At 34.7% G+C, this 404,514-nt stretch overlaps 13 protein-coding genes, 3 long non-coding RNA genes, 2 other non-coding genes and 1 pseudogene across 67 annotated transcripts; 6 read left to right on the forward strand and 13 right to left on the reverse strand.

Moving 5' to 3' along the window:
• Positions 1 to 1,878: 1,878 nt before the first annotated feature.
• On the reverse strand, positions 1,879 to 2,931 carry LOC145724627 (uncharacterized). The gene is made up of 3 exons (XM_081972983.1): positions 2,697 to 2,931; positions 2,340 to 2,494; positions 1,879 to 2,271 (listed from the first exon to the last, which is right to left on the reverse strand). The coding sequence occupies exons 1-3, from the start codon at positions 2,929 to 2,931 to the stop codon at positions 1,879 to 1,881; spliced, it is 783 nt and encodes a 260-aa protein (XP_081829109.1).
• A 397-nt stretch (positions 2,932 to 3,328) lies between these two features.
• On the reverse strand, positions 3,329 to 8,535 carry LOC145724610 (dystrophin-like). Its single transcript, XM_081972961.1, has 9 exons — positions 8,222 to 8,535; positions 8,038 to 8,174; positions 7,777 to 7,984; positions 7,479 to 7,722; positions 7,319 to 7,430; positions 6,994 to 7,258; positions 3,947 to 4,184; positions 3,723 to 3,894; positions 3,329 to 3,665 (listed from the first exon to the last, which is right to left on the reverse strand). The coding sequence occupies exons 1-9, from the start codon at positions 8,269 to 8,271 to the stop codon at positions 3,412 to 3,414; spliced, it is 1,680 nt and encodes a 559-aa protein (XP_081829087.1). The 5' UTR covers positions 8,272 to 8,535; the 3' UTR covers positions 3,329 to 3,411.
• Positions 8,536 to 9,663: 1,128 nt separating this feature from the next.
• Positions 9,664 to 15,102, forward strand: LOC145724628 (uncharacterized). The gene has a single exon (XM_081972984.1). The coding sequence runs from the start codon at positions 9,664 to 9,666 to the stop codon at positions 15,100 to 15,102; it is 5,439 nt and encodes a 1,812-aa protein (XP_081829110.1).
• Positions 15,103 to 16,183: 1,081 nt separating this feature from the next.
• Positions 16,184 to 63,869, reverse strand: Hil (peptidase hillarin). 2 transcript variants are annotated; one of them, XM_081996172.1, is made up of 11 exons: positions 63,567 to 63,869; positions 51,903 to 52,334; positions 47,987 to 48,216; positions 27,543 to 27,659; positions 25,129 to 25,322; positions 24,294 to 24,477; positions 23,743 to 24,239; positions 23,478 to 23,686; positions 21,877 to 22,007; positions 19,164 to 19,421; positions 16,184 to 17,150 (listed from the first exon to the last, which is right to left on the reverse strand). In XM_081996172.1, the coding sequence occupies exons 2-11, from the start codon at positions 52,264 to 52,266 to the stop codon at positions 16,854 to 16,856; spliced, it is 2,481 nt and encodes an 826-aa protein (XP_081852298.1). In that variant the 5' UTR covers positions 52,267 to 52,334; positions 63,567 to 63,869; the 3' UTR covers positions 16,184 to 16,853. The 2 variants fall into 2 exon arrangements, with proteins under 2 accessions (XP_081852298.1, XP_081852299.1); XM_081996173.1 differs by having other exon boundaries at positions 51,903 to 52,319; positions 63,561 to 63,869.
• A 4,222-nt stretch (positions 63,870 to 68,091) lies between these two features.
• LOC145724207 (A disintegrin and metalloproteinase with thrombospondin motifs adt-1-like) lies at positions 68,092 to 72,966 on the reverse strand. The gene is made up of 11 exons (XM_081972341.1): positions 72,630 to 72,966; positions 72,404 to 72,578; positions 72,181 to 72,343; positions 70,196 to 70,422; positions 69,930 to 70,141; positions 69,677 to 69,868; positions 69,493 to 69,621; positions 69,178 to 69,430; positions 68,869 to 69,093; positions 68,684 to 68,804; positions 68,092 to 68,631 (listed from the first exon to the last, which is right to left on the reverse strand). The coding sequence occupies exons 1-11, from the start codon at positions 72,962 to 72,964 to the stop codon at positions 68,177 to 68,179; spliced, it is 2,487 nt and encodes an 828-aa protein (XP_081828467.1). The 5' UTR covers positions 72,965 to 72,966; the 3' UTR covers positions 68,092 to 68,176.
• Positions 72,967 to 73,577: 611 nt separating this feature from the next.
• Positions 73,578 to 80,564, reverse strand: Ccs (Copper chaperone for superoxide dismutase). The gene is made up of 4 exons (XM_081972344.1): positions 80,246 to 80,564; positions 80,014 to 80,190; positions 79,778 to 79,947; positions 73,578 to 73,820 (listed from the first exon to the last, which is right to left on the reverse strand). Exons 1-4 carry the CDS (start codon positions 80,451 to 80,453, stop codon positions 73,674 to 73,676), a joined length of 702 nt encoding a protein of 233 aa, XP_081828470.1. The 5' UTR covers positions 80,454 to 80,564; the 3' UTR covers positions 73,578 to 73,673.
• On the reverse strand, positions 76,342 to 78,045 carry LOC145724208 (WASH complex subunit 1-like). Its single transcript, XM_081972342.1, has one exon. It carries the CDS (start codon positions 77,738 to 77,740, stop codon positions 76,427 to 76,429), a length of 1,314 nt encoding a protein of 437 aa, XP_081828468.1. The 5' UTR covers positions 77,741 to 78,045; the 3' UTR covers positions 76,342 to 76,426.
• On the forward strand, positions 78,390 to 79,751 carry LOC145724209 (DALR anticodon-binding domain-containing protein 3). The gene has a single exon (XM_081972343.1). It carries the CDS (start codon positions 78,479 to 78,481, stop codon positions 79,745 to 79,747), a length of 1,269 nt encoding a protein of 422 aa, XP_081828469.1. The 5' UTR covers positions 78,390 to 78,478; the 3' UTR covers positions 79,748 to 79,751.
• Positions 80,565 to 82,695: 2,131 nt separating the features above from the next.
• Positions 82,696 to 94,169, reverse strand: LOC145725061 (venom serine protease-like). Its single transcript, XM_081973645.1, has 9 exons — positions 93,987 to 94,169; positions 89,944 to 90,149; positions 89,760 to 89,886; positions 89,574 to 89,707; positions 85,655 to 85,847; positions 85,399 to 85,599; positions 85,172 to 85,345; positions 84,968 to 85,108; positions 82,696 to 82,803 (listed from the first exon to the last, which is right to left on the reverse strand). The coding sequence occupies exons 1-9, from the start codon at positions 93,988 to 93,990 to the stop codon at positions 82,781 to 82,783; spliced, it is 1,203 nt and encodes a 400-aa protein (XP_081829771.1). The 5' UTR covers positions 93,991 to 94,169; the 3' UTR covers positions 82,696 to 82,780.
• On the forward strand, positions 83,997 to 84,959 carry LOC145725587 (uncharacterized; annotated as a pseudogene). Its single transcript, XR_014177353.1, has 2 exons — positions 83,997 to 84,035; positions 84,098 to 84,959. The product of XR_014177353.1 is annotated as an uncharacterized LOC145725587 (transcript).
• Positions 94,170 to 95,650: 1,481 nt separating the features above from the next.
• On the reverse strand, positions 95,651 to 154,441 carry LOC145725060 (venom serine protease-like). 3 transcript variants are annotated; one of them, XM_081973643.1, is made up of 9 exons: positions 154,359 to 154,441; positions 102,223 to 102,460; positions 100,399 to 100,513; positions 100,200 to 100,342; positions 98,173 to 98,371; positions 97,685 to 97,888; positions 97,472 to 97,630; positions 95,812 to 95,952; positions 95,651 to 95,760 (listed from the first exon to the last, which is right to left on the reverse strand). In XM_081973643.1, exons 2-9 carry the CDS (start codon positions 102,454 to 102,456, stop codon positions 95,738 to 95,740), a joined length of 1,218 nt encoding a protein of 405 aa, XP_081829769.1. In that variant the 5' UTR covers positions 102,457 to 102,460; positions 154,359 to 154,441; the 3' UTR covers positions 95,651 to 95,737. The 3 variants fall into 3 exon arrangements, with proteins under 3 accessions (XP_081829769.1, XP_081829770.1, XP_081829768.1); XM_081973644.1 differs by having other exon boundaries at positions 154,363 to 154,434; XM_081973642.1 differs by lacking the exon at positions 154,359 to 154,441 and adding an exon at positions 108,066 to 108,199.
• Positions 102,616 to 109,594, forward strand: Cep89 (Centrosomal protein 89kDa). The gene is made up of 8 exons (XM_081973625.1): positions 102,616 to 102,770; positions 102,928 to 103,534; positions 103,588 to 103,799; positions 105,326 to 105,607; positions 105,826 to 106,006; positions 106,061 to 106,228; positions 106,291 to 106,522; positions 109,358 to 109,594. Exons 2-8 carry the CDS (start codon positions 102,945 to 102,947, stop codon positions 109,571 to 109,573), a joined length of 1,881 nt encoding a protein of 626 aa, XP_081829751.1. The 5' UTR covers positions 102,616 to 102,770; positions 102,928 to 102,944; the 3' UTR covers positions 109,574 to 109,594.
• TRNAM-CAU (transfer RNA methionine (anticodon CAU)) lies at positions 111,792 to 111,863 on the reverse strand. Its single transcript has one exon. It is a non-coding gene; the product is annotated as a tRNA-Met (tRNA).
• Positions 112,382 to 316,235, forward strand: shot (dystonin-like protein short stop). 46 transcript variants are annotated; one of them, XM_081973574.1, is made up of 42 exons: positions 112,382 to 112,723; positions 112,794 to 112,984; positions 119,792 to 119,924; positions 184,690 to 184,751; positions 212,284 to 212,340; positions 214,075 to 214,164; positions 214,322 to 214,492; positions 240,607 to 240,886; positions 243,323 to 243,510; positions 243,569 to 243,724; positions 243,875 to 244,020; positions 244,076 to 244,499; positions 244,552 to 244,920; positions 245,053 to 245,294; positions 248,614 to 248,842; positions 248,908 to 249,566; positions 251,102 to 251,684; positions 251,876 to 251,959; positions 254,355 to 254,579; positions 269,337 to 269,452; positions 269,506 to 278,371; positions 280,011 to 280,239; positions 280,353 to 280,693; positions 282,274 to 289,185; positions 289,239 to 289,393; positions 289,536 to 289,547; positions 290,984 to 291,342; positions 291,398 to 293,411; positions 293,602 to 293,655; positions 294,271 to 294,309; positions 295,982 to 296,059; positions 296,384 to 296,664; positions 298,286 to 298,515; positions 298,684 to 298,801; positions 300,576 to 300,733; positions 310,359 to 310,608; positions 310,807 to 310,939; positions 311,714 to 311,779; positions 313,843 to 313,932; positions 314,250 to 314,294; positions 314,484 to 314,552; positions 315,379 to 316,235. In XM_081973574.1, exons 3-42 carry the CDS (start codon positions 119,822 to 119,824, stop codon positions 315,536 to 315,538), a joined length of 24,843 nt encoding a protein of 8,280 aa, XP_081829700.1. In that variant the 5' UTR covers positions 112,382 to 112,723; positions 112,794 to 112,984; positions 119,792 to 119,821; the 3' UTR covers positions 315,539 to 316,235. The 46 variants fall into 46 exon arrangements, with proteins under 46 accessions (XP_081829700.1, XP_081829707.1, XP_081829734.1 ...); XM_081973576.1 differs by lacking the exons at positions 112,382 to 112,723; positions 112,794 to 112,984; positions 119,792 to 119,924; positions 300,576 to 300,733 and adding exons at positions 159,521 to 159,910; positions 180,133 to 180,484; positions 307,943 to 308,019; XM_081973567.1 differs by lacking the exons at positions 112,382 to 112,723; positions 112,794 to 112,984; positions 119,792 to 119,924; positions 300,576 to 300,733 and adding exons at positions 159,523 to 159,910; positions 180,133 to 180,484; positions 306,875 to 307,020.
• On the reverse strand, positions 159,471 to 160,341 carry LOC145725069 (uncharacterized). Its single transcript, XR_014177161.1, has 2 exons — positions 160,207 to 160,341; positions 159,471 to 159,952 (listed from the first exon to the last, which is right to left on the reverse strand). It is a non-coding gene; the product is annotated as an uncharacterized LOC145725069 (long non-coding RNA).
• Positions 316,236 to 333,840: 17,605 nt separating the features above from the next.
• TRNAD-GUC (transfer RNA aspartic acid (anticodon GUC)) lies at positions 333,841 to 333,912 on the reverse strand. Its single transcript has one exon. It is a non-coding gene; the product is annotated as a tRNA-Asp (tRNA).
• A 9,505-nt stretch (positions 333,913 to 343,417) lies between these two features.
• LOC145724257 (forkhead box protein D3-B-like) lies at positions 343,418 to 344,989 on the reverse strand. The gene has a single exon (XM_081972423.1). It carries the CDS (start codon positions 344,693 to 344,695, stop codon positions 343,700 to 343,702), a length of 996 nt encoding a protein of 331 aa, XP_081828549.1. The 5' UTR covers positions 344,696 to 344,989; the 3' UTR covers positions 343,418 to 343,699.
• A 33,174-nt stretch (positions 344,990 to 378,163) lies between these two features.
• On the forward strand, positions 378,164 to 385,819 carry LOC145725067 (uncharacterized). The gene is made up of 4 exons (XR_014177159.1): positions 378,164 to 378,432; positions 384,155 to 384,257; positions 384,946 to 385,032; positions 385,094 to 385,819. It is a non-coding gene; the product is annotated as an uncharacterized LOC145725067 (long non-coding RNA).
• Positions 385,820 to 386,020: 201 nt separating this feature from the next.
• On the reverse strand, positions 386,021 to 388,077 carry LOC145725068 (uncharacterized). Its single transcript, XR_014177160.1, has 2 exons — positions 386,261 to 388,077; positions 386,021 to 386,156 (listed from the first exon to the last, which is right to left on the reverse strand). It is a non-coding gene; the product is annotated as an uncharacterized LOC145725068 (long non-coding RNA).
• Between the last annotated feature and the right edge of the window lie 16,437 nt (positions 388,078 to 404,514).

A 404,514-nucleotide genomic window follows, 5' to 3' on the forward strand; every position in this document is an offset into this window, starting at 1 on the left:
TCTTAATCAAGGTGATTTTTTTAACTAATTTGAACCTGGGAAACACTAATATCTGACGTCCATTTTGCTCTAACTGGCACCGTTTCGGAGATGACCTTGAAAATATGTCAATTTTGACACTTTAGGGCGTGGCACCCTTGCAAACTGACATTTTGACAAATGACACATTACGTCATTTTTGTACTATTAACCTGAACGTATTTAAGCAGTTGAGGTTATTTTTGAAAAAAAAAATTTTCTGGAAAAAATCATATCACCCTTGAAAATTCTTGACAATTCCATTTTTTAATGTTTCAATGTCAAACGGTGCATGGTACCAAAAAAGTGTATAGAAGGTAAAAGTTGCATCCCATCGAGGTGCATTTGTGGTAAAAACTTCAGACCTCTAACCTGAAATATTCCTGAGATATTGAACAAAAACTGCAAAAAACGAAAGTCAACTTTGACGCCCTCTAGCGGCTAAACGGGACAACATAGTCGTGCCCGCTCAACGTCACGTGATATCCCCGTTCATTAGCTTTCTTTTCTTATACGATGTGTTTATACGGGGTGTTTTAAATAAGCGAGTTACTGACGATTTTCTGGAAAAGTGTACCAAAATTTCGCTCAAATTGGGAATTTTTGCTTACGAGGAGAGTGGTCAAATTAAGGCTGTAGGAGCAAAAACAATTGAATATGGAAAAACACATTTTACATCAAGTAGGCCTAGAATTTGACGTAGATTTCAAAAATAAGGATGTTAAAAATTCAATGAATCACCCTGTAAACTACTCCATTGTATTGTCAATAACTCGGTTATTTTGACAATTATCGAGTGGTTCAATATACCAATTTGTAGACCTTGAAATTCTCTTTTGACCACCCTGTATAGCGTTTTTATCTGAAACGTCGAATAACTGAGTTATTTACTGTTAAAACTGAGTCGTTTGATTTTGAGAGTTTTTACTGTGACAGCCCAGAAGGGAAAACATACATTGTTCAATTAAATCAGATTACTATACCCTTGCATAAATTTAAAAATACTTTTTTAAAAATTCATTTTGAAAAGTGTTAAGGTTAGTATACAACATTTTTCAGAAAGTTTCTGGTAATTTTCCGAAAAAAATTAGAAAATCTGAAAATTCAAAAATAATTCGTTTTTTAATTAATTGTACCACAATCCAATATCAATTCAAATAAAATGTAAGGTACTTTTAATCATTTAAATGTCTTAAATGATCTCATTAGAATGCATTGATAATAACAATGACAAGTTTGACAATTGTTTTCCCTATCATGTAAAATTTTTATTTAAACATGAAGTACCTAAATTTCCGGTGAATTTCCAAAAATGGAAATTACATCTCTAATCAAAAATCAACAAACCGCACGTTATTAAAAAAAAAACTTGAAAACAGCGCTCAGCGTTAATAATGTTTTTCCTTCTGGATTTGTTCCTTTTCACTGTCATCATCATCATCATCATTCAGCCTAGCTGCGTCCACTGCTGAGCATAGGCCTCCCGTAGTCCAATCCAACGTCTTCAATCCTGTGCTGCATTCATCCAATTTAGCTCTATTCTTTTAATATCGTCGGTCCATCTTGTTGGTGGGCGACCTCTGTTCCGAAAGACCTCTTGTCGCGGTCTCCACTCCAGAATTAGCCTTGTCCATCATCCGTCCGTCATTCTCGCCACATGTCCGGCCAATCCGGTCCAGTTTCACTTTAACGTTGTTATGCGGTCAATTGCATTGGTAACTCCAGACATTCGACGAAGTCTGATGTTAGAGACTCTGTCCCCCAATGATATGCCCAGCATTGCTCTCTCCATGGCCCTCTGTGCTACGCGAATTTTATTTATGGTTTTCTTTGTTAGTGTTAAAGTTTCTGCTCCATACGTTAGCACAGGAAGCACACACTGGTTGAAATGTCCGACTTTAGAGTGTTGCTTAGCTTTCCAAAAGCTGCCCAACTTAAGCCGATTCTTCGCGCTATCTCCCGGGTTTGGTTGTCTCTGCCTATAAGAATTGCATGTCCCAGATGTTTATATGAGACTACTTGTTCAATATGACTTGAACCCAGGTAAATTCGTTCACTCACTTCCAAGTTGGTCATAAACTGGGTGTTACTAAAGTTGATTTTTAAACCTGCCGTTTCCCAAGCATTGTTCAATCGTCTGAGGATCTCCCTCGCCTCGTCAATTCTGTCTGTAACCAAGACAATATCGTCCGCAAATTTCAGGTGGTTGAGTCTCTCACCATTGGTGTTTAGTCCTATATCCTCAAAATCGATCTTTTTAAACATGTAGGTATTCCAATAGGGTCGTAAAAAGTTTAGGAGATATAACATCACCGTCTCACACCTCCTTCAATGGGAAAATCTTCAGTATAGTCTTGTAGTTTTATGCAAGCCTTGGCATTTTTATAGACGTTTTCAATGATATTAACGTATCTGTAGTCTATACGGCATTCTGCTAATGCGTACAGCATTTGTTGTTGATTTACCATATCAAATGCTTTTTCATAATCAACAAAGATGAGAACCAGGAGTTTGTTATATTCAATGCATTTCTCGATAAGAGCTTTATTAACTTGGAGATGGTCGTTAGTGCCAAATCCCGATCAGAAACCTGCTTGTTCGCGTGGCTGATAGAAGTCCAATTTATTTGTGATTTGCTTGGTAATTATTGGCATAATTTTTTAGGTTTGTTATATCACCTTTCTTGTGCATGATTGTTATTACTGCTCGATCCCACTGGGAAGGTGTTCTGCCACTGGTCAGGCTCGCATTATAGAGCTTGCAGAGCATTTGATGCAATAAAGTTCCGCATAGCTTTATAGCTTCTATTTCAATCTGATCGTCGCCAGTTGCTTTGTTGTTTTTCATTTCGCGCAGGGCTGTTCTCAGTTCGTCAAGTGTCACATCTCGGATTTCTTCAGATCCCTGATTCATTACCGTTGGTATATTGATGTTGCCAATGTTCACATTCGTGTTGCTGTAGAGTTCTTTCTTTTCACTGTAATTGAAAGGTATTTTAAACACAGAACTACTCTTTTTAAGACGACTCGCATTATTTATTTACGAAACTGATAAAAACGTCAAAATAACCTGACATTAATTGATCCGTCAAGCTGACAATAGCTGGTAATAGGATGTTATAAAACATACATTTTTTGTCAATCTTTGTCTAATGAAATGAGATAAAGGATGTGACGCAACAGTCGGAAGTCACTGAACAGAGAGTATCTTTAGTCAGTTCATTAATTTATCGTCCTAGTTTTATTTGTATAGGTGATGGAAATGTATTCCATATTTCTGTAAAGCAAATCCTTAATAATACCAAGCAAAACTTTATAAATAATTTATTACAAAAATATAAATTGATACAAAAATATTGCCCTATTCTATTGCACAAATGTACACACGAGAATCTCAACATTTACCCCTAAACGCCAATGCAGAATTGCACCTACTAGATTCTACATTATCTATAATGGAAGTGAGCATGCCTTCAACTTCAGTCACTGCATATTTTAAATTCGTATTGTCAAGGTTAGTCAACGAATCGTCCATTGTGAAGTTATTTGCCAAAATTTGCTGTAACTTAGCCAAAGCGTCGTCCAAGTCGTTATGCAAAATTTTCACTGGAGATTTCGGTACGTTTAATTTGTTGTTAGGGTGTCCCACTAGAATTGATTGATTGAGAGTTTGTTATGAATAATAAAAAACAATGTAGATCTCACTAATAGCTTCATGCTTTTCAATGGCCACGTCACACTCACTATCCTCCAAATCTGTCATGATGGTTAACGGACTTCCATTGCAATCTATACGCAAATTTGATGCAGTTTTTCCATTACTCTTTACAATTTCTGGTTCGGCCTTTTCCTGCCCCGATAACGTATTAATTTGATGCTGAAATAAATTGGCAATTAATTATCTGGTATTCATGACTTGAAAAACTTGCCTTTAAAGTTTTTAGTTTCTGGATGTTACCAGCCATAAATAATCGGTATTCCTCCAAGTATTTGCGCATCTCTTTGTCGCCGTGATTTCCGAAAATCAGTAACTGTTGCAATTCTCTGTTTTGAGATTCTAATTGTCTTATTACGTTCTGAAGTTGCACTTCGGGCGTCGATAGCGGCTCAATATCACTGATGGGTTCGGGTGGATGGAATGGTTTTATATTTTCGTTTGCAAGTTGTCTATAAATCATTGATCAAACTTGGAACAAGTACTTATGAAATTAAACCTACTAATTATGTTATATTAGTGACGAAACACAATTTGACTATTTGGGCAGTTACGGACCTGAAACTTTCACGCAGACTAGTAAATTGAACCTCAAAACCAGGGCCGTAATGGAAAATTTTTAGAAAAAATCCTGACTGAAATAAGCAAACGGAAAACTCACTCAAGTGTCATGAAACACAATTTGACCCAAACTTTCACTGAGGTTAGTAAATTGAACCTCAAATCTAGGATCATCCTGGAACATTTTTTGAAAAAGTCCTAGTATTCATTATACTGGAATAAGCAAACAGAAAATGGCAGAAAACTCACTCAAATGTCATGAAACACAATTTGGGTATTTGGGCAGTTACAAACCTGAAAGTTTTAGCTAGTAAATTGAACTCTGAAACCAAAGCTGTACTGGAATTTTTTTTATAAAAAATTGTGGTTTTTGTTTGCTTGGAATAACCAAACAGAAAATTATTTTTGCGGTATGTGAGTAGTAAGATACCACAGTTGTAGAACATCATAGTCAAGGGCTTTCAAATCAACAAAAAACAAACAAATCACATCAAAGTCAGTTAAAATTAGCTGAAGGTTCGACTGCATTATTAAAAACATATCACCGTACAATTCCTAAAAGATAAATTTAAAAAAATGTTTTTGTTTGCTCAATTATAAACTTTAAAGTTTAACTTAATAAGTCTAACAAAAAGAAGAAAATAAAGAGAAAATCGTGAGTTTTATTTCAGAATTAAGCAGATCTTAGTTTGAATTTTGAATGTAGTATTGATTTAAAAAGACAGTAAAACCACTAAATGATAAGTACAGACAACCGGCGCAATGTAATTAAAGTGGCACCCAAAAAGGAAGCCGTTTACGCTTCAAGGGCTTCCTAATGTATTTCGGCCGCTTCAATTGTAGGTAAACTCTAAGAGATGGCGCTAATACAGCTCGTCATAGTTGCCAACTTCTGCAGTATTTCCTATAATCCGCTTTCTTTTGCTATCCCATCTGAACTGCGTAAGAAAGCTTGATTTTTTCAAATAAATTTGAGTTAAATTATTCGTATTTTGGAAACTAAACAAGATTAGAATTTGTGGTTTGAGGTATCGATAATAAAGATTATATTTATTTTAAAAGTCACAGGACTCTTTTTTAACGTCAAAACAGAATCCTGAAGGTCACGTGACCGTTTTTTTAGTTTTAAACTGATACACTAAGGCTGGATTCGTTTTCAGGCTCCATGGAGCGAGCAGAGATTTTTTGACGTCACAATGACGTAATTTGACAACTGGTTATGGTTTTGCCAAATTACGACATTGTGACGTCAAAAAAGCTCTGCTCGCTCCATGGAGCTTGAAAACGAATGCAGCCTAAATCACGTATTTATTTGTAAGATTAAAATGTCATTTTTAACGTCACGTGACAGTTTTTATGTTTAGACTATTTTTTTCTCAAATCGTGTGACTTTTTTAACGTCAAAACAGATCCTTAAGGTCACGTGACTCTTTTAAGATTAAAAATGGAATTTATAATGTCACATGACAGTTTTAAATGTCATTTGAAGGATCACGTAATAGTTTTTCAGTTTAAACTGATATTTTTAAAGACACGTGACCCTCTTTACAGTGCAAATGGCCACGTGACAATTTTTAATTATTTTAACGTCAAAACGAAAACCTAAAGGTCACGTGACTGTTTTAGATGTCAAAGTATTATTTGAAGAGTCACCTGACTCCTTATAATATGCAAATGGTCACGTAACGATTTTCAAAAATAAAATATATTTTTAAAGGTCACGTGACTCTTTTTACATTTCATAAAGTCGCATAACGATTTTCAATAATCAAACATTTTTTTAAAAAGTCACGTGACCCTTTTTTTATGTCAAACTGAAATCCTGAAGGTCACATGACTGTAACTAGCGAAATAATGTTTAAAGAATCACGTGACCGTTTTTCAGTTTGAACTGAGATTTTTTAAATTACGTGACTCCTTTTAATGTGCAAATGGTCACGTGACGATTTTCAATACTCGCATTTAATTTTTAGTCCACCTGACTCTTTTTTAACTTCAAAACGGATTCTAAAGGTCACGTGACTCTTTTTACTCTCTTTATAATGCATTTTCAATTAAAAACGTGTTCACGTCAAACCGGAATCCTAAAGGTAACGTGACTGTTTTAGATGTTAAAAATATTATTTGAAGAGTCACGTGACTCTTATTTGCTTAATATCTAATGCTTCATAATCTTAATGCCAAAACGGAACCCTGAATATCACGTGACTGTAAATGACAAAATATTATTTGACGGGTCACGTGACTATTTTCAATAATTAAATGTAATTTTAAAGATTATGTGAAGGTTTTTCAGTTTGAAACTCTAAATCTCATGACTCATTTTAAGGTACAACTGGTCACGTGACTGTTTTAAGATTAAACATGGAATGCATAATGTATTAACTATAAAATAACCCTTGATGAATATTAAAAATAAACCAATACAAATAAGTAAACTAAAAATACAAGGAAGTGATACATAATAATTAAAGAAAACACACACAAAATCTGTTATTTTTTGCCTTGAAACAAAACAAAAAATGTGATTTGTCAACTAGACAATGCCACATTTAAACTGATGTTTTCCAACTCTCAAAAGATTAAAATTACGCGAATATGCGTTTAGTGGTGCCATCTCATGCTGCTTACTTAAATTAATTTTCAGTTCCATTACCACTGTTTGTCTATACTTATCATTTAGTCTATGTTAAAACTTACCTGATAGGTCTGACTACAGTATAAGATGCCCTGGTTGTCCGCAAGCATAAAATATCACAAAATTTACTTAAATATGAGGAACTGACATTAATATTAGTGGCACAGCCATACTCTCTTAAAGCATGAGTTAGTTTATGTGAATGACTGATTCGCCCAGTTAAAAAACATCTTTGACACTGATTGTACTTTGGACATTTAGTGCAACAGTATCTTAAGCCCAACAAGGGCCTTGTTTTACATGTAGCACACTTTACAGAGCTTATCACTAAAAAAAACAATAATTAAACACAGCTGCCTCTAGTAGATATAAATTGAATTAGTCAACCAGTTTCAGCAGCTTTTAACTTGGACACCAAAGGCAACCACATCAAAAATAGAACATCAGAGTTGAGCCACATGATAAAATTACTTTCTGTAATCCCCACTAGTCCAGGTGACTGCAATTAGACAATTAACAAAAGCAGTGACTGGAAATATGCACTTACATCACGAAAACACTTTTCAACAGCCCAATTCAGAGATTTTTGATCAAAGCAACTGTCTTCATGCAAATATTTCATCACTGTATGGATTCTATTTAACAAGCCTTGGAGTCTTACACGTGTGATGCAATAATTATGGTCAGCACACAAAGTAAACAAAAATTTGTGCAAATCAGTTGATGCAGAGCTACATAGAAGCCCTAGTGTCATTTTGCATGAAATCACTTGAATTTTGCCTTGGCGGCAACTAAAATTTTAATCATATCAACTAAAAATCCCTAGGCTTTAATAAGACTCAAACCTATCAAAAATATTATACAACAAATTAATTGCAATCTCCGTAGCATACTCAATATCAATATTTGTGTGATTGGTCTTATTAGCTGTAAAAAATATATCTGAAAGAACAGCTTCTAGGTCATATGTTTCTAATATTAAGGAATTTTCAGCATCAGCCAGCCTATGTCTCTCAAATACTTTAGTTATAATGGACAATGGGATTTCTTCCACTAAAATAAACAACTGGAAACTGAAAAGACAGTACAAGGGTCAATGTACTTACTGGACAGACACCTCTGTAAAACTCTAATTTTCAGAGCCAGTCTATAACTGGCATAAGCCACATAGTTACAATCATCTATGGCCTGTTTCACATCACAGAACTTGGGGTGGTCCCACTGTTCAATATTGGTTTCCGAGCTGTAAAATTGTTTGTAAACACTATTCTTGCTTGAACTTGAACTTACTTGATATAGCTGAAAAAACCGTTTTCGTTTTCCGTTTTCTTCCAAACCATTTTAGTTCAATATTTTGAGGAATGTTTGTGATTTGAAGTAGTTTTTCAAAAACACAGGCAGTAAAAGCAACAGGTTGTTGTTTACTCAAATAGTGGTTAACCTAATACTTGCAACATTTTCAAATTAGCACACGAAAATGCTTATTATTAAGATTTCTTCGAATTAGTTATTAAAATTGATAGTAAGAAAATTAGGAAACAAATATTTAACGACATTTCATGTCAATTCAAAAAAACAAAAACAATAGAAAATAACATTACAGAAATACGTCAACCAAAATGACAGTTGACACACAAATACATTAGAGGTTAGGGCCGTATTCGTTTTCACGGCCCCATGGTGTGAGCAGAGCGTTTTTGACGTCACAATGACGTAATTTGACAACTGGTCAAATTATGATTTTAGCTACCAGAGAGCGGACATTACCTATTAAAAACTGTAATTAAAAAAAAAATTTAGTTTTTTGCCACTTTTCTTTATATTACCTCACGTTTAAATTATGACAAATAATATGTTTTTGAGAAGAGAATTAAAGTTTTGAGATATAGTTTAGCTAGGCAGTCACGTGACGTGTCATAATTCTCAGAAACCCTGATTTTTGTGACTTTTGAACAGTTTGACAGTCATAGACAAAATTGCTCGTCAAACCCAAGGACGGTAAACAGTACAGGAGTGCTTAATCCCATAAGCGCAATCTTGCCGGTATCGGCTCGGGCCGGTGACGATTTTTACGTCACCATGGGTCTCTCGCGTTTGCGCGATTGTTTTGCGCGATGCGCGATTGCAGTCGATCATTCACGAATATGATCTCGTACATAGCATCTCGGGCGAATATTTAGCGTATTGTGCACCCGTGACGTCAGAATTCATTCGCCGCCGGGAAACAAAATCGGCCGATCGAGCAATCCTGTACTGTTTAATATCTGTCAGAAATGTTGGGTATAAGAGACGGTTGAATGGGGCGGAAAAGAAGAGAAGTAGAAGACAACCTAAAAAAGTGTGGTTAAGCAAGGTTGTTATTGTATGGATGTAGAAGGGAAAAAGATAGCGGGAAACTTTATTAGATTTTGCTAGTTTTGTCAGGAAATTAAAGTGTTTTGTACAGACCTTCCGTATTTTATTTAACGAACCGGTCGACGGCCCTTGAAACGGGTAGTTTCTTTGGTGCACGACACAACATTTGGCGACCGTGACAGGACTTATTGTGGAAAATAGTGGAACTCTTTTTCGGTCTGTAAATAAGCTGGAAAACCCCCGTGTTACTCTGGAAAGTGCGTGGAAAATCCGTACCATTGCAGTCGAGTTTTGTAAACTTTTACCGGGTTTCGAACTTTGTCGTTTTAACCTCGAAACTTTGAGTGATTTTGAATCGGGTTTGCAAATCGTTTATTATGGCTACGGGACTTGAAATTACAAAGAAAAGCCGTACCGTGTACCGGAGTGCGTTTACACGAGCCGCGAATGAACTAGAAGTGGGGTTACAGTCGGAAAATCCTGACAAAGACTTAATACAAGCTTCCCTCGAAATGTTACAGTCAAAATTCGAGTGTCTGAGCAAAATTGACTGTGAACTATATGATCTTTTGTTGGAAACGTCGACAGCCGCTGAACTGGAAGCTGATATAGAAAGCTGTGATGTTTATGCCAAGAAATTTACTATACTGAGGCTGAAATGTAACAAGGTTATTGAATCTAGTACCCTAACTGGAAGTAGTGATAACAGGGGGGCTGATGGAAGAAGCACTGTGAGTATTGAAGATAACCACACAGGTATGCGTAAATTTAGACTTCCTCGTATTGAGTTCAAACACTATGACGGTAGCATCAAAGACTGGTTGGCTTTTTGGGCTCAATTTAAAAAGGTTCACCAAGACGAGAGTATCGATAACCATGATAAAATTGAATATTTAATCCAGGCAACTTTAGCTGGAAGTCGAGCACGACAACTTGTTGAGAGCTATCCGGCCATGAGTGAGAACTATTATAAAATTATAGAAAGCATGCAAAGTAGATTTGGCAGGGAGGATCTCCAAATAGAGGTATATGTTAGGGAGTTATTAAAGTTGATTTTAACCAACACAACCTCTAAACAAAAGATGGAGATAAGCAGTCTATATGACCAAATTGAAACTCAGTTGCGAGCTTTAGAGACACTTGGGATAACAACTGATAAATGTTCCGCCATGTTGTATCCATTGATAGAGTCTTGTTTACCCCAGGATTTACTTAGGGTTTGGCAACGTTCAGCTATTTTTAATAGCCCTGTTAGTGGTGACGACCCAACCGACTTTTCGTTGGAAATTCGGCTAAAGCGACTTATGCTTTTCCTTAAGCAAGAAGTGGAAAATGAGCAGCGCATTAGTCTAGCAGCTGAAGGCTTTGGTTTAGGAAGTGGTATGAGGTCGTCTGGAGGAGACAATGCCGGTCAAAGACGGGGAAAAGACAGACTTCATAACGAACCAACTGCTTTGGGTCTTGTAAATGCAGAGGTTGGTCGCATTAATCGCTGTTTGTTTTGTTCAGGTACTCACTTGTCCGAAGCCTGTTTTAAAGCCCAAAAAATGAGTCTAGAACAACGGAAAGAAGTGGCCGCTAAGTATAAAGCCTGTTTTCGTTGTTTGAAAATTGGTCACCAGTCGAGACAATGTAGGGGCAGAATGAGATGTTTGTTATGTGGTCGTTCACACGTTTCTTTAATGTGCTCAGAGTTACTCGCCACTACTAAACAGGATGGTGGAAATGACAAGCAGTGCGAACCAACTACGACGGAGGAACCAAGTGGTAGTCATTTTCGTGAACATACGCTAGCTAATCACACGTCTACTCAAGTATTTTTGCAAACGCTGCGTGTGACAATAAAAGGAGATAGAGGGTCAAAAGTAGTTAGGGCTCTGGTGGATACTGGCTCACAACGGTCGTATATACTGAAAGATACTGCCACACAGCTTTACTGTCAACCCAAAAGAGTGGAAAAGGTTGTACATTGCCTTTTTGGGGGATCAGAGATGTGGGTGACACATGAGTGTTTTGATATTACTGTTTGTAGAGGTCTATTTTCCCATACTTTTGAAGCCCTGGATCAACTTACTATTTGTGGAACTGTACCACCGGTGTTTTACGGACCTTGGACCAATGAGTTAGACATTTTGGGCGTCCAAGTATCAGATAGTGGGCAGTCTGGTCCCATAGAATTGTTGTTAGGGGCTGATGTTATAGGCATGTTGTACACCGGACGACGAGAACAGTTACCCTGTGGATTGATCGCCATGGAGACTCAACTAGGCTGGACACTTATGGGAAAAGTTTCAAGCAAAAATGGCGCTCGTTCAACTACCGTCATGACGACGTTAAATTTGTTCGTGCAAAACGCGTCCCTTACTCAACTGTGGGAACTGGAAGCTCTTGGGATTAAGGAACCCTCGGATAAACGCAGCAAAGAAGAAGCTGCCATTGCTGCCAGGGAACTTTTTAATCAGACAATCCACATCGATTCAGAAGGGCGATATGAAGTCAAGTTACCATGGATAGAAGACCATGCTCCACTTTCCAGCAATTATAGCTTAACACAGAAGAGATTAGAGTCTGTTGTTCGAAGGTTGAAATCCACCGGTTTATGTGATCAATACGAACAGATTTTTGCCGAGTGGGAAGCAGAAGGAATTATCGAGAAAGTTAGTCCAGACAAAGTTAATCATCTTCTGGGACATTACCTGCCCCACAGGCCCGTCATCAAAGAGAGCAGTCTAACTACAAAAATAAGGCCGGTTTTTGACGCTTCGGCCCATGAGAAAGAGAAACCTGCTCTAAACCACTGCCTTGAAAAAGGACCCAATCTGATAGAACAAATCCCTTCCATGTTATTGAGATTCAGAGAAAAAAGGATTGGGGTAGTGGCGGACATTCGTAAGGCTTTCCTGCAAATAAGTGTACATACTGCAGATCGCGACTTCTTAAAATTTTTATGGCTAGACTCTCAAGGACGCGAAGTCGTATACAACCACCGAAGAGTAGTTTTTGGTTTGAATAGCAGTCCTTTCCTTCTTGGGGCCACTTTGGATCATCACCTGTCCCAATGTTTAAATTTATGCTGTTCCACTAAGTCGAGTAGTAATCTGCTGTATACCCGTGAGACGGTGGAAAAATTGAAACGAAGTTTTTATGTGGATAATTGTATGGTTAGCTTATCCACAGAAGCAGGAGTTGAAAAGTTCATCAGAGAATCAACAATCGTCATGAAACAAGGACTGTTTGATCTAAGAGGGTGGGAGCGCACTGGAGGAATGGATTTTGGTGATTTTGAAGAAACCTGCGCAGTGCTCGGACTGAATTGGCACCCCAAAGGAGATTATCTTACTTTGAATTATAGTTTCATGAAAGACGTTACTTTGGAGATGAACGCCCTTACTAAACGACAGATACTTGCTTTGACACAGAAAGTTTTTGACCCAATTGGTTTTGTCAGTCCCACTACGCTCATACCGAAGCTGATGCTTCAACAATTATGGAAGGACGACCTGACCTGGGATCAACCAGTGACTGAAGACTTAGCTCACAAGTTGATGAGTTGGATTAATGAGTTGCATTACCTGCAACAGATTAAAATACCTCGTTGGGTAATGGCTGGTACCAACGAAGCGGAGGAATTGAGTTTGCACACGTTTTGTGACGCCAGCCAATCAGCATATGCTTGTGTCGTCTTTCTACGAGCTGTCCGAGGCGGTAAAGTGTCGGTATTTCTGTTGGGTGCAAAAGCAAGGATATCGCCTCTGTGTAAAGCAGCTACAAAAATGACCATACCTCGACTGGAACTGTTGGCGGCCACCATAGGCGCTCGTCTTTACTCATCCTTGGTGGTAAATTTTGAACAAGAAGTTCCATGTTTTTTTTGGAGCGACTCTTCCACTGTGGTACATTGGATTCAACGAAAGGAAGAATGGGGAGTGTTTGTGTGGAACCGCGTAAACGAGATAAGAAAGCTGACATCGGCAGACGACTGGCGACATTTACCTGGAGTGTGTAATCCAGCTGACTTACCATCCCGTGGGTGCTCTCCGAAGCAGTTACTTGACTTAAAATGGTGGGAGGGACCCCGATGGCTTTACGACGACCCGGTTACTTGGCCAACTGCCGTTGAAGTTCCCAATGAGGAAGAGATTAATGGGGAAAAGAAAAAGAAACTTGTCACTACATTGAACCATTTGGAAAAAACCGATATTTGGCACTTTAATTACTTTCAGAAGTACACCAAAACCGTACGTATGTTTGGGTGGATCCAGAGATTTATTAACAATTGCAAGCGCCCAGATACAAAGAAGTATGGTGAACTTGATGCGGACGAGCATAACGCGGCAGAGGTACAAATCCTGAAACTAGTGCAAGCTGACTGTTTCACTGGATTGAATGACTCAAGACTAATTGGTTTTTCCCCCATGTGTGACGAAAAAGGATTAATTCGTCTCATGTCCAGAATATCTACAAGGTCAGATAACGATGACTTTCGTTTTCCCATAGTGTTGCCATCTAAACATCCTATAGTGAAGAGTATGATCATGGAAGTCCATATTAAGTCATGTCATGTCGGAACCCAGGGTCTACTTTCACTCCTTCGAGAGAGATTTTGGTTGCTTAACGGAAGGCGTACCATTAGATCCGTAATAAAGCACTGTGTGGTTTGTAACCGGTTTAACTCCAAGAACTTGTCAGCGAAAACGCCACCGCTACCTATGGATCGTGTACGAGATGCGGCAGTTTTTGAGGTGACCGGAGTAGATTTTGCGGGACCGTTGTATCTCAAAACTGGAGAGAAGGCTTGGATCTGTTTATTCACTTGCGCCGTGTATCGAGCCGTACATTTAGAACTTACGACTTCACTCTCCACTTCTAGTTTCCTCCAGGCACTTCGACGATTTGTAGCGCGTAGAGGAAGACCTAATACTGTTTACAGTGACAACGGTACGAATTTCCTAGGAGCAGCAAATGCTTTTGCGACATTAGATTGGGAGAGAATTACGCGAGAAACCGCTATCCAGCGTATTACCTGGAAGTTTAACCCCCCTACTGCAGCCTGGTGGGGCGGATTTTGGGAAAGGTTAATAGGTGTTCTAAAACAGATATTAAGGCGAGTGTTGGGACGAGCCAGCCTCAATTATGAAGAATTATCGACGCTATTGTGTGAGTGCGAGTCAGTAGTCAACTCCAGACCTCTCACCTACTTGTCAGAAGATCCCCAAGATCTGACTGCACTGACTCCCCTCATGTTTTTAAGAGAACAGATAGAAGACCGATTACCCGATTGTGACGTCATCGACAAAACTTCATTCAGCCGTAAGATACGGAAACTTCAGACTTTACGTGAAATGTTGCGAAAACGTTTTCGTTCAGAATACTTGGGACAGTTGAAGTTATTTTGCGATGGAAAAGTGACCCGCCCAGTTGACATTGGTGAGTTGGTACTCATCGGCAGCGACAATACGAAGCGTTTGGAATGGCCTATCGGACGTGTTGTAGACGTACTTCCAGGAAAAGATGGGCAGATTCGTTTAGTCAAGGTGGAGACTATCAAAGGGTGCTTACTTCGTCCGCTACAACGACTATTTCCATTGGAGTGTGGACGTGATCCTGAAAGACTCTCAGAGTTGGGCGATTTTAAGCTTCGTGTTCGAACTGAGACTGAAGGGGATTCGCCTGTGACTTCGACAGAATGCGAAAACCCACAGATACCGCTTTCTCAGGAGAGTTGTGAACCTGAGATGGAAGATGTTGGCATTGAAGTCGAGAAAACAACTAGGTGTGGACGCATTAGTAAGATTCCAAGTCGTTATTTAGACTAGTGTTTGTTCTATAGGAAATTTGATGTAGTTACCATCTTTGGTTTGTTTAGCTTTACGAGCTTAATTTTAGTTTTAAGAAACATTTTTTTTGTCAGCAATGTTTCTTAGGTGGGAGAATGTCAGAAATGTTGGGTATAAGAGACGGTTGAATGGGGCGGAAAAGAAGAGAAGTAGAAGACAACCTAAAAAAGTGTGGTTAAGCAAGGTTGTTATTGTATGGATGTAGAAGGGAAAAAGATAGCGGGAAACTTTATTAGATTTTGCTAGTTTTGTCAGGAAATTAAAGTGTTTTGTACAGACCTTCCGTATTTTATTTAACGAACCGGTCGACGGCCCTTGAAACGGGTAGTTTCTTTGGTGCACGCAACAATATCCTTGCGTCAAACCTACTTGCAGTAAGAAAATTACGGTTTTCACACGTTTGGAATTTTTATTAAATTTTCCTCCCAATATCATGAAAAAACACTACAAAATTTGGTACAGTCAGGGAGAAAAGCGGTGTCAAAATTTCACCTGCCAGAAACACAGATTTGTAATTTACCAAATTGTCCTGGTAAAGGAAATAAATTACTTAATGGTAATTTACTCATCACTACATAATTCTAAGTAGATTTGGCAGTATAACAAAGTCGATGGAGGCAGTTAATCTAAAATATTTTCAAAATAACGACAGTTTCGGTTATACCGGAAGTAGATACCAACTCGCTTATTTTAAATTAATCACCCTGTAGATTGTATTTTTTTCGATTCTACAACAAATTCTAGACATATTCCATGTATTTTGACTTGACGGATTTGGTGGCTATAGCCAATTTGTCAGATTTATCTTATTTGTACTTCTTCCATGGTGATTCTCTGTTCCCAGAGAACCACCCTGTATTATTTCTTTATAACAGTTGGTTGATGTATCAATAATGTGGTTCCGATACCATAAAACATATATAAAAAATACATCCAGATAATTTAAGTCAACAGTACAAAGTAAATTTGAACTTTATTTATTATTCATTAATTTTCCATAATTATAGGAGATTTAAAATTTCTAATATGTAAGGTAAAACAGTTTATTAAATAAATGTGCTTCAAGGGTAAAAAACATTTATTTAATAAATAAACTTTATTACTATAGTAAATGCAAGTACATTAAGTGGAATGTGATTTTATAATAAGCGCAATTTACAAAATTGTTCAACCTTAAAATGTATAGTAGCAGGTATTTAAATTAATGCAATTAATAGTAGATAACAAGAAGATATAAAATTTATAACACGTGCATTTTATTATTAGCATAATCACTACAAAAATGTATTATAATCTTTTCGAAAATATTTTTAATCGATTCATAACATATTCGTTTTAGTATTGCACGTTTTTGCAATAATTGTAAAGATAAATTAGAGCTTTTGCACTATATTGTGATGAGTAAGGCAAGTGTTAGGCTTGACCATTAATCCATTTTTAACAATTATAACGTAACAAACACTAAACTTTCACAGCGTCATCAGCACCTTTCTGTTTGGTCATTAATTTGTTAGCAAAAGCATTTAAGACCCTTAAGGAAATAAACAATTTAGGACTAGATAAACGTCTGAAAAGCACCGGAGCTAAAAAGCTAAGACGGAGAATTGTGCAGAGGAATAACCGACTCGTTCCTCGGTGACTTAGAGCTAGAAAGCCTCAAAAAACTGTCAAGTTCTAATTCACTCAAATGTACAAATCCTCCACCGGATTCAAGATATAAGGTAGGTAACCTAGTTGCGTTTTGATGAATTGATGAGGTATTTGCAGCAGTGTGTCAACAGGTGTTTTTCCCCGGGTAAGTCCTGTGACGATGCTATTTCTCTAGTGTAAATGTCCAGGCCATATTGGCCTTCTTCAGGGAAACTAATGTTGAATGTGACTATGTCGTCGGTTACGATGTGCGACACAAACTTGGACAAGCGTTTTTCTTCAACTCCGTTTTTGTGTAGAGTGGCCATAAAGTCGGTTAATTGGCGCGACATTCGGAATTGGATTTCTAGTTCTCGACCAGCAAAGATCAGAGCGTCCTGTAAACCAAAAATAATTATTTTATCGTATCATTGAAGATTAAAAGGATTTTATATGAAATCTTTATTAATAATTATCAACATCATAAATGTACTAATTTCTTCATTAAACCTTAGTTACTAATAATACGTTAGTTACGAAGGACAACAGGTTCGATAATAGAATAATATTACAACGACTTTTCATGAATATTCACTTGACAGTTTTCAAACTTAACGGATACTTCCACTGCCTTTGGAGTCCTCGATCATATTTCTGTTTTCTGAAGGCTGATTAATGGCCGAGTATGCATTCCTCCTCATTTGATCCGGTTCCCTAGGGCTTAATCCACTGCCGGAGACATCGCCGATTTGAATTTTGCGAGCAATGGAAACTTTCTTGGACACACTTTCTTCTAGATACCCTCTAGCAACCTTCGTTGATTCCCATCCACCAAGTTCTTGTAAATCCAATATACATCCTCCAGCATTAACAAGAAAATTTGCCGAAGATCTTCTAACGCAGTGACCAGTATACATATTAGGATTTTCAAGTGAAAGATACTCAGTTATTTTTTGAGGTAATTTAGCGAAGAAATGAATGCCGCAGGGCTGTACTGTACATTTTCCTTTTCTATATGATAGAAACAATCTTCGGTGAGTAACATGGGCTGGCCTTAACATTGCATACTTCTTAATTACTTTTAATTAGCACAGGATTGACTTCGCCCTCAGATATTATCGCGAACGTCCGTTTCTTGTGGGTTTTGGAGTCGGGAATAGTAACAGTCAGCTTGTCCTCTAAAACGTCAACATCTTGCGTGGTCATCTTGGTTAGTTCATTGCTTCGGCAGGCTCCTCCAATTCCAATTAGAAAGGCCACTTTTAACATCAAAAACTCCTTATCTGGAGCAGAACGTACAAATTCGTTCGTCGCCTGTATAACCAAATAGCTGAGTTTGTGACAACTTCTGGTGTAATACCCCCTAAGCAATCTGGTTTTCGTAAAGGTTACTTGTGTACTACCGCGTTATCTGATATAACGGACAACATTGTTGATGCTCAGGATACAAATTTTGCTACTGTTCTCATACTGCTCGATTATACTAGAGCATTCGACATGATAGATCATAAAACTATGATTGCAATTTTAAAGTTTGGAGAGGGAGCATTGTCTCTTCTCGCATCTTTCCTTGCTGATAGTCATCAAACAGTTCAAATAGCTGATACACTTCCAGTTTTAACTGGGGTGCCGTAGGGGAGCATCTTGGGACCCCTTTTGTACAGCATTTATACTTGTAATTTTACAAATACCCTCTCTTTCTGTAAATATCATTTGTGTGCTGATGATACTCAAATATACAGGCTGTTTCAGAGTCGTTGTGACAAATGCCTAGGAAAGATTCTCCTGGCAAAATCAAGCAAAAAGTTCAAGAGAACATGTGTCCGCAAGTGCTTTGTTCTCGAGATCACAGAGGTGGAAATTTCATATTTGCATGTACCAATTTTCGAACTGAAAATATAAAACTTGACTTGACAATCAAATTTCATGACAATCAAGTCAATTTTAATGAAGCTTGACATATTCTGCATTTGTTAAGTATCTTCCAAAAGGTCAATTTATCATAATTAGCTCGAAAGTCAAATTGTTCATTTATATGTCAAAATTGACCTAAAAGTCAAATGAAAATGAATGAAATGGAAAGTGACTTTATTATGTCTGCTTGGTTTACTGAGATTGTCTCTATTTTAGAGCTGCTGTCTCTAACTCGGCTGCTTAACTATCGCACAGAAATCGTATGTAAATAACTACTTCCGGGTTTAGTAATTGCACTACAATAAGCGTATAATAAGAATTTCAGAACACTAGTGCACTAAAAGCTTAATTCAACACCAAAATTGGCGCAAAAATGCTCTTTTCTCAAAGACAAATTTTGACCTTAATGTATACTACAATGATGATGTCTATCTAACAGTTACTGCACCTTAAAACTCCTAAAGTTATACAAGTATCAAAGTGTTACGAAAACTAACCTGATGAGTAATCGGTACCAATCCAAACAATCTAGTAGCCTTAGTGGGTCCCCATTCGCCGCTTGCGCAATCGGGTAGCGGTACCATTACGGTTTGCAGGTCTTCGCAGCATATTTTAAACTTACAAACGCTCTTGAATTTCATTGGTTCTCCAGTTAGGTACTCTTTGGGTGTAACCGCGTTAGCAAATATGTCTAGCAGGAAAGCGCCGCTGCAGGGTGCGTGCACCCTGAACGCCACAGTGTTGCCAACCACCGACTTAAAAAATTAACAAATTGATAAGTACCTACGATAGTCAATATGGAAAACCAAACTAAAAATTAGAATCACAAATTTCAAAAGTTCTTGCTGTTGGTGGCGTCTGTTCACATGAAATCTTTGATTGCTATACCTTATCAGTAGAGTCCGGATTAAAAAGCACTACAATCGTGAAAAAAAGCATGCAAAATTATTTTCCTCAAAAAAGCATAAAAATCTGTAAAAAAGCACAAAACTCTTTCAGAGATGCAAATATTTTTACTTTATTTGAGTTCTAGACATTTTTTAAAGCTTTTAAACTGCTTTAGAGGCATACGAAAGATTTTAGACATAGAGACATTTGGAAGGTTTTTGGACAGTTTAAAGAGCATATTGAAGGTTCTGGAATGCTTGAGAAGCATTTAGAAATTTATAGACGGTTCTAGAATTTTTTTTAACCTTTTAGACTGTTTTGATATCTTTTGGGAGCATCTGGACTAGTTGAAGAGCATTTGGAATCTTTTAGACTGTTCTATAAAATGTTTTGGAAGCTTTTAGATTGTCTTGAAAGGCTGTTTTAGAAGCATTTTGGTGTTTCTGGAGTGTTTTGAAATCTTTTTAGACTACTTTAGGAACATTGAAGGTTCTGGACTGCTTGTAAGGCATTTGAAACCTTGTATACGGTTCTAGAAACTTTTAAAAGCATACGGAAGCTTTTAGACTGCCTTCAATTTTTTTTAAAGCTTCTATACTAGTTGAAGGTCATTTGGAAGTCTAAAGTGTTCTTCTTTTGGAAACTTCTAGACTGTTTTGGAAGACTTTCGACTGCTTGAGAAGCATTTTGGAGTTTCTGTAGTATTTTTTTGTAATTCTAACCGTTTTCGAGATATTTTCCAAAAACTACTTTGATGCACTTTTTACCGAAAATTAGTTCAATACTTTAACACCCTGTAGCTTGGTTATTTTTGGGAGTTCAGGGTGGTTCGACCACTCAAACAAATCGTCTTGATCTGTACTTTTCAGTGGTGTAGAGCAAAAAATTGTATCTAAAAAATTGTGTACAGGGTGAGCAAAAATAATGATCCACTAACAATTTTGTGCACACTCCGTATACAGGCAACTGTATTGAAGTTCAAACGTTACGTAGTTTGGTTTAGTGGTCCATTAGGAACAATTTTGCACTCTTGTAGTTTTTATGTAATCTAACCGTTTTCGAAATATTTACTAAAAACCACTTTCGGCCAGGAAAAACCTTCATTTTGACAAAATTTGGGAGCATTTTTCCAAAAAATCGCGAATAACTTGATTATTTGAAACGTACCGTATAGACACGTTCAATGATCGTAAGTGGCTAATGATTAGAGTTATCACGTGACGTTGAGCGGGCACCGCTAACTTGCCCCGTTTGGCCGCTAGAGGGCGTCAGACTTGATTACTTTTCTTCGGACATTTTTCTAAATATTTTGAAAACGGTTTGAGTTCGGTCGACCTTTAACTAGATTTTTGACATTTTTAAAGGGGGTAACCTATAAATTTTTTGAATTTTGAAAATTGTCTTTAACTGCCTTGGTTAGTTTAGGATAATGGTAGAAATGTAACGTAAAGTGTCATTTGTCAAAATATAATTTTTAAGGGTGTCATATCTTGAAAACTGTTATAAATGTCCTAATTTCTAAGTCAGTGACTAAATAGCGGCGGTTACAGCAAAACGGGCACCAGATTCGTGTTCTCCATGCCATAATTAGTTAAAATTGCCTTTTTTCACTACTTTAGGAGCATTTAGAAAGTGTTTACAGTTTAAAGAACACTGTTCTAGATTGTTCTTAAGCCATTTAAAACCTTGTAGATCAGTCTATAAACTTTAGGAAGCTGTCAAACTGCTCTAGAAGCATACGAAATCTGTTAGACTGTATTAGAAATATTTTGAGAGCTTCTATAGATAAGATTTGGAAGCTTTTCGACTGTTCTAAAAGCTTTTGCAAGCTTCTAGACTATTTTGTAAAACTTTGCAGGGCATTTTGAAGCTTCTATAGTGTTTTGGATACACTTTTTAGACTACTTCGGAACATTTGGAAATTATTTGGTCAGTTTAAATTTGTAAATTGAGCCTTACCCATTTTGAAACAGATAATTTGTATGTTTTTGTCTCTCAGAAGCCTTCAATATCTCAATATAGCTATTGCAATTGTAAATTAGCCTATTCAACTTAAAACCATACAAAAAATAGCAGCAAGTAAGCACAAAAAGAAGAAAGAAGCAAAAAAAGCATTAAAAATTCTGTCAAATGACGAGTTTTTGCGTAAATCGTTCACATTAGATGTCAAAGGTTGGTTGCTTTTATTATTTACAAAAAGCAATCCGAACTCTACTTATCAGCATTAACCTTCTTTTTCCTCTAGAATAGCAACAATGCAAACTTTGCCACCGATAACGTCATTCTAGTTTACGTTGATTTTCCGTATAGATAAGGGTTTACCTGCATGACAAATCTTTTCAAAGAAACATTTTCGAACGTGTCACCGTCGCTGTCGTAGAATTTTAAATTGTAGTGGAAAATTAGGGTACCCTGCATATGGGAGGGCATGGCAATTTTTACAGTTGCTGCACCTGAAAATTGTTAATTTTATATTGTTATTTCGATACTAAAGTAGTGAATATTTCAAATTTATCCATAGGAAATCAAAGTCATAAGGCGATTAAGATTCAACGTTTTGTTCACTTGTAATCACCATCAGATTAATTAATGGTTGCGTTTATTTAATTATTAGCATTCTACAATATACAAACTAGCAAATTATGTCCAGTATAATTATTGAAGTATCGGGCCATAATGTAATATATTACTGTGATGGGGTATCTAATAATATTAGATTGATTTTACAGGAAATTGCGTGAGCTGCTGTATAGATGATTGAACCGAAGATATATTATTAGTGCCATAAGTATCTTATTAAGTCATACTTTGAGAATAGAAAATTTTCTGCTTGAGCAATTACAACTTACTTCCTTATTTACAAATTGATTTGATTAATTGAGTGCTTAATATAATAAGTTTCGTAACACTTCTAAGTGTATTCTATTTCCTAATCTAAAATTCTAAAGGAAAATTACTTGTTTTTATTCATAATCTGAAAGCTCATTAATATACAGTGTGTTTATGGAAAATAAAAGTTATTTCCTTTCATTTAGTATACAGGATGTTACCAATTCGATGCATTAGCATTGCTATCTCTACTATAGTTGATACAGATTTAGTTAAATGGAGGCAAAGTTGCGCATTTTATTGTTAAATACTCGTAATTTGGTAAAAAAAAAATTTATTACATCTGGAGATATCTGACAAAAACAGAAAAAGTCAAATTTATATTTAATTTTTTTACCACTTTATTATTGATTATTTTGGAAAATCAATGGCACCTTCTGGAGGCACTCTTTAATGCTCTTCAAGAAGATATAGTTTTAGTTTTCAGCTCCGACGTTTGTGGTTGTTTTTTAGATACCATCATCAACTGAATTTTTCAAATATAGACCTGAATAAACCCTCTTTTTCGAAGGAGCAATGAACCTAATTATTAAATTATATCAAACTAAATTATTTGATCATTATGACAACGAATCAATTTCAATTGTCTAATTTATTTCAAAAACTTAAAGTACCAAGTACGTAATACACTAGGTAGAATTTTTTGACAAGTATAACATACAATAAAGCTACGAAAAGTTGATGATGATATCTAAAAAAAAATGAAAAACTGCTTCCAGAAGCTGCCATTGATTTTACAAAATAATTAATAATATAAAGTGGTAAAAAAATAAAATAGACATCTGAGTTTTTCGGTTTTTGTCGGATATCTCCGGAAGCAATGAAATTTTATTGAATTTTTTTTTGCCAAACTATTTAGCAATAAACTGCGCAACTTTGCCTCCATTTAACTAAAGCTCTATCAACTACAGTTTCTGAGATAGCAATGCTAATGCAACGTATTTGTAACACCCTATATAAACAACTCCATTTGAACGTAAGTATTATTTGGCTTATTCTAAGAAAAAATGCAAACGCTATCGGTTTATAATTACCTGTAGAATCAGTAAACATGACGGCTTTCGTTTTTGGATCAGAAAAGTACAGTCCATAACGGAAAAACAGTGACCGGACAAAAGGCAACTCTTCAAATTCCTGCAACGAAATTGGATTCTTTAGCAATTGCCATTCGGCTTGCAACGGGAAAAATTCGTAGATAAACTCTTTCGGATCGGTCAAGAAGTAATGATCATCATACTCGTATCTGAAACACCATGATAATTAGTTTCCTCCAATTGCACAGTAGATGTAAAAACTAACCTTAAACTGTCTGATTTGGTTTTGTTGCCTGCTTTAGGCGCTTCTTTAGCGTTAACCAGGTGTCTGGCACCCCAATTACACTGCACAAACCTCCAGGCCCCGGCAACGTAAACGGCATTCCACGAGTTCCTGAATCGGTTATCTTCAAATCGTACCCCAGGTTGATACCCTGCTGACTTAGAGTACCCTTTGATAACGACGCAGTGCAACCCTGCGTAGCTGCATAACCGTTTAAACAGTACGTGATAGCTTTCGGTGCCGTTTTTAATGCCGCGCAGAAGCCCCATCGGAGTGTCGCCCCTTAGGTTGTCATCGAAAGACATTGCGTTCAGGTTTTTCACGGTGATCCACCTGAATATTGTCCGAGCTTTTTCAATATCCGAGCCGCATCTACCAACCAATTGGCGCACCAGGTCGGTAAAGGATTTTTGGTCTTCTTGAGCAACTGATATAGCTATTTGGTCTACGTTGGAGAATTCTACCGGGTCGTTGTATACCTAAATTTAATTTAGACTATGACACCTGACCAGGTACCGTTAACTTGAACATACCTGGAATTTGCTTAAAGCGGGAGGTGCAGGTGGGGGTGCGTGAACTGGATAAGGTTGCGCCTCTTCGTTGTATCCATTGTCTCCTAGGAAAAGTGACTCCGCTTGCATGTATTCGCTACGTTTTTCGTTGATCAACTCCAGCATTTCGTGACTTTGTTTTTCCACTAAGGCGGCCGTCGCAGCCCTGAAAAGTTCCAACTTGTTTCATAGTCTTTTTGGTATTAGTACTCTGTTTCTTATTGTAAAAACATTTAAACGAGTAAAAGTGAACAAAAATTGATACATTGTCTTGAGTACCGTAGTTTTAGACAGGTATCCTATCTTTTCTGCTTAAAGTGAGTTATTCTTATGGTCTCTTTTATCAGATGAGAATTGCATCATCAGTTGATTTTACCATTCACTAAAAGAATTGGGTTCCAAATATCTCGATAATTGTTTTTTCGTAAAATCAACACTCAGCTCTTACGATTTGTACAAAATACTTCAGAAATACCTTGTATAAACTTGAAAACATCCATAAACTACTGCACATATGTGGTCTGCCTAAAGCCAGGACATAAATCTAAGATATGGAAATCATTATTATGACACCTACGCTTGGTGCTACTGACATAGGTAAACAGAACAGAATCAATGCTGCAATTCATATTGTTATTTACGTCCCACATTTCTGGTACGAAAATAAATATTTCTTCGCCTATGGAATGTTTATAGTTTAAATCACCGTTTACGACTGTGGCATTGTTACATTTTGTTTTATCGATATTTTCATCTATCCATAGTTGTGCAATCGCATCGCGACTAATAAGGATAAAACTATCCTCATTATACTTACCGCTCGTGTTCCAACATTTTTCTAGTGAGAGACTCTTTCTTCTTATCCCGTCTTAAAGTCATGTTCTTCTCCAGGTCTTCTCTTTCTTGTTGGTGCCGTAAAGTCAATATGTTCTGGTCGTCTCGTTTTCGTTTCATCTGCATTTCTCTCTCGAATCTACTGGTTAACCTTTCTAGTTCTTTTTCCCATTCGTCCTAAAAGGTAAACATAATAGAAAAAAAGTAGTTATGTAATGTAGTTTTATATGTTTTTCAAACACAAAAAAAATACAAACCCTTTAATTAAGTATTGTTTTTTGTTATTAAGTAATATTAAGTTAGTTCTGTGTGCTCACAGAAATAAAAAATAAATAGTTTTTGTTAGAAAATATGTGCTGTTTTAAAAATTCCAAATTTCTAAAAAACTTTTTGGTTTGCTGAAAGGAATAACCTACATGTAGGAATATTGATTTTTTTCATTAGAATAAGGTAAGAATATGTACCGGTAGTCAACCAAGAAAGAAGTGCTTCTGTATGTATTTTGTCGTTTTCGAGATAATAACTAATTAACAATTGGAAAACTGTATCAGACAAACGGTTGGATATAATGCAAAATTTTAGGTTTTTCGAAAATTTTGTAAATACTGTTATAAGATAGATGACAGAAACCTGGAACATGCACACCGTTTTGATCTATGTATATATTGAGGCAGAATCGCAAGAAACAATTATAATAATGTACCAGATCATTTGATATAATAGCTTTTTTAATATAATGTATTAGTAAAGGTCCTATCACCCTTAATGTGGAGTCTGGTAGTAGACGAACTTCTCGGAATTCTTACCGGGAACGGAAACTTGTCTTGGCTATGCTGACGACATAGTCATTATGGCCAAAGGCAAATTCGAAGGAACCCTGTGTGATCTCGTAGAAAGGGAGCTAGAGACCACCAGAAAAAGGAGTTTATCAGTGGGATTGAAAATCAACTCATCAAAAACCACAGTGGTACCTTTCACCAGGAAAACAAGACTTCAGCACTTGAGGAATATTCATCCGCCTCAATGGCGAAAACTTAGAATGGCGGCAAGAGGTTAAGTATCTAGGACTTACCCTAGACTCAAAACTTATCTGGAACCGCCACATCGAAAAGATTGCCAGCAAGGCAAGGTCATCACTGATGGTGTGCAGGAACATTGCGGAAAAGACGTGGGGTTGTAACCCATCAATACTGCGAAGGATGTATACCATGATAGTGAGTCCTATGATCACATACGGCGCAGTAGTGTGGCACAGAAAATCCGAACTTGCCACAACAAGGAAAACATTAGAGAAGGTGCAGAGACTTGCATGTCTTTGCATAACGGGAACAATGAGATCGACCCCCACGGCAGCACTAGAGGTAATTCTCGACCTCACACCGCTTCACATCATGGTGAGAAGAACTGCTTGGGGAGCACATCTCAGGTTGGATAAGGCCGGATTTAAAATGGCAGTGCACACCTCGCCGATCTCCCAACCGACGAAATCATCAGGAAGTTTAGTTTCGAAAAACAATTTCGAACGGAACTGAGCACCAAGAGAGATTGGAGCAGAGAATCCATTCAAACATTAGGGAAAAAATACCATAATATGGTATACGGACGGATCAAAAACTTCCGAGGGGACTGGAGCAGGAGTCTATGGGCCTCGCAATACTCCGAACCCATGAGACAGTTTCCTAGCATTTTCCAAGCGGAAATTCACGCCATAGAAAGGTGTATTCAGTTTAACCTCGACAGGAAATACTGGAACAAGGAAATTGCGATCCTTTCCGATAGCCAAGCAGCCATCAAAGTGTTGAGCTCATCCAACATCAACTCGATGATGGTTCTGGAGTGCATAGGAAAGCTCAATGACCTAGGAAGGAACAACAAGGTTGTCTCCTCAGGGTTCCGGGGCACGTCGGAGTAGAGGGTAACGAACAAGCAGATACTCTGGCACGAAAAGGAGCATCAGCGTCACTGATCGGGCCAGAACCATTCTGCGGCCCTGGAAAAGCATATGTCCAGGAAGTACTTAATAAAGCTGAAGAAGAACTGAGAGGACTGAGCAAGATCGAAGACACTGATTAACCTCAGCAAAATTCTCAAAGCATTAACGGGGTTTTTAACGGGTCATTGTCGACTCAGAGAACACCTAAGGAAGCTAGGCCTAGAAGAGGACAGTACCTGCAGGTTTTGCGGAGAAGAACCAGAAACACCCCACCACATCTTGCTGGAATGTTATGCTGTACGCCACAGAAGATTAAACACACTGGGATTACCCCAGCTGGCTGTGGAAGAAACCTCGAACAGACCCACTCAAGATCCTGAAATTCCTAAGAGAACTAAATCTTAAGGGGCTGCTATGAACAAGGAAATCTTGAGATAAATTCAATGAGAATAAATTCAGCTTACCCGTATTTCGTCCCTTATTCTACGTTCCTCTTCCTCTCTTTGTCTGGCGAATTTATTGTACAAATCATCCTCTTCTTTCCGATGTTTCATTTCCAGTCTTCTTTGCTCATCTCTGTCCTGTAAATCAAATATAATAAGTAAGAAAATAAAGTTTCGAACACCAAATAAATAAAAGTTTCTTAGGGCTAAACAGTGTTTAAATGGTACAATTCTTGTTGGTTTTGTTAAAATATTTTCTAACAACTCCAATATCTATGATTAACAAAGCAAATTGAAGATAATTGACTAAAACACAGATATTTTTTACAAAAATTTAATTAAACAACCGTTTGACTTTATCAATTAATGAGTGTGGCCTGCACTTTTTGTCAATTGATGATTTGAACTTATCAACTAAAGTTAAAATCTTTTCTCTCTCAGATAATGTTTCCCTAAGAATCCATTGTTTTTGCTAATACCCGTATTCATTGTTCTTCCTAGGGGTTGCCTCGGTCCTCAAGGTACTGTTGATATACCGAATTCGTTTCATAGACGGTTCCTCAGCTCTTAAGGGTTCCTTGACCGAGAAGAATTTTCGAAGGAGGGTGAAAGGTACCTTGAGACGACCTCGCCATTAAATTATAGTTTATGCTGCATTGTATTGCTTATTGTCTATTTTCTAATTTGTTTGGATAAAACAAACATATGTTTTTAGATAGGTTCCTTAATTTTGTGGACAAACAACCGAACTTTCACTTCACTTACCGAAAAGTATATGCGCAATGCAGAAAATCTTTTGGAATTTTATGGTAAAGATGAAATTTACTAGAAAAAATGCCGATCGTGGATTACTAATCCGTGGAATTATACAGTACATTTGTTATGTAAATTTGTATAATCTATTTTTTTAATTTTCAATTGATGATTTAAAATTTAAACTTTTTAACTAAAGTTATTTGTATTAATAAACAACTTTTTCTCTCTCAGATAATAGTTTTCTAAAAATCCACTGTTTTCCTAAAATGAACAAAAATTAAGTAAAAAGCTGCAGAAAACTGTGAATTCCATATTTTTGAATTGCCCTAAATTCAATTTTACTTCATAACTATTCAATAAGTCTTTTCTTGTCTAACTTTACCTAAATCTGTAGTACAGAAATGGAAAGCAATATATTTCAGCTTTTTTGACACAGTTTTAGGTTATGATATTTTAACATTTTGCAGCGTTGACAGTTTTCTATCATTTATAAGAACGCCTTTCTCAAGGGCTACTAGAGGAGGCAGCCTTGAATGAGAAAGGCTTTTAAAGATTCCTTCGAGGCGCGACTATGAATACTGGCATAACTCTCTCTTCCTATTCAAGTATGTATGTTCTTAGGCAACTCTTATATAAAATACCTTTTAAAGAGATAATGATATAAAAAACAAATTGTTTTTAAAGCGTTTCCGGGTGTGAGTCCCACGGCATAAAAATCGGCCCATTCTCATCAACGCTATCAAAAGAAAATCACATTAAAACGCAACCGCCGACCTCAATAAGTCACAGCCCAGATCTAGACTGGAAACTAATTAACATGAAAGGAAGACGTTAACTTGAGTACTTGGTAGCTTTGCGCAGGAAGGAAATGGTTGAAAATCATACTTTCCGAGTGCCAATAAATCTGACATACATTCTTAACAATGCGTAGGACTGAATCGGCATTATACTGATCCTAAAAACCATCCTACCTGATTTAATAATTCTTGAGGCAGTTTAAGTGACGTAACTACCCCGACGTCACAGTATACCGGTGATCGGGTTTATATAGATGTCCCATATAAGGAGGTGACCTCTTTTAACTGACGTGACGTTGTCTCTCTCTGACGCGTTGGAGGCGAAATGCGTGACCATGAAGATCATTATTCAAACAAACCAAAGGAAAAATGGAAGAACTTAGTAGCGTATATCATAAATAAACCTGCGTTGCGAATGCGATTACGCAAACGGCACTTATTGGAGCATAAACCACCTTGCGGTGCCGTGTACCCAAGAAATGTACTGTTTGCATAGGAAATTTGGGTTTTGGAGGTTTTTGCCATGATACAAACCGCACCGAGTCGGAATTCTAAATCTAATTTATTAAAGCAAACTGACGTAACGGTTTTTGTGGGCCGTTAATGATGCAAAGGTCTAGTAGTATCTAGTATAGATCGCGTTCTCAAATACTATACATATTTCAACAACCCAAGAAAAAGTGGAGAGTAGCGTGGGAAAGTCCATACAACACCAATTCATTTGGTTAATTTTTGCAGTGTATCTGATAAGAAAAATTAAAAAGTACGTCCTATTCAAGTAGATCAAAGTTTCTTGATACAGCAATGAAAGCTGATATATCAAAAAGTGTTTCTAGCACTGAAGAATTCTCTTATTCGGGAGGGAGAAGAGCAAAAGATAAATCGTGGTCACAATTTTCTTTTATTGTAGTTTTGGTTTTCAGGACATCATCAGATTTCTTATACAGAACAAACACAACACATTTAAAAGTACAAAGGGTGTCCAAATTAGTGTGTTATCACAGATAACCCCCGATATTTTGTCAGATTGCGGCGCTAGAGGGTGTTTTTCGAATTTCACCCATTTTAAAAATTCTTTACAATTTTTTTATTAATTAAAATTTCTATATACAGGGTGGTCCAGTTTTAAATGTCAATAATTCACAAATCGATAGCTCATCAAAAAATAAGTTGACATGCATTCATTTTCCTGAAGAACGCTTCCTAAGGAAGAAACAGACCTCCAAAGTTCAGTTTTAAAAATCGTTTTTTTGCTACAACTGTCAGACTGTTGGACCAAATTTGATCAAATTTGGAACAAGAACACTGAAAATAGTCAAAAAACTGGATTTTTTGAGTTATGTTCACTGGCGTTCAATTTTTTAAATTATAGGTAGTGTAAAACTGGTAATTCAATTCAAACTTTATTTGTTTTTATTCAATTAAACACTGGTGACAGTCCGAATTTTCGGACTAATTTAATAACTCTAAAAATTAGTGTTTAAAACTAATAGCGTAGCATTTAATGCCAAAAATGCTTACTTTCATCAATGGAGAGTCTGAAACATAACTTTTACTATAAAAAGTAGTTTAAAATTCGATTTTTCAGTCTTAAAGCACATGGGAGCGTCTAGAAGTCAATTTAATACTGACAAAGCGTGAAATAGCAAGTTTAAGCCTATAGAAAATGTAAAAATAGTTTTTTAAGTCTGCTATGTCAAAAACTTGGTGAAGATAACCCTAAAACTCGATTTTCCAAACTGAAAGCAGTTTTAAAGCCCTAAAAATAGTCCAGAGTTCTAAAAAAATGAAAAGCAAAGTAAAAAAAACCTGAAAAGTTACTCTTCAAGTCAATTTTCATGAAAATAATGTCAATATCCTGTATTTAAGGCTATTTTCAAGACTAAAATATTGAAATGTGTTTTCAAATTCTGATAACTTACTTTTTCACTCACTCACTGTCACTTTTTATTGGTTCAGAGTCACTTTTTGGTGTCCAAGTAAATTTTCAAAGTTGAAATGTGTGAATTTGTGGTCAAAAATTCTAGATAAAATAGTTATTCATGGCTACAAGTCAATTTTTACTACTAAAGTTTTTCAACTTATCTGAAAACTATAACGACTGACTACAAAGACAGTTTTTAAGCCTCTCAAGTCAATTTTCACCGTTTCAAAGTAAATTTACTGGTTTCTAAGTCAATTTTTAAAACTAAAGTCTTTAAATTTGTCTGGAAACTATGAAAACTGGCTACAACGACATTTTTTAAGCTTCTTAAGTCAATTTTCACCGTTTTCAAGACAATTTTTGGTTTCATGTTGGGTTGGGTTGGTTTTGGGTCTTTGAACGTAATAACTCAATTATTTCGTAAACGAAGTTTCAAATCAGAATTTTATAAGATACTTATTTTGTCAAATTGAACAAGTAAAGTAAAAAAAAACTGAAAATTTTGAAAAATATCCAGTGACGTAGAAAATAAGGCAGAAAAATGAAAACCATCTTTCTGTAATCATACCACTGGACAGTTTCGACAAACGTCATTAATATCACATAATGAGTATTATTTTCATATGTATGCTCCAGTGGTCTGACAGTTATTACAAGAAACCTATTTTTTAAACTGAACAATTGTGGATTGTATTTTACTTGGGAAGCATTTTTCAGGAAAATGACATAATGTATGTTAACTTATTTTTTGATGGGCTTTCGAATGGTGAATTATTGACATTTAAAACTGGACCACCCTGTAGAAAGGAAGTAGGAATAATCCTGACTGAAAAGTTATCCAGATCTGTAATAAATGTTCTCTCTTTCTCAGACAGAATCATATTACTTAAACTATACGCCAAACCAGTCAACAGATTCAACAGAAGATGAGATGTTTTACGAAGAATTAAAGCGAGTACTCAAACAAGTTGAAAATCATGAGATAAACATGATTATGGGTGATTTCAACGCTAAAGTGGTGAAGCATTGGTGGGACCTTATGGACTAGGATTACGTAATGATCATGGCGAATGTCTTTGCCATATGTGCCAGGAGGAAAACATGAAAATAACAAACACATGGTACAAGCTGTCACCTAGACGCTTATATACGTGGAAAGCTCCAGGACATCGGTAAAGAGATTATGCACCAGTCCTGGCGCCGATGTGCCCTCAGACCATGTTCTCTTGATGAAGGTAATCAAAATCAAAATTATAGCAATCAAAACCCATGTACCACAGCGAAAGATGAAGAAACAAAAAACAAGTTACCAAAAATCTCAATGATAAAATACTGACAACCATAGATCCACAAACGGTAGAGGAAGCTAACATGGGTGACGTATGGGAAGAAATGACCAATGTTGCGGAGGTAGAATTGGGACATAAACGAAAAGCACAAAAAACACGATTGGATGACAAATGAGATATTAGCGCTGTTTGAGGAACGAAGAGGGTATGAGAACAAAGGGAATGGTGACAAAAAAATCCAGAAAGTCATTAGAACGAAGATAAAAACCGCTAAGAATGAGTGGCTGAAACAACAGTGTAAAAGACTAGAACAACTACAAAGAATACTTGATGACTTCAACCTACACAGAAGATAAAAGAGACGGCAGGAGTATATAGAAAGAGTCCATCAATTTGACAAGTCAATTTTATTAAAAAAAATTGTATGCAACCCATGCAAAAAGTCCTTTTTTGCACTTACGTGTTGTTAAACTCGACTTTCGGTCTCGTATAACAACTTTCACTTGCGTGCAAAAAATATGTACTTTTTGCACTTGTTGCATAAATAACTATTTTATTTCATTACTAAGGTCTCTTTGAGTTATGGACAACATATTAAAGTTAAGTTCAAGTTTATAAAATGATTTTATGTCACTACTTTTTGCTTCACTATACATATTAATAAAAACAAATAATCTTTTCGTCACATTGCTGAGTTTAAAGAGAATTGTTTATTTACTCCTGTATTTTGCTACACGCATATAATAGATGGAGTTGAAATAGCCAATTTTTTACACACAATATATAAGAATTGGCCTAATATTCTTCTGACGAACTATGTTATTTATCAAATATGCGCAATAAATAATTAAAATAAGGAATTGAAAGTCGGTCAACTTATTTGAAACCAGGTCTGTGGCTATGCATGCTTTGGAATGTCAAGTTTTACTTTACAACTTTGTGGTACGCCACAATTTTGTAATCAGTTTATTTTGTCTGTACTTTTTTAACAGTTCACAATTCATACAATAAAACTGGCAAAATACACGTAAAAAATGTGTTAAATAAATTGTTTTAACATAAAAAAAAGTTCTTTAGTCTGGTCTTTTTAGAAATTCATTGAGTCTGTAAAAAACATGTTTACATACATATACTGGTATTTTCATTATTAAGGGGCTGATTTTTTCGAGTTTTTCCTACTCTATTTACAATTTAAAACCAGTAAGAACGCATAAGCAAGACTGTTAGTTTTATGCTAGATAAGTTCACATATTATCTCAAATGCTCTCTAGAAACTAAATCCATCATTAACATTAGTGTCATTGGACCAATTCCTATCGTGTCAAATAATTCAAATTACCGGTGAGAAAATAAGAAGAATGCCACTATTATTAATGTTCAAGATAATTGTAAGATGTGAAACTGTGGGCATCGACTTTTCAATTATTTGGCCAGGAGGTTGTTCTTAACTGTTAAATTAAACTACGAGGTAAACTTTATTTATATGTTGTGCGTATTCGGTAATAACACACCACATCGGTACTGTTAACAGGAACATATCTGATCTTGGCGAGAATTGAATAATTCTAAATCGTTATGGTATGGGCGAAGTAATGGGTAATTAAGGCATAAATTAGCTGCCTACAATTACTAGTTCACAAGTGCAGTTATTCGTATAGTTAATCATTGTTCAACGCGGAACAGAACAAAAAGATATTTTGCATTAGAATGGGTACATGAAATGCACTAGGCATGTCGCTAGGCAGTACCTCATAACTGTGCAAACCACAACAAAATTTTGATGTTTTTTATTGGTATGCATATTATGTACATCATTATGCTGGGTAATGTCTCAATTTATCAAATCAAAACGTAATACGCTTAATTGCCAGTATCCACTTTCTATTTTGCATAAGCGGCTGTTTTGTTAATTACCAATTATAGACCCTGATTTATATTAAAGGGATGACTGGCAATAATCCTGTTAGTTCAGTAGAGTGGACATATGTGAGTGTGTATTAGACTTTATAAGAAATATGCTTAGAAAAAAACGTATTTATAAATGATGTTACTATCATGAAATTAATCAAGAATCGCAGGAACGTGAAACTTCAAGCTGAAAAGTCATATTTAGCATCAATTAGGTCAACGGCTTTTTTAAAAGATGTCTCTACATCTTGGGTATTTTCTTTAATTTTTATCATTCACTCAAAAAATTTATTGTGTTCATTATATTTATTTTTCTATACAGTATATCGTTATAAACATTTGAACCGTACTATTTTTATGTAGGTATTATTACAGTTTTCGGTAAAAAGCCAGGATATTCTTCACCTTCCTACGATCTTTCCCTTGATTATGAGTTGCAGAATCTCATACCTTTGACCTCTCATAACGTGTCGGAGGTATTGCAGTTTTCTTTTTTTAACTTCATGTAGGATCTCCACGCTCTTCTCCGTTTTACTTAGAACCTCTACGATTGTAACATGTTCCGTGTCCATGGTATTCTCAACATCCTACGGTATGTCCACATCTCAAAGGCTTCCAATTTTTGCTCGCAATATACGTTTAGGGTCCAAGCTTCCACACCATACAGAAGGACCGGAAATACATAGCATTTTAGCATACGAGTTCTTAGGTCCAGGCTCAGATCGCGACTACAGAGCAGCTTCTTGATCCACATGAAGGATGCACGGGCCTTCTCAATGCGAATCGTTATTTCTGAACAATAGTCCACAGAACAGTTGACATTTGGCCCCAAGTAGTCATAGCTCTCGGCTCTTTCCAGCTTTTCGCCTTCCTCATACAGATCCTCATTTGGCACTTCAGTTTTGGTAACAATCATGTATTTGGACTTCGTCTCGACTAGATGTGATGACGTTATTCAACATATTTTGAAGATCGGAAATGTTTTCGGCGAGAAGTACTATATCGTCCGCATGGCGCAAATTGATCAGTGGAGTGCCGTTAACTCGTATTTCACCTTCTTAATTTTCGAGGGATTTGGTGAAAATTTCCTCTAAATACAAGTTGATGCGGAGTGGTGAAAGAACACAACCCTGTCTGACTCCTCGTGTGATTTCCACTGCAGGGTCCACCTGCTGTGGGGCTTATTAGGCTCATTGTACGGTGTTCTTCTCATTTCTTGGCATTTTGATTCTTAGGAATTGCGACAAACGTAGACTGAACCCACTCTTCTGGTATTATTAATGTTTCATAGATCCTATCAAACAGGATTGTCACAATACCGAAATATTGCTCTTCAATCAGCTTAAGCACATCTGCTGGTAGATCAGGAGCTTTCCCATCTTTTGCTGGCTTTATTGCTACTTGCACTTTATTTTGTGTGTTTGAAGTTATTTCTTTTTGGTCATTAAAAAGGGTTTCAATGTATTTCTCCCATAAGGTTATTTGATCTTTAATATCCACACACAACATTTCTTCCTTCGTTCAACAGTTCCATTAAACTCTTTTATCTTTTTATGCACACTATGGATGTCGTGCATTCTTTGTAGATTTTCTATCTCGGTGCATTTCTCCTTGGCGGCATTTGTATTTGATGTCCTTCTGTACTTTTTCCTCTCTCCTCTATAAGCTTCAATATTTCATCCGTCATCCTTTCGATTTTTTCATTTTTCACGTTTTAGGCGCCTTCTGCAGGGTTCCATAGTGGCCGTTTTAAGATTCTGCCACATGTTCTCTGGTTGACTTTGGGTTGTCGTACAGTCATTCCCTAATTTATTCATTAATTGTATGGAACCTAATTTTCTAACATAACGGTTTTATTGCAGACTGTCCTTAGGACAGTTAGGTTATTGGATAGGAATTTTTTTAATGAGAATTCCAAAAATACGTTTAAAAAGGTGATTCGGCCGCTACGGTGGGTTTTATACCAGACTGTCCTTTAGTTATTTTTACAGTTCAAATTTTGACATCTAAAAAGGCGATCTTAAGAAGGGATTTGATTGGCGAGTTTGTTGCACTGTCCTTAAAACTGTGTTTCTGGCAGTTGAAAGTTTGACAGCTTTTTTCTCCATGACTGTACTGAATTATTTTACTGTTTTGCAAGGCTATTAGATAGGAATCTTAATCTTCCAAAAATGAAAGAAGTTGATGAGCATGTTTTTGAAATGAGTACTATATCTTTTCAGTATTTTAACAAATAGTGGATGTCAAATAAAAAAATCTGTTTTAAAATACGATATTTTTTTTGGAAAGAGAAACAGAATACGAACAAACATTATGAAAAATTGGCTTTCTCATTTTTCTCCACGACAACATTTTGAGGTTATGTATAAATATGACCAGAAGGACATCAAGTTTTGCTGGAAATTGTAATAATACGATCCCAAATTCTATTTTCCACCCATCTGCCAACTGTACCTGACCATCTCCAGTTGTCCTTTTACTGTTTATAATTTATTATTAGCTTAAGAATATGGTAATTTTTTTCTCACCGGCATTTGCTACCTCTTCGACAGTCGACTATCTTTGAAACCTTCAACAAATTGAAAAGACAGCAAGTTTTATATTTTCGATCAAAACAAAAACATCACTGCGATATTACCATTCACAGACTTTATATCTGATTTAAGATTAATGAACAAAACTCGGATCTGACAAATTGAAGACATCGATTATGCAGGCGTGATTTTATGGATTTTAAATTGGCAGTACCGGGTTTGATAAATGACAATCGTATTGAAAAATTGCCTCGTAAATTCGGAGATGCCGCCGGTGCCGACCAAACCACAGTGTAGTGTTACCATACAGAGTAAACAAACCACAGCAAAACTGACCACTTAAGTCATCTCCACAAAAGTTAAAACGGTAATTTATGTGCGTAATAATTTTTTCGCCGCATTTTTGGGGTGTGTCTCTTTTGCGGTCATACCGACAGTGACAACGTTCCCATTTTCTCGGCACGTATCAAGATCTACAGGTTGAATTTCACTTTTTCGTATTTTTTACGAATTCCTGCCGGCTTAAATGAAGCAATATAACTCAACAACCTTGAGCTTTATACGTGTAGAGGGCCGCGAGCATTGTCGGTGCTGGTACCGACATGGTGCTGGTACCGATATGGTGCTGATAATATCGAACTCCGGAGGACTCAAAAATGCTCTGGTCGAGAACAATGCCTTATCGATGTAAAATCGACGATCCCGATGGGTTGAATTTGCTAACCGTGAAGCTGACTTTAATCATCCTTTTGAGTAAAAACTGTGCTGATGATTGTTTAGGAGCAAAAAAACCTGTTGTACAGAGTGTCCCAATACAGGCGGTCGTTCTTCATGTATGTACTGTAGACTAATTCTGTCACTTGTATGGCATATGGTTTTTAGGTTTATAGCTTCATGGAAGTTCATTACAGGACAAGCAGCAAGTGAAAACTGCTTTTTTTGCCCAATCACAAACTACCCCCTGTGTTGAAATTTAAGCAAATGCTGCATATGTAACTTAGCATGAGAGTTATTGATGTGTTGTACATCATAAAAAGATATAAGAAGTCCAAACTAGACCGTTATATTATGTATTATTACGAAATGGACTATATAAATATTTCGTGTACTAAAGTTATACACCTATCTGCATCCGTTTCTGAGATATTTATCATTCTAGGTAAAATTTTGTAATTTCAGCCTCCAAAATCGTTTTAATTTACGCATATCAGAAAACGTTTTCTGTGTTTTTGTGTTTTGTCGTGTTAAACAAGGTTTGTTCTAAGAGTGGGTGCAGAAAAACGTCAAAATATATGATACAGGGTGGTCAAAAAATGAGCTTAAAAAATCAGTTCTAAAAAAGAACAGAGAATCTAGATTTTCAAATGGAACATTTCTTATTCTGATAGCTTTATCTAATTTTTTGTTCAAAATTCTCTTAAAAAATTGTATTCATTTTCATTTAAAAAATTCTTTCTTTATCATTGAACCACCCTGACTTATTGAAGGTTAATGTAGTAGCTGTCAAATTCAGTCAAAACTGTCTTTATTGTCAAATAACTCCTTGTAAGTAACTCGTTTATTTGCAACACTTTGTATAGACTTTTATATGTCAAGGGATAGAAAATAAAATAGGCTTTCCAAAAATATGAATGCCTGTGATAAGGTACTTTGCTTGGTCGCCAGAGGGCATCAAAACTAACTTTCCTTGAAAGAAGTGTTTTCCACTCTAATTTCTTTGAGGTAACAAACTTAGCACAGTGATTGTCAAATCTAGAGCAGTAACAAACAGTAGAAATACAATTATTAAGATCGATTTTCACTTGCACTACTTGGCTAACATAACGAAAAACCTATTAGAATAGTGACGGAGTTTCAGGCAAATTTGACCCTTACGAAAATTGTCATTTGCAATAACAGTTTTTCAAGAAATTTTAAAGTATACAGGGTTAGCCACTCAAACCGTTCATTAAAAGTTTATCAGGATCAAATATTTATAGAAATTTGAAATTTTGGATGTAAGATAAATTCGATGCGTCCTACATTTTAAAAACAATTTCATTTTTTTGTCACTTCCGGTTTAACCAACGTCACGGTCAACTTGCTTAGTTTTTAAATGGAACACCCTGTATATTATTGTATTTTTGAATAGTCCTATCGATATCAAATATTTTTGATGTATTATAACATACTGCAGAGGTTTTCGAAATATTGACGTTTGAAAAATGACATTTTTAGATTTTGGAGTGTCATACCTTCTAATCTGAATAAGATAGAGCCAAACGGCTTGCATGTTCTTATCTTAACTTTTTGAGACCTATTGCGTGGTAATATTAGAAATTTTGACAAGTGTCAATTTTTTTACTGAAATAAAATTTGTTACACCTGTCAAAATTAAAAATATTACCAAATAATAGATCTCAAAAAGCTAAGATAAGAACACCGGAAGTCGTTTTGCTCTATCTCATTCTGGTTAGGAGTTATGACACTTGAAAGTGTCATTTTTCAAACGTCAATATCTCGAAAACCGTTGTAGATAGATATAGGTTATGATACATGAAAAATATTTGAAATCGATAGGACTATTCAAAAATACTATAATATACAGGATGTTCCAATTAATATGAGCTAGTTGACATCAACTTCCGGTTAAAGGTACGCGTCCACTAATCGGTATCGGCACGGACGGTACGCATCGCACGAATCGCATTTTCAATCAACTACATAGAATCAAATACGACTGCGTTCACCTATCGTCATCGCACTTCGGCATTTCTGATCGGGATTCCAACGACGAAATCAAAATCCGATCCCGACGATGCGTACCGTCCGTTCCGATACCGATTAGTGGACGCGTACCTTAAAACGGAGGTGACAGAAATATAAAATTATTTTTAACACATAGCACTCATCAAATTTCTTTTAATTCCAAAATTTCATTTCTATTAATATTGAATCCTAATAAACTTTTAATGAACGGTTTGGGTGGCTAACCCTGTATCCAGGGTCAAATTAACCCTTAATCAGTGAAAAAGTGTTTCTGGTGCACCCTCTCACTAAACGGTAAATAACACGCGTATTTGTAACACTTTGTATATATTTTTATACGTCGATGGACAGCCAATGAAATGAGCTTTCTATTGATGTATAAAAGTTGAGTAGTTAGGGGTACCGTTTGGCCACTAAAAGTCTCAAAAACTCGAATTGCACTATTTTTGGTAGAATTTTATACCTCAATGGATAGTCAATGAGATTTCTAAAAACATCCTATCTTCGTTAGAAAGTTTGGCCGTTAGAGGGCGTCAAAGGTGAGGTTTTATGACATTTTTGGTGCATCCCTTAGTTCACTCTTCAATCACATGTAAAGTGAATAGCCAATGAGATGAGCTTTCTAAAAATATCCTATACCCACAACATTTTTTATGACTTTTGTGGTGCATTTTTTCGTTCAATTGTCAATAACTTGCTTATTTGCAAACCTTTGTATACACTTTTATATGTCATTAGATAGCCAATGAAACGAGCTTTCTATTGACGTATAAAAGTTGATTGATTAGTGGTACGATTTCGCCGCTAGAGAGCGCCAACATTTTTAAAAGTTAAATTTCAAATTTCATAACTCTTTGTTGGATTTCAGTAAAACTTTATTTATGTTTAAATTTGAATGGTAGACGTATAGAAAAAATATTTTAAAACTTTAACTTAACTACAAACAATCCTGTGATTTACGCAAATACTGCACATGTGGACTTAGCATGCAACTTTTCATGGTACTTAAACACTTCACACGTCAGATTTTTAAAGATAACTTTTTTTAGGAAGTCAGCTTATTTAGTACACTCTGTACTATAATAAAATCTCTTTACAAACAAACAATGGGCTCCTAAATAAACAGCGAACCGAATCTACTTCGTCGATCACTTACGCTACTTCCATATGAATGAGTGAAATCTGGTTAGTTATTACGCTGGCCCAGCAAATGCGGAAGAAAAAAACTTACGAATTGGATTTCTCTTCGAGCCGGTCCCCATTGAAGACTTAAATTGCTCAGTGAGCAATTAATTTCGCTATTGACAACAATAAGGCAAACTTCCTTGATGGAGATGAAAGCTTAGACGAGTACTTTACGTAACTATGAAGAGTCTGAAGCAGGTGTCGTAATAACTAAGAGGAACTCGGATAAGTTGCAGAAAACGCTTCTGAGAAACCGTTAATAAAGCTTGTTAGTAGAAAATAAGTTTAAATCACAATGTATTGAAAATCTTATCAAATTGGTATGGAAGACGAAAATGTACACAAAATGTTGATTAGCAGTATTACTGGAACATTACAGATAATGGGCTATTGTGTTGTCCTAACGGAAATGGTAATTTTCACAATTTTTTTAAACACCTTAACAGGCGTTATTGCCTATTAATTTCTTTTTAAAACCACTGAAAATCCTTTTCAGGGTTTACTCAATCGTTTATTGTATACATATTTCCTTTCACATGGCATAACGTATCTTGTCATTTCTCTATTTAATATCGTTTTTATTTTTCATACTTGTTATGGTTCGTGAATAATGAAAGGAAATAGCCGACTATTTAGTCTAATTGCATATTTTCTTTTTGGATTAATTCCGCATTTCATAGGTAATTAAGGAGAAATTTAAAAAATTATTAAATGTTGCAATATCCGAGAGTCTAACTTAAAATAATAATGAAAAAATCAAATCATGTGAGGAAGTCACATAGTAAATGGTAGTGATGGAATAGTATATTACATACCCATGTGGAAAGTGTTTGATTTCTGTCGAGAATTTAGGTAGTTTTACCTAACTTTATCTCGAGACAGAAATTAAAATTTCTACCGTAGTTTGTATACTATTTTATTTTCAACCATTTATCAAAATCTCATCGAACTTTTAATAAATTATTCAGTTGAAATATTCATTGCTAATAGTCTCTAACAATAAGGTAGTATAGGTGTACGAGTAGTTATGACTTCAACCATAATAAACGACTGGTGATTTGTTTACAATCTTGACAACGTCATTATTGTGCTATTCTGTCTAATAGCACAATAATGTAATGTAGTAATATTTTGAGCTGAAACGTTTCTTAAAGTGCTTTTAACATGGAGATTTCTGAAGACGCTGATGTTCTTCATCATCACCTGAGCTGCGAGCGGTTTCAGAGGTGGCGGCACAGTCTCTTAACTATAAAAAGCCCAGATATGACAAAACGCATATTTACATTCACCCGGGTGGAAAGTGAGTACTTACCACCTGGTTTACATATAAGAAATAACGTTATTACATACCTGGTTGAAAATAAAAATATTTAAAATCCAGAAGGTTTCTAACTACTTCATAAACATTATTTGTAAATAAATTAGCAGCACGCAAAATAACTAATTTTTACATGTGAATTTAAAACAAACTGAGAGTAGTATTTAAGTTATACAGTTAATCAATTCACTCTATTAACTCTAATTAGATTTTATTTTCCGCGGAGTGCGTTTTTGGCGCTCGTGAAATGGAATACCTTAATTTCTTCTATTTATTGTTATTTCTGCCTAATTGTTGTATCCGCTTCAAATTCGTTGAACTGCACGCACTACCGAAATGAAAATAGGTCGAAAATCGAAAATTCAAACTTGTGTCTTCAATCTTATGATAAACATAAACTGACATCCGTATTTTCAGGTGATGACACATCACCATGTACGGAATGGTTATTTTCTCTGCGTCGTAAACGGCTATAACAATAAATACGTGAGCGGATAGCTTTTGATATCACATTATACGGCCGCTTTCTAGTCTTGAAAAATATTCGCACTTGGTCATGGCGTTTATATTGCTTTTGAACTTGATTTTACTTTGAATTGCTTCAGGTGTATTTGGCCTGTGAAATTTATCTTTTTTTCGCGTTACTAATTGCTAATGTAACCAATTTGTTCAAGGTCCCAGAGTCCATTGTTCAAACTGATGTTGTGCATTTTTAATTGCTACTGTAACCAAATAATCCGTTTGATGCATTTCAACTGAATTACCGTTAGAGGTTGCTACGCTAATTCACTATTGAACTCTTTAAGATATCGACAGTGCGCTAAGACAGCAACCTTTATAAGGTTATATTATTGAAGGTAATTGTTGTTTGTGATTTTTTTGCTGTTTTTCTATGCTAACATCGTTTAATAATGTGAGCTAGAGTAAACTTATACAGGAATATAAATCTAATTTTGGATTCCCTTCGTCCTGCTCAAGAAATTAACGTACAACTAAAATATCACCAAGATTTGCTGTCACAAACTGTGTGTTTTTTGTTGTGAATATATATATTTGCAGACTCCTCTATAAGTTATCTACACTATTTATTTTATAGTTTTGTTACAATTATTTGCAATGTTGCCATTTTGAACCTAACAGAACTGACTCCAAAAATATCATTTTAATAAGTGTCTTTCAAGTCACTTTTACTAATTTTCTTGAATTGCCACCAGAATTTGAAATTTTGCCATGTCCAAAACTGAATTTTGACATATTTAAATTACAATTTAAAAACGATTTTTAGGCTTAAATTCTCTAATCTGCTAGAAAAGAAGGCATTTCAATTAACCTTTAAAAGGCCTGGAAATGTGTTTTAGTAAATAAGACTGGTGCGTCACAATCAGTAGCAAAACACGTATGTCGGTGATTAAATGTGATATTGATTGATTGTAGTTTTAAATTTAAATGATTACAGTTTTAGATTTTAACTTAAGATGCGGCCTACAATAAATTATATAGTATATGACTAACGAATCAAAGTTTAACATTCAAGAATTTAAAAATTCTTAGAAGGTGTAGAACACTTGTAGAAGTCTTTCGCACTTTTTAGAAGATTGTTTCTTGATGAATCTAGAAGCTTTTTAAAATTTAAAAGAATTCTTGGAAGACACACTTTTAGAAGACTTTGGCAATTTGTAGTAGGTTTGTAGTATTATTTAGATGGCTCTGGCTCTTCCAAAATGGTTCTAGAGGCATCTGACCATTTAAAACCATCCTTGGAAAGTTTAAGTCACTTTAGTAGAGGCCTCTGGCACTTTTTAGAAACTTGTCAGTAGCAGTTAAAGGTTTCTGACAGTATTCAAAATTGTTTCAGGAGTCTCTGAGAATTTAAAACAAGTCTGGGAAGGTTTAAGACACTTATAAAAGCATCTGGCATTTTTAAAATGGCTCTAGCGGTTTCTGGTAATTTAAATCAAACTTTAAGTGCCGTTGGAAAACCTGTAGTTCGTTTTTTAAAACTTGTATCTTTATTTACACCCTTTAGACTTGTAAACCTTAGTACATTCGATTTCAATATGCTTAAAGCATCTGAAACCCTCTTCAAAATGTGACATCAGTAGCAGTACTAATCTTTTTAAACCACTTTTTACTTGTGGAAATAGTCTAATGAAAGACTTAATATGAGGATTTGTTCCTTTTCGCCTTTTCACTGTACTTGAACGGCATTTTGGACACAGACATTAATTGAACCGTCAAACTGCCAGGAGCTGGTAGTGTGATGTTATAAAACACACATTTTTATTCCATCTTCGTCTAATGAAATGATTTAAGGAATGTGAGGCAACAGTCTGGAGTCACTGAACTATAGTATATTGTACAACAACGGTGAATAAGATGAATAATAATAATAATATTTGTTATAGCAGTTTTAAGTGTAATTTTGTTTATACCGTATTTCTTCAGAAAAAGGTCTAAGGAAATTGTTGAATTTGAAAAAAGAGATATAAAAATAAACCCATTTTTGAAATTTAACTAACTAGGTAATGGATCATTAAACAAATAGTGTGCTTTTTTATCCAATATCATTATTTAATGTCCGACAGGGCTATTATTTCATCAGTAATGACACCTATTAAGGTCAATTATCTAAGAAATAATGCCCTAGGGCGGTCAGAGGACATTATTTTATAATGCCCTCTGACCATTTTTTAAATAAATATCTACAGAATGAAAGTCGGACATTAAACATTGAAGACACCACAGGCATTATACGAAATAATCCTCATAATGCCCTTGGTATCTTAATTACTATATCAGCTTTTTACCAGGGTTTCTCACAACATAATTACAAGGTTTTCGCTCGAAAGTGTTATACGGGGGACGACGGTTATTTTATACATTAAATTTGCCTTTTTTCAGTTTTAACTGAAGCTTAGTACAATACAACTTGTACAGTAGTATCATTTATGTTTTTGTACTTGTATTACTGTTTGTAAATATTTCTTGAGCATTACTTACTACAGGATTTTTTCAAACTTTACGTCTTAAGTGTTTTGTGAAAAATGAATCAAGCGCTCTTATGAATATTCTAAATTATAGTAAAGGTTGTTATCATATTTACGTTCTTCTAATATTAAAGACTTTCAATTCAAGAATCAAGCTACTTTTGATAATTACCCTGCGTAATTTGGGTTGACGTAATATTACTCCGAAGAAACTGGAAAGTGAACGAAGAACTCCGAAGTGCAGTTTTTAATAAACGTTTTTCCGATGATGTAAAGCAGGTTATTATCAAAATGATTGCTGCATAATCGTATTTTCTTGTGTGTTTCTTCTGTCGTTAAATTTGCATATTTACGATTTCCAACAAAACCTAAAATGTACTTCCATTTTTGGCATCTAAAATAATAGTTAATTAAGTTTAACTTAATTTTCTGTTACACTTTTTTTCTAAATGTTTAGTAAATTAAAGTAAGTAAAAAAAATTGTGTTTTTTTGAAGCTTTTTTACAAATTTTGATGCTTTTTTGGGAAAAATTATTTTCCTTTTTAAGCGCTTTTTTTTCACGATTTTGGTGCTTTTTAATGAGCATTCTACACCATTTACACAGATAGTTTAGAAAATTTGGATTTTAGAAAATATAAGTTGCATCTCAGAACTTAAAAATTGTATTTCAGTATCGTAAATTTGATTTTAGAAAGCGTGAGTTGGATTTCAGATTAGCCTCTTGTATTTCAGAAAAGGTCTGTTGGATATTAGAATAGTTATTTTAATTTCAGAATTTGTCACGTGTATTTTGAAAAAAGTTATTTCAATTTCAGAATTTTATTATGGTTCTGTGTGTTTATTAGTCCATTTTTTAATTTAATATCAGCGAATGGTTCTATATGTAGTAACAATTACGAGTTACAAAACGCCAACAAGAATAACTTTGTCAATGAATACAAAATTTACATCCAAACTGGCATATCTTCATTTGCTAAAACTTTTAATAACATTGTAACAATGACAGCACAATTACCTTTCACAAATGTTAGTATGAAGATTTCTGATATACAACTTTAATTTTCCAAATTACAAATAACCGTGTCAAAAATCCGACTGATTTTTTCTGAAATTCAAGAAACTGTTCTAAAATACAATTTGCAATTTCTAAAATCAAAGTTATTATTCTAATATTGAATGTACCGTTTCCGAAATACAAGTGATATTTCTAAAATCCATCACATGGTGTCTAAAATTCAACTGATGCTTTCTAAATTACATTATGTAAATGGTGTAGTTATTACTAGGATTGTCGAACGAAAAGTTGTTGTTTGCCACTCATTTGAATGTCTTATTATTCACTTTAAGTATTAGAATATTGTACAAAGTACCATCTCCATAACTGATCTGCTACTAATAGTAATGAAATCATAGATTAGTAGTGTGTAGTCGTTTCACGCATAATCCGTACGATTTTGTAAACATTGTGTCATGTGATTTTTTAGATCACAATAACCTCTTTTGAGTCCTAAATTATGGTTCAAAAGAATACGACTTTTGCAAGTTTTTACATATAAATTGTAACAATATTTTTATTTTCAACCAGGTATGTAATAACGTTTATTTCTAACCAGGTATGTAATAACGTTATTTCTTATGTGTAAACCAGGTGGAAAGATGGAAATTACCTGCTTTTACTTTCCACCCGGGTGGAAAGTACTCACTTTCCACCCGGGTAAATGTCACTTTCCACCCGGGTGAATGTCAATATGAGTTTTGTCATACCTGGGCTTACTTTTTATAGTTGACTGTGCCGCCACCTCTGCACCAGCTCGCAGCTCAGGTGATGATGAGTAACAATTGCGTCTTCAGAAATCTCCATGTTAAAAGCACTTTTAGAAACGTTTCAGCTCAAAATATTAAAGACAGAACAGCACAATAATGACGTTGTCAAGATTGTAAACAAATCACCAGTCGTTTATTGTGGTTGAAGTCATAACTACTCGTACCTACAGTGCGTTTTTTTTAACGCGCAACATAGGATTTTACGTGTTAAATTTTTAAGCCCATGTTAGACCATTTTATTTTGGAACTGCAAGTCTATAACTTGACAGGTGTGTCTTTAGTACCCTGAAGCTTAAGCAAGTCTACCAATTTGGTCTAAAAAGTGATGAAAAACTGGAAAAAAATCCTTTTTTTTCGAAAAGATTTTATCGTTTCATACTCCCTGTATGCATTGTTGTTTCTTGTTGTTTTTGATACTGGCAGGGCAGGTAGCAGGTAAAGTGACATATTTTGACTGCATCAGGCCCCGACATCTTTTGAACGTCAAAAGGGCATTTTATGATTGTTTGGAATACTGTTTGGCTTCAAACGGAGGTCACTTTGAACAATTCACTTATAAAAATACTTCTTTTGTTCTTAACTTTCTTGATATAAAGTTAATGATCACCCTGTTTTACTTTCTACGCCAAATTTTACCTGCTACCTGCCGTGCCAGTATCAAAAACAACAAAGAACAACAATGCATACAGGGAGTATGAAACGATAAAACCTTTTCGAAAAAAGATGATTTTTTGCAAGATTTTTAACACTTTTTAGGCCGAATTGGTAAACTTACTTAAGCTTCAGGGTACGAAACAGCCACCCGTCAAGTTTTATACTTGTAGTTCCAAAATAACATGGTCTAACATGGGCTTATAAATTTAACACGTGAAATCCTATGTTGCGCGTTAAAAAAAACGCACTGTATACTTCCTTATTGTTAGAGACTATTAGCAATCAATATTTCAACTGAATGATTTATTAGAAGTTCGATGAGATTTTGATAAATGGTTGAAAATAAAATAGTATACAAACCACGGTAGAAAGTTTAATTTCTGTCTCGAGATAAAGTTTACCTCGACTTCGTCTCGACGAACTACCTAATTTCTCGACAGAAATTAAACACTTTCCACCTGAGTATGTAACAAACTATTAAATAATGGGTTCAAAACTTATGCTAAATATTACTGCTCTTGTCGTGGGTGTACAACTTACCAAATAAGCGTCTATAGGTTTTTCCTTGTGCATTTTATAGCTTTTCTGTAATTCCGTCTGTTTGAGGGCGTGTGCAATGTGTAACGCACTGGCATCAAACCGGCCATATTGGTAAGACGTAGGGGAAGCCCCGTCTGTGTAAGAACCGGGGCTGTAGTGACTCCGGTCACCATAAGGGGGTGAATGGGATTGGTGTGAATTGCCATTCACGTGCGTCTTTACGTGTGGGGCTACAAAGTAAAAAAAAAATTGATTAGTACCAATAACTGTGCGGTGCGTAAAAGCGATTAATTAATGCCGTTGCCAGTTTCACCGGCAGCAAAAAAATTGATACCGTGCAATAATGGTGAATTTCAAACAGCTATTATTCATAGTTGGCTGATTAAATGCATAACGGCCTTCCATTTATGCGATTTTAATGGTACTGGTGCATTTGAAAGAAAAAAGCTCGGATATTGATGGAAATTAGGTAATGCAGCCTTGACTTTACGCGAACGGTAAATAAACATTTTTGATGCCAATTACATGTGTGCGTTTCGAATTACGGGGACACCATTCAAATATTTGTACAACCCGAATATAGGTGTGTCTTAAGACAAGCTTCACTTAGATTTAATAGCTTAAAATTGCTTGTAGACTTTTTCTACGGATTGTCATGACAAACAAACAAAGCGGTTGCTAATTAGAGTGATTTTTTATGTTATTCAACATCACAATATTAGACAAATTTCAAAACATGTTCATGGAATATTAAGATATCAATCTGCCGATACTCGTAACTATACTATAATGGTAAACCTGTTATGTATTACATAAACTTGATCATTCAGTTTGCTTGTAAATAACGTGGTCATCATTTACTGTTAATTGTTTAAAAAATGTTAGCAAGAGCAAAGTATTTTAATTAAACGCTTTTTCATCAGCATCATTCCTAATAAATGATAAATTAAACGCAGTAAATCTGTATTTATTCAAAAGAATTAAGGTTAGCAATTTAATTATCTTAAAATAATTATGTTGAAACTGGAAACTTAAATGCTATCTTATACGTTAAATGCACATTTTGATGTTTTGAGCACATATTTTTAAAGGCTGTATAAGGGTATTTTTGCTGTTTGCCGATTCTTAATGATTTGAAAGGTAAAATGGAAAAACGATGAAAGTTCTTGACAAATGATGCTGACGATGGTTACTAAAAACCGAAACATCAGAATTTAAATCTGACCCTTCCATGTTGTAGAGAGAAAATGTTGCATTGAATAAGAGTTAATCATTCAGTTTTTGGAAAATTTTGTTTTTTTTTTTTGTTATCTGAGGAAGTAGATATTTTTTAAAAGTTAAAACAGAATTGAATTCTAAATTGCGCAACTTTGCCCCGATTTAATATATCCTATATCTCCTGATGTCCTGAAATCCAAATGATGCTAAATATTTTGTAAGCAGTGAGATAATGGAAGCAAATCTTTGATTAGTTTTCAGTTTTTTTACAACTGATTCTATTTTTTTAAAATACCTACCAGAATGTCGATTAAAAAGTGACTCATTATTAACGCTTTCCCCCAAAGCAATGCGAAAATTGCCTGTGTATTTTCCGAAGAGTAGTCCGCCGATAATTTTTTGTACACCAAAATGCCTTTTTGCATACAAAATAGTTACCTTGAAATGCCTTTAAAATACCTCACAATGCTTCATTATTGCACAAAATGCCTCGTAGTAATAATGCCTTAAAATTGCCTAAAATGCCTCATATTATACCTTGAAATACATCGAAATGCCTTTAAATTATTTAAACTGCTTCAGAATGCCTTCAAATGTTTACCTACACATTTGTGGAATTCATACATTTTTATTGATTTTTGGGACAATGAAAAATCTTTATGAAATACACTCTTTAAATTTTTTTTGGTCACGTGACAGTTTTAGGTCAGATTAATTAAGTAGCATGTCTGCTTTTACAATTTGTACATGACAATTGACATGTGACCCTTGTCAAAATGTCATAAGGATTAATGATTCAACAAAATGACTTCCTCAGGGTACCTCTTTGCTTTTCCAAATTTTGAAGACCCAAAAGCTTAAAATTAATTTTTTCACGTGACAGTTTTTAGGTTAGGTTAGGTGACAACGTAAAGGTCTTTCCAAATTTTTGACACTTAATTTGACCTTGTGCCGAAAGCTTAAAATTGATTTTCTAAGGTCAGGTAACTGTTTTTTCATATTTTAATAAACAATTTTGTACGGTTATCTGAAATTACAGGTTATATTTTGACGTTTAAACAAATCTTCTAACTGTCATAGTGACCAAGTTAGAACGTGTCAAATAAAGACACCTATCGTTTAAAAGAAACAGTGGAAAAATTAAATATATAGTATTTTAAATTTAGACAGTGGTAAAATTGTAAGAACTACGTCACGTGACTTTGATAATTCAATTTTTGAGCTTGCAACACTGTAAAGACTAGTTGACATTGTCAAAAACAGTCACGTAATCTTCAAAATGCAGTTTAAAATTTAGAAAATTGATAAATAAAATTTGGACAGTTGTAAAAACTTAAATTGCAAAGTACACGTCACTTGACGTTGATAATGCAATTCTGAGCTTGCACCACTGTAAAGGCCAGTTAATATCTATCAAAATTAATCACGTGACCGTTAAAATGTGGTTGAAACTTTAAAAACTTGGTAAATTAAATTTAGACTATTTTAAACCGTTGTGAAAGCTGAAATTGTAAGAGAAGAGACACATCACGTGATTTTGATTATGCAATTTTAGAGCTTGCAACACTGTAAAATACAGTTGACACCTGTCAAAAACAGTCACGTGACTTTAAAAATGAAGTTTAAATGTTGAAAAATTGGTAAATTTTTATAATAATTTGTAATAAGTATCTGTCTATCTATTGTTTCATCTTAATATCATGTAACAAAGATTTTACCATAATAATTACATGTGCGGTCAATTTTGTTATATTGATACACTCTATTGTCTACTGCTTGCTCTACTACAATGTATTCCTTAAAATATAGCAAAATTTCTTTTATTTTGGCTTTATTTCGCTCAAAATTCCAATGAAAATATCGCAAAACATTTTGAAATATACAGTCAACGCCTCAAAATACTCTGAAATGCCTTATAAATACCTTAAAAATACCACAAAATTCCTAGTAATACTTTGTAATACCTCAAAATGCTTCGTAATACTGGCAAAGTGCCTCATAATCCCTCGAATTACCTCGAGTGTGTACACCAAAATACTTCGGCGATCTACTCCTCGGTATTTTCTTATGCATCTTTAACAACAGTTTTTGTTTTTGGTCATTGTTATACCTAACTGTTTGTTATTTTTCAACATGTTTAGCTTATTTGTATTAATATGCAGTTTCTCTTGATTTTATCATATTCTTGTTAAGCGTCAACGAACATAAGTGTCTTATCCATGACCGGTATTTTGTAATCATTGGTCAAAAATTGTTTTTTTGTAGTTACAATGGCCATCTGTCCAGTCGACAGACAGCCAGATTAGTTATTATTGTTATTTTTTAATTCTTTCGACAAACACAACAACCATGCTCGAGGTGGGACTCGAACCCACGACTACTCAATGACGGGCTGGGCATTTAACCCATTACGTCACCGAGGTCGGCATTGGTCAAAATTGAAAAAAAGGCTTCAGGTATAAGTTAGGTTATAGTCAGACGGTCATTTGACATAATACCTAGATGTGCATTGATAAGTCACGTGATAAGGACCATCAACAATAAACTGATATTTTGACATACGACATTGGATATTACCCGTATTCATTTTTGAACGTTTTAATTTGTATTCCATGTTGTATTTCATTTAAGTTAATTAAAACGAGTTTGTGTGTTAATTGCAATGCTAAAAAACGCTTAAATGTATTTAACCACTCACCTTCGTTCTCAACACTACTTCGTCCAGGACCTCGAATCTGTTCATTTACAAAGTTCGAGGATTTTGGTACGTTGAGCGCACTGCGAATGCCCACCGAAGACCCGTCCAAGTGTCCTGGCCCGATTTTTGGCACGTGCCCACTACAATACACCTCCTTGTCCTCCTGCCGATGCTGATTGTTGTAGTACGTTTTCAAGGTAAGTTTAGTCCCGCACACCGCGCATTTAAAACACCCACTATGAAAAAATGTAAAGTCTTTCAGCGGGCCGACGCGATCCACTTGATACACCGTTTCGTTACACCGTAAACACGTACTTTCGTAAAAGTTTGGTCTGTACATCGCTTTGTATGAGCTCTGGATCATTTTGAATGGCTGAGGTCTCTCAAATTTGGTGTCAAAATTGTTTGGTTTCCAACCTGTAAGTTGGCGTACTGAAAATGAATAAAATAGGTTTATATTAGCTATTTTTGTACCAAGTGTGGTAGAGAGAACATAATGTCCTGAAGAGCCATTAAAGTTTAGATCACCGATTTGCTGACAAATTCACCATTTTTATAAAATACCTAAGAAACGGTGCAAGATAGGTATAGGGAAGTAACGGGTGTTCAATAATTGTTATGGTCAGGTCGCCTATGGATGGCAATTGTCACAAAAAGCGTATTTAGATAACGTTGCAAACAATTATTATATGACAGCTGTCAATCCGCCGGTTTGATTTTGAACACCGCCTACTACACTAGAAAGCCTAGAAGGTGCTTGTCAAAAATTCCAATATGGCGGGAAAAGTGGTTCCAGTTTGCGTTTGTTTGTATTGTGGAAATTGAGTTTTTTGAGGATTAGATGAATTTTTACGGTTTAAAATCAAAACTTGAGGTTATTTGCGTAAGTTATTTTGGTTTGCTGCCGTTCATAAGTTTTTCAAGCCACATTGTAACAGCAATTCAGGAAAAAACCCAACCGTGTCAGTTTTTTACTTTACAAAAAACCTGATCTAACTCAACAGTGGTTGAACACTTTGAAGTGGAATGATTTTACTCCAACACTATACTCAATGGTAAGTACAAGTGCTTTCTAGTACAGTAAACTTATTAGGTACTTGTTACATGCACAGGTATGTGAGTTACATTTTAAAGCATCCTTCATTGTGAGAGCAACAAAAATAGTTTTGAATGAATGTTCTTGATAATAACATAAGAACCGTTTACCAGTTTTGCTTACCTAGTTTCAAGGATTTACAGATTTTCTTACATTGAACAGGGTTTAAACTAGTTTGCTGTGTGTTGTACTTTACAGGACAAATGTTCTAACCAATTTGTTTAGGCTGGACTTGATTGTGTATAAAAAAGCTCTATCTATACATATCTGGATCAGGATTGATCCTTTTTTTGATTTTTCACTCACAACTTGCAATCAACTACACGAAACAATTAAAAAAAACATATTTTTTACTGCATACGTTTGTGTATAAAATAAAAACCGCTAACGCCGCCATTAAAAGTGACATTTTAGGCTTTCTAGTATAGAGGGCGGTGTTTTGAACCATATACGAACTTATCAACGGCCCTACGTTCATGCTAGAATGAGAGAACCACAGCCAACTACGACCATAACAATGATTGAACACCCGTTATTAACATTAATTACTAGCCTTCTTGCGAGGAATTCAAAAATGAGATTAAAAACAGGGTGTTCCATTTGAAAATCAAAAGTTGGTGTTCCTTCCGACTGATCTGGCAACACCGTTAAGTTCAATATATTTTGGGAAGAGAGTTTTCTAAGACAAATTAGAGGCTTTGCTTCGCTCAGCCTCCAAATTTTGTCATCGATCAGTAAAGCTTACTTACTGTTCTTGATACTTAATATACTGTTACATGTTCAAACATACAGGTTTCAGTTTTGAAAATTTGGTACCTATGAGTAGTTTTTCTTCATAGTAGTTTTTTCATGCCCTTAGATACATGGGATCCTATAAACCCCAAGAGCTGATAAAGGATCTTGTTTGTCTTTTGCTGATCTAAGGCTCTGGTGAATCTGAGTCTGAAGACCCTCCTGACTTTATGCTTTTTTAACGTCTTTCCTATCCTATCGTGACCTTATGTAGGATTTTAACTTTTTTTTTATATATTTGTTGTACCTTAAGAGTTTCTAAACGAGTGACACTGTTGAATTATGGACCTTGTTTAGATGTTTAAGCACTTTTTCCAACTGAGATGGTTTGCACATCCTCTTGAACCGCTCTGATAGGGTTTTGATAATTCTTCTTTTTAAAGTAATGGTTAGATTAGAGTAAGGTAAGGGGGGTGTGTCTTCACTTTCGGCATAACATGTGATACGATCTCATCAGACTCAGAGGTTTCCTGGTTACATGTACGTCAAGGAAAAGGTCTTCATAAAGAGTTGAATTTTTGGATTTATTGAGTTAGCCCAAGTCGCCCAAAAATGACCGCAAATAAAACCAAACCAACTTTGGGTTCTCCACAATGGTGGCCAAAAAGCAGTTTACTCGAAATAGTTGACGATTACTCGTTCTTCAATTGGGAGTAAGTAGTCGTGAGGTTAGGTTAAGTTAGATTACTCGTCCTTCCATTGAAAGTAAAGGTTTATGCTCATCTAATACCTATTAAACTAAATTGACTTAGAGCCGAACCAATCAGAATGTGGTTTCTTATAACGTGATTTTGAAAAACACAACAGAACAACGCTTATATTTTATATCAAGAGACAATAAATTAAGCCGTTAATACAGACGAAGAAACTGCGATGCTACTTTTGTTATTAACAGTAAAATACAAAAATACCTAACTAATTTCGATTTTGACAAGTGTTAGCACATACGTAATAACATGAAGCTCTTAGAAACTGCTTAGTTGTTAGGTCTTAGTTAAAAGTTAGTCTGTTAGGTCTTAAGTTAACGTGAAGGACAACGGAATAAGTAATGGAATAACCTCACTTTTAACCTTATAAATCTTAGGTGTTAAGTTTTATTTTTTAGGTCTTAGATGATTATAAATCCATCTTAAGTAGTCGTTAGGTACTGTCTAAACAATTTGTCCTGCGGAAGATTTCGTTCAAATTGCTTCATAGTTTATATATAATAAAGCTTGTTATTTTTGGTTAGTGAAAGATTGTAAGGAGCTTTACGACTTAATGGGTATCAGTGGTACATCTGACTTGTGTATTTTTGACATTTTAGATTTTGCAAAATTCTAATATAATTTGAAAGGGCGTTGATTTCATTCGATCATTTCTAGGCAACCATTTAAGAACACTTCGAACATCAAAAACTACTATTTTATTAACGTGACTGTTTGGGGGTACCAGACATAAATAGCGAGGCAACTATAGCGAGATGTATTTTCATTACATAGTGACACAGTATAAAAGTCACCTAACCATAAATCTGCCAATAAACGTTAAATGAACACCTGAAAAATAATGTCTGTAAAATGCGAATAAAATATAAATCTCGACTCGGAATACCGCCTTTAAACCGGAGAAACTTGTACGCGATACCGAGAATGTTATAAGCCCGGAGCAATTTTGTACGTTTTATAGATTCCAATGGTACTTGAGAGAATTAATATTACGTTTTTACTTCTCTTTTACGCTACTTCCCCTACGATTTTTACTGCATTTATGGTAATTGTTTCCTGAAGCCAAACTCTCTACTCTCCCTATATTAAAAACTGCAGCATTTCTGACGACATCCCAACCATATGCAGTCACCGACGTGAATAAAAATTTCTCTTGTAACTGGTGGCCGTAAAATTTTATATTTGGGATTTAGATTATTAATAATAGTATGGCATTGTTAAGAATTATTGTTTGGGCATTAATTAAACGGAAACAGTTTGACCAGAGAGTGAATCCCACAGACTATAATCCACAAGACACAGCGTGGGAGCCGAAAATAAATAATTGTCATTACGCAGCTTCTCTCGCCATATCACGGGCGTGAAAGTCACAAACAACTCATTAACTTATTGCTTCTCAGAGAAAAATCATGGGAAAGTCTAAGCTCTAACTCGTTTTCAACCGATTTTAATCTGTAAAAATAGTAAATGAACATGTATGGATAATAGATGTTGCGACGTTTTTTAAAAAGGCAATGTGTTGCAAACCACTGATGAAATGAATAGTGATGATGAGAAATTTGAAAATCATTTACAATAACCAACTTAATAATGGCGTCCGGTTATATGATATAGGTATGTGGACTAGCCTTCAAAAAGTTTGCGTCATTTTTTGCCAGTGATGAGTAAAAATGATTCTACCTCATGCACTTAAACGTTATCGCGGCCAAAGTAATTGCACACCTTTTTAAAACAAAAGCGAAGGCGGTTCGTTAATGGTGTCATATCCGATTCGAGTAGTTCTTTCCGCAAAGGTAAACAGGACAATTTTCCGGTGACTTATTGCCAAATCCAAAGTATTGTTTTCTACGGTTCTATATTTAGGTAGAAAAAATAGAAATTGCATACCATCTGCGTTTACATAGCATCGTAGAAACCAATAGTTAAGAATGCCTTAATCGACTATCAACATGGTCAGTGATATGAATAAATATAATTATGACTGCGAGCAACTGCCTTGAAACGGATAGGTCACGGCCGAACGGCTCACGAATTGGTATTGGTCGATATACATTTCAATTATTATTGCATATTAGTGTTCGAAATTTAGTACACTTTATATCTCATTAATTTCAGTTCAAAAAATGACGTTATTGTTTGTCAGTAAATTGACTGTAGAGGGTGGACCAAATTGGAAGTATTTAAATGGGAAGTGTGCTTATTAAAAGAGATAGGCAAAAACTGATGTCGGTATCTGAAGCTGAAATTTGATTCTAAACTAATGAAAGGAAAACTGTTGGTTAATATCTGTCACTGTGTGACAGATATAGGGTGCTTCTCAGAATTCGTACTTTTCTTCAAAACTTCCAGTAAACTTTTTAAAGATATAATCAAGTTTGCTATTGCTTCTTGAGGGATGTTAAACCACTCTTCTTCTACTGCAACAATAAGCTCTGGGATCGAGTTTGGGGTATGAAGTCTAACTCGAATTCTTCGTTTTAGCTCATCTCAGCAGTGTTCGAATGGCCACTCCAGCTGACAGCTTGCCACTCCATAACCCGAAAACCGACTTCCGCAATGTAATCTTGCACGATTCTTGCGGTGTACGGCCTTGCATTGTCATTGCATAAAGGTAAATTCGTCTCCAATGTAGTTGCCGTAAGGTACCACATGAATTGCTAAAATCTCCTAGATATATCTAACAGCTATATCTAGGAATGAACTCAGGGTTGGTTCGTGCTCCTATAGATATTGCACTCCAGATCATATAGGAACTATCTCCATAAGCACTCCGCTCTTCAAAGCAGCAAATCGCTCTCTTGGTTTTCGGTACACTTTCCTTCTTTGGTCGCTACCATGGAGGCATATTCTGGTCTCATCTGAGAACAGAACAGATCCCCATTGTTCTAACGACCAATTCAGATAATCCCGTGCAAAACTCAGGCGTGCTTGCCGATGAGCTGGAGTAAGTTTTGGACAAATCCCAGGTGTTTTAGGAGTCTTCGTTTTACTGTCCACTGACTAATAGCCATTCCTCGCACCTCACGGAGCTGTCGTTGCACTTGAACAGCATTAAGATGACGAGTTTTAATGTAGTTGATACAATAAAGCGGCCATCACGAGCGGTTGTAAATCGCCTTCTGCCTGCTCCAGGTCGCCTATGAAAGGATCCAGTCTCTTCATAACGTTTGCACACTTTTTGGGGGTCATCAACTATAATCCAATTTTCCTGTCAAAACATTAATATTGTAAAGTTAGTCGCTAGTTTTTTTATAAAAACCTGATTAAATACTAAATTGAGCTTGACGGAAGAAACATTTTTTTTTCGGTTTAACGGTCTTCACTTGCCAGGACTATTCGACCGAGTGGTGGTTGCAGAAACGGCAAGGATTCGTCGCTCAGGACGAGTCTGAGTTACTTCATATCCCTGCCCAACTTGGAAAGAAGCAAAAAGAACACATCAGCATTTCATGATATACAAAATCAAAACCATGCACCAAACAGGGCAGGCAATGCTATAAACCAGTGTGCATCAAGCACAAGCAAAACGGGACAGGTGGAACGATGTAGGAGGAACGTATAGAACTGTGTAAGAGGCGGTAAGAAGCGGGTAGAGAAGAACAGATGACACTCCAAGAGGTGCCCCTGTGGGCAACAGGGGCTGCTAAGCTAAGTAAAGTCGATCTCGCTCAAGAATGCTATGAGGGCACTCAAAAAGTAGATGGTGAATTGTTCCCGTCTGATTACAGGTACACAGTGGATCCGGTTTTACTCCAATTTTATGGAGATATACCGGAGAAAGACAGTGCCCACTACGCAGACGGTTTAGAGTAGTAATCTCCCTACCTTTCAGGTGGTTTCCCTCCGCGAACCACGGAGTCCTCAAAAGCCTCTCCACCAGCTCGGCATACGAGACCCCCTTTGTGTCTGAGATGCGTCTCCATTGCTCAGTCCAACGCTCCCATATTTGCTTTTTAATTGTAGGGAGATATTCCCTATATCCGTAAGCCAAGTTTATCAGCACAAGATCTCCTCTTATTTGCCAGGCAATCCGCCATAACGTTCCCCTCAATCCCGGTGTGGCCAGGAATCCAGGCCAGGTCGATGTCGAATCCCTCCATATGTAGTCTCCCCAAACTTTGCTTGACAAAGTGTGTTACATGATGGTCTCCAGGATCAGGAACAGGCACAACACTTGCGAGGGCGCTTCTACTGTCCGAGTATATGACTCAACTCCTCCAAGGCCCTTCAAATGGCCAGGATCTCCCCAGTACGTATGCTTACATCCCCTGGAAGTCCCAGGGAGATGGCTATACAGTTTCTGCTGTAGATCTCCACTCCAGCTGTGGAACTCTGTAGATCCTTAGAAGCATCCGTAAAAATCTGACACCTACCCGGGAACCTCCTAAGTGACTCCATTTCAAATGCATAACAGTTAACATCAGTCCGTATGTAGTAAGTATATTTGTCAAACGGTGACAGATATTATACAACGGTTGTCGTCATTAAGTTTTCTATCAAATTTAAGCTTCAGACACCGACATCAGCTTTCGCCTATCTCTATTAATAAGTCCAATTTGACCCACCCTATACCTAATAATTATACACTCTTAAAGAAAGGCATATACCTACTAAATGAACGTGAAGGCAAAAATTACCGGCTTTTCACTACTTGCTTCGAAGTATACACTCTAATAAAAACTGTATTAACAATAACAATAGTGTATCTAAATCATGATATCAGTTTTTTTTTGTAAATCACTTTAAAAAAATATATAAATCCGAGCATTCAATTCAATTAAGGTGAATAATGGAGACGGTTAAATCGATAATAAAGTTTGAAAGAATTTATTCCGCACGAACTGTATACGTTAATTGGTGCTATACCAGCTCGACTTCAATGTTTTTTCCAGAAGATTCTGAATTGCATATTTATTTTTCATAGTATAACAGTAAAAATGATGATTTTAGTACCAATAGTAAAGTGAGGCTTTAAGATAAAGTATTAAGTACTGACTATCTCACATGAACAGGCGATTAATGAATTAAATCTTAGTTGGAGAAACCAAAACTGTCTAATTAAAGCAATTTATAGTAGTGTAGCAAATCGGAATTTATAACACGCGTGTTACAAATTACACTCTCTAGACAAGACGATTATATATTTCTGCACTGTTGGGAGATAACTTGCTGAGTAAGGAATTTAAAAGCTGTAATGGATGTTACCAAAACTAAATCAAAGAAGTAGCAATTACCGATACATTCCAGTGATATCAACACTCGATCACGAGACTAACGTCTATCGCGTTTGGTGTATAGAACTAAATTTGATAATTTTAAGCTACAGCTCTTCTGTGAAACTGTTTACAAAAATAAATTAATTATAGCTTCACATATTGGCTTAATTAACCAATTTTAAAATAATTCTTAATAAGCATTTTTTCTATTGTCTAATTTAGATCAGACACAGTTGCCAACATATTATCGACATCGCACTAACTCGTAGTATTTTTTAAATACCGACCTAGATTCTTTCCGTTGTTTTAAAATCCTTATTTAACTCTTTATGACATACATATGCTGGAAAAACTCATTATCAGGATTTTTAATCTAAAGAGACCTTGGATTTCAATTTCAAATTGCTTATTTTTTTGTCTATTTTTAATTTTGTTTATAATTTTTTACAAAATTGTTATAAAAGCTCACTCCAAACATCACCATACCCAAGTCTCTAGAGCAATAGGAGCACTTTATCAACGTTTTTAATTATTTAGAGTATTGGTGATCTTATTGCAATTGATTGAGTTATTTCAATGCCATTAATGGAATAATATTGAATTGACTTATCACTATTAAGTATTTCTATCAGTGTTACTTGATATTTTCTGGTTTAAACTGTAGCACAGTAGAATTTAAGGGCCTTCAGAAAACACAGCCTCTGTTATTAACAGAAAGTATGAATATCAGGAGGAAATGAGAATTTTATAGAGAGAGAGAATATGAGAGAGAGATGAGAATATCAAATACATAGGTGCCTGCTAAAGTTGGTCCGTTGGAACTCATAAATAAATATGTATAATTTATTTTTTACGTTGATCTATTAAAGTTCAAAGAGTTAACTTATTGTTCATAAACTATCAATGATTTTTTGATAATTTCTTGACGTGTGCTATTATTGATTAATTATGTAATTAATAGATTTTCTTTTAATTTTTACTTTTTTAAGCATTTGATATTTTTGATCATTTTTGATATTTATAATTTATAGAAGCTCTCAAAAGATTTTTAATACAGTCTAAAAGCTTTTGTATGCTTCTAGAGCAGTTTAACAGCTTCCTAAAGTTTCTAGACTGGTCTACAAGATTTTAAATGCCTTAAGAACAGTCTAGAACCTTCAATGCTCTTTGAACTGTAAACATTTTCTAAATGCTCCTAAAGTAGTGTAAAAAGGCAATTTTAACTAATTATGGCATGGAGAAACGAATCTGGTGCCCGTTTTGCTGTAACTGCCGCCATTTAGTCACTGACTTTGAAATTAGGACATTTTTAACAGCTTTCAAATGACACTTTACGTCACATTTCTACCATTAACCTAAACTAACTAAGGCAGTTAAAGATTTGGTTAAAGACAATTTTCAAAATTTTTTAAAAAATTTATACGGACCCCCTTTAAATATGTCAAAAATGTAGTTAAAAGTCGACCGGTGCGTTGTATGATAAAATGTTATATTTAATGAAAGATATTGTTATATAGGGGGCTTTGAGGAGCATACGTGGTAAAAATTCCACACTGCTAACTCACACCGTTTTCGAGATATTTAGAAAAATGTCCGAAGAAAAGTAATCAAGTCTGACGCCCTCTAGCGGCCAAACGGGGCAAGTTAGCGGTGCCCGCTCAACGTCACGTGATAGCTCTAATCATTAGCCACTTACGATCATTTAATGTGTCTATACGGTACGTTTCAAATAATCAAGTTATTCGCGATTTTTTGGAAAAATGCATCAAAAGTTTGTCAAAATGAAGGTTTTTCCTGGCCTATACTGACTGCCACCTGAATTAAAGTGGTTTTTAGTAAATATTTCGAAAACGGTTAGATTTCCATAAAAACTACAAGAGTGCAAAATTATTCCTAATGGACCACTAAACCAAACTACGTAACGTTTGAACTTCAATAGAGTTACCTGTATACAGGATGTGCACAAAATTGTTAGTGGATCATTATTTTTGCTTACCCTGTACACAATTTTTTTAGATACAATTTTTTGCTCTACACCACTGAAAAGAGCAGTTTAAGACGATTTGTTTAAGTGGTTGAACCACCCTGAACTCCCAAAAATAACCAAGCTACAGGGTGTATTGAACTAATTTTCGGTAAAAAGTGCATCAAAGTAGTTTTTGCAAAATATTTTGAAAACGGTTAGAATTACAAAAAAGACCACTACAGAAATCCAAAATGCTTCTCAAGCAGTCGAAAGTCTTCCCAAACTGTCTAGATGTTTCCAAAAACTTTTAGAACGCTTTAAAGGCTTCCAAATGATCTTCAACTAGTCTAGAAGCTTTTAAAAAGATTGAAGGTAGTCTAAAAGCTTCCGTATGCTTTTAAAACAGTTTAAAAGCTTCTAAAAGTTTCTAGAACCGTCCACAAGGTTTCAAATGCCTTATTAAAAGCAGTCCAGAACCTTCAATGTTCCTAAAGTAGTCTAAAAAGATTTCAAAACCCTGCAGAAACACCAAAATGCTTCTAAAACAGGAAGCCTTTCAAAACAATCTAGAAGCTTCCAAAAGCTTTTAGAACAGTCTAAAAGATTCCAAATGCTCCCAAAAGGCATCGAAACAGTCTAAAAGCTTCAAAAAAATTCTAGAACCGTCTAAGAATTTCCAAATGCCTCTAAAGCATTCCAGAACCTTCAATATGCTCTTTAAACTGTCCACAAACCTTCCAAATGTCTCTATGTCTAAAATCTTTCGCTTGCTTTTAAAGCAGTTTAAAAGCTTTAAAAAATTTCTAGAACTTAAAAAACGTCAAAATATTTGCATCTCTGAAAGAGTTTTGTGCTTTTTTACAGATTTGCATGCTTTTTTTGAGGAAAATAATTTTGCTTATTAAGCGCTTTTTTTCACGATTATAGTGCTTTTTAATCCGGACTCTAATTACAACTTTTCTTAAGATGTAATTACAATACGTGCCCGAAAGTTGCAATAAATTCATTATCACCGTTTTAGCATTTCTCCTTTTACTATTCGATTTAATACTTAATTAAAAGCGAAGGTATTTTCTAGTAAATGGGGTCATTTTTATACACATAAATTATACTACTACATTTTGTGAGCTTATTTAAAAAAAATCCACTGTAATCTTAAAAAATAAAGGATAAAAAAGTTAATTTGCTAAACTTAATGTCTGATTCTTTAATAAAAGATTCGAAAAAACTATAGATTTTATTCTAAACAATGCCAAAAAACTTATACTTTTGAGTTTGTCCTTCCTTTTACCACAAAAGAATTTAGTGGTATTGTTAAAACACCTGAGCTAGCTAAATTTGTTGTTGTTAAATTGTCAATTAGTATCAAGTTTCTGGTTATAATTTTTAACAAAATATGCATCGATTTTCTGTTATATTCAAATAGTGTTGATTTTAATCGTACTCAATCTATATTGAATCGTTAAATAAATAAAATGAAAATAAGCCAAGGCTTTTGTACTTATCATTGGCAGCTACACTGATATCTCGGAGACTTCAACGTGCGATCAGGCGACGAACGTTTAAAATCGACCGGAACTGTCTTAATTGTTTTTAATGATTCTAGAATTACAAATATTACAATACACTAGCAGCTAATTGCATTTTTGAAACTAGACAGATCTATAACGAGATGGTTTTCAGAAGTTATTATAAGCATGAAGTACCTAGGTAATAACACTAAATTTGTCGATTACTTGATAAATAATTTTTCAAAAATCGTTTTTTTTCAATCATGGTCGTCAAATTAGTTATGATTTCACAAACCGAACGAAAACTCCTTACAAAACGAAACAACACTGATGAAGATATACCCAATTAGGTAAGTCTTTCAAATTTGACACTTACAAGGTTCGAATCGTCACCAATGGAGGGCCTCCGATCAAACACCGGGCACCGCACCGAATTTTCGTTAAAACTGCCGAAGTTATCGCGCAAAAATCGTTTTATGGCCCTTTTATAACGGCGTATTTGGTCGTAGAAAAAGCAGTTGCGACCAAAAGCTTTCCGCGTGTTTCTCTGCTGTTATTCCGTGGCCATGTTGGTCTCGACACTACTCGAGCAAGTCCCCATCGGGGCTGCGTTCACCTGTTCGGCTGTTCACGGAACCGTGGAGAAGGCAGTACCCGAGTAGTACCTGCTGCTGCCACGGCCGTTGTGCTGCTAGAAGAAGTGTTAATTTGTATGCAAATACCGCACACGTAAAAACTTTGATTATTGGAGTGTTTTTCGTTAATGCGCCTTTTTAGGCAATCGTCAACGGCAATCATTGACGTCGACATTAGCTATTTATAGAAACGCATTTTTTATATCTAAACCCTGTTTGTCCCAGATGATTAACAGTTATTATTTATTATTTTTAATCTTCTGCCAGTAACTTTAACTTCAAAAGTTGCAATATTTATGAATTAGGTATGCTTGACTCAAAGTCGTTCCAAGAAATTTATGCGCAGTTTCCCAATGACATGAAGCAGGTAAACATAATTTTTGCATCAAGTCATAACATACCATATAACATGAGTTTATAAGAAGCTGTCACTTAATATGGTTATTGTTACTTTCTTGTGTGAGTGGGTCAGAGAATGCTGTCGTATCTTAGTCCAAAACAAAGCAATTCTTGATAGCGTCAGTAGATGGAGGTACTATACACTTAAACGATTGTGACCTTAAATAGTACCTATTGTTTATCTATTTAATTAATATAAACGTAACGGTGTTGTAGTATATAGAACAGTTTGACAAACATTCTTCATTCTTCGTTCGATTAACAGGTTAAACTTGCAACCTTGTATATTGTATATAGGTATATTTTCTTAGAAATCATGTGAGATATGTTGAATAATAATCTTAAACTTTAAATCAGCAGAAAAAAAAATATGGGATCAAGTAAAATTTTTGTCTAGCAATTTATGATAAAACACCCTGTACCGTTAACCATTATCTAATATACAAGGTATCTATGTCACTCAGAAACACATAGATTTAGTTATTTTTTAACATGCATATTTTTAGTCCATTGATATTAATACTACAATACGTAACAAAATTTAGGTCGTGTTTGATTCCATCTATAAAAAGTCCTATCCCAGGTTAGGTTTGTTGCTCAGGAAAATCTGAAAATAACATTTTTTGAGTTTTTTTTTTAAATTTTGGGTTACATTTTAGCCGAGGGAAATTTTCCGTGTTTTTGTCAAGTTGAAGTTTAAGGATGGTCAGGAGACCTCAAACAAAGCCAACACAAGATTTTGATTGGGTTGCAGAAAATATCCAAAATGTGGCAAAAACAAAAATAAGTGTATTATAATCTAGAGAGTGCCCTTTCAGAGCAAAGTATGTTCATACAAAATGTAAAAAACATTGAAGTAGAATTTCAGTCTGAAGTTTTACAAAAAATTGCAACCCTCACCACGCCTCACATCGCATCACGCCATTGATTTTTTTTGGGTAATTTTTTAGAAATTTCCATTTTCGAAACGAATTAGGTATTATCTTGAGTTATTGGCTTTTGACTGACAAAAAAACTTTGATTTTAAGGCACTGTAACTGTAGTATACAGCGTGGAAAACAAGTGCGTACAAAAAAGTAACATTTTCAAGTAGTCTAGGTTTTATTTTAACATAGCGAAGTGTAGCTTCGGTTCTGTTGTGAACCGAACATACCCAATGTAAGGTGATACAGCCTTTTTAGTAACCCTTGAATGTTTATGTGAGTTCAGTTGTTGTTAGTAATTATAAGTGTTGTCAAATATAAAGTTCCTCTTTATTGCCTATTCGCCAGCGAATCTTTGGAATAAACCACTAGGACACAACAGCGGCGGTTTTCCAATTAACGTCCTGTGTTTCATGAAATATCTATTTAAATTTAAAAAAATGAGACAGAGAAGAGCGAAATAGCAGCATAAAAATAGCAGCGCACAATCTCGAATTAAGGCAATAACTCTGAGGTGGTATTCTAAGACAGGTGTAGGTCCCATATTTTGTTACATAATTTTCACAGTCAACTCCCTTGACCGATAGGACCATACAGGGTATCTAGAGACAGTTAAAATGGGAAAACCACTTGTGCTAACAATTTCAAGTTTTACTCACAGTTGGCTACATATCCGTTCCCTAAAACTGTTATCATCACCCTAACTGGTGGAATTAATCAGTATCCCTGTAGGAGTAGAAAAAACATATTTTGCAACAAAAATCGTGTTGCGACGATATACAAATTTGTCGCATATTAGACCATTTAAGTGGACACAAGTTTTTTCCTTGTTGGGCATATGTTTCATTCAGGAAACAAACGTGATGTCTAGCGTCTTCCAGGTGCGTTATATTTTTTATTTCTGAAAATACATTTCTACAGCAACTTTTTGCGTAGAATCCAATAGTGTAAATGGTTTTTTTCTATTGGACACGGTTTTTAAGCTACGCACATAAAAATTGCTTTTTTTAATGGAACACCCTGTATATTATTTCATTTTTGAAAAGACCTTAAAATTAATTAAATTATTCTAATGACATCTAACACTTGATATTTCAAATTTTTTTCTTTTTGACGATTTTTTTGTGCGTATCTCAAAATCAAAAACCGTGTCTAATAGAAAAAAACTATTTACACTACTAGATTCTACGCGAATAGTTTGCTGTTTTGAAGAAATGTCGGAATTCTGAGAAGCACCCTATATCTGTCAAAATTAAAACATTAACCAACGATTTTGGTCATTAAGTTTTATATTAAATTTCAGCTTCAGGCACCGACATCAGTTTTTGCTTATCTCTATTAATAAGAGCACTTCCCATTTAAATACGTCCAATTTGGCCCACCCTGTACCCTGTTACATTGTTTAGGCCTCTAGTCAATAGTAATAGGCCCCTAGTTCAGTTGTTTTCAATATTCTTGAGCAATCATATTCTCCTTTTTGTCTTTTGCTTAGCAAGTAATCTTTATTCTTTAAATTTTCGATAATTCAAAGCACAATTTTAGAAGCAACAAGTTTTATTGATATTGTTACGATTTTCCCGTGGGTTTAGACAAAGTCAATTTAACTCAACAATTAATAAATTTATTTACACTTTAAAACACTCCGTACAATAATTAATTCAGCTATTAAAAAACACTACTACAATTCCACAATTATTCCACTATTTAAACTTTACCGCGTTCCCAAATTCACTACTCCCGCCGTCGACACCGCTTCTTTTATATTCGCAAACCACGTTCTAGAATACCCGCAAAACGCTTCGCGATTTGCCTCGAATATTAAAGATGCTTCCAGGTGTCGCTTCCTAACTGTGGCCTACTTTAACACGCGCCCGGCCAGATATTGCGGCGCATCGGTTTCATCCCGAGTACTCGTTCAGAAGTATCGAGCATAGTAGGCCCAAACCGTAACAATATTTTTAAACCGATAATAGCAGCAACGAGCATGGAAACATCTGACGAGATACAGAATGCTTGGATAGTTGAGCTGTTTAGCTATTCCAGTAAAAACGCGTCTTTCGACAAAAAGTCCAGTGGACTCGTACCTTAACACACGATATTGAACATACAGTGGGATTTAAATGATAGACTATATTTATAAATTAATTTAAAATTGCAAACTGTTATATCCATTTTCCGGATGAATCGATATTTCTTCGGACACATGACGTTAATGAAGAAACTATATCTAAAAATCAATAACCTTCCGAGATATTGGCCTAAATAACAAGTTATACTTAGTCAGAAAAAATTAAAAAAATATTCATTGGTAAAGTGAGTGTAACTTAAAACTTTTCTTTTTTTGTCCAAGTTTTTCTCCTACTTTGACTGTCTCTAGACACCCTGTTATGGTCTTATCGGACATTGGATTGTTTTCAAATTAAGTAAGAGATAATACTGAATCTACACTCGACTCAAATGTCAAATAAAAAGCTGCTGCCATAACTTAATTCGAGATTGAGTACCGCAATATGTCGTCTATTTCAAATAAATCAAAATTTCCTGAGACACTGACTTTAATTGAAAAACGCCCAAAAACGCACCATATGCCATATGCAAATACTTTCTCATGTTAAAAGGAAACTAAAAAGAATTATAGGTCAATTAGGGACTACTTGAAAGATGTACTTTTTTTGCAATCGCTTCTCCACCCTGAATAGCGCAGTTACAGTGCATTACAGTAAAACTTTTTCACGTCAGCAAAAAGCCAATAAATCATGCCCAATGACAAAAAAATTACCCAAAAAATTTCTGTCCCGGTTGACGTCGCGCCCAGTTTAGCAAATACATATTTTGAAGAATTTATCAACTAACAGTCGCACAAATTCGTATTCAATCGTTATAATTATTGCTTCTACTAGCAAAGGATGTTAACTATGTTTCATTCTATTAAAGCATCAAATGCTACACTTCGATTATTTATTATTATTATAAACTATAATATAATGCACTGAGTAAAAAAATAACTTAATTGATTATTATAAATAAAATTAAATCAGGTTCAGGTCATCGACGTCTCGAACTAGAGCACCAAACCTCTTTTGTAAAGAAGGCAATTCAACGTAGTCTTTAGTTTCCCACTCATCCTCACCAGGATGACCAACGTCTGACGTTTTAAAAGATGTCTGAATAGGTAATCCGTTCGGACTGAGCGCAAAGTAATTCTTTAAATGAGCTGGAATCTGAGGCTTATTGTCTGGTCTGGCGTTTTGTGCAAACGGTATGTCATCCAGATTGGTTATTTGGTTTTTAGTGAACTGAAAGTTTTCTGGAAGACAGTGATGGTTCATGCAGTAATAGTTCATTCCAGTCGTGTCTTTATGGCACCAGGTTCCGTCCGGAAAGTAGGGAGAGACGCCTAGGTCGTTAAGTTCTATCCTGGGAGTATAAAACGCGCCAGAGTCCTTGCGTTTACAGAATATAGCGCAGCTAGTCCATATGCGCCCTGAAAGTTTGTTGATGAAATAACATGAATTGTTTTATAAGTATCATCTTACCATCTTCATGTGGAGCTTGTAGTCCTACTCCTTTAGGGTCCAATTCAGGTAGTAAATTGGAGAAGGTTTTGCACATCATAGAAGCATACCCAACTGGGGATTTTTTAACCGCCGGACACACCTATTTTACAAATTATACCAAATGGAAATCTCAAAAAGCCATTAATGGTAAACCATGAACTTACATTTCGATCTGAACAAAAAGCATACATCGTATTAATCCCTTCACATCCCTGATCAGTGTTTTGCGGCACAGGATTATTGCATTCTCTGGTGTTAGTTTGCATGCCTTTGGAATTTGTAATGCACCCAGAAGTGCAGCGTCCTTTTTTCCAACTGCTCCAACCACCTGGAGTAACTTTAACTGGTTTCGGTGGCTGTTTGGAGCTACAGTATCCTCCGTAGCAGTACTGCAATAATGACATAATGTCGTAACAGAAGATAGTGATCGCCTAAACTAGATGATTTTTCAAAATAAAGACAAAATTACACACCTTCCCAGTTCCGCAAGGAGTACCATCCAGCGCAGGTCCAGCAAAATAAAATCCACTTCGATGTGGAGTTTTACACTGCAAATTGTAGCACACTTCCGATTGCGCTTGATTAGAAGCCATAACTGCATCTTTATCCCTTAACAGAATTTCACACTGCTTTTTAGCGGTGTAAATCCTGCCAGGCACATCTAGGAAACGGGAGTGATCTTTACCGCGCACAGGTTTCGATGTATCCGTCAAGCATTTGGCCCATCTGAAACCTTATACTGCTAAATTTGGTTTATATAACTTTAAATTTAAGTGAGGAGTCATTACCCTAATTTAGCTACAATTTCTGCGCTGCAAGAAGACCACTGAGTTTCACCGTTAGTGCCCCTCGAAGGCGACATAATGTAACCTTCTTTGGGGCAGCTGTTACCGCTATTGTCGTGGTGCATACCCAAACTGAAAATACTCTTATATCTCATGCCAGCCGTATTATGTACCACATCGCAGTTACTTGTGACCAATTTCATGTGCCAAAATGTAGACGCTGGTGAAACCAGCACTTGGATAAGGCTTTCCAAACACGTTAGTGGTGCCAAACTCTGCAATTACGCAGGCGTACTTATCCAAGCAGACACCGCCCACTGTGGCCAAGCCCATTGTTGCGCCACTTTTCTTACCATTCTCATAGGCAAAGAAATCCAACCTAAATTTCAAAATTTTGCGACACACCACCTCTAATTTCCAGCAAATCATTCCAAGATTACCCTGAAACGTAGAGTCCCATATCCCAGTGTTCTGGGTTGCTGTCACCTTGAGGATTAATACTGGATTGATATTGGCAGAAACTATCCAACAACTTTGATCTTTCTCCATGGTAATGAGGCATTTCTTTGGGTTGCGTCTTCATTATGTCCATCCGCACCAATACCAACTCGAGACTGTTTCCAAGACTAGGATGATGGTATAAAGCTTGCACCTAAAGCACAATGTCACTCATAAGCTAGTCAATTACAACTTTATTAATACAAACCCCATTAATGTAAGCTAGTAGCATATTTTGTAATTTTTTATCACTGTAATCAAAGTAAGGTGCAAAAATTTTATAAGCAGCTTCATCGAAGAACAGAGCTAATTCTACTGTCATTACGTTCCCGCGAGACTGTAAATAGTACTCTTCTGAATTCTCGAAGATTTCTTCACTAAAGCCATCAACTTTGTTGTTAGAGTGGAAATTATTGTTTTTGGACCATATACTTCCTGAAAGTGTCTTTTTCATTATAATTGATGTTAGTTTATTTGATACTTTAGTAAGTGATTATTATTATTAAAAATGTCTGAAATTTGATGCCAAAAGTATATAATTAAACCGAGACGTAATTGGTTTTGTAAGCTGTATATTGCTTTTACAAAAGTTATTCAATAATAAATGATCTTAGCGTAGCTGAACTACTTGGTTTCTGGAGTTTCAAATGTTTCACTCATATTGTCACATATGGAATTTGCCACCAAGAAACCACGTTTCTTGAAACGGTGTTCAGGGAAATTTGAAGTTGACGACCGAATTCCGCAGCCGGTCGAGTGGAGATGGTGGAATCTCTAAGTGGAAACGTCGATTCCTAAAAGTCTACGGGGAATTGTCTTGTGCGGTGCACTTCCAAGAGGCGGAAAGGGTGAAAACCTAGGAAACCACGTGGATGTGACTGTGACGGTTATAGTTTCCACGAGGAATGACTATATCTTTACTCGGATTGTGCCCTTAAGCGATTTTTTTGAATTTTTTGCTTCAAAGGAGGGTGGTAGGGTAACAACCCGACGCGCTAGGGGCTCCTTGTGTCCTCTCTCTTAGAGCGTAGAAGTACTCATATAAAGATTTGGCTGAATGCTAAGAAGCAAGAGGCCATTGGAACTCACGAAACAAACAATATCCAGATGTGGTGCCGGGAAGATCCGGCGGTCGTTCCTTAAACAGACGTACCGGGCAGCTTGGCACGGATTAGCCAATGGGATTAATTCCTAATTTGGTCTGTCCAATGAGAGCAATTATTCAGTTGTGTTGCACGGAACTAGGGTGACGTTGACCTACTTCCTACCTACTGACGTTGACTAGAGTCAACGTCAAATTGCGCGTATGTAAAAAGACCCGATTTCTTGTGGAGGGGGATTCAAGATACAAAATTCAAGATTAAAGTATGTTCCAATCCGGAATCGGTTTGTAACGTCTTAGTTTGGCTAAATATGAATTAGTACCGCTCCGCTAAGTGTTTTAACTATAAAATTATCTTAGTCCAGTTCATCTAGGTGGTGCCATGAGTTAACTGTAAGAACAATGAAGTACGAGAAGGGTAGTCTTGACCGACTAGTTAGCAAGGAGAGGTGGAGTTCTTAGGGTATCGGTCTTGAGGAGGGCTCGAATAATTAAACTTTGAAGCTACCAAGCTTTCGGAATTTTATTTGATTCCTTCATCAGGGTGCTACGTGTTATATTATGAAACATGTGGTCCCAGCGTAACATTAAATTTGAATTTGAGAATTCCTCATTGAAAACACACAGATAGCGCCCACAGCCAGTTGTCACTCATTATTATTGTTAAAAACTTTTTTTTTTTTTTTAAATTGTTAAAACTAACATCACAATGTTACACAAAAACTTAAGACGTAAAATTAGACGATATTCGTCTACCCCTAATATACCCTAAGAACTCCACCTCTCCTTGTAAGAACAATGTTCTCCATGCCTATTTGTTTTATTATATTTAAGATATTTGTTTATATTTATTCTGAAGGGGTAAATTCATTGTGTCCGCCCTTAACCTTGCTTGGACCTTATTGCTGTGTTTATGTTTAGTAAATAACTTAAATCAACCAAATCAGATCCCGGCCTCGTTAGAAAGCTCAACTTTCATAACGTGACAATATAGGTAGCTCCTTCCGGCCAAACCAACAGATTTACACATTTCAAATAAGTCATCCAAAATTTGGAAAAACTTTTGTAAAGAATAATTTATGTGAACATACCAGCTATAGGAAATATATCATCCAAGAAAAAGTCACTATCAAACTTCGCCCTTTTGATTATATGCGGCACATAATCATTAATTTGGCGTTTAGTCAGCCTCTGCAATTTGGACGTCAATGGTTGGACTTCAAATGTAGAATTTTCCAAAAAAATCAATCCTTGCTACATACAAAAAAAAAACTGTTGAACACTACATAAATTGTAAAGAAAAACGCACGTTACCACAGCTTTGGGGTTGCAAATACTGAAAGCCGCTACCACTTTAGGGCCCTGATGCAAATAATGACAATCTGCAGGAGTTTCATTGAAACTGCTTATTTCGTTACCCTCGTGTATGTACGTTTTGAATGAAGGAGTCAAAATGTCAGTGTTTCTTTTCAATTTTAAATTGATAGGGCTGGAAGGGATTTAATTTTAATACCACTGGTTTGTTATATTACGTACTTACCTTTCGAAAGCGGAAAAAGAGTAGTCAATTTCCTCCTCACTATCAAGAGATTTTATAGGAGTTTTTTCCGGTAAGTAGACAATCTCATATTCGGGCACTTTAGCTTTATCACTAGTCCGGAAATAGTACATTAACTCGGGTTCTGACATTAAGTGATGAATATCCGCATTTTCACTGCAAAAACCCGCACTTGCTTGGAAAAACACTACAGCAAATATCACGAACATTTTTTGGCGCTTTCTCAAAACGAGTGATTGTTTTATACTGATTTTGCGAACAGTTACATGGAGACTTATGAGGGTACAGGCAAGCAGCTGAAGTGATAATAAACGCATATTTTAAGATTAAAAACAACGAGGTGTTATGAAAAAACCGCAACAGTGTGTTGACCTCTGGTTTTTTTAGCAGTGGTGGAGATTTCTATTTACAAAATCTTCCACAATGCTTTAGCGGATGCCGATGCATTTACTTTCATACATCTTGAAAATTTTCTAGATTACTATAGATTATCAGTATCATCAGCCACACTGCTTTTCAAAGTTTTGTTAACATAAGAAAATGGAAATAACGACGGCACTGTCGAGGCTTTGGAGATTAATCATCAATTATTATGTTCATCTCTCAATTTTAAATACAAACATACATTCTTAATGGACATGCTAATGAGCTATCCATTGAATGACAACAAAGAAATTATGTAAATTAGCAGATTTAGTTAAGCTTCAGCTGCGACAAATTCGTAATTCACTAACGTCCGGGTCTCAACTGACAGTTTCTTTATTCGGTTTTTGAAGAGTTTTACCTAATATATTAATCAAATTAACAGTTTGGCTAATAATACCGGTGTTTTATACTTGATCCTCTTTGATAATGTCTAACTAAGTTTGTTAACCATTTTGATGTGATTATCTATCTTACGATTGCTTAAAGTAAAAATAAGTAAAACACTTTTTAATTTATTAAAAGTAGTTTATTATTACCCCTTATAAATGCTGTACCTTCAAATAGGAAAACAAAGTTATTTCTTAAAATTAACCAAAAAACTTATAGACTGGACTTTGAATTTGGTTTTGATACTTCATCCCAAATGGTAGTTCCGTCGCAAGCACAGATGGTTTTGGGATTCTGGAACAGTCCCGCTGACCTAGCAATAATCCCACACGAAATTGGCTTAATGGTTTTACCATTTTCCTGGAAAACAATGAGACAAATAGGTAGTACATGATAATAATATGATTACACATGATTTAATACAACAAATGCTTGACTAAATATTGCACATGATTTTATTACTAGTAGTGCTCAATAACAGCATATTGTAAGTACAAGGATTTTAAAACATGGGTTATACTATCAAATACAGGTTTAAAATTAACTATAAGCATATCAAAATTTTTTGTTAAATACTATCAAAGTCACGCAGTAAAAAGGAACTTTAATTACTTAAATTACGTACTTAAATTTGTATTGAAATTTGAACTCTGATGTTCCTAACCAAGCTCCTAACAATGTTTGAAAAGTGTGATTTTTATGGCGTTTTTTATTAGTAAGTTTATTTAGGAAACTAGTGTTTTACATACTCCAGCTGTTATACATACAGTGCGTTTTTTTAACGCGCAACATGGGATTTCACGTGTTAAATTTTTAAGCCCATGTTAGACCATGTTATTTTAGATCTACTGATCTACAGCTGGAAAACTTGACGGGTGGCTGTTTCGTACCCTGAAGCTTAAGTTTACCAATTTGGTCAAAAAAGTGATTAAAAACTGGCAAAAAACCATCTTTTTTCGAAAATATTTTATCTTTCCATACTCCCTGTATGCATGGTAGATGTTTGTGGTTTTTGATAATCTATAAGACAGGGGATTGGAGACCTTGTGGAGATTACCGAAGACTGAACAGCATGACAGTACTAGATAAGTATCCAATCCCTCATATTCAAGATTTTGCCCACAGATTACATGGATGTAGGGTGTTTTCAACTATTGATCTTGTGAGAGCTTATCACCAAATCCCTATAGCTCCTGAAGATCGACCAAAAACAGCCATTATCACACCTTTTGGGCTCTTAACTTTGCAGCCGCTTATCCAAAACGACCAATACCTAACAGGGCAACGGTATTTCGGATGTACATACAAACAATTTATGACAACAGGCTGTGTCGTCAATTCTCACGTAAAGCGAAAAAGAAAGTTTTGTAGTCAATGAAAACTTTGTAATGGACATTTGTCTAGGAATCACAGAGAACCCATCAGCTACTCTTACGGATCTGGCTGAAAATAATAGAAGATCTCGAAGTAGCTGCTATAAAGCCCTCAAGAAAGAAAAATACAATTCCTTTAAAATACGTAATGTCCAAAAGCTGTTACCACATGATTATTTTGCTAGGATGGAGTTTTGTGAGTACTGGATGTATAAAATTAATATTTACCCAAATATCCGAAGCCAAATACTTTTTACTGATGAAAGCTCTTTTGGTACTAATGGTACAGTCCACAAACGAAACATTAGAATATGGGCTATTGATAACCCCTACGTAATCCAACAAACACTTTCTCGGTTATAGAATTATCGGTCGAATTTTTATAGAAGGCTTGCTTACAGCGGAGAAGTATTCTTCAAACTGAAGTCGGCCCGGTACTTGAACCATTACCCATAAACGGAGAAGTAATTTGTCAACATGATGGAGCTCCAGCCCACAGTGCCGCAGTTGTGACGGAAATCTTAAATGACACATTTCCGGAAAAGTAGATTGAGCGTTTTGGACCTTTTAAATGGCCAGCGCGAAGTCCAGATATCTCGCCATTAGATTACTTTTATTGGGGATATCTTGCAGGGAAAGTGTACGATAATTCAAGAGGAAGGCCTGCGAATGTGCAAGATCTGAAGGATCGCATTATTGAGGCGTCTCGAAGCATCGCTGCCCGACATCTTTTGAACGTCAAAAGGGCATTTTATGATTGTCTATACGTGGATACTGTTTGGCTTCAAACTGAGGTCACTTTGAACAATTCATTTAAAAAAAATACTTCTTTTGTACTTAACTTTCTTGATATAAAGATGATATTCGCATTTGCACCATTCACACACGGAGAATGGAAAGATAAAAAAATTTTGAAAGTAGATGGTTTTTTATCACTTTTTTGACCAAATTGGTAAACCTACTTAAGCTTCAGGGTACCAAACAACCACCCGTCAAGTTTTACACCTGTAGTTCTAAAATAACACGGTCTAACATGGCTTAAAAATTTAACACGTGAATCCCATGTTGCGCGTTAAAAAAAACGCACTGTATATCATTTAAACAATACACAACTTGTAGAATATGCCAAATTTGGATAGTATCAAAGTGGGTTTCACAACAATAAAGCAAAACTAGAAATATCCAAGCTTCGATAAAAAGATTCTAAAATATTAGTTTGATTATTATCTTAGCCAAAGAACAAACCTGTTGTCAGGTTTTCGTTGTCATTATTACATAACTATCAAATAATATTTTTGACATATTTAATTTCTCTTTATCAGAAAAAGTTAAGTGCAAATCATTTTTTTCTTGGAGAAAGAACATGGTCACATAGGTACATGAGCTTTATGATGTTAAATACTTTGATGAAAGATAACATTTTAGCAAAGACTATATAAACAAGTTGAATTTTACTTTGAATTTTATAAAAAACTGAATTACCGTTTAAAAAAAAAACAAAAAATTATTTAAAAAAAATCAGTTTATATTTAATACATAACTTTATAAAATATACATTTAAATTGTAACATAACAAGCAATATTAGTTAATCATCAGTCATCATCATTCCAAGCTTCATCATCAGTAGATTCACCACTACCCACATCACTACTTTTAGTTGGTGGTGGAATTATAGAAGAAAGCATTGCCAATGTACTATCAGGAGTCAAAGCTGTTTGTGATGTCTTTGACCCTGATATACCTTTTCTTCTCATCATTAATTTTGAATGTAAATCTGCCATCAAGTCACCTGAAGATGGTTGCTTTGTACTTCCCGATGATTCTTGTGAAGTTTTTTTGAGATTCTTAGAACCACCAGCTTTTCTAATTGCATCCATTAGACTGGCTCTGGAATCATTAATTGGAGATAAAGTAGGTGGTGGAGGGGCTACAGTTGGTGGCTCTGGATTTAATGGTTGAGCTATCATTTTTGTTTCTATTGGAGGTGATAGAATTGTTGCGGTAGGTTGGGGAATATCCTGAGGTGGTGGTGGTGGCGGTGGCGGTGGTGGTGGTGAAGGTTCCAAACCAGGTGCCTCTTCTACTAGATCTGGTAAATCTGGTAAATCCAAGCTTGCTAAAGTTGCAGTCATACTTGCTGAAGGTGGGGCAATGATGGGGCTATTTTCAGAGTCATATCTAATATCATCAGCTATCCCAGGCAAATCTGGTAAGTCCCATGGAACATCTAAAGCGGGTAGCTCTTCTATTTTTGGTGTATAAAAGTAGGTTTCTTTGTTCCCTTGATGCATTGAAGAGCGCTGACTGATTGACAAAGGAGCAGGCCCTAATTCTGATGTGGCATAATATTCATAACTGTTACTAGCTTGGTCAGGCCCTTTCAGTAAATCACTAGCTGTAAAATCTTTGTAAACATTTTTACCAGTGTTGAACAACAGCAGATCATTAATGTACTTGACATCTTGAGGCACATTTCCAAAGCCTTGAGGAATGTCACTATCTTTTGTATCTGGTAATTTAACATGGAAAAATTGTAGTTTATTCAAAGGCTCATATGTTGGAGCATATTTCCTGTGTTTTACTTCATGCCTCACCCTTACAACGTTAATAGGACCAGTGAATACTGATACATAATCTCTGTTCACATCAACAGCTGGATATTTACTGCTAGAAAATACGGTTTTGGCTTTTTTGTCACCTTTTAAGCTGTCCACTTTCGATCCGGCCGCCTCTATTCTTTTACTTATACTTGAGAGATTGTCCAAATTTGTATCCAGCCTCTTGTTAATTCGAGAAAAAATATCCTGGGTAATAGCCTTTAAATGATCCAACGCCTCTACTATTTGTACTACAGTCTCTTCTTTACCTAAATTGTGAGGTACTGTATGAATGGTATATTGAGACATTATTTGTTATGAAGTTGAATTTATTCTTTAGCAAACTTGTAATAAAATTGAACAAAAAAAACAAAAAAGTTGGGTTATTACCAGTAAGGATAGGCAAAGTCTTCTTACAAATGTCAAAATCACAATTGTAAAGAAGAAGGAATGGCGTTGTTCGCGTCGTAGACAACCCGGCGTTGCCATATCTCGCGTAGTTTCTAGATACATGTGACAGTCAGGACAGGAAAATGATATTTTTCAAGCAAACTTCAATTAGATCCATAAATTTCCGGGTAAAATTGGTAAATTTTCCTGTTACATTGAATTTTACTTTACCTTGCCGGTAAATAACCGATCATGGTAAATTTACGCCCATCACTACAATACGCTAAATATGATCGACTGCAATCTGATGGTGACGTAAAAATCGTCACCGGCCCGAGCCGATACGGGCAACATTGCGTTTATGGGATTAAGCAATCCTTTACTGTTTACCGTCCTTGGCTTAAAACAATGTTTAAATTAAGATGGTGCAAAGCAAATGGAAATGGGGGTTAATGTGTATTTCCATACCAGTTTCCCAGTACCTGAATATACAAATTTGGCAACATCGCTAAACATCTCATTTGTCATGTCATCAACATTTTTGTTTTTGACAGTTTAACATCTTAAAGTTTGAACATGCAATGTTTACATTTACCTAATCAAATTTAATTTAAAACAAAAGGCCAAAATTACAACTGCGACATAAAAAGAATTAACATGAATCCATTAACTGAATATATCAACAATTTATATGAAACTTTGATTGGAAAAGTGCCTAGCGAGGACGAAACTCTCATTAAACTGCATACACGTTTTTTGGAAGATTTGGGTGACTTAAGTTTTCCTGTTTCCTTGAAGAACTGGTACCATTTAACGAGGAAACCGACCAACAACGATTCAGACACTATATTTGGTTATAGATTGGCAGAAGAAGGTGATGTCGAACATGCCCTTGTTCATCTAGTTGAGACTTTAAATAGTGTTAATATTAAAATACAAACTTACAGAATTATCAAAAATTCAGCCCATTTGTATTTGGAAAAAACTACACTTTTTACAAAAGGCATTCACAGTGCCTTGGTTGAAGCAAGCAACTATGGAAAGATAGAATTATTTGATCAACAAATCAGAATTGTGTATGATAAAGAGAAACTTCCTGACAGTTATGATGACCTAGATTTAACCACACTGCGATTATATACTGTTAAAAAAACTATTGAAAACCTTTTAAAATTCACTTGCCAAAGTGATTCAAACCAAACATTTCAAGTAACTATATCTCAAAACTCACAAGCAGCTTCACTGAGTGTTCAATGTGGACCAGTAATTAATGAAAAAGGAGTAAAAGACAATGACCATAAAGCATCTGACTTCTTTAAGAAAAGGATAACAGATATGCAGCTTATGGCTCAGCATAGATACAGAGTTAATCTAAATTCAGGTTCCAAGTGGAATGACCTTTTTGAGAAACTGGGAAAAGCTTCTGTAACTATTGAGTTATTGTCAAACAAGCCCCATAAAGCTGTCAAAGTAACTTTGAATGACTTAAGTAGTGCCAACAAGGGACCATCATTTATTTTTTATAATTGTGCCAGGCTGGCTATTCTATTAAAAGAATTTCAGAGCAAAGTTGACAAGGCGGTGTATCCATATTTACCGGAGTTAGATACTGTTGATTTGTCATTGCTGAAACAGCCAGAAGAGTGGGAACTTTTGTATGCATATGTGTTGCAGTTTCCATTTGTTATTAAAAGTTGTGTGAGAGGTGTTGAAAAAGGATTAGTCAATACACAACATTTAATATCATTTCTGTCAGGGTTATCCTCAGTTTTTAGTGTGTACTACAGGAGAATAAGAATATTAACAGATCCAAGGGACCATATGTTTAGTTTAATACACTCTAGGATATATTTGTTACAAGCAATTCAAGTAGTGTTTCATAATGCTTTGAAAATTTTAAATATAGAACCTATTGAAGAAATGTAGATAAGTAATGTTATTTCTCACTGTACTCACCAATGTTGCAACTACAAATGAGCGTCCTATAACATCAGACAATTTTAATAGACTATCTTCCATGCGAAATTCAGCTCTCCCATTCCTTTCAGCTACTATTTGGCCCAACTGTCCATAAAGCCTTTGGTCAGTGTGAGTTGGATTAAATACATTTCCTACACTTGTACAACCTATAATTTCCATCTATTGTGAGTAAATTCTAATAACTTAGTTTAAATGTGTTGTGTTCAGTTTACCCTCAGATAAATCTCCACATTCATGTATTGAAAGTTGATAATTGCCAGGATGCAATCCATCAACTGTCCCATCTATAACACAGACATCAGGAGTGGCTTGTACAAACCGAACTACTCCTTTAACTGATGGGTTTCCAGCTTCAAGTATAGATACTGCAGCAATACTACCATCATACCCTAAAACCATTGAAAAACTCACTCAAGCAAATGAAGGGCTTTAAAATACACCAACCTTTGATGGCAACTCTTTTTCCAGTGGACTCCAATCTTTTCTGAATTTCTAGAGTTGGCAAGTTGGATTCTACAACCACAGACCCCTTATTTAAATCTACCTCAACACTCTTGACTCCCTTTACATCTTCTAAGCTTTTTTTCACTGTGTTGACACAGGATTCGCAGGTCATTTGGACCAAAAATTCAATTTTAGTCGAAGCCATCATCTAATTTGTAACAGTTTACAGCATGACATGCTCATTTGTAAGATTATAGATACAGTTTTTGTTTGAAAATATTTATAGTAGATTTGAAGGTCGAGTGGTTCAGTTTTAGGTTAGAAACCTAGAATTTAATGTCAAATATCGATTATTTGTGTCTTCTTTAAATATATCTTCTTCTTTTTTATGTTTCTGGTTTTAGTCCAGCTAGGCTCACAGTCACACTCCCGTACGTGATTTGAAAACTAAAATTACGAACAATGACTCCTTTATACATCGTAGGCTTAATCAAGGCGCTTGAACATAAGCGGCTTGAAAAACTGCGACGATATATATACATATAGATATAGATACTCTACAAGCCGCTCTCTCAAGTGGCTTATTCAAGTCAAGTCACGTCTCTTTTTTCAGGCTTGAACTTACCAAGTCTGTTTGAAGCGGCTTAGAACAAGAAGACAATGCGATATATACGGATTGTAAAGTTTTTGAATGGCATTTGGCTTCTTTCTCTGTTGATTGTTCTGTTCTGTTCGAGAGTTTAAATGGCCTCTTGCTTAACAGTATCGAGCCAACTTCTTCCTGTCCAGGATGCTTCAACAACTGCCAAGGTTGAGCGCGTCGGGACCGCACCCTACCCTCCTTCAAACAGATTGGCAATCACAAATCAGGACATTACACACTATGGGGACAACTCTCAAGGATTAGATAAGGACAATGCGGGAAATCAACAAGTCCAAAGCAAAAGCATGCATCTTCAAAGCAAGCAACAGCCATGCAAAACCAGCACAGCCTGTTGTCAGCAAGCACACCAATCAAATGTTCATCCTCCAAAAATCTATACATTTTCCTGAATCTCGGATGTTGTGGTTCACTGTGAATTTCCGCCATACGCAAAGGAGTCGGGAAAACGGCCGCAAGTCTACCATACAAGGATTTTACTGCCTGACTTACAAATCCCAAGAAAACATGATCCAAATCTCCCTCCACTCCACAAGAGCAATCTGAGGAATCCGAGATACCTATTCTAGCCTTATGCTTTGGAATGAAACAATGTCTAGATTTCATTCTACAGACCACGCTCACAAACTTTTTCTTTTTGTAGCTAACTTTGGAAAACCATGGTACCTTTGGAGGCACATTCTGTATGCGCAAACATGCACTCCTTTTATGTATTCCTATGCTTCTGTAAAAACTAATCCATGATATTACCATATACGATATTTAATAGCCCTCAAGAAATTCGAATAATGAAGTCTGTATTTTTATCCCCAATCACCAAATTGTCCTCTCTTCCACTCCTGGCAAGCTCGTCAGCCTTTTCGTTCCCTCTAATGTTAGAATGGGCGGGTATCTACCAAAATTCTACTTTCCTCCCCTGTTCTCTCAGGCTGTACATTTTTTCAGTTATTAGCACTATCAATACCAACTCTTGCGATTTTCTGCAACCATTTTCTGCAACACACCACTCCAAAGCCGCCTCCATTGTCCATATCTCTGAGGTGCATATGTCCATGGCATCTTCTTTGAATACCCCAACGCATTGAAGCATTTTACACCCCAAAACCACTTTTATTAGTGATTCCATCCACAGATGCATCTGTGTACAACAAAGTAAAATCATGAAATGTATTCAAGATAATTTCATTGCACAGCTGATCAGCACCCAAATGTTCTTTTGGAATCCCAGAATCCATGAACTGAACTTTCATAATCTGACAGTCATACGGACTATCATAACATGGCAGATTCCGAGATATTTTAATTTTATCCATGCACTGTAGGCCAGATCAACACCCTCCAAGTACGGTGGCACCAACCTGTTGGCCATCAATACACAGGTTCCCCCGATGGTATATTCCATAAAACTGCAGCATTCTTTCCCTGGCCAAACTCCTCTCTCGAGCGAGATGTTGCAGAGCATATTTTGCACAAATCCAGTCTCAGCACAACCTTTTGACCAATATTTTTTTATCGGCCACCTTTTTTGAACAAAACTAACGGTAAATTACTCTAATGTATTTGAAAATAGGATTGACTTTATATTTTTCCAATCTTCAAGCTGCGATAACTACTAGGCTTAACTGAGCCGACTTGGTGAAGCGGCTTGAGTCTACGATGTATAGACGGTCAATAATGTGTACTGCGTTTTATTATGATAAGAGTTATATTAATAATATTAATATTGAAAAATTTGTGTATTAAAAAAACTATACTCGTTAGGGTAATTCAATAATAATAAAACGTACTCTCAGTATGCATTATATTTTTATATTTCATTATGAAACAATCTATAATATTATGATGCTGTTTATGCATCTAAATCGTAGTCAAACTCATTTCATGCAAAAGTTTGTACCTAAAAAAGAAATAAATATTAGTAATGTTTTAGGGAGTGTTTCCAATAAAAGAAGAAAAAAAACATTTCTAAGAAAATATTGGTCAGTAAAACTAAAATAACCGCTTTTATTTGGTTTTAACGCGAAAAACAAAATAAGAGATCAAATTTATTTATTGTTTGCTAAAAAAAAATATTTGTATAAATTGACCAAATTGGAGAGCATTTTAATTTTAGTTCTAAATTTTCTATTTCTGCTCTGCGAAGATGGTATAAAAGCATTGGTTTTAAATGAAATAGCACTAGTAACTGCCAATATTTGATCGAACTTCCAGACATCCAGATGAAGCAAATGCAATTTTTGAGGGAGTATCCAAAAAACCAGGAAGCGCCGAATGGATTAACACCTGGGGTCTGGTGCGATATAGGTGCCACCATATTTTTGTTTTTTTTTTTTATGAAACTTATGTCATATTGTTTATTTAACTTAGTTCTACCCAAAAAAACGTGGATGAAGCGGTTTTTTGAAAAAGAATCGTAAAAAAACGCTTTGAAAGTGTTCCTGTCAGGTTACACCAATTCTATGAAAAATTCCTCACCATTCCTACTGGAAATGTGCAACGTTGCCAAACCGAAGGTTCAAGAAAACGATATAAGACGTTTAACATGAAGGGTTTAATCGTTAAATTGCATAAGAATTAGTAAATTAAATAAGTATTTTTAGTTTTTATTATTAGTACAAGCAGCAATATTTATTTTTTGTAAATGTATTGAAAAAGATGCATGGCTATAACCTAGTGCTAACCATAATAGCCGACTCATATATGTAGCAATAATTATTAAGATCTCAAAAAGAGAAAAAATATGAAAACTTCCATTAAGAAATAAAAATGAATTTTTAGAATGACTTTACTAATTTTGAACAGAAAAGCAGTTCTGTTTGACAACGTTGCTAGGGTGGTTAGGCACCAATAAACAAAATGTTCAACAATCACGCTGGTGCTGGTGGTCAGGTGGTGCTGGTACCGATCAAAAACAAGTCATTTCTCGTAGTATAGAGAATTTTGGTAGTAAGTAAGTTAAATAAATAATCTGACATCGATTTCATCAAAAAAGAACTAAAAATACGGTGGCACCTAAATCGCACCAGAACCAACACCTATTGGATGAAACTTGGATTTATAGCAAAGGTTCCTTTCGAAGTAGCTGGCAAGATGACACGATGTTTACAAGTTCTACTAAACGTACTGAAGGTAATTTAATGATATAAGATTCCACATGAATATAATGACGATGACTTCTACTACTATTTCAGGTAATCGTTATACCTATAGTACTTCACACAGGAAATGAAAATGGCTTCATTAATGGTGCGAGTTTGGTTTTAAAAAGCGGTTTGAAAAAAGGCGACCATCATGACAACACGAAAAAAACTTTGAAAATTGGTTTAAAAATCAACTTATCCCAAATTGATCGGAAAAATCACTTATAATTATAGACAATGCCAAGTTACCATTCTGGACTTCAAAAATCTTGGACAAAACAAAAATTAATTATGTGGTTAAGGAAACAAAATTACCATTTTGAAGAAAAAGCAATTAAAGGAAATTTGGACTTTAGTTTGTTCAAAATTGATTCACCAAAAAAATATTACCTGGATGAATATGTAAAATCTTTTGGCCACAAAATTTTAAGACTACCACCATATCATTGCCAATACATTCCTATAGAGTCGGAATGCAAGAGAAAATATGATCAACATATGATAAGTTTACAAGGGACAGCAGTAGAAGTATTGCCAACTTGGGAAAGGGTTTTAAAAGAAATGTGCAAAAGCAGAACATGGGAAGAACTACATTCAACATGTCAACCAGCTAATAAACCATTCTTGGAGCATCATTACCGCCTACTGATCTTTATTAGGTTTTCTGTTTTTGTATATATAGTCTCTCAGAAACTATAGTTGCTTTAGTTAAATGAATAAATAATTTGGTTAAAAAAATTCAAAAGTTTTTTATTACATCAAAAAATCAAATTTCTATTTTATTTTTTACCACTTTATTATTGATTGTTTTGGAAAATCATGAATGGCGCCTTTTGGAGGCACTTTTTAATTCTCTTAAGATAATAGTTTCGGAAGTGATAAAAGCCATGATAATCGATTTATTTGGTACATAATAATTACCAGTTCTATCAACAATCCACAGCAGAAATTCTGTAACCCTGGTGTTAATGGCTGGAGCTGGTATCCCACAGGCTACCCCATGTGAAATTATACCCACCAATTTGTATCTTTGAATTCTGGGATCAAACCAAACAACCGGACCTTAAAGTGGCACAAATAGTAATAACACTACTTAAGTGTCATAGTAGTAGGTAAATTGAGTACCTCCAGAGTCAAACTGGCAAGCGTCACGAGCCTCATCAGGATAATAAGTACATAAATCTGTAGATATTATCGCCTCGCTTTGTTCAGTAGCACATTGGGAATTGGATATTGCATAGACATTAGCTTTCTGTAGAGTCTTTGAAGTCGGTCCGTTAAACTCCTTCTGACCCCAACCTATAATCTAATTTGACTGACAGGTCTTTGCCTGTTATGAGTAATATACTTGCCTAATAAAGTGACAAGCTGTCCAGCAAAATTCTCGTAAGTATCTCTAATCGGAAGACATATCGGTCCAATATCGGCATTAAAATAAATTTGGGTGGCGGACCGAAGGATGGCAATATCATTCTTTTGTGATAAACTATTGTATAACGGATGAGTTTCAAAAGCGTCAACGTTATATATCGCGGTGTTTGACGTGTCGCTTCCTGTTAAAATAAAGTTGTAGTGATTCAGTTTAAGTATCAACTTAAAGTAGTGTACCAGTGGACAGGTCGTGGTCGCCAACTACCAACAGAAGGCTACTAACGGCTAGTCTGAACACGCAATGAGCTGCCGAAAGCACAAATCTGTCTGAGATTATACTAGCTCCGCATATCAGGTTTCTGTTGTAGAATAACCCGGTCATAAATGGAAATTCATGTATTCCAGTTTCTACTCCACCGAGAATGCGATTCTGAAATTATTTTCGTTCTTTGTTTTTTGGTTTCTCTTAAGAAATGTTTAAATACTAAACCCTTTTCCTATATGCCTAGTCTAGCTTTCTATTATTTGATTAGATTACTTTAGTTACTTTACCTTAGCCTTTTGCTAATTATTGCGAGTTTGTTAACTTGAGATTATCGAATCAGTCCAAAATCAGTTGGACAAAGACGAAATTACTAGATGAGAATAAGTGACATAGCTGGATGAAGGTTTTTTTTTCTGGTTTTGTACTGGATAACAATATATTTGTCGGGCAAATAAATCGAGCGAATGAAATTTAGAACAACTTGATGATTTCATAAAAATATTTCTAATGTTGTATGAAGACAAGTAAAGCTGCAAAACTATGGATTAGGTCCGATTACACCGCATAATGCATTGTTTTGTTTAAACCTGAGAAACTATCTTGTGTGACTGACAAGGTATGGTCTTTTACATGTTGATGTATAGCCAATGAAATGAGCTTTCCAACTGTACATAAGCATTGGTTGATTGATTAGATAGTTAAGCTGCTAGAGAGCTTCAAACTTAACCAAAGTTTTCTGATCTCTGTTATTCATGGACTGAAACTTGTAAAATCTGGTTTATTTAGCTGACAAGGTATGAACTCTAATTTGTCGATGAACAGTCAATGGAATGGGTTTTCCACTGATAAACATCTCTCTTTGGTTGCCCTGGGCGTCATTATAAACTGTCTGACCATGTACGAGTGAAGGCTGGATACCTCATTAAGACATATCCTGTCGACTCTTCAATCTCTCAGCGTCATCGGCAAATAGGATCCTCGATAATACCTGTCAAGTACTGATGTCTCAGGTCACTAGCCGTCTTCAGATTATATCCGCTTAATTCCAGCAGATATTTCCTATTTTTGGTAGATGCCAGTGATGAGTTCCTTAGCCTGACTCAGAACCTGTGGTGGAGTCTCAGCGTTTTTGAAACAGCTGCTGAGTTAAGGATTGTATTGACAGGATCACCTTGCTATTGGCGCTCCCCACTATTTGCTTTGAACTAACGGGTACTTTTTGAACACCCAGTTTTGCCAGTTGATCTACCTATTTATTTTCTGGGATACCTGAAATATCCCGGAACCCACACGAGGGAGAACCAGTTAATGTATGTCGTATGTATGTACGGCCCAGTTGTACAGCAATGGTTCAACCTTTCAACCTGGTTCAAGTAAGAAACGCCACTTTGACAACAATGCATTTTATAAGGCAAAGTTCAAATACCAGTAGTAAGGTTACTGTTAGTTTGGAAATTTCAAATTGAAACAATCAGAAGCTTTATGAAATTTTTGAATTTTTCCGCAATTCCCTCTAAATTTCGGAAATATCTGAATTTTATGAAATATCTGAAATTTCAATAAAAAATCAATGAAATCTAAGAAATTTAAAAAAATTTATGGTTTATTAAAGTTTCATGGAAATTTCCTTCAATATTTCAATTGTTTCAGTTAAGAAAAAATTATTATTGACAAATGACAAATAAAATCCCTGTCTTTTGATATGTCATGTCACAATGAAACAAATGATGAAACAACTATACCAATCGACTGGAGGAAAAGCATCACTATCCCTATCTTCAAAAAAGTGACAAAAAACAACCAGGAAACTACAGAGCAATAACTCTCCTAAGCGCCGTGATGAAACTATTCACGAAAATCATATGCGGTATCATCTCAGAACAGATACCCATAATGGAAGAACAACAGGGATTCAGGAAACACAGGTCTACCACAGACGCCATATTCATCATTCAACAAATTGTCGAGAAATCAATCGAATACGAGAAACCGGCGTATATGTGCTTCATAGATCTGAACAAAGCGTTTGATCGAGTGAAGCTAAATGACATCACAACCATATTGAGACGGGGCAGCATCCCCGAAGAAATAGTTAGAACTATTGAAAACATGAACACCAATACAACGACCAGAATACTTGTGAAAAACGCCCTGACCCAAGAAGTGCCCATATCAACAGGAATAAGACAGGGAAACTCTCTAAGCCCGGTACTCTTTAACCTAATCATGAAGAAATAATAAAAGACAATTACAGAACTGCCAAAGGAGTAATAACAATACTGTGCTACGCGGATGAAGCAGTAAGAAAATCAGAAAACGAAGATGAGCTGCAGAGACTACTTCATCAATTCTGCCTGACAGCGAAACGCTACAATATGTCGATTGCGATAAACAAGACAAAATCACTAGTTGTAGCAAGAAGAAGATGCAAACTAGCTGTTAACGACGAATTAGTAGAACAGGTGATGTCCTTCAGATACTTAGAGGTAGAAATAACCGCCCATCAAGACAGGAGATCTGAGGTAAAGAATCAACTAGATAAGGCCTCTAGAATAGCCAAATGTTTGAAAGACATTATATGGAACAACCAGTTCCTAAAAATAGAAGCAAATACCAGAATATATCTGCGTAAGGCCAATAATCACATATGCCGCAGAAACCACGGCAGACACCAGCATAACCCGAACGGCAGAGATGAGAACGCTCCGAAGTACACACACTACGTGAGAGAATACCCAACCAAGAAATAAGATGAATCTGCGACATACAGGACATTGTAAGATTGACGAGGCAGAGACGGCAAGAGTGGAATCAACACATCAACAGAATGGAAGACAATAAAATTGCTAAAATTGCGAGAGACGGAAAACCACACTCTAGAAGACCGCCAGGCAGACCACCAAAGAGGTGGAGGGATAGCTGGATGTCGACGTCGCAAGGAACTCCTTAAAGCTGGAAAAACAGGCTGAAAGCCTATTTCAAGAAGAAAAAGAATAAGATGTCATAATGCTCAACTTCAAACTTTTGACTACTATAAAATAAAAAACGTTCTAATCTCAAAACTTATAAGCATTTGAATTTTATTAATTTGATTTTCAATCTCCAATTCTCTTGTCACAGAAAAAATAATTACAAGTCACATAAGTCTATTAATGTCCGACAGGGCTATTATTTCATCAAAATGACACCTATTAAGGTCAATTATCTAAGAAATAAATGCCCTAGGGCGTCATTTTTCATAATGGCCTCAGGTGAGGGCATATTTTTTATAATGCCCTCTGACCACTTTTTAAATACATATCTACAGAATGAAAGTCGGACATTAAACTTTGAAGACACCACAGGCATTATAATGCCGTTGGTATCTTAATTTCTATTAATGTTCATTACTCATTGCAATATTTGTGACTTGTTTTAAAGGCTTAGATAAAATTATTTATTATTTCATGACCACTTTAGTGAAATTATAACTCAGTTGTATATTTCATGAAATTTTACAACCCTAACCAGTAGCAGTTCAATTGAACCGGTCTTTGAACTGTGATTGTACAACCGGGCCTCAAAGTTACAAGCTAGATATTGGTAAGAGACCCATCAGCACTGATGCCAGCAGTGAAACAATCAAATCCAATCAATCTTTATCGGATGGATTTATTATTTTTCTTTGGATCAAGTTGAAGAACCTCTACATATTAATGCAATTTGTTTAGCGAATTATCGAACAACTAATTATTTTTTTGCATTAACTGCTTATAACCTAATCCATGTTTTTAGCCTTGACTAATTGCTCATTATCGTAAATCCATTATTATTAAAATTATCGCTGGTCTAGAGCAATTAACTACATCGTGTATTGCGTCCAAACTAATTATTTACTTAAAGGTTTTTTACCGTTTGCCTCCAACCACAATCACAAACGCCATCCGCAGCTGGCGGAGGTTGAGTTGATCTGCTATCCTCACTTCTAACTGCAGTAGTTGAGCATAGAAATCTTCCTCCTGGGCTTCCAATGGGACTATACAGTTCTTTTAACAATCACCATTAATACAAATTAAAAAAAATAAATAGTTTACTCACCTAAAGTTAGAATATTCGCTTGACTATGCACAGTAAATGAGTTATTGCCACAAAACGAGCTGGCATTTCTGAAAAGGTTATCACCAACTAGAGACACAAGCAATTTATCTCGAACACAGTTTTGGCTCTAAAATTGTATATACTATATTTTAATAACTTGATCAAATAATAAAAGTGTACTAACCAAAGGTAGTTCAAGATAACAAGACAATACAACATTAGATCCTGCTAAAGTATTTAAGGTCCAAATGCAAGTAGTGCTTTGCACATATCTATTAGGGTAATTCGGATTAGCGATGTTATATTCTTGTCCTGGTACTACTTGCAATTGGTGATTGCAAGATTGAGCTTTTACAGTGGTTAGTAATGCGAGTAACACCCATGTTACATCTAAAAAAGTATGTATAAATGATTAAAGAACTCGAAAAATTTCACTGTATCAATAAGCAACATAAAGTTACAGCATCCTAATCAGTAAAAAATCCTCCTGGATGGCGCCTTTAATCTCTTAACAGTTTGTTATTTTGTTAACCTGGAATTTCTCTTCAAATGCATTCCAGCAGTTTTTCTAGTTACGGATAACCGCTTTTATAAGGCTACTTTTGTCAGTAAACTTTGGCTTCGAGTTTTGTCAGTTTACAAGGCTATTTCTTTTCCTTTAAAGCTTTAGTCAAATTATATTGATTTGATTGTTACGGTTATTTTTACTAATAAGTGACCCTCTCTAATCTAAATTTAAACTTAAAAGTTTTTGGTGGTATCACAGTATTAAATTATTCACGTGTTTCTTCTGGATTTTCTTGTTCTCTTCCCTGTTGACAGGGTGATTCACGCTGATGGTATATTAGAAGTATCTAGAGAACGCCTCAATATTTTTCGTTACTAAACTCTTTATCTAAAATATTTTGAACTTTGTAGTGTTGCCAGATCAGTCGAAAAGAACATCACAACTTTCAAATGGAACACCCTGTTTCTAATCTTATTTTTGAATTCCTCAAAATAAGGCTAGTAATTAATGTTAATACTTCCCTATACCTATCTTGCACCGTTTCTTAGATATTTCATAAAAATACTGAATTTGTCAGCAAAACGGTAGTCTAACCATTCATTAAATTGTCAAGTTTTGAAAGGTTTGCTTATATGACCTTTTGTTCTCAGTTAGACTATACCACATGCTTGAAAAGTTCGAAGAATGAAAATGAAAAAACCTACTGGGTGGTCAATATTTTCCTTTAAGTCGGATAGATAGAAAAACTGCCAGAAGTTCGTTTTTTTAAATGCAACCACCAATTTTCGAACAATTCTATGTATACTCTTCCTATATCTAGCTTCAACCGTTTCTGACTTATCAACAGTTTTACAGACACCTGCTTGTGCTAAGTTTGAACCAGTGTTGAATTTGACAAATATCTTTTGTAGTTATGGAATCGACAACTAGTCATTATGACCAAGCAGGTGTCCGTGGAGTTAGAAGTACGGCACTAAGTTTGTTTGATTCTTACTTATCTCATAGGAAACAGCAGGTTAAACTATTTAAGGAAGGCAAGCCATACACATCAAATATAAAAGAAAATCAACACGGAATAGCCCAGGGCAGTATTCTGGGGCCACTACTCTTTTGTAATTTACATGAATGATCTAAATTCTATAGCAAACGAAAATGAAAAAATTGTCAACTTTGCAGATGACACAAATTTACTTGTAGGTCAGGAGGAAATCAGCACTTTAATTCAGTCTGGAAGAGATCTGTTTATTATGACTTCTGAGTGGTTTAAAAAACATAAATTAGCTTTAAATATGGAAAAAACAAATGTAATTATTTTTTTAAACAGTTTTCATAATTTCCGGACAAATTGAAGGACTTTAGTCTTGAAAATTGACATAGAAACCAGTAAATTCACTTTAAAACGGTGAAAATTAACTTGAGAAGCTTAAAAATTGTCTTTGTAACCAGTTTTCATAGTTTTCAGACAACTTGAAAGACTTTAGTCTTGAAAATGGACTTGAGAGGCTTAAAAACTGTCTTTGTAGTCAGTCGTCACAGTTTTCATATAAATCGAAAGGTTTTTCGTATTGAATTGTCCTGTAGACATGAAAAACTCCTTTTTCTAAAATTTTGGCCTACAAATTCACACATTTAACCCTTGAAAATTGACTTGGACACCACAAAAAGTTACTCTGAACCAATAAAAAGTAACATCAGAAGCTTAAAATTTGCATTTGAAGTAAGTTTTCATAATATGAAACCAAATTTCAATATTTTAGTCTTGAAAATAAATTTGCTTTTAATTTTCTTAAAACTCTTGGCTATTTTTAGTGCTTTAAAACTGCTCTCAGCTTGGAAAATCAAGTTTCAAGACAACCTTCATCAAATTTTTGACATAGTAGACTTAAAAAAACAATTTTTAAGTTTTCTATAGTCTTAAAAATGTCATTTCAAGCTTTGTCACTATTAAATTGACTTCTAGAGACGTCAATGCTAAAAATTCGAGCATTTCTGAAAAATCTAAACTGTTTTTAGTGCTTTAAGACTGTGTTCAGCCTGAAAAATCTAGTTTCAAGACTATCTTCACAAAGTTTTTGACTTATCAGACCTGAAAGCCGGTTTGTACACTGTACATAGTCTTTAAAATGTCACTTCAAGCTTTTTCGCTATTAAACTGACTTCTACACTCATCGATTCAAAAAATTGAAGCATTTCTAAGAAGTTCGAACTATTTTTTATTGCTTCAAGACTGAAAAATCGAGTTTAAGCCTATTTATAATAGTAAACGTCAAGTTTCAGACTCTTCAGTAATAAAGCTAAAAATTTTGGAACTTAATGCTACAATATTCGTCTTAAAAACTAATTTTAAGAAATGAATTAGTCCAAAAATGAATGAATTTTGACTGTTTCCAGTGTTTAATTGAATCTCCTATTTCTTTGACTATTTTCAATGCCAAAAATTAACTTGTAAAGCTCCCATGACCAATTGATTTGAATCCTCTCTTTTTTTTTGAGTTTTAAAACGTAATAACTCGATTATCTTGCAAACAGAATCTTAAATCAAAATTTTACAAGACATACTTCTTTCTCCAAATTGAACTGGAAGAGATAAAAAAACTGTAATTTTTTAATAATATCCAGTAAGCGTATAAAATAAAGTGGGAAAATAAAGACCAATATCCTCCTGTATCAACGCTACTAAACAATTTTGACAAACGTTATTCATATCACCTAACGAGTATTCATTTCATAAGTATTTGTTCAAAATTTAAACAAAATTGCCTCAACGGTCTGATAGTTATAGCAAAAAATCCATTTTTTAAAGTGAAATTTTCCTTAGGGAGCATTTTTCAGGAAAATGACATAATGCATGTCCACTTATTTCTTGATGGGCTATCGAATGGTGAATTATTGACATTTAAAACTGGACCACACTGTATAAGTATCTTTAAGTACTACCTAGTTCATAGTTTACCATGACGCTATTTCTTTTATATTAGTTGATAATGTACATTGTACCATATCCTAATCACAATTTGAAATAAAGACTTATTATTATTATTGATTACGATTGAATGCGCCTTTTAAGGAAAAACTGTTAATAAGTCAGAAACGGTTGAAGTTAGGTATATGAAATGTTTATATGGATTTGTTCTAAATTTAATGTTTTAATTACAAACCATAAAACACCGATGGATCCATTTAAAAAAAAAAACAGACTTTTTGCAGTTTTTTTATTTGTCCGACAAAAAGGTAAATATTGACCACTCTGTAGGTTTTTTCCATTATCTGTCTTTGGGCTTTTCAACCATGTAGTATTGTCTAACTGAGGGCAAAAGGTTACATTAGCAAACCTTTCAGGGCTTGAGAATTTAATTCAAGTTTAGACCACCGTTTTGTTGACAAATTGACCATTTTTATAAAATATTTAAGAAACGATGCAAGATAGGTATAGGGATGTATTAACATTAATTACTAGCCTTCTTGCGAGGAATTCAAAAATGAGATTAAAAACAGGGTGCTCCATTTGAAAATCAAAAGTAGGGGTTCTTTCCGACTGATCTGGCGACACCCGTAAGTCCACAATATTTTGGAACGATAGTTTGGACCCAACCTAGGCTACACTCCAAATTGCAGTGAAAAATATTGAGTTGTTCTCTAGATGCTTCTAATATACCATCACCGTGAATAAAGATTATAATCTATTGCTGTTAGTAGAAAGAAAAATTGGCAGTACTTACCCATTTTGATTTAAACAAAAGTGCAACCGCGGAGTGACAAAAATGTATTTATATTCAACATAAGTGGACTGTTAGTATGTTTTGATAAACTAAGTAATTGTTTTGCGAAAAACTTTAAGTGATCACGAAGTGATAAAAACGCCGTTTAGTATCCTGAAACCTTAAGCCCTCAAGGAAGTCACAGCTTTCTAGCTATTAACTATAAGTCACATTACGTTATTATAGTTATGTTGGTTATCAGTCGACCTTTATTTTTTTCGTAGAAGTAAACACGATGAAAATATGTGTATTATCTTTTCTTAATGTGAAGTAGACCGGTATGGTTTTAATTTAAAGTAAAATGATTGTTAGTAGATTAATTGGGGCCTAAAAAAACACCGAGTTATAAGGCCGATGATCTGTTATGGGTCGTTGGTCCTTTGTATCCCGGAAACTGACTGGTTTGCAAAGACTAGCCTGTCTGGCAATAACCGGGGCAATGAGGACGACAACGAGTCTCGCATTAAATGTTCTTCTAGGCCTTCCTGAGTTACCTCTGTGGATACGCAGGGAGGCCGCTGCAGAGTATGAAATGCGGCTCTACAAGGCGCGACAACCACCTGCGGGAACGGGATATTCCAATCCTGGGGGCAAAGGTGGTCGCACCTGATGTAAGACTGAGGTTCGAAAGGAGGTTTAAGGTAGAAATCCCAGCCAGGAAAAGTTGGGTTAGTAGGTCAGTTACTTCTCGATAAGGGATGCAAAGCTGGTACACCGACGGTTCAAAATCTCCCAATACGGGATGGTCCGGGGCCGAAGTGTACCGACAAGACACCAACAAGGGGGCATATTTTACGCTGGGGGATCATCTTTCAGGCGGATTTATTTGCAATTCTCGAGATCGCCACAAGCAAGGAAGTTACAGAAGGACGAGAGGGAGTGATTGAGATCTACTCCGACAGTCAGGCTGTCCTAAATGCTGGAATGCCCTAAACAAAGTGGCAGAGCAGAAGCAGGTAAACCTAGTGTGGTTCGGCACATATAAGGTTTGCGGGAAACGAGCAGGCCGATGCACTGGCCCGGCTCGGGTCTTCTGAGAGTCCAATAACTGCCGAACCTCACATAGAATTAAGCAACAGACAAGTAGCAAGCGCACTAAGTGACTGGGCGCTTGAAGGTACCACAGAGACGTGGAGAAAGGCGGAAGGGTGCAGACAAGCCAAGGAATTGATTGGAAGCCCAAGCGACGCCAAGTCCAAATGGTTGATGTCAAAGAGTCGCTGGGCCTTAAAAACACTGGTTGCGGTTCTGACAGGCCACTGTGGCCTAAACAGATATTTGCATCTACTAGGAATTGGGGATAGCCCCGTTTGTTCACAATGTGGAACGGCGGAGGAGACATCATATCACTTCGCTTCGCTTCGCTGGTCGTCTATCAGGAGGCGCTTTCTTGGGGCCTCCACACTTTCCTGCAGGGAACTTCTTTTGCAGGGTCTTCCTTGGAGTGGAGACGGGACGTCTGGGTGGCGTAGGTCAGGGGTGGTAAGGTGGGTAAGGGGTCATGAAGGTGGGTAACGGCGAAAAGCATTATTACTACTACTACTACTACTAGATTAATTCGATTTAAAATAGCGGACCTAATAGATAAAAAATGTTAATAATAATAAAACAAAAAAATTATTTCAAAAAGAAATTATATTGTTTCATTCTATTCAAAATGACAGTCTTCTGATTACATAACGTATGTTCCAACACCTTCAGTAGAAATAGTGCTAAACCAAGCAGAAATTTTGACCTACAAAATCAAAATTGACTATCTATAACTATTTTCACCTTAAAAAATTACCGGTTGTGTGCACAATCCATTCCAAAACTGATGTTACCCTCGAATTTACAGCAGGCAACGGTACTCCGCATGCTGGACCTATCGATATTACCCCAATAAGGTAAAGTTTTTTGTCCTGGTTCTGCCAGAAAACCGGTCCCCCTAAAATATTGTCACAAGTAGATTTTCGTTAATTACTTAGTCAGCAAAAAATCAACCATTGACCGAAACAAGTCGAACAAGCAATCAATCGAACCTTTTAGAACGGAAGCTAGCTAAGGTGTTGCAATCGCCAGTCAGCAATAAGTCATCAATTGTTCGGACAATGATGAAGTGCATAGACAAGACGCTCAGCCGGGTTTTATTTTAAAACAAATTTTAATATTATTATAAATAACCCAATAACGACGAAACCTTTACTACTTATTTAATGTTATGCTAAAAGTACAATTATTACAGTTGGAAACCTTTACACCGGGAAAGCTTTTCTCAATCGATCCGCTTTCCTAAATGACTGCAACCTCTTTTGTGGCGACAGAAGCATCCGTGGAAGTGGAACTTACAATTCTTCTGGCTATCTTAATTTTATTCTGCACCGACTCTTCAATGTAACATTCAGCTACACTCGACGAGCGCTAACCTCCATGACGCTTTACAGCCAAAAGGTCTGCTTCTGAATTTGCTTGTTGAAGTTGCGGAAGAACGCCGAAAGCAATGTTCGGTATATGGGTATAGCCCTCCGAATTTGGCAACTTCAAATACTTTGCTACTACACTGGGTAGCTTACCCATAGTATTTTTCCCAACGGGTTGCATAGAGCATTTTCCTTTCTTATATGAAAAGAAAAAGCGCAGGTTGTTGGCAGATTTTGGTCTCAGTGCTATATATTTCTTAGTCACTGTCAAGAAATTCAAATTGTCTCCGTTATTGCAGTCTACAATAGGGAATATTCTTGGAATCTTCGTTTTTGTTTGACGCAGTTGTACCAAAATAGATGAGTCCATAATGGTAACATCACCAAACAGTAAATTCGTCAACTCCTCTCTTCTGGAAACTCCTGCAATCCCGAAGCTTATAACAACCTTATGGAGCAAATAGCTTTCATCTGAAGCAGTTGCAAAAAATCTCTGGATTTCCTCTCTCGTAAAGATACTAGACTTCTTCGGGAACTTACTGATGTCGATGTTTCTATAAACAATTATTGTCGACTTCAACATTGAGTAGACTGACCATAACGTTGAAGGCTTCAAAATCTTGTCTTTCATTGAAATGAACCAACACAGCACTTTCATTTATGCACGTCACTTGCCTTAGATCACACCATTTAACAAAATCTTGGTATGACTCTTCATACAATATTCTTGATGACTTTTTTGGCAACAACTGAAGGCATATTTTACTGGCTGTTTTCTCGAGTTCAGAAAATTTGCCATCATTTTCGTCGGAATAGGTTCTTCTTATATGAGATACTTGAAGGCTGGTAATTGATAATTTTTGATAAGCAAATGCTTCTTTTGCGTTTTACGCCCTTGGTATAAAAATAACTGTTGAATTTTGACAAATGAATATTGTAAGCATCACGAACAGTAACAGTTTTACTGATCTCAGACTAAATTTTTGTCAGCGATCACTAAAGCTTACTTACTGTTCTTGATACTTAATATACTATAACGTTAGTTACCAGAATCGAACTGACAACTGTCCATCTCGGGATGAAATGTGCATATTTGGGAAGAAATAACACTATAAGTTTCCTGGCATTCGGAGTTGGTGATGACTCTTACATTAGCTTCTTGTAAAGTGTTAGAATTGGATCCTTGGAATTCCATTTGACCCCAACCTGAAAATCGATAAGTTGTTGTTTTTCAATGTTTATGAATGAGTGATCTCTTACCTAAAATTGAAACTGTTTCTCCATCGAATGTTTGGCGCGGGCCACTGTACTTAAAAGGTAAGCAGATAGGGCCGACATTTTCACTGAAAATTATGTTAGACACTCTGACTAACCCCACGTCACTATAGTAGCCGATCCTACTGTAATTGGGATGTATAATAATTTGCAGAGCTTGGTAGATCGCTGACGATGACGTATCAGTACCTAAAAACGTTTTTATTTAAACTAAATGTTTGCTATAGGGAATAATTCAACCTGCTTCTCGTAGTTACAAATTCAACAATCAGTGTAAACTTTAACATATACCAAAATCCAAATCTTCCAAAATAGTGATTTTGTCTATATTTATTATGAGATATTGTTGGAAAGACTTAATTTTTACAAACATGAAATGGACAGCATTAAAACAATTTCAAATCAAAACATTCTACAATCATACTATGGCAAACGCACAGTGTTTTCTGTGTAGGTAAACGTATACAACATACCTACACTAATGTCATGGTCACCAACCAAAACAGAAATTGAACGAGCAGTCATGTCAGCAACACAATGAGCTGCTGTTAAAACGTATGTTTCTGATATAATGGTGGCCCCACAGTATACAGACGGTTGGTTGTTGACGATCAGGGCTGTCATAGCTGGATACTCGTTTACCTTCGTTTCATGACCGCCGTAAATCCTTTTCTAAAAAAAATAATTACATTATTAAAATGTTTTTCCTACCATCGTGCGGAAAAGTGTACATAAATAGCTAGAGTTTTAGGCCAGAAGCGTATAGGATAGGTAAAATAGGTGTAACTAGTGGCGGCAGTAGGTTTTTGGTTTCTAAAAACAATGTTTAGAAACAAAAAAAATTGTCAAAGGCGAAAGTTTTGGAGAAAGCCATTTTTATCAAGAAAAACATTATCTGAGAAGCTGAACTTAAACGAATAAACGGTGACTGCTCCTGACGTGTTCTTGCCAGGATCCTGGAGTACGTATACAGTGCGTTTTTTTTAACGCGCAACATAGGATTTCACGTGTTAAATTTTTAAGCCCGTGTTAGACCATGTTGTTTTGGAACTACAAGTATAAAACTTGACGGGTAGCTGTTTCGTACCCTGAAGCTTAAGTAAGTTTACCAATTCGGCCTAAAAAGTGATTAAAAACTTACAAAAAATCATCTTTTTTCGAAAAGATTTTATCTTTCCATACTCCCTGTATGTATGATAGGTGGTTGTTGTTTTTGATACTGGCACGGCAGGTAGCAGGTAAAATTTGGCGTAGAAAGTAAAACAAGTTGATCATTAACTTTGTATCAAGAAAGTTAAGAACAAAAGAAGTATTTTTATAAGTGAATTGTTCAAAGTGACCTCCGTTTGAAGCCAAACAGTATTCCAAACAATCATAAAATGCCCTTTTGACGTTCAAAAGATGTCAGGTATTGATGCAGTCAAAATATGTCACTCTACCTGCTACCCGACCTGCCAGTATCAAAAACAACAATGCATACAGGTAGTATGAAACGATAAAGTCTTTTCGAAAAAAATGATTTTTTGCCAGTTTTTAATTACTTTTTAGACCAAATTGGTTAACTTACTTAAGCTTCAGGGTACTAAAGACACACCCGTCAATTTTTAGACCTGTAGTTCCAAAATAACATGGTCTAACAGGGGCTTAAAAATTTAACACGTAAAATCCTATGTTGCGCGTTAAAAAAAACGCACTGTATACTACAGTTGCTTCGTTGTTAGAGGAGGAGGCGATCTATGAAGTGATCGGTACCTTAATTGATGAACCCATAAGCGGATCCATCAACGAACGAGGGGGGTGATTAAACCAGAGACAGACAAAACAGAGCGACGTGACAGGGTAATCTACTGGGTGCGTATTCATGAAACGAGGGAAGGGAATTATCAAGAGAAATACCTGTAGAATTTGACAGGAATCCGCCATTGCCAGCTGCTTCTGTCACATTCTATCAACAACACTTCTCTTGAGAATTCCGTTCCCTGCTATCAAGAATTTGGCCCCTGAAGTGCCTGATGTGTTTGGGAAAGTCATTATTTTTTTTAGTACTAATTTTTGCAGATTGTTTAGTTTATTTAAAGTTTTTGAAACAGTTCAGCTTTTGTGGATTGTATCTAGTTTTCTGTTTATTTGGTTATAGGATTAGAAAATTTCCGTTAAAAATTTTCTTGGCATCCCTTGGTTTCTTGTCTTTTTATTTTTACTTAATTTAATAAAAAAATGTCTAACCAATAAAGTGATTTAACTGAATTGGAAAAAGATGATAATGTTCTAAGGGCAACCTTTGGGACCACTCCTTTGGGTACAGGTACATTTTCTACCCAAGAAAGAATAATGAGACTCACGATAACAATCTTCTCCACAATATATCATGAACTACTACTTCACTCTGAAGGAATATGTTGTTTCAGAGGATACATTTTGTTCACGATTCTATCAATTATTCCTCCAATATTAACAGTAATACAAATTTCAATAAATTACATGGGTATATCAAACTTACATCGTTTTTCCACCCACAAGTACAATGAGATTCATTTAGAGGTTTCTGAAATGCGTTTGAGGTTTCATCCTTTTGGGGATTATCAATTGCTACTACAGTGCACAGAAATCGACCTCCTATAGACCAGGCAGTGGAACGTAAAACTGAAAAATGCCACAATATAATTCCCACCCTCAAAATATTATAGGTAATACAGTACCAAGATTTAGGGTATTCTGCGTCGATATAAAGGAAAATTTGCCATTTCCGCAATACTTGTGATGATCATTTTCACTCGATGATATTTCTATTCGATCTTGGAAACAGTTCAGTGACTGAAAAAAAAACGTATGTATTGAACAAAATACAAAATTGTTTGTGCAAATCTGCCTGATCTTTGATTTGTTATTTAAACATCTGCCAACCTGTTGTTAACGTAAATTATGAAATTGACATTTAGGTAACCAGTGATGTATTTGGTACAATCTTAAAAGAGAAACAAAATGGTTATCCAATGAATATTTTTTTTCTATAGAACATTTTTCTGGAATAAAATTGCTTTGAAGTAAAATTACTGGCCCTAAATCTGATAAAATACCATTTTAGCCCTTAATCCTTTAATTTTGGCTCCATTTATTCCTCTTTTCTTCTCTCCTTTCAATTCTTCTTCTTTTAATCTAACACTTTTTTTTCTTATTTTTTCTCTGTATTCAGTCTAGCAGAAAATTTTAATGTCTTCTTTGGCGCCTTGCCGTGCTTTTTTTCAATTCCTCTTCATTAATGAAATAGAAATACCATTTCCACCGCAAAAATGTATGTTGTTTAATTTTGGTGGCTTTTCTTCTCTCTTTTCAATTCTTTTTAATTTAATCTCTCAGAAATGCCATTTTTGCCTCGAGAATGCTATTGTCTAATTTTGGAAGTCCTGGTTACACTTTTATCTAGTAGTTTTACTAAACTCCACTCTGTGTTTAAAACAGTAAACAATCTTTTTTTATAAAATCGTACAAAAAAGCACACTTTTTTAATTATTTTTAGTGCAAAATGTTCCTCTTCTTTTAGTGCAATAAAGTCTTTTTTGCACTCTGCTATATGTATTTGTTGTTCCTGTATCATCAAACTAGTCGATTTTATAAAAAATGTATATGCAACCCATGCCAAATAGTTATTTATGCAACAAGTGCGAAAAGTACTTTTTTTTCCACGCAAGTGAAAGAATGTGAAGAAAAGTGAATGAAATTCGAGTTTAACAACACGTAAATGCAAAAAAGGGCTTTTTGCATGGGCTTCATAAAATTTTTTTTATAAAATCGACTTTGATAAGAAAAGCAGAGCAAATATAAAATAGTGCAAAAAAGACCTTGTTGCACTTGTGCGAAAAAAGTGTACTTGTTTGCATGATTTTATAAAAAAATGTTTGCACTTACGTGTTGTTAAACTGGATTTTCAGTCTCGTTTAACTTGCGTGCAAAAAATATCTACTTTTTGCACTTGTTGCATAAATAACTATTTGAAAGCAAATTATTTTTGACATTCGAACATAGATTGAAAATTTTTGTACTCGTGTTTATTTCGGAGAATAGCTTGGAAACTGTAGCTGATGCAAAAAAGAAAATTGTAACTGACATAAAAGCTTCTAAATTGAGCATGTAGTTGCAGAAAAATGTCTTGTAATGTCTTTAGTGACACGCTAAAAGAAGTTTAGGATGGGAAAAGAAATGTAAAACGTTCACAATATCTAGTTACTGAAAAACTAGTTTGTGCTAAAATGCTTAATCACAAAGTTTCCAATTTTCCAACAAGTTTCCTGTTTTGGTATGGGTAGACTAAGTTTTCGCAAACATGTTGGTGCGCAAAAGGCACCCCTAATATCATTATGATGAGATTTGTGGCTGGAATTTGGCAGTATGCCAGTTGGTAAAAAAAAACAAAAATACACTGTACTGTAGGTACTACTGTTGTAATGTAATTTTTATAAAACACATAAAACTGTAATATATACAATTATTTTAAAAAATTCTTGGAATTTTGTATTTAAACTTACCTTGGGCATTGAAATTTCTCCACATGACAATAGAATTTTTGAATTTATTGGACTGATTGCTGTCCATTGGCAAGCCGATTTAGCAGTGTAATTTTTTGGGTATTCCTTATTGAAGATGTAGTAAACTTGTCCAAATTCCAGTTCTTGGTAGAAGGTACAGTTGGGATTTATGTTATTCACCACTATAGCAAATGGTAAAACTGTGTTTAAGAAATTGGATACTGGCGAGTCCATATTTCTGAAACAAAAAAAATTGTTAGTTGAAGGTTTGGAGTATTTTTATCCCAGCTGCCTTTTAGTGACACCCTGTAGTGACTGTATTTTAAGTTACTTTATGTTAGCCCCTCGTAACTGTACTACTATTTTTGTACTTTGACCACTTTCCCCTTTAGCTTGATCACCATAGTAACGCCACTTTGTAAATTAACACAGTAAAACGTTTGTTTACAAACAAAACCGTCTTCCAAAAGTCACTACTATGCTATTCTGACATTAATCCATTTTTGGGTTGTTTAGTCAATAAGTGCTCTAAAAGTGCCCGATCAAAGGTAAGCAAATAATTGGGAATTGTCTTTTTCGCATTACGACCCACAATCATCGATTGATTTCGCATCTGTTTTTGTTATGTAGTTTTCACACTTTAAAATCAGCTATTATATTGTGTTTGGTTTTGTTTTAGAGAATCATGATTTTTTTTTGTTTTAGGTGGCACCTAGATAATAATGATAAGCAATGAAATTCCATCGGCAAAACCACGAAAAAAATATGTTGAAGTGCCGGTGCACAGGCCGGAGAAAGGCAGACAAGAACAAAACAAACCGAAGAAAACGTATTCAGCGAATTTCAGTTCCAGAAGGCACCGAAGCAAACATGAAGGCAGTGGCGCAAATATTAGTGAAGTTATTATTGAAATACCTGAACGAGACTCGTCCAGACATCCAGCAAATAGCAAAAGATCACTCAGCAAGGAAATCGAAAGACTCTCCAGAGATAATGAAGAGATTGTCACCAAGTTCAATGAGCTTGAGGATTTATCTGTTAAAAAAATATTGAAACTCAAAGAAAAGATTAGTCATCTACAAAACGTTAACTCTGAAGTCTACACAGAAAATGAAGGAATCCGCTACCGATATTTGGAACTGCAGAAATCTTACGAGGACTTATACAACCAGCTGGAGATCAGTAAAGTATGCAGAAAATGCGAGGAAGTCAAGCACCAAATCGAAAAACTCACTGAAGAAAACCAGACTTTAAGGAAAAACAACACTGAAGTAAATGAGGACTTAGGAATGCTGAAAATAGTAGTTTTCAGGTAAATCTAATTCACCATGTGGTCTGCATTTTTTTTAAATTGAACTTCTTCAGATTAAACGCCCAATTGGAACGATATCAAGAAAAATTGCGTCAACATAACATCACCATTGAAAAGTATTCTCACTTGCACTCTCAACAGTCCACCACCACTCAATACAGGGAGAACGAAGTGATTAATGCTTTGTCAGGAGAACATCAGAACCACAGGCACACTCCTATATCCTGGGGACCGGTAAACAGCCACACTTTAGGACCTGTATTAGGTATGTTGGAATACGATAAATCAAAGTATAGTCAGATGATGTCACAGCCGAAACAACCTGCATTGTTTCTGGTGTATAGAAAAGAAAATTGTCTACAGAGTGAGCCAAATTGGTGATGGATGTATGGGAGTTTATCTTTAGAGACACATGGTCGGTTAAATGGAGAAAGTTTTAGAGAATTTTATGAGAAACTCATGCATGGTTTCCAAATTAGAACATCTTTTCTCGTTTTCTAAAAAAAATTAAAAAATATGCAACACTGCATTTTAAAAATTGCCTTTTAGTTTCTAAACCACGTCAAAGAAATATTTGGTGATGTTTTCAGAAGGGATGTATCATTTGTTTTCGAGTTATGTATAATAACTTCGATAAATCTTATAGACGACATTTTATAGTTTTGCAACATCGGAAAGAGCTTAAAATTTCCTTTTCAACGATGTATTGATTGATGCCATTGACACGTCCCCAACGTGAAAAACGTGTTTTTTTTTTAAAGTAGTAGAGCCACATCATTTGGTAACCCAATAATCTTCTAATGGCTGAATTTTTGCATTCGCTTTAGAAAAACATAAAGTTATAGGGAATGACTACCAGTTTCCTGCACATGGTAATGGTAGGTGTGGATGGTGACAGATGTACTGCGACCTGATTAGATCTATTATACCCCATCTTTTTCTGCTATCTCAAGGTTTCCTTGTTCATACCATCCCTCAAGATTTAGTTCTATTAGGAATTTCAGGATCTTGATTGGGTCTGCTCGAGGTATTACTTCCACAGCCAGCTGATGTAATCCCAGTGTGTTTAATCTTCTGTGGCGTACAGCATAACACTCCACCAAGATGTAGTGGGGTATTTCTGGTTCTTCTCCGCAGAACCTGCAGGTACTGTCCTCTTCTAGGCCTAGCTTCCTTAGGTGTTAGTCGACAATGACCCGTTAGAAACCCCGTTAATGCCTTGAGACTAATTTTGCTGAGGTTAATCAGTGTCTTCGATCTTGCTTGGTTAAAATTGCCGAGGAGATCTTTGGCCTGCCTCAGTTCTGGAAGTCTTTGCCAGTGCGTTGCTCTCAGTTCTTAAGTCCTCAGACAATTAGATCATGAAACGTCGCACCATAGTTAATTGGGTGTTTCTGTACTGGCTAGCAACTTGCCGGCTGTTTTTTTACAAAAGGAGATAGTCATATCCTAGAATAGGTACTTACAGGATTACTAATTCAAAAATCTATCTTTCAGACGCAATATTAACTTTGTGGTGTATTATGTACATTTTGAGGTAAAGATTCCAGGAAATTGGGATTTCTGTTTATGGATAAGTCTCTAGTCATTAAAATCAGACAAACCGGACCAAAAATCACTCACTGATTTGTAAATACCAACGAAACTATAATTCTTTTGTGAGAATACATATTAAATATATCAGCTGTATAAACCTGGCAATAGGGCTGCTCAATGTTACAAATGCAACAACTATCAAATCATCTTGATTTTTGCTATGCACATGTTATAATAGTATTGTTTTTTTAACAGATGCGTATCAGGACACGATTAACGAAAAAGATAATATAATCCAGGGGTATGAGTTGAGTTTTGCAAATTTTACTGGAAAAATGAAAGAAATTGTGGAAGAGAATGAAAATTTGTACAAAAAACTTACTGAAGATGAAACGTGCAGTGCCAAGTTGGCTGGCCAGTTGGAGTCAATTAGGAGGGAATTGAAATCCACCAAGGAACAGAATGACGCTTTAATTAAAAAATGTGCGATAAAGCAAGATAAAATAGAAGAAATTTTAAGGGCTTATGAATCTAAAGGTAAGTGATCACTTAAATGACGTTACATAGTTCAAATGCGTTAAAATATGTGTTTAAATGAGTTAGTGACAACACTGCTAATCTGCTTGAATTTCTTCTAGTGCATATTTAAGTTAATTATAATTTTGAGATTTTTATTTTTAAACGCTTCTGGTTTTTATGTTTTGCTTTTTCTATTCTGCTCTTAGTTTTTGAGTTGGTTTATTCTTGATTTGCAGTGGAACAAATGAAGAGAGACTACCAAGTGGTCCACGACGAATACATTAAATTAAGGGCAGAAAACGTATCTCTTAAAGAAAAAATAAAAGGAATGTTAGATAATCAAGACGATTTTAAAAACGAGCGCCAGAACTACATTCCCATATCCGTGCATACTGCAAGCGTAAATGAGTGCAAAAGGTGACTTTTTCCTACAAAAATGTGAAACAAAATTTGGAAATATTCATATTTCAGGTGGTATGAAGAGTTGAAAACGCAGTATGAAGGTGAAAAGTCCAAATTAGAAGGAATCATAGCTTCCCAAACTAAATCAATCAATGAATTGAACGATAAAGTTCAAAGTGCTAGGAAATGTAAAGAAGTTTTGGAAGAAAAAATTGTAAAACTAGAAAAAGAAGTGAAGTGAGTAGTTTTGGTTGTCCAAATATATTTGAGCATAATATGGCAATATTGTTTTATTACAGAAAATCTGAAGCAAAACAGTTGGACTTAGAACACACGTTAAACGAGGTTCAGCTGTCAAGAAGCGCCTGTCGTAAACAATTGCATAAAGCAATGAACTTTGCCAAAGACATGGTTGCTGAGCAGGAAACTTTGCTGCAAGCTCTAAATCAGCGACAGATAGAAAATAGAGTAGTAAAAAAAATCGGCTCTGAAATGGCCGTTCGAATGGATTCTTTGAAAACTCAACTCAAGGTACTTTAAATAAACTACTATTCTTTGATTTCAGTTAGTGCATACAGAATGTCCCTAAAATCTAACCCAACTTATCTTAGTCCATAAGTGGATGGATGTCGGAGATACAGAGTGTCAAAAGTACAATTTATTTGTAGTTTTTAAATAACTTTGGTAATAATTAGCTAGGACCTTAGAAAAGTACAAAGTATAGCGGCAATGGAGGTCATGCTTGATCTCACACCCTTGAACCTCATGGTGCAGGAGTTAAGCAACAAGAGAGAGTGGACCCATGAATTTGTTACTTACCGTCTGAGAGAACACACCATTAAATGGTATGCGGACGGGTCCAAGACACCCAAGGAAACAGGAGCAGGAATGTTTGGGCCAACAACCCTTAATTAACCCCAAACAAATTAATCAGAGCCAATGCAAAAATACCCCAAATTCACTCAATAGAAAGGTGCGCTCAGTTCAGCATTGACAACGGTTATCGCAAGCAGGATATTGCAATTTTGACCGATAGTCAAGCAGCCATAACAGCGCTGAGCTTAACCATAGCCAGCTCTAAAATAGTCTGGGAATATCTAGGCAAACTCAATGAAGTAGGCGGAAATAATAAAGTCACCTTGCTCTGGGTTCCAGCACACAGATGAATTGTGAAAGAAAACATTCTGGTTAAAAAAGGTGCCCAGACACTTTTTACAGGACCAGAACCCATCTGTGGCTTGGGGAATGTCACCTGTATGCAAGAGCTCAAATTGAAGGAAGAACACGAAAGAGAGAACAATTCACTGAACTGGCTCAGTTTATAAAACTTCTTGGAGGTAACAAAAAGGAATAAAGAATTTGTAAAATTCAACAAAGGAAAAGGTTTCCTCTCAGGACACTGTCGCTTGAGAGGCAACCTGAAGCGGATAGGCCTAGGAGAACACGGAAACTGCATATTCCGTGGGGATGAGAAAGAAACTCCTAAACACCTGCTTTGTGGGGAGATTTCTTCTCTAAAACTGACTCAGCTGCTGGCCTTTATTAAGGCCTTGAAGTTGGAGGAGGAACTGTGATGGGACTATAGCCTCAGCCCAGATCCTCTAGTAACGGAGGGTACAATAGGCCTCAAGATCAGTGAACTGTCACCCCGACAGCTACAAAAATTTACAAAACTCTTATAATTAGCTAGAATTCAGAATTTAGCTAGGAGAGTTTTTGTAGGGTGAATAGCAAAAATCCAATTTTAATTGTAAGATGTAAAAAGCGCCAGCTTTGGTAACTTACAACATATTCAAAACTCCGTAACTTTTTGAGATATTGTATTTAATTCTAAATTAATAGCTATTTATGTATTAAGCGCGCAAAGTATGACTTTTTTGCGCTGATAATGAAGTTTCATTCGAGAGCAAGTGACAATAGGTCTGTTCGCACAAAGAATATCGAACTAATAATCAGAGGAATATGTCCACCTATTGGCCATTAGCCAGAAAATGTCAATGTCCTTTTGTGATCGTAATACATACAATTTTCTTTTCCACAAACAATGTTAAATAATTTAATACAACTAACTTACTGCGTACTCAAAAGTAGTATCACAACTATACACAATTGAATACTTGTAACACTGACATTTTCAATAATTAATAACATTGTGGTCGTTTGCTTAGACAGCAAGCAACAAAAATTTTATCGCTAGCTACCCTTGGCAACGAGCGATAAAGTAAATTCCTCACAAAAGTAACTAAAAGATAACTTTTCGTTGAAATTTAAAAGCAAAAATGCATTATTATTGAATGTTTCTAGAAACTTTTAATTTAATTAAAAGAAAAAAATGTATTTAACACAAATGGGGGTTATTTTGAAAATTTGATACTATTTTTTTTGTTAATATCTCATAATATCTATTGTTTTATATAGAGAATAAAGTTACTATAGTTAAGTTTTTAAAAGTTACTTTAGTCTTTAGTGGTAAAGTAAGGTAAGGTAAAGTAAGGTAAGGTACCACAGATGGCGCTCTCTAAATCTTAAAATAATAGTTTGAATTTGAACCCTTACGCTAATTATAAAAAAACATTTAGGAAAAAGTGGAACAAAATTAGAAGTAGAAGTCCATTGTCTCGCAGTGGAGGTGTAAGAATAAAGAGTGCGGAATGACACGCATTGACTATAGTCTATCCGGCGAACCTACGGAGTAATAAAAGCGAAAATTAGGAGGGGTTGACCCGCCCCGTCCATTAGTATGTCTATATCCGGTCTGTTTTACAATATAATATCTTCTTCCCCCTCTAATATAAGGACTTCTCGGGTCTCATGACTCGATTCACATTTACGTACCTGTTTTAAAGTGTAATGCGGGTCGACCAAAGTTGCCGCCCATCGAATTTTATTACTCCGTAGGTTCGCCGGATAGACTATAGTTTCGGTCATAACCATGCCCATTACCAGGAGCTTAAGTGTTTGACCCTTTAAATAATGTTTTATAAGAATTACTACACAGCAGGTCTTGCTGTCTATCCCTGTATAGAAATGCAGCAACAAATTTTGTAAAGTAAAACAAGCTCCTGATGATGGGCATGTCAATGCCCGAATTTTTGATTAGAAAGCTTAATAAAATTAAACTGTAAAACTAAATTGTACTTTCACGACTATCTCCGACTTCATCCACTTTTGGCCTAAGGTAAGTTGAGTTAGATCGTCATATTTAAGCCACAAAAACTCGTAATAGCATTTTTTCCGCCCATTTTAAGGACACCCTGTATAATTCCTGGGGTGTGAAAACTTTTGTTATAACTTTCTCAAACAGTCAGATTTTATATTACCAACTAATCTCACAAACCATTTTTCTTATTGAACTTTTGCTTTTAGGATGTTCAAAAATCCGCTTGGGAGGAATTTTCAACGGTCGAACATAAAATCCAAGAACAGGCCGAAGAAATTGAAACATTAAAGGAGAAACACCAAAAAGAAGTTGAGGCCCTGAAACAAGTTATTGCTGATCAGGAGGCAAAACTGTCGAGACACGATTGTGATAACACAAAACATGGCAGTCATTATCAGTTATTTAAGGACAAATATAAGTGACAATAAATTTTTTATGATAAATGTTTCTTATTTACGGTAATGTTTTCTGGGGCACGGCCGCAAATATGAATATGGCAAATACCAGGTGACATCTGATTTTATAGTATATTACGTAACTAGTGCATAATAAGAAGCATTTTACGCACGACATGGAATTAGAACGCACGTAGCCGCATAGCGGCGAGTGTGTAATTCCATGAGTGCGTAAAATGCCTTAGAGCACGTGTGACGTACTATATTTTACCTATGACCAAATGGAAAGTCCTGTTTTCGCAATTCATATAATTCAGAGTCATTTTTCATAAAAAAAGTGTATTTTCAACGTATTAACATCATATTTTTGTACTAATCATAGGTATTATGCTACTATGCTACTAAAAAAATCACATGTCATGTTACCTATCTAATTATTAGTATTGTTCTTAAAATAATTATTTATGGTGACATTACAGTTATTAAGAAGAAAAGCGTATCTTGCTTTTCTTCTTCTTTTTCTTTCAGTGCCATCTCCTCTCAGAAGGTTGGCAATCATCATGGCTATCCTCACTTTCGATGCTGCAGCTCTAAACAACTCAGTGGAACTACAATTATACCATCCTCTCAGGTTATTCAACCAAAAGATACGTCTTCTCCCTCTGCTTCTTTTCCCCTGTATCTTTCCCTGCATAATGTTCTGCAGCAATACATATTTATCTCCCCTCATCACATGGCCCAGATATTGCAGCTTCCTTATTTTAATTGTGTTTAATATTTCCTTTTCTTTTCTCATTCTTCCCAGTACCTCCTCGTTTGTTACCATGTCCACCCAACTTATTCTCAAGATCCTTCTATATGACCACATCTCGAATTGCTTTTCTTATATTACTTTAATAAATTATACACCCCAGTTGAATTATGTATTATTAGTATTAAAAATAGTACTTTCAGTAATATTACTTGATGTGTTTGCTATTGCAGATAATATTCTAGACAACGTGGTAGTTACTTAAAACTGTATGAACAATGCATTACTTGATGTTCTCCATCTAATATACTCTGATAAAGCAAGAAACGAAAACAAAATCAAGTTTTCCCAGCATTAGAGCAGTTAGTTTGTGGCCGTTAAAACTGTGCGTTTTTTTTACAACTGTGCGTAAAGAGGTTCATTACGTAACGGAAAACTATGCGTAATTAGCTATTTACACTGAGGTGGTAGGTAAAATGTTTTATTTGCACAACATGAAGGTAAGTTTCTGGTGTTTGATAAATCGTTAATGTTTAACGACAATTTATGTGGTCATTTATTACAAAGTCAACTAGCGTGTAATAGAGTGAAAATAACATAAAATGCGCCTTTATTCGACAGAATCAATTACAATAGTAACGTAACCGTTTAAATATAAAGACAATTTTAATATTTATATAGGCAGACACTTGTACTTTGTTGGATAGTGAAAACAGAAAACAATATGGTAATGATATGTATCGCAAAAATAACATGACTGTAGGTCATGGCTAAAATTAACTTTACTAACTTGACTTACAATAGAAATTTGAAGTGGTTGTCTCCACGTAAAAATAGTATTGAAAGGTTTAGTTGCGTATTCAGAATACCGAATAAGGAAGATTTTGTCTTATCAAATTTAATAATATTTTAAATATAAATCTTGTGTATGTTTTTATTACACTATTGGAAGATGAAGCAGAATTTAGGAGATACAAGAATGGGTTAGGACACACTATAGTGTTATCTACAGTAAAGAGAAAGAGAGCAGAAAAGAGTATGTCCTTAACCCATACTTGTAAATTATTGAGCGTTTCTTTCAGAATAGTTATTTTTTTTTTGTAAATATAAAAATAATAATTAATTAGAATATACTTTTTTGCGTCAATTAAAATTACTGTAATATTGGTTTATTGATATGACAACTATTCTAGTCTAGTATTAGTCGTATTTATTTGATATAGGATTCATTTTAACTTTATCATAAGAATATCATGTATTATTAATAATACAATTTGGAAATTGCAATTATCTTGGTAAATTGGAAAAAGGAAAATCTTGGTAAATGGGTAATTGGAAAAGGAAATTACTAATAAATTTATTATAATTACCTAAAGACTGATGAAGACGAATATGTCAAAAAATCTTTAATTTTCTGAATACATAACAATAAAAGCTTTTGAATAAAATAAGTCAAGCATTTTTGTCTAACTTCCTAAAATAAAAAAAAGTTGTTAGCAGAGCGTGGTTTCGATCCACGGACCTCTGGGTTATGGGCCCAGCACGCTTCCACTGCGCCACTCTGCTGATGATAAACATTCTGTCTAGGACGTACACTTTCGTTAGTCTGATGCAAGAATTAGAATTTTTCTCGCAACGTTATTCAATTTGTTTTACACTAAAAATAATGATGTACAAAGTGTTCAAATAAAAGTTGCTATCAACTTTTTTGACTAATCAATTAATTGTAGAGCTTCGAGAAAAAAAGTGTGTTATAAAAAAAGAGCATAAAAATCGCTAGTTCAGTTCCGGTAAATGTCCACAAGAGGGCGTACTAACAACTTTAATTCAGAAAAGTGCATATCTTCAAAATTACAAATGCACTGCAACACTTTAAAAATTAATAATTTATTTTATTTTAGTTTATTTTTAGTTTTAATTAAGACATCTAATTATTGTTCTATCTATCTTTAATTCGAATTATTACTTTATTGCTTCTATGTTATTATATCGTCGCGGTCGGACTAGAATCACTGATGCGAGATTCTCTACACTATGGGGCATTTCGGCAACGTTGCAATATCAGTTGACAGTCGAGTTCGGCAACACGCGAAAACAGACTGCGTCGATGCAGCGGCGCTTCGTCTATCGATAAACATTCGCTCTTTTTCCGGCTTTTAAACTATACCAAAGTGCCTGTGTTAAATAATCCTCGTCAATTCAACGAGTTTTCCACACGACTTAAACGTAATTTCATGCAACCATTTCCCAACCCGGCTATATAAGCATCGGCGTGACGTTATCGATTTTTTGTTCTTAACCTACAATAGTCGGTGATTCAGCCCTTAAGGCGACTTGGCAACCCCCCAAACACCATCGGTGGTTGTTTTTTGTTTTGGATGTGTGTAGTGACGTAGTGTGTGTGTGTGTGTGTGTCAGCAGCTGAGGTAGGCTTTTTAAATGTGGCCTACTCTGTTGTCTTGAAAATTATGTACGTAGCATCGCTTATCTTTCTAGTCTGATTAGGAGCAAAAATATCAACAGCATTTCGGATCTTTTCTTATCAGTACGGTTCAGACAAATCTGCTGAAACTGGCAAAAAAATCGGACTTATTTATGTAAAAGAATTTTTGGAGATGTTTTGAGTGGCCTGGAGTACCTTATTTGAACTGTTTCAGTGTGTTGGAGTTTATTATCATCAGATTAAGGTGAGTTTCTACTGTTTCTAGAATTTTTTTTCTACCTGATATCTCCCTGAATATTTGTATAGTTGGAAAATGTTTAGTTTACCGCTTTTTGTAGACAAACTTGGGCAAATTTATTTATTACCATACTCCAAGCACTTCAAATATCTTAATATCGATGTGGTGCTCGCCCTATATTGGTGGGGGGGTAATATGATGTTGGATTTTATGACGTTTTCCATTGGCATGTTTCCTGCCTGCAAATCAGTGTCTGGCTGGGTGCTTATTCTATAGGAGCCTAGTGAGATGAGATGAGATTTCTCCCAGGGGTAGACGGCCGATCATTTTTTGTACACCAAAATGCCTTTTTGCATATAAAATACCTACCTTGAAATGCCTTTAAAATACCTCACAATGCTTCTATTTTTATAAATACTAAAATTTTTTTGACGTTTCAAATAAAGACACTTATCATTTAAAAGAACCAATTGAAAGATTGGTAATTTAAATTTAGACAAATTGTAAGAACTAGGTCACGTGACTTGATAATTCAATTTTTGAGCTTGCAACATTGTAAAGGCCAGTTGACATTGTCAAAAACACGTAAACTTAACCAAACGTTTAAACTTTAAAAATGGTAAATTAAATTTAGACAGTTGTAAAAACTTAAATTGCAAAGTATACGTCACGTGACGTTGAAAATGCAATTCTGCATGTTCTTGAAACACTGTAAAGGCCAGTTGACATCTGTCAAAATTAGTCACGTGACCTTTAAAATGTGGTTTAAAATTAAAATATTTGGTAAAATAAATTTAGACTATTTTAGACAGTTGTAAAAGCTGAAATTGGAAGAGACACATCACGTGACTTTGATTATGCCATTTTAGAGCTTGCAACACTGTCAAAGCCAACTGACATCGGTCAAAACAGTCACGTGATTTTGAAATGTAATTCAACTGTTGATCATTTGGTAAATTAAATTTAGACAGTTGTAAAAGCTCAAATTGTAAAATACACGTTACGTGATGTTAATAATACAATTTTGAGCTTGCTACACTGTAAAAGCCAGTTGACACCTGTCAAAAACAGTCACGTGACCTTGAAAATGTAGGTTAAATGTTGAAAAATTGGTAAATTATTATAATAATTTGTAATGACTATTGTTTCAACTCAATATCATGTAATAAAGATTTTACCATAATAATTACATACATGTGCTTATGCTGTTCTGTTCAATTTAAATTTCATTCAATTTTGTTATGTTAATACACTACAGAGTACACTACATTTTGAAATATCCAGACAATGTCTCAAAATACTCTCAAATGCCTTATAAATATCTCAAAATGCTTCGTAATGCCTTGTAATACCTCACAATGCTTCATAATAATGGGAAAGTGCCTCATAATACCTCGAATTAGTACACCAAATTGCATCGGCGATCTACTCCTCGGATTTCTCTCCTATGGACTGAACCAGAAAAATCCTCATCTCATCTGACTAGGGAGTAGGCTCCTATACAGTGTGGTCAAAATTGGTAATGCATGTATCCGTTATCGTAAGAGATATGGTACAGGATCGGTTAAATGGGAAAAGTTTTAGAGAATTCAATGCCAAATTTATACCCGGATTTGAAATTAGATTATCATTTGCCGTTTTCCGGGAAATTGGGAAAACGTAAAACACTGCATTTTTAACTTTGCCTTATAGGTCCTCAACGAAGATAAAAATGTTTTTGAAAATGGCGCCCATAAGATTTTCCAAAGTAGTCATGCATAACTTCGAAAAGTGCCGATAAAAAATTTCTAATAACACAATCGAATTTTACGTCAAAAAGTGCCCTAATAAGGTAACATTTTCAAAAACATTTTTATCTTAAAAAGGACCTATAAGCGAGCCTATAAGGCAAAGTTAAAAATGCAGTGTTTCACGTTTTCCCAATTTCCCGGAAAACGGCAAATGATAATCTAATTTCAAAACCGGGTATGAATTTGGCATTGAATTCCCTAAAACTTTTCCCATTAGACCGAGCCTGTATCTCTTACGATAACGGATATCCCCATACATGCATCACCAATTTGGACCACACTGTAGAATAAACACGCTGGACCAATTTTTTGCGATACTGTTTCAATGACATTTTATAGAGCAAAACCTGCCAATCGAAAACGGGGGAAACGCTATTAGGACAATATTAATAATCATTCTTTGAAATGTAGCCATAATACTTATTATTTTTACTCCTTGAGGCTACCTTAAGTTTCCAGGAATGATTATTAATATGACCCTTAGTTTTAGGAGATTTTCAGGGGGATTGTTAATCAAATAAGGTAATGTGCTTGGTAATGTAATTTCTTGGAGGATTTCTTACAATACGTAATTATAAATATGAATGTTTCAGGTTCTGCTAATCAATAGGAAAGTAGAACCTATTTTTGTCCTAAGTTGTCAAAGTTGTAGCTGGAATTATAGTACCTACCTAAACCTAAGTAAGTGTAGAATCTCGTGTAGAATGTTCAAAATATTATACCCTGAAGCTAGGAAGGACTATTGACAAAAACATTAGCGTATCAAATATAAAGAGGGTGTGTTTCTCATAAGTCAGAGCTTAGAAACTATTCAGCTGTAAGCCAGGCTGTACCTAAGTGTGAAATCTCAGGATTAAATCCAATAGTTGTTTTTGGCGGTCATCATAAATCTGCTTGTGATTCTATTTTGATTGATTAAAATGTTTAATTTGTACTGAGATATATGATTTTTGAGGGATTATACTGCCCTTGATCAGACAATAATAAGATTAAGGTAAAGTCTGATACGTGATGAACTGTCGTCTTGACTGTCGTAATCTCGGTATTACATATCTTCACACTTTAACCTCGTATAGTTCACCCATGATACATTTGGCTTATAATGTAGAGATTGTTTTGCACAATAGCAGTAAATAATGGGTGACATTTGGTTGTGGCTGAGGTTAGGACAAATAAATTATCAACTGCATTGTGGAAAACTGATTGATAATTCCTAGGAATAACTCCCAACCGATGATATGTAATGTCAAGGTTAACATCTATTTGTTAATTAATTTTGACTTACAAGGAATGCATTCAATTTTTAGCATGTAAGTGATCAGAAATTACTTCCATTAAAAAAATGCTTAAAAATTGTTTTTATAAAGTCGTGCAAAAAAGTACACTTTTTTGAATGATTTTTTAGTGCAAAAAGTTTTACTTTTTTGTACTCGGGACTTGGTGTAACGATATTCTGTCTGGGTTTTTTTGTTATTTGTTACCTAATTATGTTAAGTTATGTGCCCTCGGTTATTCCAGTTTGGGAATCTTAGTTAAATTATTAGGTTAATTAAGTTAAAAAAAATAAACTTATGGCTTTGCTTTCTACAGGGTGGTCCAGTTTTAAGTGTCAATAATTCACCATTTGATAGCCAATCAAAAAATAAGTTGACTTGCATTGTGTCATTTTTCTGAAAAACGTTTCCTAAGGAAGATACAGTCCTCCAAATTTCAATTAAAAAAATCGTTTTATAGTTTAAAACTGAACATTCAAGACTTGTGAAAGTCCAAATTTGTACTGAATAGCGAGCTGAATAGTCTAAAAACGTGCTTTTACTATTAGGAATGGTCTTATGATTCGCTTTCTCAGACTGCCATCCTGGTTGAGTGTCTGAAACTGGCATTCAAGAACTAAAAAAAGTTCGGAAATCAAGACAAAGATTGTATTGTGCATGAAACTCATTTTTTACTACTAAAAATAGTATAAAAGTTGACTTTTAATGCTAGAACGGACCTTACTAGGACTAAAGAGAGTCCAAAAGTATATTTTCAAGACTTTAATTGGTGTACAACTCAATTTTCTGGACTGGACAACAAGTCTAGAAGTAAATTAAATTTTCGGACTATTTTATTTATAAAAATTAGTTCTCAAGACTATTATTGTAGCATTTGGTACCAAAATTTTTTACTTTTATTACTGAAGAAACTTGACTTTTAGAAATAGTCTTAAACTCGATTTTTCAGTCTTAAAAAGCACTAAAAACAGTCTGAATTTCTTAAAGGTGCTACAATTTATTGCACCTATGAGTGTAGAAGTCAATTTAAAAGTGAAGAAGCTTGAAATAACATTTTCAAGATTATGGTCAGTGGACACAATGGCTTTTAGGCCTGATAAGTCAAAAACTTTGTAAAGATAGTCTTGAAACTCGATTTGAGGCACTGAAAACAGCCTTAAAACCGAGCTTAAAACACTAAAAACCGTCTAGTTTATTAAGAAATACCTGAATTTTTAGCACTGGGGTGTCTAGAAATCGATTTAATAGTGACAAAGCTTCAAATGCCATTTTAAGTCTATGAAGAATGTAAAAAATGTTTTTTAAGTTTGCTATGTCAATAACTTGGTGAAGATAGTCTTGAAACTCGATTTTCCAAGCTGAAAGCAGTTTTAAGGCACTAAAAATAGTCCAGAATTCGAAGAAAATGAAAGCAGCAAAGTAAAAAGCACGAAAAGTTCGTTTTCAAGACAAATTTCATGAATCTAATGTCAATGTCCTGCATCTAAGACTATTTTCAAGACTAAAATATTGAAATTTGTCTTCAAATTATGAAAACTTACTTCAAATGCAAATTTTAAGCTTCTGATGTCACTTTTCATTAGTTCAGTCACATTTTGGGGTTCAAGTCAATTTTTAAGGTTTAAATGTATGAATTTGTAGTAACAAATTCTTGAAAAAGTAGTTTTTATGTCTACAAGTCAATTTTTAGTATTAAAGTCTCTCGATTTGCATGAAAATTGGTTACAAACACAATTTTTAAGCTTCTGAAATCTTTATCTTTTCTAATTCAATTTTCAAAACTAAAGTCTTTTAGTTTGTCTGGAAACTATGAAAACTGGCTACAATAATATTTTTTAAACTTCTTAAGTGAATTTTCCGTTTCCAAGACAATTTTTAAGTTGGGTTGGGTTAGTTTTGGGTCTTTGACCGTAGTAACGTGTAATAAAGTGCTTGTTCCAAATTCGATCAATACTGCTCCAACGGTTTGACAGTTATGACAAAAAAACCGATTTTTTAAACAGAAATTTGAAGGACTGTATTTTCCTTAAGAATCACTTTTCAGGAAAATGACATAATGAATGTCAACTTATTTTTTAATTGGTTATGGATTGGTGAATTATTGACATTTAAAACTGGACCACCCTTTATATTAAGCTATATTATAAAATATTATAATAAAAGTATATAAAAATAAGATATGCAAACAGAATAGATAAGAATGAGGTTAAACCGTGAAAATATCGGTATTTTGCTTCTCCTGATTTCATTACTAAACAATACTGTGCTACAAAAACTCTAGAGAACTAGGTAATCATATTGCAAGGCGCCCGAGCGTAAAGCTTCAAAGCATGATGAAAAACAGTACCATAATAATATTAGTAAAGCTTTTAGATATTATTTGTAGACAAATGTAGAAATTTCGGTCAGATTTTTCCGAAGGATTTTCCTAAAACTTTAACTTCATATATTGGCAATTGTAAAACAAAAATTGAAAATTTTAGATAAGCTTTTCTTCAAATATTCTAGCATGGAATTTAGTCTATGATGTAACGTACTTCACTCACAATCTCATTGTCCAGTAAAGTAGTATCATGTTACAATAATTCTCATGATTGATTGATTAGTTGAAACAAGTGATAAAAATTGAATGTGTTATTTTTAAAGAAGCTGTCTATGTTTTAAGAGATTAGGGGATTAAGATTTTTAAATTTTTTTGACGTATTGGTGCACTCTTCAAATTGTATTTGTTCCTACAGCTAAGAATGCGAGGTACTGTACCCTAGAACTGATGCTATTTCTTGATTATGTTGTCGTTTTCGAAATATTGCGAGCGGTATTGACTATTAAACAGTGAAATTTTCTGAAAATTTCCGAGGAATTTTCCCCTTTTGGAAGGCTCAAGGGAAGGCTATAGCGCACTAACTTTGGCACGAACCGTTGAAGATCGAGCAAAGCTGTTTACATGTTACTATCTTACTTTTTTGATTTTCAAAATTTCCAAATTTTTAGTATTTGTTGTTTTCTTGAAAATTTTGAAAATACCATCATAACTTAGATCTTAGAAAGTAAGATAGGAACATGTAAACCGTTTTACTCGTCTCTTCAACCGTTCGTGTGCTATAGCGTTCCAAAGGGTGAAAATTTCAATCTTTAATAGTCAATATCTCGAAAACGACAACATTAAGATTACAGCAAAAACATCCATTGTTGAGACTGATTTTATGTAGAGTAAATATTTTAGATATATTTTCTTATTATTCTTATGGCCATATTTCATAATACAATTTTTGTTTCAAATAATTTTGGTTTCCAGTCCTCGATCCAGTCACACCCCGTATTCTTTGTTGACCACTCTGTATAGACCTCTAAAGGTTACTATTATTTGGATTGTTGGTTTGCAGGTGAAGTATCAATGTCCACCCTTAGCGTGGGTCATTCACCTGACCAAGCCCTTTATCCACATTACACCCTTGTTTCACTAGCAAATTTTGATAAGTTTTATGATGCAGTTTATTTACTAGTACTGTTTATCTGCACACACCTTAATTTTGATTATAAATTCATTCTAGGGTGCACTTAAATTAATAAACAGTTTATCATTTAAATAATTTACCGTACAGTCCAAAACTGAAACAAGAATCAGGGAGTTTAGTCAGTCAGGAGGGAGTCTAGTCAGGACATCGTCCACCCTCTATTTCTGACACTGTAGCTTATTTTTAAGTTTATTTTATCCCAAACTTTGTGTGAAAATTTTTCACTGTTTTCAGAATGTTATGGTCTAAGTTATGGTGTAAATAATGGATTTCGACAAGGACCTGACTTTGCAAGAATGGACCCGAGAACAGCCCTTGGCTGTTTTGTCTTTGGACAGCGCTGACAGGGCAGTACTTCGAATAGCAGGTAAGCGTCAATTAACTACATTTTCCCTATTGAAACTGTCCAAAAGTAGTAGAGAGTAATAAATCTCACTCACTCTAGTTTCTAAAATTAACAAAAGATAAGTAATTATAGGCATGATTTTAAATGAACTGTTAAATTTTACTGATAGCTGCTTTAAAGTGAAACAAGAGTTTAATGGCTTTTTCAGAAGTGTGTGTGTCCCAAAATAAACACACACTGATCAGACGGTTGAGTAAAAATATTAATTTTACGATTTTACCTCAAAGCGAGTATAATCTACTTCATATCAGCATCCTTCAATAATTACAATTTGTAGCTTATCTAACTGGTGATTAACGAAAATAACGGTGATAAATTTAGGTCCTCCTTGGCGATATCTCTATCAGAACTCGTGTTTTGTGCCAATCAAATCAATGCGCCAAAATTACTCAATTTAGAGCCTTTCTAAGTAATTAAACTTGGAGATCAGTTTTTTTTTCAATTGGTATTTTCCGGGTAATTAGTTTTAAGTATTGTGGGTCGGGTTGAAGGGATCGCGTTACATCATTAAAACTCAAACTAATTAATCGCGAAAGTACCGGAGGATACAAGAGATAAGGTCGATTTATCATGCTTAACTGCTTCCTGCTAATATGGACACCGTGCTTCGGTCAAGTTTTTAATGGGCGGTAACAGTGATGGCAAAGAGAGGGTGTGAACAAAGCCAATTAATGTACTAAACTGAAATAAGAATGTTTTATTTGGAATTACTGTGAAATTTTCAAATTTGTTACTGTAAAAAAATTATGAAATACAACGCAACAGTAAAAACACTGTGTTTCATGTTAATGATTATTATTGGTATTTTTGAAGGAGAACCTCTGTAATCTGTTTTGATAAGGACAAATAACTTGAACAATTATGCATATTAATTGTTTACTACATTGTATGCGGTAAAGTAACAATAACTTAGATGACATTTGCTCTTAAAACCTTACCATAACAATTTTTTTTTCTAAATATCAATAGTACCAAGAAAAATCAATAACAACAATAATGCTTTTGCCAAGCTTGCAGAAAACTGTCATAATTGACATGTATCGTTAAAAAAAAAATCATAAACTTGCCACTAAAAAAAATGAAAAATTTCAAATTTTTTAAATAGAAACCTACATTTTTTATGACGGAATCATTTTGAGCATTAAAAATTACTGCGGTTACGTTATTCAAACCAAGATTACTTAAATTTGTTTATTATTTACGGAGAATGTGATAAAGTTGTGAGTAGAACGTGTGAGTAGGTATAGTAATAGGCTGCCTGTATCATTAAAAACAGTGACAGGTTTGAACAGTTTTAAAACATCCCTGCATTTGTACCTTTGCAATATGGAGCCATACTCTTTGGGTGAGTATATGAATTTTATCGGCCCCACCAGTGCATGCTCATGAAGTGCAATTCAATGTTTTGTTGTTTTAAATTTGTTGTAATGTTCGATTTTAAGGTATATTATATAATTGACAATTACATACTAAATTTCAGTGTAACGCGGTTTTATTGATTGATTTTTAATGATTTGTATTGTATTAATTTTTAAATTTTTGTGTGCATTTGCACTTTAATTCTGTATGACCTGTTTCAAACTTTGTGTACTTACGCAAATATGTTTTGGAATAAATGCCTTTTTGACTTTGACTTTGAGGTATTTGCCGCTCGTTATCCAGAAAAACCAAAGCCATCACCAAAAGCTGTAAAGCAAATAATTGCAAATTTTAAGAATACGGGATCTGTAAAGATAAATGCTATTAAAACAAAACCAATCCTTAATAATACAAATGTAGAAATTGCAATTTTGGGCTATTTTGTTGCAAATCCAACTTGGCAACCTAAAGCTCAATTCAAAGGATTCTGAAGAAACATAAATTTCACCCTTTTTCATTTAAATTAGTGCAACACTTAAAAGAGGTTGAATTTCCGAAGACAGTGGTTTTTAGTGAGTTTTTGCTGACTAGTCACTATGGAGAAGAATTGTTTTTGAATAATATTATTTAGAGCGACGAGGCCAAATTCGCTAAAAATGGAATGTTCAATAGACATAATTCACACTACTAGTGTGACATAAATCCACACGTAATTAGAGAGAGAAAAATCTGGAGTTTTATGAATAAAAAATGTTTATTCTCAAATAAAATTTGCCTATTTATTCTCAATAGGCAAGTAAATTGAAACGTAGAGTAATTTTTAATGCTCAAAATGATTCCGTCATAAAAAATGTGGGTTTCTATTTAAAAAACTTGAAATTTTTCATTTTTTTTAGTGGCAGGTTTATGATTTTTTTTTGACGACCCTGTATACTAATGATTCATTACGCACCCTCAGTTTAATAAAACGATCCTTTATTTACAATAACCCAAAGTTTCATTGCAAAATGAAATACGGTTTTGACAGAGTACACAAATATGTTGAGCGTTGCAACTGTCACTTTTTTGAAAAAACATCAAATATTTCGAAAACGGCTAGAGATAGGCATAGGGCATTGTACACAAAAGTTGGTCAGAATTTTGTGAAGAATCCAAATATGTAATAATATATAGGGTGTTCTATTTAAAATAAGAAAGTTGTGCTCGACTTCCGGTATAAACGGAAGTGCAACCATCTTGAAAATATTTTAGTTAGATTGGGCATGCCCACATCAGTATCCAGCCTAATTTTCAAAACTCTCCTATTTATACTTTTTTCCAATATAAATCGATGTCTTTCGTCGTGGAACACCCTGTATAAAGTCTATAATTAGTAGGTACTGTAACGTCGATTTCGGCAGACTGACCCATGTCAGTTTTTCTCTTTGTTTTTATCCATATTTGTCGAAAATCGAGCCATTTTTACCATTCTAGTAACTTTGAAATTTCCGTGTGTGTTGAAAAATCTGTACACTATTCAATATTAAATGCAATATTCCAATCATGTTTGGTGATAACTGCATGCGACCCATTTATGTCTCTGCGTAGTTTTATTTAACTTTATTGCATATTTCGAAAACCCTGATTTATATTCGGTACGTTAGTTAGTAATGGTTTAGTCATCAGCACGTGGATGACCGTAATACGCGTTATAAACCGCATTTAGTCAGAAAGTGTCAGTCAGACAGGTATGATACTTTTTAGTGGGTTTTTCAAATGAAACCTAAAACAAGCAGGTAATCCTGGTTTTATTGAGATACAGGATGTTAAAATGTATGTGGAATTTTTCTTAATTGAGTTACGTTTATGTTTTCGAAGTAACTTTGCAGCAGGAATTACCTCCACAATTGTTGACTTTATTACCCAGTGACGTAATAGTTATTTACATTACTAGTGGGGTATGAGCATTTTTATAGTCACGAGTGGGTGTTGCCACGACGAGGTCGTAGACCGAGTTGTGGTGATCACACGAGTACGTTAATTTGCCATACCCCACGGGTGATGTACAACATTTTATCTACGACCATCAGAAGCAGCGTAAAGTAAGAAGAAAATTCATATTTTGTGCAATGTGAACTATTTAGGAACGTCTCGTATATGCTTGCTACGGGTAGTTATTTGTTACCCTTAAATTTTGTCATCTACGCTGTACTGTTTTGGTGTTGTTGCTATGGTGGCCATTTGTTTCCACATATTACTTAAGCGACAATTTAACAGTGTCAGTCACAAATTTTTTAAAGTGCATTTCGTTATGAACATGTCTGAAGAACTTCCGTCAGATATTGAAGAAGCTGCCGCAAACGTGGTATTTGGCTTGTTGCCTGCCAAGTCAAAGGAGAAATATGAAAAAATGTATCAAAGTTATGTTTAAATTCAATAAACAATTACAGCAGACATTTTCATTTAAAGTTGTTTCATCGCACTAGTGCGATAAAATCGATTATTATCGCACTAGTGCGGTAAAATCGCTCATTACGTAACTCAAAATGAGCTATGTAATGAATGATTACCATGCTAGGAGTAGATAAAAAGATTTAATATTATCCGGTTACAACAAGATAAAATCGCATGGCATTTTGAAAGGATTGGTCATAATAATTGTTAAATTTATATTTTTAGATAGGTAGATTGGAAGACAGTGAGCTACTGAGCAAATCTAAGTGATAATCTGGTAATAATGCCTTAAGTAACATTCACATAACATGCACTGCATTTGTACTGTTAATGACAAGTGCACTGCAAGAAGTAGGCAAATGACATCATTCACAATAAACTCAACAATTAAAATTAGAAAATAGGTTAGAAAAAATCAGGTTAGGATTTCAGAAACACAAGACATAAACGTTATACTAATAATAGTAACATCGACTATTTGTTTCAAAAAAGATACCTAATTAAGTACAAACCGAACAGACATTCGGTGTGGTAAAATTGATCATTACGTAACTCAAAAGAAGCTATGTAATGGATCATTATCATGCTAGTCGTAATTAAATGTATATTTATGGTCGAGTTAACCAAACTGTCATCTAGCAACGTTTCAAAACAACTGCACTAACTGTGACACTGTGACTTTTTCGTGTTTGACATTTTCCTCGTGCAAGCAGTTTTTTACTCTTTAAATAAGAGTGAAACTGTTGTAAAAGGGATAAGTATTAATTTACAAATTTAACTTTGATAAGCAAAACCTGAGGCAATTTGACGTAAAGTCGTTAAGAAAAAGTGTGTGGTTTCATTGCTATTACTAGTCAAAGTTATTGTAAAAATCTCCTTTTGATATCTAACAAACGTTTTTTATAGATTTTAATAAAACTTCCAACAAACTTGTTCCTATAATTGATTGTGGATTGTGGCTCTGAGCCATTTCAAGTGTCAACCGGGTAACTGATAGAACCTTGGATAGAACGCAAAATCATTTTGTAACATTCATCATTATGGCAGCAGTGTTTGTATGGTACAATAAACCAAATAGTTGGAAAAAAAGCAGAAAGAAAGGCTTATACTACAGGGTGGTCCAAATTGATTGTAGGATACTTGAAAGGTACATAAAAAATAAACGCCAAAATGTCATATAAGTGCCCCCTTTCGGAGCGAGCGGGCCCTAAGTATATGCCATAAGAAAAAAGAATTATCTTAATTATTAAACTGAAATAAAAATCATATGAGATTTGCGGAAATTTGGCATGTTTGATCATCATTTTGAGGTAATCATTTGGCGTTTTTTTCAATTTTTTTAAAATAATCTGGACAGGTACTATTTTTTTCATTATGGGTTAGCGTATAAAAATGACGGTATCTGAAAAACTATGCAAAATGAAAAGAAATGTTCAGGCAAACTTTTCTTAAGAAAAAGTATGGGATATCACATGTGTCCCATCAGAGCGATCTAAAATTACGGTTTAAAAAAATTTAAAACTGTCTAAACTTTTTGAACAGCCCTCGTATTTGTCCAGATTATTTTAAAAAACTGAAAAAAAATCAAAATGGTGAACATGCATGCCAAATTTCGTTTGAGTAACTTTTTTCGTCTAGAAATAAAAAAAATAAAAAAATGGTTTCAGTGGCTTGCCTTTAAGGTGCTCTAACTCCGCTAGGGGGCACTTTTCGACTACAGTTTATATGACACTTTGAAGTTTATTTTTAATGTACTTTCCACTCTTGAATTATCCTACAATCATTTTGAACCACCCTGTATATGTTTTCACAAAATTGTCTCAATGATATTTTTTGTGCGCGAATATCTATTAAACTTTTTAATAATGGTTGTTCTCGGAATCCTGAAAGCTAGAATCGAGGCTAGAATCTTGCTCTAGAACTTTATAAGGAACATTTATTTTACTGTAAAAAATGTGTGCTTTTTTTAACTTTTCAAAACTACCATGCAAAAGCAAAATAATTTATAAGTAAACTTTTTGATTAAATTGTTAATACAAACCAAACTTAAAGAATTATTCTTTTTGTCATCTAAAGCGAAAACACCACGGGAAATCACAAGTAACTTTAAATTACCGTAAGTTGCAGACCTGACAAACAGAAAATATCTCTGCTTCTGTCTGCTTTGGCACTAGGATTTCTATTCAGTTGAGAGCAGCATCAGTGCAAAAGCATATAATATTGAATATTGAGTCATCCAAATCAATAAGACATTCACCCGTAATTCGATCGTCTATTTAACTAAGTAATTTGCTATGCAAATATCTGCTTAATGGTCCATCTTGAGTGAGTATATGCATTTTAAGTATTACACTTAGAGGCAGGAGGTAATAAATTACCAGTTAATGGTGGGCCGACGTAGAGTACCGTTCTTGTGATATACGCCCCTAGTTCGTGGGCTTTTAAAGCTAAGAATACTCATTTTTTCTGTGCAATGCTAGTCGAGATATTCGAATAAAGTCTACACAAAATGACCCCTCCGTCTACCAACCTTTAGTCAATTGACGATTATTGTCACAACAAGCTATTAGCACTTGATGACATCATTTCGAATAGAATTTGGTGCTAGCGTAAATTCGTTGCCACTCCTAATTAGTGTAATAAATTTACATAAACTTTAAGCTTTCGCAGTCTGTTAACTAAATATTTATAGCTTAATTAGCCCTTAAATTGACTTGTAATTATTTAAATTTGTTCAGAAAATACTGAAAAATGTTCTTAGTTTTGAAATTCTAGAATGTGGCAAATATTGTAAGGTCGATTTGAATGCTAATTTCTTGGCAACCTAGTGGAATTTCGGTGTAAAAACAACAAACACAAATTTTACTGCTTTAGGAACCTTGACTGTGTGTCGATGTTCAACTTAGATAAGAAAAAGCTTACACATTGGTAAAGGACTTATTTCCTAATTGAGTTTATTGATGTTAACAGAGGAATGTGGGTCATAAATTTGCACAGAGATTTATAGACTGAAAAGCCAAAACACACCTAGTAATCGGAAACCAGACAATAGTAGGCAGTAGTACTTGACATTTCTTAGTCCACTTCCTGATTGCAAATATGCAAGCTAAGGATTGAAATTGCCTCCGCATCTTTCCTAGAAACTTGATTTATCAGTTTGTTGCTTTTTGATAATGCAGTTCTTAATATTTGTTTTGCTCAAAATGTTTTACTCATACTATCTACTAAAGTGTTTTCTATTGACCTTATAGCTAGCTAATTACACAGTCATTTGCCAATGCAATTATTATTGGAAGTATCATTTAAATCTAAACGTCATTTTTTGTGATATTAAATTTGGTTTGCACAGTTGTTGTACAAAAATTATTTTTACTGAAAATCTGGCCTATGCACCCCATACCTACTATTTACCCTATATTATTTAGGAAAAAAAGTTCCTGGCTGTAGACTTTTAAAGGCCTTATAAAGCACAAAGGAGACACACTCCTCTAAATTGAGGTTCCTAAAAAGGGTGTTTATTTAAATAATATTTCTGAAACCGGTTGCGATAAGTACTACAAATTTTAGATTTATCTTTAGAACCAGAAGGTCTCTCAAGTGTCAAAAAGCACTTTTCTATTAACTGGACCTTTTACTTTGTGGTAACTTTTTTAACGCTAAAAAGAGGTCGTCTATCAAAAAAATTCATCGAAAGCCATACATATTTGGTACGCCATATACAAGATGTCCGTTTTTCAAGCTCCATCATGGGATCTCGGTTATTTCAAGAGTTACAACGACGAAGCCAATATTGGAGCAATATTACGCAATTTGTAATTCAATAAAATGCTGTCTTAAAATTGACAATTTTCGAGTACTTTCAGAGAACCGAAAACATCCGAAATTTTGCTCATTTTTTTATGAAATAACTGCAAATAAATAACCCTATACTATTGCCACTTGTCGTCCTCTACAACGTCTCAATATCATGTTTGATATCCGACTATTCGGTTTTTAGTTACCATCAACTTTAATTTTTTTGTATTGGCACCATATTGGAAATTTGCATAACTATACATGTTTTTATAAAGAGCGACATGAAAATACTCAATTATCCTTTGTTAAAAGTGTCAAATGACCACTAGTCCACGTGAAATTTTTGCCATACAACAGAATGGTCATGTGACAAACTGTCATATAAAAACTGGCCTAAACATGGATTAGGCTCAGCTTGGCACATCAAGACACTCTGTGTGAAAATTAAACTTTTGTCATTTTAGTTGAACTGTAACTCTTGAACAAAAAGATTTTAAAGAAGTGATGGAATGTAATAATAAATCTAGTAGGGGTATAGCGTCCACAGGAAAAATAAAAAAGCTGATGATGGTTTCTTAAAACTAAAACGTTGACTCTCACATTATAACATCAATAAACCTTCGATTAAAAGGTCAGAATGAGCTGTGGTCACATGATCATCGGTTGGAAAATGACAGTAATGTCACGTGAGTACGTGTCAAATATGTGACAGAGAATTGTTGGACTATTTTCAAGGCATCCTTTATTAGAACAATAATTTTATTATTTTTACCAAATTGCAAGAGTTAACATCGACATATGACACACAAAAACCAACACAATTTAAAAATGTAAATATATGTGGGGGGCCATGAGACAAATTAAAATTGATGATGGTAACAAAAAACCGAAACGCCGGTTCTTCAATATGACATTTCCACGTTGTTAAGGAGGAAAGCGATAAACTTTCATTTATTTTCAGATATCTATATGCAGTTTTTTATTGAACTCCAGGTTGCACAGCTTTGCCTCATTTGTACCTGCTCAAATAACCGAGATTTGTATGGTTGAGCTCGAAAAACGAACACCTCTGTGTAGTATGTGACGTAGAAAGAGACAGGTGCCCATTCTCTTTTTTTTCTAGATTTTAATGAGTTAAGTGAGACGGAATACGTGTCCAGCTTCCTGATCAAACGTCAAGAAAGAGCAAGGAGAAAACCTAACTGCAGTTATAGGTTATGTTTTAGGTTTATATTGTTAAAAGCTACTCCTGCTGGAAGGAATGTCGAATTCGGACGTTACAATATTTAAAATCGATCTTCTGAAATTTGAGAGAGATGATTAAGTGAGAAAATAACCATGACTGGAAGTAGATTTAAAAATCAGATGTTTTGAAGGTAGAAAGTAAATGGTGGTACATTTATTTTAGCATTATTAAAAAGTGCCAGTGGTTTAGAATTGGCAAGATAAGAGATACTCCCTTTGGTGATGCCTGGTTGCCGGATTTTACTACCAATGGCGCTGCGATCTTAACTTGGAACGCCAATAGTTATGTCGCAACGGATCTTGATTAGGATAGGTTAGGTTAGGTATGTGAGAAAATGATGATGACCGACTCAGATCGGCTTTTGATCTTGTGGAAGAAAAAAAATGGCGATAAAAGCGCGTTTTTGTTTTGTTTATAATAATTATGTTCTTTAAACTCTTTTAAATTACATGCTGTTGCTCATAAAAGTGCTCACTTTGCCTTTATGAAGCCGATCCTCTGTCGAATCCGGATCTATCTACTACTACTTTCATGCGTATACGGTTACAGGCCTTTGTCGTCTCATCTTATTTCTTCTTTTGTGAAACTCATAATATACACAGGACAACGACTGGAAATTTATTTTTGGAAACTTTTTATTAATGTTCTTTGTTTTAAAAATACATACTTGAAAAACAAAGACATTGTCTTACCTGCTCGTAGATCAGCCAAGATTAACCATTTTGGTGTGAACATTTTTATATTAGAAAATATCTATGGGGTCTAACTAGGGTAAACTTTGGAGCCATTTAAGAAGTTTTTGTCTAATTCAGCGATTTGCAAATATTACGATTTCTCAAATTTGTCTTGGAAAAAGTTAAGGTACGTGAATTGGTTGTATAAAGGTTTTAGACCTTATAATCATTTTCTCTAGAAATATAACAAACAAATGCATGTTTGCTATTTATTTATCTGTCAGAATAGCCAATTAACATTTAGGCTATTACAATATACAGTATAGTTCGCCATTAAGTCGACAGGTACGACTAGAAACCCATTGATGTGACGAAACAAGTGGGTCGCTTCGAAAGTTATCTAATATTGCTCTAGGTCAGAAATGCATGGTGGATTATTATAAGAGTATTAGGCGGAATTAAAAAGCTTCATGCATCTCAAAAGCTTTTAGTTTTATTGCGGTAATAAATAGTTTTTCCAACAGGACGTTTGGAGAAAAAGTAGTTGGGGCTGATTTGTTTCAAAGGTCATTTCGACCTAAGTAAAAAAAACCTTGAAGGAAACGAGACTATAATTTAATGAATCTAGACAGACCGTAGACAGTTACTTAAAGCTCCGATGGAGCGTAAACAATTCCTATCTGGACGGTGAATCGTTCATGTATAAAGCGACTACGATTTTATAAAACACTTGTTACTCGATGCAGGTGTGAAAATCGTTATTTTACGTATAGGGAAGTGCATGCACTAAACTAGTATACGGTTTGATTTTCTAGCCTCTAATTTACCTAAAAGGCTTTAAACTGCCTTCCGATATGGTCTACAATGTTTCACTTTTATTAATGCAAGAATGTCCCGAAGAATGCCGTCGTAATTGAATTTTTATTTGGTGATTGATCATCAGTGATTATGTAACTAATTTGGCAGGCAATTGATGTCGATTAAGTATTTATTGTTTATGTGCTGTAGATTAAATTAAAATTATCTTTGCCTCTAAAAAAATGTCAATAAGAAACCCATCCATCTTATTGAATAATATTTCGAGTAATAATTGTACAGTTAACAGCTCGGTTAACAGTAATGGAATGTCACAAAATAATAATTACGTAGTGTTCTTCATTGAAACGTCACTTGAATCATTCACAAAAGTACTCAAGGTCAGACTGAATTTGGTATTTTAATGATTTTATACCAACTAAATGTGTAAAGCTAAATTTGTGTGTACTGGTTGATTATAACAACAATTATGTCGTATATTGTAAAGGGTATAAATATCTGGTACACTTTAGGAATTTTGCTGGATATTGATGATGCTATCTAGGTAATAATACGTTGGACTTGAATTTTATGCATGCCTTATTAAAGACCTCTTTATAATGTGATCTTATGGAAACTAGAAAAGATATAAAAAAGATTGGATTTGGATGGCGTGACTATGTGACCTGTGATTGGTGTGTGTTTTTGTATTCAATCAATCAGTTGCAATCGCATATTTACTCTCTTCACTTGTTCTCTAGTTGTTAAGGAAATGTCAAATATTTCTATTGGCTTTTCAAGATCAGAGATACTCCCTCTGGTGATCAGTTTTGGAAACAGTTTCGGGTATTCCAGCTGTCATTTCTCCGTTTGTTTACGTTGATTTTGGTTAGAAAGTTAGCACCTGGTCATCATAAATATAAAGTGATAGTGTCATATTATTTAGAATGTTTCCCGATTTTAGTTCAACTGGCACTGTGATCTTAACTTGAAACGCCAATAATTGTTGTATAACTAGTTTATAAAAACATACAATTAAGATTTTTGAAAAAACAACATTAGTAGAGTTTTTTGTTTTAATCTGATTGAGCTTCAGGTTGCCAGTCATTCAACAGGTAGGAGACTTAGAAATTCCAAATTTTTTTCCTACTCGGGTGAGGTAAAGTGCACTTTTTCCCATTCATTTCAGTGTGGAAAATACTTTTTCGCACCGGACGCGGTAAAGTTACTTTTCTGCATTGCCAGATTAAATTACAATAAATGTATAATACACCTGCAATTTCGCACAAGTGTGGTAATAGTTATTGCATTACTGGTGTGGTAAGAGCATTTTTATAGTTACGAGTGGGAAGTATTGGTGAGCACACGAGTCCATTAATTTGCCATACCACACGGCGGTGTACTGTGTAATATTTTATCTACGATTATCACAAAAATTGGTCATTTTTAACTCTCTTTGAATTACGTAATGGGAGACCGAGTGAGAGACTGTATCGCACTAGTGCGACAATAATTGTTTTGTATATTGTTGTTTAACTCATTACATCATCAGTGCGATAAAATCAATTATTAGCGCACTAGTACGGGAATAGTATATTATTAACCAAGGTTTAGACAGAAGCTTTTATTGACCGTATGTGAAAATTAAATCCCGAGGAACAAAGCGACGAGGGATTTATGACATAATGTCAAGTCAAGAATGTTTCATATGTCATATGTCTTAATAGACATTAATATTTACAACTACATTTGACATTATTGCATTTAGGTCAATCAATTTTTTTTGTTGTGTTTGTGCCATACTAGAACTAGAGATTAGACTCTATATTTTTGACCTAGGTCCACAATGACAATAACGGTTTATTTATCATGTTAGTAGTGGAAAATAGTATATTATTAACCAAGTTTAAATCCCGAGGAGTGAAGCGACGAGGGATTTAAGACATAAGGTCAATAAAAGCTGTCTAAACCGTGGATAATATAGCGTTTTTTCCACTATTAATCATATTTTTGATGGCCCTTTTATTGAAAATTTAAAAACTTACATACATATACCACACGAATAGTCAAACAACATGAAAAGTCAACCTAATTTATCTGTCTCTGTCAAGTCAAGTATATTTCATATGTCTTAATAGACACTGACATTATTATTTACCTAGGTCAATAATATTTCCTTTTTTGTTGTTTGTGCCAGATTAGAACTAGAGATTAGACTCTATGTTTTTGACCTAGGTCAACAATGACCATTAAGGTAGAGATAACGAATTTCTCAAGTTACTAATCGGTCAATAATGGTATGTTTATCATGTTAGTAGTGGAAGAATTTATTATTACGTTACTCAAAATCTAATAATAAAATGTCTTTTTGCTTCTAACATGCTCTGTTTTTCATTCAGATCTATTTGATTACGTGTCCAATAGCTAATAATTAACATATTGCTTATTTCATTATCTAAATCCAATTAGGAATGTTTCACAATTTATCTTAATTTTATAGACTATTAATAATACCGATAAAGTCCGAGAGATCGAAGAATGAATCAGTCCAAAAATAAAGTTACTGAATAATTTAAATTTAGCAAATTGCTATACTGATAATTTGTAACGTATGTGTAACGTATATTTCCATCGATTACTTTTGTTTTTGTTATATGGGTCACCAAATTTTAATGAAGCATTTTGGTATAAGTATAAGTACCTAACATCTAATTGCAATACTACTCATACTCGTAAAACACATTAACGACACTTAAGGCTTTTCCAATTAATTTAATAATGCATTTTTTATTGTTAGAATTGCCTTTGCACCCACGTTTTTCAATTACAATTTCCGATTTCTATCTACATTGGAATTGCTTGATTAGGTAAAATTACCTACGATTTACGTCCGAACCTTGCCAACGATGATCGAGATATGAAATTCCTTTAAAATTACTATTCGTACTGTTTTTAAAACCCGGAAAAATTGCAAACATTCTACAGCTCATAACATATATTAAGTGTGAGAAATGCTAACACACCCACGACAAAAAAAAAAGTTACACACGACTGATTCTGAGTTGTAATTAATCTCAAGTTGAAAAAAGACAAATTATGACTCGCCAAACAATGAAACGAAACAGATCGTTCTCATCTGACCGAGGAAATTAATCCACTATATCATAATCTGTAATTAAAATTACGTTTTTCAACTTTCAGGCCAGTGAACTCTGAAGAGACTTCCAAATTAGTAGCATCCCATTTAATTAGGTTACAACACGAAAGGTCACAAAGGCCTTTAAATAAGAAATTACCATTTGTTTGTACAACTAATGCTCTTTTGTACGGTCTACCTGGTATTAAGATAGATCAGATCCAGATTGTGCAAAATGAGGTGCATATTGCGATGGAACAGGTATACTCCCATAGTAACAATGTCCACGACTTTAAGCATGTTACCTGTCCAAAAAATGATTGTGTTTGCCGTTCACGTGTTTGTGTTTAAATTAAAAAATGGTTTGTTACCATCACATAGGCAAGCGAATCAAGTCTTTTAACGAAGTCCACAGTTACAGCACGAGAAACTGTTCTAATTTTGTTTTGAATGGAAATTGTAGAACAACACATATGTTCAATTCAGTATTGTACAAAGGCCTTCAAGATTTTAATATGTTACCCAATGTAGGTAATAAAAAACTGTGATAATTTGAACAAAAGAGCCCTAAGACAACATGTTGTAATTTAAGTGCTTTAGCTTGTTTTTGTATATTTTTACTTTTAATTCGTTTTTAAACCGGTTCATATTTGTCCATTTTATTTTTATATTAATTTTAATATTTTTATATTTACGATTTGTATTGTGTTTATTTTTATAGCTACATGCTAAATAAATACCATTATTATTATTTATACTAATCTTGGGTTTTCAATGACATTTCCGAAAACCAAAGCTGAGTCAGATAATGTGGTTGTCCTAAATTACATATGTGTAACACGTTCTTTAATGCGTTAGTCATGGAACAACTCCTCGAGGACGCTTTCTACGAAGCCAAATTGCTTTTGTTGATGCGGCGTCACGAAAAGACAGTATAAACTGTAAAGTGATCTTCACGGTCACTGTTAAGGACCAAATTTTGTTTTTCTATTAATTTAACATGAGGAAATATACATAATATAGTGTCGAAATGAGTTGAAACGTATTGAATGAAAATATAGTAAATATTTACAGTAAAAAGCCCAGAGTTTTGACTTGGAACAAAAAAATTCACCTGGTCCAGCCATCGTTTTGGAGAACGTCCTCTAGGTCGTGTTCCCTCTACCTTCCCTTGGACCATAAGTTTTTCGAGATTGTCATCTTTCCTCCTGCTGACATGTCCAAAATACTTGAGAATCAGTTGTGTGATTTTAGTTGACAATCTGACTTGGATGTTAAGTTCTTCGAGTATGGATACGTTAGTTCTGCGGTCTGTCCAGGGAATCCTCAGTAGTCTTCTCCAGACCCATATTTCAAACGCATTCAACTTGGCGATGTCTGTGGCTTTTAAGGTCCAGGATTCTGCTGCGTATAGCGCAATTGGAAAAACGAGGGTGTTTATTAATTTGCATTTTGTTGTGGTTGTTATATGCCGATCTTTCCAAATTTTGTTGAGTTTGGTCATGGCCGTTTTGGCAAGAGCTATCCTTCTTCTGATTTCTTGACTTGATCCGCCATTTCTGCTGATGTGGGCACCTAGATAAGTTATTTCCTCCATGTTCTCGACATCTTTAATATTAGGCGTTTCTTCCATGCTGTGCGTGCAATCTATTAACATAAGTTTCGTTTTCTGACGGTTCAGTTGTAGACCGAACTCCAAGCTCTCTCTCTACTCGCTCAATAAGACTCGACATTTCCTGCTCATCTTTGGCAATAAGTGTGGTGTCATCAGCGTAGCGGAGATTATCCATCCTTCTGCCACCTATGACAACTCCTCCTTCCCAGCCGTCCAAGGCTTTCCTTATGATATATTCTCCATATACGTTAAACAATAAGGGTGACAGAACACAACACTGCCGTACACCACGTAGTGGTCACATCCACCTTCATTAGTGTTATGTTATTGTTATATAGTTCTTTTAGTAGGTAAATCAGATGCCGCGGAGTCCCCATCTGCGACAGGACATCTCAAAGTCGTCTCCAGTTGACACAATCAAAAGCCTTTCTGTAATCCAGGAAACACAAGTATGCAGTTTTGCCATATTCTCTTGTTTTTTCAATGATTTGCCGCACATTCATAATCTGGTCTCTCGTACGTACCCTTTCCCCTCACAAAACCGGCCTGTTCTTTTGGTATTTGCCATTCTAAAAAAAAGTCTCTGCAACAGGATCCTGAGCATGACCTTGCTTGCTCAAAAAATACAAGTCTTCAAACGAGATTTTATAAATTTTGGTAGACGTGAAGAAACAAATCATAGTTTTACTCCTGTTTTTACTAACAACACTTCGGCTATATTTGCCATTATACCTATCTCCCTCTCCCTCTGATGCACACTTAATCGGGCACGCGTTTCTTTCTACCCATCCACTAAATTATTAAAACTGAAAAAAATGTCATTACATCCGGAGATATCCGACAAAAACCAAAAAAGTCAAATTTCTATTTTACTTTTTTACCACTTTATTATTGATTGTTTTGGATAAACAATGGCACCTTTTGGAGGCACTTTTTTATGCTCTTCAAGAAAATAGTTTTAATTTTCAGCTCCGACGTTTCGTTTTTTAGATACCATCATCAGCTTCAATTTTTCAAATACAGATCTGAACTTTTTATTTCGTTTTTTAGTAGCTAGAGACATTCCGAAACTAATGATGTGTCACACTCGTTAAAAAAATATACCTAGTGTATTAAGTACTTGGTACTTTAAGTTTTTTAAATAAATTAAGCAATTGAAATTGATAGGTTGTCATAATCAGTAGATAATTTATTTTGATATACTTAATAATTAGGTTTATTGCTCCTTCGAAAAAGAGAGAGAGTTTCTTATGGTACTTTTTATTCATTTAAAAAAAATATGTTTGATTAATTATTTATTATATTTGAGTTTTGATGTAACAGCTTAAATTTTATTTTTAGTGTTAAAAAGAGCAAAACCTAATTCTTAAATCATATCAAACTAAATTATCTACTCATTATGGCAACAAGTGAATTCCAAATGCATATTAAAAAAAAACAAGTACCTAAGTACACTAGGTATAACTTTTTGACAAGTATGACACATCATTAGTTTCGGGAGGTCTGTAGCTACTAAAAAACGAAATAAAAAGTCCAGGTCCGTATTTAAAAGTTTGAAGTTGATGATGGTATCTAAAAAACGAAACGTCAAGTATGAAAACTAAAACTATTTTCTTGAAGAGCATAAAAAAGTGTCTCCAAAAGGCGCCATTGATTTTCCAAAATAATCCATAATAATGTGGTAAAAAAAATAAAATAGAAATTTAACTTTTTCGGTATAAATGTAGTCCGAAATACCTTGAATTTATGAACTTTTGTAGCTTAATTTAAAAAACTCTGATATCATTTTTTGTCACGAAAATAACTTTCTGACAGCCTACAGAGATTTATCTACCTGATTTTGAAAGATTGGATCAAATACAACAAGTAGTTTTTTCTGTAATTCACTGCCAAAAATGCACCAAAAACGCATGATTTTTTGAAATTTTTTTTGACTTTACTTTAACATCAGTGATCATAGGCATTCTGTTTTTAATTTCTATTACCATTTTTAAAAACTTCACCAAAGAAAGTTTATTCAAACTATTCTTTCTTGAATAAAAAAAAACAGTTGATAGTGGACTGTGTTGTTTGACATTGGAATTGTGAAATGGCAACTGTTATTACGTAACTTCCAATTCGCTATTAATTAAATTTCCTAGATTAGTAATAAAAAAACCGGTTAAACTAAAGGTCACAAACATTGTGGACGTAAAAATAGGTAAAAATGTATTTCCAGGTTTTGCATCTGAATACTTATTACTTACTTACATATTTAAAAACAATCATTAAAATTTTATAGCAGTTAATTAAAAGAACGGAAAAATATATTCTGGTTACAAATTTAATTGATTATTAATTTTAATTGCTTTGAATGATCTCGTTAGATACTGTCCTGTTTATAATATTGTGGTATCTTTCACTGGGGACTGACTTTTTGGGCTTTCCGGTATGTAATTAAAAAAACTGAAATAGCCTTTTAATGTAGTTTTTAAAAAGTTGAATTCAAAAATTACCACCAAAATTTTTTTAATTTTTTTTTGTACTACTAATTTTTTTATCAATATACAAGGTTTGTCAAAAACAAATTTCGAAAAATTATTTAATTTTTTTTTGGAAAAATATTTGCACAATTTCGTGCACATTCCGGAAATAGTTCAATATACCGGGTGAAAACACCATTATTGGCTATAGCTCTTCTATTTGAAGGTTAGGAGTATTTTGGTACTAATTTTTCTATTCAACTTTTTAAACTACATTAAATGGCTTATGGTTGACTGGAATAATCATTGAATTTTTTTTTTGATACCAACTTTTCTGTTTCGTTTTTTTTTTTAAGACGTTGTTACTTTAATAGTTTTGAATTCTTATATGAATATTCGTATGCAAACTGATTTGTTAAAACAAATGATTATCACAATATTTCAAAATTACAATCAAGTTACAAACAGTTCCATTGAGATTAGACCAAATAATAATGAAATTAGGGTTAAAATAATTCAAGCCATTTAGTAATATGTATTCATGTAAATTAAAGTTTTAGGTTTTTATGGAAATTAATTAAGCAGACTGTTCAAGCAAATAATATTGCCATAAAATCGAATTATTATGAAAACCATTGCAGTGGTAAACTTGTTTTAATCCAATATTATTAACACAACCCATATGGTACTTCCAGATATTACAGTGTGTCCACGATGATTGTCACTATGGAGATTTTAAAAACGATTAGAGATACAGATTTGGTGTAATGGGAAAAGAAGTTGCGTAATAATGTCATTTTATGTATTTTACTTATAAAACGTAGAAAAATGTTTTGATTTTTGAAATATTTTGAAAGTTACGTTCGTTTAACATAACTTTCTTAGAATCTTTCTATATTTTGAAAATAGTTTTATTTTTTGGTGACGTTAATATTCGTCCTAAACCAAAACTAATGGCACTTTTTCACTTTGCGGAAACATCATCAACGTAATTTTTTTAAATGCGATCCTGATTTCTTAATATGTATCAGATTCTGAAGGGCCTTTTTATTCCGAATTCAATGATGTATTACACTTTATGGTTTAAAAATGCTTTTTACTTCGTTAAACTTTTTTCTGCTCTTTAGAAACTAAATAATACCATACAAAAATTCAAGATGGCAACCATAAAAATTTACAAAGTTATCTATCGTCCATCCTCCAATTAGAGAACTCTAAACTTTGTCATCGATCAGTAAAGTTTACTTACTGTTCTTGATTCTTAATATACTATTACGTGTATATTCAACCAGTGGATGGTTAACTCGTTAATTTGACGATTATTAAATCAACCGAAAAGATCATTTTCATAATTAAAAGTCCTGAATTCTTTTCATGATAATTGTGCGTGTTTGTTTTTAATTAACAAAAATGAGTATCAGTGTGTTTTTTTACGAATGACCAATTGTATGTATGTACAGTGATGGTACATCTAGCTGTTTTTCCATGAGTGCTCATTCAAGCCAAGGTCGATGCAATTTAAAAAGTAACTCGATTTGTTGAAGATTGATGATCGTGTTATAAAAGTCAAAGTAGGAATAGACACCATCACTGCAGAATAGACTATTTATTTTTATTCTTGTACTGGAAATATTTGTGACAATTTTAGTTTTTTCCAGCAGTAATTCACTAAAACATACAAAAAAAATATAACTATAGATATTCAAATTCAGGTCCCGCGCATAATATGTCGATTCGTGGCTTTTGTTCTGTCGCAAAGCTGTCAGAAAAAGACTTAAGTAAAGCAACATTGTCTTACAGATACTGTCTGTCATACAGATTATTGACCTCATGCAAAATTAGATAATTTGGTGCGCGTTTGAATTGTCTAATGTGATTAAATGGAAATTTTGACAAGAAGTTAATCTATCCATGTAAATATTCCCTTTAAACACAGTATAGATATAATAGATCAACAAAAACAGAGAAAACAGGAGACTTATAATAAGTGGTTAAACACGAAGGATGATATCGCTAAAGTAACATACCAATTCGAACAAGAAAAGTTTAAACGAATGGTGAATCAAAACAAAAACGAAACATGGAAAAGAAAGTGTCAAGAAGTCATACTTAGGAGGGGCAAGGTAATCAGAATCTTGTGAATTAATAAAACCGTGAAGAACTGAAAACTCCGTAAAAACTGAGTAAATTTAAATCCGATGATAATGTTGAAAACATTACGGACAAGAGCTAACACAATCGCCAAAAAATAATTATAAAAAAATAAATAGGAACTACTACATTCAAGGACAGCATATATGAATTAGTGAAGAGATGGTCTGGAACGGGATAAAGTCAATACAAAATCAGGAAAGCTGCAGGATCCGAAGGCATCCCAATAGAGCTGCTAAAAAATGGCTCAAAAAAACTAATAAAACTACTACATCTGTTTGAAATGTTGTTTATAAATGGAGAACCAATACTGGAAATTTGGAAAGGTCCTTGGATAACACAATTTCAAAAAAAGGAAACAAAATCGACTGCAAAAATTACACATGTATTTCAGTACCTGCAGTAGAGTGTATGGTAATAGTATATTAAAGCATAGTTTGAAATGAGTTTGATTCACATGATATAGAACAACAATCTTGCTTTAGAGCTGAGAGGTTAGGTATAGGTAACATATTTAGCATCAATCAAGTAAATCAGAAAAAGACAAGCTACCTACCGAGAAGTTAATTTTATATTTGTTAATCTTACTAAAGCCTACGACACTGCCCCAATAAGAAAATTATGGCAGTCATTAGAGATGTCACTAATCAATAGCACGACTATAACCGCGATTGAACAGCTTTATGAACAGTCATACTCTAGGTTAGGGTTGGAAAACACTGGTTCGCCAGCATTTCCGGGGACAAAAGGCTTTAGACAAGGCTGCTGTTTATCCCCAACAAGCACTAAAAAGATGGAGAAGAGCATGCCAAAGAATGGGAATACAGTTCACAGATGACGTTATACTGCACTTTACTGACTCATAGTACAGGAGAAACAGGATTCGGAATTGATATCATGAAAACTTATCAAAGAATATGAAAACTGGAGTCTCACAGTAAATCTTCAGAAGACTAAATACCATGTGCATTGGCGGTGAGAAAAAAAGCTGGTATTGTAATGTTGTGAAAATTGATAGCTGCGAAAAATACATTTATTTGGGAACCAAAATAACAACAGATGGAAGATCACAAAAGGAAATAGAGAGCAGAGTCTGAAAAGGAACAACAACAATTAGATACCTAGACTCAAAATGATCAAAAAAACATGTTCAACTGTTTTGAAATGAAGCTCTATATCTACTACACAGTGTTTAAAAGCATCGTCTTATAAGAGAAACCTGGCAGAAAGAGCTTTGAACAAAAACTATTAGTTCTCAAAATGGATTTCTGGCGTAGATCTGCTACAGAAGTGTTGAAAATGGACAGAATAAGCATTGAAAGAATAATGGTGAACGTAGAAAACACGATAATAGAGGGCTTTCAACCAAAACATTTGTTGCCGTTTGCATCGTTCGTCTAAACAACGTTTAAAGTCTAATCACTGATTAGCTCTTGCATTTCACTAACCAACTCTAAGTGTTTAATCATTGTTTAGGCTAACGGTGCAATTGAGCATTACTTTGGTACGGACATGTGGAGAGAATGCCAGAAGAGAGAATTTTAAAACTCGAATTTCAGTGGATAACAGAAAGGAAGAAACAAGGAAGACCAAAGATTGCGTAGATTGATGGGAAGAAATCTAAGAGCAAGAGACTGGGATGACAGAAGAAGCTGGAAGCTGGGAACTGGAAAGGATGGGACGCTATTGACCCGGATATACACCAACAATAGTATGGATTAACGTGAGAACAAAAATACGAATAGAACTTTATAAGCATACACTTAAAGTGAGGGTTTTTTCCCTCAGTTTTACCCCTTTACTTTCACCTTGACAATGCACTGTTAGCCTTTCTCGACTGCTATTGCTACCGGTAAAAGTCTTTCGTGTTCAACAAACCCATAATAAGATTCATAATATATCAAGCCAAGTTCCACACGTTAGGGTAGAATTTAATGCGCACATAAGCAGCGGGTCTCATTGCGTGTCCACATGCGAAGGGAATCTAAATGAACCTATCTAACTTATGTATATTAAAATAATATGGCAGGATTTCATAGTTTTTTGTACACCTTTCAACTTCAAATAAACACTTCTTTATGTATGTATTTGAATATCTTTACTCTTATCTCCTATGGGTAGGTTTCTTCATGTTCTATTTAAGGCGATGCTTGCTCAACAACAACAACATAAGAAAATCATCTAAATAGGATTTAATAGTATTACTCCGTAGTCCATTTGCAAATAAATTAATAACATACATTTTAATGAATCGCCGCTCCTGTCTTACCTCATTGCAATAGTTTTGCAATGAATTGACACACTTGTTTTGACATTACAACAATTTTTATTAGTCCACTTTTCATGAATTCTGTTTTATACTCTCTCCCATATCGATAGAGTGGATGAAAGTTGAAATGGCCCATCACTGTTTACCTGACGTTAACTAATAATTTTAATTATATACACAAAGAAGACTGAAATGCAAGTCATACAAACTGTATCACCTTAGCGATACCTGGGTGGTATTAAGTGCAAGTTTAAAAGTTTGAATTCTTAAGTAGCGAAAACCTTGATTGTCTGCCATTTTAAACGGTAGATTAGGAATTGTTAAGCGTGACAACCACAAGACAGGACAAGATTATTATTCAAATGTTAGTTCCGAATTTCGCAATAAGGTGGTAATTGTGACTTTCTCATAATTTAATCTGGATGCAGATCAAACCTAGGTTAAACTAAAGTCATTTCCATGCATAGTGCAAATTATCCAATTGTCCTTTGCACTGTCAAAGTTCAATTGTTCTCAATTTATGATTAATTGTTTAATGATTGCTTCCCAGTAAAAACCGCAGACGACACACTCAATTTGAATAGATCTATGGCATGATTCTATCAAGGTTAATCTGAAAAAAAATCCAGCTGAAAATTGTATGGATAAAATTGATAATTTATGCATGATTTGCAGATCACATGCATTCTAGTAGATTCGAACTTGATTTTGTTGTCTTATACATACGTAATGCTGTAATTAAGGCCGCATTTCCTGCTTGATTGTTTTATTATACTTTCGCACTAATTAAGTTATGACTCAAGTGCATGCGAAGGTACTATAATTTGTTATAAATGAATTGAAATTGTCTAAAAGTTTTGCATTTTAAGACGCACATCTAAATTTTTTGAACTCTATTACGCTTTAAAGGTTCAGTACTAGAAATATACATTAATTAAGTAGTCTCACCAACAAAACATCTGATCGTTATTTGAATTATTTAGCTCAGACAACTAACTTATACAGTGTGTCCCAAATTGGTTCTACATATGGTGGGATCTCGGTAACCGTAAGAGCTGCAAAGTCGGTTAATTTTTTTAGGGAATTGTATGGGAAAAATTTCTGGTTTCGAAATTAAAATATCTTTCTCCGTTTTCCGGAAAATTGGGAAATCGTCAGAGGCTGCATTTTAAACAATTACTTACAGCTCTTTAACAAAGCCAAAGAGAGTTTTGAAACTAAGACATTATTAAGGCACTTTTTTACGTAAAACACGATGGCGTAGTAATTAGAAAAAATCTATCGTCATTGGTTTCCGAGATATGGATGATAACTTTGTAAATTCTTATGACCGTCGCTAGTTTTGACTTAAGTAAAAGTTTGCGTAAAAGTTGCTCTATCAATAGTTATTTGTATACCTAGGCCGTGAAATGCTATTTTTTTGGCAGAAAGAAAGTTTGGAGTCCGAAGCCGTCTTACGGCAGATAGCCACTCATATTTCACTTTTCTACCTATCCACCGGTAGGGAAAAGTGTTATATTGTTAAGACTGTGTCCTATTTTGCTCATATTCCTAAAAAAAATATTTGTTAGGAACACCAAAATTACGACATATGTGAACATACTTGCTGATCAATGATATTTTAGGTTAGTCATTTTGAAAGCATTTACAGGTTATTCAGTGTTATATGTTCAAGACATGCGTGTGTTTTTTTTACCTGCTCTAAGTCATTTAAAATAAGAAAAAAAAATTAGGTTTATATAAAATGTCTAAAATCATGTTGGTATCAAATTGTTGAAACACATTAAGTTAGTCTCATTCTCATCATTTTGGACATAAGCTTATGACAGATCTATGAAGAATGGATCCCTAATTTCTTTTCTATGATTTTGGTTAGTGAGAATGAGACCTCATGATCAAAAATTAGAATATTTTTATTAAAATTCTGATCTTGTACAATTTTTGTGCATAATGTCATAGAATTCCATTCGACGATCAAAGTCATCTTCACATAATTCTGGTTTTCAAGTAATCTTGAAAGATGATAATTAAATTGAAGAACATTTGTTTCCGGGGCAACTTTTTGTAATCAAAAACATGGGTTTTCTACTAACTGTTTTCTTCATTTCTGTCATTGAATCTCCGCTTTGCTGGCGGTTCTTGATGGTTCCAGTTTGTTCAAAAATCTACGAATTGCCCAGATTACTGCAGATTTTGAAATAGAATCTCGATCTGGAAATGTGAAAGTTTTTCGTTTTGTTGTAGGTACGTTCGCTAATCTTTTTTAGTAAGTGATATAAAACGGAAAACATGAAAAAAAGAAAACAGCATTTCTGATCAAATTGACGACAAGACACAGAGAGTAACAGAATCACAACTGGCAAATTAGACACTGCTTTAGTGTGAAAAATTAAAAATGAAAGCTTCTGTTTCGGTTGCAAAACCGAAACCATCAACGTCAATAACGCAGCTTAAAGGCAATTCTCAAGTCGGTACTAATTGGTTGGCAAATATAAACAAGAAAATTCCAGCGTAACAAGTTGGCAAACTGGAATTCTATAGTCTAGGTCCGATAATCCCGGTTTATTTATAGGCCAGGGAATGCCGTCCGATTTCCCTTGAAATGTCAAGTAGTGCAGTTAAATTTAACCGAGAGAATCTGTTTATATTGCTCGTATATCAGCTGAGTCAACATTGCAGTTTTATTTAACTTTGTCTGTTTCATTTAACATGAATCAGCTAACCTCTTTTAGGGTTACATTGTTTGATAGGGGATAAAATGTCAAACAACAGTTTAAACCCACTGTCAACAAAATGGAATGACCGCTGAGAAAAAAAGAACAAAACCACACAATTTTCAGGGTTTTTTCCGAGGGGTATTATAGTGTAGAAACTGTAGGAATTAGTGGGCATTACTTGGGAATTGGCAACATTACTAAGAATAAGTAGGCATTACTGGGCATTAAATTTGTATTATTAATAAAATTGAAAAGGTCTAAAAAATATTGTATATATCATACAATATTTTTTTCTATACATCTACCATTGAAATATAAATAAATAAAGTTTGGTAATTTCAATAAAATTCGCTGAAAAACAAGAAAGAATTTTGAATTTTGTAATTTTACTTTCACAAATTTAGACTGTCTAGCGGCGAAACGAAATGCACCAAAAAGTTATGAAAAAATGAGTCAACTTTGACGCCCTCTAGTGGCCAAACCGTCCAACTTATTAACCACAGTGGGGCAACTTTACCAAAAATAGTGCTTTTAAAAGATTATTAGATTATTTTTATAAAAATCTACCAAAGATAGTGCAATTAAGCGAGTTTTTGCGAATTAAACAAAAAGGTACTCCAAAAAAATTTTGGACGCCCTCTAGCGGGCAAACGGTACCACTAACCAATCAATTTTTATACGTAAATGGGAAGCTCATTTCAATGGCTGTCCATCGACATATAAAAGTATATATAAAGTGCTACAAATACACGTGTGTTATTTACGGTTTAGTGACAGGATGCAGCACAAACATTTTTTGACTGGTTAGGCTAATTTTTTTGAAAACTGTTTTTGCAAATGACAATTTTCGTAAGGGTGAAATTTGCCTGAAACACCGCCACTATCCTAATGGGTTTTGCGTTTTGTTGACCAGTTAGTGCAAGCGAAAATTGACCTTAATGATTGTATTTCTACAGTTTTGCTACTACTCTAGATTTGGCAATCATTGTGCTAGGTTTGTGCCAAATATCAGGGCCGTATCTGCCCGATTTACAAAAAAATCCTTTAAATATATTAGAATGGTAACAGTCAAGGAAAACATTAGCTTTGGAGCCCTCTGGCGGCCAAACGAAGCAACCTATTAACACAGGCGGCCATATTTTTTGAAAACGTATTTTATTTTTTATCCATTGACATATAAAATTGACAACTACTACTTTAACCTTCATAAATTCAGTTATTTTAACAGTTATAGGGTGGTTCAATGTATAAATTTAATAAGTTATTTTTTTAAATAAGTGGCGTAATACAAACTTTTTTAATTTTGAACAAAGAATGAGACGGAATTATAAGAATGTGTTCCGTTTGAAAACTAGACTTTCTGTCCTTCTTTAGAACTGATTTTTTGACCACACTGTATTATATATTTTGACGTTTTTCTGCACCCATTCCTAGAACAAACCTTGTCTAACATAACAAAACACAAAAACCAAGAAAAAAACCTTTCCTGATATGTATAAATTAAAAATGTTTTCGAGACCGAAAATATCAAATTTTACATAAAATGGTAAATATCTCAGAAACGGATACAGATAGGTTAGGTTATATGACATTAATAAACGAAATATGTTTAGAATTTGACGTAGAATACAAAAATGACAAAATATACAGGGTGTCCCATTTAAAATAAGCAGCAGTTGATATCAACTTCCGGTTAAATCGTTGCACGCATATTTTCTTATTTTTACTTTTTTTAATCAAAAAAGGTTTGTTTAGATTCTCCAGTTGTGATAATTCAGGAAGTTAGTGGGTATTGTTAGGCTTGGTTAGGTCAGGTTAATTATTACAGCATTACAAGAAATTAGTGGGCATTACTGGCATATGAGGAATTAGTGTACAAAAAAGTTTTACTCAGCGGTTTACCCCTCGAGTTTTTCAATAAAAACACAATTTTGAGAAATTTTCAATGCATTTGCATTGAATGATAATTTAGGGATATTACTAGTAATTTTCTTGATGACTAGGCAGATTAAACTTGAAAGAATTTAGTCTTGTTCTATATCTAATGAAACTCTCTCTAATGAATTATTTTAGATGTAGAATGACCTATACCATTGATTGTCAAATCTACCACACCTTTTGGTAAGTTTAGAACGTTATAAAATACTTGACTGATAAAATTTGATACAGAACCGCAATTTAACACACTCATGAACTTGACCATTATTATCCTTAACTTGGACTATAGCAGTAGAAAGCAAAACGTTTCCACCTTTTTGAGTGTGTAGGCTATTAGCATTGCTACTTTTGCTACATTGCTACGAAAATATCACTTTCTGCACTTATGAGTAAATTCCTATTTTATGTGCAAATAGGCTAGTTCCTTGTTGTGGTACTTCTGCTGGTACCCCATGGAATAATAATTACTAACAGCCTTCTGGCTTACTTTTATTAATTGTGCAGCATAGCACAACTAAAAGTGCAATAATGAAATAATAGCGCAGGGTAATTACGCTATTATTTCCGCTAAAGATGCAGTCCGTTTTAGTTTTTAATAAATTACAGGCGCATAATCAAAAGCAGCTAGCCGACCGAGTCTTTATCGTAGATAAATTGAAAGATTACGTTTGTTTATAGGATTTTGTTTAGTAACGGGTAGTACTGAATATTATTAAAAGAAAAATGTGGTCGATATGGTCAGTGGCCGTTGCTCAAAACAAAACCGAACCGTTAATTATTATTGTCGATTCTAATGGTGGTACCCAATTTGGAATAGTGTGAAAGAAACTCAAACTGTGCCATTTCGCTTCAGTTCTGCAGTACAGAATAATTATACAGGGTGTCTCACGAAAGATGACTGAACTACATAAAAATTTGACAAGGCTGTACAAGTCAAATAGCTGAATATAGAGCAACAAATCTTTGTTCTTTGAAATCTGATATGTATATTATAATGCTGTTCTAAAAATTCGCAACAAAGCAAATAATAACTCAAAATTTTAAGTTTTTATCATCAGATTCTAAGGAAGGAAAAATATTTCAACTTTGATATTCTAAACTGTTTTGGCAAATAAAAATGAATGCTGTTAACATTTCAGTAAAATATAGCTGATCACATCGCACCTTACAGCTGCACAGCTTGATACCACTACCTGTTGATTCTACACACATCTAAATTAAGAAACTTCCATTCATTTCATTAGAAAGAACAATGGCGCGGGATCTTTCCAAATCAAGGTGATGCTACTCTTCCGTTTCGGTTCCTGTGAGAACCCCACGTACAAAAATGCATGAAGGCGAAACCGACGACGATTTCGCCTTCTTCGTGGGTCCTTGACCGTGCACCGTGCACCCGGTGGATGCACTCGTTACCATCGCGGCGGTACCATGCTGGTTCTATGCGGCGTTGCCGCGATTTCCCGTTTTTCGGAGTTTTAACTCGAGAGCCTTGACAGCAGTGACATGCTGCAGGTTCTTAATAGCGATGCATGAAAAAGAACATCTGCCGTTGGATGGCAAGATGTTTTTCTTCTCAATTACCCTTGTTCACTGCATATTTGCGACTGATTAAATAAGCCGTTTGTTTGTTTCAGGTAATGAACCGAGGTTATTGGTGTGGGGTTACAAAGTTGCACTTCAAAAAAATGCCGGCTCTACACTTTTATTGAAACGAAGGTAAGTTTTGTAACTTTTAGAATTTGCTTTGGTTTCATTCTGTCAGTACATGCAGCTAAGGTTAATGCCTTAGTTAATATATCAGGTAAGGTAAATCGTGGACATTTTACACCAGTTTTTATTGTCTTATTTCAAAACAAATAAATAATAATGTACTAACTCAAATAAAGCACTGAAGGTTTAACGTCAGATGAAGTATAATATTACTAACAGTCTTATTACAATATCCTATCTAAAAAACATACCAAAAAGTCGCAAAAATTACATATTAGGAACTTTTCAAAGACTTTCCTATTCCTCACTATGTAAAATAGAAAAATTGACTTACAAAAACACTTGATTGGTTGTGAGATATTCTGATGTCCCAGTCGTCCTGTGTAACCATATTATGTAACTAATAATAATTATATTGAAATTAATGCCACGTGCAGAGGATTAACTGTATCGATAACACCGCTAGAATTTTATGGCAACGAAACTCAACAATTTTTGTTTTTAAACAAATCTAGAGATACACTATCTAAAAGTAGCATGAATATTATTAAGTCAGTTGAAAAAAGTTTTAAAAACATTATAGTTATTTATGGGACAAGTGTGTTATGAAGAAAATAAGTCCCGATAGAAAAATATTTTTCTGGAGTGACTTATTTGCCATAACACAAGCGTATCATACATAATTTTATCCAACAAGTGGAAAAAATTGTTTTTTTATGAGATATTAATAAAAAGCTCCCGACCACGAGTACCTGTTGGTGGAAGTGATACCCGGTGACCACTTTAAATATGAACGTGAGTTATACCACTACTACTCACTAGTGAGTTATGGATTATAACCCACTATTTCAAAATGTAGTGTATTAATATAACAAAATTGACTGAAAATTAATCAGAACAGCATAGGCACATGTAATTATTATGGCAAAATCTTTGTTACATGGTATTGAGTTGTAACAATATTTATTACAAATTATTATAATAATTTACCACTTTACTTAATTTACAACATTTTAAAGTCTCGTGGCTGTTTTTGACAGGTGTCAGTTGGCTTGGACAGTGTTGCAAGCTCTAAAATGACAATCAAAGTCACGTGCTGTGTCTCATGCAAAAAATGTAAATTTGCAAGAGACATTCATTCTAAATGTAATTTACCAAATTTTTTAATTTTAAAGGTCATGTGACTAATTTGGCAGATGTCAACTGGCCTTTACAGTGTTGCAAGAACATGCAGAATTGCATTTTCAACGTCACGTAACGTGTATTTTGCGTGTAAAGTTTTTACAACTGGCTAAATTTAATTTACAATTTTTCAAAGTTTAAACTGCGTTTTGAAGTTCACGTGACTGTTTTTGACAATGTCAACTGGCCTTTACAATGTTGCAAGCTCAAAAATTGAATTATCAAGTCACGTGACCTAGTTCTTGCAATTTTACTACTGTCTAAATTTAAATTACCACCGCCTTCTTTACAAGAAAGCCTAGAATGGCACTTTTAATGGCGGCGTTATCGGATTTTTTTTTGTACACAAACCTATGGAGATGCAGTAGAAAATATGTTTTTTTTTTATTTTTTCGTGTAGTTGATTAGAAGTTGTGAGTGAAAAATCAAAGAACGCTTCATTCCTGATCCAGATATGTATAGATATGGCTTTTTATATCCAATAAAGTCCAGCCAAAGCAAGTTTGGTTAAAACCCTTTGTCTTGGAAAGTACAACAAACTAATGTAAAAACTGCTCAATCAAAGAAAATTTGGAAATCCTTGAATCTAGGTAAGCAAAACTGGTAAATGGGTTTTATATTATTACCAAGACCTTTCTTTTAAAATGTAAATGTGCCAATAGAACTTCTAAAAGCTGTCCTGTTTCTTCAGAGTAAACCTTTGTTGCTCTCAAAATGCAGGCGGCCTCAAAATGTAACTCACATAAGTCACATACCAATGTATGTAAGAGGCAATAAGTTTACTGAATGAGAAAGCATATTGTACTTACCACTGAGTATTGTGTTGGAGTAAAATCATTCCACTTCAAAGCTTTCAACCACTGTTGGGCTCGAGCAGGGTCTTTTGGAAAGTAAAAGACTGACACTTTTGGGCCTTTCACCAAATTGCTTTTAGAAATTTGGCAAACAACCAGTGGACGGCATATTGTAGAGGCAATAGAATTTAAGTTAAAAAACCAACCACAAATTATAGAACAATGAAGGAACAATAACAATAGTGATAACACAATAAAATGAACACAAACTACACTTTCACTAGAACAATAAACATATAAACAACAATTACTTTGGCAAGTAATCCCAAGTCTTGACTTTAAACCTTAAAAATTAATTTAATCATCCAAAAACTCAATTTCCACAATACAAACAAATGCAAACTGTCAATCCCATATTTCGGCCATATTGGAATTTTTGGCATGCACCTTCTTGGCTTTCTTGTACAGAGGGCGGTGAAATTACCAATTTTTCAACTGTTTTTTTTTAATGATAAGTGTCTTTGTTTGACACGTGCTAACTTGGTTACTATGACAGTTAGAAGATTCGTGCAAACGTCAAAATATAACTCGTAATATCAGGCAACCGTACAAAAAATATTTTGTGTTTGTCACAATTTGGAAAAACAGTCACCTGATCTTAGAAAATCAATTTGAAGCTTTCGGCACAAGGTCAAATTAAATGTCAAAAATTTGGTAAAACCTTTACGTTGTCGCCTAACCTAACCTAAAAACTGTCACGGGACCTTTAAAAAAACAAATTTTACGCCTTTGGGTCTTTAAAATTTGGAAAAACACGTAACCTGAGGAAGTCGTTTTTATTGAATCATTAATCCTTATCGACATTTTGACAATAGTCAAAAGTCATGTACAAATTGTAAAAGCAGACATGCTACTTAATCCAACCTAAAAACTGTCACGTGATCATAAAAAATTAATTTCAAGGGTGTATTTCATCAAGATTTATAATTATCTCAATACCAAGGGACTTATAACTAAATTTAAAAAGGCTACAAATGTGTAAACATTTGAAGGTATCCTAAGGCAGTTTAAATAATTTAAAGGCATTTTGATGTATTTTAAGGGAGTTTGAAGCATTTTAGGCAGTTTTATGGCATTATCACTATGAGGCATTTTGAACAATAATAGACGCAGTGTGAGGTATTTTGTATGCAAAAAGGCATTTTGGCAATTTTGGCAATTTTTGGTCACTTTAATGTCCTTTTTCCCGACATTGGCTAAGTTGAGTTTAAGGACAGCTTAGATAAGTTTAGTTTTGATTGTGTTATTTTACACCTGATCTGTCACATTCAAATCTCAACTTAAGTTGTATTTAAAATCGACTTAAACTGTCAGGGAAACAGTGATAAGACACCCAGATAAAATACCAATATAAAACAGGCAGAGCCATCTTTCAATAGAGTTGACGAACTTAGAATATCCCCATTTAGAGGTATCGCGGCGATGTGTGAGCCGGTTTACTATTTCTCCTACAGATGGCGGCAAGCGTATTTCACCTGAAGATATTCTAGTTAAAGATCACTGTTTGAAGAATAAATTAAGTAGATACTTTTACTTTATTAAGTTTTATTTCAATTTCTCGAAAAAAAATATCATTTTTTATTATTTTATGATTGATTGATACGCCGCTGAGAAACGTGACGATTTTGATAGTTTAGGTATACAAATCTAAGTAGTTAGTATCTGCTCAAAATCGCTAATCTGCTCCGATTTTGAGATAAATAATTGTAGGGATTCGAAGCAACAAAATTTAAATGACATTTTTCCCAAAAATCATATAAATGCATTTTTATTATGCTGTATTTTTTGTTGTCTTTTTGTTTTCCTTGTCTATTTAAACCGAATATTGGGTGGATGTTTTTGTTGTTTTCTTTTAGTTTATTGTGTGTTATTTCATGCAAATTAGATTTTACAGGTTTTTATCTGGGTAAAATTTTTCACTTGAAACCATTTTGCTTCTGCTCTTTAAACTGCATATTTCTGTATCTTTAAACTACATTTTTATCTTATGTAAACAAAAGAAGATAAAAATGTCTAGTTCAGGGTATCGATTAGAGTCATTCAGTTTGTCAGTTTGCAAAATATCTGAAGCTAGTGTCTGTCTGAAAGGGAAATTTATAAAAAGATTGCATTTTTTAATAATTAAAATTAATTAATCTCCTTCAAGAATCAAAAAAAAACTCAAAAAACTATACCTAGTGTACTTAGCTACGTGTTTTTTTTTAAATGTGCATTTGGAAAGTAAATTATCTGCTCATTATGACAACATATCAATTTCAATTGCTTAATTTATTTAAAAAACTTTAAGTACGTAATACACTGGATATATTTTTTTGACAAGTGTGATACATCATTAGTTTCGGAAGGTCTGTCTCTGTAGCTACTAAAAAATAAAATAAAAAGTGCAGATCCGTATTTGAAAAATTGAAGTTGATGATGGTATTTAAAAATGAAACGTCGCAGCTGAAAACTAAAACTATTCTCTTGAAGAGCATAAAAAGGTGTCTCTAGAAGGTGCCATTGATTTTCGAAAATAATCAATAATAAAGTGGTAAAAAAAATTAAATAGAAACTTGACTTTCGGTTTTTGTCGGATATCTCCGGATGTAATAGAAAAATTTGGAATTTTTTTTACCAAATTATTTAGCACTAAAATGCGCAACTTTGCCTCCATTTAACTAAAGCTCTATCAACTATAGTTTCTGAGATAGCAATGCTAATGCATCGAATTTGTAACACCTTGTATAAGGTATCAGCGCACACTGAACATGTCTTTCTTTTCCTGCAAATTCTTGTCAAAATGACTTAGAAGTTTTTGATAGTAAGGCAGATCTAAGGCGACGATATCATATCATAACTCATTCATTAACAAAGTATTCATGCAAAAATTTTGAGGTAGGTGTACTAATGTTTCGAAATGCAAGCTAAATTTCTGATAAAGTGTATTTTTCCACAAAATGTGGATTTTCTCCAGAAGTAGTTGCAATAATTGAAAACTGTTTTTTTTTTTTAAACTTGACATGGATTATAAATTATACTCATTTGGAAAAAATCCGAACACCTAAGTTTTCCTAGAATCTAATTAATCCTCCAAACCAAAAATTTGTATCTTGTTTTGTTTTTAAATTACCTTACTTCAATTTTTTTCGCAAATTAGAGCAGTCTCTTTCAATTGACCAGTTTAGTTAGTGACACAAACAGAGTTTAAAGTCAACCTTCATTACATCAACTTTTTTCTAGTTTTCATGTTTTCAATCATTATTTTCTGAACTATGTAGAGATATTTTGATACCCTGTTCCTCAGAAACGGTGCTGGTACGAGTAAGGGCCTAGAAGACATTTTTGATACTGGATCCTTCATAACTTTCTACAATTGTGCACATTTTGATATTTGCGCGCACATTCTGATATTTTTCAGTATTTTGTTATTGTATCATTTGAACTTCTTTAGGTGCTTAGCGAATTGTTTGCGATGACTATGATTCATCATCAAGTCAAGATTTGCGAGAGTGTTTAAACTGTGCATGTTAATTCTTTAAACTATGGTTAATATTAATCGTTAGCATTTCTTAATTGCTAAGACGAAAAGACATAAGAAATATAAAAATAGTCAACATTTACACTATTCACAGTGGCATGGTGCAAATTTGAAAAATATAACAAATGCAGGTGGAATCAATGAATACTGCGGCTTTCGAAGCTCCTTTTGCTAATTTTTGGTAATCCAGTTTGCTTTTTTTAACGCGGAATAAATGCAAATATTCATAAGCAAATACCGAATTCGTTAGTTTTCCTTCAAGTTTTCCAGCAACGTTCAATAATTAAATTATATTAAGTTTAGTTTAATCTCGATTTTAAACTTGGGATCGAAATTACACAACTCTGATGTTCACTTTTAAATTACGTACATACTCTAATTAGTCTTAAAAATGAATAAAAACCCCATCTTAACCACAATTTTACCGGCTAAAAATTTGAAGTGTAGTTAAATAAAACATCATCAAATTTTTTTTTACATATCATATAAAATTCACCTTAAAAACTGACAGTAAATCTGTTCTATAGGTAGGTAATTCTTACCTACTTTGATTCGCCTCAAGTGGTTCACAATTTGTTTTCGATAATACTCAATATTCTTGGTGTAATCAACAAGCCGACCGAAAACCAACTGAAAGCTTTCTCAGCTTTCTTGTGTCCAGTCGGACCATCTTCAAGTCGACTTTTTTCGATTCCTGTTCCAACTTCTACGAGTACGTGTATTGTAAATTCCACGATAATGATCAGGATACAGTTAGTTTTTCTTTTTTAGTGGAATTCGTTTCAAAAATTCTTGTCACACAACTTCTCCTTCTGTATCTTGACAGGGATGGACTAAACAATTTTTTTTTTTAATTTTTGTATTGGTCTGGCTGTTTTCATACAAATTTCCTAGTTGGGTGCCTGTTGTTTGGCTTGCTCTGATTTTCAGTTATTTTTTGAGCGGTATTGGAAGGTTTATTTGAAGAAAGATTATCAAAAGATTGATTGTTTCACACTTAATACATTAGTAAATTGCTATTATGCACTTTGAGTTTGTTATTACTAACACGTACCCGTCTATGTATGTCTTAAGTCTAAGACCGGCGTGCAAATCAAAAAGACATACTTTCTGATGGCAACCGCCATCATCAGTACAAGCAGACTAACACGTGTCTTCCATTCTTATGAGTATGTAAAACGCGTCCTTAAATATACATAAAGTTTGCAAGACAAAACTGTGTTGAACCAAATCTAAAACGTAAACATCCTTTCGGTGATAACTCCGTCGGAAAGACGTTCCCATTTCCCCCAAAACAAACATACGTCTTCTTGAATATCTCAGTCTGGATGGTTTTCATTGCCGGCACCAGCTGTGTCGATTTATCAAGAGACTTCCGATTTATCAGGAAAGAACGTCGTCAAAGTGGGGAGACGCCGTGCTAACCGGCAACGTGGCCCAAATGCTTGTCCAGGTCGCGATTGGCGTCATTCAGTATTCATATCTCTCAAATATCTTAAGATACCCGGCGAATGTCGGTTACATAAGGAACGCATGCGTTTCTTTATTGCGTTGTTGCCACTGTTACTAGATCAGCATTACTCTTAACTATTGTTAAGATTAGATGAAGTCTACTATCGTTATCGAATCGATTTCGACAAGAAGTTCCGAAAACGAAGATAGGGAAGAGATTATGAATGAATAAGCAATTGATGGGGACGATTTTGAATAAACATCTTGTAGTTATTTTCACCAAAATGTAATACTAGTTTGCCAATCCAGGAGAACGGAAATAGGGTTTGTTGTATTGGTATCTCGAAAACGGTAAGAGCTACACAGTCGGTTAAATGGGGAAAGTTTTAGAGAATTTTATGTGAAACTTATTTCCGGTTTCGAAATTAAATTATCTTTCTCCGTTTTCCGGAAAATTTCAAAAACGTCAGAGGCTCATTTTAAACACTCTTTAACAAAGCGAAAGATAGTTTTGAAACTAAGACATTATTAAGGCACTTTTTTACGTAAAACACGATGACGTAATTAGAAAAAATCTATCGTTATTGGTTTCCTAGATATGGATGATAACTTTGTAAATTCTTATGGCCGCCTTCAAGATAGTATCCTCCATATCTCGGAAATCAATCATGATAGATTTTTTCTAATTACGTTACCGTGTTCAACGTAGAAAAGTGCCTTAATAATGTCTTAGTTTCAAAACTCTCTTTGGCTTTGTTAAAGAGTGTTTAAAATGCAGCCTCTGACGTTTTTTCCAATTTTCCGGAAAACGGAGAAAGATAATTTAATTTGGAAACCGGAAATAAGTTTCACATAAAATTCTCTAAAACTTCCCATTTAACCGACTCTATAGCTCTTACCGTTTTTGAGATCCCAACACATGCATCACCAATTTGGACCACACGGTATAGTTTTTAATTGACATTTTTTTTTGGTTAAAAGTTGCGAAGAGCAGAACTTATCGTTAGAACTAAAGCTTTTTGCTCACTTACATTTTTGGCACATTTTGCAATAAAATTCATAAATACAAACATAACACAGGTATGCGCAAACAATATGGGTGCGGAAAAATCCGACTGATTTTTTAGAAAATACGAAATAGATTTGGATTTTGTATTCAAATAGGATGTAAGATGCTGTTTTTCGGAAAATGCTCAGTTTTTAAATTAAAAAAAAACGAAAAATCGTGTAAACAATACAAATTCAATAGACGTCATCAAAAATCGATAATATACAAAAAAATTGGTTTTAACCAGAATTTATATGAAAATTGATAACAACAGTATAGAAACATGCGATTTTTAGTACATAAAAAGTTTTGAAGTTTTAAAAAACCGATTGATTTTCTGGGCTTTTGTAGTCTTGTATAGTAGTGAAACCATTATTGCAACAATTCGAATGGGAAATTTAAAACTGATTCTTATTCCCAGACCAAAATAACTTTATTTTGAGATACAGCAGCAGCGTATCATTTTGACTCCAAAAGTATTCAGTGAAAAATCCACAATTCTACATCAGAACGAACGAAGATACAACACTACAATACAAGTATACACAAAACCCACGATTGGGCACTTTAGAAAACTGTCATCGTCAGGGTTTTTATCTCGGTTTTTATAGGAAATGTAGAACAAAATTAGGTTAGAATTGTCGTTTGGTTGCTGATTTTTAGAGCTTCTTGATAAAAAGTGGATTTAAGTAGAAAACCTTATTGTCAAAGCCATTTTTTTGTGTCGTAGTTGATTGTTTTAGTACCGGTACTTTCACCTCTGGGGATTCTATATAGAAATTTATTGTTTTAATATATATATTTATTGTTTTATGTTTCTATATAGAAACAACAGAATAATTGTCCAATAGTAGGATCTGATTGAACAGTTTCTATAGAAATTGAAGGATAATAACGGATTGTACGTAAACATCAATTCAATGGTTTTCTTGTTAGTCAATTCAAGTCTCATAATAACAATACGTAAAATATCTTTAAAGATACGGAAATTTAGGAATTATTTACGGAGTTAAATTTAAAGAAAAAACCGCGAACATACAATATGTGCAGCATTTCCGTATATCACCGCACAGTGGGTAGTTTGTAATTGGTCAAAAAAGCTATTTTCAGTTTGCTGCTTTTCCTTGACCAATCACAAACTACGAACAGTGCTATGATTCACTCCAATACTGCACATGTGGACTCAACATCATATTTCTTCTGTCTTGTTGACAGAATATTCTTTAATGCAGGGTAGTCCAAAAATAAGTTTATAATTGATGTGTTCTTATATATGCGGCCATTTTTAGGTTAGGTTAAGTTATGAGTTTTGATTCAGTTATTAAAAAAAAAGGAAAAATGACGCCGAATTGGTCAGTTATGTTCTAGGTTAGAACGGTGTCTTTTGTTTGGTTAGATTGTATATTCAGAAGCTTTTTTTAGTAATTAAAAATCATAAAAATGGTTTTTTTTTTCGTCTTAGGTTGGTTTAGTGTTTTTTTTTTGTTTGGTTCGGTTGTGTGTTTTATTACCACTTTTTCAGTAAATGAAAAGAAGAGAAAAAATGGCGCCAAATCACTAGGCTATTTTTTTGGCGCTATTTTTCCTCTTTAGGTTAGCTTATTGTTTTTTCAAGATAAGAACAATCAAGATCGGAAGATATGCAGATCAGACGGGGTGTTCGACAGGGTTGCGTCTTGTCTCTACTCCTGTTTAATCTGTACTCAGAAACGATATTTAGAGAGGCACTGGATGGAGTCCAAGGCGGAATAAAGATCAATGGAACGCCAATAAACAATATCAGATACGCCGATGATACGGTTATAATAGCCAACGATGTACAAGAACTGCATAGCATCATAGATTCCGTAGTTTACTATAGCGAGATGTTTGGATTGCATCTCAATGTCTCCAAGACCAAATTATTGGTCTTTTCTAAGATTCCAATAAATGCACACCTGCGTGTCAAGGGACAAACAATCGACCAAGTGACCTCAATAAAATATTTGGGAGCTAACATCAGTAGCCATTGCGACCTGAATAAGGACATACTTTCAAGGATTGAGCAAGTGAGAAAAATTTCATAAGTATGAAATCATTTTTTACAAGACTAGACCTTACTTTGGAACTCAGAACTCGAATGATCAGATGCTACGTCTTCTCTGTTCTACTCTATGGATGTGAAAGCTGGACACGAAATCCACAGACCGAAAAGAGAATAGAAGCTTTCGAAATGTATGTACGTGTATAGACGGATGCTGCGAATTTCATGGATACAAAGGATCACCAACGAAGTACTCCAGCGCATGCACAAACAAAAAGAACTACTGAACACCATCAAGGAAAGAAAAATGCAATACCTGGGTCATGTGATGAGAGGTGATAAATACGAAATACTACGCCTCATAATGGAAGGCAAAGTACAGGGGAAAAGATCAGTAGGAAGACGCCAGAACTCATGGCTAAAAGATTTAAGAGAGATGGTTCGACCACTCGTCTGCAGAAATCCTCCGTGCTGCAGTTTCCAGAACTACAATTGCCATTTGGATCGCCAACCTTCGGCAGGAGAGGGCGTGATAAGAAGAAGTGTTTTTTGTTTGGTTAGGTTAGGTTAGGTTAAGTTTCAATGAAATTTTTTCAATTATTAATTGAGTTAAGAAACGCTGTGTTAAGTTTTTGGCGCCATTTTGTTCTTAGGTTATGTTAATGTTTTCTGATTGGTTAGGTGTGATTAGTGTTTGAATCAACTCTGCAAACATCATCTTGAACTTTAAAAAAATCTGTGCTTCAGAACTGAATAATTCACTAATTTGGCTAAACCTGCTGGATTAAATTGGATCAAAATAGTTTAGGTATTGTTATCCATCTTATCAAGTTACGTCAGTACCAGACCTATATTTGCTATTCATTTGCACTGTTAGAATAATTTAATTAAAGCTTTATCGCAATCAAACTTGTCGCAGATCGTTATCTCATTCAGAGCTAATAGGTACTATAAAACATTAACGTTTATCATTGTTGTCAGGTCTGTCCACGCTAAAGTTTTCCACCAATTTTCAAGTGAATTGATGTTATTCGTGATTTTTCCGTCAATCACGCTAAACAGGTCATATACCTATATAAATAAATATATAAATGATCTTTATTTTCGCAAGGAAAAAAGGCTATCGACCACTTACATATAAGATTTTATGATATTTACATTTTTCTTATCTAAATATATACAGGTTACAAAGAAAAATAAACAAAAAATCATTCTAATTGAAATGTACATTTTTGATATTTTTGCAAATTTAATCTGAACTCCGATAATAGCGTATTTCTTCTTCGATCTAGGAGTTCGAAACGTACAGATAAAAATACTAGAGATTTTTCTATCGGAAAATCCGGCAACGCTGTCCGGTACAGGTGAGCAGTTCATCGCGGATCGTTTACGGTAGTACCACGGCTTTTACGTAGGCTAAAACGCGTACGATCGAAATTATGGGGCATATGGTGAGATAATCGGGAGTGCCTTCAATTAAGGGCTCGCCCTGGTGGTGGCCAGTGGCCGAAACGTTGCGTGTCGACGGAAACGGCACGGATTTTGCCATTGCAGACCCGGATCAGAATCAGGTTAGGTTTTCTTTGGTGTGACGAATGTCGGCCGGGTCGGATCTGGGTGATGGAAACGGTTCAGTTTGGGTTCTATACGTATTCACTGATGGTTATTTGGGTTAGTGATTATGACTCAATAGAATGATTAATAAAAATTGAATTAATTCAATCATAGATGACATTGTTGAATGTCAGTTTTTGTTCTAGAGTCATAAATAAAGTTACAATTAAAATGTAATTGAACACACCCGCTTTTTGATACTGTGAACTTTAAAAGTTAACATGACATTTTTAGATATGATAATGGAACTTACCTTAAGATACAAGCTGGTTACGATAAACTACTTACTTTGCACACTACATTATACAATGTACGTACAAGAATAGACACTAGGTATTTGAAATGTGTTTATAGGCTTGTACAGAAGGCGTAAAACCATTTTCTCACCAAAAAGGTGTTAATACGAAGACGTTTATATGTTAACCAGGATGTTTACATGTGCTTCATTCGTTGTACTAGGGCATTGGACGTAGTCTGACTTGAGCGACTAATAAAAGCTTGGTAAATGACGGTAAATGATTTATTCTTGGAATTAGATTAAAACGAAGTTTATATTAAGAAAGCAAAAGTACAAATATTTAGTCGTTTTTTCGTATGCGATGATAAAATAAAACTATTCAAATTGTCTAAAATTCCAAAATCCTAATTTTTACCTCCGTATAAATAATATAAATAAAAATTTTATTATACAAAACATAAACAGTACTTAGTATTAATTCTTAATTTTTGTCTGACTCTCAATTATAAAGAATGGCTGTATAAGGTCGAAATTTATTATATTTAATTTAAAATGCCATAAGTCATAATACGATGAAGTCATGGTGTGTATGATGGGTACTAATCTACTATTGCTATCTTTAAATATTGCTTCTTTCATTACTTTAAAAGTGGTTGCAGTCAGTCAGTCAGTGGCGTGCTATCGTTTAACCAGTAAAATTAAGTAGGGAATAAATTAAAATAAATGTCTCTCTGCCTCTATTTCATAAGCATAAGATACATTTTGGTAGAGTTAATTCCGTGTTGCTATTGGCTAGACCTCAACTTTTCAAATATTGATTTTAAATATAAAAACCAAGCCAAGTCCAAATGAATAAAAACTATACAGTATGTCCGAGATAAAACAATTTTGATGGCCCATGTGAAACATGTGTTTCTATTAAAACTTACAACTTACTTTTCAAACCAGCTCCCCACTGTAATTTTTAATGTTTGGCAACACCGATTAAAAAGTTCCTCTTTATAAAAGAACGTAAAAGGATCCACCTAGCTGCGCTTTGGTTCTAATAGTCAATATAAATGCAAAAAAATGTGCAAGAACCACCTAAGTGAAAAGCCTACCTTGCCAATTAGTTTATCAACGGCTTAACAATAGATTTTTAAGAACTAAGTCATCGAAGACGCTAGCATCTGATTTTCTGATCATCTTTTGGTTTACGATGGGTACTGATGAGTAATTGTATTGCAAAGTAAGTTGTAATTTAGACGATATACAGAAATATGTTGTAAGCAATGCAACCTCCATTTTTTAAATATTCCGATAACGACAAAAAAGATATTTAAAAAATGGCAGAATTCTGTGCAGTATCTAAATATGTAAAAATGTATAGGGTGTTTCATATAAAATAACAAAAAAAAATATTTTTTTATTAGTAAATGTGGCCAAGAGAAAATACTGAATAGTATATTCTATATTAAGAGCGGAAAGTACATATTTGCCGCTTGCACATTGCAATCATGTAAAATCATGTAAAAGCGGCAAAAGTACTTTCGGCTCGAAATATAGAGGATATTTTTTGACAACTCACATCATTTTCGTAGCTCAACTCATTGTTACCGATAAATCACTTTGACGGAATGGCTTTATTTCAAACAGGTATGTCAAGCGTTGTTGTGGAAACGCCGAAAAAGTTGGTGAGTAGATTGTTAGTAGAAAGCGAAAACGCTCTAGAGCAGAAAATTATTCACTTTCTGCGCACGTTCGGCGAATAACCACTTTCTGCTTTGAAATGGAAGAATACATGAGGTACTTTCAAAATCAGTCGTCGAAAAATATTCAGCTTTCTAAATCCACTTTTCGATACCACTAAAATGAAAAATGTCCAAAAACTCTGAAAATTTAAATGGAAAGGTATAGTAAAAATCTCATAAAAGTAATCCCCTATTCTCTTCTTCGTTTTTGCGCCATTTTAAAGAGCATTTGCTGTCCTGTGTTCCACTGTCCTGTGTGGCAACATTGTTCCATTTATTCTTCGGTCTTTTCGATAGAGTGCGTTTTTACAAAAATTGCACTTTCATCTTAGATATCTCGAGAAAATCAAATGCAATATACAAGGTGATTCCAAAGTTGGTGCTTTCCTTTCACCTGCGAATAGGGCTTCAAAAAATAAGGTTTTTTTTCCTTTGACGCTTTTTCTAAATATGAACAATAACGAAGATACAGGGTGTCAAAGTTTTACTGAAAACAAAAACAAAATAAAAAATAACTTAAATTTAATTTTAACTAACTACAGGTTATTCCTTATAACCGACATAAACAAAAACAAAACATTTCAGCCGCCTTTGAACTAAGTTTTAATAATTTGACACTTTATTAAAACAGCATTTAATTTGAGGCACGCATTAATACGGTTTTTATTTTTTTTACTGGGAAACGGTGTGTCGTAGCAAAAAATAATACAAGGGGTTTTATTTTTAGAATTGAACAAGGAATTCAATAATAAATTTTATGTTGAAAATAATCCAGTAGGGTAATACTTTTTTTCGAAAAAAATTATACGCGCGCCACTGGTAAACGCAAGAAAATTGTTGTTTCTTGGAAAATATGCTTTCCACGTAGCTACTGACACCTACAAAATTTTGTTTAATTACTTCAAGAGGTTTGGCCAAAATCATTAAATTTTTATTTTTTCAGTAAAACTTTGACACCCTGTATCTTCGTTATTGGTCATATTTCGAAAAAGCGTCAAAGGAAAAAAAACTTATTTTTTGAAGCCCTATTCGCAGGTGAAACAAAAGCACCAACTTTGGAATCACCCTGTATAATCAGGAAAAGAAGACAAGTATGCAAATATCGTTTTTCTACGACCCCTATAGAAAATAAAACTTTGCTTCCTGATTTGAGTGATAAAAATGTTAATTTTACTTCCTATGGGGTTCGTAGAAAAAATTAGGTACATGCGTAATTCTAGTGTAAACTGCTTTATGCACCCTTGAATATTGATATCTTGCCTCCCTAGTTGCGAAAATAACTCAATTACCCGAATTGACCATACTTGACCATACAAATCAAATTAAATGTTTAAATTTTGTAGTAATTTTTGTTTTTCTTTTGTATGGATCTATTGCGCACAATCCACGTAAACAAAGACTGAGTAAAATTGACACTACCTACTTGTAATCATAACATTATACAACACGACGTGTTTGATAAGAACTTAAATTACTTGCGTTTTTTTGTTTGATTGTTCGGACAGGTAAGTATTCTACGAAAGTTTTTTCACATCTAAGTGAAATTGAAGAAACTGTAACAAGTTTTGCCAATAAACGCACAATTTACATTTAATTAATTGACAGAAATTGATAGGTCAATTAAAGTTTTCTCTAATAATTGAGTGACTACCAAACAAACATCCACTTAAAAACTGAAGTAGAACAACCTTAGCGTGTAGATTTCAAAGTTAAATATAAGTTGAACACAACACCCAACCGTTTCCATCACCAACTTGATATACGTCGCTCGGCCCATAAATTTGCATATCAAACTTCTTAATTACAAAACAATAATTAAAAGTTTCAACGACCACGTTTCAAAACCATGAGAACCAGTCATTGGTACCGTTACTCGATACTAGCAAAATATGTTTATCTATCGAAGTCAAAATTGTGTTTGGTTACTAAAGGTAATCCAAGGAACCTTCGGACGTAATTTGCAGAAGATTCGTTCTTGGTCATTAGCAAGTTCATTAATATCGTCTGAGTCACATCTAAATTTGGATCTTCCATTTGCAAACTTATTAGTACCGCTATATCAAACATGGCAGGTACCTACGGAATGGTGATACCACCGCCTTTGCATCTCGAAACTTGTTTTCGCGTTGTCCCAAAAAGATATAATATGCGTCCTAAAATGTAGTTTTAGATATTGGGGGTACCGTGTTAGTGCTTCTATATTGGTGTATTTAGATAAGTGACAGTCAAGTAATTCTTGCCACACCCCAAGTATCACCTACGCAATTTTATTCAACTGGTTTCCACTTGGAGTCACAATTCATAAAATCGTTTGTTTATTCAATCAATTTTATTGTATCTATCAATTATGTGGGTACTACGTGAACCGTTCACCTTGGAAATTAATTACATCCAGAAGAACTCAATCAGCTCAAAAACGGCGCTTGTAATTATTATTATTGCGTTTAGATAGGTGTAATTACTACGCCTACTCCTATTAAACATCTATTGTTTCAAATGGATTTTTTTTATGGTAGGCTGGAAACATTTTTGAACTTCTGGTTTAGTATCGATCAAAATGAGTCAAGTGTATAGTGCTAAAAGTGTCAACTTAAAAAAACGCAGTAAGTTTGTGTTATATGCTGAATTTGAAAGGCAAAATTTACAGTTACCAGAAATCAAATTATAACCAGATTTGATTAAATTGAAAATGGAAAGTGCTCGTTGCTAAACTGCATACATATTAATGATGGTGACACCAGTCTGACGTCGTTTGGTGTGGGTTTTTCGTGTATTGGAGTCGCTACTCGGTTTATTAACATTCTGAAAATCTTGTTACAAAGTAACAACGCCCATGTAAGGAAGGTGTTAAAACGTTGGAAAGTCTCATATCATAATTAATGACTTGCCGAACTGAAGAAAAAGTTCTATATGGAAAATCAAAGTAAACTAGAATGATGTAACAGGAAACCAAAAAATGTCTCGTGTGTTTTAAATTCGAGCAACAACGGTAAGTATTACGAAGTCGGTTAAATTAGGACAAAGTTGCGCAGTTTAACTTTTGAAAAATTTCGATTACCTTCGGAGATATCCGAAAAAATACAAAATTTGGATAAATCATTTTTTGTTTTGAGCTTATTTGAAGAGATAATTAAAAGTGAATTATTCTGTTTCTGCCCTATAAAATAGCATGATGAGTTTTTTCTTGCAACGTTTCGTTTTTTGGTAACCATCATCAACTTTACAGTCTAGTTAAAAATTGTTTTTCTATTACATTATTATTGTCTTATTAGTCAGAATGCGGAAAAATATCACTTTCCGCACTTGATAGAAAAATAACTAAATTAGAATATCTAAAATTTTTGGAAAAAAAAAGAAAATGTAATAGAACAAGGATTATACGCGAGCTAGTACAATTCAACGGGCAATAACCAGCAACTTGCTTAGAAAAACACAAAAATGTATTGAGGTGCAGGGAGGGTTGTTCGAGTATTTACTGTAATGTTATATCTTTTTGTTTGGTAAATAGACGTCTTACTAACAATAGCTGGTAATATACTGCTCGTCAAAAAGAATGAAACTTTTCTTCTCTTTTGTCTTTTTTGAGCGGCTGTTTCTTCAAATTAATTCACTCGATTTTAATAATTTTATTTGAGGATTAAAAGGTATTTTCTTTCTCTTTCTGATGACCTAATTGATCTTTTTGAAAGTTGCCACGAATCCGAGTTAGAGCTTCCAATGCCGGGATACCGGGACTTTCCGGGATTCTGGGTGAGTTTGGAATCCCGGGACCTGTGTAGAGGTCCTCACAATAAGTGAAACATAACGACATGTAAAAACAGTTTGTGTTAGAAAATAGTTACAATAACAAATTCAAACAAACAATATTCCTAAAAAATTCGAAAAATTACCATGAAAATGCTTTTGCTTGGTATACCAATAAATACTTTAAAAAAATACACTTTGTATTTCAAACAGCTTGAATTTAGCTCTTGAAATTAATGTCTCGATTAAAGTTTAAGGGAAAAAAATCCACAGGATTGAGATGCGATGATCACACAGTCCAAAGTATTGTTAATTGTTAAGTAAAATGGTATGACGTAGCAATGTGATAGAAAGGTAAATGTTTTACTTCCTTATTTGTCACATTCAAAATATTTACAATTTAAAAAATTTTTTTTGTTTATACATTGTTACGACATTTTTGCCATACACCACAAGTTTGGTTGAGCCAAAGGGTGACATTAAACCTGATTTAATAACTACTTAAATAGTTTAGCCAGTAATAATGTGAAAAATAACACATCCGTGTGAACATAATGCAGCAAATTGTTTCAGTAAAGTTGTACTTGTAGTATGCATCCTATATCAATATTAATATTAAGTTGAAGATTTTTCGTTTCGAATATTTATTTATTATGGAATGCTAGGCATCTACCTGTGCTGCTCCAAATAGTATGTATTTATGTCAATATTTATCGTTTATATTAAATGCTGATAGTTACAAGCTTCTTTAATGGTATAAAGATGATTTAAATTTACATTTCATGATGAGTTGTCATTAGTTTTAATTACTTAATTTACAACTATTTGTTCATAGGTATGGCAAAAAATCATCACTCACATTGTTTCGTTTTAGGAACGTGAATGAATTGAACATTTGACTTTGATCTTTCAGATTCTCCATGTTGCTAATAGTTTCAAAACTGGTATGAATTTTACCTACATGATTTTTTTGATGTAGGTTTTTTAGTTTTTGGTTCAATTAACAGTCGTAGGTAGTTTCATTGTATTCTGCTTGCAAGGTTACTTTTCCTGTGGCCAGGTGTCCAAAACGGCTTAAATTCAACACCAAACTATTCACTTTTACTTTCTGGTTCCGTGCACTGAGCAATATAGTAACAGCATATGGCCTACATGCCAACCGGTAATACATTTTTCTGCATAGATTAACCACTTGTGCCCACTTACCTTCTTTACACATTTTGTTTTAATTGCTGCAGTTTGCTGTCAAAAACATGCTAAATTATGTAAGGACGGTCGGGTAATATCCACTGAAAACTAATCTAGAAACTTAGGTAACAATGCAACACTAAAGTAGGTTAATATCGTTTATTTAGCAGCGCCACATCACACCGATAGGCGTAAAAAATAGTGTCATACCATATAAACAATGTAAAAGTCCACTTTCGGCGGTTTTTAATAACTATATTTGCTAACCGTGACTCCCACATGTGAATTTTAAATACCAACAAAACATTACGCCGGTATACGTACTAAATGGTTCACACCTACTGGTTCTTTCGGACTGACACGTAACCCTATATTTGGCGTGGTGCCTGGTTAATGTGATCACATTTTTTTTGCACCTGAAATCGATCTGCCTTGATGGAAAAAAGGTCTACTGTACTAACTAATCGAAATCATAGAAAAAATTAATCGATGATAAAAAACACACCTGCTGTGTGCAGTCGATGACACACTAAGATAATATTCATTGTTTCTTAACATGGTCATTCGTATTAACGAGCTTTAGAGTTAACACAAAGATATGCGCCCGTAGATTTTATATTAACTTGAACAATCAGTAATCGTGCTTCTGTTGTATTCAAGCCTACATCATCCAATATCAGGAAGATCTTAGCATATCAAGCATATTCACCAGGTGACATCATAACTTGTTGGAATGTAGTTGAATGATGCCGGGTATTAGTTTCGGAATTCCTTGATCATGTCTTGAGAAATCTGTACACGGATTCAGTAACTGTAAAAAGCCACCTCACAGTTATATACATCAAATTTTTCAAATACATTTTTTAATGCAATGAAACGGGGTGTTCCACGATGAAATCCATCGATCGATATACAAAAGAAAGTATATTCACATTGTTTCAGGAATTTAAAAAACTTAACTTTTTGAACCGGTCGCTGAAGCAATTTGGTCACTTGATTCAATTCAAGGCAATTTATGTATAATATTGAGGTCATACGAGACAGTTTGATGCACATATGCATCAAACATATGAACGCAATAGAACACAAACACTGATATTATGGGGATGTAAGTCCAAAAAATGTTGAACAAACGCACAGTGGTATGTTCTTGCGGATGCCCTCGGTCATAATATGAAAAAGTACTTTTAATAAGTGAAAATTTGCTCCGGTCTCTGTAATTTGGTGAAAATATAGTTTTATCTGTTTGTAAAAAGAAAACACGAGCGCATTTTTAGTAATTCACAATATAATTTCACGGAGAAAGAAACTCAATAACCTTTAAAAATTTTAGTTAATATTTTCTTAAAAGTACCAAGAAGTTTTATGAAAAACTGCAACTAGTTTAACTTTACTAATCGCCAACACAAGTTTTGAAAATTTAAAATAGATATGCGATTTTTTTGGACAAACAAATATTTAAAAAATGCCGTTAAAGAATTTAGAAAAAAACTGAAAGTTTAATTAATAAGTAAAAGTTGTCATTTGGTTTCTCACTCATAAAAAAATTGACAGCTTTTTTCCATCACACACATTCGTTAAATGTATGTCGTAAGATACAAGCAGAGAATATAGGATATTTTCATTAGTGGCTTAAATACGATATAAAATCTAAATAGGCAAATTTCGGCAACTGCTGAAGTATTGATAGATACGAAGAAAGGTTAGAAGTTACATTTCTAAAATTATTGAAAGGTCGCAAAACGTCGCAAAGCTATTTTGTGCATTACTTATTTTTTTAAATATGTCAAAGTCTCAAGGTAAAAACATATCCATAGTTTATATCTTTGGAACTTTTTAAGTGATATTACTTCATTGTAAGAAAAGGTTTTTTACATTAAGGGACTTTATTCAGTCATATAAAAAACTTAAAATTAAAATTTAAAAAAATTTAAAAAATTAAAAAAATTATTAATAGTGCTTCTGAAACTTTATGATAAAAAAATGACAAATCCTTTGATACACAAAAATAATAAAATTTAAATTTTTAGCGAAATGCAAACATAATTTGTTTAGTATTATAAATGACAGTTTTGACGTAACTGTCCACGTGAGAAGTGTCTTAGTATGTTATGGCAACTGTCAAAAATGTCAAACGTTGCTGATTCGTGACGTAAATCTATAAAGTTCAAAACTTGAAACAGATTGTGTGTGGACGGTTTTTATAGCTTTATGGTCAGTATTTTGACAGTTCTGCCGGAAAAGTCAAAGTTGACATTTTCCTAGCACTATGTGACACATGTCATCTACCATACGACTATGGCAACTGTCAAAAATGTCAAATGTTGCTGATTCGTGACGTAAATCTATAATAAAGTTCAAAGGAAACAGATTGTGTGAACGGTTTTCATAGCTTTATGGTCGGTATTTTGACTAATGTCATGATAGGCGAATATCATTCAGAGTAATTTTTTTTTTTAACATCTAGTGCATAAACAAATGTGTAATTCGTTAATAAGCGTAGAATAATTGACTAATAATAGGACGAAATTTAATAAAATATCAAACTTATTGTAGTCTGTTGATATAACCGGAAATGTCAGTTGTATTTTGGCATGCCTATTATATTGTCAAAGTTATGTAGATAAACTCTCTATATCAATAGATGTGAAACACTCTAGATTCCAGGAAATTAAACTACTTATACACGCTAATTAGACTTTGATGGTGTATCTTCTTGTAATTTGATATTTCCTTTTAAAGTCATTTTAGAAAACGTACAGGTGGAAATGATCGTTTTCCCATAAGCGGAAATTCATTAAAAAGTGACGTCAACCTGACGAGAATATTGCGCGAGATCAGGCATCTCCGGATAAGGATTGCACTGGTTACCTCCACAACGAAAACTACCCACACAATCTATTATTATTATTTTATTTTTTTACTCGAGATACTTCGACGATACTATTCTGTCTTATTATCCGCACTGTTATTAAATTAAGCTATTAATCATTCCTTGCAAATTGCTTTGCCTAGTTTACGAAGAAAGCACCGTAATTTTATGTTAACTATTATTGTTGGCTTTTTTTATTACGGCTTAAAATTTAACTGTTAGGTTCAGTTAATCCAATTTTGTTTCGATTTGAGCAATTTCTTCATATTTATGTAACTTAATTCATTAATTTCCATATTATTTAATAATGTTAGACCAGAAACTGCTGACTAACCTGCTTAGAATTGCACTCAAACTATTAGCGAGTGACAGAGAAAAATTACTAAATTATTATTTGTCGACCATTAAAATGTGTGAAATATGACGTACTTGTGGCTCATAAATATGTAATAATTATGAATATTTGCTAGGTAACGACAAACTAGCAATTTTAAACCGATGGTTCTTAAGGTGAATCCGAGGGTGACACATTATTATTTATTTTAAATAAATTATATTGATGGGTTGAACATAAAATCGCAAACGCGTTAAAAAATACAATTTCGGTTAAGTAGTAAAATATTATTTTTGTTATTCTAAACTGTTTTTTTTTTGTTCAGTCTAGAAAACATAATATTTCTTAAAAGGAGAAATTTTAAGATCATTCAAATAAAATGAGTTGTAAACACTAAACTGTTATTTGATGGATCATAATTAAACCCTTATTGTACAGGGTGGGCCAAATTGGCCGCATTTAAATAGGAAGTGCTCTTATTAATAGAGATAGGCGAAAACTGATGTCGGAGTCTGAAGCTCAAATTTGATAAGGCACTTAATGGCAAGAACTGTTGTTTAATATTTGTCATCGTTTGACAGATATAGGGTGTTTCTCAGAACTCGTATTTTTTTTCAAAAATGTCTAGCGTCTTTCTGGTGCATTATTTTTTCAACTTTTTGCGTAGAAGTGTAAATAGTTTTCTTCTATTGGACACGGTTTTTAAGTTACGCGCATAAATTTTTTTTTTTAATAGAACATCCTGTATATTATTTCATTTATGAAAAGATCTTAAAATTACCATTCTAGTAACATACAGTGCGTTTTTTTTAACGTGCAACATAGGATTTCACGTGTTAAGTTTTTAAGCCCATGTTAGACCATGTTATTTTGGAACTACAAGTATAAAACTTGACGGGTGGCTGTTTCGTACCCTGAAGCTTAAGTAATTTTACCAATTCGGCCTAAAAAGTGTATAAAAACCTTGAAAAAAATCATCTTTTTTCGAAAAGGTTTTATCGTTTCATACTCCCTGTATGCATTGTTGTTCTTTGTTGTTTTTGATACTGGCACGGCAGGTAGCAGGTAAAATTTGGCGTAGAAAGTAAAACAGGGTGATCATTAACTTTATATTGTTACGATTACGGCCTACTTTAATACGCGCCCGGCCAGATATTGCGGCGCATCGGTTCCATCCCGAAGTGAGCGCTCGTTAAGAAGTATCGAGCATAGTAGGCCCAGACCGTAACACTATCAAGAAAGTTAAGAACAAAAGAAGTATTTTTATAAGTGAATTGTTCAAAGTGACCTCCGTTTGAAGCCAAACAATCATAAAATGCCCTTTTGACGTTCAAAAGATGTCGGGTCGTGATGCAGTCAAAATATGTCTCTTTACCTGCTACCTGCCCTGCCAGTAACAAAAACAACAAGGAACAACAATGCATACAGGGAGTATGAAACGATAAAATCTTTTCGAAAAAAAATGATTTTTTTCCAGTTTTTAATCACTTTTTAGACCAAATTGGTAGACTTACTTAAGCTTCAGGGTACTAAAGACACACCCGTCAAGTTATAGACTTGCAGTTCCAAAATAACATGGTCTAACATGAGCTTAAAAATTTAACACGTAAAATCATCCTATGTTGCGCGTTAAAAAAAACGCACTGTATAACACTTGATATTTCAAAATTATGTCTTTTTAACGATTTTTTTGTGCGTATCTCAAAAACCGTGTCTAATAGAAAAAAAACTATTTAAACTACTGGATTCTACGCAAAAAGTTGCTGTAGAAATGAAAAATAATGCACCTGGAAGTTTTGAGGAAAAGTGCGATTTCTCAGATCCTTTCTCGGTCAAACGATGAAGAACGGTTTTCATCATTTCAGTTTTGTATCAAATTTCACCTTCAGACACCGACATCAGTTTTTGCCTATCTCTATTAATAAGAGCACTTCCCATTTAAGTACGTCCAATTTGGCCCACCCTGTACATAAAGAACACAAAATCCCGTTATAACAAAGCAGAAACTGTCACTTTGATACTCCTATGTATAGAATACTATTCCTAGTGGTAGATTGTAGCTGTCGGGGTGGCCTTGTAGCCTACTGTGCGCTCTGTTACTAGGATCTGGGCTGAGATTAGTATCAGACTTATCACAGCTCCTCTTCCAGCTTCAAGGCCTTAATAAAGGCCAGCAGCTGAGTCGGTTTTAGAGAAGAAATCTCTCTATCATTAGTGATGCTGCTACCAAAGAAGTTGCTTCTATATGTTTGAGACTGCATTACATTCACAAAGCAGGTATTCAGGAATCTCCTCCTGATGACTGTCTCCGTGTTATGCTAGGCCTATCTACTTCAGGTGGCCTGTCAAAAGTGACAATCTCCTGAGAGGAAACGTGTGAGTGAGTGTAGGTTTCTTTTGCTCAATTTTCAAGTAGTATTCACTTCTTCCCCGGTTGTAGCAAAGAAGTCACTTAGAATGCGCCAATCTAGTGAGTTGCGCCCAAAGCTTAGCTTTTGTGTGCTCTTCCTCCAATTTGAGCTTGTGTTTACAGGTGTCACAGAAGGGTTTTGGTTCTGTAACAGGAGCCCCGGCCTATTTTTTAAGCCAAAAATGTTGGCATTCTCATTTCCTTCAATTGCTCACTGCTTCTGGAACCCACAACAAGGTGACTTTACTATTTTTGCCTAGTTCATTGAGTTTGCCTATACATTCCCATACCATTTTAGAGCTGACTTTGGTTGACCTTAGCTATTATGGCTGCTTGGCTATCGGTCAGAACTGCAATATCCTGTCAGGTCCTTAATATAAGTTATCTTTAGAAAATCTCGAAAAACGCTTAAAATGAGTAAAAATTGGCCTAAATGCAACCCAATCAATATCTTGAATTAGCTTCTTTTGAGGTCTCCTGATCATCCTAAAATCTCACCTTGACAAACACTAGAAAACTGAAAAAATGCGATTTTCCGATTTTCGTGAGCTTATACTAGTTTTCTGAGAGCCAGGGAGGGATAGTGAGTGTAAAAAAAATCCTACTCGGGTGCGGTAAAGTGCACGTTTCCATACTCATTTGAGTGCGGAAAAGTAACATTACCGCACTAGTGTAGTGGCTCGAGCGCATTAAAGACATACTTTTTGCGCTGAATACATAAATAGCTATTCCAGCCACTTTTCCTTCTGGATTTGTTTTTTTTTCACTGTACTTCAAAGATACCTATTTTGAACACAGAATTACTCTATTTAAGACGACTCGCATTGTTTTACGAAACTGATTAAATCGCCAAAATAGCCTGACATATTAATTGATCCGTTAAGCTGACAATAGCTGGTAGTACGATGTTATAAAACACACATTCTTTGTCGATCTTTGTCTAATGAAATGAGATAAAGGATGTGACTCAACAGTTAGAAGTCACTGAACAGAGAGTACAACATTTTAAGTAGAACTTAAGCTATGTTGAGGTTTGAATGTGCCAGACAGATCAGGTGCAAAATAATACAGTCTAAACTAAACTTATCTCTCTCTCTCTGGTCCATTTCCCTTAGAAGGTGTGATTAGTGACTATGATGCTCCTGTAGCAGTATTTATGGTATTTTACTTTGAAAGTATCTATTTTTCTTCAGTGACTCGTTATTTTTTTGTTCTGTCTATGTATTACTTAATGTATGTCGTCTTCTTCTTACCGGACCCGTCATAAACTTCTATAGTTATACCTCTTGCCCTGTTTCGTTGTTAAGAGTGTTTTGCCACTTTTATGGTATATTGAGAAAAAAATCGACATTCTTGTTGTCTTTTTTAGATTATTTCAGATATTATCTCTGTCGTTTCACGTGTGTTTTCTTGTAATTCAGTTTCTCGTGGTATAATCAAAAGTGCGACACTACCAATACCATAGAGAATTACATCAAAACCAAAACTGCCCACCACGTCGTACGTTTGTCCCATATGTGGGTACGCTGCCGCCCATTCTTTCCATCCAAGCAGACCGTTCTAAGCAGCAGTTTTGCAGTCAGTTGTCCGGCGATTGTCGGAACGGTCGAACAAACGTAATTAGTGCGCGTGCGCGTCGATCCGTCAGTGCTCCAGGCTACCACTAGATCGTGGTTATTCACAAAACGTGCCATATAATTGAACTTTTCTGTAAGTGGCGGGTAATAACGGCACATTATCTTGTACATAGTCGGTGGCTGGCCGTATAGCGGCATTCTTGGCCGAAGGGCGACACTGAATGGCCGTTCTTCGTAGATTGGGATGCCCGATAGTTATTGTTCTACGGTCTGCCCATGTTGCGGTAATCAGCTTGGGAAGACCCCCGGCTTTGTTTCTTCGAAGGTCGTGGGCTCCTAAACCGGAAAATGTATGCGAAAATTGGGTTTTGGGCAAGTTTTTGTGGTGTGCGGACGATGTCCCGTTCTTATGTGTCTGTTCAGAGATAACTTTCCAGGTGAAATTGAATTTGGTGAATAAAATTCTGGTACTTTTTCTTTGGTCACAATTTATTCGGAAAAATAGGTAGTAGCACAAGAATTTTTACGACAAAATTTGAACCGGACAGAAAATAAACTGATGATGAAAAGAGAAGGATTACTTTTATTATAGAGAATACCAAACAGTCGTTTCCGTTTACAATACTTTCTTCATTCTATTTGAATCAAAAACTGTCATATAACATAAAACCAATTAATTTTAAGTAGTCATTAAAATACCATAAAAACTCATTATGTCAAAATATCAGATTTACTGCAGAGGACTGCCAAGTCGTTGACCCTGTGACAGGAATATTAAATCCTTATCTTTCTTATGGTCAATCTCTCCGTTTATAGGTAATTTTACCTTAAAAGCCTACATATTTGGACAGTTTTAACATTGATAAGAGATTTTAGCAAAAATAAGATAAAAGGTCATATAAACACAGGAACTCAAACTCAGTTAAACTCAGAAGTTGCTCCTACTTTGCTCATAAAATAGGAGAAAAAAATCATAAAACTTGAGGCATTTACCGTTGAAGTTTTTATTGATACGGATGCTAAAGTACTTTTGCTTTAATGTTTGTAGTTTACTAATGTAAAAGAAACGTTTAAAGAAGTTATTAAATAATAATTAAAATAGTTGTCGACCTGCTGTTTAATGTAATTCAAATAATTACCCCCTGAAGTTTTCAATTATTTTCAAAGCTTTCTTTCAATAGTCCTATCACTGAAGAGTGTCCATTTTTTTTGTATTTTTACGTCCAGTGGTGACCCACTTTGTTATTTAGACACAATCAGTTCATGGTCTTTTTTACTAATGAATACCAGTTTTCGTAAATTAATTTCGGTGCTAATAAATTTGCAATAAACTAAATGGAACGTGAAAAACCGAAAAGCTGAACTATTAAGCTATCATAAAGTTAATGAACTAGAACTATAATTTTTTCAACTAAAACACAATTACTCTTGGTTATTTTTTGTTGATCAAAATCATAGGCAAATATAAAACAGGATTTGTTCAAGCTATGTTAAGTCAAAAAACTATTGTGACTATGTCTTCAATGTTACAAGTTTAGAAATTAATAATGTTATTTTATCCTAAAAATTTATTTCTGTACAAAAATTGCTTATTTTTTGCAAAACTACTGGATTACAGCATACAGCATTATTGTTCCAAATGTCTACTCAATTGCTACAACCACAATGTGTTGCTTTTTTTAATTATAATATTAATGAGTGCTAAATAGCTTCGGTTAATTCTACCTTAAGTGTGCTAAAAATTCACTTTTGCGTTAATTAATTGTGTTATTTATATTTTTTTTTGTGCAACCTTTTATGGTTTGGACGGACAACAAAAACCGCTACATTCATTATTGTGTGCGACACCATATTGAAGTTGAGTTTTTTTGTCAAATCTTGAGACATTGCCACATTGACATTTGAACATTGAACAACCAGCAATTTCTGTGCTTTTTGTGCTGGTTTTTTAATAGTAGTGATTAGACTTTTAATGAGTTTTTAAGCCAATTCCTCAAGTACTTACTATTTAGTTTTTTTGTTGCTCTGGAAGAGTAGTTTAAAGTACAAAATTAAAGAAAACTTTTCGCACTATCATCGACTAAAAACTCAAATATAATTTGAAAAATGTGCTCTAATTAATAAACAATGTTGACATTCTTCATTGCGTTATTTTTATATAAATATAAAATAATAATTGTCATTTTCATCACTAAACAGTGTTAATTATAATATCATTTCATATTCAACTGACACCACTTAGCTAAAAAATGCGGATTCACGATCCACTTATACAAAAACATTTCTTAATGTCACCTTCATTAAATTCCGACCTTTTTCATTATCGGATTTTTGAAGATTTTTACGACGGCCTCATTGCCACTACCATCAACAGGTAGAATTTAGGCAGATACGTCTGGTTTAAACTTAACTGATTAGCCCCATTTAACCAGTACGTTGTTGGTTAAATAACCAATTTTCCCGCTGATTCTTCATGGCTGTAAACATATGATCATGTGGGTGTACGCAGTTTAATGATCTTGTATTAAACAAGTTAAACCCTTAATCAACCACACTCATATCATACACGTTGAGCACTGTTGAATGGGTTTTTTGTTTGAATCGTAATATCATTCAGTTATCACACTTGTTTTAATAATCTAAATAATATGCAAAGCATTGGACTGATAATTACTTGATATATGATAATTTATACCACTACCTCGTAAAAATGAGTTGAATATTAAAAAAATGTTAATATTGACGTACAACATAGTTTCTTCATGACGTCATTCAAGGATATTAGAAATTTTTGTTCTCAGGATTTTTTAAGTGCATCTTCTATGACTTCATATCCTTTTTCTGGGGATGATTTTATTTCAAATGCAGGAAGACATTCCACGTTTTCGTGTAAACAGAAACCAGTTTCCTCGATGCAGCCATCGATATACGTTTACCAATCATGTCTAAATTGAGCGGTGTTTCGTTATCAAACATCGGTTGGATCATTGCCATTTTTGGCGAATATTCGATCATCTTGCTGTTAAGCTAATATTATTTTAGCGATAAGGTTTAAAATTTCCGAAGTGGGCCATTTAGTAAAGTAATCAAACAATATTGTATTGAGAAGAAGGTGTACTCTAATTCGAGTAAATAGCAGTAATCACTTAAGAAATCACAATAACGAGCCAGAAACTCGTAAATTTTAAGTTTTTATTGTTACAAGAAAAAGTTTGAAACTTTGTTTCTTTTATGTAAACAATTCAGATAATGATCAATCAAGTGAAGTTTAAAATAAATCAGAGTTATTTTTGCTAGTGCTCCGATCGATATGAAAGCAGAGATGGTTGTTCTTTAATTTGTCTTTGTTCCAATTGAAGCAGCAAAGTATGTCAGAAAAACGTGTTTTTTTTTTTGGATCTCAAATAGTGGGAAACGGTCATTGAGAGCTCTCGGAAAATTGGCATAAGCTCAGGAAAATCGCGTTTTTCGAGTTTTTGCCCTATATTTTAGCAGTAAGCAGAAATTTTCGGTGTTTTTATCACTGTGAGGTTCTAGTATGGTTGGAGAACCTTAAAAGAAGCCAACCCACGATTTTGAATGGGTTACCTAACCCATAATCTAGTTTAATTATGCCATTTTAAATTGCTTTTTACGATTTTTACCAATTTTGGAGCTCTTGCTGTAAGAAAATTTGCTGTTGCCTATTTTCAATAACTATTGGTTTACAGCAACAAAAGGAGAAATAAGAAATAAAAAAAAGAAATTGCTCTACAGAACCACTAATAATATTACATGTAGAGCCAAATATTAAATTACTGCAGTTAAAAATATTGTCAATAGTCTCGTTTTTGACAAAAATTTGTAATTTACTTGTAGATTTTACGTTTGCTCAGTGTTATTCATTAACCTGTGTTGTTTTTATTCTTGCAAAATTGGTAACATCGCAATTTGTTATAACAAAAAAAAAATATATTAAAAAATTATTAGTTATCTTGAAAAAAACGATTACAATGGGTAAAAATTGGCCTAAAATGGACTAATTTAAGTAGGTTATGGGTTGGGCAACCCAACTAAAATCTTGGGTTAGCTTTTTTTAAAGTCTTCTGACCCCCATAACATTGACCAAAACACCGAAAATTTCTTCTCGCAAAAATGTAGGGCAAATTTTGGCAAAAACTTAAAAAGTGCCATTTTCCGATTTTTCTGGGCTTATTCCAATTTTCCGAGAGCTCCCAATGGCCGCTTCCCAAATTTGGGACTCAAGGAACCCAAAAAAACACTTTTAGTCGATGAGAACAAACATTACCCAAATTTTGTTACGTAGTGAATCAAATAAATACAGTGTGACCAAGATTCAATTATCTATATAGGAATCTCGCTTATACTGCAAAGGCTAAGATATTTCTATCTTGTTTTCAATTCCGACGTTTCGGTTTCGAGATACTATCATCAACTTCTTTTTTCCTTACGCATTTCGTTTTTTATGTCGTAAAAAAGATCACGTTTTTAATTTCAAAATTTTATATTGCACACGGAAAAAATAAATTAAAAAAAGAAAAAAGTAGTTTCTTCCTAAGTTGACTTTGGCCGAAATTTGCAATAAAAAACAAAATAGTGCTCAGTCATTATCATTTTCTTTAAAACATCTCTAAAATAATTCCAAAAAATTAAACTAAATAAATGTTCTTCAAACTTCAGTCAACGTGCGGGAAAGTATCATTTTTCTGCACTTGTTAGGAAAATATCTAAATCACATGAAAAATGTGTTTTCGTTTTTTTTTTTGATTTTGGAGATATTTGATAAATATCCTACAACTACGTTAATGCGGATAATAAATCTAACCTAGTACAAAATCTAATAAAGATCTAAACTGACTACCAATCTAATTAAACGCAACTTAATTTGTGTTTGTTTTATTCAGAAATTCTACCATGTGTACTTCTGGTTATCATTTCAAAGAGTATTTAGGTATTACTCTTTCTCGGAGTCGGAGAACATTTGCAAGAGACTCAAACTCATAATTCTCATTTTTAGCATGCCCTCAAAGATACAAATCTAAGAGCGATATATCTGGAAATCTAACTGGCCATGAGATGAAACTGTTTTTAATGCAATAAATAAAGCCAACCTAGAAAGTAAACATTTTCTAGCTTTTTTAATATCAAAACCATTTTTTTTTTTCTAATATGTAATATCATTTTAAAGCAGATAATAAGTAATAAATAAGAAAGCGTTTATAGAAAAATGTCTATTTTTTTAAATTAGCGTTGATACAGGATTTTCTTGAAAATTATTATTTTTGATTTCAGAAAACATGAATTTCACATAAAATATCCTGATTTTCGATTGAAAATCAGCGAGAAAAACTAATTATTTAGACATTGCCTCTGTGAAAAAGCCTTTAAACAGCAAATTTTGCTCCCATTTCGGTCAGAGCAGCAAAATCGAAAAATAAATTGACACACATTGTTTTCAAATTATACTGTGTGATGGTTAGGGTTTAATTTTAAAGACTTAATTGCTGTTTAAAAAAAAATACAACACTCCTATTCAAAGTTGCAATAAGTTTGGCAATTCGTTTCGTAGTTGTTCCAAAAGCTGTTATTCAGTCCTATAAACTTCCAGTTGTCTTATTTGACCTGTTCTGAATTTCAAGGTGGTTCCCATCAGACACCCCTTTTAGAATTGAATCCCCTGTTTGTATATCTTATTGAATCACTAAAGCTTGAACCAGTTACTATTAAACAATCGGACTGAAAAACAGTAGAGTGACATAACTAATTCTTAATAACTTGTAAGTTATCCTCATCCAGGCAATTGATATAATGACGCCGGACACGAACGTACACCTTAACCGTTTTACAGCCGAGAGAAATCGATTTTTAATTATATTGGGTTTTAAGTAGTGGATTTCTAGGATTTCCGTAGCGTGTTTCGTCAATGCAAATCGGTTATTATGGTTTTGAAATGTGCGTCGTCCTTTGTCCTCGCTTTTGGTCAGCCACTCTATAACTGTTCAACTGTACCAACTTCCTGTTAACTCTAACCGGGAGTCGGTACGGATGGCTTTAGCCTTAGCTGATTTATGTGGTTTTATTTGCAGATATATCCGCGATTAGTGTTCAGTGATACCGACTAGCAGCAACGATACATTCCTCGAAAGACTTTATTTTGCGACTAACCTAACACTATTACACATAGAGCTGGCTTTGAGTCGCTCTACCTAACATAACGTAAAAAATAAAATTAAAAGTGAAGCCGATGTGCGTACTGGTGTAAAATGTCCACGCAAAACTACTACAAAGAGAAACTGGGGTTTGACCCCCGGGACTCCATCTACAACGATGCACCTCCTCAAAAATACCGGAGGACCGAGGACGTACCACAAGGGTACGAGGAGAATCTCACTAAGTTCAAAGGTACTATATGGGACTTATTTATTCAGGCTACTTCAGGTACGGTGGTGGGTTTTTAATGTCAGGCATGGTGTTCGTGTATGTTTTTTTTATTAATTAACTCGATATTTTGTTTCACTATTTTTTTTATTGTAAATATTAACAATTGGGTGCTTTTTTTTGTATCTGAGGCTCAAATTTGACCCCAAACTGCCTACATCTGCCAAACTATGAAAAAAAAAAACATTTTTGTTGTTTTTTATAGTTTTCTTCTGTGCTTCTAGCAGTTTCCACTCAATAGTGACCCGTTTGGCCTACTCTGTACAATTCTGAACTAATCAAAATAGTCTGTTAAATCATAACGCCCTAAGTGCTTCATACAGATGTAAAGTAAAAACACGTTGCCCGTCTAAAGAGTATGTACACATAAGATTGAAAACACGTTATTCTTTATGATGCCGCGACCCCGTAACTTATTCATCCGGATAACTAGCGATAAAACATGAATAACACCATTCTTTGGACGCATCTGCGAAGAACAACATTAGGAGCCTGGTGCCTGTAACAGTTAGAGAAAAAAAACGTTCAATCTGCCGCAGCACCTCTGTTTACTGTCATAATCGATTATGAAGACAGCACGGAATTACTGTACAGAGTGAGTCAACGATAGAGAGAGATACCGAGTATATCCATTATCTAAAACTTATGTATTTAACTTTTTTTTGTATTTCTCGAAACAAATGTACAGGGTGTTCCAAATTCGAGCCACATCATTGGGATCTCAGCAACAGAAAGAGTTATGGAGTCGGTTAAATTGGGGCAAAGTTGCGCAATTTAGAGTTCAATAAATACCGTTTTAACATTTGAAAAATTTCAATTGCTTTATTATTAAAAATTCAAATCAATCGATTCACGAAATATTGAAAAATCGTTTTTAATTTGTTTTGAGCTTATTTGAAGAGATAATTCAAAGTGATTGACACTTCGTCATTGCAACTTTTTCTGCTCTATAAAACCATCATCAACTTTACTTTTTAAATAAAAAATCCGGACCTGGATTTTTTATTTTGATCGCTCTCTTTAATATAACTAAACAATACGGTTTGTAGTATGACATATTTTGCAATTACAGTCTAGCTAATAATTGTTTTTCTATTAAATTTATTAAAACGATGTTTCAAAGTTTCGTATTTTTCTTGGATATCTCCGGAAAATATCGAAATTTTTCAAATGTTAAAACGGTATATTATTGGACTCTAAATTGGGCAATTTTGCTCTAATTTAACCCATCCCGTATCTCTTACCGTTGCTGAGATCTCAATGATGTGGCTCGAATTTGAAACACCCTGTACATTAGAAAAACAAACAGTGTTACAGAAAGTATGTACATACATCGATTTTAGTCAAAGCAAAAAGTCAATTATTTGTTAATGTTACAGTAAACCAACTTTTTTGAATACTGCAAAGAATTATTGTATACATTTAGATTAGACACTTAAACGGTACAAAATTCACTTTGGACCACCCTGTATAATATAAACCAGGCTTCTTGGTCAGTGCACTTAACACTTAAGTTTAACATTTCTCATCCAATTCTTTATTCTGATATAAACTGCTGAGCAATTGAAACAGACCGCAGAATTTCTGTAAAATATTTTGAAATGAAAACAAAACAAACAAAAATAAAAATTTTAAACAACATTTTTAAACCAATTTATTTGTTTTAACCGGTTTTAAATTATGACTTTTTTTCCTTATATCATAGAGGAAACATTTTTGGTGCCAAAAATATATTCTCTAATTTTAGTGCCTTTTCTTCTGTAAATTTAAAAAAAAATTCTTTTTTTTAGTCTGGTACAATTTTTTCGCCCAAAAGTTTCAATTTTTACTGCATTTTTTTTCTCTTTTTCTCTTGTTTTAATCTTACAGAAAAAAAAAACAATTTTAGTCTGTTATATTTTGTAATTTTCACGCTTTTACTTCTTCTTTTCTTTTGTTTTTTCAATTCTTCTTTTTTAATCTACTGAACTATCATTCTTGACGCAAATATTATATCCTGTAATGTTGACCCCTTTTCTTTTTTTCTTCTTCTCTCATTCAATTAAATTTTTCTTTTTTTTTAATATAGATAGAATACAATTTTTGTTAAGTGTTAAGATAACCTCTAGTTTTGATACCGTTTCTTCTCTCCGGTCAATTCTTCCACTCAGCTTGGTAAAACTACGAGTTTTGGCGTCAATGTTATATCTTCTAACTTGGGTGCCTTTTCTTCTTTTTCATTAATTTCTCTCCTTTTAAATCTTCTTTCTAAATTTTCTTTTTTTTTTAATTTCACAGGAAAAAACAAATTATGAAAATTTTTTTGTCCAATTTCGCTTTTCTTCCTCTCTTCCTGTCTCATTTTAGTTCTTCTTTTAATCTGGTAGAAAACTCGTTTTTACCGCAAACAATATATTGTCTAATTTTAACGCCTTTTCTTCTTCTAATCTCCTTTCAATGCTATTTTTTTATCTGACAGAAAATTATTTTTTGATAAACAAATTATGTTGTCTAAGTTTGGTGCCTTTTTTGTCTTTTCATGTCTTATTTTAATTCTTTTTGTTAATCTGGTAACCTTTGTTTTTGTGAATCTTGCATTCTGAATATTTTACACCAGTATTTATTCAAAAATATTTTGGTAATTACTCACTTTCCGAGAAACAAGCTGAATTTCTGATGTACAGTGTATTTTTTTCATAAAATGTGGATTTTTTCGAAAACAGGTTGCAGTAATTAAAAACAGCCAAGCTTGTCTTTTTAAGCTTTGACTTAGGTTATACTCATTTGGTTAAAAAACAATCGAAATAAGTTTTCCTAGATTCTCGAAGAAGAGTAAAATTTCTTAGAAATGCATTGCATTGCAACTTATAGTTTAAAACATGGTTTATTTTTTATGTAAACTTCATTGTTCTTCAAAGTCACGCTCAAATTGCATTGACTTGACAGGAATGTCATAATATCGGGCTTGCTTGGTATGCTAGATCGATATGAGAAAAAATATTTGAAAATTATTTTTCCAAAGTATAAAAAAAATAACATTGCGGCCACTCTCTATAATACAGCGTCAAGGATCGGAAAGGCCACTATGGGGATCTCGAAAACGGTTAGAAATATAGCTTTGGCCTAAATGGGAGAAAAGTTGCGTAATCATGACCTTAATAAAAGGAGATTTAGAAAACATGGACTTTTTTCCGTTTTTGAAAAAAAGTGAATTTGTTGGTTATATTTTTTGGGGCGTTAATATTAGACCGAGACCAAAACTAATGACACTTCAGCAACTTTTAAAGTTCCAATATTAACGTCACAAAAATAATGTTAAATCAAAAAATTCAATTTTTTTAAAAAATATCTTTTTTTTTCTTTCTTAATGTCATTTTATTGAGACTATGATTACGCAACTTTTTGCCCATATAACCATAATTGTATCACTAACCATTTCCAAGATCCCCATAAATACTACTTTGTACACAGTGTATAAATCAGGTTTACGGTTCTTGGCAGTAAACTTTTTTTTAAGTTTTTATAGTTTATGAATTTATGTTTTTTATTTCGATTATTCAATCACTAGCTATTATAAGAGGGCCAGCTTTATGCTGTTCTAGTATCTTTTCGCTATAAGGTCGTAAATTTTGTAAATTGCAAAAAGTGCAAATTTAAGTTCTAAAGTAAATATTTGTCTTACCATAATTAGTTTCACTTTTTTCAAGTACCGTTTTCAGTCTTTATTTTCTGAGGCACCTTAAGAAGTCCATGTTAAAATAATGCAATATCAACCTGTCAAATGTGACAATTTTTAGATGTTCAGAATATTGTATCTCAGTCCTCTTTCCAACTTTATTTTTTGATGTAGTTTTTGGGTTTAGAACGGGTGTTGGTTTCAAAATATTTTTGCTTTTTATAATTGTTCATTTGCTTCAATTAATGTGTTTTTGACGTTGTTTGTGTGTTGCAACAAAATAATATACCTATTTAGTCATTCTTGCTAAAATAATATTTTTTTTATTACTATCATTAACTGTACTTCAGTGTGTGATTTGTGTTCATTTATGTCGATTATCCCTTATTGGGAGATTTTATAAGTACGTAAAATCATCCATTATTTAAGGCGAAAATCAACTTTCGACCAATTAATTTAATAAAACCAAAGGCGTAACTTGAATGCAATTCCGGACACCAGACCACCCCGAATAAAGCGCATTTTTGACACGCCTTTTCTCCGTTTTCAGACGAACGAGACGCCGTCCAAAAGAAAACATTCACAAAATGGGTCAACAAACATCTGAAAAAGGTAAGTCAACGTTTTGTGTAACGCCCGTAAGGTTACCACACCATATACGAATAAGTTTGCGAAGAAAATTTTTAATTTATGGGCTCGATCAGCGTTAAATCCGGAGAAATCGGAGGACAACTTCACGCACAAGCCAACATTGTAAAAGTTTTGTGTTAAGGGTCGCGCTAACATTTTGTGTAATCAGTGAACGGTTAAGTTAACACCTGATTTGATATTCAGTAGGCCATAGGGACTTAGTCTGGTGGAAACGGAGGCCTTTCTCCTTGACCTTCCGCGTTTTGTTCTCACTGCCGTCGTATTGCATAGATTCCCATATTACAAGTTCGCATTGTACTTGGATTTTCTGATACCGTTACCTCATATAAATTACGTGGATTTGTAATACCGGTGCTTTAATTTTACTTGGATGTCATTTGCATGCTATGTCACCTTGGAAACAGTCGTAAACTACAAGAATAAGGGTCAAGATCTGGCGAAATTGACAATTGGCCTTAAAGCGGCCGAAAAAATCTCATTAGTCGATTTTTATTTGTTGTCCTGCCTCGTGTATTAATCCCACACCATATACGGAGTACGTAAATAGGGTTGGTTACATTGTAATGCGTAATACGTAATACCCAATTCGTAATTTTTGACGTGTGATTATGAAAAGTTTTAAAATTTATGTTTTAAAGTTGAAAGTTTAGCAGACATAGTATTATAAGGTATTATTATAACATTACGTTTTTTTTATGTTTCACCTATACATTATGAATAAATAATACCTTGGGAACGGTGTAGGTTATACTGTTCATAACGCCCTGAAACCTTTTTCAATTATGTCTGTTTATTTAATTATTTTGATGTTGCTGTTTGTTTATTTCATCATCTCACGTTCAAGTATATTCACTTATACCACAAACAACCAAATTAATACAATAAAACTAACTAAACTTTATTTCCAAAATAAAAATTACAACTTCCAAAGGGTCCGGAAAATAATGAAGAACCAACAACAGAATGGTCCGAAACTCTAGTAATGACTAGAATGATTTGTTCTGAGTCTCGCATATGTTTGAAATCGATTCTTCCAGTGTTTTCTCATATTGATATAATTTTATCGAAGAATTTCCTTTTGCATTTCCGTGCGAAGACACCGAACTTGCTATCATTTGAGCAACCTTGTTTTTTGAAGAAATACTTTATTCAATATATCCCTCTGTAACCACTTTCCATGTCGTTTTAGAGTCTCAAATGTAGCTAGCCTCTGCTCCAACAAGAAGAGTAGATGATGACGAGAATTTCAAGTACTTTGCTATAGCTGTCGGTACACTTCCTGTCGTATTCTTACCCACTGGCTGTACTGTTTAGCGACCTTTACTTTATATGTAAGAAAGAATCTTCGCTCTTTTATTCCTTTAGGTCTTAGTGCTGCATATCTTCTTATCATACTTAGAACACCTATGTTTTCCTCGTCGGAAATAGTAAAACTTTTTAAATGTTTTAATTTCTGGCACTTTTACAAATGAATGTCATCAGGAGCACTTTCCAGAAATTTCGAAACTTGTTCTCTTTCTAAAACTTTGGATTTTTTCGGAACATATCCTTTTGACTTTCCTTCAAAAATTATATCAAACGTTGAAATTGAGGAATGACTATATTTTCATGAACTATCAGCGTAGATCTAAGAATTGAGTACTTGTGAGTTAGGAGTATAAATTTATGTATTGAAATTATGATAATATTTTCAACTTACCAGCTCTTGGATATACGCCATTAAAACAAATTCATTAATATTACCAATGGCATTTTTTGTCTCCATAGGAATTTTGATTTAATAACTCTCTTTTTTTCTACTGATGTCACATTTTAATGAAGATTTCTGGTGCTTTAATTATTAGAGAAGATAAAAGTTTTAAAAAACGAACTATCGAAATGGGTTTTCCAACGGTTTATAACTTTTGATTGGTCATATACTATGGCTTCTGCAGAGGAAAGTGCAAAGGACCTCTAAATGCTACTGACAATCTTCTAAAAAGTGCCACAAGCTTCTAAAAGTAACTTTAACCTTCCAAAAAATGTTTTAAATTGTCAGCTGCTTCTAGAACCATTTTGGAAGTACCAGTCCCTAAATAGTAAATAATACTACAAAAATCTAGAAATTGACAGAGTATCTTAAACCTTTTAAGAATTGTTTAAAATTGTCAAAAGTCAAAATACGACACAAAATCTTCTAAAAATTTGCCAGAAGCCTCTAGAGTCATGTTGAAATTTGACAGAGGATACAAGTGCTCTAAGGACCATTTTCACATATTTAATGGCGCTCTAGGTTAAGTTTTCATTTGACTGTGACATTTTGCACATGACCTGTCACAGTCAAAGCCTAATTTAGCTTAAGCGGAACTTAGGACGAGTTTAAATACATCGGTGCATCCCGCCATATACCTTCTAAGAATTGTTTAATTGTTGGTAAGGTATACTTTGATTGGTTGGTTATACAGGGTGGACCATATAAGTTATGGGACATATAGCTATAGCATATTCCGGACATCAAAATAATACGATTTCATCTTTCATATTTTCATCTATTTTGCAGTGGCTGATAGCAACAAATTCAATTACCTAATTTACCTTACAATTTTTTTATGCGTCCTAGTAGAATTTTGAGCAGCGTATTTGACAGATGAACTAATTTGAAGAAAATTAAGTACCTATACTTGTTTGAAATGATCAGAACAAACCGTTCTAAAAACAGGACACACTGTATAATAAACTAATCTACCATATCATGGCATTTCGTGTTTGTAGACCAAGTATCAAAATATGTCATGATAAGTAAGTAAGTAAGTTCAACACTTCAGAGGTAATGTGTAGTCTACTCGTATTTTATTGTATGTTGCCAATTTATAGCAAATGATCAACTTTCCAGAAAAACAAGATTTTTAATAATTCTGCTAGTTCAAACTACTTTAACTGATCATTAATATTTATGTGTTACTGTGTATATCTATCTACAATCGTCTATTAGAAAAGTGAGTAGTTGTGCTCCAATTTAACAGTTAAAAATACAACTAAATAGCAACTTTCTCGACTCATTCTTATATTTAGCATTACGTTTTACAAATGCGCACATAAAAAGTAAATAGACATTGCATTCCTCTTCACAGTGTCGTGTTGCATTTGTGCATTAAAAATAATTCGGGGGGCGAGACATTCCGGTTAAACGACCCAATTAAACAAATCGCCCATCCTAAATCATTGTTGCGCTGTCTAGACCGATTTAATTATCGGCTTCTTTCCACTTCGTGCTCGTATCTTCTCCAAATCTATGTTGACCATATAGTAGAGCACCTTCCTAATGATTTTGTGTCTAGAAGTATAGTAACTGCGTCACCCATCTGGTCGTGTAAGATATCTATTCCCAGGTGAGACGTTTCGACACTTGCGGATTGCAAAAACCATGATTTCTTTTTAAAAGGGTACCCTTTGCGAATATCTAATGGTCCCAGTGTTGCCTGACTGTCATTCGGTCTGGCTTAATATGGACATCACCACTCGCTGGTAGGTCTTAATTCCATGGGCGTTTTTCAAGTGTTTACTGTATTAGCATGAGACTTTGCTTGGAAGCGGTCAGAATGTTGTTGCACTCCTTTTTACGGTATTTAAAGCAATCAATGTAGATCGTTTTTGCGGTAAAGATTTCAGGAAGGCACTTCTTTGGTGCTATATAGCTTTCTCGGTTATCACCAACTAAATTTCTTAGTCATTTCCGTTGTTTTGGCTTCGACTACATCACCGTCCATAAATAATAATTTGCTACGGAAGTTTGGCGTGTACGGCGGCCATTAACACTCCGAAACGTGATATTTTCTATTGTAATCTAATTTGTGTAACTGGTCAAGTACGCTTGTCAATAGCATTAAAGAATGCTTTGCATATAGACTATTTTCGTTACGAAATCTATTGTTCTTGTATCGCAATGCCCTTCCTATTAAAGGCTGGCCTATATACCGATCATCTGGTGCATATATGGGCAGCAAGGGCGTTGCAGGGTAATTTTTCACAGTGCTGCAGCAGTAGGCATTAGAGTTATTAGCTGCCTGAAATCATGTTTCGATTTTGATAGATTGATAATATGTATCAAATTTGCCAAACCCATTAGCTGATCTTTAACAGGGTTATCAATTATCTTTGTTTGCATATCGATGTTAATCCACTTTTGACAAAGTGGTCGCAATTTTTTAATGTTCCTGATTAAAAGAACACTGATTAATCATCTGATAAAAGTGTTTAATAGTTTTATTTTTTATTTTCTAGGTTTGTATACAGACAGAAAAATTTGAGAAAGTGATTTTTAAGGTATTTCTCTGTAAATATTTGTCAAAAAATGCATCTTACCTCTTGATAAGGACACCTTGAAGATGTTTTTTTCTCAGTATCTGCGTTCTCACAGAAACCATTAAATTTGAATATATTGCATACACATAAATCATATGTAGTTACTTATGTATTAAGTGAGAAAAGTATGACTTTATTCTCTGAGAAAGATGTTTGCTTTTCCTGGAATGATTTGGTGAATGTTATATTAGACAGGATGTCAGATTTATGTGAGCAGATTCAGACAATATTCCTGTTAGTTTAATTGCTTTTTGATGAAATACTGTTCTTGAATTACCCTTCAGTAACAGCTTTTCAATCTACCATAGCGTCTCAGCATCGTTATACTACTCCTGATCCTGTCAACAATTCTTCTTTGTCAACAATGCTACTGTTTTGGTCTTCCGTATATTTATGACTAACACTGATCTTCTACGTGAGCAATTATTACATTTACTAGTCCGGTCCTCAATATCCACCAAATGCACAAAACCAAAAAAACACGTTTCATTCAGTGTCAAGAAGATAAATTTTAAAACATCTTTGCGACATAGAACATTAGCCTTTTTTGGATGATTTCCTTTTGACGCTTCAAATATTCACTTAATTTAATGGAAATTACTTATCTTCATATTGTTATTTGCTAATAACGTTTTCTTTACCATTAAATATTTGGACCATAATAAGAATTTCAGGAAAAATGTTTCTCCCTCTCTCGTCAAATCACTAAAATACCCCAGCAAAACAAAGTTTTATTGATGTCTATTCCACTACACATTTTACATTAAGTTTTTCATATTCTGTGTCATAATCGCTTCTAGATTTCGTAGGTAATATATGTTTTATATAGATTTTTCCGCTCTTTTAACATGTTAATCTGTAAGTTCAGGACTTTTCTGCATTTTGATTGATTTTTGAGGCTCAAAATGTTTTATTCAAACACTTAACGCTTCAATTCAATGATTTCCACCACCGCAATGCCCACTTTATAAAAATGAAATTGGTTTTATTATGTAATACTTTAATGTTTAAAAATACAACCAAATATGATCTGACAAAATTTTGTATACATCACGGGCATTATCAGATGTTTATGCTCTTGCATGGCTTAGAAACTGTCTTAAATACCCTAACACCTTTAATACAGAGATAACTGATTATCCCTAGTTTCGCCCTAAAGTAAACTCGTCACATAAGGGTAACTTTGTTGAGATTTGGAAGTGAAAAATGCTTTATTCGGTAGGTACTTATTACTTGATATTTGTTAAACAAATTAATTACATTGGTACACTTATAGAATTAATAACTATTAAATGGCCAATTTATGGGGTCAAAATAATACTATTTAGCATAACACCTTAGATGAAAAGTTAACGGAAACAGAAATACAGGTGGTCAAAGTTATTTTTCGAATAACTCGCTAGCGACTTAAAGTATTTTGCTAAAATTAGGTATTCCAAGGTTTTTGAGGGTGCCAAAGTTGATCTACTCAGTTTTAAGGGCGCCATCTACAATAAATGATTTGCTTTAAAATTGCTAGTATCTGTTATCCAGTATTTTCTGAACAGAAAAAGTATACTTAGTTGGTATCCCTGATTAACCGTTTTCGTGATATTTGCAATTAAAGTATTCGGTGCCATACGTGATTGCAATTTGTCATCTTCTTGGAGGATGGAACTTTAGCTCATTTCTCATTGTAAGTGAGAAATAACTTCAGCCAAAATATTCCGAATCGTTGAATTGATCGGTGAAGCCAAATATTATGACCAGCACAAAGTTCGAATTTTAATCCTCTAGATTTTTGTGTATGGTTATACTTGAAGCCCTTTGTGTATGAAGAAATAATAGATAACCGAGGCAAATTATGAAATCAAACTCAAAATGCTGTTGAGTTAGTTTGGAACAATATTAGGCAGTTATTTTAACCAAAATTTTCTTAAATTTCTTCTCATCGAGCTCAATGCTTTAATTGCAAATATCTCGAGAATCGGTGGTTTAGTTACTAACTAGGTATACTTTTTTTGGATAGAATTTATTGTATAATATCAGACTTGGACACCCTGTATAATAGGGTGAAATTTTTACTTCACAATAGTTGCTAATGCATTTTTGTGTTAATCATTGTTTTCTTTCGGTTTTGACTCATATTAATGAATATGTAGGTGTAGGTCTGCTTTTATTGTGCTTATTTCCCTAGAGATACATTTCCTGACTAGAGTTCTAGAATGGCAATTCTTAGTACCGCTAAATTGTTATGGCTTTTCCGGCCGAGTGGCAAATACCCTCATATGGCACCATCCGCATCTTTGTCGGGCACATTAAATGGCCGGAACAAACAAACGTAATTATTTCTAGACTGTCGTGAACTTCGGCAAAATTTGTGTTTTCAGCCTACGGTGGCGGCGTGTGTAGTTTACATTTTCTAATGTCAATGACACAAAACACCGCAAATTATAAATAGAAATCGGTCCGTTTTTCCCGTTTGTCATTTCCCCCTTTGAAGCCGGGATTTTTCCTCGATTGCCGGGACCGGTCGATTAGTTCCTCGTTGGCGCGCCAATAATGCCGGTTCAATAAATGAAAAACCATTTATCTCTGTATTGAACTAGGATCGGTCGTATTTAGCGAAGCACGTGAAGACATAAAATGGTTGCGCCATTAAAACTACACGCAATAAAATTCTTATTAAGGAATTCGATCATCTTGTTTCCATTAAAGACAGAGATCGAAATGGGTGTTTATGGGATTACCATTCTATTGCTCAGCTTTTAGTATGTGTTATTTATTAACTATTTGGACCTTGGAGGATGTTCTGTGAAATGCCATAAATTTAGTTTTTTCTTCTTTATAGGGTCTTCATATGTCTTTCAAACGAGAATTTTCTATATGGTAGATGAGTTGCGTATTAATTAGAATCTTTTTTTCCATCATTCATGAAGTATTTCGCATTATCTGCTTTTGCTGTTTTTTATTGGGATGCGAAACTTTTTTTATCTGGAATGCCACTCTTTTCAGGGTTTTCTGATGAAGCTACTTCCAGAAAAAGTAACGAAAAATCAAAGTTTTAAAATGTACTTGGTCTTTCCATTCTAACTTGTTATCAGATATTTGTCTCTTGTTATACGAATTGGTTCCTACTTCTGTTATTACTGGAAATGTCGCCATATTGACGGTATTTTAGGAGGTTAATCGCAATAAACTTAATGGGTTCTCAAGTTAAATTTCCTAGACGCAATTTCCAGAGGACTGCTCTGTATAGGTTTGACTCCAAAACCAGAAATGTACAAAGTTTTCGAATGATTTCTGAATGATTTTTTTTTAACACTAGTCCCATGGAACAACTTTGATGATGTTTTGCATTCTCAGTATCATCATAATCATTATCATTCATACTCGTAGCCGTTTTGAGTCTACTGGTGGACATAGGCTTCCCGTAAATTATTCCATTACCTCCGGTCTTGAGCACTTTGCATCCAGTTGTGCCACTGCGCTTGATGTCGTCCGACCATCTCGTTGGGAGACGTCCTCGATGTTGATATGCCTCCTGTCTACGTCTCCATTCTAGTATTTTCTTTGTTCGTCTTCCATCTCTGATTCTGGCAACTTGGTCCGCCCAGTTCCATTTCAGCATTCAATTGCTTCCCCAACACCGGTTTTTCCCTAATTATATGATTTGGAACTTTGTCTCTGAGGGATAAATTCAACATTGATCTCTCCATCATTCTCTGCGCTCTTTGAATTTTGCTTACCACCTTCCTGGCAAGCATCAGTGTTTCTGCTCCATATGTTAGAACCGGGAGCATACACTGATCAAAGATCTTCCTCTTCAGATACATGAGAATATCTCATCTAAAGACAAGGAGACTGTCTGCTTCTTTTAGACTAACTTGATTTGCACAGCGAATTTATAGCAAAAGTTGTTGACATGTCTGTATCTTTAAGTCTCATGCCTTTCTGTATTGCTACTTTATACAGTTTAATTTCTTTTAATAATCTGACAGTCCCTTATTCAGTTATTGTTATTACGCAAAACAAAATAACGTCTCATTATTTTTTTCGATTAGCTTAATCACTTTTTATACGTTTAGTAAGAAACCTGTAGTGACCTTTCTACTAGAAATCGCTATGACGAATCCTATTCAGTAAGCATTACAACAATACTTAATTAACTGCTGGTAATTTCTTTGATTTGTCGTAGGTGCACATAGGGTGAAACGCCGCATACTGAACAGGATTACGTTTATTTTGACTAACAGAAGTTCTATTGTTAGAATTCATAAGATGCGACTTACGTAAATTCAATTTTGACATTCATCACACTTGAACCGTTATTTTTTCTATTATATGTTAATAACTTGTCCAGTGTAATGTATGCTGATGACACGAGTATAATAGTATCAAATATTGATGTATCCCAGCTTAGCAGCAAGATCCTCCTTTCTCTGTTTAAATTTTTGTGGTAGTGGTGCCGAAACAGCTTAATTACTGATGTTAGATTTATTCTAAACAGACTAAAGTATATTTTGCAAGAACCTTGAGACTAACTTGGGTTTATAAGTTTATTACAGTTTGCTAGTAAAAGTTTTACTGCTATTCTATCATCTAATGGTTTGTAAAATAACTTAAACAATTTTATTGATATATGGATATTTGTGAATTCCATTAAACCAGATAATAACAATAACTTTTAATTTGTCCTTGAATTATTTAGTGTATAATTTTCGAGTAATCTCCGAACTTACGTTACTGGTGGATCATTTGCTTTTTGGAGTGTAAATAACCTGTTTGATAACTAGAATTGTTTTTGGACAAATCAATCTTATAAAATATGATCTTATCGTTCCTAATATTTATTGAATGTAACAGCTCTTGTTGTTACATAAAACTCCATGTTTTTTGCACTATAACAGTCTATTTTATCTGCTAATAAATCTCTTTGCGTCTGGTCCTCATTGTAAGCTAATCAGTTTTTTCCATGGAAGAGCCAATTAAAATATGAATTGGTAATATTAAGTTTTGAAACACAATGGCAGGGTTAATTTTTGCAGTAAAAAAATTGTCTGCCTTTATATGACCCTCATTTAGCTTCTGACAATAAGTTGGTACCTCATTACAGATCTGCGGTTATATGCTGCCAAAGTTACAGGGCTGCACTATGTCCTCATTGGATGTTGGAAATTTGTTTTATAGATTTTTGTCAAGTTTTGTCCATCACTTCAGCAATAGTTTTGGCACAGTATTTTGATGAAATCCATTTATTTTCTCTACTCTGTTTTGGTAATTTGGATACAGCAAAAACACTTTCATTTTTGAACCAATGCACGTTTGCTTCATTGAAACGAAAATGTGTCGAAAACTCATAAGCAATTTTCTGATTTTATTTACTGAGAAAACACATTTTGCTCTTTAAAATAGCTAAATTTTAAGGCCGACGATTTCATATTATGTCCTCACCAATATGACTCAAGTTCTTGCAACACACCATCAAATCTACGTCGGGCACGGTAGGCGGCACGTCGTGGTCGATCGTTTATTTATGAATCACATATCGCCATCTGAATCACTTGGAAATGTGTCTTGGCTTTTTATGGGCAATTTCATTGTTCGTAAAAAGAAAACAACGACTCTGCTATCTCTTGCGACTGTTATCGCGTATTGTGGCAGTGCGAGTGACACCCATCCCTATTTACCAAACAATGCCATGTTGTATGTCGCAAATGTCCGATTATATTATAATGCTTATGCTGTGTTTGTTACGTATGTATGTCAGTTTTGGTAGATTTCGTTAAACAAACTGTATACAGTGTGTCCAAGTTTTGATTCTTTAAACAGCAGTGTATTAGAGAATTTAGTGGCCAACCAAGATTAAATTCTTGTTTTGTTTTTCCCAGGTTTATTTTTTTTTTGGAAACCAAGGAAATAAATATTAAAATTATTAGATGAATTTGACATAATCATTGTTAGGGTCACTTTTCAGAAACCTCTTTCCAATGAAGTAGTAGATTTCAATATAGACGAGTCCAACCAAAAATTTTCAGGTCTTTTCTAAACTAGCAGACATACATTTCTCACTTTGAAAACGGTAAACTCAAAATTTGAACCCCATCAAAACCTATGAGAAGAAAAGGATAAGGAAACGATGCTAAATGTCACTACTTAAGATGTATGCCTCCGAGATCTGACTTGACATGTTCGGATTACTATTAGTACGTTCCCAGAAAAAAAAGTGGTTTATTAAGCATCATCAGAAACTGTTAAAGATCTTAGAAGACGCATTGTTAAGGCAGCCGATGTTTGGAATAATAATGATAGGTTACGTAATGTAACTAAATCTCTTAAGAGAAGAATTTAATAATGGAGAAGGTTGGTGGTCAATTTGAGCAATTTTTGAAGTGATTTTGAACTGAAATTGTAATTATTGGAACTATAACCATTCTTCCAACACCACTGTGCTTAGGAACGGTTTATTTTAGAGAAGAATTGTATGTATAATAATTATTTATGTAAACTGAAAATTAGCTATACAGGGTGGTCCAGTTTTAAATGTAAATAATTCACCATTCGATAGCCCGTCAAAAAATAAGTTGACAAGCGTTATGTCATTTTCCTGAAAAATGCTTGTTAAGGAAAATACAGTCCTTTAAAGTTTAGTTTAAAAAATCGGTTTCCTGTCATAACTGTCAGACCATTATGAAATCAATACTCATTATGTGATGTTAATGACGTTTGTCGAAACTGTCCAGTAGTGTAAATACAGAGAGATGGTTTTCATTTTCCGCCTTATTTTTTACGTCACTGGATATTTTTCAAAAATTACAGTTTCTTTTACTTTTCTTCTTTAAAAAATTAATTATAAAATTCTGATTTAAAACTTCGTTTACGAGATAGTTGAGTTGTTTCTACGTTCAAAGACCCAAAACCAACCCAACCCAACTTAAAAATTGTCTTGGAAACCGTGAAAATTGACTTAAAGAGCTTGAAAAATGTCTTTGTAGCCAGTTTTCATAGTTTCCAGACAAATTGAAAGACTTTAGTTTTGAAAATTTACCTACTTTTACTTTGAAACAGAGAAAATTGACTTGAGAAGCTTAAAAATTGTCTTTTTCTAATTTTGGCATATAAAGTGACACTTCTCAAAACTGATTAGAGTGACAAAACGTTTTACTTTTCGTAACTAGTTACGAAAAGTATCACTTTATGTAACTAGTTATGAAAAGTTCATTTCATCACTCCCTGTTTTTATGCATTTCCGTAGAAACATATGGGCGACATCCATCATAACATGTCATTGTCAGTTTATACAAGGTGCTATGAAAGTGAATATTTGTGTTAAATCACTTTAAAAGATGGTTTTTACCGCTTTTTGGTCAAAATTAAAAAAAATTATGTATGCAACACGTTTCGAAAATGTCTTATTGTGTAACTCATTCAAATTGTAGGACACAAAATCGATCTTTTCGTAACTGGTTGCATAAATAGCTATTGTAGGCATAGTTTTCAGATAAGTTGAAAAAAAAAACACTTGTAAACGTGAAAAACTACTTTCTCTAGACAGAAAAAAATGACTCTGAACCAATCAATGAAAAGTGACATCAGAAGCTTAAAATTTGAATTTGAAGTAAGTTTTCATAATTTGAAAACAACATTTCAATATTTTAGTCTTCCAAACATTCTTAAATACAGGATGACATTAGATTCATGAAAATTGCCTTGAAGACTAAGTTTTCAAGTTTCTTTACTTTGCTTTTCATTTTCTTAGTACTTTGGACTATTTTTAGGGCTTTAAAACTGCTTTCGGCTTGGAAAATCGAGTTTTCAAGCTATCTTCTCCAAGTTTTTGTCATAGCAGACTTAAAAAATAATTTTTACATTTTTAGAGGCTTAAAAATGCCATTATAAGGTTTGTCACTATTATTTTGACTAATAGACATTTCAGTGTTAAAAATTCGAGCATTTCTTAAAAATCTAGATTGTTTTTAGTGCATCAAGTTGTTTTTAGTGCTTGAAAAGTCGAGTTTTAAGGCTCTTCAGGATCTTCACAAAGTGTTTAACTTATCAGGCCTAAAAGCCTAGTTTGTACACTGTCCATAGTCTTGAAAATATCATTTCAAGCTTCTTCACTATTAAATTGACTTCTACACTCATCGGTGCAAGAAATTGAAGTATTTCTGAGAAATTCGGACTGTTTTTAGTGCTTTAAGACTGAAAAATCGAGTATAAAACTATTTATAATAGTAAAAGTTAAATTTCAGACTCTTCAGTGTTGAAAGTAAAAAATTCAGGCACTAAATGGTACGATATTAGTTTTAAACACTAATTTTTAGAATTGACTTAGTCCAAAAATTTAATTTGAACTGTTACCAGTGTTTAATTGAGCTCTAGACTTGTTTCAATCCAGAGAATTCAGTTGTACACTAATTAAAGTGCTGAAAATAGACTTTTGTAACCTTTTTAGTATTAGTAAAGTAATTTCTAGCCTTAAAAGTCAACTTTTAGACTATTTTTAGTAGTAAAAAATGAGTTTTATGCGCAACAATCTTTGTCTTGATTTCCGGACTGTTTTTAGTGCTTCAAATCTAGTTTCAAACACTCGACAATGGATTGCAGCCTGAAATCAGAATTTTACAACTATTCCTAATAGCAAATAACAACTTTTTAGACTATTCAGTACAAATTTGTACTCTCACAATGATCAGTTTTACACTACTTATATCATGTTTTTTTTAACTATTTTCAGTGCCAAATAAACTCGTAGATTTTAATCCTTTTGAGCCATTTTAAAGTAAAAAATACAATAACCCAAGTAGACGTTTTTATCAGTTTTGAATAATATCTCGTGAGCGTAGAAAATAGAGCGAGAAGATAATAACTCTGAAGGACTGTATCTTCCTTAAGAAGCGTTCTTCAGGAAAATGACATAATGCATGTCAACTTATTTTTTGATGGACTATCATATGGTGAATTATTGACACTTGAAACTGGACCACCCTGTATAATGACATTACGTCCCTGTACAGGGTGTCCCAATAAGCAGTGCATAGTAACAGTATCTCGCATTCTTAGTTGGCCACCCTGTACGTTTCAAAGTGACATTGGTTGAGTACCATCTTTTCAAAAATAAGTCAAAAAACAAGATTTTAACTTCATCATGGTTAACATAAGTTAAAAACTTTCAACACTTTGTAGAAATATGTTCTATAGATTGATTGAGACGAGTTACTCATTTATTTTTGTTGGTTAGGATTTTCTTCTTACTACACTTGTTAGGAAAGTGAAATTTTGTACTATTTTCGACTATTTTGGTCAAAAAATCCTCTGTATTCCAGATTGCCTTATCAAGTTCAATATTTCGTATGTCACTGTTTTCTGTGTTCTGACGGTGGTAGTCTTCCACCAAAACGTTAGAAGGTTTTCAGGTGTCAATACCGAACGACTAGGTTAATGTTATTTTCAATTTAGTGGAAAATAGTGCGTTATTCTACTTTTCCAATCCAACAAAAATAAACAGTTTAGTAGAATTTCTTCAGAACAACCATAAATACTTTTAGACGTAATAACGAGTCAAATAACAACGAGCTTGATACGGTTTAATGAATTTGGTGGGTATTGTTATTTAATTGTGGGATTTGTTTTAGTGAGTTGTTGCATTAGTGATGTCCTTTCCCATGGTGTACGGTTGTTACTGTCAAGGTTAAATTATTAAGTTGATCATCGCAAATCGCAAATTCTAAATAATCGCACGTTATTTGACAGCTAATTCTCGTATTTTAAGCGTATAATGAAAGCAAGTTTTCCGGACCTTGTAATAGTAACCTTTAAAACTTAAAAGTAAAAACTATTATTAATTATGAGTTTTTATTCCACTTTCTGCGAACCGATTTGCAATAATTTCTGCCGTACTTGGTCAGATAAACAAATAGACCTTTTGCTTATTAGCATACTGTTAGTCAGGGTCGTACTTAACTGATGGCGCCATTAAGCTCCGTTTAGAACAGAAATCAAAAAGATGACAAAACCAAGTCATTGTTTATGCTGTCCTGTTGATCCTTTATATGTTAATCAAAATTCATGCCACCAGAGTATTGCAATCAGTGCTAACAATCGTTGATTTATTAACAGAACGTAATGGATCAGCGCATATCCGATTACTTGGATAAAGTACGATTTGCATACCTCGAAAGTACATTTAAGTCGTGCAAATATGATGGGTTATTACATAGGCGGGTACTCGTTTCGATTAATCGCTTTACAGTCTTTAATCAAGGTGCTGATGCCGACTAAACTCTTAGAAAATATGAATGAATGCGTTACTCATTCATTAGACTGTTACCATTATAATTTTATGCAAGGTCGATTTTTTATTCTTATTTTATGTCTACATCAACTTTCATTTCCTTTTCTTTTGGTTTCATGCAGCATTGGATTTATATGAAGGTAGGTGATGGCTGTGTGTGTATTTTTTTTAGTTTTAGGGTAGCTAGTTTGATATATTTTCTTGAATTTAGGGTCTTTACATGAAAGTGAAAACCAAAAACGAGTTTTAATGCCCAATAAATGAATAAGCTAGTTGTCTAAGAACATATTCAGCGTTTTTCTGATATGAGGCATATAATTATGTCCTATAATTACTTTCATAACCGAGGTTTATTAGGAAAACAAATTACTGTAATTGGTTTAGTTTTCTGATCATTGTCGACCTTAAAAGTTTTATTTGACCAAATAAAAAATAACGTTGGCTGTATCTCAGCAAACTAGTTGTCGTAAGCCTGGGGAAAAAGTGGTTTGATGAAAGCAGCTATGGGAAATTGCTGGAGACGAATTTCAAGTGACAAACAATTCAGCTTTAGGCTTTTGTTCATTGTAGTTTTCCGTTAATTTTCACTCATCAGTCCTGTGTTCTTCAACGTGTGTGAGTGTTCTAAAGGTGTCATAATCTGGCCTTGCAGAGCCTCATATTTACAAATTAAGTAGAGAGGTGATTCTATTCCGCATAGCCTGTAAAATAAATTCTTCTTTTTCCACTCGATGCAGCATCTTCTGATTTTCTGCAACAATCTTCTCATTTGGGCTGTACTGCGAAGTACAGCGACGTTTCTCTTTTTTTCTTTGGTTCTGCTTTCCATGAATATTTAGGTTGGTTCCATTCCAGGAAGTGCGTACCAGTGTGACTATGACTTTTTTATACAGGGTGGTCCAGTTGTAAATGTCAATAATTTACCATTCGATAGCCCATCAAAAAATAAGTTGACATGCATTATGTCATTTTCCTGAAAAATGCTTCCTAAGGAAAATACTGTCGTTTAAAATTCAGTTAAAAAAGTCAGTTTCTTGTCATAACTGTAAGTTGGAGCAATTTTTATCAAATTTGCAACAAGAACTTATGAAATTAATACTCCTAATGACGTTTATCAAAACTGTCCAGTGGCATAGATACAGAAAGATTGTTTTCATTTTCGGCCTTATTTCCTACATCACTAGATATTTTTCAAAAATTACACTTTTTTTACTTTTCTTGTTCAGTTTGAAAAAATAAGTAGATTAGTCAGGTTATCTACTTCTTATAAAATTCTGATTTGAAACTTCGTTTACGAGATAATTGAATTATTACGTTCAAAGACCCGAAAACCAACCCAACCCAACTTAAAAATTGTCTTGAAATCAGTGAAAATTGACTTGAGAGGCTTAAAAATTGTCTTTGTAACCAGTTTTCATAGTTTTCAGACAAATTGAAAGACTTTAGTCTTGAAAATTGACTTGAAAACTGTGAAAATCGACTTGAGAGCTTAAAAACTGTATTTATAGTCAGTGGTCATAGTTTTCAGGTAAGTTGAAGAATTTTAGTATTGAAAATTGACTTGTAGACATGAAAAATTACTTTCTCTAGAATTTTTGACTACAAACTCACACATTTAAACTTTGAAAATTGACTTATTAGACACAAAAAACTTGTGGCTCTGAACCAACAAAAAGTGGCATCAGAAAATTTGAATTTGAAGTAAGTTTTCATAATTTTAAAACACATTTCAATACGTTAGTATTGAAAATGGTTTTAAATACAGGATATTGACATTAGATTCATGAAAATTAACTTGAAGACTAACTTAAGCTTCTTTACTTAGAGAACTTTGGACTATTTTTAGGGTTTTTTAAACAGCTTTCAGCTTGGAAAATCAAGAATATCTTATCTAAGACCCGGTTTTGACATAGCAGACTTAAAAATCAATTTTAACATTATCCATAAACTTAAAAATCCTTTTTCAAAGCCATTTCAAGCTTTGTCACTATTAAATTAGACTTTTAGACACTTCAGTGTTAAAAATTCGACCATTTCTTACAAATCTGGACTTTTTTAGTGCTTTAAGGCTGATTTTAGCCTGAAAAATAGAGTTTTAAGGCTCTTCTCGATCTTCACAAGGTTTTGACTTATCAGGCCAGTTTGTACACTGTCCATTAGTCTTGAAAACGTCATTTCAAACTGTTTCACTATTAAATTGACTTCTACACTCATCGGTGCAACAAATTGGAGCATTTCTAAGCAATTCAGACTGTTTTTATTGTTGTAACACTGAAAAATCGAGTTTCAAACTATTTATATTAGTGAATATAGTGAAATTTAAGTTTCAGATACTTCAGTACGCTAAATGCTACGATATTAGTCTTCAACACTATTTTTTAGAATTGAAATAGTCCGAAAATTTAATTTGAACTGTTACCAGTGTTTAATTGAATTCTAGACTTATTTTAATCCAGAAAATTGAGTTCTACACCAATTAAAGTCCTGAAAATAGACTTTTGGACTATTCCTAATCTTAGTAAAGTCATTTCTACCTTTAAAATTAACTTTTAGACTACTTTTAGTAGTAAAAAATGACACTCAGACACTCGACAATTAAGTTTTACACTAAATATAGTCTAAAAAATTTCAGTTCTGACAGTTATAGCAAAACAGAAATATTTTTTTTAAACTGGAGTTCTGTCTTCCTTAGGAAACGGTTTTCAGAAAAATGACATATTGCATGTCAACTTATTTTTTTCTGAACTATCGAATGGTGAATTATCGACACTTAAAACTGGACCACCCTGTATAAATAGGTTTATTTAAAATAATCTTTGCCTGTCTGTTGCGTCAGAAGACACGTGGACTCGAAAAAAAATTTTGTCTTTTGCTCTCTTCTTAGTCAGGTCAGGAAGTCAGGATAGCCAGAAGGTCTGCAATTTCATTTCCTTTGTGGTTTTGGTGTACTTTTTTTGTCTGAAGGTATAATTTATAGTGATCTCCAAGGCATTCCAGAATGTAATCACATTTTTCGGTCCAATTTTTCGGAACAGACTTCGGTCCGGCGTGGCTGTTATCTAGATCCTCTTATTTTGATAAGATTTTCTAATCAATTCTTTTGCCAATTCAGTTAATGCTCTTTCTGTCTAAACACGGTAGCCATACAGCATAGGTTTAAAACAACGTTATTATTCCCATTTTTTTTCGCTTGGAAATATACTCAAACAATTTGGGTATATTACTCTCATAGTCTCAGGTTCCGTATGGGATGTTGTGGACCAAGGCGGTATCATCTTTTTGGTCTGTCAGATGTCTAGCAATAACCAGGCAGAAGCAGAATTAAGCCGTCTTGCAGACATCTCCTGATGGTTCCATCCATCCACCAATATCATTTTACTTAAGCAGACAACACTAATAACTGCCATTTTTATGATTAGCAATATTTGCTAACAAATTAATTGAATTGTTTGTCTGGCAGCAAGTAAGGTAATAAAATCTTTGCTGAAGACCTATCAGTCTCTGTGTAAAATGATTTAAAAGAGGCTAATAGTATGTCAGGAATACTCCATGATTATAACACTCAAACTAAGGTCAAACGTACGATTACCTCTTACTTGAACATGAAACTATGCAATGATTGATTGGTTAAGTAAAATGTTTATCTTTACGCGCCCCACCCAAACTTAACACTAAAGCGGTGATTATCAATCAACATATTTTGCCGCCTGTCTGAGTGATTATCCTGGAAATAGATTGTCCGAGTTGACTGCTCACGACTAAACAGAAAAACCAAATAATAAGTAGTTGTTGAGTTTTTGGTTGATGACCTCAAGGTCGTTTGGTTTCTAAGACAAATCGGTCCAAATGGTGTTGTCCTGTTTCACACCAGCTGTTGGCCTTCCTGGAAAAAAAATAAAATACTTAATTATACTAGGCATTTTGTCACAATATACGGACGTGAATAATGATCGTAGTTTGCAAAATTGAGGTCGTTTCTTAAGTTTATTAGATACCGACTAACTAGAAAAAAACCAACAGCCTTTGCGGTAACTTCCTTTTATGGAGTTGATCTTTATTACTTATACACTGGCGGTGTAAACACTGTAGACGTTTTTAATAATGGTTTCATTAAAGATTTATCATAATTTAAACAAAATGGGTTTATGAATCATTCGGATTGCTACCAATTCAGGTGGTAATAGGAGCGTGACAGTAAGGTTTTCAACTTTTCCTTTTATCGAATGATTTTTTTACCATGATACCCAGTGATTGTACGCAAGTTTCCTACACACTTTTAAAAGGAAATAACGAAACTAAAAAGACACAAATCTGAAAATATGAAGATAAGAAGGCATAGTACACCTGATTAGAAAATGTAGTCCAAGGTTTTTATTTTTGTAAAGCAGACAGCGACACGAAAACCCCGACTAAAAATAATGTTTCTTTGTCTATCTATAACTCGCTGTACGACCTCTTCTGTTGAAAGGCCATTGCCGCCGTTTCTTCAGTTAATGATTAAAAAAACGACTATGTTGCCGTTTTGCTGTCTAACATCTCAATTTTCAGGTAAATTAGGAAGAGAGGAAATTTGTGATAACCTGCAAGTATTACTACTTTATCACGGGCGTAGGTGATTAAGCATAACTACCAAAGAAATCAAACAACCACAAGTTTTGATTGTAACTGAAGAGACTGATGGCGTATAACCAACGGAAGATAATAGCAATACAGTAAACTTGCAAACTTTTGATGGTATCAACGAATTTAAGTTTGTGTCTAGCAATGGGCGTAATTTTCAAACGAAGGGAGTTATCAAGAGAAATGTCTCTGGAATGTGACAATAACCCGTTATTACCAGCTTTTTCTGTCACATTCTATCAACACTTCTCTTGGAAATTTTGTAATCAGGAAAAAAACATAAATAATTTCTACGGGTCGAAGATATGAGGGAACATTAGCAAGAGAACTGAGAACCAAATACTTTGAATCAATGCAAAAATACATCTGTATCAAGTTGAAATTTATTATACAATGGAAAACTGAACTGAGCTTTCAAAAGTGTTCTTTCACCTTCGAAAGTACAACTATTTTAATTAAGAACTACAAATGCTGTTGTGACATTTATGATAATGTGTAGTCTTAAGCAGTTTAAGCAAGTTTTTTGTACTGAAAATGAACGTCATTATGGTTATCCTTTTTAATGCTTATGATAAGTCCTAATCAGCAAACTATAACGATATTTGAGTTTTTCTACACAAAACAATATGGAAATATTTATTGTAGGGCTCTGCTTCTGATCAACCGATCAGGTCAAAAAACATACTTTTCTGTACTAATTTCACATCTCACTTTATTTCGACATGGTGATTTTTTTAATTGACTAGTTGGTTTTAGAAAGCTGGAAATATTACGCAATAAGCTTCAAAGGCAATTTAGAAGGTGTATTGAAAATGGCGCTCAAACTCTTCAGTACGTTCTGTGAAACCACACTCTCGACAAAAATGTATAAAATGCCTTTTAACAAAGTTATTAGCATAAATATAATTTGTTTTAAATTGGCAACATTGTTGATGAGGTAAAAATTTCAGGGACGTAATTGGTTAAGATTATTTGAATTCATTTACATAAAGAAAAGTGATACATTAAAAACCTGCTTGGTACCTACTTAACTATTAGAGGCTATTCCAGCTACTTCAGCTATTTTCATAAAACCATAGTACCAAAGGTATTCATACAAACTGATCTTGGCCGATCTGAGACTCTGCTGTATCGTGCGGGTTGGTTTAAAACCGTCTTGACCTTTTGCTTCTCTAAAATCCTTCCAATCCTATCCGTGACCTTGTGTATGTATGGTAAGCAAGTCCAACCAACTTTCTCTTCAACTTCCCCCGTTTGTTGTCTACGTAGTTCGATGTTTCTTGGACGAGTGGCTCTGTTGAATTGTTGTCTACTGTATCCGTTCCATCCGAAAACCCTTTCCAGATGTTTAAGCTCCCTTTCTAACTCTGATGGTTCGCAAACCCTTCTTGCCCGCTCCGGTAGGGTTTTGATCACTCCTCTTTTTTGGCTAGGGTGATGATTAGATCCACTATTGAGATAATGATCCGTGTGTGTTGGTTTTCGATTCGTGAGCCAGTGTTCCATTAGGTTTCTTTGTCACCATTACATCCAGGAAAGGTAGACTTCCTTCTTTTTCGGTCTCCATAGTAAATTGAATTCTTGGATTTATGGAGTTTAGATGTACCAAGAATTGCTGCAGTTCGTCTTCACCGTGACTCCATACTACAAAAGTATCGTCAACGTATCGAAACAATCACTTTGGTTTCTTTGGAGCGGTGGCCAGTGCATTTACTTCCATAAAATAGTTTGCTATTACCGGACTGAAAGGACTGCCCATTGCTAAACCGTCATTCTGTTCGAAGAATTTACCCTGCCATTGTAAGTAAGTGGTGGTTAGGCAGTGTCTGAACACTTTGGCGATGTCCAATGCACAATCTCGTTCTATCTGCTCCATAGCCGTTTTGGTGGGTACCCTAGTGAAAAAAGAAACAACATCAAAACTCACAAGGACGTCACCTGGAGATAAAGTTGAGGCATGCAATTTGTTCACAAAATGTGCTGAGTCTTTTATGAAGCTATCTTTCCTATTTTTGGTTGAAGGAGTGTTGTAAGGTACTTCGTTATCTCATACGTAGGGCCTCCAATGGCACTAACGATGGGTCTCAGAGGTACATCCGGCTTGTGTATTTTAGGTAAACCATAAATTCTGGGTGGAAGGGTCTCTGATTTCTTGAGTTTCGAGATATCTTCAGCGTGTCGTGGAATCTTTAATAAGTTGGTTTGTGGTCCTAAGTATTCGAGCTGTTGGGTCACGTGGTAACTTCTTGTAGGTTATGGGATCTAGAAGGGTTTCGATCTTCCGTTCGTAGTTGTTGATATGACCATTGCGTTTCCTTTATCAGCAGGTAAAACGAGGATCTCTTTGTCTTGATTGAGTGGTTTAACAGCTGTTCTTTCTCCAAAAGTGAGATTGCTTTTTGGGGGTTTTGCTCGCTGCAGAATTCGACTGCGGTGTGTATTGGCAACGAACATATTCCACTCTCCACATTTGCAATGATTTCCTCTACCGGCAGCATTGCCGGTACTATCGCAAAATTTCCTCCTTTGCTCAATTTCCTCCATTGGACCACGGCTTATAAGCCCGGATAACTTTCATATTTCAGTTTTGACCGGCCGTGAAAGCCTTCTAGTCAGACAACCAAATGTTACAAATTCCAAAAATGCGCTGATAAAAGTATAAAATGCATTCAACCAGACACACTGATTTTGTTACTTTTCAAGTATGTTTCGTTGTTTTGTATCTCTATGGGATTGAATTTGTCAGTTTCCTGGCTTTACAAAAGACCGAGCTGTATCTTGCAGCCAACTGTTCTGTCAAAATATGACGTGATACTGTTATAGTAAACTAGTACGGTTTATCTTTTTTTCTTACCCTCTTTTTATGCAACGTTTTACAAAGTAAAAAAGATAAAAAAGAACTTTAAAATCTATACTTTTTGTAGTATTACATGTTAGGCACGTTGTAGCGCCCTGAGGAAGGGTGAAAATAAAACCGAAACGTTGTCCTAAGAAGAACAGTTGTTTTCTGTTAATACCTGACCGAAAAACCCACTACAACCAATGTTGGGACTCACCTATTTATGAAATACGCTGCTCTCTAAAAAAAATATGACAAAACATAATAGTTGAGCTATTTTAAATTCATTTTTTGACGGTTACAAAAGTATTTCCAAGAACCTAATGGAGGCGGGCGCAGTTTTCAATACACTGTATAATCTACAAAAGTCTAAAATCTCCTTAATATTAATGTAAAGTTCTGTTATGCGATTTAATGAAACACTCTAAAAATAAATAAAAATGCAACGCAAAACAAATTAAGAAAGAATAAACTTACTAAATTGGAATCAAAGTCATTTTAGTTTTCTCTTAAAATTATTTCACCCTAAAATCACATATTTTGGGACACACCTTGCTTTGACCCTAAATTACTCCCTTATTTGAAAAGTTACGTGAAAATGTCATAGAAAAAAAAAGATAGAGCAAATTTCAAGCTTTCTAAAAATGTCCCCCCATGAGCTGATTGATAACACCGTTTGGACGCTAGAAGGCGTCAAAATTATTTCACCCTAAAATCACATATTTTGGGACACACCTCGCTTTGACCCTAAATTACTCCCTTATTTGACAAGTTACGTCAAAATGTTATAGAAAGCAAAAAATAGAGCAAATTTCAAGCTTTCGAAAAATGTCCCAACATGAGTTGATAGATGACACCGTTTGGACGCTAGAGGGCGTCAAATTTCTTTCACCCTAAAATCACATATTTTGACACACCTTGCTTTGACCTATTCAGCTTCAAAATATTTCATTAATCCTAGCTGCCTTACCGACACAAAACACTCGGTATAAAACCTAACAATTTGCTCTCAAGTTAATTACTACACATATTCTGTCTGTCATCAAAAGAATTCGGTTCAAAGAATGAATGCATTGTTGATCTCAACCGGTCGTTACACTTTTTTCTTCGTACGTGTTTGGTTTGCGTATTTTCTCGTTGTGGTGGCCTTTTTGAGGATTTTTTTTCGTCGTTTGTGCTGTGCCTTTGTGTTTTTATTCCTAAGATGATTAATGGCCGCGCAAATAGAAGGTTGCTGTCAGTTGAGATTTACGCTATTTATTTGACGATACCGCCACCAAATGTGTTATTTATTTACGTACAGTTTTCCTTATTTGAATTACCGCTTTATTCCTGTTTTCGGCCATTATTCTTTTGTAAATGTTTATTTTTTAACAACTGCCATGTGTTTTTAAAGTGCTTCCAAGAGTGTACTGTATTTTTATGTTGTCTTGAGTAGTTTTAGCTCATGAAGGCTTTGAAAGATGTCAAATGAGATAACTTAACAATGTAATAGAAAGGTAAATGTTTTGAATGTTATTTTCAAAACAGTTACTGCTCTATTATATTGTTACGTCATTCCAATTTATTCTTGATTTTTGCCATATTTCTGTGTTATTGTAATTTTGAATAACAAATTTGGTTACTTTTTAAAAGCCCGGACATCCGTATAATTTTATGTCAACTGGGAAACCAGCCAGAAAAACTTCTTTCTGGTTTTAAGCAACTTTCTAAATTGTTCCAGACGTGTTTTTACGTTTTTTATGCAAAGTTCTATGAAAGTAATGTGTGGATATAACAAACTGAAAATGAAAAAAAATTTGTTGTTTGTTTATTTGTGTTTCAATGGCTTCTGTTCTGTCCAGAACAATTTGCCAGCACATTCGGTTGTCTAGAGGGTTGTCTGACTCTAAGTCATATTCTGGACTTTAACTCTCTTTGTCATGCAAGGATTTGCTATTCCGTATTTTCCAGTGCTGTGATTGTGTATGTGGTTTCCTCTTATACGTCTCTTCTGGAGAAAGAGCGTTAGCAAGTTTCTTTTTCTTTTCTTGACAAGTGTCTACCTAGAGGCAGACCCATCACCCCTCAACCCTGCAGTCGAGTCGGCGAGTTCCCGTGCATTTTTTTAACTTAATATTGTTCTTGTGCATAAAGGTGTCGGAATCCCATTAAACCACGGAACCTCCGGAAAACTCTGTCCTGCTGCAGCAAAATGTCTGCCCCGAACTTGGAAGGGGGCTCTCCACAACTCGTCGTGACTTCTTCTTATTATTTTTCTTATTTCTGGTAGCAGGTGATAGCTACATATTTATATTTTTCTTGGGATGTTTAACATCTACCCCAACTCTGCAAGTCTGCCCGCCACCTCGTTCCTGTATATACCCCTGTCATCCATCAGAAGCCTCTGTGTTTCCAGCATTATATGATCGCTGCTTGGATGCATCTCTCCTCTTCTCACTTTTGCAATGGCACTCTGAGAGTCCATCTCAGGCCATCTGTGTACCATATATGAATACGTGTTCCTTCCTGCGTTCCTCTGTATTTTCGAGAAACCTGAGTGTTACGTTGTCCTGCTGCTTACTCAGTCCAAGGTTGAAAATCGGGATGTCCTCTATTTGAACCTCATTTCATATTGGAAGCATGGAAATTTACTGAAAACTCTAAATCTGCTTAAATGTAGTCTGAACTGATCGTAGGCCTGTACAATATAGGGTATTTCTTCCCCCTTCCAAAAGTTGACATTAATTCTCTTTTTCACCTTTATTTGGTCTATAATGAGCAAAAGAGGATGATTTCGACTATTTTCGCAATGAATTTCGCTGCTAACCACTGTCTGCGGTATTCCAAGTCCTTTTCTGCTGCTTTAGCCAGCAGAACGTTTACTTGCGTCGACCTCATGCACTCCAGTATCACTCGGAGGCTCTGGAACTGTACTTGGTCCATCACTTGTTTGTTTTTCTTGCTCAAAGGTTTGAACAAGAACGACCCAAAGCCCAGATGTGACCTGACTAGTCCGTTGTACACCATCTTGAGGGTCCTGGGGTCCCCTCCCCACCAAGTTCTGCAGAATGCCTTCAACACGTTTAATCTTTTCTGTGCCTTGTCTATGATCCATTTGATATGGTGATTCCAATTCAAGTTTGCGTCCAAGTACATATCAAGATATCTCACCACTGGTTTTTGTGAGATGATGTTGCCTTCCATTTCATACATTCATCCTACGTATAGTGTCGTTGATCCTTTTTCCCTTGCAGAATACCACTTCAGCATACCCCATGATCCCTACGTCTTCTGTGGCTTGATGAAATAGAGCGGCGATATGTATGTTAAACAGGGTTGCACTTTGATTGATTTTCTCTAGTCCAAACAGTGAGTTGTCCGAGTTTCTAATGAAAATTTTTCTGTTGTCTAAAATATCATGTACAATATTACATATGTCAGTGTGAATTCCAATCCTAGTCAGTTTTCTGTATAAAATAGGTAGGCTTACTCTGTCATGGACTGACTTAAGATCTAGGAAAACTACGAGAACGTGTTGATTTCGATTAAATGCCAGATTTGTGTAAGCTGTCAGATATGCGATATTGTTATGAACACTCATTTTTTTTTTAAATCCTGTCTGCATTGCGGATAGTACATCCTATAATCCATTCTATCCTGTTTTTGGCAATAACTTATAGTGTTTTAAGGTAACATGACGACAAGATGATCGGTCTAAAGTTTTCAGGTCTGTCCGGTTTTTTGTTTGGTTTACATATGGGCATAACCAAATAGTGTTTCCATCTCTCAGGTAATGTGCTTCCAAGTAGGCACTGGTTGAATACATCCAGAAGTTTGTATGAAACTGTTTGTATGTAACTCTGCCATGCTGAATTCTTCCGTTCTGTGGGGTGATTGTTCTTTTTGGAAGTCTGGGTCCCAATCGGCAACTGCCATGCTCTGCAACATGTTCCTTCTAAGGTGGTCGTCAAAAGGTACAAAACTGGTAGCCTTGTAAATACCATTAAATTTCGTTTATTCCATGTATTCTTGATGCTTGATTCTCTGTGTAGCGAGTTACCGAAATTGATAAATCCGTTCCTTTTTTTGTTCTTCAAAAATCTCTGCGTTCTGGCTCTAATTTTCTTCATTTCTATAAGATCTCCATATTTGGACAAGTTTTGTAATTCTTTATAGCCACCTTCCTTTCTTTGTTTTTTTTGATCCGAGGATTGATCTCTCTTTACTGTCAATTGTTGGACGAGAAAACGTTGGAGTAAGTCTGACCAAAGATATTTTGTCACCAAAATATCCTTGACATGACTCAAAAACTCAATTGTGTCGCACTCTTCACAAATTTATCAGAAACAATGTTGCCAAATATCAAACTGATTCCTATGACGTTACACGTCTAATCTTTTAATTGCATAATTATTATTGCGCTAATGACTTATTAAGGTTTTGAGTTGTTAAAATCCCCAATTTCTAAATGGCATTTGCCTTTGCTGTCGTATGCGATAAGTCTTACCCAAATATTATATTTACCTGACCTTTGCTTACCGAAGACAAAGAAAGTCTGTTCTACATAAAATGTGATTAAAATATAAACAAAGCAGCAAGATTCCCAAGGGCATTTCTCACATACCATATTTGCCCTTCTTTAGTTGTAAAATATGTGTGCTGCCTTATAAGTTGAAAAACGAACATATCCTTATGGCTTCACTCACTGATAAATGGCAAATCTTGAATATTCCGTATTTAGCTTGGCCGCATAGTTTTCCACGTCGCCAGGCTTGTCTAGATCGAACATTATGCGTTCATTATTTCGTATCTAATATTGCAAATTAATTGTGTGCCCTGGAATTGGTCATGCGTTAAATTCCGCGCGCGATTTCTTTGTTTGAGGGCCTTGCGGACCACCCGATAAGGTGAAAAGCGATTTTTTAAAAAGGCACGTTAATCATCGTCTCAGATTTATATTACGACAGACAACTTGTCGGACATCTCATTATGACGTCAAACAACACAATTGGGATACAATGTACCTATTCTGTCAAAATAGATTATTTGTCAAATGATAGGACAGTTTCCTCTCTTCTCCAGGAAATTGTTGTTGACTAACATAGAAATAATACTTAACATGTTAAGTTAAAATTACGTTATTGATGACGTGAAGTCAAAGTTGGATGGCGTTCGCAATTTTGGATTTGGCTTGTGTAATTTGCCAATTACATACTATACAGTACAGGGTAATTCAAATTCGACCCTCACCATTGGGATCTCGGAAACTATAAGAGATACGAGAAAGTTTAAATTGTCATACATACCCAATTTAAACTTTCTCGTATCTCATATGGTTTCTGAGATCCCAATGGTGAGCTTGTTTTAAACAAGTGTTGTTACAATTTACTATGCAAACCAACCTAAACTAGAACTGAGATTTGTTTTAATGTTTCCAGACGTACACCTGTCTCCATGTGTGTGTTTATATCAACAACAGTCCGTGTTGTCCACCCGTAAGTTGCGTGTGGATTGTTTTTGCTTGCTTTTGTCGTGTGTTTTGTAGTTTTTCACATTTTCTATAATGTCAGTGTGTAGAATCATTGGCTATGCTTTTTAAGACGGATGCTTTGAATTTGAAATATTGGCACAATCATTGTTTTATTTGTTATTTCATAATGTTTAACCTAGCCTTTCTACCAACCTGTTAACTGTAAAGAGTGTTTTATAAATAAATGCTTCTTGTAAAAGAGAAAAAAAAAATGAATTTTTAATCCTCTTACTTGGACCAAATCAAATGCATGATAGTGGTGCATGTAAACAATCCATCACTCAAGCCCTAATTGAGAACATGTAAATATACAGGTTGTCCCAACATCGAATGTCAGAAGTATAACAAAATCTTCAATCAAAACTGTCTTGCACTCCAAATTTATCTGGTAAAATATTAGAGTTATTAAAAACCATCTTGTACCGGGTGACCCAATAAGACTGTTCCTCGACCATATCTCATAATCTCATTTTCTCAATATTTCAGGTTAGGAATGAGAATTTGAAAAACGGTTTTTACTGGCCTATTTGGCTACTTTTTCATAAAGAAAAAGTCATTCCAGTTGTTTTTTTTATTTATTTTTTTAATTTGAGTCATTGTGTCAAAAGTAGCCCCTTGGCGCAGAAAGATTCAACTAAATTAGCTATATTTTGGTTGATTCTTATTTCCCAAGAAATGCTCTTTTCAACAATACCGAATTTGTTAAGCAGGTTAAAGCAGGTTATTGCAAAATCAATTGAACACCTCACGCCATCTTTGTTTTTGAAATAACAGAAATTTGTGTTTTTACGAAAATGATAGATAAATTGGTTCGGTTTAAAAATGAGAAAAAAAAAACTATAGTTTATTGTGCAAAATTTATAGAAAATGCAATTTAAAAATTTAAGATGGCAGTTACAGCCTCTGGTGGTAATTTTTAGAACTTAAAAGTATTTTCCAGCAATTCTTCATGGCCGATTTACCTAAAAAAAATTTTATCCCAAAATCTTACGACGAACTGTTCCCGAGATATGGTCGAGGAACAGTATTATTTGGTCACCCGGCATAAAGATAGAATTTCATTAAGTAGGTATACAAGTTGACCACTCCAATGTTTGATGACATTCTCTAATCACTTTAGAATTACTATATTTTTTATTCAGCAGGCTCTATAGTTAACTAATGTATACAGTGTGTTCCAAATTGGTTCGACATGTGGAATTTTGGAAACTATAAGAGCTACAGATTGAATGGGGAAAAATTAATCCCGGTTTCCAAATTTATTTATCTTTATCACTACGTTTATATCCAGCAATATCCTCTGTATACTTGGTCTTCTGGGTCACCTGATGATTTAACTCCTCTTCACTGTTTTCACTACAAAATAAGTTGTAAACCACACAATTGTCTGATTTGAACGATTTGAGAAGAAGAGACACGAGTCAGGTCTGAATGTTATTAAAAGTGGGGTGTTTTATAACCAAATATTCAAAGCAATGTCTTACTGAAGCTTATACAATGATAACACTTACACCGTATTGTCTGCCCTTCTATTAATACTTCTTTTTGTCTTCGGCAATATTGTAGCAGCTTTTGTTTAAAGTCATTCATTAAGAACAACCATTAGAATATATTGAGGCATCCACCAACATTAAGGGCTGCTGCACTTTTAGTTGTTTTTGCTGGAGATTGTTCTTATAACTTGATTTCATTTTTGCAGGCAAGACGCAGCATCCGAGATCTCTTCGAAGACCTGCGGGATGGACACAATCTGATTTCCCTCTTGGAAGTTTTAACTGGCGAACAACTGGTAAGCTACGTTTGTTCGCACGAGGATCAGATTAATTAATGTTATATGAATGAATCGATCGATGTATGCTGAATAAGATTTTGCAATTATCTCTATTTGATTTTAATTGCATATTGCCTATCCGATAACATCCTTAGTTTTTGTGTCGTTTTTACAGCCGAGAGAGAAAGGCCAGATGCGTTTCCATATGCTGCACAACATCGATACGGCGCTACATTTCCTACGTTGTAAAAACGTAAAACTAGTCAACATCCGATCGGAAGATATCGTAGATGGCAATCCCAAGCTGACTCTCGGCTTGATTTGGACTATTATTCTGCACTTCCAGGTGAGTGATGCGATTTTTTGCTATTTGCGAAATGCCATGTATCTGCTATTTGTAGCTGATGATTATTTATTACGTAACGTAGTGTCGTTGCTATCAAAAAAGTATAAAAGTGATCCCTGGAAAACCATTTTGATTGGTTAGACACAAGAGTGTCCAGGAGATCCTTGGACATAAGAGATTAACATAGGAAATCAGTTTTTACTTTTTTTGGACCTGTACGGTTAATCTCCGGCCGTCCACCAGATGAGCAGCACAACAGACCACCACTGACGCACACATTTTAAAGCTTATTGTATTTAAACTTATGTAATAAACTAGGGAACAAACATATAATTTAAAAACGTCAGAATTAGTCCTATATTCCACAGGGTGCACTTTGAGCACGATGTAGATTCAGTCCGGGGATCGTTGACGAATTTTAATTCTTGACGTTTTTAAAAATTTTAATTTGTATATTTGTCCCCTAGTTTATTACAAAAGTTTTAATACAATAAGCTTTAAAATGTGTGCGTCGGTGGTGGTCGAGGGTCTGTGCTGCTCATCTGGTGGACGGATTCATTTTCGCATTCAAAAGCAGCAAAACTCAATAAAATTAATGAAATATTGGAAGTTTTGCAACACTCAACATAATCAGACTTGTGTTTTTACAAACTATTTTGTGGCGTTTTGAAAAAACGCTCTTCAACATTTAAAATAAACAAAAATGTGCTTTACCGCGTTTAGTGACATGTAGCTTGCGTGATAATAAATCATTTAGTTTTTTAAAATTCTAGGCTTTTTCCACACACTTGATTGTTTCCAATGAAACTCTGAAAGTTTTTATTTGAGTTTCAATATGCATTTTTATCAAGTCAAGAGCTTACAGCAGGTAACAAAGGCAACTGGTCCTAAAATAACACACACAGAACAGTTCATTACTTGTTGATAGTGATTGTTCTCCAGTTCGAGTGATTGAACCATAATTGAAGATGTGCTAAAAATATTTGTCTTAAGCAGGCATTACACGAAGCAAATATTTGCTTGTCTGTGTAATAATGAAATATTTGCTTTGATCATTTGTTGAAAAATATTTGCTGTCCTGTTTGCCAAAATAAAAAAAAACCTCGCTACCCGTTTAGCAGTTTGAGGAAATATTTGCTCAAAACAAAAATGTATGCAAATAAATTCCGTAGCAAATTTGCTTCGTGTAATGCCTACTTTACTAACAAAATATATGTTTGGATAATATAGTTCCAATTTAGCAAAGGAAATCGAAATGTAGTTATTGAAAGCATCTAAAGAGGAAAAAAATGCTTAGTACAGAAAGCAAACTTATTGTCAGTAATGTTGGCAAAGTCTTCTGGGTTGAGTATTGCAACAGTGATTGGTCTTCAAATCTGATTAGTTCTTCTTTTTTTTTTTTCATTTTTAAGATCTCGCGATCTGTTAGTTTTGCAGGTTCCTCTGGATCATTTCCTGGGAGGTGGGCTGCCAGCTGTCCTTCCATTTTTTAGGTGGTCTTCCGGGTGCTCTTTTCCCTATTGGTTTCCCCTCAAGTGCGATGCGTGGCAATCTTCCCTCTTCCATTCTTCTCACGTGAGCGTACCAATAGCTTTTTCTTTGTCTCCCCCATCTTACGATGTCTTGCACCCCACATTGTTCCCTAATGTCAGTGTTCCTAATTCGGTCTATTCTTGTTTTTCCCATCATAGTCCTGAGCGTTTTCATTTCGGATACTCGAAGCATTTTTATTGGTTTCTTCTCTGGTTTCTATTCCGTATGTCATGATTGGCCTGATACAAGTCATATGGATCCTGATCTTGCTATCCTTTCGCATGTATTCGTTCGCCCATATTATCTGCCTTAAGCAGCCTGACATGGCAGACGCTTCATTGATTTGGCTTCTTAGGTCCTTCACTGGGTCGTGATAACTCGACAGATCCATACCCAGATATTTGAATTGTGAGACTTGCTAGATGATTTTGTCCTGAACTACCAGCTTACATCTTACGGGATCTTTAGCAAAGATTATGCTTTTCGTTTTTTCTATAGATATGGTCAAGTTCAACGCTTGACTGACCTGGCAGAATTTGTGTAGTTGTCCCTGTAGATCGTCCTAAGTTTTCGCGAAAATAGCTGCATCATCGGCGTAGCATACCATACTGATTCTTTTATTCTGTCCCATTCGGTATCCCATATTTAGTGATGATTCTTCCTCTATAATTCTGTCCATTAAGAGATTGAACAGAAATGGGCTAAGGCTGTCACCTTCTGGTGTCGGTATCTCTTTCGTATAAGTGTCTCCTGCCTTTACTTTAGTCATGTTGTTCATATTGAGACTGCGGACTTCTCTTACGATGGTGTCTGGCGTTTCTTTCGCTGTCAGTATATTTATGACGTCGGAGAGGCAAACTCTATCAAATGTCTTGGTCAAATCGATGAAGCAGACATATGCTGGTGTATTACATTCGATTGATTTTTCTTTTAGTTGTTTGATAATGAATATGGCGTCGGTCGTGAATCTGTTTCGTCTGAAGCCTTGTTGTTGTCTGGGTGCGTCTTCTGTCCTTTCTTGAATATAGGGATAGTTATACTTTTGTGCCATTCCGTAGGTATTTCCGATGTTTCTAAAATGTTGTTGTAGAGGATTTTTAGACGTTTTTCTAGTTCAGGTCCGGCATATTTCAGAAGTTCGTTTGGGATGAGGTCTGGCCCGGGAGCTTTTCTGTTTTTCAATTTTTTGATTTTTGTCATTACCTCTTCTTCGCTCAGTGTTATTTGATGATTTGTCTCGTAGTTTTCCATGCTTATGGCTTCTTCGGTGTTACTATAGAGTTTCCTGAAGTATTTTTCCCATACATCTTTGGTGACTCGTTTTGTTTGCAAAAACTCATTTATTGGCTGTTTCCTGTTCTTGAGCATCTTTCAGACTTTCTTCTGTACTCCATATAGGTCGTGATCCATATCGCTTGTAAATTTTGACCAGTAATCTCGTTGTATGGCTTTGATTCTGGCATTGATTCTGTTTCTCACTTCTGTATATTCGGAGTGTTTTGTGTTGGTGAGTTCCTGTATATGAGGTAGGATTTCTTGTTCTGTTGTGAAAGTTCTTTAACTTCGTGACAGAACCAGAGTTTTTTGCTATTATTGGTCCCATTTATGTTGACTTTTCTTTTCCAATGGATTCTTCGGCTGTCTCTATGATACATTATTTGATTTTATTCCAACAGCTCTCTACATCACACTCCAGCGTATTAAGTCCTTTCAGTTTATTTGTTAATCGTTTCTCATACAGGCTTCTCGTGTCATCATCTATCAATGATTCAATATTAAGCTTTTCGATGGTTGCTGTAGGTTTTTTGATCCTGTGGGGTTTTTCCATGATCATTTTACACAGTAGTAGGTTGTGATCTGTGCCTATGTTCGCTGAGGTTTGCTCTTACATCTATTACTTGTGATGATCTTGATGTGCCTTGTCCTTTCCTATTCGTTTCTGATAAAGCGCATATGTCAATCTTGTGTTGTTTCATTTCGTTATCTCAAATCGTCAATTATCACTAAATTTACTAGTTTAATAGGTTATTAGAGCACTGAGACTAGAAACTGGTCTATTCTTCTTAACGACGTAAATAATCGTACAGGCGCAAAGAAATAAAATTTTAATCTCCTATGTTCAAAGTCCTTCTGTACACCTGATATACCTATAAATCAAGTTAACTTACTAAAAAATACAAATAATTTCCTACAATATTTTTCAAAACGTCACAGAAGACATTTTTTAAAGCTAGAAAATGTAGTTAGCAAGCGCAATAAATTTAGTTATAACGCTTACATATTTTTAACAAAAATAACAAGTCTGATAATTGTTTTATTATTTAAATTTAAAATAACTTTACTAATTTTAAGCGTCATCAAAACAGTGTGACCCATCAATAACAACTGAGTAATACTTTTTTTAAACAAAATGTTTATTTGAAATTCTAGTGAGTGGAAACTGCTTACAGCACTTGTACTAAGCAATAATTTAGTATTCATTAGAGAGCTTGATAAAGAACTTTTCACACACATAAAGCATGAAGTGATGTGCTTTCGAGCTTGCAGCATGATGGAATATTCCGATAAACCGACTCATTATTACTGTAATAAATCCGTCGACATTTCAACGTAGCCATTCTAAAATTCAACAAATCGAACAGCTGTTTTCACAGATTTATGTTTTTCGTTATTGATTGTGTGTCGTTCGAAAAGTCAGTTAGGTGGTTGTGGGGACGCCCGGTTATTGTTTTATTTTTCCCAATCGACCTACGACGTTATTAAAAAAGAATTTTGGCGGTTTTAAGTAGGACGGACCAGATGCCCAAATTGGTGTTGTTTACGTTCGGAATTCGATAAATTACAAATGGCTTTGTTTATCTCAATGCGTTGACATTTTTGTCGCCTTCGTATGCGTGGGATCATTCATTCCTTTCTTACAGAATGCATCATCAGCTTGATTTAAACTGCAGTTTGTTGCGCTTTTTTACTGCCCAATTTTTTATGTTTAACGTTTAGTCTAATCACTTAATGGTTTCCCTGTATTTTTATGCATACACGGTTTAGTCGGGGAAGGTAAGATTTTTTATACTAAAGCAATTTGCATCAGTATTTTGTGTCGTGTTTCATTTTCATTTTTAAATCACGAGTTCTCGTGGTATCCTGTCATAATAGTAGAAAATTATTTAGTAATATTTAAGTGTTAATCTCGCGGGCAGATCACTTTAAGCTTGAGGTGTAAAATTTCAGTAAAATGTCATCCCTTTTATCAGAATATTAGTTATATTAGAAAATTTTAAGATATAGTTTTGTGTAGCATTTTGTTTAAGGCGAGATTTTTAAATAACATGACCAAGGAAATGCAGTCCAAGAGGGTTAAATCTGGGGATATCGTTAGCCATAACAACGCTTCTTCTGCTATTTTTTTATTTCCCAGAATTAAAAGATTATTTCAAGTTTAAGTTTTGGATAAAACTGGTATTTTCATATCTCATAATGGGAGAAGTGAGAGAGTATCCTTAATTTTATAGACAATTTTATCATAATAATAAGACTGCAGTTTTAGTTAAGGTCCGTACGAAATCCTCGAACTAGTAATTCAGGAAGTTTAATTGCAGGACCTTATAGAACGCATCTTTAAAATAAGTGAAAATTCTACTAATTATTAATTTTTTAATACATTGCTTAGTTTTATGTTTCAAAGAGATTGAATTGAGAACTTTTTTCTGGATTGACTTTAGGTAGATAGCAAGTTCTTCCTTCATTAATTTCGTCTAGCTTGAATGCATTGATCACAGTTGTCTATCTAAGTTGAAGAATATTTGAAGCAAAGTTTGTCTTGGCTTTTTTTTGGCGACTTAAAAGTTAAGTTAAACTACAACTGGACCATCTCTTCAATAACTGTATAGTACAGGATGTCTGTCAAAAAGATGATGTATCTATAAAAAAGACAGAAAACTAAATAGAACATTGTTTTGGGACACTACAGGACAGAAAATGCTGTTTAAAATGCCGCAAAAACGAAGTTTCTACGATTAGCCGTTTTCGAGATATTTCGTTTCTTTCAAAGCAAACTTTGGACTACTCGCATCACTTTGAAGATAGAGAAAAAAAAGTTAAATAGGAAAATTCTTCATAGAGAATAGGGGATTACTTTTATGAGATTCTTAATATATTTTCCCATTGAGTTTTTGGACATTTTTCATTTTATTTGTATCGAAATGCCCCCCTAGCGGTGAATTTAGAAAATAATATTCAGCATTTTCTCTTGACCACATTTACTAATAAAAAAAAAAATTCGTAGCCATACTTAGTATAGTTTTTTAGAAACAGCCGCGTGCACGGCTTATTGTGACACTCTGTACAGGGTGCTGCATTTTCGATGGTTTTACGGGATACAGAGAAAACGGTAATAGATAGAAAAAAAGTAGCATACGTGTTCTGATCTCTTTTTCTGAGCTGAGATGACTGGCGAAAAGTGGGCGGCGCAAACTTGTTTTGTTTCAAAGATACGGGGGGTTTTCGAAAATTGGTAATTTTTTAACCTCTTCAGTATTTCAGTTGCTCTTAAAGTTATCAAAAAAGGAAGAACGGTTCCCGGTAGTAATTTTCATGTAGAATCCAATGGCGTAGTCAGTTTTTTTCTATTTCGTTTAGTTTCTGACATATGACAGTAAGTTACATTTTTTTTAAATGGAACAGCCTATATATTTTTACGTCATTTAATTCTGTTGATTTTTACCTTTTTAACGGTGTATTACAACATATAAGTTTGTAGAGGTTAATCCTGTTATTTTAAAAAAAGACCTTTGCTAAGCTAAAAAAAGGCCAATATCTAAAATACCAAACAAAATCGGAAATTAAATAAACTAACACATCAGAAAATTAAATATTTTTAATAAATCTTATTAAAAATCTAAGTTACAAACAGTTCTACCGTCACTTTAATAAGAAAAGTGGCCATTTCAATTTTCTACTATTTTTAAGGTAGAAGTTGAAAAAACTGTTTACAAACGACATGTAACATGTTAATAAGAACATAGCCAAATTTTGTTTCGACTGTGGGTATTTTTATACATATTATTTAGCACTTTTTTGTTAAGGAAACGCTTTTTTTCTAATTACCAAGATTAACGTTTACAAACTTATATGTTTTAATACACCGTTGAAAAAGTAAAAATCAACAGAATTAAATGAACTAAAAATATATAGGGTGTTGTATTTAAAAAAATATAACTTACTGTCATATGTTAGAAACTAAAAGTAATAGAAAAAAACTGACTACGCCATTGGATTCTACGTCAAAACTTCTACCGGAAACCGTTTTTCCTTTTTTGATAACTTTAATAGCAAATGAAATACAGAGGAGGTTCCAAAATGACCAATTTTCAAAAGCCCCCTGTATCTTTGAAACAAAAGAAGTTTTCGCAGCCCACTCTTCGCCAGTCATCTCAGCTCAGAAAAAGAGATCGGAACACGTATGCTACTTTTTTTCTATCTATTACCGTTTTCTCTGTACCCCGTAAAACCATCGAAAATGCAGCACCCTGTACAGATTAGAATTTTGAAAAATTATTAAAACCAAAAAAATATTATGGATTTGATTCTGAAAGCTCTCTGTGTCCGAATTTCCGAATTGAGGGATGGTAGTTGACAATAGAAACGAATACAGACTATGGCTAAGGGCTGTCATTTTTCATTTTTCACTAGTTCTGTCATATTTTATCAACTGTTGACAATCTCGTTGTCTCCGGAAATTGGGGCTCTGATAGCTTGAAAGCAGTGCAGCGCATTCACCAATGTTTGGAGAGGTCTGCTTCAATGGAAGTCTATTAAATACATCGCCTTATGAATAATATTCTTCATACGTTGCCCAACGAAAAGATTGCACTCTTTATTATTACTTTATTGGTAAATTTTGAATAATTGCTCGAACACGTCAACTTAAATCAACTTCTTGCGGGAGGTCTTTACCACTAATACGTCATGACGATTAATAAAGGATATGCTGCGTCAAACTTGATTATTTAATGAAAACCTACTATTTTATGTCATTTTCCGATTCTATCTGTGTCTTTTGACGTATTCTTAAGGGGTATTTATATCTAAAATATTACTAATTATCCATAATTAGACATTAAAAACCCTTTATAAAGTAATATTTTAAATAAAACTTTGAAACTAGTGATTATTTTGCAATCATGCCCGATGTCAGTTTCAGTGATTGTATAAGATGTTATACGACATGTTATATTCAATTGACGTCAAAATTCAGATAGAATCGAAAATGACTTAAAAATGGTAATTTAGACAAGACAGATATAATAAAAATGAAAAGTTAGACATAGTATACAATCTGAATTTTGATCCTTTAGTTCTCCTAGGCATGTGCCATAAATAAAGTTTATTAATTAGTTACAACTGTTACACTACCACTAGATATAGCATAGCTTTGCTTTTGTGACACAATAGGTTCATTTCAAGTCTTCTTTTATAGTTTTCCTATATCTTTCTCAAAAGGTATTTGGTGTGTTTTGCATAAGACGACTCACTATTAAGCTTTACACAGATTTTTTTTTCACTATCGCATATATATTAAATATATACTCACAATTTATTAATGTGAACGAGTTATTCCAATTCAAAAATACGGAAAAACTAAACAATTTATCATTGTTCTTCTCACTGTCAGAGTCAATTAATGTTCGGAAATTCAGCATTGTCAATAACTTCTTTCAAATTGCAGCTTTCTTCTTGAAACCTACCCTAAAGTGCCAACAAATTTTGATTTCCTAGATAAGTTGGGGAGAGATAAGCATGGGGCAAAGAACATGCGGGTAACTCGAAAACTCTAATACTTAATGATAATACAATTTTTGTAGAAAAATTAATAATAATATTTACACAATTTTTCTATGCATGTATCAAACTGGTACCATACCGTTTTTTCGAAATTTTTATGGGTATGCAGAATAAAGTAAAATTTGGCAATTTGAGCATGCACATTGCAGCCTATTTTCTAACTGTACTTATTTCTGACCTACAGGACGATTCATGATTCATATTATAAACTTATAAGGCTAAAAACTAAGAATTTTCTATACATCGATATTTTCATATACCTATCTAGTTGCATAAGTAGGTCAGACTTACACAAAACATTCCAATTTAATACATATTTTCTCGATGCAACCTACCTTATATCGTTATATCTTTTCTCAGAATTATTAAGTAATGAAATCTGTCAGCATTATCTACAAAGTTACAAAGAAATTCCTTAAATACTTTCTTCTAAATACTTTTTAGTCATTGTTCCGTTGCGCCACCTATAAATGCACTACTAAAATCAACTAGTGCCCAATGAAAGTATCTGCATGTATTTAAACCGCACCACAGCAGATGGCGCTACTCGACGTTTATTGACACTAAATTAGAATCTTTTTAAGTAGTGTGATACACTAATTTATTTTGTGACTATCAAACAAAACTTTAAACCATCCAATCAAAGTTAGTTAATGGTAATAATTAAATCTATAGTAAATGGGGCAAATACTTGAGCTTTCATTTTCACCGGTATGCCGTTAGGCGGTGATGGTATTTACCGTTTTTGGTATCGTTGACATTTCTAGGGTGGCACTGTTATTTCATGACTCGATCATCGGTCCTAAACCGTTGAGAGGATTTCACCAGCGATTTTCTCCTGAAATAGAACCGGCATCAATGTGAAACAGTTAAAAAGCAGTAGCCAAGCTAATTATTCCGTCATTCACATAATTTCAATCACTACGTCTCAATCATCTAAAATGAAGATCGTTATCTGGTAGATAATGGGTTTTCTTTGATCGCCCATTAATTGGCTGCCGGCTCATCATTTGTTTTGTATTATTTTTTTGTCTTGCGCCAATCTAGTTAGTATAAATTAAAGTTACACGTTTTATCAAGTGAACGACCATATGGCTAAAAAGAACCTTCAGTGGGACGCCAATCGTGCAAATGGTCGAATTGTTTGTCGCAATCGGCGAATTATCGTTCGAGAAATATTATTTTTTTAAGTTGTGGCTTCCTAAAATGGCAAAGTGTCCGAATCGATGCGTGGGATAATTATTTATTTACCGTCACGGTTTATAAATATCGCCTTACTTTCTGGTTAACAGAAGCTCTTTTGTTCCATTTTGTATTCTTAGTAAAACCATGATCTTATTACGGTGCAATTCGTTAAAATATATCAGGTCTTCAGTTTAAAATGATGTAAAAGTACATTGTGTCCCAATTTGGATACTTAAAAGAAAAGACAATGGACAACGATTTTTTGTAAAGTTAAACATGTTATGACGTCAGCAGGATTTTTTAGATTTAGAAGGAAATTGAAAAACATCCTTTTCATCTATTTTTCTTTCTCCTGCACACATACACTACCTTCTATATCAATATTGAATTATATCTTCGTTTCAAAGGTTCCACACAAACCATTTTAGTGCGAATTGTGCGATGTCTAGCAAAAAGTCAATATCGTTGAAATTAGCTTAAAACTGAGGGGTAAACCACTGGGGCATTATAGTGTACAAACTATAGGAATTAGTGGGCATTACTTGGGAATTGACAACATTACTAAGAATAAGAAGGCAAACTATTAATAAAATTGAAAAAGTCTTAACTTATATGTATTATATAAAAAAATATCATACATCTACCATTCAAATATAAACATAAATAAAATTAATAAAGTTTGATAATTTCAATGAAATCCGTTGGAAAACAACAAAGAATTATGAATTTTGTAATTTTACTTTCAAAAATTTTGACTTTCTCTAGTGGCGAAACCATACCACTAATCAACCAACTTTTATACGTCAATAAAAAGCTAATTTCATTGGCTATCTATTGACAGAAAAAAACTTAAACAAAGTGTAGCAAATAAGCTAATTATTGACGATTCAACGAAAAAATGCACCAAAAAAGTCATGTCAAAAATGAATGACGCCTTCTAGCGGCCAAACCGTCCAACCTATTAACCGAAACTGGGTATTTTTAAAAAGCTCATTTCATTGGCTGTCCATTGACCTATAAAACGCTACCAAAAATAAGGAGCAAATAAGCGAGTTTTTCAGGATTAAACAAAAGGATACCCCAAAACAACTGGTCAACGTTTACGTCCTCTAGCAGGCAAACGGTACCTATGGGTACCACTAACCAATCGATTTTTATACGTCAATGGGAAGTTCATTTCATTGGCTGCCCATCGACATATAAAAGTATATACAAAGTGCTACAAATACACGTGTTATTTGCGGATTAGTGACAAAGTGCACCACAAACATTTTTTGACTGGTTAAAGGCTAATTTGACCTTAAAAATTAGGAAAACACGGTCACTACGGTGACTTACTAGGTCTACCACGACGTAATACTTGGAATTTTTTTGAAAAACTGTTTTTGCAAATAACAATTTTTGTAAGGGTCAAATTTGCCTGAAACACCGCCACTATCCTAATGGGTTTTGCATTATGTTGGCCAGTTAGTGCAAGCGATAATCTACCTTAATGATTGTATTTCCAAAGTTTTGCTACTATTATAGATTTGGCAATCATGGTGCTAGGTTTGTGCCAAATATCAGGGCCGTACCGGTGCGATTTAAAAAAAAATATTCTAAAAAATCTCTAAAGAAATTAGAGCGGTAACAGTTAAAGAAAATATTTAGTTAGCTTTGGAGCCCTCTGGCGGCCAAACAAAGCAACCTATCAACACAGACGGCCATTTTTTTTTTTTGAAAGCCCATTTTGTTTTCTATCTATTGACAAATAAAAGTCTATACAAAGTGTTGTGTGTGTGTACTGCTTTAACCTTTATTAATTCGGTTATTTTGACAGTTTCAGCGTGGTTCAATGCATATCAATCTTCCTTTAATTTTGAACAGAGAATCAGACAGAATTATAAGAATAAGGAGTGTTTTGTTTGAAAAACTAGACTTTCTGTCCTTTTTTAGAACTGATATTTTGACCACACTGTATTATATATTTTGACGTTTTTCTGCACACACTCCTAGAACAAATTTTGTCTAACATGACAAAACACAAAAAACAAAAAAAAAACCTTTCCTGATATTCATACTAAATTAAAAATGTTTTGGAGACCGAAAATATCAAATTTCACATAAAATGGTAAATATCTCGGAAACGGATACAGATAGGTATATGACATTAAAACACGAAATATGTCCTGAATTTGACGTAGAATACAAAAATGAAAAAATAAACAGGGTGTCCCATTTAAAATAAGCTGCAGTTGATATCTAATTCCTGTTAAATTGTTGCGCGCATATTTTCTTATTTTTATTGTTAGGCTCTCTAGTTGTGGTAACTTTGGTCCCCTTTGATCTCACCTCCTTCAGTAAACAGATTTTTTACTTAGATCAATAAACAATTATTTTTCATTAAACGCGCTTTGACTTGCCAACGGTTTGCAATATTCCCACTTACAGGGTATACCATTTTCCACACTTTTCTAGGGTATCTCTTCAAGTTTAAAAATGCGTTATTACGGAAAGTTTACCAGAAATAAATTTCAATTTTACCATATCTTAAAAAAAACAATAATGTTATGAAACCTCTAGTGCTGTCATGTTTAATTTTACGAAAAAATAAGGACATATTAAGAAAACTTCACCCTGTCCCACATCTTTCAAAATAAGACCTGTTGCAGTGTGTGCCATTTAAAATAGTGGGAACTAGGTATGTTAAAAATTTGACAAAAGAGAGACATATGACTTTTGTGCCTATTCAGACAAAATACTTTATTAAAAAGTATACAGTTTGCTTTTTATTGTTTATTTAATTATATCTGCTCACTCTGTACGTCATCTTTTCCAATTAAACACTGTATACTAATGGTAGGTAATAGATCTGTTCACAGAGGCAACCTCTGCCTGGTTTCCAAATCAGAAACAGTAAATGTTTCATTGGTTCAATGCTCACGTGACTATGACTTTCTGACTTGTGGCTTTCGGCCAATGGATCTATTTCTCTTATTACTAGTTGGAGATTCTCTCTGCGAACAAACCTCATCTTGGTTGGTTTTGATGTAGGTACTTTGGAATTTGATTTTCTATAAGTGTTGAGTATTATTTAGCAAAATCTTTTTCCACTATTAGGTTACGTGCATTTTCGTATACATTCCAATTGATCAAAAGTTTAGATAAAACTTTGGATCAGGCACTTCGTTGCGCATAAAGAAGATTTATTGAATAATACTCTGGGTTACAGTTAGACGATTATTGTTATTAACTCCTAAACCTCCAATCAAGTACAGCTGCTATTTGTGACGTTTGAATAGTCTAGATCTGGGTATTTGATAGATATTAGCACGTTTCGTTTAGTGGAATAGCTTTGAAACATCTTTTTTTTGTGACGTAAATTAAAATTGGCCAAAGTCTTGTTGCGGATTAGTAGTTAGTTATCTGATTAAATTCTTCTATCCAATTAGTGGGTTTAAGTGACTGAATGGGGTACTGTTAGTTCAGCCAAGACATGGTGAAGCAGAATGTATCTAATTTGTACAGTCTCATCACTTAAATGATGTGGTTCTCATACACAAAATTACCATAAATAATCTTTTTTTTTTTCAATTATCCAGGAATTGCTGATATTTTGTTGGATTATTATATTTTTTGTTATTTTCCTGTTTTTTTTTTAAATTGTACCATCAACATGGTGCTAAAAGTCTCTCACAATTATCCTGGTCTAATTGTGTGTATTTTATAACCGCCTTGATGAACTTAGAAGGAATTCATTGAGGTTACAACGAACGATTAAACACACATACACTTGCCGAATGTTTATACCGGCATTAAAAAAAAAACAGGTACACAATATAACAATAGGATAATTGTACAGTCCTTTTATAATTGCAATTGGTTCCGAGTGGTTGGCGAAGCATAATAATTCGCCGATCTGTGACTCCACCAGTCTCAGATGCAACCATAACGTAACGAATGAACGAAAGTTGATCGGTATCGATGGTTGTCACCTTATACCATCAAATGGTTTTAAAAAAAATGTTAGTACGGCAAACTTTACGAAGTCTACTCTAAAATACTGAAATTGTAACAAAAAAATTGAGTTTGCAAAGTTAGTTGTAAAGGTTTCGAGTAGCTCAAGTTAGTCTTAAGCAAACGTGAAGTAGAAAGTGGATAATGCAGTGTGTTGTCACATTATATTGACTCTATTTCTGGTTCCACAATAGACAAGAAAACAACACGTAGCAAAAGATTAAGTTACACACCAGTTCGTTTCACTTTCTCACATGTTTGGAAAAAGTCAGTACTTGAAATGAAGAGCATGATATAGTATATTATATCCTCAGGTGTGTTTGATTTCTGCCGAGAAATTAGATTTCGAGACAGGAATTAAACTTTTCTCCGTGGTTTGTATACTATTTTATTTTCAACCATTTATCAGAATCTTATCAAACTTTTAATAAATCATTCAGTTGAAATATTGATTGCACCTCGTTTACATGTAAGAAATAATGTTATTACATATTACATCGACTCTAGCGATATCAACAGTTTGGAGACTGGACAAATAGACAATTTTATGGCAGCTGATTGAAGGGTTAGGAAACCATAGACCAATCACAGCTAATCCTGGTTACAAAAAATGATGAATCCATTTGCACAGACAGTTTGCATTTTAGCACTATCTCTCTTTTTGCCAGGGGTCCATAAGCTTTTTGTAATTTTCAAGAAACTTTTAATATTCACCAGATGCTTCTGAATTTACTAGATGGCAAGGATATCTAAATATCCTGTATACCTTAGAAAACTTTATTTTGTATGCCAGATAATTTTAGAATCATTTTGAAATTGTTTATTATTTTGTTTAGTATCTTAAGGTTTATTATTTAGTATTCTCCAAGAATTCCAACACACTTTAAAAATTAAGTCCATATAGAATCATCATATAAACAGACAGATAGAGGTTTCGAGAGACACATTTTAAATCGGTGGTGTCTTAAAAACCTTTTCATAATTTTTCAGTTTTGCCATTTGCCTCTAATCTAATTTTCCAAATCTCTAGATATAGATAGAAATGCTGGATGCCTCTAAAAACTACATAGACCACTGCAGATTCTCAAGAATGTCAGAAGCCCCCAAAATTTTTTAAGCGTCTAATAGTTATTTGTAATTACCAAATGCCTCTAGAACCACTATAGAAATGTCAGGGGTCTCTAAATATCTTGTAGACCACTGATGAATTCATTATAAGGAGAGGACCCTCTCTAGAATAATTTTAAATGCTACTAGACATACTTTCGAAATTGTTGTGATGTTGGTGATGAAAGTTTTGACCAACTGTCGAATCCCGTCACGGCCTTTTTGACAGATTGACACATGCCACTTACAAAATGTATCTCCTTTTTTGTCGAAAGCTTTGATTTCCAATGATTCTTTTTCCTTATCACTGAGTTCTTATGTATAATTGAAATTTCCATATTTGTATAAGTAATATTATTGAGTCATTTGTTTGGTCACAGTAGTTATCATTAAATAACTCTGTTTTCTGCTATTCTACCCTTGTTTTCATGAAGGTGAAACCCAAATGAATGAACAAAGAATCGATTGTCACTGCGAAGCACCTGTAAGCTACCATTAAAATGAAATATGACCATCAGTCATGCGGGAAGTCTGTTTAGGCGGAAGTGCAAGTTCCGCGTTGCTAAGTCTCGTGCCGCAGATATCTAATGATATGAACAATATCCAGAATATTTTTATTAAAGCACTTAGCGACCTTATTTTTGTTGGAATACACAGTAGGTACTTTATTATTAGGTTGGCATATCCAAGAATTAAAAATTCAGTGAAGCGCAGCATACTGTTTGAAAAATTGTTAAAGGTATCTAATTGATATGCGTGTTATTATATTGTGTCTTTGAAGCTATTATATTTGTAACAGTTACTTTACACGCTTATGCACCTGAAGCTTGAAACATCAATATCTTGAAATCACGCTGAATAGGTGACATATTTTGTGTATTCAATGTCTACCAGATTCCGAAGATAAGCAAAGAATACTCCATTTTTAACACCAAAGCTAAATAACTAAAAAATCTCATCAACATCGAGAAGATCAAATGTTCAGTAATAATATTTGGGTGCAGGGTGCAGATATAACGAGCCATGGAAATCTACTTCTCGAACTAAGAGAGCAAACAATCAAAGCGGTTCAAATTTCGGGATGTTTAAGAGAAACTGTTTGAAAGTCAAGATATATAAAACGACAGAAAGACCTATAATAATATACGCAGCAGAAGCAAGACCAGATACAAACCGAACTCTACAAATGATGAGAAAAGTTGAAATGAAAACCTTAAGAAGCTACAAGGCAGAACTCTATACGATAGAATATGAGGACGAAATCAGAATTCAATGCGGGATACAGGACATAGGAAGATCGGTGAGACATAGAAGAAGATTCTTGAGACAAACCTGTGAAGAGAATGGAGGACAACAGAGTCGTCAAACACTCAATTGATAATTCAGTAGACCAGGGCTCTTATTCTAGAAAAGAGGGAACGGGATTCTCAAGAGATGTGTTGATAGAATGAGCCAAAAGAGTTGACAATACCAGCTTCCTGTCACATTCTGCATACCTTTCTCTTGATAACTCCCCTCTAAGAATAAGCACCCAGGAAGACAGCGCTGGAGAGAATGCTGGACCTCGTCCTCCGAAGAAGGCGTTTTGGGGCAATAAACAGGCAGTAGCTTACTAATATGTGGATTATATTAGAAAGAAGTAGAAGATGTCTACTAATGGAGTAGGCCTTAAAACCGGTTTGATCCATTGCAATTAGAAACAGCTTCAGCCTTGGATAGAGTTGGATATATTTCAGAACCTCGTTTTTCACCAAGAATGTGATAAATAGGTCACCTTGCTGTCGTAAAGCAAATTTCTAGGAAAACTTTTACTCTTTCGGTATTTTTCTTCCTTTCTTCTTGTTTCTACCATTTTAAACAAAAAAGAACTCTCATTCAGCGACCTTTCGATATCTAATAGTAGATTCTTCCTTTTTGACTTGAGAATAGTTTTCTTGCGAGTCTTCCATGTTTATTTATTGTTTAGTGTTTGATGACCCAATTGTTTAGATTACTCAGTCAACTATTTGTGAATATCAATTTGTTTTTATTGTTCAAAGTGTCGAAGTTTTGCACTGTATTCCATAAACTTAAAAATATCGTAATTTGTTATTATTAAATGTCCTTTACGGATTCGAGGTAACTTTGGTGGGTGTTTAAAATGCATAGCTCGAATCAAAACATTCTTCAAATCCCACAGAGAGTCGACGTCACAAGATCACTACGTACATTCACAACTTGAGAAGGTCAAAAAAACACACACCAGTGTCAATCGAATAAATTATGCAACCGTCCACGATTTCTATCAATCTCGTTCAGCCCCAAATAAGGCTGTTTGCCTACCGGCCCCCCCTAAAAAACCGCCCGTGTACGGCCCTGGCAGGCCTACACATTACCGCGATGAAACAAGGCTAACCCAATCCTCGTTCAGTACATACCGCGCTCACCTGATGTAACGCACCTGCAACAACGACGGTCCGCAAAACGATTCGAGTGTCGCTATACGAAACAATCGACGACAATCATCCCCCAAGTCAGTGGCGTAGCTTCAAAAAGCCGACATGGGGTCGATGTATAAGTTCGTGAAAGACTCGAGCGCAAAAAGACTCTTCATGCAGGGAACGTCTTCAGACAACCCTAATCAAGCGTTAGGGCCCCCGATAGTGACCAGTTTAGACCAAGTGAACGGGGATGTGCAGGCAGTGCATACTAAGAAGAAGTTGTCCACGGAAGTGCTGGGGAGTTCTTTAGAGACGATCAAAACGAATAGAAAGGGTGAGGACGGATCCCGCAGGATTACCACCAGGATAGTGAGGAAAGTGACCACTTTAACGAGGGGGGAGGAACAAAGCAGGGCGGAGGATTTGAAACGTCAGGGAATTGAGGAGACCACCATTACCAAAAGAGCCAAGGTTAGCTTTATTGTTTGGGTTTATATGGCTTTTCCGGTGTTTATCCGATGGGTTCCGGTTGACAATTTTTTTAATCACTAGTACCAAGTTTATCATCTAAGTGACTGTTTATATCACCGGGATATGGTCCACATGGTCAAACTTTGACATTTTTCTTCATATTTTCAGTTGTCACTCAATTACCTGAAATGAAGGGTTGAAGAAACAATTTTTACACCTCTCCTGATGGAGTTAAGCATCCTTGACGTCAATTAATATGCAACACTAAGATAATTAACACAAAATGTTACGTCTCCGTGTACTGTTACAAGTTACAACAATTAGACTGATAAGGTTTATCATCCAGATCATCAGACGCGTGTCTAAATACAGTGCGTTTTTTTTAACGCGCAACATAGGATTTTACGTGTTAAATTTTTCAGCCCATGTTAGACCATGTTATTTTGGAACTACAAGTATAAAACTTGACGGGTGTGTCTTTAGTACCCTGAAGCTTAAGTAAGTCTACCAATTTGGTCTAAAAAGTGATTTAAAACTGGCAAAAAATCATTTTTTTTCGAAAAGATTTTATCCTTTCATACTCCCTGTATGCATTGTTGTTCCTTGTTGTTTTGATACTGCAGGGCAGGTAGCAGGTAAAGTGACTTATTTTGACTGCATCACGACCCGACATCTTTTGAACGTCAAAAGGGCATTTTATGTTTCTTTGGAATATACTGTTTGGCTTCAAACGGAGGTCAATTTGAACAATTCACTTATAAAAATACTTCTTTTGTTCTTAACTTTTTTGATATAAAGTTAATGATTACCCTTTTACTTTCTACGCCAAATTTTACCTGCTACCTGCCGTGCCAGTATCAAAAACAACAAAGAACAACAATGCATACAGGGAGTATGAAACGATAAAACCTTTTCGAAAAAAGATGATTTTTTGCAAGTTTTTTAACACTTTTTAGGCCGAATTGGTAAATTTACTTAAGCTTCAGGGTACGAAATAGCCACCCGTCAAGTTTTATACTTGTAGTTCCAAAATAACATGGTCTAACATGGGCTTAAAAATTTAACACGTGAAATCCTATGTTGCGCGTTAAAAAAAACGCACTGTATAGTCGATGTGGTACCCAAAACATGATCTGGGTCGTACCAAAACCAATATCGATAAGCTTTGTTGATGTGAAAAAAAATTGCAGTAGGCGTCTTGGTGCAAAATTCCATTTCGGATTTCAGCTACTTAACCGGCATGTTAAATATAAAATGACGTCACCCTGTAAATATTGACGCCGGTTCGTGGTTATGATGGTAGAAGAACAAACAGCTGGGTACCGTATATGGAATGCGTCCGGGGACACAATATTTGGTCGGTTTTATTATGGGTTCGTTAATTGGCGATGTCTGGGCGTTATTATTAGGCGATTGCCGTTTACGATCAGTTAAGATGGTGTTAAAGATTGCTTATTGATATTAAAAATTGGTTTGTAGCTGTCTCATTGCTAAAAACGGATTTTCCTTGTAAAAAGCTGTAATTTACATAGTTTGGTACTTGAAAAACTTGAGGTGAAATATCTATTCTTAATTATGTGATGACATAGTTTTTTTCTAAGTGTGTGAGAAGTCATTGTTTTTAAATTTAAAATACTCAGTTATACTGGAGAACCGTTAAAGCACAAAATCCTCGTAAAATCTCTACAAAAACCTCTAATTACATTAATTTTCTTGGACCATATAAGCGAAAATGAAGTTGAAAATGAATTTGACCTGAAAACCTGTGAGTCATTTTTGAAGATCTTCAAGAATTGGAAATTTAAATTTAAAAACCCGTTTTTAATTAATAATTTAATAACTAATATGAAATGAAAACCCGTATTTCTTACCAGACAGATTCAGTACTTCCTTAAAATATTTAAAGTTGACTCTAAACCGGAACTTTTATACCGGTGTAATTTTTATTTTTCTGAAAATAGGTTAGTTTTCATAAAATTTTATTTACAACTCGATTTGCAATGTTTTAAATCTGGGTTTTACAATAAAAGTTTTAAATCAAAGTAAGTGGGACAAATTTAATGAATATTTTATGAACGTTTATACTTCAAATAAAATGTAGTTTCATTCAACCATTTCATCAAACCATATCAAACATTTAAGTCAAAACTGTCAATAAAAACAACTTTACCAACCAAGAGAATTTAGTGTTTAAGTCTTAATAACTATTAGTAGCTCGATTAGTAGGTACTTGTTTTTGATGTATTTTTGATATTTTGATTTTAAAATTGCATAATCATCCTGAATACTGTACCCATATTATAATTTTTAGAACTTTGAAGTAAATCTTCTGACTTTTAACGTTTTACTACATAATTAGTTGTTACTTAAAATAGGTTTAAGATGTGTGTGCTTTTTTTTAAATTTGTAGAAAATTTATACCTTCTAAATAAACTTTCAAAAATCTAAAAACCCTTTTTGAAAAAATGCAATGGTGTCATTAATTTTAAACAAATATGTCATTTGGGTCTATTTTTGCGTGAAACTATTTTGTTCTTATGGCAAACCTATTAAAATTGTGACTTATTTGAAGAAAATTTGAACCATTATATCTGTTGTTTCTGCTGTAATTCAAGCATTTTGGGACCTGGAGGAAATGAAATATTTATGCATCCTGCAGATGGGTCAAAAAGAATTTAACCTTTTTCGTTTTTATGATTTGGCAACAAAAAAAAAACAGCAAATTTGATCAAACAAGTTGGAAGAAAATAGAATCCGTCCTATTGCGTGAAAAATAGAACGTAAAAATATTTGAGGGAAAATTTGACATAAAGTGTTGTACAACAACAATTGGTTCCTAAAGCTGTTTTATGAATAATTTGATCAATTTTTTTGACATCAAACTGCGGTGTAAAACCTGCTTAAAGTGTCGTTAGAACTTACATCAGGGGAGGACATCAGGATTATTTTCAAAATTATCTATAACCCAAAATCCAATATTCTAATAGAGCAAGATACAGGCAATGGAGGAAATCGAGATTATAAAAGACGTAAGACAGAGATGTATACTCTCATCACTCTATTCAACCTATACTCAGAAGACATCATAATCAGAGCAAAATACAGGTATTACAGTTAATGATTGGTCGAATTTGAGTGCTGATGATGACATAAAGGGTCGAAACCAGTTCACATAGGATCAGTAAATATTTGCACCTACGCTTTTTACTTACTACCCTGTGTTCTTCACCGTGCACACTTGGCATTACTCGCTAATTCCAGTAAATGGCATCCCAGTAAACAATCTAAGATATGCCGATGACACGGTTGTAATTGCAGAAACTCCAGAAGATCTTCACATACTAATTAACAATAACCGTACATGGTCAAAAAATTGAACGTATAAACTTACAACGTATATAATAAAAAAAGAACGTTATCAACGACAATAACTAGCTCTGAAGAAATCAGGATCAAAGTGGAAAAAACTACAGCCACATTTACTAAAATGAAGAAGGTTGTTTTCTTTTTCTACGGAATGGAAGCGTGGACACTGAAAAAGATCGATACCAAGAGAATAGAAGCATTTGATTTGAAATGTTGATGTTCCGTAGAATACTAAGAATATCGTGGACAGCGAGAGTGACAAATTTTTGAGGTTTTGCGGAAGATGCAGAAAGAATTGACACTTACTATTAAGAAACGCAAACTGCAATACTTGGGAGGAATAATTATGAGGGGAGGTAAATACCAGTTGCTGCATCTGATTATCCACGGAAAAATAATGGCCAAAAGATCCATGATAGCTAAAGAAGAACATACATTTATTTACGTCTTTTGTAGCCAATTTGAACTTTTTTTTCAATATATTTTTTTTTTTTGTATTATTAATATGCTTTGACCAACTAAACTTTTATGCATTTTTAATCACAAGCCTTGACTGGATGTGGACACACTTCAAATGAACACGCTATAACGTCTATTATTCTTCTTAAGACAATACAGTCCATTTTAACTGATTAGACTCGAATCAACCATAAAATTGCTGCCCTGCTTGATCTAATCAATCTCTTACATAAGGAAAAATCTAGGTGAAAAATTGTGACATAGTAAGCAAAGTTAAACAGTTGTTGCATCACAACATTCTCAGATCGTGCTATTTCACGCTGTAACGTGTAAATCCTGAACAATCTGAACCCTGGTCAGGGCATTCACGAAGGAAGTTGAATTTCTTGTATAACTGTGATTGATGATGTGATACCAAAACTATTTTGGTCGACCACGTAAGAGGAAACGGATAAAAAAGTGGGATTTGCCTTTGCTTATGTTGATGACCATTTACGACTCGTCTCAAGATTAATTACTATGTTTCCTGTTTGGCTAAGTAAGTGGATTATTTTTTTAGAAAGGATACAAGATAGAGCTTGAAAAGAACAAGAAAGTCTTACCTTGAAGTTGATATTTGCAAAATGGGGCCCCACCTACTACAAGTACCAACTGTTAGATGTTCTCGTTTTGACCTACCTAACAATTGCTTGGGTTACTCCGTGCAAAATATGACAAGTCAGATACATAAAGCACTGTAATTACTACCACTTCAAGTAGTAAATCATGTTAGATAATTTGCAATATTAGAGGAGATTTATAGATGTAAAAAGATAAATTGAACAGTATTGACGTGGATTTGACATTGAAAAAGTGGGACTTCTGTTTATGGTTTTATTTATTATTCAATAACGACAATAAACAACAGCTGAACCCACTGCGAGTCCACCTTTAAGCGCGGGTACCAACATATACATTGCGATATTTACATCTGAATAACTTATTGACATTTTGCTGTTTATCTTACACGTTAGATTATTGTGGGATTATCATCGCCTATTTATAGGCGAGGTTACTTTTTATGTCTTAATTGCGATTATGTTTAAGTCTTAAGGCGTAACCATACTATTTTCTATTTTAATGGTTTAATTAATCGATTTAGGTGCATCTACAAGCATTAAAATTGTATTTAAACAAATAATTAAAATATTGAGATAAATTCTCTTAAAAAAAATCGTCGATTACATCCAATAATACAGGGCGAGTTTTTTTCAATGTTTAAGGTATTTCCCAGGGGATTTCGGAAAGTAGAGAGTCGGCTCAATAGGGAAAAAATGCAGCAAGATTATTAAAAAATATTGGATTAGGAAAACTATGTTCAGATAAAAGTTGTAGATATTTGTGAGCTGAACTCCGAGCTGAATAAGATAAGCTAATCAGATTCACAAGTATACACAGTTTTGGAACAGAGCATCTAAAAGTAGTTCCCAGAATAGTCTTATTTTTGTTTCTTCCGATTGGTTTTAGTTTTTTAGATATTTAATAAATAAATATCTTGAAGTTTTTTTCAGTTTTACAAAAAAAAATTTTATCCACCATTCATTTTTGAATATCAGAACGTATCAGAACCAACAAATACTCTTTGCATTGCAAAATAGTTTAGGCACCAAAGGCATGAGAGTGTTCGCTACAAAGATATGAAAATATGCCTCTCTGAGAGAATTTGCAGTTTCTTTTCCCCTTTTTTCAAGCATGTAATAGCCACAAACACAACGTGACACAACAAAAACACTTTGAATTAACTGTGCAGAATTTGAGTACAATCCATAACAAAAACAAATCATAACAACACTATAAACTAAGAATTAAATAATTATTTAGCCACGAAAAATTAGGATCAATATTGACAAACGGATTACAGATTCGGATTTGGTTTGTCAAATAATATCAAAAATGTTGCACATTTGCTCAGGTCCAAAAGAAACTTGTCGTTTGTAAACTTGTCGTTTTAAACATATGGCATAAACTTATTTTTAATGGATCGCTTAGTCAAAATTAACTTCTCTAAAAAGGTATTTTTTCAAGCTTCATAAGGGTACCAAAAAGTCCAAAACTATTTCTCAAAATGACGGAGTTTTACTCTTTTTTCTTCTATTTTTGCGTTTTTAATATCGGCTATCTCGATTTTAAAGCTTGTATAACTCTATTTTTTACCTCATTTAACCAACTTTTAGCTCCGCTAGTTTCCGAGATCCCTTCACTAAACGTAGAAAAACTCACCATGCATCATAGAAAGGCCAGTGCAATCAAAATGTCCTTCAAAAAAACCTTGATTTGGCACCCACATTTTAGTTTATTTTGCTGGGATTAACAAAATCATAAGAGAAGAAGTGGAGTTGAAGTAAATTGGGTTTGTTGAATAACACAAAGTCGTCTCCACAGTAAATTTATTATACATGTTTCGAACGCAGAAGCAGCTCATCTTCAGGAGCTAGAAGAACAATCATAAAATCTAAGTTAATAGCTATTTACGCATTGTACCAAAATACTCTGGCATTAATTGTTTACAAACGGAATGTTTAAGTAAACTTATTTTTAAACGTCCTAAAATTAATGCATGATGAATTTTTACTCACCTTGTTTTAAGGTTTCCTCTTTGCTTCAAATTTCGAATTGAAACAATCTTACTTATCCCTATAAAAGGCTTCTTCGTATTCCTTTTTAGAATAGTGAGGCCTTTCTTGTTTTTGTAGACAATAGGCTGAGTGTGGTAAATAACAGACCGGAAAGGTGTGATGTCATTAATTAAGCAACACAGATTACAAGTCTTTCCACACACCTCAAACAATTTATTATGTGCTAAATGTGTTTCTTATACTATCAAGTCATTAAATACAAAGTACTTTTTACGATAATTTTGTTTAAAAAAGCTTACTGATAGCATTTTCAAATTTAACCAACAGATTTAACAAGAAGTGTAGTATTCCTACATTAGTAAGTACATTTTACATGCTAACGAATACTTAAAAAATGATGACAGTAACAATTAGGTAGATGTTGATACGATTTATGGAAAACCTCAAAAAAGCTTTTGAGGACAGTCATCTGAGTCATCTGATCGAGCTTCTGACGAACTGTCAATTATTGTCATAATTTGCTTTGATTGCTTTCTGGATTTATTTTCTTACTGTAACCCTTTCGTGATTCATTGACTATCTTTCCTCTCTGACACACTCAGCAGATTTTAATTTATTCTTTCATTACTAATTCACAATAAATCGTACTTATCAGACTCACAGAAAAAATTCTTGCTTCAAGTATACTTTAACTACATTTTACGTCCAACCTGTCGTTATGTTAATATACAGTCACAAAAACGAAATCATAGCAAAGACACAGATTAACCTAACCGTTTTAAACACAAAGAATACTCATTCTTTATTTGACCTAGTTGCCAAAAAACTGTGTAATCAAGGCGCCATAGTATACATTTCATGCTACGAAATTGACTTGTTGTTTGGGAGTTTGCGCTTCTCGGTTTCGTAATTCGTTTTTTAATGGTTAGGTCAGGAAAACAGTCCCAACAAAAGAAAAATTCCCGTGTAACCTGATTACAGATCTACTGTTATTACCAATTCCACATCTCTGAACCCGTCGAATCCACTCATTCATGTTAATGAGCGGCCAATCTCTTCCTTTAAATTAATTTAGCGTATTTGCATGCATTAGTTTTGTTAATTACACGTAATTGGTTAAAACCTAGCAATCGTAATCTGATTGTGTGCATTCGGATACATTCTACTGCAAAATAACGGTACATAGCTTTTCGTGTTGAAATTTATGAAAAACAACAGGTGAATTCTAATCGAGTTAACGTTATCCCAAACATATTTATCAGCTATACGGAGTTTAGTTTTTTTTATGTTTATTATGAAATATTTTCAAAAACTAGCTGAGCTAGCCAAATCGTGAAAAGTTTTGTTGTTAGAAAATAATTCATAACTTATTAGTTGTAAGAATGTTTAGTAAGAACTAAATTTGGTTAATTTCTGACTTTTTTTTTCATGCCTAGAATCTGTATCTCTCTTGTGGTCACAGAATCACGGTAATTATGCTAAGTCATTATTGCTTGGATACACTTATAATTTGACAAAATACATATTCAACTCAAAATTAATCATTTTTTTTATACTGAAATTATATCAGTTGTGACATCAGAATGATTTCCGAAAACGAGAAATAGTATATTACACACCGGGGTGGGAAGAGTTTCATTACTGTCGAGAGATTAGTTAGATAGCCGAGACGCGAAGCGTCGAGGTTTAGCTAGGATCTCGAGACAGGAATGAAACTTCCTACCGAGGTTTGTATACTATTTTATTTACAACCATCATATTTCTATCAAAATTGACAAATCATTGTTTCATTCTGAACATATCTAGAATATTACATTTAACAAAAAACTACCAAGCAGTCATTTTTCTATATGCTTTTCTTCTGCTTTTCTGTTATGCTGTCCCAACGTGCCATGTCTTCTGAAGCTGTTGCAAGTAGTTCACAAACCTCAGTCATTCAGCAGCAAATTAATTTGTCGACCAAAGAGACAACTGTTGGAGACGCCAGTGCTGGTACTGGCCTAAATATTTCTATAAACACTTATAATAACTATATTTTTCAATCTTGAAATATTATCATCCTGTATAAGCATATGGAATTTTATTAGCACAAAACCACTCTTAAGTCGAATTTTTATTGCAGATTTCGGATATCGTTGTGGGACAAGAACCCAACGTCTCCGCCAAAGACTACCTCTTAAGATGGGCGAAACGTACCACTCACAAGTATCCTGGCGTCACCGTACAAGATTTCACCAAGTCCTGGAGGGACGGGTTGGCGTTCAGTTCGATCATCCACAGGAACCGGCCCGATCTCATCGATTGGGGCAGAGTACGCGGACAACGTCCCAGAGAACGTCTCGAAACCGTCTTCTACGTGGCCGAGAAAGAGTACGGAGTCACCAGGCTGCTCGATCCAGAAGGTAAATTTTGATTTCAATAAAAGTCAGATTGTCAAGTTAATTAGTGTCCTGGGTTGTAGCATTTGTCTGAATGAGTTAAGTTTTTAAGCGAACCTTCCTTGGTGGTCAACACTTATTGGTTTGATATAGTGGGGAACTTCAGTATCAAAACAAACACCAGGGAAACACTGGTGAACAGCCCTAACACTCGTTTAGACCAAACAGAAAATACAACTTACAAACATGTCAAGTTAAAAATGTGACTGTACCATGATGTATTAATATGATATATCAAGTAGAGAAACTGACCAAAATATAATTGATCTTCCAAAACTGTCGCAAAAAGCAGCAGATGTTTTGCCTTAACACTTGGCACTATAGAGTCTGAGTGGCTTCTGTAGCCTACTAAGGAATGTCAGAATTACTAGTCTGACCAATAATTCTTCTTTTCCAAATGTCCTCCTCTCACAAGATTGGCTATCGTCATGGCTATTCTCACCTTTGATGCTGCAGCTCTAGACAACAGGAAATGCGTCTTATTCTTGTGCTTCTTTTTCTCTGTATTTTTCGCTGCATAATATCAATACAAATTTCTCTTTCTCATAATCACGTGGCTCAGATATTGCAGCCCCTTTCTTTTAATTGTGATCTTCTCATTTGTTACCATATGATGTGTACCCAACTTGTTCTTAAGATCCTTCTAAATGACTACATCTCCAATGCGGAAACATACTTATATTTTTCTTTAACATCTAGGACTCCATCCCATATAGTAACATCGAGAAAACGTAGAATTTTAATATTCTAACTCGAGTTGTAAGTTAAAAATCTTACTGTATTACACATTTCTCATTCTGTTAAAGTTTGTAAACTACTTGAGCAACCAAGCTCTGTAAATCTTCTCTTGTTTCGGCAAAAGTATGGTGTCGTCTGCATACCGGATATTGTTAATGGGTATTCTATTAACCTTTACTCACATTGTTGTTTCCTCCAGTGCTCTCTGGATGATTTTTTACCTTGCCTTACACCACCTTGTATTTGTGTCCAATAATGAGTCACTACATTGTCATTGTTTGCGTCTATTTGGTCAAATGCCTGGGTTTACTCCACAAGAGTCCCTTTTCTACAACAAAAGCCTCCTTCAAAAGTATAGCCTTTCTAATTAAGGTCGAACAGAAATGCCTGTTTAACTCATTTAACTACTTTGGCCCACAATGATGATTTAAAATAGCTAGTCAACCAGATGAAAGAAGGAATCAAAAGTTGATAATCCAGCAAAAAGACACACAGGCTATGAACCAGAAACGCCAATCAAATGTCAAAGATAGATGTCGAATCCTTGATTATATTACACACCACCACAACATTGACATTTTTGTACGTGACAACACAAATGACATTATGTGGTGATCGCACGTGTAAACCAACAAGAAACGACCCGCGTTCAATTAAGGCGGTCGCGTACCGCTACAAAAAATCATAGAAAACATTTTCTGGGTTGTCGATTACGATTACGATGGCTTAATGATCTTGTATTAAATCGATTGCGTAATTGCTATTGGAAGTTCTGCTAACTAGGGACAAGTGACGGATGATAGGGAAAACGTGAACCAGCAACGTGATGAAATCAGCAGATTTTTTTTATTGAGTATCGGTTAGCAGTAAATGTCACTACTATAGTTAATCGATATGCTGACGTTTGTTACATCGTTAAATAAATCATTCAAAAAATTTCAGGAAATCAATTTTAAAGTCTGGTACTGCATCTCTAAGGTAGCAGGCATTAATTATTACCTTCCACTATGTAACGTTTTTTGTTTGAATTCCTTCAACTTTTTTAACTTCAATAATTATATATTATTCATTTTCTGATTTTATCTTGTCCTTGAACGAACAAGTGGAAAATAATTAACATTTTTTACAGTTATATACAACAGAGTTTTTTTTGCGTTAAAGTTTCTTTAAACTTTCTTCGGATTGACTCGCCCGAGATAGTAAATTACATTCTTAATATGCGAAAACATAGAATTGAACAATCCAATAAAGTGAAACAATAGCCTGTAGTTGGCGTTAATCGGGTTAGACAGGACAGGCTTTATAGAGAATTTATAATGTAAGAGAATATTCTTGACCAGCAAGTTATATCGAAGAAAGTAGCTTGAAAGTTTTTTCTTATTTACCACCTAAGACTGATTACTCAAGATCACTCTATGGTAAAAAAAAGTTTCTATCAAGTGGTTGGTGATGGTTATTTAATACATTAATAGTTTCTTTGAGTCGTCATCTTTACTTGTAGACATTATAATGAAGTGTTAGCAAAATGTATGAAATTAGCTGTATCAAACAATTCAGTATTTTGTGACACACGCACGAAAACATTGTTTTTTTGCTTCATATTAGTATACATATTCTTTATTTTTATATAATAACCTTAACTGTATACTTTTTTTAATTTAGATGTCGACACACATGAACCTGATGAAAAATCCCTTATCACCTACATTTCGTCTCTTCACGAGGTGTTCCCTGAACCACCGCCAATTCACCCTCTTTACGACTCTGTATCCCAGCAACGCATGCAGGAATACAGAGAGATCGCTTCTAGTCTGCACATGTGGATGAGGGAGAAGTACAGTCTTATGCAGGTGAGTCAATCATATACACTTTTAAATGTTAAATGTGTTTGAAACGAATATAATTTAGGACCGAAACTTTCCTCCCACTTTAATCGAAATGAAGAAACTGGCTGCTGAATCCACCAGGTTCCGTACCGACGAAGTACCACCAAGGCAGAGAGACAAACAGTATTGCCATCAACTCTTCAGGGATCTGGAAAAGTACTTCAAAACCGTTGGAGAGGTAAGGGGAATTGACGTTTTTAATTATTCTTGATTACTGTTGATAAAGCTTCAAATGGACAAATGTTTTAGGATTAATTCGCTGATGCTGAAAAGAGTTAGCACAGTTTTCTGGCTTCATCGTGACATCAACTGATTTTTTTAATTCTAGGTTGATATTGAACCGGAACTACACATCGACAATATTGAGAGGAATTGGCAGCGGCTCATGAATGCGTGGGAAGAGCGCGACAGGCACATTTTGGAAGAAATTAAGCGACTCGAGAAACTGCAAAGATTAGCGGAAAAAGTGCATAGGTTTGTGATTTTCCATTAGTTTTACTTACGATTTTCTCACATTTGTGCATTTTAGGGAGATCAAACAGACCGATTCTCACCTAGACCAAATTGAACAGGCGATTGAACTCGAATCACGACGAATCGAGCGACTCCACCCTCTGGAAGCCAAGAAAGTGGCCGACCAAATCGATCACGATCTCGTTGTAACCGAACAGGCCATCCAATCATTGAAAGTTGACGTGAACACTTTACGTTCAGGCAGATACCCCCAGGCTGGCGAGCTGGATAAACGGGTAAACAAACTGCACGAAAAGTGGGTGCGTCTCAGGCACGCTTTACACAACAAGATTGTGGGCCCGTTGGCCAACATGAGCTTCCCAGTGGAAGAACGAACAGTTACGAAACACATTAGAACCGTCCAGGAAACGAGGAACATTGAAACCAATCCGCATTTCAGGTCATTGCAGGAACACATTGAATGGTGCAAAAACAAACTGGTAAGTTGGTGATTGATAACCAAACTTGGGTCACTAATAAAATAATTCGCAGAAACAACTCAAGGTAGCCGATTATGGAACTGATCTGCAATCAGTTCAACAAGAGCGCGATATCCATCAGCGGGAACATAAAACAATTGAACAGTTCCATTCTAAGGTGGAACAGTGCGTTAAAGCCCGACAATACTTTAGTGGCGAAGAGTTAACGTTATACAACCAGCACTTGGGGCAACTCCAGAAGGTCTACGCCGAGCTGTTGTCCTTCAGCACTAACCGCGCTAATGACTTGGAGAGTTTGTACGATTTTATCCAGTCGGCTACCAGGGAATTGCAATGGCTCAACGAAAAAGAGGAAATTGAGGTTACCAGGGATTGGAGTGATGTCAAACTGGACGTGGATGCTGTCGAAAAGTATTACGAAGTAAGTTTTTTGTATTGTGCCTAATATAATTATAGAGATGTGGTCAACGGAAACACTGGAAAATAATTTCTTAATACTAAACCGTAAGGAAAAATTCAGGAACAGAACCTACAACTGCAAAATTGTTTTCAGCATTTAATGAGCGATTTAGAAAAACGTGAACTCCAATTCAACTCAGTGGTGGAACGCGGTGAGACGCTGGTGTTGCAAAACCATCCAGCTACTAAAGCTATCGAGGCTCATCTAGCCGCCATGAATGCTCAGTGGGCGTGGCTTTTACAGCTCACTCATTGCTTAGAGACTCATTTACAAAACACCCGTATCTATCAGCAGTTCTTCAAAGACATTCACACTGCTGAAGAATGGCTCAGAGAGTAAGTAGTCATGTTGTTTATTGATTTAAAGATTATGCTTCTTTAAAAAAAATAAGAACAAATAAAAGTTGCAAAAAATTTAAGGTTGTGGTGCATTTTCCACAAGCTTGCTTGTGAGTTAAGCCTGCTTTTAAGGAACCATTTCTTATAGACCGATAAGCAAATAGGCACTTCAGACGGCTTAAAGTTAAGCCACCTTTTTTTGCGGCTTTACTTTATAAGCCTGACATTGTTTTGATTTTGATTAATGTGGATTTACAGAGTGTTTCTGAATTAATGTCACAAACTGTAACTTGACGTAGGTATTTAAGAATTTTGCGGTAATGTTAAAATTGACTTTAAGTATGTTTTATGTTTTACCTTACACGCTATTTCAGGCACAAAACACACAAGGTTAAGAAATGCTAGTTCTGTGTTAAAAAAGTGAAACACAAAATCGATCTCAGTGCCATCTGTTATCGAACGGGCAAACTACTTTTGACGTAAATTATGCTGGGATTTTCGCACCCGTAATTTAATCCAATTATTTGTAAATAATGTGTAAGGTATTTACACGTTTTACAGTTTATTTAAAGTCTAAAGATTAGTGAATAATGATATTTTGGCTGTAACATGTCCTTTTAGAAACCCAGTCAAAACACTAACATTCTGCAATCAGGATTGGATCTTTCATCAGTTTTATCATCTCCAAGATTATCTCAATTGTTACGTGGTTGAACCACAGGATAAGTTCTGAGTGATTTGTCCTAAAAATAGCCCTAGTTATAATACAACTCAACAAGTTTGAACTAAAAAGAATGGTCTGACTGAAACTGACAACCAGTTGTAGCTTTCAAAAAAACTTACCCTACTTGCTTATTATTTGGTTTAAAAACAATAATAAATTCTAATTCTTCTTTCTTGCGTTAATTTTACGACCTGGCTACATGAGATAGTTGTAAAATATACAGTGGAAGGACAACGGTCTTGATTTTCAATATTTGAATAACAAATTAATAAAACACAACCTGACACAACACAAAACCAATGTCAATTGTCAAAATTATTGACATTTTTTGCGTTTTTTGCATCTGCGGTATTGTTACACCGACAATGACAGATGAATAATATAACGTATACGTTATAGCCACCGCCTTCTTTACAAGAAAGCCTAGAATGTTACTTTTAATGGCGGCGTTATCGGATTTTTTTTTGTACACAAACCTATGGAGATGCAGTAGAAAATATGTTTTTTTTTATTTTTTCGTGTAGTTGATTAGAAGTTGTGAGTGAAAAATCAAAGAACGCTTCATTCCTGATCCAGATATGTATAGATATGGCTTTTTATATCCAATAAAGTCCAGCCAAAGCAAGTTTGGTTAGAACCCTTTGTCTTGGAAAGTACAACAAACTAATGTAAAAACTGCTCAATCAAAGAAAATTTGGAAATCCTTGAATCTAGGTAAGCAAAACTGGTAAATGGGTTTTATATTATTACCAAGACCTTTCTTTTAAAATGTAAATGTGCCAATAGAACTTCTAAAAGCTGTCCTGTTTCTTCAGAGTAAACCTTTGTTGCTCTCAAAATGCAGGCGGCCTCAAAATGTAACTCACATAAGTCACATACCAATGTATGTAAGAGGCAATAAGTTTACTGAATGAGAAAGCATATTGTACTTACCACTGAGTATTGTGTTGGAGTAAAATCATTCCACTTCAAAGCTTTGAACCACTGTTGGGTTCGAGCAGGGTCTTTTGGAAAGTAAAAGACTGACACTTTTGGGCCTTTCACCAAATTGCTTTTAGAAATTTGGCAAACAACCAGTGGACGGCATATTGTAGAGGCAATAGAATTTAAGTTAAAAAACCAACCACAAATTATAGAACAATGAAGGAACAATAACAATAGTGATAACACAATAAAATGAACACAAACTACACTTTCACTAGAACAATAAACATATAAACAACAATTACTTTGGCAAGTAATCCCAAGTCTTGACTTTAAACCTTAAAAATTAATTTAATCATCCAAAAACTCAATTTCCACAATACAAACAAATGCAAACTGTCAATCCCATATTTCGGCCATATTGGAATTTTTGGCATGCACCTTCTTGGCTTTCTTGTACAGAGGGCGGTGTTATAGCCCATAAAGTTACGTTATACCGCAATACGTTAAAACGTCCGTTATCCGTTATTTTTGCATTTGAAGGTGGTGAAACAACGTATTACGTATAACGTTTTACTGCCACTTAAAGTGTCGAATACATCCAAAAATATGAAAATAATTTCCTATAAACCTACCGTTTTAAATTCTTCTTTTTCAACAATAGCGTTTTTTGAAAACATTTTCAGAAGAGTTTGTTAAACTGCGAACACCTTTGGCTGGAATATTTTCCTAGAAAACTCATTTTTTAGTGTAAATCAATTGATTTACATAAACTAGTGGCAAAAATGTTTCACTGGAAAACTGGGTGCTTTAATTCATTAAAGTTACATGTTGTTTGATCATAAAATACCATTTTTTAAAAGACGATCGGTTTTTGAAAAAGTAATTTTTGATGTAGAACAAAGTCAATCGACTTATACTAAGAAAACTGCGTTTCCTAAGAGACTATTAATGCAAAAGTTGTTCTCAGTACGACACACGGTTTTGGAGATATTTAAAAAAATTATATTACTTTTTCAACTTTGACATTTTGTATCTCGAAGAAGAGGTGATTAGAACGGTATGTTTATAGAAACTTTTTCTAATATTTTTGAACTATCTCTTTTTACAGCTTGTGACACCAATTCAGATGCACCCTGTATAGCACGTTGCACATAAAACAGCAGTCAGATTTCACACAATCAGCATATGGGTTAATAATAATAAAAATCATCTAGTTTAGTTTCTAATATTGTTGGAAAAGGTTCTTTGTTCAGATAGGGTTTTGCGTAATTTCTTTTAATTAATTATTCTGTGTTTCTCAGAGTTTAGTTTTTAACAAATATGTGGAAAACGCAGGAGCTTTTGATCCAAAGAATATATACAGACCTGTGTGTAATACTAAAATTTTTAGTTTTTACAATTTTTGTATGTAATAAAATTACGCATAATCAAGTTAAAGTGGAACCCTATAATCAGGTTTAACTAATTCGGTAAACACTAACGCCAAAATTCGTCTTTAGACTTGTACTAGCTTAGACTTCCATCAGTTTTCCAAAGAGTCATGTTAATCATGTCAAAATAAGATTTTTGCAATATTTTTCAACTATGTAGACTGATGATGAATTTAAGTATTAATCTGAAATAAAGAATACAGAACTTTGTATTGATATTTGTTTCACTTTTTAGGAAAGATGAAATCATGAACAGCGAATTCAGTCAAGGCGAATTCAGTCTAGACGTCGGTGAGCGCCTTCTCCAAGGTATGCAAGCCTTACGAGAGGAATTGAACGCATTTGGAGATCAGGTCCAAGCTTTAATAGCCCGCGCTCAAAGCGTTGTGCCATTAAAACAGCGCCGTCAACCGATTATGAAACCTTTAACAGTCAAAGCTATTTGCAACTACAAAAAGAACGACGTATGTTTTAGTTTTTGTTTTCCTTTGCTGTAAATTTATTAGATGTTGTGTTGTTTATGAAACAGTTTGTCATCGAGAGAAGCAAAGAATGTACTTTGACCGACAATTCCGGCCGCACCAAGTGGCGAGTCTTCAACACTAAAGGGGTGGAATGTCAAGTACCTGGAGTGTGCTTTGTCTTGCCTCCTCCCGACAAAGACGCCTTGGATTCAGTGGATCGTTTACAAAGACAATACGACCGTTCTATCGCTTTGTGGCAGAAGAAACAACTCAGAATGCGTCAGAACATGATTTTTGCTACTATCAAAGTAGTCAAAGGATGGGATTTGCCCCAGTTTATTGCCATAGGGGCTGAGCAAAGAAATGCCATCAGAAAGGCTCTGAACGAGGATGCCGACAAGTTGATTGCCGAAGGCGACCCTAATGACCCACAATTAAGGCGATTGAGAAGAGAAATGGACGAAGTGAATCGTTTGTTCGATGAGTTTGAAAGGAGAGCCAGAGCGGAGGAGGAAAGCAAAAACCAGACGAAGATATTCAACAACCAGATTTACAACTTGCAAAGGGCTTTGGACGAGGCGGAACGTATCATCAATCAAAGGGTGCTCTCGCCTTTGCCTAGAGACGTAGACACTTTACAACATCTGATTTTGGAGCATAAGGAATTCGAAGTTAGGCTACAGAATTTGGAACCTGAAATCGAACAAGTGAAGGACACATTCAGGTGAGTTTGGTTCACATTAATAATACTATAGAAGCAGGTCTAATCTAGGGAAATACAAAAATCTTTGCAAATTGATAAACTGACTCAGTGTTATCTGTACACATCGCTTAAATTTTTCACTAGCTTGACATTCGGAAAGTTGAACTGTTTCTATGCTTTTATCTTATTATAAATCATACGCTTGTTTACAAAAGCAATTTACTAATCCGTTTTTAACTGGAAATCAAGAAAACGTCAGTTGTCATTTGTTGAACCGTCACGAGCCCATAACATCTTCTGACTTCTAGTCAATGGCTGTATTTACTTCTCTGTTTACTAGTTGAAAATGTATCAACAGACCTCGTAACTGCATTTTTAATGGACATTTTAAAAGGAGAATGTTTTGAATTTCTTGGGAAAAAAATGCGTTCAAATGTGCTTTACTCATATAAAGGAGAAATGCCCATCAAAGTCTTTAGATATTTTGTTAATTAATTGTCAACATACGCCAATGACGCCAAATTTTCATAAGCGGTGCACATGCACTAGAAAATGAATGACAATTACTACGTCACTGCCATTTGTTGTGGAACGGATATTACATCCAAAAATGTGATCAAAACACTTGCTTTTGTCCAAAGCAGTTATTAAGTTCGATGATAGGTCTGTTCGTAGAGGCAATTTCAAACTGGTTTCCAACTGAAAATCGGAAATTGCTGGCTTTTATTGGTTGAATGCTCACGTGACATTGACATTTTAAGGGTAATGGCCAATAGCTGGACATATTCCTCTGATTATTAGTTGGAGATTCGTTCTGAGTTTGAGTTTGATTTTCAGCTTAAAGAAAGATGCTGTCAAATAATAGAAACAAGATAAATGACGCACAAAATAACAATAGATAATTCACTCTCAGGACTTTATCGATCCGATAATTACTTTTCGCGAACTGTAGGACGCCAGATCTCTATTGACTTATTTAATTGCATTATGCTGACATCAAAACTGTCCTGGAAGTAATCACCATGATTACTGTTCATACTCTGCGTCTTTTCAAAGAAGGAAAAAAAGACAAAACTGCAAAAATGTTTCTTTATTAGATTATAGGGCACATGGATGCCAAGTTAGTTCGCATCTGAGAAATAACTAAACCTAACATTACCATAACAAAACAAACCTAACGTTACTGTTAACTCACTATCAAACACAGACAACCGTTTGACATTTAATAACGACTACTGGAATGAAATTTACATTGTTCGAAACAATTCCTGGAAAATAAATCATAACTAACTTATTTACTACTCGCAGGGAATCAGATGAGAGAGGAGGACTGAATTTGTGTCCTTTTTGAACTAAAATACAATTTTTCCAATTTTTTTTAAATTTCAATTCCCACTAAACATATCTTGAAAAAGAACGAATATTTTGAAGACAGGATAACTTTTAAAGTTTCATTGTGCTTTTAAAAACCTAGATATTCGAATATTTTTCTACTGTTAAATAAGACCATTTATTTAAAATTACTCCCTGAAATAACATACAAAATTTAATTTTAGATCAATCACCTTGAAGACTCCTCAACATAAAAAGGACTTAGAAAAAGTACTTGACAAATGGAACTACATTTGGAATACCAGCAATTTATACAGCGAACGTCTAAAGTGCGTTGAAATCGTTCTCAACGGCATGGAAGACGCGCAACACGTCATCTCCGAATTTGAGGTAAAATTGGCCGGCCTCAAAGAGCTCCCCAACACAGAAAAAGGCCTGAAACTAGTTCACGACGAGCTACTGAAACTTGAAAGCGCAGTAGGTCAACAACAAATCGCTATGGATCAGTTAAACGACGATTTTGACAACGCTAAAAGGTTAACTGAAAAGTCCAGGCCTAATCAACGAGGACCTCATGCGGACGTTGAGAGACTGGACAAGGACATTCAAAGATTGAATAGCAGATGGGCTAGTGTGTGTCAACAATTGGCTGATAGACTGAAAGGTTGTCAGCAAGCCTACGATTTGCTACAAAAGTACAACGAAGCTAAACAAGTCGAAGATAATTGGCTGGATGACCAGTACAAGAAGTTGGAAACTATGCAACCTATTAAAGACCGTGCCAAGGAAACTCTGGATGCCACTAGGGTGAGTAAAGTAGAGGAGTAAAATTAATATAATCGAGCACAGTAGGTTGTTAACTTTTATTGACAAAGAGTAACTATTTTACTAGTTAAGGGGTGTATCATCATTATTTACCATCGATTTGGTTCCAGTTAGTTTTTTTTTAAATTCTAACTAAATCTAACCCCTTAACACTTTTGCACTTGATATTTCAGAACCAGTTGAACAACGTAGTGGAACGCACTCCTAAAATCGAACAAGTCAACTTAAACGGTGGTAGATTCATCCGTGAAGGAAAGGTAAACGTCCCCTTGGTTATTAAGCTTTTACAGTCGCCTATGACATGGTATTGTTACTCTTCTAGAGTAACTAACCACTGTCATTCGACAATCTTTAAACTCTCATCACATTACTCACATTTTTCTTTAGTTTTAAGTTTGTTTTTAGTAGGTTTTTTAATTGAGTGTGAGTGAGCAGAATGGTTGTTGATATTACGCCTTTGATCAGTTATATTTATAATTTTTTTGATACTTTCTGTGTTATTGTTCTATTGTGACTTCTCTATTTATTAAAACTAATTAAGTGCTGTTGGTGCCTCGTAATTAGCTTTTTTCCTGGATTAACTTGTAGTGCTTGTACTTAAAATTTCATTATTGTCTGTCGTCCCAAGTATGTAGATTGTCATTTTTATTTCTTAAACGCTTCTTGTGTATAAGCTTTCAGAATACAGTCAACAGCTTGATTGCTTCTGCTTTATCGCTGATGGTTACATGTTTAATTTTTAATAGAGAATTGTAATTTTAGGAAACTTAAGTTCTCATTACCAAACTTGAATTGAAACTAAATTACCAAATTGAAAATTAACACCTACACAGTAGTAAGAAAGAAAGAGAAAAACTTTGTAGGTGACAAGTGTCAGTGTACCAAAACGGATGTGACGTCATTTGGCAGTTGGTAACAAGATTTTATCTTTGTCTAGACTGTCTAGAGCATTGATTTGCAAGAGTTCTCTTTTCATATCATAGGATTCGTTTGTATACTTATAACTTTTAAATTTCCAGAGATGTGTCTTGTGAGAAGGTTTTTGATATTTATTTTGGCTTTATGAGGGTGATAGAAGGGAGAAAAGGCGAACCATATGTCACTATAATTTGGTATGTAATTTTGCAACGAGTGGTTTTTCGACAAGAGAAAAACCTTCTACTGGGTGACTCACCGAGAACTACCGCGGTCGATACTTTGAAAATTACAAAAGATGACTTTTTTAACATTTCAGAGTTTAGTATTAGCATTGGGGCCGTCACATCTGAAATGTTTTCACTTTTGAGGTACCACCGTAGGTACCCAAAGTTAATACCAACTTTACTTATGGACTACCCTGTATATTATTATATTTTTCGATTCTACTAACGATTTCAAGTATATTTCATGCATCATTCTCCTATATCTATATTAAACTGTTTCCAAGATTGATCTTTAAAAAATTACATTTTCAGAGAGAGAGTGTCATAGCTCTTAAACAAAATGAAATAGAGCAAAACGGCTTGCATGTTCCTGATTTAACTTTTCCTGATCTATGGTGAGGTCATACAGCTGAGACAGGTGTCAATTTTTTTATTCATATAAATTTTTGATTCCTGTCAAAATAAAAATATTGCCGGGTGATAGATCTCAAAAAATTCAGATAAGGAACATGCAAACCGTTTTGCTCTATCTTCATCTGAATAACAGCTATGACAGATCAAAACGTGACATTTTGACCGGGAAGTTAAAGAAGAACCAACTTTGCGTAATACGGTGGTACCTCAAAAGTGAAAATATTTTATATGTGAAGGGTTCAACCCAAATACTAAACCCTAAAATTTTAAAAAAGTTATCTTATTTTATTTGTTAGTTTTTAAAACATCGACCACCGTACTTCCCAGTGGGATGTATGTAATTTGTATGGTACAAGTATTGAAAAATATATGACTCACGTAAAGTGGACATTTGTCGATAATACAACATTTGAGACTCGTTCAGTTTCCAAAATTAAAATAATTAAAAATACAATCAACTTAAACTGGTTTAGACAGAACAACCGTTTTATGTTGGAAGAACAATTCGATATACTGTAAAGGGAATTTAAGGTTTCATAGTTAAAAGAGTTACAGAAAGCTTATGTCACAGTTGCTTTAATCAAACAACCCATTTTTCCAAATAAAATATTGGTATTTACCACGTTATATGATCATACCATGCTATTTACACTTGTAGTCATCAGGATCAGGATTATTAAAAGTTTCCCAGATCACACAAAGTAGAGCTTAGTTGCCTCAATTTTTATCATTTCATTACATCACAAAATGAAAAATACCGATATTTTAAAAGAAGTAACCAACTTGATTATTCAATGGATTTATAGATGAAAGCAACGCAAACCTTGTGTCTAACCAATCAGAATGTTTGAATGAAATTTTATATTTTTTTGACACAAGATTTGTGTTGTGTTTTGGTGCATCAATCTATAAATCTAGTTTTACACTAGTTTACAACTATTTTCAAACCAACACCTTGATTACTTCTTTACTATCATCTTCACCTTCACCAACCACCATCACCAAAACAAATCACTTTAGTAGCTTCATGTAATGTCGACTTACCACGCGTGCGCACTCACTCGACTAACACCTAACAATCTAACCGTAACAATAGATATGGAGCAAGGGTGTCCAGAAGTCGCGGGACGCGCTCCTGGACGCGCACCCTTCTATGGACGTGGGTGACTCCTTCAGGAGCAAGGAGGTGACGTCGTCCGGCGCCGACGTCGTCGCCGCCGAACTGGACGAACTGAACGCCCGGTATCGCAATTTGATTGACGTGTTGTACGGAAGGCTGCAAGAGATTGCTAAGTTGAACCCGAACGACATTGTTACTTTGGTAAGTGTGTTTTTCGTATATTTTGATTTTATTTATAGTCGGTTTAGAGAATTTTTTTACATGTAATACAAGTAAACAAAATACAAGTGAACAATTAAACAAGAAGTCCATACTAGGTGTACTTAAACTTTCCAGTATAGCAATTATTGTGGAACGTAACAGTAGACCCCCTGTGTATCTATCACAGTATCACTTATACATAATTTGCTCATCATACTTAACATGTGTGGCATACATCTGTTTTTAATTTTTTTTTTCAAAAAACCCTTTCTTTGCATAACAAGGTCCCAGATGTGGACTGCAGATTATTTGTTATGGTTTATTTTAAGAAATGACACTGCACATTTTACTGTTTTAATTTACTTTCAAGTTAACATTTTTTTAAGTGTCAAAATTTCCAATATCAAATTCAATGTGAAACAAAAGTTTAATTTTCTGTATAATTTATAATACAAAATAATTTATAAGAAATTAAAAGTCAAAATTGTCATCTTTTATACAACACAAACTCATAATTACTCAACGAATAAGCGTTTTTGTTTAGTAAATCTTTTTCGTGCAAATTCATATCGTTGGGAGAGAAACATTCAGAGGCTCTACAAATCTCAAAAAACTTCTTTAAACTGTCAGAAAACGAATTTCACAGCTTTTGACTGTTTTACAATGGTTTGTATAGGTACGCTTTTTATAGGTATCACGATTAAAATTTGTTATATTAATATTTATATTTTTAATTAGGGGGATTACGTGCAGCAAAAATATGCAAAGATAATATTTCTAAAAATTACACCTTATTAACGGCTTTGCTTATCTGGCCGTACGTTAATGTTCAAGATAATATTGACAGTGAATAATCACGCTAAATCCACTTGTGATTTTCTATTTTTATAGCAAATTTGTGTTGCCTTTATTATTTGAATAATTTTTAAATGTGCACTACTTATTGAATTTTAATATTCTCATGGATCATTTTAGACCTACTATTTTATACATACATTGATTGCCTCCGGTAATAATAATTCATAGAGACAAATCATCAAATTTTCTTGCGCAAATAAACTGCTAACGGAAAAGATCCAGATAACTGACATACTGTATTTCGGAAATGCCAACTGAATTAATAAACAAAATAGGATTTGAAAAAGCATTTCTTCTTGAATCTGACTTTTTGAATTGAAAAATGAGTTACACAGGGTGCGTAGAGTTTTTATGTATAAAAATTATCTGCAAACTTAATGAATGCATTTCAGTCCACTGCATTTGGTAGCTGAAGCAATTTTATAATAACTTTTTGCATGATATAATAAAGTTTTAATTTTTTTGGGACCAGTAGTAGTAGAGAGTAGTAGTTACCAACCAAACCAGCTGTATGAGACAAGAAAGAATGTTCTACAGTTTTGCAACAAATTTGCAATGCATTTTTTTTTACCCTGTATATCGGTAAAGAAAAATGATCTACAAGCCTGATTTTATAAGAAACAAACTCTCTTTTGTGCAATAAATTCGGATAAGGCAATTCAGAAATACAGGGGGTGGAAAATAATAATAAATTTTGCTATCCAAAAGCATTATTATTTATTTTGCTTGATTTCAATGTTTTATCAAAAATTGAGCTCTTTTAATAGTTATTTATGCAACAAGTGCAAAAAGTGAAAGTTGTTATACGAGACGACGAATTTAACATAGAGCTACAGCACATTCCTGACAACACCCTGTTTGTGTGTTTGCGTGAAAAAACAGCCTGTATCGTTCTTAATATTAACTTTCGGTATAGGACAATTTAGCTAAATCGTATTATTTTGATGTCACGAATGTGCTGTAGCTCTGTGTCCTATTACTTATAGTCCACCCTGTATACAAAACTATGATTAATAAGGCTTTTCAAACAAATAAGAAAGACGACTAAGTATGCCTGAATGGATTTCTGAATGAATTATATGGATAAAACCTACTAAACTAATGGTAGATGACACTACTTTGGTACACCTTCATCGTTTCTTTAAGCAAGTGCCAAAACCTTTTTTCTAATATCAGACATGCCACACGAAATCCATTTTAACTATTTATATCTCATTTTTAAACGTAATTTTGGACTTTGTATATGTATTGTCAGGCCAAATCTTTAAATTTCTAACGTTTATCAGAATTAATATTTTTAGGTACTGTCTCTATTACCAAGCTAATGAAATGAGGTTTTGAATGAATGAACTTGCATGCATTTCCCATTATTTTGGAAAATCGCCAGCCAGCTGCACTTTCATTCAACTTGGCGGTTATCAGTCATTTTCATCAGGCATTGTGAATAACAACCTTAGAACATCCTATACATTAAATTGGGGTTTCTTTGCAACCTATATTTATAGGTGACCTGCATAGTCTGTTCATTTCACTAATTGGAATGATAAATCCTTTTGAAAATAAATCGAATAATGGGCCAACAACAAATGATGTCACGCTTCTTTTTGGACTTGATTGTAACTACATAACGAGGGGTTTTGATAATATACCAGCCAGTAGGTTCAAAAATATCCTTCCTAGTAACAAGTTCAAGTGTGTTCCAAGTGTGTAAGTTGTAAGTTTTGTTTATTGATTTTCTCAGTGCATTTTAAGTATTCGTCGGCTAGGCGCCCGCAAATTTATAAATAGAAAATTTGTGGGCATCCGTTGTCGATTTAACAGTCATATAAGATATTCTTCTAGAAGCATCGTCATTGCCACATCGAAAGGACGTATCAATTAATATTCCAATAGCGCGGTTTCACCCCGATTACCTCACCAAAAATCGTTAGCAAGGTAACGTCGACGTTAGACCAGTTTTATGCTGTAAAATCAACAAATCTTTACAATTTCAATGGCGAATTCTCAAAATACCCGCTTTAGTAGTTGGATTTATTTTTAAATGTTTATGTCACCTGTTTCGAGACAGAAGTCTCAGGTTCAGAACAGGTTCATTACGTCACGCTTCAATACGTTAATTACTAATTTGCATAGGTAATTGATTGCGATTGATGTTGATTTAGAGCGGTTTTTATATTGAATAATTGTTGTGTTTACATGAGAAGCATAATTTCCTTAGTATGCCAATTCCAATTGGCAGAAGATAAACACATTAATCGTTGCTAAGCACCTAGCAATTTTTTATTTAGTCTAACATTCATTTGACATACAAATGGCTTTTAAACACAATGGCGTGGCGACAAATTATGGTATTTTTCTCACAAATTTTCAAAAGGTTCCTTCCAGTCAAACCCTCATATAAAATAAAAATGTCGAAAGCAGTTTAAAATTTAATTTTTTAATCTTAAGTTGCAAAAAAAATTGTTTTGTAAGAATGTATTTGCGTAAAATCTTAGGACAATAGTTAAAATCAGGGTTTAAACTACAGGATTATAATAAGTGTCCAATATTTCATAAGACAATTCAAGCTACAGCAGCTTAAAAAGTAATATTAATTTTTCCATTTTTTCTAAGTAATAAGATCAAATTTAAGTTTCTCATGTTGCACAACACCGAAATACCAAGTTCCAACTGATGACAAAGATAATCAAAACAGCTAAATTTTGTCATTTTTGACGCCTTGTGTCTCGGTAATTTTTTAAAAAATACCAAATTACCAGTGTTTTTATGGTTTTTTATTTTATAAGGTTGTCGTTTTTTTCTTAGTGGCTCATCTGGTACAAGGAAGTCAAACAATCTAATGATGTTACTAAGAGTTTACCAAAAGTGTACTCATGTTAGGTTCGATGTTGTTGAACAAGTAAGATACACTGGTTATTATGGTTTAATGTATGTGTAAATTTCTATGTTGGCATTGCTGGTCTCTAAAACATGTCTGTTCTAAAAGAAAGTCCAATAATTTATTTCATAGACTAAATATCGAAAAAAAGTACCAAACATGTGTGTAGATATTACCCAAGTCCATATGATATAGATATGAAGGAACGCTCTTGAAATGCAACAAATTTGCACAGTATTTTTCAATACTCTGTATAAGCATACAGAAGTAATTTAAAAAGAAAATACTTGAAATGAATAATTAATCAAATATCAAATCTTAAAATGACCTGCAAATTTTGCTTTGTAATACTGATGTACGTTTTTACGTTCTGTTTTTCTACATTCAATTATGCATGTTTAAAAAGCAAAAACTGTGTAAATATAAAACTGCGATTTTGAGAACAGTTTGAACATTCTGTTTAATAGTCTTTGATTGAAGTTTGAAAAGGAAAAATTCTGAATGGAATTACACTAGTCAACTATGCCATGACTACCAAAAACCAAAACTCTAAATATGAGACCGGAATTTTATAGACAGTTTGAGAATTTCGTTCTTCAATACTACAGTCTTTGGTTGGCGGTTAAGTACTGCATTCCCTTAAGATTACGAAGGAAACTAGTAAACTGTGCTACAAGTCTCTAAAATATTGAATAGTTTGAAAATTACTTTTCAAAATAAGTAATTTTCTAGACCAACTAGTACCAAACTTTTGCTACGCCACTGCAAAAATTAATCATTAATCCGATCAAGGCAATTTAGCTGTAAGTTGCGTAACGGTGTTATACACTTTTGTCTACACATCAATGTTTCAAGGAATTCCTTTCTATCGGGTATAGAAAACACCTAATTTGGACCGGAATATTAATATTAAAATGGCAAAATTGTATGTTGCGTTATCGCCTAAAAACACCGTTAATTTCACGTTTTGTGCAAATTACTTTGGTGTGTGTGCAACTCCATAAAATTTACGTGTAAAATTACCGATCAGAAGCAGTAATAAAGATTGTGTCATTGTTTACTTTCAACTGAATGAACAGCACGTAATACCAGAATTTGCAGTAAGTTTCTGAGAAATTTAGATCATAACAGATTTTAGATGTTGACTTCAGGAGGTTACAATGCAGTGATGTTCAAAGGTGAAAGGCCAGCTTTGGAATGTAAATACTTCCATTTAAAATAGTTGCCAAAAATCTTTTTATAATGGTGTGTAATTGTTATTCGCGTGATCACAATTCGAGTAACACACCAAATTTAAATTACTACGTTTTCATTATAGGTAAAGTAAACCAAAATGCAATGTTTAATTGCCTGCTCTATCAAACTGTAAATACAACTTTTATCGTGTGACTTTCAAAGGCGACCTGAATGTAATCCAACTAGTTTTAACCGCAACTTCAACCAAACGTTCTCGTCTAGTAACAAAAAACAGTCACTTAAATCATAAGTTCATTGTTTACAACACTAGTCCGTTGCAAAAGTCGTATTTACGTCGCAATATGGTAATTTTGGGGCCCACGTTCCCATCCGTAAATGGTAGCACTGAAAGGGTGCTCCCACTGTCTTGGAATATAAATTATTATGGTCTATACGGAAGTTGATTTGCATTTTTCAAAGATGTGACAAGTTGTAGTATTTTTATTTAAGTTGACTGAGAAGTGGGCGTGTGGCACTTTTTCTTAAATTTAATGTAATTTTAATAATTCCTATTATAAATTTAAGTTGCAATGTAATGAAATAGGTTATAGTATATTGTACAACAAGGGTTGAGCACGACGCCGAAAGCCGTATTATTTGCAAAATGATCGTATCAATTGCAATTGTAAAAGTAAAATTGAAAAAGTAAAATTCAGTGTGACTGTGAGAGAAAAAGACCAGATTACCAATAATTTTACTACACCATTTACACAGGTAGTATAAAAAATATCACTTGGATTTTAGAAAATATAAGTTGTATCTCAGAACTTAAAAATTGTATTTCATTATCGTAAATTTGGTTTTAGAAAGCGTGAGTTGTATTTCAGAAAAGGTCTGTTGGATATTAGAATAGTTATTTTAATTTCAGAATTTGTCACGTGTGTTTTGAAAAAAGTTATTTCAATTTCAGAATTTTATTATGTTTCTGTGTTTTTATTAGTCCATTTTTTTAATTTAATATCAGCGAGTTACAAAACGCCAACAAGAATAACTTTGTCAATGAATACAAAATTTACATCCGAACTGGCATATCTTCATTTGCTAAAATTTTTAATAACTTTGTAACAATGACAGCACAATTACCTTTCACTACAAATGTTAGTATGAAGATTTCGGATATACAACTTTAATTTTCCAAATAACAAATAACCGTGTCAAAAATTCAACTGATCTTTTCTGAAATTCAAGAAACTATTCTAAAATAAAATTTGCAATTTCTAAAATCAAAGTTATTATTCTAATATGAATGTTCCATTTCCGAAATACAAGTGATATTACTAAAATCCATCACATGGTTTCTAAAATTCAACTGACGCTTTCTAAATTACATATGTAAATGGTGTAGTAACTTCCAATTTGACTAGTACAATTATGGGTCTAATTGAAATTTGCTTGAAATATGATATGGCTGTCATTAAGTTCATTAAAGTCACTTTCGGTCAATATAAAATCCTGAAAAATAAACTCTGAATAAAAAGCTTATTTTTATTTGTTATTGATTGTTTTAGAGATTTTGGTTTACCAATAATAAAATAAATGAAGTAAAACTATTCTGACAAAGTGATTTTTGTACCAAATGAGTTCCAATCTTATTACTTTTTTATGAACAAAAAGCATTTCCTATAAATGGTTTAAATTATGACAAATAATATGTTTTTGAGATGAGAAAAATGACGCGACTAAAGATATTTTTACAAAGGGACAATTGTTAAAATAATTGTTATAAATCTCAGAAACACGTCTTGTTTCGAAAACTGTATTAAGCTGTAATTCGTGCAAATTTTGACAGTTTTGACCGATATCACGTGGTTTTTGGAGGATAATTTAGCTGGGCGGTCACGTGACCACTGTCATAAATTTCAGAAACGCGTTTTGTATCGAATGCAAGCAAACTTTTCTAAATCCTGAATTTTTGCAACTTCTGAGCAAAGTTTGAGAGTCAGATACAAAAAATTGCTTGTTAAACCCACTTGAAGTAACCAAATGACTGTTTGAAGTAAATTTTTGGATTCCTCATTAAATTTCCTATCCAAAAACATGAAAAACACTATAAAATTTGGTGTAGGTCAGGGAGAAAAGCGGTGTCAAAATGGGACTGACAGAATCACAGTAGGTATTTGTATTTTACCAGTAATTTACTGATAATTTACCGGTCAAATTTTCCTGACAAAGTAAAATATTAACTTTACCGGTAATTTACCCATCACTACTGATACCAATTTATTATTGTCATTTGCTATGCAAGTAGTTCAACGATTCGTGAGTTTGGCAAATTTATTGGCAAAAAAATTGGCAAATTCAATTACTTTTTTTGAGTATTGGCGACCATTCTGGTTACCACTAATCAAAATTATTTGTCTAATATATTGTCATTAAAAATTTGAACTATTAACAAAAATTATACAGCATTTTCTAGGTGAGGAAGTCACAGACAGTAAAATACATTTTTTCACTCGATACAAAGGTGAAGGTTGTCAAAATCAATCCAAAATAAGTGTTATTTTTAAGATGAAAAGTGATTGACAGACTAAAGTGAACAACAATTATTTGCATAAATCAATTTCGCAAACATTTTGGAAAAGGTTAATTTTGTTTTGAGTGTCACCAAACTGATAATCGCTTAAATTTTCGGGTATAAAAATAAACATTTTGTAATCCATTATCTGAAAAGAATCCTCGAGATAAACAATTTGATCGGTACGGTGTGGATCTTCATTTTTGTATTGAAACCGGTAGAACCATTAAATTTTTCACTTATTTGTTTTCTTAGCAACGAAAAAAACAATTACAGCTTCTCGAAAGATAACAACGTGCGCTAATTGTTTAATCTGGTGGGATATGATCAACTCTAAAAATAAATGTCTCTGCATAAGCATTTGGTCGAGTTCGGAGAAACCGTCGGGTCGATCGTGAATGAATTCTTATCGTCCGCAGGTCTCCCGTCAGTTCTACGCGAATCGAGCTGGGAGTGTTTGCGGAATACGCTCTGAAACACCGGCGATATGTTTTTCTCTCACAATTAGTGCTCTAATTAGTGTTTTTTGGTGCTTAGAACGGTTAGGACGCACTACAAAAGTCTTTTAGTTTTTCCTGTGTGTTCTAGTGATTTTTTTTCTACAATTTGGATAACATGAGTAATAAGGAGTACGACTTTCGTTACGAACTCTCTGGCATACCATGGGTGAGACTTCTTAATATTTTTAGTGAAAAATTAAAGAAAAACCTGGATATTTCACATTTTTCAAAACACCAATCCAGATTATGCCGCATAATGATCCCTTTTCGCAACTCGGGCATCCAGCCAAGTTAAACTTTTTTATTTTTGTTTGGTATCCGGTCAATCTGTCATCCAAAAACCATTGATTCCTGTTCATCAAGGACGATAGAGTATTGTTTTGGGTTCTTCGTTAATGATTTAGCAGCTGGCACGGTTTTCCTACGCTAAACTTGCGTGTTATGTGTTGTTATAATACTTCCTCTTATCACTTATTTTTCAAGTGTAAATAAGTAGTGTTTGATAAATAGGTTTGAAGGCTACACCTTTTATCATTATTTCCTTAAATTGACTATTTTCTTGTTGCATTTATATGATTGCAAGTCTAAACATTGCAGTAACTGTCAAAAGTTCTCATTAATGCGTTTCTGACTGTCTTGAAAGTTTCTAGGTACTTCATCTAAAAGAGAGGTGCTTATTAAATTGTTATCAATGAATATAATTTCGTTCTTTTTGGAAAACCTTAAATTTTTCTAAAATTTCTACAGTCCGGTTTTGTAATAATGCTCGTCCTCTATTTCTTAAAATTTTAGTTAATTTTGTAGCAAAATGATACTGTATATTTTAGAAAATTGTACTGATTTATACTGAAATACGAGAGAACAGGTAAAAAGGCAACTGAAAGACTTGCTTTAGGAAGTATCAGGTTTAGGAACTACCAGGAAATTTAGGAATTCAGGTCAATCAGTTTGTATTATTAAAAAAGTTGACATCTGTCAAAATTAGTCACGTGACTTTTAAAATGTGGTTTAAAATTTAAAAATTTGGTAAATTAAATTTAGACTATTTTAGACAGTTGTAAAAGCTGAAATTGCAAGAGACACATCACGTGACTTTGATTATGCCATTTTACAGCTTGCAACACTGGAAAAGCCAACTGGCACCTGTCAAAAACAGTCACATGACATTAAAATGTAATTTAAAGGTTGATCATTTGGTAAATTAAATTTAGACAGTTGTAAAAGCTCAAATTGTAAAATAGACGTTAATAATACAATTTTTGAACTTGCAACACTGTAAAAGCCATTTGACACCTGTCAAAAACAGTCACGTGACCTTAAAAATGTAGTTTAAATCTGAAACAATTGATAAATAATTATAATCATTTATAATGAATATTGTTTAAACTCAATATCATGTAACAAAGATTTTACCATAATAATTGCATGTGCCTATGCTATTCTGTTCAATTTTCAGTCAATTTTATTATATTAAGACACTACATTGTGAAATATACAGACAATGCCTCAAAATACTCTCAAATGCCTTATAAATATCTCAAAATGCCTCATAATACCTTTAATTACCTCGAGTGTGTACACCAAATTACTTCGGCGATCTACCCCTCGATAATGTCTTAGTTTCAAAGCTCTTTTTGGCTTTGTTAAAGAGCTGTAAGCAATTTTCTGGAAAACGGAGAAAGATAATTTAATTTGGGAACCGGAAATAAGTTTTACATAAAATTCTCTAAAACTTTTCCCATTTAACCGACTCTCTAGCTCTTACGGTTACCGAGATCCCAATACATGTAGAACCAATTGGGGATACACTGTATACACACTTACTATTTTTAAATGAAACATTTTATTTACCTACATTGTCCAGGATAAAAGGGACACTATGGAGATCTTGAAAACGGTTAGAGATACGGAGTTTAATATGATGCCGTTTAAAAATTTCAAAAAATTATAAAATTATTAAAAAAAAAACAAAATTTTGAAAATTAGTTTTTGTTTTTTTTTGATAATTTCTTTGATGACAAAACTGAGAATAAATAATTCTTTACCATTACCACTTTTCCTCCTAAACAACGTGGCAATATCATATTTGAGATCCGACGTTTCGGGTTTTGGTTACTATCATCAACTTTTATTTCTCTTATGGCGCCCAATATTCGAGTTTTACATTTTGGAATAGAGCTTTGGTTTCTGATAGTGCGTCGGAATTTTTACTAACGATCATATGTATTAATAATGTTAATTTAGTTCACACATTTTCCGAATTTGGCTTAAAAACAAGAATTTTAGTGATCTACCGAGTCTTCAAATGTCAATTTTGTTGCCTAAATTTACTAGAACAACCTTTCTGTGAAGTGAGACTGTTCCAGAAGGTTTCCGCTCAAAATTTGGTCTTAAATGACTAATTTTGGTAAATTACAAATTTTACAAATGTACTTTTAGCAGTGGAAATTTCTTAGAGTAACCTTCCTGAGAATATTCTCAGTAAGGTTATTCTGATCGATGCTCTAAAGACATTTTAAAATATCCGTTGAAGTTTAATCTCGCATTCTACCACAAGCTGAGCTTTTTAATTTAACGTTTGTAAAATCGGTAAATTACTGAATTCTCTTCTAAAAAGTAAAATTACAAGCGAAAAACTTCTGGAATATTATAAGAACGGTTATTCTAACAAACTTAAGCAACGGTAGACTAACTGAAATAATAAACTGACTAAAATTCTTAAGGTCAAATTTTCAGCGGAAGACTTTAATACAATTCAAAGTAATGCTCCATTAAAAGTAATAAAACTATACTAATCTAGTTTTTCTAATTAATACTTAATTGAAAAAAAGGAATTCAAAGTCACAAATTTACTTCATTTTGGATCAGATTCTGATCATTAAAAAAAGTGCTACTACTACTACAGTGAAAGCTAATAAAATTAACGCAGTTATGGATTGAGTAAAAAATAGTGATTATACATTGAGTAAGCCGGTATTTAATATAACAAATGTTTAAAAATAGTCAACAAAGAAAGTGACAAAATCAGAAATTAACACTGGATGCGTTTCGAAGAATAGCCGGTCAATACTAATTTATTGATAGATTTTATAGGTATAGTGTTAAAATCATGTAAATGAGCAGCATAAAATAACATGCATTAATAGTAAATTAGTAATAATTTTTATATCAACTCAACTACGATTTATCTGCTTATTCCAGTAATTTCAGTTTTGAGTCATTTCTTAAGCACCAGCACTAAAATTCGGATATTAAAATTGGGTCAAACCAAACTGTTCCACACTTATTCATTTTCCGATTTGCTATTCTACTCTGTTTTTGACGTAGGTAAAGTTCAGATCAAGGGCAATTGATAAACGTCAGTGAAATACGTGATCCTACTTTATCTGAATATTTATAACAATTTGTACATATGGAAAGTAAAACGGGATGACGCAACCATGTAGGTAATAAAAATGTTTTGTCACATTTTACCTATTTATCCGGTTTTACTTAAGAATGATCTATAAGTTCTGATTAATTTCTTTATACTGGCAGATAAGTTGAACTAGACCAAGAAGGGCGGACGCCGAGAGTATTGATCAAAACCCTACTGCGACTTTTATAGGGAATAGGTAAACGACCTTCGCAGTCAGACATTGAATTGTTAACTAAAAACTTAAAAAATAACCATGGATTTAATTATTCGCTTGAAAAACGTCTGACTAAATGCCTATAAATATGTAAGTCGCGTCGTTGGCGAGTTCAAGTTGATTCGGTTTTATTTATATGGAAAAATATTTATGTTTGTTAAAGGAGAGAAATTCAAGGTGACAAAACCCGATAAAAAAAATACCACTAAAAGTAGCTGGTTGTGTGCTAACCGTCCCACACGTAACATTCAATTGGAGTTGTGTAAATGTTCCGGCCTACACCGTTATTGACGACTGGTTCTTTGATATTTTAGTAGGTTTCAATTTTTTGATAAGCTGCAATTAATAACTCTATTAGAAGTCGTTTTGTAAGTCAAAGCAAACTTGAGAAATCCGGTATAATAGTTTTGCACAGAGGGAGTCAAGGATAGAAGAAAGTTCATTATCTCATTAGTTTCGAAAGATACAAAAAAATGTTGTTACAGGGTGGTTCATAAAGGCGTGGCAGATAAAATATTAGTTTATTTTTTATTGGAACCCCCTATTTTTTTAAACATTTTTTGATTCTCTATGAAGTTTTAAAACTTTTTTAATACTTTTACTAATATTTAATTTTTTTCAGGAAAATATTAGTTTTTGTTATGATGGAAAATTGTCTGTATCGTCATTGTTTCTAAAATTAAAATACTCATATTTGGTGGGAACGTTCTACATGGAGACAAAAAAGATTTATCCAAATAAACTTGAATTAGAGGCTACAGGGCGTTCAATTTTTTAAAACATCCTTTGACTAATTCAACTTGAAAAATATCGACTTTTTTAAATGGAACACCCTGTGCATTATTCTTTTTTCTGGCTTTTATGAAACACTTTAACTTTTATTAAGTATGGTATATACCTAATATTAATCGAGGGGTAAACCGCTGGGGCATTATGGTGTACAAATTTTAGGAACATATACAGATTGTGGAAAATAAGTTAGTTATTGAGGATTGCACGAAAGAATGCACCAAAAAAGTCATGAAAAATTAGTCAATTTTGACATCCTCTAGGGGCCGAACTGTCTATCCTATCGATTCAAATTGGGAGACTATTAGAAAACTCGGGAGAAAACTCATTGCATTGGCTATCCATTGACGTATAAAACACTACTAAAAATGGTGCAAATAAGCGAGTTATTGAAGATTAAAAAGATCACGAAAAAAGTCATAAAAAAATAGTCAACTTTGACGTTCTCTAGCGGCCAAACCGTCTATCATCAACCCAAGTTGGGAAATTTTTAGAAAGCTCATTATATTGGCTATCCATTGACGTATAAAACTATAGCAAAAAGTCTACGTCAATGGAAAGTTCATTTCATTAGCTATCCATCGACATATAAACGTATATACAAAGCGTTACAAATACGCGTGTTATTTACGGTTTACAGACAGGGTGCCCCAGAAACATTTTTTGATTGGTTAGGGTTAATTTGACCCTGCAAAAAAATAGGAAAACATGGTTACATGAGCTACTAGGTCTACGACGATGTAATGCATAGAAATTTCTTGAAAAACCGATTTTGCAAATGACAATTTTCATAAGGGTCAAATTTGCCTGAAAAGCCACCACTATTCCAATGGGTTTTGCGTTATGTTGGCCATTTAGTGCAAGCGAAAATCAACTTTAATGATTTTAATTCTACAGTTTTGCTACGGCTCTAAATTTGACACTCACTGTGCTAGGTTTGTGTCAAATATCAGGGCCGTACCTGACCGATTTAAAAAAAATCCCTCAAAGAAATTACAGTCAAGAAAAACGTTTAGTTAGCTTTGGAGCCCTCTAGCGGCCAAACAAAGCACCCTATCAACACAAACGGACATACTTTTGGAAAGCCCATTATATTTTCTATCCATTGACATATAAAAGTCTATATAAAGTGTTGCAAATAAACGAGTTGTTTGGCAATAATGACAGTTACAGGGTGGTTGAATGTATCAATTTAAAGAATGAAATTTTCAAATAAGTGACCTAATACAAACTTACCTTAATTTTGAACAGAGAATCAGACAAAAGGTTCTAAAAAAGAACGTTTCTCAAATTAAAACGTTCTTTTTTAGAACTGGTCTATTGAGCTCTTTTTTTGACCATCCTGTATAATATATTTTATTGTTTTTCTTCACCCACTCTTAGAAAAAACCTTGAATAACACGACCAAACACAAAAACCAAGAAAAAAACCTTTCCTGATATGCATAAATTAAAATTATTGTTTTGGAAGCTGAAAATATTAAATTTTACATAGCAGTAAATATCTCAGAAACGGATACAGATAAGTGTATAACATTAATACACGAAATATGTCTAGAATTTGACGTAGAATCCAAAAATGCAATAATGTACAAGGTGTCCCATTTAAACTAAGCAACAGTTGATATCTACTTCCGGTTAAATCGTTGCACGAATATTTTCTTATTTTTACTTTTTTTTAATTAAAATAGGTTTTTTTAGACTCTCCAGTCGTGGTAATTCAGAAAATTACTGGGTATTGTTAGGTTAGGTTAGTTATTGGGAATTATTAGGAATTACTGGGCATTACAAGGAATTAGTGGACATTATTGGCATTTTAGGATTTAGTGTACAGGGTAGACAGATATAGGGTTAAAAAATAATACACCTGAAAGTTTTTAAGAAAAGTACGAATTCTGAGAAGCACCCTATATCTGTCAAACTGTGACAGATATTAACCAACGGTTTTCGTTTTTGCCTATCTCTATTAATACGAGCACTTCCCATTTAAATAGCTATCAGAAAAAAGAATAATACACACGGTGTTCCATTTAAAAAAGTCGAAATTTTTTACGATGAATTAGTCAAAGTATAGGTATTTAGTTTTTATGTTCATAAGAAAGTGCAAGCATATTAATTAATAATTATTGTAAATTATATTGCTTTATCATTTACAAGAATGAAAGCGCCACTGAGTTTGTTTGAAAACATATGTTATTATTGTTATTTAAGTTCAGTATCAGTATCTTTATGATTTGACCCACAACTGATACAAAATCTCGGTGATCGTGTCCGTTATTCTATAATTAAACCGTATTAATTAACGAGCAATTAATCGGCTTACTATTTACTTGAATTTTTGTTTTTGCAGAGGTTGGTCGAACAAATGCAACCGCAACCTTTCCGCACATTCAGGACTGAGTTCCACATGAGTAGTGCCAGCGAGCACACATCCACCTATACTACAACCACACACTACCATAAACAGTAAGCTCCTCTAAATCTGTCATTACTGTTTTTACTGTAACTTTTTTCTTTAGAGTGACGCAGACAACGCGTACCGAAAATGGCACGACAAAAACCGCCAAATTATCGGAAAAACAGAATCGGTACGTGGACGAACCGGATCGAATCGCGAACGGTCGACCGCCCGATAAACATCACACCACGCGCACCCAAATCATTCAAGAGGGCACCCAAAACTGGGGCGGCACCTCGATGCAATTCACCGAAATCAAGTCGCTGAAAAGAGTGCACAAGGTGCACGAGGGAATTGGAACCGAAAACATCACTGATATTGCCGGAATTATCAATCCGTATACTGGCGAACAGATGACAGTGAAAGACGCTATTTTGGAACGGATTTTAGACGTTCGAACCGGAAAAATTATAGCGTCTCCGGATGGTAGTCAGATTAGTATTGAAGAAGCCAAAGTTCGAGGATTGATCGATTCGAAAGTGGCGGATAAGCTCCAAAGTCCTTGCGGAATTAAAGAAGACGGCCGCGAGTTAACTTTATTGGAAGCTATCCAAAAAGACATTTTCGAAGCTGAACAAGGCTTCGTTGATCCTTCGGAGAAAAGGTTGAAGGTAATACATTCCACGACAATTAATCAAGCCATAGATGATGGAAAGGTGGACGTCGCGTCCGGAACGTATACGCTAGAATCGGGCAACACTATTGACATTAAAGAGGCGTATAAACGAGGTTACCTCTTGCAGCATACGGAAGTTAAATTACAAACGGAAGCTCTAGCTTTGAGCGATGTAATAACCCAAGGGCTAGTCGACGACGTAACTGGGTGGATCGTGGATCGTAATAGTGGTAATAAGTATCAAATAGACGCGGCGGTTAAGTGTAATGTAGTAGATGGCGATGTCCGCGAGGTCGTAGATCCTAAACTAGATACTAAAGTTACGGTACTCCAAGCTTTAGACAAAGGTATAATTAATCCCAAACTAGGTAAGTATGTGTTAGGGCACGAGAAGATTCCATTTTTAGAGGCGAAGCGCAGGCAGATGATAGTGAAACCAAAAACACTAAAAGAAATAATTGACGACAACCTAATGGATGATGAAGGAAAGATCTTATCTCCTCTACATAACACAAGACTCACCCTTCTAGAAGCTGCTAATCGAGGTGTCTTGGATATAGACCAGATTAAAAGCATCTTGGATTTCCGAACCAACGAGCTTATCACCTTAAACACTGCTCTGAAGGAGGGAATTATCCTACCTGATGGCAAATTTAGGAATTCTGTAACAGGAGAATTAATGACAATTCAAGACGCTGTTGGCAGGGGCTTTATTATCTCCGTGGTTAAAAAATCGATATTTGACGTAGACGGCTTCCAACCTCCCGACAAATCGGATCACATCAGCTTTAACGCAGCTTTAGCTAAAGGATTCATCAGTAAGAAAAAACAGGGCAGCTTGCTGGTAGATAAAAGAAGCGGCAAACTAATTACGTTTACTGAAGGCGTTGCATCTGGCGAAGTAAAGTCTGAAGTATACGAAATGCTTTCCCGACCTATAGGAATTTTTGAAAATCGAGAAGAGTTGACAGTTTTGGAAGCAGTATTTAAGGGGTACATTGACCCTAAGACTGGAAATTTGAAAGATCCTGAAACTCACAAAGTGATATATTTAAAAGATGCTATAGCTAGCAATTTAATTACACCCGAAGGGGCAGCTACTTTGAACAGCTTACTCAACCTGAATGTATCCACAAAAATCACTAGGACATTAGTTCAAAGATACGTGGCAGTCACTACAAAAGACGTCAAACAAGAAGTGATAACTTACACTGAAGCTTTACGTTTAGGTTTAATAAATAACGAGCAGCAAACCTTTAAAGACCCTATAACCCATCAAGTGTTACCAATCGTCCAGGCAATCAGCGAAGGACGATTAGCTCCGGATGTGCAAAGCTCAGAGAAAGTAATAGCTCCCAAAACACCCACGTCAACAGTCATCACCATAGTAAGCAAAAAAGAAACTCCACTCTTACAACAACAAACTACCACCAATAACTTTATACAAACAGAAAAGGTTACATCAGACAAACGAATCTATGATGTACCTCTTGAAGGATGGTCTTTACAAGATGCCATAGCACAAAAACACTTTGACCCTATATCCGGAATGTTTACCATTCCTGGTACAGACCGTTTAGCTAGTTTTGAAGAATGCGTCAACCTTCAACTGATCAGCCCTCATTCAGTTTCAGTTCTAGACCCAACCACAAAAAGAAAGCTTAGCATTACTAAAGCTTTAGAAAAGAAAATCCTGGACAGTACTGGACATTACAACATCAACGGTAAGAAACTCACCATTTTAGAAGCTATTAATCATGGTTACATAATTTTTGATGACTCTAAACACACTGAAATACAACCGGTGTTAATTCAAGAGGGCGTAATCTATGATCCAGCAAGAGACTTGGTCATTTTTTCAGAGAGCAACCAAACCACTAATTTAGCTACTGCTGTGCTCGAAGGTAAAATCCCTGATGACGTAGTGAAAGTGACCGATCCTCAAACAGGCAAGACTTTAAATCTAAAAGAAGCAGTGCGTAAAAATGTCGTACACCCCGACAGTGGCGAATACATAGACAAAACTGGTGAAAAACTTTCATTGAAAGTTGCTGCCAAACTTGGCATAGTAACTGTAGTAGGAGCACCTATTGTTGCAGTAAAAACAATTAAAACGTTGTTTGTGACAAACCCTAAAACTGGAGAGAAAGTTCCTGGAGAGATTGCTCTTAAAGAAGGCTTGATAGATTTGGCTACGTACGAAAGGTTGCTATCTAGAATGCCTTTAGAAGAATCTGCCTCTGAAACCAAGCAGGCGAAAATTAAAGTGTTAGATACTGCAACCATTAGTTTGCAGGAAGAAGACGGTCCTTCAGAAGGTGCCAAAACCAGAGCTCGAATTACCATAGAGCCGACTTATCAAGTAAAAATCGGCAGAGCCCAGTCACTAAGCCCAGATAGAGAAGCTAAGAAAGTAGTTTTGCAAAAACTAAGACGGAAAATTGTTCGTCCTGAAGAGGCGGCTAAAACAGGGCTAATAGAGTCAGACGCTGCTACTTTACTGGCTGATAAAAACAACTTTATTGACGAAGAAGGTGAAAAACTCACCTTACAGGAAGCTTTAGAGTCAAACAGAGTTGATGGGGAGAAAGGTGTGATTGTAGATCCTCAAAGAGGCGACCACCTGACCATTAACGAAGCTATTTCACGCGGTATTCTTGACCCTGATGGAAGTAATGAAATTTTAGTACCTTTGAACCGCAGTCTGTCCATTCCAGAAGTGATAAAGCAAGGTCTCTTGGATTCAGCAACTCAAAAAGTAGTTCACCCAGAGACTGGTGCCCACTTGAGTATTAGCGAAGCTATAGTCTGTGATATTGTAGATCCTTTAAGTACCTTAGTTGAAAAGTCTGGCGATAAAGTTACTTTAGGCAAAGCTCTTGAAACCGGAGTCGTAGACGACGAGAAGTCTGTAGTAGAAACCAATGAAGGCCTTAAAAACTTGGAAGAAGCTGTAAAGAAAAACGTTTTTGATGCGAGCACACCTTCAGGACCATTAGCTTTACCGCCTGCAGGAATGACCTTACCAGTAGCCATCAAGCGAGGCCTTGTCGACATAAACACCAAAGAAATTGTACATCCTATTACCAAGGAAGCTATCCCTATTAGCGAAGCCATAAAAGATAACTTCATAATGTCATTGCCTTTCCCAGCATCTACAGAAGCAGTAAAAGTAGAAGACGCTTTGGAGTCAAGCCTTATAGACACTGACGCTGGCACATTTAAAAACCCTAAAACCGGAGAACTTTACCCTATATCCGAAGCAGTGGAACAAGGCATGCTAGTGGTTAAAGAACCCACTAATGGAGTAGTTTTTAGCTCCGCCCCCGTAACCACCGTAACTGAAACTGTCAACACCATTCATACGGTTACAACAAAAACTTTAGAAGTTTTAAGTGGTTATTCATTGCTTAGTAGTAGCGAAGTGCAAAACATCGAAACGGGACAGATAATTTCAATTGAGGAAGCCAGAAAGCAAGGAATTGTCAAAGAGGGTAAAGAAAAGAAAACCAGAACTGTGATTAAAGACATCCATATGTCTTTCTCTGATGCGCTCAATAAAGGTCTTGTCGATATGAATGCTGGCACGTTTAAAGATCCTAAGTCTGGTGAACTAATTTCAATTCAGCAAGCGTTGCAGGAAGGAAAAATTTCCGCTACACCTCAAGTTGCTACCGACTCAATTACTTCTACTTCCGTTAGCAGCACAACCACTACTAAATCCACTGAACTAAATATTTCAGAGGCCTTTGAAACTATTTACGATGAGAAATCACAGAAGTTTATTGATGTAACCGGTGATAATAACGAAATAACATTCCAGGAAGCTTTGGAGAAAGAAATAATTGACCCTAATTCTATTATCTATGACGTGGCAGCGCAAAAGCCAATTACAGTCGAACAGGCGGTGGAGAAAGGTCTTATAGACAGTCAAACTGGACAGATCAAAGATACAACCACAGGGAAGTCTGTCAACTTTAAGGAAGCTACCAAAAAAGGTTTAATTGCAGTTTTAGGAGGATTGGCTCTTCCTGTTATAGCGCCGGTGGCCGCCGGAGTAATGGCAGTCAACGCAGTAAAAGAATACGCAGACAAAAAGAAACAGGAAAAGATTGAAAAAGAACAGACATCTCAACAAATAAAAGTGGAGAAAGTCAAGGTGGAAACACCTCAAATCAAAACATCACTAGTCCACACTATTATGAAGGAAGAAACAATATCTAGTCCAGATATAGTGCAAATTCTACCTATCGGGGATGCAATATCACAAGGCAAAATTGACCCGATACTTTGCCGCATTGTATACGATAACAAAGATCTTCCCTACACAGTGCAAGAGGGGTTAGATCAAAACAAACTAAACCCCTTAGACGAAGTGCAAGTAATATCAAATCAGCAAGTTATACTAGTCGAAGTGTATAAATTAGCTGTCATTACTGTCTCCAAACACATGACAGCTCAGAAGTTAGCTGAGTTAGGCTACTACGATCTGAATAAAAGAACGTTTATCGACCCTCAAAGTGGAGCTCACATCACATTTGAAGAACTCGTCTACGTCTTGGGCGTAATAGATCCCGACACAGTTCTCGTAAAAGACCTCACGAAGAAACCTCCTACTTACGTCACTTTGCACGAAGCACTAAAACGACCGTTACTAGACAGGCAAACTGGTTATATGGTAGATCCTAAAACTGGAAAACGCGTCCCATTCTTTGAAGCGGTGAAATTGCGTTGGATCATCCATGTGGACGACAAACCAAAAGAGAAATTCAAACCTATTACTTTACTGGAAATTGCACAAACTGACAAATTTGATCCGGTGGCTGTCGAAGTTATTACAGACAATGAAAGACTACCACTTATCAAAGCCTTGACTAGCAATGTTGTAGATCCTAAATCAGTGACAATAAAAGATCCTAAAAACATGCAGTTGGTGCCATACTACGAAGCAGTGGATCGACAGATTGTAGATCCGCAAAGAGGGCTAATAGTAAACACAGCTAATCAAAAAACTATGGACTTTTCAGAAGGATTTTTGAAAGGTTTTGTGGCTTCCATACCGCGTCCCATATCTTTGCAGGCGGTAATCCACAAAGGATTGTATGACACCAAAAGTTTGAAGATCAGAGATCCACTAACTAAACAACTGCTACTTATTGAAGAAGCAGTAGAGAGGCATATTGTCGATGACAAAATCAGCGAAATTAAGGACACCAAAGAAGACACGTTTATAGAGCTGGAAGAAGCTTTGACTAAAAAAGTGGTACAGGAAGGGCAATTAATGGACACTAAATCAGGACAGTTAGTTCCTCTCAACCAAGCTTTAGATCAGCAGTATATACGAACTAAACCAGTTGTGTTTACTCTCTTGCAAGTCATACTAGCCAACTATTACTCTCCTCAAACTGGACTAATTTTGAATCCAATCACTGGTGAAGAAATGACGTTAGCAAAAGCAATAGAATGCAAACTCGTTGACCCAGTTACAACAAGAATTAAAGACGACAGAAGACGGGGTATTGTGGAAATCCACGAGGCTATCCAACTACGACTTATCGATGCTGAAAAAGGTGTACTTACAAACCCTCCCCTCACTTTAGACCAAGCATATTTGAAAGGTTACATTCTCAGCACAGTCTTACCGTGGTCCTTGCAAGAAACTTTGGCTCAGAACGTTTACGATTCCAGTTCTGGCTTAATTATTTTCAACGAAAACACCTTAAATATTAGCCAGGCAATTGAGGCTGGCATAGTAAATCCCAATGTTTTGACAGTGAAAGACCCCAACTCTGGAGATATTATAACCTTAAACGAAGCTATTCAGGCCAAACTAATAGACCCAGTTAAAGGTCAGGCTTATGACCCAGTCACTGACACTGAAATGAATTTTGTTGAAGCACAGGAAAGAGGACTGATTGTTCCTTACAAGACACAAATTACCTTACCTGAAGCGGTGTTCAAAGGTTTCTACGATCCTGCTACTGGCAAATTTATCAATCCTAAAAACAAAGAAAGGCTCAAGGCTTCAAGTGCGATTAATAGAGGTTACGTGGATACATCTAGTACTCTAGTGACTATAGATGAAGAAATTGTTACTTTTGATCAGGCTGTCACTGATGGTTTAATCGATACCAATGAAGGTATTCTCAAAGGATATGAAGAGGAAGTAGACTTTAATGAAGCGTTTGAAAGAGGGTTGTTAGTGGAGGTTAGACCGCCAATTCCTTTAAGTGAAGCTATAGCTAAAGGTATTTATGACGAAGAGTCTCAATTGTTCCTAGACCCACAAACTGGTCATTATTTAACGTTGATCGAAGCTATAGAAATCAGTTTGATTGATGCTGAGTCTGTTAGTGTCAAAGACACTAAAGTAGGAATTTGGAGAAAGATTCCTTTAATCGATGCTATTCATAACAACTACGTGGACGGAAATACTGGTAAAGTACGTGACTTCTCTAAGGGGGAAAGTTTCGAAGTGTCGTTGCAAAAAGCATTTGACTTGGGGATTTTAGTGGATAATAAGGCAGCTGTGTCCTTGCAGAGAGCAATCCATCAGGGATTGTACGATGAAGTTACTGGAAAAATTTTAGTTCCTTCTACTGATCGAAAGGTGACTTTACATGAAGCCATTAGGAACTTCAGTATAAATCCATTGTTGCCCTGTTACTTTGATCGAAAAGTTGGCAAGTTGTACAGTCTTAGTGAAGCTTGCCGCTTGGGAATTGTAGACAAACGCTCTGGAACATTTAAAGATCCTTCTACAGATGAGGTTATGAAGTTATCGGAAGCTTTGAACAGAGGATTGATAATCGATATTGAGAGTGCTAACTTTGGTTTGGCTGAAGCGTTAGACTTTGGTTTATACATTCCGGAAGAAGGTTTGTTCATCCACCCCACCAATGGCAGAAAGTACAACTTGCCGGAGGCTGTAGAAAACGAGTTGATTAATCCTGTGACTTCTTTGGTCAAAAACAGCAAATTGAATAAGTATGTTCCACTGAATGTTGCTATAGAAACTAAGCTAGTGGACGATCAGTTGAGCAAATATGTCTTCCCACACGCGAAGACTATTGATTTATTGGAAGCACGTCAAAAGGGTTTGATAGTTACAGCGAGAACTCCTTTAAGTCTCGAGGAAGCTTTGCACAACTCTTTATACAGACCAGAGAGTGGAAAATTGGTTGATCCAGTGAATAATGAGTTCTATGACTTGAAGCAGGCTTTGGCAATTAAATATATTGAACCTCAGACCACCGGGTTTAAAGATGTGGTGCAAGGTAGCACCAAGAGCCTACAAGCCGCTATACAGAATAGTAACATCGACGTGGAAAAAGGACGTGTGTTGGATCCAAAATCTAAGAAAACGTACAACTTTGAAGAAGCATTTAGTAAAGGCTTGCTAGTTACTTTGACTAAGCCTCTAGATGAAGTATTTGTGCAAGAAAGTGTACCAGATAGTGCTAGCTCGAAACCGGTGCGCGAGTGTAGTTTAGAGAACGCGTTGAAGTTAGAGTTAATCAATCCTGACATTGCCGTGATTAAAGATTTACAAACTGGTAGGTTTAAAACGGTCGCGGATGCGCTTAAGGATAATCAACTAAAATTGACCGAAACTTTAGTGTTTGATATACAAAGTCGTGTTAAAAGTTTTGTGGTGACTTACGGAGAAAGCTTTCAAATTTACTTGAAGGAGCCTATCGGGTTTAGACAAGCTATTGATCTAGGTTATTTAGACTTAAAAACCGGTAAATTTACCTCCCCTGAATTAAAAGACACTGAACTATCTTTAAAAGAGTCGCTCGCCCTTGGGTTTATCGATCCAGACAGTGTGTTGATCAAAGACACCAACAGAAAAAAACTTATAAAACTTCCCGAAGGCTTCAGGAAGGGCCTCATAGACGCCGACAAAGGCAACGTCGTAGACTCTTCCACCTCAAAGCTGTACAGTTTAGCAGCCGCCCTCGATTCTGGCCTCGTAATAACTCCCAGCGTGGGTTTCACTCTAATAGAAACCATTACCTACGCCATATACAATCCTGTAACGGGTTGTTTCAATGATCCCTTCGTCGTCACTAACATTATAGACCGAAGAAAGTTGACTTTGGCCGAGGCCATTGAAAGCAACTTGGTAGACCCAAGTACTACTGTTGTGAAAGACCTAGAGGGCGGCAGCATTATACCATTGATACAAGGCATTGAAAGACAAGTAGTGGACGCGCAGGCTGGCAAAGTACGCGATAACGTTGAAAACATTGAGTACGATTTCGCTAAGGCTCTCGAAAAGGGTTTGATTCTTCCAGCCGAACAGCGGGTGAGTAGTTGCTGGTTTGGTGGCGATGCAACTTTAAAGCTTTCAATCATCCCGTGGATTTATTTTCTGCATGCCTACTGGGTCATTCATGTTCACGTTTTTTCAAGAAACAACAAAGTCAGTTCAGAAATCGATAATATTTGATACTAAAACTACTGACATAACTTAATTTGTTCCAGCTTGTTGAAGACCCTACCGGGAGCTTATCATTTTTTATTTATGTTGCCACCCTTGCCTGTAATCGAGTCGTGTGCATTGAAAACCGGCATTTTGACAGCCTTATTGCACATCCATTTGTAACGTCGGCCTGCTTTAATAATCTATATTCACCATAACGACCTACAACCTGGTTTTATGGTTTTAGGTCCGTTTTTAAACATTGAGCACTCCTCCATCATCATGGCTATTTAACACAGTAATTTTGATTTTTTGAAGTAGGTAGTTGGTATTGCTAATTTTACTTAATACACACTCAGTTCCATAAATGTAACACACTTAATTTTTTGGTTAAAAAAGTCTGTTACACAAGTATACTAGTTGATGCTATAAGAAAATAGATGTGACGTGATAGTTTTCAAAAGATGTCTACGATGTTATTTCTGAATAATCTATTGTTTTTTTTAACAATATTCCTAGAGTGTAGATCATAAAAAGCTAAGATAGGAAGGCAGAAAGTACATCTAGAACACCAGGTCAACCCAGTAGATGTTAATACAATTTGATACATTTTGACTTCTATGATAGTACCCACCATATTGACATTTTAAAAACTAAATTAATTCGGTTAGTGGCGTGTGTACCAGCATATCGATGTAAAAAATTGAAAGCCACTGGATAAAAAAAATGATTCAGTTTGTAGGACATTAAGTATTTAATTAATTTGCCAAATTTCCTCATAATAATTGTTATAAGTTATTGTTTCTTCTATCACCTTTTCACTTTTCAACATAGCTGAATAGACAGTGCAAAAATATGACAGATCCCTCTTAAAACAAACCAAAGATTATGATATTTTGGATCACCGGTACTCGTTTAACTTTGCCCTGACGTTTTTTGTTAGTATCTGTAATGCAAAGTCACCATATTTCTTACTTTCAAGATTATAGCCAAATAATGAACCTATACCAAACAAGTATAGTAAAATCGGTTAATTAGTGTAACAATTTGAGGATTTTACCAAAAAATCAGGTGTGTCACAATTATTTAGTGCTGAGTGAATATCTATGATCAGTTTAATAAAAATAACAGTTAATGGTAGTAATTGACCACTTATTATTTTAACGACCACTGAAACATTTAACAGTTTGCTTACATTGTAATCAAATTTTTGTATTATTTTATTTGTTTAATTATGATTTTATTTAGTTTTTTCGCAGGTTCTAAATTAAGTCACCCTTTTCATAGGTAACAACAAACATTGTTTTCTTTTTGTTATTTGTGTTTGCTAACATTGTGAGATCATATTTATGTATGCTTGCTTCAGAATGCATGTGTTAGGTCTAGGTACCTGACCAACTGAACTGGTCAAAGGCTTTTATATGTTTTGTTTACGTCTAGCAGCCGGTGATAGTTGGCGATTTTGGCCGAATGCCGGTATTTTCTTAAAAACTTACGTGACTAATCAACACTTAAATTACAGCAAGCCGTCGAGGAGAAGTACAAATTATGCGATGAAAGTTTGTCGAAATTGTTGCGTTGGATCTCCGATGTGGAAGATAGGATTTCTTCACAAGATGTCATCCACGAAGTGGAGGAGGAATTGCGTAATCAAATTAATACCATGAAACAGATTAAGGATGATCTGGAACAACATTCAGGACAAGTGTCTCATTGTGCTGATCAAGTGCGTCAACTTGTGTTAACTGCTGGTAAGACCCAACTTTGTTATGGAATGTATTTCAATAACTGAATTTACAACAAAAGCATAAAACCATTTCTCCAATTTTCTTCCTTAGATAAACATTTATAAACAAATTTTTAGGTGATGTACTCTCTAAGAGTGAAATCTCGACGCTGGAAAAGAACTCGCGCACTTTGAAAACGCGTTTTGATAAAGCGGTCGACAAAGTAGATAAACTGCTCAGACGTCAACTGGCCGCCAAAGACGAACTGGCTAAATTGAAGACCGAGTTGAATACGTTCTCTACGTGGTTAGGAAAAGCGCGCAGAATCTTGGAAGATAAGGAACGCGCTCTTAGCGACTTGCAACGTCTTGATTCTAGCGCTGACAGCACTAGAGAGTTTGTCAGCGACGTTATTGCCCATCAAGCAGATTTACGTTTTATTACCATGTCTGCGCAGAAGTTTGTTGAGGAGGGCAAGGTAAGATTTATTAAGAGTATTTACTTTCCAATTATTGTTTTGTAATGTTAGTTTACGCCTTTTTACGGCCCGTTTCTCAAGACAACGGGCGGTAAAGTAAACATGAACCACACTCTAGTTTAAACTTTCCCATCCAAAGATCATTTGTGCATAAAACGTTGTACCGGGTGTTCCACTAACTGGGGTCATTGGTTACGTTAGGTATATCTCGGAAACTATGAAATATACAGCATTGAAATAAAATCCATAACTAATGTCGTTAAAAGAAAACGTTGGACATATTTTTTTACGTTTTTACCGTCAGGTGGCGCAACTATGGAATAATTGTAAAAATGTGAAAAAAATAAAAAGGTATTTTAAAAATAACATAATTATGTTGTAGCAGTTTTTCTACATTTTACTAATGTCTATAATAAACGAGTTAATTTTAAACTAAGTAACAAAAATAATGTTTAACATAAGAACTTACATCAAGAAGCTGTAATGCATTTTCGGTTGCATTTTGCATAAGCTAAAAATACTAGCTCATCATATCGGTTTGTCTAGAAATACGACTTTTGCTAAACATAAAAAATCATTAACTAAAAGAATGAAAACTGGTTTTAAGAGAAGCTTTCGTTAGGAAATAAATAGAACGAAATACATCGTTCACTATACATAAACAATTCAGGTAACATGAGACAACACTTGGAAATACTTTCTAGCTATTTATGATCACTTGAATAGCGATTCTTCTAAAATTACGAACGATTCAGATTCAAATCGACCACTAGATCAATTTTCAGTTTTAAATTCTAAACACTTCACGACAAACCATTCCAGTTTGTGTATGTCAAAAGAAACAGCTTTATTTCTTTCCGCAGCCTATCACATATTTTTAAATCAAGATATCAAGGCGATCTAGTTGTTGGCCAGCTAACTAAAGAATAACTAATGTACTTTGTATTAGACCATCTAATAGAGCAAAAAATACCTTTCTACCGAGCTATTTCAAAATAGATATTCGTTCTCAAGATATTTAAGATTTTGTCTGACAAGATTCTGAGCGTTACCAGCGGAAATCACGTAAAAATTAGAAAATTTTTCGTAATAAATCGCGGCGGTTTGTGAACCACACTTCTAGAACTCATCATGAGTAATTTTTGATTAATCAATCAATATGCCGGGGATTCATATTGATTTTTCATCTAAATTCTCATCGAATGAAGATTTCATGAGTAATTTTTCCATCAACATAACTGGATATTATGCTGATTTTTCATCTAAATTCTCATCGAGTAAAGATTTCATGAGTAATTTTTGATTAATCCATCAACGTAATTGGATATTATGCTGATTTTTCATCTAAATTCTCATCGAGTGAAGATTTCATGAGTAATTTTTGATTAATCAATCAATATGCCGGGGATTCATATTGATTTTTTACCGCCACCTGGCGGTATAGTTAGAAATCAAAAAAATCAGCATTTTCTCTTAACCACATTAGTTATGCAATTTTGATTTCACAGCTATCATAAACTCTACTAACAAACCTGTGCAATTACTATTTATAGGTTTATCATTTCTGATATTTTTTGTAGGAATACCTGAGCATTTTGAACGACTTCAGAACTTCTCTTCCATCAAGATTGCCACACATTGAACCAATCTCCTCGCAAGACTCACCAGTACGTAGTGAAGTGTCCTTAGTAACTCAACAATACCGAGACCTTCTACACCGCGCCAATAATCTGTCTGACCGATTGTCCGGAGTTGGAGGAAAACAACGTGATTATTCCGACGCTTTGGACAAAGCCAAGGCATGGCTGAAAGACGCCGAACCTCGAGCAATCAAATTACTTAACGAACAGATCGGTGGTGATCCGAAAACAGTAGCCGACCAACTGAACAAAGCTAAAGCTTTGAACAACGAATTTGTGGCGAATGGAAAGCTGATTGACAACGCGAAGCAAGCCACTATTTCTTTAGTGCAGTCGTTGGAAGGACAAATTTCACCTGCTGAAATCAATCGATTGGAGGAACCAGTTCAAGTTTTGGAAAAGAAATACAACAATTTGAGTAGCGAAATTGCAAATCGCTGTCAAGAGCTCGATACCGCTTTGGTTCAGTCTCAAGGAGTTCAGGACGCTTTGGATGGCATCATCGATTGGCTCAATCAAGCTGAGAACCAGTTCAAAAACATGCAAAGACCAGCTTCCTTAGTCCAGGAACGTTTGGATGAACAAATCCGCGAGCATAAAGTCTTCCAGTCCGACATTGACACCCACATCTCATCCATTGACTCCGTTTACTTATCAGCTAATGAACTCATTGTGAGCACCAGTAACGCACGAGTAGCTAAACAAATAGAAGGCAAACTCAACGACGTGAAAACTCGTTTTGATAAATTATTTGACAGAGTACAGAACCGTGGAGTATTCCTTAGTGAAGTGAACAGAGACTTGGTGGCTTTCAATAACCAAGCAGCCAAGTTTGAGAAATGGTACAGTGAAATTATGGAAATTATCGAGTCTAGAGAGTTAGCTAAAGCCCCTGTGGAACAGTATGCATTGCAAATGAAAGAGATTGCTAGAAACCGCGACGACAACAGAGCCCTCTTTGAAGAAGTTGTGGCAATTGGAAAAGATTTATTGAATAAACGCGACGTGACTGACACCTCTAATGTGCGTGATCGCGTTAAGAACATGGAAAGCCAATGGAGGGAACTGGAAAACCTCATGGAGGAGAAGACTAAACTTTCCAAACTACGTGCCGAACAACACAACGCTTACGAAACTCTGAAAGAACAAGTTTTAGATTGGCTCACTAGGATGGAGACTAAGATTTCACGGTTAGATGTAGTAGCCATCCACCTGGATACTTTACGCCAACAAAATGATGAATTGAAGCCAATTTCATCCGAATACAAGAACTTCTCCAGCACTATCGACAAAGTTAACGATGTTGGTACTCATTACGATAGCTTGATCAGAGGAGACCGGCCGGATTCACCTTCAAGGCGCAAGGGATACAGTCCCACTAAGCGGGCAGGTCGTTTGCCTTCTCAAGATGGACGCTCCCCATCACCAACGAAAGGCCTCAGTCCTTTATCTCCCGGTGGTTCAAGCGGATTTTCATCCAGACGCTCAAGTCAAGATGGTTTCCACTTAGAAGAACTATCCCCAGTGCAACAACAATTGTCCGAAATCAACAATAGATACTCCATGCTGGGTGTCAAGATTAACGACCGTCAATCTGAAATCGACTCTTTGAGAGAGGAAGTCAAACGACAACAAGACAACTTAAAAACATTGAGCACCTTCTTGGAGAAAACTCAGCGTCAACTTCCCAAAGACGTTGTTCCAAACACTAAAGACGAAGCTGACAAACTCAACAAACAAATTAAACACATTCTGGAAGAAATGTATGAGAAACAATCCTTACTGGACACCACCAGTAGTCAAGTAAAAGACTTATTGAGACGTAAAGCTGGCGCTATTGGAGCAGACAGTTTGAACGATGAACTAGAAGAAGTACTATCACACTGGAAGAGTTTAAGTGACCACTTGAAGAACCGCATCAAATTTATGGAAGACATGAAAGAGTTTCACGATACTCACGACTCTCTAAATTCTTGGCTGGGAGCCAAAGAACGCATGCTCACTGTCCTTGGGCCCATCTCTAGCGACTCAAGAATGGTTCAGTCTCAAGTACAACAGGTACAAGTTCTACGGGAAGAGTTCCGCTCACAGCAACCTCAACTGCAGCATCTTATTGACGTTGGTGATGATGTTTTGTCCTACTTGGAACCCCGATCACCAGACCACCAAAAAATTAACAGCAAACTTACCGCCATTCAGCAAAAGTGGGCCGACATTCTTGGAAAGCTAGAAGAGCGTGCCGAATCTCTTGGCGCTGCCGCTGACACTAGTAGGGAGTTTGATGCTCAGTTAACTCGACTCCGAGATGCTTTGCAAGGAATCTCAGATAACCTAGATGAAGTCTCCTTCGAAAAGGATCCAGAAGAACAGCTCCGCAAGGTTGACAATTTGGAACGTCAACTAGAAGGCCAACGTCCTCTACTTGCAGACTTGGAATCTAATGGAGCTCAGCTGTGTGAAGTACTGAGTGATCCAGCTTCGAGAGCAGACATTCAAAGCAAATTAGCTTCAGTGGGAAGACAATTCAATGCACTACAAAAGAAACTAGACCTGAAGAAAGCTGAAATTGAAGGATCTCTCAGAGACGGACGTCAATTTGAAGCTTCTTGCGCCAAAACATTAGGCTGGTTGTCCGACGAGCTAGGCTCTCTTAGCGAGCGGTTGTTGATTTCAGCTGATAGAGACGTGTTAGAACAACAACTAGCACACCACGAACCCATTTACCGCGACGTCCTGGCTAGAGAACACGAAATTATCATGCTTCTTAATAAAGGTAGAGAACTAGCGTCCAGATCTACTAAGAGTGACACAAGGGGAATGCAAAGAGACTTAGACAAAATCCAACAGACCTGGGACAAACTACGCAAAGAGGCTGTGGATAGACAAACTCGTTTGAAGACCTGCCAAGAACACTGCCGCAAGTATTACAATGTTCTAGAATCATTTTTACCATGGCTCCGACAAGCTGAAGACAAAATCGACTCACTCAGACTACAATCGTTTGAAAAGAAACACATCGAAAAACAACTGAAAGAGCTGCAAGCTTTTAGAAACGAGGTGTGGAAGAAATCTGGAGAATACGAAAACACTCGCTCATTGGGAGATACGTTTGTGTCTTCTTGCGACATTGACAAAGAAGTAGTTAAGAATGAACTTCAAGAACTTAAAGAACGATGGGATCGACTGAACAACGACTTAATAGAACGCACCCAAGCTCTTGAAGAACAATCTAGACGTCTGGGAGACTTTAACGAGAATTTACGAGACCTTAAACACGGTTTAGATCGGTGCGAAGATAAATTAGCTTCTCATGATGCTTTAGGTGGTGCCTCAAGAGACCCCAAACTCCTCGACAGAATCAAGGCTTTAAGAGAAGAAACTGCAAACCTTAAGAAACCATTACAAGCTTTACGTAAGCAAGCTGACGATTTGTGTCTCGAAGCAACAGAAAACGGAATTGACGCCAACCACTTGAAAGACGAAGTGGAAAATCTGGGTGATCGAATTGACGATTTACAAGGAAAACTTAACGATCGTTGTTCTGAACTCCAATCCGCAGCTACTGCAGTTACTCAATTTAACGACAAAGTCAAAGCATTGTCTCATGATTTGTCTGGATTGGAGAATGAGTTGGACGGTATGAAACCACCGGGTAGAGATATTAAAACTGTACGCGGTCAAATCGAAGACGTTTCCAAGTTTATCGGCAAAATTGGAAAAGCTTCTCGTGACGTTGACGATGCAATTTCGGCAGGAGAACGCTTAGTAGATAGTGGATTTGCTCCTGATACAGCCCAAACTCGTCAACAAGTGGATGCTTTGAAGAAACAACTAGGAAAGTTAGAAGATCGGGCTCACAGCAGAGAAAAAGACCTCGAAAACACTTTAAAGAAATTAGAAGACTTCTATTTGAAACACGCCGATGTTTTGGAAGGAATCCACGATGCTTCTGATCAATTACGAAAATTGAAACCTATCGGCTCGGACGTTGAAGGCATCAGAGCGCAGCAAAAAGACTTTAAGAAGTTCCGCGCTTCTACTGTTGAACCACTAAACAAAAACGTTGAGGGTTGTAACCGCTTTGGGCAAGGGTTGATCCAATCAGCCGCCCCAGGTGTAAACACTCAAACTTTAGAACGAGACCTAGAAAAAATGAACGATCAATGGAACACCTTAAAAGAGAAAATCAATGACCGTGAACGCAAACTTGATATTGGCTTATTACAATCAGGCAAGTTCCAAGAAGCTCTGGATGGATTATCCAAATGGTTATCAGACACCGAAGATTTGGTGGCGAACCAAAAACCCCCATCCGCTGACTATAAAGTCGTCAAAGCCCAATTGCAAGAACAAAAATTCTTGAAAAAGATGTTACTCGATCGACAGAACTCTATGACATCTCTCTTCAATATGGGTAACGAAATTGCCAAAGAGGCGGAACCAGCTGAAAGAAAGGCTATAGAAAAGCAATTGAAAGATCTTGTGGAACGTTTTGACGCACTTACCGAAGGAGCTCAGAAGAGAACGTTAGACTTAGAGCATGCCATGAAAGTAGCCAAAGAATTCCAGGACAAATTGTTGCCGCTTCAAGATTGGTTGGAAAGAAGCGAAAAGAAGGTCAGGGACATGGAACTTATACCAACTGATGAGGAAAAGATTCAACAAAGAATTAGAGAACACGGAGTGCTTCACAACGATATTCTTGGCAAAAAACCTGACTTTACTGACCTAGCTGATGTGGCCTCGAACCTTATGTCCTTAGTTGGGGAAGACGAGGCTGCAGTATTGGCAGACAAGGTGACTGAAGTAACTGATCGTTACGGTAACTTAGTGGAAGCTAGTGATAATATCGGGCAGCTCCTGAATGCTTCTAGACAAGGTTTACGACACCTGGTGCTTACTTACCAAGATCTCGCCGCCTGGATGGATGCCATGGAACAGAGACTAGCTCGTTACAAAGTTTTAGCTGTGCACACCGACCGGCTCTTGGAACAAATGGATGATTTGACTGGATTAACTGAAGATATCGCAGGTCGCCAAGGGGACGTTGACGGTACTGTTGATTCCGGAGTAGAACTGATGAGACACATTTCTTCTGATGAAGCGTTACAACTTAAAGACAAACTCGACTCACTACAAAGACGCTACAACGATCTCACTTCACGAGGATCTGATTTACTAAAACACGCACAGAACTTACTGCCACTAGTTCAAAAATTCCACAACAATCACAACAAACTGGTCGAGTGGATGCAAGAGGCTGAGGCTGTGTTACAGTCTGCCGAACCCAGCGAAGGAGATATAGCTCGTTTAGAAGTGGACTTGCAAGAATTAAGACCAGTGCTTGAGACAATCAATGTTTTGGGACCTCAATTATGCCAAGCTAGCCCAGGAGAAGGTGCAGCTACAATTGAAGGCTTAGTAACTCGTGACAACAGAAGATTTGACGCCATTGCCGAACAGATTCAACGGCGCGCTGAAAGGATTCATTTGGGTAAACAAAGAGCTTTGGAAGTTACCGGCGATATTGATGAGCTTCTGGAATGGTTCAGAGAAGTGGAGGGACAAATTAGAGACGCCGAGAAACCTTCTGCGGAACCTGATCTAATTAGACTGCAATTGAAAGAACATAGAGCTTTGAATGATGATATTTCAAGCCAGAAGGGTAGAGTGCGCGACGTTTTGTCGACTGCAAAGAAAGTTTTGAGAGAAAGTCCTCCTAGTGAAGATACCTCACTAATCAGGGAGAAAATGGAAGACCTACGTGAGGCTATGGACACTGTTTCAGCCCTTAGCTCTGATAGATTAGGCATCTTGGAGCAAGCTTTACCATTAGCAGAACATTTTCACGACACCCATGTTGGATTAGTAAACTGGCTAGGAGACATGGAAGAACAAATTTCCATGCTTTCCATGCCAGCATTGCGTCCTGATGCTATCGCGCAACAGCAAGACAAAAACGAAATGCTTATTCAATCTATTAACGAGCATAAGCCTTTGGTAGATAAACTCAACAAAACTGGTGAAGCTTTGATTCGACTGTGCAATGAAGACGACGGCTCTAAGGTTCAAGAACTTCTAGAAAGCGATAATGCAAGATACGCAGCCCTGAAGTTGGAGCTTAGGGAGAGACAACAAGCTTTAGAACAAGCTCTGCAGGAAAGTTCATTGTTCTCTGATAAACTTGAAGGCATGTTAAGAGCCCTGACCAACACTGCAGATCAAGTGAACAACCAAGAACCAATTTCCGCTCATGTACCCAAAATTCGAGACCAGATTGAAGATAACGATGCTATTGTCAGTGATTTAGATAAGCGAACTGAAGCATACGCCGCGGTGAAACGGGCAGCTGACGATGTGATCCACAAAGCTGGCAATAGAGCCGATCCAGCAGTTAAAGACATTAAACGCAAGCTGGACAAACTGAAAACTTTATGGGATGAAGTACAGAAGGCTACGAAAGATCGGGGACATTCTCTAGATGACGCGTTGGAAGCAGCTCAAAGGTTCTGGAAGGAACTTCATGCCATTATGAACACCCTGAAGGACTTGGAGGACTCTTTGGTCAGCCAGGAACCGCCAGCTGTTGAACCGAAAGCTATCCAACAGCAACAAGTAGCGTTGCAAGAAATCAGGCACGAAATCGACCAAACCAAACCAGAAGTCGACCAAGTTAGATCATCTGGACAGAAGTTAATGAAACTGTGTGGAGAACCGGACAAACCAGAAGTGAAGAAGCACATTGAAGATCTCGATAATGCATGGCATAACATTACGGCATTGTATGCCAAGAGGGAAGAAAATCTGATCGATGCCATGGAGAAAGCTATGGAGTTCCACGAAACTTTACAGGTTAGTGTACGGAATAGATGATAGGTTTGCGGAGACTAATTATTTTATTGAAGGACCTGCTGGCATTCTTGGACAAAGCAGAAAGGAAATTTGAAAAAATGGGTCCTCTTGGTGCTGACATTGACGCCGTGAAACGGCAAATTGACCAACTCAAAAACTTCAAGGCTGAAGTTGATCCTCACATGGTGAAAGTTGAAGCTCTGAACAGGTCAGTACATTTTGAAATATTTAATTGTTTATTAGATTTATGTTTTTTATATCTCTTTTTAATTCACATTGTTATTGGTTTATTACGCTGACACTAACTTTTGTTTTTTTTTTCTTGTTTTCACCACAAATGGACTTGACAGGAGTCTTATAAGGCAAGATATTTTCGTATTTCTGCATCGCAAGCTGTGCGTGTGTTTTAATGCATCTTGAGATTTGTCAATGATTTTTTATACTGAATGGAGACACAGCAGTATTGAGATGGGTAGTGTGAATCAAATATTTTAAAACAAAGACATTAAGTTACTTAAAGGTTATTAATCAAGTGATAAAATGGAAATTTTATTTAAAACTAACTTCTGTTCAATTAATTTAAAAAAAAAATGGAATATTATTTCGCTTTTTGAAGACGAATTATAAGTAAAGTGAATAATTTGTTTCTAATAACATTATTTTGGTTGTCTCCCATTTAATTGCTAAATCTTCATTTAAAAAACTCGTCTGTTGTGTCTCCATGTTTAACCGATTTTATAAAAACCAGTTTAATGTGTTTTTGTTTACGCTTTAAAGCTTTGTTTGTTGTCTTCGTCTTTTTTGTGTTAATTTTACTTGCGTGTTATATATTTTCTATTAATCTACCAAATCTGTTCAGTAATTCACGATTTAGCAACTAACTTGCCACAGTGGCTTTTACACAGTATTTTGTCATAGTACAATGACTCCACTGCTGCATGAATTAACTTACTGGTTACTTTTAGTTACAGCCTGATGGCGTGTACTTTGACTCGGAACTCAATTATAAAACCATATTTTATTAACATTTATACTAATTATCTCTAACTATTTATTTCAATTACATTGCAAAAATAAGAACAGGAATTATTACCCATTCCTGAGTCAGTTTGTATTTGTATAGAGAGTAAGTGATTTTTATTTTTTTTCCAAATTTCAAGATTACTTATACATTAGTGATGTTATGAGTTATTTAAATGTAAAGTAAAGTTTTATGAAAGCAACTTACAGTCATTTTTAACGTTATGATTCGTTTTACTTAAAAGTAAAATATAACCAAGCCGCTTTTTTCATTAAGTTTATGTTATATTAGAAACCTTCTTATTGATAGTAGGAAGTTTGGCTTATAATTTTGTTACAATATTATTTCGGTATGAATATCCCGGTTGTGTAGCCACTAATGGTCGATTTATTGCATGTTTTATTGAAAAACCAAATTCCTGTGCTTATAAATTTCTCCTTTAAATTTTTAAGCATGTGCTTTTGGCGGAATTATGCTATACTACAATCAAATTTCCTATCTTATTTACCAACAGCGTCTTGCATATAGCAGTTAGGTGTGTTCCAACTGTCTAAATTTATTGATTTACTGTTTAAACTCAGTGGGGGCACTTTTGGACCTAACTGGGCTGGAACATACCTAAAAGAATGCTGATTCTCACTACACGTTTCTCAAAACAAGGAACATGTAGTGAAATTTTAACTTCCTGATCAACTTAATACTCCCATGCTTTACCACGGGTCTTAACGCTCTGAACAAATTTTCGAGCGTATTTTAATTAATTTATTTGCGTAACAGACAAGCTCAAGAACTGACGGAACGTACTTCAGCCGACCAGGCGGCCGCCATTAAAGAACCACTTTTGGCGGTTAACAGACGATGGGATGACCTGCTCAGAGGCATGGTAGAACGACAGAGACAGCTCGAAAACGCTTTGTTGCGTTTGGGTCAATTTCAACACGCTCTTAACGAGCTTCTCGTGTGGATCTCAAAAACTGATAGAACCCTTGACGAGCTCAAACCCGTTGCGGGTGACGCTCAGGTCTTGGAAATCGAACTGGCCAAGCTTAAAGTGCTTATCAACGACATCCAGGCCCACCAGACTAGTGTGGATACTTTGAATGATGCTGGACGACAGATTATCGAAAGTGGAGAAGGTTTGTTTTTTTTTAATATTAATTTTCAGGTTATGAGTTGTGTTATATGCATTAGATCGACACGAGGCTTCAGCTACTCAAGAAAAACTTAATACGCTGAACACTCAATGGCGAGCGTTAGTCCAAAAGGCTGCGGACCGTCAGAGAGAGCTTGAGGACGCCCTAACTGATGCACACAGATTTAACGCGGAAATTCAAGATCTTCTATCTTGGTTGGGTGATGTGGACGGCATTATTGCAGCATCTAAACCAGTGGGAGGCCTTCCTGAAACGGCAGCCGAACAACTCGAGCGATTTATGGAAATTTATAACGAAGTTGAAGAAAATCGTCCTAAGGTGGAAACAGTCTTGGCTCAGGGCCAGGAATACCTGAAAAAAGCTCCACCCAACTCGGCTTCCAATCTGCAACACAATTTGCGTACTTTGAAACAACGATGGGATTCTGTTACTGCCCGTGCTAATGACAAAAAAATCAAACTGGAGATCGCTCTGAAAGAAGCCACAGAATTCCACGAGAGTTTACAAGCTTTCGTGGACTGGTTAACAAACGCTGAAAAGATCTTGACCAACTTGAAACCAGTGTCCAGAGTACTAGATACTGTACAACAGCAAATAGAAGAACATAAAATCTTCCAGAAAGATGTGAGCGCCCATAGAGAAATTATGTTAGCATTGGACAAAAAAGGAACTCATCTCAAGTACTTCAGCCAAAAACAAGACGTTATTTTAATCAAAAATCTACTGATCAGCGTCCAACACCGTTGGGAACGTGTAGCCTCAAAATCAGCTGAACGTACTAGAGCATTAGATTTAGGCTACAAAGAGGCCAAGGAATTCCACGACTCCTGGTCAGGTTTAATGAACTGGCTTGAAGAGACCGAACAGAACTTAGATGAGTTTATGACCGACGCTGCCGGCAATGACCCAGAAAAGATCAAGGCACGCTTGTCCAAACACCACGAGTTCCAGAGGGCTTTATCGGCTAAACAAGCTATTTACGACGCGACAATGAAGAACGGCAAGCAGTTGAAGGACAAAGCACCTAAGACCGACGAACCGACACTTAGACAGATGTTGGCAGATTTAAAGAACAAGTGGACTTCAGTTTGCAACAAGAGCGTGGAAAGACAAAGAAAACTGGAGGAAGCCTTGTTATATTCTGGTCAATACAAAGACGCTATTGCAGCTTTGTTAGATTGGTTGAAGAAGGCTGAAAGAGAACTATCGCAAGATAGTCCAGTTCACGGAGACCTGGACACTGTCACTCACCTGTTTGATTTACACAGACAATTTGAGAAAGAGCTGGAGAAACGTAACGACCAGATGGAATCTGTAATTCGAAATGGACAAGAACTAGAACGTACTGCCAGTAAAACGGACGCGGCTAACATCAGGAAGCAATTGACCGACTTGACGCGGCTCTGGGAGTCCGTTTCTCAGCTATCTCACGTCAAAACGGATAGGTTGCATGATGCCCTTAAAGAAGCTGAAAAACTACATAAATCCGTAAACATGATTCTGGATTGGTTGAGCGATGCTGAACACAAACTTCGATTCGTTGGAAATACTCCAGAAGACGAGGCTACCGCCTACGAACAACTCAAAGTATTAGACGAGTTCCGCGCCCAACTAAATGAAAAGGAAGTCGAAAAAGACCAGACCTTAAACTTGGCTCACAGCATTTTAGGCAAAGCCCATCCCGACGCAGTGAACGTCATCAAAAACTGGATCAAAGTCATCCAATCCAGATGGGAGGAAGTGTCTCAATGGGCGTTACAACGTCACCAAAAACTGTCAACGCTGATGCAGTCTTTGAGGGACATGGACGAGACCTTGGAAGAGCTGATCCAATGGTTGTTGGGATTGGAGAATACTTTAATCTCCCTGAAAAGAGAAGAGTTGCCGATGAGCATCCCTGCTACTGAACATTTAATCTCCGATCACAAAGAATTCATGGAAAACACGCAGAAACGACAACTGGAAGTCGACAGGGTGTGCAAAGCCAAGCAGGTGAAACCAGCCGGAGGAGCTAAGGATCCCAGGAAGTTTGGCAAGGGCAAGGGACCTGTGTACGTATATTTTGTGTTCTAACTTTTTTCAAGAATTTTTCGCTACTAGCAAGTGTTTAATTTTCTTTTCTATTTAATTTGACAAACAACCACTTATTTTACACGATCACAACTCATTCAAAATGCTTAAAACACTGTTTGTGCCGTCGCTTATTCATTTATGTGTGTGTTTTGCTTGTTTTTGATTTAGTCGAGGGTCGCAACACGATTTACACGAGAGCTCTTCAGATCTCCGCAAGCAAAGGTATGTTCATCTATGCACCCATTTTTCCATTCAGCTTTGTTACTGTTCTGTTATGCTTTTTGTTTTGTTTTTGTGTCTAGTTATTTCATACGTGCAAATTTATACAGGATGTTTCATGAAGAAGTTAAAGGTACATCTAAGAACGACAGTCTCAAAATTTGACAGAATGCTAAAAAGTTAGTATTGCGTTTTTTACTTACTATTTGTGGTAGAATGCAGTGTTACAGTTACCAATCGAACGTCAAAAGAAGTCGACGATAATTTTGTGTTTTATAAATTAAATTTTAACGTTACTTATATCTAAAATGAATATGGAAAAACCGGCTATAGAAATAACTTTGGCAGAGAAAGATTACTATTTGATGCGTGAGATATTGAGTACACAGATTTTTGTATTGCTGTCGTCATGTTGCGCATGTTTTAGCAATGCTTCTTTTTTAATAATTCTTTTATAAACACCCAGTATAAATTATTTTTACAGTTTTCAGTAGTTTAACGTATGAAGTAACTAGTTAATTTGCAAAATGTTTAGAGAAACTTATGAATAACATGAAGCTTATAATGTAACTGTATATGCATTGTGGTATTACAATGTTTTTTCTTGTTTTTTTGTAGCTTCAAAGGATCGCGGGACCTTTTGTCTCAACGTGGCAGGTTAGCCTTGTTATTATTTTGTTAAAGGATTTTTTGGTGGTGGAAAAATAATTATTAATACGCGTATTCACTGGCTATCAAATTTACAGGATGTTTTAACGATAGAGTAAAATAATATTGGGAGCAAACTTTTCTCTGTTGTTGAAACTCGCTGTACAGGGCAGCCGAAATTTGAGGGTGTTTATTTAACTGTATGATACAGGAATTACAACTGTCAAAGTGACTTTGAAAAGATTTTGAGGATAAAAGACGGACAAGCCATTATCGGACTTAAATTAAAACCCTCCACATACAATGATTGATCTAAAATGTTTGCATCACAAAAAAACAAGCAATAATAAAATGAGTAAAAAGGAACTACGGACTACTGGAACGTCTACACATAAAGTACATGTATACTTACTCAAAACACATCCTACATTGGTGGGAGTTAAAAGAGTGTTTTAATCTAGCTTTGATTATGGCTCGTTAGCAGAAACTGGTTTGCAAGGTTTCAAGGCAAAGTGACTTACTTATTATCAAAGAAGTCAAATGACAATTTTCGTCATAGCTTGCAAATCTTTCCATGTGGGGCTAAATTTTAGATTTTATTAGAATTTTTCCTACAGAATTAAATCAAAACTATTGTAAATTACTTAATTTTACTAGAACAACTTTCAGTTATTTAGTAGTAAAATTTGTTGTACTAACCCTTACTAACTTGTGGTCCCAAATTGGTTCTACATAACCATAATAAACACTAAAGTGTCATATAAACTATGGTTGAAAAGTGCCCCCTTTCGGAGTTAGCGGGCCCTAAGTATATGCCCAAAGTAAAAAAAAAGTTATCTTAAAACTCATATGAAATTTGGCATGCTTGTTCATCATTTTGAAGTAATCATTTGGCTTTTTATTTTTAAATTTTTTAAAATAATCTGGACAGGTACTAATTTAATTTTTTTTCACTATGGATTAGCGTATAAAAATGAGGCTATCTGAAAAACTATGCAAAATGAAAAGAAATGTTCAGACAAAATTTTCTTAGGAAAAAATATGGGCTATCACATGTGCCTCATCAGAAGGATCTAAAATTACAGTTTTAAGGAATTTAAAGCTGTCAAACTTTTTGAAGAGAGTAACTGTTTTCGTCTAAAAAAATGGTTTTAGTGGCTCACTTTTAAGGTGCTCTAACTCTGCTAGGGGGCAGTTTTCGACTACAGTTTATACGACATTTTGTAGTTTATTTTTAATTTGAACCACCCTGTAGTGGGCCTTTGGAAAATGTCGCCGCCATTATGGAAAACAAACTGACAATCAGTGTGATTTGTGCTACAAATTTTTATAAAATGCAGCTCCTGACGTTTTCCGGAAAACGCAGAAAGATAATTTAATTTGGAAACCGGAAATAAGTTTTAATACATATAGAACCAATTTGGGACACATCGTATTTTTAGTGTTTGTTTTAGAATTTAGGGGCGCTAAAATTGCCTACTTATTGTAACTCAATCAGTTCTAAATCTTATTTTAATAACTATTATTTTAACTACTATTAATAGGCAAATTTTGGCGTCACTTTTTTATTGGTGCTATCGAGCAGCTCAAGTAAGTCTGCTGCTTAGCAGCACCAATTGTAGAAGTACGTCTGAGGTAGTGAAAAACTTGTGTTCAGCGTGCATGTTGCTTTTTCCAACAGTCGCGTCAGTCCAGGCCGTGAATTCAGCCCCGAACCAGGATATCCGCATTACGGGCCAAGGTTCCCACCAGCTGGAAGGTACTTATAGTCTCTAATTTTTTTGTAGTGTAACAATTTGTTTAAAGTGACCGAGTACCCTCCTAATTCATTAAAAATTATTATTATAAAAAAAAATATAAAATTGTGTTTATTATACGGTTTAGGGTATTAACAGTTAACCCAAATTAACCGCGCGGTGATTGTGGGGATTGTTTTACGGTTGTGGTTAGACTTACAAAACTTAAACAATTATTGATTAATGGCCCTAAGAAAACCAGTAACCACGTAAATCAGGAATAATAATACACCAGAACAGTAAACCAAAACTGTACAACTAAATGACATTTTTTTATGATAATATAGCGAACCAGAATTCCGTTCACCAAGGGTTAAATTCCTATACGATAAGTGGAGACACGTGTGGGTACTCTCATGGGAACGACAAAGAGAACTGTACGATCATTTAGCTTATCTGAAGGAGAAAGAAAAGGCGGATAACTTTTCGTGGGACGATTGGAGGAAGCGTTTCCTGAAATTCATGAATTACAAGAAGTCCAGGTTGACTGATTTGTTCCGTAAGATGGACAAGGACAACAACGAACTAATACCGAGGGAGGACTTTATTAACGGCATTATTAACACCAGTAAGTGTTTGTTTTTACGAGTTTGTATCTAAATGTGAATTTTATGGTGATATTTGTCCATTATTTGGACTAGTGGTCTCAGGTTGGTACGTTACGTTAGTTAGTATTTCAGTATTACAATTTGATATGGTCAGAAGACATTAATTTTCTGGGATAATAAGGGTGAATATGAGTTGTTTTAAATATTTACAAGTTTTGTTCGTTTTTTTGCTGTTTTATTTTAAATATCGGTGAAGCTGGAAACAATACAAAAAAGACCATATAAAAAAATTCTACTGATATTTATTAATAAATAAATAACTCAGTTTTCACATTTCTGCTGTATAAAGAAAGGGTGGTCACAAGAGGACCTACAACTGATATATTGAATCACCTTGTAACTATCACACAATAACCTAGTTTCGGGTTGTCACAGTGAAAACTTCAATCCACCCTGTATTTATTACGAATAAACTCAATTTTGACTTATGCAATGATTGATGACTAAAGAGAATAAATGGGATCACCCTGTAAAGGTCAACATAATAGGTTTATGCACTGTTTCAATAGAAAGTGTCGAATTGAGTTACAGTTCAGTATTTCAGTCGATTTAGTTCAAAATTCAATCTATAATTTGTTATTTCAGATTTTCGCTTAATAATTATACAGGGTACCCAAAAGAGGCTTCTAGCAACTGGAAACTGATATATTTAATCACTCTGTAACTGCGCAAAAAACCGAGTTTTAGACTGTCAGAGTGACAACTATCGAATTTAGACTTGAGTTCAGTCTAATCTGTATTTATTATTAAATAACTCAGTTATTTGACATTTGAGCTAAATAATCACACAAGGTGATGACATTTGAGCTAAATAATCATACAAGGTGATTCACAGTTTCAACGGATACAAATTGGCATTTTGAATCATCTCGTAACTGTCAAAATATAGTCCGAGATTTACACTGTCAAAGTGGCAAGACTTAGACTCAATTTAGTTCAATCGGTAATTATCACTAAGTAACCCACTAACTAACTTCTTGAGATTTATGCAAAATTATCATACAGGGTGGTTTACAGAGGATTTCAAACGTTACAAGTTGGCATTTTGAATCAATTTCTGTCAAAATAACCGAGTTTCGGTCTGCAAAATGAAAACTGTCCTATACTCCAACTTAGCCCAGTTAATAAGAATACAGATTACGCTGAATAACTATACCTACACAAAAAAAGACTAAGGGCTGCAAACTGTATGTTATTGTTGATTATGTATGTTAAATGTTGTATTAACTACACTGCAACTGTCAAAACCAATTTAACATTACAACTGTCGAAATTTAAAGTTAGTGTTGTACAAATTCGGGTATCAAAATGTGAATTTTTGTCTTTACGTCAAAGTTGTCATTCTGAAGCACAAAACTATGGTTGCAACATTTTTCTGAAACATATCATAAATCGGTATAAAAATGGATGTATAAAAAAAAAATCATTTTAATACAGGTGTCGTTTTAAGGTGGTTTAAAAGTGAACTATTTTGAGTAGAATTTAGAAATAATGTTACATGCACTACGATTTGTTGGCAAAAACAATGTTACATAAAACTGAACTTTTCTTAAGTTATTATTTCACATTTCTTTTACTTAGAATTCGACACTTCGAGACTGGAAATGAAACACGTGGCGGACATGTTCGATGAAAACAACCGCGGTTTGATCGACTGGAAGAAGTTTATTGCTGCTCTACGACCGGATTGGGAGGAAAAAGCTCCCGACCACGATGCCCAAAAGATCCACGACGAAGTCAAGCGTTTGGTGATGTTGTGCACGTGCAGACAGAAATTCAGAGTGTTCCAAGTTGGAGAAGGCAAATACAGGGTAAGGGTGGTTCCTTAGTGGAGTTATTATCATGTATTAAAGTTGTATTTCTAATCATTTGTGGAAACTTGTCTTCGAACTATACAACTGCATAATGTCACTTTGGCAGGAAATGATCTAATGTGTTTGGTATACTGTACCTAATGTTTAATTCTCGTTGATTGACAGTTCGGTGACAGCCAGAAGCTTCGCTTAGTCCGTATCCTCCGCAGTACTGTGATGGTACGTGTAGGTGGCGGTTGGGTCGCTCTGGATGAATTTTTGTTGAAGAACGATCCATGCAGAGGTATGTTTTGTTTTATTATCATTATTATTTACGAGTTTATTTATCTTGAAGTTTGCTAGTGGTTGTCGTATGTTTAAACCACTCGTAAACCTCAACTCTGTTTAAAGGCATTTTTTGGGCTTAATTTCAGTCACAAAACACCAAAAAATGTCTTAATGTTAATACATATTTAAATTGAATTAATAATTTTATATAACAGGGGATATTAAACAACTACTGACATTAATAAGTAAAACAATAAATGATGGAAATTAGCTTGTTCTAAACTAGTTCGCCTAACACTAAAACCGAACTCGAAACATTGAAATAACCAGATTCATGTATTAATGTGGTTCAACGCGAGCGAATAACCTTTAATAATACGTCTCTTGAGGGTTAAGCGTGCTTTCACATAAAATTGGGCTAATCTATTTTTTATTTGATCGCACTGTATATTTACTACAACTTTATCATTGTAACATCATTCCTGGAGGGGTTCTATTGGTTGTTCATTAAATTTGTGCAGGAGGTTGTATGGAGAAGGCGCCCTCCAGTAACCTACTGTTTTCCAATAACCAATAGGGCTTTTCATTTTTTGTAACTATATAATAAGAATCATCAGACTAATCGAATCTTCTTCGTTCTTCCCCCCTTTACCCCCTCTTCACACTAATTTTACGTTTATTTGCCAATTTCGGGTGACGCTTTCGATGTTGTATAATCAGTTATGTTAGTTTTGCCCATTCCGCACCCTGATATACCCGAGCAACACGAACCTTGGTGTCCACTTGGTAAGGTTAAATTTTACAACCTCAATGTACTCTTCACTTATTTAACATTTTTAAAAAGTTTGTCTTGGTTGAAGTTAAAGTGAACGGTTCATTGAAGTTCACAAGGCTCACCGAGTAACTTAATCATTTTTATTTTTTTTTTTGGTTTGGTTGATTTATGCATGGGTTTCGTTTGCCTTATTAACATCACTGACTGTAATTATTTATATTATACACACCGTTTATATTTATAACTATATTGGTTTTGTCCGCCTTTGAGTTGATTATTAGTATTTAGATTTGTGTACATATTATATGTAAATATTTTTTTCACTGGTGGGAGTTTCATCAATTTTAAATTGGGAAATATTTTTGCGAAGATTGTTGAAACTTTTACGAGTTATCATAGATGTGCGGCAGCAAAATTACATGACAATGGTGGAACAAGTTTTCTGTATTACAGTATTTTTACCATAGGAAGGAAATACATACCTATATCTAGTTTGCTATATTAACTGTATTTCAAAAATGCCTAATGAGTGATACCTTGTGACCAACTGTCATTTGTTTTTTCCTCCCTTATTCTTGCAGTTTTATCTGTTCATCTAGAGTTCACTATTTATTAGGCAAGGAAGTCAAACAATCTTACAGAGTAATTGAACTTAATGTTGCTAGGTAATCACTTTTTTCAATAATGCTTGTTGAATTTTGTTATTATTTCTAGATTAAAGTAATTTACACTCTTGATTGACTGTTCAAGTTTTGCTGCCGTACATTAGTGCATCACTTGAATTACCATCACAACTGTACGAATCAACAAATAAAAGGACCGGTAATAACCCCTTTCGTGTTGATTGATACATTTGTGTTTTATGCCCGATCTAGATTCGGAAGTACTTTTGCTTATTTTGTTTTGTTTGTTTTTTCCTCCCTTTGCCCTGCACCCGCGCACACGCCTGTTCCTTCCGCCCTGGTCCTCGTTTCCTAAAACCCGTAAACTACTCATTCCACCGACACACACACAGCTAAAGGCCGCACTAACATTGAGCTACGTGAGCAATTCATCCTGGCGGACGGCGTGTCCCAAACAATGACCGCTTTTAAGAGCAAACGGTCTTCGGCCAGTCCCGCCTCCGGTTCCTCTTCGAGTTCACTGCGCACACCTCAAGGGCCGATCACGAAGGTATTGCACCCATTACCCTTCATCATTCTCGTCCGATAATCAGAGGAGATGTATGTTTCAAATAGAAAATGGTGTGAACATTTTTCTCTCTTTAGTAGTCTTTTTACCTACAGCAATGTAGAAAATATGCTTGTTTCGATACTAGTATCAGGATAACTACAGAACAGACAGACATAATGGGGCATTTTCAAAATAGTGCTTAAATGTTTCCTGTCTATCCGTGTCAAAAATCGTGTTGCGTGTGATACACGATTTTTGTTGCGAAGCATGTTTTATTCGCCGTGTAGACAGGAAACATGGGTTTCCAGCATATTTACTTTTAATGATTTCCTAAATTTTGTTTAGTGTTAAAATAAACACTAATATTCGTATAAATGCAATACTGGAAATGTGTAAAATTTTAAACAATGATTGTTTTCTAAGGTATAGAAGATGAAGCGTCACTTTCACAGTGAGAGGCAAATGTATTGCATATAATTTTTAAAGTCGCATTTGGAAACCAATTTTTATTTATACAGGGTGACCCAAAAAAAAATATCGAGGCCAACTTTTTTAAAGTTACCCCACTTTTTTGTAATTTTATTTAGTTTTCTACAAAATTCTAATCATTTTTTATGTCAGTAAAATTAAGGAAAAAAGGCTTATTAGTTCCATGGACAGTAGCCAAGACTTATCAGCCTGTCAGGACGGATGTGACGTCATTTAACAATTGATCACATGATCACCTCATCAGAAACCCTGATTGATGTCTTGTGACCAACTGTCAAATTCATCCATTAGACAGGTAACGAAACATGAAATTAATACCTATTTTTGTCGAGACCCTTTTTGGGTTTGTAATGGTTTTCTATTCTTATGTGGAATTCCTATGGATAATTTGTAAATTTCGTCTATTCAATCATAATACAGTAATTTTTTTATTATCATAGGTGGGTAATATTATAGATATTTCACTACCTTTTCTAAAGGGCTATTGCACCGTACTTAAAGCCAAGGTTAAGTGTATTTGAGACTGTAATTTTTTTCACTCGTTCTGTCACATTCAAAACCAAACTTGCCTTAAACTTGGTTTAAAACTTTAAAATATGACGGTGCAAATGGGGGTTATTTAAATTTGTATTCCAAAGGCAAAATAGCTAGCTATCTTTGCTTATTGAACTGAGAACCCTGTACTTAACATACAATAATAATTGATTTATTTGTTTTGCTTTTTTCAAAATGTCAAACTGTAATAAAAAAGTGCAAAAACTTTTTAAAAAATCTGAAATGTCTCATAAAGTTAGAGACATGAATGTTTTGATGAAGCAATATTGTAAAAAAGTATACATACAGGAAACCAGTGGTAAAAAGGAATAAACCATTAGAATTTAATGCGCTTGACAGAAATGGCAAAAAATTTCCTAAGTGACATGTGTCAGTATATCGAAGCAGATGTGACGTAGTTGGACAGTTAGTCACAAGACGTCAATCAGTATTACTGATAACGGGATCATGTGATCATCGTATTCGTTTTGAAGATATATTATGTTACTTACGAAATTGGTTGCCATCTTTGTCTGGCCTATAAATCTCTAATTTTTCTCTTCTTACCACAGTTTTTATGTATAATTTCTATACCTGTATGAAATTCTTATAATATTAAAATTCTACATTTGGTATTAATTTTGTCATACTTTTTAATCAAATTTAACATTTTGCAATCAAAAAAAGCAATATTGATAATTTAACACCATTTTTTATTGATATATGTCTCCTCTGTGGGAGCCTGACAAACTTATACCACTTCATCAACCATAATTATTATACAGTCAGGCTGTCAATATCATTCATCGAGCTACTTTGCGTAGATTCCTTTGCATTTTGATTGATAGAGTCACATACCACGTAAATACGAGATGCAAGTGCTTGTGTAGATTTGTATTTTTTGGGTGGTACGGTACGTATGCAAGAGTGCATGTTCGTTGTGTTGTTTAAGAGAATTTCAGGACTGCTGACACAACATAGTGTATGGGTAAGTACAATATATTTGTAACCGAGCCTTAAGAATTATTGTGGCGTTAATTTAAAAAAAAGGAGTGACCTTCTGACCTCTCGAGACGGATATTATAGTGTTAGGGGCTAGAGCTCGAATCAGATGAGAAAAGGCCACCGCATCATCAATGACGCAGTTTTTAAAACTATTTCTTTCTCCTTCTACAGTTGCCGTCGCATTAGATATAATCAGAGGCGTCCTATTAAAATATTCCCGAAAATATATTGTTAAGCGGTCAAAAAGCCACTTGGCAACGTAGTACGGTTTTTACTTGGACACAATTAAAACAGATGCGGCAGCGGCCAGGGACATTTGGACCTTTTTATATGCTTTTACTAGCCGGCACTCTAAACGGTGTTGCCAAGTTTAAAAAAATGTAGTGGCGGACAGGGAGACTTAGGGGGTTAGGTTAGGTTCCGTTTTAGTCTGGTGTTTTGGTTGTATTGTTGATGGTCGCAGTTGAAGTTCACATAGTGTTATGAATAAAAAACGTTATTTTGTCAAAATGTCTTTCAAAAAGGTTGGAAAGAAAGGTGTTATCATATACAGCCAAGGCCGTGAAATCGTCAGTAACGTCTTACAATTTATGAAGAAAGAAGCAGAAGGAGTTTCCATTCCTTTGAAAAACTTGTTGTCTTTTATTTTCTTTATTAAAAACGACGAAAATGTTTCATTTTACTGATAAAATAATAGCACGCCACTGACTGGCTGCAACAACTTGGAAAGTAACGAGAGCAGCAATATTTAAAGCGAGACGTACAGAGATCGTGACATCATCGTTTGATGACGCCTGTGGCCTTTTCTTAGCTGATTCGAGCTCTACGTACTACTGCAATACATGAATTTACGGGACGTTACGCGAATTCGTAGCTTTTTTGATTCGTTTTAGAACTAGTTTCTCTTCTTGCACAGCTTTAGTTTTTATATACACACACACACCGGTTTTCCTTTCTTATTTACGCTTGGAGGTTCTAAGGGTTTTTTTAGATTCAAATTGTTTGATTGCAAAATGTAAATAGCTTCAGTTTTGACTTTTTTCAATCTATTGTAGTAGTTTGGACAAGTCTCACAAAACATTTCAATATTACTAAGCGCAGATTTGATAACTATTTACTGATGTGAAAGCCTTCAGTAAATATTTACTTAACGTAAAATTACACCTTTTGACAATGTAGTTACGGAAAATTGTTCAAATACAACACATACAGCAAACAATGTTGGTCAACAGTTTGGCTTCGTTTTCAAGATACAGGATGTCATATTATACAAAACCTAGTTTTTTTATAAATAATTTTCCAAATATATTAAACTTACTCGCTGTATCTCAATAACAAAGCAAGAGAGAGCTTACGAGTAAAACTTTTTTCATCAGATGTGACGAGGAATCACCTCTTAAAATGAATGCTATCATTTAATTGTCTTGTCGAATCTATTGAAAAATAACTGAGTTATTTTCACTATACAGGGTGTTACCTGCGTATTTTAACAGCCTTTTATCCATAAAAATAATGTGAGTTGGCTGTTCAAACTATAGTTGAAAAATCTTTTGTTAGGAAAATGTACGTGTTGGAATAAAAAGAACTAATTCTGCTTATGGTTCCAACACGATTTTAAAGAAACTTTGTAGGCATTAACTGTATTATCGATGAAACAGATTTTTCTACATTTTTTTTTTATTTTCTAGTTTCGTACTAAACTGCTCGCCACGTCAACCGGGACAGTGATTTTTGTGGGTCAATTTTAAAACTTTGCCAATTCGAAACAAATCAACAGATTTTAATGCGGTTTGGACTGTCATTGGACTTGGTTTATTGGCTTTTACTGATATAAAAAACTTTTGCTTTAATGTACTCTAACTGCCTTATACAGGATGTGAAAGAAGTGCGTGCAAAAATGTCTCCAATTTACTAATAATTTTGTTTTAACATAAGGAAGTGTTATTTACGTCAATATCTCTCTTTCAATTAACGTCCCATGCCTCAAGAAATATTGATTTATCTGAAAAAGACCAGGCTTTTGATGTGTCATTTTAGTTGGGTGTAGTTCCAATATTATCTGTTACATAATTTTTTAAAGCAACCCCATGACCAATAAGACCATAGAGGGTGGCTAGAGACAGTCAAAGGGAACAAGAATGTGTGCAAAAAAGAAAATTATTAAATTACAGTCACTTTACTAATAAATATTTTAGTTATTTTAGTAACTTGTTGTCTAGGGTATTACCTGGGGGCGTATCTTAATAAATTACCTTACAGGGTGTCTTGCGACAGTGAAATTGTTTGCACAAGTTGTTCTTCCACTTTAACTGTCTCTAAACACTCTGTATGGTTCTATCGGTCAAGGGAGTTGACTTAAAATTATGCAACACATAATATGGGACCTACACGTGACTTAAAATGACAGCTCAAAGCTACTGCCTTAATTCAATTCGAGACTGAGCACTGCTATGTCGCATTTTTTGGATAAATCGATATTTCTTGAGTCACAGGATGTTAATTGGGGAACGGCCAAAAACGTCCCGAGTTATTAATCTAAGCAACACGTTCAACACAGCAAGTTCTTATGCAAAAAAAATTATTGATCTGAATAGAATCTTTTCCACCCTGTATAGTACAGAGGCGGTGCATTTAAGTCAGAGTTTTTTCCATCAACCAAAAGCCGATAAATTGAGCTCAATGATAGTCCAAACCGCATCAAAATCTGTCTTGTCCAGGGCCGGATTTAAAAAGTCAGAACTAATATGTAAATGTTAAGGAAATACAAATACTAAAAAGCACAACAGCTTATAACTAAGTATCATTTTAACATTGTCCAAAATTATAAAAATACCATTCTGTAATTCTCAATGATTGTAAAAAAATGGTAATTTTTGTGATGTCTGTCACATTTGGCGAATTTAGAAATGTTCGTCGTTTCACTTAGAAATGGCAAGGTTTTAAAAATGACCCAAAAAAATCACTGTCCCAGTTGAGGTGGCGCGCAGTTTAGTTATTTTTATAGAAAAACGTGGTACGACACTGATTTTTTTGATAAAATACAAATCAATTCATTCAATTTAGCTCAAAAGAGCTTTATTTTATTTTTTGTATGAACGAACCATTTGGAGTAATAGTTATTTATACAACAAGTGACTCAAACCAATTAGGCTCACGAGCGTAGCGAGTTAAAAATGGGCACCATAAATTTAATAATTGAAAACATAACCGAGTAACTGATTGCTTTTTGGAGCCTTTTACTTACTATCGAAACTTAGTGTAATGACTACATTATTTGTTTTCTTCATTCAAATTTTAACATCCCGCTTTTTGATGTAGAATAAGGTGTTAAAATTAGTCAAGTACAGTTTGGGACACCCTGTAGTAAAAGTGGTGAAACAAGTATATTATTAAAAGTTGTATATGAAACCACTTTGTAACTGTTAAAATAAGCAAGTTTTGGAATCTTAAAATGTCATCTGTAGAATTCTAAATGCAATTTAGTTTAGGCCGGCTCCACACATTGGCGCCAACATTTTGTATACCGTCCACACATTGGGGCAATGTTGGAGATTCATCGGATCATTCTCTTGGAATCTCTTTGAAGCGGTCCTAACACTCCCAATGCGATTTTCTCGGCCCACACATTGGCCCCAATATGTGGAGCCTCCACTGAGTCAGAGTCAAGTGACCACATGTAAATCCAAATCTGTATGATGTTTTTTAATCAAATTTGTGATTGATACTAAATAACTAAATTGAATTTTTACAAGAAACGCTATAAAGGGTGGTTAAAGTTGTCTTAATTAAGTTATAAGTTTAGCATCAAGTATTTTCCAGTTTTCAGCCAATTGGTAACCATATTTTACTCATAAAATGATACAATTTTTAGCTCATCAAAACTTTAGTCATCAAAATAATCTACCTAGCATACGGGCCTGAATACTGAAAACACTGTTGGCCAACCCCAACCAAAACTGTTGCCACATTGTTTGCTCAATCACTGACTCTCCGAACCCTCAAGCATCAAGCTCATCAAATCAAACAAAATATACACACACTTTTTGACACTACATTTATTGGTGAACTGGTAAATTGGATCAAATTTTGGCACGTGTTGTACCTTGTCTGTAGCCCACGAACACTTGGCCGAGCTAATGCCGATCTTTGACGAGATTCGTGCGAGGGGCGAGATCGGGAATGCGTACCCGCTGCACGTGGGATCCACCGCGGGACCCACCCTTCACATGGCCCATGTCAATCCGAGCACTTGTTATTGGGTAACGTTTCTAAGTCTATGTGTGCCAACTTCCCACTGTGTTGTTTTAGTCTATTTTCAAAGGTTTTTGCGCATCTTTCTTAATAATTGTATTAATTACCAAATAGGAGTAAAGCCAATTCAAGCTAAAAGCTGATAAGAGATATTTAACTTACGTAGAGTGTTTTTGTTATTAGCGAGGGAGAAGAATCATACATGGCCGCTGCAAGCTATACATTCATAAAACTCTTCCTCTACAAAAGAAAAAAAATTATTTATAAAAATACTACAGTGTATTTACCATTTTCACTTTTGTAGAATAAAGGTCTAACGCAGTGTTGCCAACTAAAATAGTTTTTTCTATAGACATGGTCAAAAGTAATCGCTTTTAAATTAGGTGGCAACGCCTCTTTTATAATGTTAAAACTACTAAATTCAATAATAAAATTACATCTTTATTTATAGTAATATCCAACAATTATATTTACTAACGCAAGATAAGTTTGATGGAGCTTTGCAAGAAACAATTTTAAATAACAATGACAGTACAAGTACATTACGATTTCTGGGACAAGTTTAGTTTTTTAACTATAATTTTATTGGCTTTTCTTGAATAATAATACAATTATTACGATGGATGTGCAAAACTATACTACTTAATATAGCACCCATGGGTAAGACTCCAGTTTGTACACTATTGTTTCCCCAACAAAAAACCATGCTGTACATAATATTATTCACCAACACTATTAATGCTGTACATTTTAAAAGCAAATACTGTACAAACTTAGTCGGTAGAACGCGCATGTGCATGAAAGTGATTGTCGTCGTCTCGATTTTTTATCGTCTTTTTTTGATAAGTTTTGACAAATAATTGACGAGTTATTATCCCCTGTGTATGAATGCGATATGAACCACCGGTTAACGTAAACGTTGATATGCAGTTGCTGTAATCGGCCTGGAAAAAGACCACCACAAACTGTTGTACCTATCGCAAATGCCCATGGTAGGTATTCAGCAGGTTAGTACCGCAAGAGAAATGATTTTTAGCACAAAAACCCCCGTGAATATTTTTGTACCGGACATTTTTTTTGATCTGCAATTTTCTTGATTTTGTGCTCGATCAAGATCGTCTTGACGTCACCGGACGATGTTAAAACCATTTTGTTGGTGAGTATGGTGAGATTGCGCAAATCTGGTGGTAATGACATTAAAATGATTTCTAAAAACAACACTGACAACTTGTGTACAGAGTGTTTGTGTGTACAGTGGTTTTCTTTTTAAGGAAAACTCGTATTAAATCCGATGTTGTCTTCTGACGTTATATTTTACCTATACAGAGTATTTAAAATACTTTGTATGGTTTCTTGGATACTATATGTTTACAATGAGATAAATGTAAAAACGTATGTTTGTTTTCATTAACCCAGCTACAAAATCTGCAAAATTAATAAAGATTTTGCAACGCAGTAAACGGAATATTTATAGAAACGTAACTTTTACAGTTTCCCAGGCATGGTTACATTTTTAGATACCCTGCATAACTTTACAAGATTATACACTTTGTGCAAAAAGTCCCAGATCACTCTAATATTTCTAATAGAGCCAGCTTCGTTTCCAGCTTCTAATAGAAGTTCCTGTATAAAAATGTAGAGGAATATTAAATCTATAGATATACGTTTTAAAATTTATTGGAATGATACAAGGTGCTCCATATAAATTAAGTACATATCAAGAATGTATTTGTTTAAATGGGAATGTATTGATTTTTATTTATTTTTTTTAAATCGCGGTAAATTTGACACGATTTTTCTGTTACATGTTCAATACCTAATCTAAGCAGTTTGATCAGAAATGTTGTGTTTTCTTTTTTCTTAATACTTACCTATGTAGTAAGTATACTAGGTACCTACCGTTTTATGCAAAAATGACATTCATCATCGAAAGGAATTATGATGCAAAAGAGAAAGGAGAGAAGATCATAATTTTGTTATTTTTGCATTACATAATAATAAAACCGTTATTTTAAGCTTTCACTAAAATAAAATACGAAAATAGTTTTGTTTTGCAACCCCGTTTAAAAAATACAACTTTTATATTGTATGGAGCAATCTGTGTAATTCCAATAAACTTTGAAACGTAGATTTGACAATCCTTTACAATTTTTATACTTTCTTTTATTGAAAGCGTGGTTACCGAAATATTAGAGTGGTCCTGGACTTTTTGCACATAGTGTATATGAACATATGGTCAAGTCAAAGATACACAGTGTTTTTGAAATTTTTGCATTTTTTAAAAATCTTTTTATTTAACGTGTTTTGATTTTATACAGACTGTTTTTTAATGTGTCTCATACATTCTTCAGGGCGATTTCTCAGGTATTTTTAAGATAACAAATTAGGGGATGTAAAAACATAAACCCTGTATCTAACCAATTAAAATGTTTTATTTTTCTGGAAGCATATTTCTTGTGCATTTTGATTAGTTAGGAGAAACAAGATATCTGTGATGTTATGTTGATGTTGTACTGCGTTAATTTATAAATCCAGCTTGGCTGTAGGTTTTTTCCATGATAACACCAAAAACCAACTCTACAAAGTTAACTTATTTGAAGCCACCATTTGAAAAACATAGGGATCAATTATTTTAAAACAAATAATTACGTCAGAAAAATGTTCTTATGTTGCAATACAACCAAATAGCAAGTTTGCCTCAAATAATGGGGATGTTATAACAAAAAGTACTTATAAAATATTATTTCCCCTTTGCTGGAGAAGTAAGACCTTGCGCACCCTCGCTTAGATGAATTTGTTATCTTAAAAATACCTGAAGAAGCACCCTGTGACACTTATTATAGTAATTAAGATACCAAGGGCATTATAAGGACAATAATGTATGAGGTCGATAGGGTAGAACACGAGGGGCTCCTGCCCGAGGGGTTCGAGGTTCTGTATGAAGCAGGTTTGATGTGTAGGATAAAAATCCAAAAGCAGAAATCTCATAAAAACTTATTTTTTATAATAAGGAAGCAAAACACAGTCCTTTTCCACAATATATTAAAATGTATTGGTCTTAAACCCCTCCTTCACCAATAAATTTATTGTGGAAAAGATGTGTTGCTTCCGCTCTTAAACTCCACTGAGAGAATATGTACTTTTACTTCACTCTAAATTATCTCACGTGTGCCGTCACCAGTGTGTATGTAATGCACGAATGTGGTTTGCTTGAATGTTTTTGGAACTCGTTAGCAGTAAAGTAGCTGTCTGTGACTCATCCCACTACAAACACTTTCAGTTTTCACATTAGTGTAAACTGAACTGGTAAAACCGCCTTAAACTTATTCTCCTAAACTGACTTTAGGTGAGAGAACGATCCCAACGATCAGTGCCGATGGGCAGCTTGCCAAGGACCTCCAAGTTGTCGGCGGGCACCCCTGACTCGCTCAGCGACAACGAAAGCGGCTTCCGAACCCCAAGAAAACCTTCGTACAGGTCAAATTTGACACCGGGAGGATCTAGAAGCAATTCCAGACCGGCGTCCAGGACGGGCAGTCGACCTGGAAGCAAACCTCCGTCGCGTCATGGATCCAATCAGTCTTTGGATAGTATGGGTGAGTTTTTTTATCGTAAGTTTATGAAATATTTGCTTGTTCTGTGCAACACTCTACCAACTGAGCACAAATGAACACCGGTTCAGTGCATTTATATAACTCAGTTGGTGGAATGTTTTGCCGGACATAAGATGTTATGGTTGGTATAAGATGTTACGACCACAACTTTTATAACAACTTTCTGAATATATTTTGCAGATGATACACCATCGAGAATACCCAGAAGGACACCTACAACCAGTTTGTCCTCCAGGAAACCAGCGGTGAATGGCAGTGGTTCCCGACCAAGAACGCCCAGCGGGCTTAGATCACCGGCTAGTCCAGCTCTTAGGTAAGTTTCTACTCAACACAGTCCATTTTACACAGGGTGATGGATGGTTTAGGGTAGGTTTGACGTTGATTGAAAATGGGATATTGAGATTTCATCACAATATGGTTTCTTGCTGACCCAATAGGTCTGAAATTGTTTTAGAGTGATAAAGCTTCCGCATAGCAAGATAAGCAAAAGTACACAATATCCTGGTTGTCATTAATGTCTAAACTACCATCGACCACCAAGACCCGATAGATCCCATTAGCTATAATATGACTTTTGTAATCAAATCAATTTTATTATTACACCCAAGTTAACGTTAATATTTACAATTACGCTGATAATATGGACTTACTAAGCATTGGAATGTTGATCAGAAAGTAACAGAGTAGAGAAAACTAATTAGTTATTACATTTGGACACTAAATTAACAGAAACCAACTATCGCATACATACTTAAAATATTCAATTATTTCACCATTCGCAGTGTGTTTACAAAACAGATCAATTTGTTAATTTACGTGTTTTTTATTTGAAAACTCTAATTAAATCACATATAACTCTGTGGATTGGTCTGTTTTTTTGTGTAACACACTGTTATATCCAGAAACACACCGTTACCAGGGTTAATACCTAGTTTCCGTAGTTTGGATGCTATTATCTATTATGTGCCATATTAATTTTAATCTAAAAATTAACTCGAAACTGGTTGGTAGCCCCAAAAACCCCAATTAAGTCTCCCCTCTAAGTGTAACTAATTGTGAGCATGTCATTTCTTTTTAACCCCGGTAGATCGACAGGAATACCCAGGGCATCAAGCATACCAACCCTAACAGGAATTAATTCCAGTTCATCAAGGTAAACATGCACCGAAACTGATTTTTCTTCATATTGTGGGTGGGGGATTCATTGTGCTTTTAAGTCGGTTTTACGTCACAAAAACTAAAGTCTGTCAACGGTAAGAAGTTTATGGTTTGAGTAGAAAATGTCTTAAATTCATTGGTTCTCATTGCATTGCAATTATTACTATAGGTAATTATCCTAACCTAACTATTAGGTCAAAATGAAACTTAAAAAAACGGAAGAGGGCAAGCAGTATTTTTCAGTACATAAGAAGTAAACAGTACTTAGAAAATGCATATAGCATGTTCACAAGGGCCCGGTTTGTTTTGTTGTTTGCAGATCGAGTGCAGAGCGAATTTGACTTCACGATAATTATAACGACGTAATTTGACAGTTGATCAAAATATTCTTACTTTACTTTTTTGTGTCCGAGTCCATATTACAATTTGTCAGTCCAGTATCGGGCTACGTCCAGAGCATTATCTTTAGCAAGCCATAAATCTTCGAGGGAGCATGATCTTGGGCAGTTCTTGCAAACCAGAAGGTGTTCCATAGTCTGTGTCGCCCCACAGTCGCATTTGACATCCTGTTCATTAATAATTCCCCATTTTGCGAGGTTCTCTTTACGGGGGCAACTCCGGTTCTGAAACGGTTGAGGGATTTCCAGCTCTTCCAGTCCAGCCTGGAGCCTGCTGAGGGTTCTTGTTTTAAGGGGAAGACTTCTGGTGGATTTATCGGTACTGTACTCAGAAAGCCTTTGCGTGATTTCACCGGCTCGGGTGCTTCATAGAGAGGGTGACGGCTATCAAATGTTTGCCTAAATCTTTCGGTGTGTTCAATAGCTAGTCTTCTAGTTGTTGGTGGTTTGCACCTAGCCGCTTTATAGAGCTTATCCAGCGGAGTGGCCCTCATGCAGCCAGTCATAAGCCTGCATATCTCGTTAACAGCAGCATTGATAGATTTGATATGCACAGACTTATTCCACACCGGGCAAGCATACTCCGCTGTGGAGAAACACAGTGCTTTAGCTGTTGTTCTGATCACGGAGGGGTGAGCTCCCCATTTACTTCCCGTTCATTTCTTGAGGACCTGGTTCCTAGACGATACCTTTTGTTGGGTCTTATGACACTGGAATTTATACGTGAGGGATCGGTCCAGAGTTACTCCCAGATATTTCGGTTGGGGCGGGTGTTCTATAGTAAAACTGTCCCATTGGATCTGTAATTTTCTTCCATCGGCCTTGGTGTTCAGGTGGAACGATTGACGGATTGGGTTTCAGAGAGTTTGCTTTATAGTAGACTGACATCCGCAATAGGGCATTTTGTAATATCTCTTCAACAATCGGAAAGTTTTTCCCTTGAGCTGCGATGGCCACGTCATCGGCGTAGAGGAAGTGCTCAGTATCACCAGGAGTGGGTTGGTCGTTGGTGTATATGTTAAACAACATTGGGGAATGAATACTTCCCTGGGAAAGACCGTTTTTCTGTGTCCGCCATCTGCTCTTTTTGCCTTCTAGGCTTACATAGTATTCCTATTTTGTAGTAAAGATTCGATTACACTAGTTAACTCGTAATCCTTGGTGGTATTATATATCTTGGAGAAGAGGACCTTTTGGTTCACGGTGTCATAAGCCGCTGATAGGTCTACAAAAATTACTCCTGTTTTGTTTTTTTTTACATATGTTAATTACGTCATCATGACGTCAATTTCGTTCTGCATGTAATTAATGTAAAAAGAAAATTGTCGTACATTTGACATTACTATAACCGTATTTTTGACAGGCTTTAGCTAAATGTAGGCTAAACATTTTCTAGTGGGACTTAGTCTAGTATAGAATGAAAAGGCGTGAAAGTTTACTAACGGTTCAACACAACATTTGAAACAAAATTTAATCGAATAATTGTGGTTTTCAGCCGAAGAAACGCTTACTGAGCAATCAAATATTTTACCTACATTTTAAGGTACAGTTACATTACAAAATTGGCTTTTTAAATTAACAACTAAAAAATAGTTAGTAAACTTTTGCTGAATCAGTAAACGCGGTGTCTTTTAATACTCCGGTTGGTATATTGTATAAGGTCTCGCATACCAATATACCGGGGGAACAGTAAGGATGAACCGGAATCGCCTTCCACATCCAGTTCCTGTTCCGTATCTTTTTCTTCTGGGTAAATTTCCGTAGTGCATGGTTTTTTTGTGTGTGTTTTCTGTTCTTTGTCCTTTTTGTGTGTGTACTACAGGGAGTCCAAAAATTTAAATTAAGTTAAAAAAACTCATGTGACGTCTTATCTGAATGCAAATGAACGGTCACGTGAGTAACGATAATACAATCACCACAGGGCACAGACACACGAGTAATAAAAAAGCACATACATGGACCGGGATAAACAACTTTTTGGACTCCCTGTACAACTTAACCAACTTATCAATTTGACGAATATTATACTAACGTCTGTGTTTCTGTTTTTTTTTTGGCTGTTAAAAGCAGCAAGTCTTCAGTCAGCAAATCGAAAATACCTCTTCTCAGGAGGTAATTAACGCATTTATGTGGCATGCGATTGTGTATGCACTTTGTATTTATTTTATTGTGCATGCGCTGTTCTGTGATTTTTGACTTATATTGAAGTTATTTTAATTAGTGATTGTATATTGCATAATAGCGAGGAATTTTTAATTAACCGATGTACTAACACCGGCATGTTGTGTGCCTTTTTAACAGGAGCGCGAGTTCGAACAAAGTTAGGCAGGTGACTATTGGCGTCGCCCCCACTTTAAGGACCTCATCTAGGTAAATTAACCCCCATTTTAACTTTTTGAGCTTTTAGAATGTTTAGAAGCTTTAGTTTTCTAGGAGTTCAGTATACAAGAAGCGTGTTTTAAAATTTTTTTGAAATGTAGCTTCAACAGAATTTACTTTAAAAATGCTTCTTGTAGACGAACTAAGTTTACTACCGAAACTTCATCTAACTGCAAGATACTGATTCATGTTTAATAAAAAGTGTAAATTTGTAAACAAATTGAATGATAATTAGCTTTGTGCCATATACAGACTACTGATTAAGCGTTATTGATCGCCGTGTACCTATCCCAAGAATCAAACAAAATTACTCAGGTAGAATAAAACCACAATTATGAATATTTGCATTGTTGCCAAAATGTAGGCTCGCTAGTATTGACAGTAAAAAAGTCAATAATTCTTTATTAGTCTTTTTCAAATTATAGGAACAACTTTCAAAAATAAAAAAAATACGTGTGATTTTTTATTGTTCTTCTTAAACATGAAGTAAAGAAATATCATGGGAGACCTCCATTATTGACTAGATTTACCTCGCCATAAATTAAGTGTTATAATTACTTTACGACTTGTTTAAGAGCTTTAACTTCATTTATTTTGTCGCTCTAGTGGTAAAGGTTTTCCAAGCGCGTTTACACTTATTTAAGTATAAACGTAGTAGTTTGTTTGAAACAAATAATATTCTGTTCTTTGTTATGTCATTTCCATCACTTTCTTACACTTCTTGGTTAACATGATTCAGTATACCTGCTCTACCATCATCCATTCGTTTTACTAACCTCGAGTTAACCCAAAAACTAACAATTTTATTTCCATCTAGGACAAGAACACCATCCGGCTCCAACACACCAGTACACCCCGACCAACCGACGGCGGTGTCCAGATTGTTGCGTAAAAACTCCGGAGCGTCGGACACACCGACCGGACAGGCTCGACGGAAAAAATCGTCCATCGAAGACCGCGAGCCATTTAGATTATAGTCAAGTTAGGCATTAAAAACCGAAAGTAGTTAGGTTGTTTTTTAACTTATTTCAAACCTAAAACGACTGACATAAGTTGTAGCTTATTATTGTAATTTAAACGAAAAACTTGTTCATATTTTTGTATAAAAATACGCGAAACGTTAATTTATTTTGGGTGGCCGCCTTTCCGGTGGGCGGAAATCGCCAGTTCTGTCCGCCGGAGACGCTGATTAGAAGAGAGAAAAGTTTTTGAGTTTATTATTATGTTAACGCGAGTGGATATTTTTATTTTTTTTTTTGTAAATTAGTTGCCATATATGTTAATATTTTTAGGCCGCAACAACGGATCGAATTATTTTTATCTTTACTTTTGTACACGTGTGTTTCAGTGTACCTCTTTACCACTGTATATTTGCGCCATCAGCTATAGAAACGGGACCATTTCTCTTTTTTAAGTTTATATGATTATTATTTTTTTTGTGTTTACTAATCTGATTTTGTTCTAACCACAGCTTTGTACACCTTTATTTTTCTTTCAACTTGTGCTAGTTACAAATTCTAGCAATTTCAAAAGTGTGATTACCAGAGTGGGACTTCAGGAGGCCGCGTTTCGTAATCGCCAGTGCGAATGCGGCCTCTTCAACGTCCTTTCTTTTACCTAATATGTATTGCTTTTGTATTATTTAACTGTTAATAAAAACTAAATTTTATTAAATTTGTTTTGGGTTTTATTTTCCTGTATATGTTTTTATATTTCGCTCCAACGCCAACCGCTCGAATATCAAAAACAACCGGGCATATTATCAGGAGACAGTAAGAAGTAAATTTTAGTTATTAACAGTTTACTTTAATTTTAGTTCCATTTTATACTCTTAATACTTCGCGCTTTCGCCACTTGTCAAGAAAACTAAATGTACAGGGTGATTGATTGAATTTTGACCACCCCCTTAACTTTCTTAATTTTTATTTTAGCAAAAAACGTTAAATACAAAACCAGTAGATATTTAGGCCTACTTTGTTTTTAGATAAACAGTTATTATACAGGGTGTCCCAAATTTGAGTAATAAACCAAACTTATGTTTTTTTAAATACGATAACCAACTTCTTATCCGATATTTGAATTCTACGTCAAATTCTAGGCCTAATTGATGTAAAATGTCTGTATCGATATTCAACTGTTTCCGCAGCAGCGTCCTTGATTGGTTGAATTTTGACCACCCCCTTAACTTCCATAATTTTGATTTTAGCAAAAAACGTTAAATACAAAACTAGAAGATATTTAGGTCTACTTTATTTTTAGATAAACAGTTATTATACAGGGTGCCCCAAATTTTAGTAACGAACCAAACTTATGTTTTTTTAAACACAATGACCAACTTTTTATCCGATATTGGCATTCTACGTCAAATTTTAGGAATTGATGTAAAATATCTGTATCGATAACTGTTTCCGCAGCATCTGTTACTTTAACAATGTTTCCTCGACTATGTGATTAAGGTTTAATTTAGTTACTCAAATTTGGGGCAGCCTGTAAAATAACTGTTTATATAAAAGTAAAAGTAGACCCAAATATCTATAACTGTTGCTACAACTAGTTTTTTTACTAAAATCAAAAATACGGAAGTTAAGGGGGTGGTTAAAATTCAATAAATTAAGGACTCTGCTGCGAAAACATTTGAATATCGATACAGACATTTTATATCAATTAGGCCTAGAATTTGACGTAGAATTAAAATATAGATTAAAAAGTTGATCATTGTATTTAAAAAAAAACATGTTTGGTTTGCTACTTAAATTTGGGACACCCTGTATAATAACTCTTTATCTAAAAATAAAGTAGACCTAAATATCTTCTAGTTTTGTATTAGACGTTTTTTGCTAAAATCAAAATTATGGAAGTTAAGGAGGTGGTCAAAATTCAATCAATCATCATGTACCCCTGATGAAAAATCCAATTTTTACAAGAAAGCAGGCATTACACAAAGTAAATTTTAGTTGCTAATACTTGTCAAGAAAACTAAATTCACTTCCTCCTACTTCTGTGCTACTGATAGAATACCGAATTTTTAGAGAAAATCGAACATAAGATCAAAAGAGCAGAAACGCGCAAAGGTCCAGTTTAATTGGCGCGATAAGTCTACTTAATTACTAGAATAATTACCACACAATTTATCCAGCCAGTAGAACAAGCCCGTTTTCGAAGTGGGTTTGGAACCAATGATCATCTCCAAAGCGTCAAAACAGTGATTGAAAAGACCGTCGAATATGGCAGACTTCTTGTCTTTGCTTTTGTGAACTTCCATAAAGCCTTCGACACTGTGGAGCTGGACGCAGTGTTGCAGTCCCTAGAAGCATGTCGTATTGACTATCGCTACACCAAACTAATTTACAATATACATATACATATAAAAATGCTACTCTTATGGTAGAACTACATGAAAGCACGAATCCTATAGAAATTGGGAGAGGAGTACGCCAGGGAGATACTATGTCTCCAAAACTGTTTATCACTGTCTTAGAATATGTATTCAAAAAGCTCGATTGGGACCAAAAAGGTCTAAAAATAGACGGCCAAAGTCTGTCAAACTTACGGTTTGCAGACGACATTGTCTTACTAGCTGACAACTTGGAAGAAATTAGAATAATGCTACAGGAACTTCAGGAGGTATGTGCAACAGTAGGTCTAAAAATGAACATCGGGAAAACAAAATTTATGATAAACCTCGTTCCTAGCAACAACCTAATTATTTAAAACTCTGAAGTAGAATGGGTAGATAAATACACATATTTAGGCCACGAGATAAGCATAACCAAAGCCAACCAAACATGCGAGATAAACAGAAGAGTTATGTTTGGGTTTGCACCTGCACCTTATGAATGCTGGTGCGAGTGTTTGTTGATAAGTAGTTGTTCAAGTTGTCAGTTAGAAAGTCAGTCGTTCAATAAAGTGAATTCAGTTTACTCTGCCTGTACTCCCTCTGCCACGACCCAACATTTTGGCAGAACGAATGGTGCAATCTATCAAGAAAGCACTTGATAGTTCAAACAATTTGACCACAGTTGTTTCTGCATACAACTACACTCCTCATCGTGAACTTGATGGGCGTACGTACTCCTGCTGAAGTATTCTTTGGTCGCAAGGTCAAAACCCCGTTAGACATCTTCCGTCCAATAAAAGCATCCACTGCTGGTCTGACTGGGACCCAAACAAAAATGAAGACTCAATTCGACTCTCATCACAATACTCGATAACGCAACTTTATAGTAGGAGAAACGGTAATAATTGCATTATGGAATGGAAGATGCGTAAATGGTACCATACGGAGCATCATCGATAACTGCATTGCTGAAGTTGGAGTAGGAGGTGATACTCATCGTAGACATTTCAATCAGATCTGGAAACGCAGCATGGATACCACTTCTAGATGCAATTTGAATTTTTACTTTCTAATTCCATCTCAATCTGGTTTAACTCCAGTCATTGAGCACAACCAAGGTAACATCAATGATGATCAGATAATTCCGGAGCAGCTTCCAGAACCTACTGACGTCCACCTACAAGATTCTTCAGGCACCACTAACCAGGAGCAGTACACCAATCGGAAACAACCAAGACGTTCTTGTAAGAGGCCAGACTACCGAACTTTTGCGGGATGTCGACATCGGGGTCGGGACTCCCAGCTATAGTAGGGGAGGAGTGGTTGGGTTTGCACCTGCACCTTATGAACGCTGGTGCGAGTGTTTGTTGATAGGTAGTTGTTGAAGTTGTCAGTTAGAAAGTCAGAAGGCGAACTCTCTAACGAATAGCAAGGAAATTTCTTTGCTATCATAGAAAACCCTTCTCTATCGTAATATATGGTACTCTCTACGTTTCGATTGGCAAAGATCGGCACTCAACGTAGCTATTCGGGTTGTGCAAAATAGAAAGACCAAATGAGGTCTTGCTATGATTTTATCTCTCTTGGGGCTATGAAATTTTGTATTTGTTAATCTTTCTTTTCCGTCGTCTTCTAAAATTGAATTGTTTTGTTTTTTAACCTTTATCCCGTCAGTGTCAACATTGTGTCAATAAGGTTGGGTTGAGGACCAATTGATTGTGTTTGCACCCCCCTTTCATTGTTTTTGAGTTTTTAGTAAAAGTGTTAATGCATCTATTAGTTGTTGTTTTTAAGGTGTAAGCTGTTCATGATATAATGGTTGTGTTATGGCTATATGAGTTCCATCAACACATCCTAAAGTCCCATCCTACTTCCTTCACAAAATGCATAACAATTGGTAGCATGTTTACGAGAAATTGAGAAATATTAATGGTCTAACAAGAAAATAAGAAACTGAAGACAGAACTACAATAAATACAACAATAATGGGAACAAAACGGACTATTTTAGAATGCAATCTTTGAAATATATGATTAATTACTGAGAAAGAAAGCAAAAAACGTAGAATTATCCAAATTATTGTCATTGATACTTGTCATTAACCCTGAATAGGAGGAAACAAGTAAAAGCCCTATTTTTTATTACTAGAAATTAGTCAATGTTTTTAGGACCGATAGCTTCCCGTTTTCTGTTGACGGTGTCAGCCGAATATGATAGAAAATAGCTTAGAGAGTACCAACAGTTAATAGAAAGAATTTTCTTTCTTGTCTATTTCTATGCGTTTTCTATTTCCTACATCGTTACGGAGTTCGCCTCCAGTAATTCAATAAAGTGAATTCAGTTTACTCTGCCTGTGCTCCCTCTGCCACGACCCAACAAGTTGAACTCTCCTGGGCGGCTTACGGCAAACCTAGAGACGTTTGCAAAAGCGACCTTCCAATATGTTTGAAAAGAACAGTTTTCAACCCAGGTGTTCTACCGATTATGACCTACGGCGCCGAAACACTAACCCTTGCAGCAAAACTCAAATGACACTAGGCAGGACATGTGGTTCGCATGCAAGATGGCCGGTGGACAAAACGATTAGGTGCTTGAATGGAAACCCAGATCCTATAAAAGAAATAGAGGAAGACCACCAACTCGATGGACAGACATCCAAAAATTACAAAAAACTGGATTTGTTGCGCGCAAGACAGAAAACAATGGACTCAACTAGGGAAGGCCTATGTCCAGCAGTGGACGCAGAGGGCTGACTCATGATGATGATGAATACTTGGCGATTCGCAGCAAACTAAATGTACCACCTGCTACTTCTATACTCTTGGTAGAAGATCCAACTTCCAAATAGTTAATGGATTTGATTGGATTCGAAATAGGATGTTTTGATTCTACTGAATACTGGAACCATTTTTAACAAAGTTTTATAAAACATTTAAATGGACCCTTTAACCTGGATGGTATAACTGTACTGGAGACAGAAATAGCAGAAGTTAAATTAAGTTTTCTTGACATATGAGGTAGATGGGATCGAATATCAGAAGCAAATAAAGTTTTCTCTCTTACGTTTCTGTATTTTCCTGCAAGCTAAACGCGTCTTCCATATTATGGCTCACCAGAATGACTATAGGACTAGAAAACCGACAATCAAATCTTTATTTGAGTATATCAACTGGATTCTGTACTTAAGGGCATCGATAAAGCAAAACGTCTTTATAGGAGATTGATTGCATTTTATGACAATCTTTTATTTTAACAAAATGCTAAACTTAGACTAAAAAGTTGCTCAAAATTCGGAGCGGCGCATCTTTGATCCACATATCACTCTAAGAGCATCATTGCTTTAGTAATGTCTGCGTTATAATACTGTTTTGTCGACAGAAACCAAGAACGAACACTGTTTTTTATATATTTTTCCACACGTAGGCCAGGCATTTCGATCCAAAAAAGTCTTTACTGATCCCCTTAACCCAATGAGTGGGAGTACATATAATGGCATTTTCAAATTTAGCACCTTTTAGTTTTTGATATGGAAAGAGGTTTGATTTATTAGCAATCAATCCCAATCCACTGTCGCGTTTTTTCATAATTTTCCATACTTTTATTGGCACATTAGAGAAAAATTCACATATGGCAAAAACCAAAGTTGCTATGACGTAAGAATGTAGTTTAAAGGTGACAAATAAAGATGCAAATTTAATATTCAAAGTTTTTACCTTTCTGTTTAATTTTCAACGTAATTATGGCTGAAAGTTAAGTTATTATCTAAAATGTAGGAATTTAAAGAAAAACTTTGTGTCAGAACCGAAAGTAGACTGGTACGAAAACAAAGAGATATTCCGAAGGGCAATAATGCAATGTTTACCGAAAAGCGAGGTTGTATACAGTGTAAGAGCACAAAGCCAAAACTCAATTGTAATATAATCGTATGGCGAACATCGCAACTGCGGCCTGCGGCCCTAATATTACGGCCCTTTGTCAGACACTATTTGCATTGCCGTGCCCGACAACGATAAATACCACTCGTTCTCTCTGATGTGTGTCGATTTACCCCTAAACCACAAAAACGTACTAGATGTTTGATTTCTTCTAGAGCATGATCGTATCCGCATTTTCTGATATAAAAAATATTGTGCCTAAACGCTGGTGGTAAAAAGAAAAACCCACCATAAAACAACTCTGTAACTGACAGAGAAATGTTAATTGCATGAGCAAGATGAAGACAGAAAATCTTACAAAAATATAATAGGCGAGAGCTTCGGGACAATGTTGCCAGAAGCTTATCTGAATGTTGTTATTGGCCTATTGACTATTCTTCTTATTGATTATAGACTATTGGTCGTCTTACTATTAAAAGCTCCTGAGTCTGATATTTTGGAATTTGAGTTATGTTATTGGTTGGTGTGACAAATAAAGAACAACTTTTAAAAGTAGTGGAAGAATTATATTCGAGATTGTATCGTAACGAGGAGGATATGGCTCAGGAAGATGACAGACCGGTAGTTTTGAATCAGGGATCGGAGGATATGCCCGACATTACAAAAGAAGAGGTTAAATTATCTCTATCAGAGATGAAAAATAACAGGGGACCGGACGAGGACGGGGTTGTTATTGAAGCTGTTAAGGAAGGTGGAGATGAGCTACTAAATGCTAGTACAAAATTATGTATACAACACCTACTATATGGAATAATGCGGTAATAACTATAATGCACAAAAAAGGGAACATAGCAAATCTCCAAAACTACCAATTATCACATCTTCATAAACTATTTACTAAAATCATAACAAAACATCTAAATGCTAAGATAGAGTTTCATCAGCCGGGAGAGCAGGCGGGTTTTCGTCCGGGATATGGAACAAACGATCACTTACAAGTTATAAACTCTATTTTTGAAAAATGTATTGAATACAATAAACCCCTTGTATGCGTATTTGTAGACTACGAAAAGCCTTTGACAGTATAAAACATCATCAAATGTTGAGAGTCCTAGCTGCCGAATAAATCATAGATACGCAACTCTTATTCAACATATGTACCAAAATGCAACAGCAAGTGTAACTCTACATGATCAGACAGAACGATTCAGGATAGAAAAAGAGGTACGTCAAGGTGATACAATTTCCCCCAAACTATTTATCACTTTGCTGGAGTGTGCTTTCAAGAAAATTGACTGGGGGGATATGGACATAAACGTAAATGGAGAAAACTTAAATCATTTGCGCCTTGCCGATAATATTGTGTTGGTATCAGATAGAATTGACCATGCCAGAGAAATGCTTATAATAGACTAGATGAAGCTTCACGTCGGGTTGGACTCAAAATAAACACGTCAAAAACACAGTATATGACAAATTTGGTACCAAGCGAAAACATCATATTTGAAGGTGGTGAAATTGAACAAGTAACATCCTATAAATACCTTGGTCACGAAATACAAATAGGACGTGACAACCAGACCTGCGAAATTGGACGACTGGATCTATAAACCTGGCGTGGGCTGCCTTTGTATATGTCTTCAAAGCAGAAATCTAAGTCTTTTTGAAACCAAAGGTCTTTGAGCAGTGTATACTCCCAGTTATGACGTATGGTACTGAAACACTAACACTCACACAAAAATCTGCTGTAAAGCTCCCAGTTGCCCAAAGAGCTATGGAGCGTTCCATGCTGGGAGTAAGCCTAAGAGACAGAATACCAAATGAAATAATACGACAATGAACTAAAGTCTAGACTTAATCTTATCTGTCAAATAGGCCACAAAGAGTGTTAATAAATTCCGCAAAATCCGAAATGGGTATTAGCAGTGCGGGGGTTGCTCAGGGTAGCATATTGGGCCCACTTTTTTTTGTTATTTACATTAATGATATATACAGTATAGGAGAAAAATTTATGATAACGAGCTATGCAGATGACACCAACATATATGGCTCAAACCTGCCTGACCTTGCGTTCAAGGCTCAGGATGCCTTACACCAAACAAAGAAAATCAGCTTATACTGAATACTGAAAACTAATTTAGTTATTTTGAAAACAAAAAATAAGCAATTAAATGATGACAATGAATTACTTACTAAACGTAAATGATGACTTACAAACTGAACAGAACAAAACTGTACAATTTCTTGGAATTACACTCTATGAGTTTTTGTCATGGGATAGTCATGTTCAGCACTTGAGTATAAGGTTAGCCAGAATCGGTTACGGATTAAAGGTGGTCTCGCAGTATGTAAGCTTGGACTGCGTAAAAATTGTATATCAAGCCAATTTTGAATCTGTACTGCGATGCGCAATAATTTTTTGGGGAGGAGATTTTAGGATTGAGAAGGTTTTTGTAGTACAAAAAAGGATTATTCGTATAATAAGAAGAATAAGTCCAATAACTAGTTGTAGAGGTGCTTTTAAAGAGCTAAATGTGTTAACAACAATTGGTGTGTACATTTTTTTAATGTTTAATGTTTGTATACAGTGCGTTTTTTTTAACGCGCAACATAGGATTTTACGTGTTAAATTTTTAAGTCCATGTTAGACCATTTTATTTTGGAACTGCAAGTCTATAACTTGACGGGTGTGTCTTTAATACCCTGAAGCTTAAGTAAGTCTACCAATTTGGTCTAAAAAGTGATTAAAAACTGGAAAAAAATCATTTTGTTTCGAAAAGATTTTATCGTTCCATACTCCCTGTATGCATTGTTGTTCCTTGTTGTTTTTATACTGGCAGGGCAGGTAGCAGGTAAAGTGACATATTTTGACTGCATCACGACCCGACATCTTTTGAACGTCAAAAGGGCATTTTATGATTGTTTGGAATACTGTTTGGCTTCAAACGGAGGTCACTTTGAACAATTCACTTATAAAAATACTTCTTTTGTTCTTAACTTTCTTGATATAAAGTTAATGATCACTCTGTTTTACTTTCTACGACAAATTTTACCTGCTACCTGCCGTGCCAGTATCAAAAACAACAAAGAACAACAATGCATACAGGGAGTATGAAACGATAAAACTTTTTCGAAAAAAGATGATTTTTTGCCAGCTTTTTAACACTTTTTAGACCGAATTGGTAAATTTACTTAAGCTTCAGGGTGCGAAACAGCCACCCGTCAAGTTTTATACTTGTAGTTCCAAAATAACATGGTCTAACATGGGCTTAAAAATGTAACACGTGAAATCCTATGTTGCGCGTTAAAAAAAACGCACTGTATAAGCACAAAGATAAGTTTAATATAGCCCAAACACGTCAATACAACACCAGATGTAGAAGTATACCTCTATCAATGGGCCTGTCCCACAATTTTTTTTTATTTCATAACTACAAAGACGGATTGAAAATATTATACCCGTATTTTTTTGTTTTCAAAAATATTAAGTCTAAATAGAAAAAAAATGATGATAAAAACTACATTAATCTCATGTTTCAAACGCCCGCCGCCGGTGACGTACTACACTATCAACCAATCAGCGACAAGAAGTGAAACAGTTGGCGTGCAACAGCCAATAAAATCGCCCAGAATTACGTACGTCACATGCGCGCCAAAACAGATTTTGTAAATTTAATGGACAAATTCAAACTAATGTAGGAACATTTACGACCATAATTTTTTCTTCAAGTATATGAAATAGCTATTTATGTAATCAGTTACGAAAAGTTCGATTTTGTGTAACGAATGAATGTTTGTAGGGCGAGCGCAGCGAGGTCCTACAATTTGAATGAGTTACACAATAAGACATTTTCGAAACGTGTTGCATACATAATTTTTTCTAATTTTGACCAAAAAGCTGTGAAAACCATCTTTTAAGGTGATTTAACACAAATATTCACTTTCATAGCACCTTGTATAAACTGTGACAACGACATGTTATGATGGATGTCGCCCATATGTTTCTACGGAAATGCATACAAACAGGGAGTGATGAAATGAACTTTTCATAACTAGTTACATAAGTAAAACGTTTTGTCACTCTAATCAGTTTCGAAAAGTGTCACTTTATATGCCAAAATTAGAAAAAATTAGTTTTTTGATCCTATTCTTTCGATTCCAGTCATTAAAACAAACATTTATGATATGTGGGATAGGCCCATTCACCGCCTGACGAAAACCGAGAAGGGTCTATATTATTCTTGTATTAAGTTATATAACAGTTTGCCAATGTCACTGAAGAATCAAACCAATGTAATATCATTCAAAAAAGAGCTAAAAAACATTGTTAATTGAAATGGAGCCATATTGTGTACAGGAATATTATAGCAAACTGCAAGGTAGAAGGTGATCTAAGTGGTGATTGAGCCCTTCCAGTTTTGGTTTGTGTTAACATTACATTTAGTTACACACAACACATTTAGATATTATAGTACCTAAGATAAGTAATCAATCAGCCCTCTCCTATAGATTTAATTTTAATTACTTATGTTACTTGTGGTACATTGACGCTATTTCATTTTATGTATTATGAATATGTCATCTGAAATAAAGAAACATTATTATTATTATGTGAGATTTAGGAATTCATGTTTTTTTTTTAATTCTTGTGTTGGTTAAATCAAAATTTCTAATGGTTTGTATATTCAATATTTTGAATTGTTTTTATTGCGCTGTTACCCAGCTATCTATTTATCTTTTCGTGACATTAGTTTCCGACTTAACGCTACTGTAAAAAAATAAATATTTCACAAAATCTTGATTCCTACAAACAACGGTTATCTACGAAAACTGAGAACTATGCATTTATCCGCAGTTATCTGCGGCGTATTTTAGATAAATCAAGTTATCAGAACCATTTTCTAAGCATAAGTGTACATTATGTTACAGGAAAACAATCTGAAAGTTAACTAATATTACTTGGCTTTCCCTAACAGCCAAATCAATATGGTCTATTATATGCAAAAACAAAAACAGCATTTTCTCACTTGAGTTTAAACCTTATTATTGCTGTCATATCGTACACTACTTAACTTTTTCTAGATACTCCATATTAAACAGTTCCGTTTAGAATGTAACAATTAGGACTACCTGTTTCAAAATCGCGAAAAATAACACTACAAGGTAAAAAACAAATTACTTTCGATAAGTCCTGTAGCGCATCACATTGTTACCATTTCAATTAATAGCCCCACTTTACAAATTGTAGTATCTCATGACCATCTTTATTTTGTTACATAATCTGTATATACTTTTACTAGAATGCAATTTTGATCATATTTCACGTCAAAATGCCCCATAGTGCGGGTGTGGAATCTATTGAAATAGTTTTTGATCAAATGGTAAATTTCGTGTCTACTGTGACTTCCCATTTGAAATGGAGATATTTATAATGTTGCAATGATTAGATATTATAAGAAAACAATTTGATGTTTACGTTGGTGCCAACGCTTAAACATTGCATATTATCCCCAAAAATAGGTTGCTAGGCTAGGACAAGTGGACACTCTATCTATACTGTAAGTTTTTTACATTCTCAATACCAATCTAACCTTCGCTTATATTATGTACAAGACTAGAAAAAGTGAATTTTCTTAGCCTCCGCCACTGGAAAAGAAGATAAAGAGAATCAGTGTGAGATCATAAAGAGATCTAGGCAAGTGGTGTAAACGGCACCAAGCCGAGAACAAATAGCGGATTCAATAGGAATGATTTGATTCAACCCCCGAGGATTAGCCTTTGTTCCCGGATCCCGTTTTCAGACGTCGACAACCCTCTTTATATGGGATATACGTACATTTTTACGCTCGAAAATATTTTTATACTTTGTACTAAAAACTGTTCAAATCTGTTTTATACGACTTAAAATTATCAATAACCAAATAATTTGTTACTCTTCACACATAGTTTGATTTGCGTAATTACTAGTGGAGCACCATTGAGTAAGTTTGGAGTCCTCAAAACAATTTCAAGTGACAATTAGAGCCTCATCCAGCGTAAAATTACTCCCGTACGCTTAATTCAATTTGTATATCATTACCAGTTCGAACCTTATATCGCATTTCACATTTAACTAGACACGGATGAGGGTGTCTTTGTATGAAATGCATACTTACTATCCGGGTTTAGAGATTATTTAGGACCGTACGCTGGTTAATTTCAAACACCCCTAATACAAAAGTTTATCTAATTGATTTTGTGCAATGATTTTAATGTCTTACACGAATAGGGATTTGCCAAACGGATTTTAACACTAACAAGTTTACTTTTAAATAAACGGAGGAATGTTGTTAGTATAATGAAAGTAAGCAAGTCCAGTCCTGTTTTGGATGCATACAACCCCCAAATCCTCGACACCGATATCTCCCTGAAAATTAAATAAAAGAGGAACTATTTACGTCGTCGCATCAGAGTGACATAAAAGCATTTACCACCCCTGCTGGCTGGCTTCCACTCAGATCTAGTCAATTTGGTATGGGAAATTTGAGGTGCCGGCCTTCGGCTCTTTTCTTCTTTGTCCGAACAGTGCCGTTCGTTTACTTACTATATTTTCAACGTAAAAAAATTAATAAAGAGTTATTGGAGGGGGAGGGGCATGGACATGTAGCTGCTTCACAAAATATTTTATAGCAATTTTTCAGCAAGCAAGGAATTGTTGAACCTTTTAAAAAAGTAGAATAGTAGTAAAAAAAGTTAAATGATGGTTACCAAAAACACAAACCAAAGTCACAATTTAGTAGGAAATCCATAATAAAAAATAAAACACAATTTTAAGAAAACTGAAATATAAATCATAATTTATTATTCATAACCAAATAATAGCTATTTAACTGAAAGAGACAGTTGAAAACTGGACTCTTCCTACCAAAGTTAAGAGACAATCGATTAATATGGGCTTTGATCGTTGAATATCAAAAGTTTCATTAATTGGTCATTCAGGTTATTGAAGAACGTTGCCATATCTCAGACCACATCAGTTATTCGTTTTAAAACATCAGTTTAAAGTTAATAATAGTTGAGTGAAGATTGATACCTTCCAACGATTAAGAGGCGACACTTTAAACCTTTTGACTCAAAAGAAGTATACAATGATTATAAGAGATTAGTTTATTTTTGACTATAAAAATTGGATGCAATTTTTATTTAAAAATTAAATAAGACAACCGACAACATGTTTCCTACCCAAGGCAAACATCACCGCAACATCAAAAAAATTATGACGGCTGTCCCTTCTTGTTAAATAGCTATTCTTGCCTAAACATATCAATCATAGATATGGCGTTTTCGATTGGCAAGTTTAATGCAAAACTAATGTATCCTACTCTATCAAACTTCAATCTAACAGTGTGGCAATACAATAGTTTTGCACTAAATCTGCCAATCGACAACGCCAATAATCATATTACATAATATCCAACAATATATTATAAGCGCTTCAGGAGAACGATGATAAAAAAGCGTTTAGCAATAATTTGAAACAAATTTACTTAAAATTCAAGCAATCAAACTTAAAAAGGTGTTGATTGATTGCATAGGTTTGATTTTTTTTAAACTGAAAAATTAGAGAAGAATAAAAATAGCTAGGGCCCGCTATGAGGCGCTGAAGAAGGCCGGTTGGAGAAACCCGCTCTCCAACCTGCTCATTTTTTAGTTTTTAACCCAATTTTCATGTTTTTATCAATTTTCATGATTTTGCTCATTTTTTAGTTTTTAAACCAATTTTCATGATTTTGATCAATTTTCTTAATTTTGCTAATTTTTTAACCAATTTTCATGATTTTGATCAATTTTATTTTTAATAATGAAAATTGATCAAAATCATGAAAATTGATCAAAACATGAAAATTGGGTTAAAAACTACAAAATGAACAAAATTATGAAAATTAGTGAGGATTCCAAAATTAATTAATTATCTTGGACCATCTTTATACATCACAAATGTCAAATGATCAAGAATAACACTCTATTCAAAAATGCAAAATCCAATATGCCGCTCATAAAAAATGAAAGTTTGTTGGATGGGTTATGTAAGGGATTATTGGAAAATCTCATTTTTGTAATTATTATTAAAGCAATTTTTTTGTTTGTGTTGTTGTTTTAAGTTAACTTGTACGTTAGTAATCGGTGTTTCGTTGTCTTGACTTCCTTTCTCATACATGTTTTGTAAATTTTAATTTCTTTGCTGTTACTGTTGGCGAGCCTACGATAATTTTGTAGTTGCATAAAAAGAGCTGGTTTTTAGTGGAATTTCCTATCACAGGTATCACTCTACATTTATAAAACCGTATTGTCTGTCAAAATCTGAAGTTTTTTCTTTTGTTATATCGTTATTCAATTTAATTAACGTGCGTGTGTGTTTAAACGTGTAATAAGGATAATTAAAAAAATGGATTACAGGCAATCCTGCAGAAATACTTTTAAATCAATGGGGATAATGACAGTGTATGCCCTCTATACAGGGTGTCCGGAAAATACGTGTACAACGTTTGACGACAGACTCCTGACGTCAAAATATGTCGATCTAAGCCGACTTAGTTATATCCAAAATTGTCTCGTTTAGCCGGTAGAGGGCGTCAAAAATTTGTAAAAATATTGGTTTTTTACTAAATTACGTGAAAACCTGCTAATGGATTTTAATGAATTTTAGTATGTAGACTAATACTATAAAATGACGTTTTCTAGTAGTATAGTCACCGACTGTAAATAAGTGGAAGTGTTATAAAAGTGATATAATACGTCAACATTTCTCCTCATTTTTTATATGAACGGCGTTATGACAACCCAGATATTTTTGTCGAGTGACCGGAAGTATTTTGAAGCTATTTTACCTCTTTAATATTTCCCGGTGGATGAGCTGTTTCGCCAGAAAAAAAAATTTACAATTACCTGCATACATCAAAGTAGGTATAATAAAGTTGAAATTATTTATTGTAAGAAACTAAGTAAACCAAAAACATTACTTAAGCAAATGTGTAAAATGATCGCCATCTTGCTGAATACACTTATCAATACTCTTTAAGAAATGAAATTGTACCCAATATTTTTACAAATTTTTGACGCCCTCTACCGGCTAAACGAGACAATTTTGGATATAACTAAGTCGGCTTAGATCGACATATTTTGACGTCAGGAGTCTGTCGTCAAACGTTGTACACGTATTTTCCGGACACCCTGTATATATGAGTGTCTAATGTTTTTCTTCAATAATATAGCTTCTCTATTTACAGATTCTCGTACTAATAAATATAACACAAGGTTAGACAATCAAATATATCCCACACACCATTTGAACATAACAGAGAAAAGCCCTAATTACATGTGTATTAAACTCTACAACAAATTACCTATTGAAATTAAACAAATCACTTCTCAGAAGAAGTTTAAAGTAGCCTTGAAAAGACTACTTATTGAACTTGAACCTTACCATCTGGACGATTACTTGAACACATAGAATCTAGCTTTTTTCTCATCTAGTATAAAGGATAAAATTTGAACCACAAGTTGTAATTAGGTATACATTATTTTCTTTTGTTATATTTTTGTTTTTTTTCTGACGCACTTCATTTTGTTATATGTATGTATTTATACGCTGTATCAATATTGAAATAAAGAAATATTATTATAATTATAATTATTAAATAAATAACAAAAAAACTTGATACTATTTTGAATCGTTTAATATTCGTGGAAATGTTATTTTGACAATAAGATGCATACTTTTAAAAAGTCTTTAGTAAAAATGTTTGATCAATTTTCACGATTTTGCTAATTTTTTAGTTTTTAACCCAATTTTCATGTTTTGATCAATTTTTATGATTTTGCTCATTTTTTAGTTTTTAAACCAATTTTCATGATTTTCCGCATTTTTGGAATCCTCACTAATTTTCATAATTTTGCTCATTTTTTAGTTTTTATTTTAACCCAATTTTCATGTTTTGATCAATTTTTATGATTTTGCTCATTTTTTAGTTTTTAAACCAATTTTCATGATTTTGATCACTTTTCTTAATTTTGCTAATTTTTTTTTAATTTTAATAATGAAAATTGATCAAAATCATGAAAATTGGTTCAAAAACTAAAAAATGGGCAAAATTATGAAAATTGATCAAAATCATGAAAATTGGTTTAAAAACTAAAAAATGAACAAAATCATGAAAAGATCAAAACATGAAAATTGGGTATAAATAAAAATAAATAACAAAAAAACTTGATACTATTTTGAATCGCTTAATATTCGTGGAAATGTTATTTTGACAATAAGATGCATACTTTTAAAAAGTCTTTAGTAAAAATGTTTTAATTTGACTAGCTTGGGAGTCAAGGATTTTTGCAACATAAACTCAAATGCAATATAATAAATATTAAAATCGTGAATCAGTACTGGAACATAAAATTATTAGAAATTTATGACCGTTCGGAAAATAAAATCTTAAGTTTCACCGATAAAAATAGCAAATAAAAACAGTATTTTTATGAAACTTCATTGGTGGATCGTAAATTTAATGGACCTAATAAATCGAATTCTTTATTGACACGTTATTTCAATCAATGTTTACGAAATAAGCGTAATATTATTTTTAATAAAAGTAAATTTTGTTTCTGTAATCACTTTTATACACGGTGAACCCAAAATATTTTTTGCGCTATGCAACTGATTTTTATAAATTTCCTAATAAAGTAATAGCTATTTATGTAACCAGTTACGAAAAGATCGATTTTGTGTAACGAATGAATGTTTGAAATTGAATTTGAATGAGTTACACAATAAGACATTTTCGAAACGTGTTGCATACATAATTTTTTCTAATTTGGACCAAAAAGCTGTGAAAACCATCTTTTAAAGTGATTTAACACAAATATTCACTTTCATAGCACCTTGTATAAACAGTGACAACGACATGTTATGATGGATGTCGCCCATATGTTTCTACGGAAATGCATAAAAACAGGGAGTGATGAAATGAACTTTTCATAACTAGTTACATAAAGTAAAACGTTTTGTCACTCTAATCAGTTTTGAAAAGTGTCACTTTATATGCCATAATTAGAAAAATAATATTTTTGAAAATTTCCATCTTAAGTTGAATCAAATTGGCTTTCATGACACTTTGTTTAGGTTAACGAGAACAGTAAAGTTTATTATTATTTTTATAGCAAATAGTTTGTGTCACAATTTAGTATTTATGATCATGAATGGGGTAATATACCAACATTGTAGCCTACGTAATCACAAGCTTGGTTGTGTTATAGAGGCTTAGAATTCCAATCAGGCTATAAAAACATTGCGTTGTTTAGATATGTATGTTATTTATATAAAAAGCTTATATAAACAAGCTTGTAAATTAATTTAGGTACTAAAGTATTTAAAACTTTGATATAGTTCTTAATCACGATCACGCGACATCACGTAAATAAAAATAAACTGTACTAAAGAATTAATTAACTACATAATAAGTAACTTTATAATAATGTAACTTTATTAACTTTTTGTTTTTGTCGTTTAGTTATTTTAGTATTTGGTAATAGCTTTATAAAAGTATAATGTATCAAGAACAGTAAAGAAGCTTTATTGATCAATGATAAAGTTTGAAAGTTGAAGGTAGTGTAATACGGTGTGTTTAGCCTCAAGTTTAATATAGTTTTTTACATTAGACATTTTCAAACTTTTCAAATACAAGTTTTTTTGTATTTCTGCAATCTTCGCATACTTTTTCTATTTTATTCTATTTGCATTCACCCTTACATTTCTAAACACCCTTACTTATTTCTACATACCCTTACCTTTCCACATCCCTTTACCTTTCCTTTCCATACTCATCTACATATGCGGGTAACAGCGGGTAACACAATATTTACTTTTTTCTGTAAAACAATGTTATTGCTCAAATAAAAACAAATATATATTTTGTTTATAGTCAAATATCAATAAAAACGTTATTTATTGGCATTCGGGTGGCAATACGTGAGGCTAAATATGATTTTTTTTTTAAGGCGTGTAAATTGCGGGATTAAAAAAATAAAAAAAGTTCTCTCCGGCCGGGAATCGAACCCGGGTCTCCCGCGTGACAGGCGGGGATACTGACCACTATACTACCGAAGACTTGAAAACAGTTTGATATTTCAAGTTTATAAGCAGCAGAAAACGTTTAGGCGAATTTTAGCGGAAGTGTTAGTTAAACCTTTGGCTACGACAGAAGCGGTAAGCCGCGGGAGCTCTGGTGCTTGCCGCTCAGATAGACTGTGGCTCAGATATGTATAGTAGAAGGCAATGAATAAAAAAAATGTAAACATAGCAGGAAGGAGCAATAGCAAACAAAGTGGGTGACAGAAACAAGGGGGAGGGGGGGGGGGGAGTAATATGGCGGCCGTCAATACTTGTTAATCTTGTGCACTGTACAACTTAATTTAAATTTGCAAAACTCAACTGTTAAAGAACCACAAACAAACAAAACAAACTAACACTATACTACAACAAATACAAACAACAAATTTTTGCGGGTTTGAAACTCCAAACTTTCAATGACTTTGCGTCAATTCAACTGCGCAGTAGGCGAATGCGCAATCAACTTCCGTCCCCCTCGCTTAATGCACAAACGGGTTATAATTTGTATTATTGTTACCTCCTGATACTTGTTCTTTTTACTCATTGGTAGAAGGCATATGGGCCGATGCACGTCATTGACGTTTAACGCACCTCGTTGCCAGATGTTTAGTTTTTTCATTAAAACACGAACTTTACATACATTTTGTTTTTATTTACTTCTTACATAGAAGTTGACACAGTTTTTTAACAGAGAATTTTGAATAACAATATTAGTCAATATTGAGTTTTTTTTTGTCTCTCTCTGTAAGCAGTTTTTAGTCAAGTCATCAACAACAAAAACAAAAACAGGAAACGGTCAACTAGCAATCTGGCAACAACGCACATAACTCTGAACTGCATTCAAATTTCTATACAGGTTTTCACGATAATGACGATAGTCAAAAAATAACCCTTGTTTGCTATGTAAACCATGATCCAAAGAGGTTTCGTTATGGAGATACAGGATGTTAAAGTTTTGGTAAAAAAATCTAAATTTATTTATTTCTCTTTAAAACATATATTTTTATTCAGATATTTTCATAAAACTTTGTAAGTGTCAACTGTCAACGATAAAGTACGTTCTGCAATGTTGCATGTTTTTCAATTTTGCCAATGTCGCTCAATCAAACAAGTTACTGAATATTTTTGCAAAAAAATATGTACGCCACTATTTTTCCATAAAATGCAAACCATTTCTAAACTCCTTATTTAATTTAGCAAAATTACGTTTGGTTAGATTGAAACCTAGTTTAGACCTAAATTATTACATACTTCATTTTCATCATTTGGTAATCGTTTAGATTTTGCATTAACGTAATTTTAAGAATTACTGTTTTTTTAGCTTTTTTAACATAAAAGTACATTTTTTTGTAACATGTAATACATCATTTTAATGCAAAAAACGTGCTCTTTTCAACTAGATAAAAAAACAAAATGGCGTCCATAAGAAAAAAACAAGGTGATGATGGTATCTCGAGACCGAAACCTCGGAACTAAAAACGAAATGCACAGAAAGATAGTTCTTAATAAGTTGCTCTAACAATGTTTAAGCCAAATTTAAAACAATTTAAAATTAGCGAAAATACAGCACTTTTTGAAAATGGTTGTTTTAGGTTTTTCGAAAATAATTCAAAAACGAACCAAAAATTTAATATTTTTAAAACGGTGTTGGATTGCTTATTAAATTCTCTAAAACTCTTACGGGAAGCGAGATCCCTGTATAGATAATCGAATCTTGGACATACTGTATAACATATATCGGGAAAGTTTTCTCTAAGTTTGTTGGCCATAGCTTTTATGGATCGGTTTGGGAAGTCTTGTTGGATGGATGCTAATCTGAGGGTTGATTTTGGCTCTGTTCTGCGGCTTTAACTTCTTACTGGACGTTTTGTTTCTTCTTCTGTCCATTTTTCTGTAGGTTTTGCATTTTCTCCCACCGCTGCTCGGTTTTTTAGTTCCAGGTATTTCTTTTTACCGCAGCTGCTGATCTTCCGGGTAGTTGTTGTTGAATTTGCAGAATTGCTTCACGGTCCAGTACGCCATGTTGCAATTGTATTGGTGTGTTGTTGATAAAATGGGTTTTTATATTTACTTGGAATGCAGTGGAAGTGGTTTTATGCTTTTAATAATGCGTAGTATTTAGTTTAACTCACTTTTCTTAGATTTTCCCATGCACTTTGCAGCTGAGACGAACATTTTGTCTTCTAGTTGGAGTTTATGCCCTGTTGCGTGGTTTGCCGGTGGTTTTCCTCAATTTTTTGCGACGAAATTCACCAGGCGGACTGTCCGTTATGTCACCTCGTATTGTTTGGTTTGCCGGACTGTCTTGGTTAACTTTCTGCACACTCTAGCACGAAAAACCGCTTTAAAACAACCATTAAATTGCGTTTCCGCGGTGCTTTTGCCAAAGCGTCCGTACGCTACGAAAGTAAAAAGGTAGTCCACAATAAAAAAGTGCGGAACCGGATTGCTTCTAGCTTTCAACCACAAACCAGGGGCCTAATTCTTGAAAGCAGGGAACGGAATTTTAAAGAGAAGTGTTGATAGAATGTGACAGAATAAGCTGACAATGGCGGGTTCCTGTCACATTCTACAGGACTTTCTCTTGATAATTCACTTCTCTCGTTTCAAGAATACGCACCCAGGTAAATACACAAATTATGTAGTACTGCAAAAGTGTATTAAGAGTAAAAAAACTTTCTCGACATTCGATGCTAAAAACAGATAAAAATTCGCAATTTTGATTCAAATTGCAAGTCATCGTAATGCTTTTCCTGTTTTATATTTTTTATTGACAGCATAGTGGCATATGTCGTTATTGATGAAATAATAGCCCTGTCGGACATTAAGTAAATTATAATTCACTTTATTGAATAAATGGCAGTTGGTTTATTGTATTATTGAACAATATTATCAAAGAATAGCTATTTCACAAGAAGAGACAGTTGAAACGAAAAAGCGAATTAGAGAAAGACAGACCTTACCTACCAAAATTAAGAGACAATCGACTGATATCGGCTTTGATCGTTAATTATCAGGAGTTTTATTGGTTGGTCATTCATGTTCTTAAAGAACGTTGCTATATCTCAGACCACATCAAATATTTATTTTGAAACATCAGTTTAAAGTTAATAATAGTTAATAAGAATTGATGTCTTCCAATGATTAAGAGACAAACTTAAAACACTGACTCAAAAAAAGTAAATAATGATTATAGAAATTAGTTTATATTTGATCCTGAAAATTGGATGCAATTTCTATTTCAGAATGAAATAAGATAAGAGACAACCGGCAACATGTTGCCTACCAAAGGCAAACCGAAGCCAAACATCTCCCCAACATGAAAGGAATTATGCCGGCTGTCCCTTCTTGTTAAATAGCTATTCTTTTGTATTATTTCTATTTTACTTTGTCAACAAAAATTCAAAAGTGACAATTTGTGTCATCGACTTTTATTAGGTAGGTAGTGCATACATAGCAGCTACATACCTATACAGTAGGTAGTGTAGTACATTTTATTTAAAACTTAAAATTCCTATACATTGTCCTTAGGTGTAGCCTAACAAAATCATACAAGTTTCAAGTTTTTGGTTGTCCAAGATGTGTTTACGTCCTGTCAGCACAAGTTTACGGAGAAGAGAGGAGCAAATGCACTTTTAGAGGCCAAGCCATTCACTAATGCTGATCACCTCAATACTTACTTATATAATATATTACTTACTAATATATTATATAGATATATTCCATAAAAATAAATGAAACAAGAATGTACAAAGGGGCATATTTGTTTCTAAAGTTATGAGAAATCTAGTAAGGTAGTCTTTAACTGACTAATAAAACAAAATCCCTGATGAAAATTTGTTAAACCAATTCAAATACTGTCATTTGACAAATAACCTAGTTTAGCAAAATGTCTCTCATCTTACAACACGTCTTTCATGTTGATAAGTTTGGCGACATTGTTTATCTATGACGTAACGATCGTAGGTATATGACGTGAATGAGGTTTTCGTTGGCTTTTCCTATAGTTGCTAGGTATTTAACTTACGGTATCGTTGAGTTGGACTTTTTTACTCGATTATTTCCTTCCTATCAATTTTGACCAATCGCTATCAAGAATTAGTATAACAAATGTAAATATTAAGTGGAAAAATCACTTGACAACTGTCAACTTAGCTGTCATCAATTTTTCCGGAAAAAAATTCGAAAAAATTTCACACTCCTCACAGCAACATAAAGAATAGTGTTACCCTTTCTAGCTTGAAAGTTATTGTTCTTATTAATTATTGTTCTTATTGTTTTAATTAAAATAAAATGTTTATTTAACTCAGGAAATAATCTTACCAAATATCCCTCGTGCATCTAATTTTTCCTGTGGAAAAATTGGATTACTCTTTTCTAAGTAATTTGTTTTAACAACTAGCATGAGCTACTAAATTACTTAGAAACTCGTTTTTCCAAATTTTTCCGGAAAAATTCAATGCACTAGGGATATTACCCCCGAAAATTTTGTTTTACAGTAACTAACTAAAAAAAGCTGTGCTATTGTAAAATTGATGATTGACTTAATGAGAGATTTTATCCCACTAGTGTCGTAAATTACCGTACTAATACAATATAGCTATTTATGATATGAGTGTGAATATTTAAGAGGCTGATTGTTGGAACCATTTTAAGAAAAAAATACTTGAAAAGGGGGGTACAGAAGTAATGGTAACGTTTAGCATAGTGAATAAGTATTATTAAACATTTTTTTCTTTATCCTACCTTTATTTATACATCTTCTTATTCAAAAAACTTAGGCGACACAAAGTCAAAAAATAAAAGTTGTTAAATTAGGAATTAACGCAGTACATTTTTATTTAAATTTGATATTTTATGTCATAAATTGTTCAAAATTTAATCCCTTTTTTAAATATCAGCATGTTAAGGAATACAATTATATCCAACTGGTTATAAACTAAACTTTTTTTTTAATGTTTGACAACAGTAAAATTCTACTATGTTTATTATTGACAACATAAATATACGTCTGCAAACTTCCAGAGCAGATCAAACGGCCTTAAACACATATCCGTTCAAACAAGACTGCCAATCCATAAGGGGAGAGGAAACAGGAAGCCGTGCCGTTTAAGTTGGCACCCCTAAGCAGCCCCACCACTTTGAAGGGTTGGGGGCGGGGCATCCCTACCCCTATGTTATCATTAGTCAGTGGCCTGAAAGGGGCGGAGCTAGCTAGTCTTTTGTTTGCAAGGTAAATAATATTTTGCACAATATATACACCTTTGTGATGGTTAGAATAGGTCCTGTGTAGACAGAGCCGTGTTAATTTTTTTTTTAAATTTACTGATTGTACTGTTACTTTTCTGTAGTTTTGTTCCACATTTATGTTATCGTGCAACTAGGGTTCAATTAAGGTATCACAACTTAAATTTAGTTTTTGTACTAAGGGAGGGTTTTGTAAAGAAGAGTCCTTCCCTGTAAACTTTTATACCGGCGGCGGGGTAGGACACAGTCTAATCGTCAACTCCGAAGTTCGGTATGCATAACTATGGTTTAACGTTAGAATGTGAAGGGTTGTTATATTAGATTCATCCACTTGGCGACGCGCTTGACTACCCTTATGGAAATAATTCGGAATGCTTTTAGTTCCTCCTTGTTTTGTTCCTCCAGGTTTGCGATATAGCTTTAGTTCCGACAACTCCAAATTAATTTTGTGTCTCTCGAAATTATTATTTGTCTTTCAAGGTTTTGTTTCCCTTGAATTTATCTTCACAACGATATTATATTTGTTTTGGTCCAAATAATGGAAATACGAAATACGTTAGTCACTTTTTGTAATACCTACTTGTTTTTAATCAGTTGTACACAAAATTTAATAAAATAGTAACTGATGGTTTCTTCTCTAGATTTTTGGCTAATTAATATAATTTAGTATTATTTAGTAAAGTGCAAAGTAATAATACCAATTACAGTTACTTTGTTCAATAAACTAGTTTGGATAAAGCAATAAAATAAGATTTTTACGACGACGATGGGGTCGTCACCCAAAAAATTTAATTTTTTTTGCTCTATATATGATTAACTGCAAAAAAAATCTTAGTAGAAGCACACTTATTTGGTACACCATATACGAAGAAGTTGCCTCTCTTCTGCTTATAGCAAACTGAGCGAAACAAAATATGTAATCGCGTATGTACCTTAAATTAATTTTTAGCAAATGTCAAAGTTTCAAATGTTATTCACTGTATGACATTCTATAGTGTATCCGGCGAACCTACGGAGTAATAAAAGCGAAAATTAAGAGGGGTTGACCCGCCCCGTCCATTAGTATTGGTCTATATCCGGTCCGTTTTACAATATAATATCTTCTTCTCTCTCTAATATAAGGACTTCTCGGGTCTCATGTCTCGATTCACTTTTACGCACCTGTTTTACAGTGTAATGCAGACCGACCAAAGTTGCCGCCCATCGAATTTTATTACTCCGTAGGTTCGCCGGATAGACTATAGTGTCGTTGTGAGGCCATTTTCATTTTAAAATAGATAATGTTTGTTTTTTAGTTTCAGTTTTTCACCAATTTAAATTAAACACTCTTCTTATTTTTTAGGTCTGCATTTCTACAGAACATACTCAAATTAACAAAAGTTAGTTGATTGATACAATACAAGACATTATATTAGGCAAGTGTTAATAACTTTGGCAACAATGAACTGGTTACACAGAATGAATAATTTGCCTCCCGATTCTAGCCTTCCACCTACGTTACGGAATTAAAAAGTCTCTAATTACGTCACGGGGGACCGTGCCAGGCTCATTTTAACATTTTATTTAAGCCTTTTATAACACTTTCGATTCAATATTGAAATGCAAGACTTAATAGCACAATTAAGGCATAAACTGTATTAAGTTTATTAATATCCGACAGGACTAATAGGTATTTCATCAATAATGGCACCTATTAAGGTCAATTATCTAAGAAATAATGCCATCAGGTGAGGGCACTACGACTGTTTAATAATAAGCCTATTACTCACTTGTTTCGAAAAGATGATAACATCCATAATCTACCCGTGAGGAATAAGTAATTATAAGCCCAACAAACATTTCTGGCTATAATAACCAAACAGAAAAGCAAATTTACTTATATTGGTAAAATTTTACTTAAATTTGACTACAAAACGAAAATCGAAAATCAAAAACTTGTCAAATCAAAGTTTTTGAGTTAAAACTTAGTAACAAATCCTTTTGAAAATGCCCTTCAAGAAAGTGAAACCTACAAGATGAACCTAGTTGAACATTGCCTCCTTTTTACCTCAATTACAACTTTTGGTAAAACAGACTTATGAGGTAGTAGACAGGTCAAAAATTACTTAGCCTTAGAGTTGAAGGCAATTTTTGGTAAACAGATATAATCAAACATTTCTTATTTTTAACCCATGCAAATAATGTCTTTGGTGTCTAAGGCTATTGGTGGTCTAATCAAGACGACAATTTTAAGTTAAGCTTGACCAAATATAGCCTATTTCTATTGCCCTAAAATATCAAAGGTAGAATTTGGTGAAAAGTGAGGATTCCTTTCCTATAATTCAACTTATATAGGTATTTCTTTGTCCAGGACCAACCAATAATTTACTAATATTCAGTGTGTTGACAGAAGCTAAATGAGGGTCATATAACGTCAGGGTGATTAATGAGGGGGATTAAGGAATCATTATTCCCTCCCGACCTAAGGGCAGTCACCCACTAAGGATGCATCAAGCATGAAACATGCGATATGCGGTATTTGATGTAGACATCCACTTATGTCTTTGCAGTTACTGCTAATTCACAATACAGACTGCCAAAAAACGAAACGTCCGTCGGCAAATATGACTCCGTCATCGAATAGCTGGGAAAAAGTGGCAATGAAAAGATGCTTTCAGTTTTGGAATTTCCCTTTACATAACGTAAATAAAAATTTTTACATTTTGGAGTGTCATAGCTTTTAAGCAGGAGTTAGAGCAAAATGGCTTGCATGTTTTTATCTTAACTTTTGGTGGTGTATACCAAAGTCATTTGCAAAGTTTGACAGGTGTGAATTTTTCTTAGTCTTATAAATTTTTGACACTCAAATTTTAAAAATATGTGACAGATCTCATAAAGTTAGAAACTGCAAACCGTTTTGCTCTATCTCTATCTGATTAAGAGCTATGACGGTTCAAAGTAGGAAAAGTTCATTTTTCAAACGTCAATATCTTGAAAACCGTTGCAGATAGATATAGCTTATCATATACTATGAAACATACTTGAAATCGTTAGCAGAATCTTAAAATATAATATTATACAGGGTGTTCCATTTAAATAGTGGAGTAGGTACCAATTTCGGTTACCTATGGTGGTACCTCAAACGTTTTAATTTTTTACAAATAAGTTATTAAATGATTATATTATGTAATGTTGTTTAACGTTATACGGTGATGATTATCTGTTCTACGTAAATTCAGCTTAAAATCAACTAAAAACGTTACAACAACGGTCAGAACGTTGTTTCAACGTAGAATGAACGTGTGTATGTTTATTGGGTAACCAGTTAGTGGTGTAATGCGGATTTCTGCCAATAATGTCAATAATACGCAATGAGAAAAACAGTCAAAGAGTAGAAAACTTTGATCAAGTTTGAGACCCTCTATCCTATCCATCGACACATGAAATTTCATTCATGTCCGCCCAATAAGACAATTATTCGGATTCAAACCAAACAATGCTGCAACTTCGAAACCTCCCAACAGCCAAACGATTGAAGCCATCAAAACGAGTATCAACCCATGTAGCCCCCCTATCTTTCAAACGCAACAATTTCATTGGCTAATCATCGACATATAAAAGACCATTCATGTTCATCAAATAAAGCTCAGGCTCATTAGATTTGGGTTCAAACAAAACAGTAGGTAAATGAAAATTGAACAGAAAACATTGATCAACTGTAAAGCAGCCAGCGGCTAAACGATTGAAGCTACCATCAATTCATGTAGCCACTTGGAAACTCTGGCTATCCATCGACATAACATGTCTGTCAATAAAACGTACCGTAAAAATTTAACAAAAACAAACATTGATCAACTTTGGAGTTCTCTAGCAAAAAAACCCATTTCACTGGCTATTCATCGACATGTCCAAAACATATCCGTCAAATTAGGCAGTTTAAGGCATACTCTTGTTAATTATTTTATAAATTCAATTATTTATAATATCTACATGCCATTATCACTAAATTGTTAGCGACTTGCAAAACGGGTTATTTAATTTATATTAGGTCCAACATCTAATTAGGTTTTCCACTTGCATTGAACTAAGAGTAAGTTTTGAGAAATTTATACAAATTTACTGTTTTACAAAACTTTAACTGTTCTATGTGTTACATCAGTAATATGACATCACAAAAACGGTAAATATTGTTACTTGGTGGTAAGTCAAAAGATTCTCTAAAATAACTGATTGACTTGGTAATTTTGAGAGATTGGAAGTTTAGTTAAAAAACAAACCCCATCTATCAAATTTATTTTTCAACTGATATATATTTTTAAATAATTCACCTTAACCTATCTTACACAAATTAAACTTATAAAACTAAGTTTTTTAATCCACCATCTATACATAGTATAAAGGAACACGAGACATTATCTACAGAGATCATCTATTAAAATTCTAAAGCTAACTACGCTCAAAAAAAACATATTGCAACAAATCAATCACAAACAGTCTATTCAATAATCTTTGGTCTTGGAATGAGATTAACAACCACTAATTTGTCCATCTAGTAAAATCACCTGGTCCAATCCTCGGGACTAGACGAGAGTGGTGAAAATGCGCTCATTTGATTGTGAATTCTGGGCAATCTTACCTCAGGACTTTGCGAGTCGCTTTTTCTTGAACTCTCGCTTTTAGCCAAACTTTTCGCGCTTTCATTGCCGATTATGGAATCTATAGAAAACCCAGTCCTCACTTTCTTACTGTGATGAATTTCCGTCGGAATGTAATCTTCACTGTCCGAAAGTGGTGTTACACCAGATGGTTGAACTGGAACTGGTTTGCAAATGTTGGTTTGTGGTAACAGTATAGGTGGCAATCCTAGACGGGATAAATCCATGGGGCTTAACAATGGTAAGCCGGCTGGTATGTTGGTTGGTAATCCCGGTATGTAAGGGTAAGGATTGTGCAAACTGGCGTGGGTAAACAAACCATTATGGTAGTTTTCTTGGGATTGCAGAAACTGCGCCATCATTGCATTAGCATGATGGTCACGCAGCATTAAGTTGGCCGACGGCCTTTTGTAGCGTTTTCTCCTCCTCAAAAAGCTTCCATTATCAAACATGTCTTCAGCTAAAGGGTCTAACGTCCAGTAATTGCCTTTTCCAGGGTTTCCAGGCTCTCTCGGGATTTTTATGAAGCAATCATTCAAAGACAAGTTGTGTCTGATGGAGTTTTGCCAGGCAGGAAATTTCTCTCTGTAGTAGGCAAATCTGGTCATAATAAACTCACAAATACCACTTAAAGTCAACTTTTTCTGAGGGGACTGCAAAATTGCCATTGTAATTAAAGCAATGTAGCTGTATGGAGGTTTGATGAGTTGATGTCCGCTTTTCTTTGGTGGTTTATCTGAATAAGGTGAGTCTTCAGTTTTGATTGGTGAGTGAGATTCGTTAGATCCTCTAAGATCTAAAGGGCTATCCGGCATTGAGTAACGTTGATCCATAACCAAATCAGCTTCTTTGATATCTTCCGTCGCCAAATGGCGACATTCTTCATCCATAGCTAACATTAAAAAGTAATATCACTATACACTTTAGGTCCACACAACACGTAAAACCGAACGCGCAGTGATCGACACCGTTTAGGCAGTTTAGCGAAAAATGATAAGAACCAAGCGGCAGAGCGTCTTTTTAATAAGGTTTTAGACTCCTTATCTTTAAATCACTACCGGGAGCTGTATAGAGATAAGAAACAGACGTACACACCCACTGTTTGAATATTATACACAGTAACAATTTTAAGAGGATCGTGAGATTTGGTACGATAGTCTTCTAAACCTGGATGGGTGACGACTGCTTTCTGGAAATGTTATACCAATATTATCCTGCCAAGAACAATGATGGTTCAAGCCACCACATTTCCGGCAACGATGTGAGAAAACAAAGCGGTCGACGGTGGTGGGGACGGCAGTCCCGCCCCCGGGCTACGCCCCTTTCACCCCTAAGGTATCGCGTTTACGTAGGGATTTTCACGTTCCTGAAGTAGGGTTGTTGTTCGGGATGAATGTCGATTGATTTTTTCTCTCTCCACTTCTAGTTGGGGATGCGACCCCCCTTTCGAAAAGCGGGCAAATAAAATAATTTTCCTATTCTCCGTCGGCACAGATGCGGCTTGTCGATCCCACGTCTGCTTGAATTTGTGCCGCGTTCAGCTTAAATTTAAATAAATGTAATGTCTACCTTTTTTTACGGCAATTTTCACTTTGGAGGGATGGAATACTTTAAAAGGGATTGGAGCGGGTTGTTGGTTATTTATGTGGGAAAAACCAAAAGGTCTCCAGCTTTGTTCAGAGGAACGCTTCAAAACGAAAAAGTTTTGCGTTGATATTTTGTTCTTTATCAGCATTTTGTATGTGAATAAACAGATTTATCTGCTCCATTAATTAAATAAGTTTGAAAAGTTTGTAGGAAATGTTCTGATTTTTAATTCTGCGAAAAATTAATGAATTGTTTACAGTAGCATAACAAGCTGACAATTCAAACTCATTCTGGTTTATTGTTTCCATGTTAACATTTTTTTTTCAATGTTTTATAGATTTACTTTATAAGGTTCTAATGCTTGATAAAACAATCCACTTTGCTTTCATTGTTTTAAAACTAACCTATTCAATGCAAAACCAAAACATCTATAAAAAATGAATTCATACAGACTGTCCACCAGAAATTCTAGATGGAGTAGGTAGTAGTTACACCCTCTGTAAAAGTAAAGATAGTTAGTAGTAGAAAGACATGTTATTATTAACTTAATAGTTAAAACTATTTTACAGGTTTAAATCACGTGTTTTATACAATATTTTATTAAATTATTTAATTTTGATTGAATTAAAATCGAATATTATCGTACTAGTGTCATTACGTAACTCGAAGTTTAGCTATAGCATTAAATCATTAGCCTTACTAAGGATGAACAGTACCTACATAAATAGTTAGGTTTATTGTATTTTTTCTTAATAGAGTTAGATGGAAAATGATGTCACTCCGTTGAATGAATATTTTAGATATACTTTGAAACTTGCGTATAAAATATTAAGTATATTAGGCCCAGTACTTTCAGTTCAGAATAACTTTATTCTAAGGATAATATCTATGGAAACCGAGAAATCATACGCTGCTATTGGTCAATTCCGTCATTTCTATAGAAATTATGCTAATAATAAATTTATTCGGAAGTGAAAGTACCGGCCCTTAGACGTACAAGGTATTTGATACAAAAGGGGCAATATCTTAATCTCGTTCGAAAATTACCTTATAAGTAAAGTTCGGATTAAAAAGTATAAAAAGCTGTAAAAAAGCTTTTATAAAAGCACAAAACTCTTTCAGAGATGGAAAACTTTTTTTCAAAATGCTTTAGAAGCACGGTAGATTTTAGACTGTTTTGAAAACTTTAAAAATTTGTTTGAACTATTGGAGAGCATTTGGAAGGTTTCTGGAATGCTTTAGAGGCATTTACACGGTTCACAAAATTTTTTGGAAGCTTCTAAACTGCTTTAATATCTCTGGGAGCTTCTAGACTAGTTGAAAAGCATTTGAAATCTTTTAAACTGTTCTAAATGATTTTGAAAGCTTCTAGACTATTTTGAAAAACTTCCGACTGCTTTAGAAGCATTTTGGAGTTTCTGTAGTGCTTTGAAATCTTTTTAGACTACTTTAGGAGCATTGAGGGTTCTGGACTGCTTTTAAGACAAGTGAATTTGAACTTTTGGAAGCTTTTAGACTGCCTTGAAATTTTTTGAGAGCTTCTAGACTAGTTGAAGACTATTTGGAAGGCTTTAGAGTGTTCTAAAAGCTTTTAGAAGCTTCTAGACTTTTTTGGAAGACTTTAGACTGCTTGAGAAGCATTTTGGAGTTTCTGTAGTGTTTTGAAACCTTTTTAGACTACTTTAGGAACATTGAAGATTCTGGACTGCTTTTAAGACAAGTGAATTTGAACTTTTGGAAGCTTTTAGACTGCCTTGAAATTTTTTGAAAGCTTCTTGACTAGTGGAAGATTATTTGGAAGCCTTTAGAGTGTTCTAAAAACTTTTAGAAGCTTCTAGACTATTTTGGAAGGCTTTAGACTGCTTGAAAAGCATTTTGGAGTTTCTGTAGTGTTTTAAAACGTTTTTAGACTACTTTAGGAGCATTTGGAATGTGTTTGGACAGTTTAAAGAGCCTTGAAAATTCTGGATTGCCTTTAAGGCATTTGAAACCTTGTAGACGGTTTTAGAAACTTTTGGAAGCTGCTAAACTGCTTTAGAAGCATACGGAATCTTTTGAGAGCTTCTAGATAAATTGAAAATCATTTGAAAGCTTTTAGAAGCTTCTAGGCTGCTTTGTAAGCTTTGCAAGGCATTTGAGAGGTTCTATAGTGTTTTGACTACTTCAGGAGCATTTGGAATTTTTTTGGTCAGTTTAAATTAGTAAATTGATACATTTTGCAACATGTTCTTGTAGTTCAGAAACTTTCAATATCTCAATATAGCAATTTTTTGTCAAAGCAGCAAAGTAAAAGCTTGAGAAGCTTAGTTTGTAAAAACATAGTTAAACCATACAAAAATAGCAGTAAATAAGCACAAAAACTAAAATAAGCACAAAAAGAAGAAAAAAGCATCAACAAAATCTGTCAAATAACGTGTTTTTGCATAAATCGTTCACATTAGATGTCAAAGGTTGATTGCTTTTATTATTTACAAAAAACAAAATTTCTAGAAATCCGGACCCTAAAGTTTGCTGAACAATGAATTCATTTATACAACTCAGGAAATTGACTGGATTTGAAGAAAATGAATAACAAAACTAAAAAACTGACAGTATCCCAGTATATCCTGCGTAATTTTCCGAAAATTGCATCGATTGATTATGAAAAATGTACAAATAAGAGGAATCTTAATATTCGGTAAATCAATGAGCAAAGTTTAGCATAGCAGAGCATAGACCATCTTTATGGTCTTTATTTCGTCTCAGGTAAGTTGTGCTTAATCGAATTATTTTGGACCCAAAAATCCACCATTAGTTTATTTACCATTACTTATGGGACACCCTGTATAATTATAAGTCAGTTAAAATTTTATCAAACATTCATTTACACAATAAAACAGTGCGCACAAAAACTTTTGTTTTTATTTGACTGAAGTGTTGCTTTTATAATAATTATTTATACAACAAGTGACTTAAAAAGCATTGTTTATTCACGGAAAGACCGATTTGCTTGCTTCGCTCGTGGGCCTAAATTGTTCGAATCAATAAACAGGTTCTTCTACGACTGTTAAATAATATGCCCTGTTACTCACTAGTTTTGAATAGATAATAACACCCATTATCTACTCGTGAGTAATGAGTCAAGTCACCACCAATGTATAGGAGAAATCAAAGTAAAATGTGGTGACGTACCAGTGTAATATAGAAACATATAGAAAACGCCAACGAAAACTGCATTCACGTCATATACCTACGATCATTACCAGATAAACAAAGTCGCCAAACTTCTCAACATTTGTGAGATGAAAGATATTATGCTAAAATAGGTTATTTGTCAAATGACAGTATTTGAGTTGAGCTTAAACAAATTTTATCAAGGATTTCATTTATTAGCTAGTTAAGGACTATACCTTAGTTTTCTCATAACTTTAGACAAAATATGTTTTTCTGTACATACTTGTTTCATTTATTTTTATAGATTATATCCTAAATTGCAGTAAGTATCGAGTTAATTAGCATTAGTGAATGGCCTGGCTTCTACAAGTGCGTTTGCTCCTCTCTTCTCCGTAAAATTGTGCTGATCGGACGTCAACAAATCTTGGACAACTAAAAACTTGAAATTTGTGTTATTTTGTTAGGTTACTTAATGTCAATTTATAGAAACTTGCTTCTGATAGGACACAAACTGTTTTTAATTTCAAACAATGACACCTGCTTTGAAAACAATCTCAATTTTTAGTGACAAAGTTGTAAACATAAGTTGGTACGGTTACACCCATTAAAGTAATATAGAAATCATACTCTACAATAATACGAATGCCATTTATTCAATAAAGTGAATTATTAAATGAACAGCTATTGAAATATGTATTAAGAATTGACTATAGAATGAAGGTTTTGTTTTTTGGTTATCAAGCCTTATAGCCTCTCTGATGAGCCGTACGTAATACGGTGAATCTGGTCAGAGGATTAGGATTGATAAACAAAAAAGAAAACCTCACGAGAGGTTTCAGTAAAAGTAAAGTCGAGTCGTAAAACTTGTTACAGTAACGTTAAGGTTAAAGATGACAAAAAAACTGTAGATATGAAAAGCGTATGTCAAAGCGGAATTTATTTTTATGTTGCAAATGAAGTCTGAGGTAGACCCACACTGCTCCTCATAGAAAAAATATTGTTTCTAATTCTTGTGCAAAGTGTCTTGTCCGCACTTGTCTGGTGCCTGAACTCCGCGTCACATGGTTCGTGCATATGTAGCCATCGTGCGTACAAGACTTACTTTGCACACTTCTTGATAGGAAATGTACTATTGTAGCTTAAATATCGCTTATTTTATTGAAAACATGAATTATCATTTTTAGCTCGTTGTTGACTACATAATTTTGGGGGCAGTCAACAATATGACAATATTACAAATCGTTTTAATGTGTTAAATCTTAATTACACTCAGACGGCACAGAAGAATAAACGTTAAAAGCCAATGTTTGTCGCTCATGTGTGTTTTGCTCAAAAGGTTACGGATGTTAGCAAAATTGAACTAACATAAAATACAACAGTATTATAAGATGTTTGTAAGCAAACAAAGAATTACTATTACAATTACTTCGCAATTTGTGCAACCCTAGATTTTATAGTATTATATTTCACGTTGTCAGTGATTATCTTCTTAGATGTAATTAAAAAAGTGTCTTAAATCAACTGTACTAAAAAAAGATTACGTAAAATACAACATAACTTTTTGGGTTTGTCCAAACTAATCCTCGATTTAGACACTAAAAATTCCATTTTTGCCAGGGGGCTGTTATCGTTTGGCACACCTAAGAGCTTTAGGTTAAACAAACCATATGTCGAATGCAGCCAAAAATAATAAATTATTTGTTTAGCTCAACATTTTATATATTATTCGTACACCGAAAAATATCCAAGCAGTACACATTTTGTGGGAGAGGTTTGGGTTAGTTACTTTGCAAAAATGTTAACTTAGATTTAGAAGATTAAGTTGTAATTTACAGTTGTTGTCAAAAAATCTTAGTAATGATAGGCCACAAATACAAGGGTGCTTTTCTACTCAAGTTTTCTGTAAAATCCAAGGAGTTCAAGAGCACTTTGGATATAGGAGATTAACGTGAGAAAACTGTTTTGATTTTTTCCCCTTTGCACAATCATTTACTTTTCACCAAATTAATTCTAGAAACATTTCTTCTTCTTCTTCCACATATTGTAGATCTTAGGTCTGTATTTTCCAACTTTCATTTCCCTTGCGATGTTAACGATTATGTTGTCACATGTTGATGAATATCACCACTCTATCTATGTTCATTTTTTTTCCCGTGGTGGTTACGTCATCAAGTGCTCCGCCATATTGAAATTTACGCACGTCGTTTATTACAAGCTAGACTATCCACCTTTTTAATCACCTGTTTGGACGTTGCCGTATTGACAAATTCCTCCTTTAAACCTCACAATATGTATCTTTCATTAAGCAATTATAAATGAAAATGAGAAAACCATATTGTTTTGAAAAAAAACATTCTAAGAATCTCACATGTTTTGCATGCAATCAATGCTTTTTTTTTCGAAATCTGTATAATTCATCGGTCCGTTTATAACTGCAACAAGAATACACCAGGTTTACATCTGTCCGTGGAAGGACTTTTTAAAAAGTTGAAAACCACCAAAAACTACAAACAGAAGAAATAAAAACTTAATTTAGGGTTGTTTAAGTTTATTAATTAGTGTTGTTATTGCGAAACCTTCGTAGAATTTAAGATTTTTCTTCACCAAACTGGAAAACTTGCAATATTTGGTGGTAAACAAAGGCGGAAAGTTACAATCAAACTTTGGCTTGGGAACAACAACCACATTCAATTTTAATTATCTGGAAAGAATATCACAGATAGGTGCATTCAAACGAGTCATTAACAGCCCAATACCAACGTTTCAAGAATTATTCCATAAAAATTGCAAGAAAGGAAAGGCAATGTGTGTATCCTGGGGACTATTAAATCCTAAAGCAGTGTTTTAACTTATAACGGAATTGTTGGTGTTTTAAGAACTTGCTTCTTGGTTTTGTGATATAGATTGCTTATTTATTTCCTTTTGTAAATTTACCCAGCATTAAATACATATCAATTTGGTTTTGTTGTGTGATTTATTTAACATGTTTTTTCAATTTCAGTTCAATTTATTGTAAGAGCAGGTAGCTACCTCAGTTAAAGAAATTATCTAATTTTATGATTATGAAGATAACTAGACTTCTTAGATAAAAAAAAAATTGAGTGTACTTTTTAAAGATTTTATTTGTACCTATATTTCATAATGTGTAAACAATATAATTAAAATAGTAATTTAACCTACTATCTGATGTAAAAGTATTTAACAGTAGCACCATCTGTTTTTAACCTTATAGTCAGAGAATTTACGGCAAAATTTATAAGGGCTAATTCTGCAAAATAATGGCATTTGATCAAATTTATGTATTAAGTAACTTGTATCTTTCTAATATTACCTGAAACTTATTAGAAATTTGTTTTTTCAACGCTCTGCATATGGATTTTGACAACACCATTATAACCATTGCTTCAAACACCTTTTGTTTAGAGTCTTTTAGAGCAATTGATAATGGGACTTTTTAAATTTGGACCCATTCAAAGCATGATAAGCAAACTCCAGATTAGGCAAATAAAGGTACCTGAAACATAAGCTATTTAGTATTAGCAGCTGATTAGTATTAGGTAAATCACCTTGTCAGCTTCTGCTAAATACACCTTTACTCTATATCCATGTTTCTTCGAGAATCACTGGCTTGAATAAACTTGGTTTTTGTAGTGTTCTTGTAAAAACTCTTCTTGGGAGTAAGTAAATATATGGGCTGTTTCATTGTGACAGTGTTTTCTATTAGAAAAGGCATCCTTTTCTGTTCCACAAACTCTAGTTCCTTCAGAATGTTTCACTGGGCCCCTTGATAGTTGCAAAGTGTATTAAGTAGGTGGCATTTTCAAAACTGACTACCGAAACACACACACATTATCTAGTCTCACACGTAGTATCGCAGTTAAAAACAAGTTAAATCAAAATACTCCTTAAAATATTGTAAAATTTACATCAAAAATAAAAAATGTCTTTTTGTTTACTTTTTGCCAACAATGGCAGTCGATTTTCCGAGCCTTGTCGTCCTGATTCATTGCCGACGTGACTAGATGACGTCAAAATTCTATCGCGCTCGGACGCATGTAATAGACAAGAAAGGCAAATGATGACGTAACCGCCACGGGAAAAAAAATGGACCATATCTCTTTGTAGGTCTTCCGAAGGGACGTCGTGTACGTGGTAAACAATCTCTAGCCATCCTATCCACATGATCATTCCAGGCTCTTCTACGTTTACGTCCCCACCTGACAATGTTTTCCACCTCATATTTGTGTGTATCTTTTTCTGTTTATTAATGTGTACCCAGAGATGTTTCTAAGTATTTTCATTCCCGTTGTTTTTCGTTGTTTTGTTGTCAGCTCTTATAAGAACTGCCAAAAATGCCCTAATTTCAAAGTCGAGGACAAAATAGCGACAGTTACAGCAAAGCGGACACCAAATTGCTGTTTTCCATGGCTCCAACATGGGCCTGAGATAAAAAGTAATACGGCAATTCGACTTGTTTTAAAGTACTCTACACGCCCCTGCTCCATAAGGTTGTGTATAATTCCATAAGTAGCCAATGAATTAAATTGATGAATTTCAGCTTAAAGTATTCAGAAAATCGAAATTTTTCAAAAAGTTCAGCTTTATATTGTAAAACTTTGCCCCAAATTTAAACTTTCCCGTATTTCTTATAGTTTCCCAGAACCCAATAGTGAGTGTCAAATTTGAATTATCGTTTTGAATACGTACGATGGAAATACATATTTAGAAAATATTTTAGTTGGTTTTTCGACATTTTAGGTAAATTACAAAAATTTAGATAATAATAACTAATTTTAATATGTAGGTATAGTATTTACTGGTACCCCTGAACTAAAATGAATAAATAAATCCTTTTCGATGTGAATTTGATACAAACCAAAAATCTCTCCCCAAGGGGCTCCTTTCGACTCGAAAACATTTATATAGAGAATCAATCGACCGATCGGGGATCATGTCCAATAACTGTCAGCGGGGCTCCAGGTATCGTCGGTAGCAAAATCGTTCGGTTAATTCGGCGTGGAAAAATCAAAGGCGTAGGTGAAGCGTGTATCATGCCCCCCTACGTGGCACATCCAGAATCGTCCGCAAAACATGCGGACCTTTTGTTGTATAGTCAGGACACCGGTCGGGAATCAGGGACTAGATTATTAAACTGACGTAATTGGTCATGATGCTGTTCGGAAAATGAAAGAAGGCAGGACAGGACTCACATTTAAACTATAGAGAGCACTGCTTGCATAAGTGCATCAAACACTCGTACTGCATGAGTTTAATTTAATGTTAATTAAGTAAATACTGCATTGCAGTGGTGATAAAAATCATTGTTGCTCAATCGTTACTAAAAAAGCTTTGTTTGAATAAAAAACATGTAAAATCATTCTATCTAAATTAAGAAGCACATTTACTAGGCAATTTTGTATCAACCAAGAAGAGGAATATTGCTTAACTTCCATTGATTTCTAAGTGACTAATTTGGCAATGTTGCCTTGATTGGGACATGGGGTTAAAATAGTTTGAGTAACATTTTCAAATGGTAGAATAAACTAAAGACTGAAACGATGGGCACTACGTCTCATTGGATACGACTTCAACATCGAATACATCAAGATAAACGATTTCGGACAGGCCGATGCTCTATTGAAGAAGTCGAACAAGTTATCGCCTCTATTCAAACTGTTGACCAGGAAATCATCGATATTACTAAGGAAACACTTGGCCGTAGTAAACCACGTCGAACTCTAAGAAATGAAATCAATTCGGATCGAGTTCTCAGTAAACTTAAAACTTGTATACAAAGGAACACGTTCAACAAGTCTGATGAGGACTTAGTTCCTTTTGCTTCTCGGTTTAACGACATGAGCGTGGTTGATGACATCATTCTATTTGGTGACCGAGTAGTCATTCCGGACAAATTGACAAAGTTTGCGCTTAATCAGCTTCATCTTGGACATCCAGGAATCCGACGAATGAAGATTTAGCACGACTTTATTTCTTCTGGGCCAAAATGGACAAAGACATCGAGCTGGCTGTACAGAAATGCAGTTATTGCGCTATAGTGGACTCCCAGCCAACAAAGAATCCTCTTTGCCCTTGGTGGGATACCGAAAAGTCGTGGTCAAGAGTTCATATGGACTTTGCAGAACCAAACAAAGGTCAAGTGTTTTTGGTCATTGCAGGCAGCTATAGTCGTTTTATTGACGCAGAATGGTTAAATCCTGCAACGGCAAATGTTACAGTTAATTATCTGCGTACCGTATTCTGTCATTTTGGTGCTTCCGAAACTATAATCTCTGATAACGAAACTTCAACCGAATTTGCGAAACTGTGCTCTGAGTTTGATATTATTCATCTTCGTTCACCGCCACGTATGCCGCAATCGAATGGTTTTGCAGAACTAATGGTGCAAACTATCAAGAAAGCACTTGATAGTTCAAACAATTTGACCACAGTTGTTTCTGCATACATCTACACTCTTCATCCTGAACTTGATGGGCGTACTCTTGCTGAAATATTCTTTGGTCGCAAGGTCAAAACCCCGTTGGACATCTTCCGTCCAATAAAAGCATCCACTGCTGATCTGATTGGGACCCAAACAAAAATGAAGACTCAATTCGACTCTCATCACCATACTCGAGAACTCAACTTTCAAGTAGGAGAAAAGGTAATGATTGCATTGTGGACTGGAAGACGCGTAAATGGTACCATACGGAGCATCATCGGTAACTGCATTGCTAAAGTTGGAGTAGGAGGTGATACTCATCGTAGACATTTCAATCAGATCTGGAAACGCAGCATGGATACTACTTCTAGATGCAATATGAATTTTGACTTTCTAATCCCATCTCCATCTGATTTCACACCAGTCATTGAGCACAACCAAGGTAACATCAATGATCATCAGATAATTCCGGAGCAGCTTCCAGAACCTACTGACGTCCACCTACAAGATTCTTCAGGCACCACTAACCAGGAGCAGTACACCAATCGGAATCAACCAAGACGTTCTTGTAAGAGGCCAGTGGACTACCGAACTCTTGCGGGATGTCGACATCGGTGTCGGGACTCCTAGGTATAGTAGGGGAGGAGTTGTTGGGTTTGCACCTGCACCTGATGAATGCTGGTGCGAGTGATTGTTGATAAGTAGTTGTTAAAGTTGTCAGTTGTAAGTCAGCCTAACCTAACCCAACAATCTCCATCATGTAGTGACTTTATTTATACAACATGCATATACGTCAACTGTCATACTATAAATAAATAAGATAAACGTCTTAAGTATTATAATTTCAGTGGTAGACCTATAAAGGTAACTCGTATTGTATTTGTTATATTTATAATGACAACTTTCCGTCTATTTTTTAAATTCGCCTTCGTACTGAATTTTTGAGACATCTCAATCAAAAGTTATTTCTTATTTAGTTTCTCTAGTTGAATTATACGTTGATATAAGCTCTTTTGTGGGCGTTGTTCTCAATAGCTTACGCTTACGCCACTGTTAGAAAAATTAATTTTCAACAAGAAGGGTGATGAATTCATATTAGTGTTCTCACCCTCGATCCTGACAACTTTGCATTCCACTAACGCGTGCCGGACGTTATAAAAGAGATTGCAATCAATCCTGGTTTTGGCAATATCACTGGGACAGCATCTAATTAGAAATTTCTTTGATATCACATTCTTGACCAACCTGGAGGATTAACTGATAAAGCCAAGGCGAATCAAAATTCCTTATCAACATTGCAGTTTCCAAATGGATTGTTAAAAGAATTGAGGCCTTATCCCATTTTTTCCAAAACCTATCAATAAAGATAATGATATTCGTCTGCATTCGGTATTAGATCGGAGTCGCTGTTGATCTATCTTAACTTACATAACATCACCGAAAGCTTTAAACGGATTACCGTATTATTGCAAATATGGTGGCACGACAAACACTTTGACAAACATTGAACACCTATTCTGAAATATATACGGGTAAAAGTGGTGGGTAATCCTTTGATAATACCATAGGCAAATAAAATAGTTGCCAAGGAATTTTAGACTTAAATAAGGCCATGCGAAAGGCAAATCTAGTTTTCTAGGGCGATAACAGAAATTTTGTGTCACGAATAAGGTACTTTTGAATTTGGTCCTTTAAGTGATTATACATTCATTAAGGTAATAGCGAATGAATTCTTCGGAAAAGCGTAGTGGTGGACAATAAGAGCAATAGTACTAGAGCAGTAGTAATAGTATAATATCTAATATCATACTTTTTTTAAAAAAATGTGTAACAAACCAACCTTCTGTTACGTGTGTCCTAGAGAGATCATTACCAAAAATAAAAATTTGATCTTATTGTCTTGCGTCTACCTGATCTGCGACAAAAATCTTTTTAACTAAAGCACTACGGTACAACTCAATGGAAAAATAGTAATTTTTCTAAAAAGTGCGGTAAGTGATACACACTTTATTGTCAATTGTTTGCAATGGTTTACCCTTTTTTCAAAAGTTCAGTATAGTATTGTGTCTTCACATTTACACACACAAAATTGGTTAAATATCACAAACTATCTTGTAGAATAAGAAACATAAATACTAAAAGTATACGTCTTCAAGAACAGACAAAAGGGCGATAGAATATACACACCCGCATTTGTTGCCTCTATCGACCTGACTAAAGCATTTGAAAACGTAAAACTGAACCATATCATCAATATCCTGATAGAGAAAGAAAAATACCAGCCAACATAGTAAAGCTAATCCACAATATAAATACACCGCCAATTCCACCCAGGTTAAAGCAGATGAGTAATATGAGCATAACATGAAAGCCAACCCGACGACAGACCAGCTTCAGGTCCTCGTTTAATCTTCTTATGAACAAAATCATAAAAGAAGCAGCAACCTTAAATATCTCCTTCTTCTTCTTCTTAAGTTAGGACTGAGTCCTGTGTTTTCATCAATGATTAGTAGTTGGGATGCTGAAGACCAGCTTTCATTAGGCACCCATTCAGGTGGTCGGCCAGGAGGTCTCTTTTGCAATCTTTGCCAGCCGATCATTTAGCATTCTGTCCACGTGGTCTCTCCATTCTCTTCTTCAGATTCTTGCTCATCTACATCTTTTTCACACATTTCCCTTATTTCTTCATTTCTCTTCCGGTCAAATAGCGTATGTTGTTGTTGATCTTAAGCACGAGTTACACTAGGCTGCTTGCCAGCTACTGCCAATCAGTTGCTGATAGTGGCCGTTGCCTGATGACAAAAGTTGGACAAGTTCAACATTGTCAGCCGCTGACAAATACTAGCTGGCTGATGATGCCACCGGCGAATTTTATGGTCGCACCATGCTGATAGACCGCTGATAGTGGTTGCTTCTAAATTCGCGGTTGGCTAGCAGCCTAGTGTGACCCGCACTTTACAGTTAGATACCACCATATATAAGTTGTTAGAGAGCTCTAAAAAGGAGCAATTTATTTATCAAAAAATATACAGGGTGTTCCATAAAAAAACACACAAGTTTGTTTCATAACTCTGAAAATATCAACCGTAAAAAGTTTTGTTCTGATTTAATGAGCAAGTTGATATGATATTAGTATTGGGGTTTTGTGAGGGTAACTGCCGAAGAAGTGTGGAGGAGTACCGAAGAAGATTTCCAAATCGTGTAATTCCAAATCGACAAACGTTTGCTAATGTTGAACGGAATGCTTGCCATTAACGGAGGTTGAATTTACGCAGTAAACGCACGAAATGAGGAGAGTTCCTAGTTTATTTACTCGCTCTATTGGTTGATTTTCATATGTTAGGCTTGAGTTTTGAAATTCTTGTGTCGTTCGAGTAATAATCATGAATTTAGTCTTCTTGCTGTTGATATTGAGGCCCATGTTCTTAATGCATTCCCCGACAGTCCCAAGCATATCCCGCTAATCCTCCATGTTATATGCAATTAGAACTGTGTCGTCCGCACAACGAATATTGTTGACCCATACACCATTCACCTTAACGCCCACTTTGCGTTCTTCTAGGGCGTCCTGAAAGATGGCTTCAGAATATAAATTGAAGAGAAGTGGGGAGATAACACACCCTTGTCTGACCCCTCTACAAATTGGTCCTGCTTCTGTGAGATCGTTACCAACTCCAGTATAGTCTTTGAATGCAGCGGATGTCTTTTTGGTCTATGTCCAATCTATTTAGGATTTGGATTAGTTTATGAGTTTATGATGTTGGACTCTGTCGAACGCCTTTTCGTAATCGATGAAACACAGCATTATGTCCTTTCTCTGATCGTTGCAGTTCTGAATCAGTACTTGAGTCGCAACTAATGTTTCTCTCGTGCCTAAACCTCGTCTGAATCCAAATTGTGTGGATCCGATGTTTCTTCCGAACTTTATTGATATTCTGTAGTGAATAATCTTAAGGAATATCTTCAGTGTATGACTCATTCGCCTGTGTTATAGATTCGATTAAATATCGTCTGAAGAACTGTGATGCTTTTTGTCGTTCAATAGTTTGAGCAACTCTACAGGTATGCGGTTTGGGCCAGTCGCATTTCTATCTTTGGATGTATTGATCGCTCTTATAATTTCCTCTTTTGTGATGGGAGGTCCAGAGAGGTCTTTGTCGTCTATCTTTTCAACAGCAGGTCTTTCATCGGCTAAATGGTTGCTAATATAGTTTTCCCATATGATTTTACGCTGTTGATCATCCTACGCTAATTCTCCCTGATCGTTTTCTACATTAGAGAATGGACTCTTTCTATATACTCCTGCCGTCTCTTTGCCGAATTACCCATACTTTATTCCTATTTATAACATCAGCCCTACTTCACTTTTTTTCTAACTAAAACGACATTTGACTGTCTGCTAACCTAAACTAAGTGGCGGAACAACACATATTTTTTTATCCCAATCCAAAACGGAAATATGCAAACAACTTTAATGCTTATTTGCCTCATTTTACGATCCGAGATTTCTGTTTGGGCACTTCTACAGTGCCGCAGCCTTGTGGCAACGGTCTGAAAATCCCAACTGTACTCACTTTTGACACTTACGACACAATAAAACTCGTTATCGCAATGCAAACAAAATATTATGATTTGTATATTTTTATTTGCTCTCGTAGTTTGTACTCATTCCAAAAGGTGGCATGCTCTATAAATCTTTTTGGTTAAACATTTGTCTCAATTCATTGGCGGCCCATATAAATTCAAACTTTTTTAAACCAGTAATTTTCTATTATTGTTTGTTCAAATCATTTAAATAGGAGCTTTTTGTACAACTTTATATGAGTTCTACAAAGTGCCAAACAAGTTTTAATAATTGTACACTATTTTTAATAATTGTTAGTGTAATTTTTTGCACTATGCTATATACTGTGCTTTTGTGATCAAACAAGTTAATTTTATAAAAAATAAATAAATAACTGCATAAATAACTATTTTCTGTTGTAATGAGTTTCATTCAGTACGTTTATCTGGAAATGACTAAGTGTACCTATGTAAATTTCCAAGGATATATTATACACTAATACAAATATTCCACATCAAACACAAATAATGCCAAAGTATGGCTGAAGTTGTGTGTGTACAATACAATGAGATCATTATAATTTGTGACTGTTAACGTTTTCTTTATTTAATATGCAAAAATGTCCTTAAAAACATGTGACGACACTGTTTTGAAACGATTAAAAACCATTAGCGTTGCAGGGTAATTAAGTCGAATGAGTTTTTAAGTAAATGTTATTCCGTTTGAATACTAAGCTGGTATCAAGTTAAATAAATGTTATTTGAACGGGCTATGATTCAAATTAACATTTGTTTGTTTTCTGGCTTTAATGCAGCGTTTTTAATCTTCTGCTAACACCGAAATAACGTCTACAATATTGCGCACAGGATATTAACGTATTTTATTAAGGCTACGCCTTTAAAATTCTTCCAAAGTTGTTTTTAATTTAATTGCGAAACGTTACACAATGTTTGAACAAAATTATCAGAGGCTCGAGAAGTATAAATTTATAATTTTTGAATGACCTGTAAATAATACACTAGGATGTGAGATATCCCATTTCGAAGGGTGAATCCAATCTAACCCCATATCGATTAGTATGAGATATAGTTGAGCGTGATAAAGCGGAATCATCACTCCCCGCACATTACGTTTTAACGATCCGACTAAATGGTACAATATTGCCGAGGGCTGGCATTGTCACCCCCGAAACATCTGATATTGTCACCCTTAAATATTTCACTGGCAATTTCGCTTTATTGCCGGTTTAATCATTTCGAGATTATCTCGCCAAACAAAATTAAACCCACTGAAGATTATGACTACGTTTGACGTGTTCAACGTTATTACTTTTTTGGCACTTTTAATAGTTTTCAACTTGGAAAAGACACTATACTGAATGTTTGATAATTTATTAGGTAATTAAGATTCCTCATGTAACGTTTATAGAAGGTTAACAGGGCGGTAAATCTTAGTTTCCGCAAAAAGTATAGCATGGCCTGATTTGCTTCTGTTTATCTGGAAACTCCCAAAACATTTTAGTAAGTAATTTAAAATTCAAAAAAGCGTTGCTGGGGTATTTTTCCGAGGTGAATTTGAATTTGTCTTTTGTTTTCTTGTAACTGTCAAATTTTAAAATTTTGCCATTCTTGTCAAGTGCTTGTAACTTTGTTATCACGTTTAATAGTTATTTGCGCAACTAGGGAGGAAAGTGCAACTTTTGCTCCCGCGAATAATTTGAGACCCGATGAGAAGCGGAGGGTTTTAAAGTTTAAAAGTGCAAAAAGCAGTTTACTCCAGAGTTGCGTATCTAATTTATTCTAGCAGCAGTTAAATAGTATGTTAAAACCTGGATGAAAAAGGTGTTGTTACTAAAGATATGTTTGTCAATTTGTCGTGAAAGTGAGGCAGGAAAATTTTATTTTCTATAGGAATCGTAGAAAAACATATTTTATTCAATAACGCTTGGTTAAAAAGCTAGAAGAACAGTTTCTAAAGCTAAGTTGATTGATAGTTTCACCAGAATTATGAACTAAAGGTTACATAAAAGAAAAGACTTAGATGTTTTATGACTAGCCATAAAACGAGATCACTGGGCAAAATTTACAAGCCATATGGATCACGACCTATATGGAGCACAGAAGAAAGTCTGGAAAATGCTCAAGAACAGGAAAAAGCCAATAAATAAGTTTGTGCAAACAAAAGAAGGGCACCAAAGATGTATGGAAAAAATACTTCCGGAAAGTCTATAACACCGAAGAAGCTATAAGCATCGAAAACTACGAGACAAACCATCAAATAACACTGAACGAAGAAGAGGTAATAGCAAAAATCAAAAAATTGAAAAACAGAAAAGCTCCCGGGACAGATCTCATCCCAAATGAACTTCTGAAATATGCCGGACCTGAACTAGGAAAACATCTAAAAATCCTCTACAACGAAATTTTAGAAACATCGGAAATACCTACGGAATGGCACAAAAGTATAACTATCCCTATATTCAAGACAGGACAGAAGACGCACCCAGACAACTACAGGGCCATAACGCTGCTGAACACAAGCATGAAACTCTTTACCGGCATTTTGAAGGAAAGACTTGAAACAGAAATAACAAACAGGGAAGAACAACAAGGCTTCAGACGAAACAGATCCACCACCGACGTCATATTCATTATCAAACAACTAAAAGAAAAATCAATATAATTTAATAGACCAGCATATGTCTGCTTCATCGATTTGACCAAGGCATTTGATAAGGTTCGCCTCTCTGACATCATAAATATACTGATAGCGAAAGAAACACCAGACCATCGTAAGAGCAGTCCACAGTCTCAATATGACTAAAGTAAAGGTAGGAGACACTTATACTGAAGAGATACCTACACCAAGAAGCATCAGACAAGAGACCCAGGTTAAAATGTATACATAACTTAAACATTTTGAAAAATTGTTTGAGTTAAAGCGGCAAATAAATCTAAAATCAATTGCAAAGTTAGTATTAAAATTTTTGTATATAAAAAATAATATGGTTACCTATTTTGGAGAAAAAAGAAATATGAGGGCTACATTGGCCCTGGATCGGGGCAACCCCCAAAAAAAGTAACCACAACCTTTGAATTGAAGAAAAACCATTCCACACAGGCAGTATGGACAAAATGGACGATGAAGTGAAATAATTCAAAAAACATTAAAACCACCATGATAAGCTGTAAACAGCGAGGAGAAGGAAACTGTTTAGATTCGAATTCAAAGGCTATAAAAAATTAATTTTAGTTTAGTGTAAATTTTAAGTATAACATGTCACATACAAAGGTGTAGCTTTAACTTAAAAAAAAAATATTACTTAATTAAATTTTTTAATAAAAATTTACTTAAATTGTTAATTTGGAGGTACAAACCGGGCATAAGTTATTTTTATACAGTGCGTTTTTTTTAACGCGCAACATAGGATTTTACGTGTTAAATTTTTAAGCCCATGTTAGACCATGTTATTTTGGAACTACAAGTATAAAACTTGACGGGTGTGTCTTTAGTACCCTGAAGCTTAAGTAAGTCTACCAATTTGGTCCAAAAAGTGATTTAAAACTGGAAAAAAATCATTTTTTTTCGAAACGATTTTATCCTTTCACACTCCCTGTATGCATTGTTGTTCCTTGTTGTTTTTGATACTGGCAGGGCAGGTAGCAGGTAAAGTGACTTATTTTGACTGCATCACGACCCGACATCTTTTGAACGTCAAAAGGGCATTTTATGATTGTTTGGAATATACTGTTTGGCTTCAAACGGAGGTCAATTTGAACAATTCACTTATAAAAATACTTCTTTTGTTCTTAACTTTCTTGATATAAAGTTAATGATCACCCTGTTTTACTTTCTACGCCAAATTTTACCTGCTACCTGCCGTGCCAGTGTCAAAAACAACAAAGAACAACAATGCATACAGGGAGTATGAAACGATAAAACCTTTTCGAAAAAAGATGTTTTTTGCAAGTTTTTTAACACTTTTTAGGCCGAATTGGTAAATTTACTTAAGCTTCAGGGTACGAAATAGCCACCCGTCAAGTTTTATACTTGTAGTTCCAAAATAACATGGTCTAACATGGGCTTAAAAATTTAACACGTGAAATCCTATGTTGCGCGTTAAAAAAAACGCACTGTACTTAATTTAGTCTGTCACTCTTACACAGCAGGCCTTTTATAAGGGTGACAGTGTGTACTATAGACAACCAATGCCAAATAAATTACTATCAACTTGTCAAACAGAAAGCACCTGTCGATGAAACGAAATCCATAAAAAATTAACACTCCCCCAGACTGACATAAATATATTTAAGAATAAATTAGAGTAAGCATTAACCCCCGCTACGATTGCGGGTAGAGTTCTAAGCTTAGGGCAGCTGCGCCCTCTCTATCGGCCCTTAAGCTATTGTGCCGCGGCTTAAGGGTTGTATATTTTAATTTTGGCACTCCATATTCATGGCCCCGTATCATAAGAACTGATTCGAGTGCCCTATAATGCACTCGATACTCGCATATTGGCATTTTATGCGCAACTGTTCGTGTTTGATCGTGTTGTTTAAACGTTGATCAGTTTTATTGTTTTATGATGCAGGTTTCAAGGATTCGTTATGTCTCGTTGAACAAGTTGAATGTTTGAAGTGTCTTTAAAGGAAAATTTGTAACTGGAACGTTTTGAAAGGGTCACACTTGCAACAGTCACAAATGTTACTATACTACATTGTAGTATTTTAAGAGACAAATTTTATAACTGTTGTATCAGAGATTTTTCTTTAGCAATTTTTAGTTTTATTATTGATTATTAGTGATTTATAGCTATTTATGTACTAAGGACGTTAGAGAGAACATAATGTCCTGAATACCTGTCATGAACTATTCTTGAAACAAGGGGAGGGATCAATATAATATATCAATAGAAAGATATGCAGAATATGACAGGAACCTATACCATTATCAAGTCTTCTGTCACGTTATATTAGCACTTCTCTTGAGAATCCTGTTCCCTGCTTTCCAGAATTAGCACCCAGGCCGAAACCTGTCCCATATGGCCATATCCTGTTTTGGCCTTCAGGACATTATGTTCTCTCTAACGCCCTTGGTACATAAATAGCTATTATGTTTCACCTAATTCAGCAATTATTTACTGTTTCTGGCATTGAAAAGTAAGGTATACCTTTACCGATATGTTGTTTAGTGTTTATTTTACCTGAATGATGTGACTTTGATAGTCCTCTCAGTCAGTAAAAATGGTAAAAGTTGGACGAAATTTTAGAAAATATTGTTTTCTAAAATCTAGTCCCTGGTATTTATTGAGTCTGTCCAGATGGACAATTTTCATCTTGCCTTTGGGGCTGCGTTGGACCCTGTACACGACGTCGTTTAACCTTTTTACCACATTGTAAGGTCCCTCCCAGTGTCGTTGCCATCTTTGACTTAATTCTTTGCTCCTCCTGGGTTGAAACATCCACACAGCATCACCTTCCTTATAATTGCCACCAGCTGGTCTATGGTCCAGTGTCATCTTCATACGGTCGTTGTTTGGTTTCATCTTCTCTCTCTCAAGTTTCCGAATTGTGCTGGATCCCTTCTGTAACGAACACTGGTCACACCGTTTACACCATTCCTCAACGTCCTTTCTGAAGTTAATCCAGTAAAATCGATCTCTTATTCTAGCCAAAGTCTGGTTTACTCCAAAATTTCCTCCTCCGCGACTGTCATGTAGTTCTCGCAGCACATTCTCTTTGCAGGAATTGGGCACTATTGTTTGGTAAACAAAGCGTTTTCCGTCTGGACTTTCCCATTTGCGAGTAATTAAGTCATCTCGCAGTCGAAGCGAATTCCACTGCAACCAGTAACCCCTTACTGTTGGTCCATATCTGGAAATCTGTTGCCAATCCGGTTTCAAATCCTTCTCCAACCATCTTCTGATTACTTTCAAATCAGAGTCTGAGCGCTGTCCTTTTATTATGTCTTCCTTAGAAACGCTGCTCTTCATTCTTTTTGTAGCCTCTTTAATTCTCACCTTTGCGATCCAACCATTATGAATTTGTCCTTTCCGGTACCTCGCGGTAAATGTCTTTCCGGATTTTATATATTTTGATTGATTTTATTATCACTGTAGAGCTGACTCCTCTGCTGTCAATTTTCCGCTCTAAGTAGCGTAGCTTTATCTCGACATCATTCTGAATTTTCTTAATGTCCTCCCGAACATCATTAAATTTTACCTGAACATCACACTCTGGTGAGACTATGGGTTACATACTCTTGGATTTCTGTCTTGGTCCCCGCTAGAACGTCCAATATTTCTACGTTACCCTTTTCTTGCCGCTCTCTGTCTTCTTGGCGCATTTCTATATCTTGTTGTCTCATTCTTTCTTCTTCTTCTTTATCTTGGCCTACTTTAACACGCGACCGGCCAGATATTGCGGCGCATCGGTTTCATCCCGAATCGAGTGCTCGTTCAGAAGTATCGAGCATAGTAGGCCCAAACCGTAACAATATAAAAGAAAATGCAGCAAAGCTAACGAAAGTTTATTACCTAAAAAGTCAAGAGTATTCTAAGGTAGGAAATACGTAGTTTTTATGGCATGAAAGAATGAAAATGCCTTTGCTAATATTAAAAAAAGGTTTCAGGGCGATATAAGCGGGCACTATGATAACGCCCGCCTATAATGCCCTCAGGATATTATAAACACTATAATTTACACTGTTCTCAAGGTATTATGTATTCATAACGTATAGGTGAAACACTATAGTAGTATTTTTGTGTTACAGAGATAAACATACAGGATAATTTAAGTAAAGTGTCCTATTAAAAGTTCTGGGAAAGTAATATAGGTAACTTTTTATATATGTTTTTACAAATGCTGCGTTGCCAGATCTAACAAATTTGATTGCAAGTTTGGTATATCAAATGGAACACCATGTACATAATTGCATTTTCGGATTCTACGCTAAATTCTGAGTAACTTTTGTTAATATTTACCTATTCCTATCTCTTACCGTTTGTGAGAAGGAACTAATTTTTGTTTTTTTTTGTCGAAAAAAACGGCTTTTATAGTGTTCGATATTGACGACTGTTAATGATCCAGCGACTTGAAATTTATACATATCCTAGTCAATACATGTCATTAAATCCTTACATAATAATATTGGAGATATGTTATACAGCATGTATAAAAAATATATTTTTTTCTTAAACAAGAGTGCTACTAACTTCAACTTTTTTAAATGGAACTACCTGTATTTTATGTCATTATTGAATATAGCAACAATTTATCATTCAAATGACATTGTTTTGTTATGTTCTTGTCTTGACAAAACAACGGCTGATAAAAGTAACTGGGTATAATTCTTTTAAATGTCCACCATTTGCATTAAGACAACCATGAAGTTCATATTTAGTGGTTGCCCTTGGTATTTCTTCAGGATCCAATTCTTCAAAGACCCGATTAATTCGATTCTCCAGTTCTTGCCGGCTTTCAAAAGCTGCTATTGCATACTCCCGTTCCTTAATTGTTTCCTAAAGATACGAATCTAGAGGAGTAAGATTTGGCAATCTAGGTGGCCAGTCCTACGGCCCAGCGCGTCTTATCCGCCTATTTCATTTAAACATTCCCGTTAAAGGGTATATGACTATAAAGGTCAAAGAATCCATCATACTTGATAGGGCATTGGATAAATATGTGATTCAAGTCCTCGATTGCTCCGCATTCACAAAATGGGGAATCTGCCATCCAAATTATTCTAAATTGATGTTCCTTAGTCAGGCAATGTCCTGTTCGCATTCTTATACTGGTTGTGATAATTTTTCTGTTTTTATATTTTATTTTTTGAACCAAGGCACTTGGTTTAAGGCATCTTTCTTTCCCACATAATGTATCTCTTTTACTTTAAAGCCACATTGCATCCCATTCCTTTCTTTATCCATCAATTCTTGCCTTGTGTAAGGCAAGATATGTCTTATGTCCAGGTCTAGTTGCTTAGAAACATTGAGGTTTCTCCCTAATTTTGCCAATTGATCCACTTTTTCATTCCCGTTTATTTTGGAATGGCTTGGCATCCAAGCCAAAGAAATTTCAAATCCTGCATCCATTGCTTCAATTAAAAGTCTTTTTGTTTTTAAAGTGATATGATCATTTTGAGGGTTTATGGTATTGTAATCCACTTTTTGTATGGCACTCTGGGATTGGGTGAGAATTAAGGCCTTCTTGATATCTTATATGAGATGTTTTTGGACCAGTATGGCAACACCACCGTATCCATCCTCCCGCTCATTTCTGATAATACTGTATCCCTTAATGTAAATGTTTTTATTATTTTTCATCCATGTTTCATTCAGTGCTATTATTTGTGGGTTGTATTCCCAAATGAGAGAAAGTAGTGCATGTTTATTACTTACTAGGCTCCGAATATTCCATTGCAACATTTTGGTCTTCAGTCATTTTTGAATTTTTGTCTCATGATTTCCTGGTTTCTCTTCTTTGAGAACCATTATACATTATTTACTGTCTATCTGATCCAATTTGGTCACACTGTATTTCCTGGCTGTTTATAATAATTGGCATTAATGTTTTGACAATAAGGGGAATTGTGTTATTAGGCATTTCCTTAAAATATTTCCATATGTCCTCTTTTGTAGAGAACATTCTGTTTTGTAGTCGATGATCGCCCACTAGTTGGCAAAGTCTCTTGGGTTAAGGGTGTATATTTTGTTTGTCTTGTTGTTTTAATGGGTTTTACTAGAGTTTCTCCTCTCTTTATATGTTGGGCTTCTCCCATTGGGGCTTAGAAGTGCTTCATTATGCTTACTTTTATTATAAGGTGCATCTTGGGTGTTTCGTTTCTCAGCTTGATTTCTAACTACTTGATCATATGTTCTTTTAAATCCCGATTGCTGCTCTACTACCTCCCTTCTTTGCATTATGGATATTCTATTAGTTTCCTGTTGTCTCGATGGAAGGAGAGGGTGTTCTCTTGGGTTACACTGGAAGTCCCTTTCATTGGTGTATTGCTTAGGGTACTTATCGTTGGCTTCTTGGTAGGTTATGTTTTCAAATGCCATTAGTTTTTTAATTTGGGTTTGCCTTTTATATTCTGAACATTGTTTTGATGCCAAAGTGTGTTCTCCACTTTTGCAATGATAACATTACCCTTGCATATTTTTTTTGTGTGACCATACAGCAGGCATAGCATTGGTGGGATGTAAGGAACAACATCTCTATGAATATTAAAAGCTTTAATTTCTTTAGGTAGGTATGTTCCATCAAAGGTAATTAAAATAGAACTGGTTTTTAGATATACAAATTTGGGGCTATTTGGGTCATCCTCTTTGTAGTCTTTATTAAGAGCTCTTTTGTTTAGTCTTGTAATATTAATTATATTGATTGAGGAGTAAATATAATCTTGTAATGTGTCTTCTTCAAAATCTAAGTCTACTTTTTTAACCAGATCTTTAGAAGAGTCAAGTCATAATTTTTCCAATAAACTATACATATCCTTAAACTTTAAAACGCGCTACGATGTTAAACATTTTGAAACACCCAAATTAATAGTACATTTTTTTTACAGGACTGTTTGTCGCCGTGTAAGACTTTGTGGCCCCATAAATAAATCCGGTAAAATTCCCCGTAACCCAGTTTTCGACTCTTTCACACACACACACTATTCTCTCATGCGTGTTTTGATAAAGCGGCTGGTTTGGTAAACATTTTCACGGGCCTTATGGACTTAAATGCTCCCGAGTCGAACAAATATGGAGATTACCGATGCTGTTAAGCTACCGAAAGACGTTCTCATCGAGTGTTTAATAACATCCAGTGCATGTTACAATGACATTATTGCCGGGAGAGTACGACACTTGACTAAGCGTGATGGATTTGACATGGTTAACTGGCTTTGGGACTTATTTCGGCTTCGGCTATACAGAGCCGGTTTAGGATCGTTGATATTGACATTATTATTTCCTTGATTTAATTTTATTTTGCTATAATATGCTATCACCATCTATATACAGTGCGTTTTTTTTAACGCGCAACATAGGATTTTACGTGTTAAATTTTTAAGCCCATGTTAGACCATGTTATTTTGGAACTACAAGTATAAAACTTGACGGGTGGCTGTTTCGTACCCTGAAGCTTAAGTAAGTTTACCAATTCGGCCTAAAAAGTGTTAAAAAGCTTGCAAAAAATCATCTTTTTTCGAAAAGGTTTTATCGTTTCATACTCCCTGTATGCATTGTTGTTCTTTGTTGTTTTTGATACTGGCACGGCAGGTAGCAGGTAAAATTTGGCGTAGAAAGTAAAACAGGGTGATCATTAACTTTATATCAAGAAAGTTAAAAACAAAAGAAGTATTTTTATAAGTGAATTGTTCAAAGTGACCTCCGTTTGAAGCCAAACAGTATTCCAAACAATCATAAAATGCCCTTTTGACGTTCAAAAGATGTCGGGTCGTGATGCAGTCAAAATATGCCACTTTACCTGCTACCTGCCCTGCCAGTATAAAAACAACAAGGAACAACAATACATACAGGGAGTACGGAACGATAAAATCTTTTCGAAAAAAAATGATTTTTTTCCAGTTTTTAATCACTTTTTAGACCAAATTGGTAGACTTACTTAAGCTTCAGGGTACTAAAGACACACCCGTCAAGTTATAGACTTGCAGTTCCAAAATAAAATGGTCTAACATGGGCTTAAAAATTTAACACGTAAAATCCTATGTTGCGCGTTAAAAAAAACGCACTGTACAGGGTGTCAGTGAAATGTGCGGAAAAAATTGTACTATAAATTCTTGAGCTTCAACTTTCCTCAGTCCAAAAGTATTTCTGAGATACAGAGTGTCAATTTGGTTTTAGTTTTTCAGAGGGGTAGACCGACGACAATTTTGTGTACCAAAATGCCTTTTTGCATACAAAATACCTTGAAATGGCTTGAAAATACCTCACAATGCTTCTATTATTGCTCAAAATGCCTCATAGTTATTGCGCCTTAAAACTGCCTAAAATGCCTCAAACTACCTTGAAATACATCAAAATGTCTTTAAATTATTTAAACTGCCTCAGGATACCTTCAAATGTTTACACATTTGTGGCATTCTTAAATTTAGTTCTAAGTCCCCCTGGTATTGAGATAAAGATAAATCTTGATGAAATACACCCTTGAAATTAATTTTTTTATGGTCACGTGATAGTTTTTAGGTTGGATTAAGTAGCATATCTGCTTTTACAATTTGTACATGACTTTTGACATTGTCAATTGATTTTCTTTAAAGGTCTCGTGACAGTTTTTAGGTTAGGTTAGGTGACAACGTAAAGATTTAAAAGTCAGGAGACCGTTTTTCCAAATTCTGACAAACCAAAAATATTTTTTGTACGGTTGCCTGAAATTACGGGTTATATTTTGAAGTTGGCACGAATCTTTTAACTGTCATAGTAACCAAGTTAGCCACCGCCCTCTGTACAAGAAAGCCTAGAATGTCACTTTTAATGGCGGCGTTATCGGATTTTTTTTTGTACACAAACCTATGGAGATGCAGTAGAAAATATGTTTTTTTTTTATTTTTTCGTGTAGTTGATTAGAAGTTGTGAGTGAAAAATCGCTTCATTCCTGATCCAGATATGTATAGATATGGCTTTTTATACCCAATAAAGTCCAACCAAAGCAAGTTTGGTTAGAACCCTTTGTCTTGGAAAGTACAACAAACTAATGTAAAAACTGCTCAATCAAAGAAAATTTGGAAATCCTTGAATCTAGGTAAGCAAAACTGGTAAATGGGTTTTATATTATTACCAAGACCTTTCTTTTAAAATGTAAATGTGCCAATGGAACTTCTAAAAGCTGTCCTGTTTCTTCAGAGTAAACCTTTGTTGCTTTCAAAATGCAGGCGGCCTCAAAATGTAACTCACATAAGTCACATACCAATGTATGTAAGAGGCAATAAGTTTACTGAATGAGAAAGCATATTGTACTTACCACTGAGTATTGTGTTGGAGTAAAATCATTCCACTTCAAAGCTTTCAACCACTGTTGAGTTCGAGCAGGGTCTTTTGGAAAGTAAAAGACCGACACTTTTGGGCCTTTCACCAAATTGCTTTTAGAAATTTGGCAAACAACCAGTGGACGGCATATTGTAGAGGCAATAGAATTTAAGTTAAAAAACCAACCACAAATTATAGAACAATGAAGGAACAATAACAATAGTGATAACACAATAAAATGAACACAAACTACACTTTCACTAGAACAATAAACATATAAACAACAATATATAATAGCAAACAAAAATTACTTTGGCAAGTAATCCCAAGTCTTGACTTTAAACCTTAAAAATTAATTTAATCATCGAAAAACTCAATTTCCACAATACAAACAAATGCAAACTGTCAAACGAGTATTTCGGCCATATTGGAATTTTTGGCATGCACCTTCTTGGCTTTCTTGTACAGAGGGCGGTGAGTTAGCATGTGTCAAATAAAGACACTTATCATTTTAAAAAAACAGTTGAAAAAATGGTAATTTAAATTTAGACAGCAAAATTGTAAGAATAACTAGGTCACGTGACTTGATAATTCAATTTTGGAGCTTGCAACATTGTAAAGGCCAGATGACATTGTCAAAAACAGTCACGTGAATTTAAAAACGCAGTTTAAACTTAAAAAAATAGTAAATTAAATTTAGACAGTTGTAAAAACTTAAATTGCAAAATACCCGTTACGTGACGTTGAAAATGCAATTCTGCATGTTCTTGCATTACTGTAAAGGCCAGTTGACATCCGTCAAAATTAGTCACGTGACTTTTAAAATGTGGTTTAAAATTTAAAAATTTGGTAAATTAAATTTAGACTATTTTAGACAGTTGGTAAAAGCTAAAATTGCAAGAGACACATCACGTGACTTTAAAATGTAATTTAAATGCTGATCATTTGTTAAGTTCAGACAGTTGTAAAAGCTGAAATTGTAAAATACACGTTACGTGACCTTCATAATACAATTTTGAGCTTGCAACACTGTAAAAGCCACTTGACACCTGTCAAAAACAGTCACGTCACCTTAAAAATGTAGTTTAAACATTGAATGGTTGAAAAATTGGGAAATTATTATAATAATTTGTAATAAATATTGTTACAACTCAATATCATGTAACAAAAATGTTACCATAATAATTATATGTGCCTATGTTGTGCTGTTCAATTTTCAGTTAATTTTGTTATATTGATATACTATACATATTGTCACGTTTTAGGGGGTGGCGTAGGAAGAGAAACAAGATACTGCAATGTATTCCTTAAAATAGGTTTTATTTCGCTCAAAATTTTAACCTTGTAAACATTTAAACTGAAATAACTTTTTTGAGTAACCCTGTATTTCATTTTTTATTAAACATTTTTATTCTCCAACGTCTTTTACCTAAAATATGAATATGTGATAAGATTTGATTTGGGCAGCAGTTTTTGAGATATCTGGATTTAAAAAATGTACTTCATGATGACCAGGTCTAAATTATTATTGAAAAAAATGTAACACAATTTAAAGCGTAGGTGTTTAATTAAGATAACTCACTAAAAAGTAAAAAAATACATTAAATGTGTTGTTAATATTATTATCTAGTAAAAATTATACCTAATAAGATATGTATCAACAACAAAAATTTAAACAAACTAATTTTAAAAAAGCTTGCAAAAAATGTTCAAAACGACTTACATTTTCGTGTCTACAAAGATTAATACGTTTTAAAAAATTAAATTGAATTCTCTGTAGCATTGCGTCATCATTTTTCAAAACGTCCCTTAAATTCATCCCTTTTCATCTAGTGGACATTAAATCCAGATATCTCAAAAACGACTGCCCAAATCAACTCTTACCACGTATACCTTTTTAAGGTAAAAGACGTTGGAGAACAAAAATCATTATTGAAAAAAGAAATACAGGGTTACTCAAAAAAGTTAATAATTGGTTTTAAGTGTGGACAATGTGTCGTAGGTGGCGCCCTCTAAATTTTACAAGGAAAACAGGAGCAGATTTGAATTTTTCACATCACAAAACCCCTCTTAGCCAAATTTTGTGACAATGAATCAATTATTTAAAAAATATGAATTCGACTGTGAATCAGTCAAGAAATAGATAGTTTTCAGAGTCGTATAATGAAAATAAATATCCAGCTTACATTACATTAACTGTTACTTAGGAAATAAAAATAAAATAATCCAGATTCAGTTAGTTTGAACTATTCGAAAAATTCATCGAAACATCGAATCAGTTGGTTAATTTACTAATACTTTATAGATCGCTTATAAATTAACTTTCAATCCGGGATCAAATTAATAATCAGATAAGCGATCGTAGTTTCAAAAAAATATGACACCAAGAATTTGCCAGACAAATAAATAGGATTTGTTGTATATGCATATTACGGGTATTAATAAAAATTCAACTGATAACGTCACAATATTGCTCAAATAAATCCTGGATCTTTGTTATTCACAAAATATTAATGTTCCTTAATAGATTTAGTAGCTTGGTAATCTGGAACTGGCCTGATAAATGTCTGATTTAGGGCTGGCTGTTTAATACATAAATCAGTCAATATTAATAGAATCTTGTTTAGTGACTGTTGTTACTGATCCATTACTGTACCTACTTTTATACAGGTCTCAAAATTAGACCAAAAAGTAAAACGTTGGAAACAAATCCAATCAAAAAAAGAGTGTGCAATACAATGATATGTAATTCTAAATTGAAAAAAAAGTTTAAAAAGGAATGGACAGTGGTGTATAACCAGTGTTGCCAAGTCAAAATATTTAATTTGGGTAGAATAATAATAGGTAGGTAGAATAATAGGTCAAAAAACAGTAGATCAAAACATAATGTTACTTTACCGTATCAACCATACTACTTCAAAAATACAGACTTTTATTATTTTTCAAACACGTCTAGTTTGCAGATTTTAGGCCAATTTTGACATTAGTGACATGGTTTTAGAGGATAATTTAATTACTTTAGAATCCTCATTAAATGTCCTATTCTGTAGCCTCAAAAAAACAGTACAAAATTTCGTACAGTCAGAAACACAGTTTGAAACAACAATCAAGAACAAAATTGCTGGAATAATCCACTTCAAACGAGAAAATGACTGTTTTAAGCAGAATTTTGAAATTCTTATTAAATTTCCTATCCAATAACAAGAAAAAAACACTACAAAATTAGGTACAGTCAGCGAGAAAAGCGGTGTGAAAATTTGAACTACCAGTTACACAGTTTGAAAGAACAGTCAAGTACAAAATCGATGGTAAAACCTTGGAGTGTTAAAATGACTTGTTTAAAGACATTTTTGGAATCTTTATTAAATCTCCTATCTAGTAGCCTAAAAAAACCCTAAAAAGTTTGGTACAGTCGAAGAAAAAGTTTGAACACAGTTTGAACAACAGTAAAAGTGTACTTTTACGCCCCCAGTTGTGGGCGTAAAAGTGCTATATTACGCCCATACGGGATGACTAAAGTGATACTTACACCTTAAAAGTTAAAAATATAATTATTTAATTATTCCCGTCGTACAAAAAATGTTGTTTGCACCTCTGGCGGAAACCACTTTTACGCCCTTGGTACAAAAATAACTATTAAGGAAAATACCTTGACATTGATAGTGACAAGATAGTTATTGTTGTTATACAATTCATGCAGGTAGTTGTCGTATTATGACATTTTATGTAAAGCGCACTCGAAAAATGTCAATGTGTTTTAACCGATTTTAGTTGCAACTTGGGCTCATATTGAAGCGTAAAATCAGCATATAAAATCATTCCATACTGGATAGTAATCTATCATACCAGACTCTTAAAAAAATATAGTGATGGGCGTAAATTTACCGTGACCGGAAAGGTAAGTAAAGTAAGGTTGGAAAAGTAAAATTTAGTGTGACAGGAAAATTTTCCAATTTTACCAGTAAATTTATGGGTATAATTAAAAGTTGCTTAAAGATTTTTCTGTCATGGCTGAAGTCATAAATCTAAATCACTACAATTTTCATGCACCCCCTGTATAGTAGCCGTTTGATCTCTTTCAAATTTTTCGAAACTTTCACCGTTTCCGAGTTATTACGAAAATTGTGATTTGAAATGTGAACACCCTGTAACTCGGTTGTTTTTGTGAGTTCAGGGAGTTTGAACCAGTCAAATTAACCATCTTGAGCTCCGCTTTTCAGTGGTATTGAACAAAAAAAATCTATCTGAAAAATTGCGTGCAGAGTGACCAAAAACAGTCAATCATCATAATTTTCATACACACCCTGTATACTGCAAAAACGGTCCAGCAAATTTACGATGTTGTGTTCAGGAGTGGATTAGGAACATATTTGGTCTCTTGCAACTTCTCACTCACTATTATCGAGTTATTTATGAAAAACTGTTTGGTGCAACAAATTTACAAATCAGTGAAATTGTAATATGAAATTCGAATATTGTTAAGGACAGTTAGGGACAAAATGCCTGTAAAACCCACTTTGAGTAACTGAATCAAGTGTTTAAGCACATTTTTGGAATCCTCACTAAATTTTCTATAAAATCCCCTAAAAAAACATTACAAAATTTGGTGCTGTCAAGGAGAAAAACGATGTCAAAGTTTGAACTTCCAGAAACATAGTATTTGTAACTTACTGGTAATTTACCAGTAAAATTTTCTTGGTAAAGTAAAACATTTACTTTACTGGTAATTTACCCATTACTAAAAAACAGTTTTTAACGGTAAACACCATGTTAAAAACAGCGAACCAAAAATGGGCACTTTCGTGCGTTTTCATGGAAAAAGTACATTTTCTTGGCAATGAATCAGCCGAGAAATAGACAGTGTTCAGAGTCGTATAATAAAAAATATTTTTCCCTCAGGAGAAATTCCCCGGAAAAAATACCCTAAAAAAAAACCTATATTTTTTGGGAAAAATCTCTTAATCTGGCAATCCTACAAATACTATACAAATTCAAATCTTAATTTTCTCACATATTTTGTACAATTATGATTAGTGAAAAACTGTGACAATACATATAATAATAATTAATACATTCACTAATTTCCCTGGAAAACGCCCCATCCTTTTTGTTTACTCTTTTTTTTGTTGAAGAAATTTAAGAATTGAGACCTATTTAACAGCCTAAACAAAATAAGACATTGAGAAAACACATCTCTTAAGATACATCTGGTTGAAATGTACATTAATCCAATCGTCATGCACAATAGTAATTTACGTTACAAGTCCGGGAAATGGGTTATTAAAAAAAATTCTAGACGAGTACTTTAATTGCATTTCACAGAAGAGTATCGTAAAACGTTTATTTCATACTGTAAGTGGTAATAGTTATTTAATTCTTAGTTTTTTTTTGTGATTTTACACATTCCTATACATTTTAGACACCAACTGTTAAATAGGTTGCTAACAAAATTGTATTATAGTTGGATTTTTACCTTTTGAGAATGACGTCATCTTTTTACATCTTTGTTTCTCGCATATCAAACATATGAAATAAACAATTTTAGCAAAAAAGGCACGTTGTTAATTTTGTCATCCTGTCAAATTAAAAACGTTGACATTTACTGTCACTTTGATTTAAACGAATATCGAAGGTATAAAAATGCTGCGCTACAATGAGAAGGCCCAAATGCTATATTCTAAATGTGCTGCTTTTTTTCGAGTACGAAAAGAAACAGTTTCCAGATGTCAACTGAAACTCTCATGATCACTCATTTTTCAAAGCATTTGTAGGTTAAAATTTGTGATCTAATTCCAGACATGCGTGTTTTTTCACCTGCTTGACGTCATTCTCAAAGGGTAAAATTTTGACTATACTGACGGACTAGTCAGAAAAAAAAAACATTTTGCCGGACTAGTAACGTAATGAATTATTTTTCTACTCCAACAGGGATGTTGGTTCATTCCTTAACAATCAATCAATCAATCAAAAAAGAAACTTAAAGTCATTGACAAAGCCCTGAAAACACATACAAAAACAGCAAAAAAAGAGCATACATAATTATTACACTACACATACAATATGAATCACACATAATTACACCTTACAATTGTTAAAATAAAAACAAAACAAAAAGGCTGTTACCCTGTATAAGAGAGGAGAAAAAGGATCAAAAACACAAACAGTGCTGCTTGGTCAATTTCTGGCAGAACAAGGCGCCTTAAGAAAGTAGAATTCGTCCAGGGAATAGTGCGGCCCGTCAAGCAAAAACCTCTCAGCCTCACGCTTAAATCCATGCGCAGATGGCTGGCCTCTCACGTGGAGAGGAAGGTTATTGAAAAGTCTCTTGCCACCGTAAATAAGCGACGACCTAATCTTCTCCGTGTGAGGAATGGGAAGCCTCCCTTAACAGTTTAGAGAACGGATAAGTAGGCAATTGCCAACGGTTGAACGAATACAAAATCCTAGGCTTTCCGCAACTGTGCGATATGAAATAGACCAATCACGGGCAATTTTCAGCGTGCGATATGAAATAGACCATCACAGAAAATCTTCAGCGTGCGTAATGAAATAGATCAATTACAGGTAATCTTGAACGTAAACAAAATAATTCTTCTGATTGTAATCCTCACTGACAGTTGGTATCAAAACATTGCATTTTGGCTTATGTTTTGAGGCAATGAAAAAGCCGTTCAAGTTTCAGTCAGTGTTCCATTAAAGAATAAAAACATCTACTTTATTATATGATAAAGTAAATAATACAAACTTACAATTTACAATGAATCAAATTCATTCAATACCTCAATCTAAAAGACGAAGTTAATCAGCTGTCATCCGGTGACAATTCGGGACACCGGTCAAACTTTGGCTGCGTCAAAAGTGATAATCTAAACACGGAAACGGTTCAAACATTGAGTGTTTATTTGTGTGAAATTTGGTAAGTAATTCCAATTAGTCGTAGAAAAAATAGCCTGTATAACTCGGACGAATTATCCATACCGTCCTCGTGCAATAGGGACATCTTATTCACCTTTGTTGTACAATATACTATTATTTACAACCATATATGTAATGCTGTCATTACTAACGTCATTGAAGGTTAGGAAGTATTATATTGCGCACCTCTACTTCCCGCCCTCATTTCCCGCCCTCTAAAATTGTGATTGTTAATATTTTTAAAAAAAAAAAAGATGATTGAATCAAATTTTTTAAATGTCAGATAAAGTCGGATCGATATTCAGTTCGCAAATAATAAATTGAGAAAAATGTCCTGGATTACAACTCGAATTGTATGCATTCTAACGGTTATAATGCCTATAATACATTACAATACTAAAATTAACATGATCTAAACTAAAACAAACTACTTATTGAAATTAATGGTTACATTTGAATTATTATAAGTGTTTATAGAAATATTTAGGCCAGTACCAGCACTGGCGTCTCCAACAGTTGTCTCTTTGGTCGACAAATTAATTTGCTGCTGAATGACTGAGGTTTGTGAACTACTTGCAACAGCTTCAGAAGACATGGCACGTTGGGACAGCATAACAGAAAAGCAGAAGAAAATCATATAGAAAAATGATTGCTTGGTAGTTTTTTGTTAAATGTAATATTCTAGATATGTTCAGAATGAAACAATGATTTGTAAATTTTGATAGAAATATGATGGTTGTAAATAAAATAGTATACAAACCTCGGTAGGAAGTTTCATTCCTGTCTCGAGATCCTAGCTAAACCTCGACGCTTCGCGTCTCGGCTATCTAACTAATCTCTCGACAGTAATGAAACTCTTCCCACCCCGGTGTGTAATATACTATTCCCGGACTGAAACCGACTACGTAATAGAGCATATTACGATACAGTAAGAAATAAAATATGTACCGTATACCTGTATATCTTGCAGCCTGATGGATTAAAGCAATAAAGCAACATAACAAAAAGCGATAAAACAAGTGTCAATTTAAATCAAGTAAATAAATTATCCGATGGGAAAAATGTGATAACTTTTCTAAAACCCAATAATGTGTGGTCACATTTTTAGTCATGTGATGTTTAAATTTGTTGTTCTACAGATCAGAAAAGTCCCAGTCTTTCGACTGGAAAATACTACTTTTAGTTGATTTACTAGAAATAAAAGATTACAATACAAATTCAGGATCAAACATTTAAAATGTTGTATTCCTTACTATAATTAATATTCATGCGTTCAATTGATGATATTTAATACCTACTTAATGACGAAATTAAATCCAACAATCAGTAAAAACGGCTTAACAAATCACCAATCAATAAACAATCAATTTCCTTTCATAAATAATTTAAATATTTACCAAACTATGCTAATGCACTCATTATACCATTAATCATCCACTGATTTAACACTGACAAAGAAAATGTTAATCCCAACGTATCAAGTTGTCAGCGTCAGAAAACCAAACGTATTTTGCAAAAATATTATTGGGTGCTGCCAACGAGAACCCGACCTATTCTCAAATAGAGAACCCAGTTATTTGCCAAGAACGGTGGCGCCTGGAAAAGCGAGTCCTGATTGGTCTTGGCCCCAATGTGTCACGTCGACGGATCAATGGTAATCCCGTTCGAAATAATTTTACAAACAAACATTGAAAGAGATATTTGCGATCGAATCTAACGGGGAGCCTTAAAGGATAAATATGTTTTATCAGAAAATGCTTGTTATCTATTGGTAAAGCTCGTGACACGAAAATTACAGCAAATAAATCAGAGACTAAACATTGTTATTGTACGCGAGACGATACCTTGTAAACCGTTTTAGTTGAAATACTTTCTTTAATTGAGGATTAATTTATTAGATGTTTATTGCTAGACAATTTTCCTTGGCGACGCTAGGGATCAATATGTGACAGCCATGAATTGTGTTTTTTTACAGATTTAGTCTACGTTTAATAAAAATGGCTTTTGTATTAATCATGTTTCTTTTGCATGTTTTGGCCTGTTTAGCTTAATAAAACTTTAATGGCAAATGCATTAACTGATACTTTTATTGTAAGTAGTTTGCAGTGGACCAAAACAAATTTCAAATTGAAAGCTGGAATAAATTGCTATTGGAAAGTTATGGGAGAGTCCTTACAAAAAAGCGATCTGGATGATATTTTTATTACTGGAAGTTTCAAATCCAAATCGGAATAGAAATAGAGTTGAATTGTATGGAGTCTTTGAGTTAGAAAATATATTTGAAAATGCATGTAAAAGCTATCTTGGCTTTAAGAAAGATAATATTCCAACTGGCTCAAGCACTGAGAATCCCCAATAAATTCAAAACAGACAGTATACATCGAAGTACAGCCCAAGAAGGACTCTGCAATCTCTTAAGGAGACTTGCATACCCAAACAGGATGGGTGATTTGGAACGCTTGTTTAGCAGATCAGCACCAACTTTATCAAAAATAATTGGTTATGTGGTAAACCACACATATAATAACTTTGGACAATTATTATCAAACTTAAGAAACATGCCATGGCTTAATCTGGAAAGGTTTAGCAGACTTTATGCCGACGGAGTTAAAGCAAAAGAAACACCAAATCCAAATAGTTTTGGTTTTATTGATGGTTTTTACTAGTAGTTTGGCAAAAATTTGAATGTATGTCCGCCCATTTGGGTGCATCTACATAGGGATTGTTTGCTACAAGTTCCATTAGGAGTATTTGATACTTGTGAACAACAGCCTGACCCAAGAAGTGCCCATATCAACAGGAATAAGACAGGGAGACTCTCTAAGCCCGGTACTCTTTAACCTAATCATGAACGAAATAATAACGTTAAAAACGCATGGTTACAGAGCTAACAAAGGAGAAATAACAATACTGTGCTACGGGGATGACGCAGTAATTATATTAGAAAACGAAGATGAGCTGCAGAGACTACTTCATCAATTCTACCTGACAGCAAAACGCTACAATATGTCGATTGCGATAAACAAGACAAAATCACTAGTTGTAGCAAAAGAACCTAGAAGATGCAAACTAGCTGTTAACGACGAAATAGTAGAACAGGTGAAGTCCTTCAGATACTTAGGTGTAGAAATAACCGCCCATCAAGACAGGAGATCTGAGGTAAATAATCAAATAGATAAGGCCTCTAGAATAGCCGGATGTTTGTAAAATATTATATGGAAAAACCAGTTCTTAAAAATAGAAGCAAAGACCAGAATATATAAATCATGCGTAAGGCCAATAATCACATATGCCTCAGAAACCACGGCAGACGCCAGCAGAACCAAGAGCATAACCCGAACGGCAGAAATGAGAACGCTCCGAAATATCACGGGACACACGCTACATAACAGAATACCCAACCAAGAAAAAAGACGAATCTGCGACATACAGGATATTGTAAGATTGACGAGACAGAGACGGCGAGAATTTAATCAACACATCAACAGAATGGAAGACAATAGGACAATAGAATTGCTAAAATTGCGAGAGACGGAAAACCACACTCTAGAAGACCGCCAGGCAGACCACCAAAGAGGTGAAGGGATAGCTGGATGTCGACGTCGCAAGGAACTACTTAAAGATGGAAAAACAGGCTGAAAGCCTATTTTAAGAAACAGAAGAAGAAGGGTATTTGATCATCTTCCTCGCTGAATCTAACTCTGCATCTTTTCGGATTGTTTAAGACATTACTCTTAGAAAAAGTGTGTCCAGCCATATAGTCGATATTTAGATATTAATTTAAAAAACCATAATCTGTCAGTCTTCACCTATTAATCCTTCGGTCCCTAAACTATATGGTCTTCCTTAGATTCTTAAACCAAACATCCCTATCAGACCTGTAGTATCCTTTTGTGGTTCCCCCTGCTTCCGTCTTTCTTACTGGTTTAACGACACAATACTTCAAATCACCAACTTTAATAACCAATACTCGATTAAAAATTCTACCGAACTCTGTTGCGAATTAAAAAACCGCTATGATGGTATCTTTTGATGTGTCGAACCTTTTCCCAAGCATCCCTCCTGAAGACAGGTGGAAGATGTCACATTTCTAACCCTGCCACCACATTTGGTCCTTTCTTTCCCTTTTCCATTTTCTTCCCTCTTAACCTTAGCCTCCCCCTTGCGTTCTTCCTCCCTCCAGGCTTTCCTTTGTCGCGCATGTATAAAGCAAGCTTTCCAATTCTATGACTGATAGTTTTTTGATTTATTCTATTTCTGCTTAAAACCTTCAAGTTTATTTTAATCAATTCATTAAAGTCGTTTGTTTACTTTTGTTTTGGTTTTCTCTCTTATCCCGCTACAGAGACATTGTTGGCAGATGACAACATGACTTGTTTATCTGTCAATTTTCAATTTTGTAAAGCAGGTTTTACACCGCGCTTTGATGTCAAAGAAATTTATGAATTTATTCATGAAGCTGCTTCAAAACACACAAAATTAGGTTTTAACATAGTATTTAACTGCTGCTTTTTTCACAAAACATAACATTGGTCGTAGAATAAATTAGATGCGCAACTCTGGAGTAAACTGCTTTTTGCACTCTTGAACTTTAAAACCTTCCGCGTTTCTTCGTTTTCCCTAGTTGCGTCAATAACTATTGTATTCATACTTTCTCTGTTCCAGTTGATATAAACTATTTTTTTATTGTTTGTATAAGTTCATTAAAAATTTAAATAACTAACCAAATTGCACAAGGATAGAGGCAATTTTATTAAACCCGGCAATGTTGCCAGTTCAGACAAACCTGCATTGAGTTAAAACAGCAAATTTTTTTTGTGGTTTTGATCAGATTTTGTAGAATGAATGTACCGACGTATTTTTGGGATTTTTTCTCAAAGTAATTAGGATTTATAAATGATCTCACGTCACATGTATTGTTTTACCATTTAGGAACGTTTAGAAGAAGATCTTTTTATTTTTGGTGGTTACATTCCAGACATTCAGAGAAAACGCGTTATTTACTAAGTGTTATGTTATTTTACTTATTTTGTTTGCTTTACGTCCCTTACTTCCACATTATCAGGATTAAAAGCAAAATATTTGAATTTTACATAGTTCTGACTACACTTTTTGAATAAAAAAGAGTTACAGAGTGTCAAAATAGTCTTTCTTTTGCAATACGCCAATACGTTTCTGTTGCACTCATAAATTAATCAGTTTCGGGTTTCCACATATTAAGATGAGATACTCATGTGACGTCACCCTTACAGTGTTTTGTTTATTTCACAAATATGCATTTTAATGATTTGTTCAAATGTTGTGGATTCTACAGCAATGTGCCCATATCATCTTTAAGATAAAACCAAATATTTAATGAAATTATATTAGATTAGATTACAGTAGCATTTCCCATTTTAGGCTTAATTTACTGACACATGTCACAGGAAAACTTAAAATTAAAATATGTTTGTTCTATTATGCGATTTTTGCAGTTTACACAAATATTTATGATCTGAACAATAATTATTATCAAACAAACTTTAATACCTTTTCTTAGCGGTTTTTTAAAAGATAGAAGGTAACACAACTTGTCTTGACTGAAGAGTGAGAATATCATTACGTTTAACTAAATATTAGTATCGATATCGACAAAGAAATTGCATTATAACACTTTACACCCTCGAAAATCTTTTGAGCAAACAATGTAGAACCTAAAAACTTAATAAAGCTTAATCCGACAGGACGCCCCCGAATCAGTTCCAGAGCCCGCGGCGGTGACTCCATTATCGGCTTCGTTCTTCTGGACCGTGCGAAACTACAACTGGAAATTCGGACTGGCGAAAGGTAAATATCGAAACAATTACACGCTTAACTGCAATGTCTCTGTCAATGCAAACAAAGTCTTTGATAATGCAGGAGTCTTGTCGATCGTGAAACTCCCCACGCGGATGTGTATATGTGCCCTTCAGGCTATCTCTTTAGCTCTTTTATTAAAACCGAGATTTACCTCCTTTATAGCTTTATTTAAACTCTTATTAAAAATGACAATGTGTGTTGTATTATTTTAGAAATCAAATTAGTAATAAATATTGTTAACTCTCTCTATTGTAAAGAAAAATAATCATGTTGGGCTGGATTTATCGATCCACACAATACAAACCCAAGAACAAACATAGTATAGAAACTCAAAACATGAGATACGCGCAAGTCTATAATGCATAATTACAGAGCACAACATAACACAAGAGTTGGCCAAATTTAAACTTTTGTGTTGTGATGGTTATGTACTCTGTGTCTAGCCAATCAAAATGTTATTTTTGTGGTACAGAAAAATTCTTCCAGAAGCCAAGTTCTTCATAGGGCAAATTCCTGAAGGCCTTGCTGAAGTTGCACTAAGACATATTTTCTAAGTTAAATAACAACCCAACACCATCTTCACACATAATAATACTATCGTTGATGAAAAGTTGATTGGAACGTCTGAATTCCGTCATTTCGAATTTTGTTGAACACGTTGCGTTTCCTTCCTCAGAAGCTCCTGGCATTAGCTGAACCGAATGCTTCCATCGTAATGTCTCTGAGTTCCTGATCGACTTGTACTGTTGCATTTCAGGATCAAGTGAGTATTTTTGAACTTCATCAACTCAACTGTCTTGACATACTCTATATCAAAATTGTAGCCAATGAGGTGGATGACCGATCTCCAATGACAAGCTGCAGTTCTTTCGCTAAGTATTTTTGTTTTCGAAGACCGACGCAAGCAGAGGACAGCAGGGTGATCTGTCTGTAATGGCGTCCCGAGATATACTTGTGAAATCGTTGAGCAGTTATAACAAGAAAGAAAAAAATTCCTTCTCAATTTGGCTGAGGTAGTTCCTTTGAGAAGACGATATAGCCTTGCTCATGTGCATTAGCAAGCACCGAAGACAAGCATCCGCAGCTACAATAAGTTTTCGACATGGAATGTAGTGAGCTAGAAGAACAGGCCCACCAAGAGTGTCTTTGACAACATTGAATGCTTCCTCTTCTTTAGACGTGCAATTGAACAGAACATTCTTCCGCAGTAGACATTCCAACGATCCCTTGACTCGATGTGGATGCTGAACAAAATTCCCATATTAATTTACAAGTCTGAAAAAGGCACAAACATCCTTCTGATCCTTCGGGCGACGAAGATTGTGCATCAATCCTTGTTGGAACCGTCTGAAGATTATTTTCACTTCAGGAACGTAGAATTTGCATTTCTCTAGATTCGTACTCTAGATTGTAAAAGTCCTTGGACCTGGTGCAGAGTTTTGTCATAATTTGTAATCATCAGAACCCATAACCAAAATATCGTCGAAGTAGACAATTACCCCATCCAGACCAGATAAACAAATAAACATTCAATCGAATGCTGGAAAGTTGCTGGTGCTGTTTTCAGACTGAGACGGTTGTATTCGAACAACTCCGTTATTAATTTTTACCGACAGCCCTCATTCCTCGTACTCCTTTTAATAGCTTTCTTGTCATATACTCTAAGTCCTCTTTGTTTTGGGCGATAACAACCTGATCATCTGCAAAGTGTAGGGTGTATAAGGTTCTGTCATCACTTTTTTGTATGCCCATTCCACTACATGATCTTCTCCATGGCCTCAAAGCTTCGTTCAGATAGATTTTAAATAGTGTGGGATAGAGATAACAGCCCTGCCTTAAGCCCTTCGTAACTGGAAAGCTGTCTGAGATTTTGTTTTTCAATTTGGTCTTAGATGTAGAATGGTCGTATAGTTGTCTGACCGCAGCATTAACGTGACATTAATTCGGGACCTCTCTAGTACCTACTTGCCTTGCCCTTTTGTAAGATCGACAAACAGAAGATACGTCTCTCTGTTCCTGGCGACTTTCTTTTCATTTAGTTGGAGAAGGCTTAATATGTGGTCCAGACAAGAGCGGCCGGCTCGAAAACCAGCTTGTTCTTCAATTTCCAGAGGACTGTACTCTTCCTGTATAAAGTTTCTGAGAACTTTCCCATAGAGACGGCTCATTGTACTGTTAACAGATATACACCTATAGTTAGAAAAATCTTCTTTGTTTCCCTTTTTGTGAATCGGGGTAATCCATGCTTCTTTTCATTTAGAGGGAATTCTTTCGCCGTTAATATATCTGGTAAACACTTCCCTTGTATGCTTTATGAGTTTTGCTGTCCCAAATTTCAGTAATACCTCTGGTATACCTTCTGGTCCGCTAGCTTTTTGATTTTTCATCGATTCAATTGCTTTTCATGTGAAATTTAATAATAAATAATAATAACCCCGCTAATACCAGTCCCAAGCCTGGTGCCCCACCACGCAAGGGGTGGGGTAGTGTGGAGCGATCGAGGAGTGCTCAGCTGGCTCTGGCTGATAGTACCTTGTAAGGACCCCTAGTCCAGGGTTACGGATGAAGACCACAACGACGGAGACGGCGGAGAAGAAGGGCTTCAGCACGGCGGATGTGGCAGCCTAGCTTTTAGGGTTAGTATAAAAGCAAGCTCCTGCCTTGTAGGACGGATGATGGATCATCAAAGGCTAGGGGAAGAAAACCTGGAAGACAAGTTCCCGGTCCTTCAAGTTGGGGGTTGTGGCAATGGGCTAGCTCCTCATTACATGTAAAAACAAATACAATGCTAAGAATCCTCGCATACAGCTTCGGATTACGGACGGATCTTCTCGGAAACGAACACGGAAAGGAAAAGGAACTGATGATTGGAGCTTGGAACGTGCAGGGATTATCAGGAAAGAGCAGAGGAGTTTGAGTATTATTTGCTCCCAAAATATATTGGAAAATGCACTCATTGGACTCATCAAAACCTTTAATAAAGGATCCGCCACATAACTGAGCGTGCCGTCATCGATGACGTAGTTTTGAGACCAGATTGACTACGTTTCTACCGCGTTTCATTACAGCAAAATGAAATAATTTCAGGCATAAAGAATGTCTGAAACAACTGAGAGTCTACCCAATCTAATATTCAAGTAAATTACAACTTACTTTATTGTATAGGTAGCATTTTTTACCATATTATTTAATAGTATTAATTTCATTTTAACTTAACGCAGAGTGGCTCTTGTAGACTTTACAGAGACTACTACTACTTGACAATTGACGTACAATGTTGCCACATAAACTAATTTTCATTGTTTTCTCCAATATAGTTGTTGAAAATTCAAAAGTGACAGTTGGTGTCATGCAGTCATCGCAGAAATAATCTAAAGACATGAGTGAATTTCAATCTGTCGTTACCATTTATTGCGTCACTGCTACTTCGGCTGGGATGGAGAGTAGTGCTTCTCTATTTAAACTACGACACACTCTAAACCCCATGACAGTTGGTAACAAAGCACAAGTCGGAAGTTTTCGATAAAATTCCTTTCTTCAGGTGTTACTACATATTTGTAACTTCTGCAAGAACTTTCTCTACCACTTCCTTTCTTCCAGTTTATAACTGTACTAGGGTACTTTCGTGTGTGTTGGTTCATGACAACTTTCATTGTAATTTTTTTGTGTATTACACTTGCTTTATCAGTAATGTTAATTTAGGTCCGTTATCGGATATCCAATTATTAGTCATTGCTAGTTTCAAATAAATAAATGTAATAAATAAATGTAAACAATGATTACTTTCTGGAAATCCAAATTGTTCACTTTGTAAACCTTTGTTTTACATCTTGCCTAAAGTAACAGCTGACGATTTGGTAAAACGTCACTGGTCAGGGTCTTTCAGAGCAGATTTGGTTTGGCAATAACTGCTAAAACCAACGCAACAAATACGAAATCAACTTAAGAAGTGCGATTTAAAATTGTCACAACGCTAAGCTTCCGATGTAAGTAAGACGTACAAATATTGACACGTCCGGCGCCACATTGACAACCCCACCATAAAACCGCGAAGATTTGAAAAGTGAGGTATAAAAATGTTATTGTAGCTAAATCAGGGACTAGACTGTCTGACAATGTTTAGTTTACTCAAAAACAGGGAGAGGCCTGTTTGCACACCAGACTTAATCCCGCTTAATCGGCCGTAAATCACTAAGAACACATTCCAGGCACCAGCTAGCCGGAACGATGACGCATTTTAAAGGAAAAAATGTGGTTATTAGTGTGAAATTCTGTCGAGTGTTTTAAAAACGATATAGAAACATAATTACAGGGTGAGTTAAGCGGCTTACAGCAAAGCAAACACACATTTAGGGCGGCGAGAGAGCAGTCACGTGTCGCGACCATATGACATCTCTTCGGGGCACTAAAAATCTTATTCCGAGTGCCCCCACGGGGCACAACACTCACTAGAACCCTTAAATCTGATAGCAAACAAACAGAGATACAATCGAGAACGTGTTTGTTTAGTTTCTAGTTGATACAAAGGAAGAATATTACCTTGTAATTTGTGTATAAAAAAAAGTGAATTCATACAGGGTCTCATTGGTGTTACAAACTGTAAGGATAGATAGCAGATGTAAAAATATGAGAAAAAAGTTTCTATAAACTCTTAAATGACCCTTTTTGGAGATGCCAAAATAAAAAAATAATATCGTTTTCTGTAAATATCTCCGAAACCGTTTATTGGCACTTATTTTTGGACATAACACATTTGTTTCGCCACAAATTTACTTTACTTTGGGTTTTGTTACTTTTCTAAAAACCAACCATTTAGTAAGTAGAATACTCCAAGGCTTTAGAAAACATTTTAGAAGCACATTTTTTTTGATTGAAAATCGTCACGTGACTAACGACTTTAAACAAAATCAGTTTAAACTGAAAAACGATCACGTAATCTTCATAATCGGTTATGACGTTAAAAAAATTACGTAATTTTGATAACGTGACCTTTTGCACCTTAAAAGCACCTTCAGGACACTTTCGTTTCGTTTGAGTCACTAGATCTTTAAAAATAAAAATCATCACGTGACCATCACGTAAATACGTGTCTTTAATTAAAATTTCTATTTCTAATCTTAAAAGAATCACGTGACCTTCAGGATCCGTTTTGACATTAAAAATGAGTCACGTAACCGTTAAAAATAAATTTGATGGTTGAAAATCGTCACGTGCCCATTTTCCGTGTGAAAAGAGTCACGTGACTTTAAAGTTATCAGTTTAAATTGAAAAACGGTCACGTGGCCCTTCAAATAACATTTTGACATTTGAGACTGTCACGTGACATTATGAATTCCATTTTAGGACGTGACCTTATAAAACTAAATTTGATGACTGAAAATGTCACATGACCATTTTTACTTTAAAAATTCACGTGATCTTTGAAATTTCGTTTTGACGTTAAGAAAATTTCACTAGAACTTTTTAATAAAATGATTGAAAATTGTCACGTGACTAATGACTTTAAACAAAATCAGTTTAAACTGAAAAACGGTCACTTAATCTTCATAATCGGTTATGACGTTAAAAAAATCATGTAATATTGAAAAATAAATTTTATGATTAAAAATAGTCACGTGACCTTTTGCACCTTGGCATAAAAAAGAGTCACGTGGCATTTAAAAATAAAGGGTTGAGATGAATTAAATAAAAAAAAATTGTTACGCGACTATTCACTGTAAAGAGAGTCACGTGACCTTTAAGATTCCATTTCAAGGTTAAAAAAGAGTAACTAAATCTTTAAACATAAATTTGATGATTGAAAATCATCACGTGACCATTTGCACGGTAAAGAGAATAAATACGTCATATTGTACAATGCAATCAAAATCGTGCGGTAAAGTACTTTACCTCTTTACTAGAGCAGAAAAGTGCTACTTCCGCCATGAAATTGTGCGGCAAAGTACACTTTTCCGCACGATCGTAGAAAATAGTATATTGTACAACAAGGGTGAATAAGACGTCCCTATCGCACAAGGACGAAAATTTGAGAACGACACCGAAGGCGACAATCAGAAGAATTATTTTGTTTACGTTCAAGATTAGCTGTAATTGGTCTATTTCCTTACGCACGCTGAAGATTGTCTGTGATTGGTCTATTTCATATCGCGCACTGAAAATTACCTGTGATTAGTCTATTTCATTTTCTCAGTGTTGCTGTACGGGATGGAATCCTGGACGTTAAAGAAAGAGATAAGCGACCGACTGGAAGCTTTCGAGATGTGGTCATATAGAAGGATCTTGAGAATAAGTTGGGTGGACATGGTAACAAACGAGGAGGTACTGGGAAGAATGAGAAAAGAAAAGGGAATATTAAACACAATTAAAATAAGGAAGCTGCAATATCTGGGCCATGTGATGAGGGGAGATAAATATGTATTGTTGCAGAACATTATGCAGGGAAAGATACAGGGGAAAAGAAGCAGAGGAAGAAGGAGTTGGTTGAATAACCTGAGAGGATGGTATAACTGTAGTTCCACTGAGTTGTTTAGAGCTGCAGCATCGAAAGTGAGGATAGCCATGATGATTGCCAACCTTCTGAGAGGAGATGGCACTTAAAGAAGAAGTCTATTTCATATCGCACAGTTGCGAAAAGTCTAGGTTTCTATATTCGTTCAACCGATGGCAATTGCATACTTATCCATTCTCTAAACTGTTAAGGAATAACCATTATCTCTGTAGGAGAGGAAAAAAATATTTTTCTTTGTCACCCTACAGAATTCACTTCTGGCAAAGTTTGACATGTATAGTTTAGCACACTACTATAGTATATTCTCTTCCAGGTATTTCACTGAATGTTGTAACTTATCGAAATCCTAATTTTGCTGAACTAAAAAACTAGTACCTAGTAGATCTAATAAGTTACCATCAAGAGTCATAAACCTGGTTGCATGTTTAGCAAATAATATCGAAAAACATTAGCTAATATCTTGTAAACCAGTCAAATAGCGGTGTTCCAGATTTCGCTATAAAACATACAAAGAGTGGCAACCAGTACAAATGTTGTAAATTTGACGTGACGAAATAACCGGAGTACCCACGGCTGGTACGAACCGAAGAAATAACACCAAACATGTCAAGAACAAATATTTGGCTTTTGTTATCAACAAAGTGAGTTTGTGGATTTCGGTTTGATATTGTTAGTCTATCGTAAATTATAAAATTTAGAATGCTAAATATTGTATAAACGGGTGAATGTGTTCTACAAAACAAATCGTAACTTTCCACATTAGTGAATAAAGAGATAAAAATACGTACACACACGAACGAAACAGAGAAGACTTATCGTAATATGGGCGAGCTGAACAAATAAGCAGAATGTCGTCAACGACTTTCATATCTTTTACAGGCATTCGTGATCCGGGAGAAGAGCACTTACGGCTCTGTTGGAGCGATCCGGACCCGCTGATGACGTGTCTCTGGATTCCAAACAGACTATCCGGATTGCGAAGTATTGAACGCCCGACGAGAATAAATCTTATTACAAGGAAAGAACGAGACGAAGTCAACATCGGTTTGCTCCGCCATGCTTAAATTAAACAATGCCGAAGCGAAACGCGCGAGGGTTGGAGCCCGAGAAAACTGGGAGAGAATTCTCTCGTCGAGTTGAAGAACGTCAGATGACTGCATTGTTATCAAGTTTTATTGAAAACATTCTTGAAGGTGGAGGTTTATCTTAATAAAAAATGTTCTTAATGCCAGAGAGAGAAGAAGACGGGAGTATGACAGTTTGTCACAAAGTTCTGATATAATGGTCACATTGTAAAAACAACATGTCAAAGTTTTGCCCCATCTTTATTTGGAAAATTACAGTAGAGCGTAGTTTGTGATTGGTTAAGCAAAAGCAGCTCAAAGCTGCTTTTTTTGACCCATCAATATAATGCTGCACATGCAGATTTAGATTTATAATATAATTTTTTCAGTTGGTTGTTTGAAAACCTGAGATTCTTTGTTCATTTATTATTCAAACATCTAATTAATTAAGACTACAGGAGAGAATGTTTATATTTTACTTAGCTAATTCCGCTCATTTTGATCAGCGAAGTTGCTTGCAGTATATTTCCTGAATCGCCAGATGACAAACTTAACATATATCAAATGTGTGACACAAGTTGTTGGAACATTTATTTGCTCAATCGGAAGAGGAGCAGTTCAGTTCGGAGGTTTCAGTTAGTCAATTTTCAATGCCAAAACGTTGAAAAATAGTAAAGCTCTAAGAAAACGACTTACTGGACTAACTGGACTGCCTTTAAAAGTAAAACGTTGAAAAATAGAAGAAAAAATAGTCAAATATTATGAACACTGATTTAACACGCTATTTCTAGTCATTTTCATCAAGTTTTAAGGCTTAAAAATTGGAAACCGACAAAATTTCATGAAAAATTGTCTTACTGAACCATTTGCAGTCATTCTCAGTGAATCCAGTCTTTTATAGTGAGTGCGCAGGGTTTGGCAACGCTGCCAAAAATTACCTGATTTGACAATGAAATTCTGAATTCCACCTGTGTGTCATTCTGACGCTAAAACTGTCCACAGTTATCAGAATTACAATAAACAAAACGGTTGAGAACGTCAAAACCTGTCAAATTTAGAAAAATAAAAATTGATGTGCCTAAATTGGACTGATGTGGGTGATCACAGCTTACTACTAGGAAAAATTGAAATAGGGATGAAAGTGAAAAATAAGGCAAAATTAGAACCATAGCCACAAACACAAAAAAATAAATGTTGAATTACTATGGGATATTAGTATAAAGGAACTGTACCAAAAGCGATTACAGGAAAAACTTGACAAGAACTCAATAACCGAAGCCGAAGAAGTGAATGAAAGTTGGGAGAAACTAAAACGGAACATTATAGAAGCTGCAACAGAAGCTCTTGGCACCCGAAATATGAAACAACAAAAACACGGCTCCAATAAAACCCCCTGGTTCTGCTACGAAGTCAAGGAACAATGTATCAAAAAAGGGAAGGCTTATCTAAAATACATGATGAGTAAAACGCCGGAAGCCTATGATGACTATAAGAGGGTACGAAATGCCACCTGCACACTAGTAAGGCAAATACAAGAACAGTATTGGGACGGAAGATTCCTTCTTGAGAAGAATTGAAAATGACTTTTATGGTCTCCAAAAACGGATGTGAAGATTTATCAGACGCCAGAGAAAAGAAGCAAATGAGTTTATTAGCACAGACCACATAATGAAGGAAACTTGGGTTCAGTAACTTAAAGAACTATTATAAAGAAGAAAATACGGAAAGCATACCGGACACCCCAGAAATCACAAGTGACGAAGTAACTGAAATAGAACAAAAAGGATATAGAAACAGCATTAAAGAAACTTAAGAACAGAAAAAGTCCAGTCCTAGACGGTATCCCAGATGAGCTTCTTAAATACGACAGGAGAAGCCTGAAACAGCAGCTTAATTCAGAAAATCCTTTTACATTAAATTTACTTAAGTACCACAATCTTACTGTTTAAGAAAAGAGACAAAAAGATACCCGCAAACTACCGAGGCATAAACCTTCTAAATATAACCCTAAAGCTAATAACAAAGGTTTTGACAGATGAAATAAGTATATGATCTTACCACATTGGGCGATGAACAACAAAGATTCAGATCAGGGAGATCTTGCACAGATGCGGTATTTATCCTGCGACAAATAACTGAAAAATCTATCGAGTATAACAAACCAGCCTTCATGTGTTTTATAGACCTGAAATAAACATTTGACCGAATACAACTGGAGGACCTGGTACACCTTCTATACAACAACAAATCCCATACAACATAATAAAAACAATCGAAAATATTATAATACCGAAGAAATTCCTGTAAATAGTGGTATTCGACAAGGAGATTTCCATGTGAACATGATGATGAACATTGTTATGGACGAAATAATAAAAAGCACTCGTAACCTGAAATGATATAAAATGGGGAACAAAGATGTCAAAATCCTATGCTATGCCGATGATGCTGTCCTGATTGCAGAAAACGAAAATGACCTACAGAGATTACTATTCAAATTCAGTCTAAAAATGAAGATATCTGCAGCAAAAACGAAATGCATGAACCTCATAAACTGGTCGATTGCATTTGATAGGAGCATTTGCATTTGCAGTTTGCATTCGCAAACTGATAAAATTATACAACAGGAGATGAAATTTAAATACCTGAGCATAGAAATATCAGGATACGGTGACATCGAGGCGGAGGTAAGAAACCAGCACGAACCTCAGCGTACCTGAACAACACAATCTTTCGAAACAAATATATCGGAATCGAGACCAAATCCCAAATCTACAAGGCGGTCATCCGACCTGTATTAACATATACACCAGAAACTAGACCAGATACATATACAAAACTAGATTGACACATATATTTGATGTAGAATTTGATAAACGAAATTTGTACAACTTCTTTGAACTCAAATTTTTGGTGTAAAGCCCGCATAACAGATAATGTTGAACATACAACAGCATTTGAATGATAGATACAAACCTGCTAAAATGGCTTATTTCAAAATTGAACAGTGACATTGTCACGAATGGAAAATCCACTAATTTAAAAGATGGACTTATTATTTAAAAGTATAAATTCATTAAATTAAAGCAGATATTCGGAAATGGCAAAATAATAAAACGCGTCACATCGCTATTTTTAGCGATAACAAATCACCGCTACTACTATCCAGAAAAGTGGAAGCGGGCTACGTCAGCCAATTGATCGGGTATAAATTAAGCTCGACATGCGTTGGTAGGGGAGACGGTCGAAGGCTCTGCCTCATACCACCATGATGTAGTCATCCCAAATTCTTCAACCCGCACCGGGTTCGTAAATAAATTAAATAGTAAACCATTTCTTAAATTATAATAAATCGGGAGTGTCAAACCCTCCAGAAAGCTGCCCTCATCATTGTTTAACGAATATAAGTATGAATTTATTATTGTAATATTTTGTGCATGTAAAAAGTACTGTTTGAAGTGTTACTTTGGGAATTATGTTGATGATTTGATTCTGATTTACTCAACTGATAAACCGGACATTTTGTCATTTAGTTTTAACTGGTATTTAGTTATTAAACTATATTTTTCTACCAAGTGGTTTGAGTCTACCTCTGAAACAAGATCTCGGTAAAGGCGTTTATTAAAGTAATAAACGCACGTCTCGTTTAACTTGTTGGGTGAAAAGGGCTTTACAATTTAAACGTGACTATATCCGTTTTTCGGAAAAAATCGATATTTCTTCGGACACATGATGTTAATTAAGAAACGCCCAAAAACGTGCCGAGGTAATAGCCTAGACAACAAGTTACTATGTAAGAAAAAGTTTAAATATTTTTCTAATTGTGGCATATAAAGTGACACTTTTCAAAACTGATTAGAGTGACAAAACGTTTTACTTTTCGTAACTAGTTATTTCGTAACTAGTTACGAAAAGTATCACTTTATGTAACTAGTTATGAAAAGTTTATTTCATCACTCCCTGTTTTTATGCATTTCCGTAGAAACATATGGGCGACATCCATCATAACATGTCATTGTCACAGTTTATACAAGGTGCCATGAAAGTGAATATTTGTGTTAAATCACTTTAAAAGATGGTTTTCACAGCTTTTTGGTCAAAATTAGAAAAAATTATGTATGCAACACGTTTCGAAAATGTCTTATTGTGTAACTCATTCAAATTGTAGGACCTCGCTGCGCTCGCCCTTCAAACATTCATTCGTTACACAAAATCGAACTTTTCGTAACTGGTTACATAAATAGCTATTATTAGTAAAATGACTGTAATTTAATACTTTACTTTTCTTGCACACGTTCTTGTCCCACTTTGATTGGGTCTAGTCATCCTGTATTGGTCATGGAGTTGCACTGAAACTACTTGACACATATGCTGCTACCACATGTAGCAGCAGCTGCTGCCATAACTTAATTCGAGCTTGTAATGTCGTCTTTTTCCGATAAATCAATATTTTTTGAGACATGGGACGTTAATTGGGAAATGCCCAAAAAAGTTCCGAGATATTGACCTAAATAATACTTTCTTATGTTAAAACAAAACCATAAAAAATCATTGGTTAATTGGGGACTACTTGAACATTTTCCACAGCTAAATTTTTGCAGGCACTTCTTTCACACCCTGTACAAGGCAGTTAAAGTGCATTAAAGCAAAAGTTTTTTAATCAGTAAAAAGCCAATAAACCAAGTCCATTGACAGTCCAAACCGCATTAAAATCTGTTCATTCGTTTCAAAATGGCGAGGTTTCAAAAATTACTGTCCCAGTTGATGTGGCGAGCAGGTTATTAACAATGTTGTTTTTCAATACTTGGCTTGAATGTTTTTTTGTTGTTCTTACGAAGGTGAAGAACCAGTGTTACAAACGTTATTTTTCTTAAATTTCTACTTTAAGCTCGGAATTTAGTTGCAATGTGACTAAACTGACGAATTCAACTAATTTGGTTTGAAGCGTGATCGCTATGTTGCCCAACTGAGAAATTTTACTAATTTGGTTCGAAGAGAGTTTGCATTGAAGATAAACTGACAAATTCTACCAAGTTGGTTCAAAAGTTAATCTGCATTGTTCCAAACTGACAAATTTGTCTAATTTGGTTCGAAAAGTGTTTGCAATGGTGACAATGTAATTTCCGAGTTCAAAGTCGGAATTTAAGTAAAATAACGTCTGTGGCTCTTCTACGCGTTGGAACGTTTATCTTATAAAATAAAAAAAATCTTAGCAGATCTCAAACCTCTGTTTGAATCCACAACGTATTGTATTTTCGTCGTTCAAAGTTATAATAATAAAATTCTTGCTAACTAAATACTCAATTTAATGAAACATCAATAACACCTAAAACCACCGTCGGTATACGGTAGAGACAACTTTGAAGGGGTAAACTCCACCCTTAGGCCGCCATTGAGTGCGCCCCCCCGTTTCGTCGTCATGACTACCGATAACCTTTAGGGCGGGGCGGCGGTATTGATGTCTGTTTTAGCCCCCTGTTCCTTCACCCCCTCCATCACCCACGACAAATCCAATAATCTCGCCCTGTTTGGATTACGACGGAATGATTTACCGACAAATCAGTGCCGACAAAATAACGTTTTGTATCCTTCCAATGCGACCGCGTTTTTTAGTCGTAATTTAGTTACAGAAAATATTTGTCCGCCACTTTTTCAACGTTTGTTTTTTTGTTTGATACTTTTGATGACAACAAATATTTCGGTTTATCCTCTTCTGTTTAATTGATGGTTTTTATCGTATGCAGGTGTGAAAAGGTTAAAAACCATATCAAATCCACGGTAAGAAAGAAGAATCATTGCATATAAGTGACATTGATAATGATAGAAACCGTCTTTCATTTTTTCAATTCTGTTCATTAAAATCAGTTTTAAAGTTATACTCTATCGCTCAAAACTGCCAACTATCAACAAGTTGGGTATGTCAAAAGTGATACTAATTTTTCTAAATTGTCACTAGTTCTAAAGCCAAATAATATAATAGCTATTTATATAACCAGTTAGGAAAAGTGCGATTTTGTGTAACGAATGAATGTTTGCAGGGCGAGCAAAGCGAGTTCCTGCAATTTGAATGAGTTACACTATTAGACATTTTCGAAACGTGTTTTATACATGATTTTTTCTAATTTTGGATGGTAAATAGTTAAAAGTGGTACAAACTAAGTAAATTATAGTTCACATCCCACATCTATGCCTATATATAGTTGGATTTTTACCTTTTGAGAATGACGTCATCTTTTTACATCTTTGTTTATCGCATATCAAACATATGAAATAAACAATTTTAGCCAAAAAGGCACGTTGTTAATTTTGTCGTCCTGTCAAATTAAAAATGTTGACATTTACTGTCACTTTGATTTAAACGAATATCAAAGGTATAAAAATGCTGCGCTACAATGAGAAGGCCCAAATGCTAATTCTAAATGTGCTGCTTTCTTTCGAGTACGAAAAGAAACAGTTTCCAGATGTCAACTGAAACTCTCATGACCACTCATTTTTCAAAGCATTTGTAGGTTAAAATTTGTGATCTAATTCCAGACATGCGTGTTTTTTCACCTGCTTGACGTCATTCTCAAAGGGTAAAATTTTGACTATACCTCCCAATCCCCCACCAGTTGTTCCAAATGAAATATCCATGGTGACTTAGGCGTCTATTGTTAATATATCAAAATTTTGCCACGTCAAATATTGTTTATGTGCGACAATTCCACTCATGTACAAAAAATGCCATATATACGTCATCAAAACACGGTTTGCTATCGGCTAATAAGGAAGGAAGAGAATTTGCTAGCGGATAAAAAAATCGGATAAATTTTGCTGTTGATTTCATCGTTTCCACGGATTTTCACTACACTTCTATTGTTGCAATGTCTCACCTTGAGGTTTTTGCTGGCACTGTCAATTTTGATTTTTGTTCGTATTGTTTTGGTTATGGCTTGCTTCGGATAGAGTTTTACTGCAGAAAATCAAAAGAACCAGAAAAATGTATTTCTGCCAGTACAAGGCAGTCGCAGTCTTATTATATTATTGATTGTATTCATGGAATTGTCTTATCAAATACCATTCGAGCTCAGATTTTGAACAGGATAATTTTTCCGCTTGTCTTCTCATACTTTCTTTATGGTACAAAACTCGACCTGTTTGGCAAAATCACTCGAGCTACGCTCTCGTGATATCGAAGAGACCTGTGCTGACTTTCATTCCCGAAAGATCTGTCGCTGTACGATACAGCTTACGAAAAATTTGAAATATGGCTTAAATCAAAAAAGGAAAAAGACATAAATGAAAAAGTTATGCTTGCTTACTTCGAGGAAAAGAGGTATCTTAACTCTTCAACATTATGGTCACTTTATTCAATGTTGAGAGTGGAGCTGTCTCTGAAGAAAGGCATAGACATTAAAGGTTATTGTAGTTTGATTGCGTATTTAAAAAGATGCAGCGATAAGGCGAAGAAATCGAATGTGGGGTCTTGTTAACTTTAGGTATTCACGAATTTCGAGTTGTTTCTTTTTTTAACATGTAGATTATGGCTTAAATAATATAAATAACAAATAAAATTTGCGGAAAAATCACAATTTTTTCCGGAGAACCGGGATAAAATGTACGATGATTTGGTAGAAAAACCAGACTTTACAGCACAGTGAAATCAGTCTGTTCGGCGATGTGTCGGTACTGTGTTGCCAGATGGTCGACATAATACCTTTAACCTTAAAAACTGCAGTTTTTAAATACTAAACTGATGCTTGGCAACCTATACTAACCTATCTGTCCGGTTAGTATAGGTAGATCCATAGACTGGTAGATCCAACGAAGAATCAGTAATGCCAATTGAGTATACTACCACATTTCGGCCATAATCAGATCAGGGAATGTCCACAGGAAAACAAAACTGAAACTTTATAAAACAATAATACTCCCAGTGCTATGCTATGGAAGAGAGACCTGGACGCTCTCACAAAGAGCGGAAACACTGGTCAACGTATTCGAAAGAAAGATCTTACACAGAATATATGGACCGGTCCAAGAAAACGAACAGTGGAGAATAAGATACAACCACGAGATCTACCAGCTCTTTTGCAGAGGATGAAAGAGTCAAGAGTAGTCAAGGGGATTTTCAACCAAAATCTGGAAGGGAAAAGACCGGTTGGAAGACCAGGGGGAGATGGGCAGACAAAATCCAGGGGGATGCTCGATCCATGCTCGGAACTGCAAACTGGAGAAAGGCGGCGGAGGACAGGGATGGCTGGAGGAAGAAAATAGAGGAGGCCAAGGCCCGATTTGGGCTGTAGCGCCATTGGATGAATGGAAATATATACAACCTCATTAATCTTAATGAGAATTGTTAAAGTTCCTTGTCAAATTCCACCAAATATTAAAAAAATGATTTTTTTAAATTCGGGTTTAAACATGATTTATAAGCTTCCAAGTAATTTTTTAAAGTGACGCCATTTAATAGCGAGTCACGTGAACATCAACACGAGCAAGATCTTAAGTAATGTCAGCTGAAATGCTAACAGAACCACTTCGTGAGAAAAAACTGTACCAAAATATTATACAGGTATGAAAAATTCAAAACTAGTAATGATTCACTCTTTGTACCGTTAATTCTCTAATAGTATATTATTAACCAAGGTTTAGACAGAAGCTTTTATTGACCGCATGTCAAGTTAATTTAAGGATTTAAGACATAAGGTCAATAAAAGCTGTCTAAACCGTGGATAATATAGCATTTTTTCCATTATTAACAATATTTTTGATGGTCCTTTTATTGAAAATTAAAAAATTTAAAATAACAACAAAACAACAACATGAAGAGACTACCTAACCTAACCTAACCTAACCTAATTTATCTGTCTCTGTCAAGCCAAGTATATTTCATATATCAGATATCTTAATGGACATTGACATTATTATTTACCTAGGTCAATAATATTTCCTTTTTTGTCGTGTTTGTGCCAGACTAGAACTAGAGATTAGACTCTATTTTTGACCTAGGTCAGCAATGACCATTAAGGTAGAGAAAACTAATTTCTCAAGTTACTAATCGGTCAATAATGGTAGGTTTATTATGTTAGTAGTGGAAAAAAATAATTATCAAGTTTCCTATATTCGTATCTGTGTGTGGGTCTAGTAAAAGAGACTGGCAAGATTTTTACCAATAAATATTAAATGTACCATATTCATAACCAAAACCTAATTCATTCACTGACATACTGATAAGCAGCATTGTTCATGTTCAAATTATTAATACTAAATCCGTGTAGACCTTTATATCCTTTGACTTTTTGTCGGTTCAATTGTTGCAGATTATCATTCTGCAAATCGCTCTGACTCACATCCTTTTGAAATTACGTCCCTTTTACCGTAGAACGGCAAACAGTTTTAATTAACTTTTTAAATCCGCCTGGCGCAACAAAAACTCCCTTTGAAACTGGAAAGCAAAACGTCAACGAGCGATTTTACAAAATATTATCCTCTCTTTTTTCTGCGGCCGCACAAAGGTATACTCTTTGGCGTAAATAATTTTTCAAACTTAATTCGGGGTTTTGCGCGTAATTCGGGCCTCTTCAACTTCTCCCCCATCATTAAGAGGATTTTATAGACAATGGATTAGTAAGAGGAAAATTACATTTCCATTGTACATCTGCGCCCCCAAAAAACGAGAGGGGGGGGGGAACTTCACCCTATGGAATTTTACGTGTTTGAACTTTGACTAGTTCTCGAAACTTATAAAATCTTGCTCTGCTCTATAGGGTGGTCTCTATATAATCTGAAAACTGGCACCGGCAATTATATTCATTTATTCCATTCAAATTCCTAGTGGAACAGTTGTGGCTTTCGCCGACAATTCCGGATAATCGTTTGATTTATGGGCGCATTTATGCACTTGTTATGAACCCGGCGTGATCAAATTAACTTCTACTTGGCACCCCGCACGGCTTTTGTATTAGGGCTTAAGGGCGGCTTTAACTCGACCTACAGCTCTGCGATGCTTTATTTGCTGACGGTATTAAATTATTACCAGACGTTTAGCGCGATATGCTTTTATCCATCTGTTCGTATATTTCTTGAATTTGTGGTTTGTCCGCAAATATTTGATTGTGCTTATAAAGAATTATTGCGCATATATTCGTATAAATACAAATAAAAGTCATATAATGTTAAAGGTACATTTTATAGTGATAGTATTAAAAGATCAAATATGGTGAAAATCGGAAGCAAATGCGATGACAAATAAAAACACATTCCATTTCACTTTGATTTTGTCGATAGATCCAAAAGAGTAAAAAAATGGAAAAGTGATATGTGTCAGTTTGCTAGTAGTGATGTAACCTTATTGGACAATGATCACATGACTACTTATTCATATCTGATTGGGTACGACGTTAGCGCCTTAGAAATTGTTTTTGTTCAATTCGAGAGTTTCAGTGGCCTCTTGCTTAAAACAGCATTCAGTCAAACTTCTCCAGCACTATGTTCAACGAAGACAAAAAATAAATAAACAAAAATTATTATTTGTTGATGGTTATTGAGCAAATATTAACACACTCCTCCTCCTCCTATTTCCATTATCCTCCAAAGGACCATTTATATTTGATTGAGCAGTTGATTCCATGCTTGCCTATCCTGTGCAATCCTTCCTGCAATCTCATGTTTATTAAGGGTTTGGTTTGGTCTACCCATCTAGGTGGAGATCTGCCTCTTGAGCGTTTGCCTTCTACTTTCCCTTCTATGATTAGTTGTTCCATTGTTCCTGATCTTCTAGCTATATGCCCAAGGTACTGCAGATACATGCGGTTTATTCTGTTTAGCAGCCTTGAACGTGGACCAATTTCTTGTAATACGGATACGTTGGTTCGATGTTCTGCCCACGATACTCTTTAAGAGTCGTCTATAAACCCACATTTCAAAAGCCTCTATTCTGTTTTTATCTGCTTTGTTTAAAGTCCATGTTTCCGCTGCAATTTCTGATATTTGTGGACTGCAATTTCTGATATTTGTGGAAAATTGTTGTCTTGTCTATCAACTATCATTATTTTCGTTTTAGATTTATTTATTTTTAAGCCATATTTTTCGCTAATAACTGACAATCTGCTCATAATTTCCGGTATTTTTGGTATTGTTGACGCAATGATCAGTGTGTCGTCGGCGCAACGGAGGTTGTTAATCCGCCTTCCACCAACTGGTATTCCGCCTTGCCACTCATCTAGAATCTCTCTCATGACGTATTCGCTATAAGCGTTAAATAAGGTAGATGAAAGTATGCAACCCTGTCTAACTCCTGGGGCCTGGGGGCCTATTCTTGAAAGCAGGGAACGGAATTCTAAAGAGAAGTGTTAGTTATAGAATGTGACAGAACAAGCTGACAATGCGGGTTCCTGTCACATTCTACAGGTCTTTCTCTTGATAATTCCCTTCCCTCGTTTCAAGAATACGCACTCTGCAGTCGTTTTGAAGCTCAGGTGTTCTCTCATCTCATCTCATGTGATGTGTGAGCATGTCATGTGTGAGGTGTCATCTCAGCCATTCTGGCGTTCCCATTTCCTCCATTATGCTCCAAAGGTAGCTCCAGTTTACTTTATCAAATGCTTTTTGATAGTCTACAAAGCAGAGATACATTGGGATATTAAATTCTCTAGCTTTTTCAATAAGTTGCCTGGCATTTAATTCCGTTTCCTGGGACAAAACCTGCTTGTTCCTCTGAGAGCTGCGGGAAAACAAATGATTTAAGACGGTTATGTATGATATCGAGGAAGATCTTACTAACGTTAGAGATAATAGAAACCATTCTGTAGTTGTTGCATTCCAAGGGCGAATCTTTTTTGAATATTGGAATGAACAGCGACTCTCCCCAATATTCAGGCCACTGTCCTGTTTTCCATATAAGATTACAGATTTTGTGAAAGATTTGAATTCCTTCCTTGCCCAGAGCCTTTAGGACCTCTCCAGATTCGTTTGTGTTTGCTTGCACGTTTATCAACAAAGTAATTCTATTAGTTGAGTATGGTCAAAAATAGACCCCCAGGATGCATCCTTATTAGTTTAAACGATTTTCTTAAAATTTTACATGAGGGGGACACAACATACTGTAAACAACACATTTTATAAACATGTACTAGGCAAGCATTTATCAACATAATAAAAAGTAATTAATATATTAAGGGCCTGTATTTCCATCTGCTAATAAAATAGCTAATAACTATTTGGCCACTAAAGTGTAACAAAGTGTTCCAAAGATTAATTGTCGAATAAGTTGCATCCCTATTTCTTTGCAAATTTATTTGTCGAATTGTTATTTGATGGATTGAAATTCAAAAAGATGAGTTTGATTTGTCATTCCTTTCGAATTCGTGGCTGTTAATTAAGCCCTTTAAAGGCAATCTGTTTGAATAAGCAGAAGGGACGTATTTCGTGACCATAAAATGGAAATAAGAAGCAAGAAAGATCAGCAATAGTAGATTATGATTAGGTGATTTTTGGTCCGCCTTATAAAGTAGCTAATAACAATTTGACCACTAAAGTGTATCCCAAAGATAAATTGTCGAAAAAGTTGTATCCGTATTTCAAAGCAAGTATCGTGAATTATATTGTGCTTTAAAGAACCCCGATTTAATTTTGCCTCCGTATCCAATGGTAAGTCCCTAAGGTTGCCCCTAGATCATCAGATAAATTTTCA

The sequence above is a fragment of the Ips typographus genome, linkage group LG2 (assembly GCF_016097725.1).
Source record: "Ips typographus isolate SLU linkage group LG2, UJ_Ityp_2.0, whole genome shotgun sequence".
Taxonomy (NCBI): domain Eukaryota; kingdom Metazoa; phylum Arthropoda; class Insecta; order Coleoptera; family Curculionidae; genus Ips; species Ips typographus.

Coding starts and splice junctions, on each gene's coding strand:
- LOC145724627 (XM_081972983.1), bottom strand. CDS start 2,931: ATGAATCAGGGATCTGAAGAAATCCGAGATGTGACACTTGACGAACTG. Junction 2,495..2,696: donor AACAATCATGCACAAGAAAG/GTGATATAACAA, acceptor ATTATGAAAAAG/CATTTGATATGGTAAATCAA. Junction 2,272..2,339: donor ATTTTCCCATTGAAGGAGGT/GTGAGACGGTGA, acceptor ATGTTTAAAAAG/ATCGATTTTGAGGATATAGG.
- LOC145724610 (XM_081972961.1), bottom strand. CDS start 8,271: ATGGTTTGGAAGAAAACGGAAAACGAAAACGGTTTTTTCAGCTATATC. Junction 8,175..8,221: donor GGTTTTTTCAGCTATATCAA/GTAAGTTCAAGT, acceptor ACAATTTTACAG/CTCGGAAACCAATATTGAAC. Junction 3,895..3,946: donor AGAAACTAAAAACTTTAAAG/GCAAGTTTTTCA, acceptor AATTTATTTCAG/CATCAAATTAATACGTTATC.
- LOC145724628 (XM_081972984.1), top strand. CDS start 9,664: ATGGCTACGGGACTTGAAATTACAAAGAAAAGCCGTACCGTGTACCGG.
- Hil (XM_081996172.1), bottom strand. CDS start 52,266: ATGATCCAGAGCTCATACAAAGCGATGTACAGACCAAACTTTTACGAA. Junction 24,478..25,128: donor AAAATGTTGGAACACGAGCG/GTAAGTATAATG, acceptor GGAACTTTTCAG/GGCTGCGACGGCCGCCTTAG. Junction 17,151..19,163: donor TGGTACCGATTACTCATCAG/GTTAGTTTTCGT, acceptor TTTGGTTTACAG/GACGCTCTGATCTTTGCTGG.
- LOC145724207 (XM_081972341.1), bottom strand. CDS start 72,964: ATGCGTTTATTATCACTTCAGCTGCTTGCCTGTACCCTCATAAGTCTC. Junction 70,142..70,195: donor TACTAGCTTACATTAATGGG/GTTTGTATTAAT, acceptor ATTGTGCTTTAG/GTGCAAGCTTTATACCATCA. Junction 69,622..69,676: donor GCACATGAAATTGGTCACAA/GTAACTGCGATG, acceptor GAGTATTTTCAG/TTTGGGTATGCACCACGACA.
- LOC145724208 (XM_081972342.1), bottom strand. CDS start 77,740: ATGTCTCAATATACCATTCATACAGTACCTCACAATTTAGGTAAAGAA.
- LOC145724209 (XM_081972343.1), top strand. CDS start 78,479: ATGAATCCATTAACTGAATATATCAACAATTTATATGAAACTTTGATT.
- Ccs (XM_081972344.1), bottom strand. CDS start 80,453: ATGATGGCTTCGACTAAAATTGAATTTTTGGTCCAAATGACCTGCGAA. Junction 79,948..80,013: donor ATGTGGAGATTTATCTGAGG/GTAAACTGAACA, acceptor TGGAAATTATAG/GTTGTACAAGTGTAGGAAAT. Junction 73,821..79,777: donor CATTTGTAGTTGCAACATTG/GTGAGTACAGTG, acceptor ATTGTTTTCCAG/GAAAATGGTAAAACCATTAA.
- LOC145725061 (XM_081973645.1), bottom strand. Junction 85,600..85,654: donor CGACCACGACCTGTCCACTG/GTACACTACTTT, acceptor TTATTTTAACAG/GAAGCGACACGTCAAACACC. Junction 82,804..84,967: donor GTGGATTGTTGATAGAACTG/GTAATTATTATG, acceptor TTTCTTTTTTAG/GTACAAACTTTTGCATGAAA.
- Cep89 (XM_081973625.1), top strand. CDS start 102,945: ATGATAAGCAATGAAATTCCATCGGCAAAACCACGAAAAAAATATGTT. Junction 103,800..105,325: donor CACTTTAGGACCTGTATTAG/GTATGTTGGAAT, acceptor TTTTTTTAACAG/ATGCGTATCAGGACACGATT. Junction 106,007..106,060: donor AGCGTAAATGAGTGCAAAAG/GTGACTTTTTCC, acceptor TTCATATTTCAG/GTGGTATGAAGAGTTGAAAA.
- LOC145725060 (XM_081973642.1), bottom strand. CDS start 108,142: ATGTTATTAATTATTGAAAATGTCAGTGTTACAAGTATTCAATTGTGT. Junction 100,343..100,398: donor GCAGAATACCCTAAATCTTG/GTACTGTATTAC, acceptor GGCATTTTTCAG/TTTTACGTTCCACTGCCTGG. Junction 98,372..100,199: donor CTTGTGGGTGGAAAAACGAT/GTAAGTTTGATA, acceptor TATTTTTTTTAG/AAAAGGATTTACGGCGGTCA.
- shot (XM_081973563.1), top strand. CDS start 180,310: ATGTCCACGCAAAACTACTACAAAGAGAAACTGGGGTTTGACCCCCGG. Junction 310,940..311,713: donor CCGGCTAGTCCAGCTCTTAG/GTAAGTTTCTAC, acceptor TAACCCCGGTAG/ATCGACAGGAATACCCAGGG. Junction 314,553..315,378: donor ACTTTAAGGACCTCATCTAG/GTAAATTAACCC, acceptor ATTTCCATCTAG/GACAAGAACACCATCCGGCT.
- LOC145724257 (XM_081972423.1), bottom strand. CDS start 344,695: ATGTTAGCTATGGATGAAGAATGTCGCCATTTGGCGACGGAAGATATC.